General features: G+C 31.8%; 4 protein-coding genes across 5 annotated transcripts; 1 reads left to right on the top strand and 3 right to left on the bottom strand.

Annotated features, from left to right (window-relative positions):
* Window positions 1-77,485: 77,485 nt before the first annotated feature.
* LOC113398947 (agrin-like) lies at window positions 77,486-409,286 on the bottom strand. Its single transcript, XM_064220817.1, has 28 exons — window positions 409,018-409,286; window positions 399,382-400,240; window positions 392,264-392,299; window positions 387,386-387,595; window positions 385,768-385,980; window positions 382,879-383,103; window positions 381,353-381,568; window positions 380,740-380,961; window positions 378,570-378,673; window positions 377,076-377,190; window positions 370,295-370,534; window positions 369,713-370,018; window positions 369,433-369,585; window positions 368,675-368,956; window positions 368,163-368,309; window positions 367,066-367,199; window positions 365,381-365,681; window positions 364,260-364,427; window positions 362,869-363,232; window positions 362,478-362,690; window positions 361,697-362,091; window positions 361,376-361,622; window positions 360,005-360,169; window positions 358,993-359,189; window positions 358,647-358,833; window positions 354,912-355,273; window positions 353,382-354,481; window positions 77,486-77,499 (listed from the first exon to the last, which is right to left on the bottom strand). The coding sequence occupies exons 2-27, from the start codon at window positions 400,163-400,165 to the stop codon at window positions 354,336-354,338; spliced, it is 6,132 nt and encodes a 2,043-aa protein (XP_064076887.1). The 5' UTR covers window positions 400,166-400,240; window positions 409,018-409,286; the 3' UTR covers window positions 77,486-77,499; window positions 353,382-354,335.
* On the bottom strand, window positions 85,577-126,156 carry LOC113394675 (uncharacterized). Of its 2 annotated transcripts, none has more exons than XM_026632073.2 (6): window positions 125,908-126,156; window positions 90,056-90,179; window positions 88,359-89,970; window positions 87,450-88,219; window positions 86,670-86,796; window positions 85,577-86,286 (listed from the first exon to the last, which is right to left on the bottom strand). In XM_026632073.2, the coding sequence occupies exons 2-6, from the start codon at window positions 90,141-90,143 to the stop codon at window positions 86,238-86,240; spliced, it is 2,646 nt and encodes an 881-aa protein (XP_026487858.2). In that variant the 5' UTR covers window positions 90,144-90,179; window positions 125,908-126,156; the 3' UTR covers window positions 85,577-86,237. The 2 variants fall into 2 exon arrangements, with proteins under 2 accessions (XP_026487858.2, XP_026487859.2); XM_026632074.2 differs by lacking the exon at window positions 125,908-126,156 and adding an exon at window positions 108,609-108,768.
* Window positions 173,747-177,298, top strand: LOC113394678 (probable NADH dehydrogenase [ubiquinone] flavoprotein 2, mitochondrial). Its single transcript, XM_026632077.2, has 6 exons — window positions 173,747-173,805; window positions 174,095-174,220; window positions 174,657-174,844; window positions 175,510-175,717; window positions 176,451-176,527; window positions 177,181-177,298. The coding sequence occupies exons 1-6, from the start codon at window positions 173,767-173,769 to the stop codon at window positions 177,284-177,286; spliced, it is 744 nt and encodes a 247-aa protein (XP_026487862.2). The 5' UTR covers window positions 173,747-173,766; the 3' UTR covers window positions 177,287-177,298.
* Window positions 221,841-222,665, bottom strand: LOC113394677 (NADH dehydrogenase [ubiquinone] iron-sulfur protein 3, mitochondrial-like). The gene has a single exon (XM_026632076.2). The coding sequence runs from the start codon at window positions 222,636-222,638 to the stop codon at window positions 221,841-221,843; it is 798 nt and encodes a 265-aa protein (XP_026487861.2). The 5' UTR covers window positions 222,639-222,665.
* Window positions 409,287-473,766: the final 64,480 nt, after the last annotated feature.

Raw genomic sequence — 473,766 nt, 5'->3', positions numbered from 1 at the left:
GTGGAACATTTTCTTTCGAGCGTTACAACTATTTTAATAGAATATCGTCATTAACATTTAACTTTATTTAACCACATATAAAAGTAAAACTTTGAAATCATTCAACAAGATTTTAATTTTGTTTCAAATGTTTGAAGCGGTGAAGATTTGTAATATTAGGTAGCCCATTAAAAAAAAATATTTTTCTCTATGACATTACATTCATCTGGCACTACACAACGACACTTATAAATTAAATATAATTAACAATTAGAATTCGGAATTTAAAATAAATCTAAACTAGTTTAAATATTAGGAATTTATATTCTTTGAGTCTTATTACATGCGAAATAAAGTTTTTTCTTTATTTATATCAGACTAATATAATAATATTATGCTATAATAATAAAGAATATTTTTATTATTATATTTAGTTTGTCCTCGATATTAATTGTACTGTTCATGTATGAATCTAACGATGTTAAATTTTTAGTCTATAAAGAATTTATATTAAAGAATTTATAGTCTAATTTATATTATACTAAGACATATTCATATATATATTTTTTATTAATCGAAAATCAGAATAATATTGATTTTCTTTATGAACATTTTTCTTGATCGGTGAAGCACACAAGCACTAGTTATGTGAAATTCTGTTCCATTAAGGAGTACTCACTGTAATTAAAAACATTTCCTAGATAATAATTATTGTGAATCATCATTAAAGCATCCACTACGAAGTGGCCATTCTCATATGTGGGCCACATTAAGCTTGCTAAGCCCGTCTGATTTTCAAGTGGTCTTGTAAAGGTCGCTATGCAATTTGAGTTAAATATGAAAAAAACTTCAGCCTTTAGTTGTTTGAAGGTTGGATGACCTTTTTTTTTTGCGATCCGTTTTTATTTAATTGTAAACTAGACATAATATCTAGTAACAGAACAAATAAATATTTTATTACTACTGAAGATATTCGACATATAATATTTGAAATAAATAAAAAACAATAATAAATTTAAAAAAAAACAGTTTTCGCCGTAAATAGAGTTAGTGTTCAGCTGCGAGAGATTTACTTAAGCATAAAATTATTGTACTATGCATACTGTTCGTTTGGCGGTGTTTGGAAAAATTGGATCATTTAAATCGCTGCGTTAATAGCAACGAAACAATATTTAAAATTATATCTTTACAATTTATTATTATTCAAGCAAACTAGGACAATGTACAAAGAGTTTTTGTATTACAAAAGTGGCTATTTAGCATAATTATAAGTTTTGTAACATCTTGATTTACGATTAGAAGGGACTATCACATTGAGAGAAATGTGAATACAATTGTGTAATTATTTTAAAATATTGCACTAATTATAATTATTGCTTTGAAAACGAGAACGAATTACACATATGCTCTATATCTTTATTTATATTTTAACTGGAGAGTTTTGATGAACGTGCTAATCTTAGGAACTTGTAATCAGATTTGAAGAATGATTATTGTTTGCATTTGATAGCCCGTCTGTTGAGGAACGTTATAGCTATAGCCTAAATAACATCACGCTGCGACTCTTAGCGATGAAAAGATAACCATAAATTATATTTAATCTGGCAAACTGTTCTTGTATTTAATTAAGAAATTGTACTTTGGTATATACTATGTGAGATTACTTTTCAAGTGTATGAAATGTAAAAAATCTAAATGTAATATGTAAAGGCTAGCTGTAGTTTATACGAACGCTTTTATTACGAGTACTACTAACCCGATTTAAAAAATTTGATCAGCCCGTTTATTTATTAAATGCTATAATTATTAACTTTACGAACTTCTCTTTAACGAGCGTAGCAGTAACTAAATGCTAACCATGATGGCAAACTTTAATTATATATAATGACATATTAGTTAATGAGACATATAAATAAATATATAGCCGGTTTAAATAGCCATAAAACCCTCCAGACTATCGCTTTAATATTTATGATGTTTGTAAAGTGCGGTACCAGCTTCATTCTATTTCATACTTGATTTCAAATAAAATACCTTATACATGTACGTTTATTTGAGTATTTTTTTTATTTTATATATATTTTTTTCTTTGTTTTAATTAAGTTAAAATGAACTGTCACATAAGACAGTAATGGATTGACGTGGTATTAACCATTCCACTGGAGCAGCAATTAAATGCATATTATTCTAATCGACACGTGTTCTTTGTAAATAAATTTTATATATGTGTCTGTATAATTGCGTTTGATTCTTATTATTTATTCATTCACATATTTATTAATTTAACAAACTTTATTAATAGTTTTCATAACTAGTAGCTATTTACAGAAATAAAGATATACAGAAATTTCATGCACCAAATGAAATTGCAAAACCGTCACGCTATAAAGTTTAAAAAAAATGACAAAAACATGCTTAAGATGAAAATTAAAAGTTGTAAAATTTGCAGTTTTTTTTTTATTAAATTCAAGTAATTACTTTATAAACATGTACGTTTACCAGTGTGCAACAGCGTATTAACCTTGCTCCGGTATGTCGGCGTATATGGTAATAATACTTGAAAATACGAAAGGTTTCCTACGTCATGATCATTTTAATCTGATTGTGGGATACAGAAGCCGATTTTTCAAATTCATAATATATTATTAATGATTTATAAGTAAATACGTCTCGAGCAAAAAATATCTTCCCTTTTTTTAACAAAATATCGAGCTACTACTTTGTTCCAGTGGTGGATACACGTGTGGCACAATATCTTTCGACACGTGCAGGTTTATTTACTATTTTATAAGACGTATAGTAAACACACCAATTAAGAACATTACACTATCGACGTATTTCATCCACAATGTCATATCGGCTCCTAATAAGCGATAACAAATAAATACTGGAATTTATTGTATAATTCACTGAATACGCAATAATTCCATGCAGCTTGGATTCCTTAACATTTATTTGGGATAAATAACCTATGTCACGCTTCGGCCCAAACATGATCTCAATGCAAAAAAACCGTTTACCAGTTACTCCTTTACGGTGTAAAGAGTATTGTTAATTAATTATAATTGAATTATGAATTATTCTATTTGAGTTTGTTTGTTTGTACGCGCTAAACACTGGATCTTTCTGTTCGATTCGAAACAATAATATATTTGCGTTTGATAGCCCATTTATTGAGAAATTTTGTCGACTATAACATCGAGCTGTGAGGTAAGTGGACCGAAAAGTAACATTAAACGCGTGTGAAACCGCGCGGATAAGGTTTATATTTTTATATTTTTTTATAGGTTATTATTTTTTTGTTCAATGTAAATATTATTGACCTAAGTACAGCTTAAAGATATCCCTACGTGTGTACATTGAAAGTAGCGAGCTGTATCGCAGGTTTGTTTGGTGTTATTATAGTTCTGTTGCCAGTAACAGGCGCAGGTTGCTACATCGTCCCAATAAGCTAGTTAACACGTATTTATACAAACAAACTAGCTCCAATTTTCGATCCGATTTAACTTTACATTGTAAGAATTGTTATTAAAACAGAACTATTATCAGCGTAAAGCAGAAATTCAAGACGTTGCGCCATAGTTCGCTTTATAGCTTAGGATATTTTAGCGAATAATATTATTAAATACTAGTTTTTGGCCGCGGCTTCGCTCGCGTTTCAGGGGTGGTTGTCAGGTATTATTCAAACATTATCTTTATAAATTATTGCCTATGTGTTATTCTGATGTATAAGCTGTTTTTCTGATATAAATCTATTCAGTTTTTTTTGCGTGAAAATGTAACAAACATCTATACATACAAACTTTTGCCTTTATAATATTAGTAAGGATTCATTTTTGTATGTAATTGTAATGCTTATTAAATAAGAGTTGTATTTTTTACACACGGCAACCAAAACACTTTAAGTTTATGAGTATCAAAAGGCCTCAGAATTATTTATAAATATCCTGTTCATATTTTACAGATATTATTTCATTAATTTACTTAAAAAAATAACTTCATTTGTTGTTTATGTCAGTCACATCGCCAACTATAGTGTTACTGTACGAACGTTGGAAATCGATTTAGGTGCTACGCTAATTTCATGCTTATGCACTTTAAATATTAAAACAATTATAGACAAAGTCGCATATTATTTTTTGATTTATCTTATTGTGTTCTGCGGTTACAAGTTTGTATTTACAGGACAGCCGCAGCAGATTACGGATAATAGGAACATCTCGAATATTCCTCGTTAAAAAATACGTAAGAAAATTTAGAAAATAATTATTTTATGATTTTTTTTTAGTTATTTTTTTTTTTATAAAACTTAGGAGCTGAATCGAATCTCTGACATTTTCATCGTCTGACGGCCTGTGTACCGTTTACCTATAAAGGCTTAAATAAGTGTATTGTGTTCAAAGGTTTAAGTAGAGCAGTTTACAAGCTTAAATGAGCCACCAATATTACGAAACCGGACCGACAGCAAGTATAATTAGTACGGTATCACGAAATAAATCATTATTATCAACGTTGAGACTAAGATCTTAGGTTGATTAATCAATTCATAAACAGGATGAGTAAGAAGTGTATTGCAGCGATTGACTTAATTTATAGACTGATAAGTATTTGATTCACATGATAAGGAATCTTTTCAGTAAACAGATAATCTATTTTAGTTCGTCTAGAAATATAAATCGATTATTTTATGTGACAGTTTTTAAACTGGTGGGAAAATGCCACTCCTTTATGGATAAACTTTTTCCCCAACGTTTCTCCAATCCGCGTTGGTATCCTCACGTTATGGGTACAAATTTTGAGCCGCCTCATGCAGATTCCCTAACGATGTTTTCCTTCCTCCACCATAATCAAATTATAAATAAAGATTATTCTATACATAAAATATTTTATTATGATTATATTAGTTTTGTTATTCGTTTAGTAATTCAATGTTTACCATAAGCCTCAACACTAAGGTCATTAGTTATTATAAATCATTTGTAAAGTTGTAGCACACAGCGGCTTTGATTATTATAGAATAAGTTTCAATAACTAGTTAATTTAGTAGCGTGACAATTTATTACGTAAATTTATAGGAAATGAACAAAAAGAAAGCTCCATGTGCTTCTGTTCTGTACTCCGACGTTCTTACGTAAAGATGGATCTTTTAAATATCATAATTTTAACACATATTTTTTTTATTATTTACTTGCGTAAGTGTGATTATAAAACTATTGAGTTACGCCGCATAAGATTTCCACTTAGATATAATTTGCTAACATAACGAATTATGTCTTAATGACTTTGCAATATTATTAGCACGCAAGGCGCGTAAACAAACGTAGAATCAAACGTCAGATGACTTAGTGAGATAATGAAAACAATGCGAATGTAGCGGATAAAGGTCGAATCACACCCATCATGTCCAGTGTTCGAGTCGCACAAATAATTGACAAATAAACATGTTTAATACAAGTGTCATGTATGAAGTTTTTCTTATTTTTAGTATTTTTGTACGGCTTATGAAGCCAGAATTAAAACGGGTAAATTGGTAAAACATTGTCGAAATAAAAATTGTATCTATACAATATCTGGCACGGTACATGTTGGTAAGTATGAATCGACCTTAATGTGTTGCATGCATCGTTTTGTAAAGTCCACGCGCATTTTCAATACGACTTTGCAGGCAGATTAATAGGCACAGACGCACACTATTAGAGTGTGCGTGTACGCAATTTTTACAATCTAATTTTAGAATTATTAGTTAAGTTACAAGAAAAAACATCTCAAATATGTCATTGAGATATATAACTAAATAAATTATTTAAAGAAATTCATAAGAAAGTTCAATACTTGATAAGAAATGCTGTTATTTCAATATAGACATAGTATTTGTATAATCATTATGAGTGGTGGTGAAATACTGTAACCAAGTCTATAAAAAGTGGAGATCTTATTATGTATGTACTTCACATGTACTCACCGTGAGAACGAATACGGAGGGGGGCAGGGGAATGCAAGAAACAAATACAATTATTTTGTGAGTGGTATGTGGCTGAGACAGGTGTGCGAATGTCAGCAGGATTCCTGTACTCGTCCGTCAAAAAACTAGAGTTTACATGCGGGAACGCTCGTCTCCACAATTAACCGGCTGAAAAATGTCACTCTATATCCTCAGAAATTATTGGACCTAGACACCTGTCTGAAGTTATAGAAGGATTTATAAAAAACCTTCACGTCCCTTATTAAGCCGGTAACGGAATCAACATCTCGGCTTAAGTATTTCTAATTTTCTTTTGCAACCTCAAGATATAAACGAACTAAAAATAAACACAATTACAAAATAAATAAAATGTTAGTTATGTAAATATTAAACCAGATATGCTTGTTATGAATTTATTATAACATATATCGCTTGCCTCAAACCTATCGAGCCTAATACGACGAGACTGCATTTTTAAATAACTAAGAATATTTAATTGCCTCCAATATATTAGCAGCGAACAAAAATTGTTTTTGTCTTGTCATAAGAGAGAAAAGTATTCATGACTGGAATTTATAAATGTTAAATAAAGTTTATCAAATGCATCAGACAAGATCGAAATGCAGTAAAGTACACAGAGTCCGTATTTTAATTTTTACATTTTATTATGTATTGAGTTGACAAAGATGGCGATGGTGTCTGACTTTGACAAATCGAAAAGTGAATATAATGGGACGTCGTTTGACTCATTTCCATTTTGTACTAGCCTCATAATAAAGACCATGTCAGTCTTATAGACTTCGAGGCTGTAGTCGACTGTATCTCGTCCATCGCTATTGTAATGTGATACAAAACTCATCGAGTGTTGCATCAAACCTTGTTATTTTTTTTTTTTTAAGAAAAATCCTGTATGTTCTATTTTTGAACACAAGTTATCATTATAACTAAACAGGAATAGCGTAAGCTTGAAATATCATCAATAATAAAAAAAATATAGAAAAGTATTCTACGATGAAAATAAAAAGAAGAATTTAGTACAGCCTTTTCCTTTTAGTAAACTAAGCTTACCTTAAAAAACATGAGAGATGTTTAGGAAAATGTTAATATTATAGATTATGTTATGTCAATAATTTAACAATGGGAAAGAAACATATGCTTCAAATATTTTAAGTATATCTGTTGCAATTCATAATAATCCATGAAATAGCCTTAAACGTACGAAGCCACTTAAATAGCGAATGAAAATAATAAATAACACCGATGGCGTTGTAATTTATTAATTTTAAAGTTCAAAACGTAGGAGTTAAGTGGGCGATTAATGAATTAATCGCAGATATGCTATTTTAATTACAATAAGAAATACATCTACAAGTATACACTAAGTATATTTTTTAAAATAGGAATAGACGTCGTAATGATGGTAAGTGTTACGACCCTAATCATAAACATAGAACTGTCAGAATGTCTGGTGAGTGGTATGTAGGTTACATAAAGCCCTACCTAAGCCCAAACTCTAATTTTCACGATGACTGATGTACTGTATCATACATTTGTATATCTTTAGTGCTGTATATATAGTAATCTTAAATGAATCAATACAATGTCTGATTACGTAACCTTTCATTCATGTTTACAAATAAATATGTTTATTGTTTTCGATAAACAATACTATATTGTACTAAGCATATTAATATATGTCAATGTACTGTAGCGTAATCATTATTTTTATACTAGCTTTTGTCCGGGACTTTGTTCGCGTGGTTTTTGTTTTGATTTTATCTCATATTTTTTGTTGACGGTCAAATATGCATTTGTGTTTCTTTTCACTAAGTAAGGGGGTATGTGAGATATTTACAAGAATTTCTGGTAAAAATAAATGATTCCAGTAATAACTCTCTTCACTATTATGATACCTCCTTAAAGTTCAAGCTGGCATAAAGCCCGTCTGGGCCGCTACCCAACCTAAGATTATTCTACCGCCAAACAGCAATACTTAATATTGTTGTGTTCCTGTTTAAAAGGTGAGTGAGCCAGTGAACCATCGCATTGGCGATATAAGAAATGATTGGTGGTGAACACTTACCATCATGTGGTTCACTTCACCACCCGCCTACCGTTTTAATAGACCATACCAAACTTTGTCAAACATACAAACAAACATTTTTTTTCCATAAACAAATTTTAATTCCTCAATATTATGAATGAATTTTTATGTAAGCTAATAAATAAAATTGTGACGGAATAAAAGGAGAATGTATCTGTAGGCGAATTTATTTTATAACTAAAATGAATAACAAAATGAAATCGCAGATAAGATCAGAGATATAGTTTAGTAGGTCGAACCAATGGAAACACCGAGCTTGTTGCTTTCATAATAATATTTATTTATTTATTGATAAGTCAAGGATCTCAGTGTGAAACATTATAAATGTAGTCGATTCGGTACAATTTACGTTTTAAGTGACGCTAGCTTATGGTCGTGACTTTTCTCGCTCGTATTTGAAATTTTTGTTGTAATATACACGTGAACTTTAAGGAGATATTAGTTAGGGAAGGTTACACGCTCAATCATTATCGTAAACCCTGCTTTATAAATATAATAACGTATTCTAAAAATTCAAATAATTCATTTTTTTTATTTTATAGATAGGACGAGCAAATGTAGTGAAGGGGAGTGCTTATCCACTCATAATAATATCATACCGATACTATTTATTACTAAAATATTACCCGAGAATGGGTATTGTCAACGCGTTACCAATTTTGGGAACTAGGAGTTATGTCCCATCTTTCAAGCCGAAACACAACAATACTAAGTTAGGCGGAGTATCTTACGAGTTAGTGGTACCATCTATCAAACTGGAAATGAATTCTTTTTTGCTTATATTATTAATAAATTCTTATTTAAATTTTATTGTATAATTAACGTGTGTTTGTACATAATATCGAATATCACGACTACCGTATAAATATTAATATTAACTTCAAACTAGTTTCATACGGTTCGCAAGTACCATCAGTAAGTAAAGTAACATCAGATGAAGTTTTCATAAAATTCGATAGTATTTATATACATAGTTTCGTCAACAATTAATGAAATGTTTTCAGAAAAAAATATTACTAAAAAAAAACGCGTTATAGCAAAAAAATATTCATACGGTATTATTAACTCACTAGATATTTACAACTTTACAATCAAATATTATACATTGTTGCTTTGTTTTGTAGTAAACCTGCGATAAGGTTGAACGAACCAGTTCTATAACAAACACAATATGCCTAATTCCGCAAAGCAATCTGTGTGCAGAGACGATTGCTCACAAAGACTAGAGGGTTGGTCGCTCCTTAACATCTGTTAAGGATTTTTTTTTTTATGATAACGGACATTTTACAAGGGCCATTCGAATTTATTTAATGTAATGTGGATTTATGACTTTTATATGTTCATAATAACATCGTTTAAATAATTTTATAGTTTATTCGTACACCAACGACTTTCTCCAATATCTCGTTGATGGCTTTTTCAGCTTCAATATTGCTTTTAAAATCTTAAAATCCACATAATATGTTTAACTACCTTTTAATGATCTAACCGCTTTATTATTAGCAATACGGTGCATTTTTGGACCCTGAAGGACGATCATGTTGATTTAAACTTTGGGGTATGTTTTTTACGTTCTTTATTCATTGGAATTTGATACTCATAATGTATCACGTTAACCCATTGTTATGTAACGTTGTTGCTCTACTATTTTAGTTAAGAAAACGTTCACCGAATGTTAACGGTAACAGGTGGTATTTCTATATATATTCGTTTAATATTTTATAGCATAAATAGTACTCCTAGTTCGTCGTAAATAAGTTTTGAAAGCTATAATAGCAAACAATCATTCCGCCTAACGCCGCCGTCAGAAACAAGACAGGTGACATTGAATTGCTGCTCGCGTCCTGTCGCTCACGTAACGCTTCCCAAAATGGTATGCGTACGCGCAGGAAGGGCCACTGACTCAACGACCTCATACGATTGCGATGTAAAGCCACCACGCGCCTTTCACGATAATGAATAGATTCTATGACGCAACGTGTTATGATTAGCATACATCGATACTAAACCATAATCAGATCTCCATGTTAAACAGGTGTGCTTGCAATGCAGCCATTAGAATGCCTATTCATATGGTTGAAGTACCACACATCGCTAAGAAACATTTGCATTTGTATCTGTAGGTCATCTTTAGAGGTATTTCATTGCAAACTCAATTGTTCTTATGATAGGCGTTATAGCGATACTGCTTGGTTCATGACCTGTCGTAATCTTCAGCAGCGTAAGCTGTCACACGAAAACTTTCCTTTCTAATTTAAGTACATAATTTGCCCTCGTATTTGCGTAGTAGACGATCAAATAAATACAAAAAATTGCGTGGAAGCCCAGCAGCGGGTCACTTACGGGTGCTGCAGTACAATCGCCAAGATGTTAATGATGTAAATGATTATTATGTACAAAAACATCTCAGTGACAGAAGTGATTCTAATGGCAGAAGTAATTGTAAATTGAATCACGATTAAGGAAGAGAAATTAATAACTTCCTAATTATGTAATTCGTAATCTTATTTTATATTCAGCTCTGGCGGACATCTTGTCGACGTGTGATGGCTAGCCATACTTTGTCTTTAAATTTCAATTGCGAATTGTGACAGTGATCTGATAATTTTGAGCGGATCAATATCTAATTGGTTGTCCTATAATAATTATCTTGTGTTCTTTTTTAACCAATGAGATATGAACATTCGCCTATCGATGTATTCGACCATACTGTAATAAATATGCATCGTAATATTACGTATTTTTTCGCGCGTTAAATATCTCGTAATATTTATAGAGCTAACGGTTTCAATTGCAACGCGTTAATGATGTACAAAAATGGTTAAATTTAATATGGTATTTATAAGGGGTAATAAAAAATTTGTCACAATTAAATTATATAGCTGTTCTCATTTATTCTCCTTAATATAAATACAAAAAATTATAAAATACAGATATAATAGGGTATTGTTGACTATTTTATAGACATTTTGGAGATCACAAATATCTTATAGAAAGTTTTTGAGTATCTGAGTAACACAGAATCCATTTGAAAAGTTCCTAAATCGTCAAATTTATGTGCTACAACGTTGACATTTTAAGATACATAATATGTATCTAAATAATTAAGTAATTAACATAGACTACATAAAGATGAAATTATGAATTAAAATAATATGAATTTTGCATATTAAACGGATTAGATGTTTTAACGTGAAATCGGAAAAAAACAAACAAACAAAACATACCTCTTTTTAATATTAAGTATTATGATTATGAATGATGTTCTTCTCCTTGTGTGTTTCTTTGGCGCCGGCTCATAGCGTCTGAATTTTGCGTGAATGGAACATTATAAACAGATTTCGACTTTGGAATTTACTTATGCAAAAACAACATAGTAGTTTTTGGTACAGAATTCGTAAGATTTTTTTACAAACATGTTCTACATAGTTTGTTGCACTCGTTGACACTGAACTGTTAGCGCCCTCGCGCTCCGCTTGGACTTTCTACAGCGATGATTCTCTCCAATTAACGGAATGATTGGCGGACGAACATCTTTGTGCGCACGCGCACGCAACACACTTTGCTTTTGCTCTTGTTACAAATCAAGCAAAATTCACAAGCTAGCTCAGTGCCGGGAACATTTGTGAATAGAACTGTTGGATTAAGAACAGAGTACACTAATAATGTAATAACTTTTTGTGTATTATAAAGCTAACTTCAAAGGTGATGTTTTTGTCATCATTTTGTTTTAATAGTTTTCAGAACAGTTAATTTTTTTTAAATTATTCTATGATAAATGGAAAAAGACAAATAATTAAAAAAGGCGGTTTTTAAACATGAATATGAACATGAAATGCTGAATAACCAAATAGAAAGCAGATAAAAATAAAGCATATTGTAGCTTGTTTATGATGAATTTTTGGGTAAGATCTTATATCCATATATATGTATTGTTAGCGACAAAAATATCACCGGTGTTGTGGTCACGTGTCCTACTGTTATAAAGCTATAAAAGAGCATGACAAAGGAGGATCGGACACTTTTTCTTGGGCACTCGGAACGTAAAGACGTTGACGAGAGTTTTTGTAATCCTAATCTTTAATCTATATTTTTGTGTTTATTACAATATAATTGCTAGAACATTTCAGTAAAAGTTTTGTTTGTTGATTTAAAGATATTCTAATAAGAGATTTAATGATTTTGTTTTTATTATTATTTAAGTTTAAATTGTTAAATTGATTATAAATAAGAAACCTTTTATTTGGAGTAGTTTTATTTTTTTTAATTTAATTATTAGCTTTTTGCTAATATCAGAAGTGGGATCTGGCTCCATAGCTAGATTTCCTTTTGATTTGGCATTCTGACTAGGGCTCATTAATTGTGTCTGACTAACATGTCGGGCACAAATAAGAGACAACGAGGTAAAAATACTAATGACACACTAATACAAGGTTTGGAACAGCAGTTGCATGCAATTCTAGACCGTCTCAATGCCTTGGAAGATAGCTCCAGTAACGGGCGATTAAGCAATACAGTGGCTTCTGGATCAGGCACTGCTGATTTGTTGCCTGTACTACCATCAACATCTGGTCACCCGGAGTCACAAAGACAACCAGCATCACCACTGCCGCGTCCCACCGAGGTATCCGATATTGCTAGTCTGGACATGTCTGTACAGCCGGGACCATCGGTATCCTCCGATACCATAGTGAGTGAGGTGACCGACAGGATTGTTAACGCCATCAACTTAATCCCGGTAAGATCCACCCATATTTATATCTCAAATTTTGACCCGCAGTATAATGATATAGATGCATGGTGTGATGAAGTCGATCACGTACGTATTCTTAATAAATGGGACGATAGAGAGTGTTTATCTCATATTGGTAATTGCCTTAAAGGGGACGCGAAATTATGGTTAAACGAGTGGGTTACAAGTAATCGTACGTGGTCTAACTTTAAAAAGGACTTTAAGGCCTTATGCCCTCGTAAGGTTGACATCGCAAATATATTGTTTGAAGTAATGAGTACTAATTCCGATAGCTATCCTACTTATGCTGAATATGCGAGGCGATCATTATTACGTTTAAAAATTGTTAATGGTTTAAGTAATGAATTAATAGTAGCAATTATAATAAGGGGTATAGTTGATCCTCAAATACGCGCTGCCGCCACTAACGCCAAACTTACACCTGATGATCTAGTGAATTTTTTTTCAATTTATACTAAGCCGATACAACATAAGATTATTCGAGGGCATCGCGAAATGTCTGATTATAAAGCTAATTACGTTAATACGCGTAAGAGGGAATATAGTGATACAAAAAGTAAATGTTTTCTTTGTGGTGGTTTTGGTCATAAGCAATATAAATGTTCGAAACGTTTTAAATCAAATAACAATAATGGGAATGTGCGTAACCTTCCATCAACTACCCCCAATAATACAAATAACATGCAAAATAAAATAGATCTTTGCACTTTCTGTAAAAAGATAGGCCATAAAGTTGAGGATTGTTTTACAAAACAACGTGTTGAAGCTCAGGGTAAACCTAATGTAAACTTTTGTCGTGAAGTTGTTGATAATAGAAGGAAAAATGATATTTGCGCGGCCGTTATACAAGGCGTTCCTGTTGATATTTTAATAGATAGTGGGTCTACAATTTCTTTAATATCGGAATCTATCATAAAACATTTTAAAAGTCACAAGACGCCTTGTTTTCGTATTTTACGCGGTATTGGAAGTCAAGAAGTAGAGTCATGCTTTTCGACCGTGTTGACTGTAGAATTTCCAGAAATTACTTTAGAAATCGATTTTCATATTATTGCTGATTGTTACATGAATACGCCTATAATAATAGGTACCGACGTTTTGAACAGGGATGGGGTTATTTACACGCGATCGAAAGGCAGACAATGTTTGACACGTGTACAAAATGTATTTAATATTGAAACAACAACATCTGACAATATCATAAAAACACCTTTGGTTGGCACTGATAAAGATCGTCTTTTATCAATTGTTAATGAATTCGCGGAACATTTTATTACTGGCACCGCCACGAGTACGGTCAAAACTGGATCTATGTTTCTACGTTTATCTAATAATTCCCCTATAGTTTATAGACCTTACAGACTCTCTCACGAAGAAAAATTGCGTGTTAGACAAATTATTAAGGAACTTTTATCTAAAGGTATTATAAGAGAATCAGAATCAGCATATTCTAGTCCAATCCTTTTGGTTAAAAAGAAAGACGGCACAGACAGAATGTGTGTTGACTTTAGGGCATTGAATGCAATAACTGTAAAAGATCGCTACCCTCTACCACTTATTGACGATCACATAGACAGACTAGGTAAAAGTAAATTTTTTACAAGCCTTGACATGGCCACTGGGTTCCATCAAATACCAATGAGTAGTGAGTGTATTCATTTGACGGGATTTGTTACCCCAGATGGACACTACGAGTATTTAAAAATGCCGTACGGTTTGGCTAACGCTCCAGTAGTTTACCAACGCATTATCTCAAATACATTACGACCTTTTATTGAACAAAATCGCGTCTTAGTATACATTGATGACGTACTCATACCTAGTTTAACTATCAATGAGGGTTTAGACACTTTACGGGATGTTTTAAAAGTTTTAACTTCTGCTGGGTTTTCGCTCAATTTAAAGAAATGTTCGTTTCTCACAAATGAAGTTGAATATTTAGGGAGAACGATTGGAAATGGTCAGGTTAGACCGAGCGCTTATAAAGTTGAAGCTTTGATTCGTTCCCCAGTTCCAACTAACGTTAAACAGGTTAGGCAATTTCTGGGACTAGCAGGGTATTTTAGACGGTATATTCCTGGGTATTCAATAAAAACTGCTTGTTTATCTCAACTTTTACGCAAGGGGGTAAAGTTCGAATGGGGTAACGATCAAGAGAATGCTCGACAAGACATCATATCGCGTCTTACTAATGAACCGGTTTTGCATATTTTCGATCCTTCTTTGTCAATAGAAGTTCATACCGATGCATCCGCGTTAGGGTACGGGGCTGTCTTGCTTCAGACTCATATGGATGGTCGCAAGACTGTTGTTGCATATTTTAGCAAAGTTACACTTGGCGCAGAGTCACGCTACCATTCATATGAGTTGGAAACATTGGCAGTGGTCAAGGCATTGCAACACTTTAGGCATTACCTTATAGGCATTCACTTCAAAGTAGTAACAGATTGTAATGCCTTGAAACACACTCAACGAAAGAAGGATCTATTACCGAGAATAGCTCGATGGTGGATCTATCTTCAAGATTTCGATTTTGAATTAGAGTATCGTAAGGGAGCAGCATTAGCACATGCTGACTATTTCAGTCGCAACCCGGTAAACATTTGTGAAATACAAAGACCTCGAAATTGGGCTCAAATAGCACAGGCTGCTGATGAAGAGACTCAGACTCTTTTACAAAAATTGAATGATGGGGAACTTGATTCATCTCGTTATGTAAAACACAATGATTTGCTTTACTATAAGTATAATTCTGTGGGTAAAGATGCAAAATTACTTTGTTATATACCAAAAGGACATCGTCTTAGTTTATTACGTATATTTCACGATGAACATCAGCATATCGGTGTTGATAAAACTGTCGATTTAATCTTAAAACATTTTTGGTTCCCAGGGTTGAGATCTTTTGTTCAAAAGTATATTAGACATTGTATTGTATGTTTATCTTACAAAAAATGTGCTAGACAACCCTTACAGCCAATCGAATCGTGGAGTAAGCCCAATGTACCGTTTGAAACATTGCATAGTGACGTTTTAGGGCCATTGCCAGTTTCGAATGGCTATAAGTTTGTTATTATTATTATAGATGCGTTTACAAAATATTGCCTTTTGTACCCAATTGCTAAACAAGATTGTAATGAACTTAAAAGAGTTTTTCAAAATGCCATGTCATTATTTGGATCACCTAAATTAATTGTAGCTGATAGAGGCAGAATGTATGAACATACTGTATTTGTTCAATGGGTCTCGGAAATGGGTAGTGATTTGCATTTGATTACACCTGAAATGCACCAAAGTAATGGACAAGTAGAACGCTATTGTAGAACCATTTTGAATATGATTAGAATAGAAAGTAATTTTAAACAAGAAAAATGGTCCGAAGTTTTATGGAAATTACAACTTACATTAAATATTTCAATACAAAAATCAACTAAATGCTCTCCTTTAAATCTGTTAATAGGTACCGAGGCCACAACACCAGTGCTACGTTCCATTGTGCGAGACATAGCGCTGGAAGGGACAAGCCCTAATCGTGAGTCGTTGCGTGAATTGGCCCGACAACAAGCCAGTGAATCTCTGGAAAGTAATAGAATCCTCCAGGATTACCGCACAAACAAGACTCGAGTTGCGCCTCGTACGTTTAAGATCGGTGACACTGTATTTGTGTTGAAGACCTGTCAATCGATAGGCAAACTGGATGGTGGCATGCGGGGTCCATATAAAGTGGAAAAAGTTTTACCTCATGGGAGGTATGAGTTGAAATTGCTAGCCGGTTCGTATGGTAAAACCACGCAAGCTGCAGCTGAATACATGATTATGTGGCATGGAGAATGGACCCCTGATACTTGTACATCATTCTTCGAAAGTAAGCATTCAAAGACATGTTGAGACCTCTGTCTTTTAAGCATCCTGAGGGCTCTGCTTAGAGATTACAATTATTAGTTTTATGGTAAAGAGCACCCTGAGGGCTCTGCTCTGGGTAGACATGCTGAAGCCTCTGTCTCGTTGCATCCTGAGGGCTCTGCAACAGATGTTTTATATGCGCATATGAAGTTATTATTTCGAGGGTAGCATCCTGAGGGCTCTGCTAACATTTGATTGCAATATGTTTGTTTATTGAAAAATTTTCATAACATAACGATGTTTTTGTTCGTTTTAGCTGAGAATGAGGAGTTCGTAGATCAAATGCCAGATCCACCAAACGATGTGCCATATCAAACGGGCGAGGGCGCGCCGTCGTCAGGATAGGCCGTGTTAGCGACAAAAATATCACCGGTGTTGTGGTCACGTGTCCTACTGTTATAAAGCTATAAAAGAGCATGACAAAGGGGGATCGGACACTTTTTCTTGGGCACTCGGAACGTAAAGACGTTGACGAGAGTTTTTGTAATCCTAATCTTTAATCTATATTTTTGTGTTTATTACAATATAATTGCTAGAACATTTCAGTAAAAGTTTTGTTTGTTGATTTAAAGATATTCTAATAAGAGATTTAATGATTTTGTTTTTATTATTATTTAAGTTTAAATTGTTAAATTGATTATAAATAAGAAACCTTTTATTTGGAGTAGTTTTATTTTTTTTAATTTAATTATTAGCTTTTTGCTAATAGTATATAAATCTTAAATTATAAAAATAAGAATTAGACCTTAAATGTGTGTATTACCTTACACTTTTGAGAGGAATGGCGTTTAGGTTCGTGTTTCTTTGTAGTGGCCTTAAAAGTTTTAGATAAATGACAGCTCACGTGGGAGTTTCAATATAGGATGAGTATGACCCTGTTCATAGCCTTCGATAACCAAATACTGGTTGTATGATGTATTGTTTTATGATTGCTTCATCAAAATTTTTTTTTATGTTATCGGTAGGCGGACTAGCGAATGGGCCACCTGATGGTAAGTGGTCACAACCGCCCATAGACAATGGTGTTGTAAGAAATATTAACCATCCTTTCATCACCAATGCGCCACCAACCTTGGGAACTAAGATGTTACGTCCCTTGTGCCTGTAGTTATACTGGCTCACTCACCCTTCAAACCGGAACACAACAGTACTGAGTACTGCTGTTTGGCGGTAGAATATCTGATGAGTATAATAAAATATAATATATATAATATAAATAACATATAATAATTAAAAAGCAAAACTAAGCTCTGTCTCCACTGTGTTCGTTAGCTAATAGTGTCCTGTGCATCTTAAACTGTTCAAATGGAAACGATACGCTTGTCTGTAACCATGAACACTAGTTTTGACAGTATCAGACAGTTTATTCGAACTTTAAATGAGTATAATATTTTTTTATACATTTATAGATTTTATTAAGGCAGATAAGAAAAGAGCCGAGCTGGCCCATTTGTTAGAACGCGAATCATCTTAACCGATGATTACGGGTTCAAACCCAGGTAAGCACCACTGTATTTTCATGTGCTTAGTTTGTGTTTATTATTAATCTCGTGCTCGGCGGTGAAGGAAAACATCGTGAGGATACCTGCATGTATTCTGCCACATGTGTATCCCGCATTGGAGCAGCGTGGTGGAATAAGCTCCTAACCTTCTCCTCAAAGGGAGAGGAGGTCTTAGCCCAGCAGCGGGAAATTTACAAGCCGTAGACCAGCAAATACTGTCAATTTGTTATAATTGGTCACTTCTGGCCTTAGATACTGGGGATGTAAGAAATATTCATTTTTTACTTTTTCAATGTACTGCACACCACGGAAACTTCAACGCACCACGGAAACTTCAACGCACCACGGAAACTTCAACGGTTATGTAAGATATTGCCTGTAATTACACCTGCTTAATTACCTAGCAAAGCCTTACAACGGGTGGAATCCGTGGATATCCTTGAAGATTCTAAAACACCGTCTCGGCTCTAATATTTATAAATAGATAATTAAAAAACATAGTTCGGTAGACATAGTAATGGGGTTGTATAAATCTCTTAATTCAAATAGAGTTTGATTGAAGCAACCACAAAAGTAATAGCAGCAGCAGCTTTATAACTCAGGTTCCTGAGCGTGTTGGCCACGTATCCTAAAATATTGGGAAAAATTGTGTATCTCGCAACGATTACGAGATATCCAATGGTTAAGTTTTTGTGGGTAAGTCGCTCATATGCGACGTTATTTATGTGGATACACGTATTCCAATCCCATTTGATCGTAGATAATACCAATAGTATTCCATTCGGAATATGCCATATGGAGCATATACGAAATTGGAAAAATAGGAATTCTATCGCATACATCCTAATTAACAATTCGTTCGAATATGATTAATGTTTATATTTATCAAAAAGGATGAATTCTTTTTATAGTAATTAATAGACGAGTCAAGTCGATGTTTATTTTTTATACTTAAAAGTGAATTCTATGCTTTATTCAATCAATAAGAGATATAGGATTTTGCTTTATAGACTTTTAAAAACTTTTCTACAAATCTTTAATATGAAGACTTTAATATATGAAATGCATTAGAAAAGAGATTTGGCTAACGATTTTCACTTCGGCTAGATAGCCGAAAAAATTATGGCATTTTTTTATTAATATCAATAAAAACTTCATAATCTTTTATATTTCTGTTAATGGTAAAAACGTTGTATTTATAATTAATAATATTGATATTAAATTATTTTTTTGTCTCTTACACATTTTTGGCTAAGATTTTGTTACGCTTAACTGATTCTGGCATAATTCAGTGAAAATTAAGAAGGTATAATTAAAGATACAAAACGTAAATGAATAAACGTTTCAGTAAAAAAAAAAAACACAAAACATCTGTCGATGTGAATAAGCCACATCTACGTAAAGAAATGTTATTTTGAAAGAGTTTACTGTTAAGTATTCAACCCTCGTGCTATAACAAAGGTTATAAAATACCCTCCCATTTTATGTATTATATTCAACACATAACTTTGTTATATAGATATATTCACTAGCAAAGGCGCGCCCCTCCACGTAAAATAAATTATTTTTTAATAAAATAAAGTAAACAAATGTAATCTAAAATGTATTTTTTTTGCTGTCTTTACTATTAATCGTCTCACGCACACTAATACATCTTGTAAGCAAGATCATTACTCACTCACACTAATGCACGTCGATAATAAGTAATGTGGAGGGGCGCGTCATTGTGAGTAAAAAGATCTATAAGAAATAGCTAAGTTATGATTGAAAAGGTATTAAATATTTATTATGTAATACCGATATTGTTTACAATTGTTTGCAGTAATGTAATTGTCGGTTGGTGTATGATTTTAAATTAATAGAGCTAAGCGGTAATTAGAAATAGCGCAGTTAATGTGTACGCAAATGTGGTTTGAGTGACTTCTCATTTGCAGTGGAATTCTTTAGAAAATCACATAACTTGTGGTTTTTAATGATGATCTTCCGCAGAGTGCTGCTTTGCGGTACGCAATAAATTTTTCCGCAGATGGCTAAGTACTCTCGCATACAGAACTACGAAAAATTATGAAGTATTTATTTTTTTTATATTCATTTTACTGCAGCTGAATGTGCCTCGTGTACCGTTTATTTAATTTCCTCTTCATATCGCTTAAAATCTTGTCAGTGGTTATTTTGATGGAAGATAGTTGATTATCTAAAGGCAGTGGGCCGTATTATTTATTTAGAAGCCCTCGGTCTATCGCTCATCGGCCGAGTGGGCTGTGGAATGCTATAGTTTCCTGAACAGGTCACTGAACGCTATTTGGCAACCTTGTTGTGTTATATCTACAATACTAAGTAGAATAATTTAAACATAAATATAATATTATTATTAAATTATGCTATTAACGAAAAATTACGTTATAGCTTATTGCATAAAGTAATGACATAAAATAAGTTATTATTTTTGTCAGTTACAATAATGCATTATTAAATAAATGACTAATTCGTGTAATGGTTGAAATTAAGTTAATCGTTGTAACTTTTTAATATGGCACATCTAAATGTTGCCACTTTGAAAAGTCCGAAATTGCCCCAATTCATTATACCGGACCTACCGTAAATGTGTCTTAACTACTGGTATGAATGTACATTATTTCATAAGTTTTATTTTGACTTAACGTTTCGAAATTTTAGAGCGAAATGAGCCCAGAGTTATTCGGATTATGAGACGTCTTAACAAAATATCCGAATGTACTCGATATCGCAATGCAATCGTATTTTCATTAGGCAGGCGATGTTAGCAAGTGTTATTAAATGTAAATAATTCCATTTAAACTGGTACGTGTTCTAATCAATAATCAACCGCGCGGTCGGTCAAACGGTATGCGGATATACGCAACCGCGCCACAACGTACACTACACGTCCTTCGAGGTCGTTAGTGCAGGGCGACCGCACTGTATCATAGCGGCTTAAACTCTTAAGGGTCCATGATTCACTTAAAACAACACATAATTATAATTGTTACAGCAAGTATCCAAGTAAAACACAAATTTTAGAAAACATTTAACAAATCAACTTCTTATGGTTGTGCAATTTTTGTCAGTACCTTTGCTTTTAAATAATATCTACTAATTATTTTATTCTTATATTTATTTAAATTACAAAAAATCGACATGTGATTTTTTTTTTAAATTATAATAGGATTAAACATTATCTCTTAAAAGGACACGATGTGGGAAGACAGACAATCATTAATATATAATTGTTCGAGAACTACAGAAACCGGAAAACCTTAATATTCATATTTATAAGAATATATTAAAGAGGTAACTATTGTTTGGTAGTTTTACAATTCGGAAACATTAAAAGATGTTCGATAGGAACCCAAACAACAAAGGACGTGGGATGTGCGGTAAACTTTATTAGTGCGGTAAACAGGAGAGGCAACCTTGGAACGGGAGAAAGCTTGCAATCAACGGGACGCTTATTATATTGTAACATGCAATTAGTTTTTATGTCTATTATATATATTAAAAATCAATATATCAGCAAGATCGTTTCAGACAATCAAATCAAATAAAAAGGTGGCGACCTGAAGCATCGATCTCTTCTAAGCAACCTTAAGGTAGAAGAAAGAAATAGAGGTAGGAGAGGTAGAAGAATCAGCTGGAAGAGAGACGAGAAAAGAATTATTGACTTAGAAATTATCCGAATGAAGTGGCAGTTAGAAGTCCTTGAATAAAGGATCGGCAACATCAGAGAAATTTTAACCAGATGAACCGACAAATTGAAGCGTTAGCTTTGGCTCACTTTGAGGTCTACGACCAGCAGTGGACTGCGCAAGTTTGGGTAGATAGATATAGGTAAGGTAAGATAGTAGAATTCAGATAAGTTGGGTATAAGCCTTATGTCAGGGCATATGTCGTGCGAAAATTATTAGATAAATGTTCCGCCAATGTTACTGTAAGGTTATTTTGATTATATACTGATTATGACAGACTTAATTTTATTAATGAAGATTCATAGGTTTATAATTCTGAGTAAAGTAATATTATTAGTTCAACGAGTGAGATAAAACTTACGTTTACCCAAAAATGACGATCGTAGTATATATTATATATGACAAGGTGTTTCAAATTTAAATAATAAAAGATCCAGTGTACATCTGAACACATACTCCACGTCTCTCATGCGTTTCTAGAAATATCGTGTAATGATAGTATGATGTAGGAAAAATAATTTTGATTTGTTATGTGCCTCCACAGAGCAAGTAAAAATTATTTTTCTACATTTTTAAACATAAAAATCGCCTGTCTATTAGTGATTGTGAATTTTTCTAAAGGCATTTTGAAGACGAAAAATTGTTACACACTCAAATGTATTCTTGTATTTGTTGTAGTTAGTTTTTTTATTTCGACAACATTCTGTTATACCAATTTCAAAAAAGGAACTAGTTATAACTATAATCATGTGAAAATTATATGGCGACTCCTTCTATAGTTCTTGATTTTGAAGGAAAACGAACTAAAATAACTTCTTTCTATATGAGTAGTATGACAATAGTTTATCATTTAAATATATGACGTTTGTTTTTACGAATAAAAATATATTTCAATATTTTTTGTTATAGTATTGACGTCAATAGATCTGTATAATTTCGAGTTATTTGTGTTTGAAGTTTCTGAACATAAATAGGAATATCTTGAACAATATTTTCTAAAATATTGGCTATCGACTTCAAAAGTTATTATTTGTATTATTGAAGAAAAATGTCATCAAAGAATATAATTTATGAGCGCTACTATTATTTAATGACCTAATATTATAGATACCATAGTGACTCTATCTATCTGTTCAGAACGAATGACCTACTGAATCGTAATTAACTTTGGCATATAGCCTTGGCCGTATGACAGAAACATATAGAACATCTAGTCTAAATAATTATATATGTTTAATGACAACCTCTTGAACGGGTATGGCAACATTGGCGGCTTTTCTAAAAAAAAAACCAACGACTCACGGGCGTGTAAATTCTATCCATTACCGGATTGCTATTGAGAATTTCTAGACAGCAAAGCTCAGTAACTTTTTCATGGCACGGCTTCCTTATTTGAATCCAAAACCTCGGGATCTATGACTTTATAAGTCATCCAATAGACCTAGGAGATAATCATTATGTAATAATGTATCAAGATAATAATTTATAAGGTCATTCCAATTATACGAATGTTTATCTAACGTACATAAAGAGAACCATTCCAGTTTATTCGTCCATAAACATACATATATCTTTAACGCTTAATTACTCCACAGGTGCTAAATAAATTGTGATGTTAATTTGTCGTTGCATATACGCCAGCAAACAGGTTCCAATCTCGAGTTATTTTGACACTAGTTCGATATAAATATTCGTTAAGTATTAAATGATCCAACGTGCTTAAGGACAGGTCGTTTAGATTTTATGTTTAATAGTATTTTTTATTTTTATTTAATACAATAGTTTTACTACAATGGCGATATTTTTTTACTGCATATTTAGGCGTATAGTTTTAAGTGTGCGCTTACGTGCACTAATGCATTAATACATAGCACGGCTAAGAATGAGTATTATTCAACAATTTCTTTACGAATGCCTTGCGTGGATCTATGAAGGTTCAAGTTTTTGCGTGATAAAACTCGCAACGTGTATACGTGCTCTTATACGGCTTAAGTTTCTTATTGCTAGTGGGTACCAGGAATTATGAGCAGGCGCTGTTTATCAAGAGAGAGGTATATACACATTGGTTCTATTTCTTACGTTGTCAACAAAAGTTGATAGAGTAACTGTGATTTCTCGCACTTTAAACTCAATACATACCTACTTATATTTAAGTTCAGTATATATATATGTATGTATATACTGAGTTTTAAATGCGTCTAGACTTAGACTCAAATTCATTTCTCGAAATCGTCATTTTTTCCGACGACGTGACTAAATTTGCTTAATAGTTCCTACCTACGTGTAAAGTACAAAGTTTTATTGTTAATTTTCTTGGTAATGCCTTAATATAAGTCTAATATTGCTTTCTTTTGAGAGATATACAAAGATATATATATATATATATATATATATCATCCATATATATAACTCCATAGAGTATTCTAATGTGGAGATAAACAAAAAATAAAAGATGTATGACGAAATGCTCTTTTATAACGAAAAAAAAGTATATTTTTTGTTATAAAAATTCAACTTTGGAATCAAAAAGATTAATTCATGATTCGTTTCTGTGTTCAACTTAACATTAGGAGAGAGATGAGAATCGGTTAGATAAATAATGGAACTCATAATAAACAGTGACAAAATAAATCTTTAAAATCGTCGTCAGAGATGGCCGACGACAGATTGCGTTTATTATGTGAATTACGTTGGTACTGATGATGCAACTGTGAGACGCAGGTAATGGCGGTTTAAGATTACTTTTCGACTAGGACCGACGGGCACATCCGCAATCAGACGTAATTGGTCATTCACTTGGATTTTGAACGATCTCACGATGTATGGGAATCTAGAATTTCCAATTGATCTTGAGTGTATGGTGTTTAAAAAATCTCTGTTAATTTCTTTGATAGCATTTTAAACCGAACTGTTTATTAAATACTCTTGTTTGTTTTTTTTTCTAAATAACCTTTTTCGACATTTTTTTTATATATTAATATTTCCAGATTAATTTTAATGTGAATTATAAAATGTAATTTATTTGAATGTATTTAAAATTAAACTGTTACGAGCTAATGAGTTAAAGTAACTTTAAATTTTTGCATGCTATGTTTACATCTAGTAGGATACGATTAATTATTTTGTTGTATATCGTGTTCAAGCATGTAACTCCTGAGTTATTATATTCAGTTTTGCGAAATAAATAAATAAAAATAAAACGTTTCAATAAATCAACTGAAAATGCAATCGATCCTCAACATATTTTTTTATTTTTAAAAAGTTTTAGTTCGCAGTTCTAATTAATAAAAAATAATAATCAGCGAACGTTATATGACCACAAAACCGCGAATGCGATTATAAAATGATGGAAATAATGTCCCCTGTGAAACATGGTAAGCACATACCCGACAAGAATATTTTAGATATTATTCAAAACACAAATGTAATTATTTGATATCAGTTATTTATTAATAAACCTTAAAAAACTCTTTATTCATTAAAACAAAATGTTATACATATATAGCTCAGCGTGCGCAATTCTTTCCAAATCGGCCAAAATAATATATAAATTTGTTGTATGAGATTTATCCAGAATTTTTCAACGAAAGCACACGCTGTGCGAAAGTGATTCATTACGATAATCGACCCAAATGTGTACACTGCTATATCCAAGTTTCACGATTTTCGTATTGTTAAAAATCACGAATTTTCCTCGTAATAACAGTATTGTATGCAATCAGTTATCATGAATTGCGTGTCACTGAAGCGAATACCACACGATTTGAATTTGTAAAAATGATAAACACTGATGACGAAATAAACTTTTTTATGTAGTGCTTTAATAAACTAATACAATCAAATTACGCACTACCCGATCTGGGGAGGAAGACAATGGAGCATTCGACAATTGTCAAAGCAATTTAGCACTTTGCTTTTGTCTAAATTATACAATACAATACGTCAATTGCTGATCACGTGATAATTCTAATACTAGATGACATAATATGTATATTATGATATTGTATAAGGGCCGCCCTTTACTTTCCGCGCTAAACATGTATAGTGAAATGTATTATTTCATTTCGATCATTACGTTACAGTACTGCTTCTATGATATAAATCCTATCATTAGAGATTGACCATTGTAATGCAGTTCTTCTTACACACATACATAATGCTACAATATTCACTGTTATAATACAAGCGAATGCTTCCGGTGAAGGACCGCCGTAATATATAATACTTTAGTAGATATTATATATTAATTTATTCAAATTTTAATTACATCTTAGATACCAGATATTCCACCGCTAAACAAAATTACTCAGTGCTGTTATGGTCCCGTTTAAAGGGTGAGTGAGGCAGTGCTAAAGTAAATGGACATAACCTCTTAATTCCCAAGGTTGGTGTGACATTGGCGATCTAAGCAATGGTTAATATTTCTAACAACGCCATTGTCTATGGATGATGGTGACCTCGTACCATCAGGTGGCAAATGCTAGTCCGCCTACCTATCATAAAAAAAATCAACATAAGAAATATTAACAATACGGGCTTAACTAAATGCAAATTAAAATTAAAAAAATATTTACCTACTTTTTATTTAAAAAATATATAAATCTAATTATGGAATTTAGATATTGCGACAAATTGTCCTATTGTATATGAATGGGAATACCTACTGAATCTACTGTTATTATTTATTATTAAAGGTACATAGCATATGAACTAATACGATTTTCTACTTACGAAATAGCCGTTATAAAATAAATATACAATATACACTAAGTATACCTTTCCTAATAATATCTTCGTACAACAAGATTTTATAATGCGAAAGACTTATATCAATCGGATTATAGTTTTTAGTAATAATCGACTAGTAGTTTTTGCGTAAATAGGATTAAGATAACGATCCCCTATAAAATAAAAGTCGTATTATTTGACACGAGTAAGTTTACAAGTATGGAATTAAAGTTACGAGTCGTAAAATTAAGTAGAGGTATCGAAGTAAATATCTTATATACTTGTCATAGAGACAACGATTCGGACAAAATGTATTCGACCATTATTAGTTTACGTTTACGGCATTTTTCGATAAATTTTACCTTTTATTATTATTAAAGACACGACAGCTCATCGTACTTAATATCTAGGATTAAATTTGTGTCATATCATGCTAAAGTTTATTAATCTATTCCTTCAAGTATTTACGACAGTGGTCATTGGAATTATACTGTATTATACGTAAACATATTATAGATTTTTCTTTACATAGTAATGCTTTCGCTATTTTAAAATGATGTATAGTCAATTTCAACCACAAGAGCCAACATTTGACATTGATTTGACGCGATATCATTGGTCGAGAGCTTGAAAAATCTATGATACTCATTATGGGTTTTCGAAAAAATTGGTTTTTTGAATATTGACGAAGCAGTTATTGGAACTTTGGAAGTAAAATTAAAGTCGATATAAGTCGTTAAGTGGAATAGTATAGTGATATACATAATTAAATATTAATCAAGAACTATAAGTAGTGCATAATATAGTCGATCTAATAGCAAAACACATGAAATACGCAAACGAAAGGTTTGTTTATTTTTATTAATTCTTCGATTGGAGTAGAGCATGATGACTGATTCTTATATTCAATATAACCGATTCCGATTAAAGGATTAAAGATAAAAAAACAACGTTTGACATTTAATTCGCGTGATTTCATTAGTAGAATTTTTAATGGCATTCAAAATGGATTCGTGAAAAAGTTACGTTTTGAATGTCAGCGAAGTTTTTATTGGTACTTTGGGAGTAAAATTAAAGTGGATATAAATAGTTGAGTGGAATAGTATTATACGAAAATATGTATTAAACAAGAAGATGGTTTGTTTATACGTAAGTATTTTTCGATTGTAATTGGATATAGGTATATTTAATCGTGGGAGCATGAATACCCTGATCATTTGAGAAGTCCTCATTCACTGTCCTATCGAATAGGATATTGTGTACATTTTATAAGTTTCGAGTGCTTTTATTACTTTGCAGATATTTTGGAATAATAATAACTAACTATAATTTTTTACAATGTACCTTGCATGTCATGCATATGCTAAGTAGTTCTTGAAATGCTAAAAATCTCATACTCCAAACCCGCCGCTACAAATATTTTTATATTATGAAATATTTATACGTATAATATGTGTACGTTGGTATGAAATGCATTTTATCGCTTATATTTATAAAATGTGCACATGAAATATATTTGGCAAGGACATGAAATTCACGTTTGTCACGTCAATAGCTTAAATTAAAAGCTGGATAAACTGCGGAGCGCAGATACTTGTATAGTAATGTTACACTAAACCTTCTCCGAAACGTGCTGCACCTCATATTATAAGTTTTATGTATATTATACTATTTAAAATCTCTCATCATTTATGTGTATAGATACGGGTACAAATGAAATGTTTAAAAGATAGATAGATTTAATTCAGAATGCAGCAACAACAAAGCAATGTTATTTGTAAAACCTAAGTCGTTTTTATAAGTAACAAGCGCCTTTAATGGCTAAATACTTAAGATTACCGTAAAATTGTGTGTACTTATAAAGCTAAAACAATGTGTTTTGTCCATCAGAGTGTAATTAAACCAAAGAACCGGCTTCTTCATGATCGGATGGCTATTCATCGTAAATGAGGTCCTTGCTGATACGTGTGCTGTTTCGCTGTCTAATAAAATCGCTATCGGTGATACCAGTGTAAAGTAACATTTCCCACCAGACATTTGATATACGGCAAATGTCGTAACACGATGCGTGTATATTTTAGCTGAATAGCGCGAACAGATAGTTTATTAAGTAATTATTATATCAATTCGAATAATATGAATATCAAGTAACAAACACATTTTATGTTAACGTAGATAGATAAAAATATAATTTGTTACATAAATATGAGTTTATTTATGAGGTAGAAGAGAGTAATAATTTGATTGTTAGAATAAGCCTATACAAAACTAATGAATTTTCTATTTAATTATTCCGTCCTCAATTTTATTTAATTCTTAATCTCTTACAACAAGAGAACATTAAGAAAATTTTAGTCGATTCAATTAAAAAGTATTTTAGATGTGATTAAATGGCGTTAAGTCTAATTATGTTTGCCTAAGATTTATTATAAGATGCCTAAATAAGGTTAGCAAAACTTATTTTATCTGTGGCATAGTTATATAAAAATACAATTGTTAATTCAATATTATTTAATGTTACATTATACACAGCCATATCTGTTTAAGTTTATCTCTCGAACAGCTGTGTGACATGATTGTGGCAACACTGATCCCTGGACCTGATCCGGGACGCATTCCCGATTCGTTCCCTGTTGTTTTTGCGGCTAGGCACTCGCTAATGGGTACAGGTTTAAAGCCGGCAGGAGCTCCTAAGTTGTCGTATAGTCCTAAGACAGGATAGTAACCTCACTTAAAAACATTGATGATTCTTAAACAGTTATTTCTATGTAATTTATTCTACTGGTAATGTCTTTTGTTGCGGTTTATTCAAGTAGCGAGTTTTTTGCAGTTAAACATTTTATGATAATGGCTAGGCTTTTACGTTAAAAACTGGAAGTCGAGTATAATGGAATACGATCTTTTTTTTACTCAGAACTCAAAATATGTATACGAATTGTACAAAAAATGAATTTCCACAGATAATTAAGAAAAAAATATTATGTCTTGTGTCATTAATTCGAGATTGTCACAAAAGTTAAATACTTTAACAAAATTTGTTACTTTTTTAAGAATGATGACAGCGTATAATATTGATTGATGCCTTATTCTATTTTGCAATCGTGCAGATAACAAAAAAGTGAAAAGTGAAAGTTACTTTTGCTTGGATATTAACATCGAAAGCGAAATTATTATTGCAGTAATCATTTATTACACGTCATTAACTATATTGTTCGTTTATATTTGTAATACATTGATTTAAAGGTACATAATTTATTTGTTTTTTTTTTAAATAATTCTCGCTTTAGCATTTGATATACAAAAATAAAGACTTAAAATTATTTCCGAAGGAGATGACCACTTACGCCGCCTACAATAATACATTGTTGTAACTGTCAGTTTTTATTTATACACGTTTAAAATGTAAAAAGCGATCCTAAGCTATAAACGGAGATCGTAAATAAAATAAAGTTTATCTTTCTTTTTATACACAATCGCCGTGTTGTATCAAACACTGAATATTTACTTTCCAATTATGAAATATTGACGTTAAGTAATAAAAAGTAATTCTTAAAAAAAAAAACAAACAAACAATTTCCACCATTACAGATGAAAAAGAAAACAGTTGACAGTTGTCTACCGATTCGTCAGTGTAGGTATAAGCATTTAAATAATTATTCTAATGCCAAACCGCAATGATTCATTATATTATTGTTATAAAAGCTGTTGATGCTAGTTTAATTACAGACACAACGAACGTAACAATTTGGACCCTATGGTTGGCAAAAATTGGCAATGAGTTGACGTTCCCTCTCCAATTCATAATTTAAAAAAAATATAGTATTCTATATTTGAAATTATTTCATCATAAATAAAATCATACTTTTGAGTAGTTATGAATAATTATTATAAGTGAATTAAATTAAATATACAATTCAATATCCTTTAATAATAGATGATTATACACAAGTTGAGATATCCTGCTGAGCTCTGGCTGTATATTGTAAACGAGACTTATGAATATTAATGCGATTGTTTTCCCTTCAAACAGCTTAAATAACAGAAATGACATCAACTATATAGTAAGGGGGTTATTTAATAATTAACAAACTTGAAAATTTACTCTATTAATTATTAATTTATTCTATATTTTAAAATAATATGCCTGTTTTTTCTTAATTGATGAAATTCCCTGAAAGCAGGTTTATGATATCCTTAGATATATAGATACCTTTCAATTCATATGAGATATATTGCCTGATTCTTCTTTTTGTCTATCATTGATACTCAAAACGAAGAAAAAGTGTTTCATATATCACTAATACAATGTGTTTGAATAGAACCTTTAAATGCACATAAAATATTAATTGCCTCTCGAAACGATGTTTTTATTGGTGCTATTTAGTTTTATAGACTGGTGTCCATCCGTGTTACTTTAGAACACTATAAGCTGTATTATAAATTAATATTGAATTTGTTTAATAATTTGTCATCTAAGTTTTTTATTTTTAATACTTAGATGACAAATTCTTTAATACATATAAAATTGAATATAAAATCTAAGGCACTATTGAATTGAACACGGTGCTTTGAATAAAATAAAAAAATAAAATCTGTTTATTTATTTTCAGTTTCCTACTGATTTTTCTGATTATTTCATTGTCGAATTAATGTATCGAATATAAATGTATCGATGGGAACACTAATTACTATTATAAATCCGAAAGCGAATCCATTTGTTTGTTTGTTACCGTTTTATGTCGTAATTATTCAACCTATCTTCATGAAATTTTGCACACACGTTATCAGGGGTACAGAAAAGGGAATATAACTACCTACGTTACACAAGCAACCCCACACGCGAGCGAAACCGCGGGCAGAAACTAGTTAGATATATTATAAAATTGGTAAATATATACTATGTTTGCATGCGCTAGTTTTAGGCACTATCAGTCAGATTTTAATAATTATTTCAGTATTAAATAGTCAGTTTATTGAGGAAGGTTTATAGACTATATAATTTCATGCTTCAATCAGAACGATCGGTATGGTAGTCATAAACGTTAACAAATATTGCAAGCTGTTTTAAACAGGCACCTATAACCGAAATATTACACAAGCCGCGGGACACCACTTGTAACAACACTTTAATAACATTTGCTTGGTAAAACATAATTATGAATGATATTATGCCAAAAATACATTCATAGATTAATAAGCTTTATAGCTCAATAGGACACATTCTTAAATTGGTTGGAAAAGCGTTCCAATTTCCAGTACTTGTGCAAGCGGGTATGGGTAGGTACCATTCACTCATCAGATATTCTAAGGCCAAACAGTAGTACTCAGTATAGTCGTGTTCTGGTTTGAATGACGAGTGAGCCAGTGTGACTACAGGCACGAGGGACATCATATCCATATATTCCAAGTTGGTGGTGCATTGGCAATGTAAGGAATGGTTAATATTTCTTACAGCGTCATTGTCATTGGCTTTGACCACTTACCATCAGGTGCTGGTCCGCATTCAAAAAAAGAGTACTCACTGGTTCTTCTCGGTAAAATTTACATGTTGAACCGGTGTTAGGTTGTCATTCAAAAACGCTTATATATTTAATTGTATTCATTGTTACATGTTATGCTATTTAAAATAGATAAGTAGGCTGGTAAACGTGTCATCTGATAGTATGTGGTCATCACCGCTAAATAATTGTCATGTAGGAATCAATCAACTAAAATGTTATGTATGTATGTAGTTGTACTGGATCCCTCAATCTTCAAACCGGAATACAACAATACTTATAATATCTGTTTATCTGGGTTGCAAATTGTCTTAGCACCAAATACAATTTGAATATATAGTTCATTTATAAGTCCTTTAAACACGTATCACTTTGAATGTCACTTATATCAATTGTTTATTTTAAATGCTTAGTGATGAGTTGGTGGTGTTACCGTTTTAATAAATAAATAAACGAGTCGTTTATTTAAAATGATTAATTTAATTTATAAAATACTTTTACAGGAGATCTGTTCAGTGATCGCAGGTAGTAGAAATCTGACGTGCGAGTATGTAGATTGTTGATATCCGCACTTAATTGATTCGTTCTGAAGGTAAACGAAGTCTCTTTTCGTGATTAATTATATTTTAGCATGTTGTGACTTCACGTTTCATTCTTTATTTATCTCATCATAAGTAATAAACTTATTTATATAATTTATTATGTGTTTTGTATCGTTGTAATGAAACATGTTTTGTTCGATATTAGTATAATAGTGTGTATTATTGCCTGTAAATTTCCCACTGGCTGTGATGGCCTTCTCTCCCTTTGAGGAGAAGGTTTGGAGCATATTACACCACGCTGTTCCAATGCGGGTTGGTGGATACAAATGTGGCAGAATTTCGTTGAAATTATACACATGCAGGTTTCCTCACGATGTATTCCTTCACCGCCGCCCACGAGATGAATTATAAACACAAATTAAGCACATGAAATTTCAGTGGTGCCTGCCTGGATTTGGACCCGCAATCATCGGATATGATGCACGCATTGCACCACTGGGCCATCTCAGATCAATGAACAAACATTTTTTTTTTGTATGTTAAACGCTCCTAAATCACTAATCTGTTATTAATCTGATTGTGATGAAACTTCTTTAGTGGTTTTGCGAGCGTACTACGAAAGTTTATAGCCCTAAAAGAGGTTATTCGCCTTTTGATATGAACCTCAATAAATATAAATATGTAGACATTCTACCCGTGCGAGGTACGGGTAGATCAGGTAATGTTTGAATATATAATAACCTACTTGAGATAAATGTACATTGTTTACAATATTATAGTCTTTTTCACAAGGAACAACGACCTCGATTCGTGACTTCCTTTTTAACATTGATGGAGTGGGAAAGTGTTGAGGAATTAACAGGAGCGTGGCGAGATCTTTTGTTCCTTACCTGGAACAAATCGACTCCAGCGCGCTTTAAATGAAGACTCATTACCGAGCTCATTATTACCGAAGAATATTTCTGTTTATATTACCATTTACATAAAGTCTTTTGAGGCATGTTACTTACTCATCCGTGTAATTTTCGTTAAAGCTTTTCGTTTCACCGACGACTACTTTTCTTCTATTATGGAGAATTCGCTGTTTATTCCCCTAAGCTGCAAATCTGCTGTTCGATGGACGTTAACCCGGTAAAATTATAAACACAAATTAAGGAAGTCAATAAACTTGTTAATACTAGTTGGTCTGGTCCGAATTTGAATCTGAAATCATATAGTAATACCATATGTTCTATTCACTGTGCCATCTGGTTAGATATAATTTATAATGTTAAACTCAATTATTTTTATATTTTGTTAAACTGGCCAAGGTGTTTTAAGACTATTAATGATTAAAAAAAAAAATAAGTCACGTGTTACAATGAAACGCACTTTGTTAAGAGTGGTTTGGAACTTTTTTCAAGCGATCGGATTAATACGCTGTGCATAGCGATGGTAACCATAGAACGTCAAGTCATCTGCGCTAATAATCTCATAGTCCTGTTACATCGGCCCGTGTCATTGTGCTACAGAAAATACACAGGTAATTACTTTTATGAAACAGCCGACTAGAAAGTGTTCGCTCCATCCGAGTGCTTGCTTTTTGATAAGTTCTTGATAAGAGACGGTATTTAGTCGCTTGTTACGAGCTGCTATAGTACCGACTAATACTGCATACGGTGTCATTGACCTTTAATTTCGGAACCGTTTAATGTAAACATATTTTTTAAGATAACATTAATTTTTTAACACGTGCGAGAACGTGGGGGATTTTTTAATCTAAAAAACTGAGATATGTTTATATAATATGACGGATGGTAGGAATGTGTTTCATTAAGAGCTTGAGTGGTAAATGAGTCATGAAATAATAAGCATTTACATTTTAACAATAAACGTGCGTATTCTTAGTCTAATCTAAGAGTTTGCACAAATCTGTTCTCAATAAGAAACTGAACATTTTTGGTATATTGGTTTAAGAATTTCTACCTGTTAATTTTAAGGGCAATAAACTTTTGAATGCAATATACAGTAAGAACACAATTTGGTAGGATTCAATGATAATAATTTTACTACGGTTTGTTAAGATTGCAACGCATTATGGATTGTGCAGATTTCTTATAATTAGAGATAATTACTAAACGTTGTTCTGTGAGAGTGAAAAAATGTATCGCTTTCTTATATATATTTTTTTAAATTTATATCTTTCTACGCCGACTATCGGACTATCGCCTTTACTTAATTTCTTTGTTTTAATTTAATTTTTATTTTTACGATTCCGTTCAATTGCTACGTACACGATTGAATTACAAATTACATACGATTGCGTCTGTGATATGGTTCTGTATCTCACACTGCATGCGTTACAACAAGACAAATCTAATTAAATATTATCTGTTGATTAATTATTTAATCAAATAATATACGTAATATCCAAATTCACGACAAATAGTTCAGTATTGTTGTTATCCGGGTTGAAGGATGAATGAGTCAGTGTAACGCAGCCACACGAGACATAACATCAGAGTTCCCAAGGATGGTGGCACATTCGAAATATGAGGATTGATTAATATTTCTTAAATATTAATGGTGGTGACCACTTACCATTCGTTGGTCGGACATAAAAAAAATTGTATGTATTAGTATGTAAGGAGACGGTTAAGCATTGATTAAATTTATAAGGACAAATGAGATTGTATAGCGAAACGTTGATATGAAAATAAAACACAGTTACAGTAGGATTAACTAGTAATCATACAAATAAGTAAATACCGTTACACTTAAGGGAAGAACAGATTATATTGAATGACAAATAAACCAAGACTTAGAGCAAGAGAATGAGTAGTTCGGCCTAATTCATTTGAAAATCGTATAAGTAATCGGAGCTGACGATGTAAGGTTACAAGGCGTTCACTAATTTGCACAACACGAAGACAGCGTGGCTCAGGTTACGATTATTCACCGGCTGCCTTTAATGCGGTGCTTATAATCGAATAAATTAGTGTAGTAGGTTATTCTGAAATTAGTTTCTCCTTATTTGTTGGCAACAGTGCGTAGACCACACTCGGCGCAAACGTTACGAGGTGAATGAGGCGCTCACTCATTTGCACTAATCAGAAGCATTGGGGCTCAGATTACGATTATGCTTTCAGCGACTGCATGTAAAGCATTCATCGACTGTGTTTTCTTTTTCTTATCGTATCGTTATAATAGGCTATTTAACTGGTTTTTAAAATGCATTTTATATTATTTAGTAGAGGTTAAGGAACCCAGTAAAAGTTGTCTTTTTTAATTCTAGTACATATTTGCTGAAAAATATCAAAATAAAAATTCCATATTTAAATAGCCTGCGATAACGCTACTTTGACAATATGGCGCTGCAATGGGGTCGGTGACGTCACTTGCCTGTATTGTAATCTGTGGTACATATAGGCAAATGAGGTTAATAAGCAAGTGACGTTATCATAAGCCCGACCAATCGGGAGCGTTTTGTGTCATGTGACAAACGTTTAAAAAAATGCATTTTTATTTATGGATTTTTGAATAAATTAATTATTATTTTCAACTGTCGTCGATAAATAACCGTTTTTAAACTCATAATTTATACTGCTTACAATAATTGACACTTTATTTTTCGCATTGTTAAATAGCCTATTAGATGTAAATAGATATTATGTTTGTAAGAAAATAGAAATTAAAAAATCAATAATATAATCGATTATATGACACTTAAAACTATTCGGGATTTATCGTGCAAACTCGTTTTTATAAATAACGTATTTTCAAAATCAATTTTTATATAACAAAATGAAATATAATTTACGTTTAACATTTCTATCGATATTATATTTTTTAACCGTCGCGCCGTTACGACACTTGGGATGAAGCGACGCCAGATGTTGGTCGTGCCTTTATCAGCGCATAAGATTAGAGTGCACTGGTTTGGACCGTTTTAAGTTACTTCTCTGTTCCGATAACCGATTCCTTGTATGCTTAACCAAGATAATGGTGGTAATCGATACGTATTTGAATAGACATATTTGAGTTTACTCGACTCGTTTGTACAAAACATTCATGTGTTTTTGTATTAAAATATTTAAAAAAAATATAACATTACTTGATTGATGCGTAAATATTACACTTTCGTGTCATTAAACAATCTTTGTGTAAATTAATCTATTGATTCATATATAGTACGCAATATAAACTCTGCTTAACAAATTAAAGATACATTATAATTTCAAACATATTTACGAGTATGTCCCGCTATAATGTTACATTTCTTTAGCGATGTACGCGTACATTTCACAACAGATTCCACGTGTACGTATATAAATTAGGCTGGGACAGTTGTTTGAACAACAGTTATAGCGACATCAACTGCTAATATTGATAAAGCGATGATGGGGCATAATAAGAAGACACGGCTATATTTGAACAAGGTGTTCTCTAATTACGGAACATCGTTTTGAAACGAGTAAAACGCGTTGTAACGAGAGATGGAGTGCTAGGAAAAATCAACTTTTGAATAAAATAATATAATTAAAATTATATAGAGTCGAGATAGCTCAGTGGTTCAAACATGCGAATAATAGCCGAATGTTGTGGGTTCAAATCTGGCATGAAAAGTTCTGATTTGTCATTTGCTCAATACTTGTTTATAATTAATCTCGTGCTTGATGAGGTAATCTGCCAAATCTTCTGCAAAAAAATAGAAGGGGCAATAGCCCAGCTGTGGGATATTAACATGAAGTTACTTTAAGTTTTTTACTTTACAAGAGTAATTAAAAATAATCATAAACTTAATTTAGAAATAGAAAAAAAAGCATTCTTTAAAGATAAGTAATCCGAGAGAGATATCCATCTGTGCAGAGTGTATTATTTTTCATTTTATTTAATGAGAATTCCAGTTTAAAACATGTCTCTTTTAGATAAATAAAGGTCAGACAACAGAAAGCAAAAAGTCTTTTGTATGGTTAATTATCATGTAGCACTTAATAAAGATACAACAGAAGCGAATATGTAACAGGATTGTATTTCGAAGCGAAGACAGTAAAGCGTAAAGCAACTATCATGCTGAACGAAAATGGTGCCAAAAAAATATACGAAGAGAAAATTTTGGCAGTAACGTTACATAAATTTCACGAGCGTCGTTTATTCTATTGAGCGGGCGTCCCAAAAAGAGAACTTTCTCGAAAATAGGCCAGAGGGAACGGTTGATTTTGTTAGAAATTTCTTATAACTTCTCCAAAGTTCGAAAGATTTTGTTTTGCTCATGTTAATTTTATATTCTGCGTTATGTTTTCGATAAATTGCAGTGAGTTTTCAAAACAAGTTTTCAATGTGGTTCTATTTCGTTTTATATCAAAAAAAAAAATATTGAAATTTAGAATTCTCACGTCAAAAATATACATTTAAAACGGGCGAAATTGCGTAACACAGATTTACGTATTTTTATTGTAATATAACATAACTAGAAACATTTCCGAAACGTAAGCCGCATGTATAGGTTTTATGTATTCATATAGTAGTTCTTTCAATAACAATCATTTCATTCATTAATGTAGAAATTATATACGATATGTGTACGATATTTCATTTCATTACACCCCTAAACACGAACAAGTACACTTAAAAATTCAGTATATAAGGTTATAATTTTAGAACATCTTGCAATCAAATAAAATGACTTCTTATTTAAGTTTAATAACATGGTCGATTATTAAATTCATAAATTAATTAATAGAAGTTACGCAACTGTATCCGCGCTTATAAAGAAGGTCACGGCGTTTGAACGGTTTAACTGAAGGCCTTGACATTAAAACTGATAATTAAACCCTTTTAAACTGTACACCAGTTACAGTCGAGTCTGTACTAAGTAATTGATTGCATTCGCTCTAATTAAGATCGGAAATGTGATGAGAATATACTCACTAGTAGCGGCCGAAAATATTTCAATGCTGGACAAATTCTGTTTAAAATTATGGTTTGGAGATTATCCCGCGACATTACTCCCTATAAGGTTGGGGGCGGCTCTATCCCTGTCAAGTAGGAAAATACAAAGACAAATTAAGAACTTAAAAACACAGTGATGTTTGTCCGGTACTAAAGTCCCTCTTCAATATAGGGGATTACAATTAGAGGACGAAATGTTGGAAATTTCGTATTCTATTAAAATTTTTATTTTTTATTATGACTTCTCATTGCGTACAATGGCATCCTCGTCGTTGGTGAAAAATATTAGCTTAAAATAAAATTATGAGTATTTAGTCCCAGACCTATTTTTAAAAAACAAGAAATCTAAACAAGAATATTGTTCTTTGAGAACTACGAAACGATTTTTTTATATAGTTTTGACTAATAAACGGAGTGATCCATTTGGAAGGTTTAGGTTAGGTTAGGTTTGTGTTAATTGGTTGAAATATGATGTTGATTGTTGTGCCTATTATAATATGTATGTTATGATATAAAGGTTTCATGTAGACTCCTAAAATTCGTCTCGTGCGAAGCCGTGATTGGTTGCTCGTTTCTGATAATTATTTCGTGTTATTGGAATTACAATATGTTATGCCTATATGAAACAATAAGTAATCGAGTGTCATTTTAAGTAACTAAAATTATCGCACGAGTTCGAATAAAAAGATCACATTTAGTCATAAGGGATTAAATCCAGTTAATTTACATAATTTGTTTGGAGAGTTAATTATTTTCCTTATGTTTTTTTTCCAATATCGAGAATATAGGATGGTAACTATGATAGCTTTGCTACATTGAAACAATTAGAAGGCGTTATTAATTCTAACCAATTGTGGTTTCTAAGAATCATTAGTACCAATCATTTTATTAATGTTTTTAACTCGAATTTTCATCTAAATTAAAAAGTAATAAAGGTAAATTTTATTTGAATTACAATAAAAATAAAAACCTATGGCAATATGGAATTATGAGGACACTACTTTTCACTACGGGACACTAAAAATAGACAATAACTCTCCTTTATAGTAAATGAAATTCGTGTACTAATTACTTATACATTTCCATGTTCAGCGCACGCTTAATTTAAACATTGTGTGAACAACATTGTAAAACGAAACCGTGAAGATATAACTGCGTGACTGCGTTATTAAAACGCATACGTGTTCTGAGGTGTTCAGCTCCTAAGAACAAGGAAAATTCGAAGTGTCATGGAAGAAAGAAAAAAAAGTACCACGCGTAAAGTGATTCGTCTAATGTAACGGTATTTATTGGACACTGTGAGTTCGAAACTCGAGTAAGAATTCGATTATGAAATGTTAGAAAGTATACACGATAACGACTCCGATTATTTTATTACTTGGAATCAAAATAGCGTATCACAGAGTCAGTTCTCAACGCGTACAATTCTAAAGGGTTTAGTGTCTGTTTCATATATTTACAAATTATCTCAATCTCATTAAATATAAATAATATTTTAGACGTTAAAGGAAATCACAAAGTTGTGCAAAAATTCGGGACACATATGGGTATGTCTGTACGGTCTAAAGATGTATGCTAAAGGCTACGTCACTGTCTTTTCATAAATGCATTACTTATACTTAACCTTCTCTGATGATTTTAATAATATAACTCGAACTGTAATTAAAGTATTATTAAACAACATTTAGATTGAGCGCTCAAGAAGTTTTTATACCTTTTCCTATATGCAGCCTGTTCTTTGTACCGTCCAATGTTTATGCAATTGTTTAAAGAAAAGTACCGTTTTTATTTGACCTACAGGGCCAAATGTTACCTGCACTCATTCCTCTTACAATATTGATATATTTTGTAAACAGTCCCATACAGCGTTTGTTTGAGTAAAGATAGTAAATACGTTGAGTAAACTTACTTGGAACTTGTTATTGTATTTTTAGATAAATACCATTGTATTTTTACGACCGTCCTTAATATAGCTAAAATGGTGACGTACTGAACCAGATGAACTAAGTTATACTTACAGCTTGTAATATAAATATTTTCGTGAAATATATGACTTGTGTTACTATGAGGTAAATCGTATCGTTGTAATGCAAGTTCGAAATCTTCGAATCAAATCTCTATTGCAAATTTTCGTTTATAATTACGACCATAAAACGATTGTGATTATGTCGTTCATACGTTTTGGCATATTGCTTACAATTCGCTTCCAAAGGAAGCATTTTTAGAACATAGTTAATCTTATGATGGATTGATATAACATCACTTTTATTGAATTGATTCAACGTATTTATGTACACTTATCACGTTGTCAGTTTATTTTATGCTCTTTTTTTGTAATGTTTCATTCGCTAGTGCGGTTATAATGTGACGGAAGGATGAACTACGTTACATACTTGGTATTCAATACTGGCCATCGCCGGTTGGGCTCGAAAGGTTCCAGGAATGTTTTCTATACAACAGAATAGCAATTTTTACATACCTATCTGTCCATTTTAATTTGAAATTAAATTGGTACAATCACTCGGAGGCATATCATAATTATCAACTGGCAGGTGTATTAAGCGCTTTGTTTTGCTTGGATTCAAGTTATTGAATAAAAACGAAGGCTTAATCTTACGGACTAGTGTAGGACGGAATACTGAGCTCTTTTTCTATAGGCTCACTCTCATAATACTATGTGACGGCTTAGTGACACGGCTAGAGCGCGATAAGTAGCAGGACTAACGGCTTGATAAGTTTTTTGAAGGGCGAATGTAACATCGCAAAACTTGTAATTGGTATGTATTTTTGGAGATTTCTTAACAAAATCGTAACGAAAGCCTTGGAATATGCTGCCTTATAATTTATCCTCTAGATTGAAGAGACAAAGACACACATATATAATATAAAACATAAAATGTTTTTGTTATAGTAACTATCCTATTTAAGAAATATAATTTAAATAAAAGATTAATTTTAATTTAATTAGAAATTTCGTTGTACAGTATCATAACCAGAGTTATTAAATTGCAATTTATTCACCGAAAGTATTATGTACCGGATCGTTTGTTATAATAATTAGACAGTACAGTGGATAATCAACAGTTAATAGCTAACTTTAAGCCTCAAAGCCACGATAAAAATGATTATTCTCATTTTACATCTTCAAAGTAAAACGAGTGTAGAGGTCAATGAATTCTAAACATATGTTGAGTTGCTCTCGTTGCAAAATCTGTTAAATGTTAAATCTAATTGTAAAGAGAAAACAATCTTCTTTATTTCATCTTGCTTCTCGAGCTTCAGCAAGCACTCAAAACAGTTCGTTCTTTCTTTTCGGTTGTATTGGTAAATATACGGTGTACCTGTGTTTGTGCACATACTTGTGAACAATAATGTCTCCTGCGCAAATGGTTGTTGATATCTTTAATTGACCGCCGTATCCAAACTATATCCATGAGGATGTCTTTAGAAGTTGAATTCAAAGAAGCAGAAAGTATATTATTTTAACAAGAGAGTAATTCACAAGCTACTATTAAAGGTTATGAAAATGAAACTGTTTTATAATTTTTTAAGTAGCAATTTCAATATTTTTATTTCATGTTAATAGTTAAAAAAAAAAAACAGTAGGATTTTAAAGAGCGTAGGTAATATTAAGTTATAAGGCAGAATATTATCCGTCGCATAACTCTAATATTATTAACAATATACTTTGAAGATTTTAACAATAACAATATATAAACAATACGGTATATTCAATTTGTTAGTAAAATAAACATAACAGTCTTAGTTATACGACAATCATCTTCGTGCTCCAGTTTAAGTGTAGGATGGTTAAATTGTGTTAATATAGGATTTAAGTTAATAAACCACTTGTATTCCCTTAACGATATTATAGTTATGAGTCAACAGGATACGAACGTGCGTAGGAACGCTCATCCGACAGATTACGACGACTTGTTATTTTGCAATTTCTCTTCGTTTTAAAGCTTCAAATGATTCAATATTTGATTTAAATTTTGCTGCGAGGTCTCTCCGGGATTAATTTTGTAACTTCTGCTGTTTGCGCGTTCGATAATATTACTTCGGTAAACATTTACGTCATGTAGGAATTTTGCTGATTATTTTTATGTGTAAATATTAATTTTTGTATAATGTATGTTATGTTAATCTAAAAATATAGCTATTACATATTTTGTCTTCAATATTATATATAACAGCCACCATATAACACCACTTGGTGGTAAGGCTTTGTGCAAGCCCGTCTGAGTAGGTACCACCCACTCATCAGATATTCTGCCGCCAAGCAGTAATGCTAAGTAATGTTGTGTTCCGGTTTGAAAGGCGAGTGAGTCAGTGTAATTACAGGCACATGGTACATAACATCTTAGTTCCCAAGGTTGGTGGCGCATGGCGAAGTAAGAGATGGTTAATATTTCTAACAGCGCCAATATCTAGGGGCGGTGGTGACCACTTAAAATCAGATGGCCCAATTGCCGGTCCGCCTACCAATTGGATAAAAAAGTAAGCTGTATAATATTCGGAATATATCGTGTGTTTGTCACGAATCATATTATTCGCTTTTACAGCGTATATTTTGAGATAATTATAAATTTAAATGTACTAATAATTAACTAACCTACTTTAGTTTTTCGTACGAACACACAACGAAAATATTTTATATATTGTAGTATGATGACGCCGCAATTGATTCCGTATTTTATCTGTCAATGTCACCTGCACATGTAGGTAAATCGTTTCATAGGTATTAAACCAAATATAATTATAATAATTATGTAAAGTGCGAATAAATGATTTATGTTTTTTATTCTTATTACAAAACATATTTTTTTTTAGGTTATCTTTATTATTGATTTACAACTGACACAAAATTTTTATGTAAGTTTTAGCTTTAAAACTATAGCCATAAGTTATTTTTCACCAATATTTCGAAATGGTCACAGCAATAGCTAAATATTTACTTGAGATAAATGGGTATTTTTTTTTAACATGGCGTCTTTTAATCTTGCGTCCCGTAACATCTGGACACAAGACCTCAGTGGGAGGAGTTAACCGAAGAAGTGGATTTATAAATTAGATACTTAGGTTAAAGACATACTAAGACTACAAATCTTCGCTTATTAAGAGTAATATAAACTTATATTATTCAAATATATATGGATTTTTATTCAAATTAAAAATTGCATATTTTCAATTTTGGGTTATAATATTATTGATATTGTAAAATTGCAATGTAAGCAGGTTTCCGATCATTTACAGCCCATTTATTAGATTTTATTCCATCACTTTTACTTTAAATACACCTTAAAATAGTCGTGCATATTTTCGTCTCAAAAACGAGGAGCTATGAATACACTAGATGCGTCGGGAGATAAGCAGGACATGATAAATAATTATCTGATGCAGTCCATTTCTTCCTTTCGAAGTCAGACAATCTATTTTAGTCTCAGCTAAAACAGTCAGATCTAAAACGTATGGACTATTTAATTTCAATAATCCGTGTTCCTTTGAGATCGACGTAATGATAATGAGGATAATTTTTAAAGATCATAAATAAATAAATATCTTGACAAGTGAGTTATTGGTTTCTATGTATACATATACACATATATTCATTCTATTAAGGCTCACAAAACATCGACTGTTAGAGAGTTTAATGGAGACTGTATTTCTTATTAACACTTTCTTTTTCTTTAAACTATATATGGGTTAATATAACTCGCTAGATGCGGTTATTCGCAAGTAGTTTTAATTTACTAGCGGCACTTCGTGGTTTCATTCGCGTTAAACGTTACGGCTGCGCCCTTGTCAGTACGTAGCGTGATATTTAACAGTCTAATAAAAAATCACGCTGCTACTAGTTTGTAAATGTCCCATAGCTGGGCTTAGGCCTTTTTGATTTTGAGGAAAAGTCTAGGAGCTAATACATTGGTAGGAATAGATTATATGTGTGTCAGAATTTCTTCTGATTTGTTGGTTTCCTCACGATGTTTTCTTTCACCACCAAAATGAATTATGAATACAAATTAACCTCATGAAAATTCCGTGGTGCTCGCCCGGATATGAATCCAGTCTTTATAATATAAATCTATAATCTTTCTCAATAATTGAGCCATAGAAAACATTTTTTTTAAAGACTTACTTAGATAATAAGCACATATAAACTCTTCAATCGTATAAAATAGTATAGATTTAGAATATTACTCAGAGACATATTAATTTATCAATTACAAAGATTTATTAGTTTACCTTAATTATTTAGATATTTAAAAGGATGAAGCAAATAGTTTTGAAAACCAGAATTTAGTTGCTAAAATATATCAAATATATATATAAACTCAAAAACAACATCAACATAATAAATGAATACTATTTAGTTAAGTGTAAATATTTTTAAAAACTTTTTCCACTTACTTTTATTACTATTTAATGTATCTCTTTAGTTAAAGATAATATTAGCCGTTTAATTTTAGATTTACATCCGCCGCGGGTTTCACTTTCGAGACACTTTGTACGCTACAGATACAAAACGAACCTAATGACATATCATTAGTTGAATGCTTAAGAAAAATATTTAAATGATATGTCATAATTATTATAATTTATTATTTTTATTAACTTAGAACAACCGCAAAACATATACAAAAACGTAATATTGAAATGTAAAAGTACGATAACAGCCTGTTAATTTCTCATTGCTAGGCTTAGCCTTTGAGGAGACGGTATGGTGCTTATTCCACCACGCTGCGCATTGTAAGTTGGTGGATACATGTGGGAGAATTTCATTGAAATAAGACACATCGAGCATGAGATGAATTATAAACACTAATTAAGCACATCAAAATTCAGTGGTACTTGATTGGCTTTGAACCCGCAATCATCGGTTAAAAGCACGCGCATTAACCATCTGGGTCATCGCGGCTAATATTGGCAAGTAATAAAACTTAAATGAAGTACTGGCTTACTTAAAGGCTACTGCGACATTTGCAAAACAATATTAGAAACGTAAATATAATGCTACGTGTCTTAATAAACTAACAACAAATAAACTAATTTAATGGTTCAATAATACTAAGAAAAACTGTAATATTAAGGTTGTACAAGAGGTGGACTTAATGCTATGACATTATACGTCAGTCAGTCTCAAAAGGTACACTAAAGTAAGCAAAATAAAAGTAAAAGTAAAACTACGAATAAATAAATAAACAAAAACGATTATACGTTTTTAAAATCACTGTAAATTAATAATAAATAATGCTTGTTTGATGATTAAATGTTTCATTTAATTTGAATTCTTAAATTTAATTTAAATTTTTTGTTCCTTTTTTAATTGAATATTTATTTTACTATAAACTGCGTGGTTTTACAGTCTAAGTCTTGAAAGTATAAATTTTGTTTTAAATTATAATTACGCAAGTAAAAAAATAAAGTAATTTACTCGCTTCATTTACAGTAATAGTTGTACAAACCTATTTTTAGTTTTGTTATGTATATTTATGTATATAATTTGATAGCAATGACTGTAAATGACGTCCAAGTATTACAGTAATTAGACTCTCCCCTAATTTATATTTATTTTCTAGTAATGTCTCACAGATCGTGGAATTTTATTAAAACCATGCAATGGTTTCCACGTAGTACTTGCGGAGACACATTTTTTATACATTCAGTAACTTCCTTCCTGTGACTATATAATACTGGAAACTAAACAATTAACAAACGCTTATAAATTGTTTTTAGCTACGAGCGATGTGTATAATACACATATATAAATAATACTAGCAAATTCAGTTAGTGGTGAATTACTAATATTCTAATTATTTTCCTAAAGCTGACAACAATAAATTATCTTAGATATCAGCATCGAAACGGCGACCTTTACGCTTTTAGTTCTGAAGATCGAAACAGAGTTAGACTTTAGTTTGCAATACTCGTTTCGCTTGAATGTATGTTATAGTTAGAATACAAATTCATAATTAGTTTCAAATTTATATGGTACCTGTGAGGAATGCGCGTCGAATACGCAATGATTGCTCAGATGCGAAGCCTTCGCGGGAGACTTCCGATTGATTTTGTGCTGAAGCTCGCATCGCACATGTCGCAGCGGAAATCACGTTTTTGTTCCTTCCTTTGTTCCTTTGCTGTTTTATTATATCTAGGGTTCCACATTGAATTAAAATAAACTTTCTACGTAAAAAGATACAGAACACTATTTTATATGTATGTAAATAAATGTTGAAATATCGACTTTTATAAGCGTTCGCGTAAACATCGTTTATGGAATTCACGGCTGTATACATTAGTATTGCAATAATATAATCTGTAATATACTTTTATATACTATAAAAAAGAGAAAGAAAAATAATTGAAATAATGATTTGGATAGTACAAATCGTACTACTAAATACTATATACTATTTATTTCTTTATATAGGTATATTAATATCATAATTGCGAAAGTAACTCTGTCTGTCTGTCTCGCTTTCACGCCATAACTACTGGACCGATTTAAATGAAATTTGGTACATAAATAGTCTAGAGCCTGCGAAAGGACATAGGCTACTTTTAAATTGAAAAAAATGGTTGTAAAGTATTGAAACCCCCTTTTGAAAGGTTCTATGAAAGTATTGTCATTTTTAGAACTAGAAGTATGAAACTTATTTTATATTCTACCCTGAGGGCTGAAATATACACCAATGTGGTCTTGGTATACAAAGTGGTCTTACATCAACGTAATATTTTAAGTTAATTTGGAAATATATTCATATTCTACGCGAGCAAAGCCGCGGGCAACAGCTAGTTTAAACATAAAAGTTATCAGTAGGTATATAATTTATATATAATGTTGTATAAGTAAAGATATAGACGGTCCTTCGTTTCAATGTGTAAACAGTTATTGGGACACTCACATGTCTTAAGGGATATAAAGCGAGTATATATGAGTCTTTCCTCCTCGCTGCCGGCAGTTAGGACCTCTGGGGGCAAACAAATAAAGATCAATGACCGGCTTCCGAGATCACCTGATCCTACGTTTATGGCGCTCCCTTATCTCAGTTCTAATAGACATTCCTTATATTTTCCTCGTTATACTTTGTTCTAGAAACATCTCGAATATACAACGGTTTTTGGAAGTAGGAAACCTTATCCATTTGTTATATCCGACCGCGATATCAAAAAAACTTCGATATTTAATACTTAGTCCAGCTGACTTGACCACATATTTGGATGAAGGACAATATTTTGGAAAAAATTAAGGTTTACGCAGGAAGGTGAATAGAAAACAATAATTTTTTGCAGATTAAAATAGTGGGTTTAAACCTGGTCAAGCACCGATGAGTTATCATGTAACGTATGTTATTTGTGTTTATAATATTCGTTCACGGCTGCGAAAGAAAACATCCACAAAACTAAATGTGTTGAATGAAATTTTGCCACGTGTTTACGCATTGGAGTAAAGTGGAATAAACTCCAAATATTGTTAAAAGAAAAGTAGTTTCTTGTCCTACTGTGGGTTATTTACGGGCCGTTTCTTTTACGTATCTTCTTAAAGTTTTAACCGAAGGCGATAATTTCTTCACCCTTATTTCTTTCAATATTATATGATTTCATATACTTGATTATATAATAACTGCTTAGCGAATCGTCACCTCATCGCTTGGACGATAAACCACGCGAAATGTTTTATTATCCAATACAACAGACCTTCTCTGAGTACGCATGAGTACGCTCCCTTGACATTTTGTCCCAGACATTCACAAGACCCACACAGCCAATATCTGGCTCTTATTAAAAAAATGAGCAACTTTTATTCTTTTATTGGCAATGTAATTCGAAATTTAAATAGTATACAATGAAAAAAAAAACAAAACTTGCACGAAATGTTGCGTTCAACCAAAATTATAATTTTCCCTCGCTCTTAACATTCAAGGGCTGTCCTCTCAATAAATCGGCGGTTCGTATCTGTGGAGCAGACTGCGGGCGGTATCGACCCGTCCCGACGCGTCGCGACGTTGGTCTGGTGGAGTCGTCGCTCGCGCCGCCGCCACTGTCGGTACCTATTGTAAGCTTTTGAATAAATAACCTTTTTAGTTGTAGACAATGCTTGTAGATACATGTTTTAGTATGACTGTTTTTATTTAGATTGAGAGTTCAATAGTGAAATCTTTTTTTTCCATTGTTTTGAGCCCTAGGACGTACATGTCCTCTCCTATAATATTAAAAAGAAAAAATAAATTAAAAAGCAATAAAATGCATGGGATAAATCAATATATATAAAACTCTTCCGTTACTGAGTGATTGAGTGACTGAGTGACTGACAGACAACGCACAGCCTAAACCACTGGACCTAGAGACTTGAAATTTGGCACACGTATACCTTGAGCATCCTAGAGGTTGCACTAAGAAGGGATTTTTCAAAATTCCCACGGGATAGGGAATAAATGGGATTTATATTTTCGAAGCAAAGTAGCTCTATCTCCGTAACTACAATTATTAGGGGTTTCAAATTTAACATGCAAGTAGGTTATAAAAAGAACTAAAAACTATTTTTAGAATATTTCGGAATTCCCAAGGGATAGGGAATAAACGGGTATTGTATTTTTTTTTTGAAAGTCCGTAGTCCTAGAAACTTTAAATTTATATATTGAAATTTACATATAAAAACTGAAAATCATGATTTTTTTTATTTTTTTTTGCTTATAAATATAACGAATATAAATTGATGAAAATTTAAAAAACTTAAAAAAAGGGAAATATCAAGCATCGTTCCCTTTTGGTAGATCTATGAACTATTTATATACCTATAAAATGTAATATATAAATATGTATATGGAACCCTCGGTTCACGAGTCCGACTCGCACTTTATTAGGTATGTAGGTGAATTATTATTGTGTTTATAATTAGTTTATTAATTTATCATATTTATTTATTACACTATACAATAACACAAATACAATGTAATATTTATTTATTATTTAAGTAATAATATGATATACATACACAATACACACGGACATTGCACTTCATATATTTATTTTCATAACAATCCATACTATCCATACGTCCATACTTACTAATATTATAAAAGCGAAAGTAACTCTGTCTGTCTGTCTGTCTCACTTTCACGTCAAAACTACTAGACAGATTTAAATGAAATTTGGTACACAAATTGTCTAGAGCCTGAGAAAGGACATAGGATATTTTTTATTTGGAAAAAAGTGCTGTAAAGGGTTGAAAAGGGGGGATGAAAGGTAGTAAGTTGTTGAAAGTATTGTCATTTTTAGAACTAGAAGCATAAAACTTATATTTTATGCTGTACACTTAAAAACTAACATATCACGACACCCACTAAGTAGCGAATTTAGGAAATCCTACCCCTAAAGGGGTGAGTTTATATGGAAGTCCGTAATTTTTTTAAGTTAGAGAATATGAAACTTTATTTTAGGGATACTAATTAAAAAGGAGATACTTATTAAAGTGTTTCTGCATATTCTAACCCTACGGGGGTGAATTAAGGGTTGAAAGTTTGTATAGAAGTCCGTCATTTTTGTAGATAGAAACATGAAACTTTATTTTTTGGCATACTGATTCAAAATGAGTAAATACATATTTAAGCGTTTTTTGATATTCTACCTCAGAGGGGGTGAAATAAGGGATGAAAGTTTTTATGGGAGTCCGTTATTTTTTAAATTAAAAATATGAAACTTTTTTTTGAGATACTGTTTAAAATGATTAAATACGTATTTAAGTGTTTCTAGATATTCTACCTCTTAGGGGTTTTAATAGGGGTTGACATTTCTTATATAGGTTAATTTGAAAGTTCGTCATTTTTTAAGTTAAAAGCATGAAACTTTATTTTTGGGCTACTGATTAAAAATTAGTAGATACGTATTTAAGCGTTTCTTGATATTTTACGCCTAAAGGGAAAAGTAGGGGTTCACATTTCGTATACAGGTTGGTCTGGAAGTCCGTCATTTTGAAGTTAGAAGCTCGAAATTATATTTTTGCGCTACCGATTAAAAATTAGTTGATGCGCATTTAAGCGTTTCAGAATATTCTACCCTAAGGGCTGAAATATACACCAATGTGGTATACACAGAGATTTTACATTAACGTAATATTTTAATTTAATTTGTAAATATATTCATATTCTACGCGAGCTAAGCCGCGGGTAGCAGCTAGTATTTGTATAATTTTCACTCTTGTTTTATATATCTTACCTGGATTATCTATTTTTAATACTATAAACTAAAACTATATTATTAAAAATAAAAAAGTTCTTACTAAAATAACGTAATAGTACTTTACGTAATTATATATTTGTCACAAGGTATGGAAACTATCTGGTCTCCACCGTCGTAGTTTGTTCGAAAGTATGTATTACTTTAATGCGTGTTGTATTGCAGATTGACTTTAAATACTACAGCACGACCGCAGTTGTTAAATGCTAAATGTAGGATATTAAACGGTTGTCAGTACGTATTGATTATAATATCACTCACACGCAAATGTCAGACGAGACTCAGCTGTTCTGATTCATCGCACACTCGCCCACATCAACGAATTAATGTCGGGGACGAAATAATATCTTAGATATATTTTGGAGATGTTACATTGGATTGTGTGATCTATGAATCAACAGTATTATATAAATACAATTTATTTCAAAACATTTTATGTAATATATTAATCTAATGTACCATAATTTATGTAGCAAAAATACTGATAAGGAATGAGCTGCGTTTCGTTTTAAATAAATTATATATTCAATTTACCGCATGTATTAAGATTATCGTATTTTCTACAATCATTGATTCGACTGCATCCTTTTTACTAATAGATATGCATATCGGGCTTGCATATGCGATGTTTTCTATAACTTCCAACAGGCTGCATGCCAGGAGGCTGTCATCGGGTGGCGAAGTTTATTTATTTGTTTGGTGGCGGATGTAATTACACCTCTCACGAAACAACCACACTGCTCGACTTGTTCGACTGGTTCTTGTTAATATTAATCTGATTAACTAGAGCCCCATATTAGTTGTCACAATATCACGTATGTTAACGTATATAATATATAAGTATGGATATGTGACTCGTGTGCGTGTGTTTATCATTTTTTTAATGAAGATATATGTATGTATGTGCTGTTAACTTTTTGTGGATAATTTGTACGGTGTGTTTGACGTTTAAAATGTGAACAACTATAATTAAACTACTGTAATATATAAGATTTGAATGACGCAATAGGTGTATTTTTTTTTTTAAGTGAATTAGAGCTGAAGCGAACGTCTCTTGTTTTAAGCCGCCTACATTTAATATTAACAACATATTATGTTATTAAAAGTTAATATAAAAATATGATATTAAATGAACTTTTAATTGACCAGTTAATGTCAATGCAATTAAATTAGTACAACTTTTAGCACTGTCGAATAAAATAGCTCTTAAGAATATCAAAGGTATAATTTTTTAATTTTTTTATTTATTGGAAAAGTTACACCATCAGCTTATCACTAAGCACTTAAAATTAATATCTGACTTGGGTAACATACAAAGTGATATTTAAAGTCTTAAGTCTTAAGTCTGTAAAGGTGTAAACAACATAATAAAAGTGCTCTTAATTGTCTTGGTGGTAGGTGGTAAGCCCGTTTGAGCAGGTACCACTCATCAGATATTATACCGTCAGCAAAACTTAGTATTGCCGTGTTCCAGTTGGCATGGTGCGTAACAACAGGCACAAGGGATTTTACGTCGAAGATCCCAAGGTTGGTGGCGCATTGGCAATGTAAGGAATGGTTAATATATTCTATGGCGCCAATGTCTATGGACGACTATTTACCATTAGGGGCTGATTTGATAGTCCTATCTATATAACAAAAACATGATTACAATAAATATTTTGAAAAGGGAAATTACACAGTTAGTCTGAAGTTGGTTTAACGTATGATGCCGATCAATTCAAATTTTATTTCTGTTGTCAGTGTTCTATACTCAGTCAATAATAACGTCGGTAGCGGATACATAAAGTCTGAACGCAGCATTAACTACTGATTTCAATTTTATATTACATTAAGTTAGTTAGGATTATATTGAGTAGCTTTTATTATAATCGTGTTGAAGCAGTGTTTTCTCTTGTTTAATAGGATGTTTAAATAATTGGATGTTGCAAATGATTTTTGCGTTTATATTATCAAAAGAATCTAAGAATGTTTTAATATTTCCTTTACGTTATAACGAATTTCCCCACTGTATATTATTACAGTTTAATTAATGTTGATTATCGATAATTAATTCCACCTACGTTGGGAATATTAGTGTGTGCAAACAACAAATGTTTGTGGAGAAGTGAAATGGTACACTGTTTGGACCTCTTGCCGAGAGATAAGATGCAGGGCTAAATGACTTACGTGCTGTCCGTACCAGGCACCGGAATTTAGGATTGATAACTTCGTAACTCTGGAAGAGAACAGTAGTGATTTTTGGCCAGAGTTCAAACCCTGAAACTTGTGGCCCTATCCAATAGATCAACTAGGCAGACCCATAACATCCGTGACATCAAAATAACGTATTAAAAAAAGCGTTGTGAAAATGCCGATTTTATTTTATTAAAACAATGAAATGACTATATGACGTAACTCGTAAATAATTAAATGTTTTTTTTTTCATATTGTGAAAAACGTATAATATACGACTAGCGACCCGGTCCGGCTTCGGACGAGTGCAATACTGATACTAAACAGACTACAGAATGTAATTATATGCAAAGTTCATATCTTTTTGTCATGAGACAATACAAACCACCATGTCCCTGCTTTTTAAATCTGTAATATCTTCGAAAATATTCATTTAAATTATAAGCTGTAAAGGGCCATATTCATCTATATTAAATTCACAGTGTATATAGCCATATAGCCTATTCCAATGGAAGTAGGAAAACAGATAAATAAACCTTAGATTTACGTATTTCATGCGATTTGCTAATAACACGGATATATTGTGCACTACTAAGAGTTTATGATTAATATATCTTTATTTATAATACAACACTATTTCACTTAACTACTTATTTCCACTTTAATTTTACTTCCGAAATTCCCATAAAACAGTTTCGTCGACGTTCAAAACGCCATTTTTTCCCAAATCCATAGAGAATATCAAAGATTAATCAAGCTCTCGACCAATTATATCGCGTCAATTTGGTGTCAAATACTGTTTATTTGGCTTTTTCTCTGTTATGCTTGGAATAGAGTATACTTAATTGGATTAGGATTAATACTGTATTGCTTAAAATCACTTCGTAAATAAGCCATTATTTTTCGTAAAAAGTTAAGGATAAAATAGTTATTGTGGGTATAGCCCTAAGAGATAGACATATACCATAGCGGTATTTTTTGAAGACCCTTTTAAGATGTACAATACTGTAGTACATTATTTTGATCTATCTTGTAGGGTTCAGCCAGCCTACTAAATTGTGCATGTGTTATACATATAAACCTTCCCCTTGAATCACTATCTATTAAAAAAAAACTGCATCAAAGTCCGTTCTGTAATTTTAAAGATCTAAGCATACAAAGGGACAGACAGACAGCGGTAAGCGACTTTGTTTTATACTATGTAATGATATTGAATACTTTAGTGACCTCATTAAGTCACTCCATATTGGGCAATGAACAATTAACTAATTGCCTTATTTAATATAAAAAAAAAGGTTTTATTTTTTAAAGTGTAGCTGACATTACGTAAATTCATTTGTTTTTTGAATTCAATATTCTCACTCTGGAATAATAAAGTAATATGCGACATTGACTCTTAATAATAATAAAATTGAAATAAAACGCCACAAAGTAGCATATCACCGTAAGTCGGTTTACAAAATTTCTTGCGTGTGATACGAAAAGAGATCTGTAAGAACAGAGCAGAAATGCTGATCTATACTAAAGTTAGTCAAATTGCGCCTTGATGTTTCCTTAGTCAAGTGTGACGTAGATTCTATAAACACTGCGGTAACTGCACGCATCTGACGATACTGAAATAGACGCGAATGCAAAATGCGCGCGAGTTCATCATCCGTGCCGCTATTCTAAGCATGCGAGAGATGAACACCTTGTCACTTGACACTTACTTTTAAGTGATGAACTATATTATTATTTTTACCCTTATTAGATCACTTATGATTTTTTGCTATAATTACTTTATCTTTTTTTTTTTTTCAAACGAATTCATACAGACTCTACACCTCTACACCCCTTTGCAGGGTTATTGTGTTTTTTTTTCTTTGCGTAATTTTCTATCCGTCTATCAAATACCTTACTACTATAATAAATAGTAGCACTTACAAGTCTCAGTAACTTTTACATAGTTATCAATATGCCTCTTCATTTTTTTTACCTGTACGTATATGTAAATGTTAATTAAAAACATAAAGATTTAATCACAAAAATTTAGTCTATTAGTCTATAGAGTATTATAGTCTATTATTTTTTTAGTCTAATCCAATATTTTTAATATACGGTTTTATTAAATTAGACTCTACCTTTCGTAATTATTTGATTTCGTGTATATTTGAATACCCATTGAGGTAAACGCGAAAACTTGGTCTGTAAACATCCATTATATAATTCCTTCTTTTACATTCGATATTGACTGGTCTGTAGGTTAAAAATCATAAATTGTGTACGAGAAATTCTATTTATCGTTTATATTAGTCCTTATTATACTTTAAGTATTTTTATCTAGTTTAAATTGATGTCACTCGTCTACCTATTTATTTAAACGCGAAGATCTTCATGTTGATTAACGTAACGCACTTTGGTGATACTCGAAGTTGAACAACCACTAGTTATTCAGATACACATAAACAAAACAGAACAGACACTTGTTATTACAATACTCGTATGCTTAACTTGTTCAATACATAAATTTCTCGGAAGGGTTAAAAGTTTACAAATTTGCATTCACGGTTCGAAGCAACGGGAGGTCCTATTTGAATTTTAAATTAATATTTTCGTAATTTTCCCTACGTTACTTTGCCCTTTGATATTTAGTAGAAATTGCTTAAGTAGTTGCATTAGGTACATATGTGAATTTCGTTTAGTTCGGGTATTGAAAAAAAATTATACATTATTATTGACAATAATTGTTTACTTCTAGTTTTATGTTAATGTACTTTATTGTACACCACATACATAAAATACAGAAATCTTAGGACTAAACACAAAAGAAAAAATTAAATTATATTAAAAATATTTGATGTGTTGTACAACGGACTTGTGGCTAATTAGCCATCTCTTTCAGACAACTCAATCTTGGATTTTTTAAAACATCTGAGTAAGCGGTGCAGCCATAAACTTACATATAAATATTTACACACTAATACTTATTAATTTAAGTCTTCGAAATTATTATTTAGGTAATAATTTTTAACAGCATTTTTAATCGTTGCAATTGATTTTGATTTTTTTTATTTTGAACCTTACATAACTCTAATGGCCTGTACAGTGAACGAGTCGTTCAGTTGTTTTATTACACATAAATTAAAATCAAATACTTTTAGTTATTATGAAAATTAATACATCTACGTAAAATGTAATCTAATAGCCAGTGATCTATTGTGACACTGCTGGGTAAAGTGCCGTTTCATCATTATGGGAAGGTTACTAGCTTAATTCACCAGGCTGTTTAAGAGAGGGTAGGTAGAATTAGAACCAGCACGTACTACATGAGGTTTCTTTAACTTGTTTTCCTACTGCGTGCTCGGCGGGATGAAATATACCTAAACACGAATTGAGCACATCAAACCTCATTGGTGCTTGCCCCGATTTCAACCCGCAATCTTCGATTAAGCCCCACGAGTTCTAACTACTGAACCATGTTTTAATACATGATTTAAAATAAGAACATTTTCGTTTTATAATTCAATTTAGGCCGTTTCTCGATACATTAATATCTGTTTCTGAAATGAAATCGTAGTATATAATTAAAAAGTAAAATCGTTGCGGTATTATAAACAAGTGTTATTAGAGGCTGTGGTCTAGTGGCATTTCACGATCTAGGAAACATTCCCATGTAGGTCAGAACTGACTCAGATTCCATTAAAAAACACCCAATTATTCGCACAATTTCAAGATTTAAACATCAATTTAATATTGTCAGTGAAAAACGGCTTGCTATTTTAACTGGATAGCGCCAATTAAGCTACTTTACTATCCACTATGTTGAAGGGGTTTTCAGGTCATACAGTAACGGGACATTAGGAAAAAGTGGGAAAATTATTTAATGGCAATTAAGAACATTTATTAAAACCGACTACTGTCAACGGAATCCTCTCTATTGATAGTAGCGGTATCATTCGCGGTCGAAAATAAGCCTTATTCTTTGCATGAAATTCGACCCATTTAATATCTAGATCTGGCACAATAGCTTTTTAATATAAAAAAACAAAATTCAATAACAAACTATTTTTTTTTTCTTTTTTCATGTACTAAGAAATATTTGCCCAAAAATGTTATAATATAATTAGGTACAATACAATTAAATAGTTGAAATACAGAACAAAGCTTACTGATCTTCATGGTTGTGTGAGTAATATGCATATGAACCCACATACCACTGTACAATATAAAGGCTTTTAGCCTTAAGGACATAATGGAGAGTTATTTACGTCACATTTTCAAACCATATAAATACAAAATAGCTAACGCGATAAAAACAATTGAACATTTTTTTTTAAAATATTTCAATTATTTTTGTAGCGAAGGAATAGTTGTGAACTAGTCGTTACATATAGTAGTGTCTATATTCCAAATATGCAATTGTGTTTCCAAAGAAGTAAATGACGTCTGGACCACATTTTATACAGCCGTATTTCAACTCGTTTATATAATACTAGCTGTGCCCGCGACTTCGTTCGCGTAGTTGTCGGAAACACTATCATGATTATCGTTTGATTGCTCACGTTGGTTTTTGTTATTATAATCGTCAATAAGATTTAATAATATGTTTTACAGTACTTCAGCTTAGATTATATTTTTAGTTTTATTTTCTTGTGGTAGAAGAACATACTGATTTTGCCCGCAACCCGATCTTGACAACGCGACATATAGTTGGCCGTGTGAAAAGCAGTCTTGACGTAAATCGATTCCTACGTGTTTAAATGTTTGGCCCTGTGATTTATTAATGGTTACGGCAAAAGATAACTTAATGGGAAATTGAATTCTTTTAAAATTAAAAGGTAAATCATTTGGAATCATTGGGATGCGAGGTATAAGCACTGTTTGACCAACTGCCGGACCAGTCAAAACTGTTGCAACGATCACGTTATTGCGAAGGAATTTTACTTGAAGGCGGGTCCCGTTACATAAATTTGGTGGTTTAAGATTTCTGAGTAAAATTATCGCAGCACCTATTTTTAACTTCAGGGAATGTGGTGGAAGGCCGCTCGGGTTTAAAGAATTGAGAAACTCTTGTGGGTAATGGACAGCATCTTCTTGATCCATTACATTATCAATAGATGTGTAGGTAGTTATATCGCCTGGAAGTTTGGTTAAAATTAGGTCGTTAATTTCGTCAACGCTACTATTTCTTGCCGCCAATATTGCCCTTTGACACATCCATTGGTAATCTTTATTTTCTATTTCGACGATATTAGAGTAAACTTTTGATATTAAATCCTCTATGCTAGTCACTTTTTCTCCTAAATCGCGATCAATTTCAATTTTATTTTCAGAATGAGGTACTTTTCCATCTCCTATTAAAAGTAACTTTGAAAGAAAATTTGTACTTCCTCCCCCCAAATGTGCTCTCATATTCGTAGATAGTTTTAAGGTATGGACAAATTTCCATAACGGTGAACTTTTAAGGCAAGACCTTACAATGTCTGCTCTAGTTCCTCTTAAAATTACCGGTAAAGTTTGTCTAAATAAATTACCAACATCTGTGTTTTTATTGCTTATTGTTATACGGTCAATTATGACAACCCTTTTCTTAAACATAAAAGAAATATTGTACAATAGTGTACGATTGCGAATATTTTTTTTGTTAACAATTCGATGCAGGTGTATCGACATCTGGATGTAAGACAAAAGAAAAAGTCAATTGTAAATAAATAAATCACAAACAAAATTCATACTCTGCCAAAACAAACAAAACGTTCAACAGGAAATGTAATAGTAAATCTGAATGACTTTTCTTTGTCTTGGATTAGGAGAAAAGTTCATGAATTGTAATACCTGACGGTAGACACGTTTGCTTAAACACTCAATTTTGATTCCAATTTTCTGTCATTATATAGGACCACTATGTACGTATAGGGTTTAAAAAAACATCAAGAAGAAGTGTATTTATCGATAGACCAGATTTACAAATTTGGAGTATATCATATATTTACAAACCTACCTTGGCTGACACCGCCTCCAAAAATAACAATAATTTTAACTATAATATATTATCGTAATAACTTTGCTGACTTTTAAATAGTCTAAATATTTTTAATTTCATTTTACATAGTATAAATCTAAAAAATATTGTGATCATTGTTTGTTATTCATAGGTTTGTGTTAAGTTAGATTTAAAGTGGGTAGGTACATACTTATCTCCTTGCGTGGAAACACAGAACGTACCTACATATTGGTAAGTAGAATAAGTTACTTGATTATTAAGTTGTAGAATAATAAGCAATTATTTTTTACTTTTTAGAGCATATTATTTTTTTTCTCTTTTGAAGTCGGTTTTTTTTTGTCAAAATTTTTGTTTCTAAAAGATTCGGCCGAGTATCGCTAACGTGCTCCTTAGAATTGTTCCGTTCCCTTCCGTACCGTTACTTTGTCATGGATCCTATGCTCAGAACCTTACCAAACTTTCACCATAGTACCCTTGAAGTATATCCTTTATAATAAAAAAAGAATCATTAAAATTGGTTGGCACAATTTTGAGTTATTCACCTATTTATCGCGCACATACATAATGCACATTTAAGACTTATATCGTTTTCATAAGGATACCATCATCGTAACAGGATAAAATTAAAATGGGGCCCCACGGGAAGCACTACCTTTCAAACAAAAAAAAATTATCAAAATCCAGTGAAAAGTTATGAGGTAACAGACATATAAAAAAAAAAAATACAGACGAATTGATAACCTCCTCCTTTTTGAAGTCGGTTGAAAACAAACAATATTAACTTAAACGTAATAAGATAAACAAACCGAACAATAAGAAGTTTAGATTGTTTCTCCTTTGGTGTTATTATTTCATAAGGTGATTATAGTACAACCGTGTTGAATATGCTTGAACGTAATAGAAATTACTTGAAATATTGAACTACTAATTTATTTGTGTAGTCATTTTAAACGATATTCACCTATTTGCTTATTTGCATAATTTATTTTCTCAGTGATGATTAATCTGCATCGGTGAAAGTATCGCTCGCCATTTTGAACTTTTTTACGTGTGTAATGTAATTTTTATACCTTATTTATACCGTGAAACGTTTGAATTGTTTACTTGCAAAGTACGAAGGAATGTTCATTGAAATTTTATCTTATATCGTAAGTTAAAACTACAGCAGATTATGATTTAAATGTAACCGATTTTAAACGATAAAAAATAATGAGCAAATAAGCTGATAACAAAACCTAATTTTGATAAATAATTTAACTATTAAGAATGTTAATTTTTTTAAGTCGTTATGTGCATTGCTACTTCGCAGAACTACACCCGCGGGTGAGAGTGGCGAGCGCGGCGGCGGGGCTGACCCGCCTCCCCCTCAGCCGCCGCCGCGCCCCGCCTGCTAGCACACTCTTAACAAATAGACATATAGTGTCACGGACTTTTTTTTTATTATTAAAAGAGGAATATATCTGTCATACACATTTTTTGAGTAACTTAAAACGTTTATGCTGCGCACGCATCGAAAGTCCATAAATGTGAATAATTTTCCCCGTTTTTGCAACATTTCTCACTGTCGCTGCGCTCCTATTGGTCGCAGCGTAATGTTATATAGCCTAAAGCCTTCCTCTATAATTGGACTATTCAACAAAAAAAGAATTTTTCAAATCGGACCAGTAGTTCCTGAGATTAGCGCGTTTAAACAAACAAACAAACAAACAAACTCTTCCGCTTTATATATTAGTATAGATGTTTGTATCGCTTTAAGTCCGTACGAAATAGCAACTAGTTACCAATGTTTAATTAAAAATTAATCTTGCACCAGAACTATAAATGGTATCGTATGTCTGTAATATTAGAAAAAAAAAATACAATTTTATCCAAGATTGAAAAAAAATAATTAATCAATTAACATCTAAATTATAATATCACAATAACATATTCTCTCTAGTTTCAAATCAAACATTGGGTAAATTGACACCGGAATGCTCAATCACAGCTAGTTAACCTTCGGTAAAACTTATTTTAATTACTTATATTCTCTTATAAATGCCGAGATGGCCCAGTGGTTAGAACGCGTGCATCTTAACCGATGATTTCGGGTTCAAACCCAGGCAGGCACCACTGAATTTTCATGTGCTTAATTTGTGTTTATAATTCATCTCGTGCTCGGCGGTGAAGGAAAACATCGTGAGGAAACCTGCATGTGTCTAATTTCAACGAAATTCTGCCACATGTGTATTCCACCAACCCGCATTGGAGCAGCGTGGTGGAATATGCTCAAAACCTTCACCTCAAAGGGAGAGGAGGCCTTTAGCCCAGCAGTGGGAAATTTACAGGCTGCTAATGTAAAAAATGTAATGTAATGTCTTATAAATATTTTATTTGTAAAAGTAATAGGTAAAGAGTAATTACTGAATTCCTTGGCGCTTATTCTCGGTCCGATATATATTTCGATTTAATTCCTAATACGTAATAACAAAATTTAAATTAAATTAGAATTGCGTACTTAAATAAAGAATATTATGTTTTTGATTTTAATTATTTAATGGAATATCTCTTTCTATTTGAATATATAAACAATAAACACAAATAGCTTTGGACTGATACAGCTCTGGTTATATTCTGGTTATGGCGTACTACTCGGAGCGACTCATTGGCAGGTCTGGTTATAAAAATATCAATCTACGAGTACATAACGTTATCAAAGTGAGCAGCGGTGGAAGACATTTGCATTCGGTGCTTGCTTACACTTGTTCTTTGCATTTTATCCTATCGCCGAGACGGACGTGTTTTGAAATTCAACGAGGAGACGGAATGATTAAAGGAAAAGGAGATAAAAAGTCTATAGCTTATAATAAGAAATATTATATATCGTTGTACGAAATTGTTATTAGCTGAATAAATCTATACTCGGTAATACTACTTATGTACGTAATTTTACCAAAATTTTTGTGTGTGTATTTCTCGTATGATACATTTTGAGTGTTATAAGTTTCCTCAAGTTTTATAAAAAATGTAAAAATATCAATATTAAGTTTTTTTTTCGAAATCGATTTCTCGGTATCATTTTAAAGTACTTTATCATTTATGAATTGGTTACTTGGATGTGTTACAAGTATTTAAACGTTTCATTGAATTATAGGCTGTTAAAGTCCCAACAAAGCTCGAGATCCAATTAAGACCTATTTTCTGTGACCGCACTTTGCTTTTATTGTAAGAATATTATGTGTATTTATTGGCAACATGTACGAGTTTTTTTCAAGAAAACGTAATTCAAGTTTCAATTATTTAAAAGTCATAAACTTAGAAGGTTGCGCTTAAACACACTTGATATATATTGGACCATGTTACTCCTCATTAGATTACGAAGAAACTAATATCATACTTTTTAAGTAAGTTTATACACATGTTTAACTGGCATTAATGTTCTGTAGACCTTGATTTAACTCTATGTTAGCATTTATTACAAACCTGGGTGGTTTTCTGATGCTAGCTATAAGTATTTTGTTTTTGAAAACTTTTATGTATAAATAAATAAATAAAATAAAAATAATATTAAATTAGTAAAAATAACTAGAATTACTATTTGATTTTCTTACATTATAAATATTTTAGCAATGAGATTTGTTTTAGGAATTGAAAATTTCGTTCGTTATGTTATTATTGCTAGAATTAATTATTTAATTAAATAGAATAAGCGAGAGGCTTTAAAAAAAGTAGACTTACACCTTATTATTTATAATGGTTTTCGAATATTCTAAAGATGTATTAGAAGAAATTAAATCAGCTCAGCGCAATGATCGTTAGATGTTCTCACGGTTGCACAAAGACGCAAACGTATGTTAGTATTTAAGATGGTTATGAAATACTATTGCAACCGTTTTTTTATATACAAATTAATATATGTCTAATAGCGAATCCGTAATAAATCGTGATATATAAAAGGAAAAATCAAAAACTTTGCATTAATAAAAGGACTATATAAATTATGCATATTATTAATGAGCTTGCTTCCGTAATTGAAATTAATAGAGCGTCTGTCGTAAACAACGTCTCATAACATTTGAAATTAACTCAGAAGGCTTTGCTTACACCTGCCTTGTGCAGTATAATTTCCTCCATACGAGTTGGTTTCTCACTCAGACAATTTATGTTTGTTGTTAGAAATTATTCACCCATAGTAATATATTATAACTTACTGCAACTTACGAGGACAACGATAAATTCGTATGCCAAAGACGCAGCCTCCACAAATTTTGATATTGTTCGGCTTGAGTTATTTGCGTAACCATGAACCTAATTCCGGTACACACGACTCGGACTTCAAAATTTATGTCAGATATATCTACGGGATAACAGGCAGTCTGCCGTGGTCATAATTTCATTCGAATAGTCTTAAATCAATTGACAATTCTAAAAATTTTATACGCGTCTGTATGTTTAGACTCATATAACTAAATGTTTACTGTTATATATTTTTCTCATTTAATACTTAGTTGTTTTTTTGGTAGTTAACATTAATGTTCCGAAATGCCCATAATACTAAATGATTTACTTATTTATTGAATATGCACATTTTTTGGACCTACATTACGCAAATTTTAACTTACGGTGCTCTTGTTTTATAAGAAATACTAAATTATTTTAGATCGAGTTAATATAATAGGTCAAGATAAAAAATTATGCAAAATTATCATTATCAATTTCTGCATTTCTTTTTTTTTTAAACTAAATACCAGCCGAATACAAAGTTAAAAACAGTGTAAGTTGTTCACTTATTCAATGTATTTCTTTTTAATTTGTTTATTTAACACTAGTTGGCGCCCTCGGCTTCGCTCGCATTTTAGTATTTTGTCGTCAGCTGTATCAAAAAAGGAGCCTATATTTTTCCTTGAAGTTCAATCTTGATTAATATAAAATTTCATCAAACTAAATTCAGCGGTTTGGCCGTAAAAGAGTAACAGATAGACAGACAGTTAGTTTGGCATTTATAATGTTAGTATAGATAAGAAGCCAACATTAGTACCAAACATAAGTAGTTGTAAGGTTAAGTTTATATATATATCTGAGTAAGTACTCAGTATGTCTAAGGAATATTTCAATCGCTTTACTTTAATTAAGCTTTGACGGAGGACAGGATTATACAAAGATCGATTACAAACGACTCCATCCGTAATTGTAACTCGTCGAAATAAGAGCAGATTAATTTTCTTAGCATGACTTAATTAAACAATTTTCGAATTTACATAAAGACATTCTAGGTTTATTTCATATTATTTTATATTATTTATAAATATTAATTACTCTTGATGTATTTGATACATTTGGTAATAATAAGACTATTCATTGACCTGACGGAAACTCACGTCGATACTTGTATAACAACTGCGCAACTTTCGTTTACTGTACTATTTTTATCAATCTTATATAAAATAAACATTGATCTAAATATTATTCAATACGTAAACAAATAATAATATTATTCGAAACCGAATTTCCGTTAAGCGTGTGTATTACAAACGACCTGTTAATGTTATTTCATTAATTATATCTTCCTGCGAACGGTTTTGATCGTAAAACACAAATAGGATAGGGACACACAAAAATAAAACATCTGTTTTTGGTATCAACGGCGGCCATCATGTTTAAAAATTCGTGTTGCGTTCCCTCTGCCCTACATCGCGCCATTTGTGTTACAACTTACAACACAATTACACACAAATATAGCAATACAAGTGTAAACTAAAAGGGATAGCCAAAGTAAGTGATGCGTTTTGTACTTGAGGTTTAAAGTCGTGATGTACTTGAAAAAGTCATTAAATAATTTAAATATAGAACTAATAACAATTTTGTTGCTTTTTTTTTTAAATGGAGTTCAAATTATTTGGGCCTTGTAAAGTTTAACCTGTGACATTTTATTTTCTTAAAAAATATATATGCGATTAAGTATCTTAATACGTTATGTATTTATCGTCCGACTTTAAATCGGTAAATGTTTTAACTGTCAGCTGAAAACAGTTGCGACTATACATATTTTTGCATTTTTTACTAACACTTATTATGTTTTAAAATATAGGAAATATTGTTTTAACTTAAGATTAATCATATTTTGGACATCAGTTATTTATTGGTCTGAAATAAATATTAAATGCACTGCACAGATTTGATGCTTACAATCAGTAATAGGTTTTTACATAAAATATCATTTACACAATCTATAAAATCCTTGATTTATGTACACAATTAACAATGCGAGGAAATGGAATCGGTGATACACCTCAATGATTTCACATTGATTTGGAAATCTTAAGGCAATCCGAAGGATGATTAATCAGATGACTGTTATCGTATCGTATCGTTATAATTACAAAAAAAAGAACATACGAATATATAACCTCATTTTTAATACGGCTAATTATAAATTTTTACTCGATTTGACTTGACTTCGATGAACAAATAATTTTGCAACTATTTCGTTATACACCTGATTCGGATCATTTAGCGAGCGCCACCTTGGGATGTATTTTATGCCGAGAACTGGCAAAAACACGTTAAATCGTCTTATGGACTTGTGTTCGATAAAAACAGATGTTCATTTGAATCATACTTGACTTCACGATATTCTTTAATTAAATAAGGTTAAAGAGAAAATGATTTTCACAAATGTATTTAATGAGTGAATTTGAAAATGTTTACGATTTTTCTTATGTACGCGAAATATTATAATTATATCAGAATATCATTTTAAGATACCACGGAATTCAACAAATACCGTGATATGCTTATGAAAATAATTGTTTTACCTGAGAATCAAGCTGTTATTAATCTTGGTATGTAAACCTTTAGCCTGATGGCATGATACTTTTGCCACGCCCAGTTTAGTTTGGTTAGGCCTGGATGACATTTAGCCAGTGAGAGGTAATGGTTATCCAGCAAACTGCTGCCTTAAACGTGCATTCACCGACGAAGTTAATGCAGTCCCTTGTTGCGTCATATCTGTATTAACGTATTATTTGATGAACAGCTATATATTCTATTGCAATCGCTTAATAAGGATAGAATGAATATTCACAGCCATTAAAATCGTATTTGATTAATATAGTAAACAAATTTAGGAATATGAAAATTATATATAAAAAAAAAATCGCCTGTTTGCGGTACAAGTAACAGGAGCGAGGTTTTTTGATTCGGTATAAATATTCTTTAAGAACTAAGTCTAAGCTCACTGGAGAACAACATCGTAATATAAAAGGAAATTGTATTTCAATGTAGAGTACACGCGTCAAAATTGTATATCACTATTATTTTTTTTGTAATATAATTGGCCGCTTTCTCTTATGGTCACCACCGCCTATAGACTTTGTCGCCGTAAGAAATTATAACTTTTCCTTACATCAGCAATGCGCCACAGGCTTTGGAACTTAAGATGTTATGTCTTTTGTGCCTGAAGTTACACTGACTCACTCATAATTCAAATTGAGACACAACAATATTAAGTATCGATGTTTGGTGGTAGAATATATAATTAATTCGTTAGATGGTTCCTATTCTGATGGGTTTACACAAAGCCTATCACCAAAAGAAACAATAAAGTAAGTTCTTACTTTAACATTACTGTAGAGTATAACAAAAATTCAACTTTTAAATTATACTTTAAACGTGCCCAAAAAATCCTACAAAAAGCTCAGACCAAAAGAATACGAATAACTTTACCTTTATCAAATCATAATCCGTGATAAGAATCTTAAATTTTGATAAACAATTCGAATTTAAATTAAAGAAAATAATCTTTTACGTTCTAAGTACAAAAAAATATCAATGTTATTAAATGAATTTAACAATATATTCATTTCGTAACGCGTACTGGCGTTCGATTCGTACTTTATTGTAAAATCGGCGACAATTTATTATTTATCTGCACAGCGCAATAGAACTTGTGTATAGTCATGACATTTTAACTTCAGCGATAGGGTACATCCGGCAGTAGTGAAAACGAACCTCTTTAAATTATATGGCTTTGAATTTCCATTCGTGACCGTTCGCCTTGAACGTTGTAAGTATTTGATTCTGTAACCAGATAACCACGGCGGAATATTAGCGAGGTGTGCCGATGTTTTGTCTAAAGGGCATCGTTTATTTGTGTATTTATCAAATTGTATACTCTTATCGTATCGTGTTCCCCACATTGCCTCGATAACTTTACATTTAAGCTTTCTATTTAGATTAACTTGAAGGTCGTTAATATTATCGATATTTATAAGGAATTCATGGCATGAATCTTATGTATTAATAGCGTTAGCCGATTTTTGTCCAAGTGATTATGGGACGATAGCTGCACATAAAATATCGGTTGTGTCTCATTTTGAAGAGCTAAAGTAGTAGATGTGCAGAAAATTAAAGAGGATTTTTGATTGCAATTTACTAAATTGTTACGATTTAACAGATAAATAATTTTAGAGAGCAAAAGAAGCTACTGGCCGGATCAATAGCGGAAGGTTGTTTATCATTTTAGCGCCAAATGTAGATGAGTAACTTGCAGCTTACAATGAAATGAAACAAAACCTGTCATAGGTTTCGAAATTCCTATTTTTTTTTTTAAATAAACGGTCTGTTTTACGAGTGACCCACTAGTTTAGCGTTTATCGCGTTACTTTTGAACATTTTGCTGATGATTTTGAAAATTTTAAATTTATTTTATGAATTACGAATATTACGAAATCTTACTAAAGTAATAATTGTCATTGTAAATGTATGTTATGCTATAATTGTCGCCGTCTGTAATTACTATGTATTAAAAACTACAAACAGTACTCAAGTGGGCGTCATAAGAATAATAAAATTATTAAAACTGCACACGAATGATTTAATAAGCAAAATTTAAACGTATTTAATTGAATTATTATGTTTATCGATACCGGACAAGCCAAGTAGTAGCTGAGTGGAGCTCAGAAGTCGTTTATTATAAGCGATAAGAGAAAATATTGAAGCATAAAACTAATTTAATAATTTCCATACTCCATCGAAAGTTACGGTTACGCGATTATATTCTAATTATGCAAAACAGTTGAGGATAATGGGTTATATCTCGACACTAACTTATAGCTTAAAATTGTTTTTTTTTAGCATTCTATATTCAAATAGTTAAAAAGAAAAAATCTCGTCAAAATTCAAAATATAATCCACACCACCTAGATGTCCGAAAATCCACAACAGCGCGATTTTTAAGACATTTTCTGCCTCGCACAACCACTCTGTGGACCAGCTTTCGCCGGCGGTTTTTCCGAACCGATACAACTTGGGAACCTTCAAGAAAAGAGCGTACTCCTTCTTGAAAGGCCGGCAACGCACCTGCAAGCCCCCCGGTGTTGCAGATGTCCTTGGGCGGTGGTAGTCACTTTCCATCAGATGAGCCTCTCGTTTGCCACCTCCATAATAAAAAAAAAAATATTATGAACATGCGTTTTATGATTGACATTTATTTTAATTTTTATTGTGGAATAAATAAAAAAAAAAATGAATACGTATATTTTAATCTGTTTAAAACTCGAATATTTCGTAATTAAGTTAGGATACTTTTGTCGTTATGGATGAAATGAAAGCTGATGAAACAACCGAATATAAAAATAAGACCCATAGTCTACATATCAACGCTTGCATTAAATATTACGACAGCGGGTACACTAGAGTACCCACAAGTCATATCGATGTCTGCATTCCAGTACACCGTTTACAATATGAAAAAATACGATCGAAAATAGCACTTATTGTGTAAAGTATAAAAGCCATTGTAATATACGGCCCTAAAAGGCTCGTACCTATTATTTGATTTCGTCAGTTGGCGGAAGCCATTGCATAGAACATTCAGCATACGCAGGCAATATTGCATATTTCCAGTAATAGCTATAAAAGATAAGTGATTTTTGTTCCGAAACTAAAATAATATTATGTTTTATATGTTTCATGAGCCATCACCAAACAAAAGGTACATTTAATTGCAGCACCGTTATACAGAGTACCATAATACAGAGAACCATTAATGTATTTGAAGACAATATTTATTTTACGACCTTAAAGTTTGATTAATGCGACCTTATTAATATTGACATATTTAACAATAGTCATAAATGTCTGAGTGATTAATATTTTAATATGTGCTCAGTAATATTAATCAACGACGGCTTTTATTGATTTTGAAAAAATATAGTTCTGTATATGTTTTACGAAGGTTATATGTCATGATTGACTTAATTGATCATTATAAAAGGTAATACACGTCATATGCGTGGATATATTTTATTGAATCATATGACACTAATAATACTTCTAAGATAAATTCTAGTATTTTTGGATTTAAAAAAATATAGTGATATAGAATTCAATATTTAAATTTTCTTTTATTTATAAAATACTAGCGACCGGCCCCGGCTTCGCACGGGTGCAATGCTGATACTAAATATACTACAAAATGTCTCTATATAGAATATTTACGACTTTTATGTCATTAGACAATACTTATCGCAATATCTTCGAAAATATCCATTTAAATTACATGCTGTAAAGTATTTAGGTACTTAATTGGGGAAGGATTTAGTCTGTATTGTTTAAAATCACTTCGTAAATAAGCCATTATTTCTCGTAAAAGTAAAGGATAACAAATGGTTATTGTGGGTTATCCCTAAGAAATAGACATATACCATCATAGACTTCTTTGTATACCTTTTTAAGGTGTACAATACTGTAGTACATTATTTTCAGTTAGATTAGTTCAGCCAGCGTTTACAATGTAAGCGCAAAAAATATGTTTACCTCCTTTCCTAAGCATAGATATATACACACTTCGGAGTCCGGGTTGATACTGAGAATTTTTCGACAAATCAAATCAATCAAATCAAAAATCTTTATTCAATATAGAAGTGTTTACACTTGCTTATTGATTGTCAAAAATCTACCACCGGTTCGGAATTTAGCACCTCGGACCTGAGAAGAACCGGCGAAAGAAACTCAGCGGGATATTTTTTTTTTTTTCCATTTTGCATGTACAATAATAATTATATTTTAGTTATTTGAAACAGAACAATCCAAGGAGTTTTTATTAACCCAACCTGGGATTTGATGTAAGAATCATAGGTTCTGCGGTCTTATAAGTATGTTACAGTAAAACTGCGGTCAAATAGTTTAACTGTAACATACCTATATATATATATAACATTTATTAGTTATTAGTGTCTGGTTATGCGTTCAATGCGTCGACGCAGTGAAGCATATGTGTTAATGAGTAACCTCAGTGATGACACCAGACGACATGCTCTGTTATTTTGGAATGCACAGTTGAGTAATTATACGTAGATTTATATACCGATACTACAACTTCGATTCTGAAAGTGGAGCATATTTGTACAACAGCTGTTTTGTTTTTACGTTTATAGTAAAAGTTTGTTTTAAAATTTAAAATAAGAATGCGATTTGATGATAAATCGTATATTATTTAACAAATTAATAAACCATCCCGTTAAGTAGGTACATTATGTCTGTAATTACACTGGTTCACTAACTATTCAAACCGGAACGCAACAATATAAAAGATTCCTGTTCGATTGTAGAATTACTGATTTTTTCGATCCAGATTGGCCTGCGCAAAGCACTATTAGGTCACATAACTACCGAAATGTTACAAAACGAATACATAAGTGTAAAAAAGGTTATTGCTAATCGAATTTCTTATACTTAATTTGAATTCTAAAATTGAGTATTTATTTTATTATAAACTGACGCTAACACTAATCACATTCAATTAATCTACTTAATGCGAAACATTTGCTTCTTAATTAGAGTCGAGTCTAAATATCGGAGATCAATCTTAGTTTAAAGTTAACTTTTCAAAATGGAGTCTTATTGTATATAAAATAAAGAACAAAATATCTTGCAACTGCTTTCCTATCCATGTGTGGGTCAATGCGAAATCAATACTATTTGCAATATCAATTCGTATTTCTTTGCCTTATTTTTGTAGAAAAAAAAACATTTGCATTGAACTTTTTATCGTATGATTATCATTACGACATAAAGTTTTACTATTTATTCTGTAGTTTATACATATTATGTAAAACACAACTCATTACCATACATAAAAATCTATTTTTAGTAATATTGGTTTATTTTTCGGTACATTATAAAATGCTTATTTTACCCAATGCAATTTGTGTTTCGTTTTGGAATTATATTCCCTATAAATTAAATTTTATATTTAATTAAATATGCACCCAAAATTTTAAAACTTCGTCAAGAATATTATGATGCTATAAAAACAGAGAATTAGGTACCAATTAACAGTTTGTATATAATGTTCAATTGTTAGCTCAGTTTCCAAGTTTTTATGTAAGTTATTTTGGTGTTTGTTAATGGCGTAAGTCGTAATACAGATAAAAAAACTAAAAGTCATCTTGACCGCTGAAATATTTCGATACTTTAGTTTCAAGGACGTTTGGGTTGATGTGATTAGTTATATATTTTTTGTACTTAAACTTGTATCCCAAATTCAATTTTTTTATAACATGTGTCCAATGTCTAAATTCATTAAAAAATCGATACATACATACAAGAAAAAAAAAATGGTAGGCAATAATTATATATTATAAATGTTAAATTTATTTTAGATAGATATATTTTTTTTTCGATCTTCATTCGACCATGGCTAATCTCAATAGCTAGCACTATTTTATCAGTGCGTGCATGTGTCCGTGTTTGTGTGAGTGTGTGTGTGTGTACAAACACACGTTCACTCTCTATTTCAATTCCCTAGTTGAAGAGACAGTAATCTGACACGGTCTGTGAGAGATTAGGCGTAGGACTTACAATGTATTTACGTGCTTTCTAAGGCACGAAAGTGTAACTCTATCAACTTTTAACACCTGGCTGGTATAGAAAATATCTCGACGGAAATAACCAACGTAGTCACACCCTGTTTTCGAACCTTGGATGTCGATTAAACAAGCGCCTTCTTAGCGTAGCTAATATTTCACACACAGTCATAATAATGGTCAGTCGATGGTTAGTGATCAGTGTACACATGCTATTAAATAGTCGTCACAGATATAACATGTTATATATCAACCACATTATCCTCTTGTAATTCTTCTACTCCCAGAATAAAGTACAAACCTCATACAAAGACAAATGGTATACAATATTAATCATTTCTTTATTCTATAGACTAAACGGTGACTGAGTTGTTGCTACCTAGACGGATATACCAGACTTAATAGCAGATAATTATAATTACAACAGTATCTATTTGTAATTACTACCTTTCCGTACTATTTTGCCATGCCATGCCATGCCCTTATTTTACATAAAACGAAATTAAATTTGTTATTCGTATCGAATTATTACGAATATGTATGTTGTAATTTAAGACAAAAAGTAAAGCGTTATAAGATTTAAGATGTAATTCTACAACCGCATTGCGTAAACGTCATAACTGTTACAGGGGGGGCGACGTCCCTTTTATATTAACGGTTAATGTCTCTCTTAATGCATGACAATTTCCGTTGCTGACGACTTCCTCTGATATCAGAGGCATTAGTGTCGCAAAAATATCATTCGAATATCGACTAAGCAGGATTCTTAGTAAAGCGAATGCATACACAATATTACTATTTGAATAAATCAAACCAGGGTAATGCGTTGAGATCGTTTGATTCAGTGTTGCATTGTTGGAATTGCATTTCATATATTGTATTCGAAAGTTGTTAAATTGTTTTGCAAGCGGAAGCATTGTAATCGCGATATTGACATTGAAACCTAGTAAAGTCGAAGAAAAATCAAATAAAGGAACCATTTTCCGGATTGGTAGATACATAATATTTTCTATTCCAATCACAAAAGCCAATTAAGCAATGTTTATATTACATCAAATTGACGCGATACTATTGGTTGATATTCATTAAAGATTTGTAAAATCATTGCGTTTTGAATGTCGACGAGACTGTTATCAGACTTAACCTAACTTAAAATGGATCTAGTAAGTTAAAGGAATTGTATTGATTATAAATAAAGATATATTAATCCAGGACTGTTAGTAGTACACGATATAACGGAGATGTTATCAAATCTCATGGGATACGTCAATTTTTGTTTAACTTCATTCCTTCTTCTATTAAATGCATTCAATGAAATAGACTGTACATGCATTTATTTACGATGTTTACCCTGATCGTCGAGCAGGACATTAATTTTAAACACGAATTAGGAACATGAATATGATTGGTCGGTTTGATACTCGTAATCTTCCTTTAAGATTTACATGTCCTAACCATTTGGTCATATCCGGTATAAATAAAAGAAACTACTATAGTTATTAGCTTTTCTTAAAGTTCAAGATCGAACCTGTGTAAAATAGTAGAATTCTATTGTATATCACGCCGTGTCCTAGACTACAAGACCTTTCGTATCTAGCTAAACATAAAATATAATAATGTAGGTAAAACTAAATGATTTCATTTTTTAAAATGATAATGAGAGTCACAACCATAATTTATTTTTATTTATGATATATGTAGTCGGACTGGCAAATGGGCCAGCTGATGGTCAGTGGACACCACTGCCCAAAGACATTGGTGCTGTAAAAAATATTTACCATTCCTTACATAACCAATGCGCCAACAAACTTAGAATTAAAATGTCCCTTGTGCCTGTAATTACACTAGCTCACTCACCCTTAAAACCGGATCACAACAATACTAACGATGAGTATTGCTATTTGCCGGTAGAATATCTGATAAGAGGGTGGTACCTCAGACGGACTTGCACAAAGCCCTGCCACCAAATGTATTTAGAAGCCAGATTATTACAAAATCTTAACCTTAGTTGATATTAAAAAAACGCTTATATTACATAAAAGTTATCCGACGGTCTCAGGTAGAAATCACTTTTTGCCTCAGTACAATTGTAATGTTATAATTATTCAAGTAAAACCGCTTTACCTTTTTGTAGTCAAATGTTAAAGTTACTCAAAACACGTATGACTTTAAATGTAATGTATATTAACAAAAGACATTAAGCGTTGGGCTCTCAAAAGCTATTATATATTATAGAATGATGCTTTCAGGTAAAGCTTAAGTCTCTCGGTCCATTACCGGTGAACCACCAGTCGACCCAGATATCATTGTGCGGAACGTCGAGGATAGCTCGTCCCTTTGTTGTCACTTTCGCGCTGACGAAGGGACCGATTTTTAAGACATACGTTATTTCGTACATTATATTAACGTATAAAAATGTTGAGGTAAAACTAAATATAATATAATATTCTCAATAGACTAAGAAACGAATAACACTCGCATTTTGGTGGTATTATCAAAATCCATATAATGTTTTATTTAGCCGTGAAGTGAGAGTCATATCACATGATAACCTTAAATTATTGGCTAATGATGAGAAGCGGATTCTTTTGTTTATCATCTTAAAGAAAATTTATAATCCCCCTCTATTATAAATTTATTATAATGGTTAAAGTAGAATGCTTTTATAAAATATTGAAAAGGAGACTTTGCCACGAGTAAAATAAAATTAGAAAATTACAACATTATAATAGACGAAAACCCGGTTCCCTCGGGTAAAATAAATAAAACTAAACAAATTCGGTTTATCATTTACTTTTCATAAAAAAACAATTTATAAACTTTGTGAATATCAAACATCTATATTGTAGTGAAAAGTGAAAACTAACAATAATCATTCCTTACACAGTTTTCTGAACGCACCCGTAAACGTCAAACATGGCCACCCGTTGAACTGTCAGGTCATTGAGATTCATGGATTTAATATCGAAATATCTCGATTATACAATTGTTGCGGACATGATGACACACATTAGCGACTAAAAAATCAATATTTTTTAACGATATATAATTGTGGATAGGTTTCGACCGTGTCTATCGTAGACCTGCACGAAATTATTAATATAGATATATGACTGACTTAATATTTTATGTATTTATTTTGTATATTTGTTATGAATGTTAATTTGTCAATGTATAAAATAAATGGTTGAAATATGGATACCTTGATTTGATGTATGTTAATAATGTGTGTTAATTTCAAACCCAGACTTGATCTGATGACATTTGGGGTGCGTTTCAATCAAAACGAATTATCGGCATAAAAACGTGGCGCTTTGTAAATATTTTTTTTTATTCAAATATATGAATTTGGCGCCTCCTTGAAACGGCGGCCGGGGGACTACACTGGTATGTCACCTCTATCGGGGGCTGGATAATTTTTCCTACGTTATGTTGATGACAAACTTGTTCGACTGTTGTAAAACATCATTATTTTAATAGGATTCTAACTTAACCGTCGAGTTCATTTTAATTGTAGCATCACGAATGTCGTGATTATCACCACATCACCACTGAACTCCCGTAGTTAAAATTGTTTTTTATTTTATACGTACACATTGTGTGCGTCAATTGAAAATGGTTTTGAGAATAGGTTCCCATAAGCGTCTATTGTTTGAAACCAATTTGTGTTGCGGAAGAGTACTTCCTTTAAGAATATAATTTTGTGTTGACAATATTTTCAGAATCGTTCATATTACATCATTGAAATAACTAACAATTTTAAAATCTAATTACGTTCATCCGGGATTAGGTAAGTATATCGGTCATCTATGATATTTACCATTGTCGTACAACGTAACGATTCATGAAATCATTAATAATTTAATTCAATTACAAATAAATACAAAGTTAATAAATCCTTCTTGGAACAAGGAATTCGATTCTATAGAATTTATTATTTACTATCTAATCTCCGCTCTACAAATCTGTACCGTGTAGAATCTACATTCCCAACCGGTTGTGACTTCACATTTTATTTATGTTGTTAAATAACGATTCAAAAGTGATTGTAATTAAATTATATATTTTTTTTTATTCTGTTGGGTTATTCGGAGAGTCATTTCTTTTTTCATATAAAAATGGAAGTAGTTCTTATAGTAATTTATAACTCAATATAATGATTCAAATTATAAATATAATGATTTAACACTATTTGCCATATTTGAGGCAGTGAGCATGTTGGAATCATCCTTCTTCTTGCTGTTTGTTTCAATCTACTGGTTTTTATGATTTTTTTTCTTTTAAGATCGAATTCTTTAATTTTAATATGTCAGCTATCTCACGACTTGTTATTTGCCTTAGTAATAAATCACCTTATTGTGTCTTCATCAGCTTGAATCGATTTTTCAGAACATGATGCATCTTCAACAATAAAATAGCAATGCAAAAATCTTGCAAACTAATCTGACATTCTTTTAATACATCTTCGTCTTACACGCCAGTTTTTTTTTCTAGCTTGAACTGATTATATATCTTTAAAATAGTTATAAGGGTAGAATCCAAAACTTATTGCGCCCAATCAATCAAAATTTGCACAAGTTACCATTGTTATACAACATTAACAGCCTGTAATATCCCACTGGTGGGTTAAGGCCTCATCTGCCTTTGAGGAGGTTTGGAGCATATTTCACCACGCTGCTCCAATGCGGCTTGGTGGATACACATGTGGCAGATTTTCATTAAAATTAGACACATGCTGATTTCCTAACGATGTTTTCCTTCACCGCCTAGCACGAGATGAATTATAAACACAAAATAAGCACATGAAAATTCAGTGGTGCTTGCCTGGGTTTGAAACCGCAATCATCGGTTAAGATGCACGCGATCTAACCACTTTGCTATATCAACTATTAAAATATTAAATATTATCTGACTCAAGTGTCAAGTTGGAAAATTATTTCCCGAACAACCTATTATTTGATAACGTTATTTACATGACATTATCTTTATAATTTAACGTTACATTGGCTGAATGTAAGATGTGCGAGTCATAAATCTGTATAAAAATAAAAAGATTATACATAAATAAGGAATAATGTTTAACGCTCTAATAATAGCATCGATTACGTGTGAATATTCAAAGTGGAAGGCGTCCCTTGATTGATATCCCGGAGGCACGCAGGAATCGCCATTATTGGTTTGTTACGCGTCATTAGCTATTAGCTGGATACCATTTATAACCATGTTTTAGAACTAAGTAATTGTATAAAGTATTTATTCGCATGTATCACATTCTAAAATGTATTAAAAGGAGAACACTTTTAATTTTTTATTTTAAATCGTGACATTTCCACACGTTCGAAGATTGTGATGTCGTTGCCTTTGAAGTTTTATAATGTATTGATTTGTGTTTGCTGTAATGTCTGCCTCTTTTATTTACAGGGAATTTCAATTAGAATTACGTATAGTACGACACAACTTAGATGTAGCATTGGCGAAATTAGTCAAATCGATCACATCTGAATTAAGTGCGTCTTCAAAATTCTAATATAAATCTTTATTAATTTCTTATGTGAAAATGATCTTTTGTAATGTCTTACAACCAAATTCATTCGCCAAATTTAAGATTGATTTTTTGTTATGTCTACATTTATATTGTGTCGTACTATATCTAGATCTAGATAAATGTATGTAATTGTCATATTTAAATTTAAGTGTCATCTAACTCTACAGCCATATTTCTTCTGGTGTTTTTTTTTATTTACGACTTCACTGATTCGCAATGTTGTCTTCTTGGTTTATGATAGTTTTTCGAAATTAACAATATTGACTTTTTTTAATCAGTCTCATTGAATAAAATTACCACATTTATAACATCAGAAGGTTACGTTAGTTTTGTGTATTTTAAAAATATGTTTGTTTTCATGTAAAACATATTTAATTTATCGCATTTTTGTATAAAGTATATTTGAGGTATTTAAATTCGATTCACTAAAAGACTTTCTTTATTTTTACGTATTATTGCAATGACTAAGAAATTGAAATTAATTTATATATATATAGCTTGCATTTTATTGTTTTAGTAAATTGTATGCCTCGCATAATCTACGAGTATAATAATAAAGGAAGTTATTGAAAGGAAACATAAAACTCATCGGCGGATGAAAGTCAGAAATGACCATAGGATATTGCTTGTAAAGATGGAATCTTTCTTAACGTCGACTACTGAAATATAATATTACACTGGCTAATGTCTCGCATGTGTTGCGTCGGTGCTTTATTTTTTTTTTAAATGAATGTTCAATACGGCTCGCGTGCCACGTATTGTACGGACGATATTATGACAGAAATCGTCACGCAACGCCAAAAACAACTGAGCAAAGTTTCAAATGAATCGGATGAACGATGCGTGAACTGAACGCTTAGAATACTAACGTAAAATTGTTAATGGTTTTTTTTAATTGTATAAATATCCGATGTATATAAGCCAAAGCAACAACGTGTTCATTATGTATATTTAATAAACGATTTAAAAACACCATAATATATATGGGTATATAAAACTAAATGTGATTATTGTTGCAGTCGGAAAATGTATTCCGATTGCCGATTATGTAGTCGGGCCCATATGCAAAAGATTTATAAATATGTACGTACTATCAACGACCACATGAGTATAAGTGGTCATCACCACACATAGACCAACCACAGGAATACCAGGAAGGGAGGAATCTGCGTACCTGTCATCACACTACACTCTTAATTTCAACGATAAAATCAGTGTTTGGTTAACTGTCGATAGTCGAACTTCCTCAATAACGTTCAAATATATTCGTTTTATTTCATTTACTTAATAAAACAATATCGATGAATATAAATGAAAGCAATAATTGAATATACAGTCTCCTTAATAAAGACCCGATTTCCTTTAGAGAGGGGTAAATATTAAATATCCTTCGGATATTACAATCCTCTAGACGACAATACATTCTAGGGACCAGCCTATCTCAGAGCCCTGTAAAAGCATTTCCTTGTTATTATGTAATAACGTTATGAAAGGGTTACGCTAAAATCTTATTAAGCCTGAAACAGTGTAGATAATACTTTGGAAAAGGTGATGATTGAAACAGAAAGACAAATAAATATATATACGTTCGAAATTCTTTTTTTTTTTTAATTTATACACATTTTCATTAGACAGCCATTAATCGATTATTTCAAGACAATAATGAAAAATAAAATAAATTTAAAATTCATAACAACCAACAAAATTAACCATATAATTGCGTCCATTAAAAATAAATGAATCTGATTAATAAAGGAATAAATACGTTTTAATGATTATTCGATAATTTTTTAGACATGTCTAAGTAGACCTCGGTAAGAACTGCGATTATACGCAATTTCTTTTTCGTTTGAGTAGTACGAAAAGATATTGCACGTATCTAGCGAATATATAAGCATTCATAGAGCAAGATGAGAACGATATTTGCTATAAAATACACGATAATGCTGTGTCATGTACGTAGTCAAAAAAGTACAAGCGTGATAGTCACTGACACTCACGAAACTATCAGGTAAACAAAAAGTATAGAAGTTTTATATATAGTCCAGGAGGTAACTGTGATTATTGGTGATTTTAAAGCATTTAATTTTTATTGTTGATAAATGTATCTGATATTTTAACGAATCATTAGTTTCCAAACTAGTTGTTAATTTATATATTTTTAATAATGCCTAAAGCTTTCGATTTATGTTATAGTAAAGTTTCTGTTCGATGTCGAAAGTAGACATCATATCCAAGCGCCGAAAACGATTGATTCATTCATTCAAGCCTTTCGTAATTCATAATTCAATAAGATCTTATTCATACTATGACTGAATGTGATCAATTTGTTGATTTGAAATATAATCGATTTATTATTCGAGAGGAATTGTTTTAAATAATAATAAAGCGACATAAAATGATTTTATATTTTCCAAAGCTGCCTCCCGGTCTTATTATGTCATTGATAAGAGAACGTTGCGACTCGAGAGATTGTTAGTAATAGGAGATAACTTTTCTGACAGTGATGCTGTAAAAGTAGTGCAAGTTAAAAAATGTTTACACACGACTTAAAAATTGTGTTGTAACACTTGTTATCAGTAATCACGTTGATAATACAATCTCAAGTTTTAGGAATAGTATATGAAAAGTCTCGGGAAAGGATTTATGGATTAGGTTTTTGATGTGAAGCATCTATTGGCGCGATTTGGGGATAAGACCGACTCGTGAAAGACATGACGGTTTCATATGCCGTTTCAGACATGACAAGTATAATCTCTATATACATATGTAATATTAATAAGATAATTATATTTATTTCACTTTAATCTTTGATTTCGATGATTCACATCTGTCGGGCAGATGCCACTTCATATTTTTTTAAATCATCGTATTTTTAGGCTGAATATTTTAATATCTGTGATAATTAAACATCAGTTTTATGTTGACATTATTTTTATTATTAAAATACATAAAAGGCTAGTGATGTCAATGAAGTTGAATATTAGATGAGAATGCATTTCATCGAACACATATTTTATATTTACCATAGCAGATATTTAAAATAAAACAATCATTTTTTAGAAATATATTTAATTAAACAAATTTTAAAACGTCATTGTTTTAAAAATGTATGATTATATTTATCCCCTGCATCATCTATATCGCGTGATACTAGTTTTTCCTAGAAGTATTTATTTTAGATAAGAGTGAAAGTTTCACACCGTAGATAGAATCGAAAAGAATCTTATTCAACTATGACGCGATCAAGATAAACCAAAGATTAGCGATATGAACAGGGCTGCCAGCTCGTATGACTGGATACAATAAATGCATAATTTAGTCATCTTATGTATTCAGTTTGTATAAATTATTGCATAATTAGACACAAAAATATAAAACTCAAATAAAAACTTTGAGAGAATTATAACAAAAGATTTACGTAAGTTGCTAGACTACAGTGGAAAATTTAAAAAAATGGTCACCAATAACTCAACGGCTGATTTGTTTTGTTAGTTAGTATAATAAGATTTGATTCTGTATAATTTCAGTAAGGCAGCGGTATAAAATTAGTTGGGTCTTCTGGCAGCCCTGGATATGGATACAATATTGATACAAAATTGTACTTGAACTATACTATATTTGTGAAAATGAAATAAAAAAAATGTTATCCCGCTGAGTTTCTTTCGCCGGTTCTTCTCAGGTCTGAGGTGTTAATTTCCGAACCGGTGGTAGATTTTTGACTATCAATAAGCAAGTGTAATCACTTCTATATTGAATAAAGATTTTTGACTTTGACTTTGAATACAGATAAAACTTGCACATAAATTGGACTAGCGTTCTCGATTCAATTAACATAAATTAACACTACAGTTAATGTATTAAAAAAAAAAAATAGCTTAACACGCCTGTGAATGTTGTAGAGGTTAGGTATTGGTTAAACGAAGCTGTGTCTTCTTCTGTTGTATCACAAATCAATAATGATAAAAAGAGATGACAGTTTTTAACTTAGCACCCGATTTACTGTATGTTAGCAAATATGAATTGAGAGTCGAGAAAGCTTATTTACATGAATTAATTTAAATAACAATGTTAAATTTCGTTGGCCTTATATATTTATGTCTGTTCGAACTCTAAAGACGATATCTTAATTTTTTTTTAATTTTGATAAATAACGTACTGAGCATCCGCCTCCTTGCTTAACTTAATTGTAGATATTAGATATATATGGTTAAAGCATTTGCATTCCTAGTTCAATTGCAATTCTTTAAAAAAAAAAACTTTTTCTCTTAACTTTTGTTTTTTTTTCAGTAGGTAGCTAAATTAAAATGAATGAAATTTGAATCAAGTATTTTGTGTCGTTCAGTGTCCGATTAAAATAATTAAGAGTTAAGGAATATTTTTAGTCTTATTTATATCTTCTAAATAAAAACGAAAGTGAAGTACGACAGAATGTCGAGATTTTCAATAATTGAACTTGTTACTATAATTACGAAAATAAAAAAGCAAGTTATACACTGTCCATTATTTATTCAAAATTCATACTACTACTTATAATAATAGGACTATTTTATTGACTAGCAAACAGGGGACTTGAATTAAAGCGATTACTCATTTCAAAGATCAATTTAAACATGGCTTATACCGTATACGTATGGTATACCGACAAACAGCAATGCATTCTAATTTAGTAAAAAATTGAAGAGTACTGACTTCCAAGGAATATAAAAACTTGGATACCGTAGTTGGCAGCTTTGTAAGGAATGGTCTTAATTTTCTATCGACACAGATTAGCACTACCGTGAGCGTCATGTAGCCGTTATATTAGCCTGCCCATCCATTTTTTTATTACTTCTTGTAATGATAACTAATGATTCAAAAATTCTTTTTAACAAACTTTTTTTAGCTTGACGTGTATGTACTTACTTGATGGTATTGATCTCTGCAGGTACCAACCCCTTATCAGATACTCTACCGCTAAACAGCATTACTTAATATTGTTATGTTCCGGTTTGAAGGGTGAGTGTAATTATAGGCACAAGGGACATAACATCTTAGCTGTCAAGGTTGGTGGCGCATTGGTGTGATGTAAGGATAATTGGAGGTGGTGACCACCTACCATCAGATGGCCCATTTGCCCGACCGCCTACCTATTACATTAAAAGAAATGTATATAGATACATTTTTTTGGTTATAGAATCAATTCCAATCCAAAAAGGAATAAAGATAAACAAATCTTAGATTAAAGAGCTCAGCTACATTGTGCACTATAAATAATTCTTGATTAATATCTTTATATATAATACAACACTTTTCCTCTTAACTACTTATCCACTTTAGATTTTACATTCAAAGTTCCGATAAAAGCATTGTCGACATCAGCAATTACATCCATAATGGATATCATAGATTTTATTTACTCCGACCAATATCACGTTAATTTGGTGTCAAATGTTTGTTTGATATTTGTAATCTTGTGGCTGGAATGGACTATCTATAACGGAATCTTTTAACGTGATTTTTACCAGCTTCAAGACGTCTAATAAACTTGAAACTTGGACACGTATTAAAAGCCGATGTAAATGTAATAATTAAAAAACTATATTTTAATACGCTGGCCATGATCACCTAGATAAGAGTCATGGTAGCATGCGAAAGTGATGAAATCCCATGACGCCCGCCGAAAGGACGGAGGGGTACGCTGGTTTTTTAGTGGGTACTGGTACTTCCTGGGCACTGGATAGTACCACATAGCCATCCACCTCATGCGGACGAAACGCGTAACGCGTTTTAAAACGATTAAAAAAAGGATCACCTAGATAACAAAAAAACCCGGTTGGAATTGCAGATTGCCTATGTTCAACGTACCTAACTAACTGTCCTAGTGTTGGGAATATCGCGTGTTTGTTTTTATACTATTACATTTTTTTAGTTTGTTTTTAAATAATTACAACAAAGCGTAGTTTATAATATGTTGTTATGTATATTACATTGAACCACTTATTAATAGGTTGCTTCCTATTTATGTAACTGTTTAGAAACTTTATTAAATTACTTAATTTCGGTAGTTTTGATTAATAATTAATTAAATCCTGGAAATGTATTCAGTATAATTTATAATAACACTATTTTTTTAAAAAGAAAATGTCGCAATAAGATTTAATATCCTATTAAATCGTTATTGCGACATTTTTTTAAACCAGTGGTGCCATCTATCGATGACAGCATATAATTCATTAGTCATTCCGTTGTGTTAACGCCATCTATCAAGCATTTGTCTTACTAGTTCCATTTGTATGACACCTTTCAGTACAGATCGGCATAACTTGATGTCTCTGCTCAACACTAACTTAACAGATAGTTTTTGGAAATAAATAACAATTTGTATTCTTGTACAATGAAAAATGGCAGGCAGGTCATTGAATATCAATGTAGATCTCAGATATATATCAGACACAATTATCTGTTTTAAAATATTATAAGAATGATGCTTTAATTTGTATACAAAATTCATCTGATAGGAAGTGATTACCACTACACATGGACGTCAGCAACACCAAAAATCTTGTAGGTTCTTTGCTGCCTTTATAAGAATGAATAATCTTTGTTCTTTAAGTTACCCTAGTCATATCGATTTGGAAAAACCGCCGTTAATATCTGGATCAAGAGAGCGGTTATATTAAAAGGAATATGCCTAAATAATACCGCTTTTGTGGATTGCAAGACGTCGACAACGTAGATGGAATGGCAGATCATGATGCGTATATGGAGCTAACGCTTTTTAAATGATTCTTATGTGTAAATACACAATATTTTATACAAATAAATTAAGGTAAAAATAAAATCTATACTAATATTATAAATACTATGAATGCAAAAGTAACTCTTGTCTGTTCAACCTCTTCTTCAAGGGGTGAACCGATTTAGATGAAATTTGTTATGGAGATAATTTAAGTCCCGGGATAAGGACATACGCTACTTTCGTTAATTCACCCCTCGAGGGGCAACACGGGGGTGAGGGCTGGTACTATGGGTGAAGTTTTATAACTTTCGTGCGAGTAAAACTGTAAGGTTCAGCTAGTACACAATATTTTATATAAATAAAATAAGGGGATTTTTTAGAAGAAAAGTTAAAGAAAGAGTCTTTGTTATTAAATTATTTTTGAAATATGATTAAAAAATTTCTAAATAAAACCACACGTTATTTCAAGGACATTTTAAAACAATTTTATTTTCATAATTACAGTAATATAAATGATATGTACAATAAAATAAGCTTCCAAGAATTTTATTCTACTTATAACATTTTCTAATAAGCTTAAGCATATTAATTATCGAATCTCTATTAAATAATATTGGATATTATCATGCAGGTAGTCATATTGAATCAGATTTTCAATATGGTATTTTAAAATAAATGAGCATACATTACAAGTACAGAAAAAAATTAGACAATTATAGAATTGTATAAGGTATGTTTTTTTGTTTTAAATAATCATAAATAGGCATAAAAGTTATTATGTATTTAATTTCATATTAGAAACCATGACTTTAATCAATATAAAATTATGTTTATTTAAATTAAATTTGTACAATTTTTTAACGAATTTTATCAAACTAAGAATTCATAATCCTATATAAACTTTTAATTTTGTTCTCTTTTAGACATTCGTCATTTTTGTTCTGTAAGTACATATTGGTTGAGATAACGCAGTACTTTTTATTATATTGTATTCAAACCGACACAAACTATCACAGTAGGTAGTCAGATCATAATGACACTACACACATTTCTATACATGTAACTATTTGTTCTAATAAATGTGTTAAATATCTTATTGCATTTTTTTTTACGATATTGTAATCTAATTACAAAACATTAACAATATATTCTAATGGACACCGTCTACCTTCTACATTTTTTTTCAATTTTAACTTCTATATAATTTAACATCAATCTTTATGAAGTTTAACAAAAATGTTTTAAACAACTCTTCAGCAACAAAAAGTTGTTTACAATTTTTTTTAGTCAATGTTAAATGTTGTTGTTACTTCATCTTAATATTGTTAAGTATAACGTTATTATTAAATATACAATTTGAATTGTAAATAATTAAACAGCACAGTCTTAAGAAGCCCTAAAATTATGAGTAACTAAGTGCATTTAAATATATTATTATTTAGAGAAAATATCGAGTTTACATATCGATATTTTCTATAAATGTTAAAGGTGAAACGATAGGTACCTAAGTTTATCTTTGGGATTAACTTTAATTACAATGTGCACGATGATTGAGCTGCTTCATTAAAAAAAAAAATCAGGTACAGATAATGACGTACAATTTTGATAGTATAGGATATTAAATTATAAATATTTGTTTGTTGAGAGTGTGCTTTATATTATAAATGGCACAATTGATACATTTTTTCTAAATCTATTTATCAAATGTTCACATAATACCTATATATAATTTGCATGTAACTACATAATAATTTTGCAACATTTGATTTAATTTCAAAACTGAAATATTTTTTTAAATATTTAACTTGATATTTTTAAACGAGGGTCAAATCTTTTGACTACATTTTAAATCATTTACACCGAACAGATTATGTTCAAATTTTACACACTCATTTCGATACTGGTGAAAATACAATCTACTTATCGTAATAAGCATAATAGATTTATAATTCTTTCAAAATGGTGGTTCAAATAATGCTTGTCAAAAATTTATTAAGTTTATTATTTCACACGGGATGAAATGTCAAAAATTTAAGCTAGAATACTATTTGCTATGTAAGTATTAATCAAATACATATAACAGGCTTATTAACGTTACCATTAACTGTTTTTGAAATTAGCTTCAATCGTCGTCATTGAGCAGATCTGTGCAGGATTTTGCTTTGGTAGACCTGAAAACACAAACAGAAGCATTTATTTAAAACATAATTATAATAATCATTAATTGTTCTACTTAATTGCTTTAAGCATATTTTATATCGTTAAAGCAAAACAATTATCTTATTTACTCCAATTATTTTCTTTTGTTTTGACATTATCGGCTGTCATGTCATATTTATATCAATAATTGTAAAATGGTGTCATGACATATGATTATAGAATGACGTTAAACGTTCAAGATACAGTGTATAATTATACGTAAACAAAAAATCGAACACAAATATTCTTTTATATATTTTTATAAGGTTTTTAAATATCTAAATGATTGCCTCTCTTTTACTTAGGTATTTCTTCAATACGCATATCTATAACTTTAAACAGTTTAAGTACGTACTGGCTCTTTACTCTGCGACATACTCTCAGCTCTATGGATCCTGTTCGCACAGCTTTGAATAGAGCAAGTGCTTCCACGTGAGCTAACTCATGACATGCTTGTCCGTTGACTGCTAAGACCTCATCACCTGAAAATGAAAATAATTTCAAAGGGTCATTGCGAAATTAACACTTTTGCAAAATATATTTACTTACGTAAATGTAAATAATCTATTTTATATATAACTAGTGTTATGGTAAGTGGTCACCTGCATCCATAGGCGTTGTAAGAAATATTAACTTATAAAATATTCCTTATATCACCAATGTGAGAGCAACCTTGGAAGTTAAGGTTATGCCTCTTGTGCGTAGTTACACTGGCTCATTCACTCTTTTACACAGGAACATAACATTGTTGTTGTTTGATACACAAATGGGGTTGCGCAAAGTCATACAACCAACCAACCAGTTTAATCAGATGGTAAGCATCAAGTTGCGTTGAGCAATTTCATTATTTCATTTTTGTTCTATACAAAATATCAAATACTAAAATTCGTTACAAACTACGTTTTTATCACTAATGTGAATCGTAATCAAAATAGAACACATAGTCATTGTAACAGTATATAACGATTTTGATAACAAAGTGCGATTCAAAAGTAGGTATGCACCTCAGACATTATAACATATGTACTTTGTTCAGTCACAATACTTTATTTATATAATAAATTACATGCTCTTAGGATTGTTAAGCAAACATCATATTTGAATGTACTCAATGAATAAATGTTTTGCAACTTACCCGCTTTGAGTCTGCCATCGTCGATTGCTTGACCTTGGGGAAGGATGCTTTTTATGAAGATTCCCAAGGGGCCTCGAGGGGAGTCGCGTCCTCCTACTATTGTGAAACCAAGTGGTTTCTTACCATGTCCTTTTTCAAAAGTAATGGTGTGATACGTATGTGTTGGTGCACGCGGTCTTCGGGGCAGTGTGCAAAAATTATTGGTATTTTGGGTCTGAATATCACTTTCACCAACATTTTTTTCCGTAGTCCGTTCAACACCGTCCGGCACATCAACGTCAACAATATCGCCTGTACAACTGAGTGTTAGTCCGTCTTTATTTGCACCACCGTAACTCACGACCTGCCGACGCAATAACTTGTTGTTCATACTGCTATAGCTCGCGTTCTGACCTTTCAGGAAGCGAGAATGCGTGTCCGCAGGACCATCCGCTTCGTCCGTCGCTGATAACGATGCGCGATTACACGAGGATTCGTCCTGGGTGTGACGTGGGTCTATCCTGATGTCATACTTATCGTTACGTTTCTCTTTACCTAATATTATTGCATTTTCATAATCTACGGAACTTTCTCGCATTAACATGACGTTCTTCTGCGAGTGTTCTCTTTGTCTTGTTTCAAGTGTAATTTTTTCACGTTGCCTACAAATTACAATGTCGATTTCGGCAGATCCAGATCGTAATGCTTCCTTAGCTTCAGACATCGTCAGATCACGAAGTCTTCTACCATTTACGTTAAGAAGTTCATCTCCGATACGTAAAGTTCCTTCCCTGCAACAATTAAAAACATTTATTACGATTGAAAGCGAGTGATTTTTTATAATATCAAATAGTCAAAATTATTCAATCAAATTATATTTTGAAGACGGATTAAAAATGATCAAACGATCGAGTAACACATTTTACTTACCTATCAGCTAATCCACCAGGTACCACGTGTGCAACTAAATATCCAACATGGCCTTCATCTACAAGCTTTGTTTTAGCGATAAATATACCTAGCTCGTCACAAGGATTTTTTCTCATAATTCTGACAACTTTAAATTCTGATTGAACTTTATTAGAACTATTTTTAGCAGGTTTGCGACACGGGGGTATAGGAGGTATCCCACAGTCTCCATGACTAGCATCTCTTTGTCGCATCTTCTGTTTTTCAGTTAACTGTAAAAAATGAGGTTCGGCATGATCGGGATTTTTAGGCATTCGACGTAGTATTTCTTTTCGATCTAAGGACAGAGCTCTTTGATTTTGACGTAACCTAGGCTTAGGATTCTCTTTTTCTCTACTTCTTCTGTTAGAAACACGTGCCTTTGTATATGTTTGATCTCCAGAAACACTTCTGTTGTGACAAGATGCTTGTGGTACTGAATGGGAAGCAGAACTCTCACACCGAGAAGATATTCTGTCACTATCAAATATTGATGATGCTGCTGATTCATTGACTAGAATACCCGAATCTGCGTCTTCACAGTCTTGTATTAAAACGTTTTCATCATCACAGGAAACCTGATAAACATCGTCATGAAATACAGAGTTATGCCCCTTTTGGAATTCATCAAGTCCAGGCAAGGCTCCGTAAGAGAAGCTGCGAAGTTTTGCGCGTACGCCACCCCTTTTTTTTCTACTTTTACTTATTGCACTGGTTGACTTAACTATCGTATCATTTTCACCATGTGTAGTATGATCGTCATCGCCGGCTTGTTTATATAACTTCGAAAAAAATTTATTTGTTGAAGATTTCAGATATCTATCCGACATAGCACGCAGTTTAGCTGAAAGACAAGAACTAGGTCCAATCGTATCTTTCTCGTCCTTATGTTGAGGTTTATCAGTCTTATTGTGGGAACTTAAGGTAATTGGTTTATTGTATTCTTCATAGTCGTCGTTAAATATTTGATCGCTCGATTTTGATAATTTTGTACCTGCTTTTGGTATGACGTGATATCTATCACATTCTGATCCTGAACTGTAACACCTAGCTCCTCTGTTAGTAAATGATTTGCCTTCTCGCCAGCTACATTCTACTGGGCTTTTCGCGAAGAAAACGTCGTCATCATAATTCGGCATTTTGACCCACGGATTATGATTTTCAAATTCTGTGTGTTCTGGGTAATTTTCTGCGTAACGGCAATTTGTTATTTCTTCAACGTGTCCGAATCCACTGCAATCACTTCCTGACGTCGAAGCAGCGTCGTCTCCGTGTCGCATCGGGGCGTTAGACTTGAAGCACGATAGCTTTGTATTTTTAACTTTATCGAGTAAGGGATTTCGTTTTTCTCTATACACCACGTACTCTTTCTCTAAAGAGCCCCCGCGGTTTTTGCGACTAGTATTGCAACTTTCTTGCGGTGAAGTGGGTCCATTTTGCAATGATATTCTACGAGTTACCGGCGTTTCACAACTTCGATGACATGGATGGGGAGATTTTTCAACAATTATTATTTGGTCGCTTAAATTGTAGAAGTTTGTTTCCACGGAACTACTGCTACTTTTTCTATTGGGATAACGCACTGGAGACATATCTGGAATAAGATAGTTGTTTTTATAGAGTAATCATGTAAATGATTGAAAATTAGATTGATTGATAATGTATATTATGACGTTTACCTATTCTCGATCTTCGCGTAGATCTAGATTCAGCCTCCGGCGAGACAGCAAGCAGCCGCGGCGGCTCACCTTTCTTGAACCACCGCATCTTGAGTCGACTTAAACCATCTTCGATATGTGGTCACTGAAACAAAATAATACACATATTTTTTTATAAAATCCATTACACAAAACCGCAATTGACAATCAATAACGTCAAATACAAAAAGTTTTCGATCATATCATAAATGAAACTAAGCTTGTTATTGATTATAGCAATGTAGACGACAAACAGCATAATTAATTAATATGATGTTGACACTTCGCAAGCCTAGTAAGTTCGTTAACTATCAACAAGAGTAATGAAATGTCGTTCGTCTCCTTTAACGAGGGTCTGAGCGATGTAACTGCTAGAAATATAACTTGGGCGCCAGACTCACCTGTAGTCTTATAGAGTCGGTCTATGTGGAAAAAATTAAGAAATCTTACAACCAGTTTAACTAGTTGCAATTAGAGACATAGTGTTAATGCGATCAAGTGTTGATCGTTGTATTAAAATGAAATTAAATATATATTCGTTCTTTTATCCTGGATATTTTTTGTTACATAACAAGTTATTAGTGAATAATATTGTATATTAATGAGTTATTGTCCATTAGATTTTTTTTTCTGTACGGTAGAATTATGAAACTGAAGTATTTTAGGTGTATGATTTTTGCATATCTAACGGTGGCTGATGTTATTACGTAACACTTTTAATAAATAAATATTTACTAATATGTTTATTTTTATGGATGAGCGTTTAGATTAATTTTTTCGTATTTGAAACGTCCGAAATTTTACCAAGTAAACAAAACCGAAATCTATACAATATTCATAAAATTATTTTTGATGAAATAAGATTAAGAAAAAACTTTGTGTTAATAAATTATAAAAAAAAAACTGTATATTATTTAATAATAATAAAATCTTTTTAACACACATCCTCGTTAATATCGGCTTAATACAGTTTAAAGCATTCCCAAATTGCAATTAAAAAAAAAAAATCTGGATCGTAAAATAGGTCGAAATACAAGTTTATTTATAAATAATTTTAAATTCTGATCATCATCGTAATTAATTAAGATACGAGACAACTTTCCATTGTCGTAAGTATTGTACACTCAATCACGTAACGATTCTTAGCCTTGCTCGTGACAAAAGTGCATTGTGTAATCGACTTTTTATATATGCAAAGCAATCGATATTTCGATAACGATATTTCTTATCATATATAAAGAGAACATCTAAATTAACCCATCGTATACAAGTGGAGAGCCGAGATGACCCAGTGGGTAAAACGGGTGCATCTTAACTGATGATTCCGGATTCAAACCCAGGCAAGCACCACTGAATTTCATGTGAATTTCATGCTCGGCGGTAAAGGAAAACATCGTGAGGAAACCTGCATGTGTCTAATTTTAAACGAAATTCTGCCACATGTTTATTTCACCAACCCGCATCGGAGCAGCGTGGTATATATATATAGTAATATGCTCCAAACCTTCTCCTCAAAGGGAGAGGAGGCCTTAGCCCAGCAGTGGGAAATTTACAGGCTGCTAATGTAATGTATACAAGTGGAATTCCTACGGCAAAGGCGAGTGTTGTAATATTTAAAAATAATCATAAAACACTAACGGATATTTTAATGAAACGGTTATGTTTATTTGGAAGGTAATGGACAATTTTTTTTGCACATAAATGGAATGCCACAATGTCTGCATTGATATCTATATCTATATGTATAAAAATATTGTTGTTTTTCAACGTGCATCACGCAAAAACCGCTGAGTACTTTATCATGAAATTTGTACCATTATAATCAATATGTTTCAGAGGTTTTTGGCTATACACCTATACAGTATCGTATATTATAATTCAACGTATAGTGTAGCCACAGCCACGTGTATTAATTTACTAGTAGACCCGACGGTCTACTAGTAAATTATTAAAAATATACGATAATTCGAATTGTTTGAAGTCTTGCGATTCAGAGAGAATACTGCCAGCGTCTGGGTACGAGCCTACAAGGATAATCTTTTGGACGTCACGTTTCTATTATAATTTCTATATCATGTCTTTATAATATTATTTAATTTAGTTTTTTTACATTGCAACTACCTTAATCAATCAATTTATCAATAAAGTATTGATTTTTACTTATATTGTACATATACACGTATAGTAGATATCGAAAATAGTAATATAATTAAATTAAGAAAACTATGTAGTCAATGATAATAATCGATTACATAAAACAGAGTAAATCAAATTGGCGCCAAGAGTTCGTCGACCTTTGATCCCATGAAATGAGTCGCTCCTCAGCATCATATGTGATAATTTATGCATCTTGCACAAACGTATATGCAACCACATCGTTAGGATCGAGACCGGGTTATCGAATGTCATGTGTATCGACAGCCGTGCAATTTAAGCTTTTAGATTTCCTAATAAACAGTAATATGATATACGAAAATATTTTCTACGTTCATTTGATATTTTTATATCTTTTTATGCTCCAATAATGTATCTATGCCCTGTATTCACAGTACCTTCCAAATATTATTACAGAATTACTTTCCTTTAAATTAGAAAATAAACAGCAAGATATTCTATAGCTTATTCTTAGATATACAATACGGAAGTAAATATTAAAATACATGCGTAAGTCAGACATGAGTATTAAGCTTCAAAATTTAATAAATGTAATACCTAAGTTTCAAATAGCGCGAGTCAAGAACTAGCACATATTACCACATCCGTTTTATTTCAAAGAAACTTGAAAGGCGAGTACGTTTGAAGAGACAAGCTAAGGGACACCCAGTACAGCGTAAACACTCGCACTAATGACATTCAGTATGCAGGTAATGATGTCCTTGCGTATTTTCCGTGTAAATTCCGGCCATACGAGTTAGGAAGCAAAAGAAATAAATCACGTGAATACTTCCAATTCATTTGCGCAACACAAATACGTTCGGTTACTTATTTTTAGTTATATTAAAAGTGTGTGTATGTAAAGTATAGTAATATATGTTAGTATATTTATTTGAGATTAATATAGGTACTTTGATACCGATTGAAACTTTTTTTTTCGTGATCATTTTTGTAATCGTGTTGTTATAACCTATCGCTAGATGGCGCTGAATCGATAAAAATAAAACTATTCGTATACAATAAAATGCCAAGATAAAACTATTAATACATTTTATGAATGGTTGAATTATATTTTTCTTGTTATTAAATTATACTTAAATAAGAGGTAAATGTTTGTTCTATCGTGATACCTAAAAAACCTGCATTTAATATCCTTATCAAAATAAATATAGCGATCATTTTAATACAAACGGCACTCAGTTTGACAAATAGATTTACAATATTGAAACAAAAGAATTACACTTCGATTTTGCGACATTATAATATACTTAGTCTATCCTCCAATAACAATATTAAAACTTAGTTGTAGCCGTGCGAAGACTTTGCACGTAACTAATATAATACATACACCACGTATATAAATAATGTGCATTCCGTAACATAAATAATTTTATCGACAACGATGCTATTGATATTTTTATTTATCAATACATAACGTGACGTATAGAGCATCAGTCTTCTTTTATTATCGAACAGAGAATTTATCTCATTGCCTTTAAGACACGAGGAAATAAGTATTTAGTATTTTCATTACGTGTTTATGTAACGAAATGTCTAGAAGGGAATTCATGTTGAATTCTCATAGTGACTTTCAACTCATGGACGGACATTAAGGACCGCGGAAGAAGTTCCAAGAGCTTCCGTGTCTGTTAGTGCATTATGAATCATCGTTTATAGTACTTCGTCTTTGTGACAGGTGGCGTAATCTCTACTAACAATAAAATTAGCATTAGTTGTCTTTATTCAAATAGCATGATATGTTCTTGTTATAATTCATTTTTTTTTATCATTAGCGAAATAACATTAGGACAATCAACAATTAGACAATTGATATTTAAAAAAAAGTACTTTAACTAGTTCATTTAGATTTTAATATAATTAAGCATTTGGAGTGAGCGTATTCCAATCACTGAATCGTCCCACGGTTCAGTGGTTGGAATACATGAATATAAATTGAAAATTGCGGGTTCGAACGCAGGCAAGTATCATTGAGTTTGTACGTAATTAACATTGTGAGAACTGTTTCGGAATTTGTCACGTGAGCATCCATTTTCACATTTCAGCAACACGGAGTTAGCTTAACTTCTTCAAACTTATTTAGCAGTGAGCATTAATTTTTCGAAAAAAATCAAGCTCTAATACGATTCATAATCATAGCCAAATCCAACAGGAACAAAGATATGGTCTATAGATTATATAAGTATTTTGTATAATCGTTAAAGCATCACAAGTAATACTAACACACAATGCTCGCATCACAAAACCCATATCAACTGCAACCGGAGATGATAAGAACCTTTGAGTAAGCTTAACGATACAAGATAGTGCGTGGGCAAATATTTTACACACAAGATAATACAATATTGATATTTGCGACACCATTCATCAAGATGTGTATCGTGTATTAATACATTCATTTCTAAAGATAAATATAAGCGAGTGTGTTAAATATAATAATAATTTCGACATTGAAAATAGTTATACGATCACCGTATGTCTAAAAAAATTGGCGTTTGACCAACATTCTTTGATGCGGAAATCGTGGTTCTAATTCGCAAACATTTTATACCTATAACATGATTTTGTCATTTGCATATTTTAGCGTATAATTTAATGTACATAATTATGTTTAAATCATCTGAATTAATCCAATAATCACGTCGCGTACAAGTTATAATATTATCGTTAGGTAATCATAAATAATCGTTATATAATATTGATGTATATAATATGTATATTGAGATAAATCGTATAGGTATATAAAATTGATCCTTGTATAATTGAAATTAATAGATTTTGACACTGTTTGACGTCACTTCATGGTAGTATGCATGTGTTTTTTTTATATTATCAAGAACTAGAATATTTTATCATATAAACTTTTATACTTAACCTAAACCAAAAAAAAGTTAAATTAATAAGATTATTCTTAATTTGAAGTTACTAATTTGTATCTGATTTTTACTGCTATGTATATTTTTTTCACTTTTTATCTTAATTGTATTTAAATTATTTTAAATGCTTAAGTTTAGTGCGTGCTGTGGTCTCCGATAATCGAAGGAGCACACAACTTGTAACTCCTATATTGTTTAATTTTAAGAATATGTATTTAGTGTGTATCTTTTGTTGGAGACTCGTAAATAATTTAGTTTGCGAAAGGACTTAGGCAGGAACTAGTCACTCAACACATATTCTACCGCCACAGAGCAATATTTAAAATTTGAATAGTGTGGTTGTGTCCCGGCTTGAAAGGTGAGTGGTGGTGAGTGAGCCAGTGTTATTACAGGCGCAACAGATATATCATCTTATTTCCCGGTAAATATTTCTTACAAAGCCAATGTCTATGTTTAATGGTTACCATTTACAATCAATTAGAATAAAATATACCGTATCGCTATGGCATTTATATACATTTGATACATTTGAGCACGGAAATTATATTAGCACTGGATATAGCTATAATATAAATTTATATTGATTTATATCAGTGTGTTTCTTATTAAATATATGTAAGTTTAATTTTTTACCTAAGTGTGAGTCATAAAGACGATAAAAATGCGAAAAATTAAAAAAAATGTACTAATTTTACATACACAGCGGTCATTAACCGTTTAATGTTTGAAGACATATTTAATTTTCTTGTTATTTCATAAAAATTAACGTAGTAATGACTGTCACAATAAAAACGAGTGGGCAACATCTACGTTGGCGGTCGTAAATGGATTAATTATGATTCGTACATCAACAAAATAATTTATAAACATCTGTACTCCGAACTGGAGTAACTGTAATGGAGTTACGAAATACTATCGTATATGACACATTCATTACTCACGGTTTATCTTTTAAATGACTAATCACAAATCGAAATCAAATCGATCGAAATGCTCTATACGATTACGAGTGGACTTATAAATGCTGTTAGGGGGAGATTACTTAAACAATTACTTAACGCTATGTATTCTTAAATACTGAAATAAGTATATTTAATATATATTTATTTTTTTAGCATTAGCAACCTGTAAATTACCCACTGCTGGGCCTCCTCTCCCTTTAAGGAGAAGGTTTGGAGCATATTCCACCACGCTGCTGCAATGCGGGTTGGCGGAATACACATGTGGCAGAATTTCGTTGAAATTAGACATATGCAGGTTTCCTCACGATGTTTTCCTTCACCGCCATGCACGAGATGAATTATAAACTCAAATTAAGCACATGAAAATTCAGTGGTGCCTGCCTGGGTTTGAACCCGAAATCATCGGTTAAGATGCACGCGTTCTAACCACTGGGCCATCTCGGCTTTAATATTATCTAATTGTAATATAAATTAGAATTTGTGTAATATATGATTCAATTTAATGGATTTCCGTTATATTGTTAGAACAGTTTCTATGACGGGTTAATTTGAAAGACTGTCAACGTGAACTATTTTTCGAATTACATCTTAACGGTTACCGCATTACACGAACTGCACGTATTTGCTATAAAATATATCGTCATTAAATTCAGCTCATTAGATGAATGAATTGACTATAGACGTCTAAAATGATTTATTATTTTTCCTTTTGTACTTTAAATTTGGATTTGACGGAAAAGTAAAATTTAAGCATAAGTAGAATATATACAATTATTATGAACGTAATTTAAAACCAATTTAATTTCGCACACGTTCAACGATAATAGTATTAACTTAAATATCGTATATACTTTTTTAAGTCGCTTATTTTCTGCACTTTGTCACTTTCGAATGAAGTTAGTTTCATTTCTCTCATTTTGAAATAAATACTAAAAAAAAATTTAGACAAATTATTTTTCTTTTATTAATTGATAGGCAGACGAGTATATAGTCTAGATGTTCACCAACGGTGACCATAGACAAATGCACTTTAAGAAATATTAACCATCCTTGGAAAGACATGGAAACTGTCCCTTGTACATGTAGTTTCACTGGCTCATTCATCCTTCAAGCCGGAACATAACAACACTAATCAGTGTTGTTTGGCGTTGGAATATTTGGTATCTAACCAAACGAGGTTGCACAAAGCCCTACCACCAAGTAAACCTTTCAAGGATTTTTGAAATAAGAACATAATTCGATTTAAGATGGGTTATAAATTAAGTAACAAAAGTCATATTTAAAGTACCAACATGTTTATTTCAACTCTATATCAGTTTCTGTTATTGAGTAATGTGATACCAAGATGGCGTCGCAGACTGTTTTTAATGATCTAAAATAGATTAAACAATTTTGAAATACCCCGATCCCCTGTTACCCAAATACAATATACGTACCTATATCTTATGTATCTTTATTGTACAGTTAAATATAATATAGAATCAACATCTATGCTTCAACGAGCTAAGGGTACTTTGGTTGTAAATAAAATGATAATTCACAAGAATACAGCTTCTATCGTATGCCATTAATCATCGCTTAATTTTTGCTCGAAGCGGATAGTATTTGCATTTGTATCCTTCGTTTGGCTTTATTCCAGGACATAAGGCAGAGTCCGCATACAGTTTGCTATTTCAAAAACGCTGAGCTGTGTTTCTGAATATGGAAATTTTGTTTAGCTTTTCCTTAACATAAATTTATAGATGTAGTATCTTATATCCTACGTATTTTTTATATTCGTGTATTATCCATGTGTATGTGTGTGTATTTTAAATAAAAGTATGCCTGCATTAATCAGAACGATATTTATCACATAGTAATACGACAAAAATAAACGCTATGTTGAAGTTTAATCACTTGTCAGCTCGTAAGCTGAGTTTAAGTGACGTTAAAGAAGCAAAAAAAAACATCCGTTAAGTAAAAGGAACTATTAACAACGGTAATTGAGGCAATAAATAAAACTTTTAGAGTACAAAGTAAAAAGAAAGTGCGTCTGGTGAGAAATGGCCGTTTTGATGTCGTTTCGTCTTCATAAAGAAGGAAGGTAAGTAACCATCGTTTGATAGAAGTACACGCTGCAAACATGTTCATCCAGTACTTGCAGGTTTTGTCAAGAATTCTATACCATCAAGAATTGAAAAGCTCGAATGTGAACCCGCGATTTCTGTATAAGAACTTGAGGTATGTATTCGAACGACTGTACTATCGCGGCTCAAAATGTCTATCGAGCTTAATATGAGTAAACGTTTGTTACTTTCCAAGCCAATTGTCTGTGTTTAACACAAGTTATGTTCTCATATTTATTGCGAATTTATTAGCATACAACGAGATGATATATTTCAATCATAAATCGTGATTAACTTTTCTCCCTCATGGAAACTTTAATGGCTGTGTTCGCGAGTTTATGTCCTGTATATATTTACTAAGGAACACTTCGTATTTTATCATCCATTGTCAATTTGTACGCGAAATTATTAATTGACAAAGCACTTGTTATTTCGAAATCATTAATTAAAAATGTATGGTAAATTGATTTTGATAATTTTAAGTAAAATGATTTATTCATGTAATAAAAAATATCGTGTAGGTTACAACGAGTTTTCGTAAATCAATAAGACACTTATGATTTTACCTTGTGTGCAATAAAGACTTAATTTTCCTCATATAAATGTACTAGCTGTTACCGCCCGGTTCGCTGTGCATTAAATAAAATAATATGAAAATATTAACAGAATTAATAAAGATAATACCTTGTAACGATCTACGAACGTGTTCACGTGATTGCCAAACAAAAACAACCATTATATATATGTAGATAGTACATAAATTAGAATAATGATAATGTGTTTATAAGGGATCAGTGAAATGACGATCACATATATTTGGTCAGTGCAAGTTTTATATATGTGAGTTTTAATGTTAGCAGTAGATTTTCCTTGATTATATAAGGTTCCGTTTTACTCGGAAAATAAAGGATCCCTGAGGACGGTAAAAATTTATACGTTTGACCTTTGTATGTATGTGTCGTTTTGTTTCTTTCGTCCAAACGACGAATTTAAAAAGGCAGAGCTGAAAGTATTATTTAGTTTGGAATAGGTACCTTTGGTTTTTTAGTTACTTAGGAAAAAACGATTAGACTCTTTTTCCAATTATATAACTCATTAAAATTATTAAGTTGACGTTACTTGTAGGTTTTTATTATTTATGTTTAGGCTAACTGCGCTTTTACACGGTTTTTTACCAATTTTTTACTATTATTCTTCCTTGAGACAAACTCATTAACGATTATAAAAAGGTTATACTTTAATTAAAATAACACCATACATAAATTCACATGCTAAGTCGAAACTTAATTAAAAAAGCAATTGTGTAAAATTTTGAATATTATCTACATTCTATACACCAATAATATAGCTATCCCTCTCTAATAAAAAAAAAAGTTCACACATTGATTTAAACACAGTTCATGTTTCTTCGGAATATTAATATATTATTTATTTTCATTCTTAACAAGAAAGGGAAGAGAAACTGCCTTGTACGGTATAGATCACGTAAGCACGTGATCAGTATTTACGTCGCGATGAGGTACGATTTCGAATACAAACGTGTAAAAAATACGGATGTTTGAACACAGACGTATAGCCGTATATAGCTTTAGCCGGGGTATTTGTTAATGTTACAGCGAGCTAGGAAATATATTTATGGTATGACTTGTTTGTATTTGACAAATCAAAAAAGTGCCTTATTCCATCTTTCGAGGACGTACGATCGTAGATTTTATTTTTTAAGTAGTATAATAAGCATGATGGGAATGAATCTAATTTAAAGATCTGGAGGCCCTAGAGCAACAGAGACGTGAATACCCTAGTAATTATATTATGAATTAATTTAAATATTTTAATTTTGATCAGTAAGCTATAATTTCGTTTTTTGTGTCGGTAAATTTTAAAACAATAATTAGTGACATAATTATAATTTGACTATATCCAGACATTTGTTAATTCCAGGCCCTTCTCATGTATAGGCCCCAGAGCAGTTGCCCCGGTAGCCCCCTCTAAATCCGGCCCTGCTGTTACTAATGAATATACAGCATATAAAAAATTACTTTACATTAGAAAAAAAAGGTAGGCTTAAATTATTATACAATACTATAATATTTAGGTTACGTAATACGTAAAAAATTAAGTAATTCCTAGACAAAACAGTGTGTTGGCTTCCCCTTAAACAAGGGAAGCCAATTTATTATATAATGTTGTAAAAATAGGCCTTCGGCGGTGACTGTAGTCAAATCACGTCACGTCTAAATATAATAGGAGGTACGTCATATCAAAGTTCAAAGTTAAATAAAATTGAGACTGTCTCTATGAAAGGTGAACGAATTAATAATAGAACTATTAAATTAATCGATAAAAATTATCGACCACTATCGTTTTCGATATCTATTATTAATAATCCAATAACTAAATTCCATAATGCAAATAAAGCAATTGCGGTCACTACTTTATTTGCTTCTTGTGATAAGACTGTTGTAATACAATTTGCAATACTAAACTTTTTAAATCGGCCTTATTCAAAAAATATCTCAGAATTCGTGTTATTTAAATGTGTTCGTGTTATCGGAGTTGAGATAATCATGATTAAGTTCTTACAAATAACTTGTGTTTTTAATGTTTTAGTTTTGATTATTTATTAAATAAGAATAATTCACACTTTCACATAAACATTTTAATGTAAATTCTGAATAGTTCAAGAGATGTATTTAGGTCTGTTAATCCGTTACAGTCTTTTAGCATTAAAGCTATTGAGTTGTATGGCAACACTGTACTATCAACGTGGGTTGAATTCCTAAGATCTATAGTGCGGTGATCAACCGCAGCATTACTGGCCAATGTCCGGTATCATTTATCTTTTAGTATAAATAAGAACTGATTCTTTGGTTATATGTTTTATTTTACATCAGAATTCTATTAAATATATTTTTTTTTATTCGTTATAATGGCATAATATGGACTATCTGATGGTCAACGGTCACTACTGCTAATAGACAATGACAGTGTGATAAATATTTACCATCTCTTATATAGTCAATTCAGCGCCCAACCTTGGGGACTAAGATGTAATGTAACTTCTGTCTGTAATTCCTCAGAACACAAAAATGTTACATATTGCTGTTTGATGGTAGATGCGTTTAATACCACACGGTGAAATAAATGGTGTAAGACTAAAAATTTGGGTATCACCTTTCCATCCGTGTCACCTTTTCATAAGAATGTCGTTGAGCAAAAAGAAAAATTGAAATGAAATTCTTTTAGTGTTCGGTGCCATTACAATATAACAAGTAAGTTAAATCGTGACCGTGCAGAGGTCAGCTGGCGTGACGTTAGCATCGAGGATGGCTGAGATTAGCGATGACTCATCGAATCCAGGCTTCGTGTCAATTTATTTATCAAATACCCGGTAATATATGATGCTTACACTTTCGATATTGGATACTCCGAGCCTTAAACGGAACAAAATAAAAATATACATTTACGAAATACTAATATTGGATAAATAATAAATATTGGTTAGAGCAATACTTTGCTTCGCAAAAGAGAGTAGATATTGTGCAAAGCCTCTAGGTTAAGTTTTATTATAAGCTACATTTGTGAAGGCGATGACGTGATTTTTTTCCATTCATTTCCAAACTTTGTCCAATTTTGTTTAGAATTGACGAGATTTTTTTTAAATATTTGGCACATTCTTTGGCATAAACTCTGGTCCGTCCAGATTAAAACGCGTTACGTATTACATCTTCATATAATTATGTTAATAAGAAAATATGATGGATATGCATGAAAACGCAAGTCACGTGACTATGACGTAACGATAATGCATGCTAGTTGTTATTTATAGTGTTTACTTTGTCACTTTTGTAATTCGATCTGCTTGCATGATCAGCAATCAGTGATTATGTATATTGTGATGCGTTTCTAATGAAACAGTTAGCAACTTTTGAGTTTGTAATAGTTAATAATTCATCCTGTCCGATGACATCTTTAAAAAATTACACAACATTTTTTGATAATTAATCAAAAAAACCTCTTTATCCCGACGCGTGTTGCCAGTAAAAATATTGCCATTAATTACAAATACTATACTACTAATACCGAGATACTTACAAAAAAGTTATAAGCTAGCCGTGTACTCGATTAGATATCTTATCAATCACTGCGACTCTTTTAAATAAAAGTCTAAACTAAAATATATGTAACAAATAAAAAAAAAAAAAAAAATCTTACATACTTTCATCTCTAATTAGATTCGTTTATTTGTTAGACCAACCCGGTTAGGCTGTTCATTGCATGTCAATCAGTCACTTTAAATATATTTGCAGTTATTTTTAAGCAATGAATTACAAATAGCAGATGAATGAAAGCGTACAGCGATTAAATATAAATCAAAGGGAACAAAGGGGTATACTTTTCAATAAGTAGATTGAAGTTCTGTATTATTCGCCAATGCGGTTGCTGTCTTTATTACTGAATCGGGTTAGGCTTTCACGCGGTAGAACTGTGCCTTTTTCTTACCTTCGGCTCAAAGCGGGAGCAGTTCTATTGAGTGTCGGGCTCACATAATGCCTTAGATTCAATGAATTGCAAGCTGACGGTTAATAAAACGAGCCAGTATTTTCTTTGAGACTTAAAGGAATTCCAACTGGATTTCAATAAGGTTTATTGCATAAAATACTTTACGAATTATTTCTTATTGTTTTTGGGTGAGGTTTTTGGGAATTTTGACTACATTATAACACCGATAGCAATATTTAATATGATAAATGGTACAGTTACTTATTTGCTAGTTTTATTATGTTTCATAATGCAAAAGAGTTTGCTACCCGTTCCGACTTCGTAAGAACGTTTATACAAAGTTATCCATCACAAAAAGTTGGGCGCCCTAGGGGGGCTAAGTTTTTATTTCCTAAAAACCTCTATTAGTGGTTTCTATTATAAAATAAACCCTTATTCCAAGTTTCCATAAAGTTGGCAGTGCGTTGATAACCAGTCAGGGCAAACATATAATAAATGAAAAATGTATCAAATTACTGCAAAATTAATGACCCTGTTTCTTGGTAATTGTTTCGTCTAAGCTCGGATAGTAACAACTTCCTAAAATATTAGTCTTTATAAGAGTGAGAGTAGATATGATTTTAAGTGTTATTATTGAAGATACAATGTTACGATCGGTTAATAAATAACCTTAATAAAAACACAAGGCTAATAAACATTAAAATGATTTTATGTAAAATTTTACCTTTAACACGTAATAACATTTTAGGTACTTAAGTCGCCAAATGAATTTTGTTTACGATGGCGTCAATGTTGTGTCTTTGAATACTATAAAACTTTAAGGAGTAAATGTAAAAAGTATCCATAAAATACGGTAAAAGTTATTTCCCAGTACAGTATAGCAAAATATATACCAAGATTGGACTTAGGTCGAGATCACACCGTGACGTTTGATGATGTCGTCGAGCCGATTTCGTTCACAGCCGACAATCTCATGGGAAACCAATTAACTACGCAGGATATAATGTAGTGCACAAAATACTACATTTGTATTTTGTGCAAACACAGGTACACTGTCATAATAGGACGGCAAATCGGACACGACCGGAAAGAGTTCAGGCACAGGACCAACGGCTCTATGTGCTTTTCGAGGCACGATAGTGTACAAACATCCAACTTTCAGTCTTTGGACTGTTACTGTGAATTTTCGATAGCCCTTTTTTTCTACCGTAACCTCTTTTTAAAGAATTATTAGGAATGTGCATTGTTTTTGGATTTACTAAAATTTCAATTTAAAAATTAAATGTAATGGGAGCAAGGTTGCATCAGCATAAGCTCGTAGTGAGTTACGTTATATACTTAAATAAGACTTGATATTTTACCGTCATCGTGCCTATAAAGTTGTATTATTATTGCTGAAGTAAAAACATTAAAAAGAAGATTTGGAGCATGTCCACCACGTTGTTCTAATGCAGTGTATACACAATATGTAGGTTTCCTCACGATGTTTTCCTTCCCCGCCGAAGTCAAAATCATAAATTACGCAAACTTTTTACGTTTATGAAGTTAGATGGTATCAGTTTTTCTTTTAAACGTATACACGTTTTTTCATTCAAATAATACTAAAACCTTAAAATTAATAGAACTCTTTTAGGAAATAAATAGTTAGCTGATTTTTTATATATTTTTTCTTAAAAACGATACAATTTTCGTTAAGACTACTAATTATTATTTTTCTAACCACAGGCTCATCTTGACTTTCAAAATGAATCGTTATACATTGTAATTTTTTAAAAGTGTTTACGCGTTAGTATTGCTTATAACCGACTGTCATTTCAGGTTAAATGACAAGTAGTAATGAATATTCATTGTTTCGCAACGTTTTTGTTTAGTAAATAACTTTTGAGTTCCAGTGAAATTGTCAAAGGCGACTAAATCATGAAATATTCACAAGGCGCTTTGTCTTACAAGATTGTAAACCACAACCGTAAATATGGACATTTAAAACATAAAGGATATATTTACAACAATATACAAAGTTACGAGTAATTTGTAACGTAATATGGAATACTCTGTTTTACTAAGATAATTACTTTTCAAAAGGTCAAAGCAACTGCTTAGACGTTTATTACTTAAAAACGCGTAGAACAATCACAAAAACACAATTACATAAATTTGAAATACTAATAGCGGTATTATGGCTTTCAATAAATTACATAACGTCAATACTCATTGCAATAAATTCTCTTTCGAAAATAATGAAATGTTAGTTTAGTTGGGACTCAATGAAATACAGCTGATACCCGCTAATCCCGTATCAGCGAGTCGGAAATAATGTGAAATGAATGGGCATCGGCAAAGTTCAGTGATCTCTATCTTCCCACCGGCACGGTAGGTAACGTCGTTCTAAATGGTACAATAGCTTGCTCACTATTAGGTGAGCACCAGGAAATAACTAGAACGTAAGTTTAAGTTATCGGAGCACTAAATAATAGTAATGCTTGAAATTGCGTTCTTTTTTGTAATTCAATACTTTATATTTGTAGTAAAATGAGATTTTTATGAAAAAAAAAAATATTTATGAATGTTTAACATTAAACATTGAGTAGAGATTTTGTTAGCGAGTATGATTTTGAATTATAGTAAAATGAATTGTAAAATTTAAAATTTTTAATCATATCAATATTGGTCTCTCCAAAACGAATCAGATTTGTTTCATACTGTATTAAAATAAAAAAAAAATAGTTTAAAGACGTTTACATGCAATTGGACGTTGCATAATTTTTTTTATAAAGATTTTTTTATTAATGATTTCGTCGTTCTTAAATTATTATAACAGATACAAGAAAACCATGTGAATAATATTTTTAGATGACTATGAAAAAGTAATTTTTCTATTAAAGATGTTTATATAAAACTCCGTGTTTTTTTTTTCATTTTATTGTTTGGTTTGCTTGGCATCTAATTATTTAAAAAAGTATTATGAGATCATTATTTTAATAAATATAAACGGTTACATTAGCAAAATACAATTTATAAACAACGAACGCTCCTATAAATATCATGAATTTCAAAGCCAAAACGTGTCTAGGGAGAGTTAGACGGCTGGAAATTAAAAATTGAAAATAATATTAAGCAATTGTTTTTAATAAAAAAATATAAAACCTGTTTATCATAACCTTTTCTGTTTCGGTCAGACTTTATTATAATACGAAATTTCAAAAATAGAATTGCTTGAAAAAATTTAAGTATCGAATACCTCGTCGTTAATTATAGTCGTTCAAATAGTAAGCGAATGTCATATCCATTTAATTAATTGAAAACCAGTGATATTACATTCTTGGGCCTTGTAACTAGTTTCAAAGCAAACATTTCGACACCTGACCGCACACCTGGGCACACGGCTATAGAAAATACACATCAACAACATAGCTCATAACATATTTAACAGCAAAAAAATTCATGAGAATTCTTCACAAAAACATAAAAAGATCAAATAGACATTTTTAAATTTATTCACCTTTTATTTCTTGGAAAATACACAGTATTATCATTATTAAAAACAACATTAAAATTAAAAAACACAAAATTTATTATAATTTTACATAATTATTCAAGAAATTATAATTAAGTATTTTTTAATAAAATTGAAGTCAAACATCACACTAGTTACTAACCGCGACTTGGAATAGCTTTCCTAAGCGATGACACAAATACCCTTAGTTTAAATTTACTTTGCGGTAGGACTTTGTGCAAGCCCGTCTGTGTAAATACCACCCATCCATCATAAATTTTTCACCAATCAGCAATGTTCAGTATTATTGTGTTCCCGTATCAAGGCTGAGTGATGCAAGGTAACTACAGGCGCAAGAGAATAACATATTCCCAAAGTTGCTGGCACATTAACGATGGAAGCGATGGTTGATATTTCTTAACAGAGCCAATGTCTATCAGGAGTTCGAGACCACATACAAAAGGTAGTCAATCTTCCTACATTTATAAACGTAAACATTTGAAAGTTAAGATAACGAAAGAATAAAATTATCTGTAGACATGATGATTATATCAAGATTACAATTATCTAATAAGATCGTTTTATAGAACCGCACGATCATAACGATTTCGATTAGATACGATACGGATTGTGTTCCTGTAACGCTAGTCGTGATGTGTGCTCAGTGAAAGTAATGGCTTAGTCGTACTTGTAACTGTCGGATTATATTAATGACAATATAATACGTACCTATCTCACGGTGAAATATGATGTAGGTCTTACGTGAGTTCGAGTCGTGGGTTTATTCGAATATGAAAATTTAGTTGTGGATTGCCTTGCAAGGACGTCTACTGAAAGTACATGGTTTATTTGTACTGATAAAACTCTTATATAATAAGGTTTTACATAAGAATTAAATTTATAATAGATATATAATATAATATTAATATTATAATATATCTTTACATTGTTTTTGATTAATCGTTTTTTTTCAAATGTGGGTATCAAAATTTAGCGGGATAGTTTTAAAAAAATACGCACGTCGAATTGTATTGGCAGGTCAATTTTTTTTGTTTAGATGGCATTTATTACGCAATAACTTTGCTCATTGCAGGTAAATATATATATTTTTCTTAGAAATCTGATTGCGGTATTAGTACTAAAGATATTTATTTATAAACTAAACAAAACACATACCTGTATCGTATCCGTAATTGTTTGTACGTTTCGTAATAATAATCCATTGTCTTTATAAATATTTATTGGATTTCGCAAAACTGAACTCATTTTTGGATTAATGTCTAATATGAAAACCAGATGTTTGACAAAACCAGTTTTGTATACAGAAACAAATTTATACACAGAATTGATTGTTTAATATAATTCCACACTGAACATAAATCTCTATGGTTTTGAATAGGGAAATAGTTTTTTTTATTTATCATAACAAGTTTGAGTTAATGATGAATATGTACAAGACGTTGAGAATATGTCGTGTATGTGGTCATGCAAGGCCAGTTTTATTAGCGATTTTAATACATTATATATATATATTATATTATATTATATATATTACAGTACCAACGAATTATAAATTTTAACTTCTTATAAAACTTTAATTAACTGAGCTCAGTGCTTTGATGAAAAATTAATGAAGGTATAAATTAGATCTTACTAATAAACCTAAAGCCGAATGGTGCTAAAATTGAAGTTTTACTGAATGTTTTAGCTCTCGTGTATATTTTAAAGGCAATGTCTGTCTATGCATTGAAAAGTTATTCAGGTCGAATATTAATGATTTTTAACAAAAGGGAAAAGCATCTGTGTTTGTAAAAGAATGTTAACTGAATAAATAGATCTTGTTGATGTTAAATCAGAAATATAAAATAAATATATTTAAATGAAATAGTCTGAATACCTATCAATATCATTGTAACCATAGATAAAAAATGATAAGCGTTGGAATTTTGTCATAGGAATTTTTAAATATATTTTTGAAATAAAAATTCAAATAACTTGACAAGACTTTCGATCAAGAATTTAACAAATATTATACCGTTAAAATTTTCGTAGTTCTAAATTTAAAATATATGTAATTATAATAAAAATGCAGTGCACATTAGAACCGACAACCGCATTGTTTGTTTATGATTATTATTTTAATTTTCGATGAATCATACGTCGGTATGTATAGATGTGTCGTAACCTTCATTGTTTCGTATTCTAATTTGAGACTTCTCGGACGACAAAAAATATTTATACCTATCATAACTCAATAAAATATATCTGATTATATATCATATATATATATATATATATATATATTTATAAAATCATTTTATTGCCATCGTACCTAAGTATTTTTTTTTAATTTTTACTTAATATTAAAACAATTAAGTCATATTAATTAATACAACAATCATATTTAAACAATAAAAAACAAACCTTTTTTGTTCCTAAGCGTTGCTCCGAAAATTGATTCTATTGAAATAACCCACACGATATTATATTAAAATCGAAATATAATCACTAATCAGATCAGAATTATTTGTATAAATATAACGCTCAGAAATGTAACCGCGTTCACTCGACAGGAACGCCGAACTCGACTGAAGTAATACGGCATCGTGTGCCCTGCACGTGAGACGCTTTTCTGATACAAGTATCGATAACTTTTTCATTCATTTCCTTCTCGCCTTGACTTACAACTATACAGTTGCTCATCTCCGCCGCTATGGATATAATCCTTGCATTGATCAACGCTCAAGAAACGTAACTTGTAAGCTAAAGTCAAGCGGGATTTCTCGCACGTAAACAAATTCGATTCAAAAATGAGATTATAATACCCAGGTGAAATTGTCGAAGCGTGTATATCCCTGTGGTTATATCCCGTGTAAATTGTGGGAAATATATTTGAAATTGCTTTTAAATTTATATCTTCCCATCATACTTAAATAATTCATCTCGAACATTCTATGAGAGTATGCGTAAGTTAAGATAAACTCGCATTTATTAACCACAGATTGGTGTTGGATAATATTTTATTTTGTAGTATTTATTGAGTGACGTAGTTAGAATTTATAATCTATATTCATTAATAACAAATCATCGATAAAAATATCAAGTTTGTTTTATTTTTGTAGCTGCTTAAGTTTTAAGTAGATCAATATCATTTTTTGTCATTGTTCAAATGATTAAAAAAAAATCATAAAATGTACAATTACGTCTAAATGCAAACGACTAACTTTTATTATACAAATCTGACGTGTGGAATACGTGACCAATACGTGAGAAAAGAAGGTTAGTCAGACAAATAAACATATCAAGTTAGCAGCGCAAAATGCTAACACAACTCCCCAATTGTTTTTCTTAATCATTTGTACGTTCTAAGAAACTGGTCAAGATGTAACATAGCAGTATCTTGTTTTATATAGCGATGCTAACTTGTTAATTGTTTTCAAACAAGGTATTATTAGATAAGGAATACAAATTGTATGTACAATTTCAAAAGTATTCTTTATTTAAATGATTTAAATGAAAATCCGTTACCTTTAATTTTAAAATTAGAAGTGTAATTTATGAGTATTTTAAGCTGTGTAAATAACATATTTTTAACTTAATCGTACACGTTCTTTTTCCAGGTACATCGTGTTCATTTCCAGAGAGGAAATATGGAGCGAATGAAGGCAAAAATAAAGGTTCATTGAGTTTGCTCGTTGATTAAGCTGGGTCACTTCCGGGCATGGCGGGGGAATCCGATTACCTATAACACAGTGTTTATTCTTCCGTTCGGGGCTGAACTGTTTTCGTTTCTTTTGTGCAATTAATAGAATCGCTTGTTTCCATAATCCTTTGTAAAAAAAAAAAACTATAGGGATTCTGATAATTAAAAAAAATTGTAGGCTTTATGTTAAGAAAAGCTCAGTGGCTGTCCGGAGTAAGGAAGTCAGCAATGTTTACACTCTTACGTTGCACTAGTACACTGTAGTGACGAATTTGTCGTACCAAAAAAGATAGCGCAGATTGGATAGTTTCTCTTGAGAACAGCAGATGTGGCCAACACTATAAAAAAATAGTATTCTTTTTCCGTTTCAATCATAATAATAATTATCTTCATAAATATTTAAAAGAAATACTTATATAGCTTATTATTGAAGCAAAAATGTTGCAATAAATTTTAGCAAAAAAAGAGACTTATTTTCCTGACTGACACCATTCATTTTACACGTCACTGTTTATTTAATGAGTTTTGGAACCACGAAGTCTATGAAGAAGCGTTGACACCACCAGTGTAACTTGAAACGCACCTGACCCTTCAGTACATGCGACACCGGGGTCAAGTTTTAAATAGTTTATAGTCTTTTGTCTTACGTCACCGAAAGTAGGTTGTAATATTAAGCCTTTTGGTATTTTTCCCATCACGATGCGCAAGCGTCTTTCATAATAGTAATTGGTGATTTTTTTTTTTTTTAATCGTCAGTATTCGTAACTTAATAAGTATTGGTAGGCACTAGGATACCTACAAAGTAGTAATTAAGGAATGTTTTAATAGAACCTATTTTCTTGACTCACAAATATAAGTACGTATGCATAGGTGTTCGCTTACTGTACATTTAATTCCAAAGAGAAAATAAGCTTTCATTTTCTTCCCTTTCTTTACGAAGGACTTCGTTTCCGAAGTTGTTTTGTCGGAGATAAACAATGGTAGTTGATGGAAATACAAAACCCAGATATATATATATACAAAAGACGCAAAAGACTTGATGTATTGCAAACTCAAATAATAATTAATTACTATTTACTGTATAAACACGATATCTCACGTTTTTTTTTTTATTAAATTATTTGAAAAGTGTTACAACGTAAATTCGGCCTCATTTAAGAGATACCTCAGGTTTTGTTAATGCAATCTATTTTCGGAATTCCGGTCAATTTACAAACCTAAGCGAATTTGACCCTCGGTCCTTGAAGTCAATAGGCCCTAAAATGTCATTAACTGTAGTTAAGTATATATATTACTAAATATTTTTTAAAATATAATTATATATTAATAATACATGTAAATTGATTTCGATTGAAAAAGAGTAACTACTGAGTTTCTTTCCGGTTTTTTGTAAAATGACGACTCAAATGTACATACAACAGAAACTACTAACACGATTGACATCGAATTTTAATATAACGATATTTTATAGTTTTAGGACTGAAATAAGTTATCTATAGGTTTATTAGTGCCATATTCTTTGAGATACAGCTCATTACGGTAACGCGGGTAGAGAGAAAATTGTCAGTCTGCGTGATTTCCAATCGAAAGTTGTGAAACTATAGCAGATAGGCCAAAAAATCGTGTTAGAAATTTTCAGACAGATAGGAAAATCTCTGATTTCCATTATTAAATTCCTCTTACTATAATTATTATGATCACATACAATACAAACATCTTTACTGATTGTGACTTCATTAATTTCTTAAGCAAACAAGCAAAATTAACTTTGTATATCAAAGTGCTGTCCTTTTTAGTTAAAAAAGGAATTGATTTCTACATGGCGTTAATATTCAAATATTAAAACAAATATACCTCTATTCAAATATTTTTAACATATAATTTTACAGATATAAGATTAAACTTAAAATAACCACAAGTTCGGAATATAGATTCTACCAATCGGAAAGAAACTCCTAATTTAAGTTACTCTTTTCCACCAATCAAAAGTCATAGGTATGAGATTATATATATTTATTGGCTAAGCTTTGAGAAATAATGTTACCTATTTATGAACTACTAGTTCATTTTTATGATACTAAAGGAGTAACTACTGAATAGGCCATCAAATTATACGAAAATACAAGACATTGTAACATTTCTTAAAGTCTTTAAGGGTTAAGTCCATTTTACCTAGTCGTATAAATGCTACTATTATTCTGCTAACGAAGTTAAAAGCCTGCGACTATAAAGGTATAAGTTTTCCTGCTCAATTAGTTAAATGTTTGCTAAGTAGTAACGTACTAACAAGAATTTGCACATTTAGACGCACGTGTAATATTAAACCAAGCTGATTACGTAGAAGGGAAAGCCTCGTAAGTTTACTTACACTAATAATATGTCGTTATATATGTATATATATAATATATATTGTACATGTCATATGTATGTTTGTATGTTTAAGAGATCTTGTATGATTCATCTATTCATATTAAAGAGGTCTAGGTTTTAGCAAGAGAGGATTTGCGGAGAATCTAATGGGATAAAAAGATGAAATGAAACAGGATGAGTATTAACTGATACTAATGATGTTCTGTAATTACACGAATATTCTTTGAAAACATCTTTGACTTCAAAACTTGTGATTTTTCTAAAGTAATATTTGCGCAAGTTTAATTGGATTTATTAAATAGTATAAGGTTTAATCAATGATTGCAGATAGATATTAACAGTCGAATAACATAATATATATATGAATTTAAAGTTATATATTAGTTTAAAAATAAATATTTTTTTTTAGAATCTAAACAATTTATGAAATAATAAAGTTTAAAGGAGTAATGGAAATAAGGTAATGGAGTTGTATAAAAAATAATATGATTGCATTTAAGTGACGTTTGACAAGTTAATTAAATTTTTGAAATAGCTTATATACATTTTCAAGACTTCGGTCCATCCCGAAGTGCCAACACAATCTTATTCAAAGGCGTTTCAAAGAATTGAGCTGTATTTGGACCATCATGTTTTGACACCTGTTCCTCGTTCCAACTTGAATTATTAAACGTCTAAAATATCTGAAAATAGACACATCTCATCAACAGCAAGAAACGCTCTTAGCGCTGTCGCCACGCGTCTTCCAAAAGCTCTTAATGAAGACCCCGATTGATAAATATTTTACTTTTCAACGATCAACTGTTTCATTTCTAAATTTATGATCGAGTATCTAGATGAACTTATCACCAATGATACTAATAGCACTAGTGATTATTAAAATTATTGAAGAAATAATTTCATCACAAATTATCGTAGGTACAACGACAAACGCCTTTTTGGTACATATTACAATAACTTTCAATTAATATCAAATTTAAAAAGATCGCATCAATAATACAACTATATTTCATAGTAAATTAAAGCATATTAATAAAAGATAATTATTTTAATTATAACAATATTAGGTAATATTATAATTGGTCTGTATGCAGTAAGAGTCTCAGAAGTCACAAAACTAGCATTACCATATAAGTAATAAATTTAGTTTTATGGTAAGAGATCTTGTAACAGATGATCGTGAAGAAACCGCTGCGGTGACGAATAGGTCCGAGTTTCTTGACCCCTCAAGGTTATGTACCAACTTAAGAGTGTCGAACGTCGAGTCAGAACACATCGTTGTACAATTGCAATCATTTCAAATTTGGAAGAGGAATGCTTATTGTTATGTGGTATTGCGGCAGGCGTCTGTCTACAAATCGCTGCGGATGTTGACATAGTTCTTTATTACATTATTGACACCGATTTATTTGATTCGTAATTCAATGAGACATATTTATGTCAAGTTTAACGTCACGATCTAACATTCGTTATATTTTAATGATTGTCATTTTTATGACTTCGTCTAAGTCCAGTTTTGAAATAACGATCACAATTCTCTAAATATACTTTTATAATAAAGTAATTAAATAAAGAAATAAACTTTGAAATTACATTGATAGTTAATTGAATTAGTAATATATTTAGTGTTTAGCATTATTTTAATTATTTAACTTAATTATCGTAATTATCGAAATGCGAAAATATTTGTTACTCAATAAAGCTAAAACGTCTGCGGTTACTGATTAATAAAAATCACATAGAAGTCGGTTATGTTATAAAACAGGCTCCCCCGAAAAGACGGAGTGGGTACCGCTGGTTTTTTAGCGGGTATTCAGCGCCTTCAGCGCCGGCGAGCCCCACAACCCCCCAAATCAAGTAGGGGAAACGCATAGGGCATTTCTCGAGACAAAAATAAAAATGACATAAAACAGGACATCCAGTTTTAAAATTGTATAAATAAAAAACATTAGGTAACAAACAACTCGTAAATACAATAAACCACAAAAAAAAAGTTTGTCACGACATATCATTTGTCAGTCAGAAAGCATATATATTATATTACTATTCCCGCATAAAAGTAGTAATTAGTGTGAAGATCCCTTTACAAGGGTCTCAGTGCCGCAGAGCGCCCTTCAGGAGTTGCGAGTTGGTCTTCAACACAACTCCGTGGTGTACCGCCTCTAATGACAGCTATTTACTTTCAAAAGCCTGATGTCAAGAGAGATACTTAGCTTTGCAGTGGACAAGATTATTTTTTATGTACTTAAACTGCTTTACTCCTATTACGCCTTTTTATTTTTTTACGTAATTGGCAGGCGGTAGGCTTACTGATGGTAAGTGGTCACGCACATAGAGCTAAGATGTTACGTCCCTTGTGCCTGTAGTAACACTGGCTGTCACCTTTCAAACCGGAACACAACAATACTAAATTGCTGTTTGACGGTAGAATATCTGATGAGTGGGTGGTACCTAGTACCTACTCAGACTGGCTTGCACAAAGCCCTGCCACCAAGTAAAATTTTAATATAGCTTCTTATTTTTCAAATTAATAATTATTATCCATATAAAAAATAAAAAATAAACATGTTGTGCGTAAAAATAAGACATGTTTATCTAATCTCAAAATAGTTAATGATCATAAAAAAATATCTTCGAATACTAAATAGGTAAATAGTTTCAATTGGTCGGTCGGTTTGAATGTATTTAAAGAATATATCGTGCTTCATCTCAATATAAACTAAATTTGGTCAAACCGATTAGTGTGTCTGTGCTCTTTACAATAAAACGACCTTGAAATTTTAGCCCCTATGTACTAAAGTTTAAGCTCGGTACAAATAGTCTGTTACATAGACCTTTTATACATATAATCTATTAAACTTGCTTACATACATAGTAATTTTGTTTTAGAACTTAAATATACCCATATAAAACGGTTTATTTGTTGAAGTAACTGGTTTAATGTTAATGTTAAACTTATAAAAACAGTATAACACAGGCTTAGGTATCCAAATAAGTTAGTAGCGGAGCTTAAATTTATTAGCAGAGTTACACTAGCCAACTATTCGTTTAAATTACGTGTATTATTTATATTAAACAACGATTATATTTTCTTACAGCAGATGACATATAAATACAATAAATAAAACGTAATTTAATTTGTTTCATTGAATTTACTTACATTTTTGTTTTATAATAATCCATCGTTAAGCATGTATGTATATGGACATTTTGTTATATAATAAAAAAAAAACAAGTTCTCGACATTATTTGGCTTTCGTTTTTAAGAAGGCAGTGGTAACAAATTACATCATCAGTGTTAACTTTACCATTTTCGTTCCCAGAGAAAATTACAAAGTTCTATTCTACGGCATACGTTATTGTTCCGAATGAGATTACCATTACGATAGAATATCACTACAACATATAATTAATCTACTTAATTTGTATTACTTGGTTAAAATTATATTATTATTATATTATTTATAATTACAGTTACATATTGGCTCCAGTGGTGACACGACGTTGGGTCAATTTTTGCCTCGAGGATCGGATTTGCGATAAACGGGGAAATGCTGCTAGCATTCTTGCCACCAATCCACGCGGTCATGATTTATACAGTAACTATTTTAAATTCTTATTTGTATATAGTTAAGGCCTTCATTTTAATAATTCTTAGGTATTTTTATAAATAAATCTTTTACTCAATCCAAGTATTTTATTTATACGAAACATTACTATAGAAAACAATTAAATCCCGTTACTATCGTTGTTTTAAATATCAACAACAATTTAATTTTCATAATTTAAAAATAGTGGAACTCATTTTTAATTAAGGATCAATCACACTTGTGTGACCAAGCGAAGCGAAAGCGACCACGACGCGGAAACATCTGTGATGCTACGGTTATACCTGCCTAGCCAAGCGATATGGTACAAGAAAGTGACTTTGTAGTTGCTTGACCGCACAAATGTGACCTATAGGTTCGTTGCGAATCGCTTTAAAGCCCAATCGCAGGCAAGCGTTATTTTAGTTGAAATGTTTGAATCCTTCTTAATGTACGGATCCTATATATTTATACCAACTACATATAAGGCGTTCACAGAGGACAGTACTTATAGCATAAGGATGATTAATCTTGAATATGACGAAATTGTTATATTTGCCGGCCCCTCCAACATGTCGGACTTTGTCCGTGAAGTTAAAATGACAAATTAATAAAATTCAAGAGAAGTAAAAGTCAAGATTAAAAATATCCTCACAGATCGGCTAAGAAGGAGTGCACTTCATGACAAAAGTTTCGAGTTTATTAAAACATTCTGAGGATTGGTGGATATACATGACAAAGATTGTCATCTGACACAGTTTTCAGTAATTTTTCTTTCATCAGCATGAAATGTATAAAAACAAAAATTGAACGTGAAAATTCAGTGGTGCTAGAAATTGAAGCCAGTGTACCCATCGGGTAAGATTCACGTCTAACCGTCTAACTGGGCCAACTCGCATCTGAATTAAACAATAACAATATACTATAATATTCGCTGTCAAAGTCACAACACGTAATCTTTGGATATACAATTATCACAAAGTAGGCAAGTTTAACGTCGAGATATTCATGTTTCTAAGTAATATTCTCATCGTAAAGCGATTATAGCGTGATCTTATACTTTATTACTTAGATGACTTGCTAAACATAGGTTAAAATTTAATTCAGCTTGATGTTTAAAGCGCTTTTTGAAGCGTAGAGAATAAAAGGATGAAACGATCCCACGGTGTAATATAATGATTCATAAAACTTATATTCGTAGAAGATCATTTCTAGATTATTCCAGCGAATATAATTATAGTTTAAACTTACGTTTGGAAATCTCACCGGGATGTCAGTATTTCAAAGTTAATGATAGATATTAAAAATATCAAATATGTAACAAGGGAGTGATAGAATTAGACGGTACCTGTGACTTAGTAACATTCCTCTATAATCGTGTTATTGACTTAAACAAATAGCCGGTATAATAGAATGATGAGATGTCCAGTGTATTGTAGCCGGTTATATTGGAAGTAACAAAATCCAAGCAAACATTACTGAGTTTTATAATAAGCAAAAGATAGCAATCCAAGATGACTTGAAGAGTTACGTTTTCATTTACTTAACTTCTGCTTTTAATTCATCCCATGCTCAACGGCGAATAACAGTAAGGTAACCCGAATCACCGATACAGTCTAAGAACAGTTTGGGAAAATAGCCTCTATCTCTTCTGCTGAACGAGAAGCCTTTGCTCATCAATGGACCATTAACTTGGACTTTATTTGAAATTCACAAACAAAAACTTATAATTGTACTAGCTATAAAAATTTGCTTGTCTGTATTCTTTGAGTATAGACCAGGTAGGTACCACCCACTCATCAGATATTCTACTGCCAAATAACAGTACACTGTATTATTGTGTTCCGGTTAGAAGGATGAGTGAGCCAGTGTAATAACAGGCACAAGGGACATAACATCTTAGTTCCCAAGGTTGGTGGCGCATAGGTGATGTAAGGAATGGTTAATATTTCTTACAGCGCCTTTGTCTATGGGTGGTGACCACTTACCATCAGGTGGCCCATATGCTCGTCCGCCAACCAACGCCATAAAAAAAAGAGTTTCGAATTTCGTTCTTACAGAATAATCACGTAATGTAGAATATAGGCAAGACTTTAATTGGTGTTGTTTGTCTTATTTCTCTTAAATTTAGTTATATTCAAATTCAAATAAAATAACATGTTAATAAATATAAATATTGTGGAAGTTTTCAAAACAGAGTTTAAAAAACCAGTTTTCTAAATTATTCACTGTCTCTCCTTTTTTTATTACGTGCAATGGAACATTTTTCTTAGAAACTATAGGTACAATCTTGTCGTCAAAAGTCCATACGTTTGTATGGAGTTCACATATACCTAAAGTTCTTACTATAAAAAACAGTGAACACGTCTATTATTTCACCTTCCTGGAAATGTGGTGATTGCGTCATTTGAATTTTGAATAATAGCATCATCAATGTAACAAATAACAATTAAAAAGTTCCCATCTTTTAGCCCAGTTTTTAAATGTCTTAAGTGTTATGTTAAGAATAATACATGTCATGAGCGCGTGATTTCTATCTTGAAGCTATAAACGTTCGGAACTAATAGCTGTGTGAGTGAACCTCAGGTGTGGGGAAGGAAACCTCGACAGTCGGCAAAGTTCACTGCTCCTTCAGACGCTCTTCAGAGTAACGATAATGTGAAATCTACTCTATTACGTAACAATTAGTTTGCTTTTTGTTAAACGATTTTTTTTATTCATGCAATCTTTAAAGCTGATGGATCGAGACCACCATCAACGATTAGTTATTAAGGACGTTAATACCATCGAGGACACGTTAATAGGCGTAAGATAATTAGGGTCTAACTTACTCAAGATCATTATAAAGTAATTTGGTCTAATATAGTTCACTGTAACAAAGTAGTGGATTATTTCAAATGGATTAATACACTGTGACGCAATTGTGTATTGTTTTTTCAATCAATCACACAATTTTTCTTAGTTTTTTAATTTAGTGCCTGACAGTTAAGGCAACGTAGGTAAATGAGCACTGGAGTATTTATCGGGCGTTCTTAAAAGTTGTTTCAACAAACCTTTTGGTTCAGATAGATTTGTATGACGTCATTTCTGAGTCTATTTGTATAGTAATTACTAAGTTATACTCTAATATAATTTGTGTACAAGAATATATATTTTTTAACTCAATTAAAACTAAATGCACGTTACACTAATTATAAAGATCAGTTAGAGTAAAAAATTACTATGCAATATAATTTTGTCGTTGATATAATTGTGATTTAAGACTGTCTTCTTGTTCGTGTTCACGATGATGCTTTGTGATGTCTACTTTGCTTATAAGTCTTTTTTTTTCTGTTAATTAAGAATAATGTTGACACTGGCAGCAAAGTTATTGTCTGAGATATTGTTTTAAAAACATTGCATTTACTTGTAGATGAGGTGAGCATTAATTATTTTCATCGCTTTTGTTACCGAAACAACGGTTTTCAATGCGGCCGGTAGTCAGCACTCCCACGCTTGCGCCCGCGCCGTTAAATTAGCACATTATTTATAACTTCTACCCCCCCAGACTGTAGAAACTTGCTTTGTTTTATGTAAGCTAATTGAACAAATTTTATTAGTGTAAAGTTGCATTTTGCGTGCAATTTACTTGAACTCGATATTTACTATTTTAGTAAATAACTAAGTTAAGTTAAGTTTGTTCATTGAATGTGCCTTTGCTTTGAGCATTACCAAACAATTTGTTTATTTTATTAGCAAATACAATTATGTTGTTAATTTAATATGATTACTGTTAAAATTGAATACTTGATTGAGGTCAGAACTAGCAGCGTTTATGTCAATTATGATATTAATAAAAGGCTTAATGCCTTCATGATTCAAAAAAGTTATATATTTAAAAAAAAGGGATAATGCAGTATGTCAAATATGATAGTTAAATGGCGACCAGACGGGACATGAACTCAAATGTCTCCACTCCAAAGGGATGTTGTCGCCTACAAGCGTTATATAGACTAGACACGTAATAGTCTGGGGACGATTTTACTAAACAATTAATCTAGTTTGACAAGTTAATTTGAGGGGGAAACATGTATTACGAGACATACTCCCATACTGATATTATAAAGATATGAAACTTCCATCTAATTAATAATAATAATCTAAATAATAATCTCGGGAACTAACGATCCAATTCTAAAAAGAAACTCTGGTAGAAAGCTACATTATTCCTGAGTGCTATTACATATAACAAATTATATTTATATTATTTTTTTTTATTTATATATTTCATTCGAACGCAGCCGGGGCGGGTCACTAGTATAACATGTACCTGAACCACACCCGAGGAATTAAAATGAATGTTCAAATCGTCTAAAATTGTACCGATCGTTAGATAATTTAATTAAATCCGAATTTAAAGACAAAGACGTCCGTCCAATATTATCAAAGTGTAAAACTAAACAAAACAATGTTTAAAATATTTTCGTTAATTAGTAGACATTTGATAGTACCTCCTTATTTTGTGCTACGGCCATTCGAATTTTGCTGATGTTTTAGAGAGAAGGCTGAAATGAAAACAAAGCAAAATTGAAGCGTGGCGTGTAAACGATCATAATAAGCAAAATTCGCTGAGTATATTTGCTGTCTCATTCTGTTACACATTTGAACGGTTTCGTTGACTTTGGCATAAATCTGCTTACTTTTAAAATACATGTAACATCAAAATAATATGCCCAAGTCTTCGCAAACATTTGCGAGCACTATATCTACTCTGTAACATACCCTTTGAAACTTATTGAGATTTTGAGTGTACGACCCCGTGGTAGGTAAGTAAATACTGTAGCCAGGGGGTCAATCCTATTACCTTATAAGTTCCGATTCTATTACGATCCAACTTTGTCTATTGCTCTCAAAAATTAACCTCAGCTTAATTGTAACTGAGAGCCAACTTAATATATATCGGTTAGGATACGATCCCAATTATATTTCAATCCAATGATTTCATTTGTAGAATAGGTACACGGCTAAACGGCAATGATTACGTTTCGATTCGATTGCTATAAATTGACAATTTCATAGTAGAATTGGGGCCCTGCAATGCGATTCTGTAAAACTTCACTTGGTATCTCACTCATGAAATGTTAACAATCGTTGACAAACGTTTTCTGCGTTGAGATTCGAGTTCCTTATTACAGAATACCTATACTGTTTATTGCTACACAATCATTCGCTATTCGAGAGTACCCTGGAGTATCCTACAACTCGTATGTACAATGTAGCTATGTTGATCTTCCTTAGACTTTACCGAATATGTGGCGTCGCTTTTATGTCTGTTTCTAAAATAGGGGGAATAATATTATAATTTTCTGTCCAGAGTATAAATTTATTACTTTATTTTAATAGTATTTGTATTCATAATAACGTCGTTAAAACAACAAAATTTATCTAGTGAACGTAAAAATAACGATAAAAATTGTTTTTTATATCATCATCGTACCTACCTATACCTATATATGTAGGTATATATTTATCATACACTGCTCCATAGCGTGTACATTTTAAATATGAATTATCTTCAGCATTAAATAAACGAACATGTTACTTTTATTTAATAATGATAATTTATATATAAAAATTAAGTTAACAGTATTTAAAACGGGATATTTACCATGTTTTTTATTTTTATTTGGTGGAGCTCGATATTTCGACATTATCTACGAATGTCTTGTTCACGAGACTGTCGTTCATGAGACTGACTGAAATATCGAGCTCCACGAAATAAAAATAAAAAACATGGTAAATATCCCGTTTTAAATACTGTTAGTAATAAAAATAACATATAAAATGATAATTTAAAATCTTATATAAAAATTAAGTTGTTATTCTAACTTATAATGTTGCCATTTCTTATTATTGACATTAACTATTTAAAACGATTATGATTTAACTAGCCGAGCCCACGTTTTCGTCCGTTTGTCATGAAAATACTTCCAGAATCTTCAATCCTTTATACCCAATATTACCCCCATTAAAAAATGAAAAAAGTAGCTTGTATCCGTCCTTGCCGTTCAAATTTCAAAATCGATTCAGCGTCAATCAGGTTCAGCCGTGAAGGCGTAACAGACAGATAAAAAATACAGAGTTAATGTCGCATTTACAATGTTAAGTACAGATTGTAAATATGAATTTATAAAAAAATAATAATAATAATGTAATGGGTAGGCGAACATTCAAATGGGCAAGCATATGGTAGGAGGTCGTACACATTGACGCTATATGAAATATTCCTTACGTCACCAATGCGCCACCAGTCTAGGGAACTAAGATGTTATGACCCTTGTGCCTGTAATTACAATGGCTCACTCGCTCTTCCAACCGGAACAATACTCAGTACCGATGTTTGGCGGTAGAATATCTCATTAGATAGACGAATTGAAAAACGAACTGAAATAAAAATACTATTTATTTATGTTAATAATTATCGTTGGATTTTTATTTTAATACTTTTCGGTTGATAATAATTATTCGTAGTTATAGTCGTAAAAATAGATTCATCGTTAAGTTTTAATTCCACTACAAATTATGTAACTTTAAACGATGGAGCATTTATTATGTTTGTGTTGTGATTACAAGGAACCAAAGTTTTATTAAGATTAATACCTAATTATTTTATTACGTTACTCAATGCTTTTCATTATTAGTATTATGTAATATTAAAATTAACTGTTATTGAACGTTTCATAAAATTCTACTAAAGTTTAATCAGCGATTTATACAATATGATTGGACTAAATTTAGTACCTGTTATTTATTACTTGGTGGTAGGTCTTTGTGCAAGCCCACACATCGTGCCCATCACCACACCCAAACATCGTCCCGCCAAACAGCAATACTTAGAATTGTTGTGCCGTGGTTCCAGGTTAAAGTGTGAGTGAGCCAGTTTAACTATAGGCACAGGGGACATAACGATAACATCTTAGATGCCAAGGTCCTAATCCGTAATCCATTAATGGTGAATATTACCCACCAGGGGACTGTTTGTCACTCAACTGCCAGGATACATTTTATATATAAAAATATGAGTAATAAAATTTAAGTAATGCTATAAATTAAATTGGTTCATATCTGGTAAGTAAACGCCAAACTGCTCGTTTGTTATCAAGTACCAGTGAACGCCATCTAAGCAGGCTGTGGGTACACTCTCATAAAGGACATTACCCTGCGTTATCAAGGCTTTCTCTTGCATTCCTGTCGCGACGTAATTTGTTATATTTATTATTTCCTTTGCCGTAAATAGCCTTCGAATAACATATCACTAGTAAATATCGTCAATACTTTAGATAGCGTTTTGTTTACACTAGATAGTTTTGATTTATAATTCCGGTCGTCATTTGTAGATATGCTATGAATTGTGTTTGGCCGAATACGTGTTTATGTTCGGTCTCGTTTTCAGCCGAAATTTTAAACTTACCAAGTATATGGCGTTACTACAATTTGACATTAAGTGTTAAGACTTTTTCTTTGCATTTGTGTTTTATGAGAAACCTAGAAAAATTTTGTTGTCGCTTGAATTTTCAAGTAATAATTTATCCAAAAATTGTATTTAAATAAGAATTTTTAAATAGTAATAATTAATATTATCATAATTTGTACACCATTCGGCACTGTAAAAAATATCGATTACGGAATAAGGCAAATATCGAAAATGAAATAAATATACGACTAACATACCTTAGCACCTATAGAGTATTCATACTAATTTAAGTTATTGAGACAGTTTTGAAGAAAATTTAGTTAGCGATAACAAAAATGTTATGAAAGCCTTTCCTTCGATGTCAAAATGTAAAATTATTTGATGTCGATGCCCGATTTCTTATCTTAAATCGAACCGATCGCCGGAGTGAAGTCAGAATTTTAATTGATTCGAGTTGATAGTCCCGGCTCGGGTAATTAATTCAAGCTATCCATGGGGACAAAATCGGGTTCCTCGATGTTTTAATTTGTTGATAAATCCCTGGGAACGAGAACTAAATATGTGTATAGCTATGTGGAAGAAATAGGTAGGATAGTATTATGATGTTTTTTGTGAAGTTCATAGAAATTATAATGTCCTGATGGATTTCGGCGACTTCTCGAGGAGGACTATACAATTGCTCAGGATATATTATAGGTCACAAGTGTGTGAGTAACACAAGTACTTTATTCCCTCTCTCATAATCCAACGAGACGACAGAAACGACATGATCGGAAGGAGATCAATCTCAGGAATAATGCCTTTAAGTCCTTTAAGTGCACCGCTATGAGTACAGTCATTTTTTTTTAAATCAAAAAAATAATTGATCCAATCGGTCTAACCCAGGTTCTGCGGCCTTTTAAGCTAATTTACCGACGTGGTGATATATTATCCTCTAAGAACGATAAGCCAAACATAAAATGTAATGAAACTCAAACTCGAAAAGTTTTTTAATACACGGGTAAAAGGGCTTAAGCTCCATATAAGGCACTTATTGGAAATTTAAGTAATGCTAATGTCTTCGGATTGGCCACAATCAGCCATCAGGTGGCTCATTAGGCCATCATTCCACGATACCTATCCATATACGACTATTAACAAAAAAATAATGTAATGTTTCCCATTATTTCGAATGCTGCAACTCTTATTTATTAATATACTAGCTGATACTGCGGCTTTACCCACGCAAAATTTATAAAACACAAACTTCAAACCCAATTAGTTTCGTATCTTAGCGGATATCTACACCCTATAATGGACCTACCTGCCAAATTTCAAGCTTGTAGGTGTAATATTATTAATTTAATTATTAAGGATACAAATTAAATGTAGATTTTTTTCAAATAAATAAACACTTTATTCTATTTGAAACCAATTATATTGTATATTCAAAAAACCGAAGATTCTAGGTGCAAGCTCCACTGAGTTTTAACTTGCTCAATTTGTGTTTTCGAATCATCCTTTCCTCGGTGGCTCGTACATGTCTCCATCAATCCGCATACGAGCCATATGGTGGAATTAGTCAAACAGTGGGACATTCCCAGGCTGCTACTTTCAGTCAATCAGTGAATTATTGTAAGTAAAGTGTATCGCAGTTTTCAAAGCGTAGACACCGTTTCGAATCGATATTTTACGACATTCCTTAAAAATATTTCCATAAATATAAAAAGTAGTTACGTAAACGATCGAACCAAGACCGAACATAATGTTTTCGTAATATCATTTCATAGTTATAAACTAGAAAAGTTATAATGAATACAATTAATTATCATTACGTCAAAAATTATAATTGTAGGTACAGAACTTTAAACAAATCGTTAGCCGTTATGCAACAATTGAAGCGTGTAGGGTGTACCTTCTCGCCCCACTTGTTACGTCGATATGATGATGGTGTTTCGAATTTTCGACACTTAAAGCGCAGCAACAGCGCGAACCCAGTTTTATGATCGCTTTAAAACTTTTTATAGGTCGCCGAAAGCGCTGATATTATTCAGGATAGCGTACCGCACTTTAAGCAAACAATAGGGGGTAACATTGCGGATCTTTTTAACAAGTTACAATACACAGGTTGCGGGTATTCAATGGAAGTCTCGAGTTATTTTTATTGTCTATTGTATTGTACTTATTATCAATTTATACATCCTTTATAAATTCTCATCGCATCAGCAATCAACTGCAAGGGTTACTAGTAATAGTTTTTTAATGGGATTGGTATCTGTAGGGCCTGGTCGGCAAAAAATAATAACAAACTATCATATGAACGAAAACTGGTTTGAACGGCGGATGAGGCCGCTCTATAGGAATAATACGAGACGCTTCCTTTTTATTGCGTGTTGAACAGAAATAAAATTTTATTGATATTTGTAACTGATGGACTTCGGTTCCCATAACTATCTATATTAACATTGTAACTTATTAAACAACATACATAAAATAAAATTTAAATTATAAAATAGTATGTAATAGCTATACATACATATAAGAAATTAAAATAGAATATAAAAGTGTTAATATTGTAAAGCGCTCGATTTTGTGAGTAAATAAAATTCGAACTAAAATAACTTTGGTTACCTCCGCAAACAGCAATTAGTGCACCGGCAAACAAACGGGGCCGCCTTAAACAAATTCAAGCTCCTTTTGAATAGTTATGTATAAACAACACTTTTATAATATATATCTTTTACAATTGTTCGTATATCGTGTTATATTCACAAGGTTCACTCCACTTACTGTCACAATATACGACGAAGAGAATAAACTTAGCGGCGTGAATGAAACGTAAGCGCGGATCGCTCGTTCGTTTCCGACTGGCTCTTTCGGTGTTCGTGCGACGCCATTGCTCGTGTTTGCATTACGAAGCCCTAACTAAGCTCGATAGGGTGGCGAACTTAGCAACTTTTTAGCCGCACACCCTGCACGCCCCCCACCGATTGTTTAATCGTTCCATCTGTTTATTCGGGTGCATATCTAATTAACTGTTTTTTTTTTTTGTTAACTGTCCAACTGCCACAACTGTCAAATTTAAGTTGAACGTTTTTCTAACTTAATCATAATATTTAACACTGTATACAAAAAAATTTAATAGGAAAGAATAATACTGCATAGCGAATTACGAATCCTAAAACACCAAAAAGATTTTAAAAAAATATTGTTAAAGTAAACTAATTATAGAATCATTAACGAAAAATTTTAATGATAATCATTCAATTATAATAATATCTATGTTCGCAATAAAAGTACAAAATAACAGAAGTGTTATTTAAAAGCATAGCGTGTGGTTGTAAAGCTTTGCTTTCGCCGGATGCCGCACATGTGCACGTTGCACGTAAAGAGTATACGCAAAACCTTTGTTGTGACGTCACTACCCATGTGCGACAGACAATAAATGCATCCATCAATGTCACAGAGAGCAAAAAAAGTTTTTATTCTCTATTTTATTTGTAACTTAACTTTGTTTGACTGCGAATGGACAAAGACATTGAAAATACAACGTACTAGATAAATAATTTAATGCTTTTACAATGAAAAAATGTTTGATAAAATTATACTAAAAAACAAGAAAATGTTTGTATTGATTGTACTTCCCTTGGGTTATTATAGCATCGAACTTTGCACGTTTACCCTGTTAATTAAGTTCGTTTAGCTTGACTATAAGGATCACTAAATTTAACGTCAAAAAGGAAGATAATCAATGCAATTTGCTGAGCCGGATTAAAACGAAATGTACAAGAATTTCAAATATAAGTCAGACGGTTTCCGTCATCTGATTATTTATCCTTAATATTTCAATGATAATTAATCTTTAAATAGATTTACTTCTTACAAATGATCTTTCAGTTTCGTTTGCATCAGTTTGTAATATTTATATTATATAAAATAATAATAACAATACGAAAGTAATTCTGTCTGTCTGTCTTACGCTTTTACGACCAAATCACAAGTACACCTGATTGATCAAATTCGCCAAACACGCGCAAGTCGCAGTCGACAACTAGTATTATACATACATATATACATAGGACATGAATGGAAAATATCGAAAACTTTGTATTTATGATAATGAGTCAAATACGTGCACATATCTTAAAAATCTTTGGCTTCACCAAAGTCTTAAATTGGTCATGAGGCCATTTTTGAGTGATCATGTTGAAACTATTTTAAAGTAAATAGTTTAAGGTAAAATAATATTATACTACTTAAAAACTGCATTACATTAGTTACATTATAAGAAACCTCATTTGATCTAAGTACTTTTAGAATAGTTGTCATGTTTATATTTAGTGATGTACGTTGTTAATGAAACTGGTATCAGCAAAAGTTATCTCGTATCGTTTATGAAATCAAAACAAATAAACTTCATTTAAGTTGCCATTTTTTATTATATTACAAGCACCTTTAAGTTGACATTATACAGAATTGTATTAAAAGTGTTGCTACCACCGGTTTGCTCAGCCGAGGTGGCCCAGTGGTTAACACGCGTGCATCTTAACCGATGATTGCGGGCTCAAACCAGGCAAGTATCATTAAATTTTCATGTGCTTAATTTGTGTTTATAATTCATCTCGTGCTCGGTGGTGAAGGAAAACATCCTTAGAAAACCAGCACTCCAACGAAATTATGCCACATGTGTAACCAATCCGCATTGGAACAGCGTGGTGGAATAAGCTATAAAACCTGTCCTCCAAGGGAGTGGAGGCCTTAACCCAGCAGTGGGAAATTTACTGTACCATCGGTTGAGAATGTAGGTTATATCGAGAAGAACCGGCAAGAAACTCAGTGTACAATGTTAAACCTATAAATAATGTTTTAGCAACTGTTCTTATCGAACTGTTATCTCTGCGCTATCAAATCTGTATTACCGTTGAATCGGGTCAAGTCTAATTTGGGTTGTGTATGTAGGTCACAATACAATGTTAAAAATATGTTCATTTTATCGACTATCAATAATTTCATGTATGACGTACGATTGTTTGCTGTTATGATAAATACTGAATACATTAACTCTTCGCGTTTCAATAATTTTGTGTTTATTTAAACTATACCAAATTAATGACATTTTAATCAATTAATAATGAGATAAATATGTCATTCCAAAAAGTATTTTTTATATAGCCGAAAAATAATAATAATTTGAACATTGAAAGTATGAAATGTTTGTGCTTTGAGTGCTTTGTTTGAATTGCACTAGATAGTTTATCTAAAACCATAAGGGAATAATTTGTATCAGAGTGTGCGTGTAATAATCTATGTAATTAAATATGATTTAGGTCTTGGTCATTTGTTAGATATTGTTCAGAAAGCGTTGAAAAGAAAACCTTTAATGGAACATGCCGAGGAAACTGGATAGCCCATTTGCAATATATGTAGTTATTAAATGAATGAGTCGTGCATATTCTTTCTATTTTTAAATCGTTATTTTATTTTTATCATTGGTAACAATAAACCATATTTTATTTACTTATTTATTTAATTGGATTTACAATAAGGCTTACAATAACAAAATATTAAGAGAAAATAACTGTAGATTAAAGAAATACTTTACTTACCGATTATTCAATTAGGAATACCAAATTTCTCCAGCCACATCTCAAGAAACCAGGGGATCGAGTGTATGTTTATTAAAAAAAATACATAGTATATAATGGGCTATTTAAGAAGGAAAAGACCTAAAGAGCGTTTACCCGATGGATAGACACATTCAAAACAGCGACGAAAATAACAAGGTCGGAATGCTCCCGCAATGCAAGTATCCGCCTATCATGAAGTATTATCGCAATTCAAATGGGAGGCGGTGCCATTCAAGTACCAAATAACTTAACTCGCAACCACGATCATTTTCTAAACAGTGCACAATTGAGATGATTTTTTTTCAATTGGTAACAGCCTATTTCTTGGCGGTAGGTACTACCAAATTACACATATTCTAGCGATGACCGATTCCAGTCAGTACAACAAATGAAGACAAAACCACGCTCCTCTAATGATTGGTAGAAGCAAGAAAAATATACGTATAGTTTAAACCTATCTTGTGTATTGTTGTATATTTTATTAAACAGATAATTAAATACATAATTGTCATCATGTTTTGGGCATATATATCTTCGGCAAAGACATCAAATATATCACGACTTTTGTGGCCAGAGTGTAACGTTATCTATTGGATATTTTTATAATGAAGTTTTAATCCTTATCAAACTAAATGACGACTATAATGATAATAATTCCATTTGAACTTTCTAATCACTAATCAGGATAAGTATCATTGAAACCTTATCGTATGTTTAGAAAAATGCATACAAAACTGATACGTAGTACTTTACAATACGGTGCACATTATATTTTTGTCTCGGGATAATTAATAGTAAGTACAACCAAATTAATAAGATACTTGGGTGCAGCCATCGGCATAATTAAGCTGAATTCGAGACTTGTATCGAGTTTTCAATCGATTTAAAAAAATGTCATATGATAATTACATTTAATGAGAATTTTATTTAATTACAATAACGAGTAAAAAATTTTGTTTTGTCTATGCGCAATTCGTGGCTGTCATTTCTGTATCAGAAATTTGTTATACTTATTCTATAAGCTATATACCAACTATCTCTTTGAGTGGATGGATGTAATAGTGATAAAAGGCCAATTTTACCGCCTGCCTTCTAGAGAAAGTAAAAAAAAACTAAGTCAGCGATTCATGAGCAATGTGCGTTCAGCTCCAGAATCGGAGCTTAAGTGATAAACTTACACATTCTTACAAATTTTTAGAAAACAATGTCTAAGCCTGTCTTAATAATTGTGCTTCAAATTTCAACTAAAAATTGGTACACTTTTTTCAAGCGGCTTGCTATTGTGAATTTTGATGTCAAGTTCATATAACTTTTAATAACAGAAACACTTATTTCGTAAAACATTTTGTTCATTGACCAATAGTTTGAGAACTGAAGCAAATGTATTGTTCTAATTTGACACACACTGATAGACATTTCGCTATCTGTACATTGTTCGTGTTTTCGGTAGAGTAGTTCTTTTAATTATTTTTTTTCAGTAGGTAAATTGGCAAATAGTCCCATATATTGTTAGTGTTCATCTTCGATCATAGACTCTGGTATTGTAAGAATTATAAGCCACTTCTTACGCTAACAATGCCACGCCGACCATAGGATCGACTTAAACTTGCACTGGTTCACTCGCCATTCAAACCGGGACACAGGAATGCATAGTGTTCTTTGCGGCAGAATGACTAGACATTGGGTGGATGGTACCAATTCATTAGGCTGCATAAAGCTCAACCATTCAAATTTTAATATGCAGTATTGGAACCAACAGGCCGTTTACTTCTATCTTCTAGTAACATTTTTAAGTATTACTTCATGTGAAAACTTTCAAAGGATAGTTATATTATACATTAAAAATGAAACTTATAAATGATCACTAATCCTAATTGAATTACACGGTAAGAGTTGAATCAACAGAAATATGAGACACGATCTCATTAAAGTTTTATAACATATACGTATATACCCAGATCTTGTTCAGTTTGACATGTTTCTAGCAAGGATGAAACAAATATTTTATTAGTCAAGTGCTTTGATGTAGCAAAGTGATGACTAGTTTCCTTTTTGAGGTAGGTTTTGCATGATGGATAATAAATTAACAAAATCATGCTGGTGCTGATTTGACAAAATAGACACTGTAATTATAGGTACTAGGTAATTGGTACGTATTAAGATGGTAATGAATTACACTTGTCATACGAGTGACACCATGCATTATGAGCTGAGCTGGCCGTGGCCCATTTGCCCGTGATCTTTCCTAATAACATAAAAAATCATATACATATATTTCGAAGATATAAAGTATATACAAAAAAGATTTTTTTATGTCAAACGATTTTGTACTCTTTGTTTGGCTTTTGCTGTTACATTCTTCAAGTTTTTAATAATAATAAAATTCTTATTTAATAAAATCAAATGAGGTTTTACCATACACTATACTCAATAATATCCGGTAACTTTTCCTTATCATAGAGGACAAAAGGCTAATATAGTTTGCAAATAATAGAAGTATAAAAAGACGGATGTTACGAGCGAGTCGCCTAGAATAATTTTATTTATAGATGGTATTGACATTGATTATGATTTGTCATCGACATCGTCTCTTGTAGTCATTATTTAGTATTTATTGAGATGTAATATTGGATATACGAATGCAACATCTAACTAGTAAAACGAATGAGGTATTAAATGGTAAAATGTTCGACGAAGAGTCATAAGCCCATTTGGGTAGATATCACCCGCTCATCAAATATTCCATCGCCGAACAGCAATACTTAGTACTGTTGTTCCGGTTTGATGGGTGAGTGAGCATTGTATTTAGACACAAGGGACATAACAACTTAGTTTGCAAAATTGATGACCACTCACCATTAGGTGATAATTAATAGCCCAACTACCGTTTTTTTTAAATTAAGCCTCTTTTCAAAACAAATCAAAATATACTTTATTTATGTAGGCTTTTACAAGCATCGATGAATCGTCATCTTACAAAGTTTTAATATCAAGCTACCACGAGTTCAGAGTCCTCTACCGAGAAGAATCGACAAGAAACTCAGTACTGTTTTTCAATCAAATCTATTTACATCTTATGATCATATACAAATATATTGATATGACCTTCAACGAATATTAACACCGAGCTCTTCTAACATTTATATAGTCCTGTACAATACTTTACTTGGTGGTAGGGCTTCGTGCAAGCCCGTCTGGGTAGGTACCACCCACTCATCAGATATTCTACCGCCAAACAGCAGTACTCAGTATTGTTGTGTTCCGGTTTGAAGTGTGAGTGAGCCAGTGTAACTTTAGGCACAAGGGACGTAACATCTTGGTTCCCAGGGTTAGTGGCGCATTGATGATGTAAGGAATGGTTAATATTTCTTACAACGCCACTGTCCATGGGTGGTGGTGAACACTTACCATCAGGTGGCCCATTTGCTCGTCCGCCTACCGATATCATAAATATATATAATATGCCTTATTTGTTTATTTCTTTAACATAACTATTAAATATACCTATAAAATGTTCTGATATACTTTAACGTAGAAACGAATTCGCTGCCCCACGGAAGGACCGATGGGCACTTATTGCATGCTTAATTAACTTGCACTGTTTGTTGGTTTGTATAGATCAAATCTTGCGAGGTGTCGAAAGGAGTGGAATTGAAAATTTACATATTGTTTGAATTCGTGATTGGTGAAATGATTCGCCAGGATTCAAGCGAAGGGTTAACAAGTCAACGGTTAATAGCATAGACAAGAGATTTGGTTTTTTAAAATCATTGTATGTCACTTTTGTCAGTTAATAAGTAAATACATTTCTTAATAAATCAGTCTCATGTAATAAATTATCCGTATGTAAATTAGTCATTAGGTAAATGCTGTCATGCTTTAGTAGCCTCTCCGCCTTCGCTTATTATTTCCAAAGCGCCTATTATATTTTATACTACACTGTTCTAGTGCGGATTGTACCTGAATTTTAGCACAAACACAATTTAATCTGATAAATGAGAATTTCTACCCAATGTTTTTTTCAGAGTAGATCAATTATAAACACAAATTAAAACACAAGCGAATTAATAAGTGCTTAAAAAAACCAACAAAAAGGTTATATATTTAAGAAAAAAATTAAACGTTAGCTGCATCTTAAGCGGAGATTAATTTCTGGTTAAGTATTTTATCGACTAGGTCCATCTAGGAATTCATTAAAAAATCTGCACTTTATGGCAATCAAATATCAAAAAGAAAAAATCTATTACCGGTTTCAGAAATGTGAAAACTACCAAAATAACTTTAAAAAATATATTTTTTATCATTTAAGAGTTAAAATTCAGTAGTTAAACATTCAATTATTATATTCTCGTTAACTTTGAATTAATGGTTATTTTAATTAAATGTACAAAATAAAAAAAAAAAAACAATAACAATTCTTTCCTGGAAGTTCTTTTTCTTAACATAAATAAACAACTATTTAATATTTTTTAAACAATATTAAAAAATTCTGCGAGTTCGTCTCAACAAATCACTAAAGTCACATTCGATAACGAATTAACTTTGAATCATTGAAAAATTAGCTTAATATAACAAATATATTTTGATTTTTTTTTGTCTTTAATTGAGCCTGGATGAAGCTGAAGTGCAATTAAAACAATTATACTTAGTAACTCAAACCAAAATGACATCATATAACGTATAATAGCAATTCTAGCCATAGATACGTAGGTGTTCTTTTGCAATGCTTACAAAATATGAACGACCGTCTATAGGTATCAATCATATGCATAGCGCCTTGCTTATATACAACTTGACATTGGCCTAAAATATAACTTTTATTTTATTCAATTTTCGTTGCAGTGATCTGGTTTATTTAATGAATGCACTTTGCACGCAAAAATAATAACTATATTAATTGTATAGTTATTTTATTTATTAATCTAAATGATTATTGAAATTTGAATATTGTTAATTCATTCATTTAATAATAACCATGTGCATTCGCAACATATTACCAACGTGATATGGATAACGGTATTTAGGTAAGTAATTTCTTATTTAGAAACAGGATTATATTAGGCTATGTGTTGTAGAGGCAGTCTCAAGGCCCTTCTCCGTTTGAGTGGTTACTAGGTAGATCTCTCTCGGTACGAAAATGTTAATAATTTGTTCCGACGCTAATGAACTAATTATGCTTTATTGTTCGTCTGATAAACTTAAAACCAAAGGAAAGTACTTAGGAATACTTGTAAGGCCTATGTAGATCCAGGATCAAAAGTAGTTTTAAATGTATATGGCTAATTCGAGCCTATTCAATTTCCTTATTCAGGAAATGTATCTGATCGTTTAATTAAACCTGTACTTACACGGAATACCTAGATAATACTAGCTCTCCGTCCCGGGTTCACACGGGTACAGTAAGGGTTAGATAGATAGAAGAATAAACGTGTAAAGAAAAATTCTTGTATTTTTCCGGCTGGAATAATTGAAATTCTTGACTTCTATCTACTATGAAATGCATTTATCATACATTCCTCTTAAATTATGCTTTCCTAGTCCTCTGTTTATTGGTAAAAACCGCATTAATATACGTTGCGTAGCTTAAAAGATCCAATCGTACAGACGGCGGGACTTTGTTTTATACTATGAAGAGATCCCCCATATTAAAACTAAGTTATAAATATATCATAAAATTTATTTCATCGCTTGTTTTCCTAAAATCTGAATTGTACTGGGTATTAGTCTACCCACACTATGATCCCACTTGACGCCCTTGGAGAACTAGTGCAGTTCAAATATACAATCATATTTAATTATAACTTAAACTAAATAAGGTCATTTTGGCATTCGTTTGGTGTCGATACTGTAATTTATTACAAACATATTTTTAGACGTTACTCTGATATAATGTAAAGAACGGATCTGTAAAATAAAGTATGTATGTAAATTAATTTATTTTTGCCTTATAATATTTTGTTCAAAGTGTGTAAATATTCCACTGCTGGGTAACCCTTAAGCTGTTCCAGTGTCGGTTAGTAAATATGCACGTAGCAGAATTTCATCTAACACTTTCTTACAAAGTTAGTGTATGTGGACTCCTACCGAGTGCCGACTAGCCACTATAAACTAGCGGCATCGAGTATAGTACCACTGGTTGCATATGATGATGATGAAGGTGTACAGAGTGCCGTTTTCCCCTCAGTCTTCTATGGCGAAGCTGAACAAACAAATATATAACTTACTACTAACCACCAATAATGTAAAAAGGTATATTACTTATTACAAAATAGGATGTTTCAATTAATATGGACCATATATTTTGTAAGTAATTATTAATATTGTATTTCTAAACAAAAGAAACGAATGTTTGATATTACATAATTTTTAGGATTTTACATAACGCGTATACTGTATTGGCAGTTTCAATGAGGGTATCAAACAGTTTGCCTGTTGAGTGTCAGCAGTTACATATATCGTAGACATCATCGGCGTTGAGAAATTGTTTATTTATGAGTAACCTTTATAGGCTAGACATTTGTTAAGACGTCTACTACGAGAATACATAAACAACACAACGTGATTTGAACGCCAACCCAAATAAAATCTAAGCAATATCTACGAAGAGAAAGTGATGTATCGCTAGTAGAAGCTATTATGCAACCAAAACGTGCTCTTAAGGATGTTATTGACCGAAGCTATTACATAAGTGGCCTAATTTAATCTTTCGTTTATTTAGATCGGTTCTGTTAGCAATTGATTTATTCGCATCGATTCGTAAAGATCGCAAAGAATCGATTTTTTATCTTCGTCGATTGAGTAAGTTCTGTTCCGATTTTCGATGACGTAATCATGTGTGATTATGTTAGTGTTTTCGATCGAATTAATATCACTTATATGTTTAGGAGAAATGTACGGAATTTTAATATGATTTATGAATTTTATTATGAATTAGTGTTATTCTTTTCCTGAGTTATGTAAAAAGATTTTAAATCCGCAAATGTGGAATGTTTACATATATATATATATATGTACATATATTTATTAAATTAAAAAGTTTTCGTAACGGTTTCATCCGTTGCTATAAATTTATTAATAAAAAACCTTTTTTTTTTATGTAAATAATAAAAAATTTAAATAAAATTATCCTTGGAAACAAAATGTGTTTTTAATTATTTTTTTTGTAGTTACTTAAGTCGCGTTCATATAAGAATTAAATTGTTTATGAATAATAAATTATAGGACTTGAAACACTTATTTGTATGAGAATTATTTAGGCTGAGAACTTTTTTATTTATTTTATTTTTACTGGGATCAAACAAAACGTTTTATCCTTACCTAAAATTATGCGAATAAAGTTTTCATAGCTTCTTCATAAATCATATTAAAGAAAATACCACAGAAATGTTTTACTAGAAAAACATACAGATCTTAGAAATTGAATAGCTTATAAAACTTAATGGAACTTTTTGGAGTTAATTATTTTATATTGTGCTTGTATGTACATAATTATTAATGTATACATTCTTTAAAGACTCGTGTTTTATATTTTAAATAAATATTTTTAGTACAATAAAAATATGAATATTCATAATATAAATCATTTAAATAAGACCTTTTTACATCGAATCGGAGCATGGGACACAGCAGCTATGTCAATGCGAGGGCCTCGTCAACATCAAAGGCTTATAGCCGTCTCAAACAAGTAGCAGACAGAAACCTCGCACTTGAGTCAATACAGGGGTTCAAGCACCTTCTCGCTATGGCTTCAGGACTGAGCGATACTAGAAACTCATTCCTTCAACGCGTTCAAAAGGATCACTTTAATACCGGGGCGTACTGAATGTACTAGACGTATTTTTATTCATATTGAAGAAATTGGGCGATAAAATTAGTGATTTCACTCGAATAATTTGTATTTCTTATATGTTATTACAGGAACATATTTGTAATGTTGGACCAGTAATTGTTGGTCCGTACCGTCAGTCAAAACATCACTTTTAGGTGGTAGAAAAAAATTGAGTGTGTAGCGCCAGGCCTAGACGAGCCTTCACCTACCACTATATAGTATTGCCTGTAAATTTCCCTAGGCTCTGATTTAAGATTCTGGGCTAAGACCTCCTCTCAATTTGAGGAGAATGTGATCAGCATATTCTACCACGCTACTCCAATGCGGGTTGGTGGATTGATATGTGGCAGAATTTCGTTGAAAGTCGACACATGCAATTCAGTGGTGCTTGCCTCGGTTTGAACAATCATCAATCATTGGTTAAAAATGAACGCGTTCTCACCACTGGGCCATCTCGGCACCTATCCCTGGTTAAAGATTAATTTTGAATAATAATGTTAAGTTATTCAATATTTAATCTGTTACTTGTTTATAGATTCAATTAAATCTTTGTTTTAATCATTTAGTATTTTTCCCTACTTATTGCTTTATTATTTTCTCTTCTTGGTCGATAGACTGATGGCAGATCGGTCGTGGTCGTCATGAAGTGGCTGATGTTACTGTCTTCAGGATGTTACGCCATCGCTCCCTATTAATTGTCATCTACAGTACACTTATGTAATAGTCCGCAGATCTTATGATCAGTCCATCTATGACTGTATGTATGAGATGTCTGCCTCCGACCGCGAAGTGTAATATGCCTTCAACTCTGCATTATCTTAGTTATTTACAAATGTGTATATTTCTATAATATTAATATCAAATGTCCTTAGTAATATCTGTATTTTACTCAAGAACAAATTTTAGTTTAATAGTAAAAAAAAACCACACAAATTGTAATAATTTATTCGTAACATAATAACGTATAATTTTTTAAGGCGTGTCGCCAATATTAAAACCGTGAAATATTATCCAGTCAATTTAGGTAGGTCATCAGATAATATAAGAGGCGATATCTTCTTACGTTTATCTTGATAGCTCGAGTAATAAGATTTCGACGGAATCTTTGTCTTAATATGAATTGTAAGTTACAGAATCAGAATTACGTTGCTGTCTTATACGCTATTACTCGGATCGTTGGCTGCGTCACGTAATCCAAATGATGTTTTATATCTCAGTAGGTAAACGAATTATGGAAAATCTTTACATAATGAACACAATACTATGAACCTCATACGTGCCTCATGTCAAGGCCAATTGATTACAGAGATAAACGAAATAAAACAGACAATATAAGGAAAATAGAATATATCATGAGTATGATTGATTAACCTGTATTGTGTAGCAGCGTGGTGGAATATGCTCCTAACCTTCTCAAAGGTAGAGGAATCATTAGCCCAGCAGTGGGAAATTTACAGACTGTTAATGTAAAATGTATGATTAGATTGAAGGCTATTGCAAGTAACATTATTTTAAGATATATTATTAATTGACTTATATACAAGAACGTGAAATTCACTTTTTTCACGTCAATGTTCTATATTTCAAGAGGGTGAAATTTATATTTTTTTATATAAGAATAATAAAAGCTTCACCGAACCAGACTGCTGCTTCTGGTATAAGTTTTATCTATATTGATTTAGTAATCTCCTCATTGATTCTTAGGATTTAGGACAGATTTTTTTTTTGCAATCTTTGTGGTAAGAATTCATTTCTGAACATGTATTCTGCAAGGGTAGGTACATAAATTGATAAAACGCCCATATTTATTTTAAAGACCGGCAGATGTAAAGTTAGAATCCCATTGAAGCGATCCGAGGCAATATTTTGTAATTAAATATTTTACTGTTTACAAAGAAAATTAGGGAGCGTTCAAGTATTACGTAACGCAGTTTTTGAAGATTTTTGAACTCCCCTCCTCCCCTTGTAACGCACCGTAACGTTTTTCTGTACCCCCTCTCCCCCTCTCTAAACGTTACGTAACACTCAAGTGACCATTTTTGCCCTAAAGTCGCAAAAAGTTATGTTATACTTAGTTATTATCTTTAGCATAGTTTTAATTAACTTTGCGGTAATAGTACTAAATAAAACAAGAGATTTTGTTTATTTTTTATTCATTTTTGGCTTTACGCATAATCGTTATCGTCTGAGATCTGAGGTCTGAGACAGCCTTGCCATGCACGTAACGACAATACATTTGAACACTCTTGTGAGATGTGAAATAGATCCCACAGGCTGGACATACTCTTATCTTTAGGTCGGATTGTACAGATGGACAAACCCTTCTAGAGGAGGTGATAGATCAACGAACAACCTCACAAGAAGTGGCGAAGACTTGGACGTTCCTTTGTCTAGCGAACTGGATACTACGAGCTTACTTGGCGTTTGAATTATTGGGCAAGTTGGCGGCATGAAAGTATCCGCAAACACAGATTTTAATGCAATTCCCAATTTGGGAGTTTTGATTCCCTAATTTTTTATTTAAAAAAAAAAAACAATGTTACGTAACGTGTTGTACGAAAGACCCCCTGTAACGCATCGTAACGTTATACGGGACACCCCCTCCCCCCCAAATTGCGTTACGTAATACTTGAACACCCCCTTAACAGCATATAATAGTCTCATAGCTAAATAAATAATTCCTGCTATATATCCAGTGTAGCTTTAATAGTGTTCTACGGTTACGGATACGTTATCGCAGTAAGTGTACAATTATAAATTGACACGGGTAGTTTTATTTATTTCGGGTAAGGTCGTGATCGCGACAGGTACCAATCTGTCCAAACGGTTAAAACCCTAATACAGTATACAAAGCTTAGATACATTCATCTATTTCGGATTATTTACGACGAATTTATTACTATAGAATGTGTACTAAAATATAAGATTTTATTGTATTGTTAGATAAATTTACGTAAGTATTAGATAAAATCAAATAGAAACCACGCATAATATATGGTTAAAAGTTGGGCAAGGCAGAAATATTACTTCCTAAACGACAAGACACGGGCGAAAATGTAGATACATTTTATGCAGGAAATGTTATACACGCGTCAGCTGGATATCGACCAACCCCACCTTAGCGGCTTCTGCAGATCAGGTTTAACATTGCCAGGAAATTTATAATTAATTAATATTCTAGATACAATTTGGCGAGAATGTTACGAAACAGATTAACGAGAATTTTTAATTATTTAAAATTTTCATGGCCGGTTATTTTTTTAATATTTACCTACACAATTACCTCTTAATAAAATGATATAATAATTTGTTACCCGTCTTAAAGTTAATAATCTTATATTAAACTAATATATAAAGTAAGCGAAAGTAACTCTGTTCGTCTGTTACCTAATTACAAATAAACACAGAATACATAAGAATGACATATCATAGATCTAGCCCTGTAAACTAAATGTCCGTATATACAACAAAATTACAGCATTTAAACAATTTAATTTAAATTTATCAAAATATAATGCATTTTTATTTAAGATTGTTGCTAGTTTAAATAAGAGTCTATATAAAACTTTGAAGTTGAAATTCTCGGTCTTTCTTTACTATAATATTTATGTATTATTCATATAAACTTTTCTCTTGAATCACTCTGTTTATTAATAAAAACCCATTTAAAACCGTTGCGTAGGTTAGGAGATCTAAGCGCACATACGGTTAGAAGTGATTTTGTTTTATACTATGTAGAAATTACCAATAATATATACGTACTTCTGCGAATATGAATATAGTATTGCTTTTTAAGTTTTTTTTTAAATATTTAATCTACCTTGAACATTTGACGTTTCCGTTAAAGATCTTGTTAAATTAAGGTTAATAATTATATAAGATAATAATTTATCATTGACCAAAATAAATCAAGCAAAAAATTTTTATCCGTTTTACCGTGTCAACGTAACGATAAAATTGAGTAAATAAGATTGTACACGATACTATTAACACAACTCATTATAATATCTGTGCAAGAACCGCACTTCTCAGCGATACGATGCGATCAAGAAATCACTTCGTATCTCACACGAAAAATATTTACAACCGACTTACAGTGATGCGCCATTTTGATACGTGTATCCTATTAATTTTAAAATTATTATGGTAATTGTCGTACAACACATTCTGACATTACAAAATCGTGTTCTGCGGTGAGATTCGAGTTTCTTGTTACAGAATAGCCTAACTATTACTGTTGGTTAACTAGTGATGTAAATAGCTTCATTAAAATAATCTTGACAGATTAATTGATGTAACAAATCAAATGAGTGTAAAATAAACAAGGATCGGTATCATTTATAAACTTTCTCTCTCTAAGCACTTAAAAGTTATCGATACCAAGGATTTAGCTAGGCAGAGTTCAACTTGGAACCTGACACGCTGGTTAATGAGGACGTGACTCCATCCGGTCCTCTTTAGGTGCACTCACTATCGAATAAATAGCATAAAGTCGCGCAGTAAAATATCACCAAATGATTTAGGTACGTTATTTTTATTGTGTGTCATTCTACAAAACAGGATTATAATAAGAAAAGATTAATTTTCTTTCTAATATATCAATTGATTTAACTGTACTGTTATTGATACGACAAATTGTTCGGAACATTTTAAAACAGACAGCTTTTAAATGCTTCAAACAATTTATCGTCATATAACATTTAAAGACTACTGTTATAACTATTACCGCGCGGGTTTGTTCGCCTTAAACGTATTCGCTCCACGTGTGTTCTATTGATGCTATAAAGTCTTATTAATAATAAAAAATCATTGCGTATGTCAGCTGACCAAAATCGGCCATGTTCTTTTGCTATTATACGTTATCAAAGACGTATCGAAGAGTTATTGAACGTATTAACATTGTCGAGCGATTATAAATAACACTTTTTGACACTACTTTTAGCGAGGTTTTAAACCATCGATAACTTGTTATGAATAAGTCTATTATTTCTAGATAATAACCTAACCTAACGCAGAGTACATATCGGAATGTTAGATACAGAGATTAGCGCGTTCAAACAAATACTTAAACTATTAGTATAGATAAATAAACGTTATTGTATGACTAATTGATATGTAACATCTTTAAAGTTAAAATTGTTCATCATAGTTTTAAAAGGGAAGCTCAAGTAAATCCCAAGTCAGCTGTGTTTAGCATAAAAGGTCAACGACGGGTGAACGTGGCATTGCATATAATTGTATCGCCTAGCGCTATATGTTTAGTGGATAGTCCGCCATAGTAGAGAGTAAGACGATGCTGTATGAATATTTAGGTTATGTTTGACACGTGTCACTGCGGTTAAGGGCTGTATCAGATTGCTAGCTATCTCTTTGCCTTATTTGCTTTAAACGGAGATAGATTATTTCGGATACAAAATCAGACAAAAAATACTTAGTTTTGTTATAAAATTCAACGGAACCTAAAATTTCAACTTTTTTATAATAATAATAGTTATAATAAATATATTAAAGTAATTAAATGTCTACAGCTGAACTAACAGAACTGTCTGCATTAAATTTTATTGGGCGTATGCGTAACAACACTAGTCCTTATCGATACAAGTGAAAAAGAAATTCGATAATATGCCGTCCCAGTGTTTGATTACAAAGCATGCATATGACCAAATATAAATATCCATTATCTTAAACAAAGGACATAGAGCTACTTTGTTTATGGAACAATATAATTGTAGTCTATGTTCTGTAGTCGAAATCTCTTTAAAAAAGCGACCAAGTGCGAGTCGGACTCGCCCATGAAGGGTTCCGTAGTAACAAGTAACAAGGTCTATGTTTATGATTTGTTTTTTTTTTATATATTTGAGTCGATTGAATGAGGGCAAATTGCGGTTTACGATTTATGACGTATTAAAAAAAACTATTATCATTCTCTTATTTTAGAAGTTACAGGGGGGAGGGGCACACATTTTACCATTTTAGAAGTATCTCTCGCGCAAACTATTTAGTTTAGACAATAAATGATATTAGTAACCTCAATATCATTTTAGAAGACCTATCCATAGATACATAGTGGCTGTGACATGCGGACGGACGGACAGACAGACAGACATGACGAATGTATAAGGGTTCCGTTTTTTGCCTTTTGCCTAAAAAAGGAGTAGTGTATATATACGAGAGAAAATCGGCATTATACCTTGGTTATAGTGCCCCGATTGTATTATCCCCGGTAAGCCAAAATTCTACGTTCATAACCAAAGATAATCAGGCTATTTATTTATGATTTTTTTAAAAAGGAATGTTATCAGAAATAAAGTTAACAGTGACAAAAATAATCAGTCGACGTTTCGATCTGTTCCCCAAGGCCAAAGACGTCGGCAAGGCAAACATTTTAGCTCGAAATGTACCGCAGACACGAAACGAACCGTTCTCAATCGAATTAAAGTCGATTACTTTTTTGTATCTTTGAATTCGACAAGGTTGTTTAACTGCCTAAACGGATAACTTAAAAACATTATTCAAAGCACTCTCGGTATGGCGTTTGATTCTCATTCGGGTCAAGTACAACTGTTTCATGGTTAATTTTCATTTCATTATTAATATGAATTTCCCACTAAGGTATATATTTGTAAATAAATGTAAATGCTTTAAATTGTAAGTAGTATGTTACGTTTCACAATCTTTCGACAGTTCACAATCTTCCGAGATAGATTATAATCTCACGGTATTTACAATTTTACGGTGACATATACTTAGTAGTAATACGTATGTATCAGGGAATGTTGTAGTATTTAATACAGGGACGGACAGGACAGGATTTATATATTATAATCGACTCCGTACCTACTCTAACAAGGAACCCTTATAATTCAGTAACCCTCATAGTTTCTGGAGTTTTTTAAAAGGTATTCATAATTCTTGATACTGATAGTGAGTTACTTGTGACGTTAAAATTTTAAAAGTACCCGCATAAAATTATGTTCCAAAATAATGCGACGCAGCCGATACACGAACGAGAGTGGTATCGATTTAACAATTACACTACGTAGTTAAAGTTACATACCTATTTATTTACCAATTGTTTTATTTGTTACAAATTCATAAATAATGACATCGTTTAATAAGAAAAAATGGCATTTATTTTTATATATTATAAGTACAAAAATCTAGCTCTATTTAATATACAGCTTAGTGTCTCTAGCGATTTATACGTACAAAATAATATTGTTTAAGAAAAAGATGATATTCGATAGTTGGTATTCTCTTCAATATAAAAACCACATACCGGGTATCAAGCAGCGAGAATTCCCGTCAGCCAGCTTCCTTTGTTTCTATTCAGTTTAGACGTTTTTAAGATACACCTGCGTCCGCGTTGCTGCATTTAATACTTATATTTTGTAATTAATACGTTACTGACTTATTTCTACATCAATCAAATGTTAATAAAAATATTCAGTACTTAAGTATTAACGCCAAAGCAGCAAAAAAAAATCTGGGAGTACGCAAATGTAGGTAAGGTTAGCAGATGTTTTATTTATTTTTTAGTTTATGCGGTGGCATTATAATACCTAAGTACCTGATATTCTATTCTAGGTTAGGTTAGGTTTTATTAAACCAAATAAATAAATAAAACCTCTGCTAACCTGACCTATATTTGCGTACTCGCAGTTTTTTTTTTTTGCTGCGGTGGGGTTATAAATTATAATTCGAAAGTACCAAATATTCTATTCTATAAAAAATAATAAATAAATATTACGATGATAAAAAAGTTTGGATTGTGTATAATTACATTTATTTTAAGACGTGATACTTACATTATTTTAAATAATAAATTACTTAAAAAAGTTCCGAGAAGATTATTTTTCTACTCTGTAACTATATGAATTATCGATGTAAGCAAGTTCACTTTCAACTGGCTCCTAAAAATAACTATCAAAAGTAAGGTTTAATACTTTATATTTCCAGATCACTGATCACTGAACCAGTTTTTATTCGAATAAAAAAAAACCGCGTTCGAATTTTAAATGAAAAGGTTCCTAATTGTATCTGGGATAAGCCAATCAGAAATATTAATCAACTTCTGACAATACACGATCTGCGGGTCGCTAGTTCCATTATACCTATTGCTAATAGAAAAAAGCAATTTACTTTTTTCCGTAGTTACCGACACCAGCATTTTTCTTGAATGTAACTAATAAAAGTTAATGGTTCTCGTTCACAATACAATTTCAATCTGAATAAATGTTTTCGCTAACCAAATGATAAAAAAAAAAATTATATGCAGGTAAGTACTTATGTTTCGTTCTCTTAATCTGTTATTATATTTGTCATTATTGTAAATGTACATTAAATTTTTTTTCGTTAGCTCAAAATATTATAATTATTTATTAAGTCATTCATTAGTCAGGATTTTTTAAATTTATTCAGTGGCGCCATCTAGTGAATACAAACAATTGTTCACAAAATAATATTTATATGTAGTGACATCTAGCGATAATAAGTAGCACCATTTAAAGATTGTTGGGTTGACTCAACGTTGTAGTTTATACTAAAATCAATAGATGGCGTGAAATACTAAAAAGTACTTACATTAATGTGTTTTTAATAACAAAAAGGCGCTTACTTTATGCGCTTTTGTATAGACATTATAAAATAATTATCATACTATTTAAAATTATCATACTATTGAATATTAAGATCTACGAACATTATTTTGAAAGCAATAGAAGTACACGGAGTAACATTTTTTTTAAGATGAGAAAAATAAGAGCAATTTCTCGCGTCATTGGCAATGCTTCCGATTGAGTGTAGGCGCTCGACTCTGCGCTTTACCCATTTATCACGTCATGAAATGCGAAAAAAAATCACGGGCTTACTGACCCGTTCCATTTCCATTTACAGAGTGTTCTCCTTTATCTCATCCGTGTAATACTCTTTACCTCATCTGGATAAGGCACGATGTTTCTAGAATACAGATGACGTTTTTTTGTAGCGGAAATAAGAATTGAGTAGGCGCTTATTATGTTGACAGTTCTACAAAGGCTTATTTTATATTTATTTTGAGTTATTATAATTCTAATGATTATATTATTTGACGTTTCGAGTTCTTAAAGATTATTACAAGCTAGCTGTTACATTCTTTGACCATAATTTTTTTTTATTTTTACTTGGTGGTTGGGAGTTATGCAAGACTCTTTGGGTGTCACCTCATCACATATTCTATGGTGAAGTTGCAATAATTAGTTTTTTTTTTACATACATTACATTAAGAGCCTGTAAATTTCCCACTGCTGGGCTAAGGCCTCCTCTCCCTTTGAGGAGAAGGTTTGGAGCATATTCCACCACGCTGCTCCAATTCGGGTTGGTGGAATACACATGTGGCAGAATTTCGTTGAAATTAGACACATGCAGGTTTCCTCACGATATTTTCCTTCACCGCCGAACACGAGATGAATTATAAACACAAATTAAGCACATGAAAATTCAGTGGTGCTTGCCTGGGCTTTCACCCGCAATCATCGGTTAAGATGCACGCGTTCTAACCACTGGGCCATCTCGGCTCCTAATTAGTATTATTGTGTTTTAATTGAAAGGATGAGTTAGCCAATGTACCCGCATATCAACTTAGCAGTTCCTCGTACTATTCCTAGACGTCCAATTCAAAAATCCTTTTGCACGCTAACATCTAAAACAAATTTAGTTTAATATGCAACTCTTTAAAGACTCATGAATTCGTTTAATGACTTGTCACCTAACGGCGATATTGACATCTATCATAATAATACAACTAATTTTGTTAAACATTCCAAAGATCTCATTGTTCGATCTCTATTTCAGTTGTTTTTCTTTTTTAAATTTTCTAATTTGCTTTTATATTCCTCAGTACAGTACTTTATCTTTGTTTGTTTTAATTTCAATTATTATTTAGTTATTAAAATTTTATATTTTATATAGGTTAGTTTGGTTTATATAAACTATATCAAAAATATTTATGAAGGTCAATGTTGTTTACACCCTTAAAGACGTATCACTTTGAATGTTACCCACATCAGATATTAATTTTAAGTGCTTTGTGATATGTTGATGGAGTAACTCTTTCAATAAACAAATAAAAATAAATATAACCACTAGTTCTACATCTAACATTTAGTTTCTAAGTTTGGTTGCGCATTGGTGATGTAAGGAATGATTCATATTATTCAGTACCAATGTCAGGACAGTGATTACTACTGACCTGCCCATTATGTCAGTTAACCAACATTTATGACATAAAAAAAACCTCTAAGCAATGTTTAATTATTATTTTAGTTCTTTATATTATGAATAAAAAAAAATCCATATATTTTATACGGTGACAGGTTTTATTAGTTCAATCCGACAAAAAATTTAGAGCGTTGGTGTATCAAATATCGAATGATACCAAATAAATAGGTATAAATATAATATAGTAGGTATAAATGTAAGTTATACTATTTCTTAAACGCGGCTTCGCTGATCGCTCTCATTGTACAAAAAAATGTAACGTCAATGTACTTTTGTGTTGCTGCGTCAAAAAAATATTAACACTTCATTCATTAACATTTCATCGTTTTATCGGTGGTAAGGTTTAGTACAGCCCGTCTGGGGTACCACCCACTCATTATCCGGTTTGAAGGTTGAGTGGGCAAGAGGATACAGGACATAACATCATCACATCATCACATCTTAGCTTCCAAGGTTGGTGGCGCAATGGCGATGTAAGAACTTGTTAATATTTCTTGCAGCGCTATTGTCTATGGGCAGTAGTGACCACTTACCATCAGGTGGCCCATTTGCTCGTCCACCTACCTGTATCATAAAAAAATCATATGAACTCTTCAATAATATTGAACAAAGATAAAATTACAGTATGAATTACGTTTAACTTTCTATTATTTATCTTATGGGATTTAATTACATTTGATAGATAATTAATGCTGTTTAAGTGCGGTAATGTGTTTTTATCTTCGAATTTGAATGGCATCGTCCAATTCAATGGTAAAAAAAAACAAATAGGATCATAGATAAACATATTGCGTGACGAACGTTCTTCTTTTTGAAATTAGGTAAATGGCAAAGACTGAATTAATTACTATCAACTATTGGATATAGATACTTAAAATATTGTCTAAATAATTATGTAACGAAGGTGGTCTACTGAACTGCTGTAACTTGGACTGGACTTTCCGGTTTTTATTCTATTTTAAGAGGAGTTTTGCAATATTTTCTGAGTATTCGTTGAAAGTAGGGGGCTTCTCTGTATTCCGGGAAACCTTCTAGATTGCAAAACAAATGTGAGCCAACCGCCGGGGCGGCAGGGTAGCATGCGCAAAGAATCCCATGATGCCCCCTAAGAGACCGAGTGGGTAGCGTTTTTTTTTGATATTCCGGAGTGCTGAAGCGCACCAGGCATTCTAGGCACCCGCACTTCCCACAAACCCCTCCACTTCATGTGGAGAAAACGCGAAAGAGCGTTATTCCAACGAGAAAAAAAAGCTAGAGTATTATACAGATTAGCAAACTAAGCCAAAAAAAGGAATACACGAACGTGATGTTCTGAAAACGAACTAGGCACCAAGTTTTGTTCGTATTAGACATTGGTATATAGTACTGTATAGATTTATTTTGAGCCCGTATCTAAAACCTCGACACAGGCAAGAGACTTATATATTACATTTTATTAAACTGTCAACGCGTTCGTATTCATAACGAGTACTAATAACGACATAAAATATTTAAAAAATCAATCCCCTGTGCAACAAAATGATTTATTTTATACAACAAATATATCTTTAAGCGATATCTGAAATCCAATTTAAAATCTGCGTGTGCCGCCAGCTGAAGCCGCTTGTGGAAATATTGGAACGGTAGTATAAATATGTATTAAAAATTACGTGCCGCGTATATTGGATATATGTATTTTTATAGCACGCTTAAGTGATATACTGTTAAATGCTAGCTGTATCACTATGGATTTTCCGTGTAGAAATTTCATGTTTTAAGAGAACTTACCTAAATGTAATTAACATAAATCGCTTTAAAATTTATTAACATAGAGGAACGCGGTTTATATGCGACCGGAACAAAATTAAAATGACTTAAAATTTTACTTTAAAATTAAATAAGGTAAAATTATTTTAAGAAGAGTTAAACATTTATTAAAAACGTTAGTCTGAGTATGTTTGTATAAGTGTGACAGATATTTCATCAGTTATGTGTATGTTTCTAAAGGATATTTTCTTACACCACCAAGAACGAGGCAAAAATTATAAATACATTTTAAGTACGTGAAAATTAGTAGAACTCTATCTACCTACCTACAATTCAAAGTCAAAGTCAAAGTCAAAAATCTTTATTTAATATAGAAGTGTTTACACTTGCTTATTGATTGTCAAAAATCTACCACCGGTTCGGAATTTAGCACCTCGGACCTGAGAAGAACCGGCGAAAGAAACTCAGCGGGATATATATATATATATTTTTTTTTTAACCATTATTATGTACAATGATAATTATATTTTAGTTATTTGAAGCAGCCTGGAGGCGATCATTTCATTCCCAAGGTGTGCAGTCAACTAAAAAGTCATTAGTTTTGTAATATCCTTTAGCACACAAACGCTCTTTAACGATTCTTTTGAATTTTATAATTGAATAATTTTGAACGTTTTCTGGGATCCTGTTGTAAAAACGTATACATTGCCCCAAAAAAGAGTTACTAACCCTGTGTAATCGGGTACTTGGAGTAACAAGTTTATTCTTGTTCCTAGTGTTAATAGAATGTACGTCACAATTTCTGGGAAAATCGTTTATGTTTTTGCGTACATACATAACATTATCAAAAACAAATTGAGAAGCGACAGTCATTATTTTAATTTCTTTAAATTTATCTTTTAACGAATCTTTTGGGCCCAGGTTATAAATTTCATAGGTTGTAATTCAGCACATTTGTTCTATGTAGCGGGTTCATTTCGCTTCTGAAAACCGTCATCAATATTAATAATTACAGGAATATGAAATACCAGTTTCCCTCCTTGGTTTCCGCCACGTTTGAGTGCAAGACGTAATTATGGTATATCATTTTCTGTATCCCTGATGTATATACAAAAATCATGATGATCAGTTGAGTTGCTAAGACATGAAATCATAACAAACAAACAAATAAACAGATTCGATATCGCTTTTATAACATTAGTTGGGATAGTTAGGATGTAATATAAAATTATATTATTTCAAACTTATCCTTGTAAACTATTATACAGCTGTAATGAAAAGTCGTTGTTATGATCCATTATTGTTATGTGGTATTAAACAAAGATATATTCTATTTGCTTTGATTTTGAACCAATGAACTGATTCTCGTTGGGTAAATCTTTAATATTCTAATAACATTGATTTTTCAATTGACGATCTTCGTGGTCGAGTAGTGTGTACACCGGTTTTCATTGGTACGCCAGTCCGAGGTCCCGGGTTCGATTCCCGGCCGAGTCGATGTAGAAAAAGTTAATTAGTTTTCTATGTTGTCTTGGGTCTGGGTGTTTGTGGTACCGTCGTTACGTCTGATTTTCCATAACACAAGTGCTTTAGCTACTTACGTTGGGATCAGAGTAATGTATGTGATGTTGTCCAATATTTATTTATTTATTTATTCAATTGCCTCGTTGGTCTAGAGGGTAGATTCATTCCGATCCTGAGGTACTGGATGAGAACCCTAGGTTAGCTCGATAAAATAATATCGGGTTTTTCTGTCAACAAATTCTCAGTGACAGCCATCCAACAGACAATAAGTCTGAAAGATGGAGATTGTACACGCTCGTGCCTCGGAAAGCACCTAAGTCCGTTGATCCAGCGCCTAAACTCTTTCCGGTCATGTCCGATTTACCCATCGGCTTATAAAAGTGAAGAAATAGAGAGTGAGTCTGTGTTGTGCACACACATGAGCACTTTAATATTTCTAGCGTAGTTGGCTGGTCTCCCTCGAGATAGGCTGCCTATCTTTGCTTACTTCATTAAATATTTTACGCGGGAAAACGACCCTGTAACAGTTTCCAATTAAATTATTTATTATAAAATTGTTTTTTCGCAAGTTTTAATGATTACCAGCTGTCCCTAGAACGTTTCTGAACAGACCCGTAATGACGAGTAATCTGCTTTGTCAGGCTTAAGGGTGACAGTATTGACATCAAAATACTTATTATATTATATAAATCGTCGATTGTTAATTGTATTTAATTAATTTATTTTTAATGAACAGATTATGGAATTTATTCTTTTAACAAATATAAAATATACATTGTCGAATAGGCTATTTGACAATGCGAAAAATGAAGTGTCAATTATTGTAACCAGTATATATTATGAGTGTAAATAGGGTTATTTATCAACGAAAGTTGACAATAATATTATTTAGCCATATTGTCAAAGTAACGTTTTCGCGCGCTATTTAAATATGGAACTTTTATTTTGATATTTTTTAAGCAAATATGTACTAGAATTCAAAAAAAAAACAACTTTTACTGGGTTCCTTAACCTCTACTAAATAGTATAAAATGCATTAAAAACCAGTCAAATAGCCTATTAAGTTAGTTACTTAGTTTGTCACTGTCGAACCACACTATTTGATACAAAAAACATATAGTCAGGATTCAATGGTTTTACGTGCTATACAAGTCATACAATTTTAAACATCTAAGGTTGATGATGATAAGACTGAGAAAATTAACAGAAAACAACAAAAGCTTAGAAAAAGATAGAAACGTGAATCGAACTTATGATATCGGACCTGCGGGTCTATAAGTCAGCTACTGGACCACCAACGACCAACGTGTGAAATAATAATAGGGAGCAATATCTGAGTGCGATGTATAATATTATTTGTCCTCGATAGACACAATCTTCCGGATAGGAAGTCAATAATACTTTATTGATATTAATAATCATTTGTCTTAGGAAACAATTATTGATATTTAACAAAGAGTATAAAAATAACAGCCTACAGACGTTCCTTTACTTTTAAGAATATTAACATATTTAATATATAATTATGACTATTTATTGTTTTAAGGTAATTGAAGCTAAACCATAATAAGATAAAATGGATCATGATGTTTGATATAATATATGTTTATTTCCATAATCTGATCCATTTAATATAAAAGCGGAATTCCACACACTGATTAATCGCGAAATCTCAGTAATACCTACAACCTTGAAATTTGACGGGTTGGCTCCTTATAGGTTGTAGACATCATCTAAAGAGTTAAAACAGGGATTGGAAGCTTGTAGTTGTATATTAAAATTATTTATAACTGTGTCCGTATGAACAAGCATGCAAATCCGACGTTGAGTTTCCTGTTTGGGAGTAAAATATTCACCAAAGAAATACAAAACGTCCCATACAAAGTGCTACATTGCCATTTCACATTCGGCGTAATGTTCTGAATCTTAAAACGTAAAGGGATAGTTTCAAATAAGCACCTCGGAGGAACCCTTCGTGCGTACTTTTTCATAACCCCGCGGAGAAATTTCGTACTGCAAACGAGCGTAAAGAAAATATTTCATTTGCCCCACGAGCCCGCAAAGCTAGCTCTGATCCTTTTTATGAGCTCTTACGTTACTGGCACGCTGGCCAATGAATGTCGCGGAAATGTGACGTTTACTGTAATAATAGTGGAGCCTGTTGTCAGGAGCTTTTATCTAAGATCTTTAATTAAAATCTTGTTTGGTCATTTTTCATTTTTTGGGTCAAATTAATAGCGGATTTTCCTTGTACTCTTTTCTCTGTCGTTTGCTGGGCGCTGTTTACAAGTAAGGGTTTTAACATATTGTGAATTTATTGAAGTTTACAATTGAGACAATCTTATGTCTCAAATTGTACCAGTGATCTTTTAACGGGGTCAAAAAATCACACTCCGAAAAATCTCCGAAAAAAAGTAAATCATAAAATATTTTTATATTCTTTTGCAGAACTGGATACAGTGATATAAAACGACCACAAAAATACCACTGTATTCAAAAATATAAAAGTATCTATAAGTAACAGCATCTAACAGCAAAATAAAAATAATTGAATATTTGTTTTTTAATAAGACAAAATGAAAAAATTAAATTGTACTGTTTACGACGATGAAATGATAAAATCAAAGTTTGTAAAAACGATTCAATCAAATTTAGAAAAAAAAACAAAATAAAAAAAGTCAAATACATTTGAATTTATAGGCATGGGCGATAATTGCTGTATTAATCGATTTTAGGTGACGAAATGTTAAATCGAAAGTGATTTGAATTATAGAGATCCTTGCCGGTTGTATTCGGTGGAAGCTAATTTCCGAACCATTGTTTAATATTTAGGTAATATAATATTATAACATGACGATCCAAAAGTGCTTTTATGAGCCTACTTGACTAAAGAAGATATGGATTTAGATATCATTGTGAACAACCTGAGCAGAAACATAATCTGATTGAAGCAACAACAATTGATTCAATAAAGGTTAGATTTTTTTTACAGTTGTTGATTTAGTCTACATAACCGGTATAAAATAATATCGCATCTAAAGCGGAAGTTATTTAAAGGAAAACAACCTTTAAGTTTAATTTCCACCGTGACCAAAGTAATTTCACTTAAAAAATTTACTCGTGTGTTATAAATATTTATATCTCGATAAACAAGTTTTTTCCAAATTTGCCAAAATATAAGAACATAATATTATTATTATTCAAATAAAAATTACTGCGCTGCGGACAATTATATTTTCTTCCGCGTATCAAATACTTAACCGTTTATAATACACACAATTTTCCGCTCGGAGTAATCTAAACGAACTTAGACAGGATAAACCTATACTCGAGCACATCTACTAACCAGAACATGTTGTTTTAGAATGCTCCGGTGATCTAAATCACCAAACGTTTAATATAATCCCGTTCCTTACGGTTTTGCGGCGAAAATCGTGTTTATAAAATTTTATGAAATTAATTTTGAAAATAAATAGAATAGATAAGATAGTCCAGAAAAAAACATTTGAAATGAGACTCTCTGAAATAAGTGTAACGAAAAAATTTTGCAAAAAGAAGGAACGTTTCTCATTCAACGTTTTTTCTGTCTTAACAGTGGTATATTTTGTATTGAAGTATTTTGGTAGTTAAGAAGCTAAGTAGGGTAAGGAACAGTTTATTTTTCTAAGAATGTATATTACATTAGCAGCCTATAAATTTCCCACTGCTGGGCTAAGGCCTCTTTTCCCTTTGAGGAGAAAGTTTGAAACCACGCTGCTCCAATGGGGGTTGGTGGAATACACATGTGGCAGAATTTCGTCGAAATTAGACAAATGCAGGTTTCCTCACGATGTTTTCCTTCACCGCCGAGCATGAGATGAATTATAAACACAAATTAAGCACATGAAAATTCAGTGGTGCCTGCCTGGGTTTAAACCCAAATCATCGATGAAGATGGACGCGTTCTAACCACTGGGCCATCTGGGTTCTAGAATCAATAAATGTATATATTATTATGACCATTTATCATCAGATGTTTTCTTTGCTCGATTGTTATTACTGAAAAACACAATTTCTTAATTATGTTTTTAAATATTAAGCAGTTTAAATTATATAATAATTATATCAAAAACTTGGAGATTCATTGATGTTTCCAAAATATTTTGGTCTATTTTGTAACGCTTTAATATCAATATGATGTATATCTATAGAAGGAAATATTAATACACATTTGATACAAGTTATTTATAAGAGATAGGGACTATAATTTATTGGGTTGCCGTCATATGGAAGTTATTACTCGGATATGAATTAAAGTCGTCTAATTATAAGCTTTAATTGTATCTCGATAGCGTTTAATTTCACGTGAACCCAATTTTTCTTTAGTACGTAATTATTTTCACACATAAACACCATTATTGTTTTATTTTAGTCTCAATGTACGTGAGAGATATCGCTGAAAGCAGTTTGATCTCGTTGCAATCTCAGGGGTATCGTAAGCGCCGTTGTTCCTAGTAAATATCCATTTTAAAAGCCCAACAAAATTATCTTTGGAAAAGATAAAGTCTGTTTATAAAATCTAATATAAAAACATTTTGTTGCAGAAAATTCCAGTTAACGTTGCTGTGTGTTTAAAATATATTTCTCTCATTTGTACGGCCCAATTATTGGGTCGGAAAGCCTTTTCTAATTAAGTAAATTCCTTGGTATTGTTTAGTCCGCATTACTTTTCTTTTTATTGTTATGGACATAGTATTATCTTTAATTTTGTATCTGAATTAAATTTTAAATAGAATGGACCACCAGTCGGCGTGGTAATTTACGGCTTAGAGTGTACTTTGCAAAATTTAAATTTTTTATCGATAGAATTGATTGCGCCATTCAAATATACCTACGTTTTTTGGAAAAAGTATGACATGTACATAACGTGTACACATTCAGTTAAATCATCAATTTCGAAATGTATGTTTTCGCTGGCTTTACTTAGAAACTACGAGTCTGATTTAAAAGTAATGGATGGATTGTGTGAAAGACGATATGGTTAGAAAAAATATTACTTGTGAGATGACGTCCGAAGAGAAGAAGAAGACATGCTGCGCCGACTTTAAGTAAAATTGGGACAAGGGCAGGACGATGATGATGTTTGCGTTCTAGTGGGTTTAGATCAAGCATTATTTGGAAGGGTGATTGAGCTTGAAACCATGGTTCACAAGGTTGGCGGTGCTTTGAGGACGAAAGAAGGGATTTATTATTTATTCAATGGCATAGTCTATAGGCGATGGTGACTCACCATCAGGTAACCGAGTTGATAATTTCGTATCAGATTTTAAATAGGAAAAATATAGATATTATAATTGAAATAAAAAATCAATGTTGTATAAATTGTTCCATGACGATTCACGACGACTTTGCTAACAAGAATTGAGTTAATTCTTGGAAAATACATTTATAAATCGAGGTTATCCGTTAATATAATATCTCCTATAATAAGGAATGAATTGTGGAATTTGGGACGTCAAACCAAAGTAGCTTTCAATTATCTACCAATTATGCTTTTCCTTGAAATATTATAATGCTATTATCATACGGGTTGTTTATACAGCAAGAGTTTTTTTTTTATAATATAGGCAATTATGCTTAGAGCATAGCTTCCAAAATATATTCATACTACCTTTTTGTAACTGAAAATGAATTCTTTTGTTATATGTTCTTGATTATTAAAAGTATATATATTGCCATGAGAAGGAGATGTAACTTTATCTACTTGAAATAAAAATAATTTGGTAAAAGTGGTTAGAAGTAAAATAATGGAAACTGCGATGATATTATCAAAGAATATATGTGATCACAATACAGATTTCGCAATGTCATAAGACGTGACCGAATGAAATTTTGAATAAATCAAAACTTGTATCAGATTTTTTTCACCAACTACTTGACTTTCATCGCGTAAATTTAAACAAGGGAGTTTTAAAATATTATTATCCCTAAAGATATTAAAGGCTTTGAAGGTAAGGTTCTTGTGAAGACATCTACTATCTCTTTGACATTCATCTAAGCATGTTTCTTCGAAGTTCATGAATTTGACATAATCTTATGCCTTTCTCTAAAAGCTAGACTGCGTCGCCTGAATATTTGATGGTATAAAATTTAAACAGCTACCGTACTGAGGTTGGGAAGATATGCATTTAAAAACAAAAATTATAAATTCCATTAATTAAGATTGATCGCTCGACCAGCGTTATCAAGCTTTTTAAGCCTGTCTCTGAAACAGTCGAGGAGGACTGTTCCTTATAAGTATATAATCTAATATTTTACTGTCTAATATTACCTTTCCATATTTTATTGTTCTAGCCCCGATCGGATATCCCATCGGAAACATTATACAGGAGCCCAGCGAGCTTTTTGGCAAAATGCGTTGCCTATAAATGCTGTTACTCACTCGCTTTCGCTATTTTTCATAAACGTAATCCTAAATACCAATTTTCATAGTCATTATATTAAAAATGAAGAATTTCTGCATAGACTTTCATTCCCAATTCCTTCAAAATTTTTGGTAAATAATTATCTAAAAGGCTGTACACCTGTCTTTTATTTAATTTGAACATAAAAAATGGCGAACTAGAGCACACACTTCCATACCCAGTTTAACCCTTGATGAATTTTCAAAAACGATGTTACAATGTTGAATTTCCAAACTTTAATCCCTGCCCGACTACCATACAAACTTAACCCTCTTCGGAGAAGAATTTAAGGCTGTGTGTTGTAAATCGGTAATTTAAAATTTTACTAATTAGATTCAGGGTTGTGTGGTGAGTGAGCCAGTGTAATTATTATCACAGAGGATTCTAAAATTTTAGATATCGTGTTTTGTATTTCTCACAGTTGTACATAACCGATTTGGGGGGGTGATGTGAGTTCGGGGTATCACGGTAGCATGCGCAAGTGATCTCCGAAGAGACGGAGTGGGTACCGCTATTTTTTTAGAGGGTATACGGGCACGATTATATGTGAGTCTCATATAGGCTCCCTCCCTCTATCCCTGTGACAGAGACATTAAAAAAAAAAAAAAGTAGGTATGAAAATGACCACTAATCCACATTTGCTTATAACTCTATAATAAATAAAAATTAGTTTCATTTAATGTATTTCATAATTAACTAAAGGTAATAAAGAAAAAATATAATATCAACTACTCATCTTGTTTGGCTTAAACCCAAGGTACAACTAAACGTGAAAGAACTTAAACGAGTATGTATTTGATGAACAGACAAAACAAAATAAAATATATTTAATGATTCTTCTTAAACTTAACTTAATACACAGTTTTAAGCAGAAGAACATTGTAAGTGAATATTTAAATTAAAAAAAAATGAGAATGTTTATTTTTAAGGTTGTATTAATATATTGAATTATTTAGTATATTTATTCATATTATATGACTTTGCTACCTCCGATGAATTAAAAAACTATTTGTTTTGTCTATAGTAAAAAAAAACCAGTACTATCTCAAATACGCGCCGTTACGCTAAATGACTTATTAATAATCATATGACCACCATATAGTTTAAATAAAGCGTGCTTATAATGTTAACTAAATTACATGTTGTTATATAAGACTTAAAAGTGCAGTATTTTATATTTTTGGTATAACCTTAATACAAATAAAAGCAATTCAACTTATTATTAAAATTTATACCGTTAGAGAAAGAAAAAAGTATATTGTATACATTTTAATTATTTAATAATTAGAGCGAAGAATTTCGTTTACAGCATACTTTTTCTTTTCAACAAAAAATATGCTCACAGTAATAAAAGCGTAGAAAATTACTGAAAAACTTTTCTAATAAATTAATAATTGCCGAAATAAGATCAACTCGAATTTCCTTTAAAATTCTTTGTACTAACTTTCTATTTAAAAAAAAGGCATTTTTTTAATGACTTGGAAGAAAATCATTAAATAATTTATATGCTTTGTCGTCATATATAGGAAAATCCAGATATCAATGTCAAGCCGGCAATGGGCGATAGGCCAAATGATGGGGGTTATTAGAAAAATAAGAAAAAATTTTTTTATAAATAATTTAAAAAAAATATTGGCTTTTTAAAAAAATCGAGAAATTGAAATCCTGTGACACTTGTCATTTACAGAAGCATTTGGTTTCAGCAAGACGGCTGCCCAGCACATTATACTCACTCAGTCAGAGTATTTGTCGATGTAGAATACCGAGGTAGATGGATAGTACGGTCTGGCCAATTTCGTGGCCGGCCCGTTCACCGGACTTAAATCCAGTCGACTTCTTTTACTGAGGAACGTTAAAAGAACAAGTATATTTTAAACCACATAAAAATTTAAATGAATTACGAGTAAAAATTGCGGAAGCCGTTGAAGAGATCAACTCAAAAAGATACGCTCGTCTTGTAAACCGCTCTTTTTTAAGAAGATGAAGGCAAACAATTTGAACATTTGTTATGAATGAATAAACTTTGATTCCAATAACTGAATTTTATTTCAACCTTATTCTTTTTTTTGTCCTTATTTAAGTAACAGTCTTCTAAGTCTAGTGTCACTGTCTGTCTTGCTCACACATGGCACGATAGTGTCACTATATGATATCATTCGTACTCAAACGCGGTCCATAGCAATTTAAGTGATAAAAATAATTAACTTTCAATTGGTTTACATTTTTTTTCTGCCTAATGTTAGGTGTAATACTGAGCGTAGTACCATTTTAGAATCCAGACTAAATGCGCCATTTTTAAAGCCACTTGTCAAAAGAGCGTGGTACATTTTTTTTACAAGACAGTCACATAAAGATGGATGCTGTAATCTTTTTTGCGTAATGGTTGCGCAATAAAATGATGTTTTTCTAAAACTGAGGCATTTTTGAACATCGATTTTAGAATACAACTTATAAAACGGTTATTCAGAGACCGTTACACAAAAAAAAAAACAAATCATGGTCAATATTCTTGGTCACAAAGCTTGAAGGACTGTCACAGGATGTCAATTTCTCTATTTCTTTTAAAAAGGCAATATCTTTTTAAATTATTGATAAATATTTTTTTTCTTAATTTACTGATAACCTCCATCAATTGGCCTGTCGCTCATTGCCGGCTTGACGTTGATTTCTGGAACACCTGTATATTGGCTTAAGTTATTTAATTACTAGCATTTACTTCATTAATTATCCAATTAAAGGATTATAATATTTTGTAATATGATTTTGTTTACAATGCGCATCATTTTATTTATAAAATATGCCAAATAGCTTCATTGCTCGTATAATTTTACTGTTTATTCATTTGGAAATATTTTGATATTGAAATTTTATTCATAATGTTTGCATTCAATTAATACGAATAACAAATTACCGCCTATTCTTGTCATAAGAATACAAGTTTTTAATTGATAAGAAATTAATTAATTAATAATTCCGGATATTGTACTTTTTTTTTTAATTTTATCTTTTTATCTTCTTTACATAGTATTAAACAAAGTCACTTTCTCTGTCCGTATGTCCCTTTGTATGCTTAAATCTTTAAAACTACACAACGGATTTTGATGCGGTTTTTTTTAATAGATAGAGTGATTCGAGAGGAAGGTTTTTGTATATAATACATAGACAATATAGTTAAGTAACACTGATAATTTTAAAAGTTTCTAATGTGATGTCGTAAATTTATACATTTTTTGCGCTTACATTGTAAACGCTGGCTGTACCCTACTAGATAGATCAAAATAATGTACTACAGAATTGTACACCTCAAAAATGTCTACAAAAAGTCCGCTATGGTATGTGTCTATCTGTAAGTGATAACCCACAATAACATTTTTTTTTCATTTATTTTTTACCACAAATATTGGTTAATTTTCGAAGCGATTTTAACGTATACAGCATTAATCCTTATCCAATAAAATACCTTAAATACATTGTTGATTTAATATTGGTTTATATGGCCCTTTACAGCATATGATTTAAATGAATATTTTCGAAGATATTACAGATTTAAAATTACGGAACGTAGCGTTTGCGGTACCACCTACCGGCCGGCCGGGGCGGCGGGAGCGTGCTATAGGCGCGTCGGAGGCCTCGGTTCTCCCTGTAGCACTTTGAATTTAGCAGCGATCGGACGCGGTTCTTATCGGAGCTCTCTAGCGAGGGAAATAGCAATCCAAACTTCCATATTTACTTAATATTATAAATGCGAAAGTAACACTGTCTGTCTGTCTCGCTTTCACGCCAAAACTACTGGACCGATTTAAATGAAATTTGGTACACAAATAGTCTAGAACCTGAGAAAGGACATAGGCTTTTTATTTGGAAAGAAGTGCTGTAAAGGGTTGAAAAGAGGGATGAAAGGTTGTAAGTTGTTGAAAGTATTGTCATGTTTAGAATTTTTAGAACTAGAAGCATAAAACTTATATTTTAGGCTGTACAATTATAAAATAACATATCATGACACCATCATATCATATATATCCATATATCATGAGGAAATTTTGGATATTCTGCCCCTAAATGGGTGAAATAGGGGTTGAACGTTCGTATGGATTTTTTTAAGTTAGAAACATGAAACTCTATTTTTGGGATACTGATTAAAAAGGAGTAGATACTTATTTAAGTGTTTCTGCATATTCTACCCCTACGGGGGTGATATAAGGATTGAAAGTTTGTATAGAAGTCCGTCATTTTTAAGATAGAAACATGAAACTTTATTTTTGGGATAGTGATTAAAAATGAGTAGATACGTATTTAAGCGTTTCTTGATATTTTACGCCTAAAGGGAAAAAGTAATGGTTGACATTTCGTATACAGGTTAGTCTCGAAGCCCGTCATTTTGAATTTAGAAGCATGAAATTTTATTTTTGGGCTACCGATTAAAAATGATTTGATACGTATTTAAGCGTTTCTGGATATTCTACCCTAAGGGCTGAAATACACACCAATGTGGTATACAACAAGGTATTACATTAACGTAACATTTTAAGTTAATTTGTAAATATATTCATATTCTACGCGGGCAAAGCCGCGGGTAACAGCTAGTTTTCTAATAAATATGACAGGACCCTTTATGTTACTTCAATTACATCGTTGATCGATTTTATTTACCTTGATAAGAAAATAGTAGTTAAGAGCCAAAACACCGTTGCTTATGTCGTACAATTACGTCAGTGTGGAGCATAAATTGTAACGGTATGACTTCCCATAAGTTCGGTTTTATAAGCCGTCACAGAACAGAACAACCAACGGAGGCAATAAAATGATATTCAGTTGCATGTACGGGATGCTCGGTGTGTGGCCGAAATCGAGGCAGATAGCAACGTAAATTATAATACAGTATTTTTAGGAACCATTTTGAAATTTAAACTTCAGCGAAATCGTTATCGTCTCTACTCGGAAGAATCCGCAGCATACGTAGTAAAAATATTAAACAACTAACTGATACTTTCAGTTGGCTAAGTATATTTTATTTATCTGCATAGTATTATGTTTTACAGCATTTTGCGTAATAGATGTTTTCATTCTAACAAAAATACCTTTTCGATCTATATAATATCTTGGAGCTCGAGATTTCCTTTATAGATTTTTAACAAAGTATTAATATTCACATTAGAGTTACAATATATTTACAAAAAATATTATGTATGTTCAAACAATGTAGATCACTTTGATAGAATGCGGTACTCGTTGTTCAAACACGAGTAGTAAAGGTGAACTTAATAGACAAAGTTTCCGACTCCGCAAATTCAATACACATCCAGGAGCAAGATATTTATTTCTATAATAAGATCTCGCAGATATTTTTTACTTTTCCTATTAATATATTCAAATCTTACGTTAACGAATAATTAACAAATAAGTACTATTCCACAATAATGGTCTAGTAACAGATCTGTTTCAAATTATTTCTTTGAAAAAGATCAACTACAGAATTTCTTATCGGTGTTATCAGTGGAAAATAAGTAATAAACGATTTTCAGTTTAATAATAAAATATTACGGTTCAAAATATCTTATAGAAGATCTTGAGTATTACTATAACTACTATTTATAACAAAAATAAATTCAAATCGAACTGATAGTGTCTGTGTTTATCGCGTTTAACATACTAACTCTCCGGCTTCATAAAAGAAATATGTATTAATATGGTTTCGAATTTTACTTGTATGACTATAGAAGAGGATGATGCCTCCTGCCCTTATCCCAATTTACTCGGGGTCGGCGCAGCATGTCTTCTTCTTCCATACTTCTCTATCTGACATCATCTCACAAGTAACATTCTTTCCAGCCATATCATCTTTCACACAATCCATCCATCTTTTCATTGGTCGTCCCCTTCCTCTATATCCATCCACGTTCATGCTCAAGACCTTCCACACAGTATGTTCCTCATTGCTCCGCATAACATGACCATACCATAATAGCCGCCTTCCACGTAACTTCTCGGTTACCGGTGCCACTTTCAAACTTCCTTCTCTCATGTACTCATTCCTTACTCTATCCACTCGCGTAACACCACACATTCCTCTCAGCATTCTCATCTCCGCTACATGCAGGTGTCTTTCATTAATCCCTTTTGTAGCCCAACACTCTGATCCATATAGGACAGCAGGTCTGACCATGGTCTTATAAATCTTCCCCTTAAGTTTAAGGGGAAAACGGGGGTCATAAATTGTTCCCGTAACCTGCCGCCTATGTTATCCACCCTATGTTAATCCTGTGCTTCACTGTTTTTTTATTTTTACTTGTATGACTATAAGTATTAAAGTTAATTTAACTTAGCTTTGTTACATAAGTCGATTTATTGATTAACACAAAGTCAAAGTCAAAAATCTTTATTCAATATAGAAGTGTTTACACTTGCTTATTGATTGTCAAAAATCTACCACCGGTTCGGAATTTAGCACCTCGGACCTGAGAAGAACCGGCGAAAGAAACTCAGCGGGATATATATATATATTTTTTTTAACCATTTCCAATTTTCCATAATTTATATTCTCTATCATTTCGCATTACACTCACAATACACGTTTCATTTTTTGTTACATATTTAAAGTCATCATCACCATCTTGAGGCAAACGTTAAAGCTCCCGCAGTCGGCTTCCGCTACCTCTTTCAGATAATTTTGAATTATTTGATATTTGATAAAATCTAATTGGAAAAACTACTAAAATATAAAACATATTCTATTACTTATATTTCGAAGAAGGTTTTTGTTAGAATATAATTTGTATAAGTAGTTAAGGATATAAGTTTCACATAGATGTCCGAAAATCCACAACAGCGCGATTTCTAAGGCGTTTTTTGCTTCGCACAACCACTCTGAAGAACCAGCTTTCGCCGGTAGTTTTTCCGAACCGAGACGATTCAAGAAAAGAGCGTCCACATTTCTAAAAGGGCGGCAATTTCTGCCGGCATCGAACTTTCACCTTAATTTTTCATTTTTAATTTATACAATTTGAGTGACAAGCGTGAATATCATATTTTGTCAATGTCCCATTGCTGGGCTGGGGCCTTCTCTTCCTTTTCAGGAAAAAGGTTTGGAGCTTGTTCAGCCACGTTGCATGTTGGATACACATGTGGCAGAATTTCATTGAAATAAGACACATGCAGGTTTCCTCGGGATGTTTTCCTTCACCGCTGAGCACGAGATAAATTACAAATACAAATTAAGCATATGTTAATTCTGTGGTTTAACCCGCAACCGTCGGTTAAGAGGCACGCGTTCTAACCACTGCGCATTTTTTGAATTATATTATAAGTTTATCCTTGTTAATTAGAAGTACAGAATTCTAGAACTAGGATGAGCTAAACTTTAGTGTATATAAAATAAGTCAGCTTTCTATTATCGATAAAAGCTTTTGTATGCAATTTTAAGATATATTCTAAATGGACTGACGACGCACAAGTTTTCAGATACCTTGAACAAAATCTTAAGTTGTTACTTAGTTAAACTCAAATTGGGAAACTTTCAAAATTTATGCTCACAATTTTAAGACACCTATTATGGTCGAGCTAGTCGTTAAAACGACTCTGGATTTTATGTCGTTTGTAAAAATTAACATACACGATTAAAATATATCTATGAGAATTTGTTAATTATTGATTTATGTTCAATTTTTATGATGGTTTATTATAAGAGCAATTATATTTTTTACTCCTTATTATGATGAATATTGCATTTGGTTAAATTTCTAAAATACAAATTTAAACTTTGTAAACTTCAAAACAATTTTGGCTAAAGAGAAACGCTGAACCTTGGTAACCCAATCTCATTTAAGATAAACGAGTTGTTCTTAATTTATAATGAAGGCCTCGATGAGGAAACTTACCTTGGTTAATTAGTTCGTAATTTGACTAGGGAATGAAGGTGTGCTTATTAAAAAAAAAAAAAAAGTTTTTTTTCTTAAAAAATAATTAAGATCTCCATACTAAGAAACCAATTACGTAGGATTTCATTTCATGGATAGTTGACCGGAATAAAGTTGAGAGTTGCGAGCATCTTTTGAGTATTTGTTACTTTCAAAAGACCGAACGTTCGATTCGAGAGGATATCGAAGAAACATTTCTTTATATTATCTTCTTATTGAGCATTGAATGGTAACAAAATTAGATTCACATGATTCAGTTTGCAGTTTATATTAAATATTTTTAACAGTTATTTTAGAGCTGGTTTCGTAATGCGAAATTGAATCGAAATGTTTCTTTATAATTTTTGTTCCTATTTTATCACGCACGTCTATGCTTAGACAAAAAAATAAAATAATTAAAATACTTTACTAAAGTAGGCTATTCGAAGTATTATCGAAATAAAGTAATGCTCGACGTTTATTTATATAATATCTTGTATTATATATTACTATATGTCTTACATACGATACATACATATGATTTAAATTTATCATTAGGTAAGGTTGGAAATAACACAGAAACACTCGTATTCCGTTCATATATTTACCGTCTGAGGGTTTCAAATCTAAACACGTTTCTCGTTATTTGTTAACAATAATTATAATATTTACTTTAAGTTAATTATAAAAACTTTTATCACAAACCTGCAGCACAATAGCTGGTAATTTTCTTTTCCTGGTGACTCAGCTTTAGGGACCATAGATATTTTAAAATGAGTGTTCGCAACACTGCGAGATAATGCGTCGGTTAATGGAGTGTCGCCGATGCAGCGATGTTGAAACGCTAAGCGACTTTCGCCATTATGGGATTTGTATACGCGAAATATTATGGACTTGTAACGTGGAAAACTAAAAGATTTTATTTATTTCCAGCTCCGGAAATGCTACATTTTTATTTATACTACTTTTAGAATACCGTTAAAAGTATTTCATGTTATGCTTAGATTTCAAAAGAAAATTGCAATGCACAGAAAATTATGTTTTTGTATTATTACAATTAAGATAATCGTCTAAATCTCCTGGATGACGTTTTTCTATTCATGGGGAAAGTTGGGTAATGCATTTCTTTGTTACATACAATTTCAAACTTAATTGAGTAAACTTCAATACAATGTAAATAGTATGCTAAATCCTTAAATCGTAATAAACGAATAAAATTCACAAGTTTTATGCAATAACTATATTTTATGATTAACTAAAAATTTTGTTTAACTAAAATAATTATGATCACACGGAGTTACTTAGAAAGCGCATAGATATCCTTCCCGGTGCGATCAAGTGCCCCGTCCCCCTTGCCGTCTGATCCGTGAGTGTGGGTGACCCAGCAGGAATGGAACTGTGCGATCATGTGTCGGTCCCGACCTGGATGAGCGCCAGTTCGGATTTTGACAGGACCGTACGACTATCAACGTGGTCATGCGCTTCCGGTGACTTTCAAGAAAAGAGCGTACTCATTCCTAGAAAGCCGGCAACGCACCTGCAAGCTCCCTGGTGTTGCAGATGTCCATGGGCGGTGGTAATCACTTTCCATCAGTTGAGCCTCCTGCTCGTTTGCCTCCTATAATATAAAAAAAGAGGCCAAGACAAGACAAGAGCCACAAACGGAGCATAGCATGGGAGGGGCTGTAGATGCGTTTCATTATGCGATATTGACACTGTCTCGCCCCCTCTCTAATCAGGGTCGAAGACGGCTATGCAGCGAGAACAATAAAAAAGGATAAAAAACTGTTTAGGCTAACTTATTACATCAGACCAATCCAATGTTGGGTAAAAGATCATCTTATTACCTAATACTGGATTTTCACTTCGATTTGGATGCACTGATGTGTACATAGCACAGATCTATCGTGTGCATAGAGAATAAATTATTTTCTTTATTATCTATTGAGCAGAGCCGCCGATATTGGTCGGTTTACATTAAATTTAATCCTGAAACATGACGATTCAAAACTGCTTATGAAATAGAACCTACTTGTATAAAGAGTATCCGGATTTCTTATATTTACTTATTACTAAAGACTTTTACTTTTTTTGATATATTTTATACCGGTACGATTGATGTTGCGTGGTATTTTGCGTATTAGAAAAATTGTTAACGAAAATATGCTTGGACGAGAAAATATTGTAGAGATAAACATCTTGCTCCTTTTTATCCAAGAGGTAAAAGTCTAAGATCCCGAGCGTGATTTATTTTATTCTAATAATAATATAAAGGAAATGAACATTCCACACTAGTCTTGAAACGACTCTTTAGTACCTGACAATAGTATAATAAATTATAGTTTTAACAAGAAGCGTATAATCAGATTACGAACGGAGAAACCTCTCGCTTCCAGAATAAGGCAACGATCATATTTAAGGCCTCACTAGATTTCGCCTAAGCTCCTTTGAGCATAGACGATGTCACCGCCACAAGGGATACTGTCTCTTTAGTTAGGGTCAAAGCAAACAAGACGGATTAATGCTTACCTTTTAGAATCAAACCCGCACAATATAGATATTAAATTCAATATTATATTAGTTAGTATGAACAAGGGTCTGCTCCTGATATTCCGTAAACCCGAAATGTAATCCTTCATAAAATTATTACGGAGAAAGATTAAAAACCTTAACCGTAAGTAAATCTTTATTGTTTTGTTGACATATCAATCTGATATGACAAGAGTATATTTTTTGTGTTTATTTCAAAGATGTTGAAAAAAGCCTGTAAATGTTCCTCCTGGGCTAACGCTTACTTTTTTTGACGAGTAGGCTTGGAATCTTTTCCACCATTCTGCTCCAATAGGGGTTGGTAGATACACATGTGATAAATTTTCACCCGACACAAGTTTCATCATGTTTTCCCGCAACGACGAGTAGGAGATGAATTATAAACGTAAATTAAACACATCAAAATTTAGTTAAGCTTGTCTGAGTTTGAACGTGCAATCTTCACTTAAGATTTACGTGTTCTAACCACTGGGTCATTTCGGCTTATTGACGAGTAAAGTTCAGGGGAAGGTTTCGAGCTTTCTCCACCACGCTGCTCCAATGCGGATTGGTTGGTCCTTACGATGATTTTCTTCATAGTCAAGCACGATAACAATACAAATTAAGCACATGGATATCGGTGATGCTTGCCTTAGGCTCAGGCCATGGCTCGATGTAACTTTATAATATTTTGACTAAAGACTAAAACTAATTTACTAAGCACTTTTTAATCTCGGCAGTCATTTTCAAAGCAGGGCAGCGAACTATGCAGTAGACATTACGGCGCTCGACACGTGAGTTCAAGCGCAAGACCATCTTCACGTGCTTTTCGAGGCATAGGAGTATTAACTGCAAAGTTTTAAATTTCGAATTCTTTTTTTAATATAAAAACTCATGTTTTATTGGCCTGATGAACCCTGGATGAGAACGCTGCAGTCTTAGAGCTCCTAGGCAATCCATAATATAAATATTATTTCTTTAAATATGAAAAGAAAAAATGCTTTAAAGGCAAGTCTGGCTTTTGGATTAAGGTTATCACGCCGCTCAAACGATTGCCAGTATTTTATGCGGTATAACATATCTTTTTATGACTACGAACGGAACGATGACATTTTTATATAATTTCTAATGAATAAATAGCCATTACTGACTATTAACACTGACTTATGATTAATATAGAATTAATAAGTTAATTGATGCCAATGCCAACTTCAAAAAGAGGTTGGTTATCATTTCGGCCTCTTTTGTGTGGCCTTTGTTGCGCGATAGCTTCGCCGACTGTGAACAGATTAAGATGATTTGTTTGTTATTCAATTGGGCAATATAAAGTGTTGTATCAATTTAATTTGAAAAAAATAAGACTTTGTCATTAATTTTGTGTGCATATGTTCTTGATATTTTTATTCGTTACGAACTTGATGTTTCTTGTTTAATTGTATTTTACGTTGATTATAGTTAGATGTAAATTATAAGTAATAGAAAACCACTAATGGCAGTAAACGACGCTTATTATGCTTGAGGCGTGTTCGTATATAATACTAATATAGTACTGATAGTACTGGTAAGTAGTTACTGATAATACTAAATCGATGATAATAATAATATACCAGTAAATATTTATTATTTGTTTTATTCAAGCTTCCTATGAGTGCTCAAAACAGAAATTCTTTATCTAGTTATACAGAGTAATCATTGGTAAACTCCCTGCGTGTGTTTCAAATTACAAGCGAAAATCATATTCAGCGGCTTCGAAACGTCTGCGGAGCAAGATAACGCTACAAATGTCAATCTCCGTAGGTCTCCTTCATTTCGGGAGGATCAAAGTTAGAGTGGGGATTATAAGGGTCTAAGATAAGCTTATTTTCAAATGGCTAATTATATACCTAAGGTTTTTGTTGAAATTCTAAACCCTGTCTAAGACTACACGTTACGTCATTATTTTGTCTCGTTTGCCTTTATAATATTTTCGTTAATATTATAATAACTTAATTGTATTCATTTTCAAGATCAGAATAACTATTTCGTTTATAAAACATCGTATTTCATAATTAAATTCCTTAATTTTTGGTAAAACTTTTATAATTAATGAAATTCGAGACATTTGATAAGGTTGAATAAAATTTTTATGCTAGAATTATTTGAATAAACGTAGATTACATTCAAGAAATACAATTTCATGGACCCGAACACCCGAAAGCTGAACTTTGTGTTATTTCTCAGACCACTTACCTTAACGAAAATAATGGTAACGGAAAAAGAATTTCGTTTATGAAAATGTGAGTTAATTGCTTCATAACACGTTTACTCGTGACAAGGGTCTGGGTGAGATACAAAAGCGTCTCCCCTAAAATCTTTTAACGAGCTCGTTAATCTCGTATGGCATAATTTTTGACATATCATAAGTACTATTTTTATTCGTATCCTTTTATGAAATCTTCATATTTCTACAAGAAAACCGGTGACTTACTCGTATTTATATATCAGTAATATAACTTTTTTTATTTTATATTATAAAATTAATCTAAAGATCCGTCGATCGTAAAGCATATTCTGTAATTTCTACTGATTGAACGGACAAACTAAAGGTTATCCGTTGGAAAGGTTTCTTAGAATACTTTACTTAATTACTTTTGAAGTCAAGCGAGTGTTTTATTTTTTAATAATGTAAGATTTCACATAGAAATAGAATTAATGAATATTTTTCTTCCGTCTTCAGAACTTACGTGACAAGTAAAGCAATGTTTGTTAATATAAATTAACAAATTCACTATCTGTGTAAATAGAACTGCGAGACTTGTTTCCAAGTTAAAATGGAAAAGTTTTAGCTTTAAAAGAGGCAGACGGAGTGCACTGTTAAAATGTTAAAGTTTTTTTTCTTGCAATAGCTACAGCGTATTTTTAACATCGGATCCTTTTAAATTGTGGTTTTCATTTTAAATTCAGATTGTATTTCAAATCGCAAAGCATATTTTACTTGCTGATGAAAATGGTGAAAATGTTTCTTTTTGTAAAATTAACATGGGCCGTTAAGAGTTTTAAATTCCCCATTTAAATGTTTTCTTTTTTTATTAAAAGGAAGATAATATTTTTCTACTTTTGTCCGCCCTTCATTTCTTAATCGTTTCGTAAAACAACGAAAACAATAGACTGTTTCTGAGGATACTTTTGCGATTTGTAAAGTTTTCCACCTGTTGATAAAGCGATAAAATTAGAAGACGGATCTTATACCTCCTCGGCTAAAAATTGTAACAAAACTTTTTTGACTTTCGTTTGACGTTCAGAAATGAAAATGCATAAAGGGAATATCGCTTATTAAGTGTTCATAGGTCAGCGGGTTGAAATGATAAACATCATTTACGACGTCGAAATTACCCGATATCTGCCTCCTCGGCGAAATTCTATAAGGTCAATAACGTCCCTAAGACGTTCGCCTGGAGCAGTTTTATGGGAATGAGCGCAGATATTGCATCCAGCGAATATTAGTGCCTGCTACTTGATCCACCGAAGTGCCATCTTTTACCATCTTTTTCCAATATTCTTGAATATCGACTGCTTCAGTAACGACTAACATCGTCGGCAACTTGCCACATAAAGAGGATCGTACACTCCGTTATTGTTTTCTGCATTCAACAAGTTTAATATGATGATGTTCTGGTAAAGTGTATTAAAATATTTATGTATATTTATAAGCTAAAGTTCAAAAGTTGAGAAGTGTTCTAATGTTATCAGTATGTAAGTTAGGGAATAGAGAAGCGTTAGAAGTATATAATATATTCTGCTTAGTTACATGAATTTTGCAGAACTTAATATTAAATTTTCATTGCATTTTATCATATATAGAAAAATAGTACGTGTAAAAAAATATTATATATTTTAGAGCATGTAAAGGATTTGAAATATTATTAATTAACTAGCCTCTACCCGCGGCTTCGCTCGCGTAGAATATGAATATATTTACAAATTAACTTAAAATATTACGTAAATTTAAGACCTCTTTGTATACCACATTGGTGTGTCTTTCAGCCCTTAGGGTAGAATATCCAGAAACGCTTAAATGAGAATCAACTAATTTTTAATCGGTAGCCAAAAAATAAAATTTCAAGCTTCTAACTTCAAAATGATGGACTTCCAGACTAACCTGTATACGAAATGTCATCACCTATTTTTCCCTTTAGACATAAAATATCAAGAAACGCTTAAATACGTATCTACACATTTTTAATCAGTAGCCCAAAAATAAAATTTCAAAAATGACGGACTTCCAGACTAAGCTATATAAGAAATGTGAACCCTTATTAAACGTCTTGGAGGTGGAATATCTAGAAACACTTAAATAAGTATTTAATCATTTTTAATCTGTATCTCAAAAATAAAGTCTCATATTTATAACTTTAAAAAATGACGGACTTCCATAAAAACTTTCATCCCCTATTTCACCCCTTTAGGGGTTGAATTTCCAAAATTCCTTTCTTAGTGGGTGTTTACTCAATAAAAAGATTCTACTCACCAAATTTCAAGGTCCTAACTTTAATGGTTTACGCTCGGCGATGATGAATCAGTCAGTCAGGACTTGTTATTTTATATATATAGAAGATTATTTTTAAGTAACGTTTGTAAAAATGTAACCTATTCTCGTGCATATTGTTTTTTCAAGTATTAGCTACTAGATATTTTATACGTACATCTAATGGAGTTCCTTTTTATTAATTAAATAAATAAAAGAACGTTTTACCAATTAATTTTAACGACTGAATTTATTATCTTTAAAGAAATGTTTTTACTTTCATTTCTCTCCTTTATATAAGAAGTTGTATTAGCAATGCAAAGATCATTGCGCACGCCCGCACCAAAGGGATTAAGATTATACGAAGCAAAAGTTAACTGCTGACCGAGTTTTGTTGAACTACTGGAAACTAGCGAGTAATAAATTGGTAATTAACAACAGATGCAAAGATTTCACTTAGATAACCTTAGCCTTGTAAAAACTTGTTTCGTTGATGAAAATGATTCCTAAAAATGTGCACAGGTCCGCTATTAAGGTCATTATTAAACAATACTTACTGTAGTTGTATAAAACTATTTCCGTCCGCGGCGTCGCCCACTTATGAGATTTTGACAGGCGCTAGGTACTCTATGTTGTTTTCGGTACGCCTGACAAAGTGTTTGTAAAATTTAACGGTTACAGTTGAGTAGTTTTGAGGTGAAAGGGTAACAAACATAATTATAAGACTAGCTGATTCATGCGGTTCCCTCTTCTCTCTCGTCTTACATATTATGTAAGAGACGTTTAGTTTTTAATTTTCGCAAAAAATACACTGTCTAACTAAGAAGATTTTATCAAATAGAACTGGTAAATTGTTCAGTATTTTCAAACAGACAAACTCTTCTTCTTCTAATATTTTTAAATTATATATAAACATCTTAATAATTCTTTGTACAATTGTTGTCGACACTTGCATTAAGGTTTATGGTATATATAACAGGTTTATTTCAAGAACATGTTACAATATATATATATATACATTTTTTTTTTTTTATTTATAAATTTTTTTTATAGAATGTCAGTGCAGTGTACGCCAGCCAGTACCCAATATACCTAATATTTAAAAAATAGTTGCAAGAATTGTTCAAGCTAATAATATGAAACTAAATTACAAATTTAAAGTACCCCTCACTTTGATATTACTGTATTGAGTATAAGTATCTATAAATTTATTCATTGAGATAATTCCAGTGAGATCAATCTGCTGTAAGAAGATGAGCCAACCCCCGACACGGGTATGATGTTTGAGTATGGGTTGGGTATATAGTTGGTTGCAGATATTGCCACAGTATCAGGTAAGGGACTTTTTATCTTTCTGGAAAGACACTATTACGCGTTGCCCTCGAATGAAAAGGACATATAAATGGGATTCAGAGGCGTCCAGTTGAATACCTTCTATAAATGTGGTACCCACTCCGTCTCATTGGGGGATTCACTGTAACTTTATTTCACCCACAAGAATTATTGCCAAGGTACATTACATAATACGCATATCACTTTCATTGCCATGAGTGTCTGGGTGGAGGTTCTAGGTTGTAGGGCGATGATGAGCTTAGGGGCAAGTTGGACTAAATGCTGCACAAAGCTCCATCTTCGACAGTGATTTTAACCCTATAAGGCACCAACGTGAACCGTGGAATAAGAGGACCTCGGTTTTTGAGATTGGCACTATTTTTCACATCCCTTCAACAACTAGAAAATACCTGAAGATTTTCGAACCGCTGAATAGATTTTCTTTGATGATAATTACGCATACTCGCGATCAAGTCACTTTTCACGAAAAAAATAATTGAATCAAAATCAGCTCATCCGTTTAGGAGTTAAAATGCTACAGATACATTCGTTAAGTTGAATCTTTTGTGCATCGGGGATTGAAAATAAATGAAATAATTACCACTCAGATACATAGTGTTGCATGAATGTCTTAATAAAAAAAGACACTTATAGTATTAAATTTATGAATATGATTTTTCCAATTGTATTAAAAACTTGAAGTGAAATGAGTTTCTATTGAAATAATAACTTTTGTGTTGTCAAGTTGACAATTAGTAAAAAATATATTGTCTTTTTTTGCTGTTTCACGCGGTATTATCTTTTAATTATGATAATGATTCTGCCCAGCCTCTTGATCAAAGTCAAGGTGAACTAAAACAATTGCTATAATTAGTAATATATTATATTATACATCATCAACACTTGTTGCAACCCCTTCTGGGTTCCTACCTACATATTCTACCAATAAACAGTAATACTTGCTATTTTTGTATTACGGTTTAATATCTTGGTTTAATGTCTGTAGGCTATGGTAACCATTGACCACGAGGTTGTTCATTTGTTAGTTTAAGTACCTATTTTCAATGAGAAAAGGTTGTACACAAATCAATATTGTGTTTTAATTTGACGACGAATTGATTCGTTTTATTTTTCAGATTCATAAATTATTCAGAAATATTTCAACGTCCAAATATTTTTTTAGTGAAGAGTTAAATGTTCATCGAGACACTAAAGACAATAATGCAGACACACCTTTTGAATTCTCCGAAGCGAATGTAAAGGTATACGATTCGTAGTATTTAAGATAATTTATGAAAGTTTTTTGGTTAGAACTCACTTCGTAGTCTGTGTCTCTGTACATTATGATAAAGTTAACGTTTAATTTGAATCAGTAGTAGCTTTAAATTAATTCATTATAAATAAATACAAATTATCATCTTAATATTTCATCTCTTGCTCCATGGTAAAGGAAAATATCTTGAGGGAACCTGCGCATGTCGGATACAATTTTGTGAGTGAATGAGATTTTCAAGAGATTATGAGATCTCTAAAAAAAAAGACAAGGCTTTTGGCCAGCAGTGGGAAATTTGGATCCTTTACTGAGTTCTAATATAATTCCAAAGTTCAATGCGTTTTGAACCGTAGGATATACGTCATTATGCATAAAACAGAACGACCATTTACAGTACACGAACAATAGGTTTTGTTGCGTTTTAGAGACTGTCAGCTATCATTCAGAATTATCCTGAGGGATTTCAACGATCTGCATTAAGCGCCGCTATGGACATTGTACAAAGGCAGATAGGCTGGGTCCCAATATCTGCTATGCACAAAGTGGCTGAAGTACTCAGTATACCCAGGATGAGAGTTTACGAATGGGCTACATTCTATTCAATGATTAAGAGGTATGTCAATATAAATTTAGGTATGTATGATTAATAAACGAATTTTGTTCCGATGATGATTAAGGCTGGAGTACCTGTATTTTTATTGCAGAAGTTTTATTATACCTCCAGTTACAACTCTTCCCTAGATGGCGCTACCGGACACCAACTTCTATACTTTTCAAACCATCGCCATGACGATTAGTGTACCTTTGAGCACGGAGAATATTTTGGCGCAAGTCGTATCGTATTTGAGTAGAAAGCACTGCAACGCATGCCGGGCATAGTATATACATATATATAACAAAATTGTAATAAGCCAAAAAATATTGCAGAACAACAATGTTTTTCTATTAAGGGTTTATAAATTCAGTGTCGGTCTGGACATTATTCAGAAATAACATAGCGTCTATTTGAAATTACTATAAATACAATATTATTAGATTATATTTATATTGAGAAAATATTTCAAACAAATATGTAAAACACTTTATTGTGTAAATTGCGTTTGGTAAAACAATTTTCAAATTGTATTTTATAAGAGTGTAAGCCTTTAAATGTCAGACAAATAGAAACACTTAAGTATTATAAAACGAATTTTAATTTGGTTTTAAAGTGGAACTAGGATTTATTTATATAATATTGCAAATTATTATTAAAGATTAGAATAACATCATATTTTACAGACGATACAGGGGAAAGTATAATGTTAAAGTTTGCGTCACAACACCATGTATGCTTCGAGGTGCCGACACTATTCTTCAGGTGGTAGAAGAGACAACACTCTGCTGTACTGGCGGAGTGTCTGCGGACGGTATGTTTGGCGTCGATATTGTGCAGTGTCAGGGAGCCTGTGTTAATGCCCCTGTTATAGTAGTAGACGACGATTATTACGTAAGTATTTTAATTAAAAAATGTTTTTTTTTAATTGGTTGAAGTTAGACATAGACTTTGATACTGCAAGAAATATTGTCTATCACATACATAGCCAATGTTTCGTCAACCTTGGAAACTAAGATGTTTTGTCCTATGTGCCTGTACTGGTTTAATCGGAACACAACAGTATGAAATATTGCTGTTCTGTGGTAGAATATTTGATGAAGCGGTGGTACCTAGCTAGATGGACTTGTACCGAATGTTGCGCCCAAGGCAATGTCTCAGACAAGAAATACCCCATTTTGTTTCATGAGTTCTTTATAGTCTAGCATTTATTTTAGTTTAATAAATAAAATATTATAAACCGTACAATAAAACTATAATTAGATACTAGACACTATGCAACAATACTCATTTATAATATGCGTTTATATTCCAATACCAATGAAATTTGAATTTGGAATGAATATTTTGTAGTTATAAAGTAAACATATTGTTAACTCATGAAAAGGTTGTAATATGATATTCGGACGAAATTGATTATACTAGAACGTCTGATTAAATTTAGGACATGAATAGGCTCATACGATCGTACATGTATCCAAAATCAAGCCGTATAATCTCTATGGTTATCCAATGAATTAGCGAGGATTTCCATTTCCGAACGTATAATTAGATGAGATGGTATACTCGCCTTTGTAATATGTGTTAGAGAAAATTAATTGTTTATTTAAGATGTTTACTCTTACAGGAGGATGTCAATGAATGCGATGTACATAATATTATACAAACGTTGAGATGTGGAAGAATTCCACCGTGGGGCCCTCAGTAAGTTTCTTAAATATGCTTATAAGAAATTATACAGTAGAAGCAATAATAACATGCCTTTTTTTAAATAAATTTGACAATTATGCCTTTGTTCGCATTTAGAACCTCTTCTGTTTTTGAAATGCGTAATGTATCAAAAATATTATTTGAATTTCAAGTTGTTTCAGGAAAATGTTTAAAAGAGGTTCTATAGATTTGAATTGTTACGGAAATTGCTTTAATTTGCAACGTAATACTAAAACCAATGAAAAGTACCTTTTTAATTTGAACTGAGAGCATTGATACTTATTTCACTTTTATAAAATAGAATTTTGTCATCATTCTTATAGTTATCATTGTAAGCACTTTAAGCATTCTTGTCCGTTAAAGTATTCGGAGTTAATTTCAGCACGATTTTACAACACTGCATTTGGTATAGTTTGCTTAAAGCTTTTTCTCTTTCGTCGACACCGAGCGTAAGATAAATACTTTATAAATAAATTAACAAATAAAGGTTTTTTAGTGGTTAATTTAAAAGCTTTATAAAGTAAAAGTAGTATTATAAAGTCTTGTTCGGGTTTGTAACCACGACCGTCTGCTAATATCAACATGTATTCGACATCAATGTGCCATTTTTCTTTTACTATAATAATTTTGATGATATATTGTAATAGATCGGATAGATTCACTTCGGAACCAATAACTGGCAAGACAACTCTAATAGAAGAACCACCACCGCCTGGGTTTGGTTTACAACCATCGTTATTCAGTCCAGTTTGATCCTGTGCAACAAGTGAAAAAAAATATATTATGTATAATTTAAATAAATTATAAATTTTACTTTTGATTATTTTTTATTTTATCGAAGGTCACTAAATTCCATAAGATAAGTGTAAACCTCATTTTCTACCACTCGCAAGCGAAACGACACGTTTTTAATACATAGGAACCACAATCTACCTCAAACCTAAGATCATCCTGTCCGATTATAAATCAGTGATTAATTATAGTTCGAAGATTTTCACTTTTCTGATGTCAAATTTATATTAAATATAAATATAAATTTAAGATAAACATTTACAAACGTTTCCCTTCAAATTAATTTCCTTTACAGACGTTTTAAATTTAACTAATTAGAATACCACGTGATTTGAATTCCTTAATATAAACGAATGATTACACAAAGAAAATGTTTTACGGTTTAATTTTTTTGCTGTAATTTATTCTGCAATAATTAAAAAAAGAGAAACTTAAGGTGTTTGCGATAATGATTAAATTTTAAATTCTCAAAACAAGGCGTACATTGTCAACAGTGAATGTATTTAATTGATACGACGTTGACATCGAAAGTCATTTTTGGAAAACTCAAGTAACGAAATTGAACCAAAATCTCATCAATCTAAATTCCTGTAACACAGGGAATATACATTAAGTTTGTAATAGCAATTGATTAGGATTTGTGTACACGATATAAGTATAGGATTGGAGACTTAGATCAAGTGGGGTCAAGAGCGGTAAATCTTTGGAGCCACTCTCAAGTCGAGGTCTCCGATAGCTTCCCTCGGGAACATCCCGTTCCGTAATTAAGTAGTTCCCGGCAATCACAACCGATATTATCTTACCCGCAAACTTTAATTACAGGTAAAACTATCCGGTACATAGAACAATGAGTGTTTGTTGAGTGCTAGTATTTTGATAATAACAACATTCTAGAGACCCGCGCTCTGGGATTTTGTCAGTAAAGGCAGGTCTCCATATAATAGTTGGGTATATAAGATATTTTGCTTAGAATTTTACCTAGAATTCTCTCTAGAATATTTGCGAAGTAACGAGCAATGCACGTGAATATTAAGTAATCCTAAGAGGGTTTATGTTAAAAAATACTCATTTTAGATACTGTTATTATTATTTTTACTAAAACTACAATATTTTGCTCTTTTTTGAACGTGGAGCTATGTAGGAATCAGCAAGTGGTACTGGTAACTTTGCACAAGTCCATCTGGCTTATCACTTTGTATAGTGTACCACCCACTCATCACTTATTCTACCGCTTAACAGGACTACTTCGTATTACTGTATTCCGATTTGAAGGTGAATTCACCCAGTTTCATTACAACCACAGGGAATTTCCTCCCAAAGTAGTCTATGTCTATGGGTAACATTTCATACAGCACATATGTATTCGGCGTTTTTGTCCACGGACCACTTATCATCAGGTGGCTTATTAACCAGTCCTCCTATTTCTTTTTTTTTTTTAATACTAAAAGCAATGCCCCAAATTAATTGAGCAATTACTAATACCCCTATTTTCCCTCTTTTTAAGCTCATCACTTGTGCTAGGACTGTGGACGACAATAGCCCAAGGGGTCAGGATCGATCCTGTGACTTTTTACGTCGCTAGGCGGCCCGTTAACCATTGCGCAATTGACGCTTACCATTTTATTAACATATACATATAAAATAAAATAACCGAATTGTTATTACATAATCTTATTTCGTTTTTTATAAAGCGATTTCAATAAAACTGATGAATTGAAAATACTAAAGTTAATCGAAATATTTTCGAACTCAATACAATATGATAAAAACGAAATTCCATCGAGACGAGGTGCTCGTCATCGCTGATAGATAAATTGTTTTTCAACAATCGTCCCAGGCACATAATTTCAGAGGGCTGTCGTCTCTTTTACCCATGAGACCGATTTGTATGTCAGCAAGGTTCTACGTTACGAGATTATATCATAACGCTATTCGGAATTTTTCCTACTCTTACATTTTTCTGTCTTTCAATTGTTATATATTAAAATGTAATATATCAACTCTATTTGACAGATATTATTTTTGGACTATGACTAAAACGTTCCTCTGTTCTCAATATTTGTTTGATGAATATTTATAGTTCGTTTTAATACTAGGGCTAATATGCCTGTGTTAAATAATATATATTTTTTTAATTTATGCATAGTCTTTGGACTAATTTCAATAAACTAAATAAAGCAATAATAAATATATTGATAATTTAAAATGAAATTATCAAGAAATAACGCAGTAAATGTCATAGTTCCGCAGTCAAAATCTTAACAAGAGTATTTCATAGTTAGACATTAATTGACACATTTCAACCAGCCCTTACCTTTACAATAGTTGTATGCTCATCTAGAGAGGTAGTTCTCGTGTATCGATAGGTAGATAATAATGTTAAATTTTAAATATGACACAAATACTATGAAGACGTAAATTTAGTTTGTAAGTTATTTCGATTCACGCGAAAACTTATACTTTAATAAACTTTTTCACTATGATGGTTTTAGTTTCAGAATGGATGGTTGTTCGATACTATGATTATATTTTTCATTGTAGATATAGCTTTTATTAACGGTAAGGTCGGAGTCGGTTTGGGCACTTTCAAAGACTACGTTGTTGAAATCATTATACCCCGGCGCTGAGTCGTCGCGGTAGTTTGTATAATCATAGAACGTGCGGGTAGATCACTCTTGTATAATATTTGTATAGGTATATTATCGTTTAAATATGTCATTGGTGAAAATCCTTATTTAATTTGTGCGACGCGATTTTACTAATAGTGTATTAATTTTTTACAGTTACAGTTTTTATAATTGGAATAAAATGTACATTATAATAAAAGCTGTATTTGAAATGATTATCAACATTCGCTGTTATGGGTAGTAAATAACAATAACTATTTGATGGCACATAAAAAACTAGAAATGTAAAATATAAAACGTTTTTATCTCATTTATGAGTTGGTGTCTACAGAACTCTTTGGGTATGTTTTACATGGTAGAGGTTAGATGCACGATCTAGGCGATGTTGATACATGAACCTATTACCAAGAATTATTTTTAATATTTCGAGTAGCTGAAATGGCACATTAATCTGTTCGGAAACCATACGGCCGGGACAAGAGCCAAAGAATTGGAATTAAATTGATAATAGTACTTTATGCCAATGATGGATCAAATGCTTTATCACAGACTTACAATTGAGGCTTTACATTTTTTTATAATATTAAAGTTTTTATATTTTTTCTGGAATTTGTAATAAAATTATTGATTTTCATGATCATTTCTAATCGAGCATTCATTATTTTGTAATTAAACTAAAATGCAGTGAGACTAAAATGTGTGTAATTGGCTTTATATCTATTGGAGATTGCTTTAATGGTTTTAAACCACTAATATATTGTGTCACGTCGATAGTATCTGCCACATTACAGCCGAAACAGCGGCACTAAATGGGTTCTCGTTAAAATACAGGACAATAGGAATATATGCTGTCAAAATGTTTAGTTAAATATAACTTTGTATTGTTTTTGATATTCTCTTTGAAGACTAAATGAGAACAATGAAACGTCGACTACTGTCAATACTAATTCGATAGTTTATTGTTAAAGATTAATTTAATTAATTTTATACAAACAAGTTTCATAGAACGCGTTACCGAAGGATAATCTAATAAATTGTTATTTCAGTCGAGACATCAAATATAAATGACGGCGTAGGCTGTTTTTATTATGACTTAGGTATTTAAAATATATTTGTGAGGTCTTTTTTCCAACACATATTCCCCCTTGGGATTTGTGGTAAGATTAAGTATTACTAGAACATTCCTTCTGTCTTGTTAAAGAAACGGTTTAGGTTCGTTTGATGCTTTGACTTTGATGTTTGTTGATGTTATTGTGTGAATTAAAAGGTAAGAACCCGCGGGATATTATAGTGAAGCTACAAAAGTGATTATAAATTCCCGGTAGTGTATATTTAGTTATCATTTTTAAAAAGATAAATAAAGCAATACCTCATTTTACAAAATAACTAATAATACTATGCTTGTGCTGGGAGTGAGGATGACAAATAGCTCAAGGGGTAAGGATCGAACCTGCGACTTTTTACGTAACCCGTTAACATGGTTATTGACGCACGATAAACAATTCAGTATATTATAATAAAAAAAATTGTTAATAGTCCAGTCATTATATACATTTATTTGGCAATGCAAATGAACCGAGAAGACTGATTTTTTGATATATTTTTGGGAGGGCTTAGAGATTCTTAACTAGATATTGTCGACCTCGATTTCTTATGTGCGTATCTTGAAAAAAGTGTTTTAATTTCGGTTTTTTTTTTTGCGATTTACAGCTGTGCTTCTGGATGAGAGTTATGAGTTATCAGATACTTTCTTGTTCCTTCATTTAGTCTCTACAATTTAGATGCTATATATTTAGAATCTACCGTTGATGGTTGTTGAGATATCGAGCGCGAAACTCCTATCAACATATCCAAAAATCAGCCTTCTCGGTGCACTTGCATTCCTCTGTAATATCTTTTTGTATATACTGGACTATAAAACGTCAATAATTCACAATTAAAATTACAGCACTTATGACGTATTAAAAGAAAGACCCGTCGTTTTGCAATGCCGGAAATTTGCATTTACTCTTGACTTTGTATTTCTCTTTGTTTCTTAATTGTAATGCTCTGCGCGCTCCATGCGGCTTTTGTTTTATAAGCTGAGATGTACGTATAGTAGAATTTTATTTTATTGTCTAAATGTCCTCGTGAAGATTTTCTTCGTTCCTGACCACGAGGTAAGTTATATTTATAAACATAAATTAAGCACTTGAGCACGGTGCTTGTCTGGATTTAAACTCGCCTTCTTCAGTTACGACCAATGTTTTATATCCCAGGACAATCTCGGCTTTTGTACTATAGTCGCCCATATTTCAGAATAAATTGTACTAATAAAGAGATTTGTTTTTCCGCATTCATGAACTAGTTCCTCATCCCATCGATATAGAGCTCTGATAAGAGTAATTATTAGTGTAGGCTTTAGTATCAAGACTGACATTGGTATTTAGAATGAAAAAGAGAAATAATTTATTTATTTAGAGTATTAAAATTATGTTTTTATATTACGTAAATTTTAAAAATAAAATAAATGATATGCCGTAAATATAGAAAAACTCAATACATGACACTGAAAGGATAACCACTCAGCTTGGTATTATTTGGAATGGCAAAAATGGGCTACCTGACGGTAAGTGGTCACCAATCCCCAAAAACATAGGCGCTGTAAACAATAATTAATAACTATTTCTTATTAACTTGAAAACAAGACGCCATTTACCTTGGCTACAATATGATTTCTTTTTTCAATTGTACATGAGCGAAGCAGCGGCGGTTCGCTTGTATTATATAAGGCTACGAGAAGTATCAAAATGTAAAGTATTTGACATAAAATTTTGTAGGTAAGCGTTGTGATATCAAATAATAAGCGAATATTTGAGGGAGACGTGATAATGCAATGGTTAATGGCGCTCCGGACGTCGTGGTTACGCTTTTATTACTTTAGGAAGCTGTGAGTTGAGATGAATATGATGCAAAACACAAATTTTATAATGTTAATAAATAAATAATATTATGGATATATTGATGTCCTCTGCTGGACGAAAGCCTCGAATGCAAAGATCCTGGGTAGCTCGCATCCATTCCGTACCTGTCACCTTCTTTAAATCGTCGACCCACCTCGCCATAGGACGTCCTAGGCGCGATGTCGGTGACTTTAGTTCTTTATCGAATTTCTTCATTACGGATTGTATCTGCCAGAAAAACTCCAAGTATCACGCGATTAATTGATCACTGAGAGACCTTAAATTTGTGGACTAGTCCTAGGTAGATTGCTGCAGGACTCCGAGTCAACCCGGTTTCCCCTCCAGGGGCCCGGGTACCTTTCTGAAGGTTTCCACTGCATGAAAAAAAATAAAAGGAGTAACATATAATATACTCGTTTATGCAGATTTTTAACAAATGTATTGTTATAACAATAAACAACATCATCATTATTACTCTAATCATAATAATATGTCTATAAATATGTAGTAATGTTATAAAATAGAAAAGTATTAAAAATTCCGAAATAACCGCAAATGTATTTTAAGTACCATCAAATCTACTCGAACGAGTCTGGGGACATCTTTTTTTTATTTAGATAGCTCTTAGAAATCAATCGTTTTCGTCTGGATCACTTACAATATCTGATTGGTTATTTGATCTTTGAAATCGATCAAATGACGTATACAAAAGTTTTAACCTCTCATAAAAAGGAAAGTCGTTCCAAGTTTGAGGGTTGTTTTATGAGAAACTTGATGTTACGTTTCTCATTGATTAAATATTGGGGAAATTTGTTTTTCAATTTTATTTAACGTTCTATAGATAATAGGATTATAACAATCGACTTTTTTTTTGTGTTATTCTCTTTATTGTATGAAAACAATCATACAAAAATTGAATTTATTTAAAAAAATGTGTGCATAGTCGAATTCATCACAACAAGAGATAAAAATAAGAAATCAAAGATTTATATTGAATTTTCAAAATGCCTTCAACTCATAAATATTATTTATTTTCATCCAAAGAATAAATAAATAAGTGAATTCAATAAATGACAAATTCTCAATGATGGTGCATTTGTTAGCAATTGCACATGACTTCGTATATCACATTCGAAAATTGAAAACGGTAGCATTTTCAATCTTCGATAAGGAAATCATAATTTGGCCACAGTCGTCTAGATTCTTATCTCAGTTTTATTTTATGCATTCGATATTGAAATGTTTGCAGATACGACAGGTATAAGTCATCGGAAATTTAAGTAAAAATATATTCTGTTTTGTCAATATTCGCTTCAAAAATGTGTCTCGATATATATTAAGAACATTGTGTAGTATAAGTAAGATTTATCAAAAGAATTGCTTAAGCGATAGGCATTTCATTACCTCCTTTTGCGAAGGCTGTTCATCGTTAATCTTAAAAACAAAAAACAGCAAGTTCGGCGCGTCGGGCCCAGCTATATTTTACGCGAACAAGTGCGCTCGACATGCGGCCGTGCTAGTTCTGTACACATTGTCCCGTTTAAAATTTTGTTTACATCGTTACCTGTATTTGTTCTTGTTGGCATACGTTTAAATTTGTACCGTTCAAACAGTTACATATGTTGTGTGTATTCGGAAATATCATCAAACCATTTTCAGAGGTTTTTATAATCACAATTTTCTAGTAATTCTTATTTTTTTTTAATTATTATTTCTAAAAGGCGTTATGTCCCTTATAAATCGGTATTTAGAAGACAATATTACTAAGGTTTGCTAGGCGGTAGAATAAGTGATGATATTCTCATACAATTATCGTACAAGCCTAGAAGCATCTTATTAAGATTCTGGTGGACATTTAGAAAGTCCGACTATATTATAGTGTATTATAGTGTATGTAGTGTTATCTTTCTATCTCTATAAAAGAACAGGCGTTTTTTTAAATTACTAACTGTTTATTTTTTAATATAAAACATATACCAGAAGATGCAGTAAGTTTCGTAGAAGGTTTTAGTACGTATATTATATTATTACGCAAGTAGCTGCGCATCGCAGTTTCATCAGCTTCGAATTTAAACTATCGACGTAACAATCGGGAATTTCGTGTTTCTGTTCAAAATAATTATTGAAAATTGTTAAAAATAAAATAAAATAAAAATATAATTTACTCAACTGAATTTATTTTCATGACCTCCGTGATCGAGAAGTGTGTACACCGGTTTACATGGGTACGCCACTCCGAGGTCCCGGGTGCGATTCCCGGCCGAGTCGATGTAGAAAAAATCATTAGTTTTCTATATTGTCTTGGGTACCGTCGTTACTTCTGATTTTCCATAACACAAGTGCTTTAGCTACTTACATTGGGATCAGAGTAACGTATGTGATGTCGTCCAATATTTATTTACTTTTATTTATTTATTTTAAATTGCCACTGGTTCAGATGTACATGCGATCGAAAAGAACCGGTTAGCCAGTAGATGCTCTTTTGTAGAATATTTTAATAGTAACAAATACATTACTACTGGGCGGATGAATGATTTACCATTTCTATATTCATTTTATACAATACCCAAAGGATTTCTTGAATCGTCGTTTTAAACATTCTGGGCAAAGTTCGAAAATGACTCTCGGTCGGGACAGTTGGTAACATTTTGAATAAGAAAAAAACGTTTAAAAATAATTACTTTTCGAAGAGGTTTCCAGGATGGAAAGCGCTTGCTCATTCTTAGAACCATCTGATGCAGAACTGATTCTCCCCAGTGCGCGCACTCACGATTTCGAGTGACGTGATAAATGAATGTACGTGGTTCTACTTCGGAAAAATATGTTATTTTTTTTTTTTATATACCTGTTACTTCAAGTAATTGCTTAAATAAAGGAATTAGCTATATACGGTATTTATATTAAAATTGCTTTTACAGAATTGCGATATTTATAAAGCTTTACTATTAACACACAAAGCATTTAAGCCATTTTAACCCCCCTCGAGGGATTAATTGAATCAAGCATCCTTTCCGGGACTCAAACTATATTCATACTAAATTTCATCAAAATCGTTAAAGCCGTTTAAGCGTGAAGAGGTAACAGACAGAATTACTTCCGCATATATAATATTAGCATAGATAAATTTTATGAATAAATAAATAAATAAATTTGTTTGAACACTGCATTAGAATGTCACCTAAAAATTTTTTACCCATTTTAAAAAGAGTGAATATATTTGAATATCAATGTTTAAAGATGTACGTGTTTATTTGCACATATTTAATTAATAACGCAAAAGTAGCTCGTATATGTGTGATCGTATTATCTGCCCTATTTTATGATTAATATCAGGCATCGAAGCCTGTATAAGAATACAGTATACATATATCCATGTTTTTCGCCAATTATCATATTATACGTGAAGCAAGCACCATTGGCTCAAGCACTGTGCCTCAAAGATTTATTTCGAGACAATTCGGATTGTGGATGTATTTCACTTTCCGTCTCTCCAGTTCATAAAGTAAGAGATATTATTTTCACAAAAGGGAGGATTTTTATTGTATCATTATTGTTTTTTATATATTCGCAAACAAAACATAAATTGCTTTTTTTTTTTGCCGTAAAGGTGTAACTCGGGTAAATTTCTGGGTAAATGTCTCCTCGAAAATGTAATATAAATATATATTTAATATATAGTGTATATATACTAATTGACCAATTCAACTTAAAGATATAATCATTTCGTATTTTTTTTTAAATAATCTTTTAGATTTTGTCTTACTAACGGAATAGTATCTCTACTCCTGATTTTTTCAAAGAAATAACATCTCATTTAAAATACATACAATATTTTCTCTCAATAAGATATCCATAGTTGTTAAAAAGAAACGACTTCTCTGACGTTAATTCTGTGCAAAGTGATCACTACATAGATTTTGGTATTGTAAGAAATATTTATCATTACCTATTCTTAACGACAACTTTGGGGGAGGCCTACGTCCAGCAGTGGAATAACACAGGTTGATCATGACTCTTAACATCAATGCGCCACCAATCTTCGAAACTAATATGTTATTAGTATATTAGTGGGTGGTACCACCCAGCCTTATTTATTTTTATTTTTTTGTCTATATAAGAAGTCCTTACCGGCGAGCTTAATTGTGTAATGATAAATAATTAATATTTATAAATATTTCAAGGTTTTGTTTGATAAAATGTGCAATCATTAGTTAAATGTTTTTATGTTGTATTTTATATAATATTTGTATATATCGTACGTTCCTTGTATAAAACTCTTTATGTTAAGTATTTTATTGATTTATGTAAAAGGAGGGTTCGAATAATCTTACTTGTGTCCATTTAAGTGCAAATTCGGCTTTTGGGAAACTGATGGGTCTCCGTACGAGCTATCAATCAAGATTCGCAACTTCGACTCTCTTGTGCCTGAGTAAACCTTGCAAATTAAATAAAAACATCCAAGATTGAGCTGTACGATAGAGAAAGTGGTTGAAATTGAATGTTTTTATTGATTTTCAATATAAAAATAGTCATTAAATTTTATACAATTCAATTCGTGCTTTGAGTTGTGCCAAGCAGGCACAGAATATTTCGTCAATGTGCGGTCAAGGTTACATCATCGTTTAAATATAAATTAAATTAAAATGTGTATGTGTAGAATATATATGTACCTTAGTGGTTTGGGTTATTCAGTGTAATTTCTGATTTTTAGTTTGGCGAAAAAAAAATCCTTATTGTAAATACCCACCAATGTCTCTTTGGTAGTGTAAATAAATATTATCAGGTACATTTTTGATGCATCTATTTGAACTATGTAATATGCCAAATGAAATGTGTTGATGTGTTCTGATTTGAGGTTTTAGTTATCCGATATAAATATAGGCACAAAGGGCCTGAATATTTTATTTCTCAGTTCCCTACTGAGCGTATCAGGAAGCTCTTTTACCACAAAATTTTGTTCTACATTTTTTTGTTCCGATGTAAGATAAGCATCATAATTTGTTTATTAATGTTCAACTAGATCGTTTTATTATATTTTTACTAATATTAAATACATTGAGATTCACGAGAATAAGTCAATATAATAAATAATAGTTTTAATACAATTAAAATATAAGCAAATGCGTTAAATAAATCGGGTTTTAAATGTCCCACTGTTGGGCTAAAGCCTTGTCTTTTTAGGACAAAGTTCAGAATTTATCTTCCACGCTGCTTCAATGCAGATTGGTAGATAAACATATGGTAAATCTTTATCCTATACGCTATAAAGACTCCTTACGATTTTTTCCTATACCGTCATGGACAAAATGACAATTCTAAACACGAATTCCGAGGAACATCCTTGGGTTTCTCCCGCAATCTTCGGTAAAGATTCACATAAATACTGGGCCATCTCGGCTGAATAACTCTATACGTAAACACTACACTGTTACTAGAATACTTTATCTATGATTTTCTGGTTTGGATACTGATACGACGATCTATTTATAAAAAAATCGTTAAAGTCTAAATATTCGTGTCAATTTCCGCACAAAGCGGGATTTCAGTCAATTTCCTAAAGTGATATAGGCTGAAGACGCCCCAGCTCAGAGATTGATCGTGCGAAATGGTTTGTGATGCGGAGCGCTCTGCGTGATGGCCGGAGGCGGCGTGCCGTGAAACTTTACGAGGACTCGCTTCAATGAGGGGAGCCGAACTGCCCATATAAATGACGCTTCTTGTAAATAATTTGAGAGAATTTGATTTTAAATAATCGCCTTTATTTTATAGTACTACTGAGTTACTATTTTTCATTGGATACATATTGTTAGTTTGTCGCTTAAGATATTTTAGATTTCTGCTTTATCAAAATTTCGTTTGGTTTTAATGCTTAGATTCGCTTCTTAATTAATAAAAAGGCATGAGTAATGTATAGTACGAAGTAATTGCTAAACAATTTTAATGTCTAGCACATTTTAATGTATTAATAAAATAAAATAATTAAAAAAGATAAAATTGTATTTAGTCGCTAATATTATTTACCATGTAATCAAGTCAATATATAATACAAGAAAAAAAATATTATAGAGATGTTTTTTTAAAATAATTCCTTAAAACATTTAAACGAAATTTCATAATCATAATATAATTTTAGACCGAAACACTATAAAACACCTACTTATGATCGCGGAGGCAGTAAAAATGGTTTCAGTGTGGAATAAGACCCGATATATGAGTCTATAAAAAGCGAGGAAACATAAAAATTTTCAGTAATATATTAGCAATTTCCTATATGGGGCTTATAGCAGTTTGCGTTAGAAACCAGCGTTTTTGCCGTTAAATGTGTCTACTTAAAAATTTATACGCGATTACCGCATTAAATAGTGATGGGAGAAATAAAAAATTCATCGACTATGGCGTAGACGTGTTTGGTGCGGTGCTACGGTTATATTCACTTACCTGATTGATTTTCATTTTGGAAATGGTTTTATATTTAATTAAGTCTATTGTTTATATTTAAATTTTTGTCACGCAGCTGGAGTGTTTAACTGTTTACCTTCATTCTTCAAGAGTTCAGTGTCTTTTTCTTCTCTCTTTGTTAACCGATTTTATTTTCAATTATTTGCTAGTTTTTTTTTATAGAACTGGCTGTCATCTAGGCTCAGCTCGCATTTAAATGATTGGTCATCAGATAATAGACATAAAAAAATCTGTATCTTTCCTTGGAGTTCAAATTTGCTTCATACCAATTTTCATCAAATTCAGTTCAGAGTTTTGACCGTGTAAGGGCAACCCATAGACAGAGTTACTTTAAGATTTATAATATTAGTATAGATAGAAAAAAAATGTTCAAAACATACAAATTTATGCATGTATTCCGCAAATTTCCAATAAAGATTAGTATCGAATTACAACCAATGGACCAACTGACCAACTAATGTCATTCATGTTTTTAATCTATGGTTACACTCGTTCAATTTAAGCATACATACGTTTGAGTTACTTAGTAATTATGATACATTAAAACTACAAGCAGTTTAGCATATTGTTCTAATATTTGTTTAAGGAGACTCCTATGATTATGTCCTATTTTCACATATAAAACAGGCATGTATCATTAACAATCTAACGCAGAAACCCTGAGGCCGATGAAAGTATGTATGCATTTTTAATATATTAATATTATATATTTTTTTTTACATTAGCAGCCTGTAAATTTCCCACTGCTGGGCTAAGGCCTCCTCTCCCTTTGAGGAGAAGGTTAGGAGCATATTCCACCACGCTGCTCCAATGCGGGTTGGTGCAATACATATGTGGCAAAATTTCGTTGAAATTAGACACATGCAGGTTTCCTCATGATGTTTTCCTTCACCGCCGAGCACGAGATGAATTATTAACACAAATTAAGCACATGAAAATTCAGTGGTACCTGCCTGGGTTTGAACCCGAAATCATCGGTTAAGATGCACGCGTTCTAAACATCGGGCCATCTCGGCTCTTTATTTTAAATTATATAACTCTTTTTGATTAATGATATAACGTTTACTAATTTAAAAGTGATATGAAAGTACTTTTAATATTAAAGAAAAATTAAACATAATATTAATCTCACTAAAGTATTCAGCGAGAAAAAGCAATGATAAATATTACAATGTAGTGTTCTGGATAATGTCGAAAATGTGTCCGCATTTAGACATATTTAGGTGAAATGTAACCTCAAGTGTTGAAACTGAACGAACGTTCCATTGCAACCGTAATATTGTATTCAGTGAGGACTTATTTTGGAATATTGAACGTATACCGAAAACAAATGAAATACATATTTTGATCAAAACAATATCCTTATCCTCCTATCGTCCTTATGGGAGAGACCTCATTATGGAATACGACATGTTTTCGATCTTTTTTCCATTGCGAATAACCCCTTCATTCTTTTTTCAAATTAAATTTACATAGGAATAATTGTTTTCTACAATATTATTAATTGATAAGCTTTAACTAAATGCGAATTTAAATGTAAAAGTTGCAATTATATTCAAATTAGTAAAAAGACCAAAGACAAAAAGCATTTAAAAAGGGTAAAAATTAAGGCTACGCTGCAGTCCGTCAGCTTCCCAGTAGTCACGAATTTTTTTTTTTTTTTTATCTTTTAGAGTATTTATATAATAACTCTTTTATCTACTCCGCTTTAGAGCGCCGCGTTTGTATGATTTTCTAGTTTAGCTGTTACACGTTGGAAATGGGAATCATTCTATTTGTTCACTACCACTGCAACTTTTCTAAAAAAAAAACACCTTCGTACAATTCTGTAATAAATTTTCGTGGAATAATTTTAACCCTAATAATCACTTTAATATTTCATTTAGGGCCAATTTGGGCGTGCCATTTAAATCTGTCGTCTTACAGTGTTACTGTAACGAGTCGGCGAGCAAAGACTTTTTGTTACCAAGATTAACGACAAAGTATGGGTCACAAAAAAAACGTCACCGACTACGGAAATTGCCAAAACTTCGTGTCGAAGCCCGAAATTTTCTTGTTCTAAATGTCGTCGTAAATGAATGATGGCTCTTTTAAAATCGGGAAAGAAATTAGGAACAGACGTTTTTAGGATTACGAGTTTCGTAACAACTTGAAAGTCGAGTTTTTTATATTTTCAAATAGACCAACTAAGGATATCATGCACCTTGATTCAAATCTTTAAAGTGATTTAAAATTCTATAATGAGCCCATATTATAATTAACAATAAAATTTGATGAGAAGTCATTAAAAATAGGTAATAACACAAGTATAGATCATCGTACTCACTGAAGTACTTAGTAAATCATAAAATAAAACATAATAAAAAAATCTCTTTTATGCGATCTCGGTAATTCCGATACTGCAGTAATTAGTTCGTGTCGTTAAGAGTATAGCGTATATTTTTAATTAATTTTTAATTTGCGCCTGTGTCATGAGTCGTAGCAGCCGTTCAATTCATCTGAGCACGCGCGCATACGTGACGAGCCTGACAACCTTCCAGATAACAGATCTATAAATGGGAAGACGCGTATACATTAACTACGTTCGTAACGAGACAATTATAAACGAAACCTTCGCGCACTCCATAAATGATAAACTTTAGATTTAATCAAATTCCCATTCAGTCCAGAAAATAAAACGAAAACTTTGATTATCTATCGTCTATATCAAGACGATAGAATAAAGTAGTTTAAAGGTTGTTGAACCATAAAACGAAAGATAAAGAGGTTAGTTGATTACTTATTTTCTTGAAGGCAATTCCACAAAAAACTAACTATACATAGATAGAACGTTTCCGTTCGATCATTCATAAAAGGCGATCGCTCAATGAGCTACACAAATATTTATCACAAAAACGCGGGTTAACTAACGTGGTTCGCTAAATTAGGCTTACATATGAAAAGTTACGTAAAGGTTATTTAGAAGAATTTCGGCTGTGTGGGCAATGCGGCGTTTCTCTGCTAATGACGACCTTCGGGCCCACGACAAGGGTTGTCAGTCCAATATTTACAGTAAAATATGAAGTTAAAAAATAATCTAAAGCAAACAAGATACAATAAAAAAGTTATAATTATTTTAATGATTAAATAGTTCAGCGTCGTTTTTTCATACGTTTCCGTTGTCCATCGATGAGCGTAATCGTAAGACGAAATTGTCCATCCGAATTTCGGATCTGGCAACCCTGCCCACGACATATCTCTCGTAGTTAGGCGCAGAAATCACGGCGACTCGTGCGCTTGATTGAGTTTTCTTTTCCATTGTGCTCCATTAACAAAATAGCTTTCTCCCCTATGCTCTCAGGACGCCATGTGTTCGCGGAAAATTATATCAGCAATTTTTCTTCCTCGCCGTAATAGAGGCCACAATACGCAGTTTTTATTCACATTATGCTTCATATTCAACGTTGCTTGTTAGAAATTATACGTTAGTTATTTTATATAAGAACAATGAATGACAGAGAATGACTGTTTGCGAATGGTTATAATTAAAAGCGTTCATATTGTGAATAATTTCATTCTGCACTACATATTTAAATCATTCCATAGTTGCTTTGAAACATTAAATGAAACAGCATATTTTCATCAACAATATATTTAATATATTTTAGTTACAGAACCAAACAAAATATCATTATAATTGCCTGATGTTTTACTACTTTAAAACAAATTGGTAATCAGATTAATCATACCAATTTACTAATGAAAATGTATATATTTTTAATTTATAAGTAAATAGCAAATAAGTGTATATTAATATTTCTCTATTTAAATAGAGCTAGAAAGGCGCTTATACTAAAGTAAACGAAAGCCCAAGTGCTCTTGTAGTCTACCGTCTAATTAACGACGTATCTAATTATACCATCGCTGAGGCTCCGGCGAGGAGAATTTACCAAATTACTTATTACGAAACCTAATTACTATTAAGGTTAATGCTACAAGACATGTATACTTAACCCCATGATATACAACAGTGATCCCTATTGTTTTAAATTTCGTAATCAGTACTCAATATGTAAATGATAATTGTTTTACTTCTATGATGTAATTTTAAAACTTCAAAATTTTAATTGAATATTATATTTTAATGTAGATATTTTATCTTTTATCAAAATTAAATAGTCTAGTGGATAGAATATGAGATCGTAGATCCTGGGTTCAAGCCCTGTGTATAATCAAAAAAGTAATTGATTTTACTATAGAAAACATCGCAATTACAGTTAGTATTGTTTACGTGATTTCTAAACCAGGGGAGTGCTCTTGTCTCAGAGAGCACGTTAAGGGTCTACGCCTGAACTCTCATTAGCTAATAAATCGAATTATGACATAAGAAAAAATAAAGATAATACTTATACACGCGCATACTTTAGTGCACTATTAGTACTGTGTTGTTGATCAGTCTTCCGAGTCTTCTTGAAACCGCAGTCACTCATCATTCATTACATCTATTGGGGTTATTGCAATGTGTAATATAATGTAAAATGTTAGGCAAACTTTCTGGCTATTTGCCTGATGCCAAACTTCATTAGGTTTTCTTTTAGTGATGAATTAGTTACCATCATACGGGTAGTTAAGACACTTCAATAAATACCCTTAATATAAGGTGAGCCATGAGTTGAAATGAGTTAGCACTATTCTACGTAAGTGAAACCACATGAAGATTTTTATATTTCTATCTAAACCAAAATAATATAACCCGTATAAATATGAAATGTTTTTTCTTTTAGTCATTTTACAAGCTAGAACATATTTGAACTGATTCTGTTGTACTCAATCTCTAAAGTAAACTACCGTATAATGAATATATTATTAGGTGTAAAAAAACAAATAATGCTTGTTGTCAATAAAGTTCCCTTATATAATACTAGCATGACTTTAAAAGAAATTCAATACAAGTAAATACAAACATAAACGACACATTTTTTTAAATTTATTTAGAAAGTCTACAATCAAAGGTACAAAAAACATTACAAACTCCTTCTCAAATACGAAAAAGAGGTTATATACATAATTTACGATTTATTATTACGTATGTTTTATGTATTGTTTTTATTTGAAGGCATAGTGCTGATCGATCTAGATTTATGCATATTTTTGTTATTTTCTATTAAATTGTATATTAAATTTACTGTAATTAATATTTTATTCACATGGGCCGCAGTAACTTGCTTTTAGATGGCTCATTTATTGGTTTGTCTTCCAATTTATTGGAAAATGTGGCCTACGTAAATAGTAACAAAAATAAAGAAAACTGAGTAGGAAGGAAGACGTACTTAAGGCTAATTTTGGTTCCGCGCGGCGGTCATTAAGGGGTATTAGAGCACCTTTTACTTTTTCCTTTTTGCTAATTGTTACGTAAACCAAAGAAAATACGGTATTTGTGGCCGGCCTGAGTACCACAGCGCTGTTTCTTTGTTCGCTTCAGACTATTTCGTGATGAGAAAAAATAAAACGTTTTGTGAACAAAACTGTGCATTTCATTTTTAACCCTTTAAATTAAATACATATTTCTGTTTTAGCTATAAATTTTTATGATTCTTAGAACTTATGGTTAAAATGATGAAAGATACGCATGGATCAAGTTCCAAGTCTTCCTTTTATGAATATAAATAATACATTTCATGCATACTTAATAAAAATGAGCATTTTTATTACCAGACAACATAACAAACTAAGATCGAAAGTTTAAAAATGAAAAGAAATATGGTATTCATATTTCGTGTTATAAGGAGAAACTTGTCGGCCAAATTCTGACTTTTAAAGCCCTTGTCACGGTTTCTATGCTTATATTAAAAAAAAAAATTGAGAGATATCGCTTTTGTATTTTACCATGCATAATATCTATTTAATCATAAATGATTGAGTAATTCTGATTATTAAATAAATTTTGGACTTGCAGAAGGCAGTCTTAGCCTTTTATTAGTTTAAATATAAATTAAATTAGCTACCAATATACATATAAATTACACTCCGTTTATATGAATATAACAAAGTTTCAATACAAAGCCGTAAAGCTGAAGGAAGTCGTTAACAAATTAGTATAACACACTTAATTACTAGCACACACACATGTTCGTGCCTATTAACACACGCATAGGTACTATATACTTATTCAATCAAATCCATTTTTTCTTATTTCTTATCGAATCTTTTTTAATGAATACATTGTAAGTTTCATTTATTGCAATTTTTAAGTCGATTGTGTATTGTCGATGCTTTCTAAAATAGAAAAAAAAATCTCGCATACACACTCTCATACTTGCGTCTATCTTGAGGATTCTTTATTGGACGGTACGAAATATTTACATAACTCAGTAACCAGATGTCCGAATGCGATGATTTTTCTATTGTCCTTATGTGAAGGTCCATTATTCTCAAGCATTGACTTTCGCACTATCAGAAAAATACATTGGGCGTAGATAGGCGTCGTTCCCTTGTGACTTTATCAATCCCGGATATAATTCTATCTGTCCATTAAATGGAAATGATATCAAGTATAATATAATATATAATACAGAATATAATACAGAATGTTTTTAAACAATAATACACTATATTGCAGACCACTAATTAGCCAGGAACTGACTATAGTACAAGAAAGTAAAAGATGATACAAAAGACTTCCATGCAATTTTGGCAGCCTATATAAATATACCTACTGGAAAACAAAACTTTTGTAGGATACAAATAAAACAAAAATTATGAAAATGTTCGTGTTGGTTTTTAAGCTGCAAGTGCATATTTAAGATATTCTACGTATAAAGATTGTATGGAAATTTCTAGACAGAGATTTGCATTAGACGGAAGGAGGAAAAAAAAATAAAAAAATAGGTTGACCATTTGCCTATCTCGCATTGAAAATAAATTTAAAACACTTACAAAAAAATATAGTTAACTAATAAGACATGTTACTATTACCATATATTTTAAAGGTTTTATAGTAATATCACCTCGAGTAGGTTTGAACGTTAATCAAACAAAGTCTATTATTTTACCTAAATATACAGGAAGTGTGCGAAAATAGAACTTTGTGCGATTCGGTGATTGATTAGATTTTGTAATGGGAATTGTTCCTATTTAATTTCCTGTGAGAATGTTCAGTTGTCAAATATAAATTTTGTGCAAAATAAAGGGCCTTTTGAAATATAAACTCGTGACTAAAGTACTGTAAAAGTTCATAAATGAAAAGGTAATTTTAATTTCATATTTATTATAAGAGCGTAACCTAAATTAATAGTGCTTGTCTGTCTAGACTTGATTTGAATTCATAATTTAACGGCATTGATGTTGATTTGATGATGCGTTACTATGTATATTATGTATTGCGTGATAACTTTATATCACATTCAGTATTATGAACATATAATGGCTGTAAAACATAATTATATTTCAGCTTTAAAGTAAAGAAAAAAATCATGTAGACATCATAATGTAAAACAATCTCCCGCAACCACAGCGGGAGAATACAATATAATCACATCGCAAAAGTAAAAAAAAAAATGCAAAAAAGTCACGGATGCATAGAATTTCACGAGTAATAACTTCTTACATTTAAAACGTGCGCGTTTTCGCTTTACGAATTCATAAACGAAACAAAACAGCGGTATGTAAAAAATCTACATACCAAAAAGTTGTAATAAAACAATATGAGGCGGCGTCTGTAATGCGATGAAAAATGAAATGAAAAAAATTTAAAATGGCTCGCATTTATGGAATACTCGAATTCGAAGCGTAAGTAAATAAGTAGGTTGGTGAAATCCCATTTATGTTTTTGTTAAATATATACCGTGCAGTAATACATACATTAAATTACATATAATGCAGACGTGCAATGAGTCTGATGTGTTATATGAACTATGAAATGAAGTGGTTTTAGTAATTAGGACCTATTTTAACACGATTTTATTAGCTTTGTCTGTATCTATCTAACTATCTATGTTTGTAACGGAATTTTTTAACGTGTTTTTCAGCTATTTCAAAGCATCGGACTAAATTTGAACACTCATTGAGACTCACACGAGGATGAGAATTCAAATATATGGTACGTCCGAGTTGATCTGATAATATAATTGGAAGCTGGTTGACGGAACCCTGGAATGCCTACTAGTGAAACCATCGAATTTGAACTTAATATATACTTTTTTTTTAAATATTCTGCATTTTATTTATTTTACACTTTAATGAAGCAATATCATAAAAAGACTTGGAAAATCTCAACCATTGACTGATCTTATAATTATTATGAAATATCCAGAACTTAAGCAATTGAGCATTGTCAGTGGAAGGTCGCCCAATGGATCACGCAGTGATCTATTTTGTTCCGTATTTCGCAACTGAGCAAGTGTATGTCACTCTAAGTAGAGTAAAATCTTTTAGAGGTATACAGATCAAAGAACTGGATTTTACCAAGAGGAAAAATGCCGTGAAATAGTAAAGCTTTATAGATAATATGGAAAGGAAGCGTGCTCAGTTGTCGATATCCTTAAATTGATAGTCTAAAAGAGAAATAAATACTAAAAAGTTAAAAATAACACTTTTATCAGGACCTACAGCACTTAAACTAAAAATATTAATCAAGCCAGTATTACTCTTTAAAAATATTTTTTATGACATTAGTTTTTTGAATCATTAATACAGTACTTATTTAATCCCGCGTTTAAAATTGATATGCGTCTATTTTTTTAAATGATTTTGTTTAAATTATGCTAGAATATCAGTCGACTTCGTAAGAATAGTTCCCGTTCCCGCTTACGTATTTACAGGCAGGCGCAGAGAACTTTAAATTGTAATATAGATACTACATAGATAGATATAGGTATACTGGGGCTTTGTGAGATATCATAAAGTCCCTTAAATCCCTGACTGAGTTATGTCAGTACAAAAAAAAATGCTTTGTAGACAGATCATTTGTTAAAGATTTATTACATATGAGAAAAGTGAGGGTATTATGAAAGATCACTTCTTTGGATACAAAGTAAGCATTGAAACAAATACAAAAGTGTTCGTTTCGTTTAAAATGGTCGGATATAGGACTCCGATTAGACATTCACTGTCCGCTTCCAGCAACAGGCGAGTCAACATAAACACAGTATTGCAATGCAAACCGCAACCCTCAAGAGATTCGACTCGGTCAGAATAGCTTTGTGTCGTATTCCTTTGTCTTTAACTGAACGGTCTGTCTTATCTCCAGACTCGGTTATATATTCTGAATTGTCTTTTGCACCACGTATGCCATAGTTGATTGTTTACTAAAGTGAAGTCGACTCTATCGTGTTCTAATACATAGTCGTGTTGTAGTCCGATTTAGATATGACAAATGTTCCAACATTAAATACTATATTAGACCATAAGAATAAAATGGGTAAGCTTTATCAATAAATGAGTACGTTGATGAGAGCTCGATGGTGGATCTCATTTAAGGATTGTGGGTTCAAATTCGGGCACAAACAACTGAATTTTCATGTTCGTAATGTCTGTGTATATTTCATCTCATGCTTGGTAGTAAAAGTGGCATTGTGAGAAATTAGGACACTTAGTTGTGACTGAAGAATTTCTGCTACAATTGTATCCACTACGTTGAAGTACTTCGTGAAATAAGGTCTAATCTTCTCTTCAAGAAGAGACGAGGAGACAAGGAATGGAATGTATTTTTTTATTAATATCAACACAGATGTGCTGTTGCCGTTGTTGATCGTTGCACATCGCTTGGACATGATTATATCTTTTGAAGTACTACTCGAAAGTTATTGTAAAAGACACTTTAAATCTTATGTACATACTACGCACATACAGGTATTTAACATTTTATTCTGAATAAGGATTAATAATTAATTTAAAAAAATTCGATTTGCAAATGACTTCTAGTTTTTTACTGGTAATAGATAAATTCGTTGTTATGAGTGTACCTTATAGGATGAACATGTCACGCAATCGCGGACTTTTGTGTAGGCCATTTTAGGAGTTACAATTTTCTAGTACATTGTATTGTAGCATATATCTCCTAAAGTGTAGCCAACGTCATGGAAGTGCAGCTTTTTGAATAATACACGTTATAGTTGATCCATCTTGTGCTAATAACATATACAAACTTTACTCCTATATCGTTCTTTCTATTAATGGATACCGTGTCAAGATTCGTTGAATGGTTTAGAAGAAGAACGCGGAGATACAGACAGAAAAGGGAAAGCCACTTTATTGTACTATTTATAGATAGATAATCCGCCTGACGGGTTTTAGCCACGACAGATATTCTCAACAGACATTTACGAACTCACTCTCTATTTCATTCTTATAGTCCGGTGAGACTGAAAATCCGATATATATTGATTTTAAGTTTTAATAATAATATACATTAATTTATTCTTTATGCGTTATAGTCGTTATAAATACGTAATTTATTATTTAAATACGATCCATCCCAGCTTTGCGAAATTTAATAATTTAAATTATAACGCTGTTATTACAGTTTAAAACAGATATTCGACGCTTAATTTAAAAATTCATAACAGAATGGCAGACGGGTAATGTAATGGGAAACAAATGGTAAATATCACCTTTAAATAGATATTTTTTGTGCTTAACTGTAATTTATATGAAAGAACATCTATTACACAGTGGTTTCGCTTTGAATAAATCATCATGACAGTCTCGCCGGCCTAGTGGCTTGCTTATTGCGGGGATATCACTTGTTGTCGTACCAGACTGCAACAATTCTAGCGCGCTTCCCTCTTTGGACATTTTGGTAGAGTTTATCAGTAGATTTGTGTCTACCGTCAGAACGAAAGCGCGCCCCTCAGAGTCCGCTCGAGGCGTTGAAACGGCAGGAACACTCTATTTTCTATAACATTTTCACTAGCGACATAAAATACGCTGCTAGCCTTGAGATCTGAATGTCCCGTGTCTGTAATTACATAAAGTCACTCTATTCAAATTCACATCGCAATTATAAAACACAAGAACATTAAATACATGATTCTTACGTCAGAAAATTTTAAAACAGTTACTTATATAACAAGTTATCCATCCCGGATTCACACGCGTACAATAATATATGTACAATTACTAGATGGAAGAACAAACATTAAAATTAAAATTCTTGTATTTTTTCCCGCTAGGAAAATTGAAATTATCTGCTTTTCTCTTCGTATGCATGTATTATACTCGTATATGTAAACCTTCCCATTGAATAAGACTGTTTATTGATGAAAAACACATTAAAATCTGTTGCGTAGTTAAATAGATCTAAGCATATAGACGGGAGAAGACTTTGTTTTATACTATGTGATTATATAATATACCAAAACCTTTTCGTAAATATGCAGCATCTTCTGGTATAAGATTTATATTGCCAATATACATTGACTTAGTAGTTGTCTCAGTTAGCTATTAAGAAAAACGTCCTCTTATTTTTTACTATAGATAGATTAGATAGATAGATTCAATGTTGCTTACACCTTTAAAGATGGATCACTTTGTATGTTACCCTAGTCAGATATTAATTTTAAGTGCTTAGTGATAAGTTGAGGGTGTAACTTTTCCAATAAATAAATAAATATTTATCATTTGAACGAAATCCGTAGAGTCCTTAAACACATTCAGTCGGTAAAATGCTTTGTTTTGCTCCTAAGATATTTATTTTAGAATGCAAGTTATAAGAAAAAGCAAACGGTTCGTTAGGGAAAATTCAGCTGAATATTTTATGTAAATAAAATATTTTGCTCGATTTGCAATTCATATCTTAAATTAACGACTGTAGGCCTAAATAATTCAATTTATTTCTAGTGCTATTTGAAAATATGTACGATTTATAATTTTATACTTTTGTTGTGGAAACATATCAATATTTATATATTCGTTGCATATGTTTGATTGGTTCTGTAAATTAATTTTCGAACTATATTTTTTTTTTTGAGATTTTCTAAATTGTTTTTAGTAACTAAAACCTACTTGTTTGCATAAACTATGTATGTAATAAATTTAATTTTAAATAATTTAATCCTGTCTGTTTCTTAATATTTTTGTTAATTTTAAATAAAATACAATTATATACGTCACGTGAAGCTTAAAAGGTCTGTATCGTATCCACATATAAAAACTTTACAATTTAATGATATATTTGAAACCCAGCGCATTGCAATCGCCTTGTAAAGTACAATTAATTAAACAACAAGCTCGTAAACGGAATTGTATTTGTACATGGCACGTAAATTACAACCTAATTACAAATAATAAGCACAAACAAATGTTAAATTTTAATACATATTTAGTGTCTAAAATGTAATTTGTATAAAAGCACCTCTATAGTATCACTGTGATGTAGTTTTGAATAAATGATCTTGACAGTCTCGTTAATCTTGTTGGTAGCTTATAGAACAAACTGATATGTCCTGAGTATGAGCCCCCGGTCCAAGACCAAAAAGTTATTTGGTTACCCCATGAAAAATTGTCAGTAGCAGCCAGGAATCTGGAATTTGTCAGTGCTTAAACCTCCGTCATGAAATAAATCGACGTAACACTGACCTTACACAGGCTTACCAACTGTAAAAACTACGTACATATATGTAACTATTCTTCATAAACATTTGCACTTATTTTTTGCGCTTCCAAAAAATTGACATTTTTTTTAAACAAAGTCAGGCAGAATCACATATTGGCCACTTGATGATAAAAGGTCATCACCGCCCACAGAAAACAATAACAATTTCTTAAATAAAAATCGCTAAAGCGCCACCATCCCTTGTATCTGTAGCTACATTAGCTCACTACCCCTTCAAACCGGAACACGACGATTCAAATATTCTAATTCTAATTCGGTTTGGCGGTTGCATATGTGATGAGACAGGCTTGCTCGAAGGCTTCGTCCAAAATTTTGTACATAGTTAATTTGTAAATATAAACTTTTCGCATATGTCATTTATGTTTACAATTCTTTTTAGTTTTAAAAACATAAATGTTCTAGAAAACACGCATTAATTGGTACAACAGTACGCTCACCACGTTAATTGGTTCCCCTTGCGATGCGGCGTTTATTTCAACCTGTAGTGTATTTCGTTATTACAAAATTAGTTTACCAGATCCACTTGAGTTGAGATAATTACATTCGGTTGCTGTTTTATCGGTGTTTATAATTATAATACTAGTTGTTTTCGAGTTTAATTCAAATTGTTGTAAACTGAAATATAATAATAATATATGTAAAATTACCAGTTATTAAGCCACAAATATTTTAATAAATATTATTTAATTTAAATATCAAAATATTCTTTATTCAATGCTCGCTTTTAAATCGTCATGTTATATTATGTGTGTGTGTGGAATTCAATGTAAAGCTTTCACCTCTTCGGAAACAATCTTCTTCCAAAGAAGAACTAACAAGAAACTCAGTAGTTTCTCTTTTTCACTATTTTAATTACGTAGTATGTCAGAAAAGTACATTTATATATATCCTGCAATCAACAAATATTAAGATTTTTTATTTTTAATATAATCTCGTATTGAGTAATATTATTTGCCAATGTATCTTTGACACGAGCTTTTTTTTTTAATAGGCAATGTTAACTATTTTTGGTCATTTCACAAAAAATATTTACACTAAAATTAGTAGTTTTAGCTTAATCTACATTTCTTATTAATGTCCTTTAGCTATATCGTTTTTTTTCACTATGACATAAATATAATATACGTTGTGTGAATTATTCAAAAACCATTACAAAATTGTATAGAATTTTCCAATTCGAAAACAATAGCAATTACATACCCCTTATTAATTCGATGAAATATTTTACAAATTAAACAATGAAAAGTAGGTACAATATATCAAATATCCAGCAAGTTGAAATATCGCGTGCACACTGCGCTCCATAAATACAAAAACAATAAAAATGTCAACACGTATTAGACGCTTTTAATATTCATTTGGTACACGAATTAATTAAAGCCCTCCATACGAACATCGTTTAACATTATTCTGAAATAAATGTACAATTGAAAGTATATGAAAGTAAATTAGGTCCATCATCCACGGTCCTGAATATTAATATTCGTCTACCCAGAGAATCAACCCTTATAATCTAACCCTTCAGTCTTTATCCCGGTTTTCGTCCACCGTGTGATTGACGTCTCGGTGGACGATTATTCCACGCCCTTACGGATTTGGAACGTTTCGGTGTAACCCGAGATTATGTACAGTGACTTTAAAGCCAAATTAGTTTGCTTTGTATTAAAACAACAAAGGTTTATTATTAGAGGACCTGAAATATTTGTAATCCTTCTGCACATTAAAATACTTTATAATAATTACTGTCTATATTTGCTTCATGATTTCAATTAGAAATTATATAACTCTACTTAATAACTGTATCATATTCAACTGTATCATTATATATATATATCAATTATTACAGAAAATATTGATAGCGTGATTCAGTTTTACTACATCTGATGTGAAATTTATAGTACAGAAAAGAACACTTTTATTTGGATACTGAAAATAAACGAGGGTAACTTATAAAATAACAAGGTTACATTTTATTTGCACAGAAGTGTGACGTCACAAACAGGATAGCCACTCGGCTTATGTTGGAAATCTAAAAGCTGCCATAACGGGCTCTCGAGTTCCATCGCTGATTTTAAGAGGACGCCTTGCAAGAATTGACTCACGAACGATAGCGACAGTAATATTTTAAATATTAATTAAAAAGAACATATTCATGGTTATAAAAATAAATATTTTACACGTGGAAATATTGAATAAACGATAAATTATATATGTTATGTTATGTAGTTAACCTCATTAAATAAAACCTTAACGACAGAAGAGCGAAAGCTTTCACGAGTCGTATCGTGATTTAGCAGCGAAGCGATTATGCATACAATACAAGTTCGGGTAATTAAACAATACTGTAGTCTGCTTAATAGATTATTTCAAAGAATATGAAAATATAAAAGTATGCATATTAAATTAAAATATGTATATTGTTATATTGTAACTTGTCCAAGAACACAAATAGCAATAATTCAATATTATTTTATTTACATTCAAAGAAAACTCATAATTTTTATAAATGAAATTTAGTTTTTGTTTTTGCACTGATACAACAATAATTTTAGAATTATGTTTGAAAAATTTGCATACCTGTTAAGAATAAATAAATATAACTGGTACCCGAAGTGACTAAATAAATACAAAGGTAAAATTCTGGTCATTACCTTTCCTCATCTCTACCATGTTTTCTTATATTCATTACCTTTTTTAAATAGATATATATCATACGTAAAACTGTAAGTGGCGTGACGCACTTACAGTCGTAAGGTTTGAAGTTCTCATGAAACGGCAGGACCGGATTCAAAGGTCTGGAGGCCTTAAAGCTAAAGGAGTGGATTCCCTGGGGCACCGGAGGAGGAGTGAAAAATCGATTTGAACAATTTCATTTCTTTCAGTAAGATTTGTCATTAACTTATTTACTCTTTGTATCAGTAACTTTTAAAATAGTAATTAGTAATATTATACCTAAACATATATTACATTAACATTGGTATTCCAGTTTGTTAACGCGTTGGAATCTCTATTGTGTCGGCCCCTCTTTTATGGAGGCCTCAAGCCAGTTGCCCTGGTTACCCTACCTAAATTTGGCCCTGGTGAAAGGAATAAAAGGAATGTACTCTAATAATTAAAACCCGTTGACCATCTTTTGATCAACTCATCAGATTTTATCTATACTTATATGAAGAGGTAAAATTTGTTTATTTGATGTGGGAAGGTAATCTCCAGAAATACAACAAACGTAAGGCAGTAAATGTTGTAACATAAAAAAAAAACTACGGACACAAGGGATAGCATCTTAGCTCCTAAGGTTGGTGGCCAATATCTATGCATTTGTGCGCCCAATACCCTATATTATAAAACATAATAATAATAATTGTAGGTTAAGAAAATCATCTCATTGCATTTTCTTTTTAAACTCAATATATAATATTCATCGCTGCATCACATCTTCATTGGTAAAATAAGGATTATGGAGAGGTATGTTGATGTAGGTATCTTAGATTAACACGTCTATAATGTGCTTTACGAATACGTTTACTATGGTATTAATAAGAGTAGATGAGGTTATCAAGAATTTTCATTATGGGAAAGATTTAAATAATATTAATATTCTGATTAAATTTTGCTGAATGTTGTGTTTAAATTTTTAACAATTATATGGTAAATAGGTTTCATATAAATAAATATGGAACTTAAGGTGCAGCAGCTTCTCTCAACAAATAATATTAAATACTGTTTAAATCGTTTAAATTTATAGAATATTTAAACCAAGCTCTTCCTGAAAAGCGCGCATAACTTTCGCCTGAACTCTTTCCGGTAAGATTCGTGTAAGATTTGTTATACCATCGAATTATGAGAGTGAAAAAATCGGGACTGCACCTGTGTTGTGCGCACAATTGTGCCTTATAATATTCTAGCCTGCGTAAGTGGCAAGTCTATATTCAGATTGGCCGCCACATAATGCGGAGTTTAATAAATCACAATATATGGCATTGTGTGTGTGATAGCGTATTCTTCCGCCAAGCTCTTCGTTGGCTTAGCGGCTATAAATCTTAAACTCCGTCTGAGTTCAAATCACTCTTCGAAAAGAGCCTTTGGGTGGAAAATTGGCTGGTACATTCCCGTCGATCGGAATCAGGGGAAACAGTCTGTCATGTGAGCAATTATATTTGGATGTGCAATTGTGCACTAAAAAGTACCCTTATACTTGGCTAGTCCTTATCAATGGAAATTCAGCTAGAAGGACATTATCATTTAATACCTCCCCATGTAATGATTTTCCTATGATATGATTATTTTTATTTGCCGATAACTGACACCTTTTTTGTATAAATAAAATTCTGTTCAAGTAAAATAAAGATTATTGTAAAATAAATATATTTCATATCAATATAAAAAGATTTTAAATTAACATGTTTATAAAATAACATGTTCTCGTGAACAAGACATTCGTAGATAATGTCGAAATATCGAGCTCCACCAAATAAAAATAAAAAACATGGTAAATATCCCGTTTTAAATACTTGTAGTAATATAAAAAGATTCGGTGAATGTTGTTATCTTTTAAACATAAATAGTTGCAGAGATACTTAGATTTATTGAAAATAAACCCACACGGAGTTGATAAATGTGCAAATTAGTAGCGAACAGCTTATATGTGGGCGTATCTTTAAATTCCGTTGGATTATATTTGATACAATGTCTATTAAATTATCAGAATGTAAAAAATTTAATCTTAAAACATCAAGGAGCATAATATTCATAAGACAACCTATTCTTATTACGTGAGGATGAGGGCGGCAGGTTGCCGTCGCTTTGCCGCATAATGTGCTACAATATGTTTTGAGGTAACAAACTGAGCTTATGAGGTTCTTGCGGTGCCACAGATAAGGCACGAAAGAGGCTTTGTTAAGGTGCTCATATAATGTAATAAGGCGGTCACGGTGTGACGGGGATGCTCATCCATTTCACACCTTTATAAACAATCTCGTGCGTTAAAGTACTAACTCGCTTCTCATCACAAGAAGGTCATAATTTTATACGCTTTCTAGTTACTCTTAATTCGTTTAGTTTCTATTGTTGCTTTTAGACGAAACGATGCGAACCGTTGAAGATTAATATTGTTATTGTATTAACGGTTTATACTTTTTCGTTGATAAATTTTTGAAAGTAAAGTTATTTGAAGACTGTTCGAGATGATATTGCAATTCATTATGCTTGCAGAGTTGAGAGTACGAGGCGGTGCTCCAGTAAGAGGCAAGTTTTAATAATGTAGGGCGGTTGGCAAGGCTGTTTCCTTCCATTCATCTCTCCCCTTTCCGGTTGGCGCAATTAAAACGGCGGCTTGTTCCGGCACTTAAAAAACTTCTAAAGTATAGGCACAGACAATTTGAAACGGTATATTTTTTGCACTACGCGATACAATCTAGCGTGCTCTCTGTTAAATATTTAATTTAAAGTATTTTGTTTTAAATTAAATACTGTTGTAGTTTTATTTATTAATAGAATGTATTTAACTGACATAAGCTATTGTATCAGGGCTGGATAAAACATTATTGGAATTATTTATTCAATATTATAATTCTCATATTATACATTCCGAATGATAAATATATGATTGAGGTTTGGGTGTGTGTGTGTGTGTGTAATAAGATAAACAAAATTGAGGTGCGGTTTTAAAAAAAATCAATAAATTATTTTGAAGAATGCAAAATATTAATATGTTTTGAATTTAAAGTTCGAAATATATATCCCAATAATAGAAGAAAGTTATATAGTTATTGAGCGAGATGAACCCGAAAGTACCTACACGATCCTGTACAAAGTTTTATTATATGAAATAAACTGTGGATATTTTCATATCATTATCCATGTGCTGTCATTCATGAAGTCACTAATCATACATCCTGTAGCACTCAAACGAGTACATTTTCATAAATTTATTTCTAAAATTAAGGTAGTTTCAATATTTTTTGACATACTGTTCTAAGACCTTATACATTACTGCACAAAAGATTAACTGACTGTATGCAGTGGAGTAATAGACGTCATATTTGTATCTGTTCTTTGTTACGATTTTTCTTGTAGCGTATCATACATTTTCAAATGTTTTAAAATGTACTGAATGCACTTTACAAAATGTGTATTAAAACAGTCACTATTTTTACATCATTATATACAAAATAAATTTAGTTTATATTTAAAGGTAATTTTGTAAAAGAGAACAATTGATTGGGAATCAAATTTAACCATGTAGATTTCGTCGAGATCTCGTGATAATGTGTAGTGTACATCCGCTGCAAAGGTTCCAATGCAGCGTTTGGGACAGCGATCGTCACGTCACGCAACGCGTCTGACTGCCTTCGATCAGAATAGTAAAACGTCTGAATCATTCGCGTGTGGCTGACGCTATTCACGACTGCGCTGAAGTTCGCTACGCGTGATTAATGGTCTCGCGTTCCCTCGACATTGTGTTTTTGTGATGCAAATAACTCGAGCCGTCGGAACAAGGAAAATTGAGTGGGAGGACCGAGCACTACCGCAGTTTCAATTGCTTCGCCGCTGAATACTGATGAACCATTTCGGTCGGTATTATCTCTGTTGCCGTAAAGGCGAAAAGCGTTTGATACTGGTAATACGAGTTAAAGCCTTGTTTAACCGCTCTAACGATCTTTGATTGCAATTTCTGGAATTGTACATTCGTGAAATTTTATGGTATCAATTAGAATATGATTTGAATTTTCGGTTTGAGTGAGTTTGTACCGCACTTACGTTACATGATATTATGTATTATTATTTGTTACCTGCAGCTTGTTTCTTTATGTAAAAAGTATCCTATCTCTTAATTACAAATCCATACTATCCATACTATATATAATATTATAAATGCGAAAGTAACTCTGTCTGTCTGTCTGTCTGTCTCGCTTTCACACCAAAACTACTGGAGCGATCTAAATATAATTTGGCACACAATTAGTCTAGAGCTTGAGAAAGGACATAGGCTACTTTTTATTCGGAAAAAAGTGCTGTAAAGGGTTGAAAAGGGGGATGAAATGTTGTAAGTTGTTGAAAGTATTGTCATGTTTAGAATTTTTAGAACTAGAAGCATAAAACTTATATTTTAGGCTGTACACTTATAAACTAACATATCTTGACACCCACTCAGGAGGGAATTTTGGATATTCTACCCCAAAATGGGTGAAATAGGGGTTGAACGTTCGTATGCAATTTTTTAAGTTAGAAACATAAAACTTTATTTTTGGGATACTGATTAAAAAGGATATATTAAAAAGGATAGAATACTTATTTAAGTGTTCCTGCATATTCTACCCCTGCGGTGATATAAGGGTTGAAAGTTTGTATAGAAGTCCGTCATTTTGAAGTTAGAAGCTCGAAATTTTATTTTTGGGCTACCGATTAAAAATGAGTTGATTCGCATTTAAGCGTTTCTGGATATTCTACCCTAAGGGCTGAAATACACACCAATGTGGTATACAAAGAGGTATTACATTAACGTAATATTTTAAGTTAATTTGTAAATATATTCATATGCTACGCGGGCAAAGCCGCGGGTAATAGCTAGTTATCTATATTTCAATTAATGTACTATTAAAGTTTGTTTTGATTTGGAAGAAAGGCATGCTGAAATACCAACAAATACAAATTTACATTTTAAATATTATTTAAAATAAAAATATATTAAAGATTTTAAGGAGAAAGTATGAATTTAATCTATTTCAAAATTGTGCATCAATCTGGATTGGTGGGTACGCAGGTGGCAGAATTTCAACCGACTCATGCTGGTTTCAACACGATCTTTTCCTTCACCGCATAGTAGGTACCAAATGATTTATTCACACCAATTAAGCTCATGAAAACTTAGCGGTACTTGCCGGGATTTAAACCCGCAGTTTCTGGTTATGATTTACGCGATACAAATACTGGATATAAGCTTCAATCCTTTTTAAAAAAGGGAGGAGGCCATAGCCCGCCAGTGGGACAATAAAAGACTGTCATTTTTACTTTATAGATTAAACAGTCTGTTTAATCTGTTGTTCTGTTTTTCTTTGAGATTCGCCGCCGAAATTCAATCAAAATGACATCATTACATTTTAACAAAGGTTTCTTATACTAAAGTAGTATAAACTTCTTACAGCGGAAATAATATATACACTCAAAGTTGAAGAACCATTATAATAACAAGGCTACATATTTTAAATGGTCTTCAGAACACTTATTGCATTGAAAACATTCCTTTGTTTAAACCTTCCTTTAAAAAGCATAGTTAATATTTATTCGACTCGGCATCTACTCAAAGCGAAGTTGAAGAAGCGATCCTTTAAAACATTACAAAACATTTTTACTTATTACAAATAATTAATGAAAGTTGTTAAATATTCTAACAAGAATGAGTATGGAAATATTTTACAGGGTTATAAGAAGATATAACTAATCGGACATTCTCAGCAGCGTTCATTTTAAGTACGAATTCTTCGTCTGCCTAAAAGGCGTTCGTAAGAAAAACCTTTCGTAACTAATTAAGAAGTTTAGGAAACACCCCTCATTGGCATACTTTAGGCTTGTAATACGCAGTTAATCTCAGCACAAAAAGTTGCCGCTTTCTGATGTTATAATTCACTGGGATCTCCCCACGCCGGCTACAAGGGTGAATTTTTTATGAGGACAACGCGTATTTGTCACGAGTATAAACCTACTTTACAAACATGTATTTGCGAAATCCTTCAATATTATTTTAAGGTAATCCTCAAGAATTCTCATATTACTTAGTCAAAGATATTCTTTAGTAAATCTCAGCAAAAGATAAAATTAAAATATGAACAATTCTGTCTCGTAGTAAAGTTGGTATTAACTTCCTCAAACACAGAAATTTCATTACGATTATCACAACTTCATTTCGTAGTATATTATTCAGTAGCACGGGACGATCTATGCGCTGAATTAAATATTCTTACACACACTGAGTTATAAGCAATTACTGCAAACGAAGGGCGTCCTACAAAGAAATGTCTGTAATTCACCAGCTTTACGCGATCCACTGCTTCGTCCTTACAGAAGAGACTTTTCTAGAAATGACATTTATACTTATAATTTCTTATATTATAGACATCTGATAGTATTCATTTAATATATATTTTCTCTGTGCATTAGATAATGGACGCATTATTCGGAAAGTCAAAGTAAAAACGAACTGAATCTTCAAGAGAAACTAAGCGATTTTTCTATTTTAATACTTGATACATATTTATTTCAATTCCTTTTTTATTAGAAACATATAATAAAAAAATCTTTTTTTTATAGCCAAAATAAATATACAATTAGTGATAGCCCCAATTAAGTCTGAAATCTAAAACAATAAAAACTTTAAATCGTACTTAGCACACATACATCGTTTGATGTTTAGAATAAATTGAAATCGTAATATCTTTTTCCACGAAGTATAATATGACGTTTGAGATTTAAAATATTTATCTTTTTAAAGTCACTTGAATTCGAAATCATTTATAAGGAATGTTTTAGTGTTAAAAATTTAAAAACAGTATTTGATACTAAAATTTATAATAATTTACCTGAACACTGGATACAATAAATAGGGTTATAAAGTTATTTAAAAAAAAAGTTATTTTAATCTTATAGATCAATTTTACCAAAATGGCGCTAGACTAGTAATGGACGGTAGTGACCACTTACCATCAGATGGCGTATGGGATGGCCCTGCTTTTATATAAATTTTATTAAAAAATATACTTAGTTCATTATGATTTTAAGTGATCTTAAATAATAACATAAACATATGGATGTTCTTATCTACAAATTTCTTTACTAATATTATAAATTAGAATTAGAATTTTTGTCCGTATGTCTTTCTGACTGTTAGGCTTTCAAGACCAAATCACTAAAAAAAGAAAGTTTAAACGTCAATGACCCTTCCTAGAGGTTCAAACTTATGCTATTTTATACCTAACACCTATCGACTAATACCTAACCCGAGCGAAGTCGCAGATGACCGCAAGTACTACATATACACTCATATATAAATATGTCATTTGTAATAATCATCAGAATTTCTTTATAATAATTATGAAACATTAATAAGTAATTTATTAGTATTTATAGGAAGCCAGATATCACAAGGCATCCGACTAATCGTGCCCGAAGTTTGTGCCGTTTGAAACTGTAAAATCTCATATGGGGTAGTAAAACGTGTCAATGTTACTTATCTTCGATAAGGATCTTTTTCAGTAGGCTACATACCCAATGTTCCGGGGCACAAATTGTGCCCTAGAACATTAAATTAAGAAAAGGACGTCCTTGGTGTCCAAGCTTGCTACTAAATTTTATTAACCCCTATAAAAAAAAAAGAATTGATTTCGAGTTTATAATGATAAAAAAAATTATATATTTAAATATTTAGAAATTATAAAATTATCAACAATTATAATAAATATTTTTTTAATCATTTACTTTATCTCGCGAACGGTTGTTTGTATACAATTTTGGCAAGGATTAAACTTGAAGGAAATTTCACACTGCACTGCTTTTCAAGCACCTCCAAAACGAATTTAAGGCGCAGGAAATATTATTACGAAATCACACTAGACTTTTTTAATTGTAAGCTATAATAGATTCTATGAGAGTAGGGATAACGTATAAAATTACAAAACAAAAGACGAAACGAAAAACATATGATGACTTAATATTCACACTAAATAAAAAATTACAATGGATCAATTGTAAAGCACCAGTAGGATATTAATGCCACTTCTAGAAAATACTCTTCTCCAAGGCTATCTCTCAGTTATGCGACGTTCTTAAATCTTACCCGTACTCGAATGCTAGATGTTCACTCAGGAAACGTTACAAAGCTTTATTCAAAAGACAAATGACTACATTACTTTGCTGTTTCATTAGAATAGTATATTAGCACTAAGCTAATACGACAGAGAGTTGACACGTATTTAAATAACCGTTTAATCAAAATAATACTTCCTTTTTACAAGAATAATTTGTGGTGAAGCTAAGTTCAGCCACTAATTTATATTAAAATGTACTGTTGGGCAAAAGCCTCATCCAATTTGGAGAAATTGAAGAATATTCCACCATACTACCCCAATGCGATTCTTTGGATATGATATACATGTGTATTATTTCATCCGATACATGTAAGTTCATCTTTATCAAGTTCATGTAAGTTTATCTTACAATGTTTCACGAGCACGAGATGAATTAAGAACACGTTTTAAGCATTTGACGATTTAATTCTACTTGCCACTGGACTATGTAAGTTCTCGTCTTTAAAAACTAATATTAAAAAAATGTACAAGTTATTTAAAAGTAAACGGATTCCTTGCTTGATATATTTACATCGTTTAAGGACTATCAGTAACTTTAGTTATAAAAAGGGTCTCGACCCGACTAATACCCTTGTCATGTCTGGATGAAATTAGTTCAACTCGTGCAGCTGCGTCTTGTTACCCCGTTGTTTGTCCAAAATTTAAACTGACATCATTATACATGCCGGTCTGAACTCTTACAACGATATGAACAATGTTACTCAGTGTGTTTGCTCACGATTGACTGGGAGCTAACAATAACGTGATTTGATTACCTTGATTACACAATAATGGCTTACATACGACTGACAACGCAGGGAGTAAATGTAAATAGTGCCTAATAAATTCATAGTTCGGCATCAACAGATAACAATGTTTGTTTGCGTATTTCAAAGGCTCCGTACCCAATTACGAAAGTGTTATAGAATATGTTGGATTTGATACTAAAATTGTCGTTAAAGGCGTTTATGGTATGAGTGAGTAAGTAATTGGCTTCAAGTGCAAGACGGTTGCTGATACAAATGTTACCAATATGCATTTAAGCACAGTAGTAGTACTAGTAGTAGTAGTAACCAAAAATACGTATATATTTTTCAAATGCTGAAGTATGAGTTACAATTACAATTTACTTCAATTGTATATTATATAAGAGCCGAGATGGCCCAGTGATTAGAACGCGTGCATCTTAACCGATGATTGCGGGTTCAAACCCAGGCAAGCACCACTGAATATTCATGTGCTTAATTTGTGTTTTTTAATTCATCTCGTGCTCGGCGGTGAAGAAAAACATCGTGAGGAAACCTGCATGTTAATGTATGTGTATAGACACTAGCTGAACCTGGTTCTTTACCTGCACGAAATTTATAAAACTTTACCTATAAATCAGATTTACCACACAATTTGACCCGCTCGAGGAGTGAACTAAAAAAATACCCTAAGTCATTAAATATATAAAAAAATTGGTGCAATGGTTTAACCGTGTAGAGTAACAGCCTGAGTTCATCTCAAAAAGGTATACAAGACGTGTATTAAAACATACAATTTGATTTTTCATTTCAGATATACTATACACGAAATGTTAGTTGAAAGAAAATAATACGAAAATGCACATCTATACTGATATCACACACATGCACACTTACAAATGCACACATATCAAACATTCATAAAACGCCGATTCAAACTCTGAAGACATCCAATCATAACATTAGTTTAAAATTTTTAAAATAAGTCTTGATATGACTATTAGAGAAAAAATTTAATAGAATAGAATATAATTTAATCAACGTATCAACGTAATCCCTAATGTTTCCATCGTCACTTTTATCTCACAAAACGGTAGCGTTTTGTTTTTTCTGGAAAAGTCACCAATTGTGTTCTCGCAAAATCGTTTTATCTCGTCTATTATGTGGCATACGGGCTTCGTAATGGCTTTCACCTTTAAAGCTAGTGTTGAATATCATAGATAAGCCTATTTCGCAGTCAGCTAAATAGACACATTTTCGAAAGAGTTTTAAATAAAACCTTCTCTCTAATTAACTGTATATATAACTTGTAAGGAACTATTACAGCAATTTAAAAAAAATATGAAATCGAATTTGAATAAAAGGAAAATGTTTTTAATTAAAATGATAGAATAAAATGAAAAAATTCTTTGTATTGAAAGAATTTCTGATATATTTTCACACGCCAACACGCATTTGTGATATGATAAATTAAGATCCGATCTTCTTTCTACGAGTGAAACATTTATGAACTTAACTGTCTTATGTTTTTGAGATTTCGTCAATATATGCGTAAAATAAAAAGAAAAACAATTCCCGGCCGAGTCGATATAGAAAAGTTCATTAGTTTTCTATGTTGTCTTGGGTCTGGGTGTATGTGGTACCGTCGTTACTTCTGATTTTCCATAACACAAGGGCTTTAGCTACTTACATTGGGATCAGAGTAATGTATGTGATGTTGTCCAATATTTATTTATTTATTGTATATATAGCTTTTTTAGTAAAAAAGCTATCAGAAGCAAAAACATTTTTAAATCATAAGTAGGTTTTGAGATAATCACATTAAAAAAAACAGCTTTAAACATTAGTACACATCTATAAATACCTATAGTTAGTTCATATTATATTACACTAGCTGTTACCCGCGGCTTCGCTCGCGTAGAATATGAATATATTTACAAATTAACTTATAATATTAAGTTAACGTAAGACCTCTTTGTATACCACATTGGTGTGTTTTTCAGCCCTTAAGGGTAGAATATCCAGAAACGCTTAAATGCGATTCAACTCATTTTTAATCGGTAGCCCAAAAATAAAGTTTCGAGTTTCTTACTTCAAAATTGATGGATTTTCAGACTAACCTGTATACGGAATGTTAAAACAATTTCCCTCCTTAGGGGTCATATCCAGAAACGCTTAAATACGTATCAACTCATTTTTAAGCAGTGGGACAAAATTAAAATTTCATGCTTCTAATTTCAAAAATTACGGACTTCCAAACTATCCTATATACGAAATGTCTACCCAATTTCTCTCCTTCGGCGTAAAATATCCAAAAACGCTTAAATTACTACTCATTAATTAATTAATAATTATTAATTAGTACTCATTTTTTATCAGTACCCCAAAAATAAAGTTTCATGTTTCTATCTTAAAAATGACGGACTTTTATACAAACTTTCAACCCTTATTTCACCCCCATAGGGGTAGAATATGCAGAAACACTTAAATAAGTATCTACTCCTTTTTTATCAATGTCCCAAAAAAAAAGTTTCATGTTTCTAACTTAAAAAATAACGGACTTCCATACAAACGTTCAACCCCTATTTCACCCCTTTAGGGGTAGAATTACCAAAATTCGTTCCTTAGTGGGTGTCATGATATGTTAGTTTATTAGTGCACAAATTATAACCTTTCATCCCCCTTTTCAACCCCTTACAGCACTTTTTCCAACTAAAAAGTAGCCTATGTCCTTTCTCAGGCTCTAGACTATTTGTGTACCTAATTTCATTTAAATCGGTCCAGTAGTTTTGACGTGAAAGCGAGACAGACAGACAGAGTTACTTTCGCATTTATAATATTAAATATAGTATGGATAATATTAAAATAAATATATATAATAAAAATAAATAATTATAATTAATAATTAATATGGATAAATGCCAGATGTAAAGATGTTAAGAAGATTGGGACGTCAGTTAAATTAGAAAATATTTATCTCAGCAAAATCTACTGAAGCACATAGACAAAAAGGTCTTTGTGACTTTCTGAGATTTGTAACATTCCCTTGAGCTATTTACTGAGCGACAAGGAGAAATAACGCGACTTTTTGTTACTTGAGGTAAAAATATTTAATACGATAGAAATACTTGAGAACAGGTAATGGGCATCTACTTTAAATTATTCGTTTGTATAGTTACTTTGAGTTGAAAGATCGCAGTGCAATTGTGATCGCAGTGCATTGTATGCTTAGCACAAAATTATAGTGTAGAAGAGGCATTACTTTTATGTAATCAAAGAGTCTGTTAGGCTTTTTGAGTTTATAGTTATTTTGTTAATGTTCGTCTAATAAAGAAAAGACTGAAATATTTTTATTAAAAATTTTTAAGCTACTTTTTCGCTCTATCGTTAAGGACATCCATACTATGAACAATATATTTTATATCTTTAAAAAAATACGTGTGCGTCTCCGCCTCCTGACGTCCGATAGAAGTGATAACTTAAAAAATAACGTCTGTCCGAAATAGGCTCCGCTATTGCTGTGGGTTAGAGTGAGAGAGGAGGGACCTGCCTACCGCTGCCGTATGCCTAAGAGAAAGGGAAGCCAGATAGACTGGCGTCGTAACACGTTACGTAACGAAGCAGTTTACCATCCCATAAAAAGTTATCACTTAAATTATAAGCATTTGGAAATATCTGTTACAACACAATAATGTGGACCTAATTGTTGACGACAAAATGAGATATACAAAGTAGTCAAATAAGTAATTTTTTAATTACGTCTTACCGTAACATCCTATTGTTTGTTGAGTTAGCACTATAGGTCTTTCACTAAAGCCCCTCCACGTTAAATTAATTAATCTATATATGTATAAAAGCGAAATACCACTCACTGATTCAAACTTGACAGGTGGGTTATTTATAGGGTGAAGATATCCGCTAAGAACGGATTTTACGAAACTCCATCCCAAAGGAGAAAAATGAGTTTGCCTATTTGTGTTTTTCAGGTTTTGCAGGTTCAACTAATTTACAATAAAGCAAACTTAACTTATATAATCTATTTTTTTATTTTTTGCTGTTTTTTCTCTTAGTCGTTTCACGCACACTAAGACATATTGTAAACACGAATCTCACTCAATCATACTAATATAGGCCGATAATTTAAAGCATGAAGGGGCGAGCCTTGACGAGTGAATAGATCTATGCCTACATTTGTAGAGTTAGCAGCTGGACGACAAGAGACTACGTATTAAATTACTAACATTACGAGCGTATAGTATTTAAGTACAGAGACTAGCCACTGGTACTATGACAACCGTAAAGTGCTCAAAATAGAACGCTATATAATGTCATGTGCAGCACAGAATACATAGTACTAGGTATAGAATCACCACTAACTTCCCCTTGCTGATCCAACTTACCTCAACCCGCTTTATCAATAGATATATACTTTTATTAGTTTAAAGCCAGGTCAGCCAGATTGTATAATTTAATGCAAATTGTATAATATATCTTGTTTATATATTGTATTATATTGTATACATGGATACAAACATTATAGTTACCGGATTCGGGGATACAGCGTTCTAAAATGAGTTCTACAAGTTTCTCCTTAATAAAAAAAAAAACTTAATTATTAACTCGTATTGTGTTTTGTTTCTTTTCACGGTAATTTAAAATCTCTTGTTATTGAATGGTGTACGTAATTCTAACTCACTTACACACACAAAGATCGGTCACGTTATACACACCTATGCATGTGTTAATTCCGACGTGTTCACTTTTTACTTTTTATCGAGAGTGTGAGTATAGTGGTGCTATTGTAGACATAAGCACTTTCCTACTTGACGTCGCATATACACTGGATGCAACGATAACTTGAACGAACCTAGTAGGGACACAATTTTTCTAATTGCATTCCTATGAGCAAAGATAAACCAACTTAATTAAATTGTAATCCTGAAATTTCGATTATTATGCTGAAATAAAAAAAAAAAACATCACATCATAGTTTGATTCAATCCAAAAAGGTGACACTTGTACCAAATGCTGTTCTAGTTGTGATGGTGTCCTCATGATAGATTCTGGCCATGGTAGCCATTCTTAACGGAGCTTAGTCAACTCTCTTGCATTCTTCATTCACTTCTCTCATTGTCATAATCTGATAAAGTGTCAAACTGACCCCAACCGAAGAGTACTGTAAACATTGCCATAATTCATTCATTCAACTCTTATCTGCTTCTAAGAGTTTCGTAACAGGAAAACCTCCCTTTTACCAGTACAACTCGGAATTTGAACGCCTTATAAGGTAGTCTCTAGCTCAATGACGTACAATTTGTATGGGTACATTGATAAAGGATAAAAGATATTAAGAAAAAAGTCACGTTGCTGCTTCACACCCTTGGGTCATATCGTGATGTTATATTGTCTATTACCAATCTTAATAAGGGCTATATATATTTATATAATGTTATTTTCCAATCTGAATAATATCCTAAGCTTAGTTCTTTTAAACAAAAAAATACACTTTTTGGCTTAAGGCGAGGTCCGTCGTTGACAAGGCGTCGCGACCAATTGACTGATATATGGAATCTCTGGAATAACTCATTTGAGTTTATATTATAAGTATTGTGTGTGATTTTAGTAAGGAAGTAAAACTGATTCAAAAACACCTGGTTTAATATATATTAAGCCCGATGATTCGTTTTTAATGAAAAATGATTTCCTAAAGAAACTTATATAAAACCTCAAGAATCTCTGTCAATATTTTTCAGTTTTCTAAAAGCATTTCTATTTTTAAAATGCAATTAAAGGTAAGTTTGGGTGGATGCGGTCACGATACATTAAGACAACTTCATTTTATTTATTATATAATATATAATATTTAAAAATTGATGTAGAAAATCAAAACAAAATATTCTTTATTCAAGTAGGCGCATAAAAGCGATTTTGAATGGTCATGATACAATGTTGAATTAAATTTAAAGCTACCACCGGTTCGGAAAGTAGATTTGACCGTGAAAGATCGGCAAGAAACTCAGTAGTTAGTCTTTTCCACCATCTAAATTACAGTTTATGTCAGTAAAACACAATTATTTTTTTATAAATCCTATCTAGAAGTCAATAAATATTAAGTCCACGCTTTTTTATCTTTAATATAATCTCGTATTGAATTATAGTCTTATATATCAATGTTTTTTTTTATATAAGCTTCAAATTTTTTAATAGGTTAAGATAAATATAGAGAAATATATCCAAACGAAGGTAATATAAAATTTGAACTATTTACTATACTTCACCAGATAATAGTGTTAACGTAAATAAAAAAAAATGATATTAAGAAAAATAATATTATATTATGTACTATGTTACATGACCGTCGACTTAAGTGAGTTCGTTACTTATATGATAAGAAACGCGGTTCACGTGACGCATATAACATTTTACCATATGACATGCTTTGTGTAACTGTGCCGTGGCTTAAACGCGTTAAATTTGTATATGGGGAAAACAGAAACCCATACCTAACGATTCGATGGAAGCAAAACAACGGTTTTTCTTCTATCCCACAGGAATTTTGAAAAATAACTGAAAGTAGGTCGTCGTTATTACAATTTGTTTCTTATTTAATAAATGTTTTTGTATAAAACAATGGCGTTTAAGTAGTAACCATTATTATTTTAATAAAATATAAACTAAATATAACCTGAAATATTCTAATTATTCACATTTTTAATATAACGCTTATTTGAGGAATACCATCTAAAGACAGAAATAAAAATAATGTTTGAGTTTTAGTTACTGACAGATAATAATTACAACAAAATATATTGTCATATAACAACAAAATAAATCTTATTAATAAATGGTTTTTTTTAAAATGCAATTTAAATTTGGCATTATTACTGTGACGCCATAGTAAATAAATATTCCTAAGAATTTTTGTTTGAAGAATTAATTCAGTTTGACCATTAGCCACACTTATTTTGAAATACCTTTATTTTGATATAGCGTACTTTATTACGCTTTCTTAATAACCAGACTATATAAAGCACTAAAAAATATTAAAATAAGACTGTTTGTTACAATAACAAGTTTAATAATAAAAATATATATAGCCCTCAATAGATTACGTCATCTTTTACCTTTATTCGAACATGATGTTGAAGACATTAAAAAAGTAATAAAACAGCTCTGAAATAAAATTGATGGTCTGCTTTATAGGATTTGAAATAAAAATAGTTATCGATGTACAAAATTTTTTAAATTCTATCTTGTATTTAACTGTATGTGATTAAATATGCTCTAAATAAGCGTTTTACCTAGATAGTTAGAACGCGTGCATCTTAACCGATGATTGCGGGTTCAAACCCAAGCAAAAACACAAATTAATTTTCATGTGCTTAATTTGTGTTTATAATTCATCTAGTGCTCGGCAGTGAAGGAAAACATCGCAAGGAAACCTGCATGTGCCTAATTTCAACGAAATTCTGCAACATGTGTATCCACATTGGAGCAGCGTAATGGAATATACTCCAACCCTTCTCCTCAAAGGGAGACGAGGCCTCATCCCAGCAGTGGGAAATTTACAGGCTGTTAATGTTAATGTACCTATATAGTATATATTACAGGGAGTATAATATTAATTCATTGTGATATATCCACTTATTGTTTTCTATGATCAATATATACGCATTTAGTATTTGCATAATTTACCGCACTGCGTAACGAGTCCTTTGTATGTTCGACCGCAAATAGTTATAAATACATTCGGCTTATAGAATCTGCGCACTCTAAATTCAAGAATATTTTAAACATTAATATAAATCATTCAGTGTCTGATATATAAACGATTGTAACGATAAAGTTTGCATACATTTAAAAAATAAAAATTTACATGCAATTTTCAAGAAATTTATGAAAACATACATACCAAAATTTAGAGAATATTATCAAGCGTATGGTCAACTCTACTTTAAAAGAGAACGCACCTCTTTCTTGCTTCACTGTGGGATATAAAAAGTAGCATTTAATACGATACATGCGGGTTTTCTCGCGATGATTAACTGGAAGATTATCAAACTGACTGAATGGGTAAAGACAAATATTTCGTTTATAACATAGAAAATACTTTAATAAATATTTATATAATATATACGTGTATGTTGTAGATAATCCAATGTTTTTTTTTTTTTCAATCCTATACAGAATCTGTTACTTTAAACAGTTTATTTCGTGATAACTCTACATTATAATAAATATTAAAAAACAATATTTAAATTTAATTTAAAAATTACTCAAATGCATTTATTGATGTATGTAATGCATTCATTTAGATCTTCTTTTCGGACTCAGGGCAATTGACTCCTTCATAAAAATTCCGCAAGTGATTCCAAGGTGAATCCAGTTGATAGCTACGCATCTCTTGAGCAAATTCTACCGGTTCGTATACTATTTTTTTTAACTCATCGTCGTATCTAACTTCAATGTAACCGGTGAGCGGAAAATCCTTTCTGAGCGGGTGTCCTTGAAAACCGTAGTCAGTTAAGATTCTTCTCAGATCTGGATGATTTGTGAAAACAATTCCAAACATATCATATATTTCTCTTTCTAGCCAATTGCAGTTTCCCCATAAACTAACAGCCGAATGGAGAGGCGTTAGTTCGTCCGTATAAGTTTTAACTCTTATTCGTTCACCGTATCGTAAGCTAAGGAGATTATACACAACTTCGAACCTGTATTCTCTGCACGGCACATCGACCGCAGTCGCCAAAGAGCATTGATTAAAGCAGGCATGTTGGTGATAAGCCATGAATGTCAGAACGGGATGAAAGCCTTCAGGGGCAATCAAAATTTCGAGCTCGTCAGTGTGCTGCATTTGGATCTTTTGTACATATTTTGGCATGCATGCTGCGACATATAACCCGAATTCGTAAAGTCGTTGCCGTTTTAAATTGTCATGTCTTCGTAAGGTATGGCTTTCATATTCGATAGGCTTAAGACGAAAGGGGTTATCTTTCTCGTCAATTTTCACTGTATCTTCTTCGTTACGTAAGCTGTTATGTGTACGAAAATATCGCTTTGAAGTGATCGTGAATGTTCTTAACAACTTTGATAAAGCGGTATACATTTTGTTTTAAATTCCGTACTATCCTAGTCGCATTGTAATGTCGCGTCTTTTTATTATTCGTTCGTGCGTTCTAATTATTTGTTACGTCAATCAATGATTGAAATATAAAAACTCCTTGGAATTTAAAAAGTAGAAAATATTAAAAAAACTATACTTTTTCATTTCATTTTAATACGAAATTATATTTTAGAGATTAAATGAGATAAAATGTTCCATATGATTACTTCTTTCTTAGAACAGATATCTGCCAGAAGCCCTAGAGTGTTTGGCAATTATTTGCATAACAATTAATTTAGGTACTATCACCGCTGGCAATTTTATATTTACAAAAATAAAAATCAAATAAAGATGATTAAAAATATTTTGTGGGAGACCAAGCGAAAAAATGTGACCGAGGCTTACGCGCTAAAGTCATATTTTCAATATCAAGTAATTGTTCACATATCGATTATCTGTTATATTTTGAACAAAGCATGTTTACTTTTTTATAAGCCACACAAGAATTTAATTTCGGCGTTTACAGCAACCCGCGTATTACATGACAAAATTCCTCGCAAAAGCTTTCAATAAATTTGTTAATTTTTGTATGAAAGTAAATTGTAAAATATTTGCTTTGATATCAGCAAAATGTAAACAAATATAAAATATATATAAAATAAATTATTCACAAACGTTTTCGTACAAAATGTAACAGTAATTAATCCTTACTAACATACATGTGAAGAATACTTTTAGCAAAGCAGCGTTCCGGTTCTAGAGCTGAATTTGTTGACAGGTAAACAATGGTTGAGCCGACAGGGCCATCGTCAGAACGCTCCATCAGCGCCACGCCACGATAGCCCGAACACGACTCTGTGTAACGCCCCTTGATTGCGAAATTGACCGTTGGCTTTGACGCAGCGCAATAAATAATGACCAAGAAAATTGGTACTTTAATCCTGCAACGAATAGGTATGGCAATTTTATGAAACTCAGAACAGTTAAAGCGTCAGTGTGCTTTATCAGCGCGACTACACGTCAGGATTCAGTAGTGCATATTGATTGCGAAATTGATTTCAATTTGACGCAATGCGAACGCTATAAATAATGACCAAAATAAAATAAAATCGGTACTATAATCCTGAAATTAATTGATATGACATAAAACGGCTATGATGATCGTTTGAATATGCTAAAAAATAACAGTAAAATAATTATTTTTTACAGAATTATGTTTTTTCAATTTATGTCAAGACTAATTAATATAATAAAATGTGTAACATAACATAACATAACATAAAGCGAGTGAAACTGCGAATCACTGGTACTTATATAATAATGTTACATACTAAAACCGTAGAACGCGTTGCATCTACCGGTATAAGTTTTATACATAATGGTTTAGTAGATTTCACAGTTAAGTATTAATAAAGGTATCCCCATCTAATTAGTATACAAGCAAAACCGTTGTCTGCATTGTATTATAAACTAAAACTTTCTTCGAAACGTTATGCATTTTATGTTATAAGTTTTGATTATATCAATGTAGTCGTTTTTTTAGTAAAAAAGTCGCTAAAATTATTAATATAGATATCTCATGTTCATTTATTCCGTATTGTTTAGTTAACTGAACCTTTAACACTCGAGAATGAATCGTTTCTATTATTTTTTTATAGTTAAGGTGGCAAATGTACTGGAAGTTCACTTAATGGAAAGTGACTACTACCGCCTATGGCCTTTAACAAATGTGTAGGCTCTTTACTCGAAGGTTCTCAAGTCGTATCGGTTCGGATAAATCGCCGGCGGAAGCCACACAGAGTTCCACAGAGTAGAGACGCTGGTGGTGCGGGTAAAACTTGCAGGATTAAATATATTTTTTCACATAACCGCAATTTCCTAAGCTGTGTCAATTTTACTCTATCACTATTTTAGATAAACCTCACCCACGGAACAGTGGCCTGCCGTTGACATATAACTTATCGATTTTCAAGTGAAAACATTTATAAAAGGTTTTTTATTTAAAAGTTTCAATAGGAGTTTAAATAATGTCAATAATAGCTTCCGAGTATAACAATAGGCTTCCGTCCACCGACAGACAGCATTGTCAACGTTCAATAGAAGTCCTCTCACTGGAAAATGGCTCCTAGAATGATTTGCTTTTGTAAACTTAACGAGTAAGACATTTCCTTTGAATATATTATGTGATTAAGTCATTTTGAAGAAAAGAAAACGATTCCATTGTAATTACGAGGAAATATAAATTGAATGTATTCTAAATTTAAATCTTTGTCCATGGAACTAAGGTTTGCGTGGTAATATGATTAAGATGTCCTCCTGACCGATTGGGGCCAGAGCGGCTATTCTCAAAGGAGAGGCAACTGCGCAGGGCATATTATAAGGCACAAGGGGGTTTAAATTTAAAAACGGTAGGCGGATTAAATGAGCCACGTGATGATAAGCGGTCTCGTATATACATTAGCTGTAAGAAATATTGACCATCCCTTAAATATCAAATGCCCACCTTGGGAACTTAAATGTCATTTCACTTGTGTTACACTGATTTCCTGACCCTTACCGTAAAATATGAGATGCATGATTGGTCATATTGCTCACCCTCATAATCAAATCAGACGTATACGTAAACGAAATTTATATTTTATTACGTGCAATTTATTCTTGAATACTTTAAAATTATCTATTAAAAGTCTCAACACTTTAGACAATAATAACTTAAACTGCATTTGTTGTTACATTATTGCACATGGAGCATGTAATATAAAAGTTACGTACAGTCGTACATTCAAATTACAGATACAGTCGGTGTTTTGCACTGCTTCGTATACGATTATATCGTTTGGCTACAAGTCAAACACAAATGCTTAACTATTACGATACACAATAATATTTCATTATTAGAGGTGAAACTATTCAACAATTTGCGCATTAAAGGTGAGACTTCTTGTAAACTCTTACTTCTTACCCCCCCTCTCTCTCTCTTACGTTAAACTACTCTTATAAACCTATAAACAATTTGAAGTAGGCATATGGCTTTAATTTTTTGATGTCAGTCTATTCAGTAATTAGAATTACGGCAACGCACCTGCAAACCCCCTGGTGTTGCAGATGTTCATGCCACCGCCCGGTGTCACTTTCCAAGAGGTGAGCCTCATGATCGCTTGCAAACGATTATATAAAATGAAAGCAATTTTATTTCCAATTTAAATATTGATGTAACTATTGATATTTAAAATTACTCGAAATAAATTAATAATACTACTCACTATAAGGATCACATTTGGTGGACTACCAACAGAATTACAAAATGTGAAAATTGACTATGTGATATGACTCAAAAAAAAATTTGATTTTCGTGACAATACTGGGATTTCTACATTGGTTCATTTATATATTATCATATTTTTAATATTTACAAAACTATGATTATTAAAACTACATACAATCGTTTTTATAAATCAGAAGAAAAAAAAATATTAATTGATCCTTTTTTTAAAAAAATTTTTGAAGTTTCATTTTGGACTTATTTTGAAAATATCTAAAAATCGTGATAACTCAAAAATGGTTCACTTTTGCATCATGAATATGGGGGTTAAAATTATAGCAAATAATCACCCCTTTCACCTCCAAACGGGAATACATAAAATTACCAATAACCCTGTATACGGAGGCAATGAATATTTCAAATTGACGTAAATAGTATTGCAGACGTTAAGTTTATAACAATAAATGTCAACTGTCAAGTTGTTATGACTCATGCGGAGACGTTTACATAAAGTCTCATTTTCAATCAATTATAAATTATAAGAAACTCTTTCCGTATAGAAAGAAACAGTCCGACTGTTGCTCTTTAACGGTTAAACCGCTGTACCGCCTTTGATGAAATTTGGTATGAGGTAAGTTTAAACTCCAAGGGAGGATATAGGCTACTTTTTATGTTTGACGCCTGACGACCAACTCCTGAAACGCGAGCAAAGCCGCAGGTGATAACACATCACAAATTTTACCGCGTACCAACGAAGTGTTGTTGTGTTCCAATTTGGAGGGTGAGTGGACGAATAACTACGGGGACTTGGTATATCTTAGTTCCCAAGGTCGGTTGAGCATTCACTATGTTACAGATGGTTAATAATTCTTACAGCCCGAATGTCTTTGGGCGGTGGTGCGAACTTACAAACGGATGGTTAATTTGTCAGTGTAACTACCTATTTTTAATAAAAAAATAAGAGATAGACGCTTATAGATTTTTTTGTTTGAAAGAAAAATTAAATTTCATCATATTATTTTAACATATTTTTTTTTATCAATCGTTGAGTTGACAATAATTTGTTGCAATACCGTTTGAATAAAATAAAATTTTCCCATTCATAAAGCAAGAGTATCACAATTTTATGTATGATGTTATCGGATATTCGCAGTTCAATGATTTCACCGCAACACTGTCCATCAAAGGCCACGGTATGTCTAGTATTGTGTAAAGCGGACTAACGTACGTTTAGAATGCGTAACGCGCGCTCAAGATACGTAGCGAGCGCTACAGCGGCTTAGCGAGATTTTGGAATACATCGTGCGGGCCATCATAAGCAATAAGCCCACGTAGACGTTGAACACGTAATCATAATAAAATATAGAGTCATATGGATCAATAATTTCCTTACAGCAAGTAGCTACACATCATATTTTTTTATCCAGTTTCTATGTAAGCTTGCAACTGATACATCTGTATTGTGTCAAGCTTAGCAAATATTTTACAGCTTGAACTAACTAGTAAGAAGTGCCATACTGATTTAAAAAAAAGTAATTTGAGATACATGATGTAACCTTTTTAAACGTCCGGTACCGGTACGTTTTGAAGAGTTATTCACTTTCTGACAGATGGAACTAGCGATTGCGGCAATGTGATATTTAATATTGCGTGTTTAATAAAGATCGTCTTATTTATTGGCGATCTGTAAACAGTGTGTGTATTATATTTGAGTATATACATTAATATACTATACTATATAATCTATAGACATCGTTATAGTTTTAAAATGTATAAATAAAATGTTGAAATCTTGTTTGTGGTACCGAATCCCTGTGTTGTAGATTTTAATAAATTTAGCTGAAGACTTGTCATCTGACGAAAGGTCCATGTCGTAGGACGTAAGAATAATAATAAATCTAAAATAAAATTAGTATTTACCTGAAGGAACTTTCTTGAAACTTTAGCGTCTCTTTTTACTTTTCAACATTCATTATTCATCATTTTGGTGTATGGTTACTTTATAGAGCTGTACTTTTTGATTCATTGAATGCATATATTTTATCATTATCTCAAATAAAAGTTCCTTTGATATACCTTGCAGTATAATTATTAAATATGTTATTATAACTTTTTTAATAATTAAGTAAACGTATTCTTCTTAAATACATGTTTATCGTAATAATACCTAGATATATTTATTTGTTTGTTCAATCTTCGTTGTACCAAACCCACAATTTCAAACCATTACCTCAATAACTGGTTGGACAGGGTATATTCCACATAACTTCATGCTACGTACTGAAGGGACAAAACACAGGTAGTGTCAGTATTGTATTCGATACGCAATATTTACAAACTCGAACAATGTATCAAGATAATAAAAGCCCTAAGAGATATTGAAGTGATAACTTCTTATGGAAGGTTAAATCGCTGCGTTACGTAACGCGTTACGGCGCCAGTCCGTCTCGATTCCCTTTCTATAACGCATACGGCAGCAAGTAGGCAGACTCCTCCTTTCTCACTCTAACCCACAGCGCTACCCGTATTTCGGATAGTTTAAGTTATTACTACTGTCGGGAGAGACCCACACGTATTTGCCTTTGGTTGCTGGATATAAAGAAGAGTATCATCTTACACGTGCACGATGTTTTCTTTTACTGACAAGTTTTTTTTTTTTTTTTTAAATAAGTGTGAGATAAATTTAAGCATATAAATACTCAGTGGCATTTGACCGGGATTCGAACTCTTGAATAGTACTCACTAGCCCCTCTCATATTATATTTGACATAAAATGAAATATTGCTATATTGTAAGTCAATACATTAAAAGAAATTGCTCTCAGTCGAATATTTTAATGAAAGTGTTAAAAGTAGAAAAATCATTAATATTTTTTAAAAGATATTAATATTAAACCTTCGACATCGTCAGTTACTTTTTTAATCCTGACATTTTTGACAGGACGGAATAAGCTTGTGTTCAACGAAACAGTATCAACGTTGCATTTTGATATATCATCATGCTTTTTTCGACATGCGTAAAGAGATCTGGTAATATTTTTGTTCTTTATGCTCCCCTTTATAGAAAATTATATTTAACAAATCTTCTGAGAAATATGCAGTGGTTTCAGAGGTCCGTCGGTTCACGGTTGGCCTCTGTTTCACAAGAAATGTGACTGACCTCACTAAGACTTGCAATTAATTAGGTCGCTACGGTTCCCACAATGCGACCTAGGTTGGTTCTGGAATCTTGTCTATTTTCAGTATGCCTTAAATTGTTGCGGACTTTACCAATTTTGACCTCAGTGTTTTCTGCATCACAGAGTTTTCTTAACACAGCAAATAGATGCAACAAAACAGAATTAAATTTAGTACCAAATTTTAGTTTTGTTAGCATCATACTAGTAGTACCTAAATATCGATGAAATTATACATAATATACAAATACATTTTAAAGTCTTATAAAAATAAGTAGAATGATAACACCTTCGCAATATGCCTACAGTTAATGTTTTCAAGTCATACAAATAGAATGAATAATTTATTGTTTAGAAGTGACGCTTTTAAAGTTTACGAGCAAACATTATGTACACTATTTTACGATTATATTGCGTAGGTATTAAGATCAACAACGCCCACTCGAAGCGCTTTTCATAAAGTTATGCTTATTATTATTAACTTGAGCTCCTAAATTATTACATACCTTTTAACTTAACAAATCTTTGCAGCATTGTTAAGTGCAGTTATACGAAAGCAAATAATAGGATTAGTACCGAAGAGAACTGGTTTCTTTTCTTGTATTCCAGTCATTAAAAATGCAACTACTCCGTCAACGTTATTATCTTCAAATTCTGTGAGTATTATTTTAATTTTTATGTAGGTATTATACATACTGTTTAACTATAGACTGTTTCACGTGACTTTATGGTATAAATGTATGGTATGCGATAACGATATTCTGCGGTTATTTAAAGCGCTTCTCCACCTGGATCAGGCAAGGCAATTTATGCTAATTTGTTGTATTCAATCGATACCCATTGTGTCGTACAAAATATATGATGGATTAACCTAAACAAGAACATCGGACTACTACTAGCCGAGCGACGTCGATTGACTAGAAAATATAGCATCTTACGATTTAAAAAATAGTTATATACTCTATAAAATAACTATAAAAGTATTATAAATTGTCATTTTATTGTTTATATCTCTTAATTTTTTTCTTAAATTATTTATTTGTGACAGTAAATAAGGACAAAATTGATGTTTTTTTTTTTTTGCATTCTCAAAGTAATCAAATGTCGTAGAATGTATTTGTAAGAAATAAATTATTACAAAACGAATATATTTTTAGATTCGATCGTTCAATACAACCAAGATGAAACTTCAGGAAGAAAAGCCTCACGATCACGCCCGGCTTTGGGTCATAGAGAAGGGAACATCAGCTACATTAGTCGCGCTAATACCATTCGGACTGCTAATTCCGAATAGACTCTTTGACTCACTACTAGCTATTCTTATAACGGCCCATACTTTTTGGTAATACTATATATCCATAAATATTTAAAAAGTTTACATAGAATAGAGTTAACTTTGTGTAATAATTATTACTTTTACTATTTTTGTTGTACTTACTTTTGTTGAGACAATTTGTCTTTGTTTCATGTATTTTTACGAAGTTTTATGTCTATTGCAGGGGGATGGAAGCAGTTATGGTGGAATATGTACGGGTCCTGTTATTTGGACCCTTGATCCCGAAAATTGCTATCGGATTCGTATATGCGATGACAGTGTTAATGTTAGGAGGTCTTTTTTATCTAATTTTTAATGATATCGGCTTATGCAGAGCGTTTTGGAGGATTTGGAGAAATATGAGAAAGCCGAAAGACTCGTTCAAGCGTCGTTAGATAAAACCAAGATTAATTTGTATAGAAGTTTTTATTTATGTTAAATTGATATGTTTTTGTTTAACAAATAATTTATTGTTTATTTTATTCAAGTCAGTAAAACGTTTATTATTAATAGTCGATTATTTATAAGCAAACGTAACATGGTTCGAAGTAACTTTCCAGAAAGTATCGGAGCATGAAATTTATATGGAAACGAAGAATTTATTTAATACAAGTAGGTAAACTCGTAAGGGATAATAAATCTGAAATGATTAATGTATCTAATTTCAAGTATCCATCGAAGTTTTAGAGGTGTCATAAGCCACTAAGGGAGCAATTCATATATCATCGTGGCGTACCTTCCGTAGCAAAAGATTTTCAAAGTTAATACGAACAAACAATAGACCGCTTCGCCTAAACTTCGAGAGAGTTTATATCAGTTCTATGTTCAAATAAAAAGAATGAACGATTTATCCTTACCTGTTAAATTGAAAAAGTTACCGAGACCACTGTAAGGGCAGATTTACGTGCACCGGGTGCTGAGTAATATCAAAAAAGTTTATCGCGAACGGTTAACGTTCACTGTGTGCGGAAATTTTAATAATTCGAAATGAATTGAAAAAATATAACTCCAATATCGTCAGGAGCGAAACGGAAATTTAAAAGAAAATGAATTCGTGTCACAGAAATCTATAAATTGGTTTTTTGTTCGTCCCCAATTATGTTTTATATTTTTTATGAAAGGAATTTACGCGAGCAGTTTATGCGATTTGATCCAAAAGTGAAAAGGCATTCTAAAGAGGATTTGAATTGTTTAAAACAAAACCGGAAAATGTTCAACTAAAACATGCACAAAATATTAATAAGTAAATTTAATTTTTTTTTATCACAACATCAAAATTATTATCATAAAAATATGTTCGTATGACGTACCTATATATTATTTACCTTACAGTAAGAAATTCTAAATAATATAACAAATAACTAGTACAGAGAGGATGAGGGAATTAATTTAACTTAAGTTACATTAAGTACTGAGAGATATTTACAAATGTTGATTTAAGTCGGCTACTTTGCTTAAGAGAAACTACGAACAGAGTCAATTTATTACTGGTATCCATTACAGAAAGTTTCAACTTGACTATATTGTTGAAGCGGACGAATAAAATCGTAATGAAAATAATCATCGTAATTATTAAATTCGTCTTGAAATTTCAATAATCAATCCTATTTTTGATGACAGGTCCCTTCGTTTTCGATTTTGGTTCCAATATTTAAATAATTTTTATACCATTAGCAAATAATCGTATTTGAGTTAGGAGTAATGAGTTTTTAAATTCTTGCTCGCACATGACTTCGAGAGGTATTTATTGCTTTTTGAGTAACGCCTCGAAGACAATGATACTATCCATGGTTACGGGCTATTAGTCTGCTTTTGTATAATACGAGTATCTCGTCACTAGGGCTGTTAAAATAAACATTAAGCGGAAAATATTGTATGAAAATGTGTTACCACAATTGAAGCCGGATGCCTGGCATTTAATAAAAAATAAGCGAGCGCCGCAGGCCGTTGGCAATCTATCACGCTCTGTCATAAGCTGACTTTAATGCTGGGTCACTTCAGACCTTTTTGTTGACGTCAATATAACTTAAACATTTTCTAAAAAAATACGTAAGTCACCTGATTCTTCTATGGAAACGACCAGCCGAGGTCGTTTGAAGTTTGTACAATATGAGCTATGTTATAGTACTCGCAAAACAATTATAACTTTTCGAAAATATGATATATAATCGATAGGTATTTTCTATTTATTTGCGATCGTTATTGCAAATAGTCAGTACATTTTTGGGTATTTGCAGGTATACCAGGAAATAGTAATATAGATAGTATTACAGATATATATCGAGCTGAACACTTCTAAATTTATTTTTTTAATAAAACCGATTAATGGCTTTTCTACAACAGACATTTAATCTTTCTTTTTTATGCCATAGGTAGGCGGTCGGGCGTATGGGCCACCTGATAGTAAGTGGTCACCACCACTGATAGACAGTGGCGCTGTTAGAAATATTAATCATTACTTACATGCCAATGACAAAAATGCCAATGCGCCACCAACCTTGGGAACTAAGATGTTATCGTGCTAGTAGTTACACTGGCTCACTCATACTTCAAACCAGAAGGTAACAACAATAAGCACAACTGATTGGCGGTAGAATATCTGATGAGTGGTTGGTACCTACCCAGACGGGCTTGCACAAAGCTCTACCACTAAGTAAGCAATTCAAGCATTATATACAAGTTTGTAATTCAAGCAATATATACAATATGTACAACGTTTTCTACGACTAATCTTCGACAAAAAATATATAAATCGCACAGTCAAAAGTGTATCTCATATAAAGTTACGCCCTAGTGATCTTATCCTAATGTGAAATTTCGTTACCAATCTATGTAGATTTGGCTTGAAGCCAGAGCAAACAAACAAACGAACAAAACTAACCCTAATATTAGTATGACTTGCCAGATCTATTAAAATTTCAAAGCCTTTATGAAAAGTACAATAAAAAAAAAAACACGAATACAGTTTTTCAGCATCAAAAAATATGTTTCATAAAATGTTTTCAATTTTCTCAAAATAAACTATATATCTAAAATGAATATTCACAGATATATTTGAAATCTTTATTGTATATAAAATAGCATGGAACGCACGGAGGAAAATTTTACGTATCCTAATTGCATACATTACTCAGCAAGCAGCCTTCAAGATAGGCAGTAACTTAGAATATTCGCTAAGAAACTTTTGGAACACAGTCGGTACAAATGTAAATGAACTCTCCATAGACATTTCAGTAAAATAGATTATCCTCTTATTACTTACATGAGTAACACAATATAGCTCTTATTTAGAGTATAATAAAAACCATAAAAAATCAAATATTTTTGGTCTTATATTTCAGAACTAGCTGAAACTACGGGTTTACGCGCGCGAAACTTATAAAACTTTATAGCATACAAACCTTCACCTCTCATTTCACCCAGAAGGGGTGAATTAAAAAGTAGCATATGACCTTTCCCGCGACTTAAACTAACCCCACACCATACCTGTGGGTGTAACGGGGTGAAGTTTTGCAAAAGAATTGCTTATGAAACGTACATGAGAATTAAGAAATATTTTTCTAAAATTAATCCCTAAAGGGGTGTATTTCCGATGTTAGAAATATGAAAATTGGTATTGAGTATTATGTTATGAGTTGTAGACAGATGTCAAAGTTTATTTTAAAAATTAATCAGCAAAGAGGGTGAAATTTAGGATGAAAGTTTATACAGAAATCCGTCATTTTTCGAAGTTTGAATTATGGAAATCGGTCTTTAGCTATTTTTTTACGAGCAAAAGACAGTTGTTTCAGAGCTTTTAAAATTCCAGGCCAACGGTGTTAAATAGAGAATTAAATAGTCAGTTTGAAATATGGAAATTACACTATAGGCAACGGAGGTTTCTCTAATACTTAAAATAATTGGATGGGTGCTGTATATATAATCGTATATCTGATATTTATATGATATCCCCTTGGGGACATCGCCAGTGAAATGAGAGCTACTTGGTGGTAGGGCTGTGTGCACGTCCGTCTAGTACCACTCACTAAACAGGTATTCTGCCCCCAAACGGCAATACTTACTTGCTGTGTTCCATCTTGAAGAGCGAGTGAGCCAGTGTAACTACAGGCACAAGGAATATAACATTCTAGCTGCTAAGGTTGGTGGCGCATTGGTGATGTAATTAATGCATACTTCCATACTAATATTATAAATGCGAAAGTAACTCTGTCTGTCTGTCTGTCTTGCTTTTAGGCCAAAACTACTGAACCGATTTAAATGAAATTTGGTACACAAATAGTCTAGAGCCTGAGAAAGGACATAGGCATAGGCATAGGCTGTAAAGGGTTGAAAAGGGGGATGAAAGGTTATAATTTGTGAACTAATAAACAAACATATCATGACACCCACTAAGGTACGAATTTTGGTAATTCTACCCCTAAAGGGATGAAATAGGGGTTGAACGTTTGTATGGAAGTCCGTTATTTTTTAAGTTAGAAACATGAAACTTTATTTTTGGGATATTGATAAAAAAGGAGTAGATACCAATTTAAGTGTTTCTGCATATTCTACCCCTATGGGGGTGAAATAAGGGTTGAAAGTTTGTATAAAAGTCCGTCATTTTGAAGATAGAAACATGAACTTTATTTTTGGGATACTGATTAAAAATGAGTTGATTCGCATTTAAGTGCTTTTGGATATTTTACGCCTAAGGAGAGACATTGGGTAGACATTTCGTATATAGGTTAGTCTGAGAGTCCGTCATTTTTGAAATTAGAAGCATGAAATTTTAATTTTTTACCACTGATTAAAAATGAGTTGAATCGCATTTAAGTGTTTCTGGATATTCTACCCTAAGGGCTGAAATACACACCAATGTGGTATACAAAAAGGTCTTACATTAACTTAATATTATAAGTTAATTTGTAAATATATTCATATTCTAAGCGAGCGAAGCCGCGGGTAACAGCTAGTTATTAATATTTCTTACAGCGCCATTGTCTATGGCGTGTATGGGTGGTGGTGACCACTTAAAATCAAGCCTGGGCGACCTGATTTTATATTTTATATTTACAATTGACATTATACAAAAAAATAAAAAATGAAAGTATTTCATAGCACGTACAACAAGATGAATATAAAAATTGTATTAATAAAATACTTTCAAGTACAGCGGATTCAAGCGAGGCGATTTGAATCAATTAACAACAAAATTGAAAATAATTCATAAATTGCAAATACATACAAACAAAAAATAAAGAGTTTTGATGATCAAGTCGAATGGAAGAATACTGTTATTTATTAAAGTTTTTACGCATGCGCTAACGAGAACGTGTATGATTGATGCGTTTTGTTTTCGATGAGACTGTAAAATTAAAACGAAAAAATCAATAAAATGGACGTGTAGCTGCATTGTGATCTGTTTCTTGGATACATGTTAGGAACACTGTGTTATTTTACGATTTCTCAAATTCAATACGTTTCATTAAATATACGTTCTAGTTCATTTTTTCAACTTCGTTAACGATACGCAATCAATTTTAATTGAATCAACGAAACCAAGTTCATTGAGGTTTTTTTATTGAGCGACAACGTCTGTAAACTAAAATAGAACCATATTAACTAGCTGTTTTAGTTATATCGCCTGCCTTGTCGATCTGGTGTCTAGTTAAAAAAACCGCAGATTTCGAGATCCTGGGTTTAAATTCCGGGTCAGGCCTTTCCCGTCGTGGCGTATTCTTGCGCTCCATCGGATTATAGGAGTGAAGGAATACAGAGTGCGCCTGTGTTTGCGAACAAATTTGTGCACTAAAATATTTCTCTATAACCCAAGTAGGTTAGGAGGACTTTATTATCATAAATGAATTAAATATTAAGAGTACCTACTTAATATATTTTACGAAAATAACTTTAAGAAGTATTTTAAATATCTTAATTTATAATACTGATATAATTTATGTATAAGCTTGTTAAACAAGCAATTCATAATTTTGGAAACTATGTGTACGCCAAATAATAATTAATACCATCTTGATGACTGATCACATATACGTGTGGGCTGAAACCGCAAAATGTCATCAACACTAAATGAACGACACACGATTACGGTTACGAGTAACATGCTTCAGGCAGACGCGTTTCAGAAATTACATTCGCCGTTGACAAGCCCCGAATTAATTAAAGTCAAACAACGCGACCATTCCGCAAAATTGTCTCCTTTACGAACGAAATCAATGATTACATTTTGTACCTTGTAATATTATCGCTGCTATATGTCAACGTATGCTTTATTCACAACTATCAGTGATAATATTACGCGATGGTCAAATCGATTAAAAACACTTATTGACTTCCGAGGTGGTTCAGTGGTTTGAACGCGTGCATCTTAATCGATGATTTCGCGTTCCAACCCAGGCAAGCACCAATGAATTTTCATGTAAGTTAGTGTTTATTATTCATCTCGAGCTCGGCGGTGAAAGAAATTCTGCCATATGTGTATTCCACCAACCCACATTGGAGCAGCGTGGTGCTCCACTAAAGGGAGAGGAGACCTTAGCCCAGCAGTGGGAAATTTACAGGCTGTTAATGCATGTATGTAATTAACTTCCCAACACCTTTACTATGACACTTCAATTTAACATAGTCATGTGTAAAAAATAAAGTTAAGTAAGAGCCTGTAGGTCCTACTATTGGTCTAAATCCTTTGAGGAGGAGGTTTAGTAAAAATTCCACCACGCTGCTCTAATGCCAGTTAGTGATTATGTTTAAATATTGTTTATTAAGTGGAGGTATCTAATATAGTTCTTCTAGTATATCTGGTAATCGCATTGACTTTAGTGGGGTAATACTAATGTTGTACACAATTTTAAGCAACTTAAAATAACTTATTTTTTTTATTTGATTCCTTCAAAGGTTTTCGGGAATTCGGCAGATTTTTTTTTTAATTTTTTACCTCAGATCCCCGTTATTAATAAAACCGATTATACAACCGCATTGGAAAATTCAGGGTATATACTTTCGATAAGATCCCAAATCAATTTAAAGAATAAAAATTTAATCGTTTTTTTTTTTGGTAATATTTTAAGTTATTTAAATGTTGGTTAAAAAATGTTACGACCGAAACATAGTATCGCTTGACACGATCTCTACGCTGAACTCAAGCAGGCTATCCTTTTAACCTTTAACTTTTTTCAAACTCTAATATTTACGAGTAAATGTATTTTAGAACTGAAACTAATGGGCCGAGTCACAGATCTAAAATTGAAATTAAAGGAATTTGATTGATGGCTCTGATATCAAGTTTAGTAACCTATTTGTTGGTTGGTTTTATTTAAAGCAAATTATATTGCTTTTAATATATTAAGAAAATAAATATTCTATACGATTGGAAATTAAGATAAAATGTGGCCGTCACGGGGCGCTCACCAGATGTGAAACCTCGAAATAATTTATTGAAATATTGAATCATTAAAGAAATCCAAATAAGTAACGAATATTGAGTAAAATATATTTTTATTTTATATTATACACATCAATGGCGTATACGAGTCACACAGACAGATTATCTCATAAGCTTTACCTATACCTATAAATATATGGTAAAGAGTAGCGGTACACGGTTATTTCAAATAAAAACAAACTAGTCGGTGAGGCACACCTCTACTAGTTACCCAAAAAGGGTTTCCGTATTTTCATATGCCTATGTACTACAATGTTGTTTAGCTTTGAAATGTATCTTTCCAATCCTCAATTTCATCCAATCAATCCGTTCAAAGTGACATTCTTATAAACACACAAACATATTTGCTGTACGTAATCCGCGTCATACGGGATACACACAAATATTATATATTTATTGCGGTCCGCGGGTAATACTTCTGCGTAGTCGCTTCTAAGCTTATTATTAGAGGCGTGATAGCCTAGTGTTAGAAAATGTCTTTTAACCGATGTTTCTTAGTTTAGTACAGTATGCTTAAAATTAATTAATCTCGTGTTCGAAGGTGAAGAAAAATGAATGAAGAAAGATGAGAATCTGCTACGTATTGGAGCAGCGTGGTGGAATACGTTTAAATCTAAACGAATTATCCCATAGTGAAACTTTGGTAACTTGTTCTGCATACGACGACCTCCGTAGTCGAGTAGTGTGTACACCGGTTTTCATGGGTACGCCACACCGAGGTCGCGGGTTCGATTCCCGGCCGAGTCGATGTAGAAGAAGTTCATTAGTTTTCTATTTTGTTTTGGGTCTGGGTGTATGTGGTGCCGTCGTTACTTCTGATTTTCCATAACACAAGTGCTTTAGCTACTTGCATTGGGATCAGAGTAACGTATGTGATGTTGTCCAATATTTATTTATTTATACGCCCCAGGTGGGCAGCTCAATAAAAACAAGAATTATTATTGCATGTCTATTCTTAATATATTATACGTGTAGACTCGTATTCTACTCGGACAAATCCGGATAACGTAGCTAGTATTAAGTGGTAACTATATTTTCATGCCATTTAACTGTAAAAGTACTAACGTTTCAGATAAATAACTATACATACGATATACGGACATCAAACGATAAATACAGAAATGTGACAAATGTTTTTAAGTTTACAATATTATTAAACAATATTTAGTTAAGAACGAACATACATATCATATGAGTAGACTTGATATAGTCCATTGTCTCGGACGTAAGAGTAAAGGAGTAAGCCCTTGCATAGACCGCAACGAGGTACTTAACCCCTTAATCTTGTCTTACAAAGAAACTAAAAATAGTATTTGCACTTATATCATCTAAGTCAAGAAGTTTTAGTACAAAGAAAAGGTTATACGCTCAGATATAGAAGAAAGTAAACGGGTTCGAACCAAAGGTATATGTTTGTTTTATAATTCATCTCGTGATCAGTATCTAGGATTGTTTTTTTTATGATATCGGTAGGCGGACGAGCAAATGGGCCACCTGATGGTAAGTGGTCACCACCGCCCGTAGACAATGGCATTGTAAGAAATATTAACCATTCCTTACACCACCCCACCAACCCTGGGAACTAAGATGTTACGTCCCTTGTGCCTGTAGTTAAACTGGCTCACTCACCCTTCAAACCGGAACACAATAATACTGAGTATTGCTGTTTGGCGGTAGAATATCTGATGAGTGGGTGGTACCTACCCAGGTATGCACAAAGCCCTGCCACCAATTAAAGGATTGTTATGTTATAAATCCACGAGAAAGCCGTAATGTAACACAAGCATACCTAACTGTTATTTTGAAGCTTTCAAGCGAATAAATCTATGATACCTTTTTGCCAGTATATTTATACCCGGCGGTTGAACAATTAAGGACAATTACTGGTTAATAACACACGTTTCTTGCGTTAACTTAATTAAATAAAACCTTTCTTGTAATAATAATGAGTTCGTAAATAGATTTTTGTAAATTAACGATTACATGAATTATCAACAATGAAAATTCTAGCTGCTACGTATTACCATTAGACGATTAATTCCCTGACGTTATCTAAAATCAAGATTTATCTCATAGACTTTGACAAATTAATGATGGTAATAAATAATTACGATCGATCAAATTTACATTAGTGTCCTATTTACTTTAAAAAATTAACTGATTTAAAAGTATGATGATGTAATGTTTGGTAAATCTCTCTTTTTCAAGAAAATGCTTTGAGTTTATTCCTGTACTTATACTTTAGTATGGATTGGTTGATACACCAATAATAAGTGACAGAATTCCGCTCCGTATATTTTTTCATGATATTTTTGCATAATATAAATATATTAAATATATGAATTTACCACTATTTCAGAAATGAAAATATCGGTTGTAATATATAAAAATAAATATTTCTTTGTTAATTCAATACTGTAAACTGACGATTCGAAAGTGTTTTTAAAAGCCTACTCGAATTCAGAATGTCGTATTAGTCTATGCGTTCCTTAACCATTGATCCGATTGTGATGAAATTTGGTGGTATATTGGTTTTTGGTGTTGGTGGTTTTTATGGCTATCAGGCAGCCTGTAAAGTTTCTTAGTCCGAAAAAATTGTGATCATCAAAAAATATATGTTTGTGCTACAATATAAATCTATGTATGTAGATCCTTATTCTAGTTGTAGTAGGTTAAGCCAGGACGTGTTGGGCTAAGCCAGCTATTTATAAATTAATTTATGATTTTTTTCTGAATCTATATTAGATTACGGTATCTTATATAGACTCCCTAAATAATGGTTTTCATAAACATTACACTATCGTGACGTCATCATAGCAATTTAGACTGCTAATGGTTGTGCAAAAAAGTGGTTCGTAGAAAATGCAAAACGTATGATGAAACGTCAATTTTCTATTATTCCGATCGGAAATTGCGATTATTTAAATATTTGCTCGATAAACTCGTATCTAGTAGCAGATTAACTAAGATCGTGTATCGTACTGACGTCAAATTGATCAAAGTTTATCCCATTTATTATACATGCGTAATGGAAAAAGGTTATATTACACATATTAATAACATATTGCTATGAAATTAATCTCGTAATTTTAAGTTAAGTATAAAGTCCTTATCGAATATAAAACAATTCAAAGGATTTTATAACGTTATTTACGAATAATATTTTTTTTTACATACATAAATAACTGTTTCCTAAATCGAAATGAAGGTTACAGGCTAGTGGTGAAACATATTTCACAAATCAAATATTCAATTTCAATATTTTTCAGTACAGAGATAGTGTTTCATGAGTTGCATCAAACGTTGATCTAGAGAGCTACACAAATGTTTATTTAAGCCAGTCAATTGCGACGCCTACAGAGCACGCTACGGAGAGCTACAGACCTCGTAGCTGGTCTATCGACTTACTCGAACCGTTGAGTTGGAAATATTTACTGAATTAGAACATGTCCTTTACTAGTAAAAGAATTTTGTCCATGGGCTTTTGGTTATGTTGTATTCATACTTGATGTAATATTGTAAGCGAATAAAAATACTAATGTTTTATGTATGCAGCTTAGTGTATATACTTATGTATGTACACATGTGTGAAAGTATTGTTTGAAAATCGAATGTAGAATCATTACATTTGAATACAATATTTTTATGAAAGAGTATATATCTTTGTTGCCTCAACGTATTCTCTTTACATTTGAACAGTGAATTCTCGCAGCGTAAATTAAATTGTTTCGAATTTTATATATGTTCATCCTTTCATTCAAAAGTTCAATGTAATGGCTCGGAAATGGGACACAATTCTTTGATACTGTGTCAAATAACAGCAGAATTACGAGTCGCGGTCAACGGCCGTACAAGTACGCTACTCCGGCTATTACATTCTTTGTTTCATATGACTGCCGTATTTGTCATTCAAGTGTGCCACGTAGTAAATAATTATCACTCCTCTCCTCTCTCCACACTTGAAAAGTCAAACATGCTCCATAGTTCATGATGCAAGAGTGCAGTTTCAACAACCTTTTGTTGGTCCAAGTCATGTATAAAAGGAATTTTACAAGATCTCGCTCTAAGCGCATAATGGAATTTCACACTACTGTGAGATAGCATAATGAAATAAAATATTTGCTGGCTCTGAATTCTGGAGGATTTTTCGTGTAGGACGCAAGCAAAAATATATTGATATAATATCGTTTTCTGTCTCGCATTTTTAAATTTGGACCAATGATTATTGTTTAAATATTGAAAAATATCCAGTGTTTAATCGTTTTTATAAATCAGAAGAAAAAAATAGATTTTTTTTAAATAAATTTTTAAGTTGCATTTTGACTTATTTTGAAGAAAAAATCTAAAAAACATGATAACTCAAAAATGGTTCACTTTTGCATCATGCATATGGAGATTAAAATTTTCGTAAATAATCACCCCTATCACCTCCTAACGGGAATACGTCGAATTACCAATAACGCTGTATAAAACGTACATTTCTAAAGTTAACAAAGCTAATCGTGTATGAATTTCATATTAAGATACAATACCAAATTAACTTACAAATTAAGACAATTCTTCAAAGGCTTCGTTGAAGTGAATTTCCTCAAATAACCCGCTATGAGTATATTTCGTTTTTGATTTGTTTATTGAAGTAATATATTTCCTTTCGAAATTCAAACCGTATATAATGATTATCACTAATCGGTTAATATAAAAAAAATATATTTTAAATAAGGTTAAATTAAAAGGATTTTTTAAAAAAATTACGCTATTCATTATTTTCAATTTAGTACTTAGTGCAGGATTGTTGCATAAAAATGGTTGAATGAAAGTAGATTAAAATTGCAGTATTAAATACTATATATATGCAGCTAATGGTAAAGCAGTTCAGTACCTTTGTGTTCCTCTGTTTTCCAAATGTTTTTTTTTTTGTTTGGTTGTTTATTTACCATTGTTTTTAATTAGACGAGCTTTAGTCCTATCAATAAAAATAATAATTATAAGAAGAGAAAACAATTTATTCGCTGATGTTTTCCCAAAATTTTTAAAAATGATTGTGGACTAATTGTTCGAAAATATAGAAGACCTTGGTGCTAAATAGAAGCTTGTAAAAATAAATACATTTTTGACTCGAATGAAATATATAATATTTCCTAATAGATGAATCTCAGCCAAAGTTTCATATAACGAGAGTTTAATTAACCAAGGAAAATAAATAGAAAGTCAAACTCAATGTTATAGTATAGTCCCAACTATTTTCTTTATATTTTATATTTTATTTTATTTATGTATTTTATTTATTTCGTTCTATAACAATAAACATAAGAACTGTATTTCGGGAATTGTTCGTGGAAACGTCGAGAGAGCGGGTCATTGAGTCAGAAGTCTTCTTCCACGTACATTCAATAGATCTGTGCTGGACTCACGACACAAACGAAATGAAACTTGCATTGTAAAACGGAGGCTGACGTTCCAAACTTTTAGATATACTATATGTGAGGTTAATATTCAGAACAATACAGGACTATTAGTTATGTTTATAAAATAAAATAAATAATCAGCCTGTAAATTTCCCACTGCTGGGCTAAGGCCTCCTCTCCCGTTGAGGAGAAGGTATGGAGTATATTCCACCACGCTGCTCCAATGCGGGTTGGTGGAATACACATGTGGCAGAATTTCGTTGAAATTACACACATGCATGTTTCCTCACGATGTTTTCCTTCACCGCCGAGCACGAGATGAATTATAAACACAAATTAAGCACATGAAAATTCAGTGGTGCCTGCCTGGGTTTGAACCCGAAATCATCGGTTAAGATGCACGCGTTCTAACCACTGGGCCATCTCGGCTCGGTATATATATTTATAGAAAAATTTAAAATATACGCTAGATATAAAAGCAAATTCACCGTTTTATAGCGTTTTGATCTTTATACTTATTTAACACTATTCCTCAAGTAACACAATTAAGCATATCTTTTAAATCTTATATTTAATACAAACCATGTGTAAATCGACTACTGCGAATACTATCGACGTGAGGTAAACGACCGACAGCCACGGTATCTACTCGCTAACGGCTCGAGCGGGGGAGATGTTAAATGTAGATACTATTAAGAAAAACTAGCAAGGAACTTAGTACTTACCCATATTTACTTACTAAAACACAATTTAAATCTAATTATCTCGAATGAAAATAGAAAATACTATACAATTATGTTTCATCTACATATGTTTAATTGTAAATAATTATTGATTTTTAGTATATGTTTTAATTCATTTTATTACTGGATAAAAATAGTTTATAAAATAAAATTTAAATTAATTTATAAGTCTAATTAAGAAAAAACCGATAACACTAATGTTTGATACCTTATGATGGCGTATTTAAAATATAAGGAAACATATAATTACAATTATTTATTTATATCTACCAGGTAAACTTAATTTCGTACACTAACCTTTATACGATATTAATAATAATTGTTCAAAGTTAATTGCTCTCGACAAACAGTTGGCACGTTTTCTTACATTTTCCCGAGTGTCTTCTATATTATTTAATTTAAATATTGTTTATTTAAAACGACGTATACGTCTATAGAGACATATCTTTACAGAGATAATACAATAAAATAGAATCCAAATAACAAAATCTCAGCGTGATATCTTAGAAACCATATATTTCTTCCAAGACAATATCAATCCTAGTAGGATGTCACCGCAGACTATGTTTAAGAATGAGTCTTTTTACTGGAAGTTCTAAGTAAATATATTAACGCCATTTACGATATAGGTACTAATGAATACGAAAAAAAGATCAGCCATATCCCGTAATACATCTTTGGTCAGAGATCAATGGAGATTACGTCTTAACAGTGGTAGGTTAACCACTGTCTACCTGTCTTATAATTTTGTGATGAATTATGCAGGTAACATAATAGGTAGGTATTTTTATTATTTTACTTGGTAGTTGGGGTTTGTGTAAATCCGTCCGGGTAGATACCACCCACTCATATATTCTACCGCCAAGCAGCAGCCGGTTTGAAGAGTAAGTGAACCAGTGTAACTACAGGCACAAGGAACATAATATGCTCCGAAGGATGGTGGCGCATTGGTGATGTAATGAATGGTCAATATTTCTTACAGAGCTTAATATCGATGGGCGGTGGTGACCATTTACCACACAACAAGACGAATTACTGTTTCTTTTAATATTTTTATTTTATTAATTTTGGAACAATTTTATAACAGCTACTCTGATACAAGTGTATACTTGTTATATCGTGAAGTATTTAGCTGTAACGAAAAACGATTTTTATTCATTGTTTGCATCAAGGTATCATAGTGTAGACGATGTACAATATAATATCACATAAAACGACACGATTTCATGAATACCCTTTATGATGTGATAAATTATATAATCGAACCACAATGCATACTTCACCTTAACAATTATTATTGCATTGCTATATAATAATAATATAGCGATGGAATTACAGCTACATTATTTATTTCAATATACTATTTACTGATTGAATTTTTATCTATTTGAAATATTTTCATTGGACTCAGATACGGAGAATGAGTAGGATAATTTAAAAAATGAACGTAAAACAACAGACGAATATTGATACGTATAAAAATTAAAAACACGATTCATATTTTAAACGAAGCTGTGCAAAAACTATCGGATACTCCGAGCGAAACAAATAAAAGGAATATACTGCGATAGCTCTAAAGAGAGTGAAAAATGTATTTTCTTTCACAGAGCGCATAACGTAGGGGATGAAATATGGCACGGATTCCGCTCGGCTCAACGTGCGTTGGGACTCCTATCGGTTTTCGCGACTCGAAAAGTATAGACTTTATCTGCTGCATTTGTTTCGGTGTTCAAATTTAAAATGTGCATATAAATTTTGTTTGCAAAGTTATTTGATTAAATTTTTATGTTTTTAATATGTGTTGAAATAAATATATTCTGTGCCTTAACTAACGAATTAATTACTTTAATATAATGTTATAAATAAATATACACATGATACAGTTTTGTTTGTTTGGATGTTTGAAAATACATACGTTTATGCACGGTTTTTTATTTATTTTTCTGTATTCTGATCATTCAAAAATGTCTCATAATATATATTATCCAGAGAAATAAGTTCAAATAATTATAAGGATAAAAAATATACTAAGTTTAGTTAGTTAGTCATTGATATTAAGTTAAGATATACATAGTAAGCCGGAAAATACTAACGAGAATATTTTAAAGTATGTAATGTATATATATATATATATATGTTATTATGTTAAAAAAAGATATTGCAGTATAAAAAATGTTGATGTAATTTATAAACATAAAACGCAGAGAGGAAAACTTTTTGATATTACAACAAAAACAAAATTCTCGACGACATTGGTATAAAAAAAACTATTATAGACTTTTGTTGCAGGAGACGCCGATCAAATGGCAAAGTTTTAGTATCCAACAAGCCGTTGTAAGTGCACTTTGTCACTTAAATTGAAAAATATTGCTTTTAGTAAAGAAACTAATGTCAAGCGTTGAAACCTTGATACTTTTAAATAAAATACTCTGGACGAAGCGAAGCAGGCGGCCTTAGGAATGACTTTATAGATATTTCTAACCATAACATACAACACAGTCATTTCCTTTATACGGTGAGCGTAGCGTATCTTTTTAATTATTCCAAACATATTAAGAACGTAACTTGGCTTAGTGCAAATGGAATTTCATAAAAGCAACTTTATGTTAAGTAACTGAATTTATCCGTGAATACCTTTTTTAGATTACTTTTATTTCCATCTACACTTTGTTCAATGAAATTAAAATCAAAATTCCCATCATAATGTAAACAGAGTCCACCTTTTTGCCCAACAACAATACTGAGAGTTTGTGTTTATTTGTAGAGTAAAATAAAATACTGATCTCTTCCATTCGCCTGTACAAACGATTTAATCTGAAAATCTATTTGATGTTTTAAGCTTCTTTTATTATAGTCCAAGAGCCAGTGATCGGCAGACTTACGGTATAGTAGCAAGCTCCATATTACTGCTAGGTATACTGCTTCACCTGCTGTTGGTGAAATGGAGGTTCACTATTCCCATCAAGGATTTCTTTGAGCGTGCCATGGAGTCGAAAAGCATAAAAATTGACTTTCAAAACGTGATCGCAGCAAGTCTGCCCTTTTGATATCTTAAAATATGTAAAAAAATATGTAGAAAACTTCAATGGCAGACACTTACTCCGGTTTCTTCTATATTTTTTATAATTTCAAAGCTACTTAAATTTGACAAAAATTTACGTTATTTCAGCAAGGCTGAAATTTATATATATCATTTATATTATTAGTATATATATATATTTACAAAGGCAGACACAAAAGTCGGTTCTAAGACGCAGGCAGACCACACAATATTTTCTCAGTCGTGCTAATAAAGGTGCATGATTTCGATTCTCTCACGCTTCATTTCGCGAAGACCTAGTTTTTCAGCATAGCTGCAATTTATATATATTATGTATATTATTATTATATACATATATTTACAAAAGCAGACATATAGGTCGGTTCTAAAGTGCAGGCAGACCACATAAAAGTTTCTTAGCTGTCCTTATGAAGGTGCATTATTTTGATTAAATAGTACAGTATAAGACGATTTTTTTGTGCGTCTGTTTATTTATTCGCTGTCGACTCATAAACCATATAATGAACTTTGAATCAGATTTCGATACTCGTCTTAAGATATAATACACTCATAATTGATTGGATATTTAATTAAAGACAAAGATGTTTCCTTATTAAGTCATTGAGACTTTATAAGGGTTTTAACATAGCTCACTAGCTTATTAAAATAAATTATATTATAATTGGAAGCGTTCTCTGTAAACAGCAATTGTGATTTTGTTGTTTGGTCCGGTAATTCGAAAGATGTCTCCAGACATTTAAATTAGCGCATAACACACGAATAACAAACGAAGCATCTGCTCCATATTTATTAAGTTTTTATATCGTAAAACTTATATTAAATATTATTTAGCTTATATGATGTCCTCCTAAAGTCGGCCTAGCCAGTAATTCTCAATTAAAACTAGCTATCTGCGCATGATATATTGTAGTGCACAAATGCATTAACTATTCCAGTGGGACGACAAATGAGACATTATTAAATAGAGTTTAGGCGCTGGATTAACGATTTTACGTTCTCTTCGAGGCTCTGGATAGTGAATGTCATCTTCCACATTCCAGGCTATTACTAAGAAAATCCCGAAATGAAACCCTATAACTTTTTTAGCCTTTGCTGGGATTGGAACTTGAGACAATGGGGTCTGCCACCTCATAACCTAGCCACCAGACCAAAGAGGCCGTCGTAGCTTATATAATAAGCAAACTATATACAATAACGAGGATTCTACCTGGTCTGACGACGCATTCAGATCACTGACTTGGAAATATTTACTCGATTAGGCGGACTCACACGCCTTATTGGTGCTGGAATTTCATCCTTCGACCACAGAGTAACTGATTTATTTACATTACGGCCAAAGAAAAGCTTGCTTATTTCCTCTAACTCTTTAAAATTCGTCGCATTTTACCACGAACTGCTGGGATGTGCATCAGTCAACTTGTATTTTAGTCTACGTTTAAAGTTTTTAAAGTAAACGTGAATATATGATATAACGATTATTTAATATAATTAGTTATTTCATGAAATTTAATGTCCAAAAATGTTTACTAGTTTACAAAATAATTAAAAGCAGAAAACAAAAAAATCATTAAGCGAATGAAGTATCTATAGCTTAACTAAAACCCTGTATTCCAGCTAGCAGCGCCAAACATATTCAGTGAAAATGTTTGAAACAAAACAATTGCAAAAAAAAAAAGATCAACACAAACATTGGTTGTAAGTGATCCTCTACATTATTTATGTGTGAGTGATGTGAGTGTACCTGTGAATGTGCGTGTAGGTTAAGAGAGCTACGACAAATTATACAACATTCAACAACATCAACGGCCTGTAAATTTTTGACCGACTCTCTCTATGAAGAGAAGGTTTGGAGCATATTCCACCACGCTGCTCCAATGCGGGTTGGTGGACACGTGTAGTAGAATGTTTTCCTTCACCGTCGAGCTCGAGATCAAATATAAACACAAATTAAGCAAATGAAAGTTCAGTGGTGCTGGCCTGGCTTTGAACCCACAATCATTGGTTAAGATGCACGCGTGCCAACTACTGGGCTATCTCCCTCGCCTGTCAAATTATACATTATGTTTCAATAATATTAAAAAGTAGTTAGCGAGCCACGCTAGAGAGTCGTTGGGAATCGGTACTCATGGCTCTACGCTAGTACTTACAAATATAAAAAATTTAGTTTTTATTTCGTATAACGTAAATATTTATAGCAGATCGGAGTATGCTTATGAAAATGTAATTGGCATAAAAATGTCGTAAAGCAAACACAGCTTTCACTATGTTGGTTTTATGATGCTTTTACGTTTTGTAAAAATACACTCTCAAAATTACTGTTAGAGTTCATTGGGAATTATTTTATATTTACTACTAAGGATGAAAGACATTTAGGGCCTTTATGAAATATGTTAACTACTGTTTATCACAACCTACGTAAATAAAGTATCGATATGGCCCAGTGAGTCATGAAGAAGAACTCGTAGATCCCAAAAGAATTAACGTTTTTATTTGGTGGTAGGGCTTCGCGCAAGGCCGTCTGGGTAGGTTGCCACCTACGCATCATATATTCTACCATCAAGCAGTAATACTTAGTATTTATGTGCACCGGTTTGAAGGGTGAGTGAGTCAGTTTAACTATAAACACGTGAGACATAACATCTTATTTCCTAAGGTTGGTCACGCTTTAGCGGTGTAAGGAATGAATAAAATTTGTTACGGCGCCAATGTCTATGGGTAGTAGAGACCACTCTTCATTATTGTAACACAGTACAGTTTTGCATCTGCGAGCTTAAAATTTAATTTTTTATTGATATCGAAGTGTTTAAGTCTATATAACAGGCCGCCACAATATTGGTCCGAGCATAAGTCAAAAACCCGAACTCCATAATCGTAATAATTTTTTTTTTTCAATTTTATGTATAATCAATCTTGCGGTTTCAAGAAGGATTTAATGACGGTAGGGTTTTGCTCAAGATTACCGGACGCAGTCTACTCACGAGTTAATCTACTGGTAAGCATAAAATTCCCGCTCCCTTAATTACAAATATCAATTTCAATAAAAACCGCTATGCGATTAACAAGTGAGCGTTTACCTAATTAATGAACGATTTAATATGATTAATTTGCAATAGACGTCTAGAGAATAATTCAATTAAAGCCAAATAAATGTTTGGTTAAGTTAGCGACGCTTCGAGTCGTTAGTCGTGGATAAGTGTAGTCGTAACTGATCGAACTATTCTACCGTTGATTTGAAAATGTACTTTAGTTTATTTGCTTTGAGCTGCGATAGTGCAGTTTAATTTTACGTTTATCAATCCTACAAGTAATATTAAAATCATTATGAATAGCTATTTTAATTAAAAAAGTAAAATAACAGCCGAGAATTGCTTTATACTGAGAGTGGGCTTACTATTTTCTTAAGGAAAGTAATGAGTGAATGAATTTCAAGTGTATCCCATCACGGTGCTTTAATGGGGATAGGTGGGCGAATTATATCCGATTCAAAGAGGTTTTCTTGCATTTTTTTCATCAATCGCATACAAACTATTTTTTTTTTAATTATCCATAAACACATTATGTTGAAACATGATAACTCAGTGGTTTAACCGGATTTGAACTTGCGATCCTCGGCTAGTTGCTACTGAGATTGCTTGACAGAAAAACATTTTTATATTAACGTGGCCCGAGTTTTCAAAAAGTATTCTACAACTTTACATACAAAAGCTAGTCACGAGAATATAGTACAGTTTAGCAATCAAGTAAATAATATTTGTACACACGATTGCCACATCCATTAAAAATTAGGTAGTCACTGATGATAGTTCATAATTTGCAACGAGATTTCCCTAATGAATTTAGAAGAGTTATTTGATTTAACGTTTGTTTAAATGAGGACGTGGCGTGTCGAACAGTAATGAATGTTACTGCAGTCGCACCGGCTTAAGCGGAATGTAACAGTCTCGACTATTTGTCACTCGAACTTGGCTAAGAATTTGCGCCTCACAACTTAAACGAGATTGATATATTTTCATTGACATACTGATTAATGCCGGCTCCAAATTGAGACCCGAATGTTCTTGTTAGGTCGAAAGTCTTTAGACAATTATTCGTTAAGTATTTCCGTAGTTTCTATTAATGAAATGATTTATTTTTTGACTAAAATATAATATTATTTTTAAATATTGGTTACAAAAATAGCCCAATAATCTTGTTTAATGGTTTTCTGTCATTAAAAAATTGTAAATACCGACTTATAATATTCGACAGTTACAGTTAGGGAGTGGTACCTACAAAGAGGGGCTTGCACATATCCCTACCACTATGTAAAAAAGAAATTCCTTTACAATTGTTTCTATGAATCGAATTGTAGTAGCGTGTTGATTAAGTTTAAAGCCTTCTTACAACACTATCTTGTGACGTAAGGAGCATTGAAACCTGTACAGGCGGAAACGTTTTTTCTAATTTACTAATCGTTGAATTATTTATCAATACTAAAATTATTATAGTTAGACTTAGTAGGTTTTTTTTAATTTCACGCGTCAATCAATTTTCGTTATTCACGTGGCTTATGAAATGAAAATGGACATTGGATTATTTTATTTCATTTAGATAAACTCACGCGTCGCGTCACCAGGACATCAGTTTTTTTTTGTAAAAAATTACTACAACACGTATGTAGTTTTTCGACTAAAGTTACGTCATATTAGTTTAATTTAAGTACCATCGATAAAAAATAATATGTTAAAGTTTTGTATAGAACCAGCTGTTACCCGCGGCTTTGCTCGCGTAGAATAAGTATATATTTACAAATTAACTTAAAATATTACGTTAATGTAAGACCTCTTTGTATACCACATTGGTGTGTATTTCAGCCCTTAGGGTAGAATATCCAGAAACGCTTAAATGCGAATCAACTCATTTTTAATTGGTAGCCCAAAAATAAAATTTCATGCTTTCAACTTCAAAATGACGGACTTCCTGACTAACCTATATAAGAAATGTCAACCCCTATTAAACCTCTTAGAGGTAGAATATCTAGAAACACTTAAATATGTATTTAATCAATTTTAATCAGTATCACAAAAATAGAGTTTCATATTTTTAACTTAAAATAATGACGGATTTCCATAAAAACTTTCATCCATTATTTCACCCCCCTTAGGAGTAGAATATGCAGAAACGCTTAAATATTTATGTATTCAGTTTTAATCAGTATCCTAAAAGTATCATGTTTCCAACTTAAAAAATGACGGACTTCCATACACTCGTTCAACCCCTACTTCACCCCTTTAGGAGTAGAATTTCAAAAAATCCGTCCTTAGTGTGTCATGACATGTTAGTTTATAAGTGTACAGCCTAAAATATTAATTTTATGCTTCTAGTACTAAAAATGACAATACTTTCAACAACTTACAACCTTTCATCCCCCTTTTCAACCCTTTACAGTACTTTTTTCCAAATAAAAAGTAAAATAAAAAATAAAAAGCCTATATCCTTTCTCAGGCTCTAGACTATTTGTGTACCAAATTTCATTTAAATCGGTTCAGTAGTTTTGGCGTGAAAGCGAAACAGACAGACAGACAGACAGAGTTACTTTCGCATTTATAATATAAGTATGGATGGAACATAAAATGTATTGAAATACTTAATGTAATAAAAAATTTATAAAATCGGTATTGTTCAAATATTTATTATAATATTTATTTACTTTGCATTCTTTAAACAAGTAACAGCCTATATATGTCCCACTGTTGGGCGAGGATCTCGTCTCCCTTTGGAGTTTATTCTACCACGCTTCTCTTATGCGTGTTGGTTAATTATATGCAAAAATTAAGCACATGAAAACTCAATGGTGGTCGTCTGGGTTTGAACCAGCAATCATCGTTTAAAATGCTCGCGTTCTAACGTCTGGGCCATCTCGGCTCACATCATCATTTTTTAAAGTATATTAAAAATTAAAACTTCCGATTACTATAGAATTCCTATCATAAATGATGGTAGTGATGCAGCTTAAGATGAAACGTAATTGCTTTTTTGCCTTGAAGATTTCCGGTGTTAACATAATTATTACTATACGACGTTAGATGCAACTCCAATGAAGTACTTCCGTGTAAACATATACCCACATAAAAACACATATAGACATCCGCGTTCTTTTATATTTACATAATTGAAATCTTAGAATCATAAAAAATTACATACATTTTTATAAAATTTGGACTCTTAATAATCTCAAAATGATAAATTATCATAACTAAAATTTGTTAAAAAAAAAAAAAACAGTATTCAATTATTTCTACAACTGTATAAAATAGATATTTTGATAATCTTAGTCCAGTCTGGTAGTTAATTTTACTTAGTCATAAATATTATATCAAAATGACTTATATTAATCTTCATAAATTAAAATACAAAATATGTTCATACGTCGCTTCCTACGCATGCTGTAAAAAAGCTCATTTCACCTGATATAATAAAGGCAAAACACTTTAAATAAGGAAATAAAAGGGGATAGAGTCGTGGCGTAGATATGTCACAACCGCAGAGGCGTCAAAGGCGGTCAACGCTCGCGAAACAACCTGGAAACTCGTTCCTGGGGCAATTTCACCTTTTGTTTCAAATGACTATGAGTCGTCTCTATACTGAAGAGTACTAGCGGGAAAGATGTCACTGTTTCACTGCTCCCTACATTCAAAAAGTCAAGCATTCTTCTCGGCTCATGATGCTAGCTGAGTGTAGATTTTTACTGCCTTTTGTTGATGTTCAACCACGTATAAATGATAGTTTGGAAATTTATACGCTTTTACTCACTTTCAACCCTACTACTGATAAATGGATGACTTTTATTTTAATTGGATTATCGTAATATATTATATTATTAAACATCAGTATATTTATAAAGTAGAATTAAAAAGTATATACATATTATATACTCAGCGCAATTTCTTATAAACCCAATGAAGCAAGAGTTAGAAGTTTTTTTTTTATTATGCATAATTTTAGAGATTAATATTGAGTGCTTTAAGTATTATTTATAATAAGGGTACTTACATACACATTTTAGATTGAAGAAAATATATTTAAAAAAATAGGTATTTTATATATATAAATATATATGTATTACAAACACATATGTTTATATATAAATCTTTCATAATGTTATCTAAATTTGCGTAGTTTAAAAGATCTAAACGTACAGATCGCGGGAAGTGACTTTATTTTATACCATGCAGAGATTATTTCTAAACAAACATTAATGATACATTGGAAAGTTTTAAAGTCAAATTAAAACCTACATTATTCTTTAAAAGCTACATAATGTTAATAATTATCTATGCTAAATAAACGCTTACGATTACGGTAACGCGCAACACGCCTCAAATAGACATATACTCGGAATTACATTCGCCGTTGACAAGCTTCGAATTAATTAAAGTCAAACAACGCGACCATTTCGCAAAATTATCTCCTTCGCAAACGGAATTAATAATTTCATTTCGCTTATGTTACCGTATGACGGTGAAGTTTGCCTAATCGAGGCGCCGTTACAGTATGATGATAATTATGTTATGTAATTTTTATGAAACATGTTTGGATGAAAATTTAGATTCAATCGAACTTTTCAAAGATCATTTTAAAAATGTAAATTATATCGAAAATAACCTCCAAGAAGCTTACTAGATAGTGGCTGTTCTTCAACAATCACAATCATATTATGAATGTATTAAATAAAAAAATAAAAATTAAAAAGTTTGTTATGAGAAATAAAAGTTTTTGCGACATATTATGAGCATATGTGAGCGCAATTTCATCGTAACCCGTAAAAAAAAATAGAAATATTGAAGCACGTGCAACTAACAACAGTAGTCACGTGAGGAACGTAAAATTATATTTAGTAGAATAATTTGCACACAACCATTACACAAGAAATCGCACTCAAATAAGTCTCACTTCAAAATATATACGATGTTGAATATGAATAAGAATCTTATTCTACAGCTCGTCATACATCCAGATGCGTACTAAGCCCTGTAAATAATTTATAACTTTGTCAATAAAATGTCAGCCATGTAGTTTTTCGTCCGAAAGGGTTTTTGAATACAGAGTGTTTTATATTTATATTGAGTATTATTTATTTAAAAACATAATAATAAATACTCTAAGTAATGATAAAAACAAATAGTTGATTTAATTTATATTTCAAATTGTGTAATAGACCTTCATATGTTAGTTCGAGAACTCACTAAAGTAAAGTAAAGTTAATGTTCTACTGCTGTAGAAGCCTCCTTCCTCAAAAGATTGAGGATATTTAGAGCACACTCCGACACGCTGCTCCAATAGGGATTATTGGATACACGGCAGTTGGTTAGTTGGTGAGATAACTCACTGGCAGAGATAAAAATTTTAGAGTATGATAATGTTTATAAAAGCGTAATACAAACAAATTTTATTTATCTAAGCACTAAAACAGTTCAGTACGCCTATGCCCTTTGTCGACGGCGTTCTTAACAAAGATTCGAGAAAGATCAACAAACGTTACCGTCAATTTATTACAGTTTTTGTTATTAATATAATATAATAATATTTTAAAATACAAATATGTTGCAGGCTACTAGACTACCAGTTTAATTAGCCATATAATTAACGGTTTAGCGTTTTTACTAAGGGTAGTTCAACAGCAGTCTGAATTTCATTCACATAATACATCTGCCGTTCATAGAATAGGGGATTTGCTTTGGACTAAAAATAGACATAAACTTACCGATGTGGTGAAAGTTTAATTTATATAATTATATTAAATCACATATTTATGTTCTAACCTATATCAAAAATCCAATTATTTTTAATTTTTGCATATGCTCAAAATAAGCATATTTTTATACTAAAGCTACAATTATTCGCTAAGAATAAGAATTAATTAAGAACGGTGAAAATAGCACGAAAATATTTTTTACTAAAACTCTTTAATATTAGCCGGCCTCAAAAGTAGGAAGAGCAGTAAAATAGGCATTCATTCGGTATATTTTGAAAGGATTCGAATTAAAATGACATAGAAAATCTACCTCAATAAAAGGAATATAAATGGAATACTAATGATTTGTTCTTATTTTCGTGAAATGGCACCGTCTTAATTAGTTGAGCAGCGCTCATAAGGCTTATCCATATTTAATAGTAAAAAGAGAATAATATATTTTAGTAAGAGTATATTCCGACAATTTTAATCATTCTAACATTATTTCGGGGTGATGTTTTGTTAAAATTTGCTCTACACTTGTTTCGATTATGCAAGACGCGCGTCAAATACGTTTCAGCTTAAGAGTAATAAGGGTTGGTATTTCGTCTCCATCATTCCGATTACTTAGAGGGAATTCTTGACATATTTACTAAATGTGTTCGCGTAAACAATGCGGAAAATTAGATCGAAGCTGTTTGAATTATCATAATTGTAGTATGTAGTTAGTACCTCTTTGTTTTTCATATTTTATATTATTTTATTTACTTAGATTTTGCTTACTGGAGCCCATTTTAATATGTCTTGATCGTGAAAATGTATTATTTTTATATGATAGAGGTAGTGGACGGGCAAATAGGTTAATTGATGGTAAGTGGTTATCACCGCCCATAGACATTGGCGCTCTAAGAAACATTCGTTACATCGCCCATCCGCCACCAACCTTGGACTCTAAAATGCTATGTCCCTTGTGTCTGTTGTAACACTGGCTCACTCACTCTTGAAACCGGAACACAACAATACAAAACATTGCTGCCTGTCGGACGAATATCTAGTGAAGGGGTGGTACCTACCCAAACAAGCCTGCACTAAGGTCTACCACCAAGTAGTATTAGTAGGTATTTTCATGAGTAAGTATTGTGGAATAAACACATGCAGGCACATTAAAATACAGTAAATCTTAACATTAGATAAGATACACGAAAATTACGAATTATATATATTGTGTGTTATATGATTTTGAGTAAATGTATACGTACTGTTTTGTTAAACAAACACCGAATATAAGTATTACTAAAAGTTCCAAATATGAATATGTACTCATTCAATTAATTTTTTTGAAAAAAAGTTATTTTCTCGAAGTGAATCAGTTTTTCTTCCATTTTTTTCATGAACTTTTCCATTTCAGCGCCTGATGTTGATGGCATAACTCATTCTGACGTAAAAAAATAAATGATTTATAGTTCCAGTTTGAAGGGTGGGTGACCCAGTGTAATTACAGTTACACGCGCTGTACCATTATGATTCCAATGGTTGGTGAAAGTATGCCCGTATTCCTTACGGAGCATATGGGTAGCGATGAACACTGAATGGTTAAATTGCCATTTTGTCAGCATTTCTAATTTATCAGATGACTTTGTTTGTTAGCCTACCCGTTTTATTTAAAAAACTACAACTCTTTTCTTTATTTATACATTAGGAAACGTAATGTTTATGATATATCGACAAACGTTAATAACAAGGTACATTATGTTCATGCAAAATTGACTATTAATTATATCAATAAATTATGAAGGTACGTATCAAAATAGCATATCATAGTTAGTCGGTTACAACATTTTACAAGAGGGTTATGAAGTTCTTACAGTAGGTAGACGGGCTTGTAATAGGCTTTTACCTTTTGGATACTGAACCATTGAAATCAAGTAAACAACATACAACGTTACATGATTTGAACTTGCTGTTTTATCAACAGGTAACTTTAAAAATAATACCGCTTAATGGGATAAAACCACTCTGTTCGTTAATTGCCTTGTAGGTTCAGTAGCTAGTTTATAAAGTTGAAGGTCTCAATGTACCGGGTTCGAACCAGCGGCGGGCAAGAAGCAAATCAAAGTTTTGGACTCGGCAGTGTTTGATTGGTTAGGCGTTGACCTGTCTTGATCGTTTTTTACATTCCTGTCCCATCGGAATACGAGAGTTAGTATAGTGTGTATATAGAGCGTCAGATACACTGCACATTCGTTCAGATGGCTAATCTTCGAAATGGGTAGGCGCCTCTTTTTTTGTTACTAACACCAACTTCAACTTTGATGCTTTCATATTTAATTAATGTTAGCTTTTAAAAAAAAGCTGTAAATAGAGAAAAGGTAAACCACTACAGTATAAGAACTACCTTAAAAAATATTGTTATCAATTTAGGACAAAATCTAATTCTAAAATGAAATTGAAAATATTTTCATTCGTATTCAAAATAATTTGAAATAATACATTTTGCTTATTAATGAACAATGATTTAATTTTTTGATTATACTGTTATTTAAACGGTATTATTGTTTCAATCAAGAGTCAATTGAAATACAACGATGTTGAATTATAAATGTAACAATGATAATTGTGTTTACATACCATTATAAATGTTTGTCTGATTTTAAATAGCATAAATTGTTTTCAGTACAATTAAACAACATTATTGAATTATTTATAGAAATTATTATGACGAAGACAACAATTGTTTTATTTTATACAATCAAAAATCAACTTATTTTTATTCATACATTTTTTACGGGAGATATTAATTAAAAAAATAGTACATATTCAGCTAAATTCAGAGCTTATTTTATTTTTATTCGGTTAAAAATAAAAATAAAAATATTAGGCAGGTCTAGTGAAAAAAGGATGACTAATAAATTTGTATGGTTCTCTGGCCTCGATATTGGATTAGTCTGGGGTTAGCGATGTGACCGCAACTGCAACATTTTACCTCGTTCTAATAGGAAAGTGGAGCAGAAGTTCGCGTTATAAAGTTTTATGTTGTACACATTGTAGCTGAATTCTACTGTACACTTTCTCTAAAACTTGTTTAAATTTTGCTTCCGTTACTTACACTGGAATACATTTTCAACAAGTATTATTTTTAAATAGTCAGTGATAGGAGTGGACGTGAGTTTTTTTTTTTTAAACTAGTTCATAATAAAGTAAATGAAAAAGGTATACATGTATTAAGCATTTTAGAAGAATTGAGAAACTTTTTTTATTTTTATTTTTTATTTAATCTCGATAGACTTTTTAATCCGTACTATTTTTCATGTGAGCTATTAATAATAACATTTTCGTATTGTTTTGTTTCGCTAAGTTAATTGTGAATTGATATAAATTACCTATGTATATATCTATACCTAAATATACCTACAATTACATCTAAAGTTATTCACATTCATAAATAGTGGTACAGTGTCATATTATTATGATATTAAACTTATGTAACTTAAAAAAAAGGGATATCTATATAATAATACTAATAAAGATAAAAATCAAAATATTCGAAATATATTTATAAATTTTATTTAAATAACTGATAGATATACATTCTAAAAAAACAAAACAACATGATCGAATAGATAGAATTAAAATTAAGTTTCAGTTATTGTGAAACAGAACGAACAAAATAATAATGAAAAGGCCTTAATTATAAATAACATTCAAGTGTTAAAAACTTATCAATAAATTCATTTGTAGTTTTGAACAAACAACAATTATAATTTTCAATCATTAATCAATGCATTTTTAGTCACTGTTTAAATCAGAAAATACCAAAAAGGTTTTAATTAACCTAAAAGTTGTCTAGTCAGCACGACGCCGTCGAGAGATTTCTGTTTAAAAGAAACCTTTGTCTTATACTGTCTCGATACAAACCGATGGAATCTTTATTCAATCCATTTTATTTTCGAATTGCATGTAGACTAAAAGGCTTTAAAAAAACCGTCATTGTTTCGGGACGAGGGAGTGCTTAACCCGCTAGTCTGGAGGCACAAAGCCACTAGAGAAGGTGAATGGGTTTTCTACCCCTTAAACTGGGCGCATTATACTTTATAGCCGCAGTATATTTGTGCCATCGTAGCTGCCTTGCATGGCGTGGCCTTACAGGAGCATGCATAATAACAGCATTCATATCTGACACCGCGGGCTTTGCCGTTTTATTAAAAACTCAGTCGAGTTTACCGGTTCTTTGTTTGAAATGTGTAATTGAGATGGTTATTTGTTTTGGCAATAAAACTCGCTGGGTTTAATGTTTCTCGTGCGAAGCGTTTTTTTGTCGTTTCTCAAGTATTTTTATTCGTTTACGTAATGTTGACTTTGTGTGCTAATAAAAAGCTACGCTTTCGAGTTTTTCATGACGTTTGACGATAATATTGTGAATATATTTTTTTTTGTAACCAAGGATTTTTTTATAAAACAGTGTTGACATTTTTTTGCATATCATTTACTTAAGTAGAAATATATTTATGTTGATATATTTAAAGATAAGTTTTATTAACAATAGAATCAAACATGATAAATATTTAACTTGATTTTCGTTTAAAAATGATTTTTGAGTAACTTTAACGGATCATTGTTAATTTTCTCATCCATTAATGTAATGAATATAACATATAAAACACTATATTATACAGTACTATTGTATAATTTTCATTATCTATATTGGATGGACGCCAAACAAATTTAACTTTCATAAATAACGTCTGTACGTATCGCAGATATAATTACTAAAACGGAAACCATTTTAAATGAAATTACTTTAAAATATACTTGAAAAAATTATTCTCGGTTCTTCAAGATACATTATAAACCGATTAAAGGTAACTTCGCTTTAAATAAATTTACAAAATGACGACTGCAAGAAAGCGCTTATAAAATTAAACTAAAATATAGATTATTAAAATCGTAATTTTATAAGATTAAAAAAGTAAATCATTAAGATTTGGAATGAATATTCAACTGAGAATAATCGTTTAAATACTCAGTTAAGTATACCAACATAAAAATATTACATTATTAATTTAAATTAAACAACACAAAAAAATCGGTATAATTGTCTTTGGAAAATGCCCTCGCACTATATACTAGTAAGTAATCTATTGTCTAACAATACTATAAGGGCCCTGATTCTGTATGCCACAATTCGTAACGAGCCAAAACGAGCGCCGTAATAGCAATAATAAAAAGTTAAGAAACACAAACGTGTTTCCGTAACACGCCGAGTTATGTTTTCTTAAAATGGTATTATGTATGGCATAAGACATGTTGTCTATGCTTTTTTGAGAGATTTCACGAAGTACAATCGGATTCATTTCCTGTATTTTAACACCGGTTTTTTTTTTCTAGGTACTTAACCTATCTTAAATCTAACCTTAATATATCGCTCATTTCTTTTAGATACTATACACCATTTCTTCTGGATAAGGACAGTTATCATAGGATCGGGCGCTGATGGGTAGCTTGCCTTGGCCAAACTAGCATTAAATGATGTGTTGAAGAAGAAGGGCCTAGAATATCTAACACTTTAAGTCTTCCATGCTCATACAACCTTACTCATACCTTGGTATGAAATCAACTTAGAATGAGAATAAAATGGAATCATTTTGAAACTAAGCATTCTTTAAATAATTATGTAACTTCTAAAGATTTGAAGCATTACTTAGTAATGTAAAATTATTACAAGCATTGCTTATGTAATATTAAGTTCAAAAGAGGATGTTAGATGTTGATCTCAGATGTTAAATCTCTTATGTTCTATGAATTTAATATAGATTATAATTTATGTGAAAATTGTTTGAACAAATAAATATTTATATTTTGAGTCAAATACATTTTTTCCGATTCTTTCATTAATATATTTTAAATATTTATATTATACCTAAGTAAAATAAAAGTAACAGCTTTTTGGAAATCTTTTATTACCTCTCAATTTGTTAATAAACAGGTAAATAGGTAAGTTGCAATGAATAAATGCAGTTACATAATTTAAAACAGAAACTTAATTAGTATTTTATTAAGAAAAGAAAATGTCAACACATCGATTCTTTCATTCATATATTTTAAATATTTATATTATACCTAAGTAAAATAAAAGTAACAGCTTTTTGGAATTATTTTATTACCTCTCAATTTGTTAATAAACAGGTAAATAGGTAAATTGCAATGAATAAATGCAGTTACATAATTTAAAACAGAAACTTAATTAGTATTTTATTAAGAAAAGAAAATGATAACACATCTACCACATATCTATGGAAATTTATAAAATCTCATAGTGTAACATAAAGGAATGCCACTATCACATAAAAAAAAAACATGTCTAACTAACGGAGTAATAGAATTTTTTAAACTAAAGGAAAATACTATATTACACAGTATCTGTTATTTCATAATATTTGCACGGGCTGATTGTACATTAATTTAAATTGACTGTATTATTTAGTATATTTTTATATAGTAACTTAAACTAATATAGTATTTCAATTTATATATTAAAATTATTTCTACATAACATACATTTTAAATATTATTCTCATTTTAAACACATAAAAAGACAATTAAAATTGTTTGAAAAATAAAAACATTTGGAGTTTTAATATTACATAATTTAATCTTAATATCTTGTAAACATTATTTTTTGTTTAAGAAGTGTCTATAATGATTGTCCTATTTTCATCTTATTATTGAATTTCAGAAGATCAAAACCTTATCAATTTATTTAGTTTGATTATGATAGAATTTTGTGGCTAAGTAAATACAGATATATTCTTTTCTAAATCTAGTAATGTTTTTATGCGTTTAATGTTAAATTATTTATTCACTTTAACACAGTTATTTCAAAGTTACTGGTATTCCTTTTTCTCTGGTTCATCAATATCTCTTATAAAAACATTTTAAGTTTAACACACTGCCCATTGCTTGTCCATGTTTGTTCACGTGAATGCCTTCTTTACCGTCTCCGATAGGCAATCATATAAGTAACTTTTGGAAATATTTCTAGTTTTATTTTTATATTAAATTGTTTAAGGCTCTTAATTGTTTTGATATCTTGTTTCTTTTTAATCAATTAATTATAAAACAGTTAGCGAGTATTGTTATATCTCGCATATTAATACACACTTCATTTTAAAGTTAATGTATGAATTTTAAGACATAATCGCATATACGAGTAGTAAAATTTTTTTAATCACCTTTATATTTTAGTAACATGTTATGAACCCGAACACTTTTTTAACTCAATATAACTCTAAAAACCATCAATATCATTTATAAATCACATTAAAAACATTATATTTATTTAAATTTTTATGTTAAATTACATCCACGTTTTCAAAACACGAGGAATTTAAAAACGCGATTTAAACGAACCTAGGTATGGTTTTTGATTTGACAGTGACATTCGGAATACCGTTTTTAGTCAAAAACGCGTCGCGAGCGCGTTACAAGCTCGTTTGTGTTTTCGGTGGCATACAGAATCAGCATTATCTTAACATAATTTTATAGAATAATTATGTCTGTTGAATAAAAACGTAAGTATTTTTATTTCACAGTTTGATTTTCTTTCTAATTGAGCGTTCTCTGTGATACAATTTTGTTATAACCATCTTATTAATTAAATATTTAATTTAATATAAAACTTAGTTAGAAGATAATTGAGTCACTTATAAAAATTGAAGTAAATATAAAAGAGAAAACCTTTGAAATTTATAATATCACTTAAATAAAGTGATCATAATATGATAAACATTAGAAATGTCATGCGATTAATAAAAGTCAAAATTTAAATAATAATAAATAAAATCTTATTTATTTTAAAAATAGATTCAATTACACAAGCATCTACGTCTACGGAAATAATATATTTATGGACATATGCAGCCAAAATACCCAATACGGATATATTTTTTTGGCTTCGCTTGAAAAATGAATTTACGCGTAAAGTGTGTCACTTGGGATGATGTAAGGATTCCAACGATATCCAAATATGTTCATTGTTCAGACATTTAAAAGTTATCGTGGAATAAACTAACTCATATACATATATACATATGTACATATTTTGAAATAACTTGGTCTTAACTCAGAAATAATGCGATGTTTCTTAGGTTTTCATATACAATTTTATAATTATTATAAATAATGTTTTACTCGTGGCGCAACGAAAAATATATATCCGAGAATTAATTTTCCCGCCATGAGAAGAATCTGTCAATGATCATGTTCCAGATTAAAAAATATAATATCATAATGATTAATATTATTGTGTTATTTTAGGTTATGGATTTACAAACAGTCTACTACTATTATGCCTTCTAAACTAAATTGAGCCTGTAATATTGACCGTATCGATCAATCTCCATCGTGTCTCCTGTATCGCGCGTCGCATTGGCGAAATAATCTGTGCCTTCTCGAAACAAATAAAAGCTACAAAAAAGCAACAAAAACGTGTGCGTCTTGGTGCGCCCGACAGAAGTGATCTTAAAAAAACGTCTGTCTGAAATACGGCTAGCGATGTGGGTGGAGTGAGAAAGGAGGAGCCTGTCATATGCGCAAGAGAAAGGGAAGCCGGCCAGATTGGCGCCGTAACGCGTTACGTAACGAAGCGGTTATATAAGAAGTTATCAATTTAAAAAATATTAACATACAAAGTGACTGTAACAGATACTTGTCTATTATATATAGATAAATATAATTCTTATTGCATTACATTATAATCGAGTCTTACAAATTGTACCCAGACAAATTGTATAGCAACTTCAATTACACTTTTTGACGTATATAATTTTGTCATATCAATAAAACTTCCCAAACGTTATGTTTTATTGTATTTACATAAAACTCGGTTCAAGCGAAATATATTCGTAATGCGATAGTGATGTATTTTACATTCAGGCCACGTCCGCCCCGTCTCTAGTATCGGTTTATCTTAGAGTCCAGTAGGATTGTTATAAAATCCATTTTCTTTTATAAAATTCTCTGTAAGTAAAGCTAAATACAATTGTATTTTTAATGTATAAATTTTATCAAAACTTTAGTTTTATATTTTCAAACGTGTCACGTGTTTTTTATATATTATAATATAATGACTCGGAATATGAATAAAAGTAGATTCAACCGATATTAGTTTAAATATTTGATCATAACTATATCATTTTTTTTACGAGTATTTTTTCTTTGTCTGAATACAAAAAAAAGGTAAGTTTTTGAAATGCGCATATTCTAGTATATTATTTACCGAGTTCTGGTTTGTAGACGTAAAAAAATATCTTAACAAGTGTCATATAGATAGTGCATTTGCAATAGTTATAACTTATAATTCTTATAATGCCATTGCCTAGGGAAGGAGGCAGAATATCCTGCTAAAAATAAAATTAATAAAACCTTTCTAATTGGCTAAATTAGCTTGGCTATTTAAATAAAATTAAAAGTAAACGTTAACTAACAAAGTCTTGTAATTAATTGTAGTTCCTGAGACTCGTCATCAAAGTTTTTTATTTCTACTTATAGTATAATGCTACTAATATTGGATTAAGTAAATTCATTAAACTATCAAACAATTGGATTAATTGGGCTTACTAAGAGCTGTCATATATCACTATAAACCGACGTAATTAGCGAGATCATTTAATTGGCTATTATAAGTATTACGCATAGTGACATTCAAAATTAATTGGTATACTTTAAAGCTTTTACCAGACATTCTTGTATTAAATTATTATCATTAAATGTAATAATAAACATATTATGGTTTACATATTATTAAAATAACAAGCAACGTGTGGCTGCATCATAATAAGAATTTTAAAGTAGAACTAACCATAAGTGATGATTATGACTGATTTACAATTCCGGCTGCCTCGTTGATCAAGTGGTTAGGTATAATGCCGCAGATCCCGAGGTTAATAAAAAGTTATTGAGTTTTTCTATCGAAAAATTCTCAGTAACAGCCCGGAGTCTGGAAATTGGAAGTGCGTACTCGCGTGCCTCGGAAATCACGTGCGCCTGATTTCTTTCCGGTCATGTCCGACATCATGATACATATCCGTCCCATCGGATTATGAGGGTTAGGTTAGGTTAGAATTTAAAGTGCACCTTGTTTCCGCACACATTTACTTGGCCTTGGTATGACCGCCGTGCCCGAAGTCGCTCTGGACGATATCATTACAATTCAATGTCATCATGCGAGTAAAATTCTAGTATTTCTTTGTTTGTACTCATACCTTTTATTTAAAAACAGTAAAAATCATAATTTCCCACGTGTCTTTTCTATAATACGTGACATTTACAGAATATGTATAAATATATATACATGAAACGCCATGATAAGCATATCCATCCTCCTGCTCTTATCCCAATTTTACTTCGGGTCGGCGTAGTTTTCTTCTTCCATACTTCTCTATCGGACGTCATCTCACAAGTAACATTATTTCTAACCATATCATCTTTCACACAATCCATCCATAGTTTCTTTGGTCGTCCCCTACCTCTATATCCGTCCACATCCATTCCCAAAACCTTTCTCACAACATGTTCCTCATTCCTCCGCATAACATGATAAGCATATTATAATAAAAAATACTTTTATTTGATTGAATACAAGGTATTAAAACGTGTATTCAATCAACCAGTGTTAGATTTAAAATTTATATATTGTTGGTAAGTGGATGAGCAATTGGGTCACCTTATGGTAAGTAGTCTCGTAAAAAATATTTATCATTCACCAACCTTGAAAACTAAAATGTTATGACCCTCGTAGCTGTAGTTACACTGGCTCACTCACCCCTCAAACCGAAATACGTTGCCATGCCAACCAAGTCAACGTAATAGTGTATAAGAATATCTTTGAAACTGAATAATACGGTTCTGTACAATTTCGGTAATATTTCAGACTGTATTACATAAGGAAAAAGAAAATACTCTAAGTATATATTAAGATAGATTAGCAATGGGTAGAAAAGGGTTAGTTTCTTATGAAATCGAATGCATTGAAATAAAAAATTGAAATGGTTTTAAAAGAAAAACATAAATGCATAATGGTAAGGAGATCAGGTTTAGTTAAGATCTTTTTCTATTGTGCAAATACAGTAGGCGTATATCAGGTAGTGATTTGTTAGATATTTCTGATGCAAATAAGGTTCGCTCGGGATGCTTACTTAAAACAAATGACAATCGAGTGAAGACAATTCAACAGAGCCATCCAATCCGATCAAGCAATTTAGTTCAAAAAGGATTTTCTATCCTTATATATCTATAATATATGGGTGCATATAACAAAATATGCACGCATGACAATAAAAAGTATTTAAAACAGTTTAGTTAAATTCGAAGTGCTAAGTGTTTTTTTTTTATTAAGAAATATAATATATTTCTATTATTAAATTCAGAAATATTTCACTTGTGACTTTGAAGAGATCTCTAAAAGTAAGTATGTAATACATAAATAACTTTACTAATAAGAATATATCTGTCAGATAACATAATACATATACAATATTTCAATATCATGGCATCATCAAAAGTCGCCTTTTGATACCAGAATATAGTCTGAATAACGATATTGTTTGAAAGCGAAATATATTTTGTACGCCTGACTAACGACATGAAAAAGTTTGAATGGATTTCCATAGTCCCGACGAAATACAATGAGAGATTTATCGAAAATTGCAAGTTAAAGTCCCATGGTCCATGGAAGATTTTAATTAAATTTTACATCCGGTGAAATTATGAAACTAACTTAAGCGAATATTTAGATTTTTTAAATTATAAATAGGTAAGTACTACATATTCAAAATATATAATCTGTGCGTGGTTGGCACGACTAGAAGCACACTAAGAATTGAATTGAATTTAATATACAAGGATAGGAGACACAATAGTACAGTTGGTAAAATTTACACAAAAACTAAGTACTACCCGTGTCGACTTCACACGGATAGAATATACGGGGTCTATGATAGGATAAAACATTTATTTAAAAACAATCTTCGTGGACATACACAAAACAACTCATGAAATCTTTCGGAAGAAAGAGGAGAAATACACAGACATTCAATTTTATAAAGAAAATCACATGTTCTACTAGTCGGATTTGAAAATTTATTTGCGTTAGGTTGCTGTCTAATACGTTATAGTCCATTCATTTAGAAATTTTAAAGACTGTAATATCACACAACGACTTACACAGGGCGGAAATAGTAACACTTAACATTTGATATACGTATAAAATATTAATTTGAGCTAGACAATTAGATTAATTAGAATATATTACGTAATTATAGTATAATAATAATGATAAATGGCATAAATAATATTATATAAAGTGTTCTTTAAAAGGTAAAAACTTTTGTTATAATTCCTCGAAGTATTGTATTCCATAGTCGGCTTTTTGTTACCTATTAAAACCTGTGTTCGCGATTTATTCTCGATTCACGCTAAATTTTTATGTTGTAAACAATTAACGTTCATTATTCTTTTTTCAGTGGTACCTTTGTGTTCTGTGTATCATCGAATCTTTGAAATATAAATAAATAAAGAAAAAAGATAATACAATTGTGCATAAAAAAACTTTTTTAAAGACCTATCCATAGATATCTCACACGTATGGTTTCGATGAAAAAAAAATTTATAAATTTCAGTTCTAAGTATGGGAACCCAAAAATTTATTGTTTTTTTTTTCTATTTTTGTGTGAAAATCTTAATGCGATTCACAGAATACATCTACTTACCAAGTTTCAACAGTATAGTTATTATTGTTTCGGAAAAAAGTGGCTTTGACATACGGACGGACAGACAGGCAGACATGAATCTATAAGGGTTCCGTTTTTTACCCTATCCTAAAAACGGTTAGACATAAAAAAAATAGAAATTCGAATACTCAATATTATATATACTCAATAAATAAACAAACGTCGTTGATGAAACACAACAGCTGTTGGTAAATTGTTATCGTATAAAAACAAACCTTTTGTTTCTGATGCGTCATTTTCATCCGATATTATTTATATTTATTGTCATGTGATGATTTTTTCTATCGTTCAATCTCGCGTGGGTTATTACTTTTCATTGTGGCCTGTTATTGCGAATGAAACGCAACAGAATAAAACAATTTATTTCCCTAGCGAGGGAACATGTCCCGGCTAATCCAGTTTGTTCGACCGCGCAAGGGTTGAATCGTCAATGAGAAATTCAATGAGGAAATGTAAAAGTGTACCACTCAGAGGAAAAAGTATCGAATATTGACTCTTTTTGAGTAAACTAAACTTATAAATGTCTTTTGTTACACAATTACGATATCAACAAATTAGCTTCGACTTAATTAAATAACATCGTCAAAATATTGTACATTTACGTAGAGAAATAGCGATATAATATTCAAGAGGTATTCTTTGCTAATCTAAATTACTAAATATAGATATGTGCTATACAAAAAATATCAATTTCAAAAACGCTATATTAGTGTATGAAAATGACTTTATCTCTTAGTGTTGACTAAGAAAATTCATGTATTGTTTACAATATAATCTATTTTAAGTGTAAATGTAACTCCATCTGTCTGTCTGTTGATCTTTCTCAGCCAAGTCAATGAACCGACTTTGATGAAATTTGGTATAGAGCGAGCTAGAACTCCGTGGAAGGAGACTCCTTGCTTTTAGTTGTGTGCCTGCCAACCAACCCCTAAAACGCGAGCGTAGCTGCGAGTGAAAAGATATAATATATTAAGGGAAATATTGTACTGAATGTGTGACAAGCTATTAATTTTCAGTGCTTTTTTATTTTTCTTATATTATTTGATACTTTTCTCATTCTAATCATATTGTGTTGTACTTAGTGAAAGAACTCATTCAGAAATATTTCCTAATAAAATTTGATTACATTTATAATAGTCGCTAGTAATAAAAAGATTTATAATTTATATTCATCTCATATTATACACGACGTTTCGGATACTTGCTTTAAAAAATCGATATTTAACATCATTATATAACTATTTTATTGGGCTCGCCATTTCGTTACGTTAGCATAGTAAAGATATCCGTGGCGTGCAAGTGTACGAGGGCCTCCTGAGCACCAGTAAGTCCCACATAAACATCATGTGTGGGGAAAAGCGTAACGCGTTTTTCCAGCCAGATAAAAAAAAGCCTACAGGCAAGTCCATCTTGATATTCCAAAATAAACGCATTACTTATTCCACCGCTAATCAGAATTACTTAGTAATGTCATGTTCGAGTTTGAACGGTGATTGTTCTAGTGTATTTTCAGGCACAAGTTACAATTGCATAACATTTTATTTCACAAGTTTAGAAACACATTGACGATCTTTGGAATATGACCTCTTACCCGTAGATCTTTTAGTAATCAGTCCGTCTACTTATAATAAATATAAATTAATGTCTACCTTTATTTTATTTTTTAAATACAATGTGAAACAAAAACCATTTCGCCTCTGCTCTCTAAATGTAATATAATAATACGATCATATCAAAGCTTTTACTTCAAAATACTTATTTTGAAAACAAAATAAATATTCTTCCAGCATTCTATAAATATCAAAACATTTTGGAGCAAGTCATCTACATAACTTTTTATATGAATAATGCTTAACACAAAAAACCTTAACTTCAAACTCATCACAAACGAGTTGGATGCTCCGACTGCAGGCTTTGGAGCAGAAAAACTTATGAATAAAAAATGAATTCCTTGGTTTTAAAATTAGCATTACAAAGAAAGGTAATTCTCGTACCTTTGCGCTTGGAAAAGAAATGTATAAACGCGCTCTTTGTCGTTTATTGTAAGTAGAAATCAGAGCTTTACGAAAATAATATGAAATCTTCTAACTTTTCTTCCTTTTTTCAGTATCATGATTTCAAGTATTAAAATAACGCGAACGGTTATGATACAAAAACTTAATGATTTGCATGCTGTACATGGAATCGTGAACATAAACAGTGACAAGGAATAGCAAGAAAAAATAAGCGTTTTATATAAATACCTACCTATTTAATGAACGTATTTATATTAATATTATATTAGTATATTATTAGCTGTTCTCGAATTATATTTATTTCTAATACTTTGGAAACGATGTTTTTTTTTTGTATTCAGCATTACTTCAATTCATTTTACTGTAATAAAAAGAACAAAGATATTAGTTATATATTTATTAAGACATTAATTATAATTTGTAATGAAAATTTAATGGAAGATAATATTATTTTAATTAGATTCACATACTAACACAGATGCAATACTCGCGTACAAAAATAAGTGCATGCACAAAAACAATTTATTTAGAGAATAAGAATGCGTGAACCTTATTACATACAAGCTAGAAACCTGGTTGCGGTTATTTTTGCGTTCTTAAACATGGATCATATATTTATAAAAAAATATAGTATGCTAAAGTTGCTGTAGCTGAAGTTTTACTGTCATCTAAAGAAGTCTCACTTCGAAATAAATAATCTAAGCCTAAACCATGGAACCTCAAAATTTAGATTTGTATTCTAGACACACTATAATATAAATAGAATCCATTAAAAAGTTCCCAGTATATTAATACGATTTTAGTTTCGAATAAAAATAAACTTTCGTAAAAGTCAAAATAATGAAATGCTACATTTTAAATATTCAAACATGTTGAAATGTTATTAATTTGACACATGCCCGCACATCCGTTAGTTTGGGACAACTTTTAGTATTACAATATGTATTTCCCGAATATAGTTTATGTTATTGCATTGTATGATATTTGGAATGTATTTGTATGAGTTTTTATCAAATAAACCACAGATTTTAAAATTCATTAAAAAAATTAATAAAACGTCGCTTGGAAAAATATAGTTTCTATAAAAAACTTATTTAGTATGAACATTAAAACTTTTATCACAGATGGAATCGTCAAAAAATTTCAACGTGAATTTCACAAAGGCTTGAAAAATGGCTGGATCTAAAAGTTCGATGGTAAAAAATGCCAGAGGTTGGCTATCATTTTATCTCATCTACATTTGAGCTCGAACAAGGTTCTTTTTTTCTTAATAGCCTTTTCGAAATGCTTAAAAATAAAACTCGCTTATAAAATTTAATCGAATATATTTATATCGAATTTATTTATTTTTGAATGGTTACGAAATAACTTAATTCTGCACGCTGTTCAAACTGTTTAAGAGGAATATTAAATGTGCACCACAGTGAAAATTTCGTTTAGTATTCAATAAAAGTTTTAAGCCCTGTGTGTGGTTTTAAAAACTTCTACTCATTGTTACGTGTTTCCATATTAGACCTTTTTATTTAAGATAAAATATTTTTAAAGCGAATATTACAGAAACTAGGTCTCGCCAAGTACAGTGAAACCTAAAATTACGTTAACAGCTACAGAATCACGAGGATTAAAAAGATTTATACCAGTCATAAAAGTTCATTTTTCAATGCGCAAGCATAGAGAAAACGTGAAGATAAATCTGGTATTCAGTGTACCTACGAATTAGTTTCAGTACATTAAACTCTTCAGATTTAGGGCTCAAAATTTACGAGTTAGATTGATCCTTCATAGTGGTTCACTTTAGTTAAAACTTATCTCTGTTTTAATATTTCGACATCGTTTTATTTAGGTTTTTATTTATAAAATCTAAAAGAATTGGAAGGTAATATCAAATAGAATTGAACTAAGACAGATTTCATTTCATCAACAATTATTTTTCCATATAATTTGCTTTATGATTAAACAGTTACTTAAAGTTTACTGCCTCGTTAGTCTAGTTACTAGATATATGATCACAAATCCCGAGGTCCTGGGTGCACGCCCTTTTCGGGCCCATAAAAAGTTATTCGTCGAAAAGTCGAAAAATTCTCAGTAACAGGCCGGTGTCTGGAAGTTGAGGCTATGTACACTCGGAAAGCACTAAAGCCTGCACCTAAACTCATTCCGGTCGTGTCGAATTAGCCGACTCATCGTCTTATGAGAGTAGAAGAATAGAGACTGTGTGTTTCTGCATATACTTGTGCACTTATAACATCTCCTCCATCGTTGGCTGGTCTCCAATGTTGTGGTCAAAATCAGTAAGGCGCAATCATAAAAAATTAGGAAAAACTTTCGATTTGGCCTTTCTTTATATTTAAGATTTATTGATGAATATAACTTCTGTTTAGCACTTAATTCAGACTTAACCATATTATTTATATAATTAGGCTAGAACAAATTTACGAGTACGTATACATCATTGTTTCCCCCTATTCCATTTGTTTGGACTGGTGGGTTAGTTCTAGCCACCATGTGGGTGGCTGAGGCGCTAACGCGCTTGATTGATGGATGTGCTTAACAAAACTTCCCTGAGTCGGCTCTCACGACAGCCATACCACACAGTTTAAAATTTTAAACTCAAATTAATTTAAACCCTAACTACAATCGCCTTGCTTATATAATATTTAAACAACAAATATATATCAGTAAACAGGTGCGAAATAACAAAAAAACAATATTTCATTACGGAATTTTCTACATTGAAAACACTTTGTCTGTATAAAATGACAGATTTATTTCTCTAACATACTTCTATACGACCTAGAAAAGGCTTACACGAAATATACTCCATACAAAGAAATACATCCTTTTAACATAATCATGGAAATTTTATCGCCTCGCATAGAATCGAGTCCTTTGTAGCGAAGTTACTTTAGAAACGCAATACACACTGAGGAGACTAACTTAAGAATAAGAAAAGAATTTTTATATGTGGAAAAACTACTTTGTTTTTATATGTAACGAGCGAGTGTTTTTTTACTTATAGAAGTTTAAAATGTACTTTAAATAATTGAATAGGACAAAGTAATTTATAATTATAATTCAATTTCCATATAGTTTTCGTATTATTATTAATTAGTGTCATTACTAAGCCATTGAGACAACTTTGTAAGTTGTAAAAATAAAATTAATATATATATTTGATATATGTATATATATAATATATGTAAAAAATAATTTTGTTATAGGTATGTTATAAGATCAAATTAAATTTTAAATTACCGATGGCTTGGAATATAGTTTCTAGTGAAAAGAATCGGTCAATAACTCGAACGACTACTTATCGTAAGGTGAAAAATTTAAACGTTGTCAATTGAAATTTAAAAAAAGAAGTATATATGTTTCTTTCTTCGCCTCGATATCGCGAATCACAAAGTTATCACATTATAGGCATAAAGTGTTACAAGCTATCGTTTATTTTTTTTATTTGCATTTCGTATTTGCTGTAAGGAGTTTTGTATTATTATTAATTTTTTCCCGGTTATCCACAGATACTACTAATCAGATTAATTTAGATCTTCTATGTTATTTCAAATATACATTTATTTACATAATAATTATAAACATTAAGTCCTTAAACACATACAAATGTGAATTAAAAATAGTTTCTGTATAAATCTCGAGTGCTTGTGTTGGTGGCAAGAATGAATCTCAATTCCGATCCTCTGGGCAAAAAACGAACCAGCCCTCCTGTCACCAGTTGACGCAATAAAGCGAAGTGTTATACTTTTAATGAAACTATTTGCACTACTACTCCAAGGTACCATATAATATTTATTTAAATTATAATATTAGGATAGACATATACTGTGTTTATAATATATTGTAGATTACTGGGATATATCTCATTATGTTAACGCAGACGGAAAGAAAATTTACGATCCTGGCGTTTTCAAAGCGAATGAAACGAAAACTATTACCTATAAATTCATATAATATGGAAGATTTCTAAATCTTATAGTATATTTTATAGATAAAAGTTAGTAACAATTATAAAAAAATAGGATAGGTGATAACGGCAACTTTTATTTTATATAACTGACTGATTTTAGTTTTAACGGTTTTATATTGATAATTAAAATTATTAATTACGCGATATTTAAATAAAAGGTTGTGAGTTGTACGGGAGAATAGATCAGATAGTGAATTTTATTGGGTAAGAAAAAGGTTTTTATTTAAATAACCATTTAATTCTATTTTATTTATTTAATTTTATTTATCTATTTCATTTAATTCAAATAGTCTGCCTATAGTACTGGTAATTTAAAAATATACCACTGTTATCATTGTTAAGTTGAGATGGTGTTGTTGATAAACATTTTTTGTTAGATTGTTATATAAAAACTGGAGATGGAAGGAGAAAGCAGATTTGTTTATGTAACATTTCATTGCAAATTACAAATATATGTATTAGTGGGTTTACAGATTGTTAATACAAATGCATTTCATAAATTAGTTTTACAATTTCTAAATCTAGTTACAGTTGTTGAGTATAACTATATCTAAAAATTATGCCAGCCAAATAAATGTAATTTATTTTAAGATTTAAATTGTAAGAAAATGCCAAAACGAAATATGGACTTCGTAACAAAAATATATGGGAAGTAGGAAATGTTTAACGGCAGGGATTCGAGGGAATTGATACTTTTGTGTCGTTTTACATAATAATTAAAAAAATAAAATAATATAAATAATTTTTAATGTAACAATATACAGCAAAAAATTATATATAATATAATTATATCGATACGGGTAAACGGATCACAATATAAGCTTAATAAAATTCAACTTGTGATGTTGAATTATTCATAAAATACCTACAGATTAAAATACCAAAGATTATTAAATCATGTTGTATTTATGTTGTACATGTAATTCCTTATTTATATTAATTATATTGAAAAATACAAAACATAATACTAAGATAAATCTTCCAACGAAGTATTTGCTTTATCATCATATTACACGTCCCAAATACTCGGACCTATAAAAGTTATTCCGTACGGTTAAAAATTAATTCATAATTACGGCTCTCGTCAAGGCATGTCATCACAAATTGTATTCAAAAACGTTCCCCGCCTGTGATACAAAAAGCGGTGACAGCGGAATTTCTCATTACGACGCGGGAAAGATCCCCATACATCACGATGAGAAAATATCGCTTTTAACAATCCCCCTATGCCATTAATAGTGCAACATACGTATAATACCTGCGCAATGACTATCGAAAACGTTGAATTAAAAAATACACTCTTTTTGCACAGCACAAGTATTATATAGATGTTAGAACGTGGAATTCATATTCGTAGATTTTCGTTAAGGACAAAGTTATTAAATGTATTCATTTTGTTTGACAAATAAAGTAACTACTGAATTTCTTGTCATTTTTTCTCAATAGAATCTTACATGAGCTTTTGCGATAGATAGATTTAAATTTGATCCTGATGACTCAAATTTGATTATTCATTAATAGTATAGGATAGAAAATAAATAAATATAAATAAATATTGGATAACATCACATACATTACTCTGATCCCAGTGTAAGTAGCTAAAGCACATGTGTTATGGAAAATCAGAAGTAACGACGGTATCACAAACACCCAAACCCAAGACAACATAGAAAACTAATGAACTTCTTCTACATCGACTCGGCCGGTAATCGAACACGGGACCTCGGAGTGGCGTACCCATAAAAACCGGTGTAAACACTACTTGACCACCGAGGTTGTCGATACTGTGTTATTGATGATATTGAATTATTAAAAAAAACTTTCTGAAAATTACATTATCATATAAATCACATACATATAATTATATTGAAGAACGATACAGCATCTTCAATTGTCGGTCTTCAATCGGCATCATCAATAAAGCAATAATTTATAATTATATATAAGTAAAAATTTACGTTGTGTTTCCATCACTTTACATATTACTGTTAAATATAAATTCGCAAAATATAGACTGAGATTAAAGATCAAAAGGTATAAATTTAATCGACGTTATTTTATCGATATTAGTAATTAGTGATAAACGTTAAGAGCATCGTGAAACCATTGCTTTAATTAAGAGAAAAAACACGAGCTTCTTAGTCTCAGTGCAATAAAGAGACGTCACGAATAAGATCCGGTAATTAACCTTCAAGCGAAGCACAGACACATGTAATCACTTCTAATTTACTAATTAAATAATTTATACAGTTTTATTTTTACTATAATTTATTATAATTAACTTCTATATAGATAGCTTGGGAATGAAATGATCATTTAGCCAGCCGATAATATATATTTAAAAAAATATTTTAATAAGAAAATCTCGTTGAATCTTTCGCCGTTTTTTCTCGGGTCTGAGGTATTTTTTTCCGAACTGTGGGTAGAATTCTAGTAATCAATAAGAAAATATAATTCTTCATGTCGATCGATCATCGATGTCCGTAGTAATAAGCTAGGCAGGATTTTTTTTTACTACAAAAATCTGTGAGCGAGCAAAACCGTGCTCTATACGTGTTTTGACGGCACTGTAGTGTCAGACTGATAACTTCCCAAGTCCAGACTGTTGCTCAAAATGACTTCCGTTTTAAAAAACTTTTTAAGTTTCTTCGACCATGATCTTATAATTTTCTACATACTGGCCACTAGACAAACGGCACAGTTATTACATTCAAATGGTTCACACCGAGCATTTATATTTTTTAAATAGGTAGGCAAACTAGCAAATGTGGGACCCGTTGGTGATTGGTCACCGATACCCATGTCTTAAGAACTCATATGTAATGTCGCCTGTGTCTCCAGCTACACTGTCTTACTCATACTTAAATCCGGAAGACAATACTATTTGGCGGTAGAATACTCGTATACATAATTAACAACCCTTACTCTTAGTACTAAGCTGGGCATCCGGCCCACTGCACCTGAGTTCTTCATCTCAATCTGAGGACTTTTATTTACGAATTACTTTACTTTCGTAATTTATCGAGAATTGCCTAACATTTTTCAGGAAAACTTCTAATCCTAGAATCTTCCGTTGACATACTTGCAGCCCGTTATATATAAGTATGTATATATGCTTCACGAATGAATAATAAAATTCCGCAGACATTTATAACTTTGCCGTTTCATAAATTCAAATCATTTGTTAAAAATACATTGATAAAGAAGCCATATTATTCGATACAAGATTATATAGATGATAAAAAAGCGTGGATTTAGTGCTTGTTGACTTTCAGGCAGGAGACATAACATATATATATATATATATATATAATTGTATTTAACTAACATGACTGTATTTTTAGATGTTGAAAAAGAGTAACTACTGAGTTTCTTGCCGGTTCTTCTCGGTAGAATCTACTTTCCGAGCCGATGGTAGTTAATAAAGTTTGTTAAATAACGATTCAAAAGTGCTTGTAAAGGCCTACTTGAATAAAGTAATTTTGATTTTTGATTTTTGAATGATATTACTATCAACAGTTTCTGTACACGAATATTGGTCTAAAAACCCACCCAATAAATTTTGTTTTTTAATTTAAGTCCTTTAGGTCTAGCATGGTATTTATATTAATTATATTATGAATATTATGTATCTAATGTATCTTATACTTTATTCAGTCTATAGTCTTCCTATAGTCCTGAATATTATTGTATAGTGCATACTGGACAACATCACATACATTACTCTGATCCCAATGTAAGTAGCTAAATCACTTGTGTTATGGAATATCAGAAGTAGCGACGGTACCACATACACCCAGACCCAAGATTAAGATTAAGAAGACAACATAGAAAACTAATGAACTTTTTCTACATCGACTCGGCCGGGAATCGAACCCGGAGTGGCGTACCCATGAAAACCGGTGTACACACTACTCGACCACGGAGGTTAAAAATATACGACTGTTATCATTGTAAAGTTGAGATGGTGTTGTTGAAAACCATTTTTTGTTACGTTGTTATATAAAAACTGGAGATGGAAGGAGTAAGCAATTTTTATTATATAACTTTTAATTGCAAGTAACAAAATATATTGGTGGGTTATACATATAGTTATTACAATTAAATATCTTAAATTAGTTTAACAATTTATAAATTTAATTACAGTTGTTGAGTTATTCTATAAATTCTCTATCTAATAATTATGCCAGCTCGACTCAGCGAGGGATAAAATAACGTTTGAAAAATAAATGTACTGTAAGTTAGAATAATTTATAATATTTAAAATTAATAAAATTATAGTTACTACGAGTATAATTAATGTGTTAATGACATATAAATGAGGCAATCACGTTATTTTTTATATTATTTATATATCCATCAACTGTGTACTGAATAGTGACATTTCTATAAACTTAACATTAAAGTATTTGCATTAGTTATTCGAAAACGGAAATCTGTAAGGCGTTAATTTGGTTATTGGCATTATACCCTAGATGGGATATCGGATAACACTATAAAATTGGTCATCCAGTTATAAACAGATGCAGAAATATAGATATAAAAAAATACCAATTTACATATTTCTAACTTTAAAAAATGACGAACTTCCATACAAACTTTCATCCGAAATCTCATGCCCTCGAGTTATAAATTTTCAAATAAATCTTTAACATCTGTCCTAAACACATTAACGTAAGCCTAAATACCCATTTCCATATTTGTAATATGAGAAATGACAAATTTTTCTACAAACTTTCTTCCCCCATTCATCTCCCTAAGGAGATTTTGATAAATCCTGTTTGAAAAGGATTTAAGTATGTGCCAGTCAGTCATTTTATTTTATTTATTGAGTAGATTATTTGATGCATTTGCACAAATATGACAAATAACATTATATAGCAAATACTTGTTTCCGTCCACTTGCCGAATTAAATAAGATGTTGAACATCAACAGAAATTAAAAACATTACATATTTGATACATTTGCAGGTTAAATTTATGTATGGATAAAGTCGCCAATAAACACAATATTTACAAAACATCAAATATTTCTCAAATAAGGTGAACACGCTCAGCTATGCGATATGTTGCAATCAAATCAGTAAATAAGTCAGTCTGTCTGACAGTGCGTAAATTCACGGATTTTCTAAGATGTAATACATTCTTTACATAATTTTATAGTATACGTAATAGCTTAACATTGTTTCACAATAAAATTATTAAAACAAGGTATTTTTCCGAGCTTGTTAAAATGAGTAGCGTCAAGGGTCTCCCAAACTTCGGTCGGAGGTATTACGTTTAATCTTGTCATCGAAATTCAACTCACGCAACCATTTGAACTACACCAAACCAGATGTCAATAACACCCTGCGTTTGTCTAATAGTTTTGTTACACATACGAGATACCGCAGATTTCCTAGGCTTTTTGTTGTATTTAATAAATAGGAATTCAAATGACACTTTATTTACTTATTTCAATTTATACCAAATCAAAACATTTTTTGTACAGGTTAAAAAATGTATTCATTTATCGTGTGTTTATTTTCCTAAACTCTCTCTGGTCTGCTTTTCTTTTGAGGAGATAGTCTGGAGCTCTAACTGATTCGTTCTGGAGATCATGATCATCATTATATTTATGAAAAATCAACTAAATTCAAGTTTTCTCACGATGACTTTATTTTGTTTGTCAACCGCCAAACTACATGAACTTTAGATGGTGTTCGCCTACACTTGAACCACTGGACTATCGTGTCAATTAAAACCAGATATTAAAAATATACAAAAGATACAACAACGTATAATTAATCCGAATTCATCAGAGTCTAATTTCGAAATACTGGAGTTTATTTCTCTATAATCGTATAACTCTATACCGAAACTTGGAACGCACGAAATGTTTACGGATGAAGAATTTTAATTGAGATATCGCTTTATTAAACACACTTTGATGAACACTGAAGACAAAATAAAAATAGTGAGTTGAGTTCATATGTTTTATTATTTTCTATAAGTCAATATATAATAAAGAAATATTATTCTGAATTTCTTGCTACATTATATTGATTATTGTTCGCTCAAAGGTCGAAATTTGACCACAAAGTCCCTAATCATTGGGTATTGAAAAGTCATAACAAAACATTGAAAATAAGACTAAAAAAAACACTCGTAGCAAAAATAATTAAAAACATTTGGATAGAAGGTACTGAACTTTTTCATCTTTGCCTATTAACACAAAACCTAGATACGAATATTATAAAAAGAAAAAACAGTTATTACACTGACAACTTGAGGTCGTGCTATAAGAGACAAACCAGTTTTTAGCCATCACGGTTGACAGTGCATTGACACTGGATAAATTAGAATCATTTCAGTATTAACGTAAATATGTATATACATATGTACGTATGGCAAAGACCACAAACTCTTTAGTATAATTTTTTTTATTTTTAAATTCAAATGTTCTTTATACAAATGCCTAATACAAGCGTTTGTATATAAGAACCATGTTAATTCGTTGCTGCATTAAATAAGGGTAAACCCACCAGCACACTATGGCATTTATATTGTTAACGTCCTCCTGACCGACTCCGGTCACTACAGATATTCTCGACGGAAGCTAACTTAATGATAAAGATATATTGTACTCTAGTGTGTGCGGAAATACATGCAGTCTTCATTCCCTGCTATGGATCAAAAACTCCTTAGAAGAGGCTAAAACGTAAAGGAGGCATTTGTTTGCCCTTAAGTAATAGAATTTTAAGTGTGTGTTTTAAAATGAAATTAAGTATCATGCTATAATATTTCTACACAAGCTTTTAAATTATAATTATATTGCAAAGATCACAGTATTTGAAGCTTCTAATGTACTTGTTTAGGTAAACATTTTTTAAACAAGCTTGTCAGTTGAAACCAGTCTAGGTGGGTGATTAATTAAGAAATACTTTCCTTTGGGGATTTTCCATTTTGAATAAAAAAATTCGCAAGACTTTTTCGCAAACCTTTCCTCTTGAGGAGAAGACTACAAGCTTATTCTAACACGTTATTTCAAAGCGAACAAAAAAAAATCATTAAACAAATACATTATTGCTCAATTTATGTATAAGTTTTCCTTTACCGCCGAGCGCGAGATGCTTTTTAAACACAAATCCATCTAAATTAAGCAAATTAAATACAGTTATCTTGAAACCCATTTCAAATCTGACGTAATATATAGTATAGTACCTTATTATATACTTTTATATAATTTCTAGTTTTTATATACTGTATAAAAATGAACGTACATATTCTTAGCTATAACGCTTTCTTGATGTAGATTATGAGCAGCATATAGAGATATAAAAGTATATATATATATATATATTTATAGTTTTAAAATGGGAATGTATTTTTTTGAAAAGATAGTTCGTATATGTTGGTCCACGTTTTCTTCGAATGGCAGCAAAAGTTGACAATATAAATACTTATGTAAATAATAAAAAAATATATGTGTTTTTGTAAATAAACCTAAGCATATACGTATCTAGACGAAGTGTTTAAAAAAATGGGTAAAATTAATTCCATATACATATTTAACATAATGAATATTTTTTATCGCAGTTTATCTAAAAATGAACGTGTAATATTATTCATTTTGCAATTTAGAGTATTATATGCAGAACTACTACGGGTGTTATACTCTAACAATATTAAAAACTTTATACCTAAGGTAAAATGAGTCCCGTAAGATACAATCTCATTGGATAAGCAGCGGTGTAGTAAAATGCTCACTATTGTATAATATGGTTTTAAAAATGTATATATACAGTTATAAACAAAGCCAGTATATGTCAGATAATAAATAGCTTTACCTTAATTCAGTACTAATGCTTTTTTAAGCCCAATTGAATAAATAATATTTAGATTTTTATTTTGTCGGCATGAATTAAATAATTTCAGTTACGAATAACCAATGCAACAATAAAAAAACAATAATGTTCAAAGATTATATTCTGTTAAAAAAGAAACAAGACAGTCTTCTTTTTTTGAAATTGCACGAAAAAGCAAATTAATAGGAAGTTAAAAATTGTCTCAAATGAACTGTGTATTTGTAAGGTTACCTGAGGTCTAAATCAAAATCATTGCTCCACAGTTCCGTATCGATGTTGCGATTCGGATCACGTACCTTAATAATGAAAGCGCACCGACTATCGGCAGCGATATTATTACTATCGATGCAATTTATTTATTTTAGTAAATCAAATTGTTTCTAAATAAATAAGATTTACTGGGTAGTTTTCTGCAAGGCCGTCCGGGTGGGTACCACCCGCTCATCGTATATTCTACCGCTGAGCAGTAATACGTAGTATTGTTGTGTTCCAGCTTGCAGGGGTAAGTGAGATAGTGTAATTACAGACACAATGTTGTCGAGGTTGGCGCATTAATTATGAAAGAAATGGCCAAATTCTATGGGCAGTGGTGACCACTTACATCAGATATCATTTGTCCCTACGCCTAACGATGCCATAAAAAAAGGGTTTTACATTTGCAGGCTGCTACAATACATTCCTTATTTTAAATAATTAAAAATATACGTAATACACGGACTTTATTAGTTATCAAATCAAATCGAATCAAAATATGATTTATTCAAGTAGGCTTTTACAAGCACTTTTGAATCGTCATTTAACAAATTATTTTAAGTAAAGCTACCACCGGTTCTGAATGTAGATTCTACCGAGAAGAACCGGCAATAAACTCAGTAGTTACTCTTTTTCAACATCTAAAAATACAGTCATGTTAGTTAAATATAATTATATATATATATGTTATGTCGACTGCCTGGAAGTCAACAAGCACTAACTCCACGCTTTTTATCATCTATATAATCTTGTATCGAATAATATGCCTTCTTTACCAATGTATTTTTTTGAATTTATGAAACGGCAAAGTTAAAAATGTCTGCGGAATAATTTGAAAACCAAAGAGGATATAAGGAGTTGTATAATTAATTACACGCGTTAATTCAATACTAGTAATTGTGTAAGTTTTTAAATTTTGTTATAAATTATTATAGTTAATATAGTTGCCTGTAAGAGAGATTATAATATCATATATTCTAACAACTGCGGACTTATTAACCGTTGACATATAAAATTCTGCGTCTAGTATTATTCAATAATAATAATTTTATTCCCTCCCACAGACATTACAGTTTAAAAGTCTTAATAATAAGTAAAATTGTGTGTGTTAAACAGGGACCCAAACTAGGTTGCCCTGTACTAAAATAAAATAAAATTTTATAAGTGCTTTTGTAAATTATAGTAATTTAATTTATAATTTATTAATAAGTTTAAATGTATTCGACCTCTTTTTTATAAACTCGGAGCTCTATTTCAAATTTTAACGAATGATAGAAATTTATGCGTATAATGTATAAACAGTAATGAGCGTTACATCAATAAATTTGTCAAGACGAAGACTCTAATACACACACCTGTAATGTTACAACTCTAATCATTGTTGAAGGGAGGGAGTACGAACAGTTCGACCACGCGGAATGTAACACGACGTACTGTATCAGCGTTTTCCGTACGACGTATTTTCGCCAATGTATTAAATGGAACTCCTGTTATATTGAATTACACACAAATACTTTTCGTAAACTCAAATAATAAATACTTAGTCTTTTTATACTCCTAAGTCGTTCAATTATAGAGACGCTTATTTCTTATCTGCGACACCTGGCTGATATATTCGAAGTTTGTCGCTTTCTGACTCATAAACTATCCTTATATAAAAATCACGTCAACTAGACAAACATAGAAGAACAAACTAACAATTTCATTTTAGCATTGATAAAGGCAAATTGTTATTTCGAAGGGATAGATTATTTATATGTACATACTTGGTTACAATTAAATTAAATTATGTAGATAGTCATTATGCCCACACAAAGCCACCATTAATTAATGAATAGGCGCCTAATTATGAATATTTTTAATTAAATTCTTTTTTAATTTGTTTTATTAATATTTAATTGAGACATCGTGTGTATCGCTGATAATTATTAATCGCAATCATACGTTATAATTAGTTTACATACAATTTTAATTTGTAATGTTACCAATTGATGTAATAAAATCCTTGCTGTTTTGTACCCAATTATGTTAAGTGGTTTTATAAATAACAACATAATCTGCTCTTTATTATTTTTCAAATATAAATTTAACTCTGTAGTAAGAACATATTAATGATGTTCTGATCACTTACGGGTGCAAGCAATGATAATAACAATTCATTACCTGTTTAGCGGTGAAAAAAGAACATCGTGAGGAAACTGCATATGTCACATAAGATTCTGATGGAGAGATTCAATTGGAGTAGCGTCTTGGAATTAACTTGTAATCATCTTCTCAAGAGTAGAGAAATGTAGGCTATTCTCAGTAAGGACATTTGCAGATAATATATTTAAGTAAATCACAAGTTTTATCAATTTCTATAATCTAAAAGATAAACTAAACATAATATGAGGGTCGGGGCGAGGAGCGTATTTTATCAGTTTTGGCGGATAAAAGCTATCAACTACACCTGAGTCTTATTTTATGCCTCGTGTGCCAATATTCCTATTACGTTCCTACGTGAATACCTGGAGGGTTCGCGGATAATTTTCTATATAAATCATATAATTCGTATAAATGGTTCCGAGGACAATATTTTGTGAAATTTATCGTATCATCTTTTATGTAAATAGACAATCAGTTTTTTATAGTAAATATTATAAATACTTATAAACGATTCTAACTAAAAAGATCAGCGGGTAAAATACTTGTGTAAATTGCAAGTTTGAATCTGGACAAGCATTTTCTCCTTTTCGCGGCAGTGAAAGAAATCATCATTCAATAACCTGCATATCTCTTACAAAATATTGCCGCCAACCTGGACTGGTAGATTGGTGAAATAATTTTCTAACAAAGATAGCTTTCAATATTACACATTTTTATATAAAATACAGTTAAGCGGGCGTATGAATGAGTCACCTTATGGTCACCATTGTCCATAGACACTTGGGGTGTTAGAAATATTAACCATTCCTTAAATCACCATTTCGCCACCAACATTGGAAGCTACGATGTTATGTCCATTGTATCGATACCAAAAAGAGTTACTTTGATAATGATAAATTCAAAATATAGGAAGAACTAAAGAAGGGTACGTATATATACAATTCGCGTAATAATAGTTCCTTAATACTAAAAAAATAAACTCGATTATTGCGTTGACATTAAGATTCTACATGATATTTCGATTAGGAATAGATATTTCGACTTTATATCCTATATCATGAAATATTAACATGCTTCCTTCGTTCTTACTAGTAAAGGAACGTCGCTGATACGTTACATCTAGTTTCTACTGTACGAATAAGCTATCCTAGAAGGTTTTCAAAGGGTATTCGTATTCGATCAATTTGCACACATCTCGTATGCACTAAGGCGTCGGATATCGCTCGCGTTCTATGTGCCCCGAATAACTCATTGATACCTTCTCGTTCATGAAAAATGTTACGCTTCGTACGAGTATGGCTTCGCTATTGCGATATTTGTGAGTACGTTGGACGTACGACAGACGGAATAATATCTACCAAGAGATACAGTAAATAATTAAAGTGAGTTATTTCATAAAAATATTAAAATAATATTTAGTTCATTCGTCTACTCTAAAGTAGTTGGAATTTTATTTTCCATGCTTGTCCCCTACAGCTAGTGGGTTCTGTATATTCAGCCAAATTCCGACGTAAACAGGTTTCCTCATAATGTTGCCCTTCACGAACAAATAGAAGATAAATTGTACTGTACTAATTAAACTCATTAGTTCTCGCCAATTAACACCTTTTAACAGTAAATAACTCTTTCCTATTTGCGCAATGAAGTATCTTGTAACTCATCAATCAAAATCGATTCGAAATTCGAATTTCAGCTTTGCTTTTAAATATAGATGTCGCAAAAGCGAAACAGACTTCGTTAACAATGACATCGTTGAACTTTAAGTGTATATATTCTATCAGTAGTGTGCAATACGTGACGTGATGAAATAATATAGTTGGAACTTAAACTTAACTACAAAAGAACTGTTTTAAAGAGGAATAAAATTTAACGAATAATTTCTTAAAATTAAAACTTACTTCATAAATAATCTAATCCTATTTCTTCCGGTATATCCAATGTGATGTGTGATAGATTTTGTTACAAGTGATTAATTATAATTTTCCCGTTTTTCACCGGTCAAACCCATTCCTAATACAACGTTGACCCTCTTTTCCTCGTGGATTTTGTCAAACATCTCGAAAAATATTTTAAGGTATTTTCTTCTCATTTTATGTCTTCTCTCTTTGTCTAGCTTAAAAATAAGAGGATATTAGCTTACAACAGAAAAAGAAGCGAACTGTGTTAAGTGATTTTATCAAATGACCGTGACTACCTGTGGTGAATTCGCCTGCAGAACATGGAACAGTTTTAGGTTGACACCTTATGTCTTACTATACAAGAATTACATTTTGAATGGGTCGATTTAAACAATATTTTTTTCGAAAATCCTTTATTAATTCATTTCTACATAGCAAACCTAAATCTTTGTCCGAACTCGTTTATCAGTTAGACAATGAAATACCTTTTATACAAAGGAATTAAATATCATCTTTAAAAACATACCTTCACCTGAATTTCGACAAAATTCAATGACACAACATATTTTAAAGTTTTTCTATTAATATACACAACTAAAGTGAAATATGCGCGTGTTTTAATTTTAACTTGACTAATTTAAAATTAACAAAACATTGTTCCATTTTAAAATAAAGTAACACGTACTGTTGAACTAGAAAATAATGCTCTTTAATTTTGACACGTTAACATTGGACTTTGTTGCTAATAAGAGATCCCATATTAAGGAAAAGTGAATAGACAGCATAGAGAAAGCAGAAGTTTGAAAAGACGGGTTCGTTATATAGTTACTCGTCCTTATTGTAAACAGCAGAGCATAAATTGGTTTAACTTTGCTAGGATTCTTTGAGACCTTATAAACTTTGATTCTTGTATATTTAGTGGTTGCTTTACAAATTCGAAAATATATTCTTAAAAAAACCGTTGCAAGTCTGGCGTCTGTTATTTGAGGTCATTAAACTTTTTCACATACACTATAATTCAGGTTTTGGATATTATTACTTTAATGTCTGTAACCATAGAACCAATAAGTTGTATTTAAAAATTCTTTATTATCCGAATACACACAATGTATACGTTTATTTAGCTTACAGTTACAGCAGTATTTTTCCGTAAGAACTAACCGACTAACGGTGGATACACATTTCCTAGGACTACATTTTTGTATGGATTCACCGTAATATGTGGACAGACTAACAAATAATCCACCTGATGATAAGTTCAACACTGCCGAACACAACAGTATTGCAGTTTAACTGGTGATCATTCAGTGGTTCCTACCCAGCAGGTTTGTACGAAGCACTACCCTGTCTCATGTACATACATATACTCATTAGAGTCAATATCGACCTTTATCTTACAGAATAGCTATACTGAGATTGCATTTCAATAAACTTATATTTAAAATCACTAATTATATATAATAATCATCGAAATCATAAATCAGGTTATTTGGTAAATCATAAATTTATAAGAAAATTATTCTTTTTAAGAAACATCCATACTATTATTTAGTCCCTAATACAAATAAAATCGTCATTGAAATTCTAGTAGGGCTTTTCGTGAACGCCAAATTAGATCGATATTGCTCGTGACCTGTTTAGGAGACGATCAGAACATTCTCCTTTACAATCTGCTTAATTATAATGAAGACATTATTAAGTTGTATTTATAAGAGAGAAACGTAAATTAACTTAAAAGTTAATATACGTTAACGTTAAAATTGACCGGAAGTTTGTTTCAGAAAAAGAAGTAGGTTATCGAATTTGATTTTTTAAAGTTTATTGCACAAGATTATCTTTTATATTTATAAGCTGATTCAGATTCTGTTCGGTTGTTATTTGCTAAAATATTATTTAACAATTACAATTGAGTAAATATACAATACATAATAAGTATATTTTTCAAATAAATTATCTTAAAATGATTCATTTTAAACATTATTAATGTTAGTAGGAATTGATTTTTTTAAATTCTTAAGATAAAAATATACGAAATTCTTCATCGACTTTGAAGAAAGATACGAGGAAAGGTTAAGTTCAAGTAACTATTTCTACTATTGTGAAATATACTATTCTAAACTAATTTATTTATCCACAGTAACAGCCTGTAAATTTTCCACTGCTGGGCTAAGGCCTCCTCTCGCTTTGAGGAGAACATTATTGGAGCATATTCCACCACGCTCCAATGCGGGTTGGTGGATACACATGTGGCAGAATTTCAAACATATTTTTTCCCCATAATATGTAATTGAAAAAGTTAATAATATAGCGATCCATCATTCGTTAAATACAACTTCGGATAACACTAAATCCGAAAAACGCTTCTATCGGAGAAAATTTCTACCACACGCAATATGACTATTTGCAACTTAAACACATGACGTCATTGCAAAACTCATAACTATTTTTTTTTTCTAATCATTCTCCATCACCTTGGCAGATCCGTTCTTCGGAAATCACAGAAAAATCTATCTTTGATTGATGTTTGTATATACACTTGAACACGATTTACTTAATATGTTCAGATGGCTAGACTAGGAATATCATAAACGCCTTCTGTCTTGGACTCCTGACTGCCGAGTATACTAGTTAGTACTACTTTACTCCAACGATGACCATCAGGTCCAGCCACGTCGAGTGTTCATTGTATTTGTTGTGTATCTACTGCACACAATAAATACAATGCGACCGTTATTGCGGTCAAGACTAACGGGCTTGTCCCAACAAGCCTGGGGCCTATTTAAACGCGCACTAAACATTAATGGAGTTATTGTATATACACGAGCAACTAGGTATTTTGGCGAAAATTAGAATTGTACTACAATATTTATCATATTTTTAATAATAAGAGCCGAGATGTCCCTGTGGTTAGAACGTGTGCATCTTAACCGATGATTACGTGTTCAAGCCCAAGGAAGGACCACTGAATTTTCATGTGCTTAATATGTGTTTATAATTCATCTAAAATATCGCGAGGAAACCTACATGTGTCTAATTATCAACGAAATTCTGCCACCACCAACCAAAAGTGATTCCACCAACCCGCATTGGAGCAGCGTGGTAGAATATGCTCCAAATCTTGAGGAGACTCAAAGGGAGTAGAGGCCTGACCCCAGCAGTGGAAATTTTACAGGCTGTTACAATAATAATAATAAAATTTTAATTACCCTAGTTTTTTAAAGACGCCGAAAACTTTGAATGAAATAGCTGGAACACAACCCAGTTTGGGATGTCCACTGTTCCATACAGCTATTTGCTTTTCTATTTACTTTGCAAACTACTTCGCCTCCTTATTCTCTCTACATCAAAAGAGGACGTCAGATGCGGGCTCGGATTTAAATCTAAGCATTTTGCAGCCTATGATTTTGTAAAATATATGATGTTGAAGTTTTGTTCTAAGTATTATTAGTTGATTTAGGCTGAATTCGAGTGCACACTGAATTATTAAGACAAAAGTTTTAAGTAGGTATATTTGTATACACAATGGACTTGAGAGGAAAACATTAATTTTGATACACAAAGACTAATAAAGCTTCGCAATTTTTTTTATAACAAACTAAGAATATTGGTTTCGATTTATTTAGAGACAATATTTTTTATGTTTTTCCCTTCATCAAAAATAAATATTGGACAGGTTCAAAGCTGACAGTAAAATTCTATAGTAAACGGACTTTTTTCAAATAAAAACCGTTAATTTGTCTACAACTCGATAAAGAGTTTTCTGTAAAAGTTGTACAGAATATTTTGTATAATCCATCACAAACATGTAGCGATTAAAGGTAAAAAAAATATAATCTATTTAAAAACAGAATTTGTAGAATACTCAGAATCTGATCATAATTTTCCATTAAGCTTCCATATCAATCGGATTAACTTCTAAAAAAATAACTCTTTATAGTATGCGAATAATTACATCTATATGTTGTTGAGCAAGAACTTTTTACCCGTCTTTACAAAATCTATGCGGACAGTGGATTATGGAATTTGACTCAAACAAAGTTTATATGTTGCTCCTTCTACAGAAAGCTAATAACCAAATATAATATACAACAAAAATACATAAAATTATTAAAAAAAAATACACATTACTACGCAACTCAACTCAAAATCAATGCCTCCATTTTGAGAGTTGTGTTTTTTATTGTATTATGTTAATAATGAATGGTGGTCGAATTGTAGGGACGTAGATGCTGATTTACGAATATCAAAAACAGTATCCAGCTAGAATTTTAAGCAGGGTTTTCGTTGTATTTATATTACAATACATAAACAGAAACAGTTAATTGTTTTATTAGATAAATATGCAAACTAAATTAGAAACAATAAGGGTTAAATAAATTAAATAACATTATTCCTTCGAGATCAATTCTAGAATATAATTAATTATATTTTCTCTCGGCTGTAATAAGTTTTATTATATTATTTTATTTTATTTTATTAAATCTAATATATAACGTTCTTATTTTTTTTTTTTCAATATTATAGTATAATATAAGATTGAATAAATTTAGTTGTATGGTCCCGTCATAGTCACTAGAAACAACATAGAACGTAAGCCGTAAATACCCGTAAGGTGTAAAAGAAATAAAACTTGAAGCTCTCCCAAAGATGGTTTGAATCAAGCAGCTTCAAAAATCTGTCAAATTTTTGTATGCATTTTTATGCAGCGCTGTTTTAGCATAAATACAACTTTATGCTAATCACGAATTCATAAAATTAAATACCTATAAAGATACGATCTGTAGAAGGAATCTGGACCCGACTGGATTCCGAAGGTGGTGCCCCGAAGCGGTGGTGCTTAGGGAACTTAGGAGAGGCCTACGTCGACCAGTAGTTTATTATCGGCCGACGATTATGCTAGTAAAAAGCTTAGACAATTTTGTTTTTTACTGTAACTGTAATGACTGAGCCTCATTTTTCCTATTTTTCGAATAAATTTTACATATTTTTCTTAATAATGAATGGCTTCGTATAATAAACAAGATAAATATTTTTCTTTGAACCTATCAAATATTAATTAATGGATTTAAGGATGAAAATGGAAAAAATATAAAATAAACACTTTACAAATATTATTCTTGTATGAACACCTTTTTATAATAATCTATAAAAATATTATCCAAAATATATAAATTAATATTAAAACCAATTGACTACGTTAACTCGACCGCCGATTAATCAATTACAAAATAAACGATAAAAAATGAGTGTAAACAACACGAATATTTTATTACATTTACTGGATATAAACCATTAACTACACCTGGGACTTATTTTATGCCTCATGTGCCAATACTGCCATTATATTACCCAGGCTTACAGGTAGGTAATTTAAGTGACAACCTATGAAATCCTGCGATAGTAATATTAGGCAAAACTATCTATAACTACTCAATACTTTAGCCACCCATCCCGACTTCGTACGTGTGAAATAAAAATTGCCTTTATTTTACTACACCAAAATGACCAAAATCAATATCAATATAAACCAGCCGTGTAGTAGGTTCAGTGTAACAAAAAGGAAAAATAATTGTTAGCTCTTTCGATACTGTAGCCTCTTGTAGTTAAAAATATTTTTTCCAGTTTTATTCGTACTACACATTCGTACAGTTTTATATGTAGCTGTAATCTCCCTATGAATTCTAAAGTATAACATGGTTGTGAAATAGTACTAAATGAATAGAATCCACTTCGTTTTTAGCCATTAAAAAAATTAATGATCGTATCTGCTGTTAAGCACTAACTCCGGTAGTGCACCAATTTTATACATTTAATATTTTATCAATTATACCTTTTTTATTGGATAGTGTTTTAATTTGAAGAAAAAAGACGCATTTATAAAAGCCTTCCCATATTTAATACATAAGCTACAACATTTATACACAGCAATAATCAAATTTAACAAAATTAAAATTACTCAAAAAAATATTTGAATTAATGTATAATAAAATTTTGTGGCATTTGTAATTGTTCTTTATTTAGCTTTCATGAAATTTAATTTAAAAGTTCTTAAGAAATAAATAAATTTTAAATTAAATTATTAAAGTAGTTAAATAATGTTATCTGTAAAGGTCGTAATAGAGAATTTAACAGCGTGGATAGTGTCACACTTGACCAATTTTATTTTTATATAAATTTAGAGAATTCCTTCAGGCAATGATCCACCAAGTACTATATTTTGATCAAAGATTATTTTTAAATTAAAAATAGAATGAGAGATCGCTGCTTTGATAAGACATACTGTTGCGCCCGATAACTCTTTGTGCATTGATTATTATTTACTATGTTGGAACATAATTTTATATACGTTTTTGTCAATACAGTCCACATACAAGAAAACATAAAGAAATTGTTATACATTTAAAACAGGGGTGTGCTGCAAAGCCACAGCTCTCCGTCATTGTCACAAAAGAACAAATTAGATCTCTTCGCAAGCAATAAACTTTGTTGGATTAACACTTTCCGCGTAAAACGAGGAACTACTTGTAATTGGATTTAATACTAAAACCTTTCCACTTTGAAGTATAAGTTTAAATTGATGTCTTGAAAAGGCTAGCTAGTAACGTTACATTAGTATTAAAGATCTGCATTAGAATAATAAAATCCTACTAAATGCAAATGCTATTCCATTCTATCTACATTCCTTGCTATCGATGAGATTTTACAGAGACTTCTTAATTATGTTGCATTGCACCAATGACACTAATTCATTGTGAAGTTAAAATATATTTTTTAAAGGAATTAAATTGTTATGAAGAACAATCACCATTATAGACTCACTCTTATAATATTTATTTTTTGACTTTTTAAATGTCAAACCTTGCACAATATAACCATCCGATAAAATTACTCACAAGAGCATAATATGCTTAATTTTCATTTTATCAATTATAATAAAAATTGTAAATTTTACTATACAATCAGTAGAGAGCAATAACATTTTAACCCCCATTTTTTACGTTTTTTATTCCTTAGACTATATGCTACCAACCTTGGAAACTAAGATGTTAATGTCCCTTGTACCTGTAGTTACATTGGCTCACCCACGGAATACAACAATCCTGAGTACTGCTGTTTTGTGATGGAATGTCTGATGAGCGGGTGGTACTACCAAGACGGGCTTGAACAAAGCCCTACAATCAGGTAAAATCTACTAAAACTACTGTAGCAAATAAATGAAACCACATTTATTCTTTTATGTTTATATATATATATATATATATAACTACTGTGACTTTTCCGGCACATCTACATACATTTTATGATAAATCTTAAATACTCTTGTGTAATCGTGTCAGGATTCGCTCAGAAAGCATTTGACAATAGTTTACCCGATTACGTTAAAAAAATAGTAATGCTGAAATGAATACTATTTAAAAATATATTGTATAAACTATGTCGTGAAACTAAAAACTATCATAATAATTGTGAAGGTTTTATATTAATTTTATTGATATCGTAATTTTTGTGTGATCGGATGGAAATTTGTATCTTTATCGTAAAAAATCTACATGCGTTTTTATTATTTAAAAGTATTTTTTCGATGTAAGCGTTAACAATCAAAACTTAGACAACAATACGAAATAGTTCTTGTCTGAAACCCATTTATTTTTCGAAACAATAATATTTTCTTTCATAGCCGTTCCCTTTATTCTCGTATTTCGCTGCATGTTCAGTTCAATCACACACACATTGTCCGTTGTATTCATCAACCGATGTTTAGTTTCGATCCTTGATTACACCGTACCAGGTAATCATTGACAGGGGCCCGATTGTGTAGCGTACGCTTTGATACTGACCGTATGAGTAGGTTAGATTGCACAATGGAGCATTGACATGTCGAATGTACACAATGTACGAGTATGTAGATAATATACTCGAACACACACAAGCATTAGGGCAATATAATCTATGTCATCTCCCAGCATCTGAAATAATCATTTTGTGAGAATGTAGGAATATTCACGTTATAGATTTGAAATGAACGTATCTTGTAGTACATGGTAAAATAATCGACGTCATTTACTTGGTTGTAGGGTAGGTCATGCTGTCGTCATACATTCTATCGCCAAGCAGCATGACTTTGTATGGTTGTGTTCCGGTGTGAAGGTTGATTGAGCAAGTGTAACTACAGGCACACGGGATCTGATAACTTAGTTCTCAAGATTGGTGGCGCATTGAAGGTGAATGGAATGATTAAAATTTCTTACGGCGAAAATGACCACTTACCATCAAAGGGAACATTTGTCAATACGATTTGTATACGAGCGCATGTCATAAATTTTTTTTTTATTTTGTCGTTAAAATTCATGATCATCTATTGTGAAACCAAGACCAGCGGTATAAAAATATATCCTTACTATATAAATAACTTGATATTGTAAATGACAGTCCTACATGTTGAAAGTGATTGTGCTTATTTGTTATCTCTTAACATATCAACCTTGAATACAAAAGGCTACCTAACACCAGCGATCTTCTTATTAAGTTTTCCCAGTTAAATGGGAGATATATTGGTACCTACGATATTAAGTCTGCAATCCAAAATGTCAATCAATATATATAATAATATGTATATGTATTCAAGCGTCCATAAAGCAATGGTTTAAGGGCCGCCTGGTGATGTAAAAAGTCGCCAGATCGATCCTGACCTTGGATCATGGTTCCTAACAGCGATGAGCTTAAAAGAAGGGTTTAATAGGAATATTAGTAATTCCTTAAATGATTTGGAGCATTCGTAGTATTTTTTAAAAATCGGAATCAATCTTCAGTCTCCATCGCGAATACTAATCTACTGATCTCTGTCAACCCTTTTTCACTCAAGCTCCTACTGATGTAACGTGAGTCTAGGTAGTCATAACTCTTTTTTTAATAATACTTATTATTTAATATTAATTACGAGTTTGTGAAGAGAAGAGAAGTGTGAAGTAGATTGATTTATATGGCTGTGTAAAGCCATAGATATAACGTATTAATATTGACTAATTATTTAAAAACGTATAGTATAATTCAAGTAATTTAATAAATTATTACAAATCTAGGGTTCTCTGTCTATTAATCTACCCGTCTAAACTCTTAGCGTAACGATTTTGTTACAATTTTATTAAGAACCGGAAAATACGGGTCTGAATCCTGTTACATCTGAGAATATAATTTAAAGGTTTATAACATTTAACGAATTACTCTAGCGTGTTTTTTAAATACTTATACTCGTTTTCTTAATCGCTTGCGTCTGCTATGAAATAGAATAATAGAAATATACTTTATACGAGTTAGTATTTACAAGCTCTTTTTAATAAACATTTTAAAAGATTATATAAACGTAAACTTAAATATACCACCGATAGGGAATCGTTGTTTCTAATGAGAAACGTTCATTGCCTTCAGTGAAGTTTATGCAATAAAAAAACCTTAAATGTTCAATTATTTTTAAGAAATCGCCGTAGATTTTTTTCCACGTGTAAATTCTGAATTTAAGCTAAGCTCTAAGTATATAATTATTGTTCAAAAGTTACATTTAACTGAATATACATTAAAAGAACAAAACATGCCGAAGACTTCGAGAATATTCTATTATCGAAAGATTGAGAGAAACTCCATCTCTTGCTTCAAATAAACAAACCATTACACCTATAGGAGACGCATGCCGTAATGGCGTATATTTGTAGAGCAAATTGAATTACTGTCTGCGATTGCTTAATTTAAATTCTAAATATTTGTCAGACTAAGAAAATGTTTACTTGTTATGTTTAATTAAACATTTTGGTGAATTAATTTAAAAGTTATCAAGTGAAACATAATTTACATCGTATCTGAAGTTTTAAGTCATTTGTTAAAATATATCCAAACTGTGATATAAAAATAACACGAAATATTTTTGCTAATAAATGATATTTTTTTATTATATATAGTATATAAAAATATTTACTAATGTATCCGCGTATTTGACAGTTTAAAGCAACTTTAACTTTTTTTAATGATTGATACGCTGCCAGTAATACCCCATAAGGTCATACACATTCCTTTTCCTTATCAAAATAACAACTTACTCATTAGTGTGTAGTAGTAGAATAATACCAAGGAACACGACCATGCCATCTAAAGAGCGGTACAAAAATACTATCAATACCATAACTCAAACAGAATTTTTCCAAAGGTTCCACCAATCTTACGTTTAAATCTAACTAATTTGCTAATACCAAACTATTCTATTGAAATGAGCTGAATGTATTTTTTCAAGAGTATGCTAACGTAATGAAATCTTTCTCTATTTCATTTAGTTGATAGCTTTTATGTATAAACTATATTTAAATTTATTCAGAATAAGACCCCACGAGTATCAAAGGAGATATTCGCCACGGAGAAAGATAAGACCGACTCTAATTTAAATTATCTTTAACCTTTTCGTTCATTTATTATTTTAGAAGCTTAAATCTACTGCATTCAAAACTACGGTAACATTTCATTGTGTTTTCAACTCTTAAATAAATCTTTTCATAATTGAAATTGCTTTTAGTTATCATTTTACTTTAATAGCATATTGTATAAAGGTCTAGACGACCTTGTTAGTTTGTTCGACAACTACTTTAATTTTCAAATAATACAACTCGCATAATTAAAATTTATTTTGAACAATTTTGTAAACAAAAACGTTTTTTGAAAGATAAATGAATACAAGAATATTTTGAATATGGTGAAAAAATATAGGCCGTTAGTCTCAGATTGTACCTTCGCCAAGTGAATACGAGATACATCTGAATTTACAAGCGCTATAATGATCTTAGACTATCAGTAAAGATTAAATTATGGTTACCAAAAAAATCAGTAGCAATCCTCGGACTAGTAAAGAATTTGTTAGGTTTTCTCTTTTATTTTGTATAGTTTTTAATTCTTTTTATTGCAATTTAAAAAAGTTGGGCATTTCGCACATAATTTCAAATTATCAGAAAATTTAGGAGCATTTATGCCGTATTGTAAAATTTTTTTCAAGTGAATCATATCGTTAAAGTCACTCTCAGTTATGACGTGACCAAGGGAAATAGGGACTTAGGGATTTATTTTTATGTATACAAATATTAGAATTACCAGTTCAGACAGCAATAGGGACTGTGAACCAAATATATATCAGCGCCCAAAAACAAAAAAAAATACTACACAAAAGTTTGGCAGGGCCGGATCGCTAGTCTACAAATAAAAATAATAAATCAATTTGCTAATTGTGAATATTGAACTAGAAACCAATGTTATAGTAAATTCTAACAAAATCAAAATAAACACCGAAACAAAACTCTCGCAGGCTTAGTATCGTATAACAAGGCAATTTGAGAGAAATATTTTTAAGAAATATTGTCAACGGTAAGACTGACAAAAAAACATCCCGGTGACAAAGTCGCATCCAGACATTGCAATAAATAACAAGTAAAAGTCACCGAACATCTGTCTCCAATTAATAAATGCCTATATGTTATACTTGGAATCCAATTTGTATTGGATACGTACTAAGTAGAAATACATTTATTGTTAACATATTGACTATTGTATTTGAATATTTTGTTTTATCATTCGTCCTATAACAGCCGAGATGGCCTAAAATTGTATGAATCGAAACAAGCGCATATTAACCTTATATCGCAGGTTAAATCCGGCAAGCGCGACTGAGTTTGCACGTCAAACATCGTGCGATTTTCTCATATTACTCGTATTATGTCGGGTGAATTTCTGCCACATGTATATTCACTAACCGCAGCGGAGCGGCGTGGTGGAATAAGCCAAACCTTCTCGTTAATATGTGAGGAGGCCTTTGCATAACAGTAGGACATTACGAAGGTATTAATAACTAGTCAGCTACAAAATTTATGTCATTATCAGTCAATTATTATATATATAGTATATTTTATTATATAATCGCTCTTACACGTTTGCCATGACACTTTCGCAGAAAGAGATCATCTGCTACCGAGCGTAAAAACCGCCATGCTCAGTAGCAAGAGACCTCGGCCGACTATCATTACCAAAAAATGGCTACAAATTTAATCGAATAAAAATCGTAACTGAAAATTGCTGGCTTAAACTCTAATGAATTTTAATACTTATTATAAAGTAACAGTTTGCTTGATTTAAGTTTAATATTAATTTTGCTTTACGGAGAACGAAGACATCTTAAGAAAATCTACATGATTCTGAAGAAAATCCGCGAGAAGTGTCCACCAATCCGCATTGGCGCAGTGCGGTGGAATAATTCGCGTACCTTTCCTTCAGGAGGAGAGATGACAGGCAGTTTATAATTTTGATATGAAAAATGCAGCCAAGTTAACGCAAGCTACGCAGCTGCTACAAATTAGTATCTCATACGAACTAGTTTCGATAGTTGATATTCAAGGAAGACTTTTTGGGGACGTTAAATTAGATCGGGTCAGCACGTGATCCGCTTTCTAATGCCTCATACTCCGCAAGAGAGCTTCTCTGTTTAATTTGTAACTATTTCATTATTTTAATAAAAGAACAACAACATACGTCACACAAGTGATATTTTTGGGAGAAATATTTCCACAATAACTAATAAACTAACTTGTTGGCAAATACTTTTTGAAATTTATGAAATTAAACTGCGTAATATCAACTTTTAGAAACTTTATTATTACGTTATTTTTTAAAATGTGAATTCAAAGTTTAATGTAAAAACGACTAATGAGATGTTCAGTATGAAAATCGTGACGGCTTAAGCGGAAAAAAATACATTTATAATTAATCTACATTCATACAAAAATATGTGAATAATCATTTTGATAAAATTTAAATTTAATTTTTTTATAATCTTGTCAGGTGGACGAGTAAATGGGCGTAGGCAAAATGATGGTAGATTGGCACTTCAAGAATTCCTCACATCGCCAGTGCGCAACGAACCTTGGGAACTATGGTGTATCTTGAGCCTGTAGTTACATTGGCTTACTCAGACCTCAAGCTGGAACACAACAATACTAATACACAAAGCCCTACCACTAAGTATAGTAAATTTAAATGAATTTTAAGTATATAAATATTTGTATAATTAGTTAAGTTAATAATACATCTTTATTTCATCATCGTTCTGGTTCACTCATTTGGGAGTTTTACCTGGAAGGTTTTCCGGGAGTTTTGAAAATTCGCGATACAGTTTCGGCTGTATTTTTACTTTTCCTCTGTGTCTTTGTCACTCAGAACTTTATTTTTTATTCATAACGTTTACAAAATTACATAATAGTATTTTGTATACAGGGATCTAAATAATGTAAAATTCGCGCTTGTCACGTAAATAGTCTGAAGGGTAACCTTATGTAAGAGATAAATATAACAATATAATATACTAGAATCTTCTCCTAAATTTTCTGTATTTTTTAGTACAAGTTTTATGTATATAGGTGTAGTTTTTTCAGTTAGGCTTTGCAAAGAAAGCCTTCTCGTTTATATGCATATATAATAACCATTCACATAAAAAGTTAAAAAAAAACTAATGAGCACTGTAAATTTACCTACAACGGAACCCTTCTTCCGTGTCCAACGCGAACTTCCAATTAATTTGTTTTATTGAAATTGAATCTTTATATATTTACAAAATATATCATCGCATAAAAGCCAGCAATATTCATCAACGAGAGTCAAAATCCAGCAATCAAAGTCCATTGTAGAGCTTGTATACTAAACTGGCAGTTAGCCGCGATCCTTGATTACGTTCAGTTCGGAAACAGAGGTAATCATGACACGAGAGCTGCGTTGCACAATTTTGCGCCTTTAATACTCTAATGGGATGAGTAGATTCCACTGAACACTGATTTAGCTTTAGATTGCTCTGATATGATAATGTAGTTCGATAGTTTCATCGTGATACTTGTTATTTTATTACAGAAATTTAAATGTTTTAATTATTTGTTTGCAAAATTTAATTATTTTAGAACAAAGAAATTATTCCTACTGGCTCTCAAAGATAATGGATTTTCACAACGTCGGATTAGTCTCTTGATCAAAACAAGAATAAACAAGTCTTATCTTGCTTCCAAAGTTACTGAAATCGTAAGTAAATAAATTAATTAACGAAATAGTAAATAATATAAACGTTAAAAAAAATACGTTATCAAAGAAAATACTAAAACAATTAGCTGTTGCGTTCATTAACGGAGACAAATCCTTTCATTAGTACTTCTTGTTCTAATTGCAGCATTAGGGGAGCAGAATGAGCCATTGTGGATCTGAGCAGTACAGCGCGCGTCGCTTCATCGCTTTGCGCTCCGTCGCTCGGCACTTTATCATTTGGTTTTATTTTAAACATTGCCCGAGAACAGAATAGCAGATTCGCGTTTTAATGTTGACTGTACACAATATAAACATATATCAAATGCAACGTTGCAATCAATTAAAGTGTAAATGGTTTTATGTATTCATTAACATATTCGATATAAATCGTTTCATATAACGCAGTTGAAATATATTTCGATTAAAACATGAATTTACTAGTACTCTGGGATTGCTCTGTGATTCATTTCACTTTCACGATATAGACAATTAACACTAATACAGGACTTTGATAATATAACGGATGAATATATAGAATTAATTTTATGATTATATATACTTCTTAAATATATATAAACAATGAAATACATTCGCTGTCTAGAAATTTTGTTTATATAATGAAATACAATTTTATTCAATGCTGATAGGATTACTTCAGGAAAAATTTTGGTATATTTGGTAATTTGTAACAAAAGTCAAAGTTATAGTCATAAATATTTATTCAATACTAGCTGAACCTGCGATTTTACGAGTAATTGATTAAACTTTACCTATAAAACACGTTTGTGCGTATCGTCACTTCAAATTTTGCCCCCTCGAGGGGTAAATAAAAATGTCCCCTAAATCGGTTCGGCGTTATGAGCGTGAAGTGGTAACAGAGAGAGTTACTTTCACATTTATAACACCAGTATAGATATAAACATTACACTCGCTTATTGATAGTCAAAAATCTACCACCGTTTCGGAAATAACCAACTCGGACTAAAGAAGAACTGGCAAAAAAAACTCAACGGGATTTTTTATACAACATTTGACAATTATATATATCTTACAATACTTTCGTCATTTGTCGTTATATTTTTATTATTTGAAGCAATCTAGAGGCAATCATCCCATTAGCAATGTGTGCAATCAACTAAAAAGTCATTAGTTTTGTAATATTCTTTAGAACAGAAACACTTTAATGATTCATTTAAATTTTACAATTGAATATTTTTGAACGTTTTCATAGACCCGGCTGTAAAAAAGTATACAATGTAACACCAAACCGTTACTAACCCTATGTAACCCTGTATAATTTAAATGTCATATATTCGGGCTTCTTTTATTATCAGTATTTTACTTGTTTGAATTATTTTTAAAGCCGCCATAGAAGCCCTGATAAGATTAAATGCTATTGCTCTTAAAGTAACTTCCTAAAATAAATAAGTAACTCTTAAGCTTGTATTCCGTTTTCCAGAAATTATCATAATCTTCTAATCCAACAGCCATGTTTTTAAAAAGATAATATATAAATAGTTATCAATTAGAAACAATTTAAGCCTTTAAATCTATACTAATAATATAAATATGTAAGTAACTCGGTCTATAACTTCTTTACACTTAAATCGCTAAACCAATTTATATAAAATTTAATTTTAAGATAGTTTGAGTTCTGGGATAGGACATAGACATGTTTTTGAATTTACCCCCTGATGGGTTAAAATTGGGGATGATGGTTTAAATGCTATAAATAAAGCTTTATAAATGTCACGTAAGTAAAGCCGCGTTCAGCTTTTAAAATATAATTATGATTTTAATTTGTAAAGGCGACTAAAGTCTGGCCAATCTTGCTTAAACACTTGGCTAACCTTAAAGCGGGTGATCACACGATCGATCACGCGTAACGTTGCGTTGTAAATCTGTACCAACTAATTCGAATAAGACCACATAATCCAATTAACATTATTAACTAAGCAATTACTTTGAGTCTTGGATTTATAAAACTACTATGTCTTTGCTAATTTATAATATAATAAATGTTATATTTATTAACTTAGTTAAGTATCTTCTAGAATATACCTTTAATTTTTTTGTCATAATAGAAAAGCATTAATACTTAAAATCGAAATAAATAAAGCAAACGACTATAAAGTCTAAAATAATTTTTTAGCGAACATATTTTATTAATAAATCTTTGCTTGACTTGCTTGACAGCAAAAAAAATCAACAAGTCTATTCTCGACCAACTGAAGATTACTACAAGACTATCCAACTATAATATGCTACCAACGAGTTCTGAGATATTTTGGTCATGTTGCCCGGAGGCAACCAGACAAGCTGGATAAACTAGTTGTAGTAGGGAAAATCGAAGGCAAAAGATCACGCAGTCGATTACCTATCCGCTGGTCCGACCAGATTCAAAATATAACGGGACTCAATATTCCGACTGCCCTGAGACTAGCCGAGGACAGAATGGTGTGGAGGAAGCTAGTCGATACATCGGTGAAAGCATTTCAGGAAAAGCACGACCTTCAGTAACGCAGCACACGAAGGAGAAGAAGAAGAATTAATCTTGAATAATATTATAAATGCAAATTATAAATCCAAATTACTGAACCGAATTTGATGAAATTGGTAAACTAGCGAGCTTGAAACCGAAGGAACCACAGACTACCATCTTATACCTAACACCTGAACCAACCCTTAAAACACGACAGAAACCGCGGGCGACTACTATTATATGTATATTAATATTTTTTTCCTTACATTCCGTATTAGGTATAAAAATCCGAAATGTAATATTTTGATGAAATATGTGTTCGAAAACTTTGAAACGTGCACGTCGCGACGAAAGATGTTATGATCAATAATACAACATCGGAATGGCAAGTTGAATGCACGCGAGACTAAATGTGAGTGTATTTTGTCGCCGAGAAAATAAGTGAAGCGTACCCTCTGCATGAACACAAATCTAGAACCACTGTGCTAAGCTTTTGTTCTGTCTTTTCAATATTCAAATATTTTCATTTTTCATTTCTTGGGTCACTATGTATTGACTGATTTATTTCCAGATTACACATACATACATATACATGGTTAATAAAGTTCTCTCTTCATCTGACACTTCCATGATACGATGTAATATTAGTTTCAGAATGTTTGTATCGATGACTTTCACATAGGAATTTAAATCATTGAGGCGAGAGATTTTCAGTCCATTAAGGCAAGTATTATAATAAAAAAAAATTACCGATATCTTTGTTCAAAATCAAAATATTCTCTATTCCAGTAAGCTTACAAAAGCACCTTCGACGTAATGTATTGAATTAAATGAAAAGCTACCAGCAGTTCGTAAAGTATATTCTACTGAGAAAAACCGGTAAGAAACTTGGTAATTACTCTATTTTCACCATTATAGAGTATGTCAATAAAGTACAATTGAATTTATATATACATATATTTTCCTAAGAATCAACAAACACGAAATCCGCGCTTTTTCGTCATAAATATAATCGCGTATTGAGTAATATTCCTGTTTTATAAATAAGTTATAAATTATTATGAGTAAAATTTTATTGTAGCCCATTTTTTATTCCTGCAAATGTTTGTTGCAATTGAAACCAATACCATTGGACGCAGTAGCATCTTTAAACAACGCACAAGATTACTCAAAATTATGTTTTCTTATATATTATACGTTAGCCCCCTTACTATTTTTATACGTCAAGTAAGTTTGTCGGTCATATTTCCCTGAAAGGGAAACAAAAACACGAATCATATCGATATGAATCAAAGAAATATCTCAGATTTCTTCCTAAACAAAGGCAAGTAAGATTTGGGATCAATGTCCAGGGAATATACCTTATACGTAACACAATTATCGTCCAGCTAATTAAGTATCGATCTTCTGAGTGCCTTCATCTTCAGCTATGGCTTATGTACCAATACAGAACTTGTAACATACATACATGTATACAAATACTAAACAAAAATATTTATGTTATTATTTCATTTTTATAATATTATGTATTTTCGAGAACATATACATATATAACATCGATCTAATAAAAGCGATAACGTACGTTAAACATACTTTATATAAATAAAAATATTGCTTAGCTTAGAAGCTAAGTACATAGCTGTATCTCAATTTGCTCTGAGATAAGCGTAGGCGGACTGTATAAAATTAAATATTTACGTATTCCACGTAAATATTTGATTTTAATAAAAAACGCATATTTAAAATTACATTTACTAATACTTTCTAAATTTAGAAAATGCCAGAACTTATAAAAAATAATCGTGCTTGTTAAAAGTCGAAAAATAAATATATATGTGAAGTTATAATTCCGGCTATGTTATATTTAAAAAAATACATTTGTATATAGAATGGAATACATAAATGTTTGCTTTGCACAGTTACATTTAGTATTGTTGTATTACGGTTCGAAGGGCGAGTGAGCCAGTGTTACTTAAGAACATCTTAGATCCCAAAATTGGTGGCCCATTAGTTATATAGGAAATAAGTAAAATTTCATTAGAAGCCTATGGGCTGTGGTTACCACTTACCATCACTCCATTTGCAAGCCCGTTTACAAATGTCATAAAAAATATAGTAATCATTTCACAAGAAGTTGCTGAGGCGGTTTTATTTTTTTGTAATTATCTTTTTTATTTTTTGCTGAGCACACCAAGCTGTTTAGATGAAAATTTGTCTTTACCTACCGATTGACCGTGGAACTGAATGAGGCTCAATACATCAACATCATCATGGAGATAAGACAAATGGGGACTTTTTAGCGGTTAATACGCAAACTCATGTTCCCGACAAATATTAGCACGGCCGGTGTATAAGGTATACTATGTAACTTGTACACAAACCTCTATGTACGAGGGTGTCTCGGATCGCCATGAAACTTGATAGGTCAACGTCTACCGGGGTAGAAGGCTAGGATAGTATAAACAACTGATATATAAAAGTTATCGGATTAAATAACAACAATAACAACTTTTTCGATTTAATTTTAGTATTAAATTTTAAATTTACATTCAACATTAATTTTTGATGTAGCTATATTTCAAGTCAAGATTAAATGATTAAAAAATGACATCCTCTTTAAGAACCACTCAGATTGACACATATACCTACTCACGTAGAACAATCCTCATAAATCCCCAATTTGCATTGACAATGAAATAAAACTACAAATAAAACTAAAAACTAAAACTAGATTCTATTTATAAAAATTTGAACCACGTTGAATTTTCTTGCTACTATCGATTTTAGCCGCGTTTATTCCCCAAGCACACCTTAAGCGATAATTTTACTAGAATTCCTTAGAATTCCTACAGTTCAAAATTAAAACTGCACAAAATTTCAGAACAGAACGTTTTTTATTTTGATTAATACTGAACGTGTCTGACCGGCCACGCTTCTTTCCCCAGGAGCGACTTCTGGCTGCATCGCTATGTGCCTGTCAGCTAGTAAAGAAAGTTTTTATAAACAAAATTTCACTGCACCTATTTTTTTATTTTTGTAGCCACCTCATGAACTAAATGTATCAAAGTAATTATGTTTTTAAAACTCTAGTATAACAATATAAAATTCAATAACAAAAAGCTACAATAGCGCAATGATTTAAGGGTTACCTAGTGATGTAGCAGGATCGATCCTGACCGTGATGGTTTAAATTTAAATGGAGGGGTAAATAGGACTATCAGAAATTCCTTATAATTCGGCATTGCTATAATTCTTTATAAAAAAAAAACTAAAAAACGAGAGTTTTTTACTTCTCGCTGATGAAATTTCCTTACGATTTTATGAGAACTCTTAATGGAAGCGATTTCGACAAAAGTAACAAACTTCCAATGCCTTTTATCTCTGCGAGTAGCACGACCAAAAGCTCGTGATAACATAATAGAAACATTTTTAAATTCAGAAAACGTTCGGATACTTTGCACAATGATGTAACAATATTACATTTTACGAATTTCGTTTAAAATATTTCGTCGTACTTTATTTTCGTCTCTAAATCTAAACATTTGGTTTGATTGTGAAATAATTAAATATTGTCGTAATTATTCAACTGAAAAGCGATATTTACTGTTTTACTGAAACGTTGCGTAAATGTTTTGTACTGTTGTGTATTTTGATGTTGTTGTTTAATCTGAATGTTTGCGAGTCTTATATACTTATAATGTTTTACGGTAAAATCGTTGCACACATTTACATAAAAAAACTGTACGAGTGCGAGTCAAGTGCAAGTCAAGAGTCAAAAATTGCGATTTCATAATATTACATATGTCATGATCGAAAATAGGAATAACAATCTAATTTGCGCCATAAAAAAACATTAAAACATAGTTTATTTACACAATACACTTGCATCACCGAATTATTTATAAGAATCTTTATTTAACTTTTTTCGAGAAATTCAGAGAACACAGGCTATAATAGATGAACATAAGGCTACAGGAGGATCCCATATGGGTTTTGTTTCTTAGTCCCTGAAACCCTAATAATATCAGAAAATATAATATAATATAAATGTATATGTAATGTATATATATAACTAAATATATTTATTTAAATGACGTAATAGATATATTGTGACATTAACAAATTAACACAATTTAACAATCTAGAAGTGAATAAATGTTCGATATTTAAGTGGTTTACAATCATTTTTATTGCTTCGTACATGATGGGAAGCAATTAAAATTATTTTTATATACATATTAATTCGAAAATGTATTAATGTCCCAGACAAATATTTCATTTAACATATTCAGCTTTTAAGTATTTACCTACTTATTATTGCTATTTAGTATTTACTATTTAATATTTTAAAAAAAAGTCCAATAAAAATCTTATTTAACCTACAAGCCCCCCGGTGTTGTAGATGTCCAGTGACGGTGGTAGTCATTTTGCATCAGATAAGCCTGCGCGTTTGCCACGTATAACATAAAAAAAAAATCTATTCAAGACTTTAATAGTCTTTAATATATATTTTTTATAGTAATCGTTCTAACAAACGTATTGTCCGTGCGTTTATTGTTTAAGTTATGTTAAAGTATTTGAAATGCCCTGTAAAGTGAAGTGAATTGAAGTTCTTATATTTTATTGTATTTAAATATGCCGACCTCAATTGAAAAATTAATTCTGAAATATCAAAAATCTCCCTCAATATACAATTGAAAGCTCATAATCCCATATTAATATAACACCAAAAATTGAATTAATGTAAATATATATTCGAACCAAAAATTAATTATTACTTGAATAACAAATAAATCTACTTATACCGCTTTCCAAGCCGTCTGCGGTTTTCACAAGTCATTATCTGTGAAAATTGTGTCAGACTTATGACACCTAGCCACGGCAACAGTCAAGTATTTAATACTTCAAGGCATGCAACGATTCAATCAAACTTAATGTATTGTTTTCCAATTCAGAAAATTAATCATTAATTAGAAATTATTTCAGACATTTCTCATATAAATACACATTATATATTCCTTACGGAATGACTTTGAGAACATTTGTAATCTCTTCGATGTTTTTTTGGGCACAGATTAAAAATACCAGACGGAGCGTGCGACACATTGTTCTTGTAATTAACATTTTATATATATTTTTATGTGACTTATCTATATGAAATATTACTTTTATTTAGATTTTTAAAGATGACGATATATTTATGTAAATATAAATGTACATTTGCGCTGTCAGAAATATTAACCTTTATTCCTTACATCACCAACGCACCACCAACTTTGGAAACTAAGATGTTAAGTTGCTTGTCCCTATAGTTATACTGCCTCAATCGCCCTTCAAATCGGAACACGAAGCCCTACCTGCCCTGCCCTGTTAAACTGTATAGCTAAATTTTTATATTATTCACCCATTTTTTTTTTTCACTTATAACTATTTCATAATAGTAACAGCAATTGTTTGTTACATTACAAGTACAAACGCTCTTTTTTATTGTACCCGCTATCGTCTTCTGTATTTAAATTATATCTCCTCCCTTAATTAACGCTTGAATTATTTATGATGTAGATGCTAGTAAGCTCCAGCGAGTGATTCCAGCACGGTCCAGTATCAAACACACACAGACATTTTATTGGTGTAATCCCTTATTCCACTCTTTTGATAAACAAAACGGTTTAAAAACAGTTTATTCAGTCGATAAAAGGCAGTTTATCGATGTCTCCCATTAACGGGGCTCCACTCACTTCTGATATTTGAAATTCAATTACGATGGCTCCAAAATTGAACTTCAAGTGCATTTACGGTACTTCTGCCACGTGTTCTCGGATAATGTTTATGCATCGCAAATAAACATTTGTACGACGCTTTAATATCAGCAGAGTTTGTGTATGTAACTCTTTATTTGTTGCGCTCTTCCAAATTATTTGTAGAACTTGGAACAGACCTTGGAATAAAATAAAATATTAGAATTCCTTGTTCTATATTTTTCCTGTGGTAAGCGATAGAGCATATATGACAATTTAGTCCCAGAAGTCATAATTAATGCAACACGTGTGCAAAAACTAGTGCACTCAATCAGGAAAAAAGATCATACCCAATAAATATCAACAATTACATAAATACCTATGTATTGAAATTTAAATTAAAATATTAAAATTCATAAAGACGTATTATCAATGTTCACAAAGGCCATTGCAGCATTGAAATTGTAATAGCTATCACCAATAGTAATTGGCCTACTTCAACAAAGGCCCTACTGAAAGCCGTTATTGACGTAGCGTCATGATGCATGCTGCCCATCCATTAGTGGTTAGACGTCCCGTGGGCCACCAAACTACCAACTATAAATATATCAAGACATACAGAAAATTAAACATGGGTCATCTACTATTCCACAAATATTGTATTTTAATTATTGTTATGTATTTTTATTACATACAGCAATAAGATTATGTTATATATAAGTCTTATACTTCGATGCTAGATAAGGTCAATGAAATAATTAAATAGATCGTTCCACAAACATTTGGGGAGCAAAGAACTTTTGCACGAGTCATGATGTGAAGCATCAGAGAGTGCTTTACGATCGAAAAATTATTTTCGCCTCGCTTCGCTAACTATTTTTATTATTCTTGCTATTTCGCGGAATCGATCTAGTTTGAATACCGTGTTTAATTTAACGAAGATCAATTTTGTTATATACAAACATTGATTTAATATAATAGAAACGTAAAAAGATATCAAAATACTCTAAAAATATCTGTGCAAGTCCGTCCCCGTCAATAAAGTGTGAAACCCGAAAACTAACTTAGGAAAATAGTCATTAATTGGGTCAATATTTTTTTTATATATATATAAATTCGTTTCAGTCATTGTAGATATTGCGAATTGCTATCTTACTCGAGTTTCGTGTGATTATAATTAATAAAAATACGTGCTTTGTAAATCTATACGTATATCTTGATATACGATATAAAACAGAAGATATTTACTATAGACATAATATAATTTATAGAGCTATTTTGATTTTCTGAAATGTATTTGATTTGACCAATGAGCGCGCTCGATGCTAGATTTGGCCATCAGATGGTACCAACCCATTAGTTAAGCGAATGTGAATGTTAATATTAAATTGCTGTAACACATCATATACGACTACTGTAAGGCTTTTAGATTTGGATGTATGAAGAATTGATTTATTTTTCGATTCAATGAACGTTATGATTCGTGTGCTCTTGGATTTTTCAATTTTATCAATTTGCTGTCGGTCATAGATAATTTGCAATAGTAAAAAGTTTTATTTAAGAACTCAATCACCGTAAACTAAATTATTTTTAATATATCCCACTCATATTTCGTTCTGTCGGACTTTAGCATATATATTTAAAAATATATACATATGTAAAGTTAAATGTACTTCTATCTATTGTTAGTAGATATAACAACCATATTTCAGTTTAATAAAGTAAGTCTTGCATCCTGTTTCAAAATATATTCAGCACAGACACAACTTCCTATAAAGCAAACTAAAAGACGTTCTAAGACGTAAGTTAATTTCACGGATACTGGATGCACTTCAGAACTCATCTTGCTCGAACAATCCGCGAGGCGGTCAACATTAATCACCACTAACAGACAAATACCATTACTTTTCCTTCGTCTATCCTTCTGCTATCCGCTTTTCAACTGAATAAACCTTAGACGTCAAAGAGGTTCGAGGCTAATTTAATAGAAAGTTTTAGAGACGAGGTGATCCAGGGAATAGGACACTGGATCATTTCCGAAGATCACAGAATCAAATCCGTACAAGCAACGGTAATTTTTTTTATTTTATATAATCATCTCAATGGTGGACTACCATAGTGATCGTAATTACAAAACAAATTCACCTCGGCAACTAAGATGTTAAATCCCTTGTGACTCACCCTTTGGACACAACAATACCAGTACAACAATGAAGTGAAAATAGTAAATATATTACCATTTACCAAGTAATATATTTATACCTCCATGGTAAATTTGTCAGAATGAAATAACCATGTACTCTTCTATTTCGAGATACAGGATCATAAATATTGTTCAAATCTTTTTCTGTAGGTTTTCGTCTGTAAATTAATTTGCTGTTATTGGTATCGAGTTTTACTCAAACAGTTATTTTTATCACTTGCAATTTGATATATATTTTAACCTAAATAATAGATCTATTTAGGTTAAAATATATTTTTAGTTTGACAAAGTATTAACATACCTCAAAGGATTTTCAGATTCTATTTTCAACATTTCATATCAATTCGATATGTCAATATGTCAGCTATATTGGAAACTTTATACTTGAAAATAGAATAGCGACTATATTGTGTTTAGTAATTTGAGCCGCACTAAAGTTAGGTGAACGAAATATTTCTGAGTAATTCCTAGGGCTAACAATGTGTAGTTAGTTGGCTCAAATATACGTAGTTATAGGTTTCCGTAATAACTTACTATAAATTTCTGAGATGTAGATATATATAGATACTAGCTGTTACCCGTGGCTTTGCCCGCGTAGAATATGAATATATTTACAAATTAACTTAAAATATTACGTTAATGTAATACCTCTTTGTATACCACATTGGTGTGTATTTCAGCCCTTAGGGTAGAATATCCAGAAATGCTTATTAATCGGTAAAAAATAAAATTTCGAGCTTTTACCTTCAAAATGACAGACTTCCAGACTAACCTGTATACGAAATGTCAACCCCTACTTTTTCCCTTTAGGCGTAAAATATCCAGAATCGTTTAAATACGTATCAACTCATTTTTAATCGGTGTCCCAAAAATAAAATTTCTTGCTTCTAACTTCAAAAATGACGGACTTCCAGACTATCCTATATACGAAATGTCAACCCAATTTCTCTCCTTAGGAGTAATTATCCAGAATCGCTTAAATACGTATCAACTCATTTTTAATCGGTAGGCCTAAAAATAAAATTTCATGCTTTTGGCTTCAAAATGACGGACTTCCAGACTAACCTGAATACGAAATGTTAACACCTATTTTTCCCTTTAGGGCTAAAATATCAAGAAACGCTTAAATACGTATCCATTCATTTTTAATCAGTAACCCAAAAATGAAGTTTCATGCTTCTAACTTAAAAATTGACGGACTTCAATACAAACTTTCAACCCTCATTTCACCCCCGTAGGGGTAGAATATGCAGAAATAGTTAAATAAGTATCTACTCCTTTTTAATCAGTATCCTAAAAATAAAGTTTCATGTTTCTAACTTAAAAAATTACGGACTTCCATACAAACGTTCAACCCCTATTTCACCCATTTAGGGGAAGAATTTCGTAGAGTTTCGTCATGATATGTTAGTTAATAAGTGTATAGCCTAATATATAAGTTTTATGCTTCTAGTTCTAGAAATGACAATACTTTCACCAACTTACAACCTTTCATCCCCCTTTTCAACCCTTTACAGCACTTTTTTCCAAATAAAAAGCCTATGTCCTTTCTCAGGCTCTAGACTATTTGTGTACCAAATTTCATTTAAATCGGTCCAGTAGTTTTGGCGTGAAAGCGAGACAAACAGACAGACAGAGTTACTTTCGCATTTATAATATTAGTATGGATTTCGATACTCTAAAATATTGATAAGAATATACATATATAATATTTTATGTATTATGAGAGATTATTTTATAAAAATAAGATGATAATATTAGTAAATTAAAAACAATATAAACTTTATTGCTATAATGTTAACGCATGAAATGCATACAGGAGACTACTTTAATTACAGGCGTTCTAAAATATTACTTTTACGTTAATTTATGCACAACATTTATTTGCGCGGCTCAGGGGTGACCAAATAGTAAGCCGTGACGGTAAAAATACATTACGCTCTCGTATGCCGCTATGCCATCTCTCTCACACCCCCCCCCCCCTCGTTTTTAACAAATTATTATAACAACGATGTAAACATATTCATTTTATGAAAAAACATCTTCGTTTCTTAATGAAATTATTATTTCATATTAGTTTATTGATTTACTATTTAATTTAATTTAAGTAATTTCTTGCAATATCAAGTTAGTCTTGATGTTTCACATGTGACAGCCATTTTTATGCACACATATCATCATATTGACGTGAGAGTTCATGACAATTTTGACAATAGATACTTTTATTATTATCAAATTTTGTTTATTTATCTAATTGTGTCTGTTATTTTATACTTAATATATATCGAAAGCAAATTCGTTCCAACCGGGTGTCCCACGTCATCTATTGATTTTTTTTTATATTAATTTATGGCTTTTACTATAACCGTGGTATGTGTTTTTGTTACATTTTCATTATTACTTTTCTTCTTAGATTCAGTTATACTAAAGCAAAATGTAATAACTCAGCATTGTAGAACATGTGAACAAAGAAAACATATATATATTTATAGGTATATATAAAAGTTTTTAAAAGCACGGCGTTCTGTGTAAAATACCTAGAAATTGTATTTATATATCCAGCAATTTAATTTTACTTTAAAAACATTTTATGAATAAATAATTATTTGTAGAGATTATGTAACATCGATTTGGTATACTTTGATTTACCAATACAATAATATTAAATAAGTAATATGTACCATAACATTTAGCAAGTAATTTTTAAATAATATCTTGTTTTTTATCGAAAACTTTCACAAAGTTTTCATTAATAATTTCAACGATTCTCTAGTAACTTGTTTAAATAAAATATGTTTTAGGGTTTTTGCTTTTGATTAAAAAACCTAGTTCATCGCGTAACTAACGAGTGTTTTGTACGTAAGGAATGTATTGTGATGTCATACACTCAAGACTGTCCTCGTAGCTAGTGTACTTATTATTCATACAGCTATGATTCAACTGAGAAAAGTAATTAAGTTTTCCTTCGTAGACGAGTTTTGCTTGAGGCTGGTTCACTGTTAATTAATCATCCTAGCTGTCTCTTTTCTCAGCATTCTGAAATAGGTTAATAATGGTTGTCTTTTTCGCATCCTTTCCACCGCTTCCATTATTTAATAAAGCAAATAAGTCACTGAGAATTTTTAATTTGCATGAGACTTCGAGATTTCATTAAGCAACGTCTATATTTTTTGCGGATTTATCTTTTAGTATTTGCGAAATGAAATTTTTCTTTTATTTCATTTCTTTAGAGCGAATTCAGCGAGAGCCGATTCAGAAAATCCTGTCAGTGTTTAAGAGTTTCTCACACCAATAAATCGGGTTAAATAAGTTTCCATATACCAATTGATCCTCCAGCAAAGGAGAAAATTAATAGAATTTCAATTTAATTTTCATGTTGACGATCACTGGTTTTAAATAAATGCGTTATTTAAATCTTTTACATAATTTAACGATTTTTGTGATCTCTGTTAAAAAAATTAAGTATTATTTAAATTATGGAATAGAAAATAAGATACGTCTCATATTATATGGATGTTAATCACGACTTTACAACGATCTTTGAAAAAGATCACGCACTTCAGATCTTCATATAAATTACTAAGTAAGCAAAGCTCTGCTGATTTAAAAAAAATGTATGTATTTTTAATCATAAGTTAAACATAAATAAATGTAGTATAAATAGTATTTGGTAATTTTGTTCATTTGCTTTGATGTAACAGCAAGATCAAAAGAGATTCTAGAAAGAAACAAATGCGAATGAAATTTTTCGCAGCGTCGAGATTTATTTAGGAACCCCTGAGGTGCCAGAGTCGACATTCGTTATGGAGAAAGATAAGTCGTAGCCAAATTTAAATTTTCTCTTATAACATATTCTCGTTTATATAATTTGAAGAGATGAAACCTTTTAAACAAGATATTTCTTCGGATATCGTTATCCAATAGTTACGTTTTATTAGCAGCTTTGAAGTTGTTTTTGAGAGTAATGTCATCCCATAAATATCCCAATAAAAGGCCACCGCTCTTTTTTAAGAGATATTTCGGAACCATTACTCTAAACCAATGTCTATGTGGTAGCATTAATCGGCAAATATTTTTTTTTACAACATTCGTTCATCACGAACAAACTATAAATAATATTTTTGCAAATACATTTATAAATGTCGCTTTATCGGGCTTGAACTACGGTTCAATTTACGTGTCTTCGGTTCTTTTAGCGTAAGATAATTGCGATACTTTTTAACTGGCAGTTATCAAAGATTCAAAAGGTTATACCGATCTGTCAATGACATCTCTCGTAATAAACAATGATTAAACCAGAAAAACAGTGCATTTGCATCGTGAAAAGTTTATTTCCGACCATTTCACTAAACCGATTTTGTGGATGATAAAATGAACTCATATTAAACCTTATATTTTTAGAATATGTACGATACAAATTAAAGATAAGATACACCAAAAGCACAGACAACATGTCTGTGGAGATAGAACTCCAATAAAAAAAACTATATAATGAAAAATAAAATTAAACATAAAGCAGTTAAAAATTTTCTTTCAAAAATCACTTCAGTATTTTATTTATTCGTTTAACTAACATTCACTTACACCAAACATAAATAAAAAAACGTAGCTCTTTGAAATTGCTAAGTACACTTAGCTATTCATTAATTTAAAAAAAGCGTATTATGGATAATAGAAGATTAAAATACATTAAAGATTCGTAATTGACAAAGTGAAATATAATAATAAATTTAACCAAAACAGAGAATCATTTAAAGTAAAACAAGATTATATTGAAGAAATATTATAATAATTGTTATTTACCCTCTAACTATAAAAGAAGAACGTTTTCTTTACTTAATTCTTCATGAAAGATTTGTAGATAGGACGCAAGAAATCTACGATTTGCATAATTTATTTCGTTACATACATGATGAGTCGGAAAATATATCAACAATCGTGCTATTATTATTGAGGGTCTTACATAATCTTGGAGTAGGGGAATTCGCAGCAAGCGTAGTTCGATTTAAAGGAGGATAAAGTGGTTTTATGGGCTTATATGGGTAATTGACAGGTATCTTGTAACTAAAATTGCTTAGCAGTTAAGGACAATTAAATTTTTAATTAAGTGTTTTATATAAAATTTATCGATATAAAAGCTATCTGCGTTTTTCTAATATATTTATGATAGCGTTTTAAAATATAATAATTTTCTAATGTTACCAAAATTTCTGCTATGCTCCCCTAAAGCCAAATTCCGTCAAATATTTTTTTGAATACGTTCTAATAATTATCAATGTGTGCGTTGAGTAATGAGGTCTCCAGACTACTCAGCAATATTCAATGATACTTCTCACTGCCCTATTTTAAAGAAGCTTTTTGGTTTTGTTTATTATTTTTTACATTTAAAACTACGATATTTTTCTGTAAAAGTACATAATCGTCAAAAGATTCGATTGTCCCAGCAACTTTTAAGTTATCAGCGTCTGTAAAAACAGATGAATAATCAAAGCACTGGATTTATCGTTTATAAATATATTAAATAATAAAGAACCAAGGTATGAACCCTGAGGTATGCCAGAAAAAAATATACAATAATGCAATTGACACCCGTTTATTATAATGAATAAAATCAAGGATTATCTAAGTAAGAGCTTAGCCAGTTCAAAAGCGCCCCAATACATTCATATGCCTCTAATTTGGACAATAGAATATCGTGTGGAACTTTCTCAAACGCCTTAGTAAAGTTCATGTATTTATAAGAATTTCAGTAAAAGTTATCAAGTTGGTACTAATTGGTCCTAAGCCGATGTTGGCCAGTTTTAGAATGGTGCTTAAAATTATTTTGTATAAGGGGAAATATCATACATTCGAAAATTTTACACAACAATGTCGAAATATTTATTACAAATAATATACATTATCTTTTCAAAAAGAATTGCCAGTACAAATTATACACGATATCTTTTACAAGATTTCTGTATCATAATTTCTTCAATTTTTATCAATATCTAGTCAAGCAACCTCTCTGCCCGATGTCAATGTAATAAATGTTAAGAAATTTGAATGTACTTATTAACATTACTCGCAGACCCATCTACGTGTCGCTGTGTCTACGTCATACGTTGAATAATACTCTATGATTAGTGCTTAGCTAAGAACCTTCCCTAAAACAGAGCGGCTATAACGTGATGCGTATAAAACTCAAAAATATAAGAATACTTTATTACTGTATTTTAACATTGTGCTTTATCTTTTCTCAATACATCATACATTTGGATTAATTTAACTGATATTGTCGGGTCTCAGAGAAGTCTCTCGAACTGCAACTTTAATTGAAAATGGTTACACTTAATCTACTCGACCCTATTAAACGGTGAAACCAGTTTACGATACGACTGTCAAAGAAACCTTTGCTAAGAAATCTTAATTCGACTTCTTGTGAGCTAATAACTATGCTCTAAGAAGTTCGTCAGTAAGCACCAAATCCATGAGTAGAATATGTGATAACGTTTAAATAGGTTGACATACTTGCTACCTTGCTTTTGAAAAAGGACACGTTCACTGTAAAATTTATAGAAAATTGTTATACCTCAAATATGTTGAGATCAAATATTTGGATCACATGAGTTTAATGTTTGGGAAAAACTCAAAACACAAGTTAAATAAAGACATCCGCTTGTTAGCTGTTGCTAACATAACGAACCTCAAAATTACATGGGTAGAAAAATTAAACAGCATTCTTGAAATAATGATTAATGATTTGATAAAAATGAACTCAGACGTATGCAGGTATTTTGAATTCAAGATGATGTTTTCATTTGGAGAAAAATAGTGTTCAGTTCAAGAAATTGCTAATTAAACGCTAATATACTTAAATTCGTATCTCTCTTAAATATATCATTTCATTACAATTATTAACATTTAATAAATACCTTAAATATATACAAATATGTACTGTGTAGTAGGCAAGAATGCTAGCAGCATAGAATCGCAATTCCGATCCTCTGGGCAAAAAACGAACCAGAAGCCTGTCACCAGTGGAGGTAATAAGGCCGAGGTGTTATACTTTTAAAAAAGCTTTTTTCACTACTACTCCAAGGTACATTGTGTTTCAACAGCAAATTGGACAAAAACATAATTTGGAATAAGACACGAATATCGTATCATCGTATGTTTGCTTCAGATTTTTAAATGTTCTCCCCGAAATTTCCATACGAATCAGTGAGTGGTAAGTATATACATAGTCATGAATCCGGAAAATATTAAGAAATATGCAAAACTTACTCATAAGTATAATAGCATCATATTTAGCGAATAATTGTGGTATACTTAGAAGAATCGAACTTTCATGACTAAATAAAAACACATTTATGCTATAAATTACATTTAGCTTTATACTAATAGTAATTAGGTTAAGTGCCTTTATTAAAACGTAATTACAATATAATACTCCGTATTTAAGCGTAATAATTAACGTAGATTTGCAAGTAAAAAATTCTATGTGGTATTAAAATAACAGTATTTTTTTTTTGATTCGTATATATCGGCTCTTAAATTTTATTTAGATAAAATCAAATATTATTAACATTTACTGTTATAATCGATACAATATAAGATAGTTTTGCTTTTCGTAAAATTAAATATACTACAAAACATACAAATAAAACAAAGTAATTACTAGGACGTGAGCATCTGACTCGAAAAAGTAAGGGTGCAAGATGCGGAACCACCATGAAATGTTGCACGCGATGAAGCGTGTTATCCCGCGCTCTAAGGTAAGCCAATTCAGTCTAAAATAGATTTCCTGACGGCATCTCGCTTTGAACTCAAAGGTAATCCAAATTTAACTTTAATTACGAACAAAACCAACTATCCTTGAGTCAATCTAAAACAACTTCAACGAACCGTAAACTTAATACTATCTACAATATAATCATTCAATTATTCGATCAGAACAATTCGGGAAGGAAATCTGTGACAATAAGTTAACTATATAGTCTGTAATTATGTTTTATAATTTAAAATTAAAAGCATAATTATATTTACTGAAATACAACCTTTATAGACTCGGAACCTATCTTCGTGTTCCTAGAAACGTTTAAAATAGAACAGATCCGACAGCGTGACGCAACGCCGGCCAGCGCAACTCCACAATAGCTCATTCTGCTTCCCTAATGCTGCAATTAGAACAAAAAAAAAAAACAACTAAAAGTATTTGTCTCCGGTAGCGAAGGCAACAACTTAATTGTTTAAATACCTCTTCTTTTTTCTTTTGTTATGTACAATAAGAAGTATCTATTCCATTATAAGGACGTGTTATTCTAAAAACTAACATTTAAAATAAACCGTTTCCCAATAGAATTGATATTATAAATTGATTTCATTTTAGTCTTGTCAGCGAATAAACACACGACAAGTTCTTAAAGAAAACTGGATGGAACGTAACCAGTTAAATGCTCTTAGATATCCCTCGGGATTGTTCAAACACGTTTCGTTCACTCAGCACTAGAGAGGCTCCAACTCTCAAAGACAATTTCACTATTCTTTCCCTCGGCTATAGAGCTTCCAATAAAGCTGACATATAATTTTAATTTAATACGATATGTTGAACAATATGAGGCTGAAATCCTATACCAGTAAATAAAACTAGGCTAATATCCGTAGCAATGAAATAATTTTGTTTAAAATAATATTTCAGTGTAATTTTTTTCATTCGAATTCCTTTGCGCCAACGCAAACAATTTTGCTTTTTATATTTTTTTCAGTATAATTAAAGGTATTTAAGTTTAAATTCTTACTTTTAAATGCTGAATGTGCTGAAGAAATGTGCATTTATTTTGTACTGAGACAACGTGGCAGATTTATTTCCAACTCGTATGTCTAAAACTCTTTCAAGATTACAAAGTTAGATCTCGTGGCGTTTTTACAGGAAAAGTGGATTAAGATTTCCTCAGTATACCTAATATTTCACATTACGGTACGTTCGTATGATTTATAGGAGAACTTTTAAAACTTTCGCATGTCATTCACGAGCTCTTAGCAAAGTTCTGAAGAAAATTTAAACTTCTTACGTTAGAAAGATGACGACCAACCCAAGTACATTTAGCGATGAAGAATTTATGCAATATTGTTAAATATATTAATTAATATTTATAAGAATGGCCGAATTGTTCTTTATTTACCATCACATGCATCAAAATGTAACAAATACGAAATTTAAAAACTTGTCATAAATGCAACCGACCATTAATATGACTCACATAAAATCCTTTCCTTTTTTTTCTTGGTGGGAAAACGTTCTTACGCATTTTCCTCACAATTGGCGTTGTCGCCGGTTCAGAGAACACCTGGTGCGCCCTAGCATACCAAAATCTCATTGCAGCACTCTCTGACTCTTTGGAAGCATGACGATCACGATCGCTTGCACATGCTACCCAGAACACACATTAAATCCTAGCTTATATTATAAATGAGGAAGTGAATTTGTTTGTTACATTTTCACGTCTTAACTACTAAACTGTTCAGTATGAAATTGGGAAATGATAATTTTAACACGAGGATACATCGATGTGTTAATACTCGTATACCGAGCGGAATATTTATGATGACACAGACAGCAATATATTTTATTTATCTGATAGGTGGCAAACGAGCGGGAGACTCACCTGATGGAAAGTGACTACCACCGCCCATGGACATCCGCAACACCGGGGGGCTTGCAGGTGCGTTGCTGGCCTTTAAGGAAGGGAGTTCGCTCTTTTCTTGACGGTTCCAAAGTCGTATCGGTTCGGAAAAATCGCCGGCGAAAGCTGGTTCCACAGAGTGGTTGTGCGAGGCAGAAAATGTCTTAAATTTATTAAGTATTTAAATTATTTTTTTGTGTAACAGCAAGATTCTTTTATTTATTTTTATCCTTGACATTTTCAGTTTAAAAATACGGACACGATTTAAATACATTTATCTGTGATTCAAAGAGACACTTTGATTCCGAGATCAATATGTAAATGCACCGTGAGTGCACGCGGCTCGGCGAAGGCGTGAGTGCATTTTGTCGTAGAAGAAAATCAACCAGCCGTGAATACGACCTACTGTCCCAAGTCCCGGTTGTTAGCCCGACCTCGTGAAGGATTAAGTAAAGAAAACCTCAAGCACTATGTGTATTTCCTACGTATTTGTTCTATTTAATTCCTATAAAAACATTGAACCATTTATTTTTAAGAATCTTTAAATAAAGAATTTGGATTATATACAAATATGTATTAAAATATAAATAAATAATAATGATTTTAGATGAGGAAGAAAATTCAAGAGAAATATTCTTTTTATAATATGGAAATGTTAGTTTCGTATAGCAATTGGATTTAAATTCGTAGGTAAGGTAACCTTCATAAGAACATATATAAAACGATAACATTGTACTGTCGAATAATTATCTAATGTTTATTATTACATTTGTGAAAGTGCCGTTGCAATAAAAAACCATGCATGTTTGGTAAGCAAATCGGATTATTAGCGAACACTGTTTAATTTAAAAATATAAATAATAATTACATTCGAAAAAATCAACATTGCATAATTTATTTTCATTGCAAAATTTAAATTTAATATGTTGTTGTTATATTTATATAACAGATAAATTCTTATACTGAAAACGGGGAAGGTATTTAAATTTTCAATGTAATAAATTAAATTGTTCTAAACTTATATTGTAACTTTGATATTAAATTTCGATGGATAAATCTGAGCAATTTATACTTGGGAAACAATTGAACTATCGTTATTTGATACATAAATAGGATAGTGTTAAACCCCCTATAATATATTACAAGTTATTATCATCTAATGTATTCATGTCGTAATTTACGTATGTAACAAAGTTATACATTGTTGTATTAATTCGTTTTATATTTTCTATAATATTAATGTGTCGAATTTTATATTCACGTAACACATACCAATATTATAAAAATATGTGATACCCAGTCGTTAGTCATTACGGATGTACAATGAGGTATTTTCCAAGACACATTTTATATAAAAGTTTTTAGTTTTTATTTTTTATTATTTATTAAATTATAAAGAAATGGAATAAAAACCGGTTTCCATGTACACTGATAGAGATTATGATGTTAATGTCCTTGCTATTCCTTCGCCCTTTATGAGGGCGAAAATCGAAATTATAAAATCCAACCTAAAAGTACGTAGGGCGCAGGGCCAAGGGGCCGTATTTTTCGAGGCACAGGAATGTGAGTACTGCAAACACCTTATCTCTAAGCTGCAATTGAAAGATAATGACTGAAGAACCCAATAAAAAATTTAACTCCATCTGCACATTAAACCCAAAACCTTTGGATATATTACATCGCTTATGCCTTCGCTTTTATAATCCAATATTAAAAAACATAAGACACTGCAAACACCTGAGTTGTGGGCTGTAAATGAAAAATTGACAGAAAAACTGAATAATATTTATTTAACCCGAACTGCGCTTTGAACGAAAACCCTCGGGATATACTGATATATAGCTATCATAGAATATATATATCACAGGATATATAGCTAGTAATTAGACCAACGTCTTTTATTCAAGACTACGAATGCCTTTAAAAAAAGTCTCTCTCCTGCGCTTAAGACTCTCTCCTTTTTGAGGAGAAGATTCGGAGCTACTTCCTCCCTTCTGATCTACTAAATCCTGCATTGGAACAACATGATAGAATTAGGAAATATAGACGACATACATATAAATGAATAATAACATTTTATTGTAATTGTTGGTGAATAACACTTTTTTTATTAAATAACACCTTATTTATATGAGTCCTATCCTCGTTGAATATTCAGGGAATATTTTTATTGTACATTTATATAATAAAATATTATATTAATGAATTATGGAAATTATGTAAGTGCTTCCAACGCTTTAAAAGCTTGTTTCGGTATAATATTTTCGGTTATGTTATACAAAAGATATTAAAGACATTGAAAGCTTCTCGCTGTTGTGGAAATCGCTCCCGGCAAGAGAATTTCCCTTCATAAAAACCTCGTGAAATTCCCTCATTTCGAATCAATGGTTCCTTATTGGTATCAAATAGATATTTAATTATCATAATGGTTTTAAATTTCCGATTTCCATTTAACCGTATTAATTTGTTTCAACTATTGAATAATACTACAACAGTCTTTTATATGTGACCTCTATAACTAATGATATAGACATCAGTAAATGTGATATATGTTGCCACGGGGACAAAAAAAAATTGTTGGTTGAACAAGTCTTTATTAATAAAAATAATTTAATGAAATAATTCCATTAAAAAAATATATTACAAATTACACAAAAAAAATCAGGGGCCACACCCCTGATTTTTTTTTGTGTATCACCTAATAGTAATAAGCATAAAAAATGGTTGGTCGTATGGCGTTGCTCATCAGAACAACATTTAAAACACAAGCAAAACCGCGGGCGACAACTAGTTAAATTAATAATTATATGTTTTCCGTGTACAATTAATAATACTCCATGGATGGACATATCGTCTGTTTAAACAAAAGACGGCGGCCGTACGTACGTTTTCACACAAGCACCGGCCGCCTCCAATCAGTTTGCGTTCGGTCATCGTGAATTCAGACGAATTCACAAATTCGAAGGCGCAAATTCGGCCTCACATGGAATACTGCTCTCACCTCTGGGCGGGTGCTCCCCAGTACCAGCTCCTTCCATTTGGCCGTATCCAACGTAGAGCGGCTCGAATTATCGACGATCAAGCCCTTTCCCATCTGCTTGATCCTTTGGCTTTGCGTAGAGATGTTGGATCGCTCTGCATCTTCTGCAGAATTTATCACGGGGAATGTTCCGAGGAATTGTTCGGATTAATCCCGGCTGCTGAATTTCACCTTCGGACATCTCGTCAAAATTCCAAATATCACCCGCACCACCTAGATGTCCGAAAATCCACAACAGCGCGATTTTTAAGACATTTTCTGCCTCGCACAATCACTCTGTGGAACCAGCTTTCGCCGACGGTTTTTCCGAACCGATACGACTTGGGAACCTTCAAGAAAAGAGCGTACTCTTTTCTGAAAGGCCGGCAACGCTCCTGCAAGCCCCCCGGTGTTGCAGATGTCCATGGGCGGTGGTAGTCACTTTCCATCAGGTGAGCCTCCTGCTCGTTTGCCACGTATGACAAAAAAAAAAAAAAAATTTACATTAGTCATATCACGCACATTAAGATATCTTGTAAGCACGGATGTAAATGACGTCGATGCTTAACTAATGCCCTATATACTATATATAGAGATAGCCTATCCCATGCAGTGGTTGCAATATCGCGTCACACGAATAGATTCGTATATACCGATGATAGCGAAGATGTTTTGGGAACAGTGGTGAAGAGGGCACAAATAGTGACTACCAAGGAGATTTGGACTACCCCGTGGAAATGGCGATTCATATTAGAGACGATCCGAGAGTAAACAGACTGTCCGGATACTATCCAGACCGGCCAAGCAATACAGAATCCCAAGAAGACAAATAACGCCTCTTCAAATTTATTACAAATTGAAGAGAGATACATCACAGTTACGGACAACGTGTCTATGTTTAGATGTAAATATATAAATAGAGCAGTAAATATATATAAAACACTATATACAGTCTATTGATTAGCCATTCTAATAAACTCTAACATTTATAAACTATACTGCAACAGACAGACATACAGTTATTACAGTCTATTTTCAGTATATTTGAGTTTTAAAAAATAAAAAATAATGGAATGTATTTGGCCTCACATCGCGTTTCTAGGCAGTTTATAATCTGTGTTTGTTGAAGATATATACAATTACAAGATCGATACTCAATTAACCGAATGATATCGTGGTAAGATTAATCCTTTGATATTATGTTATTTGAATTACTTGGGTAACCTTATATTGTAGATAAATATATCGCGCCGCAACTGCTTTAGATGTTTTGTCTTAAAACGGCGGATGAGACATATAAGAACTGTAAGACAAATCACGTCCATTCCTTGATTTTTTTCTAGCAGTAAAACGTAACATTTGACAGGAAAAAGCTTACTTGCTCAATTCCAGGCTTGTGTTTATGCAGCGGGCACGCTTCACCGATTTTCTCGACGACAAAATGCACTCACGTTGAGTCTCGCGTGCACTCAGCTTGCCATTCCAATGCTTTAATATTATCGATCACAGCATAGTTTGTCGAAACAAACATTTCAAGAGAATGTTAAGAATAAAACGCAAGCAATACATTTTAAACGCAATGCATATATTAAGAAATGTGTATTTGAAGCCTGTGTCAATAGTTTATATGCTATTTTATGTAAGTTAATGTAATTTTAAAGTATTCATTGATCCCAGTTGGCGTGAAAATAAGTAATGTTAAGGGTATAAATTTGTTATGTGTATAAAATGTATGTACATAAAAAGTATTTTCCGTTTAGTAGCGAATCATTGACTCCACTACGCTATTTCAAATTAGTAGGGGTGCTCTGTAAGGATATACCACGAAGCGTTACACGCGATGGAGCGTGTGATCCCTCGCGCTAACTTAAACCGATCCTGTCTAAACGAGCTCCCCCAAACATCCGTCGCGCTGCCGACCCGAACACACTCCTACTTCTTGTTTAACTGTAAATATGTGTTCCTCGCAAAATTCTGAATTATCTTTTACCTTAAATGTCGAAAACAACGAACAAATTGTATAATCGGTCTGTAAAATCAAATATCTCTTAATAATTACGGCATTGACAAGAAAAAATAATTTGGGTGTAGTAATTACAAAAAATATTAAGAGGAATTCTTTGCAAATTTATATTTTTTTGCGTCAATTATATTTCATGTATTCTATTAAATTGAATTTATAAAATATATACAATACCTTTCGTACAAAATTATACAAATAACTCAATTTAAACGACTGCATAGTAGAAATTTTAAATATAACAAACATGACGTACGAACTGAACAAAACGTTCTATTTCAACAAAAGTTAACCTTAAAGCGATCGAAGCCAAGTATTGTGTTCTCGTTTAAAATAAAACAAATTCTTCGAAGCGCTGCAGCGCCGGGCAGTGTGACTCAATAGCTCATTCTTCTTTCCTAATGTTGCAATTAGATTGAAAAATACAACCAAAAGATTTGTCGCTGCTAATGAAGGAAAATGCTGCTGTCATTTTTCTACTTCATTATTTTAAATTGTAATGATTTAAGTATATAAATAATTTGAACATAAGCACATGAGAGTAATTTATTTTTTTATTTGTATCATGTTAAATTTTCTCAGACATTATAATATGTATAAAAAGTAAATGCTCAACCACAAACTTTTGTACGCTTTTCTCTGCCTATGTCTCAATACTATTTAGTGATACTCATAACTTATTATTGATGAAAAATTTTGTGAATTGTCACGTAAAGTGTATAATTTGTTTTATGTAAGAGCGTCGTAATAACAACTCTTTGTGTCTGTGAAACAAAACAATTAAGAACTTATTAAAATAGGATTAATTTGATCAAATTTCTATGAATACACAAATTTTCTTCACTTAATTACAGATTCGTAAAAATTAAAATTACATTCGGTCAAAGTCAAAGTTACGTTTCAGTTGCTAAAAAGTAGGTGTAGTAATAATCCCACATACGCCAAATTTCTTCACGCTCAAGAAGTCGAGCATCTTTTGTTGGTTTTGCCCACGTAATAAAATACATTACATTAAATGGGATGGAATCTACTTCGTGGTGGGGATTTTTTATCCATCTATGTAGGTACCACCCACTCATTCTACATCATATATTCTACCGCCATGCAGAAACACTGTGTTTTGTTAAGTACAATTTTGAAGGGTAAGTGAGTCACTGTAACTACAGGCACAAGGGACATAACTACTTAGTTCCAATGTTGACGGCGCATTGGAGTTGTAAGCAATGGTAAAAACGTCTTATGGCGCCAATATCTATGGGCGATGGTGACCACCTACTATCAGGTGGTCCACTTGACGATCCGCCTATCGAATTTATAAAGAAAAATTATAACCATTTAACGAATTATTAGCTAAATTAACAAAAATTGCCTGACTATGCTTTATAGAATTGAAAAGTTATAATGAATGAGGAAAAGACAATCGTTATTACCATTTTTATGGAAATAGAACAAGGGTGATTAATTAAAAGTGATCCAGGTTTAACTGGAACTCGGCTGCGAAGGCAGACTTAATTACATTTCTTTATATAATCAAAACGCTCAAAAATGACACTGAACTATGCATAATTTCCTAATGATAGAAAATTACATATAGTTTTCATTAGTTGGAATCGTTTTACATGAATGAATTTTGTAAAACAAATAGAAATGTGAGATGTATGAATTTATATTGATGAGTACTTTAGTTTAGAACTTTTACATGCGTCTGTTCTTGAAGATTTAAGACCTACTGTCTCCACAGACCATCTAGAAGTTACGTTACTAGTAAGTGCCGCCAATATTGTTAAATATTATTTTAGATCTTATAATATTACTCCTTTCAGAACAAGGGGCTAAATATTATATATAATTTTTTATAGTTCATCTCGATTTTGATAAAACTAACATTGTTGATATTTGAAATCATCATCCTCATAATCTCAGCCGGAAGATGTCCACTGCTGGACAAAGGCCTGCCCCAAAGATCTCCATAAAAGCCGATGCGCCACCATAAAGGGAGCCTGCTCGCCCTACGGTTTTCGTTGGCAAATCAAAGGTGAGTGATGTTATCGCATTGAAATTGATGCCTGATGATGGATATATATATCCAGTCCAGAAGCTTGAAGATATCCTCCAAAGCAGCGGTGAACTGTTTTGGAGATATCATATTTCGAATTCTAATCCTGAAGTCGAACCAACATGGTGGCGTTCTCATGTAGACACTTTTAGACCTAGAAATACCAGTAGTGGATTTGGCATCTTTCGATCGAATCAAAACCTTTCTCTTAGTCCACGAACGCTAAGTATAGTGGCTGGTTGTACTCCTCGGTCTTCTGTATAACTTGCCGCAGCATATGTACGTATGTATGTAGTCTATGGTACTAAAGCCTTCTTGGAAACCAGCTTATTCGGGAGGAAGTCATCATATTTGCGCTCGAGACGATTCGTAATAATTCTCAAAATCAATTTGTAGCTCAGAAGTGAGATGAGTCTGTAATTCTTCAATAGGGTTTTATTGACCTTTTTGAAGAAGAGCACCACTACACTTCTGGACTGAAATACATCTTGTAAATATTAAAATGCTTCAACTCCAATGATTTAAGGAAAAAGGTATTATTAATTTTTTTATCCTTTCAATCCTATACGTTCATCTTCACTCTGAAAACGGTCCATCATAGCCTCCTAAGTTGTCTAATCTTCTTAGGAATGAAAGTGGACTTTCAAGTAATGGTTGCATTTTTTTGGTTAAAAAATTATCCTTCTATACATATCTAGCAATTTTGGGGATAATGAAATCTGAATGCAGAACTCCAAAAACTTATTGTGTCATTGGATCTTGTACGTCAGTCCATACTAAGATTCTAGTGTAAGATATGCTAAGATTCTAGTGTAAGATCCTCAAAATTATAATATTCACTTATGAAGACTGCACTAATTCATAATTTCTGGCCAACGATGTCAAACGTGAAGGCGTGAATGTCGGGCAACCAGAATCACTTTTAAGCGATTCTCGACACTGTTTAAATACCACGCCACTTTTACTTAGCATGTTTGACTGAATTTTATTTGCGTGGTCAACAACATTACCATAAAAAAATATTATGTCCGATTTTCTCCATTATTGCGGTCGATGTGTTTGTTCAATGATTACGCGTAAATCATAATTATGGTTAAGACATGTTATTTTTAATGTGTTTCTAATATTGACTGTATTGATAAGTTTTCCGTATATTTTAAGACCCATCTTCGATTTCAAATATTATGAACAAACTTGCCACAGCTCCTTCATCAATGATACTATGTTCCCTTTATTTAAAATAATATTAGAGTGCTTGAATATTTCCAATGTACCATCAGACTTTTTTCTATTTGAATATCAATTGCATTTACATTATATAACAGTATTATTTTTTTAACTTGTCGTAAATTCTCGTAAATGAAAAATTTATAAGAGCCTAGGTGACTGTTGCGTCACAGAGTGAAGTGCGTGGTGCTTGACCACATATTTATTAATAGTCATATTATATAATATATTTTTATACAATACAGATTTCTTAGCAATGTATTACCTCATCGAGCTAATTTGAGTAAGTAGTTTAATTCCAAAGTTAGATGCATCTCGGTACTTATGTAGCTGGTATGAGTGCTAGCTGAAACTATTTTTATGATCAATTTGAACTGGCAAATTAAGATCCATTTGGCAAAGCGTTAGTAGAATCATAGTAGTAGTTTAGTAGTGATTTATATATTTTTTTAAGACATTTTTTTTTAAATATATTATACGTAAAAGGCTAGATTACAAAGGCTACATTAAAAATCTATTTATGGCGTGATTGTTAAATCCATTTTTCAGTTGGAGCAAAGTTCTATAGATTTTTCCAGCTTTGTCCTTTGTAGTGTTTGTAAGATGTCCAATAATCGTGTACCACTTTAAAAAATAAGGGATTTTTTTTATGTCCATTAAAAGTTCACTTTTTAGAACAAATCGATTCATGAAAACCATCTGGAGGAGCGTCTAATAATAGTGTAACTCTATGGTATTGAAAAATGAAAAGATTTCAGTCTTGTCAGCGAATAAACACGCAGCGTTTTGTTAAAGGAAACTGGAAGGAACGGAGCCAGTTAACTGCTCTTGGATATCCCTCGGGATTGTTCAGAAACGTTTTGTTCGCTCAGCACTAGAGATGCTCCAACTCTTGAAGACAATTCATTGTTATTTTCTTAGAATCCATAGTATTTAACTTCCGATATACCATTTTTATTACTTTTAAATACGTACCGAGGCGCAGATTCCCCTTTCAGTCTATTTTAGTACAATGATTTCCTGTGAACAATACTAATGATAGAAATATAAAAATATCATCAAAACGTAACAAAGTACGTCATACATTATTTAAGTCCTTTACAATAGTACTAGACAAATCAAAAAGGAAACAAATATAAAAAAATAATAATAATGCCATAAAAATAAAGTAACAATAGTTATAAAAAGAACAGCATATAAATGTCCCATTGAAAAATCAAATCTCATAATGACGATAAAAGTATTTTGTCCCTTATTCCTTACCGTGGCAACACCCGCCACTCACAACCCGCATTGGGTACACGTGTAGTATAATTTCATAAGACACATGCAAGTTTGCTCACGAGTTTTTCATCATCACCAGGCATGAGATTAATTAAACATATAAAACTCAGTAGTGTTCGCTCGCGTAAACCCCGAAAATCGGACTTAGGACTGGAACCCCTGACTGTTACAGTATTTTTTTAATTAAACATTTAAATTTCCCTACTATTTAAAGAACAAAGGTTGTATTAAAACGTTTCGTAATATAAGAAGATGTTTTATAATAGTTTATACAGGAACTGAGATACTCAAGGCTTATTAAAAAGTTCAGAAGAAAATATCAAGTGTACGTCGATTAAATTCTAGTCAGTTCATGTCATATTTATATCAAAGTACAATAAACATAAAGCATTGTTATATCGTTTTTGGGTAAATATTATTTTTATAATTGATTTAATATTAAAATTAATAATATTAATTAACATTAACCTTTACAAATGTTGAACGTATTCTATTTTAGAACAATAAGTTTTGTTAAATATTTTATCAATAAAAATGTAAGGGAAACAAATTGTTTTTGTTCGCATTCAGTTAGAACATTAAAGAAAGAAAAATAGTTCAATTTCTACTAGTGATGATTAATGTTCCTCCTCTCGTAGAATGTACTATCGAGATGAGTTCTGAAGCGCAGTCACTGGCCGTAAAATTAATTTTCGTCTTCGAACGCTTTTGAATTTGCTCTCTTAAACCTTAAGAGGTTATTATTACTATCCTAGAATTTATAGTTAAATATTGTAAACATTTATTAAATATGTTTCTGTTGCTACGGGTTTTCTTATTTATTGGAACTGTTGAAGCAGACTGTGCAATATTACAAATAAAAGTCAAATAAATCTTACTAAATAAAATGAATGTTTTTTTGTTTGTTATCATTTCTTTCAGGTCTGAAGTAGAACAAGATTGCCACAATGTGTTTTTATGCTTCAACATGAACGTTTAATGCAGAACCCGAGAAACGGGTAGAATAACACTTGTAATTTTTAGTTACTTAACTCAAAAAATATTGAGTTATGGTCTTGAAACTGTTGAGTTCCCGAAGGCGGGTCCTAGTGTGGAACGCTATATGCGATGACACGCTGGCCCCGTCTCATATCAGAGAAACAATATATATAGCTCCTATATATTATATATAGGAGCCGGTGCCGTGAGAAAAAGCTGAAGCAAACGAACGATTAAAACATCCCTAGACAAACAACCCTTACCTTATTCTCGTCACATAGAGTGACTCTTTTTCTTCATATTTAAATGACATCTTTCAATATAGCTCCCACATAATTGTAAGGGTATTTTTGAAATTTTACGGCATGATGTTCAGCGGCAATGGCAAACGAACCAGTAAGTATCATCTTTTGTCGATGTTGTGTGTGTACCATGTAATATATTGTAAACTTAACAAAATATGTCCAAAATAAAGGTCGGTAAATATCTCAATCACTTTCTTTGTTTTTCCCTTGACTTTTCATTTTTTCTCTTTTTTTTTTATTTCCTTTGTTTATCCTTCAACGCTCAAAACCGAATGAATCAAATTACCCTATCCTCCTTCCCCGCACACATTTTTGTTGCCATTCCCAAAATATAATTACCGGCAGTCAATAATCTTTTATTGTTAATAAAAATATAAAAATAAATTGAAAAATAATAATTTAAAATATTAAATAAATTCGGCTTACAATATATAGACCTGAATACTGTTTCCGCTATAATGCATATGAGCTTCTATTAAGTCCTGGCTTTGTCTGGTAACCACACTCAAGTATCGTAATAAGTATTAGCGTTCGTGAAGTCGAACCACTAATGGATAGGCGGCATGCGTCATGATGGTTCATCAATAATGCCATGATTTTAGTCGGGCCTTTGTTGAGGTTTACCAATTACTATTGGCAATGGTTGGTTGCGAATATTATTAGTTACTAATGATAATCATTCTAGAATATTTGATAAAAAATGCAAGCTAGTTGTAGCTTAGGGCTTACTATCTCGTTCCGTCAAAACTAAACTCTGTATTGAGATGAGAACGAATGTAACTAAAGATACAAGGAATATAAACGTTTTGATTTAATTGTTGATACATTTATGGTACAAGAAGTAAATTACACCAACTGCAATTACCAGTGTCTATACACGATGGTGATCATTTACAGTCTGAAAAGATATTCGCACATTTTCCTTCCTTTAAAAATAGAAGCACTTAATTTGTTACATTATCTGAACACGTAATTACTAAGCAATAAAAACGATAATTTCGTACCAGTAGTATAACTGCTAAACGCCAATTATGTGGTATCTATCCCTGCGGACTTGTACTGATTCCTACGACCGAGGTTCTATTAACATTTATTACATGGTAAAATCCGATCAATATCTCAACGCCATTATTACCTATATACGAACATTACAAAGGGGTGTTTTTTTGTTTGTTTTCCATTTTCATGTAAAGATTACTATGATTGATATGAAACTTTTTAATCTTATAGTTCTAGGACGAATATATTATTACATATAGAACATTTTTTGAGATATATAATCCAAGACTGGTATAACTACATGTAAAATATTATATTATTTTATAAGTATAATCATAATAATTACTCATAAAAACAAATAAACTAGCAGTTGATTTAATTCACCTAGAAGTCTCGCAATGTTAAATTAACACTTTAACTACCCAAATAAAGATGTACGCGTTCCGTTTTTCACATTGCAACTGTGTTATAAATTTTTAATATGTAAATGTAATCATTCACACAACGTGAAGGTCTCGGTATATTTGGTTGAGACGAAAAATATGCAATCGTCGATTGTAGTCAATGAATTAATAAACATAACAAACATTTATATCTTTTAAATGAATCTGTAATGATAATAATAAATAAAAATATTTAGTATATTTATATAACCTTTTATTATATGTCTAGTCAATGCTGAGAATACGTTGAATAAAATAATGGCCAACAGCTGGCCACTCAGTACACGTACACAAATAAAGTAGTATTACGTTATGCGAGTGTCAAGCGTAGCTGTCACGCACACTAAGATAATAAAGTTTGCTCGTTTGTTTTAGTTCTTTTGTGTTGTAAGCTTTCAAAATGACTTAAATTTATTTCAATCAAAATCATAAATAATAATTCAATTCATCATAAAAAATAAAACATTTTAAAAATCCTTGATACTCTCTTTTACCGCTTGTAAATGACTTTTATTTTAAAATGTTATTAAACATTAGAATTTTTATAATAATATACATATATTCAAATCAGACACGCGACTATTGGCACGCCATACTAAACTCTGAATGAGCGAGTTTTCTTAAAATAGAAAACTCGATTTTCACAAACAATAATATAAAACAAAATACAACAATAAATTATATTCATCAGTCTATTTTATTTTTTGGGTTATCGATGCTATAAACAGACTTACAAAGGCTTTGAGTTAACAAATGTAAACTAAAAAAAATTACACGTAGTGTTTATTGATTTATAAATGATACTTTGAATATCGACATTGGAATTTATTAGCTCAACTAATGGTCGAAATTTGTTTTCGGTATGTTGACAGAACCGGTACAAAATGGTCGTAATATTGGTTTGTATATAATAAATAATGTAATGGAATATACTACAGGTTAGAAATAGTATCTAAATTCTGTAATACAAAACATTTCTATTTCTTTTGTTTGAATATTCTTATATTCGTTTGTTAGACGTGAATATTAAAATATTCTTTTGTTATTTAAATATTCTTATATATTCCGAGTAGGCAAATGATTTTACCTGATGGTAAGTTGTAGCGGAGTCCATACGTGAAGACGATCAGTACAGTCAGGAAGAATTAATGCACTAGCCGCCCTCGCCATGCCGGCCCGCAAGATGACTCTTCACGCCTCGTTTGAAGTAACCCAGGTTATATAAGAAGAAAAACACGTATTCGGGTAATTTCCATTTTTTGGCAGTGCGACAATAATATATAGCCAATAAACAGGGTTGCCACATTTCTTCTTACGCGAAGATTTTAATTTCACAGTTAGGCGGTGACTTCGAGAGCTAACACGCGTAGAGAAAATAATTTCTGAGAGCACTCAACGTGATGCAGTCAATAGGTAGCGCTCAGAGCCGCTATGCCTAGTCGCAATTATAAAGGTTTGAGGGTGTTTGTTTCCTTAGGAAGGACATTACATGACTTAGAAGGAATTTTGAAGCAACCATCATCTTGAAAGCGAACTGGCAGATCGTATGTCAGCAAGTTGTAGAGAAGACTTCTGTATCAAACTCTATCCTTTTCAATAGACATATGTAGATAGATCAATACTTGTTCAAGTATTAATCATTCAATATTTCGTTGTTTGACATATTTTCTGAACATTCAAAGTGACATATTGTTATCTGTGTTGTACAGTATACGTCAAAAATGTGGAAAAGAGCACTGATATATTAAAGAAACTAATAAAACAGACGAAAAACTTTAGTTTCAGGCTGGTTTAGACCGAAATGAAATATCGAGTCGATTTCACCAAGAGTCGATTGAGATCAGTATGTATATTTCCTAATGGCAATGTCAATTCTAACGATAAGGCCAGTTAAACAAATTAAAGATTTAATAGAAGACAAATAAAATATATTATCATTTTTTTTTTTTTTTAATTTTAGATACCTTTTCTTTAACGTTGTAAGAAATATTAACCATCCCTTACATCGCCAATACGCTACCAACTTTAGGAGCTAAGATATTTTGTTCCTTGTATTTGTTGTAACACTGGCTCACTCACCCTTCAAACCCGAACCCAACAATACTAAGTATTACTGCTTGGTGGTAGAATATATTATGAGTAAACGGTACATACTCAGACAGATTTGCACAAACCCCAACCATCAAGTAATCTTTTCAAATTAACATAGATGATCCTGTTTATTTGTAACTTACCTATCAATCTGTTTATTTATCAAAAGTTATATCAAAAGCAAATTAAAGTCTCAACTCTGTTTATACAACGCTGTCAGTTGGAGTTGTAGTTAAGTATACACTGTCAAAATTTGTTGGTATGCGGTTATGACACAGGCTGTGTTCACACAAGTTAAATACGACTTAGGCAAAGTTCTTGTAACATTGTGAATAAGACTAAACTAAGATGCCAGTTTTGGCTGCGAAACTGGCTACATTGTATTTATAAGTAATAATTTAAGTATTTAAGTTGTTTATATTCATCAATATCTCTCTTGGACTTGCGTTTAGGTTTATTCTTAATATTTTAATAGATTTATTATCCACTTGTCACCTTTGGTTAGCATTCGAAGATAGAACTTATATTATTACCTTACGGAATGTTTGTGATGGATCCCTGCATAGTTCACGTGAAGTAACTCCTGTTCCTGGCAGATTTCATGGCACTTTATATGGATAAAATAAATTATACCTGGTTATTATTTAAATCTTTTTTTATTATTTAAAACAATCAAAAATATTGATCATAGAGGCGATCGTTTTGACTGACTGCGCATATATGATAAGAATTTATTATAATGATCTGGTGATGCTGACTGAGTACTGAGTAAATAAGTATAATCTTAGAATCTTGGGGTGTGGTAAAATTGTGGATCATGAATAAAAATCGGTTCATCGAAAATAACTTAACTTTGGCGTTAATCATTAATTCGCTATTTACAATAACGGAAGGTTTACGAGTGACGTCATTTTGATATTTTTTCATTCTGCTGGTTCGATTTCTGACTAAGATTGAATAAATAATAAAGTCAAGTTATATTATTTTTGTATTTTTTAAACCATAATATAGTAAGTAGATGGACAGGTAAATAGCCTACCTGATGGTAAGCGGTCAAAGGTGACCATAGATTTTAAGAAATATTAATTATGTCACCAATACGCCATCAGACTTGATACTAAAATTATGCATGTGGTTACACTATTTCAAACCAGAAAATAACAATTGTAAGTATTGCTGTTTAGCAGTAGAATATAATATGTGTGGGTGGGTACCACGAAGTCGGGCGTGCATAAATCCCCACCACCAAGAGTTTTCGTCATAATCGCACCGAAGCATTTTTAATTATTTCTTATGTTACAAGCTAATAAAGATAACCTGTATTTATGGAACAATAAACCTACTAAATAAAAATTGGTGTTTAGGCTTACATTAATAAATGAAAGACTGATGTTAACGTTTTTTTGAAAATTCATCCCTTAAGTGGTAATCTACTTAAGGGTGATTAGGGTTCAAATTATTAGATAAGTATATGATTTTTGAAATTCCCAATATGAAAATTAATTTAAAGGCAAACAAAAAGGTTACCAAAAAAAGTCAATGGATTCTGTATAATATTTCTTAGGAAATCTGAAACTAAACTAAACTTTGGAATAAAAAAAGTTCAACAATGTAGTAAGTGGGAGCCCAATTTGTTGAATTTACATTTATTATTTCCTTATTATTAATATAAATTAATGGCCAATGAGCGAACTGAGATAACAATGGATTCTATGAGGCCGTAGTCCGACATATTCCTGTGATATAGTAATACACACTAATTCCAAGTAAGATGTCAGTGTCATGTAATCTCTTTGATATTATTGTATGTTTAATTAACATAAACATTTCACTATTTGAATAAGGACAGTCCTTATGAAAATCATAACTAAGCAAGTAAAATCAATTATTGACCAAATAAAAAATTGAACATCTTATAATTTGTTTTTACTAAAAAAAATTGGTATTCGAAAACCAAAAATGAAACCTTTCGTATGACATCCCACCCATAAATAGTATGTAAATTTAAGATACATTTTGATTTTGAAATGTGAAGAAGAAAACACTCTACTACTTCAAGATATTGACAATCGTAGATTTGTTTGTGGGGTCTTTTTCTTAGATATTTAGATCACTATTGCAATAAAAATAAATTTTGTTCAATGAAGTGAATAGACTGGACTAGATTGATGGTACAGCATTTTCTACCGCCCAACCATAGTAATAACCTTCAAAAACACAAAAAATGGGATGCGAAAATCTAATTTATACTGAAACGTCGCAGCAAATTGTATATTCCACATTCTGTATTTATCTCTTGTTCTTTTATATTTGTCACTTACACAAGTCATTTCATACAGTCTATACCCATCGTCTTCTTGGTCTTCCTCTTGATTTAGAACCATCTAGATCAATATTTCTAATATAACCTTATTTTTGTATTATAACATTCATCCCTTCGCATTCTCATACATGATAATCAGTATCATTGCAACCTATTTAGCAAGTGTGAGTGACTTATAAAGTGTTGTAGTTCCTGCAGCATGGACGAAACGCAGTTCTCTGTGCGTATTGACTCTACAATAGAGACTTTCCACCACCAGGTGCCTGGTCTGCTTCTACCGGTTTTTTTTTGCCAAGGTATGCTAACTTTAATACTACTTTGACCAGCTGTTAAAAAACCAATAAGATGGCATTTACATTTAGTTATACCTCAAAAGCTGAGATGGCCCAGTGGTTAGAACGCGTACATCAAAATTCATCTCGTGCTCGGCGGTGAAGGAAAACATCGTGAGGAAATTTGCAAGTGTCTAATTTCAATGAAATTCTGCCACATGTGTATCCACCAACCCGCATTGTAGCGTGCGTCGTGGAATATGCTCGAAAACCTTCACCTCAAAGGGAGAGCAGGCCTTAGGCCAGCAGTAGGAAATTTACAGGCTGTTATTTATAATAAAAATGTAATATCAAAAGCTGTCAACGCTATGGCCGTGACCTTGGGACCTGCAAAAATGCATGGGCTTTAATTACTTAGCACCAGATGACCAGTACGCTCGTTTGCTTGATAAGGAAACATGAAAAAAATGCTTCGTATTCTATATGTTCGCGTCACTCCAAACCCAACATTTATATCTCGATAAATTGCATTCGCTTTTCATCCGTCCCTCACTAATAGTCTACACTCCAATCCATACATGACAACATCAAACCGATGGCAGGCTTTATATATAGTTTCCCTTTAGTGAAATGAACTATTACTACTATGAACATGAATAAATATATAATGTGACGTATCAAAGCCTGTAACATTGAACTATTTCAATGACATGTAATACGTAACCAACACCAGTGGGATTAACAGAATGAAATTTATTTTCCTAAGTGGGTTGTATGGTGGATGAAAGTTTGTATGTATATTCGTCGTTTACGATTTTAGAAATATGGGAGTCAGCATTTAGGCTTATGTTAAAGTTATCTGTTAAAGCGTTTCGGATTATTCATCACCCAAGAGAGTGAAATTGGTGATGAAAGTCGTATCTAAGTTCGTCACTTTTGAAACTTGAAAATAGGTGTTTAATAAAGGTCAGTAGTTAAAGCGCTTACGAAGATTCATCCCAGGGAATGAAAGTTTGCCATTTCTTAATGTAGAATCATGGAAAGTGGTGTTTGGCGTTCTGTTTATAAGTAAAACACCAACATTGCTGTGTTTTCTGATGATATACACCAACGATTATACGGCTCAAATTGAATTACAATCCAGAAAATACTTCATTTGAAATATATTGTTCAATAATAAATAATTTAACCTATATACAATAATTAATAGACCCTACTACGCATGCAAAAGTGAGCTTATTATCGATACGAGAGGATCATATAACAACACGAGCGAAACGGATAAATTGGTCAATTTTGTATTCAAATTATTAACAATTCTATTTATCAAAATGATACTTAAATATGAAAAACCTCAGTATATCTCTACATAATGTAGAGTTCATTATTAATATTTGATTTGCTGTTCATCAAAATAAATTACAGCTCTTACTAGCTTAATGTATTAATTAGTAACCCTTTGTAATTTTACATTTAAAAGCGTTAAAATATCGTGCATCCGGAGGATTTACCGAGTTTTACGCATAATAACTCAAGCAAAATAATCTTTGCTTCGAGGCCCTTAACAGGTATAGATGGAAGAGCCTATTTACATATATTTAAATTGCTAATAATAAAATCTGCATTTTATTCGCGAACGTGAACAAATACGAAAGAAAATACAATTTTGTGCTTAAGTTAAGATTCTTTTGTAATTATAAAAAAAAAATCTAAAGAGTCTACTAATTTTTATTTAGTATCTATATTTTAAAGTTTTATTAACCGATTGCATTGAAATATGTTATATTCCATCTGTGTATGGTGTGAATTCACTCAAACGATGTCAAAGTTGTTCGAGTAAGATCAATACTCGTGTTTGAAGACGCTCTACATACTTATCGGCGATCGGACGTCCAACGGATGGCGTTCCGAACTACACAATTGTTGTCACAGCAGGTACATATCTCGATATGTACCTGCTGTACGATATGATATCCAGTCTCGACAGGATCGCAGTAAATTGTAATGGTGGCCTGACCCCTCGCAATCGGTCGAGTCACCGGGGTGGAATTAAACGATTTATCGTCACGGACTCCGATTTTCAGGGATCCCTGTCACAAATACTGTTGTTATATGGCTCATTCTAAGCGCACATTTTAATTTTCTGTTTACGGGGCAGTTCTTTGAATAAGTGAATGTTTTGTACCCTCATATTTTATACCGGGCAATAGGGATTATGGGCGTATATTTATTTTTAATCCTAACTCCAATTCATTTTATTTTCAAACATTTCTATAATTACATTTTAATGATATAATTACACATTGATGACGTTTCATACCTAAACGTGTATCCTACATCCATCAGATATAATCAGCTTAATAAGTAACTTCAAATAATTCTACTATTCTATCGCTCTGTTTTATGTGATTAACGTTCCACGTCCATAAAGTTTTAAAGCTCATTATTATGAGAAAAAAGAGGATCCAATAGTTTCCACTAGAATTTTAATTCCATATTTTGGTGGTTGTTATAAAACTTCATAATGACAAAAGCTCGGTCGGACTGCAGTTCTATATGAAGTTGAGTTCAACGTATATAAGTCGTTGTAAAGTCATTTATTATTCAAAAATAAGAAATATAAGCTATATATACAAATATATTTTAAATTATGCATTATATACATTATATACGCTTACGAAAATAAATAAAATGCCTTATTTATTATACAGTTTATTTTAAAAAAAATAAAGATTTTAATATTGCATTAGGGTTGATATTTACTCGCGAAAATTATTTATTTCGCCTTGGATTTGGAAGCTTTCAGCAATCATATTTCAATGCGCCTCATTCCGTGTGCGACTCCATAGGGATAATATATCAACCCCAATTTATTTTCTTCAGTAACCTTTCATAACCTCGTATTCTCTGTCCACTCGTGTGGTTCCGTAAGACGATAATATCTTTTTTAAAATTATTATTACGGACATACTTTGTAATACGTTTATGAAAGTGATATTTATTATGTTTAGCAATATGTTAAACTTCTTTATGTAGATCACGCATAGCAAATCTTCAAATGGAGTTTTCCAGGTAGTGTATGCGAATTTCTTCAGATAGAAACGGGTATTCAAAACACGTCTCTCGCTGCGGGGAGACGAGATACAAATCCTCGGGGATGCAAAGAATCTGTTCGCAGCGTACACTTTTATGTTCACCTTAGCCTTATTTATACGCGATTGAATGAAAAATATGTGCATGATCGCATGTCATGTTGATATCATACTTTTATAACTTCAGTCAGAGATTTTACGAAAAAAATCACAAAGAGAACTATAATTACTATGTAATATTGTTTAGGAAATTATTTGTTGCATTGGCACTTTTTAATATGATATTATACAGTAATTAACTATATTTTTTTATATGTAATAATTAAGTATTTGTTCTATTTTCTATTTATTACTTGCATAATTCAACGAAAGGTTTATTTTCTTCATATAAAATGCATTTTTATCGATAAAAATTTCTAAGAAATACTGTTCACAATTATGTGAAATCCGATGGATAATTTTCATAAACTTCATAAAGTAATATTATTTACGTTGCATATCGGATAGTATATCCTGGAAAATGAATGTATTCCTAGGGGAAGGCAAAAAAATGTGTCGCCGACCAAACAAATTAAAAAGTATAAAGCCCACGCGACTAAGGCCCGGCTCAGCTCTACAAACACTCTATATGAATAGAAATCGAAGTATTCTTGATTTTTAGAGATAAATTATGATTTTATTGTGTATATTGAATCTGCTCAAAATATTTTATTAATTATACTGGTAAAAATACGAAAAATAGAAACATTGCTTTTACAATATATGTGTAAAAAAAATAACATTATTACCGTTTTATGTCTATATCTGATAAAATCTCGCACCGAGCGAATGTAATTGAAAACGCTTAAAATCATAAAGAGATTCCTTAATAATAGAGAAATTTCAAAGAATGTGACAGGAACTTTAGGGTAACGAATGAAAAATATTTTTACACGAAGCGCTACTAGCTCTACGAGCACTTTGCTTTCACAATATCAGCTTTTAATAAAGTGATAAAACATTTGCACCAAACACGCGATGCTCTTTATAATTTTTTGTAGTTATTTCACACTATTTTTCCAACATGATTTTATAGTTAATAACGTCGAATATGTTTAATATTTTACAATGTTCCTGGTTGTGTTACTAGAATATAGAAGCGATTATGGATTTATCATTATTTAGCAACAATTTCTAATTGAATTAATTAGGTATTATTAGACAACTCTATATATTTATACTCAAACTCAAACTCAAATTCCTTTATTCGACATAGAAGCATTACACTTTCTTATTGATGATCAAATTAAACACTACCACCGGTTCGGAAAAAGGAACACCCTGACCTGAGAAGAACCGGCGAAAGAAACTCAGCGGGTCTTTTTTTTTTGTCAAATTAATTACATACATAATTGTATATGAATAGAATCAGCTAGGAGGCGATCGTTTCATTCCCAAGGTGTGCTATCAAACATAAACTCACTAATTGTATAGTAACCTTTAACACACAAGCGTTCCTTAATATTTTTTTTAAATTTGGCAACAGAAGCATTTTGAACGCTTTCTGGGATCCTGTTGTAGAAGCGTATACATTGCCCCACAAAAGAGTTACTGACTCTATGCAGTCGAGTAACAGGAGTAACAAGATTGTGTTTGTTCCTTGTACGAATGGAAAAAACATTAATATTTTTCCGTACATACAAAACACTAAAGAATATATATTGAGAAGCAACAGTTAATATCTTAATTTCTTTATATTTATACCTTAATGATTCCTTGGCTCCTAGGTTATAGATTGCGCGAATAGCCCTCTTCTGCAGCACAAATATAGTATGGATAGCGGCTGCCTTACCCCAAAGCATACCATAGGACATTATTCTGTGAAAGTAACTGAAATAAACTAGGCGAGCCGTATCAACATCGGTAATCTAATTTTTTTGACCGCAAATGCCGCAGAACTCAGTCTACCCGCCAATCCGTTTATATGGGGGAGCCACTGTAACTTGGCATCAAGAGTTAGGCCAAGAAATTGAGTTGTTTCAACTGGATCCATCGATTCCCCATTGATTGGGTTATTATAATATTGGGACATTGGGTTTTACATTTTGCACGTTTGGAGTTTTAAATTTTACAATTTTAGTTTTTTTATTATTCAGCCTAAGATTATTTATGTTAAACCAGTGTACTATATCAGACATAGCATTGTTTACATCATCATACTGTACCTGTTGCCTATTAATTTTAAAAACCAAAGAGGTATCATCAACAAACATTACTATATCATGTTTGTTCCCAACAAGAAAGGGCAAGTCATTTATGTATATGAGGAATAGAAAAGGTTCAACAATTGATCCTAGTGGGACCCCCATACCAACTGAGACCCCAGGAGACCTTATCCGATTAACGTCAACCCTCTGAATTCTATTGTTAAGATAAGAAGTCAGAAAGTCGAGTGCACATTCTCTAATTCCATAGTGATATAGTTTCCTGACCAGAGTTTCATGTTGAACGCAATCAAAGGCTATGGATAAGTCGCAGAAAATACCTAAGGCATCCTGCGACCTCACCCAGGCTTCATAGATATTTCTTATAAGTTCGATACCTGCGTCGGTAGTCGAGCGACCCCTCGTAAATCCAAATTGTTTTCTATGAAGCAGATTGTATCTATTGAAATATGCTAATAATTGATTTAGAATATTTTTTTCAAATATTTTGCTGAGGGTTTGGAGTATTGAGATTGGCCTATAGTTGTTAGGATCTGAAGAGCTACCAGATTTAAATATTGGAATGACTTTACTATGTTTCATCAGGTCAGGAAATACACCACGTTGAACACAATCATTGAATATTATTGCAAGATAAGGTGCAATCACATCAATAATTGAATTAATCACCTTTACAGAAATACCCCATAGATCAGCAGTTTTCTTAATGTCTAATGACTTAAATGTACAAATTATGTCATTGGTATTTACAGGGGTAAAATAAAATTTTGATTTGCATTCTCGTACATTTTCTTTCATCAATCATTCGGTAACTGCTGGAGAAGAAATAAGTAACTTAGTTGTAGAATCTAGTATGTCAGCAAAAAATTGTTCAAAAACTGAAGCAACTTCCCGTTCACTATTTATGACTTAATTATTATAATTTAATTTCAATTCGGAGCTGCGACTGCCACCTCTACCAGTTTCACAATTAATAATTTTCCAAGTCATTTTTATTTTGTCATGTGCAAAGCACACTTTTCTAAATAATTTTGAATAGTTACTTACATAGTTGGCAAAAGTGGCACTGTGATTGTACGTCCTTTCATTATAAAGCTCGTACATTCGTTGCCTACTTTTATGAATTCCAATAGTAGCCCAATCATTGAATTTTAAAAAGTTTTTTGTATTAACTGTTTTAGAAGTGAATATTGCATTAAACTTGTTTCTAATTAATTTAAATAGATTATTATACAAAACATTGGGATTATCACTAAAAGATAGGTGTGGGAGATTGGCCATAATATTACTTCTAAACTTCTCAATACGACTTGTGGTCAAAGGAACAAACATTATTTTTTCGGAATTGCTTATTTTTTTAACATGGAAATTAAATAAAGCTTGTTGTCCACAATGATCTGAATTTAGTTTATTAATAATAATTTTATTTTGTGGAATATGGGTTGCAAATATGTTATCTATGCAAGTCGCTGTGGAATCTGTTATTCTTGTTGGTTCTGAGAACAGATTTACCAGATTATATGAACTTAACAATTATCTGAATCTAATACTTGTGGTTGTATTATGCAGTAAATTTATATTAAAATCTCCACAAACAATAATAATACAAAGTTACTAAACCAATTCAGATAAAATCATTATATAATTTAAAAGGTATAAAAGTTAATTTTGCACAAAAAAAATATATCTATTTCAACTACCTCCAAAAACTTATGAAAGTTAAGAAAATATTTATCATTGTAATACGAGATTATATGTATTTACGAAGGGATAATGTTTTATTATATTATTTAAGAAACGATAAAGAAAAATGTATATAATATATTTTTGTACCAAATGTTTATATATTGGAAAGCACTTGATCCTTTCAATAACAACATCTCTTCTCAATTTCTTAGAACCGCAAGATCCTACGTGATCCGGATCAATGAGATGATTCACTGTATCCTCTCATAATCCTTTAATTCACAAAAGGGAAATATTATATTAAGAGAGAGATTTTAAATTATGTTATCGACAATATATTGATAAAAATGTACCACGTGATTGATTATTATCAACGACCTCCTTTGTTCATTACATTATTAACATTACATTAACACCCTGTAAATTTCCCACTGCTGGGTTAAGGCCTCCTCTCCCTTTGAGGAGAAGGTTTGGAGCATATTCCACGACGCTGCTCCAATGCGGGTTGGTGGAATACACATGTGGCAGAATTTCGTTGAAATTAGACACATGCAGGTTTCCTCACGACGTTTTCCTTCACCGCGAGCACGAGATGAATTATAAACATAAATTAAGCACATGAAAATTCAGTGGTGCTAGCCTGGGTTTGAACCCGAAATCTTCGGATAAGATGCACGCGTTCTAACCACTGGGCCATCTCGACTCTTTCGCTCATCGCTTTAACCGTTAATCTTTATGAAGTTTTATATTTTCATTCAAAATGACAATATTTTTAAAACACCAATACATAATATGTTATTGATTCGTTTCACGTGATACGCTGAAAATCTTCCCTTTAACGACAGTTAAAACACTGGTTTACCAGTTTCTTTTAATTCAACTATAACATGTTCCTTCTTTTTATTTGAAATTATAGGATTTTTATAGAGAAACCCTTCCTAACCTGCGATATGTATATATATATAACCGGTTATTTTGTAATTGACCTATAAGTGGCATCTAAAATAAAAAGAAACCATTATTTGATCGTCTAACTTTATAACAATTTTATGTTTTAATAAACAATTTTCGCTTTGTTACTTATAATCCCTTTTTATGCTTAAAACATAATTTTGTTCCAAAAATTTAAAATATTGTTTTATAAAATTGAAATTAAAACACGCTTTCGAATAACCATATAAACCATATTGAGATCAAATTCAAGTTGTTAAATCATACTTATAGAAGAGTACCACTACCCTCCTTCTAACTCTATCAGCTCTTTTGGTGTCAAATTATAGTGTTGTCATTCGAATAGCAAAACTTCAAATCGATACGACAGGTAGACGCATATTGAAATCAATTTCCAAGATTTATTTACATGCTAAGTTTGTTATTGAAACTAATAAAAATCGTGCAAAAATAGGGTTTAAGCAAAATATTCAGTCCTAAGACATTTTGCTTAATATCTATTGCTTATTTTCCCCCCTCATAATGCCTCGGGGGATTCCGGTGGTTCGCGTGATTTATGGCTTATGCAAAGAATGAGAGGATATTTTCTACACCATAATTCAGCCTAGTTGAGATTAGAGGCGGACCAAAGGATGATATATCAATCTGTTTTATGTGTGAATACTTTTTCTTCTGTGACCTCGTTTATTTGTTGCGGATGTTACATTGTTCGCTCGTTCCGTCAAACGTTTTCTTTTATACAATTTGATATTTTACTTCAATAGAAACTCAAGAGTACGACAGGAATTGGCTAAGAAGTTTTCCTTCGAAGAATTCTTGAGACAGATAACCCGTTGTATCGATATTTTATTTAGAATCTATGAATTAACGATGTTATTTATTTTTCATAGATAAATATTTACTTTCTTAGAAATACGAGAATGAATTTATTACAACGGATGTATGTATGGCTTGATCTATTTTAAAAAAGGAATTTATTTTTCTTGTTTTAAGTACACGTTCGTTTATTTTACCTTAGAATGTTTTTATTTAGTCATAATAATTATATGAATTATTATTTGAATCTAATGAATCTACAACCATTGCCAAAATTTGATCTGTGTTTCACAATTAAATTACGACTCAAAACAATTTTATATTATTTTATATACAAATATTCTACTCAATATTTTCTAAGAGCCCTTTAGGTTCGCTTATATGTAATAGAACAAAGGATGTCTTTATTTCAAGTTATTTATACCGCCCTAATTTTCAGCTCGATAATATTGTCAATTAATCTTATATTCTCTAATTAATGCTATGAATTTTTATGCTATTTTATAATTATTTATTTAATTATTTATCTTTTTCGGATGTTTCAAACGACACAACTGGATTTATTTAAAGCGTTGTGTATAAACACTGGCAACACAAACAGTTACTTAAAATATATCTACAGAAGAAAAAAAAAATGTTTGCCTGACCCGTGATTTGAACCCTATACCTGAAGATCTGCAGCTATATACGCTAGATACTTGACCACATAAGAGGGCAGAAATATATTCATACATGGATTTTAATATTACAGAACAATAGTAAAAATGTAACTCATGGAAGGCACGTATTTGTATTAAATAGAGGTTACGTTTTGATATTCTAAAACTAACGATTAGTTTTGCTACTCGTTCCACGTTCTGCTCGCTATTTCAACAATTCTATAGAATAAATTGGTCCGCGATGTCCTATTTCAATTCTTCAATATATTTTGCTGTGTCACCAGATGCCTCGACGGAAAATCGACTTAGAGTCTACATAATGATACATTTACATGAATACATTAAAAAAAAATGTTTTTCTCAGCTGTATCACGTGTGTTGATGTCATGATCCTTGTAGTTCAGAAAACATAGTCCAATATTGGGCGTATTCAGTCTATTCGGATCTAATGAGCGAATTGATTCTAGAAAGTGACCGAATGCGTTCACCTTCTATAATCTAAATCTATCTGCTCCTACGATCATAGATCCTTCGACATAGTAGCATAACATTAAAAAATATAAATTTTAACGTTAAAACATTATTTGAGATAAATTGCATATCGTAGGAGCACGTATATACATTAAATTTCCAACGTCATAAAAAAAATGTTTGTCAAGGTTAAGAATTCCAAATATACAATAAATTTAGAGCCAAGTATCATTAATTCCCATTTTTAAACATAAACAAAAATATATTACGATCCGGTCCAAAATATACCCATATTAATTGTCTTCTTTTTATTCTATTTTCTATTTCTGTTCTATTTTCATCGAAATTACTCATGAGCTATATTTTCTAATAAACAAGATCGTGATCGAAGTTCTAAAGAATAAAATTTGTAACTACTCAGCCGTATTCATTCAAGTGTAAGTTCGCTGGAATAGTAACTAAATCACTATCTATAAAATTATCTTATGAAACTACCGATAAAACAGGTTCCTTGCGATATTACATTGATCTTACACTAATTGGTAGATAACAATTAGTGTATCATCAATGTTAATATCAGATGATATATCAAATTATATTGGAAATAACAATCGCAGTCTTAACGTAAATATTGTGTTAAATGTAACATTAAATGTAAACATAGCTTTAATTCCATTTATCTATCTACAACAATCCTTATTCAATATTATCGCTGTGTTGTTTATTTGTATAATTAGTTTAATATTGTAACGTGAAGTTTATGCTTTTATATGATAGTACTTTCTTTTGTTTGCAAGGCGTCGTTGCAATATTTATATTTTATATATAATATGCCTTATTTTATATATAATATATCCATATTATATATAAAATAAGGCAATACTCGCTTATGAAAAATGATGTTGTACATAACATAATTGCTCTTAACTTAAACTGATCACTCGGTCGGATGAACATGAATCGTGGGCATTTTTTAAACAATTCACGAGTAAATTATTTAACTAAGACTTACCATGGCGTGTGTCGTTAATATCTATCCAACGGAATCCCTTTGATGTACTTAAATACAGAATAATAAAAATTTCAAAAGGTTTTTGAGGCACACATATTGCTTTTTTTTAATATTAGTTAAACATTGGGATAATACATTAGAATTGAATAAGTTATCATAATTTTACATTAAGCTAAATATACTGTCCCTTATAGTAAATTGTGATTTAAAACACAGCCTGGGCTATTTCTTCTAAAAAGGTACGTATACTTATTTAACGTTACAACGGAGCAACTATATTTCATGAGTAAATATACCCTTCGGATACGTTATCTAATACTTAGTTTTAGTGTATAGGTTCAGGACTGTCCAAACAAAGTAAATATATCATAAAAAAATTTAGTAAGCAGACCTGCCTGACTAGGCTGTATACAATAATAATCCAACAGACATTCGAAGTGACATCAAAGTCGAATTATTCAGAGAAACCAGATGAAAAAATACTTACTTTTTGTATACATATAATAATAATAATTACTGGACAACATCACATACATTACTCTGATCCCAATGTAAGTAGCTAAAGCAATTGTGTTATGGAAAATCAGAAGTAACGACGGTACCACAAACACCCAGACCCAAGACAACATAGAAAACCCGGGACCTCAGAGTGCCGTACCCATGTAAACCGGTGTACACACTACTCGACCATGGAGATCGTTGAATCTTATATTATATCATATATTATGTTATATATTATTTTCCAAATGACGGTAGGATATTACGAAAGCATGATTAGTAATCCGGTGATAGTAAAAACAAGTAAAAAATCGAACGTTCCGAGAAAGCTAACAATCAATAAAAAACAATTTTGATGATATAATAATAAACAAAAATTAATCATTTATTTATTCATTTCTTCTATAGTTCTACATATGACCTACCTCATAATCACTTATATGAATGAATATTTGATTATTTAAACTAAAATTGAAATTAAAATTGAGTTAAAATTAAATGATAAATTTCATTTTTACATCTAAATATTATCTGATTTAGAACAAGTTATTTCATAATATATGTTATTTAAAAATATATATTTCGCTTATATATATTATATACCTGTATTTAAAAATTTGTAAAACCTGGTATTTTAATTCTCGCTTTTTTACTTAAAATCTATTAATTCATTCGTAGTACAATATGCTTAATTTAATAAATTAAATATCACCGTATCATTTTAAAATGGATAACTTCACATACTCAAGGATTTCAATAAAGTTATGAGTCAGAAAAGGGCTATTCGTGCAATTTATAACCTGGGCCCAAAAGATTCGTTAAGAGATAAATTTAAAGAAATTAAAATAATGACTGTCGCTTCTCAATTTGTTTTTGATAATGTTATGTATGTACGCAAAAACATAAACGATTTTCCCAGAAATTGTGACGTACATTCTATTAACACTAGGAACAAGAATAAACTTGTTACTCCACGTACCCGATTACACAGGGTTAGTAACTCTTTTTTGGGGCAATGTATACGTTTTTACAACAGGATCCCAGAAAACGTTCAAAATTATTCAATTATAAAATTCAAAAGAATCGTTAAAGAGCGTTTGTGTGCTAAAGGATATTACAACACTAATGACTTTTTAGTTGACTGCACACCTTGGGAATGAAATGATCGCCTCCAGGCTGCTTCAAATAACTAAAATATAATTATCATTGTACATAATAATGGTTAAAAAATATATATATATATATCCCGCTGAGTTTCTTTCGCCGGTTCTTCTCAGGTCCGAGGTGCTAAATTCCGAACCGGTGGTAGATTTTTGACAATCAATAAGCAAGTGTAAACACTTCTATATTGTATAAAGATTTTTGACTTTGACTTTGACATAAGGAATTTCAGAAATAAAACAAGATAGTATCTGCAGTCTCATTTAATTTATCATTTGTATTAACTAATATAGGTACATCAAAACACACATGCGTAACAAATTAGATCGGAAGATATGTTAAGAACCAGTGACACAACACACTACTATAAGTCGCTTATAGCTGTACTTCAACCCATCCCATTCAGCCCATCCGGACGAAAAAAACCGTCAAACCTATTTGTAACCGTTCAAACTAAAAATAAAGTGCGGCAGATCGTTTTATATGCAATATGTCTAGCGGCACTATTAATGAACTATTTTAGCCAATATCAAATATTTCATTTTAGATACAAAACAAATTCATCATTAATATGGACATATTCTTGCGAATAGTCAAATTCAATTAAACACAGTCGGTTAGAAACAGGCCTCACGGCTGGATACTCTCTGCGTACAGAGCGTAAGCAAATATCTACAAATTGAATTTTCCCATCGTCCGAAATATTTCTCGTACCAACGGCAGGAAGCCTAACCTAAATCTAGTATAGAAATGGTTATATCGTCCACCCGCCACGATGTATTACCACTTTAAAAAAATAACACTAAAACGCTGTGTAGATATTTTAATATTGTCATTGTTTACTTTTAATTAGCATTTACGTATAATATATTACATGTATACAGCTAGAGTAGGAAATATTATTAATATTACAAAGCAATTTAAATAAAATTGAGTACAAAATCTCTTTGCTTTTATTATTAATTAATTAGTTTATGCGATATAAACCAAAACTGTTCAAATATACTCACGAACACAATACAATGTTCATTATAAATTCGTAATCGAAATACTGCATTCGAATAAATTTATCAGACTCCAAATTACCCCTTTGAATATTCTATACAGCTGTTTTAAAAATCATAAATTTTCATATAAATTATGGACTTTCAATAAGTAACGATTAAGCATCTTGTAAAAAAATCTAGTCTATAACTATTTACATATATTACAAAACGTTTTTAAGTATCAGAAAAAAGTATAAATATAAAATAATATGAAATATTGATATCCGTTTTACGCGAAGCCATACAAAATCAAACGAATGTATAAGAGATATACGAAATGTTGTAATATGAGTATAATTAATTATCTAGGGAAAATACTCGTACGGTATTTTAAGACATTTCATGTAAATTTTGCTAATAACATTATTTAATATATAATATCTCGAAATCCGTTTTTATTTTACTCTATTATCGGAATATAAATAAGCGTAAAAAAATCTTACACAAAACTTATTTTCTACCAAGTCAAATGAAGAAAAACTGACTTTGAGTTTATCTTATTACGGATATGTTACGTAATAGTGTTTTTGAATTGCAGACATTTATCAAAATTATCGTATAACTAACGGTTACATTAACTATTAAAATAACTGTTAAAACCTTTTTGGACGTCCAACCACGAGCTTACCTTTGTGTTATCCCCGATCGATTTTTTTTTGTAATTTAAATACAAAAAAAAATCTTTTTAGAACAAATAAAGATTTTTGTATTTTTAATAATTTTATATATATTAAATAACTGTCATATATATTCGTATAATAATACATTTATTATAAACTGAATCAAATGAAACTTGACATAAATAAGCGAGCTATATTTGACTTAGTTTTTTTATTCTCATCAAAAAAACTTCAAATCAAAAGAAAGTAACAAGCAAGTAGATTAAAGTATACAGAAATATCATGACAGTACATAAAAATGTCATGATAATCGTCTGCATTGAAGCCACGGCTGGTGATGTATCGTCACGTGCATAATCCTCATGAATCGAAATAGCTATTAAAAAGTACTAAAACGTAAGGTGATTTCTATCGCACCGTCTGAAGGTTCGCGTGACTGTTAAATGTTACTTATCTACATTCGAATGTTGTATGGAAGTGTTTTGTGGTTTGTCTAGACATATTTGACTTTACCGTGAGACAGACTCTACAGTCTGTCAGAATTTACACAACCAAACTACAAAAAAAAACTTCGAATCAGCAACGACAAATACTGTTTCATTCTATACGAGTACAGGAAATAAATATCTTTAACGTTTTTAATACATATTTTAATACTGAGAACTATTTTTCATTTAAATACAATTATAGATTTTTATTTTAGAAACATTCGATATTCGTGTTAAAAAAATGTTACAACAAAATTTAATTTAGAGTCTGGTTTAAAACGAGTAATATCGCAGTTAGTGACATTAAAAACTAAAGAGAATTAAAATAAGCTTCGTTATACTTAAAACATAATTAATAAGCATATAATATTGTAATATTATATCTATATCTAAAATCTAATAAAATCGTCTACTGTACAACTATGGCACTGTTTAAAGTATTATTTTAATTATATATCTTATTTAAAATGGAATGATAATAATGGAATTGGTAAATAATAAACGAGAAGGTAGTTTGTACGGTCTTAACATCACCGTATAGTCAAATAGAAATTTACTAAGCGCCTCTATTTAATATCGGCGCTTCTCAAGTAAATAAATATTAATAGCATTACATTTACAATACGGAATGTTAATATTAAAGCCTGTTTAACATCATTTCTTACTTTGAATACCCTTTATAATATTCATTATTAATTTTCAGCTCTCGTAACTCCCAGATGTAGATTAGTTGATAAAAAAAACTCATCCGAGTTCCACTAATTGAATACAATATCATAACAACATATTATAATTTTTTCAGCACTTACGTACATTGTTCGCAATTCTAATAAACCTCTGACGTGTAAACCGAGCACCGACTTAAGAAGTTTCAATTTTATTTAAAACTACATCCTTAAACTATGAATATAAATTATTATGGCAACATTATCTTTTGGTTATAGATGTGAATACATGTTCTGCTACTTCGTCTTATACACCAGATATATTTAAAATATCTTAAGCAATTATTATAGTATTATGAAACGATTGAGAAACAGTTATGTATCGGTTGGTTGATTTCTTAAGGTGACGATTTATTCGAAGCGATATTTTTTGGAATATTTCCTATAAAAATAAAGCTTACTGTCCACTATGTTGATTAAGTTGGATTACACAGAAAAAATTAAAGTGAATAATTGCGTTTCGAACCAGCGTTCATCTTATAAATTGGTGAAATGTGACCACGAAAGAACAATTTAAAATGGTAAGTGTTTAAAGGTGGGACATTCATAAGATAATATTAATATAATCTTCAATTTGCGCTGCGTAACGCGACATATTTCGCATGTTTATGTGAATAGATTTAATGTCAATGAACTGTATTTAAAGTATATAAAACACAATTTCAGTTACTTTATTGATATTGACGATTTGCTAAAACACTAATAACAATCTATGTGCTTTTATGCACGTTATTACATATGACGGATACGCCTCGTATATACACTACTATGTAAACACAAAAAATAATACTTATTAATTCACCCTTTGAAAGATATGATTTAGATATGACAATGTGTTTAATTAACAATTCTTATCAATAAACTTCGCTGACCGCTAACCAGATAGCTTCCAAATTAGTCACTCCACGAGTTTCAATGAACACACTACACTCGCTACAGCAAACTAAAGCAACATCGACGAACGCGCCGTCCGAATGAAATCGCTATAAATATCGCTGTACGTCGTAGTGCATTCAGTGGACGATCAGCTTTATTTGCATGATTAGTCACAATATCGAACCATGGACATCGGTCGTATAGGCGCCTTGACGTCGACGTGTCGGCCTCCGGACTTCACGCTCGCAATACAACCGCGTAGTCCCGAGTAGAGAGCCGGCGGTAGTCCCAGCGGTAGCGAAGGAGCTCCGCCTAACGTCAAATTAATTCACTTCATAAAACAAAATGGATAATGGAACAAACGTTCTCTGAAATAGGATTATTGCGCGCTTAAAAAAACAATGATCAATGTTGTGCTACCTATACGTTGTGCCTTTGTTGCTTTGTCGGAGCTGACACTTGTAGTTTTTCACGGGTATTTAAATCGTTTTATACAAATTCGATAACGGTATATGACTATAGAAGGCTACAAAAAGTAATTGTTTTATGGTAAACGAATCGTTGAAATAGTAGAGTACTTATTCAGTTTAATGTAAATGGAAATGGTTATTTAATTATTAGACTAATTGTAGACTGGCAATGACAAAAACGATTTTCGAAAGACAATTGCTAGTTATAATATTTTCAGTGTCAACCCCGTTTTTGATTCGACTAATTAAACATGAAGTTGTTTTTAACTCACCAATCCACAGCTTAGGGTTCGCTTTCGAGGGTACCAGCAGCGACTGCGAGTAGCCTCTGACCGGCGGCATGTCGTCCACTTGCAGCATCGCAAGTCTCTTGCGTCGCCTCACTACGGCCGTGTGCCACAATCCGTCGTCCACTCTATCCTGAGACTCCACACTTTGGAACCAGTCCTCGTGTGTGGCGGAGTTCTCCTTTGAATCCGTGTCCGTGTAAATTAATTGTAATTTTCCGTAACTAATTCCGAGTCCGATGAAGTCGCGAGGTCGTATACCGATTTTCCGTCTCCACATCAAGAGGCCAGAGTCGTTATGTGTACGAAATTTGATCTCGTATCTAATGCCACGGAGGCTGCGGTTCCTAAAATGCATAATGTATTATATTTCACATTTTTTCAGTGTCATTACTCAATTTATTTTTATTCTACATCAATTTGAGCCGAGATGGCCCAGTGGTTAGAACGCGTGCATCTAAACCGATGATTTCGGGTTCAAACCCAGATAGGCACAATAACCCGCATTGGAGCAGCGTGGTGGAATATGCTCCAAACCTTCTCCTCAAAGGGAGAGGAGGCCTTTAGCCCAGCAGTGGGAAATTTACAGGCTGCTAATGCATGCTAATGCTAATGCTAGATCAATTTCGATATTTTTATACCATGACATACTTAAAAGAAATATATGTATATACAAAACATTTCATAAAACAATTTGGAAGAATGGTGTTAGTTAATCCTTTTTATTATTCTATATAGTTTTTAAAGCTATTATGAATGCATCTGTATGCAAATAATTAACGTTATTGACATGCATAATGGAACTCAACGCCAACTCGTGTAATAGAAAGCAGTGTTTAGAATTTATGCTTTTATGCAAACGACGGACATAGATTCAACTTTTATTATGGCGCCCGCTGCGATTTCAACAGTCAGTAGCGGAGGCAGGAATATTTAACACGGGTGTTATGGAATGGTGAAAAAAAATGCTCGAATATATGCAAACAAACCAGGTAATTATATTCGTTTTTTTTTTGGTAAACATTCTTTTTTAATGGAAGTTTGCAAACGCCAACTTCTTTGTGTTTATAATAAAAAAAAATCTATGGCAACATTTTGGTGTTCTATAAAAATAAAATTTGTTTTTATACTAGCTATTTAAATAGAGTTTGCGACGATTAAACGATTTTATTGGCAACATTGGTCTGCAATAATGCCAACAATGCAATTCTCTTTCACACGAATGCTCTCGCAGATTATAATATTATCCAGTGGACGGATCAGACCGCATCATATAAAATGCATGAAAACATCCGAACGAATTTCACGTTACGCTCCGACCGCTTCGTCAATAATGTGCGCGTCGCTTAACTAAACGTCAAACTTAATAACTATTGATTCGCAACCTTTGTTTCCTATTACCTTGTAGTGATAGATAATCAACTTAACTATAATAAATATTATCTTTAAAATATCGAAAAGTTCGAGAAAATATCGATTCGAGATGGCCCAGTGGTTAGAACGCGTGCATCTTAACCGATGATTTCGGGTTCAAGCCCAGGCAGGCACCACTGAATTTTCATGTGCTTAGTTTGTGTTTATAATTAATGTCGTGCTCAGCGGTGAAGGAAAACATCGTGAGGAAACCTGCATGTGTCTAATTTCAACGAAATTCTGCCACATGTGTATTCCACCAACCCGCATTGGATCAGCGTGGTGGAATATGCTCCAAACTTACTCCTCAAAGGGAGAGAAGGCATTAGCCCAGCAGTGGGAAATTTACAGGCTGCTAATGTAATGTATGTAATGTATCGAAAAGGTACATGAAAAATCACATTAATTTTTTTTCAATTCGAGAACACTAGAACGGAACATTAAAAGGTCGAGAAACACTGTCTTAACGAAGTAAGTTAGTTCAGTGAATAACAGTTTGACACAAGTTGATGTCATTGAAAGGACGTTACGAGTTTCGCATATTCCAGCGATCTGAACCGAGTCACGTACGAGCACTTTGGCGTGATCTGATAGATTCAACTCAATTTACAGAGGCTAATGAAGTCCCACTACTGAAATAAGCTCCGAATGTATAATGCGGGAAGCGTTAATTCACTAAGTCGCAAACTAAATTAAACAATATGTATATTGCATTATGCATTGACGGCGCTCGCTGTATCAGGAAGTGACGTTTTAGGGAATACAAATTATTAGTTTGAACACTTACACTGATAAAAGAATACAGACGAAAATTTAGAGCTATTTTTTTTTATGGCATTGGTTGGCGGACGAGCATATGGGCCACCTGATGGTAAGTGGTCACCACCGCCCATACACAAAGGCGCTGTAAGAAATATTAACCATTCCTTACATCACCTATGCGCCACCAACCTTGGGAACTAAGATGTTATGTCCCTTGTGCCTGTGATTACACTGGCTCACTCACCCTTCTAACCGGAACACAACAATACAGGTTACTGTTATTTGGCGGTAGAATATCTGATGAGTGGGTGGTACCTACCCAGACGGGCTTGCACAAAGCCCAACCACCAAGTACGCTACTAACTATGGATCAATGTACGTATGTATCTACAGACGAAAATCTCCTCCTTTTTTTAAAAACAGTTATGAATTAATAAAATACCAATAATAATAATAACTTCAAGTGAAATTAAGTTAAAGCTTTAATAAATAAGACTATATGGTACAATTTTTTTCCGTTGCTATTTATTGACATATTTAACATGATCTTCATTAAGTTATATTATAATAATGCAATATTTTGATCAAAATACTTCTAAAAAAACTTATAACACTATCATTTTAAATCTAGTTTATTAAATTTAATTCATTTACGTAGTATGCAAAGTTCTTAAGTTTGTTGGTCGGGTTGTCTTTTGACATAGGCTAATTATGTTAGTTGTGCGTAAATCTTAAGAGTTAGTGCGTGTAAATTATTTTTAAGAGAAAAGTATTTACCTAAACTATTTTATATCGAAGGTAGATTCATTAGTACTTATATCTAAAAGTATTACTGAGTACATCCTTCAAATGCTATCTTACGTCATAATTTCCTTCACCATCGTTAGTTTGTAGGCTAGAAAGAGATAAAATTAGTTAGTATAAAATGAAAATAATAATTATATCAGTTAAGACAGAATATTTTGTATTATTGAGAAATGTTAAATGCAAGTTTAAAATTAGTTCAAGGATATTTCCAACCATAAAAAAAATATTGTAATATTTATAAACTTTGATGAAACTTAACCTTAATAATCCAAAATGACAAGTAATAGCAACATTGTATAAAAAAAAAAAACTTTATATATAGAAATCCCTAAACTAAAAATTATACGCAGAATATAGGATTGAAAAAAAAAGTACAATCGATGTGATAAAATTGATAATACAATAATCGTAAGCGTTGTAAAATGTGATCAAACGATCCGCATGAATATGTTATAAGCCTTATGCGGTACGGCAATCAAATTATCCATTGATTTATACTTAATTTTTCTGCTACAATTACTTTATTACTTTGCGGTTACATCTCATAAATATATTTGATAATTAAACAAATCAAACGTATGACAATGTTTAATTAATTCCAATTCGACTAATAATAAATTGACGCGAAACAATAATGATCGTCATTGTCATAATTGTTTTCATTATTGATAAAACATAACAGATAATGGCAAAAGTAATTTCGTTGCTATTATGAATATTAATTCGTTTCCAACTTACCTGCGGCCGCCCCGACTTCTGTACGAATAATAATTATTTCCGTCGAACTTAATGGGCGCTCCATCGTTTAACATCTCCACTTTTAATTGCACCTCGCAATTCCTTCCCTGGTAACCGTCCAGGCATATACATTTGTATTCATTCAGCAGAGGTATGCATGTACCATTGTTTTTGCATGGAGTCAGACCTAATTATGCAGAAATAATTAAAATTCAATTCACACCGAAACGATTTACATTTAAATACCTTGATTTCGGTAGGGATTTAAAGGAGACCGATGTCCTTAATGATAGCGATCAAGTTAGACAAGCGATGGTCGTAAACATAACTCATACAATGCACTCACCGTCCCCGCAAGGCGGTCCGGTGTACTTAGTCACGCCGCTCGTAGCGCAAGGCAGTCTATCTTCCTCAGCCACTACAGAACACTTGGCTGTATCCCCTCCGTATAACGATAGTGGATTGCCGTTCACGAAAACTTGTTGCACAGCGCCTATGAAACTGCTGGTCACCCCGGACATTTTGTGAGGACGGACGTAGGCACTGAGAAAGATAACTTATTTCAACGTAGTGAAAGACTACGTATAATAAATCATAAGTAAGATTGATGACTGTCTGATTTTATTTTTTTATTTTAAATAAAAATGTATATCTGATTTTATTTACATTCATTTAATGACAAAAAAGAATGTTTTTTGCGTTGTGCCATTTTCCTACCAACTCGTGTTCGCAAATTAAATTTGATTGAAATGGTAAAAAAAAAAATATTTTGCATTCAATACAATTTCCTTTTATTTATTCATAGACTTATTGTATTTCAAAGGAAAACGTGTTTGACAAAAACATTACGTCTGATTCAAGACACTTGAATTTAATGAACGTTGCAATAAAGTAACGGAGCTAACAAATAGTAGGACTTAATTGTGTTACTTCAAGTTGTTATCAATTTAAATAAATCTGTCACATTTGAATTTTAGAATCGGATCACGAACTAACTAATTGATTCAATGTTTCAAATAGTAAATATAAATTGCTGTCATTAATTATTTAAAACGATCTGTCAAAATTGGACAAATCAATAAGACCTAGTCATATGTAAATATACATATACTTCATATAAGATTACTTTAATGAAATAATTTATATAAAAAAATAAATAATGATAACGACTAAGATTTTAATGCGTTAAATTTATATTAATATTTCAACTAATGCTCAGCAGCGGTGAGCGAAAAATGTCTTAAAAAAAGCTTTGAAGTATTGTTGTTAAATTGATTCTCAGAAGTTTATTTTTCCTTAAGAGGAAAGATGATTGTTGTAAATAGTAGAAGAAACATACATTCAGTGCAACTACTCACGGTAATGAGCCGATAAACAATGGTAAGGTGAGTTCAAGGTGTGTGAGCGGTGGCGCGGAGCTGCCGCGCAGTGCGGGTAGCTGGTCGAGCTGCAGGCTGCCGTGACGCCCCGAGCGAGACGCGCGCACCCGATGCCACCTACCTTTCGTAATTGCTACAGGCGACCTGGTAAATATATATATTTATTATCATATTTTTGGGAACACTCAAAAATTACTAAGGCAACGAATCGGCAATCTGGTGAAATATCAGCATCATAGCATAGCATAGATGTAGTATCATGACACTAAAAACTATCTAAGCTAACTATATACATAAGACTTAAAGATAAAACGAAACTTGTATCATTTCAAAAATATTAATCTGTGTTGAACTGAGAATGCCAATAAACTGTATTCATTAAATAAAAAAACTTAAATGTTGGACTAAAACGCTCTGCTCAGAAATAAAACGTCACCACTATCAGTGTTTAACCTACTAAGTGAAAACTTACTTCGAAGTTCTGAAATAAGTCCACAAAGTTCGTTTTTAAAGTAAAATATACTTTTATTCTCACTAGAATAAGATAGTCGTTTAATTACCTTTGCATTACATTTTTCGAATCGAGATACATCTAATAAAATGATGTCATGTTTATTTCATAATTTAAGAAGATAAATTTATACCGAAAAAAAAGCAATATATTATTAATATTTCTATTATCTCAAAGACATAAAGGTCAGAATCGTGATTACGATATTAATTTTATTAGTTGGGCTGTTCTACTCAGCGGTGACACCCACATAAACTGTCACTGTAAGAACTTATAAACGAAGTCAGTTTAAACAAACACACAACAACACTAAGCATGGCTGCTAGGCGTTAGAATATATGATGACTAGACGATACCTACCCAGACGCCTTGCTCAAAGCCGTAAAAGCCTACCTATCAAAACATTCTTGACATTGTATTCGTTCAGATCACTTGACTAGTATATCATTTGAGGTAATACAAGTTTGAAATATTAAAGTCCCAAACCTCGTTTGTTATTATAATATCAAACGTCTTAAACATCAAATATAATAACAATTTAACGAGCATAAAGGGAATTCGTCTTTGTATCTTAATACTGTTCGCTTATATATAGCACATATTAAACGTGTCTCAGGCTACTAAGCAGAGTCACTCTAACAGCTCCCTCAGTGTAATCATAGTTTGGCATTATTCATCACGCTATGAAACAATTAATTCTCACACCGACTCCTCTAAGCCCTGACTTGACTTGCCTGAGATTCTATTTACACCGAGTAATAATAAATAAATGCTCGCGGAGCGAGACCGAGTTCATTTAATTCGTTAAATTAATTCTTCGGCCCCTAAGCCTTACTTACGTGATATTGGCGATTCCGCTCCCCAAATTGTACCTAAACTGTAGGTATCCATTAACTAAGTTAATCGCTATAAAATCTCCCCTAGCTTTATTGGACTGGCCGGTGTAAAGGAGCATTCCGGAAAATCGGTTCGTTAAAAACCAAATTTCGATTCGAAACGCTTTTCCTACACCTTCGAGAGGTGGCAATTCGACATAACTGGTCCCGTTGAACTGAGGTGACCATGTTTCTTGGACGACGTTTACGTCTGAAAAAAAATATCTTAGTATAAAATATTGATCCAGACTCGGTGGATTAATAAGACAATGGAAAAGCAATTACCATTATTGCACGTGTTTCCATTGGAATCGGGGTCGCCTCCGAACAAACATCGGCAAACGTGCCCGCCGTCCGGACCAATATCACACAATAGCCCCTCATCATACCCGCACGGATTCGATTCGCAAGGATCTAATCTCTCATCACAATTGGCTCCTTGAAATCCGACGGGACAGTTACAAGTGTATTCAGTCGTCGAACCCTCGACCGCCCTACACGTGGCTCCGTTCCTACAGGGCATGCTCATGCAGGGATTAGATTGACACTCGCGTACGTTATCTATTGACACGACTAATGAGTCCGGACGACCCAATTTCTTTGTGACTTGATGACGTATTATTCTCAAGTACTTCACGCAGCCGATGAATCCAGTTCGCGTCCCGATATTGTCATAAACTCTGAATGGGAACAAATAACCATTTGTGTATTTAAAAAGTAACCAATATTATATCCGAAATTGAATTTCGAATATTTCGTTACACTATCGAAATAAAATATTCAATTAAATTAAACGGATATTCTACAAGCATTACGTACATTTAATAATACAAAATGTATTTATTACATGCTCTGACGTGTGTTGGTAACGATGCGTTTCATTCTCACTTTTGATTTTTACCTACTCGCAATTTATTATATAATTTTAAATACAAGAATAATTATTTTGTTATATTTCAATGCGAATTAAATAATCATTTATATTACATTTTTTAAATTATCCTTTATGATTTAATGTTACAGTTGTAATTATAAAAAATAATTTGAAAATAGAATATTACGATACCTGGAATAATTAGTAGGAACACCACCAATATAAGCGTCCTCGGCGAGATCTAAAGCCTTCAAACTGCCACTCGACTGACCGACCACATCTTCCATATCATCAACGGATAGAATGCCGTCCCGATGATATCGTTTCGCAGAAACTTTATGATACTCGTTTAACGTTATTTTTTCGAGTGATGTTAGAATTATTGCACCATTTCCAAGATTGTACCTAACAAGAAAATTATTACCGTTGATACGTAAAATGATAAAGTTACTGGATATACATTTTATTCGTTTCGGTTTCATTTATTGGAAATTAAAATTCTAAAGATATTCGATAAACATCGAAATATTGAGCTTAAATTGAACATTCGTAAATCAAGATATGAATAAAAATAAGGACTTACCTGAACTCCAAATACCCGTTAACCAATGCGAGCGAAACAAAATCGCCCGTTCCGTCGGATTTCTGCTGATTGTACAATATGACCCCATTCTCAGAGAACGCCTTAAATTCAATATCGATGTTCAACTTATGGTAAGCCTTTAACGGTTTTAGGCGTATATAGGACGTGCCGTCGAACGATGGAGTTTCGATGTAAGTTGTTGGCAGAGCGTCTTTGATATGAGATTCACAGTTCACTCCGGTGTAGATATCGGAACATATACATGTATATGTCGAACCGGGTAAGTCTATGCAAGTCCCGAGATTGTAGCAGGGCTCGGATAAACACGCGCTATATTCCTCCGTTGTTTCTTGTGCCATTTCCTCTGTAACAATATGATATTTCGAAATATGCGAAAATATTGAAAATGTTTCATTGAAAGACAATTTCTTGTTGATGTGTCTATGAATGTTTATACAGTTAGGTATAAAAGTCAGTAGTGCAAAGGATTAGGGATTCGCGGGGTTCGGTCCCGACCATTTTATCCCCATTCCAAGTATATATATACAGTATACACTTAATTCGAGGATTAAAGACGAATCATAAATATATATTAATTTATATATATATTATAGTATATATTACATTTTATTTTTATCATATGGTAAGATGATTTGGGTCTAACAAAAATGAAATCATTAAAAATTTAATAGCAAATGTGAAATTATAGATTTGAACGTCTTCATTTTATTTACTAAAAAATAATCATATTGTGTTTATTTTGAATGAAATAGTTTTCATTATTAATGTGGTTGTTGCTTTTACATTTTACATATATTGTGATTGATCAAAATATTATATATTGATATAATATATATATATATATATATATATATATATATATATATATATATATATATATATAATATTAATATAATCTACGTCATTATCGTTATCTATAGATCATAAATATAATAACTAATATTAACAATAATATTAGTTATTATAAAATAAATAATAAATATTAACAATATTTAAAAGGAAAAACACCACAGATTTAAAACAGTAAATACGCAAATCTGAAGTGATCCGGATTGAAGAATTGAGCGCGTCTCAATTTTAATAGTTAAAAAAAACGCCAAAGGTACTTATCTATGCATAGATCACACAATATATTATAGTTATATTTTTCTCCTCAAACGAAGGAATTTCAAGCGATATAAATGAAGTGTATAACATAAATCAATTTGCTTGAAGCTCCTACTTATACACATTGCGTGCCTGCACTGTTTGCCTTCTAGAAGTAGCAAAATCTTTTAACATTGATTTTAATGTGCGGTTACAGATAATTATATATTATTTATATTTTATTATAGATTTATTATCCATGTATAATAGTGTAAATAACTCACCAACACACGCCTTTCTGTGTTCAGTAGGTCTATATCCGGGGCGACACACACAGCCACCACGCGCACAGTGTGCTCCGGGTAGGGCCGAACAATCCGCGTCCTCCACGCACAAGTCTCCGAGCAAAGCGCCTACCGCGCCCACTGTAGCCGTTGTCGCGGTTTGTGATCCTAATATAACCAGAATAAATAACCATATAGATTTGATTATCATAAACCTACAAACTGTCTATAAATGAAATATAAATACAATGAAAACTATCACTAGCTTAGAAGACTTTATACTTTCAAAAGTTATTGCTTTTGATTCCAATGAACTAAAAATTCCAATTGAATCTTCATGCTTTTAAACATATAGGTACTTATTTATTATATGTATCCAGTAACTCATATAATAATAAAACTTCGGCTCTTAATATTTATCCGATATTTCGTTTGCGCCTATTAAATACTAAATTACTTTGACACACTTTATTGTAAGTAATATACCTAAACAAGAACGTAATATCGCGTCTAAATTCCATCAATAACTCGAGTATTATATTAGTTACACAAACATCGGTTATTAGAAAGTTATAAATAAACTTATAGCTTACAAATGAAGTTAGCTAAGAATTAACAAAACAACAACAAATTCTCCATTATTACATCGGCCCAACAAATAAGTAAGATAAATCGGTAACTAAGTTAAGGATACGAGGAGCAGTGTCACGAAGTGACAAGGGAAACTGCTCACACAACGAGCCGAACTGTAATCTCAACAAAATTAACGTGATTAAGATGAATTGAGCTGTTACTTAAATACGAGAGCCGGATGATGGTCTACAGTTAATTAAGTAATTTCGAAACTACAAATTTCAAAACTTTCGACTATCGCGTTATTTGCGAATTTCACCAAAGTGATATTCCAACTTGTTACTGCAAATTAAAAAATCAAATGAATAGTCTACTTTATACCTTTTTCAGTTTTAATAAAGCATATAATTATACCGACGATTAATTGCTCGGTCAATTAGAAAATACCACTTAGCGTCGTCTATTGAGGAAATAATAAAACGTTTGAAATTACCAAATTGCTTTTGAACTGATAGACAATAGACACCGATTGTCTCTCAGTTACTTACCCTTCAGTTTTTGTCCCGATAGAATGCTGTCAAAATCACTGGGTGTCTCTTTTCTCGTCCATTCATATTTGTTGTAGTACTTGTCGGGGTTGAGCAAGTGTCTCGTGGACTTCGAAGCAGCTCCATCGTCCTGTTGTGTAAACTGTATAGGGGAGGAGGGTCGCAGGGGACCAGCTGTACCAGCCACTTCGGACAGCTTACAGGGCCCGAAGGCTTGTACTACGATATCTTCTTGCGTCCGACAGGCTTGCAACTTTAGATGGCACTCAGATTCGTAAGTTTTACCGTCGCTCCCGCATACCTGTTGATTTTTATTGGGGTATAGCTAAGTTGGAAGGAATTTAGTTTGTAAATGAACTCTAGTTTTGAACGCTGAGAGACTAATAAACAGTCTGCACCTGTTGCAACTGAAGATTTAAATAAACTTTTTTACTATCGTAACTTCGTGCAGGCGATATTTAATCCGCTCTAAAATATTCTATATTCTTACGTTATATTAGTTAGAGTGTGACTATGACTAAAAACTAAAATATATTAAGTTAAGCTTTAGTAACGGTAAGTACGGGCTTAAGTCTGATTTAGTGCGATTGAGGTTTTCTCCCAATTACTTCTTTCGTTAATGTATATTGCTCTCTACGGCATCATTAAGATCTTAACAACGAAATGTACTTTTAACCCTAAGGTATTAAAAATATATACTATTTATTCCTACTCGAAATTACATTTTTAATATAATTATTATTAAAATTTAATTATGTAACTCTTAATTTTACCACTCGTAAAACACTCACACACACAATATTCAATCATCGGAATTGTTTTGTTGCTAAATGATCACAAATGCAATCCTATTATAAACAACGGTTTTAGATTGTAATTAATTGGTAAATTCTTGTAATTGTAATGACGTCACTGTCGGAACACAACGCATTAAGGCACGTGTATTCAATCCTATTATCGTCGCTATGATTTCAGTACAGTTATGCTCATATTGAAAATTATAATATCGAGAATATTTTTTTGAAATACAGCTTAAATGTATCTGTTAAAAATCTGAGAGGAATATCTTATTATTTAAGTACAGTCATGCTCATAAATATTTGGAAAGGCATACCTACAGATATAGTATAGATGTTTTGGTTTGTATTTTGTTTTACCAATAAACATTTCGATTGCTTTTTATAAATTTACAAGCTCAACCATTTATTTATAACAGTCTCATTCTGCTGATGCTGATAAATAATCATAAATTTAATTACAATTAAGTTCTATACTTAACTGTCCAGCGATATAATCTAATTGCCAAGGTCTTACAAATATATTTAGGTCAATATCGAATTAAGCTGAAACTAATTTTGAATATAATGTTATATTGTTTTTAAGGGTATATCTTATTTTTATTTTAGTAGAAAAATAAAAAAGCGAATAAGTCAGTTTATGATAAGCAGTCCTTTGTCTCATAAGCCCACTATTAATGTACTAACAATGTCCTGTGGATGCCATTATACTGGCTAACTCATCCTTTGATCCAAAATACAGTATTGATGTTTACGGTGTTAATGTAAAACGTTTTTAACTGGTTTATACAAATTAATACTTTATAGCTTATTTAATGTAGAGTTCTTAACTAAAATTCATAATTCAGATATGTTTAAATTGCTACATAAAAATGAATGAGCTCTTACCAACATGTTCAAGTCGCTGTCGGGGCACGCGGCGGCTGCGCACTCGCACAGCGCTCCGCCCGTACGCTCCGTGCACACCGCACCGAAGTAACACGACAATTCCGCACAAGACTCCACCACGCCTCCGATTTCAGCTAGTGAGATATCAATATTATAGAAGTGTGGACTGAATCTCATCACTATTGGTGCAGCCGAGAGAACTAAGTGTAATCATATTCGAAGGTCGGAGCTTAAACTTAGGATAACATTTACACTTTTTTTAACACTTTTACACAATTATTTGAACTCGAGCTCGGTGTTAATTTATAGAATACCTTGATTCAAAACGTTACATAAAATCTTCAATGTTAGGTATGTAAAGAAAAACGAAGGTTAATTAAATAATATATAACATTTTTTGATGTTATAAATTATAAAAACACGACTGACCTGAGTGAATTAATGAAATAAATAATTTAAAAACGTTACTCTGTATGATGTAAATATTGTAACAATACCTGAAATTTGTTCTGGCATTTAAAAGTTCCGGTGGAATAAAGAAACACAAACATATACCTATCCTGTCATGAATTCTGAAAACATTAAAATCCTTTTTTGGGAAATCGTGTAAAAACAGATTTAAAACAGTGACAAACCAAAGTTCGTATAAAAATGTCTACACAACAAGCGTATTCTGAAAAGCACTTCCGGAAATAAGGATTCCTATTGTGTATATTTTTATTTTTTTACAATCATAATATGTTTTAAAATTATATTTTTATTTTCATAATAATTTTCTGTTACTAATTAATTATGTACGGTTGAATATACCTTAACTTTACTTTTATGTTTCGTTTCTGAGGTTGATATTTTTTACGAAAAGATTATAATATATTTTTTTTCTTTTTGAGACTACTTCCGTGTTTAAGACTCGAAAATCTATTGTCATTATTCTCCATAAATGACTAAATTCACGCTTTATAACACTATAAATTATAATAAGCGTTACATCTTTATTCTTAACAGAGCTACGCCGGATATAAAGGGAATAAAAAGTGGTCGTAGAGGGAAGATATCCCAATATAAAAAGCAATATATCAGGATTATCGCGCACTTACGATCGGAACAGCCGTTGGGTCCTAACCGGCGGCGGTGGTCGGCGCACACCGTACACTTCTGTCCCTGCACGCCGGCGCGGCACACGCAACGCCCCGTCATTTGTTCACAGTCTTCACGAACTGAACCGAATGCTGAACACCCGCAGGCTATCACATAAAACAAGATTCCGTTATCCATACACATCATATCAAATATCCGTAATCGGCCATCTGTTTCTTGTATGTTATTTTAAAAGGGTGATCGCAAACTTTTCCGTTGAAACAAAAGTTCAATCAAGATTTTTAGAAATACTGTCTGCATGGAGTTTTGTTTTGATTTGAATAAGATTCAAAATACTTAGATATCAATCATATTTGAAGTAGCTTAAAAGCCCTAAAAAAGAATTCACGAAAACTTATTTTTCCCTACACTGCATCGCACTAAATAAATTTTGCTATCAGAAAATATTGAGTGTAAAATAAATACAAAAAACATTGCTTAATAATTATATTGATATAATTTTAAAACTCACGTATGCATCCAGTGTGACCGGAACCTATCCGTGGCAGTCCCCAATATCCGGGCTCGCATCTATCGCACTTAAGGCCGCCCACGCCCGGACGACAAACGCACTGACCGCTGTCATCGCATCTATCGGACATGGAGCCGAGCCGGTTACAACCACATGTCGAAGTAGCCACCGGACAGCCTTCTTCGCCCGGACCGGTGGCTGCGGTCGAGCCGTCCGGACAACAACCGTGAACACTCTCCGAGCAGTGTGCACTTCTCCTGTCATCTACTTGTTTTGTGTCGTCTGGGCGGAATAAATAATGAAAACTATAAATAAAAGTTTTTACATTCTCATATCTCATAAAACCAATATTTTATTCACGTTGCATTTTACAAAAGTCTCAAAGCGATAACAGCTAGCGTGATTGTATCCAATTTACTCGTAGCGTCTTGTACCTTAACCAACTTCACTACGACATTTCATAAATAAGCAGGTGTATTTTGCTCTATAGGATGAAAGGGCCTTATTATAAATTTATATAATACGCTACGTTTCGATATAATATAGTGGCCACAATATTCTATATGCTTATTCGACACACAATTAAGATAGATTATTGTTTCGTTTTATTCCTATTTAAGTAAATTAATTTTACATTTGTGATGTGAATGTCGAACTAAAAAGAAAGCATTACGAATTTCTCAATAAATTGTTAATAAAAACCGGAAATATATACTTGGGCACATTATGAACTTAATATTTTTTTGATGTGAACTCACTTTTAGGACAACATCTAGCGGCAGTTAACGTTATGTGGCAATAACTCCCCGGCGGGCAATCCTGGCGGTGGGGGCCATTACCGCAGTCGATTTCCAGTCCCGTGGACATATCTATCATTGCCTTGTTATTACCGCACGGTCTGACTTCCATACCTGCATACAAATTTATCGATAAACTAAATATTCATAAGCGATTTGAAATTGGTTAAATGTTATTTGGTAGTAAAACCGTATTCCGAATGAAGCATTTTTAGTAAATCATGCAAATAAAACGACGAACCTTTGCACAAATCCAAAGGTCTCAGTCTGAGCTCCAACTGTTTCTGACAGCCTTCCTTCCGCATGGCGCACAAACTCGGGTAGAGCCGAAAGTCAGACGCGCAAACCGGAAAATATTCATCGTCGACCGGACATTCGAAAAGGCAAGAGCAACGCGGGTAGCCGTCGAAGCCGACCTCGCAGCTGGCGTCGAAGTCGCAGCGGATGTCACGGCACGCCGAGGCGCTCGTGCTGCCACCGAACTCAGTCGCGCCCAAGAAATCCGTCGAACCCTCCTCGGCCTCAGTTGTGGTCATCGCGGTCGTAGCTACCCCACACCGAGTCAAATATTTGTGTGTTAGTCAAGCGGCAAAGCGTAAAGTTAGTTAATTGATCGGGGATGGGTTGCTTTATTGGAATTACTGCTAACAATTGGGTTTGAGGACGGTCCGAAAATAAACATTTTCAATATTTTACCGCCGTCGAAAATTATATTGACTTATACTGATTAATTTTGTTATAGGATAGGATAAGTTTGTAGTGCTAATTGTATAAGCAGTTAGTAGGAAAGTTTGGCAAAAGAAGTATAGTCGGTTATACGTACTCATTGCAATTGGTGGCACAACAGCGAGTCTATCTTTGCAGTCGCCGTAGAAGATCACATGAAGTTTGGCTGGAGGTGGTAAACGACATGCTGCTTTTTGTAGTTCGCATTCGTTAGGATAGGTCTGCATGGTGCTACCGCAAACGGGTTCGCGTGGCGCACTCGAACAATCCGTTGGGCACAAGCATTCACCGGCCACACAGTGAGCTCCAAATGAGCACTGTACACCTTCACACAGTGCTGTAACAAAGTGTAAGTTACATACATCTGCTAACTTGACACACATTTAAAAAATCAATCTCAACATGGTAGACGATTCTTTGTATCGAAAAAAATTTTTATCAATTTCCGGTATTAGTACAGCCAATCAAAATTTTAATTCTAAATTCAAGCTAACAGATTAAAATGAATTTAACCTCGCATAACGTTGAAAAAAAAAATATCGACAGCTATTTCATATCAAAAATTTAACCCGATAGTTTTTGGTCCGTATTATTTTACTACGTATTAATAAAAGAAGAATTGTACATAATTTGAACAAATCTAAAAGACTATAAAAATAAATTTACACATCGACAAAGAAAAACCTTGTATAAAAAGAGACAGTTTCCCACCCTCACATATTCCCAGCAGTTTAAGATGATCCAATAAAACAATAAATTTCCCGCATACAACGCCATTACAGTACGAGACATGTTCTGGTTTCCATTTACTGAAATGAAGGATGAGAGAAGACATCCGTGAAAATTTAATAACGATTGTTTACAACTTCTGCGCAAAATGAAAGCCTCGTGAGAGCGGTCGATTACTAGCCACTGAGAAAAGAGAAATAGGTTGCTAGAATTAAAAATATATTTGCCCGTGGGCAAGAGAAAAGTAAAATGAAATAGGAACGGTAGCTAATTAAAAAGTTTGAGAACAACTACACTGTAACTCATTAGAATTTTTGTAACAGTTTCGAATCAGATATTTCCTTCATTTTCGTTTCATTTGCAGCTCTGTAATGACAAATATTACAGACGTGAAATTGGAACATATCGTTACGAAATTCTAATAATTAGACAACTACAAAAAGGTTATAATAAGTTCAGCGGGCGGTTTATATGATCGGCTGATTTCGCATATATTTAAACTACCTCCGATAATTTCACAAATTCGGTATCGTTAGAAGCGTCTAGTGCGTCCAAACTATATGAAATCAAAAAGCCGTATCGGACATCTATAATAATTGAAGGAATTTAAACATCAATTTCCAAATATATAACTTTAGCTTTTACTCGCTGATTTGATTACCTTGACTTTATAATTGCATTTGATTTATAAATTACGTCTGCGATATTCGTTTAGACTATAAAAATGAAGTGTTAGTCATTTATTTATATATATATATATATATATATTATATTACTTATGTAAAACCAATCCACAAAAAAAAAACAAATTTAGAAAAGTACGAAACATGAATTTATTATTATCTACTATATCTATCTATTGGTGTTTGAATATCGTTAATATTTGTATTTTGTCATTGTTCAGAATATATAATTGGTTTAAATTAAGACTGATTTAATCTTCCTAGGGCTAATGAATCGACTGCCTTAATATATAGTATTATATACAAATTTACAAGAGACTGAAATTGCGTGCTACACAAGTCAAAGCTATGTTTTTTATATTCAAGATTGAAATGTTACTCTATATTTAAAATAAGTAATTTTCACTTTCTTAAATTAAGACAAATATCTTATTTTCTTTTGATGGTTTTATTGAATTTAAATTTAGAATTATATCAATGAATAATCATTACAAAGTGATAGATGTAAATAGTACATAAAGTCGATAAATTAAATTCTCACAAATTACTTTGTGACAATTTAATTCTGAAATCGGACATCAGTAAGACGACTCACTTTATCAGTCTTAGTTTTCGATCGTAGCTAAATATAAAACACTTTAATCCTTTTTCGATCGGTACCCTTGTAAAGAAACAAGCGCTATGCTTTCAAAGGAATCCCAAAATAACCCTACGCTCAGGTTAAATTCGATTGAATATAGCCGAGATTTAAATTAAAGCCAAATCATCTAGAACTGTATTTTTTTATAAAAAACAAAAATCCTCAATTATTGAAATACATATTTCATTTAATGTATTACTTAATGAACCTATATTATTTACATTAGCAGCCTGTAAATTTCCCACTGCTGGGCTAAGGCCTCCTCTCCCTTGGAGGAGAAGGTTTGGAGCATATTCCACCACGCTACTCTAATGAGGGTTGGTGGAATACACATGTGGCAGAATTTCGTTGAAATTAGACACATGCAGGTTTCCTCACAATGTTTTCCTTCACCGCCGAATTATAAACACAAATTAAGCACATGAAAATTCAGTGATGCTTGCCTGGGTTCGAACCCAAAATCATCGGTTAAGATGCACGCGTTCTAACCACTGAGCCGTCTCGGTCTCGTCTCTTATATTATAATCCATTTAATTATAATGTTGTGTCTCGATTCGACGTTTTCTTCGTAAGGAAAATAAACGCAATTAGTCCCACAGACAGCATTAACCGTATGTTTTTCAGACTATTCGTAGCTGCAAGGGTATTTAAACGGCCATTAGGCGTCTACGAAGCACGTTTGCATTAACTTGACTGGAATCTTAGATAGAATAAACATATATAACGCGTTCGTATAATTAGAAAAACACGTTGGTGTTTGGATTTTAATTAATTTAGTATAACTTGTGTCTGCAAAAGGGGCGGTCGAATTAATTATAATTTATTTATCTCCGGCAACAAAATGTATTTGTCCAATATTATAAAAAACTGTATTTATATTCAACGCCAAGTAAAATATACTAGTATAAATTTTATAGAAAATAAATAAATAACCGATGAAATGAAACGATTAAAACTTAATTTACTTTCAAATGGGAACGCTTCGTTAAGCCACGAATAAACAGCGCTGCGATTGCCTGCACCACACTCTGTTTTAGATCTTGCATATTTATTAAAACTATAACCCACTGAAAAAATACTGTTATGTTGAATAAGTTGAAAAATCAAACGCTTTCAAGAAGAGAAAAATCAAAAATGTCTGATTCGATTAATATAAATAATATAATATCATGTATTCATAAATCAATTAACTTCAGGATGATATTTAAATAAATCGGTAAAAGGCCGTCAGAAGTAAGGCGATGTTTGTAGTACACTATTGCATTAAATACACTTTTTATATTTTATCCTCGGAGCTCCGAGATTTAAATGAAACTACATTTTATGTTAAGAGAATTTTTAAAATTATATGAATTTTTAATTTTTTCATCTCTGTTTTATATGACAGCGCATAGCATTCGAGATATTATACATTTTAGCCTTTATTATTAGGTACTTAAGGTTGTACATACTTATATGGCCTTTGATGCCTGAACATAATCAGATATTATTTCATACAGCACGTCAATCTTCATATGAAGATCCTTTGTGCCTCGGGTCTATTATACTTTACACGCTGACAAAGTTTAATTAAAATTTTAGACAATATAGCTTCTAATTTGGTACATAAGGCTCTTTATTATTATTTTTTACAAATAAAATAATTAGTAACGTATATTAACATCAGTTATGAAAGTTTTGTGCAAGGCCGTCTGGGTACCACTCGCTCAAAAAAATCTTCTACCGTCAAACAGTAATACTTAGTATTCTTGTGTTCTGGTTTGAAGAGTGAGTTAGTGTAACTGGAGACATAACATCTTAGCCCCCAATGTTGATGTTGCGTTGGTGATGTAAGGAATGATTAATATTTCTTACATGGTCAATAACAATGAGCGATTTTTTTTTTAATTTCTTATAAGTCTTGCCAACTGGTGGACTAGAAAATGGGCCATATTATTGAAAATGGTAATTTCTGCAGTTTGTTTCGAGTTTGTGCCTTCAGAATACTTCTAACCAGTACTTGTTCATTTATCTTTTTATACGCCTTAAACGCCTAAGTAGTGATATATTTTGTGCATGAGTTACTTGGCAGTCCAAAGTTACTTCAAATGAGTGAAATCCATCAGCATATCAATATTGTTCTAAAATAATAGGAATGCCCGTTTGCAAGAAATCACTATCACTCCTAACTTTCCCTCTAGTTAAGCGTTAAAGTTTTCCTAAAAGTTAAGCCAAAATAAATTCAGGATAAAATTTGCGACCTTTATCACTAGACAGTCCATTGAGTGACTGACGCTTCAAAGGCCTAATCATTTTAAATTCTCCACAATTTAAAATACCGTTACCACCAAATTATAATACCGTTTTAATTTTTTGTAAGTATCACAAATATCATAATTAGTCAAACTCAAAACTCAAACTCAAATTCCTTTATTCAACATAGAAGCATTATACCACCACGCTGCTCCAATGCGGGTTGGTGGAATATACATGTGGCAGAACTTCTTTGAAATAAGACACATGCAGGTTTCCTCACGATGTTTTCCTTCACCGCCGAGCACGAGATGTATTATAAACACAAATTAAGCACATGAAAATTCAGTGGTGCCTGCCTGGGCTTGAACCCGAAATCAACGGTTAAGATGCACGCGTTCTAACCACTGGGCCATCTCGGCTCTCAACAGAACTTCTAACTGACCATAATTCTAACTTTTAAACGAAAAAATTTCCTCAATTTAATTTCTGACTACTCTCAATTTACTTGTTTAATTTGTTGTGGTTCGCTATATGTAGAAAAATCAGACATTTTTAACTTATTTTAGACTTGTAAGTGAGAAAAATGGTTCACCAGATCTTGATGGTGACACTTGGCCATTAGCTTTTTGTCATAGCCTATCATATATATTCTGGGTAAGCATAAGACTCCACTACCTGATGGTAAGTGGTAGTGGAGTCCAAACGCGAAAACAGCCAATAGAATCAGGAAAAATAAATTGCACTAGTCGCCCTCGCCATGTTGGCCCACAAGATGCCTCTTCACGCCTAGTGTGAACTCAGGTTCATATTCCATTTTTAGCAATGCGACAAAGAATACAGTTTCCAAATACAGCAATAAAGAGTATTACTCTTTAAAGTATATTATACTAAATATACTTCTGTGTAAAGAAATATATTATTATGCTTAACAATAATCGCATTTCATGGATGTGAGTATTGAGAAAGGTTAACTAATATTTAACAAAGTGCTAAAACTTGGTTGATAAATGAAATCAGAGTACAAAAAAATATTGCTATTTTTTCTCTACGAAAAAACATATACGTATTATAATATAATGTCAAACACTTATATGAACTATTTTCGAAAACCTCGACCTTTCTAATAACATATTAATATCCAATATTATATCAATAGACTCCACTAAATCAATATATTCAACCAGGCTGACTCTCATCCTGCAACGTCGGTGCAATCTATAATAATATGGATTTACTGCCGGCCTATTCTGTCAAAGTGTAATGGAGCGTATATTATTAGGTCCAGCTTGACATGAGTTGTGTGACTAAGCTTGTTCAAACAGGAGCATTTGGGCGACTTAGCCACACAAATTGCGAACCAATGATGATATTTCGGTAATAACTAATGAGGCATTTATATTCCTATATATTTATTATATGTAAACTGTATTTAATACGGTTTCAATAGCTGGATACATTTTCTTAGTCGCCCGTAATTACAAACATCAAAATATATTATTATTGTATACGAAATTGGCTAATTGAATTATTCTACACAAATTGTCGTAATTTGTCCTCGTAAGAACTGGATGCCATTAGGTCAGATAATGTATAGTCGTCTCAGTATTAAAATATGTGAAAATAGAACACCTCACAAGATAAAAGAAACTATATGACTTATTAAAGGCAATTCTCTTTGCGATTTTTTCCTTTTTTTTTTGCATCGTTAGTTACTGGCAATATACGTTTTTACTGGACTAAATGCCTAATGGATACTGTCAGAAAAGGCAAACGATAAATTTAGTACAATCACGATACAAAACGAGAAACGACTTTAAGCCAAACGATATCTGCTTTCACACTAAGCCATGTCAGTTGCAAGTCTAATTTTCCAGCATCTATTTTTTAAATATAGAACACCTGATTGTATTTAGTACATTCTGCCTATAGATATTGGTACTATAGGCATATTAAGTCTTTCCTTCCACTAACTAAAATGGCATCCTTGCATAAGTAGTGTGAACACCTACTGCTTGGTATAAGTCTCCATTTTAAACTAATTAGTAATTCATGTTCGGGTAAAAAAACTAGTTAGAACTCATTTCTATGTCTTAATTTTAAACCACTTTAAATTCTAATTCAATATCAATTCATTCATCATTCAAGAGTATATTGATGATAAAAAAGCGTGGAGTTAATGCTTGTTGACTTCCAGGTAGGACACATAACATACATATATAATTGTATTTAACTAACATGACTGTATTTTTAGATATTGAAAAAGATTAACTACTGAGTTTCTTCCGGTTCTTCTCGGTAGAATCTACATTCCGAACCGGTGGTAGCTTTACTTTAAATAGTTTGTTAAATGACGATTCAAAAGTGCTTGTAAAAGCCTACTTGAATAAAGCATATTTTGATTTTGATCAATTTTAAAGTTAACATTTGATACCAAATATTTAGTTGTGTTCCAGATCTTTCAATCACATACAATGTTAGAATGAATCCGATAAAGAATTAGCTCTAAATGGACCCGATTGTAGATGAAATAGATAAATACTGGTTTGACATATCACGATATTGAAAAGTATTCACCTGAAATTGTTACTCACCACAGTCCCCCTTGTACGCGAGCCGCAATGTGCTCTGTTCACGGCACGTCGTCAAGTCCAACTCACAACGCGACGGGTACGTCTGACCGTCAGTTCCACACACGACGTCCGATTCCTATAAAAATCTTTTGTTTTAATTCAGCAACTAGGAGTTAAGATCACTGTAGACATATACATAACATGTATAATTTTTTGAGATTTTTGTGAGAAATTACATACATGTAGGAAAACTTATAGATTCATATTCGAAATTTTAAATTGTTACAGAATAAAAAAATATCTACATATTTAAGTTCCAGGCATTGAAGCTTGTTTAAAAATAAAAGCAAGATATTTTTTACTGTAAAATGTATTAAAACCCGACGTCTGAACAATATTTTGAATGGATAGGAAATAATAACAAACCCGAAAGTTCAAATATTTCTATGAAATATGCAATACATGAATCGGTTTTAGACGATCGACTGCTCAATGGAAAGTGATTTGAACCGTTTGAACCGGCCATCGATACAACTGAAGTAACAAAAACAAATTAAATTCAAGTTTGCCATCTCTAAATTTTTATTAATTCTTTAGTTTATTAGTATAAAATAATTTGCGGTAGCGCTAGCGAGCGTGTTTTATTGATGCTTTTAATCATACATGTGATTCTAAATATAAAAAAATAAAAACAATAAAATGGACTATATGCATATATTCATTAAAATTAATTACTTTCCGCCGTTATCAATCTGAAATCAATTCACCATTACGTGTTCCTTCAAAATTTATTTCAATTATTTTTGAGCAAAAACGTCGGTCGTGTAAAACCGAAACGCATGAAACCCTTTATAACATAATCATATCCAATCTTGTTTGGTTGATTGGTACGAGATAAAGTTTTAGGAATTAAATTTTAAATATGATCTTTTAATGAGCGATATAAATACAAACAGCTTGAAAATAATTTAAGTGTAATCAATAATACACGAGCGAGTAAATAATACGAATCCCGGCAGTTAATACCCGTTAATACTGACTCGCTTCGAACATTTACATTACTAAATAAATATTAAATGTACAATATTAACGTCAGTTGTTTTGCAATCATAACAACTGATCCCCGCAATAATTTTAATCTGGGAACATGAAACGCAACATAATCACTATATTGGCGGAAATTACCTGATTTCGTTTTCAAGGTAATACGATCGATACTGAACCTAGAAATTATTCAATGATTTCATTTTAATTGGATATGAATTTATAAGTGAATGATTAGATATATTCATAATTACTTTTTCGTATTATTCATTTCATATTTCTATTTTGTATATGTTTGTTCAGTAATCGGGACACGAAATTTCGTATTCAAATGAAAGCCCAACTGAAGGTATATATGAATACTTGCATGTGTCAGATAATACGTGTATTCCGTATCTCGAATTAAAGCATCGTAACAGGCCTTGCCCAGCACAGATACATTACAAGTTGTAATTTTACATTTTACTTTACCTGTGTGTTCGTGCAGTTATGATTACAATGGCATACAGGGCGACCAGATTCAGCGTCTACGTCGCAGTCCCCTCCACCCTCGCATATCAAGTCCGCACATGTTTCTATACAGACATAAAACAACCTCAAACTATTAATCGGTCATATTTGTTTCTAAAATCTATGGGATTAGTTCGTTATTCTATATAATTTTGTATTTATTCAAGACAAAATAGACAGTCATTTTATATAGATCAACTTTTAAAAATAGTTGCAAAAATCAGGACCGCTTCGATGCGGAATTCTGATTAATTATCAATGAAATTAAACTATTCCTCTTATTCCCAACTGAGGTTATAAATAAACGGTCAAACTATATTAATAATATTGTTTATTACGTACTTAAACCTTTATTCGACAACTATTTCGATACTCTGAAAACATAATTTGAATGCTACCGCTGAGTGGATTATGCCCTAAAATGCAAAATACTTTAATAACTTTTATTGGCCTTGTAATCCCAACAACTCGACAAAAGTATTTGCAAATGTAAATTGATGTAATCAAATAAATTTATCGTCCAATAAAAATACGTAAATGAAAATGTAATAATATAATTTTTGTTGTTAAAACTCTCAGCGAATTTAAATTAGATCAATAATATTTGCTCGGGACTGCGTTTGTCAACTGACGCATTTCGAACGATGAGTTAAATGATTACTTTAATACTCGTATAATAAATAAACCTTTAAGTAAATATATTTCGATATTTTTATCCCGTTTCAAGAATCCTCGCTTATAATTAATATTTTAAGACCGCGTGTTTAAGCAATTCTCTAGCGGATTAAAGCGAGAGAGCTTAATCTCGATCCAGGGAATACAGTTGGTAGTAAATGATTTTCTAAGTGCAAAATTGAAATCTCCTGAATGAGATTTCATTAAAATATGAAAGCGATTATAAGGAGACATTGCTGTCCAATATTGATTCAATAACCAATAAGATTCTGTAAAATTAATCCTTTGTCTTCTTCCATTATTCTGCGTCGCCTTTCATTATTCACTATGGCCGTTTAAATCCCTAATTGACATTTCCAAAGGGGAACAGAAGTGATGAGTTTATTGTTATTAATATTCGCTTATCCTATTAACATAATTAATAAACTTTTCTAAGACTTGAAGATGAACAAATGATTTATAACAATACTAACCATAATTAAAATATTTTGTTCTTACAAATAATAACAATCAAAAAAATCCTACAACATTTGGACGGATTTTTTGGCATATACATTTTTCAACTAGGAAAATAGTTAAATGTAACTTTCAAGAAGAATAAATTATGCTTTGAATATTAAAATATTTATATGTGTTCATTACATAACGATAATTATAAAAATATGATATTAAAATATACTATAAAAGTTTTAAATGCTTTTTATTTGTGCTAAAGCAATCTGGCGCTCTTTTTATTGACAACTGTATAAAAGGAAAAGACTTTCATAAGAGAAAATAGATTGCGATATTTCTAAGGAGGGTATTTTATAATTGATTTCATCTCTACCTTTGTATTCATTGATGTCAGATTTGAACGGATGAATAGGTTATAAAAATACATGAAAACTGGAAATCAATCATTCTGATGAGACACTTCAAATCTTCAAATATAATATACGTGTATTATATTGAATCTCATGTTCGAATGTGAAATAATATTTTAATTGACATGAATATTCTAGAAATTACTGAGTTATATTAGGAGATAGATCTGTGCCTATTGAATTTATTGGTTATTGAATATATCATTAATATTCATAATTCTGTTTCTCTGAAACATTGATTTACTTTACCTCTATAGATATATTCGTGTTGATGATAATCTTTACCGACTGTGACATCCCAATACAATCACATCAGATATTTAAATATTAGTTAGCGTAGTAGTTAATATATATAAATATAGCACAGATAAATTAACTCGGCTAATTTATTCTACGGCAAAATATCGAGTTAAACATGCGCATGGGATATAACACCTTATTGCCATCATTGACGTTCGAAGACAACGTTGTAGTCAAGATTTATCACAATTTTAATGTCTATGGACCGTCGTGACAGCTTATGGTGATCAGCTGATAGCTGAACCGATTTATTCGTCTGATTTTCGAGTGTGATTTCGAAAAAGTATACTTACGACAAGTTCCGTTATAAAGAACGCGCAAATCGCCGTCGCTGCGACTGGTCTGGCACGCGTGCATACGCATCTTGCACTCGCTGCCGTACGTGTTGCGATCGGAGGCGCAGACAGGCGCTAGTGTGGAATCACACACGGGACACGAGCAGTGTGCGGCGCCGCCCCGTGTGACGCACGCACCGCCCCACGGACATGTCGCCCGCGCGCACGGATTTTCCACGCCTAGCGGGTAACTTGTAGCTTGTAGAGCGTTTATTCAAATGACATTATTTACTCATATATATATATTATTCGAAACAAAAATTCAACCCGACGGATATAAGTTTTGAACTAACTATAATATTATTAAACAAGTATCAAGAACTGATAAGGTACACTTACGCCTACTCGGTCTATTAACGATATTCCGTAGCGAAATTCAATATAGTTGGAAAATATATTCATGGAGACCATTTGCATAAATCTCGTTTTATTTGAAAATAAATAATAATAAAAAGTCTTTATTTAATTATTTTTTATATGTATGTACGGGGCAGTGCCTACCCACTTGATTGAAATTAAACATGAATAGCTTTTATATAATTATAAATACTTATATTAAAAATATGCTTACCGCATGCTCCCATATATGCGACTCGTATGTCTCGATTGTCCAAGCACGCCGTTCGGTCGAGCATGCAGGGACTGTCGTACGTGCGTTCGTCCGAACCACACACGGGCCGCATGACGTCATCACAATCAGGCCCGCACCCACACACGGCCACGCCGCGTGCGTCTAGAGTGCAACGCTCGCGCACGCCGCATTTCACAGATTCGCATGGATGTTGAGCTGTATGAAATATATGTCATTTTTATACGACTCATATGCTTACTTTTTATTGAGCCGAGATGGCGCAGTGGTGGAACGCGTGCATCTTAACCGATGATTTCGGGTTCAAACCCAGGCAAGCACCACTGAATTTCATGTGCTTAATTTGTGTTTATAATTCATCTCGTGCTCAGCGGTGAAGGACAACATAGTGAGGAAACCTGTATGTGTCTAATTTCAACGAAATTCTGCTACATGTGTATTCGACCAACCCGCATTGGAGCAGCGAGGTGGAATATGCTCCACACCTTCTCCTCAAAGGGAGAGGAGGCCTGAGCCCAGCAGTGGGAAATTTACAGGCTGCTAATGTAATGCTTATTTATTCTCTCTTCCTAAACACGAATACCGTTTTCAAAGGTATGTAATATCCTCAGGTCGACTATAAAAAAAATAGATAGCATTCATTCATATTGTAACAATATTAAATCTATTCAAGTGATATTTAATATGTTGATTTATATAATTAAAATATTAATTACAGCAAATAAATATTAAATTAAACATAAAAAACTATTTCTTTCATTATTATCCCACGGATGTTCCGTTATTACATTTTAAATATAACTTCATAATATTTATTGAACCAAATAACGGAAAATTTCTAACGTACTATTATTTCAATCAAGCAAAGAGACGTTCCATTTATTGATAAAAGGATAGATAAAAGATAATAACCCTTCAAATATTGAGTTAATAACTCCAGAAAATTGAATTATATCGTTGCTGTCACAATTGCTTTTCCGAACACTACGCTTCGATGCCCGTGTCCAATTACTTTCTTTAAAACAAAATGTCTCCTGAACGGAAACCTCAGCGAGGGGGTTCCTTGCGTTTCCAAATAAAGATTTAATTTTAGATTAGACGTGAAATCGAGGTAACTACTTGTTATATTAAAAAGGAAATTCAGAACGGATCGAGTTTTAAATATTTACAGTACTAATCGTATTACAAAAAAAAACTTAGTATTACAAAAATAAGAATTTAAAACAAACATAAAAATCATAAAATATATAATCAACGTATCTAAATATAACTATATTTTGTAATCAGGGGTATTATGGTAACTAGTAGAAGTAATTAAAGATAGTGAATTATCACACAAGTATCACAGAAATTAAATAAATCTCCACTGGTAAAAATTGAGCTTATAGATTTGCTAGAGAATTTTCTTTTACAATCCACTTATATTAATCGACAGTCTACAGTCTCCGATTCGTAATTCGTATTTATCATTATGTAAACACACAGTTCTGATAATTTTGGTTACAAACCTGAAGCGCACTCCCCTCTGTAGGCAATTGATAGCTCCTGTTTAGTGCGACAAGATTCTCGACGAAGCGCACATTCACTGACGTAATCGTTGTAGTCGGACCCGCACACTGCGGAGCCTGGACGCACGACTAAGTCGCACGGAGGCCCACATCTACACACGGGTGCACGGACTTCGTTCAGCTGACAGATACCCCCATCGGCACACTCGTGTTCCAAACATGGATCTACATGTAACAAGAAACAGATCTGTATTTTTAAAATCCAAACCAAAATAACTAAATTTTATTTTAAGTGCGCAAAATGTATGAAAAATATAATATTGTCATTTTGAATACTCGAACCCCAATTTGGGGCTTATATATTTTTGACCTTTATTTGAAACAGGTTTGAATAGGGCGACAAAAAATTTTATGGCACAGCATAACCTTTTGAATTATAATCGAAATACATTGAAAATTATAAAAGTTTTTATTAAATCGATTTCTTTTGTCTTTGACAAATAGATAATCAACTTCGTGTCAAATAATTGATTGCTATAATATTATAGGTAAATTAAATCTAAAAGCAATATCGACAACTAGGTGAACGAATAAAACTTCGAAAATAACCTGGTTATGCTATGTTTGCTAAGGTAATTCACGCGTCGAAAATTTTTTAGTACGTTTATAACGTAAATAGAACTAATTATATTTCAACTAAAGCGCAGTGGTCTAATCAAATTTTTAACGTTTTCGTCGAATTTTCTATTTTAAAAACAAATTCGCTTTTAATTGAATGAGAGCTGAGCTGACCCAGTGGATAAAGCAAGTAGACATTAACCGAAGGTCGCGGTCTTAAATACGGTCAAGTGCAGTTGAATTTTCATGTGCTAAATTTTTAAGCTTATAATAATTCGTAGTGTGCTCAGTAGAGAAAGTTATGTGAAATTAAATTTTATTTATTTGACGTAGTACACGCTTTTATTTGTTTGCGTATTTTTGTAACGGAATCTTTAGTTTGATTTTCAACATGTCTGATGAATTTGAAAATCGGTATGACCAATGATGATACAATAATTTTGTATTAGCATCCTGGCTAGGATTGGCAAGACATCAATAAATTTAAATAATGAATACTGATATAAGAAATTATATAAAATTATTTTAATATTATTTATTTCTTAGAGGCAAACGCTTCAAGAGAAAAGCATAAATTCTCTTTTATCATTTCCTGATTTTTTTTCCAGTAATATGCGTATTAAAGGAACCAATTTAGGTAAATGTGTATCATCTCGCACTAATGCTGCTTGTTCAAATAAGCTTCAACTATTTATCTCACAAGAAATTATCAAGCAGTGGGAAATTATCCATTTAACCTTTTTTATAATTAAACCAAATTAACTCCATGATATAGTTTAAATGGATATTTAAATTATTCACAATTTGATATACTTAAAAGGAAAGCAAAATCCAAGATAAACAATTCAATATAAGAACAAAGTAAGCTAGTAAAGTATACAGTGAAATTCACAAAGGATGTCGGAATGTGCGGGCATTTGGTCTTGTACAAATTCAGTCCAGATCGAATGTTCCGGGACCAGTTTTGTGAAAAGGGTTCACAAAACGTACGTAGATAGAGTAAAAGAGATTAAATTACTCTCAAAGAAAATACTTTCTGTGAATTTATTTATATTCAAAAGTGACTTTTTTTCGTAATGTAATTTCATTCTTGAATAATTTACGTGCTGGTATTCTATTTCTTATGAGTTAAGATAATCGAATGTTCCAATAAATATTCAATGACCTAAACATATATATTTATAATAGCTAATAGACACTTACCATGAGAAATGTCTTTAGTAAAAATTAATAAACATAAAAGGCTATGATTTTTTTTCCTGAACGTGACTCGTAAGCTCTGAACTAAGTATTTCGAAGTGTATAGTTTAGGATTTAAACTTTTTTTCCCTATAAAATTATGATAAAAATGATTTAAGTAAAAACTTGTAAACCCTCTCCTGGTCTTTCCCTTTGAGATAGTTTGTAACTTATTCTACAACGCTGCAATGCAGATTTTTACTATTTATTTGATCCATTCTAATATGATAATGCGAAAATAATTCTGTCTGTCTATCTGTCTGTTGGCCTTTCATGCCCATTGATGCTGATTTTAAATAAAGTAAATAACAAATCAAAAATCTCAAAAGTTATGCTTCCTCGCGTTTCAAGCCCGCGACACTAATTTTATTAGTGTAGTATTTTAGTAACTTAACAAAGTAAAATAAAATTTTATCGATCATTAAAATAATAATCTCTCTTAATCTTATGTTTTAAAAACGAATTCCGCTGTTCTTATAACCAAATTTCGATCAGCTCTTTAATAACGCACGCACAAAAAATATGTTGATCCTTTTTTATGTACTCCGTTCCTATTATTAGGAAACGACCTCATCTTAACGAGTTTTATTCACGTTTACAAACTTGAGACGGAACAATATAAAGTCATTTGTTTGAATAATTTCCTTTACAAATCTCAATCTCTAGTATTAATTTGTTACGGTTGTTTTAACACTTTGTCCAGAAATATTTCAATTTCAGACCAACAGAAACAATTAATTCTTTTCTGTTAACAACATCAGAGAATCTTGAGGGAAAATTCGACGATTTAATCATATCCTCCTTACTAAAATTCAGGCAAAATAGTGTATTAGGACACCATTGTGTGTGCACAATACACATAAACTCATTCGATTTCCTTGTACTTTCTCCCACTGCCAGCGTTTTAACTCCGGTCTGTCCGGCAATTTTTAGACGGAAAACTATAACATTTTGTCACGCTCCAAAATTTTCAACCCGAAGCTACATTACGCCAAATAGCTAAATAAACACAATAGCGATCAATATACGTACCACATTTTCCATGATATTTGATAGTTATGTTAAGTTGATTGTCACAAGCGTGTTTGTCAAGATGACAAGCAGATGGATACTCGTGACCGTCGCTTCCGCAAACAGTCTTGCGTCTCTGACAGCTCCGCGGACACCGGCATTCAGGCTGGCCATAGGTCACTATACATCTGGCCCCCGTTGGACATGTCACGACACTGCACGGGTCTCCGGCTTCTATTGACGTGTATTATGATAACAGATTTTAATTCCATACGTAAAAATGAATGGCTATGGGTTGCCCGTCAGATGTGAAACATCGAAATTGATGGATATTAGAAGAATTTATAATAAAAGACAACCGATAAATGGACATATTATATGAAGTGGATACATTAAATCATATTGTATTCTTTTATAAAATGTAATATATTTTTCTCATTATGATTATTTATATTACGTGAACGGAAGCGGCAACGCAACAGTTCATTTATTTCTATTCAAAACAAATCTATTTAGTAGTACGTCAACAACAAAAATCATCGTCTTGTAGATGTACAACAAATTCTGATCGAACGTCATTCAAAATACGATAGATCAATGCGATTCTGTAAGAATTCACTTCGTATCTCACTCGTGAAATCTTGACAGCCGACTTACAACGATACGCTATTAAGATACGAGAATCTTATAAATTTTATAACTATTACAGTCAACATCGCATATCAACGTCACATTCTGATATTTCATGCTCGTGTTCTGCGGTGAGTTGCGAGTTCCGTACAGAATAACTCTACAGTCACTACTAACACTAATGCATAAATATTAGTTATTGATTACTATTAGAAGCTATTGCTGTTTGTTAATATCCCGTTTGACTCGAATTCTTATATAAGGTTATTTACTATGTATGAAACGAGTGATTCACTTTAACACAAGTAAAAATTCATACATTTTTATTACATTTCAAACGAAGTGTATTACAATGATAATGCAGGCATTAATAAAATGCCTGCAACGCAGAATTTAAGAGTATTTTTAAAAATTATATTCGGGATGTTAAATGAACTAAAACTTCAGTTCAATTTACTGTGGCAAAATACTCGCAATTGCTGTCGCGAGACGACATATTTTACGAGATGACTTGGGGTAAAGGGTTATTCATGTTTTGTTATTTACCTCCTACACTAATTTTCGTTGAAATTTATGCAGGAACGCAGCGTATTTTTCACTTTTTATACTCATGAGTCTTTCGTAGCTGTAGCATAATCATTATAAACATTGATACAATTTAAAATAATAAAAAAATGTAATATATTTGAGCAATATAGAACGACGAAGACCATAACGAGGTTTGAAAAAAACTATCAATAACAATCCCTGATTTTTAAGCAGTTAGTAAAATTCATGTTTACGCCTCCAATTACATTAAAGCAGTGCTTACGATGAAGCTTTTATGCTCATTATTTGCCATGTTTGTACATACATGTACATCTGCATTTGTAACCCGTCTGAACATCTGGTACAAATAAACTAATATAAAATTCATTATTATACAACTAAACCACATAAATTAAATATATACCTAAGGAAAACGGATTTTCTGTATTAATAATAATGAACATTTTTCTTGACAACTCACCACATTCACCCTCATGCTTAATTCTTAAGTTCAGCCTTCTTTCACAGGCTTCTTTACGCAATGAGCAATGGTTACGGTAAGTTCTACCAGCGGTGGAGCATACGGGTGCCGCTGAGGACGGACAGCTGGTTGGACACGCGCAGTGGGCACGACCGTCGCCTAGTGACACACACTCGGCGCCCCACCTGCAGAACGTCTTCTCACATGCTTCTAAAATCAAATCAATAATAATTACAGCAAAAAAGAAAATTTAAAAAAAGAAACGTTATAATATTCTGGAAGTTTCTTCCAGACGGACGGAGCTATCTGAACAAAGGCATGATTAAGGTGTAACCCTGAAAAATCACACAATTCTCAATTTTCTACCTGAAAAACGGAGTCCGTGACTAAATTATTAATGCCATCTAAAATAAGATGCGAATATCCGCTCTTCCACCGCATTGTGTTAGCAGGCTTTGGGATTACCGATCTATATCGCCTAGTTAAAATTCCGAGCAGAGATTGTCGAGCGCGAAGTCACACAACGCTTTAGCAAAAGTTAATTTACAATTTTCTTCTCGATTCCGAAGTTGAAAATGCTTTTGTTGTATTTCAGAACTCTTGTATGTTTAGCTTACGTGAACTGTAATCGGACTTATCTCAAAGTATTAATTTATCAGTAAATATATATATTCAATGTAAGGTCCTATGATTAAATTTGTATGTTCAGCCGCTTTTGAAAATTCGAATCTGAATGAGCGCTGTATTATTGAAATCAAAACGAATTAAACTATATGACGTATAAAATAATAATATCTCCTTCTATCTTTTTTATCTATGCATATAATAAAATCTTAACTGATCGAAATCTGTACATGGAAGATATTTTTCTATGATATGATAGAGAAAAAATATCTTCCATTATTGGGGTATCTTTTAACGCCTATAGCGTTCATAAATCACATAAATATGATTTTGAAAATTTTTGTCTGTTTGTTTGTTACTGCTAATCTCGTAATCTTCTTAACCGATTTGGATGTGGTTTTCACTGATTTACTGTAGTACCCTTGAGATAACATATAGCGTTTCTTTTATTAATATCGAGATGTTATGAAACCAGGGCTTTTTAAAGAGTTCCAGTGGTGTTAAATCACCCCTTTGCATTTGAAAATAAATATAAATAGGTACAGCGCAGATGACTTTATGTATATACCCCGGTTTCTTCTCATTCCAAAAAACGTTTACTTTTAATCGAGTCCAGTTTCCAGTGTACACGGCTACCTTGTGTGGCTTTGTCGCGTGTTCGCAACTGCAAAAAAATCTATGCTTTAATCCCCGACGGCACTACGTGTAATATCGTTTAATATACATTACGCAGTTAGACAAATACATCATAACTTTTTAATATTACAAGATTAAATAATACATTTAAAACGTTTGGTTTTTGTGGTTTTTTTTTGTGAAAAACATTCAAATAAGTCATAATATATCCATCTATTTGGAAACTACAATGCCACGACAGACTCAATAACAATATAGAAGACCACCTCAATAAAATCCAGTAAAAAAACAGTCGAGCCATTTAGCTGAGAAATCAATGAACATTATATAAAATTAAAAAGAAAACATTATATAAAACCTTTTTAAAGCTGTTCATAGCTTACATTTGACTTTTGTATTTACTAACCTACCACGAAAGATATTTGATAAATTTCAAAATATTATTCTAACACCAAATACAAATAGATTTATCCCAAAAGGAAATAAGATCAAGCGTCGATATATTAACCAAGAATTCATTTCCTTCACTTTTATAAAGGCTGTAGACGAATCCGCTTAAAGAAACGAAAGCAGCCGGAAATAACAATTCGAAAGAAACAAACAAAATTCTAGAACACGAATCGCTGTATACGTCTGATATAAATGGAGACAAGAGGGGCGATAAAAATGATGGCGGACGCCTCGTGAATTGAAGAAAATTAGGATATTCACCGCGCTGCTCCTTCAGCCTCGCTCGAACTGTTTAAATTATCGATAAGTAGCTCGCTACTCGCTGTTTTTCGTAAATTATATACACACAGACGTATAGAAATTACAAATGTATATCGAATGAAAAAAATTACAAATGAATAACTGTAGACTGATCGAAGTCTATAAAATAGAATCTAGTGACTATACACTTTTGTATTTTCCAATATTTACCAATCGATCTATTACGTTGACGTATCTGTGTAGGACAAAATTCCAAAAATTAAATAACAAAAAAAATCTATTACGTTAGTATTCGTTCACGTTATACGGGTCCATAACAGCAGTATAGTAAAATAGTTGTTAATTTCACTGTTTCCCAAAAATATATCAACGCGTCGTGCTAACACTTTTAATTATTTTAACAATTTTAACGCTCTTAATTATTTTTTCGGTATGCAAACAGTTTATGAGGTCAATGAATAAAAATTTGAAGTATAATTAAATATAAGTATTTTGATTAACTTGCTATACCACGTACCTTCATTTAATTTGTTAGAATCACTGTTGGATTGTACCGTAATGAGTACAGTGCGAAAACGACTACTGATTTTTTTATAGTTAATTTCAGTTCTAGACTAATTCGATAAAATCACCTGTATATAACTTATTACTAATACTTTTTTTTTGTTTTTTCCAAACTTGATAAATGGGAGATATTAATAGGGAATTTATTACTAGTAAGTAGTTCTTTATTTTTCAGTAAATATATTTTCCAAAACTAAATACTTTAAAGAATACATATGTTATATGATATCTCAGATCCAGTGAAACTACTTAGACTACAAATACAATAAACATATATTATGTACATATACGAGTACGCGAGTTAATTACTTCTATACGAGCTTGTGTTCAGAAATTATTTAACAAATAAAGTTGCCGTTTAAATTTTGTTGAGATATTTTATTCGTATAGCAATGTTCATTGAACGTTTATAACTTCAATCGAGTTAATAAAAAACAGAGCGATATAAATCACTGGTAAGCAATGTAATGCACATTTATATGGTACTAGGCTACCTTTTTCATGATTTATTGCTCAATAACAAATTTGTTTCGTAGTCCCTTGGGTGAAACGAATCGAAATATTAATCCTTCAACTTCAACTAGGCGAAAATCATGAATAATTACTTTAAGTTTGACATAGTAATAAATGTTAAAATATAATATTGTGCGGACTTAGGAGGTTAATGCGGGTCGCGCCCTCTCAAAGTCTGAACAAAGCAATTTTGCTGGCTCTCGACTTAGTTGGCATGTCACCCGCACAATGTACACGTGTGGACCAAAGATAAGGCATGTAAAGTTCTAAACAGAATAGACTTGTGGGACATTATAATTATACCTATTTTTGGCTGATTATGGCATTCTCTTAGCCTTAGGTTCATGCAAATGCTATTTTGTACTAAGTAATATAAAAATATATCGCAGGGTAATTTGTCAGTCGTCTTGAATTCATACAATATCAAGGATTGATGTAGTAAAATTATAAATTCACTGAACAAATTGTAATATTATCAACTTGTAATCTGTGTCTGTTACACTCAGTGACTCAATCTTTAATCTGTAATACAACAATACTATAAATTGCTGTTTTACGGTAGAATATAGATGATTGGGTAGTACCTAAGGGACGAGCTTAGAAGCCCTACCAATACGTAAATATAAATGTTAATCTTTGATTTACTAGTAACAAAATAAAACGAGCACAATAATATCAAACAGTGCAATATATCAATTATATTATTATTTATTAACTATAAATAATAATAATCAAGGTATTTATTACGTCACATTCGAAGAATCGACCAATCAAAACGAATTAGTTGTTACTATTGATTTATATATCTAGGAGTATTTATTTTGTCACTAAATGTACCCAGTTTCCCTGAAATTTTTTGATAATATTGTAAGAATTAGTGAAAATTATAAAATTCCGTACAATTACACTAACACGATTTTGCAGTAGCACTGCGACATATAGGAGTAAAAATAAAACAGCTAAGCAACATATCCCTCTGTCGACGAATCAGGGTTGAAATTGCGTTTTGCAAATTATGAATGTCATAATCATGTACGTAGTATCCATAAAACCAAATAAGTGGGTGCTGTGTGTGTTTTAAATATTGTTATAAATATAAAAATAAAATGGTAAATTATTATAATTTCGAATCAAAACGAATATATTTTTTTCTAAAAGATTTTGACACTTTCTTGATAAATTGTGACGTATCGGGCAAACGTAACGCGTCATCAGTATTAATTATATGTGTATATATAATATCAAGAGAGATAATTAATACTAGTATCAATTTAAGTAAGAAGCAAACATTAAGCTGCAAAGCATTTTAGTTCTATTTAATCATATTAAAAAAATCCTTTATAAAGAAGTTCCTCTTTTAAAAACGCCAGCCATTGAATGTAGAATTCATCGTTTAGTATGAATAGAACCTTAAGCAATGTAGTCGCCGTCATCAAATAGTCCTGCCATTTATGTTAATAGAATACTTACGCGACGAAAGAGCTTTGGAAAATCAAAACCACTTTGAAAAGGTTGATCTGAATTTGTGATATAAGCTGTCTTAGGATAGCTTTCAATATAATACTATTACTAGGTAAAAAAATAACTTGTTAACTAAGTGTAATGTAGTAGAATAAATACTACCTGATGATAATAGTTACTTACGCCCATAGACTTACTGCTTGCGAGAAGTATATACCACATTTTAAACACAAAATGCGCTTCACTGTGGGATCTAAGGTATTATGTCTCTTGAAATGAAAATAATATGTCAATTAAAAGTAAACCCGATAATATAAAAAAGTGATGCTTAGCGTTAGTATTGATGAGTCAGTTATAAATATATCTTACCTTCGGGGGCGGGAGGTCTTGGTTGATAGTGTAAATCTGAAACATGGAAAAATATTATCAATACAAAAAATAAAAACATTTAACGTTTCGAATATTATCTCATAATAATTTACTAAAAATCTACCCTGAATCCCTTAAAGGTCAATCTTAGTCAATCCTACATCAAATAAAATCAATCGATAACGAATATTCATAACAATTGTTCGTTAGATCATGTATCAAAAAAATTGATTATTGCAGCCACTAAATATTCAAAATAACTGTTTCCGTCCCCTAGTTCATTCAGTACATCCATTCGGATTGTTATTTAGAGCAGAAACCACAATAATCTAATTATTAAGCCAGTTCATATGCGCCACAATGTTTTAACTTTACACGTTCTATGCTCCAATAGTTTTTAGTGGTACTAAATGTGATATATTTGCGTTGGAGGCTATAGGCAGAACAATATGGACGCGAATTGTTGGAATGGAACCAGGATCGCTAAAGATATATTAGTTTGAGTTTATATAAATTGTTTTTTTCTTTGTACATAAAATATTCAATAATGTTCTTATTTCAATTCAAAATGTGTCTTTTCTTCTCTTATTAGATATCGAGAATTTATATTTTTTTAACGTTAGAGCTAAAAATCTGACTGCAATACAGATTACACATTCGAACTTTTTTCAAATACTGTACATTTGGTAAAGTTTATTGGTACCGATAGTTACTCTATGTTTTGTGATATTTTATTTACGTTTTAGTTTTCGCCCTTTGGTTGAAATTCGATTATATATTAATTAATAAAAATTTTAGAAATACTTACATATATTCATGTTTAAATTTTGAAAATATTTCTATCTTTATTTCGTTTAAATATAATTAATTGTATATTTGATTTTAAAAAATCCAAATAAAATTTACAAAATGAATATGAAAATTATTTATTTTTAAAATTGAAAATTGAAACCTAATCTAATTTTATGGTAGCTTTTTTCATATATTTTCAAGCGGTTCTTTATTTATTCAGTAACACCGTAACCAAAACAAATACTCAAAGCGGAACTAGAAGAAAATAACAGCTATTTATTTTTGCAACATGAATAAACAATTATTTTACTTTTAACGAGTAAATTAGGTCGGGGCATGTTAATTGCAGAGTGTAAAGCGTTTAAAAATAATTAATAGTAATTTAAAAAAGTTCTTTGTAACTACCACGTGCTCGAACAAAACCAACACAAATGTGTCCACACGAATTAATTTACGCACACACACTACCTTAGGCACGGAACATAACATTTCGGAATGTGACACAAAGAGGTCGCGCCTAATGGGTACGCAGTCCGGATAAATATAAAATACAAGAGGCTGGCAAAACGTGCGGTCATAGGCCGGGGTGTGCTGAGCGCCATATTGTTTTATTGCAAATTGGTTGGACGTACCGCGCCTGTCCTTTACATATACGAGGCTATTAAACTACGACCGGTGCCCAGTCACGTGTTAAACGAATCCAATCGCTGCACAATGTTAGACGGAGAACGGGCATCGACTCTCATGACACGTAACTAAGGTTCGAAAAAACGTTATGCAAATATCAAACTCAATTCCGCGTTCAAATCTGTAGCCATGCAATCTAAAAACATCCTGTACGTTTGCCAAAAAGGTAAACTGTTCGTAGTGCAACTAACTTCATGTATAAATTAAAGAATCATATTTCGTATTCGTTTTAATAATTATTATAATGAAATAGTCGTTTATTAAAAGTGAATTTGGTACAACTGAAATACCAGATTTAGAAAACGTTAGTCTTAACCGAGTATTTCACGTGCTTAACTTGTGTTTATAATTCATCTCATGCTTACTGGTGATGAAAAAACGCGAATACACCTGGAGTTGAATGCAGCGCTCCGAGCCTTGTCCTCAAAAGGAGAGGAAGTCTTATATCAGCAGTGAGGCATATAAAGATTATTAACTTTTGTACCTGAATTTGATATTTAATAATTAATCAGTAAGATCTGTATGTAGGCGAATCGAGTCTAGCGTAGCAAATAATATAGCACTTGAAGAAAAGAACAATACGAAGTCAATAATGTATGAAACGTATTACATCATACGCGATCGATGAGTGTATAACAATTTAATAATAATCCAACGATTATCAAATTGAGTTTAATTTTAAATTAAATAGATATCAGATAGAGAGCATTTCAATCGAGTAGGAGATTAAATCCGGTAGGGACGCAACAGGAAACTGAAGTGGTATCGATTTACAAGGAATCGAGGCGGCCGGTACAGCGCCGCAACAAATTGAAATTGATATCATCGGTGGGCAGCTACCGGATATTACGGGTGTCAAGCGCAATCACGCACCAGCAGGTCTAAGTGCGATCTGTATCAGATCTTTAACTCGCACTGATTTTAGACATTTACCTATACACCTACAACAGAACGGTCTAAGCTTATCTATTAATGTTGCTGCCTCAAGTGAACATCTAACTAAAATAAAAAAGTGAGTTTGTTCGTTCGAATCATAAAATTAAATACCTACACACTGTCAATGACATGCGAGCAAGACCACGGATCGAAACTATATCACAATAAATAAATATGCAAAACTGAAACATTAACCGTTTAAAAAATTTTAGCTTACGTTACTTATTAGTCTAAAAACCTGCGTGTTAAGCTACCGTTTTTCATTTTCATTTTTGTATAAATTATACCTTTATTCACAATTATATTATTGTAAAGGACACAAGCGTAGCTGTGTTCGTGATTCAGAAACTTTAGCCTCAAACTGAGTCAGTTTGTTAATGATATAAAAACAAATGCGTTGATTTCATCGTTAAATAACTATTTGCTATAAATTAGTTTATAATATATAGAATATTTATTTTACAAATATTCGAAGATAAACGAACGAATTATGTTTTTGTATTTTTTTTTTTTTTTTATTTGCGTAAATTTTATAACAGTTATTTTTAATGTAATCGTATTAGACTTTTAGACTTAATAAGCGACAACGAGTTCAAAATTGGAATATTTGCATATATATTATTATATTACCTTAAGCCGATTTTTGTAAGTGATTATGGGACGATAGCTGCACATAAAAAGAGCTCCAGCTATTTACTAAATTGTTACGATTTAACAAATAATTAATTTTATAGGAAAAAAGTTACTGGCCAGCTAGAGAGCGGTAGGTACTACTGTATAAGAAAAAAATAAAAACGTAACAAAATTAAAGAAAATTGATATCGACAAATTCCATTACCAACTGAACTAATGTACACTATTTGACATTAAAAATTTCATTATTTTGGCGCCAAATATAGATAGAGTAACTTGCAGTTTACAATTAAATTCAATCAAAACAAAACCTGTCATAGGTTTCGAAATTCCTAAAAAATCTTTTGAATAAACGCAAAGTTTTGCGGGAGACTAGTATATTTTAATAGATGAAGCAACTCCCCGAGAGCCAAGACGGCCCAATGAAAAGAATACGTGCTTTCAATTCCAAACACCATTGAACTTTCATGAGTTTAAATATATATTAATATTATAAATGTGAAAGTAAGCTGCCTGTCTGTTGCACTTCCACGGCCAAAAAACTTAACCGAATTTGATGTAATTTTATATTAAGCAAGCTTGAACCCCAAGGAAAAACATAGGCTACTTTTTATACCTTAAACACTAACCACTCCCCACCATCACCCTAATATGAAGGGAAGCTTGGCTCGGTTTTTAATTCATCTCGTGGTCGAACGTTTAAAGAAATTTATATCATAGTCATATTGTTTGTGATGTGACGTAAAGGTAGATGAAACTTCTTGATATGTTCTTTATAAAATTTATATAACCCACCCACAATAGAAATAAACACAACAATGACGCGCTCAATTTCCTATACTATATTATTTAAGAGTTTTACAATAGAAGTTCACAAGTTTTTTACGGTCTTTAAATTCAATTGTTTTACCAATAAGTAGTAAAAAGAAAGCGTATTTTCTTTTCAACAGACAAGCCAACTGGAATCAACTGCAGCTAAAAACAAACGAATAGATAAAAAGGCAATATTCAACAAATGATTTTGTTTATTATTAAATATATTTTAATTATTTAACATTTACGATTAATAACATAACGACATAACATATCATAATAACATAATAGAGATAATATGATCTATTAAATAATTAACGATATTATTTAGCCTTTATTATATCATATAACTTTTTTTAAATCAAATCTCTTGCGTTACAATTAATTATTTATTAATAATTACTAATTATACTATTAGTAATATAATTCACGAGAAATTTTGAGAATTTTATATTTCTCTACTACAATGTAGTTCACAAATTTAATATTTATACATTCGCAAAGTCAATACATCATTACGTGGCGGTGTTCATTTCTATAATAAGATTCAACTGCTATTTTTAACTTGGGCTATTAACAAATTTAAATATTATGTTAAAAAAACTCAGTAAAATAAGGCGTTTATCATCTCTCAATACAAGAATATATTAATGATAAAAAATTTGGACTTACTATTTTTTGTAACCATGCATGATATATATAAAATTAATTGTACTTTACTTTTCGAACCGGTGGTACCTTCACATTTAATTCAATACTGGAATGTGACGATTCAAAAGTGCTTTTTGAGGGTACTAGAATAAAGAATTTTATGATTTTAATTTTTTGTTTTTATAAAACAAACTTTGAAAAATATGTTTTTTCAATACACAAAAATCTTAACATATATATTGAGACCTAAAGTCTAAATTAATAATATATAATATTTAAATGTAAAACAACTTAAATTACTCTTATCTATTAATACCACGATAAAAATTTTGATAAATAAGAAAATAATTTAAAAAATTCAGATGCGTTATATTCAAATCGAATAATTAATTAGCGATACGTAACTACGACCGCAATATAAATAATATTTAAAAGCATAAATTAAATTTTCTAGTGAACTAAATATTTCAAGCCAGTCCATATATTCCTGAAGAATTTTGTGCTCGAGCAGCGTGAAAATTAATCGATCGATTAGCTATTCGCTCCGAAGCTAAGGTTGAACGTGACCCGTGAATCAGTCCCCAGGCACTGCCGGTAGAAATTAATTATGTCGGAGAATGAAAAAAAAACGGTTAAGTGCGGGTATAACGAACACCGTTGGTCCCGTATATACATGTGGGGTGTGTATTATGACACCGAATTAAAAGTCAATAGTTCTTTGTTGTGCTTCTAACAATTTATTTGACATCCCAAATTTCTAATTTGTATGTTTACACACTTACATATTAAATGGAAATAGACTTACAAGGAAGGATTTCTGACATTTTTGTTACCTCGGAATTCCTACATTTATGAACCAACTAGTCGTCGCCCAGTGCTTTGCTCGCCTTTTAGGGTTCGGTACTCAAGTGTTAGGTATAAAAAGTAACTCATATTTATTGGGTATCGAACTTACTTCATAATCAAAATCATAATACACTTTATTCAAGTAGGCTTTTACAATCACTTTTGAATCGTCATTTTACAATACTATATTAAGTGTAGTTAAGAAGTTTTATCAAATTCGGTTTAGTAGTTTGGATGTGAGAGCGTAACAGACAGACATAGTTAGTTTCTCATTTATAATACTCGTATAGATTTGGTTTTGGATTAAACAGGAGGTATACTATATACAACCCATTAGTTTAAATTAAAAAAAAATTAAGTCGGATCTCCTTGTTATAAATTATATTATCGTGGAATTCAATTGTAAACTAAACGCTTGGGTCATGATTTAGGAATCATACATTCGACATAGTAATTATATGAGCCTTCTGTTTTCAGTTTTATGTCAAAGGACCCCTAAAATAACTAGTTTTCGATGTATTGGCGAATGAAATTAGAACATTAATTTTATTTTCTTTTCTTTAACAAACATTGTATAGGCGCCTGTTTAATACAGTTTTAAGGCTTCCTTGCTGAATCAAATGTTGATATAGTTCAGGTATTTTTAACTAAACAGAGACGTTTATACATTATTATTAACTCAAAGGTCGAATATAATTGACTATGTTCGTTATTTATACAGTAAATATAACTTTATTAATTTGTCCTTGCACGTACGATTAAACCTTATTTGCGTGGTTTTAGTCACGGATGTATAATTTGCTATAGTATTCTTTAATTAAATAAATATTAATCTTATACTACGAAATAGTACTTTATTGTTGCAACGATCACTATAATCAGTTTCATATATTACAAACAGTCAGACATGTGGGCAGATATTTATCAGATTTTTTTGTTGTTTATTAATAATATTGGTCACATTTAATTATAATAAAAGCATGATTATGAGAATCTTTTATTGAAATACAAATAAAATGGAGGTCCCTGTATAAATCTGTTTCAAGTATGAGATATCACGCTTATTTGAAAACGCCAAAGGAAATATTTTATTAATAAGTTAAGACAGAAGAAGATAGTACTGTTAGTATTATCAGAGTATTTTGACATATTTCCAATATATACGATCCAATAGTACAATTACTTGTTATTTCTTATAATTTTTAATAAAAAATATTATCTCTTTTAATATTACTATCAAATCCATATTCATATTCATAAAAGTCGAAGTTTTAATTATATCTTTCGTAATAATGAAATAGACTATTATTTTAATATTATTAATTTTGTTATTCAATTTAAAAAAATCGATAGTTTTGTTTGCAGATTAGTAGTTAAATTCATTCAATAGTTTCATTGCAATTTGAAAATCCTCTACATGGCGGCCAAGTGCCACTAAAATAAATGTTCTGTCAGAGAGAAAAACGAGGGGGACGTTACTCCACACGCCCGCGTCCCACACTCGTTCACCTCACTATTTCATTTCAACAGAATCAACTGTGAATTAAGGGCGTAGGCCATACAAACGGTACTTATCATTTATATTGCTTTGGCAATGCACGATTTAAGCTTTCTCCTATTTATGTACACCGCCATAATATTTCTGTCACGCTTGTAATCGCTCAGATAATAAACTTAGAGTCATACGATTAAAGTACCTAAAGCGATATATACAACTGTTTAATATTTACTGCGGAAATATATATTAAGATATTACTTACAGTTATTGGTCAATAAGAACCCTGTCGAAACGCCCAACAATATTAAAAAAAATAACAGTAGTAGTATTATAAGTGCTGGTCTGCAATAGTGAATCCAACAATAGTCTTCAGAGTTTGCTGCTTGGCCATTTGAAGACCACGAGCAGCACTTGCTGCACGTTGAATCTGACGGATTCATAGGCCGCACGACAGCACTGTTCCCCTGCTGGTTGACTATTACACCCTGCACCGGAGTCTCGTTTCTCTGACTGTATGTAGCATTCTTTTCAGATATGCGCGCAAAACCTGAGCTATCTTCTTCTTGTGACGTTCCATACACGCCATACGATGCCACCATGTCGACTCCCGAAAGTGACCTCGTGGTGTCATTGCCGCTGTCTTGCACGCCATTATTATCTGATGTAGGCCAACACTCACACGAACATCGGTCTTCTTTTCGTCTTTGCCTAATCTGCGCCGCATCCGATCTCGTGATTTGAACTTCGACTTTCTTCTCTTCCTCTTTTTTAATTTTATTGTCTTGTGATACAGTGTCATTATTCGAGCTATAGCTTTGCAAGTTTTTATGGTTTTCTATATACCAATGCCTCTCCTCCGCTCTAAGTGTCGTATCGTTATTTCCTTCGTACACGTCTGCGTAATTTGAGAGAGGGTGAGAGGAGGGACTGTAAACTGGTACAGGTGCAAGCTGTCCGTACCCTCGTTCATATTGCGGGGGCCTTGAATTCGTTGCGTAGTAGGTAGTAGATACAGGCACGGTATACTCGTAGCCTGACCTGTTCATCTTCAGTCCTTATTCGCCACATTTGAATTTACTTTTTGCCAAAACGACATCACTCTCACTGGGTATTTAAGTTATCTAAAACATTGATAAATATTACAATGCTTTTTTCGTCAAAAAACTTCATATCGGATCTATAATAAAATATGAAGAAAAAGGTATCCATGTAACGTTATGAAATAGGGACGGTGGAGTGGGGAATATAAGTTGGAACACAAACTTTGTTGATTTTGTTATGTGTTACATTCGGAGACAGAAAGTTATAGAGTTGAATACACATCTGTTTATCTCAATTACTCCTCTTGTTCAGCGGTGGTGTTTATCTTTTGTGTTAGGACAAACGCCGCTTTCCTCACCCGCTACAGAATAAGGTAGAACAGGGAAGTAACAAAGTGAGTGAGCAAACATTCCTTACAAGAATACTGACTATGTATAAACAAAAGTAATTTTTGTAAATATTTAACTTGCTCTAGTTCACTCTATTATTACTTTTATTCATCTGAAATCGTTTTAAAACTTGATTTTAATTCGCGGTTAGTAAAAATTAGCGGGACCGCTGAGTCAATTATTTAATGGAGTGTTAATCCCTGCGGTCAATAGTACGTTCAGTCATAATTAATTAAATTAAAAGCAAACTAGTCAACAAAGTCGTAACACGAAACTGGATTGCGTTTTAGAGACTAATATTATAACAAGCACGTGAATTTAAATAACACATTACTATATTTAGCGAGTTTCATTTCGTTCTCTGCTCTTTTAATTTAAATTATTAACCATAATGTATAATAAATATAATTAAGTATACAGTGAATTATAAAAGATAAGTATTTTGAAATAGACTTAATTAAAAAAATATATTTTTACGTTGTATATAAATATTCATTTTATGCTCTAATAAATCGACCTTATTTAAGTAAATGAAAAAATAATATATTTGTAAATAATGTAAACGAAAATTTCGTTTTGTGCTATTTCATTATGGTATCATAATATTATTATCATAATAAAATGTTTATGAAACGAAAACGCCTTTGATCTATCCTTTATATATATTTGAATTATGTAGCATTATTTTTAAGAGTCAAGTAAATTATAAATAAGATGAAAAAAATGTTTTCGAATAATAAATAAAAATAAATAACATTCCAATGTATTTTCCGTGAATTTTAATTCACTATCATTGTATACGAACAAGATTACTACTAATTAGATTAGTAAACATATTCATTTATCAAAGATACGTTGGCTTTGATTGTAATAATATTTATGTTCTAATCCTTGTCCCAATTATCTTAATTAAAACCTCCTTAGCGAAACTTGACATGGATTAAAAGTATTTGCCTCGTAAGTAAATTGCTACAGGAAATCCTTTTAAATTAAATTTACCTCGTCCTATTCGTTGAATTATGTTACATTTTATTTCAGATTTTATATAATGGACATTAGACATCGACAATTTTTTTCACATATCCATACGGTTACGTAACTTACTAGTTATTACTTCGAACTAAGAGAGAGTATTTACTTTATTTAAAAACTTGTTTTTATCTTGCGAGTAACCAAAATATTTTTTTTAATATATATAGCGCTCTCACTCTGTTTGAAGACAGCTTGCCTTCTCTATCTTCACGAACCTACTCCCCAAGGAATTGTTTCAATAGTCGATACAGTAAACCTCTTGGAGCGATAACATTTCATGCTATGCTGTAGTTTAGACCCATAGATAAATCTCTCGCTACGATTAGTCTTAAAAAAATTGTAACGATCCATCGCTAAATGTATTAGTAAGGCCAATTAACATGTATGCCTCCTGGCAAATTCAGCTAAGATATAAAAATGATTAGTTTAACAGATTAGTATGGACTCGTAAATATTTAAGTAAATAAATATTGGTTGTGTTATAGTATGACAGTGACGACTGACTAAGTGCAGTTGGTCAGTCCAGCTTCGTACATTTTTACTCTGCATTTTAAAAAAAGAATTATTCTGTGTATATTTAAATCTCCAGTTAAATTTGATAAGGTTTTATGTTGACTAACAAAAATACGAACTTAAATAATTTTAACGTTTTCCCATTTTTAAAGATAAAAGTAATTACTGTTATGTATCCATAAAAGACGGTTAAAATATGCTGTAGATTTAATATTTATATTTTTTTTTATAATTTCAATGAATTTATCATGGTTATACCACCATTTGTCTAAAAAGCAACCTAAAAGGATTAGTTATTTCATTGAATACGATGGCAAAATAAATAGACTATATCAAATTACACAGCTAATATCAAATCAAATCAAAAATATACTTCATTCGAGTACGCTTTCACAAGCAAGCACTTTGAATCGCAATTTTACAAATTAATTTAATTTAATGAATTGTTTTAAACGCAAAGATACCACCGGTTCGGCATGTAGATTCTACCGAAAGCAATCAGCAAGAAAATAAATACTATTTCAATTGATTCAATGGTTAATACGAGTATATTAAAAAAAATAACAAACGTTACGTATACAAATTACGACCTTAATAATAAAATGTAGAAAATATATACACATATATTTTCTCTTCTTCTGTCACTAGTAATTTAACATTTGAAAGAAAAAGACAAAACATTATGTTACATAACTGCTATACAGCGTTAATTAACCCTGGCGTTATAATGTTAATATGATTGATGCAATGATTGTAACGGCAATAGCCGGCGTATGACGTCATAAAATAAATTACTTATTAAACCAAATATTTACAAATGCTCTTTGACGAACATTTAAATTATACAAACTACAGATAGAGAGGCGTAATTCAATATTTACTTTAATTCTATAAGCTGATTAGCTTCATGTCCTACTGAGGAGGACGCGGTAAAAGTTGGACGAATTGAGTGCCGTACTACCACACGTGTATTAACTTACTGTTCATTATTTTAATGAAAAAAAAATGTATTAAAGGTATAACAATGATTTATTTCAATATATATAAATATTAATCTTTTTATTTTTATAAGATAACTTCGACTCAAAACTTACAATTTACAATTTATAAAACAACGATTCTGGTTTGTAAGAATCGAATTTAATTAGTTATATTTTGATTTTACAAGTGCAAATTCACCACCGGTATGGAATGTAGTTTCAAATGGTAATAAAAAGAAAGAAACTCAGTAGTTACTGTTTTAATTGATTAATTTACAGGTATTACTCATACGTGTAAATCAACGAATACTAAAACCTCTTTTTAATAATCTCTGTATTCTTACAACGTGGAGAATTTATATTCAGTGATGTATATGCAACATATGCTTTAAAATAATGAATTGTTTTTTTTTGTTGCTGGAAGACGACGGTACGTCACCACTGCCTTTAAACATGTGCGTCGTGAGAAATTTCAACCATCGTCAATACGCCACCAACCTTGAGAATTAAGATGTCCCTTATGCCTGCAGTTACACCGGCTCACCCATTACCCTTACTAGACTTGCCCAAGGCCCTACCCCACCAAGTAAATTATAAAACTATGTGTCGAATATGATAATACAATAAAACAGCAGACGGAACGGAACGAAATGTTACTCACGGTTCATATTATTCTTGTGAATTGAGTAAAAATATCAGACAAGTGATCTTATTGTTTCTAACGAAAATGTTATCAAGTTTTTTTTTTTATTTCAGTTCTTTAATATATGACAATGTTACGTAAGCGATGACTAAGCCTTTTCTCTCTATCTTACTTCAGTTTATATCTAGAGCAGGTCACGCAAAGCCATGCAAACCACCTCTAAGACTAAACTGTTGAACATGTAAAGAGGCACATTGAAGCCACCGCCTATTTACCGCAAGAGCTATTTTCTAGTGCCTTGTTTACACGTTTCACACTTTCTGCACAATTGAACTATTTTATCCAAAACGTATTTCGTATAAGTTACCTCTGAATACTTTTGTATGTGCTTATATGTAAGTTATTACTATGACAATATTCTTTTAAAAAACTAGTTTTTAATTTATCTTTTACGTATCATTAAACAATTAAATTATCGAACGACGTAAAATAAAGGCGGCGTTTTATTTCATATTGATAAGTGGACTGGCGAATGGGCCACCTTAGGCTGGTCATAGACGTAGCTATTATAAGTAATGTTAACCAGTTTCTACAAAACACCAACCTAGTTAACTGATATACCGTAATAAGTGATACCCTTTGTATTATAATTATCATTTAATTTAATTTGTTTATTATATTTCATCTCATTCTCGGCGATAATGGAAATTTGCTTGTGTCTTACAAAGTCACATGTGTTATGTGTATCCGCATTTCACCTACAAAGGAAGCCTTATTCCAGGAGTGAGATATATACAGGCCCCAAATTCTATCAACAAACTCACAGTTTATCGCAATAGAATCGAAAAATAAACGTTGAAAAAACCGTTCATTTACGAGCTACGAGAGATATAGAGTTGGTTCTCATTACTATTAAACTGAGGTTAATATTTGTAAGGAATAGACAAAGTTAGTAACAAAATCGTCAATACTAAAATGTAGTTTCAACACCAAAAATGTTACGTTACTTTATGTTATGTTGAAGTTTATATAAAAAACTATCTGAAGTTTCCGTAGTACAACGATGTATATGAAATAACGTCAGTCCGTGTGACATGTGAATATTTTTATATGCAAAAAGGTTAGTATTTTCACGTTAGTATTTTTTAGAGATGTATTTATAGTTTATCTTTTTTTCACACTAAATATGCACAACATTTACACGAAATTTGACATATATAGATGTAATAATTATATATATGTATATACATACATATGTATATAATTTTTAAGTTCTTTCATTCTGTCCTGATTTGCTTTTAAACTAGCGGTCCTTATAGTTTTATTTTTAACGTATTCAAAAACAAGAGCATCATTAACATTTAGTAGGTCTATTTGAAGATCCAATAGATATTTGTTTGTTGTGAAAAATTGGCAATAAAGGTTAATTGAGTGCGCATTTTGTTTATGGCAAACGAAAATGACGAAGAACGTTAGAACAGACTTTAATTTAACAAATTTTAATAAAGTACACAGCTAGTGTCTTTAGTAATAGCACAAGAGAGAAAAACTAACGTAAAAGTCTACGAGTTTCAATAGATTGTCTGATCAATAAATACTCGCTAAAATAGTCATAACGCATTATTTTTGCTTGATTAAATTCATACCAATAAAAACAAAAAAATCTGCTGTTTTTTACTAAAACAGATTTTAAAATAATTCCCAACAATTTTTATTAAATTTCCGCCACTCACTAAAACAACTTCAGTCCCCAAATAGATTCATTTTGTATTCTCTCTATAAAGGGACATAAAACAGGTCCTCAAAATGCCCCATTTTTACTTCAGTCAGCAAAATTAAGACGAATAAGATTGGTAGGCGGTGTCGTTAAGTCAACAAAGTAGAGGAATAACGCACCGTTCAGCAGTTTCGACGAAACGGTTCGGGTCACAGACGTGTGTTAGAACAATCGGTAGCCGGCACCTGAACGTCAAATGTATGCAAATAACCAAAACATTTAAATAAGCACGTTGTAACCTATTGTGTGAAACGCGTATGTAGCTATAATTCAATACTAAGCTCCGCATTATTCTCTTGTTTACAGTACTCAGGATCGTTTTGTATTTGTCCACTACGATAATAACTTAATTTTACACGTTTCATAATTACTCCGTTACTTATACGAGTTTCCTATTGATCTATTACACTTATTAATATTCCATTCGCTTGGAAGTGTGTTACGCTTGAGTGACGTGGCGGGGTGGTATTTTGGTATAGAAGACAATTATATCGGAAGTAATTTATTTATTTATTTCTAATTAAAAGAAAAGATATGTCGTAGCGTTCAGGTGACAGGAATGGTGTCATATATATTTATATATAATGCGCTGAACTTAACTGCCAATTCTATCATCTACTATATGTATGTATGTATGTAAACGAAATACCAATCATTTTAATCACGAAATCTCAGAAACTATAACATCTACAAACTTGACATTTGGCAAGTAGGTTCCTTATTTGACAAGCTTAGAATGGATTTTACGAAACTCCACCCCTAAGGGGGTAAAACGGGGATTGGAAGTTTGTGTTTTATAAATTTCACGCGGGTAAAACCGTAGGTTCAGCTAGTAAATATATATATCATTAACGTAAAAACCCAATGATTTATGAAATATATTATTATTGTTTCCTTATCAAATACTAATCTTCTAATTCAAATTCCATAATTGGATTACAAGTCTGTTTTGAATACGATAAAGTATATTAATTTATTTTTAAATTTATATTTATAGTACTTCAATGTATACCCAATGAATATTTTATGTAGTTTCAATATAGACACACAGCAATAAAAATATAAAATATACATATAAAAATGCCGCATGTATCTGGCTTTAAGCCAACGAATCGGTATGTTTTACTCTCGTATAATCTTACATGTCTCTTAAAATATTGCGACCGTATTGGAGAATGATGAAAATCGTTTCTCAAAATGTATTCCATTTAAAATACATTTTTTTTTTATAATAATTAAAACAAAAGAAAACTAAAACACGTAACCCTGCTTGTTACAGAACAAAACGATAAGAATATGTCTATTTACAGTAATTAAGGGCCTACGACTTGTAATTATACTTAATTTAGCTTGAAACTCGGGGCATAGTTAGTAATTCTAATATTGTTTCCACAAAATATTATATCGAAATATTAATTAATTTGTTTCCATGATAAAAAATACAAAAGGTCAAAGTTTGTCTGTAGTAACTTAACAAAACAGATTAACCTGAGATAACTTGATTTTCTGGCCTGAGGACTCTAATGTTAGAACAGATTATTCATTTACTTCAAATGGGTATAAGAAATTTGTACTATTTTTATATAGGGTGGTGATAACATGATATTATGGTATATTATTAAACAATCCATATATAAACGATTTCCGTGCCGAGATCTCGCATGTTACCCACTCGCAGACCACTATTTACCGTATACCTTTATTTTGTTATATATCTTGTATCAAAAGTTATTTATAATATTTCTATAAAGGCTAGTCGTCTTTTTGTAATCGTATTCAGTTTTAAGCAATAAATTCTGCTTTAAAAATATATATTTTCTCAATTTTTTACATTTTTTTTTTTACATTAACAGCCTGTAAATTTCCCACTGCTGGGCTAAGGCCTCCTCTCCCTTCGAGGAGAAGGTTTTTTCAATAAATTCAGTTTATTTAATAAAAAAAGAAATATACTTAAAAGAGTATTAAAAATCAAGTACATTTAAATGTACATATTTAAATAAAAATTTAAATATGAAATGTTGCAAATTAAAATGTGATTATGTATGAAATTTCTTGTACATGGAATATTAAAAAATGAAACATAAAACGAATATTTTCCGGATCAAAAGTAGCGTAAAACGTCCGCTATCAGACTTTGAAAGTACATCAGAATCAATTTAGCCTTGTTCAGCTCAGGCCACCAATCATTATAGAGTCAGTTGATATATTTCAGTTTGGTGTTCGATAGCGCGATTATCATATGCTCTAAGATAATTTAGCAAGAAACAAGAAATAGTAAAAATTACGAATAGTACAGTAATATTTGAATTTTATTTATTTTTGAAGGAATACACATAACATGAAGCTAAAATAATTAAAGTAGAAAAAATATCGTTTAAAACTTATTTACGTAACTTCCCACAGAAAATACGAAGAGGCGAATGCCGCGGGGCAAAAAGTAAAGAGAAAAACCTAACCCTACGCTGGTGTGAGAATTTCATTACAGCATACAATGGTTCTTAATTATTTAAAAATCAACCTAGTTATTTACTACTGTAGAATATGTACAGAAACTTAGTCAATCTAAAACTAGAAGTAACTTTTTATTTTTTAGTCGTTTCGTTAAATGCGCCCTATTGTTAAACGTGTAGAATTTGCTGTATTTTTTTTAATTTTATTTGCCATAAATAAAATTAGCTAGCTGTATGAAAATTAAAATTTGTTGTTTTTTTTATGTCTCTTTTTAACATTGAAGCTCGCGACGGTTTCGAGATGATTTTAACAAAGTAGAAATAATTACAATTGTGATACAATATGTTTGCAAGTAATTCTATAAACACAAAAAGTTAAGTTAAACTAAACCAATTGTATACAATCAGTTTCTAACAAAACATCAATAAAGTGCAATAATAATAATTATTATTATATTCAAGTAACAGAGATTACAATAATTATGGGTTCTTCGTATCTGGATTAATTCCGTACTCATACAACTTTGCTATCAATAAATTTAAATTACGAGTATATTAATTTATAAGTACTAGAATATATAGATAATAAAAAAGGGTGAACTTTCTATTCGTTGAATTCCAAACATGATGCAATTTATTATGTTTAGCTAAATATGTCTCTAATTTGATAAAAAAGAGTAACCACCGAGAGTTTAATTGCCGGCGTTTTTCGGTAGAATCTAATTTCCTAGCCGGTGGTAGACGTTTGTTCACGACTGGAAAGTGCTTATGAATGTTAAATGAGTTTAATCGAAAAAAAAAAAAATTGATTGGAAAAATTAAATAAATTCTGGCATATACAATACAATAATGTACTTATAATTAATATGTTAAGATTTTTTTTTCTATTTGTTTCTTACGATACAATTATTCGATTTAAAAAATGTCAACTAGATTAAAGGTAAATAGGAAGTCACTACTGGAATTTATGAACGATGAACTTATTATAAGGGACGGCTTCGCGTTGACGAAAACAACATCATAATATTTAACACAATATAAGTAGATATTAAGTAACACAAACTAGGTCATACTAATCATCGAAAGTGAGTGACGGACCGCATCGGGTAATCAACCAATGCACCCATATAAACGAAACTAGCGACTTCACATACAACGACTGACAACACTTCCACGCGGAACACTGAACACATAAACCCCTCATACTGTACTCTTTTGGTTAAGAGCTCCCATAGTGATAACGACTTGAGAAACTTCGGTTAAAAATTAAGTTGCTAATGGCATGTGATTCGCGGTCCCGATATCGCCGGAAGGCTGCGTAGCGTCGACGTAACGTCGCCGTAGCGCGGCGCGGACTGGCAGCGAGCACTACGACGCCCCCGCCCGCCCTGCCCTCCTCCTCTGTCACCGCCACTTGCCCAAATCCAGACGAGTTTTCATTAATGTTGTTATCGGTGTAAAGTTCGGCCAAGATAAACTAAGAACCTACAGCTTTAATTAAATGTCCGTGAAATAACCAAAGACAAACAGACAAAGATTCGATAACATTAAACGAGCAATATTATCTGTAGTCGAGATTTTAGACAATATTGATTGAAAATTGACTTGTAGCTTCAATGTTTGCGAAATTACAAGCTTTATAATATAACTTTTTTTTTAAACAATACACGTAGACTTCGGTCACACTATCGTTCAAATATATTGTTAAGGTTCAACTTAATATTTATCATGTCTCTCTTTGACTTTTTATTTTGTTAGAGCATTATTTTAGACCTTATGGTTATTTGAACGTCTTACTCGTGTAAAATATACATACAGATCTGTACTTCTACTAATGACGTAATCTTGACGGATATTATTCACGGCGGCTGATTTTAAGGAGACAAGCCAACTACGCAAGACATATCGGGTTCTGAACCCAGGACATCAAAATAGACAGGCTTTATATCTAGCCACTAAATCAACGCGACATACATATACTAGCAAATATACATATGATATTACTGAACAATATATTTATTATCTAGACCAATATTTATTGAACCTATTATACCCAAGACGCTAAAATGATAGGGGTTTAGGCATTGTCTAAGTATTTGTAACGTTTCAATAGAATCCGAACTTCGAGTATGTATATATGTATGTATGTATGTACATATGAATCGTGATTAAATTGTATTAAATCAAGCGAATGGGTGCAATCGTTTAATATTTATGAAGTCATTTTATTATTTAAAGTATATAAATAAACAAAACAAATATAAATGAAGTATCCACAAAAAAGCTGAGATAGCCCAGTGGCTAGAACACGAACATCTTAACCAATGATGGCGGGTTCAAACCCAAGCAATCACCATTCTTTCATGTGCTTAATTTGTGTTATATATTATCAAATTCTGCCACATATGAATCAATTCGCATTAGAGCGGCGTTGTGGAATAAGCTCATATTTTTGTCATTTGACAATAAACAGTTTTCATAAACTTTTGCATTAACGTGCGCGGTACGCTACCGTGCAATATTAAAAGTTACCTATGAAATAGTTAATACAATTATAATTCTTTTACATTAATACTTAAATCCTATCTTAAGTATTAAGATAGGATTTAATTATTCTATCGTAAGTTTGACTTTTAATATCACGAATGTGGGTCGTTATCGATTGAAGAGCAGAAATAGTAAGAATTATTGATATCTCGTGGGTAGCGACTCATACAAAAAGTTTATAAAAGGAAATAGAGCGAGCAAACTGGCGGGTAACAAACTTTTCTGCCGGGACGCGACGCGAACGCGGACGTTACTTATCTGCCGCTGCCGTGCTGACAGCTGCAGATGAAAAATTGAAATTGTGTGAGATAAAACTACCTAACTGCCGCTGCACTGCTGCGCGAACAATGTGATGACAACAAGTACGTAATCATTTTGCGTTGGATGTTACCCAAGTGAATTATTTTGATTTTGATAAATGCACTTTAAACTGTTCACGAACACTCTACAATACATTCAATAGGATGCAATAGGAAATAATTTCGTAATAAAAATGTTATTTCGTTTGCACGCAGTCGGTATGTTTAAGTTTGACGATCACTGAAACGCGAACAGTATGTAAATGTGCACTCGTGTTCGTCCGGATCCTATATCAATTCGGCACGGTCGATGGAAGCTGAATAGTGACAACAGCACTCGGTACTAACATGCAATAATAACGAATTGTTCGAAAGTGTCAATCCTCGACCCTTTTCTATTCACGGAGCGGGCTCGTCGAGAAAACTGTGTGAAAATATCACAAAAATCATACGCATAAATTCTCTTATCTTAAATGAACATTTCTCTTCCGCGTGGACGTCTGGTAGCTGAACGGATAACGTCGACCCTCCCTCACAGGATCACCACCATCGAGTCATTTGCTTTTGTTCTCGTGCAATTAATAACCGGCAGAAGGGGGCGTTTTCGAACCACAGTCTCCATTGGCCTATCTAGTTAAGCTTTCTAGCTAAAATAATATTCAGAAATATTGATTTTCATTATCCATAGTATTGTATGTTTTGTTTAAATTACCTATTCATATAACAGTGAACCTATGAACATACCCGTAGCGAATTTCAGCGAAATATAATTTAACATAACAGCGCTTTGGTAAAAAATGACAAGGGACATCATAATATATCATCGTTGAACATTCCGTGAAGAGTTTGAATAGCTAATTGTTAAATGGCGTGCTCACTACGCTTAAGCCGTTGATTGCTACGCCAGTAATGGGTTTAATAATGTAACATCGGCAATGCATTTGTTATATTTGATAAGGAATTCAAATTTGAATCGTGAATTTACGATATCAAACACAAGCTTGATTCAGTGACTTCGTTTTTGTGCCCCATATATAGAGTTCTTAAGATTTCAAATGACAACACTTTTATTTTCCTAGAAAAGATGTAATCATCAGGAAAAATGTATTCCATTGTAATGGGAACCTAAAAACAGGCAATATATTTCTAAATTCTGGAGTAGCGGTTTAATATATCACGCGAAAAACTTTTATAGAACGGCGAATAAAGTTTCATAACACAGCGTTACACAAATTTTTCAGCGTGGATTTCTTTCCATTTTCCGTGTCACATTAGGTCGGCGCCGCCTAAACACAGGCCAAGTTCTACATTGTTGTTTACGGTAAATTCGGAACTTAGCAGGAACAATTCAACCCATAAATTTCGTGTAATAACAGCTTACAGTTTCTCTAGACACTTGTACGAGCACCGCAATAAGGTGCGTCCGTAAAGTAACCAACTATTACGGTGATACTTGTTTAACTTATCGGAATCAAATCATTGATAACAATCGGTGGTGGGCTTTGGAACCCATCTTGGAAGCTAAATTGTTCGCTATATTCATTGTTATTTAGATTAAGTATATTTTTAATTATATTATACATATTTTGTTAGATGTACATCTGAAGTTATAAGTAAAGAAACAGCCTGTAAACTGCTGGCCACTGTGAGTGTGAAATATGTGACAGAATTTCAGGCACATGCAGTTTTCCTCACGATGTTTACCTTCACCACTGAGCACAAGATGATTTATATACAGAAATTGACGCACATGGAAAATGAAAGATACAGAGAAAATTCAGTGGTGCTTGCCTGGCTTCGAACCCACGATCATCGGTTAAGCTCCTCTGGAACCTGTGGGCCATCTTAGCTAATATGTATACTTTTTTAATCATAAAATATTCCTATTCTTATGAATAGGAAAAATTAACGATTAAGAAATCGTGAATTATCTATGTCTAAAAAAACATAACTGCGTAGCAGTCTTTTTAGCGTTTGTTTGTCAAACAATTTTCTTTTGTTTAATAGCGATTGATGAGCGTTAGTGTTTTGATAACTTATGAATACCAAAAAAAAAGTTCAAAATATAGAAATTCATATTTCTTTCACTCAAATTTGTAATACTGGTCCTGCTCAATTTCAACTGCAATAATAAACACATAATAAAAGCTCGTAAGATCAATAGCAAAAGTCTCCTACTCATCACGGCTGGATCAATATATGTCACCCTTACGATGTTTACCTTCTTTTCTAAGGGCCAGATTTAATTATAAACTTAAGCTCGTGAACAAGAAATTTGTGCCTGACCGGATTTAAACTTCCTTTAAGATTTACGCTTTAGAACTAGTGCGTCATCTCGTTTCTAAAATAGGAATTCTCTTAATCAAAAGTATGTTTCAAAATATTTACTTTCAATTATAGTTTCGTAACTCCATTGTCCAACCTTAAAAGATTCCATTTCATTATTACTCTATTTGAATCGCTCACTTAGACGGCTTTGATATCCAATAAAAAGCTTACGTAGCTAGCTTACATAAAAGCAATTTCAGGTACAGAATAAAATAACGTTTTTTTTTATGTTTTCATTTATTTTTTCTTATGATTTAATAATTTAATAAAACTTCTTAAATTAAACTACAAACGTTAGACTAGTAAAATCGTACCGAAGTACGTTTGATCTTAATACGAATATAAAAATACTTGTTGCTAGCTAGTATTATGTTGCCTGTGGTACACTAATTGATATCTAAATTAAAAGAAGTTTCAAACCATAAGTATTTTTATAACCAAAAATGAATGCGCCATATGCAATATTATTGTCTATACCGGCATGAAGTATCAATTATCCACACGCGCAAACGTCGAAAAAAAAAGTATAGTACACCTCCAAAAAGCGCTATAACTTTTTCAGACTTCTATCAATTCGTGTAATTTATTACACGTGTTGTGTAAAATGGTAATCACAGCGTTTAAAATTTATAGTGAGTATTATGTGTAGCCAGTGACAATTTTAAGTGGAATTATCTCGCAGTACCGCCAACAGCCGGACGACCGCAGCCCGCAGCGTAATTAGCTAAATATGACTTTTAAACTAAGAGCACGTCGACAGAAGCCTCTTCGTATTCCGAGCCTTTTTGGGGCAAATTTTCAGATAAATTCTACATTTTCAGACACTGTTAAGAACACGATGGTTTAGCTGTATTTAGTTTTAATGAATTAAAAAAGGCTATCAATTCCTATGTTCACTTATGTTTAGCATATATGTAATATGATTACAATTTTCCCTAAATATTCATTAGGTCTCTCTCAAATGAACTCTTGTTCAAATGAAGCATATCCTAATTAAATGATTACATTAAATATGAATAATTTATTCAAAATTATTTGTCAAATAGTATTCGACTTTTAGACTACCGAAACGTAGATACTCTTATCTTGAAAATAATATATTTATTCTAAAATACGAAACATCTGGCTTAAAATATTATATTTTATACAACCTATACCTTACCGGCATTACAAGGCTTTTTTGATTGTCCTTAAAAATATAATATACCCATTATGACGGATGAAACGTTAAGGAATATGTACTGTAGCGCGATCTAGTAGAAAATAATATAAAACTTTCTTCATAAAAAACATATAAATATTTTATGACAATCGGTCAAACGGAGTATCAAACATATACACCAATATATATTGAACACCCAGCTTCAAGTAAATAGGAACGTCAAATAATTAACAATATTTAATATAGTTTACAATATTTATTTTTCCAGTTTTTGTTACAATCATCCATTATCTTCCGCTTTTCAACCCAGATTAACAATTCCCATGTCAAATTCCAAAATATTCTTCCTCTACTTTTATTTTAAAAATGTCAAACCAAAAAGTATTCATCACATTTATATAATTCTGTTATTGAATATAACTCAATCTCTAAAAGCTATACAACCTTAAATGATTATTTATAAATATTTTATATAAAATAATTTATAGGCTTACAATATATAGATAACATATTAACGAAAGAAAAAAAATATCTTTAGTTTTCCGAGGTTTTCCGAGGTCGAATGATAAAATTTTAGATAAGACCTAATAATAACAAATAGTGTCTTACTTATGTTATTACGTCGACTTGAGCCAGCTTAGAGAGAAATATTAAGGTAGAGAAAAGGCAAGCAGGCTTAACTAAACTAATGACTCCTAACGTTAACCCGGTAAATACATTCTATTTATTTTTTAATTAAAAAAATATCTCGGATGCTTTGTATGAAAGCTGCTGCTTCATATTGCAACGAGTGATTAAGGGAAGGGTCAATTTTTAACCATTTAGAGCCGAAAACTAAATGATACTGAAAAATTATGTGAATTATATAAAATGTTTAAAATTTTTAAATAATATGAGTAAGTGGAAAATAAACCCTTGTCCATTTAAATAGTCAGTAATATTTGGTTTCGTGGGAACGAAACGTGTATCACAACACTTAGTTAAATAATAAATGTATTTACTTGATTACTATGAACCAGAATATATCACAATATTGTTTCTTTTTTTTAAGTACAATTAGAAAACAGAAAAATATTACTTAATTTTTTATTTAATTATTAAAATAAATTTACAAAGTTTTAAATATCACTAAAGTAAAAATTCATTCAAAATAAATATAAACAAGATACCTATAATAATTTAACCAACGGACGATTTAATTAAAATAGTTTTTTTACCGCCTCTATATATGTAACAAATATAATTCGGAGTGAGCGTTTTAATTTCATGTCACGTACACGCGGAAAGCTGACCGTAATACTAGTTCGAGAAGTCCCACTATAAATCATAACGCCATTTCAATTTACTCTGTAACACGTCAGTAATAGGGCAACGGTATGTACTAAAAGATTCAAATTCGTATTCAAGAAACGATACGAACATTAGTTAGTGCAATTTTCTTCGCGTCCTGTACACGAATACTATCGAGAGCGTTACGGGTGGAATGAATAATACTTAATAATTGCTTTTGGCATTGGTCTTGGAAATCAAGTTTCGCTGGACTTTGATAATAAGCAGTACAGTTACCTCCGCTTTGCGGTCTCGTTACGCTCGTCTTGTAGAATAATTGCACAGGTATTCATTAAATTCAGCAAGTGTATTTCGCTTTATATAATAAGCGTCTACTAGAATTAACACTGTTAATAAACCTATTCTTTAGCGGTAATTTATACTGCTTCATATAATTGTTTCTCTTTTTTTTCGTTGTATTTTATTATGCAAATCATAAGATAAAATTAAAAGACTAGAGCAATGAGATGATTTTCTAGGTAAAACATTTCATATTTAATATAAATCTTATGTTTTATTTTCAATACATTCACCAACAGCTGTTTTTATAAGTTTCGCTTTTTCCACGGGAGAAAGATTTCGTATTAATTTTGCAATATTTTGTAACGGAAAATTGAAAGTATAAATCCTTGTTCACGCGTATTGATTGTCCAAAACCTACCAACGGTTCGGAGAGAAATACCTCGGTCCCGATAAGGAATTACGCAAGAAACTCGACAAAATTTTATTTTTCTTCTTATGGATAATCTAGGCTTACATTGGAATGAATATAAATATATTTTACTTCAAATATTCTGGAGACAATTGCTTCAATTCGTAAGTGTATTACCCTCTAGAATTTTATTAATTTTGTAAGATCGTTTATAGCATACAAACAACATGACTTCATAATTTTTTTATATTATACGTTAAACGATTTCCAGGATCCTTTTGTAAATGTGTACACATTTTCCATCAGCAATAGGGCTCAGAAACCGTCTCGCAAAAGAGTTACTCACTTCGTAGTCGGTTAACAGAGGTTAAAACTATATCATATAGTTGATGGTAGAGCTTTGTCGAAGCCCGTCCGGGTAGGTACCACCCACTCATCAGATATTCTACCGCCAAACATCAATACTTAGTATTGTTGTGTTCCCATAGTGTTGTTATTTATAAACGGTGAGTGAGCCAGTTTAACTATAGGCACAAGGGACATAACATGTCAGCTCCCAATGTCGGTGGCGCATTGGTGTGATGTAAAGAATGATTATTATTTATTACAGCGCCAATATCTCTGGGAGGTGGTGACCACTTACCATCAGGTGGTAACCACCAGTGTAAGTGTTTAGTCATAGTTTCTGGAACCATATCTTATTCGTACATACACTTCGGTATAAAATATAGAGTAAATATTTTTTTAAATCGACAAATAATAGTTTTAATTTGTTTAACTTCTTAATGAATATTAAAATCTCGTGTTGTAAACTGAGAAACTAAAAACCATTTTAAAATTCCAAATTCGCGTACTATATGCGTTTAAGATACACATTCAATAGAAAACGTTTTGAAATTTGCATAACAATCGAACTTATTAACTCTTAACACACGGTCTACAAGAAACATCAACTGATTACATCCTTTAAGATAAGTAAGTTCCTTAACACCTCTTAATGTAATGCTTATCGACAAAAATGTGTCTCTTCACGGTGACATTCTTAATAAAGTTGTTTCGCTACTGCCGAGCAATAATAATGTATTCTCTGTGATATGAAATGTACATTCAGATACTTTTAACGGAACGGCTCCAATGTTACTCTATTAATAATGCATTCGTTGATAAAACATCATTAGCGTTGTGGCTGCTTTGCAAGTCCACTGATTATACCAAGATATATATTGTGTTTTAAATTGCTTTTTACTCTCTTCATGTACATATTTTATATAATATATATATGTAATGAGAGTTTATAGTTTTTCAAGTTAAGTTCTGATAACAGTAACACATTAAAATAGTTTGTTAATAATTGAAAACTTGTCAAAGACTTATGAAGCTATTAGCCCAATCGGCTCTGGAATAATGCCAGTAAAAATACTTCAGTAAATAAACCAGATTTGACTCCCGGAGCGGTAGACTGAATTTCGTGTGCTTAACATTAAAATATTGATAGAGAATTAAAAAATATTTACAGAGAAAAAATAAAAGTGTAAATAAAATAAAATTTGATCGCACAAAAAAGTATTTAATGTCGTTACTCAATAAATTGAAAAATAAAATGTGTTTAACATTTGAACTTTTTGATAATATTTACAATTCCAATTAATAGTCGAATCGAAACCCCACAAATGCATCTTGAAAAGTATTTCAGCGTATCTATTGTACAAACTTCAATAATTAAATATTTATATGGTATCATCGCGTTCACTTCAGTGTAATGCAATGAGCGGTCTTGAAGCCACGGCTTCAGGAAACACGTACATGTAATATTATTGATTACAGGGAGCGGCGGTCCAGCCGATTTGAATTTCCAATGAGCTCGTTAGAATCGGCCCGGACACGGGCCTCGGACAGGCGATAAAAACTTCATTCCTTTTTAGCTGATTGTGCACGTTGCGATTCGACCGAATTACTGTAATCGTTCCCTTTTTGTAAACGATTTGTACTCTCAGGCGTTCGACCATCGATTATACGGGATTCATTTCGTATAATCAAACCAATTTCGCCCCAATTCTAGCAGCTCGTTTACTTTAAATGAATACAAATTGTTAATTGTGATAATTTAATCTCCAAGAATTCACTGAAACATTTGCATAATAGTGTTGTGTTTTTCTTTTTATTCGTATTTTGAATGTCCGTAAATAAATGTTTCATCCAACGCAAAGTACTGCTACGTTATAAATTTATTCGTACAAGTAAAAGTAATTATCTTGCAAAATTATTTCACTCTGAAAGTGATATGCCTAGGAGGTATAAATTATAACAGACTATACTTTATCCTGCACAAAGTCAAAACCTGATACCCTTTAAGCGCCAGCTTAATAGGAAAACGTAACCGATAACCGACAATCCTCGGAGCGATACCCACGTAGGTGGTAAGGGTATCGGAGGTATCGCTCTTAATTAAAGCAAGCAAAGCCTACCGGCAAACTTCGATTGCGCTGTCAAAAATCCGAAGAATTATTCCGGCAGTAAAATAACTTGTACGATTTTAGACTTTATCGTGCAAGTTCAGGCGTATTAGCGAATTTATACGTTCGGATGCAATATGCCTGCGGATCGCTCCCGCTGCACGCAGAGCTTTTATTAAAAACAATTTTTATTTATTGACGGTTCGAGCCTTGCATGAGTTGAGTTTTACTTGCGTTACTGATTTTCTCGATTTCGGATACGGAATTCTGTTTCAAACAATTGATTTCATTTGTTGCATAGACTTGTTGACGTTAATTGTTGAGTGCGTTAAATAAACTACGAACGACGTAAAACAATAGATATGTTAAATATAAATTAAATAAATATACATACAAAACAATATTTGAATAATGTCTCAAGACAATTGTCAAATAAATGTCGCCTGTGTCTAATACGTTATTTGTTGTAACTGGCATTAATTTGTATTTTCCTTTTAACAAAATTAATAATAATACTTAATGACCCACTTCACGAATTTCAAAGTGATTGATTGAGGCGGTCTCTGAAGAGCGTAAAGAAATAAACGGCTATTCATTTCACCTTAACAAAACCCTACGTGGGTAGCCGTGATTCTGTTTTGACTATTTGCTTTCTAATACTTCCATATAATTTGATATGGTTTATATAAACCTTTTATAAGCTATTAATTATGGTTTTTTTTACATTTTCATGCTTTTTTTTATTTTATTTACAATAAGAAGGCAGACTGACTAACCACCACCCGAGTGGTAAGTAGTAAGAAATATTAACGATCGCTCATATCGAAAATAATTAATACATGAGTACAATTTAGAGTTTTACATTTTTTTAGGGTTCCGTACCCAAAGGGTAAAAACGGGACCCTATTACTAAGACTTCGCTGTCTGTCCGTCCGTCAGTCTGTCACCAGGCTGTATCCGAAGAACCGCGATATCTAGACAGTTGAAATTTTCACAAATTGTGTATATCTATTGCCGCTATAACAACAAATTAGAACTAAAAACTAAATAAAATAAATATTTTTGGGCGATTTTTTGCTCGACATCAATAAATGTGTGTTAGCTGTCAACAATAAACATTGGCGATGTAAGTATTATTAACCATTCCTTATATCACCAATGCATGACCAATCTTGGAACCTAAGATGTTATATCTCATATCTCTAGTTAAACTGGATCACTCGCCCTTCAAACCGGAAGATAACGACGCGTTTTAGCCGTAAAATATGTGACTAAAATATGTACCGATCCAGACTAGCTTGTACAAGTAAATTATGTTTATTTTACAAATAAAACCTTCATTAATATACGTCTAAATTATTTGTACTCACGACTTAAGCGGTATTTTAAATAGATGTTCCCAAATCATCTTCGGATTATTCGTACGCAAATTAAACCAAAGCAACTTAATAGGAATTTACATTTATAAAACGACTCAATCAACGGACGACCGAGTTCGTTTAATGGCAGCGCTTAATTGGTTGCCATGTAAATTATTAAAATCGCTGACAATCTACAAGTACGAAACAGGTACTCGGCGTATTTTATATCTTGCGTAGAACAGAAATAAGGGATAATTAATTGAATAATTTAGAAGATACTTTTATAGAAGCAAGTACATTAACTCGGACACATAAAACCTAGTACACGTCGATTTTAGAATGCATTCATAATTTATAAAAATATATGCACAAAAAATATAAATAATAATAATAAATAAATATTGAACAACATCACATACATTACTCTGATCCCAATGTAAGTAGCTAAAGCAATTGTGTTATGGAAAATCAGAAGTAACGACGGTAACACAAACACCCAGACCCAAGACAACATAGAAAACTAATGAGCTTTTTCTACATCGACTCGGCCGGGAATCGAACCCGGGACCTTGGAGTGGCGTATCCATGAAAACCGATGTACACGCTACTCGACCACGGAGGTCGTCAAATATATCAGTAAAATATATTGTAAAATTAATAACATATTTTACTAAAACTTCGATCATAAGACTTAAATTGGCAATATCGCCCGTGCGCCTCATTTAATTGCTAATGCCTTGGTGATCTAAGTATGGAAGCTTATATGGGTTAATGAGTTCGCTAGTAATTCATACCGAGGCGGAAGTGCTCCCCTGGTTATGAAACTGGTGCACGCTCAAGGCAGATGAGGCAAGTTATACAGGCGTTTGTCATTTATCAACCTTTCCTTTTAGTTGTAATGATATGTCTCATCGGGCCTCGGATCTTATATTATACTTAAGAGCAAAGTACACGAGAACTATGCGCTTCATAAACATTCTACTAAGTATTAACTTCATATAAAATGTTTTGAACAATAACCTAGACAGTAGACATGTATTTATAACTATAGTAATAATCACAATAAATAATCAAATAATAACAATCTTACACGAGATATAAAGGAAAGCCGAGGTACCAGATCCACTAAGTCAGTACATCCTACCTAAGCAAGGTAACCTAAAAACAGTATTAGTTTACATACAAGAGGTACAAAGTTAATTTTCCATTTCTGTCTGTGTAATTTCTTAAAGAAAAAGAATAACTATTAAGATTCTCTCTAGAAACTACATTCTGAACCGTTATATTATATTTAATCTAAACATATAATAAAATCGGAGTGTCATTTTTTAAAATTTTTGTCTGTCTGTCTATCTGTCTGTTTGTTCCGGCTAATCTCTGGAACGGTTGGACCGATTTTGATGGGACTTTCACTAACAGCAAGCTGCTGTAATAAGAAGTAACTTAGGCTACTTTATATATAAAATAATAATAAAGTCACGCTGCAATATCCAAATACAGTCCAGTGCCGCGCGCAGCCCTCGCGCCCCGTCACCTCGCGTTCCACCCACCAACGATTTATATAAAAAAAAGCTGCCTAATACAGAATAAATAAGTTATACTAAAATCTGCGAACTGAACAAAAACTTTTTTGTTAAATTCAAACGCGCGCGAAGTCACGGGCACAGCTAGTCCTGAATATGAGTCAAAAGTTATATTACCTTATATGAACCTACTTGTATATTTTAACAAAAAATAAAAGGGCCGTCCAATAGACTCTCGATAACGATGTAATTTTTTTTGTTTAACAAGCTTATATTTAACTTTACCTAAAGCATAACCTATTAGCATAATGTTGGTAATTTAATTTTAAACCAGTTCTACTGCAACATATGACCAAAAATTTGAACAGAGTACTAACTAACGTTGCTAATAATACAATTCTAAAATCTACATATGTTTAAATTCTTACATAAATTAATAATGCTTATAATTAGGGCTTCATTAGCTTGTCAATTTACACTTAATACTGCAATAGTAAATTTTGTCAAATAGAAAAGTGTTAAGCTAGATATAATAGAGCGATAGATAGAGTATTTTAAATTTAGAATTAGTTATTATAAATAAAAATAACTTCACTTACATAACGGTGGAGACACTCGTCGAAGAAGATATTACGATAATTGTTACAAACACTCGTATAAAGATAAATATCCGTTGACTTGTTCGGAATATACATTCAATATCTGATAATTAGACATTTGAAAATATACACGTAATAATGTAATTAAAATAAACAGCGCTTTATTGCTTTATCAAGCGTACGCTTATTGCATTTCTAGTTAAAGCATAGTCATTAAATTATGTTCAATTATGTACGTTAAACGAACAATGAATTTAATGTCGATTAAATCATTTATACACAATAAATTTGTAATTTTTATACTACATGCTACAAAACGAAAACAAGGGAAGTGTGTGCTTATTTACAATTCAAGTAGATTTCTGAAAGATTCGGAATTCGACAACAGTATTACAATAATAATATAAAAAATAGATTTTTGTTTTTAACTACAACAGCTTGTAAATTTACCACTGCTGGATTAAGGCCAACATTTCCTTTGAAGACCTAAAAGTTTTCCGCCAACCCGCACCGGAGCAACGTGGTGAAATTATCTCCAATGCACGCGTCCTAACGACTGGTCTATTTTGGCTCAATATTGCATCTTTCTATATTTCTTTAGATAAAATCACTAAAAGGGACAATTAAAAACAATAATAAAGTAAAATTTTCCACATAAAAAATACTAACCAAATTAATTCCAGTGAGACCGGATCCGTTGTTACTTAAGATTTACATAAAAAAGAGGCTCACTGTTTGTTATTGACTATTTTCAAGCTCGGATTTCGGGTTACCCAATAGTAAGATACTCTTTATCAGGAATTCACGCGAGAAAAGTAATTTTCGAGGGAATATCGTCGTCACAGTAACAGATCAAGGGGCTTATTTGAGACCAGTTGAGATCACTCCCACACTTATTATACGTTTTGAAAATAATCTGGAGTGAGTGTTCAGTTACGAAACAAGGGATCTAACAAATGAAAGTTTTATAAAAATCCTCTTAGTAATGTATGACCATAATGAAATGTTTTATATTTTTGAAATAAAGACTTATAACATTTTGTAATTAACATATATTAATGCAGTTATTTTTTATTATTATTTTGATAAGGTGGACTGAAGATTTTGTCATCTAATGGTGAGTGGTCCCTACTGTTGTAAGAAATACTAACCACCAGCCTTGGTGGTAAATATACTGGCTCACTCATTTAATGTGTATGTATTAAGAAACCTCTGACAAGCATTGACGAAATATCAAATTACAAGTTAATCCTACTAAAATTGTTAATGTGGATATTTGGTCGTTGGTTACTCAATAATACAAAAACTTCTGGAAAAATTTGAATGAAATTTAAAATAGAATTAGTTTCTACCCTGACTTAACACATAAGCTACCCTCTCAAACACTAGTAGAAGCTAGTTAAACTCAAAGCTACCACCAACTAAATTACACTATGTATAATTCTTATCATAGTTATTTCGCTGACATAGCCGTTCCATAAGTCTTATAGACTTTTATTCGATCCATAAAATAAGTAAAGTGAAAATTAACTTCGTCTTTTTGTTTTTTAACCGGTGGAAAAATTTTATGAGTCTATTGATATTAGTTATGTCACGTAAGCGTAACATATTGCTTGGGAGTGCGGGTTAAACTTTTAATGGACGCTCTCTAACTGAGAGCAAGCCAAGAGGAGACACGAAATGATAAAGACGGTTTGTCATACTTGTCTGAGTAAATACGGGAGATTTTAAGTTATATTTTATTTATTTTTCGTAAAAAATAAGGATAATTGGTCAAAGTTATTGGACAATTTACAAAATCCAATTGTATGTGATTAATAATAGGATAAAGTACATATATATTTTTTATTATATAGATTTGAAATCCATACAAAAAACAATATTTTTTCGTTAAGAATTTACTTAGTGTGTATCCATATTTATCTGTGTTATGGTAAAATTGTAAAGATGTGCGAGTATGACTAATATATACGTAAAATTTAAGCCCTATTCTTATCCATACATCCTTACGTTTAAAGTGTATCCACTTGCGTGTTAATAGGCCGTTACATACAATAAAAACACGAAAAAAATCAGCGCTTGCCCAGGTTTAGTACATTTTTGTCTCTCGTGGAGAAATGCATTCTGCGTTTCCCCTACGTGAAGTGGGGGTATGTGGGACTCGCCTGTGTACAGGACGGCTAGTACGCCCTAGTAAACCGAAATGCCCACTAAATAACCAGCGGTACTCTCTTTGTGTCTTCGGCGGGCGCCATGGGATCGCTTTCGGATGCTACCGTGACGGTAAGTTTTGTACTATCTTGAAGTAAGATTCACGTATTGTAACCACTGGCCAATTTCGGCTCAGCTGTCATTAAAGAAACAGACACCGTCTCGTTATTTCTTTAAATTATTAAAAGAACAAAAACAACCTATTTTAAACTAAAAGTATTTTCAGACAATATTGAGACACAATAATTGTCCATGATATAAAAAAGCAACCTTGCTATAAACCAATGTTTTCAATAGAGTGCTAAAAAAATATCTCATGAGCTTAGCATACTAAAGATATTATGAATTTCATATTCTGTGAGCGTTATTTTACAAATTACTTCTGTAAACTTTTATCACCATAATTATCTTGAACAATTTATACACCTTCCGAGCCATAAGAATACCGTCTCAACCATAAAGTGACCTCTTATAAAGAAGTTGCTTGCACTTCAAACTCGATTTTAATCACTTTAACAACGTGTCTATTATATAATTAAGTTGTATCAATTTATGCGGTTTGTGCTAAATGTTGCTAGATATCTCAATTTAATGTTATATAAATACGTTGTAAAAGAAATCTTTTCCATATTGGCTCTGTATTTCATAAAAAATAATGCGTTTGGAGTAAAAAAAAATATACTCAAAAAGTAACTTTTTACAAAGGGTATTTTTAATACATAACAGTTTAGTATCTTAGATTGTATTGCTACTTAAAAATTTAGTAGAAATATATACAGTTGGGTTAAACTGTTTAAAATTTCCATGCAAAAGATATTTGAGTCTCATAATAGATGAAGTGAATGAATAAAAACGTTGTGACGTATATAATCCTTATAACAACTAAATATATATACATACATAAACCACCAAATTAGTGTAAATAACTTACTAGGCTTCTTATATTTTTAAGTATGAAATAATAATATCTTCATCGCTATAACGAACAGCTTACAATAAAAATGACATAAACTTATAGAACGAGGAAAATAGTCTACTAAAATGGTTGCCAATATTTAATTACTTACTGACAATTCGAATCACACTACAAATTACTTCTATTTGAAAATAGAATGATATGTGGGTGGGTACCACCTCCAGTATCAGTAGCTAGATGACCTTGAACCGTCGATAAAATAAAACTATAAAATAATTAAACCTAGACACAGGAGATACAACAATAATGTAATGTCAAAGGAAAATTGAAAAAAATGTCAAGGCTAATTACGTTTATAAGGCACGATAAGGCACGGGTAAAAATTCTGGTATCATTAAAGAAGTCATCAGGCAGAGAGCAATAAGCAAATAAACGCGCGGTATCTGTTCAGACATTCCGTTATCGGTCGGACGCCACACCGAGATACTATCGCGTTTCCGTCCTTAGGACCTCGGTACAGTAAACCAATTCCAGGATAAAACCTTCGATGAATGGAGAAGTTCTTTGAAGCTATGAACGCTTACTCAATAGAAAAAAGTGTATGGTATTTTTATAAATATTTTTATTCATTACTAGCTGTGCCCGCGACTTCGTGCGCGTTGTTTGAATTTAAGTTATTTGGATATTGTAGCGTGATTTTATTGTTATTCTATATATAATTCTAAAATAAAAGTAGCCTAAGTTACTCCTTATTACATCCGCTATCTGCCAGTGAAAGTTCCGTCGAAATCGGTTCAGCCGTTCCAGAGATTAGCCGGAACAAATAGACAGACAGAAAGACAAAAATTGTAAAAAATGTTATTTTCGTATATGCACCGTGTATACATACATATGCATTCAGTAAAAATGGGTTATTTTAATATTTCAAACAGACACTCCAATTTTATTACATGTATTAAAACTGTAGACTAAAATTTATATATATTATTTGCAAACGTACTTACATACTACTATTTTACAGGAAACTAGTTACATCCTGCGACTTCGTTTGTATTTAAGAGATTGATCGTAAGATTATTAGGCATGAAAAGTAGAAGCCTATATCCGCCCTTGAAATTCAAACATGCTTCATACCAAATTTCATCAAACTCGCTTCAGTGCTTTGGCCGACAACAGACAGACAGAGAGAGTTACTTTAGCATTTAAAATATCAATATAGATTATATATACTTACATTAATAATACTTTTTTGGTACCTCGTGTAACGAGTATTATTATTATTATTACTTTATAACCGCAAGGTTACGGTGACATATCACGCACGATCTATTTCGTTATAATTAAAAATAGGATTACCGGAAATGAAACATGCATACAAGTTTAATTCAGTCAATTAATAAAGTATATATTTCATCTTAATATAAACATATCAAACTACATAACTTCATGCATAAATTGGTTTGTGGGAAAGTTGATTTTAAGTGACTGACTGTTATGATATTTATATTAAAATCGTTTTTATGATAAAATTCTTAGTAAAATATATACGTACAAGTATATCGATACAATAATCATTGTTAATATATTTTTAATACCTATATTTTCAATGACTGGACGAATATACACAAGTAGAAAAAACAATAAATATTATTCTCCGTGACTGAAATCTAGGGAAACTAAAATAGATCGTGTTCTAGATTTCAAAATAATATACATGAACGAAGAACTAAATACAGTATTCGTTTTCAAAATTTTGAGTAATTATTCATTATACATTACAATGTCTTTCTTTGATTTATCATCAATTTTCTTGACAATATTTCAGTCATGAACATCACCGTATTTGTTTTATATAAAACAGCTTTTAGAGTAGCAGTACTTAAAAAAAAACTTTTTAAATGGGTCTCCATGTAACATAAAAAAGACTATTAGCTCAATATTTCCCACCCTTAGCGATCCCCCCTTAGCTTTCGCAGGCCGCCAAGCCCGCCAACACCGACCCTGCCTAGTCGTGTTCCAGAGAATGTAACAACCCTTATCTACACTTATACATGCAAACTCGGTTGGATCACGACAATCAATTTACTATTTCACACCAGACTTTATTTTTGAAGCAGAACTATTTTACATAAAAATTTTCTTTAAGAAGTGGAAAAAACATCAGTAATGTTCATTACATGACTTAGAGACATGAAATAACGTTTAATTAACATTAAACGAATTACGTAGCGATGTAAGGCTCTAGTCTTCGCCACCTTCGTAACGCTCGCATAGTTAATTCAATGATCGTCTGCATAATGACTTGCATATGGCTAGTTTGAACGTGTTCCAAACTACCAACTTCTAATTTGCACTAAACTAATGAAGGGAATTCACCACAGCGGTGTTTTTGTTAGCGCCGATGTGAAAGAAGACGAGGTTTTTTGGCACTGACACCGGCGCGCGTTTCAACGTTTGCGCAATTTATCTTTTGCCTTCGAAAAGATTGCATTTTAAAGTTTCCGACGGGTAGCATTTGCTTGTAATGTTTGTTCAACGCAACCGCCGCTACAATATTGAAATGAAGGTTTTTTCCTTAAAACGAAATTGTTCGCAACAGTTGTACATTCATGTATGAAATGCAACGGAGCGGGCGAACCTTCGTTTATTTGCAGTTAGACAACACGGCCAGTTGTTTTCCAGTGCACTAGAAGGGATTTTCATATCAATATTCAGTAGCTGTAAGTCTAAGACTGCTTTGGGCTACTTAGACAGCCATTTGCAGAGAGATTGGCCCGACCTACGAGGTAGATTGCTGAACTTTAGAGATAACTTCAACAAACTTCGAACATTTTGACGCTGCAATATTTGGATAAGGTAAACTAACTGCTTTAATTAAGTTAAGGGACATTTAAACATAACTTACTTACATATTCATTCGTATTTTATTACTGACGGAGTTTGAATGTATTATTTTGTTATTCAAACACATTGAAAATCAGTTTCATTATGTCTAGCGTTGGTAGGATTTTTTGCAAGAAAGTAATCTACTATTTAACCTCAATATATTTTAATGTTGTTTTTCTGTTTGAGCGGTGAGTGAGCCAGCGTAATTTCATGGACATAACATCTTAGTTTTTATCGTTCATGGCGCATTTATCGTGTAAAGAATAATAAATGTATATATATAATTTATAAATGTATTAGTATTTATAAAATAATGAATCCTGACTGATTATTATCAATACACAGTCCAAACCACTGAGTCTAGAGAGCTAGAAATTGAAGCAAGCGAGCAAGATTTATTTTATAAGTTACAGATCCTTGTAAATAATTTTTGAAAATTTAATTTTTAGGATGGATAAATGAGATGTCTGTACCTTCTTAATTAACAAAATACTCTTATAGTATTTTGATAACGTGCATTGCTTTTAACCTTCCGTATGTTTACCATTCAATCTGATTATTTTCCATACAAACTTACGTCCCCTGTTTAACATCTTTAGAGATTAAGTGCATTAAGAAAGAACCTTCTTTAGTGCTCACCTTCCAATATGTAATTTCAGTGCAAAATGACAGACCGTGGGTTGTTCATCAGACATCAGTCTAAAATTTTATTAAATATATGAATATACTACAAGTTACTTGTATACTTTTATAATACTTTTTTTTATTCCATATCGGTGGTTAAATAATTTCGCCTCTGCTCACTGATTACTTAATTGGGACTGCCATAAAAAAAATTACCTCGCCTTATTTTATATGTTCTCGTTGTAAAATTATATGTTCATTAATTCCGAAATCCTTGCGTAACTACTTGAAGTATAAATTTATATTACCAGCAAAAATAATTGATGCTCCTGTCATTATTACTAATACCTACAACACGTTTTTATAATTTTAAGATATGATGGACATAATACATCAATCTTAATCGAATATAGCTAGTTCGTATACGGATAAATAAAACTGAGCTTCTACCAGTAATTAAATAAGGTCCAAACAAGGTCTTTGACAAACAGACGGGTTATTCCGAGCTTCCTTTATTTTATTGTTCTTTTTTTTTAATTAGGAGTTATGTCAATTGTACCTGCAATCATACTGGCTCACTCCTTAATTCAAAACACAACAATACTAAATAGTAATCTTTACTTTTAAAAATTTTAAATAACTACATAAATATTATACTATTGCTCACGAATATTACATTTCAATATCGATAAACGTATACAAGGTACATTTTCTCGATAAAATCTTATTTAAATATTTTAAGACTCGATTATAATCTGCAATCGATTTGCCAAAGCACGTTGTTCCGAGCCATTACGAGTCCGCCACAAATCGATTTATATTTGCTGTACAATGGTTGCAGATTGTTGCTCGCCGTGTTATTAGTATTTCGTTTTAAATATACTGGCGGAACACATGGAAATTGCTACCATTACTTGAGAATAAAATCAAGAGAACAATTTAGCAAACCAATAAACTTATACAGTTTATTGTTTTTAAATAAATTTCTATATGGCGTTTGTTCCGTCTGACTTAAAAGTCTTATGAGTTATTATTACTTGTGGCTCTCGTACTGAAATTACAGTAGCGTATTTTTTTCTTTTTTTACGAAAAAACGGACTGGAGGCTCACCTGATGGACAGTGACAGCCACCGTTCATACACATCTGCAAATATGTGGTGTTTTCAGCCTTTTAGAAATGTATGAGCGCCTGTCTTAAATGTAAGTAATTATAAATAGCGAGGTTACGTGAGAGCCCTTATGTTTATGCTTACTTGACCATAGCGAGGATTTCATGCGTAATCTCCATGACAAAGTAGTAAATACTATGAACTTAGTCGTGTGCATTTACCGTACGTGCATTGTATTAAGTCATTATGCCTTGCTCTACAATCGAGTGAACTAGCTGAGGCAAGATAAGACACGATGCGCGGAACCAACAATACGTTTCAATTGTTGGTCTTCCCTTACAAATTACCACTGGAACCCGCCCAGGCATAGGTTATACAGGCATATGTACATTTAAGAAATATAACATTATTCTCAAAATGATATAATTTTACTTGTAATTACTTATTTTAATATTCTCACGCTAATAAGTGCGTATGTGCAAAACGTCAGAAATGAGAGATAATTTGTCCAATGACTATAACCAAACACGAATATGAATATGAAATTAGAAGCAAGTTCATTTGTTAAATTTATTAATAATATTTTAATACAAAAATCGAAACCTTCAATAATACCAACTCATTCACTCACTCTTATAACAAAATAATTATATAAAATACTGTCAAGTATCTAAAGAAAGTCTTCAGACAGATCACAACGCACAATGCTTCGGGATCTCATTGTAATGTACTTAAAGAAATCGCCCGCTTTAAAGCGAAGTTTTTCTTTTTGAAATTTATGAAGGTCCTTATCTCAATTGCAATGAAACAGTCGATGTTAACAATTTTTTTGTTACTTCAAAAAAACTTAATTTCAGATAAGAAGATTTTTAATTTATATTATAATATTAGTAAAGCTAAAAATGTATAAGCCAATTGTCATCGCGATCAGTTAAATAAATGAATGTAGAAATTCTCGTGCTGTAGTGCCATCTAGTGGCAAGTTACAAAATATATATACGTAGTTATATTATAGAACTATATAATATGAAGTACTTTACTTTTGATCTTACATTTCGTAATAGATCATTTTATCAATAACTAGAACATTGATAAAAATATTTATGCTTTAACTAAATCATGGAAATACCATGGAATGTTTAAACGAGAAGTTATTTAAATGTACAAAGTAGAGTAACATAAGTAGGTAGGTTTTGGCGCCACTTGGCGTAGCGTGGGCGAACCCGTGTCGAACTGCGTACATCGCCTTCGCCATGCCGTAACCGCAGTGATTAAGTGCCCAGCGCACTACTAGCGCAAATGAAATCGTTTTATAGGTTTTTATTGACGCAATAAATATTATATTCAAAATACACATATTGTTTACCATTAATATGTTAATTTGTTAAATAATAATATCATCATAAAACACAAAAATAATATACTGTTACAAAAAATATATATTATGAATGTGATAGCATCTCTGTCTGTTACTCTTTCATGGCCAGACTACTGAACCGATTTTGATGAAATTTGATAAGCTAACTTGAGCCTTAAGAAAGGACTTTTTGTGCTTAAAATCTGACGACTAACACCTGATACGCGAGCGAAGCCGAGGTCAACAACTAGTTATTTTATAAATGGCTTTGGATTCGTTTAATAAAGTCTAGTTCATAATAAAATATTTACATCAACTACAACTATATTACGAGTATGTCAGTTCAATGTAAAACGATATTCTTGTCTTTGATATATTATTCCAGAAAGACCAATAACAACTGTATATTCATAAAATAAAAAAATTATACCCCATGAGAGATTGGATAGTAAAAAATGCTTACCGGTTCAACCATTTCCCACATCATATGAGCAACATTACAAAACTCTTGAACTTTGAGCAGTTTGAGTATTTATAAATGACATATTTATAAGCGTCAATAGTACAATAGTTTACGGGCTGCCTAGCGATGTAAAAAGTCGCAGGTTCGATCACGACCCCTTGTACTTTTGTCGACCCCACTCCTAGCACAATCTTTACTCTTAATGGGAGATATTCACCCCTCAAATTAAGCCTATTATTTGTAATACCTTATAATAAAAATTGAAAGGAGATAATATCGTTTCAGTACATCAAATGAAACTTCTCTTCAACAATAATACCATTAATCTGACTTAAAAACGTCAAACAGATTAAAACCTAATTAAGTAGTCTATTGGATAAGTAAACACGTCTTTTTACTAAAGGAACCGCTACGGAAAATTAATTAAACTTTTATCTCAATAAACTTCAAGTAGAGCTTAATGTTGTACGTATTGTTAACTGACTTATTAAACAATCGAACGAATTATGAGTGTTCGGTCCATTGGAAAACATGTATAAGTAAAGTCCTAATACTTTTAGTAGTAACATTGTTCATGAGTGACGGTAATCACTCATCGTAAAAGCTTATTTAACTAGAGTAAGCCAACGCAAGTTGGCTTTTTGAAATAAATATTATGTGGCTATAGTAAAGTTCACTTGGTAGTAGAGCTCTTTGTAAATACGTCTGGTTAGGTCCCACCCACTCGTCAGACATTCTAACTCAAACAGTAATATTTAGTATTATTGTGTTCCGATTTGAAGGGAAATAATTCTTACAGCGCCAATGCCTATAAGCAGAGTGACAACTGACCAAAGTCCTCGGTTGCTTATTGCGTAAAAAAAATACAATTTAAATAATTACTAAACATAAAAAAGATACGTGGACGTGGATGGATATAGATGAAGGGGGCGACCAAAGAAACTATGGATGGATTGTGTGAAAGACGATATGGCTGGAAAGAATGTTACTTATAAGATGACGTCAGACCGAGAAGTATTTAGGAAGAAGACATGCTGCGCCGACCCCAAATAAAATTGGGATAATGGCAGGAGGATGAGATGAATTTTAAAAAAATGACAATCGCTATTCAATAAACAGGCTTCGTTCAAACGATTGGAATCCGTGAGTGTATCAAATATAGTAACATCAATACAATGATAAAAATTACACAACATTAACAGCCTGTAAATTTTCCACTGCTGGGCTAAGGCCTCCTCTCCCTTTTGAGGCGAAGGTTTGGAGCATATTTCACCACGCTGCTCCAATGCGGGTTGGTGGAATACACATGTGGCAGAATTTCGTTGAAATTAGACACAAGCAGGTTTCCTCGCAATGTTTTCCTTCACCGCCGAGCACTAGGTGAATTATAAAAACAAATTAAGCACATGAAAGTTCAGTGGTGCTTGCCTGGGTTTGAACCCCAAATCATCGGTTAAGATGTACGCCTTCTAACCACTGGGCCATCATAGCTCTAAAGCTCAACATAATAATAATCAATTCAAAATATTATTAATCATTGTTATCAATTATATTCACCGGCCGATACCATCCTGTATAAGTCATATCATAGACAAGACGAACACAATTATGCTAACGCTAAATAAACGGCTGTGGTGTTTGTAAGCAGTCTAAGCTAGTGCAGAATATTACGTAGTGCTTAACTGTTCTATACAGCATAATAGATAACAACACAAATCGCTTTGAATGTTAGTGATAGCATCGTATTGACCACATTGTTTTCTAAACTCATCAAATACAAACTCTATTGTCGTTAAGATTCATACATGAGTATTGATTTGAAATTGAAGATGACGTGTAAGAAATACATGTAAAAAATGGTATTTACAATCTATACATATAATAAAATTGGATTGTCTGTTTGTAATATTAAAATAACCGCGTTTAACTAAATGCATATGTTTTTTACAATTTTTGTCTGTCTGTCTGTCTGTTTGTTCCGGCTAATCTCTGGAACGGCTGGACCGATTTTGACGGGACTTTAACTGGCAGATAGCTGATGTAATAAGGAGTAACTTAGGCTACTCTTATTTTAGAATTATATATAAAATAATAATAAAGTCACGCTTTTTTATTAAATTCAACCGTGCACGAAGTCGCGGGCACAGCTAGTCATAAATATAAACATAACGTACTGGCTGTATATTATGTCCTCATATATAAAAAAAAAAACATAAAAAGCGCGTTTGTACGATTAAAAAAAATCGAAGAATAAATTGTTATTTAAATTAATTATTAAACAGTCAGTTACATTTAAGATAAATCTGCGGTACTATAAATAAACTAACAAGACAGGCGAAGCGCTAACTACTATACAATGAGAACAGTAAAATGTTTTAGATACTATAAAACTTAACGCCTAATAGGAAGCTATAAACGGCAAGCATTACGTATTTATCTTTCAAACAATGGTAAGTGTGTTGACTATTATTCTAAGTAAATATTAATAAACTAACACCAATTTCTTGTTCGTTCGCTTGTTTCTGTTACTTTATTATAATTGACAGAAATTTTACCGTCGTATTGTGAAAGAATACAAAAACAATGGGGAAGCAATTTACCTTTTTATATCAGAACCATCTAATTTAAAGAATGAGAATTTAAAATTATTCAAAACCACTAAAAAAATTGGTTTTGTGCGCTTATTGTGCGTCAACGCAAGTGCACACTATATTCCCTCACTCTTACGATCTGGTGGGACCGCAAATTCGCCACGATTAGGAACAATTCAAGCGCACATTTTTCTTCGAACTTCCAGAATCCGGGATGATTCCGACTATTCTTCTACAAAAAAAAAACCCTACCGGGACGAGGGTTTGAACTCAAGACCCCAGGATCTACAGTCTTATAGGCTAGACTAAGGAAGTAAATTGTATTTAATTTAATAACCAATAGTTTATACCTTGTTATTTTACAATGTTATGCATTTACCGAAAACGATATTTGAAGGCAAGTCTATTTGAAGTTTACGTCAAAACTTAATCGAGTGTACACCTAATTTATATAGAAATATAGTAACAAATTAAAAAAGTTAGATTCATTATACTGCATTTTTAATATATTTAATTAATTAATCTCGAGCTCAGCGGTGAAGAAAATCTTCGTGAGGAAACTTGCTCGTATCGGATACAAATCACCCAAATTGGTATAAATTTACAAATTTGGCAGATTTTCATTTCCTCATAACTTTACTTTTTATCATTTTATAAAACAACTATAAACGTACACTACGTTTATTAAACTGTAAGGGAATCTTGAGCTAATTTAAATTTTAAATCATATTACTATTTAAAGTAAATTTTCCACAGAAAAGCAACGTGATATTTTCCAGTGCAGTTAAAATGACAGCGAAAAGCAGAAAGAAGACGTCGCTGAGTACGACTCATATATCAAAACAGTACTATGAGATTTCTCTTACAATTTCTATTACACTAAAACCTGTCCTGTCTAATATTTGCTCGGTATCGCGCTGTACACCGGACGCAAAGGCATAACACGGTCAACATTGCGCCGACACACGCATACAGAAGTTCGCGAAAGCCAGCCCCCGGCCCGAAACTTATATTATTTACTAAGAGAAGTCTTTGCTTTAAACTAAACAAGCCACTTCTGGTTACGACGGCTACAATACTTAGTTACATAAAAGCAGTTTACAAAATTAACAATTTCGTTTCATTTATAAGGTTCAAGTTACATTGGCGTCTCTTTCGCTGCTCTTAGTTTCGCTTTTGACTGCTATTATTCAATGAGTAACTTCGTTAATTATCCTTATTAGAGTTTTCTTATTTACAATTCTTCTTAGTTAAGTTTCTTTATTCTTTATATTATAATTAATGCTTATTTTGTTTATTTTTCGTTTATATTATTTTTTTTCATCCGCTTTGTCCAAAAACCCATACAGTTTTTTTTTATGTGATAGTTGGCAAACGAGCAGGAGGCTCACCTGATGGAGAGTGACTACCACCGCCCATGGACATCTGCAACACCGGGGCGCTTGCAGGTGCGTTGCCGGCCTTTAAAGAAGGAGTACGCTCTTTTCTTGAAGGTTCCCAAGTCGTGTCGGTTCGGAAAAACCGTCGGCGAAAGCTGGTTCCACAGAGTTGTGCGAGTTGTTATTGTTGCTTAAAATTTTCAATGTGCGATCAACGTACAATGAATGACGCGCGTTGAACCGAATAATACGATGCCGTGAAATAGCTAGAACTTCACCAAACAATGTTCTAATATTCATAACGAACAAATATATTATGTACCGAATAAAACTAATATAGTTTATTTCATTTGTGGCTTAACTTTGTAATTAGAACAGATCGATTTCTAATATTCAAGAAAAGGTCCGCTCAATAGACATTGTATAAGTTTTCGAGCAGTCCAGAGTAGCTCGAGCCACTCAAAGTCCGAAAATTGACCAAGTATGCCTGTGAAAAAACGTTTTGCGCAATGTTTTCGGTATATGGATCCGCAGTCTCATCAGGTTTTAGTATTGAGTATCTTAAAAATCAATATAAATAAATTAATAAATAAATATTGGACAACATCACATACATTACTCTGATCCCAATGCAAGTAGATAAAGCACATGTGTTATGGAAAATCAGAAGTAACGACGGTACCACATACACCCAGAACCAAGACAACATAGAAAACTAATGAACTTTTTCTACATCGACTCGGCCGGGAATCGGACTCGGGGCCTCGGAGTGGCGTACCCATGAAAACCGGTGTACACAATATTCGACCACGGAGGTCGTTAAAAAAAAATGGCCGCCGTGTTTGAAATCGGTCAGGAAAACATCGTATCATAAAAAATTGTCTTCAAATACCTCATACGACTATTATACCTGTAACAATAAGAAAAAAATTAATTAGCATCGCCGGTTTCCTCGTCCCATTACAATGGATGTCGTCAATCCCCCGCATCATTGTCAAATCTAAACATCGCGTTGTCATTCTGTGGGCAGTACTTATTGCCATTGATAAAATTTTTAATAATGAATTATTATTAAGTTCATTAATCTTCTAACTAAAGGCGTCATATCATATTAAATATAAGTTATGGGAGATTTATTAGTAATTCTATTTTAATTCTGGTCAGACGACAAGATATGACAAAAACTTTACACAACATTATGTTGGACTAAAAAAATATGCCAGCTTTACCCTTTACTATTATCGTGTCTAAAAAAAATGCCTACGATCTGAATTCTAGATTTTAACGTGACTTTTGGATCAGACTTCAGATCGGCGAGATCTTTCATTGCAAGATCATGGCATGATTCATTTTAATATATTCTATTAACTAGCTGTTACCCGCGGCTTTGCTCGCGTAGAATAAGAATATATTTACAAATGAACCGAAAATATTACGTTAACGTAAGACCTCTTTGTATACCACATTAGTGTGTATTTCAACCCTCAATGTAGAATATCCAGAAACGCTTAAATGCGAATCAACTCATTTTAATCGGTAGCCCAAAAATAAAATTTCGAGCTTCAAAATGACGGACAGATGAGTCTGGAAGACTAACCTGTAAACGAAATCTCAACACCTATTTTCCCCTTTAGGCGTAAAATATCAAGAAACGGTTAAATACGTATCTACTCCTATTTAATCACTATCCCAAAAAAAGTATTATGTTTTTAATTAAAAAAATGACGTACTTTCATTAAAACTTTCATCCCTTATTTCACCCCTTCAGATGTAGAATATCAAGAAACGCTTAAATAGGTATCTACTCATTTTTAATCAGTAGCCCATAAATAAAGTTTCATGCTTCTAAGTCCAAATTTGACTGACTTTCAGACTAACCTATATAAGAAATGTCAACCCTTATTTAACCCATCAGAGGTAGAATATCAAAAAAGCTTAAATACGTATTTACTCATTTTTAATCAGTGTCACAAAAATAAAGTTTCATATTTTTATCTTAAAAAATGACGACTTCCATAAAAACTTTCAACCCTTATTTCACCCCCTTAGTGGTAGGTTATCTAGAAACGCTAAAATACGTATCTACTGATTTTGATTGGTATCCCAAAAATAAAGTTTCATGTTTTTATCTTAAAAAAATGACGGACTTCTATACAAACTTTCAACCCTTATTTTACCCTCGTAGGGGTAGAATATGCAGAAACACTTAAATAAGTATCTACTCCTTTTTAATCAGTATCCCAAAAATAAAGTTTCATGTTTCGAACTTAAAGAATACGGATTTGCATACAAACGTTCAACCCCTATTTCACCCCTTTAGGGGTAGAATTTCCAAAATTCGCTCCTTAGTGGGTGTCATGATTTGTTAGTTTATAAGTGTACAGCCTAAAGTATAACTTTTATGCTTCTAATTCTAAAAATGATACTTTCAACAACTTATAATATTAAATATTAAATAAATATTGGACAACATCACATACATTACTCTCATCCCAATGTAAGTATAAAGCACTTGTGTTATGGAGAATCAGAAGTAACGACGGTACCACAAATACCCAGACCCAAGACAACGTAGAAAACTAATGAACTTTTTCTACATCGACTCGGCCGGGAATCGAACCCGGGACCTCAGAGTAGCGTCCCCATGAAAACCGGTGAACTTACAACCTTTCATCCCCCTTTTCAAACCTTTACAGCACTTTTTCCAAATAAATAGTAGCCTACGTCCTTTCTCAGGCTCTAGACTATTTGTATACCAAATTTCATTTAAAGTTTTGGCGTGAAAGCGAGACAGACAGACAAACAGAGTTACTTTCGCATTTATAATATTAGTATGGAAGTATGGATTTGAATAAATAACATAAAACCTTATACCTACATATATTTTAAATAATTCTTTGTTTTTTTTTACATGGTTCGCAAATAATATGGAAATGTATCTTTTTTTAAATATATGTAGTTTAAAAATTATATAATAGAATAAAAGCATTATCCGTTTTTATTCCTTTTTTCGGTTATTTTAAATATTATGAGATATTGACGTGTTCTAAACGATTCGAGTAAACCTTATTTCAGATTATACTAAACACATTTACTGCATCATCATTATGATAAATATTTATATACATACTATAATCATATTATTAAAATAATAGCTTGCAAGTGACCCACTGCTGGGTTAAAGCCTTTGATCCTTTCGAGGAGAAGCGTTAAAGCTTTTTTCACTACGCTACTCAAATACGGATCGGTGGATACACGTGTGGCAAATTTTCATTTAACACATGTTTCTTACACTGCCTTTGAGACATAAATTATAAATACACAATCATGAAATCCTAGACACACAAACTATGAAATCCTAATGTTCCTTAACCGAATTTGAACCCGCATTCTTTGAAATTCGCTTATTCCAATAACTGGGTCATCTTAGTTCTTATTATTTTACTATTACAGAGAATATATCTTAAGTATAATCATATCAAAGTTAAGGTTTAATTTATTATAGAAAAACAGAAAATTACTTATGTATAAAAAATACAATTCCTCTTAATTTGCCGATTTAATATTCGAGTTAATTGAATTTTTATGCAGAAATGAACTTATAAATATGCAAGCCAGTTATGTATTTTCGTCTAGTAAAAATTTCACTTTAGAATTAAATTAACTACGTTTCAAATCGCTGTCAGAAGGAATTTTTCATCTGTCTGACAGCTTAAACAATTCATCGTATTCACTGAGAATAATTAAAAATATGTCTCAGTGTATTAATTTTATTGAATGTTATTTAAGGAATGCTTAATTACTCATTGCCCACTTATCAATGTCGAGATCATAAAATCAGAATGAAAAAAAAAACAACAATATGAATCGCTTTCTTTGATTAATGAACAATACGCAAGCATGTCATAATGTCAGCTGTCAAAAAGCAACCATAAATTATCCGCCAAATATAATAAAAGTAAACTCAATACAAGCCGTATTGTTGAGGCATTTACAAACAGAACATTATATAAGCTACATTGTATTGTATTCAAAATTGTCTAAAATAATATTTTGATGCTACTGAAATCGGTTTAAGGGTAGTTCAATATCAACGTAAAATGTTTTTTTTTCTGGGTAATTAACACGAGTATCTATGTATAAATAACCAAAATACACAAAACAAATCGATACCTTTTTTTCCACTGTATGTCAAACTTTTTTATTTGGTATCTGTGGACGACCTTTTGATCGACAAGGTTAGAAAAAAAAAGTGCAAAAATGCATTATTTTTTTCTCAAAATTTTAATAATGATTATGATCTCATTTCAACCAATGAATAAACACTATTTATATTACGTATATTGTGTTGTGCGTTAATGGTACGAATTTAATTTAATTGACACATTATCACAAAGATTATAATGAATATCAAATGAAGATATCTACTGTATTAAAAAATATTGACAAAATTTAAAGCGTCTTAAACACATCGTGAATATCATTTTCCAAATTCCTAATCCATTTTTTACGATGACAATAATTTTCAATAAACAAGAATAAAAATCTTCGCAAAGGCAAATTAAGTAATAAAACTGAGCGTTATATAAATTTCTTTTAGTGTTAATTTGAATAGATTAACATATATCACGCAATAGGATCCAATTGGTACCAAATAATAAGGAATTGTAAAGCCTCCGGAAATGTGTGGGTGGAGACAACCGTCACCGTCACACGAACAAAAGAAAAGAATGTCGACGTACCTGCAAGCGGTTGAATTGAAATCGATTAGGATCATTTTGTGGTAAAAAAAAACCTCTTTTCTACGAACTCTTTTTAATTTTAAGCTTAAAAACAATGACGCATAGATTAGAATGACGTATTCGAAATATTGTTGAAAATTTATCGTTTTTAACTTTGAAAATAAAATAACATAGTGTTAATAAAATCACAACATTTTATAATTTAAAGCGTGTGAAATCGTTAGTATTATAATATTTGGTACTAGTTTTCGCCCGCGTTTCCGCTCGCGTTTTAGGGGCTGATCACCATATGTTAGGCATAAAACGTATGTCCTTTCTTGCAGTTCAAGCTTTCTTTATACAAAATTTTATCAAATTCGTTTCAGTAGTTTGGCCGTAAAAGAGCAACAGCACACATAGAGAAAGACAGGCATACAAAACGTTACTTACGCATTTATAATATTTGTTATACTAAAACCTTCTCCAAAACGCGATCCATATTCTGGTAAAAGTTCTATGTGTATTGTCTTAGTAAAAGTATATACATTTTTTTCCAACAACCTACCTGTAAATCATTAATAACTTAAATAAATATATTGTATTTAATAGAAAAGCAAAACTATATTTTTAAAGAATTATGAAAAAAACTTGATCAAATTAACTTTGTCGTGCTATAAAAGGCCGGAAACCTTGAATGTTAGGCCAACATTTTAATGGAAATGAGACCTCATAGAAATAACAAACACTATGTATAATGTTTGAATTCAGCTGTATTCGATGTAGGTTCGCTTTATTACCGGAGCACCCTGTGTAAAACAGTTTTACGATCGCCGCATCCCTTTCTTTTTACCATTTTGTTTGAAAGTAAGCGGTCAAAGGACCCAAAGGTGAATATCAAATTTTCGCTGAAATTTTTAAGCATTGATAATTTGCTTATCAACCTTTTTTATTTCGCAATAAATTCTGATTACACTTTTTATAGTCGTCAACGATAAGGAAGATTGATAATATTCATTAACTAATTTAAAGTCGTCTCATATTATGTATGACATCTCTGATACTTGCTTGAAGTTAACAAACCCATATATAACATTATTACATAACTATTTACTTGTGCTCTGTGCAAATCACCACGCAAGGTACCACCGAGTCATCGTATATTTTCTACCAATACACAGCATTGTTGTGTTCCGATTTGATGGGTGAGTGAGCCTTTGTAACAGGCACAAGGGACATAATATTTTAGTTTTCAAGGTCGGTGGCGCTTTCGCATTTAACATTTTTTACGGTGCCAATATTTATGGATAGTGGTAAGCACTTACCACCAGGTGGCCCATTTGCCAGTCCGTCTACCTATGCCATAATTATATTTTTACCAAAATCGATCAGGGCTATTGGGTAATGTGGATAGATACATATCGTTGGCTTCAGTCTTATTTCGTATATATATATAATTATATACATATGTCCTACATAGCACACACACACAGTTTTCTCTTTTCAAATGGTTTCTTTAAAACACTACAACAATTTGAATTACTTATTGCTTAAACCACTTAAGCACAAATCTACATAAAAATAAAAGTATTTTAACATTACATTGTCAAACCGTTGTAACTTTATTGAATTTACTAAATTCGTTACTTATTTAAAATTGTTGTTTTGTCTTGAGAATTAAATTGTTGTATGAATTTTTAATACTCCATAATTTTTTTTGAGATTCAGTTTTAAACAATTCCAATCTTGTGCGTTAAAATATATTTTCATCATAATGGTTATGAAAATAATTTTATATGTTGACATGTACTTTACGAGAACATTTCAGTCCTTAATGTCTAGACTATTATAGACCGAGTAACGAAATACGCTCGGTCCTTACTAATCTCTTTTCCTAAGGTCGTACTTTTAACACAAGTTGAAGTTAAACAACTTTATTTCGACTTTAGTGGATAACATAATTAGTTTGGAAGTATTTATCTCAGACAACTCAGAATACTTATTCACGTTTTCATCTTAAAATAATTTGAATTTATAAATTTGTGACATACGATACACTTCTCGTAAATTATCACCTTCGGTGTTACTTCACGGCACTCGATTTAATTAAAAGAAAATAAGGCGCCAGAGATGATACTTACTCAACTTCATGAATTACGTAAAATATTCTTCTTGACAATTTTATACGTACACGAACATGTTACAAAAGACTAAACATTAATTATTATTAAGTAAAAAGAAAAAAAAAAACAGTTATACCAAATTATTATTGACACGTTAGAAGCCGAGATGGCCCAGTGTTTAGAACGCGTGCATCTTAACCGATGATTTCGGGTTCAAACCCAGACAGGCACCACTGAATTTTCATGTGCTTAATTTGTGTTTATAATTCATCTCGTGCTCGGCGGTGAAGGAAAACATCGTGAGGAAACCTGCATGTGTCTTATTTCAACGAAATTCTGCCACATGTGTATTACACCAACCCGCACCGGAGCAGCGTGGTGGGATATGCTCCAAACCTTCTCCTCAAAGGGAGAGGAGGCCTTAGCCCAGTAGTGGGAAATTTACAGGCTGCTAATGAATGAAATGACGTTAGAAGTTCAATAAGTAAACTATTATATAGTTGAACGAAAATTACGAATTCCTAAATATTACTCTAATTAATACTAATTTATAATTACGATCAACCGTAATTCTGTAAGATATCGCTCGGTATCTCACTCGTTTAATGTCGATAACCGTCTAAAGATATTTTGAAGTGTTCTTTAAAAGTTATAAATTTTTATCTATTTTTTTATATAGGTCAGCGGACGAGCAAATGTGCCTTTTGATGGTAAATAGACACCACCGCCCATAGATAATGGCGCTGTTATAAATATTAACCATTCCTTACATCGCCCGTGCGCCACAAATCTTGGGAACCAAGATATTATGTCCCTTGTGCATGTACACTTACACTGGCTCACTCACCCGTCAGACCGGAATACAAAAATACTGCGTATTACTGCTTGGTGGTAGAATATCTGATGAGTGGGTGTTACCAATCCAGGCGGGCTTGCACAAAGCTCTACCATCAAGTAAATTATTGTCACACCAAGTTATTACAGAACAGCACTACTGATATGACACACATTCTCAATAGAGATGACACTACTTTTAACACGTGCTAAGTACCGCAGAGAGCGTCGTAAACTTTATTGAACCGGTAACCTTTGTTAGAAATTTCTGTCAACTACAACATAGCATGACCGCGGATAACAAATCACGATGTGTGTGCTCTGTGTATTGTATTAGCTATTTATTGGAGCGGCTTTCAGAAGAGTCAACTGGCAGAAATCGTCACGTAAATAAAATGCATTTTGCCCCCTCCAGGCGACCTTTCCTTCTCTTTCCTTTCTCTCCGTCTGTTTCTGTGATACGGCTTTATATAAAATTAATTTAAAAAAAACGTCGATGTCGAATATTTAATACATAATATATAGTAAAACCAACTTCGTTCCAACAGGGTATCCAGTCGCCTCTCTTTTGTTTTAATATCTATTGTCGCGCCTTGGGATTATCAACGACTCGTATGCCGTTGCGGTAAACGGCAAGACCCCATCATGATACCATTATGCCATATCCCTTACCGCTCTATATTATCTTAGTCATATACGATATAAATCATTACTATATATTATTATTATTATAATATAAAAATATTTATAATTTCATTTTATTCTTATTTTTATCTGAAAATAGGTTTTTTAATTTATTTCACTGCATACATATCTCCTTATCTGTTGTCTTTACTTTTGGCCAAGTATTTTTAGAAACAATAATCCTATAGGAATCGCGCATCGCTTAGTTTCCTTTAGTGTTACTATACTGAAAACCTTCACGCAAGTTTTAACAAGAACTGTACAAACATTCAACTCAGTCGAATGAATCGCTTATGAATGCATATAACAGAAACAAAGAAACATTTATTCATATGCAACATCTCAAAAAGTATTCATAGTTTTATCTATTTTAAATTATTTAAAGTTGTTCGAGTGTTGTTTGTTTAAATTTCTCATGTACGTAGGATATTTTTTTTTACTTTTAGATATCGAAATGCTTTGCACAATTGTTAGAAATATAACGTCTTTGCTAACTTATAATAACATATTTATTAATTACGGGACAAAAGTATATAAAAAATAAACAAAACATTTTAAATATTAACCATTCATTTATTTAAATACACCAATATCTTAAATTTCAGCTTATTAAATCGATTTTAACTAATTATAAATTTAATTATACGACCATGTCCCACAATTACAAAATAATGATATTAAATAAAATCTTCCACCGCAATCATGTACAATCTGTGACAAATGGATGTGAGATATTCATTTCTAAATTTCAGACATGAAAATCGCCTTAAAATATTCATTATTTTTGTTAATACCAAACGAACAATGAACAAAAGAATTACAACGTTTAAGGTAAGCTATTAGTATCATAATGCTTTGTTGATAATTGCGTTTCAAAACTTGTCATATTTAACGTGAAATATGTGAGAACTTAAGAAGTCCACACTTTGTTACATGAGGGTTTCATAAAACTGAATTATAGCCATAACCCTTACTTGGTCTCGGGGATCGTCGTAAAATAACGTCTTGGGTACTCGCAGGACACGTGGAGATGACTGCGGTTAAATTTTATTGAAACGCACCCGAATACAATGGAGATATGTAAATTAGGCAAACAATAGGAAAGGTTTCAATATTTTAATACGATAAAGTTCAATTACAATATATTTTATGTTTAACCAATAGCATTACCTAGAAAAGATTTAAAAAAAGAACAAATCCCTAATATAATTGCGGTTTTTATTTAAATTTATAGTGTGGACGATATTCAGCAGATAAGATATTAAACGTTTTTTTTTTAAATTAAATTTCTTCAATCTTATTTACTTCAAACTAGCAACATTTTTTGAGCTTACGATGATGACACAGGCATGTTATCATATGGATTCAATAACATTAGTTTTTGTACTAAAAAAGAGACAATATTTACAGAATTTTAAGCAAAAATACCGTTAAATTCTCATTGCCTAAAATTTCGATGATGGCCGTCAAGGCGGTCGCATGCATTTTCTACTGCCCACGCACAACGCTTTATCTACGATGTTCTCACATAGAAATTTACACGTGCTTGCGAGTATCGGCGGCTCGTAATAACGCAGTTGTCGCATTTTATCTGCCAGCAGCGGCTGCGACCGGCTCCGAGATCTCGACTCAATATGTACCGCTTCGTATGAACATTCGACAACACCCGCGGGACGTGGGCGACCTGCCGCAACCGGCGCATTTTATAACCTTTTTATTCCATTGTCACTCGAGCGTAGCGACGCAGCCGAGGGAAAAATAAATTTTACTTCTTATCTAAATGTCAAATCGTTCGGTTTCGATCGAATCAGTTTCCAAATAGTTTTAATAAATCTCCTTTTACGGCGGCCGGACCGCGGAGAGCGATATCTTGAGACACATTACAGATTCATGCTGCGAGTTATCGGGTTTTATTCTGTTGTGACCGGCACGACTGTTTGCGGTAACAATAGCTTTAATTGAAAGAGTGTCAATAAATTTGTCGCGCGCAGTCCTGACGCGTCGCCGGTGGTCCCGATAAACTCTATCATCCCGCAGCACTGCGACACATTGCGCAGGATAGAGCCCTTGTATCGGGGAACGATCGTTTGTTTTTATCTAGTACCGACCTTGTCTTCATTATAATAAAACTTCAAAAAAGATCTTATCAAATTACCGACAAAAGGATTTGTATTCTTAATATTTTGGAAGAAACAAATCTGATTGTTCATTATTTCACTGTTTTTAAGATTACGTTTGTTTTATTTAAGAATTTGAATAATTTCAACAGAATTTTATTTAAATTATAGAACGTCTGCTTTCGATATTCTCACGATGGGACCACGCCCACGAGCCGTTTCTACGAATACATTTTGACTAAGGAGTGGGATTTTGTGTTCATAATTTAGTTGTTACAATGAGGCATGGGGTATGATAACATTAACGACAAATTGTAGAATAATATATTAGCCATTTATAAAAATACAAATAAAAGACAAATATTAACTCGAAAAACAGTGTTATTGTTATTTCAACATTTTGAAATATATGGGTAAGCAAAGGTATTCTCTTCTTAAACAAAAGGTTTGGAGTTTAATCTGCACAGTTTTATTTTCTAATGAAATATTTAATTTATTATAATTTTTATTAATTACAAATGTATTTGGTCGTCTTAAAAAAAACAACTAATTCATTTATAAATTAAAATAACTATGATATCTGTATATATAAAGAAGCCAATAAACTGATTAAAAAAAACTCGAATAATTCTGAAATGTCTATGGCAATGTTAAATTTTAAATATAAGGAGGTAGGTAGGTCTTATTAAAAAAAAATGTAGCGACACAATAATCTTAAACATGATTATCAGTATTTGACATTACTTCTAAAAATGAAGACAATTACGAAACCCACGTATTATATTGTTTTATCCATAAAAGTATTTCGTCCTCACTCAAAGGTTTTACAACGGCAGTCCACATTTGGACTTAACAATTCACACCCGATAATCATCTTTGAGATAAAAGGCCGCCGGTACATCACCGTGAAATCGCTCAGGAATTAGGTGTGCTTTGCCTGATTCAAAAGGATTTGATACTTTAGGAAGAGCAAACATTACTATTCAAAATCAAAATATACCTTTCTAGTAACTATTATGCAATTCCACGTCAGATAAAATTCATTCGAAGTCGATATCATCATATGCATTGAATATATGCAAAACGATGCAAGCGTTTACAATCACATACATATATACGTACATTGTACACACATGATGTTCGCCCCCCGGCCGATACGGCCAAGACGATCATTATCAACGCAGACTAGTCAACTACACTGGATATATTATTGTATACGAATGTGTGCCTAAACACATACAACCTCCATTCCTTGACTCCTAGAGTCTGGACGATAATTTGACACGACCGAAGAGAGTTCACTTCACCTGCTTCCAGGGAGTTTAAATGGAGTTTCCAGGGAGGGAGTTTAAACGATGCCGACCTATAAGCTCTGGGCGGTTACTGAGAATTTCGTGGAAAAACTAACCGACCTTTTATTCATAGGTGCATGAAGATAGAGCATACATCCTTCAAAAAAAAAACAAAATCGAACTCTAATTTGCAGAAATATGATTTGTTAAATTTTGGACTGTCGAAAATCTTATTATTGTATTTGTAACTAAGTGTTTGTAAGTGGCTATTACAAAAAAAACTATTCACATATAATAATTGAATTGTAATAAAACAATTATTATAATTAATAATTTAATAACTATTCATCATCCATCATCATCCTCCTGCCCTTATCCCAATTTTCCTTGGGGTCGGCACAGCATGTCTTCTTCTTCCATACTTCTCTGTCGGACGTCATCTCACCAGTAACATTCTTTCTAACCATATCGTCTTTCATTATTTAAAAATAAATTTAATTTACCTTTTATTGCCTTTTTTACTTTTCGTACTCGTTCAAAACTTAAAGGGACAGGATCTACTAGAAGTTTTAAAGGTATCGATAACGATTCCCCGAACAGTATGGCCGGCCATCCCTTTGTTGCGCAGAGGCTGTTCCACGGACTGCCCTCAGCCAATAAAGATGCACGAATTGACGAATTATTCGTCCTCGTCTTATAATTCAACAAATCACTCACTTCACTTATATCACCTTTCAAAATCCTTCGAATGTACACCTTAAATACGGTCCGTTTTAACTTTTCAGCGTTCCGTTTTCTGCTTTGCACGATAGAAATTTTTCCAGTAAAAATGTATTTCGACGCGAACACAATACGCCTCAGAGTGTTAACATTTTTAAATATTGTACTATTGTAACACGTTGATAGGAAACTGTTGTCGGCTCTGATAACCGTGTTCCGTTTTTTAACGTTTCCCTTTACATTAAACTCTGCATTCGTAGGTAAAGATAACAAAACACATGTAAACAATATTAATATTATTGAAACGTGCTTTGACATTTTCGACCGGTTTCTATGTATCGTTTATTGATTTTTATAAAATAACACATTATTTAACTTTTAATTTGAAGTTGGTATTTAATTATAAGACTTTATTGATGTTTCATGCGTTTCTGTCGATGTTAATTTCGTAACATGTCGATTAGTTCGAATAGGACGGTGCGCGCGCGCACCTTGCCGTACCGATCGTAACTGGAGGCTTTATCGCCACAAGTTGTAGCCTGTTTAGTTATGTTAATCTACACTGGAGCCAGCGTAAGCTTCACATAGTAAACATGAAGCGGATTCGCACTACTTTTTAGTTTTCATCGATTATAAAAATAAATTTTCTCAAAATATTTATCAATACGCGAAACTGCTGTTGGATGAATATTACGATAATATTTCAGCCTGTGAATGTGAATCTTTTTTTTATTAAAAAAAACGCTTAAAACCATTTAACTTAGAATAATTATTGCAATTAGAAATAATATATATATATATTAAGCATTTCTAATAAAATTAATGATATATATATTTTGTTGGTATACTAAAAATAAATATTATTTACGAAATAAAATTTATTCCAGATACAGTTCATTTTTAATAATAATAAATAAACGTATTAATTAAAAAAAATGATTTGCAAATTATGCGATGCGTGTTGTAAAAAAACTATATTAAAAAACAGAAGAAACGAAAGAATGTACCGATCAACATCAAGTGAATACTTGTAACTGCAAAACTTACCTACTTGTACGTTAAATGATGTTATTCGAACCGTATACGAGAAGTGGATTTGTTCCGAATAATTTAGCGTTAAAATATTACTAATAGCGATGGCAAGCAACTATTTTACACGTACGACTTTTTATTATGGATCAATAAAAAGGGAAGAGCCTTCATTATAAAAATAAATAGAATGTTTTACGTGATGTTAAAAACACTAGACATTTTATTTAATGCTATTAAATTTATTGTATTATATGTACATAAATGTCAACCAGGTGAGATAGAATTCTCTAGGATAATGTTTGAAGAATAAATGACCACGCTGTTCGGTTGCAGTATCGTGGATAGAAATTTCATCAGAAACATACATCTTTCCAGCAAATATTTCCTCTCACGAATTTAATGCCGAACTTAATACCTGGATTTGAACAGGCGACCTTTGGCTCAAAATAAAATCTTTAATCATATAGCATTAAGTACTTTCGTTAAATAATCGCTTATTTAATATGTACGACTGTATGTGTATAATTAATTTGTTATATTTGAGGATTAGGTTTTATTAATAGCGTTGCAGGTAAAAATGTTTTTAAAACATAATATTACGACATACCAGCCAAAAGCTTTCACGAGCTAACGTGAGATGTAAGGCACTTTGTTTTAACTAATATTTGGAACTTAAATAATAAAATGTCAAATGAAAGATTAAACCCTCGTTGTCCCATTTGCTATCCGTTTGATATATGATTAATTGATTTTAATAAATTTTTTATATATGTTTTTATCGTAAAATTTCTAACTGAAATCTTTAACGAAGTAAAAACCCGGCTGTGCTTTCATATCTATACTAATATTATTGTCTGTTACCTCTTCACGCTTAAATAATAATAAATACTGGACATAGTATACGTTACTCTTATCCCATTGTAAGTAGCTAAAGCATAGCATAGCTAACGCAAGGAATATCAGAAGAAACGACGGTACCACAAACACCAGACCCAAGACAACATATAAAACTAATGAACTTCTTCTACATCGACTCGGCCGGGAATCGAACTCGAGACCTTGGAGTGGCGTACCCATGAAAACCTGTGTACACACTACTCGACCACGGAGGTCAACTTACGCTTAAACTGCAGAAATAATTTAGATGAAATTTGGTATGGAGATAGTTTGAGTCACGGCGAAGGTTAACACTACTACATTTTTTAATTCACCCTTGAGGCGGAATTTTGGTAGCGCTTCGTGTGCTATAGGTATTTTTTTATAAATTTCGCCGATTCAACTACTATATAATATACATTAAAGGATTACATTTTTGAGACTGTTGTTTGGATCAGTATAACTTACTGGAGTAAACATAATTGGGACTGTTTTTATTATGGGACAGAAAAAATATACAAAAACCAGCATTAATTTTACAAAAAGATTAAAGCAATACAAATACTACAAGAGATATAAACATATTTACATGGAACCTACGTATGTTTACGACTAATATATTTAAGAATTACAAGAAAATTATTTGAACTAAAATCGTAAGAATCGAAGACACTTACTTTAGAATATTACTAAGAAACCTGTTCAAAAGCCGTGAGATTGTAGCGTAAATACAAGATAAGGCAGCCTCCCTACATTATCGATTTAGAATCTTTATCAGTAATACCAATCAGAGGAACGTCGAAGCATTTGAGGTAGAAAATGGAATTTGTGCCATTTCTTTTCGATTTACCTTTAATCTGTCCGTTAACTTAAAATTTTACAAATTCCAATTACTTTCAAGAGACCTTCTTCGACTTTTTAAGATTAATAATACTAAATTGTAAAAACATAAAAGGGTTATAGTTTTTGTTTGAAATTAGATATTTCGAGGACTTCAGATCGACGTGATATTATAAAATTGATATTATAGCAGCAATTGATTCTAAAATAGTGCAAGCAGTCACACCTACTCCAATGAGCACCTCTCTGCGCGTATCGTATTCGCGTAGGCGAACAAGTAGACCGATACATTAGCTTAGGCAATAATCGTGACAGTTCAGATGCAAGGCCGAGCCTGCGTGCCATCCCCACTAATGAAACAGCTTAGTGAATATGTTTATTTATAACGCTTTACTAAAACACGTCAAAATAAATAAACATACGAACCATCCAGTGTAACTTCAGGGACAAGGACAAATTAGCTTAGTTTCCAAGGTTGTTGGACGCATTGATGATATCCTGAATTATTAATATTTCTTACAGTACCTCTGTACTATTGATAAACTACCTAAATGAGATCATTGAAATTTGAATTGTTACTGTCATTGGTTATAAAACTCAGAGTTTCATTTTGAAAATTTAATCGCTTTTTTATTTCTAACATTTAATGACAAAAGGTAAAATCAATACAGTATAAAAATGTAGTGTTTAAAAATTTGTTGTGCTAAACAAATTCGTTATGAGTGAAATATCGATAATCCTATTTTTTTTTTATTTGATGCTGGTTGTTTACGAAACACGAAGGCACATAAAAATAACATAAATCCAATTAATAGGAAAGAACACCAACGACACGTGCAACACCTCTACGGAAATTCGATTATTTTAAAAGAGAACAGTTATTTCAATTTAAAAAAAAAAAATTATTTAAACGCCACACCGATTCTGATTTAAATAGTATATATTACATACAGTTAGAAGAAAACACGTTTAACGATATTACATTACTTACTTCAAACTGTAACACAGAAAACCAACCAGCATTAAGGAAAATACGAAAAAAAAACTCAGAATATTTGTTTTTATGTAATCTCGTTAATTTTTCCATCATCGGTAATGTCACTAGACCACGACGTAAGACGACAAAGCTGCCCTAATTTCGCTCAGTTTCTCCGGGGAGGTATTAACAGAAGAAACGCTTTTAGCGCCGCCGTACTGGATGACTAGTCATTATAAAACTCCCGGCGGATTAGCTGACATTTTCCCTAAACAGTTCAGCTTGATCTATATCCGTTTTTACCCATTATTATCAAACTAAATTATACTTTATTATAAAAGAAAATTTTAAAAGACATTATTGATATATACATATATAGATTTTGGTTCTACATCCAGAATTTCTGTCTCACCACCTTTGTTTTTTGAGAAGATGGTAAGAAGCTTATTCTCTCTTGTGGGAGAATTTTCCATTTATCGCAATGCTCTAACATATCACGATGTTTGCGTTCACAACCGAATACGAGATTAATTATAAACACAAATTAAGCACATGCAATGCAACAATGCAACATGCAAATCCGCAATCTTTAATTATAATTCACGTTAGCTAACCACTAGACCCTCTCGGGTCCATACAATATTAAATATATATAAATATAAAAATAATAAATATATATATAATAATAAAAATACCGACTCGACGTTCTACATTTATCGTACCTGGATGCGCATTTCTACGTTCAATATCACGTTTAAAACAATACTAAAATTAATTAATAAAATTTCGTAACGTTTCAAATAATATATAATTGCCAACCATATCAATAAAAGTATACGGCAAATGAAAAGGAATACTCCTTTGTAAACACTAATTACATTTTAAATTATATCCAGTTAAAAGATAAAGCTCTTAACTAAACTGATTAATACAAGTTTCGAACAGAAAATGACTGACATAATCTGGACACAAAGACGGAATGAAAACCATTAAAAGAACCCAGACTAATTAAAAAAATGCCAACAAAAGAAACACTTATAGCGACGGCTTTATTTCAATCACTAAATTAATATTAAATACTTCAATGCAAAATATAAATAAAACGTACGTGACAGTAAATTCCTTCGAGAGATTTAAATCATTTTATATTTGATAATACGAACGGCTACGTACTAGTAATAATCGTTATTACGTAATTTGCTACCAAAGTCCTAGTCGCCGGGGCCATTATAGTTTCATTGTGGAATAAACTGTTTTATGTATGCGCTTGGCGAGTAAGGCATGTGCTATCCGGCTGCATCAGGTCCATACAAATAGCCGAATTATGACGGTATGGGTACTTCAGTACGAATTTCCTAAACTGTGGATTGCCTGAATGGCCCAGGTCATACTTAGCCGAAGCATTGGAATGCAATTCAAGCATAGCTGCGGCAGACAGCGGTCGATAATTGCATTTTGTGGTCGCGGAACGCTCCACTTGGGGGGAACACGCGAGATCGAATGGAAGGCAAACAAACTTTAGTTTTCTTCTAGAAATTTCTATCGGATAAACAACCGGTAAGTTGTTGCTGCGAAATGCTTTCATACCTCCTTGAACTGGGCAAATATCGGGCCGTGTCTTGTTTCGGTTTGTGTTGATTAGCTGAAGTGCATGAGTTCTACGGATAAAAGTTTATTTTTAGATTCCGTTTGCTACTCGTGAGTCGTTAAAAGCTCGTTCGTTGCTGACGCTAAATTAATTAACAACTAAAATATGAGTTATAATTTGTTCCAGTTTAATAAATTGAAAATATATAAATAAGTCAAATATTAAACATATGGCAACATTATACTAACTATTTAACTGTGTTGTTTTATGGAAAAAATAAATATAGTAAGATTATTTTTCTCAGATCTCTTGCAATGAATACAAACTTTGTGTGACGACAGTGCTCTGAATTTTGTATTTCAGCGCCGCGATAAAGCATAACTCGAAAACTGCAAACGAGACTATTTCTTAATTAAGCAGTTAAACCTTTACTTTATGAAGACGGCTTAGTACTGTAATACATTGTATTTTTACTGCTTTTGAAATTAATAATGGATGTGCACATAAAAAATATTTTTTTCTTTATATAAAATACTTTTTTATATACTCATTATATGATAAAAATATAATATATTAATAGTATATTCTTATTTTTTATTAAATTTTATTCGTATACGGTTTTCTAACGTATAATTAACAATCATATTTATTAAATAAATTGAGCTTTAAAAAGCAACTGACTTATTATACTTGCTCTAAATATAAAATCTTCGCTCGGCGTATATTATTTTCATGCGTCCATTATTATGACACAGTTGTGGCGAGGAGGCGCAAGTCGTAGTTAAGACCGGTATAATAATGTATAGCAAAAATGAGATGCCCACGCCCAGCCGCGAGATTAAACGCGGAGCCGCCGCCGTCGCCTGCCACTGTCATTCGTAAAATATTGCTTCGCATAGAAACGACAGTAAAATAAACTACTATCTTCACCGATAAGGAAATAAAATACTCAAAAGTTTATACTGTATATTATGAAAATTTTCGCAAATATTCAACATTCGGAATAAGCACCCTCGCAATGCAAATTATTTCAATTTCAACTTTAGCTAACGAGACAATTTCAAATGCGCTAGTTATAGAGACTCTCGAGTTCATGTAGCCGTCTGATAAAAAGCAAAGTGTGAAGCTCAGGGGATAGTAAGAACAAAAGGACTAATTCCGCACAGAGTCATCGATAGTTTTACGTCAGCCTCATTCGCTACGCTACGACGACACACTAGAGAAATGCACGACAAATTGCGTTCGCGACTGCAGCATCGCTCGGATACAATGCCCAGTCGTTTTAATGGTTATTTTGGGCTGAACTGATGATACTGTTAGAGACTTGGACAGTGGGATGTATTTAAAAACGATTTATTCAATAATTGCTCTGAATCTTAAACTATAATAGTATATACGAATAGTTAGCCTTCTAAAAATCCTTGTTAAATTTTCTAAGTAATTGAATATATAGGTAACGTGAGTATGGATAATTAATAAGTAGACATATATATAGAATATACATATATACGAAGGAGTATATTTTGTTAACAATAATGCGTGGCAACATTACGAAGATGGCTTATTTAATATCTCTTATGCGTAATTTTCTTTTGTTTGTTTTTTTTTCGTTTCATATTTGTTATGAAAACTAAGTAAGCTTAAAATAATAAAGTGTATCCATAAATTTCTTTCGCACCAATCCGCAGAAGTGTCGCACGGCATGCGAAGAGAAATGGTCCACAAATTGCGTACGCCTGACTACGTCGCACGATAGCACTCCACGACAATTGTATATGTATTTTACCTAAATAAAATGATCTTCATTTCAACAATAGTTATGAAATGTATAGAATATTTTTGTTGTTTCTTATTTTAACAGAATTTAGAAGTGTGCTTGAAACAATTAATATAATAATTTCGATGAGATTGAAGTCTAATATGAAATTTCTTGTTAATATTGCCTCTAACAAGATAAATAACAAGACAAATTATAACGAAGATCTGAAGAAGGATTTAGTTTGATTTTCTAAAATTTACCAACCTCACGTTGATTTTAAAAGTATTTATTATATTCATTTTTTTTTATGTTTTGGTTAGTTTAATCTAGTCGTCATTGTCCAATGGTTATAAATTTATAAAACAAAAATCTTAAGTTTAGGCTGCGAGTTCAAATCCGGATAAAACCAGAAAATTTGCTTAATTGCATGTGCTTAATTTTTGATTGGAACTATAATCAAACTCGTGACGTCGACGAAGAAAAATATTATGAAGAAAACTGCGTGTATTAAATGATTTTTTTTACGCACTTGTTTACATTTACAAAACACGATAATCAACTCTAATAATAATCATCAATCATTCAAATAAAAGAATCATAACTGGATTAAATGTATCTAGTACCTTTAAAAAATCCACATCCGATTCATCTGTTTTAACTTTAGTCTCGACTCGAATAATTTGTGACTGGATAGTCGCTTGCAAATAAAAGCAGTCTCGCTGAATGTTACGAGCGGAATCAAGGACGGTTTTAAAAATACACTCCTTGTTCAAACGTCAGGACAATTTCCCAAGCATTCAGCGTCGGCATTCTCTTGGAATAAACGATTTGTTGGAGACAAATAAACATTTCTCCTCTTGTTATTATTCCCCACTTGCCCTCTGTCCATTCATTTGAATAAAAAATGTGAAATTATGTAATACTTTAATATGATTGCTGTTACTAATTAAATTATTTTCGAAAACGATATTCGTGGTATCACTACATATTTGATATTGCTATTATATTAACGTCACATGTAGTTGCACATATAAATGAATTACTATAAGTTTCAAAATATGTATATCTTCCGAATATCATACAACCAACCCATTTCTAAGTAAAACATTTTTTCACGTTTAGAACAAAATTTATCTTATATAGTAAACGTGTTAAAAGAGTGAAAGTTACATCTTAATCGTTTGCGGCTTCCACTTACGTTTTAAATCTTTCAAACGAATTTAAACGACTTCAATTGCTTCCGATTTACGGTTAAAATTTGAAATAGCATTTGTGGTTTTATTTAAAATAATAATAAACGAACGTATAAAATTATTCCGTAAATTCTCCTTAAGCTAATTAGAAAATAAAAACTAGGGCGCTCTCAACTACTTATTGTTTTGATAAACGTAACAGAAAAGACGTGTGCAGTGACCGTATCTGAGTAAAATGTCAAAGTGAGGTTAGGCGCGAGTCGGACGCGAAATTGTGTTGACGCAGTGACCGCGTGCAAAGCTCCAGTGTCGCCTCACGCCTGTGGCGTGTCGCTGTGCGGCCGGGTGGTCCAGCCCACTCAAGAACAATTCTAGTGAAGCCGTCATCCGCTGGGATAAGCGGCTCATTATTCACTAAAAGCCCACGGCGTGCCCGCTTGGGTAATTGGAGGCTTTGTTCCTTTACGTTAGACTTTAACGCTCCCTTGAACTATAGCAATATAACCACTCCGCTGGATTAGTATTTGCACAAGCAGTGTGTGTGAGGCCTTAAATTAATCTGACGCCTCAGATAGTTGTGAACGGTTATAATGACATATAAAACCATTATTTTTGCTCTAATAAATACTTTATAAATATATTATTTAATCACGTTTTATCTCACCTGACCCAGTTAACTTTATATGGCAAGTAGTGAAGTAAGAAAATCTTTAACTTAGCAATGTCAGTTGTGACTAACAATAAATTTAGCGATGGTTCATTCTTATATAAGTCTTATGTAATTTTAATAAAATATAAACACATGTAAACCAAGTTTGTTCTGTGTAACAAAGATTTAGCGAGTCTTTAGACGTAATTGTCTCCGCTTCTTATAAATGTTCACAAATAGAATACTTCATAAAGTCAAGCGAAAAAATTCTTTAGTCGGTTGATTCTGTGAATATAAATGATGAATGGATATGTTAACATTTTAAGTGGCTTGGAGTATCTTTTATCTCCACACCAAACGACTATTTCTAAGTCCAGTGAGATAATTGTTTCTTTAAATGACATCGTCAGTTTAATTAGAAGTAACAAACCATACAACTACAACAGAAACTCGTTTCCAGAGGTAAAATATTGTTGATATTTGTGAAGCTAAGAGCTTAATTAACAAAGTTGAAATGGATGTTCGCGTAAATTTTTAAATATACAGAGTCTAGGAATTACAGTATTTAAATGTACTTGTGGCCTTTAACGATAAACATTCGAAGCTATTTTATATAACATCGTAGCCAAAATCTTAGTAAAAACCTTATTGTAGTAAAAAGTATCAATTCAACAATAATTTCAACATAATTTTTCATGTATTAGTTTTTTTTCTATTATTGTAGAATATTATTTCTATAAACACAATGATAGAAAAAATATTCGAAAGGAGTTACTGTAAAATTTGTAATTTCGGTAAGCTATATAGGGTTCTTACATTTATTTTAGGTGTAATATTCATTTGACTCTAAACTGTGTATAAACATACTCAAACATACTTATATATACAACCAATTACCTACAACAGCATCAAAAGATATTAACAAATTGTATTTACAACTTTTAAACAAATTAAAACGAATCCTAGTAGAATAACATCGATCAACGTTACAAAAAATACATTTTTTTATTATTCTTCCAATTAAAATGCATGATGACTTTACACGCGTATTGAAAACGTAAGAGCTTGTCAAATAACATTCGTTAAGTTCCGTACATAAAAGGTAACCCAATCGTTATTAATTAAAAATAAAAATTAATTGCTCTGAACAGCCAATTTATTTGCTACATATTTAAACATACAATAAGTTTCACAGAACTCATACATATTATATTACGCATTGATCAAACTATAACTTAAACATCAATTGCTTTAGAAATTCAACTTCATCGAGGATATGTTTGAACAGCTATTAAATTTAAAATTTAAGAGGTGATTTTTAAAAGTGGCTCACTCGAAAGCTGTTTGTCGCGATCGCCGGCGCCCCGTCAACGCGAAGGCTCGTTATAGTGAGCCCCGCGGCGTCGGGAGCGCTCCGACCAACTTGCGAGCACGTCTATCAATTACAAAACCATGCAACTTTCGACTTTAGTTCCTCACACATTTGCATACGACACCCGCGCCCGATGCACATCTAAACTTGTAAGGTTTTACAACGTACCTTCCTCATTACGTCTGTCGGCGTTATTGCCATCTCGCAACATCAGTAAATGCCGCTCAGAAAAATATTTACACACATCTCACACAAATATTTGATTTCAAAGGAACACATGCACGTTTAATTATATTTTCTATTACGTATTTTAATAACGCGAACTTTGGTGTTTTTAATTTATTTGCAAGCTTTGAAGATTTTTTTACGTAATTTCACGGAAAGCTTACCTCTTTCGTAACATAGAGTAATTTAAATTAAGACTAAAATTTTCTCTTAAATATTAATTTTGAACATTCAAGTAGTTGTGTATATAAAGTGGCTTTCTGAATGTTTATAGTTTAAAACAACATCGATACAGGCCAGCTGTATCCAGTTATTGTTTTTGTATATTTACTTAATATGTTGATATCAAGTGTTCAACAGCTCTTCCAGGTTTACGAAGACCGAAAGAACCTGCGCAAAGTGGTTAACTCCGGGATGTCACTGAACATTTCTTGCCTTGACCCAGAACTCTAAACCGAGACCTTATGATCCACATACAAGTTAGCCACTAGAACAAACAGATGTGCTTACTGGATATATGTAGATATATTTAGATAATAGAAGACATAATTAAAAAAAATACTAATTTAACATATTCATTACAAGCTAAAGGATTTAAACTCGGCTTAGTAAATGTAACCTCTTTATGCTTTTTTTATATATGAAGATTTTAAAAATAATTAAATTAAATATTCTCATACAAATTTAGATGTTAACTGTTACGGGTAGAATTTTCATGTGCTAAAGTTGTTTATATAATTAATATCTTGCTCTGCGATGAAAAAAAACACCGTGAGGTAACATTGTGCTTGGAATAGAATTCTATCAAATTCGAATACGTTAACCCGCATCGGAGCAGCTTAGTGGAACAAACTAAAGCTTTCGCCCAATAATGGGATATTTACGGGCTATTAATATTTACTTTATTAAAAAAAAATAATCATAATAAATTATGATTTTTGTGTGCAGTTTGTAGCCTAAATTTTAGAAGCCATTGTCAATTAACTCTGATTTTATGATTTACATGCAGATGTCATAATAGAAAAGCGTATTGCATTATGCGGAAAGCATCGTGGGTTATTTATAATAAATTACAAACAGCATTCCCTCGTGGAATGTAGATTTTTAATGAAATGCGCATATAACATGAATGCATATATTTCAATCATTTAAAAATAAAACAAATTTCATAAAGTAGATTGTCATGTCCGGTATAACACGAACAAAGCGTTATTAAAAACAAAAGTGAGTCCACGACCTACCATAAGGATTTAAAGATAACAAAAATAAACAAGTCGTAAGCAGTACACGGTCACAAGGCACGTAATCCAAACAGATAGATCTTACTGTCAAGCGAGATATTGCAGGGACGCAGGGAGTGCCCTACAGGACTACGGTTAACACTGAGTAAACAAACCCAGTGACACCTATGAATCATCAGTTTTAATAACAATAGACGTTCAATCTTTTATTTAGTGCATTAACCTCTTTCGTAGTACAAGCTCGTGTGGGTGACGATGAGTACTGGTTCCGTGGGACATATATGCGAGATGAAAATAGTACATTTTGTTAAACTTATCCGCGAATCGAATCCAGTTTTGTAGGTTTATTTATCGTCGATTTATTAATTACGCATTCTATATTTAAATAAGTTAAAATAATGTTATTTTTTCTCTGATAACTTTACTCTGTCAATTACCTCTGTGTGACCTTTAAGAAGGTAGTTTATTTTAATAAAACATCATACTCAATATCAAACGTGGTATAATCAGAAATATCAAAATGCAACACGGCCTTAAAAACGTTGATCCGGATTAAGGAACACGTACGAACCTTAAATGCCTCGCATGTCTTAATTGAGACATATTCGACCTGTTTTATTCTTATATTACATTCTTTAGCATAAGTCGATGTAGCGTGACCACGCAATTTTGAGCCGTTCGCGTCTGTAGGCGATACCAGCGAAATAGTTAGTGGGCGTCTATAGTCCGTGCTGATATAAAGCATAACGGTTTCGTTAGAGTGGGAGAATGACAAGGTATACCTGTGTCTTCTGATTTATTATAAATGTCTTTAAATTTTATGGCAAAACTTCGATTTAGAAATGAATCAATAACAAACGGCCAAAGAATTTGACGTTAATAGCTTAGATGATATCAAATGTATTTAATATAATATTATTTTATCATTAACTTAAGGAAATAACATAAGATTCGCGATACTTTTATCGGCTCTCATGATCGCTGTCTCTTATATCTTATATAGTGCAAAAACATATAAATAATGAAAGGATTTCTCCAAATTCTCTCAACCTCTTAGTCAGATGGGGCGGCATTCCGATATGAGCTCTACGTGTGTGAAAATGTAGCGTAACCTAAGCGCGAGAAAATTCAAAAACTTAAAAAATCTAAAAACTTTTTAGTAGCCTAAAACCTGATTTGACCCCGAGACCTCAATATCTGCAGCCTAATAAACTAACAACTAGACCAACTAGACAGTCAAACAATATAAACACCTCTATAAGTAATATAAACAGTCCGTAGACAGCTACAAAGGAACATACTCCCGTTATTGTAGAGTGAAATAAAAGAAAACTAAATATGCGCGCGTATGGTTCTTTTCAATAAAACCGGTGGCGTGAAACTAGGGTATTGGCTTTCTTTGCTAGCACCGCTTCGTAATTTGAACCCAGTATGAACGGACCTAAGCAAACACGAAAATATTTAGGACGTGAATATTCCAAATCTGAACATCGAAAACAGCTGGGAAATTAAAATCCATTGCTACTCTTTAAAGATTTAGGGGATTTTCCTAAACAAAATATACTCATTTCATAGACATTTTTCATTCAGAAAAGTTTTTTTAAATATTACAAAGTTTTAGTTAGATGTACATCGTGATACTAAAAAGATTCGTGTTAAGCGATAAATTAACATAATTTTAATAACAAATAGTGAAATTTACTTTCTATTACATACGTTTTATTACCAATCTTCGAGGTTTAATAGTGACAGTTGGGCAAGACGTCAGATGAATTAACGATCTATGAATATCCTAAACAATTAATTAAGGTTTGACATTAATTAGTTAATAACTTGATAACTTTCTATACGTAATTGTATCCATAAAAATCTTTTTCAATCGACAAAAAAAATATATTCATAAAATGATATTTAAAAAAATAATTTATAAATATTATTATATTTATTAAAAATGTTAAAAATGACTTTGTGAATCTGTAATCGTAATAGCATTTAGAGTTACATTAATAACCGGCATTTAAATAAATACAGATAAAAATAATGTAGTTTTCTCGTTATTTGATTCAGAATAAACATGAACGTATTAAATCAGATGTCCTGATACTTTCATACTTATCTTCGCTAAGCTAAGAGACATTTGCCGCATCACGCTACGCCCGCACCAGTAGATACACCGGTTTCACAGCTAGGAAAGCACCGAGCTAAATGCTAACGAAAAACATGACTCCACGTATTCTACTCCATTTATGTTTAATTTTAATATATTATCATAACCATTTACATAGCAAGTCGAACGATTAATGCATCCTTCTTATTATAAGACCTAATTATTGGTCTTTGTGTTTAAATTCGGAGGGATTTTTATTCAAATTACTGTGGTGTTGGCGTGCGAACAATGAAGACGTCAAAGTAAAGAGCTGGTGGTATACGAATTAAAAATGTTACGGGGCTGCGATTGTATTTAAATATTTTTTAAGGATTATATTGGATATAATTTTGTGTACTTCGTCCAATTTTGGATGCAAAGGGAGGTCAAAAGAGGTATCTTAGTTTAAACATCTATATAATGACGACCTCCGTGGTCGAGTGGTGTGTACCCCGGTTTTAATGGGTACGCCACTCCAAGGTCTCGAGTTCGATTCCCGGCCGAGTCGATGTAGAAAAAATTCATTAGTTTTCTATGTTGTCTTGGGTCTGGGTGTTTGTGGTACCGTCGTTACTTCTGACTTTCCATAACACAAGTACTTTAGCTACTTACATTGGGATCAGAGTAATGTATGTGATGTCCAATATTTATTATTATTATTATTATAAAGGTACTTGTCAAGTCAGTAATTCGTATTTAATATATTTAATTCGAACATACATACATTGAGTCCTTTTTGGCAGCAAATTAAAATGACCCTTAACATTTTTTGGAGTACGATTATCGGACAATATTACGTAGCCATAATTTTAATTTTATTTACAGTCGGGTATGTTTCTTAACAGATGTAGAGGAGTGCTTGCACAACCACATAAATTCCCTTGCGGCAGAAGACGTCACATAAACTTGATTTATCTTTTGTGACGTTAACTCCGTAACAAATCTTATGTTGCTATTACACTTTGTTAGAAAAATATTTTCAAAGTAGAAATACTCATAAGAGAAAACACTCGTAGGGCGCTTTTGAGGCTACGTTACATCAAACGGCAGCTCAAATACATAGGCCATGTACGCGTTACGGTGAAAATTATGCCTCCTCTTTAAATGCAAGCAAATATATATGTGAATCGTAAAGCTAACCTCGTTAGAAGACTTATATACAAATGTTTTAAACGCACGGAGGAGATGTAAAGTCAAAGCAACATTCTGCTGGCAAGAACCCTCATTTATGTGTAATAAAACTAAAATACCTTCCTCTTAAATAATGTAAAAGATGTTTTATTTAAGCTACTTTTATACTTGTACCTGTTTATTCGTATGCAATAATATTTATATTCATATATGACATTTAACGTACAAATACTTGAATATTTAAATAATTTATGCATGAAATACAAACCGAGTATTACAAAGAGCTTTTATATAATCTCGAAATAAACAGATTATTTCACTTAAAGTATTTCAGCAATGTATTGTGTGTTCATTTTAAAGCCTGATATTATATTCTTTGGGGAGAAAATGGAGCATTAAAACTTTACTTATAAACGTCCATTTATTTTGTATTAGTAATTATGAATTATTTCTTAAATTTTAACTTTGTTTTCAATCTTCGTCTATAGAGGGATTAATGTATAAATTGTTTAATCGTTACTTTCCATCAATTTTGTTAAGATATTTTCTATGTTAGTAAAAAATGCACACTCGAACAAGCGATAGATAAGTAAGTCTAGTAATAATTAGCCTGTTCTAATTTAACTTATTAATTGTATACAAGGGAATAAGATAATTACATACACTGTTGAATACAATCAATTATTACGCTACTTTTAGCTAAAGAACTGCGTCAGGTTTTGTTTTAAAAACATAATAAAAGCAGCAAAGAGGTTTTAATACTTTTTTTTTCATTTTATTATTCATTGTTTAGTTGAAAAAAAAATCACATATGTTATTAATACGGAGGTCACGAAGTCTCTCTCATAACTCATAATTGAACTCACGATTGGGCGTCAACTTTTTTTATTAAGTTTAACTTTCAAAAGGCATTACAATGCATGCGTGACCAAGAGCCTTTTGTGTCCTATAATTTTTGATTTCATAGCAAAAGTGTAAATGGAGCGTGCCACGATCCGTCCTTAATTAAATATAATGCACATTTTACTGAAGAGTGTGATTTTAAACATCATATAAAAGCTATGACGTTGTAAATGAACTCTAAGAAAATAATAATAATTTGTAATAATATAATTAAAAATATTATATTTCGACGAAATAATTATTTATGTTCACTGGAATCGAACGTTTATTTTTTTAATTGTTTTATGACCTAATATAAGATTTTATTATCTGTGGAGAAAAGGATGAGTAGTTTTGGCGGGCTTTTAAAAACCTTCACATTGAAGAAAAATCAAATGGCGTGTATCTTATGATGTAAATCATAAATTGATGAAATAACTGTTAAGGTTGACTTTTTAATAAATTATTAAAGTAATTTCAAGTATAGAAAAGAGTTTTTTTTCTACGAGACTGATTTGTTCATTTTCTATTCGTACCACGCTTAATAGTGAATATAGAAACAACGTTGTACTAGAATCTGGTATTTATGTTAATAGTAAACATCCTGATATCTGCAGTGCCGGTACAGCAACGGGAAAGACCTGCAGTATTACGACGTACCAAAGAACTTCCTTTAACTTTTTAATATTTCTAAATCTTTTATATCGGTGCTTCCGTATAAGCGGATTAAACTGCGCTGTACCAACAAACTACTGCGATTGAATTGCTCTGTCTCTGCTTGTCTATAAACATTTCTCGTTCGTATGGAGGTTTTATTTGGGAAATATGAAAAGATTTCAATTTATATAAACTTATCATTTATTAGTTTTTCGTATTTTATTTTACTTTTTTTTTTGCATTCGTTGCGAAATCAATGTTTAAAGCAACGCCTGATCCCATACTCCCACAAATAGTCAATTTTATCAAATTAATCTGATCTTCTTACAGTTGAGTAGGCAGAGCTACCTAACAGTAGGAACGTTAATTAATATTGCGTTTACGGTCGGCGAAGCAGATGAATATTCATGCGATATACATTTGCGAAGTCTAGCTGGAAGCAAGGTTTATCGTTATCGGCATTTTGTCACTTCGACAACACTAGCTATTACATTATATCTTCGTAATAAAGATAAATAACTTGCAGCGTTTAATTCGAATACTTTTAAAATGAAAGATATCAATTCGAAGATAAAAAAAATATTAAGAGAATCGAAAATAATTTATTCCTTAGCCATAAAAGTATAAATAAATACTATCTAATCGTACGTTCATTTGTAGTATAAAGTCTTATGTATAAAGTGTGTTAGAGTAAAGAACAAATTATCGCGATTAAAATTGCATAATTTCTTAGTAAACCATAAATTCTCGAATATGCGAGAAATAAAAGCTGTTTCAGAATATTTAACAGCGTATGTAATCTACGAACATCTTCCGGTTATTACGTCCGGCATGTACAATGATTAATTATTTTTTTACATTTCATTTTGAAGATTTGAAAATATAATATTCGAAAAAAAATCTATAGTAACTTCTTAGGATGTAATTTGAAATACATCATGGTTACAATAACGAAACAAGACTTAACAATCAGTAAAAGCATTTATAGCGATCGATTGGATCATAAATAATAAGCAAGTTTCATTTTTAATAAAATGGTTTCCGTTTGTTATTTGCCAACAAATAACAGCTACAATTAATTTTCCTTTGAATCGTTTCTCTAGCAAAATTTATATCTAAGCTTTATTAATACGTGTTACCCTTATCCAGCCCGAGTGCTTGAAATAATGTTCTCTAACGTAATATTTCTTTAAGACTGCTAGCGACTCTACCGAGCAATAATTACTTAACGCATATACTGCTTTATAGCGCGAAATATCGCGCAAGCTGAGCAATAAAATATTTTTAAATAAAAGTGTCATGGAAAATATATTGTGATAATATAAATGTAATTTATTTTCTCAACGCACTCGGCTCTCACTATTCGTAAATATTGCACTAAAACGACAAGACGACAACAGGATAAAATCTAAGAACACAATAAAACTACGAGAACGTTCCAGTCTATCGGGTGTAACGATATGACAGCAATTTCTACGGGATTTAGAGTATTCGTGTCAGCGACGTCTTTGCCCACGCTCTCGTACGCCCGTCCGCGTTCGATGTGTTTCTACGCTGACTGATATATAGATGGCGCCACAAGAGACCAGGATCGAGCTCGTAAAATATCGTTCTCGTCGAACCTCGTTAAAGTACGGCTTAATTACGTTGACAAGTGAATGAATATAATTCATTAATGTAGACAATGTTTTATATCATTTTTAATATTATTTTCAAAGTAAAGAAGATTCTGATGACTGCATGCTATAATAAAAACTTGATACCATCACTTTGACTTCGATTGCTAAAGTTTTTACTCATCACTCTAGTTTATAACAAACACGAGTTTAATCGTTCAACTTAGGGATATATTGTAACTTGTTAAAATATCCGTGTTACCTACTCGTGACTCGTGAGAAGTTGAGCGTTAAGCCCTGAAGCTAATTTCAGAGTTTTGATTAGTTATTTTAAACCTATATATTTTAAAGGACTGTTTCTTTAGTTAATTCTTTTGTACCACCTGAATAATTGTACAGTTTTGAGAACAAAAGTAAATAAATAAATAGATATGTTAAATACATTTTTGATTAAATAGTTGATTCATTATTTTGGTTAACAGTTAAGTCGTTTCGTGATAGAATAGGCTTTTAACTAGCAAACAGGTCATTAAGGGATGTTATACTTATTTTGAAAAATGTTATGGCAATATATTGAAAAAAAAATTAACGTATATTTTTAATTAAAGGTTACTATCACGCTTCGTACATTATTGATTTATTATTTGCACTAGTTTGATGTTGTCCTAATTACAATTTAATCATTAGAGTAATGATGGCAGCGTAACTAGCGATGCCCTGTTTGTAAACCGCTAACTTAATTAAACTGAACGATTCTCCGCCGACCTTATAGGTAGATGCAAATTTTAGCTTTCCATATCCTCTCTAACACCAGGGGTTTGCGTGTAATACCACAGCAGTTATTAAATTTGTGGAAACGGAAGGTAAAATATTACTTCTAACTTTAATATTGATAAATACTTTGACAATTAGAGCAATAATAAGTCATTCACATAACATATTCGTATGATTTCTTTCGAATTAAATAAGTATGTATGTTTAAGAGGTTTTATATATTTTATTAACCATCTGTTAGAGGGTATGTCGTGAAAAGAAAAGAGTTTTAACCTCATTCCAGCCAACTTTCACAAACTTGAGGGCCTAATAAATAATCAATTAGGTTCTTAGCAACGAAGGCACTATGTCAGTAGAAAATATATTACCATAATGACTGGAAAAATTAAAGAAAAGTAGACACATATTAACTACTGAAGCGAATTCCGTTGAATAATATCCCGTAAGCCGTTAAGGGGAGGAGATTACTATTGCAATAAGTACTTAGGTATAATTCTGTAAATATGAAATTAAATAAACAGAAAAAGTAATTTAGCAAAATACATTATTTTTTAAATAGTTATTTTTATTTCTTTTTTTAATTTTGTGCTTATAATTTAAACATTTATATTAATATAAAACTATTTTTTACATTATATAAATATAATTCATCCAGCGAAGATTTATCAGATCTATCATTTATGTTTTTAGAGATAGAAATCTCTTCACTATACGCATTTTCTCAAACAACACTGCCTTCTGTATCCGGATACATTACGGTATGACGTAAAGAGGTTTCAACGCCCTTCTAAAACCTTTATTGAATATTGTCAATAATGCACTACCGATTCGGAAAGGAATACCATATACAATATATATATCTGGGGAGAACGAGCAAAAAAAACTCAGTGGGACTTTATTTAAATACTTTACGTATTTATAAATTTTCTTGCGGGACCAATATTTATGGTGGATACACATGAAGCAGTCCCCAAACAATAGTTCCGGCTATCTTACATGTGCTGATGAAAACTCTTCTCAAATCATTCCTGTGCCGAAAAAAAACAGAAACAATGATCGTTATATCAACATTCTATGTGACAATATTGTAGGCATAATCGAAATATTTGCTTTAAGGGGTTACATCAGGAACAGTGACGTCAACTTCATTCGTCATTACTTGCCTCGCTGATCGATCCAGTACTACTATGTCAGGTTTATTGGCTGTAATGTACCTGTCACTGTTAATGGATCGATCTTGGTAGAGCAATGTATGCTCATTTTCGAGAAGTGTTGTAGGGTTATGTGTTAAATAAAGAGCCTTTAACTTCACTACTGCAGCGCATAAAAGCTTTTACTGGTTGTGTCGCGATACTAGATTTTGGTTTTTTCGTTTGCGTATTTATAAAAATTTTGTTAGTAGAGCGACTACAATTTTTTATTTATGAAATAAGATTGAAATAAGCCTCGTACAGCTCCCCAAATTAATAGAAAAACGTAGAATCATCAACTATAAATAAATCGGATTTTTATTTATATACTAACTGAACCCTCGGCTGCACCCGCGTGTATTTTAGCCCATCACGAGAATCTATTACCATCGTGCCATTGTAACGTTTTATAATGTAGGATTAGTGCAGTGTGGAGACTTCTGACTTTCCGAAGTTATGTCTACAACAAGCACTGGGCTCATATACTTGTGTTCTTGTTATGTTCTTATCAAAAATCAAAAAAAGGTTTTTAATGGAGAGTACATTTTTCATTCTAACCTTAATAACTTCAATTTTGTTTTTACTTATTTAAATATATTTACTAGAAATTACAGATAAACACAACAAAAAATATATTAATGTCAATCAAGCTGTAATTCGTGTTTAAAGTAAATTAACTAAATTTCTAAATATAATAATTTATAAAATTATTATATAAATTAAACTATTTATAAAAACGTGTAAACTTTATACGATTTCAATTATCTTTATTCATAAAATTTTAAAACTAGAATAAAAATATAAACTAGAAATATTTGGTTCAACAACCGCACCCCATCCATTGTAACTTAATAGTTATGTACCAACTTTGATTTAGTTTTATAAAAGCCTGACACAAATAATAAGCCTTACATAAATGGTGTCAACGTTCTATATTGCGTCGGCTAGGTCGAGATGACACATAAATGCCAAGCGTTGGCATTCGCGTAAAATTCGCACTAATACGATAATATAATAATAATTCAAGCAAGTTCGTGTCGGGTCACGTAGATGGTTAACGTAGTCATGGAAATTACACGAAACAAAATTATTTATGCAGTAACCGAGTATGTAATTCGCTTAGGCACAACTTCAAGTTTTTTTTTTTCAATTATTTAAATATATATTTCTGGCAAATCTATTCATAGAGAATGTAACCTTAACCTATAGATTAGCACTATAAGAATTATTAACTATCACCCATGTGCCACCGACGTTAGAAATTAGGATGTTATGGAATCATACTTGTACGTGTAATTGTACTGGAACATTCATTCTTCGAACTGGAACACAATAATACCTAGTAAGCCGCCGTTACCTCCGTTCTGTCAGCGCCGCGAAAAGAGTTATAAACATAAAGAAAATGCAGAAAAACATAAGACCTTGCACCGGACAATACCACCGGTGATATCAAATGACCTTATCTATCTATATATATCTATCTATATCTATCTATATATATCTATACATATAATAAAGTCGTAACTGATCGAAATCTGTACATGGAAGATATTTGAGGAAAAATATGACTGAGGCTATTTATTAACACAATAGATCACATAAATATGATTTTTTGAATTTTTGTCTGTTTGTTTGTTTATCTGTTCGTTTGTTAACGCTAATCTCGAAAACGGAATAATCGATTTGGATGCGGTTTTCACTGATGTACTGCAGTAACCTTGGGTTAATATAAAGTAAAAAAAAAAAGCATAATATATTTTGACTAAAAAATTACTTTATTTTTATTTATCAGGGTGGCATGAATTTAGGTTTGGTACTTACTGAATTCGACGAGTTCCTACTTTGTTTTATTCTATGGTATACAAAAATTTCACGAAATAGTCGTGTATTTATTAATTATCAAAATGCCTTAAAAAATAATAAATCTCCCGATATAGCAAATCACCCACAGTAATGAGAATAAAACGATCGCAAGAAACAGAAGAAGATTTTGATGCGATGCAACTTGCTGCATCTCAAGATCATCAGACCGAATTACATACTACAAAAAGCTCCGTTCAGCGTGAATTACGGAGGCGTTTTTGAATCACTATTTGAGTCCTCTCTGATTCAAGATAACAGTCAGTAACGTGAGGTACTCTTATCTGCGGTTGTAATCCCATGCCCTGATACGTGAGTCCTACAGTTTAACTGGTACAAAATCTTGGTTAAGTTCTCAGATGGTCTCAGGAGACGTAGAGCGAATCTGACTGCCGATCGCGAAGCTTATTCATCGCGTGGGTCTGAAACCTTTATTGACTGAGACTCTGGAGCTTGGATAACGCAGTAGTTTAAATTAGCTTAGACCGAGAACCACTATTAATAGCTGATCGTGAACGACACAACAACTTCAGAAATCGCAAGAAAAGTAATAAAAAAAGTAAAGCAAACATCGGAAACGATTGCAAACAGCTAGAGATAACTAAATCATATCAAGAAACTACTAATCACGATTGAATGCCAATCGATTTTGACATACTCTAAATAGAAAATCATTAGGTTCATCAAAAGACTCTGAAAGTAAAGCAGAAACTACAATTCTTCCATGCGCTATCAAGGAGATTTGTAGCTTTTTATATTCGTTTAAGATTCTGATAGTTTTAGACCGCATAGATAAACTTCAAGAAACAGCGACTATAATATGGGATGAATGTAGGTACTATGCAAACCGTAATCGTAAAACGGTGGCAGCAGTAGATAGAAGCAAAGCAAAACGACCAACCCATGAGTATTACAGGATTATATTTGGAGGTTATACGAGCGCGAATCGTAGGTAATGAAAATGTACAAGAGATTTCGAATTTGTTACCATTTGTTTGAAAGTGGTAACGATACATATCTACAGGAACGAGGAAACTGTTGTCCTACGTGAAAACCTCTGCTGTCCAGTTTCAAGACCTCATGTCATATGGTTCTGAAAACTTCTGGCTTTGCGAAATTGTTATTTTGACCTTACGTTACGACTAAGCTGGTACAATAAACATTGACGTTATGCGATTTGTTCCAGGGGATAATGTTGAGTATATATCGGTCAACAGAGTTGTGGCACAGGTTGATTCTACTAACTATCCATTTGAGTTTTTGAATCCTTGAACGCCTACCAGCTCATAAGATTAATTTGAAAGTCGCCATACCTATAATAGATCTCCTAAGAAATTTAAGGCCACCAAAAGCTATGTAACGGTACCAGATTAAAACTGATCAATTTGATAGAAGCAGAGCTTTTAACAGGGTGCAGCTCAGATGACTTTGTTTAAACCCCGAATAACATTTAAAAAAAAAATCGTTTACTATTAATCGAGTTCAATTTCCAGTGCACACGGTCAGCTTTATGTGGCTCTGTCGCGTGTTCGCAACTCCAAAAAAATCTATGCTTTAATCCCCGACGGAACTACGTGTAATACCGTGTAATATACATTACGCAGCTAGACAAATACATCATAACTTTTAAATATTACAAGATTAAATTATAAATTTAAAACGTTCGGTTTGTGGTTTGATTTTTATTGATGGCGAAGCTCTCAAATAAGTTATCTATCAAAAAAAAAATAACATAATCTGTCCATTCATTTGGGAACCACGATGCTACGACAGACCCAAAAATACACAAATATGACAACCATATTATAACCCTATTTTTGAGGCTTAAAGGCACCAGCTAGTTAACAATATTATTGAGCGTTTAATATGTGAAAAAAATATGCACCAATAAAATATAATTAATATAAATCCGTTACAACTCGCAAATAAAGTAATTTAAAACATTGTAAACGCTTTCCATTGATACAATTTCTCCATGTGTAAAATAAATGTTAATTTAAATATAATTGTATTTTTGTATTTATTTTAAATGAAATGCCTTTGAATGTTCAGTTTGAATTAAATATTTGAATTGTATTGCCGATTGTTTCGCGTGCTAGTGATACTTTGGGGACTTCATCAAAATAATATCAGCGGCCAATATATATTTCTTGTAATTTAATCCACATTTGTATAAATTAATTTATATACCACGATAGATAGTTATAAATTAATATAATTATCGGTCCTGTGTGTCCCACTTTTGGGCGACGCCTTATCGACTCTCCACAACTTTTTTTGCTATGACCAATCCTTCTGCATGGATTCCAGGGGCAGGGGATCAGCCCATCTCACTATCTCCGTCGCTCTCGAGAACCCAATCAATTGTATTTTCAACAATTCTCAAACATTTCTGATCTTTTGGCAAACTGTGAAAGTTGAACTCGGGATTGTATGTTATAAAAAAAGGAAGAACTTATTATCGTTTGACTTTATTCATCAACGATCAACGAATATTAAATATAATTAATGCCTTCAATGTATATAGACGTATCATTCAAGTAAAGGCAATACATAACCACAGTATATAAAGGTTGTTTCCTAAAGATCCTTGTGCCCGAATCTTGCGTGTTTGGATATTATTATCCAAACAGGATCAAACTAGACTAAAAGGCACGCACTCTCATCATTAACGACAACGTGGTTACTTAATTTGGCAAATAGAAATATATATTTGCCTACATAAACAGATATTGCTTGATAAATATTTTGCACATACATACATTTTAACAGATAGTCATAACATAATATAATTTATTCATTGCTCTATATGACTCCCATGATCATGATCTCATTTCAATCTAAATGACTCTATTGAGGACCACCGTAGTCGAGTAGTGTGTACACCGGTTTTCATGGGTACGCCACTCCGAGGTCCCGGGTTCGATTCCCGACCGAGTCGATATAAAAAAAGTTCATGGTACCGTCGTTACTTCTGATTATCCATAACACAAGTGCTTTAACTACTTACATTGGGATCAGAGTAATGTATGTGATGTTGTCCAATATTTATTTATATGTTCGGCTTCGTTTATACTTACTCTATATTTTAAACTAGATACGTAGACAGACGTCGGACTCAATTTTGTTTATTAAAACAATTGATCACGTTAAGAAGACGCGCTCGAGTTAATTTATTAAATTTTCTAAATACAGGCCACCGGCAGTGAGTTTCTAGAGGGGCTCATTTACACGGGTGATTTACGAGTTCACACATCGGGTCCGATCTCACTTAGCAATGATTTATGCGCAACATCTCCCTCTGCCGAGTTAAGCGCATTATCGGACCGCATGCCCTATCAACTTTGTAAACGGACTGTACATAAAGTCTCATACAGAAACGACTTCCTGACATAACACTAGAAAAAATCCATTAGTACTACGGCTGCCTAATAAAATATTTTCTATTTATTTATTTCAATTTTGTTCTGTTGTTACTTTTCTTAAGCTGATTATATACATAGTTCTGTTTTTGATTTGGTGATAGGGCTTTGTGGAT

Source organism: Vanessa tameamea, chromosome 2 (assembly GCF_037043105.1).
Source record: "Vanessa tameamea isolate UH-Manoa-2023 chromosome 2, ilVanTame1 primary haplotype, whole genome shotgun sequence".
NCBI classification, from domain to species: domain Eukaryota; kingdom Metazoa; phylum Arthropoda; class Insecta; order Lepidoptera; family Nymphalidae; genus Vanessa; species Vanessa tameamea.
The sequence above is the reverse complement of the archived record's forward strand: the minus strand, read 5'-3'. Positions and strand labels throughout refer to the sequence as shown.

What these genes read in the sequence shown, in the direction of transcription:
- LOC113394675 (XM_026632073.2), bottom strand. Translation starts at nt 90,143, where the DNA reads ATGCGGTGGTTCAAGAAAGGTGAGCCGCCGCGGCTGCTTGCTGTCTCG. An exon ending in TACGCGAAGATCGAGAATAG is followed by an intron (nt 89,971 to 90,055) that starts GTAAACGTCATA and finishes ATCTTATTCCAG; the next exon opens with ATATGTCTCCAGTGCGTTAT. An exon ending in CGATGGCAGACTCAAAGCGG is followed by an intron (nt 86,797 to 87,449) that starts GTAAGTTGCAAA and finishes TTTCATTTTCAG; the next exon opens with GTGATGAGGTCTTAGCAGTC.
- LOC113394677 (XM_026632076.2), bottom strand. Translation starts at nt 222,638, where the DNA reads ATGTATACCGCTTTATCAAAGTTGTTAAGAACATTCACGATCACTTCA.
- LOC113394678 (XM_026632077.2), top strand. Translation starts at nt 173,767, where the DNA reads ATGATAATGATTCTGCCCAGCCTCTTGATCAAAGTCAAG. An exon ending in TCTCCGAAGCGAATGTAAAG is followed by an intron (nt 174,221 to 174,656) that starts GTATACGATTCG and finishes GTTGCGTTTTAG; the next exon opens with AGACTGTCAGCTATCATTCA. An exon ending in TTCTATTCAATGATTAAGAG is followed by an intron (nt 174,845 to 175,509) that starts GTATGTCAATAT and finishes CATATTTTACAG; the next exon opens with ACGATACAGGGGAAAGTATA.
- LOC113398947 (XM_064220817.1), bottom strand. Translation starts at nt 400,165, where the DNA reads ATGAACAGGTCAGGCTACGAGTATACCGTGCCTGTATCTACTACCTAC. An exon ending in CGCGTACAAGGGGGACTGTG is followed by an intron (nt 370,535 to 377,075) that starts GTGAGTAACAAT and finishes ACTTTGTTACAG; the next exon opens with CACTGTGTGAAGGTGTACAG. An exon ending in GTTCCTACTAATTATTCCAG is followed by an intron (nt 362,092 to 362,477) that starts GTATCGTAATAT and finishes GTTCCCATTCAG; the next exon opens with AGTTTATGACAATATCGGGA.